This window comes from Motacilla alba, chromosome Z, assembly GCF_015832195.1.
Source record: "Motacilla alba alba isolate MOTALB_02 chromosome Z, Motacilla_alba_V1.0_pri, whole genome shotgun sequence".
In the NCBI taxonomy this organism is placed as follows: Eukaryota; Metazoa; Chordata; class Aves; order Passeriformes; family Motacillidae; genus Motacilla; species Motacilla alba.
The window spans coordinates 29,596,508-30,103,048 of record NC_052046.1 but is presented as its reverse complement, the minus strand read 5'-3'; the positions used below and the strand labels follow the sequence as shown (position 1 = coordinate 30,103,048).

Below are 506,541 nucleotides of genomic sequence, written 5' to 3'. Positions count from 1 at the left end.
AACCATTGAGGAAGTCCAAGACTTTTCTGTGCAACTTTGGTTTATTTCTCCATGGGTTCTGAATTCCAAGAAGGCATTGTTGGATCTTGTAAAGGTGAACTGCCCTTATGTACTCAGTGATTCTCCTTTGTGCTGTGGTTTATACATTCCATTTCTTTTGTACCTTGTGTTTCACTGTGCAGACACACAGGCATTATGTGGCCTAAGAGGCAGTAGACATTATGAAACAGACACTGATGGGGTTTGATATGAAAAGTGATAGGATGTTTATCAATTATCAATTGAAGGTCACAAGCCAGTAAAAATACAGCAATAGTTGCAGCAATTTCAAAAATATGAGCTGAAAGCAATAGGGACTCTAATTTACCCAAAAGCCATGGACAAGCCAGAAAAATACTGTGTGTGATCATGCAGAAATAAATGTCTGTTAAGGATTAGAACTGATGTCAGTCAAGATCTTCTCTTTTTGAAATGGGAAGATTTCCACAATACTTGTGGAAGTGTTTGAAGGAGGTGTTTTAGGGGTCAGAGAGTTTCTCAGCTCAGGAGAGCATGGCAGTGAAAAGCATGGTAGCTGAAAAATTCATCACATTGGGAAAGCTTCCTCTGCTTTAAGGGTGTCCCATAAAAAGTACTCAAGTAAAGTACAGTGTTCTGACAATTGGGCATTTGCATTAGGTTACTGCTGAAGAAATTTTTCCAATGTGGCTAAGCAATATGGGGAGCTCAACCTGAAAGTTTTGTTTCCAAAGCAAAAGTAATTGAGAAAGTAGTGGTTGTTACAGAGCTCTGATGTATAAATAAAACCTCACAGACTCTTTAGCCCCGGAAGGGTGAGTGCTGAACAACACTGTTACAGACTCCTGTGGAGATCAAAATTATCCAGGTCATCACCCGGCAGGGAGTATCAGAAAGCCAGTCTTCCTTGTATGCAGCTTTCTGAACCACTCTGTAGGCATTTAACTAGACTGTTAAGACATTTTGTGGCATGTTTCCTTTCTTTTGTCCTTGGCAGAGAGGAAAAATGAAAATACAGGATACCCTTACAACCTTGTAGAAACTGTGCTCTCAGAATCAGCAGGTCTGTATTCAGGGTCACACTTCCCCCATGCCAATTGCCAACACCTCTGTGGTGCACCCAAGACTTTGCATGTCATACCCATTCCTAGTGAGAATTTATACCACTCCTGGCAAGACCCTTCTGTACGATGTACTACATCTCAGTGGTTGGAAACATCCTTCTAAGGCCTCCTCTACACTAGGCAGATTTTGGTAGCTGTTCAAATTACAGCACTAAAACCAAATATTAAAAGGTTTAAGATAAAGAATGGTAAATTTGTGGAAAGTCTTTTATGATAGGATTGCAAGGGAATGAGGCCAGTGCCACAGCCCTATGTCCCTTATTCATAAAATAAATGACAAGCTGAAAAAAGAAAACATTATGCTGAGTATTTTTTATCTGCCCTTTAGCCATCCAACACAAGAAGAGAAAACTCCAATTCAGCATTGAGTAAAATCTGGAAGCTACTTAAAAGTTTTGTTCCAGCTGCAGATGGCAATCTTCCACCCATTTGTCCCTGCCTGCATTGCTGGAAAGTGACACGTTCCCTCAGGTCCAGGGCTCATCTTGCAGTCATATCTGAGCCCTGTGCCCATGTACCTGGTTAAGTTCCTATAAGTGGGTGCTTTCAGTAGCTGTGATGCCCGTGACCGTGCATGTCAGGGAGCTTTTTGGCACAGGGTACCTTTTCTTTTCCTTTCAGAGGCTGAGCAGATGCTTTTTATCTCTATACACTAGTGAACCCTCCAAAGCCATGGAAAGCTCAAGGCAGCAGTGTGGCTGCACAGTCCACAGTGTGCCTGAAGCATCATTTGCTCACTGAGCAGTTGCACAGTGTGAGGGAGAGCACCACCCTGAGTTCAAAAGCCATGGAGCAGTGGGAGACAGACTTCTTGGGAACTGAAGCATGCAGGTGATGGGACACTTTTTCCTGAGTACAGGTTTTGTCTCTGTCTACCTGCTGTATTGGAAGAAGGAATGCCTGGGAAAACACCCTGGAAAAGTAGAGAAAGACAACCCAAGCTAAATGAGGACTAGCAACACTAAGACCTTTGAAGCTGGTTCACACACTGCTCAAACTATGCATTTCATAATGTGCAGTAATTTTTTGTGGTCATTTAGGCTGGTTTACATGACCACTGCTTGGTTCCAGTCATTCAACACCAAGTTTGGATTTTTTATTCCTTTTTTCTTTATTTGGACAATATATATATACATATGTACAAAAACACCTATGCCTACTTTTTTTTCTTTTCCTTTTTTTACAATTTCATGTGATTTACAAAACAGGACAGCAAAATAACTTATAAAGAATACGAATACTGTACAAAAATAAAACTGATTAAACTATTGGGAGTTGGTATTTTACAGTGTTACAGATCACTGGTTTGTAGAACAGCATTTTTAAGTATGTGTCCAGTCTGCTGTATGCTGGCCTAAGTCCATCTGCAAGCTGAAAACGTATCTGTAATGTCAGTCATGAAAAAAGTTCAAGAAGTATGTTATATAGGTATACCTTTAAATCCATGACTTGTCTATACTAATGGACTTTCTTAATCAAGGAGAGGAGCTGTCCTAACTTCAGCGCTATTAAGTACTTCCAAAATAGTACAAGTACATACAGTATTAGAGAACCTGATTTTCCTTTTCTTTTCCAACACTTGCAACACTATTCAAAACTTAACTTCAAGATGCAAGGATCTAACCTGCAGTTTGTTTTAGGTGTTAAAGCCGTTGTTTGCTTTTACTGAAAGAAAAAAAAACCGAAATTAACATAACAGTACAATGATATCCCCAAATCTGGTAATTCCCAATGCATTCTCTTTAAAGATTAATGAATCACATTAATCCTGTCTGTCCAGCGCTGAAATACAGCATACACTACCATATAGGAAGGGTTTTTTTCAGAAATAGGATCTTTCACTGGCAGTGGTGACAAATGCCTTGCATGTCCCATTGTCCCATGGACTAAAGCACCTCCTGCCTATTTCAGACTTTGCAGGAACGTTTCTTTAAGTGTACATTCTACCCCAAATACACAACATGGATACTATAAAGCTGGCCATTTACTTCCATATATCAGTTAATCCTGGTAGCTAAGTAACCAAAATGTTTACGTACTGATTTAGGAGCTGCTTATCAGCTGTGGCTTCTAGTTGTGGTTGACTGGATGTGAGGATCTCTTGTATTTCACAGGATCGGGCTTTAATTATCCAAGTGCTGTATTTGTCCTACAAAATGGCAACAATCCAGACTGCAGGACGGAGACTTGAAATCTAGCTTGATCTTCAGAGAGAAGAACAAAGATGAACAAAGATGCACCTTTGAATCTCATCGGGCTGCTCATGGCCCTGACCCTACTCCACAAGGCAGCATTAACAGTGCTGGTAAGCAGAATACTTTCTGTATTTCTTGATCAATAAAAACACCAACACTACCAGATTTTATTACAAAGAACCTATGTCCCTATGACTCAATCTGAATACGAGAAATTAAAGTTTGGTTTCTAAAACAAATGTTTCAAAAAGCTGAAACGGAGGTAGAAAGTGTGCTTGGTTTCCTGATGTCTTCACTGAAGAAAACACATCCCTTTTTATTCCATAGACTGTTCAATATCCCCAATGCTTTAAAAGAAGTTCTCTTCACATAGACGAAATCTATCATGAACTACACAGGTAAAAACACAGTATGCAAACTGATTTCTAATGCTGAAAGCCATATACAACTGTAGAGGAAAACACTCTACTCTCCGAGTTAATTTTTTATGTTTGTTTCTAGGAAGCAAGCTTTTTATCAGATAAAACAATAAGATACTGTAATTGCAGGTGTGTAACAAGATCTTTTATGTACAGAATTTTACAAGATGACCTAAATTCATCTGCAGTGGAGACACTTTGGGTTTCAGTGTAAATACTCACAAAATTAATTTGGCCCTAAGTCTCTAGTAGGGCTGCACCTCCCCTTCCTCTGCTGGAGGAAGGGATAAAAACCAAACAGAAGAACATTGCTGGGAAAAAAATAATGTGTAAACAGAATTCTCCCCCATTATGCAACTGGGGAGGGGAAAAAAATATATCACTGATAATCTCTTAAATTTCATGCTTTTAACATAAAAAATTTTGAAATATTCACTAATGATCACATCTAAAAGTTTTCATTCAGTGGTCTTCCTTCTCCTTATAAAGATAAAAAAAAAATAGCTTTAAAATAAAAGTTAACATTGCTCTTATCACCATTTGACGTGCCATGCATGACACAGGTACAAAGTACTAAGAGAAGCTTATGTCATAAAGGAGTATTGCAATACACCTTCTGTATTTCAAATTAGCTTGTGGTATTCCCCCATACTCCAGACAAAGAGCAATCAAGAGATACAGGAGCCCTTCCAAAGTGCTCCTTACAGTAATTTTATGTGTTTCCATTATCAGAGTGCTCTTAAGAAAAGGTCTACTCTCTCCATAAGCACACACAATTCCCGTAGGACTCCAAGGGAGTTAGGCCATGGTATGAAGAGAATAAATCTTTAAGGCAAGTGTAGGAAGAGAAAAAGCCTTTAAAAAAGCAGCAGTTTGTAAAGATGGTAGCTGCTTTGTGCACCCATTCAAACAAACCACAGCAGAATAAAGCACTGTTAGTGGCATTTCTGTAGTACAGTACTATATTACTGACAAGTAAAGTATGGGATCATATGAGAGACATATGCTTCAGCTCCCACATGCCCACCACATTATCTAGGCTGAGCTGTATTTTTCCACGTAAGTGAATAACAGAGCTAAATACACACACAGTCAGAAAATTACTGAGCTCTTTATGGGGATTTTTTTGCTTTAAGTATTTTCTTGAATCATACATGTTTTTACTGGAAAAGTCCAGCTGATATTCAAAAGTATAGTTAATATAAAGAAAAGTTAAAAATACCTATTTACTTTAATGGGCCTTAGTGAGTATAAATTCACCTTATCTCAGTATATCAATCAGATACTATTGGTAACGTATGTAATGTTTCTCTTAATAGTCTCTTTAAGTGCAGGATCACAGAAGATACACAGAAGTAAACCCACTTCTACAATGTGCTATGGAGTTTTTATCTGAGTTATTTATGTGACTCGGAAAGTGTTTTTACTCAACAGACTCTAAATACAAGCAGCATTACACTGTTCAACAAAACATGTTCATGACACAGCAATCACAAAGACTTTGGGGTCATGCTACTGTGGTGGCACAGGCCAGACCGCCCAGTCCTATGTATGTACACCAGTACCAACGCATTACATTGGAAGAGGTGATTGCCTCCTCCCTGGCTGCCCCTTCCCTCCTCTCACCCCACAGTCCGCTTGTTCCAGACTGTTCTCAGGGCAGAGCTAGAAGGTGGAAGATAGGGAGGGGGATACTGAGTACTTTTTCTTTTAATGCCGGCTACATGTGCTTTTGGACAGCAAGGGTGACCGGCAGCGCAGTGGATGCTTGTGTTCTGGCATCACTGCCCGCACCCTCGCCACAGCCTGCCTCTTCTCCACTCCTTCCCCAGGGCCAGCCCTGCCTTCACAAGGAGCTGCTGGAGCTGGACTTTTTGGATCGCTTGATCATGCTGGGGTGGAATTCGGTGTGGCGGCGGGCGTGCTTGGTCAGGTGGTCGCTCCGCATGAACCGCTTCTCGCAGAGGGGGCAGCGGAACTGCTTCTCACCAGTGTGGGTTCGGTAGTGCCGTGTCAACTCGTCAGAGCGGGAGAACTTTTTAAGGCAGTCGGGCCACGTGCAGGGGAATGGTCGCTCACCTGTCGGGAAGAAAGGATGATGAGAGATTATGGGGGGCAGGGGTAATGCAGATCGACACATGCCAGCTTTGCTGAGCAGCCAGAGAACGTGCTGCTGAGGGAAAAAAAAAGCTGCTTTTATTTCCTGCCATGGTGCCAGCATCTGTGGAGTTGTTGATAACTCACTTCATCAGGTTTCACTCTCACCTCCAGTAGAAGCCAAAAATCCCTCCAAACACATGAAACTCACATTCTAGTGCAGAACCTTACACGACCTGAAGACTGTCAAAACAAGAGATAAGCTCTGCCTTTGCCTATGTGTTTTTCATACTGGTCTCACCTTGGGTAAGGTGTGCCAGAATTATTCCTCTGACACTTCCACTCTGAATTATTTGTATCAGTCAGAAAACTATGCAAAAAAAAAAAAGAAAAAAAGAGAAGAAGAAGAAAAAAAAAGAAAAATCATTTAGCTAGGACAAGTCTTTCCATCCCAGGAAGAACTGAGTGGGGAGGCATTGGGGAGGACAGTGAAGCCTCAGGGCTGCAAACATGTAGGGCAAAACTGCTGCACCTGCAGAGGGAAGTCCCATGGTCCCCTTTCAGCCCTTCCTCTGGAAATCCAGCAAGTATCAATCTCTCAGACAGCTGGTTTGAAGACAGGAAAAATACCTCACTATTCCCACTCTATCAGAATAAATGTTTGCTATAATGATTAAAAACAAACCAAAACATGTTAACCTAAACAACACCGCAACTTTGCTTTTACAAAACAAGGGTGCAAGGATTGAAGAGCACTCCATGTTCCTACGGTTCACCTCTGTGGGTTGCACAGGCTTTGCCTTCAGGCACAAACACAGTGCCTCCAAAGCAGCGAGGCTGACCATAGTACACAGCACACATGGAACCTGAAGGTGTTTAAGTTCACGCAAAAGATTTCTACCATGCACTGCTGCAGGTTTGAGCCCTTCATTTACTTTCTTCAGAGCCTCCTGAAGGGAATATAAATGGCAGCTCTATGACAGCTATTTATAGACAACCATGAAATACAAAAACTGTCCCAGGGGTTTTCCAGCTTGGAAGAATAGGAAAGAAACTTGGGAACTCCAGTATTTCTTAGTACTATGAGGTTTGGCAAAACAGGTGAGCTCACTTTACATTCAAAGATCAACAAAAAAGGAGTGATTTACAAAGTGGGTCCTTGAGTTCTCCCCAGATACAACAGCAGAGACAAAAAGCTACAGACCTGAATGAACAGCCCTGAATCCAGGAGGACAACAGTCCGTACAAAGTATGGTAGAATTGCAGGGAGGGACTCACTGATGGCATCCAAAAGGCCAAAGGAGGATAAGGACAGGCCAGGTAAGCTGAGGTGTAGTTACACCAGGGGCCCTGAAAGCCCTACTAAGCTTCCCTGACTGTTTGGGCTCCCAATTATTTTTGCTCCTTAACAGGCAGCTGCCCTATTCCAGACAAACCAGCATGCCATGGAGCTGAGCTGGATGAGTGGGACTGCCTAAGTCACAGGACAGCCCTGTGGCTGCTGCCCCTGTGCTTGCCTTCTTCGCCTCATGGCCATGCTGGTTCTGAGTCACGGGAGAAGGATGGGGCAGAGAAAGTCAAGCCAGCTGCCTGCTCAAGCCCGGTGGAGGCAGAGCTGCCAGCCATCATATTTTGTTTGTTATAAATGCATTTTTTGGCTCCCTGATGTATGCGTTTAGACATGGTTGGAAGACCTCCTGAACAACCACCGCCTGTATAAAACAAATTAATTAAAACAGCATGTAGGGTCACGTGTGCATGAACACCACAGCCACAGCTACACTGTGGAGCAGCACCGGGAGCTGTACGGAGGCCTCACAACACCAGTGGCCGGCCCTTAGCATCTGAGGCAAGTGTTTCAGTTGTGCTGCTCTTTTGCAATCATGGCTTCTGTCACAGCTCCTGGAAACAGGTGGCAGTGGGAGGTGCAAAACAGCTTTCTTGCTCCCCCCCCGGGAATGTGGGAGGAGTGCTATACATCTTGCACGTGTGGAGCCATCTAGTATATGCCTCTGTGTCAGGCACTTACACCCCAGAGCAGTGGGAGCAACTGAGGCATCCTGTGCCTCATCTCTGGAAACCACATTTCCAACCATCTATCTCAGGACAGCTCTTCAGTCTGCAGAAGTGCCCAGTTGTAAAGAGGGAGATTAGGTGCCTAGGCTGGATGACAAGCATCAGTCTCGGGGGAGCAGCACCTGTATTTTAGGCACGGTGGTATCCGTATCCAACCTGAGTATCTAAAAGTAGCGTTTAAAATCTGGCCTCAAGCAGCACTTAAGAAACTGAACTCCTCCCCCATGCCCTCCTGGAATTTCACCTGGGAAGATAAATTAAGCCCTGCTTCTGGAATTCCCTCTGACACATGACAGCAGCAGCATGACCTCCACATCCATTGCACGTGCCAGGGGAAAGCACTCTAAGGTTATGCAGTGTAACCACAAAGATTTAGGGAAAGGCAGGGCTTGCTCCGGATCACATGAGGATCACCTCACCTGCTGTGCCTTTGGTACTGTACTCTGCAGGGAATCAACCGTGGGCCTGGCTGGGGGAGGATATAAAGGCTGCGGGAGCCTGGCATGGTGTGGAGACATCTTACTACCAACAGGAAAGCTGCTGTGCATGAGGATGGGGACACAGCAAAGATCACGGCCAGAGATGGGTGGCCAAGCTCCCTTGGAGGCACCTGGATGCCACCAGCACAGCTCCCAAGTACAGCAGTAAAGAATGACTTCATCACCTCAGCAATACAAACCTGCAGAAGCTGTCACAGCCATTTTGGAAGTGCCTATATGAAAGCAGGCACAGTCCCTGATACCTGGATGCATTAAACTCCATGCTTCTCAGAGCAGAGACAAGGGGGAGGGAGGCTTTTCCAGGCCCGCAGGGGTCATCTCCGAGTCTGAGAATTCACTGCCCCCCTTAGGCACAAAGCTATAAGGGATGAGAGCAGCCCAAAGAGATGGTACCTCAGTGACAGCCTCAATAGGTGCAAGGCACTTATGGAGTGTGTCTCCAGGAAGCACTTAAAGCAAGGCAGAGATGGCGGATGGTATGTGGTAGCTGTTCACTCTAATAAAAAGATGGTGGTTGTATCTGCTGTATTTGACATGCTTTCTTTTTGCAGCAGCAGAGATATCTGTGGAAGATCCCTCTAAGACAACAAGTCTTGCAGCTCATATGCTTGCTGGGCAGGCAGAGAGCTGCAGTGCAAGCTAGTGCTGCCTCCATCTGGAGATACGGATTTCTGAGTCAGCTCAGGCAAGGCATGTATTTCCCTTATGATTTTTCTCCCTTGGTTTTGGGGGTAGTAATGCTATAACTTGAAACAGTAGAATGAAACACCAACATGCAGTGCTGTTATACACTGTTTCCCTTAGTGGCTGTATGCTACTGACTTTTTACATTATGCCTCCGATGGGATTTTCCATCAAGAGATGAAGGAAAGGTCAATGATACATCATGACAATTTGAAACTATGTGTGATTGGATCCTAACACAACAGACACAAGAGGTGAATAATCTTCTTTAAAAAATAAGATGAATATGTACATACATATATATCCAGAGCAGCTTACAGAAGTAAAAAGTGAATGAGAAACTGATTTATAGGTAATAGGAACAGGTGCATCTGAAGACTCCCATTCTTTGTGCTGTGTGGCACCAGGAATGGAGTGAGAGACAGTTTATTCTCAGTATAAGTTAACAGTGGTGCTTCACAGGTCTTCTCTACAGTCTACTGTAGAACTACTGTAACCCCGGCTTACTTTCAATCCCATATGGATGTAAAGGCCTTTGCAGATCCTTTTAATCTTACCCCTCTTGCTACACCTGCCATTTTCAACTTGTTCCTTCTCCCCACCCTCTACAGCAAATGTTTAGTTTGTCCTTTCTGGGCAAGTTTAAACTCTATATCCAAGCTACTTTGTATGACCTGAGGCAGGTCGACTTTATTTTATCCTGAATAGATAAAAAAATAACCTTTTTTCCCCTACCCTGGGATATTCCAGATTTTCCCACACTGCAGTCTTACACAGAAAGAGTTTCTGAAAAAAGAATACAGAGTGGGCATTAGCAGGCTCATTAACATAAGTACAGGTAGTAGTGGTATCCTGATTAGTCATCTGCCTCCTCACCACAAAACACTGCTTTATGCATGGATGACTGAGGTTAGGAGCTGCAGTTCATGGTGGCTTTCATACACCAATATCTGTTATCTGTCTCAGGTATCTCTCACTTTTCCCCCCAGTTATTTGCCCCACACACCCTGAATGAGTAATTTCCTGGGGGACACTAGACTTTGACTGACTGTGTCCACATGCCAGATATATTCTGGTGAAGATATATCATCTGGGCAGACAGACTGGAGGACTTTCAAGCATGCTTTTTCCTCTTCTGAGATATTTCAAAATCAGATCATTAAAACACATGGCAACCAAGTAAAGATATTGGTGCAGAGAGAGATCAGCAGTGTGGATGTTCGGGACTATATGCCTAAACCAATGCTGTCTGGAACACTTAAACCATGGTCATCCAAGCAGACAACAGACCAAAAAGATGGGATAGGCAACAGATGGATGGGTTCCAGCAAGGGGTTTATTCTGCCAGGACTTAGGATTAAACACAAAGGTTGGTTCAAGTATACTTGCTTTCAGCAAGTATTTAGGGTGTTCTGACATTCCAGTCAGCAGCTGCTTGGACATACAGGTGTTCTGAGTCTCTTTCAAAAGTCTAGATGCAAAACCACCTGCTACAATCTGCTGCTGCCAAGTCTAAATTCCAGGAAAACTGTCTTGCTCTTATTCCACTGTGATGCAGTATCAGACGCAAGAGATGCCCTTTCAGCTTCTCTGTCAGAGCACAAACCTCCTTGACTGTGTTACAGAAGGCTTTCTCTGGGGGACTGTGCCTCCATACACATAAACATACACAGAGATCAGTCAGGTAAGCTACTTGGGAGAGGAAAGATCTTTCCAAACCTCACCAGAGAGTTAAATCTGTGCTTTTGTAGCTAAGACAAGAGCCCTCAGCATTCATGGATATGTGAGACAAGTTCCTAGCTCTTCTCCTTTCTCGGCTTTTCTTCTTGTGAACTTCCTCGATTTTGCAGTAGTACTTAAATAATAACAACAATAGAGAGACACCAACTCCTAGCCTAGTGCTTACTTACCTAGTGCACTTACCTAGGAACAAAGGACATTGAGTTTAAGCTCTTGGCCAGTATGAATAATCAAATTTCCTTGCTAAGATGAAACAGCTTTGACAGGGAAATGAGAAATCCAATTTCACATGCATCCAGAAAGATAATGTAACTTTTGATATTTCATTCTGAATTTATTAGCCAGTGTTTCAACAGACTTTTCCCTCAAGTTTAAGGTATTTATAGAGTGCTCTCAGGCTGTGTACATTAATCATAACCTGAATACAGATGGTGAACTGCACTATGACAAGTGAACAGTGTCAGAGGTATTCTTTGCCATCACTCCCTCAGACCCTGCTTCTTTAATCTTAAATTGGCCCTTCCCTGCTCTTCCAGCTGCAGGCTTGGAAGCTGTTCAAGGCCAGAAGCACAGGAGCAGCAGCCTGGTGCACAACAACACAGCAGCCAGCAAAGAGGAACAAAGGAGTTCCTGCAGCAATCCAAACAGCTGGCGCTGCAAGAAACACAAGCTAACAAGAGCAGTGACACCCACCACATGGTCTTCAGTGCCATAGTACAAACACGTGCAGAACTCGGTAAAACTGCAACTTCAATACATCCATCTGGAAGCAGGAGTTGTGCTCTTATGGATAATGCCTGCTCACTGCTTCTGTCCTACATGTGAACTTTGTCATGCTGACTCAATTCATAAACTTTTCTGGAGCACTTTCCTGCAAGTGACACATACACTTGCTTAAAATCTTAATTTTTTATCAGAAAACAAGACAACTGGGAATTGGACAATTTTGAACCTAATCTTGAGGATTTCTGCCTCCCTTATTCAGCTGGCAAGGCTCCCAGTCAGGATCATCATGTTTCTCCAAGACCTGGAAACCTGCCCATTAGAACTCCAGCAATTTGTGCATTTTCATTAACCATGGTATTTCACATGGCAATCTGAATTTAACAAAAAATGTGCTGTCAGCTCCACTTTTTGCTCTTGGGTCCTATTCTAAAGGATCTGGGTGACATGGATAGGAAGCTGGATAGGAAGATCTTAAAACGCTAAATTTCAGATACTTCAGATTATGCTCAAACAAAATTACTGAGAAATATCTCAGTGAGCAGTCAACATCTATACAGTCTGTTGAGTGAGATAATCTAGAACACAAATAACAAAGCAATACAGTCAAACCAAACTGATACAGGGGCTGACCCAACACCACAGTATCTGGATAGCAGCAATAGGCAGCTACAGTGCATGTTCTTACTCTCTACTGGAAATGCTCCTCCACTTCCCTGTGCAGACTGTCAGCTAATGGGTTCACACCTCTGCCTAACCCCTGCTTCCGAGCACTGGTGAGAGCCAAATGCTGGGAGCACTTAAGAGTGCATCAGCTGCCTCGTAAAACAAAACTCTAGGCATTGTTTGGATCCAGTTCACATGATGATACAGTTGGCTGAAAAGCCTACCTGAAGAGGAAGAACTTTTCCCATATCTGGGTTTTGAGTATCTAAACTCTTAATTAAGGGCATTTGATGTGTATATGAAATTCCCATCAATCCTCAGCCTCCCCAGGAAGTAAACACCTACAAGTCCAGTAGGAGGAAGCATCTCACAAGCTACTGTTATGGTACCTTCCTGGTCAGGAAGGAGGGACAGAGAAGATCTAGTCTCAGTGCCCTGCCCTTTGCCCTGCACTCCCTGGCCAGGCCGCCTGACTGAGACTGCTTTTTTGTTGTATGCCTTCATTTTCCCTGGAAACCCCCTGGCCTGCACATCCTGCACTATTAAGCTGTTCCCTCTGCTCCATCTTTGAGGCTAAAAATAACACTACACACCTACACTTGTCACCTGTATATCTGTAACCCTACACCTGTCATAACCGAACTTCTAATCCCACCTATTTACAGAATTTCTGTTTCTTCTTCATTTTGAAGATAACTCTCTGCTTATCTGCTGCTACTTGTCTTTTTCTTGTTCAGATGAGTCCTTCACCTTTTCCCAACCTCGGTACCACTTCCAGGGTTTGGGTCCCACCTAGGCCTAGTTGCACAAGCAAGGGGACTGTTTGCACAAGCAGGATGTGCAGTGCCATCTGCTGATCTTGTTCTGTAAAGATCAACTCAAAAGACAACTTCTGATGGATGACTAATTTGGGCCTTCTGGAAATTGAACTAGCATTATCATCAAAGGCCCAAAATTCAAGCAAACAGTTATACAGACATTTTTAGTATCTGACATACAGAATCTTTGAAACAACAAGTTTAAAGAATGATTAATAAGATACAGACCTCTAACCTCTGAGCATCAAGTTTTTGTCTCCTACCCTTCTACCTTGATCTGGTATTTTGTTTCTTGCTTTGCATTAGGCTACCAAAGATGAACTGCTGAGTTTTCAGATTCCCAGCCACTACACAGAAAGAGAAGGATCCAGAGCTTCCCAACTTGCTTGGTTAGGATCAATGAATAAAGAGAACTGTGAGTACAAACAAGTTCGTGGGTGTGAACAGAAATCCTTAAGCCATTTTCCAAGACAGAAATACTGGGATTAAACATTAAAAAATTAATCCCAGGAAGCTTCAGCTGGTGGCTATACATCTACTTCCACCAAAGGCTACACTGCGCCAAGCAACCTAGTTGGTGGCCTGGTGAAAAAGGGCAGATAGATGAGACATTATTTGAAAAAAGGAAATAAAATGGTACTAAGGAGGGCCCATTAATGCTATGTAATATACAGTTATGAATAACTCCAGAGGTCCCACTGAATCCCACTGTTGCTAAGGAATTGTTGTCATCTACAAAAATAATTAGCATTACCAGTATCGTTTAGCATTTCAGTTAGCTACAATTAACTTCACATTAGGAAGCTCTGAAAGTTCATTACTCCTGGATGTCTGCAGTGATTTTAATCACACAGAACTACCATGACAGTACATCAGTGTTTCTGAGTCAAACACCTCATACTTGGGGCTAAGGCCACCCACTTGGGAGCAGCACATGCTAAACCTCATACCACTTCAGCAATACTTATTATAACACTAGTGCTTACAGCAGGCTGTGTGGGTTGTACAGTACATTAATTTACATGTCATCATACAGAATACTATCTCAGCCAACATCTATTCTGGTTCTCTTATCTGGGTGGATATATGAGCATGGGGTAGTAAATGGAAATGATACTAACATTTTCTTCGTCACTTATGAGACAACACTTTGGAGAACATCAGTTACACTCAGCCTTCAAAAGAGCATCTGAGCTGCAGTCTCTGAGCTGGTAACACAACAACCCTTGGCACTGGTCATGAGGTCAGCACAGGGTCACCACTAACCATCCTCTTTCCCAGCTCAGAGAGAAAGTCTAACCGCAGAGCTCATCACTGAGCCATATCCAGTAATCCTACCCGCTTCTCTCCAGCCTCTTGAGGTAAGCACCCAGCAGATCTGCAGCAGGGCACTGGTCAGCAATGAGCCCCGAGCCTCTTCCTCTGCAGTGCACACACACCTGGGTACACCGGTGAACTGGAGCAATGGAAGCTGAGCTGGAGCTCAGATGGGGTCATATCCTACCCAATCCATATTAAATTCTACAGCAATGCCTGACGATACATTCCTTGGGTGATCAACTCACTTTGTATTACACCGCTAACCATCACCACCGGTGGACAAAACCCATAGTACCAAAAGGTACCATCATTGACAGAACTGATGTAAAGCATGTGAAATGTCTTGGCAGTGTTTGTCTCTTTTTATTCACTCATTTCTGTTCCTGAATACAACCCTTTAATTCAGAATGTTTTTAAAGCAGCCTTTTGTACTCCACTATGATCACAAGAGCAATTCAGACCCATAAAGGTTTTTATTCAATCACTTGCACTGAAGGTCTAAAAACAAACAAATACACAAACAAAAAACACCAAAATGAAAACCAACAGACGAACAGAGAAGTCTGCAGCTGCTGTCCCCTTGGGGCTAGACTGCCGCAGATATGTTTTATCTCCAGGTTTCCATGTTGCCACACCCTCCGAGGCGCCCGGGCGAGGGCCGGGAATGGGAGCACACAGCTTGATGAATGAAGCCCTTGTGGAAGGCGTCAAAGCTGGATCGCAGTAACCGACAGTGCGAGGCGCTGCCGCCGGGAAGAGCGGGGTCGGTTGTCGGTCCTCCCTGTACGGCGCCTTAATCGCCTCGGCCGGAGGCGCAGCGCGGGGCAGCGCCGGGGCGGTTCGGGGAGCAGCCGGCGGTGCTCTGCTCCACCGCTAGCTCGAGCGCCTGACAGCGGCTCCAGCTGACGCGCTCCCCGAGTTCGCCCATCCAGCCCGCCGGAGGGGGGTGTGTCCGCAAGCCCCAGAGGTGCAGCTCACCCAGGTTCAGGGAGACGCCGCCGCCCCCTCCCGAGCCGAGCCGAGCCGAGCCGAGCCGGCAGTCCCGCCAGCCCCTGCCCCGGCGCCATGGCCCCGCGGCATCCAGTCCCCGCAGCCGAGCAGAGCTCACCGCCAACTCTGCGGCCCAGGCGGCGGGTTCCGACGGCGGGGGCAGCGAGAGGGGCGCGGGCGGGGACTGCGCTGCCCTCGCCTCTCTTGCGGAATGGGCGCCGAGTTCTGACCCGGTGTAGCCGGGTCTCCCCACAGAGGCAGGAAACCCGAATCCCGCCGCCCCTGTGCTTTCCTCGCCGACGCCCCGAGCGAACTCGGCGGCCCCCGCCGCCGTCCTCCCCTCCCAGTCGCACCGGACACGCCAAGTTCGCTCCGCTCCCCGGCATCTGCCGCCCGGCCCGCGCTGCCCGCCGGCGCCCGGGCCGCTTCCCGGCCGGCGCAGGTGGGCGGCGGGCAGGCCGCGGCGGGAGGCGCTGCCGCAGCCCCGCCCGGGGCGGCCGCCGGCTCCCGCCGGACAAGGGACGCCGATGAGAGCCGGGGGAAAGAAGGTGAAGGAGGGGGAGACGCGAGCCAGCCCCGAAGCCAGAGCGGCGCGGCAGGGCGGCGGGGGCGCGCGGGGATGCCGGGCGCGCCGCTGGCCGGGTTCATCCGAGGACAAGCGCTCGCTCCCGCCCCCTTCCCTCCGCCACCGCTGACCTGTGTGCACCCGGTAGTGCGCCTTGAGGTGGGAAGACTTGCCGTAGACCTTGCCGCACCCGCTGTAGGGGCACTTGTGCCGCTTCTCGGCCGCCAGCTTCCCCTTAGGGGCGGCCCCGGCGGCGCGCAGGCGGGGGGGCGGCCCCGGCGGGGGGCTACGGGGCGGGCTGGAACCCTGCTCGGTGGCCGCGTCGCTGTCGGAGCCCGCGTCGTCGTCGGGGCTCTCCACGCTGTCACTGCAGACGGAGGGGGCGGGCAGCGGCCGGTACTTGTTCAGCTCCAGCAGGCTCTTAGCGATGGCCAGCAGGGCGCAGTAGTCCTTCCAGGCGTCGCGGGGGTCGCGTAGCTCCCGGGCCGCCTCCCCCTCGCCCGGCACCTTCAGCCGCGCCGCCTCGGGCACGGCGGAGCGGTTGGAGATGGAGACCAGGCACTGCGCCGCTACGAAGTCCACGTACGCGACGGCCGACATGGTGCGGCCGCGCCCCGACGACAAGAGGGGCTCCGTCCGCCCTCACTGCTCGTCCGCCGGGCCGACCGCGCCGCCGCCAGCCATGGCCCGCCCGCGGCGCGGGAAAGAGAGGGGCGGAGGAGGAAGGGGGCGTGGGGGGCGAATAAATAGCGGGGCGCCGGGCAGGTCCTTCACCGCCGCCCCCCGGGGGCGGCGCGCAGTCGGCGAGGGGGGAGCGCCGCCCGCGCGGCCGGCCCGAGTCCGGCGCAGGGGCCGGGGGAGAGGATACCGCCCGCCCTGCGCCCCGCGTGCTCCTGCCCGGGGGCGGCCGCGCCGGGGCCCATCACGTCAGGCGCGGAGCCCCTCCCGCCCCGGCCGGTCCGCGGGCAGGGCCGGCCGGCTGTGTTTACTTTCTCCCCCCGCCACTCACGGCGCCCCTTTTCTAGGGGAGGCGTGTCCGCCGGGCGGCCTCCCCGCCAATCGCCGCGCTCCCTCCCCAGGCCGCGTGCTACTCCGGGCGCCCCGCCGCGACCGCTTAAAGCAGCGATGCCGGGGCGCCGCCGGGGGCGCGACGGCGGGGGCGCCGCGGCTCCGCTCCCCGCGGGGCGGGGTCGCGCCATCGGCCCGGCCGCGGCTCGGAGGAGCCGGCGGCGGCCTCGGGCGGGGGCCTGCTGTGGGGGCGGCGGGGTGCGGTGGCACCGAGCGGGTTAAGTGGCTCCCTGGAAGTCCTACGGTCCCAGCAACGGGCCGGCCAATGGGAAGTGAGCCGGCTGATGTCACTGGCAGCACCCCGCCAATCAGCGGCCGGTCCCGAAAGGTGCGCAGCGCTTGGAGGCGCGGGGAGCGGCGGGCGCACGCTCCGGCCGCGCCCCCCCCGCGCCGCTGCCGGGGAAGGGCGGGGGGGGCGCCGGGGATGCCCCGCCCGGGCGGGCTGTCCGTGACCCCGGCGCGACCCCGAGCTGGCTGCCCCTTCCCTGCCCGCGGCACTGGGACCCGCCAGGTGGGGCTCCCCGTACTGCCTCGGGACGGGGCCCCCGGTCCACGCGGGCAGGAGACGGCAGGACGGGCTCTGTGCAGGAAGCGGGAGCTCGCGAAGCCCCCCGTAGAAACCCGGTGGCGGCGCTACGCGCTCCATCGCCACCGCGTCATCGTTGAGACAGGCGGCTCCGTAAGGCGGGGCAGAGGGGAACCCTCTGTGCCCCCACGGTGAGCGGGGCAGGTGCCTCGGCGGAGGTCACCGAGAGGCATCACCGCGGAAGAGTTTTAGAGCCCCCGATAGTGTCTGCAGTTTTGCCACTGTTAGCAAAAATAAAGGTCAACTTGATACTTACCCCGTCGCCAAGTAAGTGCCATCCAGCCTAATCGAATCCCAAAAACCTGTCACATCTACCCAAATAACACGCCCCCATCTCTGCCCCGTCGAACGCGCAAAGCTCATAGAGTGTTGTGAAAGCTGACTGACCTGTACTCAGCCAAAGAGTGAAAAATTGGCTTCTGGATCAAGCACCGTTTAAAAAAAGGAAAAGAAGTTACCACCATCCCTAAGCCGCCAGTACTGAGTTGTGAAGTATGTCAGTGTGTTTTGCTGCTTTTTGCAAGCATCAGGAGGGAGAGTAACAAAAAGACTCTGCCTTTGAAATAATGCCCGTGAGCCTCTCTACGGCGTTACCAAAAATAACATGGGTGCTTCTGAAATCACCATCTAGATGGAGAAGCACTCCTGTCAGAGAGAGGAGCTTTTCCCGGCTTTTGTGTACTGCATCCCAAGGAGAAAGTCCTGGCAGGCCAGGGTCTCTAACTGAATCTTCTGTCCTCAACCGCAGCCCACCTTTCCTGACGAAAACAGACAGGGCCTGAATGGTGAAGAGCTTTATGGATTCCTTTTAATTTCATTAGCTGAATGTGGAAATGATGAGGAAGTAGCTACCGAAATGAGGCAGTGTTGTTCTTTTCCTGCAGGAGATAAAAATTAGAGATGTCAGCCATTTTGTGTGCTAGCACACTAGATCACTGTGTGTAACCTCGAGCAGTAATAATCCTTTGCCATGTATAATTGGCATCAGCCATGGCTAATTTCATGTGCCATAACTCAGGGAAAAAAACCTAACCAAATCAAAATGCACAAACAAAATAAAAGAGCTAGAGGCGAGGTCTGTAAGTGGATCGTCTGTAGGCTGATGAAGACCAAAGAGAGAACATGAATAGAGCAATGTACCTAATGGGGTGGTCTTCAGGTCTCAGTCATCAGTCAGCAAGTCACTCTTAACCCTGTTCTCACAGCATTTTTCTCAGCTAATCTAACATCCCTTGGTCTCTGGTGCTTAAGAGACACCAGGCAGAATAAGAGGTGTGCTCTCCAGGTCTGATAGGAAGGAGGAACAGAAGGTACTGTTGTTTCTTTACCACTAAAGCTGTTGATGTATGTCTGGTTTCTGTATAGTAGTGGTGCCTACAACATTCTGTTTCCTTCAGAGGGGCAACAGCATTTTACACAGAAAACAGCATCTCAATTTCGTTAATCTGGATATCCAGGATGTAACTTCACAAGCTGGATGTTTGTAATCTTTTTTCACTGCACTTTCAGAGCTTCTTTGACTGAGCATATACAAAAGTTTCTGCTAGGAGATGTCCTAATCCACATTTCAGTAACATGCAAATAGCTTTCTGGAAGGTGACTTGCTTATTTCATGTCAGATACTCACATTAGTAAATACCTCTTATACTAATTCGTACAGTTCAGAGAGGAAAGTGTTAATAACGAATTAAAAGAGACAAACCTTTTTTTTTGTTTTTTTTTTTTTTGCAAGCTTGTTTTGTTTTAAGGTAACTCTTGGCTAATTTAAAGAGTACAACATAATTTGTGCCCAGTTCCACAATGAGATGCATACCGAGCTTTTAAAATAATTCCAGTATTTCTCCAAGAATATACTATTAAAGACAATATATTGCCTTTTTTGAAATGTATCTAGTAGTCCAAAACCCCAAGACTCCAAGTGAATTAGGTCCAAACAATACTTAAAAAGCAATGCCAACAATGTTATACAGAATTTTATACTTGGAGAGAGTATCAAAATGACCATGTCTACTTTCTGAACAGCAACACACACATGCCTGGAAACAGGATAGTGCTCACAAACCTGTTTATCTCCAGGTGATACAGGCCATCACTCTTATTTGACTGTGCTGATGGTAATACGTGGATATGGTTTCAGAGCATGCATTTAATCCATGGCTCGGTTTATAATTCAGAGCTAATTTTTTTGCAATAACTAGGCTAAACAAGGATGTTCTCTTAGACTGTACAAATGAGGTGTGAAACTTGGCAGAGGGGTAGGACCTAGGTGATCTTTAAGGTCCCTCTCAACCGAAACCGCTCTATGGTTCTGAACCCACAACAGCTCTTAGATATAACCCTAACACCCTTTGTCACCCGAGAGCACTCACTTGTGAAAGCCTGAAGCCCAAATTCAACCCACTGTTTATGGCTCCAAACCAGCTTCTGGTGGGCAGATGTTTGCCCTCTGTGCAGAGCCTGGGTACAGGAATGTAGTACATCTGGGTGGAGTCAGGGTGGAAGTTGATAGTGGCTGCTTTTAAGGCGGCTGCTGCTTCTCTGGTCCAGAGGGACAGTGCACGGACCCGAACTGTCATGGGGAGTTGTGAGCAATGAAAACTGTGACCTCCAGGTGAGTGAGAAAGGCACAGGTGGGGGCTCAGGTAACAGCCAGGGACTCATGCTTGAGGGAGATGTTGCAGGGGAAGTAGCAAAAAGAATGAAAAGTGAGTTTCAAGGGTCTGCAAAGAAGGTGAGGGAGAACAAGTCTGTGTGTTTGTGAAGGAGGACTCTTCTCACCAGAGGGATGGGCCCACAGGTTCTGTGAGAGATGGAAGGCTTTGGAGGAAGAGGAGCTATTTTTCATTTCTGAGGCTTTCAAAAATGTCTTCCGTTTTCTAAACCAGGACCTTTCAGAATAAAAACCATGTCAACTATCCTTTACTCCATGCCCCCAAGTCTTGTGCACCCTGACCCCGTGCCTAAAACATTACACCCTCTTTCGGGAGGATGAGGATGGCATGCACCTGGCAGGCGCTTTTGGAGAGACCCCGACCGTGGGAACCCTCAAGCTTTTGCTCCAAAAGCCAATTTATGTAATGACCTTTAGTGCCACTGTGGCCAAAAAAACCTTTCTTTTGAGGAGCAAATGGTCTCATAAAGACAGTCTGAATCAGGTGTTCTGCTTCAAACCTTGTTCTGTGGCTTTTTGTGGGCTGTTCTGTAGAGCACAGAGGTTTCTTCTCTGGCAGTAGCTTTCTTCCAAGACAAAATGAAGAGATTTTTATTTCTTCTGTATTAATATTTCCTAATATTTTGAAGGCCACAGGCTGCAAACCTTATTCCAGATTCTGCTTTGACTTTTTTCATTCTCCAAGGCTCATGGTGTAAGCTCCAAATGATTTTACAAGATGCTGAGGGATTGATCAATTGTTAGTAATGGCTGAAATTATATATCAAGATAAATGGCCTGTTTGCTGACATGTGTTCTTTAAGCCCGTGGCCACGCTGAAAATCCATGACTGATATTCTGGCAGCATGACAGAATGGTAATTCAGCTGTCATATAAATATGAACACATTATATTTTACATGTGTGTGGTATCTTTCAAACCAATGCATTGCCCAGATTGTCTGCATGTATTATCAGGGAAATACAGCAACCTCTCCCACCAGACAACTGCCGCAACTCCCATTGTGAAGACTGGTGTGGTAGGAAGGAAGTGCTTTAGCCTTTTGGAGGAATGACTCTCAGTCACTGAACACACAGAGCAGACAAAAAGTTGCTTTATGTGATGCAACAGAAACCTTCAAATTCAATTTTTGTAGATCAGAAGGATTCAGCAGAGTTGCTTGCTATGTAAAGTCTTGCAAGACACAGTAAGTATCCACTAGGAAACTGTCCTTCCATTTTAAAAGCAGCCGTACAGTAGAGGGCTGCTGACAGAAGACACTTCTGGCCTGAAAATCCAGGAGTATGAGTATTATCAGTCTCAAATTCAACTTCCTTTAGAAACAAGCACTGTGGATACAGAGCTGTCCTCCTTTCCTGTTTACTACAAAACATACTGTTTACTACTTGGAGACTATATTTCTCCGCTCTTACCTTTAACTTCTTCTGGTCTAATTCTGCTCTTATTCTGCATGACACGATTGATTGTGGTCTTAGTCTTGAGGTGCTAATACTTCTTGAATTGCAGCTTAACTGTGAGCAATTCAGCTGACCTCGAACCTCTGTAATAGAGATGGCTCCTCCCTCCTGGGTCTTATCTCTGCAGATGGTAAGTACGCCGGTGATGTTGTGCCTCAATGACATTACAGCCCACTTGGGCACCAGGGATCTGCATTTCAACTTGGTTTGGGTCCCAGTAGTGGTGTAGCCATGGCAGCATTGAACTCAGCGTGGGCTAGCTGCTTGAGTATGCACCCAGGATCCCAGATGGGTTTTACAGCCTGCATCAGACACCGTCCTGCAGTGTGCATATGGGTGTGTAAGTCTCAAGTTCAAAAGTAGAAAGCTAGTCTAGAGGTAATTTGGGAACATCAACCTGTGACTGTAGTGAAGACATCCAGTGAAGAACGAGCTGGCAGCAGAACGGCCACAACGTATGTGGGGAATGTGGACTAGAGGTCAGCCTCCTTTGGCAGCACTTGCTCAGACCTCATCAGGTCAGTTTGTCGAGTGCTGTTGCATGCATGGCCTTCCAAACTTCCTAATTAATGCTGGCACAAGAGTTGGTGGCGGCTCTGCTGTTTCACCCTTGAAGGCTGCCACAGCGAAGGGATGCCGCGATACAGGTGATAAGTAAGCACTGTCGGGCAGCTCACTCCCTGGATGAGGTGTTGCAAAAGAAGAGAAAACAGGCAGAAAAAGGAGAGGGGTGGAAAAGCAGTGAGCTGAAGTGCAGCCCGTGGGCTTGGAGGATACCGCGAGGTCCTCGAGGGCGGAGAGACGGCCAGTGCAGGCAGGGGCTCGTGACAGGCGCCGTCGCAGCCCCTCGGGCTCCGGGCAGCGCTGCCCGCAGCCCCGCTCCGCACTGCGGGCTGCAGGCGTACGTGCGGCGCCGGCGCGGTGGGGCCCGCCGCGGCCATCGCCGCTTTAAGGCGCCGCGTCTGAGCGAGGGCCGCGGCGCCGGGTTCAGCTGAGGACACAGCCCCAGTTCTCAGAAATCCCCGCGCTGCGGGAACATCGCGCTCCGGTACGGAACGCGCTGCCCTAGATCGGGGGTGCCGGGCCCGCCTCCCGCCCGCCGCCCGCCCACGTGAGAGCCCCCCCACGCACACCCCACCCGCGGCCCCCGCCACACCGGGGCTCTGCGGCTGTTCTCCTCGCCGAGCTCTGTCGCTGCTATTTCATGTTATTGTTTTGTTCGTTCGTTGGGTTTTGTTGCGTTTTCTTTTTCTTTTCTCTTTTTCTTTTTTTTTCTAATCAGTATTATTATTTTTTTAAATTCATCGTGGGGAGGCCTTTGCAAGAAAACGGCGTCATCTTTTTCAACCCTCTGCCTCCGAAAAACCCCCAACCCAACCCCCAAAAAAACCCTTACGTTATTTTATACATAGGTACACTTCAGATTACATATAGAAAAATTTTTAAAAGCATATAGAATATAACATGTTGTGTATGATTTACATACATAAAAATAAGATCATGTTATATGATCTACAATATAAAAATACATACTATATTTTTGTTTTATATTTTATATCTAATAAATGTATACATATTATATATATTATTACATATTATATATATTATTACATATATGCATGCATGCCTACATCATATTAATATATAATGAATACCAATATGTGCGTATTTAAATAATAAACATGCAAAATGTATGTTACATTTGAAATTTTTATTGTTTTCGTTTGTTTGTTTGTTTGTCTGTCTTGGTGGGGAGGTGTCCGAGCGAACCGACGGGTCGGCAGGCGGGCTGGGCAGTCGGGGAGCGGGGAGCCGGCGGCGCACCGGGGGCGCCGGGGCCGGCAGTCCGCGGGAGCAGACTTTTCCTGGGAGCTGGGGGGGCGGAATTACAGCCACCCGCGGTTTATTAATAGCGCCGCGCCCGCGCCAGTACGTGTGCAGCAGAGATACCCCTGTCCCAGCACCTACCCCCCCGCCTCCTCCCGCCACAGCCCATCCTCCTCCTCCTTCTCCCTGGGAAGGGGACGGGCGTCCCCGCCACTGGCTCCGCCTCGCCTCACCTCGGATGCCCTCCGCCGCCTCCATCTTCCTCCCTCCCTCTCCCGCCTCCTCCATGCGCGCCGCCCGCACTCTGCCCCGACGGGCGGGAGAGGCGCCGAGCCAGCTCCCGCTGCCCGCCCGCCGGTGTCCCCCGCCATCTCCCAGGGTCCCATTTTATCCGCTTCCAAAGTCTCCCGGACTTCTGCGGGCTTATGGCTTCCTTTGCTGCGTGCTGTGGGTTTATTTTTGAGAAGGGTGGCATTTCTCTGTAGAGGCGCCTGAATGGGTTAAATCCAGCCGAGTTGACCCATCACTGAAGGGCCTTCAAGCTGAGACGGTGTCACATTAACTCCTCAAGAACCCGTTGCCAAAACTGAGATGTCACATTAACCCAGAAAAAAATAGAGACCGTGCCACATTAACCCACAGCCAAAACTTGAGATGCTGCCAAGAGATGAGGCGTCACCTTCCTGCTGCAGTAAAGCTGCAGCGCCCTTCTACCACAGCAACAATACCCCTTGTGTTACTGTGTCCCTGGCCTCTGCGTATGCAGAGTTCCTGAAATTTTTTATGTTCTGCAAAACCACGTCCGCTGCTTATTCTCCTTTAAATTAATCATCCAAGATTTTCTGCACAACAGTTCTTGACAAAAAGGTTTTAGGGAGGGTGAGAGGCAGGGAAACAACTCAGAATGCTTCTCTTGTACATCCTGAAAATCATACGTATTTTTTAAAAAAAATGTTTTCCAGTACAGTATTTCACTTATTTATTTAATTTCATTCCCCTTTATTGCTGTTTTTCATCAGAAACAAAAGGTTCAGGGAGAGGGTGCGGGGGTGGGGGGAAGAAGGGGAGTAAGGAGAGTTGGTGAGTGTTGTCTTACTTTACATTAGACTTTCCTGAAAGGTGAGTTGGAATTGAAGATGCCTGTATTTTTCTCCCTGGACGATTCTCCCATGGAAGTGAGGATCTTTTGTAATCAATCTCTCACCACTGTGTTACTACTACTGCAAATTCTCCAGCAGTGGGAATCCTGAAGCATTAGCACAGACTGGCTTTGGAGCTTTCTCAGCTGTAGCGCATGGGAGACCTGCTGGATTGCTGTAAGAGTAGGAGTACTGGCAACTAAATTTACAGTAATGTGGCAATTGCCACTGCTGGTGGTGTTACACAGTTCATTTGTGAGAGTTTTCCTTAGGAGGTTTGGTTCATCAGAAGAAATTCTTTCCAGACAAAGTGTCTGGGAAGGAGCTTTGCAGTAAGAGGCCGGGTGTCCTAGCAGACACCAAGTGGAACAGACACCGGCAGTTTGCTTTTGTGAAAAAAGAAGGTAAATGGTGTCCAGAGCTGCTTTAGCGGCAGTGCTGCCGGCAGGTAGAGGGACGGGGTTCTGCCCCTCCTCTCAGCATTGATGATGTCACGCCCAGAGTGCTGGGTCCTGCTGCGGACTTCCAAGTACAAAAGAGACGTGGCCATACTGCAGCAAGTCCAGCGAAGGGCTGCAGAGATGTTTAGGGGACTTTTCCTGTGAGAAAATACAAGCAATTGCGACTTCAGCCCGCAGAAAAGAAGGCTCGGGGGTGGGGGCGGGGGTGTGGAATCTTAAAAGTGTACACAGATATCTGAAGGGAGGTCACACCGACAGAACAACTGGTGGTGGGCACAAACTAAAAGCACAGGCGGCTCCCTCTGAACATCAGAGGACCCTTTTTCACAAGTAAGGATGACTGAGCAATGGCACTGGTTGCACAGGGAAGCTTTGAAGACTCCATTCATCAAAATCAGCTGGAACACAGCCCTGAGCAGCAGGCTGTAGGAGGACTTGTCTGGCCAGGAGGTTGGACTACATGACCTCCACTCCAGATATCCCTTCCAACTGCACGCAGTCTAGCTCTGTGATCTGATAGCTGGATGGGCCCAGTCAATGCAGGCTCAGAGTCAATATTTGGGAATATGTGGCAGAAAAAGCAAAATATTATTGTATTGCACATTTCTCTATGCCCAAATTTGCTTCTGCCCCTTTCAGACCCTGCAGACACAAAACGGGAGGGCTGGGGGTGCTGCGGTGTCTTTAGGAGTCGTGGCACTCACGCAGAGGCTCTCTCCCACTGCTCCCTCTGCCTCTTGCTTTTTTCTTGCCTGTACTCACATCAGTACCAACTCTAGAAGCTGCATTTCTCAATCAAAAACTGTTTCAAGTGGGAATTTTGCAACATCTGTCTGCAGCTGCAGCGCTGTGCTGGGACAAGTGGAGCAGCCCCACTCCATGCGGTCACTGCAGCCACCTGCTTTTGCTTGTTAATAAACTGTTATTTTTTCAGTTGTATTAACTCATAATCGTATCTCCTTGATGGTGGAAAGAGATTGGTTAAAACTAAGGGGTGATAACTCAAAGTGTCACCCTCAAATGTATTAAACCAAGACAATATATTAACTTCCTTTCATGATTTTGGGTACTCATAATGTTGAGTAAGTAATATGCTCATGTTAATTCTTCTGTGCTTACTGGTGCTGGTGAAGGGGTCTTGTCAATATTATAGTTCATGTCCCTAGTGCTATTTTACCTTTTAGGATTTGCTTACTACACAGCCTTTGCGCGTGTAGTGCAACATGAACTGAATGGTGCTTGAGTATGTGTTTGCTTGCATATTTGTGCCATATTATCATAAATCATCTCTAGGGACAGTAGCGAGACTAGAAATATGTCTCTGGCCTTAACCCATTCTCCTAGTCACATTATATTTTCTAAAATAAGATATCCCTGTTAAAGAAAGTTTTATCTTGGAGAGCTGTACTTAAATTTTATGATAGTAGGTCCTGTTTTGAGATTTGTCTGTACCAGCACAACCTTTGCTTAAGAACCAGTTAAGAATGTTAACTTGCTCTTTAGCATTAGCTTAACTGTTACATTCACCCCAGGATATGAAAAATGCTATAATAGCCCTAGATTGAAGAAAATTAGAAAATACTGAATTGTTTTCTTACACTTACAAAATGCTTTTCTGTATAAAAGTCAACCAATGATTTTCACTGCCACTCCTTTTCTGTGCTCCTCTTACAACGTTTTTATCCTGTATTGGGTTTAGGTAAAATCTCTTCTCGTCAGCCTTGCACTGAAATCAGCTTAAGCTAAAGTCTGTGGCAAAGGAGCTTTAGTTAACTTGATTTTGGCTGTTTTCTGAGAGAGACAGAGGAGGTTTTAGATACATTGAACACCATATGGGCCCAATAAACACTACACAAGTTCAACATCAAAAAGACCTGCTACATACCTGATTCTTAATGCTAAAAGAGCATAAACTCCTAACCTGTCTTAAACTTCTCTAAGCTCCTGCGTGCTCCCTTGAACAGTTACCTAACTGCTTCATATCAATAAGCATTTGGTTTGCAAGTTTGCCTAGACTTCAGCCCCTGCCAAGAACAAGGCAGCTGTAGCAAACCTGCCAGGCCCTTTGTGCTGTCTGTAGCAGTAGCTTAGGGAAGAGTTTTAAAAACTCCTTTAAACAAGTTTCAAAGCTGCTCAGAGGCTTTGTGACATCTTTATGTTTGATTGAAGAACCCTAAGGAGTCCTTAGAGTGAAGCCTGGGGTTCAGAACTTACCTTGTTCTGCCTAAGCATCCTAAGAAGGAGGTTCATTCTCTCAGAGTTAATGGTTTTAAAAAGGAGGGTGGATACCATCTTCTTCAGAATAGCCCACCAGCCTGAGTCCCTGGTTTCAAGGGGAGAGCTGTGGGTGTCAGTCTCCTTGGAAAATAGGAAATTACGTTTTTCTCTAAGGACTTTTGTTCTAGAAAGAGCCACGTCTTCAGAACACACCAGGCTGTGGTCCAGGTGGCAGACTGGAAGCTGGGAAAAGCCTTTCACTGACTTGACTGTGTAAGACTCCTAATTTCCAGGGAGGAGTGTGGCTAAAGGTAATTGTGTAACCCCTAGTATTTTCTTGGCTGCTTAAAATGTTGTGTTACTTGAGTATACTTGCTCTGTAAGCCTTTCCAAGCTGCTGTTGTAGGGCAGACCAAAATAGGCTCTGCTCTGGCTTCCAAGATAGCCAATTAGAAGTGAGCTCCAGTGTGGGTAGTTAACACAGTGCTAAATTAAAGCCAATCAGGACTGCTGGTGTGAAGAGGATATTAGGTTGTGCTCGCTGTGCTGATTTGCTTGCATAACCTTTAGTTTGGAGCACAGGCAGGGATGAAGCATGGCTGTGCAGCATAGGCTAAGTTACCAAGCCCTTCTCTCCACTGAGTATGGAACCTCAAGTGCACCTTAGAGCTCTGCCCTGCCACAGGTCTATAAGAAGCACATAAATATTGTTGCACACATAGCATGAGATGCCTTGCTGTTGCCTCAGTAACTGGCAGAACAGTTCCTGTCAATGCAAAAGAATTGAGACGCTTGTCACTGCAGTAGCATTGCTGTTTGCACCAGAATTCCCTTTCCTTTCCCCCTTTCTCTTTCCCCTTTCCCGTTTCCCTTTTTCCTTTCCTTTCCCTTTTTTCTTTCCTTTCCCCTTTTCCCCTCCCTTTTCCCTTCTTTAAGCCACCAAATAGTTTCCATCTATTCTTCCCAAGTACTAGTGCCTGTAACAGTGGAGGATCTCTGTCTTCATAAATGCAATGCAGGCTTCAGGTCCAAACAACTGTTTTGTGTGTGCATGTGACTTCCCCATAGTGGATCACTTTGCACATAGGCATTGCAGACTTGCCTGGTTCTGTAAGCAGAGGTAAAGAAATGTGCAGAGAATGACAAAAATGTTAATGCTGTTAGAAGAACAGCATTATGCTGTTAGAAGAACAAACCTATTATGAAATATTCATTCTTATTCTTTGAAGGGGTTGGGAAGAGAGACAAAATAAGTATATTATTTAGTCTTTCTTAATTTTCTCTGCTGCCACGAAGCTCCCCTCACTTAATGTGGCAGAACCTGGAAAATTCTCCTTGTATGTTCCAGGTTTACTCTGGCTGAGAAGCTCCCCTCACAAACACACGTGTATTAGAAATCCAGTCATGTGCAGCATGTTTCTCGTCAAGTCACTCCAGCCAGAAGCAGAATTGAAAATGCAGAATTTTTTCTAACGGCCTGTAATGCAAACATGTATTTTCCCTGTTTGGTTTGGATTTAGCACTGTAAAGTCCAAAGACATTTAAGTATGCTTCTTCTGGTTGCAATAAAACCAGCAATTGCTTGCTGCCAGTATTGCACTTGAAGTCCCTTATGGATATTCATTTAAATTACCTAGCTTGCTAGTTAAGTAATTATCTGTATACAGCAAGTAGTACTTAACATGTGCAATGGTTGTTTGGCCCCACCTAGTATTTACACCTGCAAGGGGCTTATTGCCCATGATGCTGAATCTGCCAAGAGCTGTTCAGATACATCATTTGTCCCGCTTAAAATTCAGTATAAGATGAAATAATAAACGTCTGTTTTAGCAAACATCTGCCCATAGAGAAAACATTAAATGACTGTGCTGTCCCCCTTAGTATGCATAATGCTGTATTTTGTGTGAGATTGTGAATGGAAATTCAATTTACCTGTTGATGTTTACACCAGCAGATGTGTTGAGGATTTCAGTATTCATTACATCAAGTAAGTAAATATTTGTTATTCTGTTTTTCCTAAAGCAGCATTGGCTGATATTGAAGGATACCAAAATAAGTTTTAGTATTTATGCAGAAATTAATATGTATTTCCTCCCAGGAGGCTTCCCCTGACTATGAAAGGCAGGAAAAATGTTTAAATGTGGACTTAGGTATATTTACATGTACATACGACTATTTCAACATCAACACATTGGGTTGGACTCGATGATCTTGAAGGTCTCTTCCAACTGGTAATTCTGTGAATTCTGTGAATTCTGTGAACACAAATAGTATTCTTCCTATTTTACATATAAACATCTGCTGATTTTCAGTCTACTGTACCAGAGGAGGTCCACAGAGAATAATACTACTCAGCAGGTGCCAATGAGGACACAATCTGTGAGGTGATTTCATCTGCTTCTTGGGTTTCTGAAGGCACGCGTAGGAATTTCCCTAATTATCTTCTTCCCCTCTTAGCTTATAAAATAAATGTGCTTTATGGAATACGTATTGATGCTGGAGTGAATACAGAGTTTGTTCTTTGCAACAGATGCAAATTTCATTTTATTTTGATCAGTTGTTACAGGCCTTGCAAATGCTCAGAGGTGCCATTGGGATGTTTGTGTATACAAAGATCATGTAGTATCCTTACCTCATTATGCTGTTGAGATACAAACCTTGGGCTTTTTGGGATTGCAATCCACTGTTCCCATAAAGCTGGTCTAAAATCTGGGCCTGTAGTCATCATTGTAACCTTTGTTCTCAGTCAAACAGCTTCAGAGCGATTGCCACCTTTCTTAGATAACATTATTTCACTGTGGAGTAATCTGTCTCGAAGAATGTAAAAGATGTGGAAGCACTCTGATAAAGCATCATACCAGTTTGAGAGAATTCTTCTCTTCAAATTAGATGAATATACTGGAACATTCACAAACACTACCTGCCTTCTGTGGATTATGGTAGTGGAGCTCTAAATTACGCATACAGTGCTCTCCAGCTTCTCCTGGCATGCAGGAATGCACAGCCTTAGCAGTGGTTAATGTCGTCGTCGTCGTCGTCGTCCCCCCCCCGCCCCCTTGAGAACAGCTCAGTCTAGAATTCTCTTAAAAGCTGGCATATCACATCCCTAAGCAGCTTTTCTGTAGTCACAATGTCTGTTGATTACTTGATATCTTTCCATGAATTTTAGTTGTTATTTCTATTAAGTACTCTGTGTTGCTGATGTTGTCACTGATGTTCAGAATGATTTGTACTTTTGCACAAACACAGTACTATACTTAGAATAAGCAGCATTTAATTTTTTTTCAGTGTTGCACAACAAGTATGGAATACAATTTATTTTTAGGTGATACAAACAATAAACATTGCTCTTGAGTTTGGTGTTGCTGTTTTTCACAAACAGCATATAGTGAAAAATTCTTCCAGGACAACTATAAGCCAGGTTGTGATTCTCTAAATAGTCTCTTGAGGTATTCAGTTACTCACCAGGGCATAATGATTGCTATCAATAAGAAAGATGAAATTTTACACTTTTTGAAAGAGGTGGATAGATACATAATCATCAAAAATCAATGTATTTTTAAACAACATTTTGTTTCAGTGAATAGTGCTAACTGACTTATCAAAATAAGCAATTAATGGAACCTTAAAAATTAATATGACAATTTATTAGGAGCTATCCTTTTTTTTCCTTTTTGAAAAGATGCAGTATCTCAGAATACCAGCAGACAGAGAAGTTCTTCAGTTTTTAAAGCATTACTTGCTCTAGAAGTAAACGTGCTCTTTGAAAGTAAAGTAAACCTCTAGATGGACTCTGTTACTTCCACAATATTGTTTCTGGTATGCGGATTTTTTATGGAATTATTGACAGAGTTTGTCTTCTGCATGCTGCTTCATGCAGTCTTTTTTTTTTTTTAACAAAATGCAATAAAGGAAAGAACTATGAGAAATCATGAGGAATAGGGCATGAGTATGCACTGTCAATTTATATTTTAAAGATAGTATAAAAATCCTGAAAATGTGTGTTGTATCTCTGACCCAAACATTATTTGCAATTGGCATTTGGAAAATAAAGGTCCTTACAGAGCAGCACCCCTTGGATCTCTGAGACCCAGCCTCGGTAAATTGAGAGTTAGCAGAGATCATGATACTCATTCTGTATTGTGCCTTCCAGAGGAATCTCCAAAGGCTTTAAGAGAAGGCTTGGGAATTGTCATTTCATCTTGCGCTGAAAGGAACTGCTTGCTCACAGGAATGAAGTTAATACTCAAATGGCAAAAAGTGTAGAGGAAGAACTGAGGAATTCTTTTAATTCAGTTGCAGAAATATATCCAAAATGTAAGTATTTATGTTGGAATTTGAACAGGAGGTTTCAACTTCCAATCTTTCATGCTGAGAACTACAATGGCAGCTTCCTAGCTACCTCATATGGACATAGGTTTCTCTGCACTGACAGCTGAAGAGCATTTCCTAACTCTGTGATTTCTAGTTCCCTGTAATTTCTAATTAATTCTAATTCTAATTCTAATTCTAATTCTAATTTCATTCTGATCAATGTGGAACGATTCTACCTTTTGAATTATTGAAATTATTTTTTTTAACTATCTCCTTACTCTCTAGGATTGTTGGTTCAGCCATTGGCCAGAGCCATCATTACTCGTCTGATGAGATGTTGTCAAACATTGCTAGATAGTGATTTTTATTAAAAACACCTTTTGGTGCTCAAGTAGTTGGAACACTTCTCTTTCCTGATTTGTGCATAGAGATGGTTCTGCAGCACTGCAGGGCTGCCTTTGGGAAGTTTTAACTCCCAAATTTCTTATGCTCTCCTCCACCACATTTTCTGTGCCTGTTGTGTGTACATCCATCCCTCTTCATTCCACCATCCACTCCATTCTAAGCCAGCAAGCTACTAATAAAGCTCTTGATGAGACACTGAAACCAGTACCAACAATGCATCTTCCTTCCTGCTGGAGAAGACGGGTGTTTGATAAGCTTGAAGCTTTATGCAGGCAGCTACAACTATAAACTGCCATTGGTTACTGTGGAACAATTAAGTGTTGCAACTGTTTAATTGTGTTGATCCTCTATAGCAAAGGATTTATATTTCAGAAAGAAAGTAAAACCTAGTACGTACTTTGTTTCACCCACCCCAATGTGTGGATGCTGGCTGATGAACAGATAGGCTTGATTATAATATAAATAAGTGAGATAAAATGGTTGCGGCCTGAGACCTAATCCACTAAATGTTTGGGGCTATTCTATATGAATACTGTGTCTGTAAAATACATAAACTTCTCACATAAATATATGTTTGTAGAGTTTGCTTTTAATATGCAACAGAGTCCTTAAAAATCTCACATACTCTTTACCAGTTTTGCTTACAGGTATGCAGGGAGTTCTGTGTCTGACATATATGTTGTGGAAATGTAAGCAAGGAAAAAAAAAACCCAAACAGAAAAACCCCAAAGCAAACCAAATACCACCACCACCACCACCACCAACAACAACAACAAAACCACCCCAAAACTTAATTGCAAAATACTCCATAGCAAAGGTAGTTTGTAGCAGTTGTGGTAGCATTCATATGCTCATTTTTATTCCTGTGACTAAGAATGAATATTCATGCTAAGAATGAATCTCCCTAAAACAGAAGAAAATAAATGGAAGCTTTTAGCATTTGGCCAAACAAACTCCTACAGCTTTTAATGATCAAAGCAACTGCTGAGCAAGAGTATCTACTAGGCCAAGGTACCTCACTGCACACAAAAATAAATAAACGTAGAGGAGAAGGGAAACTGATATGTGTCTCTGAGCATTATAATCTATGTCATGTTCCTTTGGTATAACTGTTTTGTAATTTCTTCCTGAGTTATAAGAAGTGCAAATTGCAGTGAAAATAATTTTATGTGGGTGGCTTCACTATGGTCTTAATATGAATTGACACTAAGATGGACCTTTTATTTCCCCATGCTTTCCTATTAGGAGTTTTAATTCATGGTTATGGGAGAATAAAGCCTGCTAACCCCATTCTGATTTAGAACAAAAATATGGATCAGTTGAGACTGTTCAACCACTCACAGAAAAATCCAGGCAAACTTTCCTATGCAACTCAGTACCATCAAGAGCTGCAGCTTTGCTGAGAGGTAGTAGTCTCACCCTTGTGATAAGTTGTTGCCCTTGACAGTGTCAGAACAGATTAGTATTTGGATATGCTTACATACACTGGAGTGGGAGGTTCATAAGATATTTGTTTCCTGTCTGCAGCTTGAGCATTAAAGTGAAAAAAAAATTACGGTCCTAATAACTTAAGTAAACTTCCTCAGTATTTGTATACCAAGAAGAAGGAGAGTGTCCTCAGAGTACGAAAAGGAGAGGCAGAGAAGTAGTTGCCCTGAGAGAGCATTAGTTAATAACAGGGAAAAAATTGAATAGTGGATGAGAGGGCAGATTTACTGATAGGGCTACAGGATCACAGCCAACTGCTTGTTAAGACCTAACAGCTCAGCACAGATGTCATGAGACAAATAATCAGCCAAGCTATGGTTTTAAGGGGACTGAAGACCTAACTCTAGCCCCCTTATTAGCTCTGAGTAGTATAGTGCATGTTCTTGTGCTACCAGGCAGTACTTGTGCATTGCTAGACTCCTTCCCCCCATTTAGATCGACTAATTTCCACCTTAAAAGGCTGTACCACTGCACAGCCTCCCACTTCACCACTGTGGCTGTATTTGGTCCCATTGGAAAATGCAGATTGATAAAAGATGTTCCTATTTTGGAGTATAGTATTACCTGCTATAACCATGTATATATATCTCTGCTGAGAAGAGCAACAGCTCTATCTTTCCTTTGTTCTGCTGTTGCCACCAGGTGTTTTCTAGTATTGTGACGTGATAGATGTATGTATTTCTTACTTTGTCTCTATAGTAACAGACTGCCAAGAGAAGTCTGGGAGCTCAGCCATAGGAAAAATGGAGGAATATACCCCACCGTCAGGAAAGCAAACTCTTAGATGAAGTGTTATGAATGGAAGATGAAATGGCGCATGTAAGTTTAGATAATTTAAAAGCTGTTCTTCCCATTCTATTTTGTTGCATGAAAGGCAATTGAAATGTTTGACCTCACCTCTTAGAGGAAAGGAATGGACATTCCAGTCTCAATGTTTGCTTTTATTGTTCATACTTTACCACAACTTGTAGTGTTGCTTTGTGGGTGACCACCATATGTTTTTCCTTTCTTCACCCTTCATCTCCATCCCCAATCTACTCAGTGCAATCATGCTTCTGAAGAATTCGGTTAATTCCTCACATTTCTCGACCAGTTTGCTGATTTAAGCCACACAAGTTCAAACACCCTGCTTTACTTTCAGCATTCTCTGTGATCCAGCCTCTTACATTCACTTTCATTACTTCCCCATGTATCATCAGATCCAGCTTAATCCAGCACCACCATGTTCGCCACTAAACCCTATCCTCAGCTGCTGCATCCACACATCTTCTAAATACATCCAAGAATGGTCACTCAACCACTTCCTTGGGAGGCCTGTTCCTATGTCTGACCACCCTCTCAGTGAAAAAATATTTCCTAATATCCAGTCTAAACCTCACCTGGCACAACTTGAGGCCATTCCCTCCTGTCCTGTCACTTTTTAACTGGGAGAAACTGGTAGAAAAGACTGACCCCCCGCACCTTACTACAGCCTGTTCTCAGGCAGCTATAGAAAGCTGAGCTTCCCTTTCTCCAGGCTGAACACCTCCAGCAGCCTCAACTGGTCCTCACAGGATTTGTGCTCCAGACCCTTCACCAGCTCCATTGCCATTCTACTCGCTCCAGCCCCTCAATGTCTTTCTTGTCATGAAGGGCCCAGAACTTAAGACAGGACTTGAGGTGTGCCCTCACCCAGTGCAGTGGAACTGTGCTTTGTATTAGCATTTTTTAGCTACAGACGTATGTTACCACCTTGTGGTTTCTGGGCTTGTGAAGTGTTTCTGCCGCATTTCAGAGTGAGAGCCAAATATGCTACTGCTTTGTCTTGCCTTCAAAGTTCAGCATTAGGATTTAAGGAAACAACAGCAGAGAATGTAGCATATAAAATGTTTTGGTAGCTATTGAAACTAAAGCAAGAATTAAAAAATTAAAGGGATGAAATTCAAAGAATCCAAAGGCTCACCAAATCCTCGCTGAGAGGTAAAAACTGCTTCCACTTGAGTTTTAGATAGTTATATGTTTGGCTGAAAAATTGATGTGAATAATGGGACCTTGTTTATCTTCCATAGACCTTAAGTGTCTTTCCTGTTAGTAGCACTGCAGAAGCTGTTCCAGCCACTGTGCAGGTTTGTGGAAATTGTGTGTCGGTTGTGTGTCCACACATACATGATGATGTAGGTTTGCTATAGTATGGTAGGTATTGGTCTTTGAATTTATATTATGTGAAGGCAACAATTGTCTTTTGTGTTCACTGCAATTTTTTGCTGATATATAAAAATTTAGAAAACCCTTGCATTTCACCACTGTCTGTAGAATTGGGGCAGCATATTAGCTATGAAAAATAAAAGGCACAGAAAAAAAAACCTTGTGAAATCACTCCTTTGAAGCTGAAATAAAAACATTGTTATGCCCAGAGATTAATTATGAATAATCGGATTCTGACTTTAATCTGTTCAGTTAAGGGGGGAAGCATAGATGAGTTGAGGAGGAATATTTTTCCATCTTAAAATGATCAAAGTATTTTTGTATATTTGCAGAAATTGGTGGAGACATGACAGTCAGAGATGGGGGAAAAGAATACCAGTTCAGAATAAATAATGGCATCAGATGAAACATGGAACAAATAGGGAAAGAAATGGAAGGAAGTACTGGAAGTTATGCAAACTCCTGTATAGTTTTGTAGAAAATACTAAACCCTCAGTTTCCCATTTTCAATGATCCAGCTGACTCTACAGAAAGCCAGTTGTTTTCAGTTTTCATCTCTGCAGATATACAAATACCACAATGTAAAAATAATCCATGTACAAAAAAATTATAACAATGGCCAAGGGCTGTTTGCTCAATGTGAAAGCAGTTAGACTTTGTATATTTTCTTTTGGTAGTAGATTCCATTATTAATTTCAAAGTTTCTCTCCATCCTTTTTGAAACTCATGCACCAATGAACCAGAAGTTCAGTCCTGGAGGAGAGAAATGAAAAAGCAATGCGTTCAGGCCAGATATATATTTTTATTAGAGAAGGCAATTCTGGGAATGAGTAATGTTTGTTCGTTTTTTAACATGCTGATGGATTTGGTAAATTTAAGGCAAAGCTGGAGATAACTTTGTCTCCAGCATGCTTCGTTTACTAGCCAAGAAGGAAACTGCTACATGCAGGCATTGTAAGATTGAAAAGACAGCAAGTACCACAAACTTTTCAACACATACTTTGAAAAGTGTCCTTGTGTATAGAGCTGTCATCCTGCAGCCAGAGCCTAAGCCTGTTCCTTATAGTAATCCACATGGCACTTGGCCTGAGCTGCATCTCTCCACAGCCTTGTGATTCCTGCCTGCCTTCCCTATCAGGCACCTTTAGCCTGCAATTGTTACCTGCATTGTTAAGGACAAAAAACATTCCTTCTTCGTGGCTTTTTCTCCCTCTCTACTTTCACTGTGGTGACCTCTGGTTTCATTTTTTTTTGGCGTAACCTTGCACTAGGAACAAACTGTCACAAAAGTATAGACCAGTTTTAGAGTCAGTTTGGTTTTTTGCGTTTGTAATAATTCATACCTTTTTCATACCCAGGTTTCAATTAGAGGTTATCATGCAACAACAAGCCTCAGTGCTCTTATGTATATAGAATGCTTATGGCTTTTTCAGTTCTCTGCATTTCTTCAGATACAGGGAGAAAAAAAAGCCAGATTAAATGATGAGAATGCGGTACAAGTCTCACTTTCCTACATTTAAAATGTAACAAGACCTAGTGACTGCTGAAGCAATGAATCACCACAATTTACATATACAGGTCAGCAGGGAACATTCTCTCATAGCTGAGAGCATTCCTGCAGTCAACACTTTGCTACTCCCATTGCAGCCACCTCTTGGCAAATCCAGCCCAATACATGTGCATTCCTGTTAGTGGTCCCTTAACCAGCACACAGGCGGTGTGATGAGGATATCCACCCTTTCCATTGCTGGGAGGAGACCGGACCCCTGCAGGGACCCTTCCCTCTCAGAGATGTACCAGGGCTTGGCTGGCTGCAGCCCTGCCGAGGACAGAGGTGTTCCCCTTTCAAGTTGACAGGTCTCTTGGAGGCCAGTCAGAAGTCAGTGGTGGACCCAAGGTGCGGCCCTGGAGTTCAGGTGCTGGTAACAAGCAAGAACACCTTATCTAGCCCTTGTAGGAGCGGTGTTTGCAGAAAGGGAGGTGTTCCCACCATCCATCCCCTGGTCATGAACCTTTCGTGAACGTCATTTCTCACGCAAACTAAAATCGGTGGAGGGTGAGTTGGGAAGGAAAGGAGCTTCTGCGCCCATCTGAAAGCGAGGGAGGAGAGTCCCAGCGCTCGCACCGCACATATGGGAACAGGGCGGTAGAGCCGGCGGAGCTGCGCTGGCTGCGGGCGGGCGGGGGAGCCCGGGGTCCTGCTGCCGAGGGCGTATCACAGCCACCGAGTGCCGTGCCGAGTACACAGCGTTCCCTTCCCGCCCCTGAACTAGGATTGAACTTCCCCAGCCCACTGTGCGCCGGGGACCTCGCCGATACCCTCCGGGGGGCGGAGAGAGAGGCGGGGAAGAAGAAAAGCCAGAGGGGTGGAGGGAAGGAAGTTCCAAAAGGCTTTGTTTCATCTTAAGTACTTAAGGTGGGGTGTTGTTTGGGTTTGCTTTTTTTGTGGTTGTTTTGCTGTGGGTTTTTGTTGTTGTTGTTGTTGTTGTTGTTTATTTCTCTGCGTGTGTTTTCTTTCTAAATTTAAAAAAAAAAGGCAAACAAAAATTGCAAGGCAATCGGCACCCCCAAGCAAACACACTTTCAGAAAAGATGTAGAAAAGAAAAAGACATTGCTTTTATAGAAACAGATTTATGGCACTTTTGTTTTTTTGCCTTCCTGCCATTGTTAAACAAGTACTTTTCCTTTACTCTTCTCTGTGACCCGAACATTATAATTATGTTTCCTTCCCGAAGGAAACCAAAAGTGCTGTGACCCCACATAAGAAAGAAAGGACCAAAGGTTTGACAAAGACCTCATCCCCACAAGTTGTTTTATTTTTATTAGGGTGCCTTTAAAGCAGATGTCTGTCAGAGGTTTTGTGCCATTGTGGTGCTGGTCTCGGGCAAGGCTATGTGTCTGTGAGAGGTGCAAAGGAGCAAATCAAGCAGTTTCAGCCTGCAGCAGGTTAATGCGTCAGCAGGCTCAGAAGTGTGGATATGTTCCTTGGGACTGCATTACTAGGGCTGTCTCTGTGAAACCTTCATTATAAAGGATTAGCAGCACACTTGGGTGTTTTCCTTGTTTAGTGAAATTAGGTTTGTGCCAATCTTGGATCAAAATGAATAATAGATATTGAGAGATTTTGGTAGCTAATTTGTATAAGTGCCTATATTTCATGCAAGTATCTTAGCATTTGGAAGACTTTTTGCCTTTCTCTGGTTTGGTTTCACTATGGAGAACAGAGAGGTAACCCACTCGTTACAATTGTGTGGTATTCTTCACAGCAGCTAAAGTCACCACCTAATTCAGTTTATTACTCAGCGCTATCTGGACACCATCTGCACATTTTGGGTTTGTCGTTTTGGTGTTTTTTTGTAGTAAATTTGTATTCATATTACTGATATGTTATATCCTTAGTGTGTTCCTGTCCATTAACCACCTCATAAGATCCTTTACAAATATTGGTTTTAGCCTATTCTAATAGCTAAATGATGCAGCCTCTTGCAATCCTCAGTTCAACCTGATGGAGCAAGAGACTTTTTTTCTCTTGTTTTACTACTGTACTGCCCTGAATGTAGGACAAGTATCTCACCTGTCAAATGCGAAAACATGCAAAAACCCCCACTTTGGAATTTTTTGGAATCTTCCCTCTCACTTTGGAATTCTTTCTCTGGGAGATGGGTTATGCCGTGTCCCCTTTAAAGTCTGCACATCCTGGCAGATGCCTTCAGCAATTGCAAGGGCAACTTCTCAGGTAGCACTTCCTCCAAGCCTTGGTCCAATAGGGGGTGGATGCATAGAAGCACCTTTTGGGCCTGATTTGCACCCTTTGACTGCTGATCCCCAGCAGTGCACTGGAGCTGAAGCGACCAATGCAGCCTTGTTACAGGCTGTAAGGCCAAGCACCAGTGGAGCCAGCGTGCTGGCCCTGCCTGATGCATTCCTTGCCTGCCTGAGAAGGAGACTCCCACTCTGGTCCCTTGCTGGAACACATCTGTCTTCCTCATTCTCTTTCTAACACAGGAACTGCTTGCCCTTGTCCTTGTCCCACAGATATTCTTCTCCCTCTGCTTTTCATCCTTTATCTTCCAGCTGTAATGCCTTTTGGCTTTTCTCAGATGTTAGTGCTGGTGCCTAGCACTACACTGGCAGACACTTCTTAGAATTCCCGTGTCTGTTTCATCAATCTTGTCATTTTATATTATCCACAGCCCTTGAAAGCTGCTTTAGACCTCTTTCCTCATGTTTACAATACTGTTGTGCCATAACTAGGCCAAAAGTACTAAAAGGCTCCTTCCTTTCTAGGAAGTGGCCGTGTTTCATGGGCTGTGGCCCAGGACTTATGACCAGAAGTTACCATTGCCCAGGATGGGGAGACAAATGGGCACAATACAGCTGGAGTATTGCAGTGACTAGCAATAAACCATTCAGAGGAAATAGACAGGGAAGGAGATGTGGTGGGGCTGCACTCCACAGCCCGCAGCCCGAGCCGCTCCCGCGCTGCCCCGCACACTCTGACTCTCCCTTGCACATCCTCACACCGCTCTGCTGACACGGTTTTGCCATTTTTAGCAAAGTGAGTGGCCACTGGATGTCACTGTTTGGTCTCCAACAGACAGACACAGGGACATTTTTCTCTGTCTCGAAATACAGGAACTGGCGTCCTTAAGGACAAAACCGAAGCAACAAACCAAATCAATCCAGACAGAAAGACAGAGCTCACCGGTGCACCCCAGGACAGCTGTTCGTGGCATTCCGTCCTGGAAGAGCAGCTGATCCAGGAGTGCAGGGGACAAGCGGGGCCCCTGCTAAAGGACAGGTGACACCACAAGGCTAGGATTGCTGGCTGAATCATGGGGAACCTCGGCTGAGGTACTCCATCAGTTTCAGGTCTGTGAACTTTGTACACTTAGTTCACTTAGCGAAGCGATGAGGGCTTCTTTACGTACGCAGCACTGAGAGATGGCAGATCATTTTGGCACTGGCCGTGCAAGGTAAAAGAACAACATTGCTCCCTCCAGTCTTCCCTCAGATTATCTCTTCTAACAGAAATCCGTGTGGCAGATAGTCAGGTTTCCAATTTGCTGGTCATTCTCCCTGCTGGAAAGCTGCAGAGCGCTCAAAGTCTGCAAGCGCTGGATGGAAGCAGGTCCTGCAACCTGGATTTGTTGCTCTGGCCTGTGAGGTGGAAAAAGTTTTGCACAATCCTTCACTACTCAAGCCAGAACACCTTCCCCTGCAAAGGCCTGCCCTGGCTTTAAACCTGCCCTGGCTTTAAACCAGGCCTGGACACAGAAAGGCTGAATAGTGAAAGCTTGTCTCTAGGAAAACCTTTTTCCCTCAAGGCGCTTCCAGACATCTGTTGAGACAGGGAGCCACAGAAAAGGCTGTGCTGACCATGTGCTGAACACCTGGCATCTCTCTTGCACTGGGGAGAGCTGAGGAACCCTGTCCTTGGCGGTTGTTATTCAGAAGTAAACATCCTTGAAAGACAGGAGATAGGAAAACTGTGTCCTTCTCAATTTCTGAATTTCTGACACCATTCTTGTGGGCCGTAGGGCTGAGCACTCAGCATGGATGGAAATCAGTGGGAGTTGCCTTCTGAGCCACTCAGCAGGACTACAAAGATCTCATGAGCTTATGCAGGGAGAACATTAGAAGGGACAAATCCCAATTAGAGCTGGATGTGGGGAGAAGAGTGGGGACAAAGGAAAAGGAAAAGGCTGAAGTACTTAACTCCTTCTTTGCCTCAGTTCTTGAAACACGACCAAGTTGTTCTCTGGGTACCCAGGACCTGGTGCTGGAAGACAGGGACAGGAAGTGGAACAAGGCTCCCAAACTCCAAGGTGAAACGATTAGAGCCACACCACTTAGACACACACAAGCCTGTGGGGCCAGAGGGAATTCACACAAAGGTGCTGTGGGAAATGGCAGAAGTTTTTCTCCAAGCCACCTGCCATCATTTCCCAGCTGTCCTGGCTAACTGGAGAGGTGCCAGCTGAGTGGGAGTTAGCAAAAGTGATGCCCATGCATAAGCTTGACTTGGGCACTGGGGAGGTCAGGGAGCAGATCCTTTTCAGAGCCTCGACACGGCACGTGCAGAACAAGCAGGGGATCAGGGCCAACCTGCATGGCTTCCTGAAGGGCAGGTGCTGCTTGGCCAGCCTGACCTCCTTTTAGGAGCAGGTGACCTCATCCAGTGGATGAGGAACAGACTGTGGGTGTTGACTACCTGGATTTTAGTAAAACCTTTGACACTGTTTCCTACAGGATTCTCTGGGAGAAAGTGGCTGGTGTGTCTTGGAGGGGTACACTGCTCATTGAGTTAAAAACTGCCTGGTTGTCCAGGAGCTGCATGCAGCTGGCAGCCAGGCTCCAGTGGTGTTTCCCAGGGCTCAGTCCTGGGGCCAGTCCTGCCTGACAGCTGTGTCGATGGCCTGGATGAGTGGATGGAGTCCCCCTCGGTGAGTTTGCAGTGACACCAAGTTGGGCAGGAGTGCTGATCTGCTGGAGAGCAGGAACGATCTACAGAGGGCCCTGGACAAGCTGGATTGATGGGAGGAGGTTGGTGGTGTGAGGTTCAATGAGGCCACCCTGTCCTTGGGTCACAACAGTCCCTGCAGCATTCTGTGGGCTGGGGCAGAGTGGCTGGAAAGCTGCCCCCTAGAAAAGGGCCTGGGGGTGTTGGCCCACAAGTGGCTGGACCAGCCAGCGTGTGCCCAGGCGGACAAAAAGGCCACTGGCATCCTGCCTTGGATCAGCAATGGTGTGGCCAGCAGGTCCAGGGCAGGGTGCCCGCTCCGGTGAGGCAGCGCCAGGAATCTGGCCTTCGGGCCCTCAGCACAAGGCACTGGGGGCTGGAGCAAGCCCCTCCAGAGAGGGGCCACAAAGCTGGGGAAGGGTATAGAGCACAAGACTTATGAGGAATGGCTGGGGGAGCTGTGGGTGTTTAGCCTGGAGCAAAGGAAGCTCAGAGGGGCCTTATCACTCTCTAGAGCTGCCTTAGGGGGAGTTGTAATGAGGTGGGGGCTGTCTCTTCCTCCAGGGAAGAGGTGACAGGACAAGAGCAAAAGGCCTCAGGCTGTGCTGGGGTCGTTTTGGCTATGGAGAAAACGTTTTCACTGAATGGTTTGTCAAGCCTTGGAACAGGCTGTGCATGGAGCACTCGAGTCACCATGCCTGGGGGTACAGTATATGAAAGCTGTTTGGATGTGGTAGTTTACAAGTCTAGCTATGAGATTTGTATCACACCTTTACAGTGAGTGAAAAGTGTCTTCCTCTTAGAGTCATTGCAAAGGACCTTTTTTGAGAACATTTTTATGCCAGCCATATGGAAGTTGTGAATAAAAGGCAGAAAAGTAACTCCGGCCATTTGCCTTCTTTCTCCTGCTATGTAGTAAAGTCCAATAACTTTTAAATAATTTGCAGCTGCAGATAAAAGGCTGATTTTTCCTGAAAATTAAAGTAATTTTGTATATTTTTTTCAGGAACAAAAAGGAGTCATTAGGATTTCTATAACTACTTCTATAACTCTACAATAGACAAAGCTCTTTTATGAATCAGATACAGCCTGTATATAGAATAGGTGTGCTGACAAAATGTGCTTGAAAGAGAACAAGATGCTTAATGGCTTTATGCCTAGCTTTGTTGCATTTGGATGGTCTCTCTTTGTGTTGCCTCCAAAGATGCTATTTCAGGCTCCCAGGTTTCTCCAGTACCACTTGAACTAAACACTTTGGGCTTAAACCTGTCTGAGAGGTGACAAACAGGAGAATAGAACTTCCTGTCTATTTCAAATACTAAATGCAGACAAAAACAAGATACCAGGTCATTTACTCAAGCCATGGGTTATACCCACTGCTGGGGCTTGCATTTCTTGCAGGATCCTCTCAGGGAGAGACAGAGCTGCATCCCAGGCTGCTGGTGCTCACAGTCACCTCTCTGGGTGAAGTAGAGCCACTGTTCTTGCTCTGTGCTTGTGTTATCACGGAGGTGGGGAGCCCGGGGTGGGGAGGAGGACCTGTCTCTGCAGCACCTGTGTAGGTATCCGCTAAAAAACCAGACATGGACGTAACTGGCCAATGTGATAAGGGAGGGTAGGAAACAGACAAGTAGAAGGAAGTAATTTGACAGCACCATACCACTCCATCAACAGCCTGGCTAGATGAGTTTTTGTAGGCATTGAGCCTTGCATATAACCTTGAAAGACTTCTGGTAGAGTAATGAGATCCCTCAGAAGTCCTTCCCAGGCATGGAAAGCAGCCTGTGAGGGAGGCTGGCATCATGACTGACTGGAGAAACAGGGAACAGGCAGGGGCAGGAAGCTGGAAACAAATACGAGATCTAGGGGTGAGAATGACAGTCATGTTTGTGCAGTCATAGCCACAATATATGTTCCTCTCTTCTGATTGTTGGTCACTACTGAGAGTCTGTGATGGCAGTGAGGACAAATGTGCCTCAGACCAGCCAGTAATTATCTACTGCAGCAGTTTGGATTTTAGAATTTATGGGGCTATGGTTTCATTAACAAGTTTGGAGTTAAACTCTCTCCCTAGCCATTCTGGGAGGGGTTTCCTATTGTGGTTTATAATTTTGTACAGCACTAAACAGAGGAGAAGACAGCTCCCAGTTCTGCTGACGCACAAGATCAGATTCTTGCATATCGGCTATAATATTAAAACCAGGTCATAAATGAAAGAGGTCACAATGAACTTGAAAATCCTTTTTTCTTTCTGACATAAGTTTCCACATTGTTACTGATAAAAGAAAGACAAGATTATTTCAGTTGCAGTACTAGCTGTACTGTTTAGTTAACATTTCTGTGTGAGGTGTAACTTCTAGATTAAATTACCTTTTATTTTTTCCTAAGGATATTGTGTTTACATAGGTCTTTCACAACAGTGAATTAAGTGAATTAAGGACACTCAGAATCTCGTGAAATTCTTTAAATCTAATTTCAACTGTTTAAAAAGAAAATTTGTCTACCTCTTTTTAGAGTCTGTGTATCACACAAATTCAAACACTGAGCTATTTTTTTTCTCTTTTTATCTGAAGGTAAGCCAGGATTAGCAGTACTGAAGAGGAATGAAATATAATTGATGTGAACTTAAAGGTAAGAAGGAGTCCTTTCCGTCATATTCCCTCTCAGATTTTTGGCAACACATAGAGCCTTCGCTTTCTAACAATTCAATTTTTGCAATTGAAGTAATCTGCTTGAGGCTCAGAAACAGAACTATTGGTCATAGAACCATTTTTCATCTTCTTGGCCTTCTTTGATGTCTGAGAGGCAGGACGTAGGGATGAAGATGGATGGATGGATGGATGGATGGATGGATGGATGGATGGATGGATGGATGGAGGAGACAGGTTGGGCTGGGAGCTGGGCAGGGGCCGCCATAGGGAACTGGTGGTGGGGAGCTGTAGGCTGTGAGTGTTAACTGTGAAAGGAGAAGGCCTGGCAACCCATTCTGACTGCTGACCCTGAGGGTAATGCCAGCTTCTACCAGTCACTGCATCAAGCATAAAGCTCCACGACTGCCAGCTCCATCTACGCTGTAATTCTATATCCTACATATGAATGGCCTACACTTTGAGGTGCCCATATAGCCTCAGTTACACCCCTGAGGTTTGTGTTCAGCAAATTTAATTGTATGATTATTTACCATTTTGTCCACAGGATTTTTCCTCAGACTGTGCACGAGTTGGAATTGCTCTGGGGATGAATAAGAGGTATGCAGCAATGGAAGCATTTGTTTGCAGGAGTCAGATTTCATTTCTTTCTGGAGTCTGAAAAAGCCGATTGATATCTAACAACATTTTATGTGGGGAAAAATGCATTTGGGTTTTGATGTGGCTTTTAAAAATTTTCTTCTTGAATTGGTATTAGAATTATGGGGTTTGTTTTTCTTCCTTGATGTCTGATGCATAAAATAATTATGGCAAGACCCTACCAGTCCTGTGCTAGTAGGTGAAGCCTTCCTTCCCCTGCCTGGCTGACAAGGAGGTGGAGAAGGCTAAAGGGGAGGCAGATGGCAGCATGCACAGACAGGACAGAAAATGGTCTGATTTTGGGTGTGCTGTTGAAGAAGGACTCTTTACGCTTCTGCAGTTTTTCTACATCCTAAATAGTGTATAGTTTTCCTAGAGGGTCATTTTCTGTCACAAAATACTTCCCTTGGAAAGTTTCCAATCAGGGGTTCTGACTGACACAGGAGATTCCAGGAAAAAAAAGGAAATCTGATGGAGAAGACATAGGTTAGTCCATGTTTCTGCCACAAATCTGTGTTGATTTTGGTTAAGTTGGTGTACATTAATTTTTCACAATCACCAAATCTCCCCTGTTTTCCAGACAGCTGCATTGAGACCATTTGTAAAGGCAACATATGTTTACAGATGTAGAAAACACCACCTAAATTCAGTATAAAACACTCTAGAGGTCTAGAAGTCTTGATGACAAGTTTTTCTAATTGGGTTTTCACAAATACAAGCCCTTTGGTAAACTGAGATTATCAATATTTATTCATGTCGAAGTTGTTTTGGAAATAAATTAATAATAAACTTGATAATTTAAAACTGCTATCACAGAAAAAGTCATAATGACATAATGACAAGTTGAACTTTGAGAGCAGACTGAGAAAGCTGTGCAGGCATTGATGAGAAAACAGCGTAGCTGCTCATACTTTAAACCAGTGCTATGGGTAGACTGGAGCAAGGAAGGAAAAATATTTGAACAAGTGTATTGCACAGAAAGGGAATGTATGGAAGACTTTTCAGGGCTTTGGAACTTTAATCATGCTTTTTAATGTGGTACACAGAAAAATGATAGTTGGTAACTACAGCTCCCCTAATGCAATAAAACACATTCTAGTGTTTATTTTAGTGGTTACAGTTTTGAAGGACCTGCAAGCGTGTAGGACCACTAAACTGCTTGTATTAAAACATGTATTGTATCTCTCATATAGTCTAAATAACCTACTGTGGCCGAGTCTGTGACCCTTTTGAATAACCTCAATAACTCAGTTGCAAAAGGTCTATTTTGCTGAAGGAGAAAAATTCAATTTCTTAGGTATTTGCATTTTGAACTACCCAGGAGGGATTAGGTACTAAACACTTTCAAATATCCAATCCCTACTCACAATTTAATTACATTATAATAGAAATATTAACTTCTGATTTCCTCAGCCTGGCTGAGGAGAAGACCCACTTTATCCTGTCACCTAAAACTTGTGCATTTTATAAGACATGGATTTTCCTTGAAATCTTAACTGAAGAAGTTTATATTGCTAGTTGCATATTTAAAAACAAAACAAAACAGAACAAAACAAAACACCTCAGATTCATATGTACAAAAATTAATTTCCCAGAGAAGGATTTGGATATACTCCAATTTGTCAAAGAATTTAAAATGTCCTTTTCTTTTATTATCTGGTCAGAGAGAATGAGCTGCTTGCAACTAGTCAAAAACTAAGAAAGCATTTTTCAGATATTTGACAGATCATTCAAGCAGAGAATGATTCTAGAAAGACCAATATCTGCCCCAAAAGTCCATGTACTGTATGCTAAGAGAGGTGAACTTAATAACGAAAAACTACTGTATTGATAAAAAAATTGGCCAACACATTACTTTGAAATGTGTAACAATTCAAAGCTTACCCTAGAACTTCTATTTACTTGTAGGACATTTCTTTCTGGCTTTTATGTATCTGTATATTTTTCAGTGCTTTTTTACAAAAATTAAGTGAATATTTTCAAGCTGTAGGATAAATGTTGTTATTTTATCCTACTATTTTTTGGGGTTTTTTTGTTTGGGGTTTTTTTTTGGTGCCAGGTGCATGTTGAACAAATGCAGGTAAGAAGCCCTTAGAAATGCATGAGCATGTCTATGGTTTTAGAGGAAGGGGAGAAGTCTGAATTAAGTACTCTGGAGAATGCTTTTCTAACACGAAAATGGCAAAATCTGATGGTGGTATGACCCTTTCAGCTGGTGTTTGTAATCCACCATCTCTACAGAAAGAGATACAAAACTCAACACGCATGACCACACTCATACCAGATACCAGTGCAGAAGACAACTATTATGACATTGTTAGTGTTCTATAAAGTGATCAATAAAATGGTGCTCCTCCTGTACATCAAAATCCAAGCAGATCCGTGCCAAGAAAGGTTATCAACAATCTGCTTGCTGTGGTCCTGCGATGGGCTACGTGTGGTGGTTCATGGTAGCGGCAGTGGAGCAAATGAATGCGCCTGAGGCAACAGCATGGTAAGAAATTATCTGTAAAGATCACTTGTGGCCCAAAGACTGGCAACGGAAGCAGTGGGACTCTAATCACTGTTTAACCCTCTAACCTCAGTCTGAAGCTACAAACTACAAGCTCCCTCCTCAATGCTTTAAACTTAAAGCACCCTCCTTAATGAGTGCTGAGCACTTCTAGTCCATTTCTATGTCTAGGCCTTTGGTTTGGCATCTGCTCTTTTTTCTTTGGAGACATTTCCTCACTGAAAGGGATTGGTGGTTTATCTTATGCCCCCATTTAGGACAGCGTTGACCATGCAACTTACAGCAAGCAACCTGTGATCTCCCCAGAGCATCACCTATTGAAGCCCCCGAGTTTGCTTAATTTCACATGTTATGATTGCAAGGCAGTGCAGATTCCTCAGGGGTGAGGTAGAGCACTCAGCAAGTGAAAACTCTGGCTTTATGGGAGCCTTGCATTACCACTGTGGAGCACTGGGACTGATGCTAATCAGACAGGGACCTGGCAGCGGGGAGCCCTGCTTGGAGTGAGGCTCAAGGAAAGGCAGTGCAGGGGTGGGTGATGAGACTCGTGCTGATGAACAAACCCTGTGCACACAGCATTCTGCTCCGCTCGTTGGTGACATTGTGGGTGGAATTGGGTGCTGTGTGGACTCTGAGCCCTCCAGCTGGCTATCATGCAGGGGAACGTGCAAATGGAGAAGGAAATGGGAAGTGAGGTATCCCAGGTTGCTGTGACAAGGAAACGGGCGTGCTTGGGACTCTGCATACTCAGGAGGCCAGCAGTCCCAGGGGGATCTGGTGAAATCTTCTGGTCTCTGTAACACCTTAAGTCAATTTGTGCCATGCACTGCTCCCATTACTCTGAAATGATCTGGGTTTTTTTTTTGCAGGGAGGTGGATGGCTGGGATGTGTTGTACAGTGCTTTGATACAGGTGCACTTTCACCTAAATGCTGCCTAATCAGACACTCTCTGCCCCGCCTTCTCCCATGTCAACTAATTTTGCCAGGAGGAAAGGTGGCAGATGGCTAGCAGAGCTCACCCTGCGCATCCGTGGTGGCCTCATGAGTTTCTTTTGGGCTCAGTGTACCATCTGTGTATCTGTGTCAACAGGTAAATGCTCTATTTCTTTTATTTCCAAGATTATGCTCAGGAAGTTGCTCAAAAATGCTAGCTTTAAGGAGAAGCAAAAGAGATTTTTACCTTTTCATTGATTACAGCCTTGACTAATCATCTGCTACGAATTAGAATAATTTCTCGGCATAAGCCGGTTCTAGGAGTCTGATGTTGAATTTAGAAATGTGGCCATCAATAATGGCAGTAATAGAAGCATATGCCTGCAGTTTTCTACTATGCCTGGAGTAGAAGATAATTATCATTCCTCTTCTTTCAGCCCTGATTACTGCAACTCATTCTGATAACTGGAGCAATGTTTTTCCTTGACATTCTTAACAATAGCTTTCACAGAGCAGATCAAGGATATTAAGCTAGGTTGCCTGTTGAAAGGAGACAAAATCTTGCATGTAGCTACTATGTAAATTCTGATGAATCATTGAGGCCCACATGGTTTATGCTTCACTAGTTTCACTAGTTTATATCAGAAGTGGGCTGTAGTGTTGCTTTTTTGTTTGCTTTTGTTTCATTTTGTATTTTCCAGTAGAAAGCCATAAAAAAGTAAGGTTGATACATCCTTTTAAGAGAAATCTGAGGCAGCTCTTAGTCATGTGAGTTTAAATGGTTGTCTCTTCAGAACAAATAGGCAACATCACTGATCCCACTGCATTGCCATTTCATTTTTTGTGCCAAGTTTTACTGTTAGTTATTTAAGTGCCCAATTTAAGAAACTGTTGCATCAGTGGAGCAACAGTTGAGCAATTCGGGCTTAAACAAAGAGAGACTTTGGTCGTCAAATTATATTTCTCCTTCTATTTGCACTTTTGACACTCTATTCAGAAACCGCAGATATTGTTGTTTCTTTTTCTAGGGGAAGACAGTTTTTAGTGTAGAGTTTGTTTTTGAAACTTTTGTTTTATTTAGATTGCAAAATATTGATTTTGATCTCTGTGTTCCTGTCAGATGCTCTCTTTCATCAAGATTTACTTGGTATTTGTATATCCATATTGCTGCGTGACTCCTAGCCTGGACACGCACCTTTGGATCCCATTTCAATTAATCTGTGTCTATTCTAGTGGTCACAATGGGAACATAAACTGCTACACAGGAGCATAAGAAGTGTTGCTTACTTAATGTTTCTGAATGTTAATTTAGTACTATTTTTGACATTTTGATAGCAAAAGGAGGAAGACATGAGGTGTGAAGAGTATTCAGTGATAGAGTTCTGTCATTTGGTTTCCGGCTTTAACTAATTTATATTTGAGGAAAGCTGGAAGTACAAATCAGAGGAACATATAACTTTGAAACTACCCAACTTCCTGTTGTAAAATTAGGTGGACTTTGGTTAGACTTTAGTATTAGGGTTTCAGATGGATAGACTAGCAATCAGGGATTCTCAGTATTCCTTTGCAATCCTGGATAGTCTCCCTTTTTGTTATTATTTTTATTTATTATTTATATGCAAAAGTGGATATATTATAGTTGGTCCTGTGTGGCTCAGAGAGAGAAATAAACCTGTGAGTCTTGTCGTTGCTCATCTGCTTGGGTGGATGCAGTAGTCAAGTTCCCTTGTAGTTAAGCTTTTGCTCTGCATTAAATAGGTACTAGTAATACCCCACCCCACCCAAATTCCAGATTGTTAGACTGGTTGAAGATGTGCTGTTGTAGTGTATTAAAATCTTTGCTACCAGCTTTGACCATAATCCATCCTTTTACAATAGTTCAGGTGGCAAATATGAAACTGAAGGAGAGTGTGATTTAGCCCTGGACCTCCATAACAACTTATCATAATGGCTGTCTGAAACAACTACGTTACAAAAGTTAGATTGGTAAATCTGCCTAGTAGTTGCCTAATGCATAAATCCATAATTGCCTGTGTATTCTCAAAAGCTTTTGGGAAGGACATACCTTTTACACATGATTTTCTCAGGTAAAGAGGAGCTTGGCTAATATATGGAGTCCATTAAGGAATCATTAAACAGTTTGTTCCACCTCTATTTTTTTCTTTTGATTTCCAAGATGATGAGGCTAAAAATAGGTCCACTCAAAAAATGTGTGATAAAACAGGGAGCAGGAAAAGCAGCTGGTTATATAATTGCTGTTCCTTTTTTATACATCATGTAAAATGCACTCTGAACTTAGAAAGATTTCCAGTATTTTGCAATATCGTCTCTGCCTGAGACCCTTCAAATTGCACTATGGGAATGCCTTAAGGTAACTTTGGACCCTCTACTCAAGGAATACCTTCTAACAGTTTCCTGACTGAGAGTGCTTTTCCTGAGAACACTCACAGATGGGAAACTGAAGAGATGCTTTCTGTGGAAATGTGAGAGAGGGACATTCTTAGACAAACCTGTTGTAGAGGGGTTATTGTACTCCATTTTCCTATGTACTGGATGAATGTTTTGAAAAGAAGGTTCTTAGCTCTTGTATATTGGAGCAGGCGGACAGACGAAAAAATGCTTTGTTGGGAGATTTAGGTCCTGATCAGGGAGATATTTGCTCAGGAGTTTTAGCATTATGGTAGTGCGCAGAGAGTCATAGCATTGCTTAAGTTCTAAAAGATATTTAAAATCCATAAGTTGAAGTATAAATCAAGTCCACCACTAAATCGTGTTCCTAAGAACCACAGCATCACATCTTCTAAATATCTCCAGGGGTACTTATTTTAAGCCTGCCTACTTATGTGACAAGCCTCTTCCAAGCTGGAATGAGTGCAAAAGATATTAAATGAAAGTTTTATTATTGAATGTCTGTTAACCTAACATCCTGCTCCCTACTACCCCACACCCTGTGGTCTCTGAGCTCAGTCACATCACTGCCCCATTCAGCAGAACAGCAGCCCAGAAAACAGCATTTTTCAGGAAGATCAACTCCCTCATCCAAATCAGCTGCACGGAGGCTTGATCAGAACTGGCTGCAGGTTCAGAGGATGGAGAACAAAGCTCCTGTTTACTCAGGATGTCTAGGATGCTGCCCAGACTCAATGAACAAGAGGCACAAAAATACAAGTAACTTCCTGAAGTAGTGTGCTTCTGAATACTGCTTTAGAATCATGGAGTTGTTTTTGTTGTAAATAACCACAAAGATCATGGAGTCCAACCATGAACCTAACTCTCCCAAGTGCATCAGTAAACACGTCCCACCCTAAATGCCACATCCAAACAGCTTTCGTATACTGACCCCCCAGGCATGGTGACTCGAGTGCTCCATGCACAGCCTGTTCCAAGGCTTGACAAACCATTCAGTGAAAACGTTTTCTCCATAGCCAAAACGACCCCAGCACAGCCTGAGGCCTTTTGCTCTTGTCCTGTCACCTCTTCCCTGGAGGAAGAGACAGCCCCCACCTCATTACAACTCCCCCTAAGGCAGCTCTAGAGAGTGATAAGGCCCCTCTGAGCTTCCTTTGCTCCAGGCTAAACACCCACAGCTCCCCCAGCCATTCCTCATAAGTCTTGTGCTCTATACCCTTCCCCAGCTTTGTGGCCCCTCTCTGGAGGGGCTTGCTCCAGCCCCCAGTGCCTTGTGCTGAGGCCCCAAAGCCGAAGGCCGGATTCCTGGCGCTGCCTCACCGGAGCGGGCACCCTGCCCTGGACCTGCTGGCCACACCATTGCTGATCCAAGGCAGGATGCCAGTGGCCTTTTTGTCCGCCTGGGCACACGCTGGCTGGTCCAGCCACTTGTGGGCCAACACCCCCAGGCCCTTTTCTAGGGGGCAGCTTTCCAGCCACTCTGCCCCAGCCCACAGAATGCTGCAGGGACTGTTGTGACCCAAGGACAGGGTGGCCTCATTGAACCTCACACCACCAACCTCCTCCCATCAATCCAGCTTGTCCAGGGCCCTCTGTAGATCGTTCCTGCTCTCCAGCAGATCAGCACTCCTGCCCAACTTGGTGTCACTGCAAACTCACCGAGGGGGACTCCATCCACTCATCCAGGCCATCGACACAGCTGTCAGGCAGGACTGGCCCCAGGACTGAGCCCTGGGAAACACCACTGGAGCCTGGCTGCCAGCTGCATGCAGCTCCTGGACAACCAGGCAGTTTTTAACTCAATGAGCAGTGTACCCCTCCAAGACACACCAGCCACTTTCTCCCAGAGAATCCTGTAGGAAACAGTGTCAAAGGTTTTACTAAAATCCAGGTAGTCAACACCCACAGTCTGTTCCTCATCCACTGGATGAGGTCACCTGCTCCTAAAAGGAGGTCAGGCTGGCCAAGCAGCACCTGCCCTTCAGGAAGCCATGCAGGTTGGCCCTGATCCCCTGCTTGTTCTGCACGTGCCGTGTCGAGGCTCTGAAAAGGATCTGCTCCCTGACCTCCCCAGTGCCCAAGTCAAGCTTATGCATGGGCATCACTTTTGCTAACTCCCACTCAGCTGGCACCTCTCCAGTTAGCCAGGACAGCTGGGAAATGATGGCAGGTGGCTTGGAGAAAAACTTCTGCCATTTCCCACAGCACCTTTGTGTGAATTCCCTCTGGCCCCACAGGCTTGTGTGTGTCTAAGTGGTGTGGCTCTAATCGTTTCACCTTGGAGTTTGGGAGCCTTGTTCTACTTCCTGTCCCTGTCTTCCAGCACCAGGTCCTGGGTACCCAGAGAACAACTTGGTCGTGTTTCAAGAACTGAGGCAAAGAAGGAGTTAAGTACTTCAGCCTTTTCCTTTTCCTTTGTCCCCACTCTTCTCCCCACATCCAGCTCTAATTGGGATTTGTCCCTTCTAATGTTCTCCCTGCATAAGCTCATGAGATCTTTGTAGTCCTGCTGAGTGGCTCAGAAGGCAACTCCCACTGATTTCCATCCATGCTGAGTGCTCAGCCCTACGGCCCACAAGAATGGTGTCAGAAATTCAGAAATTGAGAAGGACACAGTTTTCCTATCTCCTGTCTTTCAAGGATGTTTACTTCTGAATAACAACTGCCAAGGACAGGGTTCCTCAGCTCTCCCCAGTGCAAGAGAGATGCCAGGTGTTCAGCACATGGTCAGCACAGCCTTTTCTGTGGCTCCCTGTCTCAACAGATGTCTGGAAGCGCCTTGAGGGAAAAAGGTTTTCCTAGAGACAAGCTTTCACTATTCAGCTTTTCTGTGTCCAGGCCTGGTTTAAAGCCAGGGCAGGTTTAAAGCCAGGGCAGGCCTTTGCAGGGGAAGGTGTTCTGGCTTGAGTAGTGAAGGATTGTGCAAAACTTTTTCCACCTCACAGGCCAGAGCAACAAATCCAGGTTGCAGGACCTGCTTCCATCCAGCGCTTGCAGACTTTGAGCGCTCTGCAGCTTTCCAGCAGGGAGAATGACCAGCAAATTGGAAACCTGACTATCTGCCACACGGATTTCTGTTAGAAGAGATAATCTGAGGGAAGACTGGAGGGAGCAATGTTGTTCTTTTACCTTGCACGGCCAGTGCCAAAATGATCTGCCATCTCTCAGTGCTGCGTACGTAAAGAAGCCCTCATCGCTTCTCTAAGTGAACTAAGTGTACAAAGGTCACAGACCTGAAACTGATGGAGTACCTCAGCCGAGGTTCCCCATGATTCAGCCAGCAATCCTAGCCTTGTGGTGTCACCTGTCCTTTAGCAGGGGCCCCGCTTGTCCCCTGCACTCCTGGATCAGCTGCTCTTCCAGGACGGAATGCCACGAACAGCTGTCCTGGGGTGCACCGGTGAGCTCTGTCTTTCTGTCTGGATTGATTTGGTTTGTTGCTTCGGTTTTGTCCTTAAGGACGCCAGTTCCTGTATTTCGAGACAGAGAAAAATGTCCCTGTGTCTGTCTGTTGGAGACCAAACAGTGACATCCAGTGGCCACTCACTTTGCTAAAAATGGAAAACCGTGTCAGCAGAGCGGTGTGAGGATGTGCAAGGGAGAGTCAGAGTGTGCGGGGCAGCGCGGGAGCGGCTCGGGCTGCGGGCTGTGGAGTGCAGCCCCTGCAGTAATCCCTGCAGAGCTGAACTTCTCCCTTGCCTCTGAGGGAGCTCAGATAACTATGGAAAACTTTTTGAAGTCATGTGTTTCCTTATCCTATGTAACACACTTTCCCCAGTATCCCTCCAACCAACTTTCTACAGGCTCTGTCTTTATTCTTAAATATCTTTAGGTTTGGATACTGCTCACTGACACACCCCTGCCAAGTCTGGCAGGTACCAAAATTAGGAGATGGCAGTACTTAATTTGCCATGCTACCAAAATGGAACTGGGACCCTATGATCTAGTCATTATGATAGAGACATTCTGGTTTGTGTGCACTATCCTTTCAGGTTGTCCTGCCCTTAGAATAAGGTTTCGAGGCACAGTGATCAGCTCTGAATACAGCCTTAAGGGAGGGGAGTCCCACAGACATAGAGGTGTTTGAACCAGAGTGCATACGGCACCAAATTTGGCCAGTCTTCCCTCGATCAAGTACGTTGCTACTTCCTGTACTGAGCATCCAGGGCAAAGAATGAGTATTTTTTCCCAATTACCTTAGATCGGAACTTCTATTAACATGTTAGCTTTTTAAAACTATTTATTCTCGTAAAATACTAAAATATTTAGATTCCATCAGAATAGAACAGAGCAGTTATTAAATGCTTCTCTCTTAGTAGAGACAAGATGAAATTCTTGGCCCCTTCTTGTACATTTCAGAGCAGTTTTAACAAATAATGTATACTGTGCATTATTTTGTATTTCATTGTAGTATACAATTTGAAAAATCTTTGACTTCCAATGTTAAACTTCCACAGAATAGCAACTTGTGTCAGTATTCATCCTTTCTTGATTAACATATTTTAATGTATATTTATTTTGTGCACCTTCTGTCGAAGCTAAAAATTTCTTGATCTGCTGTGACATTTTCTCCTGCCAACACAATGCTGAAGCTAATAGACCCAGTGGATCCATCCATCCCCCAGCAGGATGGCTTGCACCCATCGCTGATGCTGGTGCAGGAAAACAGAAGCATGCATTATACAGTTGCATAAGACAGCTTAATTTATCCCATAGCTAGGGCTGCATTCTGAGACTTTGGAGTTGCTGTGAGGTGAGTAGGATCAGCTATTGTTAAGGAAACTTGTTTTGCTCTAAATGTCCATGGTGCTGTATTGTCTGAAAATAGTCAGACATTTTAGAAGAGATGGACTATGACTCACCTTACATAATCCTAAGGTAGGCCTAGACTTATTAAGAATCTAGATAAGTACACACAATTTCAGATAAATATTTAAATTACTGCAGTAGCAATGTAGTCCCTAGGTGTGACTGCACAGGGAGGAAAGGGAATGTCCCTGCATTGCTGTGTACTTCTCACTGTGGCTGCAGTTCCTCTCTGATTTAGCTGAACTGGGGTGGGAATGCAGGCAATCTGCTCTGGTTAGAAAGCCAAAATGTTTCAGGGAGAAAACAATCCATGGGGAGCTGATAGCCAGGCTACGTTTTCTAAAACTTTGGTCTTTTCTTGAAAGAGGGCAGCTATTCACCACCCCTCAGATAAGACTGGAGCAAAGACACAGAATGTCCTTTTAGACACCCACCAAAAACCACTCATCAGATCCTCTGAGATGTGGGCTATTTATTCTACGTGAAGCACAGATTAGCCTTCGTTGCTGCAAGTTGTTTGTCTAAGTTATGATTCTCTAAGGGAATGCTACAGTCTTAGCAAAATAAACAGCATGGTTGAAATGGATTAATCGTAAACTTACACTATTGACAATTGACAAGTTTGCTCCCCAAATGTCCACTTAGGGAAAAAAAGGTGGAACTTGGCCATATAGTGTGAGAGTGATGTGAATTTTAGAGTTCATTGTTCATATGTTCCTTTGAGACTAATTTTTTTTCCCTGTTCGTCATGTGCACACACCCCTCATCTGCTCCCCTCCTCCACAAATTACAGTGCAGTTACTGTATTTCAGCACTTGTGGTTTATAATTCAGATTTTTGACAAATATTTCTGAGTAGTTTTTGCAGAATGTAATTCTTCAATCAGATTTAGAGTTTTTACTGTTACTTTCAGAAGATTTATTAATTGCTAAAGATGTGGTTTTAGATTCAAGATTTTAATTAGTGTGTAGCAAAATGCTACATTGGTAGTTGATTTTTTTTGTTGTCTTTCAAATAATGAAAAAAATTGTGTGTTACCATTTTCTCTAATGTCCTTAGATCCTCAATATGTTATTTTCCCAAGCTTCTTAAGAAAATTCTCATCTTGCATGCCATGAACAAAAAAAACCACTGGAATATTTTGTGAGGGTAACTGTCATCCCCAGAGACTGATTCTGTGGTGTGCATGTGGCTGTTGAACCTCTGGCTACATGTTTGATTGGGGAAAGGTGTAGCTAAAAAGTTTTAAGTTTTAGAAGGTGGTAGAAGCAGAGCAGTCTTGCCACAGCTGTCAAACTTCTTGGTTTGGAATCCAGACTAGCCAAGGCAAAGGCAGTTTCACCCACAGTTCTCTACAACAGCAGCCTGTATCATCTGAGGTGTGATGTCTGTAACTGTTCACGGACTGCTACTGTTATTTCACATAAACAACCCTCTCTGAGATAATGCTTGTCATTATTGCCTCCCAAAAGTATAATCCAAATATATTGTATTTATGACCACAATCAGTTATTTGAAAATTTCAAAATGGAGTCACATGAGCCTATTTTTTTTGTTGTTCCAGAAGTGCAATACGGTGAATTTGAGCCAAATATGCAAAACCAGTGAGGGCTGGTGTAAGCCTAAGCTTGTGCTGCACTCAGTCAGGAGGATAATGAATCATGGTATAAGTTAAATGGAGTTCTTTTCCATTGCGTACTAATGATATTAAGAGACTAGACTAGCCCAAAAGGCTACAAGATAACAGCTCATGGGATTGAAAATCAAGACTACTGATGTTGTTTTTTGTTTTTTCTGGTTTTTTTTTTTTTTTTTTTTTTTTTTTTTTTTATTGCTTACTAATTGGCTGAATTTAGGTGAAATTTGTTACTGTGAAAAATTTCAGGGAGACTAGAGGTAGAGTGTTACCTGGAGAGTAGCATAATGACAACTGTTCGGCATAGGTTTAGTTTTTGTTTTGGAAAACTTCAAAGCTCCCAGTCTTCATTGAATGCCAGTCCTGAGAAAGGATGAAATTAAATCTGATTAAAAAGCTTAGCATTTCCTTCTGAGATACCTGAAATAAAGAGCAGTTCTCTGAACCATTCCTCTCCTGAAGTACAACTGATGTATGCAGAACTGTTTTGAGTGTCTGATATCTTTCTGATTCAATTGGATGTTTGTTTTCCTGTGCTTCTTTTTTCTTTGGCTAAAACATGATATTATCTCAGTGATGGCTTATTTGTAGAGGCAGAAGATTCTAACCTTGGCAGATTTTGTGTCAGTAGTATTTTTTCAGCATTTTTGTGAGGATGAATCAGAGCTGGCTGTAGCTGCATGAAGAGGGAGACAATGACTTCTTTTGTGAGCAAGGTGAGATGCCAGTTCAGAGTCAGCCATAGGTACTAGTGGATTACTTGGTGTCCTCTGTTTATCATGGAGCTTCTCTGGCTACAGGAGTAGGCAATACCACCCAATTGCCATACAAAGGACCATGCTTCTTCCAGGCTATGTGGATGCAATGTAGAGAAGCTTTGCAAGCAATGCTTTTGTTCCCCCTTTGCTAGAATGGTAGTGACAAAGCAAATAAATTATTTCCTTCTTTTAAATAAACCCACTGAGAAGTACTTCTTTCTTGTTTCTGATACTGGCCAGAATAAGGGACACCTGAATGAAATCTGATCTTGGAGGCGGAAATAATTGCAACATCCAAAAGGCCTGTGAGCAACATAGTAAATATTTTGGTTTCCTTTAAATCTGTAAAGTTAGAACAGTGAGAGATCTTAGAGAAAAGCAGCTATCATTGCATCACTGCTTTACTGCCTTGAAAACAAATGAACATAAATAAATGCTCCAGCAAGAACAGATGTTTTGATCTACGTATCTTTTTTTTTATTGCAAAACAATTGTTACAGAAATTTCAGAAAGTTCTACTGTAGTAATTGCCAACTTCTGCTTTTTATTATGCTTCTAAACACAGTCTAAAAGTGCATTGTGAATCCAGTAGACCTTTGGAAAGGACCATTTTCCCTAGTTATGTACATTTAGACAAATCATACTTGAAAAGCTTTTTATTAGTAGGAATTTGTTTAAAATAACATTTTAGTAAATTTTATCCCTTTATAAATGATTGTTATACACTTACAAATGATAGCCCAAATAATAAATGATTAAATAGCTATTAGTATAGAATATTGCAAACACTGTTCCAGACAGCAGTAGCAGCAAATAGACTCTCATCATGTACAACAACTGCAGTGGTGGAAAAAGGATATAACTTTAATACAATTTACTCTTGTGCAGGCATAAAACTGTATTTCACATCCAATTCCCTCTTCTGTCCCTTCCCCCTCCCTCACAGATATTAAAATAAACAAAAGTTATCACTTTCCTGCAGCAGAAACAGCAGCAATTTAATAATCAAATGTTTTCACCTAACAGGCTTTTGAAGTATGCATTGTGTGGCTCTATGAATGATCTGAAAGCATACAGCAAAAATTAAAAGGTCAGAGACTGTTTCACAACCAGACAGGCTCAATGGCTCCATCATTAGACCTCCAACTTGAAGATGATATAGTGTAATCCATGCCATGACTCAAAGTAATATTGAGTTAGAAATGCAGAATAAATCCATCTCCTGACAGAAGTCAGAGTATGCCACTGAAATCAGTGGATTTTCGGCAGATTTGCACCAGCATCGGTAAGACCATAATTGTAGTCAGTCATGGAGAAGAGAACCCTGTCACTGTGTGACCTGTAGTGGTCTGTATGAACTGTATAACTGGCTAAAAAGAGGGTGCAGAAAAAAAAGTCCCTCAGCATTCAATACTACTGCTCCTATGCCAACTTGTGGCAAGGACAGTGAATTCCATATAGAGTAGTGAAGGGTTTCACTAGGTAAGCAGATACCCCCAATGTTTCACTTCTCATCCCGGTTTGGACTGTGACTTTATCTAAGGTGGTTGAAGGGAAAATTCATGCTAAGAATCTTACCCATTTTTTTGAAGAAGATGATCTATACCTAGTGTCTCTCAACAGAACTGAAAATGTGGCCTTTGTTGAACAAAATATACATATTTGTGCAAAAAAAGCAAATATATTATCATTTTTAAGCAGGGGAAGACATCACAACTACTTAAATGTTCCAAGGAAAATCCAGGAAAAACCATCTCACGCTTTCCCTTTGGGTGATTATCAGATCCTCTTCACAGTTTAACCTGAGCAATATAATAAGACATTTATGCTTGTGTTGAAAACCTGCACCACGAGTTTCCAGAGAATTTTGTTTCACTGGCTCACTCTAATACCTTTGATGACTTCTGCTCTCAGGACAGATACTGGCTTATGCCCACTGCAGTCATTGGACTAAGGCTGTGTGCTGCTACCAGCACTTTTTTTTTGAGCTGTTATTCACGCAGTTGCATTTTCCATGCACTGACAGTTTCTAAGAAACAAATAGTTTTCTTCTCATACAAGAAATATACCTAACTAAGATATTTATCCCCTGACAAACGGCTATCCTTTCCGCAAAAGGTACAAATCAGTTTTGTTGGTTTTTTTTACCAAAAAATCTATAAATGGAAAAAAAAAAACAAACAGTAATCTATGTCTGGAACCCAGAGGGATTTCCATATGTGTAGATGAATGGATGTTTTGGTTTTTCATTGTATTTTCAAATTATCCCCTCACTGCCATTTGTTAACTGGCACTTGTGCTAAGAAAATAGTGTAGCACCTGATCTCTTCCAAAAAAAAGAGAGAGCCAAATGTCTGAGCACTGCTGTAGGTTCGCATTTTGTGTTGAGCATTCAAATTTCATAAAATACATTTGTCTTTTAAAAATAATAAAAAATTGCTTACTTTGCTAAAGACCAAAAATAATGGAAATAATGTAAACATCCAAAAGTTTGAATTCATTCCTAACTGGATTCATCTTTACAGGCAGGCAATAGCAAAATGTTAAGTCTCCTAGCAGTCCAAAGAAACTCATGGAACAATGCATGCATTTTCTTTGACACAAAAAAAGACTAGACTTTAAGGAAGAGAAACTACTTCAGTCATATCACACTGTTATTGTGAAAGAATAATGTGCTATAATACAATACCTAGGACAAGTGTATACCCCAACTGTAGAATAGAATCACTTAAACTGGAAACAATGGAATGGATTACTATAGGAAAATATTTATAAAATACTGCACACTGCTTCCTCAGTCAACCAGCATATGTAAACAAACAGCTAAGCTCAGTTGAGTTTTAAAATATTATTAAGGTTCATATATCTTATAATCTTTTGCATAACATGCCAGTTTATCTTTCACACCATCACAACTCATCTGTCACAGCCCACAGTGGCTCATTAGAGGTTTATACATCGGCTCACACAGACGTTAAAGTGGACCTATAGAAAGAAATGTGCAAAACATACCCAACTTACACACTGTGACCAGAAATGCATATTCCATATGTAAGCTAATAATTGGATAGTGGAACTTAATGTTTGATGCAACATGTGCTATTTTATTGAATGTTACAGATTTACAAACAAGACCATGTAATGAGATATTAAAACTGTCCTGTAACGTTCACTAATATTATCACATGTCACAACTACATATGTGTCTATTTCATAAGCTATCCTTTGATACAGAATACATCATATGGCACATGCTATAGCTACATGATGATGGATGATGAGACTTCTATCTCACTAAATGGTCATAATATTGAGAATGGGAAGTCTGGTCCCATTGCAAGAAATGGGAATGTTTTATCATCAAATTCATAAAGGAGCCATTTGATGGCAATGTGTAAAAACCAGGTGAAAATAAAATAATCTAACATCCATCATAATATATTCCATAGACACCACATTGTAGAATAAATGGGAAACATTCAGGAAAAGTAGTGTTCTCACCTCTTGCAATCACACTTTTAACATCTGAATTTACATTTTATATATAATGGCAAATTTTAAGAGGTAAATAAAGTGTTCTGTTTCATTTTACCTGGAATATGTGCTCCAGATCAATAAGGTGCTGTATCCTAAATATTTATACAGCTTCTAGGCTTGGCAAATTTCTTTACCCTAACAAACTAACCAATGGAATCTACCCCAGAGGAGAGCCCTATCCCTAATTCACTAAGTGCTGTGGAGGAATTACTAATGAATCTGAAATTCCTCTTGAGTAGACCAGTAATACAATGAAGATGAAAGAGTCCACAACAGTTTTAGCAGACATTCATAAAAGTAACAAAGAAAACGAAGTAAGAATATCCCCCTCTACTCTCCATAGATAGATAGATTTGGAGAAGCCTCAGGAAAAGGCTGCTAACAGAAGGTTGGCACATTTGAAGCATATTGTTAAACACAGGTTCCTTTGCCCTTGGGCATTTTGCTATTGTTCAACAATCAGCCTGCCACAAGCATGCTTCATATGCACAGAAAGGTTTCCGACCTTTCTTGATATTGCCATGTGACTATAATGCTGCACATGGCCTGCAAGGCAATTGCATAAACATGGTGTCTTGGTGGAATTTAGTTCACTGAAAGCCTGATCAAAAAGAAGAAAGCAAGGAACACGTTGGTGCAGGAAGTGTGAAACACATTGTTCTTAACATCCCCTTGCTGCATTTCCTTGTTTCCTGAATTTCCAACGCAGTGACTTGTTAACTAAATGTTTTCACCTTCTTTGCCTCTTTTCTTGAGGCTGATGATTATTTTTCTGTCTGGATTAGTTGCCTTTTGGACTTAGCTCTCAGATGGTGCTCAGAGTCTCCCAGGGTGAGGACTCAGTGAGAAAACGTCAGCTTGTATTCTCAAAGCTGCCTTTGAAAGATAATTCAATTTAAATAATGTGAAATATGTACCCCACTCACAAATGTTGATTTTTAATAACAAAAATGAGCTGGTTCTACACAGATATTAGTAACTGTTGAGATATTTTAACTTCTCATAGCACTAGTGTCAACTTTTTAAAAGCTTTAAAGTTGCGCCGTCATAAAAGAATGCAAATTGTTTTTCCAGTTGCAGATTATGCTTCTCCAGCCTTCTCCAGTCTTCTGTATACCCTTCCACCTGTGACCACTGGACACTGTCTCATGAGAAGTTTGAAACTCTTGTTGACAATGTGGACCCTTGGAACGTGGGTGGAGTCAGTGGAGTTACGCTTGTCTTCAACCAAAACCTGTAACTGCACTACCGTTCAGACACACTTTACCCACTAAAAGCGCTCACTGTGTGATATGCTGATGAACGGTGGATGCCTACTCACAACTGATGGTTTTTGCTGTTTACAGACACTTGCAGTTTCACTTTGGTTCTTTTACTTACCTTAGAAGCATATAGAAATTCTAGTATTTTCCAGTCCTCTGCCAAAAATACTTTCCTTTAAGCAGCTTCAGTGTAATTACATGAATCTGGATTCAGACTTCTTGATAAATCCTGTATAATTTAAGAAGTCCAAATACAGCTATGTTCACATGAAAAAAAAAGGAAAAAAAGGTGTATATTTTATAGGTGGGGGAATGATGTGAAGAATTGGCAGCTCAAATGAAACAGCAAGAAGAACCTGGTAGCAGCATGGTGGATAAATCTCCCCAATTTATATATATATAATTAAACGGAGCCATGACAACCGGACGTTATTACTATGCTCTGCTCACCTTATTCTTACTGTTTCATCATATCCTTTGATTTAGTGAGACAACATACTGATGAAAAATGTGGTAAAAAAATAAATATATACTATTCCACTTAATTACATTCATCCTGAGCTTGCTCACCTGTGCTAGAACCTAGAATGCCTGTTTTACACAGGAAATCACCTGACATTTTAACATAAATTCTTCTTCCATTTAAGTTGCAGTAAAAAAGGCATTTCATTTCCCTTTCTGCTCTTGAAAATATAAACTTTCTGTGGCACTAGAAGTTGATACAAAAGGAGACAAGTGAACATTTATAGTTGTTGTTGTGTTCATCTTCATTTCCACAAGTGTGGGATGCAAGGGACTTGGGAGACTTGAGGTTTTTTTGCTGCCAGTTCCTACAAAAATAACAAATGCTTTTCACCAGTCATCACAATGGTGACATAGATGAAAAAGAAGTTGTGATTGAAGTTTGAAACATCTAATTTGTAAATCTCTTTTTTTGCCAGATAATTCCTGCATCTTAAAAACTTGAATAATGATAAAAGGTCTTAGGATGCCCTCTAATAAAAGGCAGATATCTGGAGCTATTAATCTATGTCTTCTGACTTCATTAAGGGGGCTTGTTATTCCTCTTGTTTACTGAAGGTTTTGTAAAGCTTTCATCCCTCCCTTTTTTCTTAGGTGCAAATGTCAACTGGGTCAAGATGGAGTACGTCAGTGGTGATGCTGAGATTGAAAATGTGCTCCCTTGACCCGTGGCTAATGCCAATTGGACTCAACATGGGGTGATGTAAGGGTTTTTTAAAAATTCTGCTAAGAAAAACAGACTGAAAAGCAGATGGTCCTTAGACTGCTGGTGAGCTTTGTATAAGCCTAGCTGTGCTTGCTTTCAAAGCTGCAGAAGGCTCCAGTTCTTGACAGTCTCCTCATGGACAGGTTGTCCCCTCTGCTCTCGGGCCTTGAGGACTTACTTCTCTCCAAGGGGTTCCGCAGGCCTGCTGTGTTTCGCTGCCTGTCAAGTTTGTCGCTGATGGAGTAGCTCTTTCGTGTGTGCTGTGCATACAACACGTTGGACTCCTCTGCAGAGTAGCTGTTGGCTCGCTCTATTTTTGGAAGTGGGATGCTGTTGGGCAGAGTTGTTGCAGCACTGCTGTCTTGAGGAGATAAGGGGATTCCCTTCTTGTCTTTGACCTCAATATCCTCATGATCAGAGCTTGGGTGGGTTAGTTCAGCTTCTCTCTCTGGGTGGCAGCATCCCAAGTCTTCTACTTTGCCCCTGAGACTTCCAGGGAAACTGGCCCTCTCTGCAATGGCCTGGGGAGCACTCACACACCTCGTGTCTATGCAATCTGTAATACTTGTGTACTCTGCTGTTTTGACTGGGATACCAAGGCTGCTGAAGTAGCTTCGAGAAGGAGAGAACATGAAGCTGTGAGATTTCACAATTGGTGTTTCCTCCAGAATAAACGGAGTAGTAGCCAGGTAACGACTGCTTTTTGATCGCTCTAAAGTATGATACAAGGGAGGGTCTGAATCCCACGGGATTTGGCAGTTTGTGATTTGGGAATAGTCTGAAGAAAATGCTCTTGTTTCTATTCCAGAAGTTTCCTCATAATCAAGACTCCTGCCAGAGATCTTTTCACCAGCTGTACTGCTGATGTATGCACTATTAGTTAAAAGGGAAGAGGCTATGTGAGCTGGCAGAGCTGCATCTTCAGGACCAAGAATATTTATGGAGCTCTCGAGAGGTTCTGTGTCAGAATGCATCTCATCCATGGCAGAAACATAGATGTCTATACAAGACGAAGGTCTTCTGGAGTCTGGGGCGATTGACAAAGTGCTGGTAGGGGGTAAAGGAGCCTTTCCTTCTTTTGCTATTGAGTGGGAACTGATTGCCCGATGCAGGCTTGGAGATCTTTCCTTAAAAATGCTTTCCAACTTTTCCAACCCACACTTGTCCTTCATATTTGTTGCATAAAAGGAGTGGCTTCGCAAGCGGGGTGTGATCGTAGGTGACGTTGGGGACATGGACTCCTCTCCTGTAGGATCAATGCTCTCTTGAAGCTTGTAGGCATTTCCTTCCTGACTGTTGAAGCTACTCTGCCTCACAATGTAGGCGGCATCAGTACAGTCGGATGAGGTCCTGGATCGGATCTTAGTTGTCTCACCTCTCTCAATGCCAGCCATCTTTTCTAAGGCAGTCACCATTCGTCCCATCATGTCTTCCAGCTGAGCAAGCCTGATGTCAACAGTCTGCAGAGAGGCCTTCATGCAGTGCTCTCTCTCATTTACTTCTTCCAGTCTCATGGCCATGTTCTCCACCCTTTAGAAAGGGAAGAATTGAACAGGTAAATTTCTACAAAGCAGTGATGTTCAGCTAATAGGTCACCAAACCAGTTGGAAACAAATACATCTCAAACCCCAAAGGCAATGTACACCACCTCATCTGCTTCAAAATCCTGATAAAAGAGGTTTTACAAAAAAAAAAAAAAAAAAAAAAAAAAAAAAAAAAGCAAAAAAAAAAAAAAAAGCTATGCACTCAGGAAACAGATACAGTTGACTAAACCAGAGGCATCAACTGTGTAGTGCAGAGGGGGTTTGGGTGTGCCTCATTCTAGGGATAGGAGACTTGTTTCATAAATGTTACTGTACATTACTGCCTCTTGGCTCCCAAAGCTTCTAATTAGGTTATTATGAATGAATAACACTTAAAGCAGATGCCACAGGATTTTGTCCCCAGTTGTGCCACAGTCAGGACCATCACAGGTGGCTAAATGAAGTAAAGAAAGCAGGCAATGCACCACAGAAGAGAGGCACTGCTGTATTTTTACCTCGTGTTTGCCCCAGATTTGCACTACTTAGTCCTATGTTGATCTAAGGAGATAGATTCTTTGTTCTCTGATTAATATTTAGCTCAGATTTGTAGAAAAAAAAAGGAATATCAGCTATTTTTTTGAATATATATAATATTGAGTTAAATATTCATGAATACTGCAAGGAGGAGAAACACCAATGAAGCCAAATACAGCCTGCAACAGGGTACATGCACTAAGATTGCCCCATTACTGTGACTGTGCTTTGGGTAGTCTGCATTCATAGCTTAAGGATTGAAATGATGGATTTTAAAGTTAGTTTTCAGCTGCTATCATAATATATAAATAAAAAGTTAGATTAAAAGAAATAGATAATAACTGAATGTAAGATTCAGTATTTTTAATTTAATTTAATTTAAATTTTAGTATGCCTTTTCTAGATCATTGATCTGTCACATTTTAAAATATTTTCAATTTCTAGGGAATTGTGTACAGATTTATGCCAGTGGCTTCTAACCACTTCAATTTTCTGACTTCTAAAACATGTCTTCTGAAGGATTTATAGAGTCTGGAAATTTACATTACAAAATTGCCTGTAGCACATAAGAAACTTCTGTAATTATTTTCTCTGTTTGTAATCCCTATGACAGGCTGGGACTTCCACTTTCCATTGAAGAAGTACTAAAAGCAACAAGTTTATGTAGTTCTCTGTGTCTGACAGATTATAATTCTGTTTTTCCACACTGCTGTAGACATTGAAAAATGATCAGAGAGGCAAAAGATAACTAATAACAAAATTTCCACACTCTTTTTCATGACAGGTCTCTTACTCTCTTCCAGTTAATGCAATTCATGTTTAAGTATTACTACTCACACTGCCATAGTAAATAGGCACACAAACCATTACCAGGATTTCTGATAAGGTAAATATCATCTTCTACTATTGCTAGTTATTTTTTCAACAGTACAAGTGATTTGGAGCTGACAACACCATTACCACTCTGATTTGCAAAGAGGGGAAGATTATAGCAAAGAATAGAATATTGGACAGCATTAATGCCCTGTTACCTAATGCTCAGAACTTTTTCTGGTAAAACACTGAAGTCTGACTATCTTGTGGTGATGAGCAACAGAATCTGCCTACAGAGAGGAGAGGAGAGGACAGGGAAGAGTGCGACTCAGCTCCCTACAGCAAGTCTCACATTCCTGGGAAATACAGGCTTTTCCTGTAAAGTGTGTGAGTTTTGCAGGCACAAGCACAACAAATTAAAATGTGCAGCAGCAACTTATTGCTATCATCAGTCTTCAGTAGATAAATGATCAAGTAATCACTGCTAAGAAATGAACTGGTAGCTTCAAGGAATCTCATTCTACTCATTATCATTTAGGCACCAGTCTGTTTCTAGTTCTACCAGCTTCTCCAACAAAACAGATTTGTATTATTGCAAATACAGGATGTAATTCCACAGTGAGAGCAGTTTATATGGGAAGCAGTTGAATTTTCTCTCATGTTATTACTTATTTGAACTGCTATTTTATAAAAGCAATTATACTTTTGAAATATTTATTAGCTGATAATTGAGTCCTTCACCCCACATTCAGATCCTATAAGAACTACTTCAAGATGATGAACAGATAAAACATTGCAATTTTGCTGTCAGACATACGGAAAAATTTTACTGGATTTTACTGGACAATTACATCTCAGATTACATCCCACAAAAAACCTTTCACCCCAGCAACAGTTATCAAGAATTGGAGTGAATTATAACATTATTTAAAGCTAACTGGATAATCTGGTTGTGGTCTTGCTGTCTTGTTGTCCTTGCTGCTCTTTTTGCCATTGTTTTGGTTTGATTTGTTTTTTCTTTCCTGCCTTGACACTGTACACAAGTGAAATATTTTTTAATACAAACATAGCCAGTTGGTCTATCAGTGGAACTGTCCACAGTGGGGTAAGTTTTGCGTTTTGCATTCACATGAGGCTTACGCAATGCTACTGAACACAACTAATGAACCCAAGGAGAACCTAGAATAATACCTGGCTGGTAGGTGTTCATGTATTTGTTCTGCCTTCCCTGAATGTGATCTAGCAGCTACTGCCAGTGGCACAGAGCGTCAGACAAGGCAAAGAGAGACTTTTGAGTTACATGGTCTCTCGGTTGCTATGGAATTGATGACAAATGTAATTGCATTGATAGTGTGGAAAATTTATAGAGAAATATAACATGATAAGCACAGAGCAGTCTGTGTTTGGAAACCATAGGTAACCAGAGATGTGCATAGGTAACTGAAAAATGCATAGATATGTTTGCACTTCATGAGCTCGGACTATAGAATTTTATTCACAAAAAGAAAGCTTGAAAGATGATTGTCTCCTCCAATCCCAAAGATACTAACTTAGTCATCCTTAGTTACAGATATGATATGATATTATATTTCATATCTTTATATATATATATATAAATATGGCTCCAGAATGTTTAATAAACATTTATTCTATTAATTATGCTCTCTTGTATTAATTTGATGTTCAGTTCTGTAATCATTCATCCTACAGAACAGCATCATGTTCTGGGAGTGAGCCTATTAGAAACGATAAAATCACATCAATCAAACACTGTGAATACAGGACGATATGGTCTGGAGAGATACACCCCTAATCTGGTCCTTAAAATGTCTTAATAAGTGAATTTTTCTATTTTCCCATATTCTTGGGAAAATGTTCTTACACTCAGTGAATAGATAGCCTGACTTGTATTTCCTTTAGGAATAGTTTTGAATTAAAACACAGTTTCAAAATAAGAATGGCCAAGTTTTCCTTTGGGTTTTTTTCCTCCATGTGTATTCAGGAGCAAGTATGAATCTTTTAGCAAATCTCACAATATCCATGTATGATGCCTCCTTCACACCTGTGCTTTTCCTTGCAGCAAGATTCAATGTATTAGAAAGTGTATTATTCAATGTGTTATTCAATGCATTAGAAAGTGCCAAGCCATGCTAACAGAATGAGAAGAGAAAAAGAGGATGCTACATGTAAAACATGCATCAAGGTCTCTGCTGAAGCTCAAAAATTTCTAATAGTGAAACAAACATGGACTTTGCCAGGACAATATTCAATAATGAGGTTAGAACTCAGAACCTGACCAAGATTTTATATTACTTGCAATAAGACTTTTTAATTATGGTTTGGGAGATGATGACTTTTGCTGGCATTCATTTTGGTTTCTTTATTTTTAACCTTTCTACATAAGTTCATCAATAATTTATTTAAAACAATTCTTTAATGGGAGTAAGGCACTCTTTTCAGAGGTAGACCTCTTAATTGAATGGTAGAATTAGGTTTACAAGTCTCTTTGTTGACCTATGTCCATTTCTAAGACATCAGTCATATTTCAAAATCCTTTTCTAAGACATCATTCATACTTCAAAATCCTTTTCAAAAGCCACAAAGACTATTGACATAAAAGTCACTTACAGAGATACCACTGAGCTTGTGATAGGCGATTGTGGAATGGTTGTATTTAAATAAGACATAGACAGCAGTTCCCAAGCCTCTAACAGGGTACTTTGCCTGCCATCTTTTGGTAAAGCAGTGCTGATGCAAGCAGCCAGCCAGTTTTCCCTGGTGCAGTGGTTTTTCCTGGCTAAGGAAGTTGAATTGTCATGGCTGCATTCCCACTGGAGCCTAAGACCACTTAACTCTTTATGACCACAGAGAGATGCCACCAGAGTCACAGACCTTTCCTGCTGTCATTTTTCATATCTGGGTGGGCCCGATAGGGTCAGGCCCTTTTTACCAACACAAAGCTATTTCTGTGCACTTCAGCCTGCCAGCTCTGAAATCAAGATAATAGCTATGTCATCATCCACACAGAAGCTGTATGTGTAATTGCACTGCAGATTATAAAGTGCTGTACTAATGGATACACAGAGTACCAAAGATGACATAATGCTCTAACCAGCTTATCTGCTTTTCAAATACTGTTATGATGTGACCCTGCTCCTTTTGAAAGCAACATGAGGTTTTGTACAGCTATGAAAGAGTTGAGACCTGTTCACATGGAATAAATGTGCTGGATTGTTTTAGTGACTTCATGCCAGATCAAGAAAAACAGTGCAGTCTTTTTTGGTCATATTACACATGTCTTTGTTCTGGTCAATATGCAATACAGTGATTAGAAAGGAAGATTCTCTACAAAATGTTGTGATTCTTCCACTGCAATGAAGTGAATTTGTCCAACTTATCTTTCCTCACAGGTCTTCAGGAGATTCACCATGCATTCTTTGATAAATGCATTCAAGGGAAACACCTTACAGCCTTGTACTGCTTTATATTTTTCCACTTAGTCCATAATTTCATCTGATATGTATCAGTAACCTGATGCTTCTTCCACGTGCTTGTGTGAAATCCCAGACAGTGGGCTTCTGCAGCAGAGCATCTCACCCCCTACATCTGTTGTTTGCTAGCCAGTCAGATAACTCAAACAGGACAAGCTGTCTTGTATTTCAGGAGGTATAATCTTGAATAATCACTAAGTGATTTTGGTGCCATGGTCACTGGTCTAGCATCTCCCAACTGCCAATAAAAATCTTAGAGATCTGGCAAGACAGACTGCATTTCTGACTGACAGCCACTCACTTTACAACTATAAAAGCCACACAAACCCTTCACAAAGCAGAAATCTTGTATACATTTTCCTGGAAATGTGTGAAGTTTCTCCTGTTAGTAGGAACCTACTTTATGGTTACTCCCCAGGGGATAAGTGAAGGTATTTGTGTCCATTATCATCACTTTGGTGGTAAGTTGCATTTGACTCCTAATCAATACTCTTTCTTTTGCTAGCCTTAATATAGGTATACCTTGATATAGTGCAGTTTCATGCTGTAATTCACAGCAGTTATTTTAGTTATATACTGTGGAGTAACTAATTCTGATTTAGATTTTTCATCTGTTATCTTTTGTTTGTTTAATAAACAATTCATTTTTATATAAATATATCTGATTTGCCATCATTAGAACTTGCCAGACAAAGTGATTCCTTAAATTTAAACTCTTGCCAAAATCTGAGGCTAAGGAAGGACTGATCTTCATTTAGACCCCTTTCTAAAGGAGTTTAAAGGAGTGAAGGAGTTTAAATATACAGTGGAGTTCTTTCTTCCCATCAGAGTCAGAAGACAGAAGAAGCAGGGCATCTTTAATAAACTTTGTCTGTAGTTCCCACTCTCCCAGCAAGAGCTGCTCCTCTCAGTTGCTTAGCACTGAGGTCAAGGAACGCAAACATCAAGTGTTGTTTTATGCTTTTTAATTTCTGAACGTGATGTGATCAGGTAAAGGAGGGATTCTGTCTGGTGATGTCAAATATGGAGACTTCAGTGATGTCTGTTGTTACAAGAGAAGTAAGGAGATTCCTTATTGAGGAACTGAGGCAGGCCCACAGGATGCCAGGGTGGACTATTCCAAGGTGAGAGTATCAACTGAAGCTTGTTGCAGGTGAGTCAGACACGACATTGTGGTCCTGCCTCAGCACAGCCCCTGACTGTATAGCTGAAATCATTCATTGAAACCCAGGTCAATCCATCAATGTGCAGGATCTCTTCTTGTTTTGATTTCCTGAGCCCCTAACATGTCTCTGTGACCCATTGAGACTTGAAGCAAGACTCTGTTCCCATCCTCTGTTCCCATTTCCCTTCCAGTGCTAGCCCCCTACTCCTGCTTCCAGGTACACTGGGCTTTGTATGCAGGGTGTGCAGCTGTTCCTCCTCCTAGCAGGACCTGGAGCACTTTGATGAACCTAGCTGCACAAGCAGAGGGAAGCATTATAACATATGCACAAAGGGGAGGGAAGGTAGTGACAGTTCCAGGTCCAGGTGCATTTATGTCACACAAAGCCTGTCCCAACCCTTCCCTTCTTGAGCCTAACAGCATGCTCAGCTTCTTGTAAATGAAAGGTCTTTGGGAAGAACTTCACTCACATTTCCATGGTTTCCTGGTTCAATTTTACACCTCATAAACCTGACTTAATTGGGCAGATGACTAAATTGGTATCTCATGGCTCTAACATGAGTCTTTTACTTGGTCTACTACTACAGGCTAGTGACTGGGCATTGGAAGAGAAGCCACAGTCTTGCATCTTCTCTGCTTTCTTTGCTCTGCATCTTGTTACTTGTGCAATGATAACTCTATAAAGAAAGTCTAAAGTTCAAATCTGGATTTTACAAATTTGAATGTTCCACAGGTTACAAAAATAATTCTAGTGTTGTCATGGTTTAGGAATGGTATTCTCCAATTTAGAACCCATGCTGCCACTTCCCGTCCCCTGCTTCAATTGGAGGCACAAAAGGTGAAGTTTGAGATAAGAACAACTTACTGGAAACAACAATAAAGAAGAAAAAAAACAGTAACAGCAACAAAACTACAACAAAAGGTGGAAGAAGGAGAAGAAGAAGGAGAAGGGGGATAAATTATTTACAGTGAAAAGGCCCTGACAATAAACAATACCAGACTGTTTCATCCATCATGTTTTCCTGACCAGAAGGAATCCCTCCTCCTAAGAAGCAAGAGTCCCTTTCCCCTGCCCCTGGCAATGACCTAAGGTGGTATCAAACAACCTCAGGGTCCTCCTACCCCCTCTTGGCTACTGCAAAAATTAACCCCACCCTGGCTGGAAGCAAGACAAGCGGTTTAAATTTAAGAGGACTTGGTCATGACTGCAGGCAAAATAAAAGACCCAGGCATCCTGTTTCTAAAATGTGTTATGTATGATACTCAGATATCCCTCATTCCTCAAGCATCTTTTAAATATTCCTCAGAACTATTATGAAATAAGAACTGCATACACCTGACTTAATTGATTTGGCCTGGGAATGACCTCTATACCTCACAGGGTCACTACCTGGATCTCTCTTACAGAGCTGGGGCACACTAGTCTCCATGTTAAACTATTGTCTAAGGTAAATGGATTTTTAAAGTGCTGTTTCTCTGTGAGGCTCAGGTGTTTGCCTTCACTTAGGATTCATATTCATGAACTTGATTCTGGAACAAGGTGCTTAAACTTTTCATTTAAATTAGAGATAAGGGCTCTTCTTCTATAAAATAGGGTCAGCACAGAATGAAAAGGCAGACTGTTATGTTTTAATCTTCAAGGACTTACAGCACTTGCATGATGTAGGGGAGGACCTAGCTAGGTTACTTCTTATTTACAGGTCTTCAAACATACCTCTTCCTTCCTTGGCCATCAAACAAAAAGCTATAATCAGAGATTTGAACCTGCATCTATGATTTTTGAGTTCAGTTCTGTGGCCATCAGACTATCAGAACACAAGAAAAAAAGGTACTCAGTTGGACCACAGACCACTTTATTTACTATCTTACTTTCAAGTATATGTAGTTCTTCCTCCTGCATCTTCTTCTGTCTCTAATATTTTTTGCTCAGGAACTTTATGTGCTCAACATGATCTCTATGTATTTAGCAGTCCTTACTGGATTTCTCTTCCATAAGCTTGTCTAGTCTTGTTTGAATGCATGTAGCATTTTAGCTGACATCATCAGCTTCTTTTAGACCTCACCATCTTTCAAAAATTTGTTCTGTTATAGTACTTACTGCATGAAAAAAAAAGATCACCTATTTTCTGTTTATTTTGAACACAGGATCCTGGTAAATTATTCTGTTACTCCCCTATGTCTTCTGAGTGTGACAGCAAACAATTGATTTCTGCTCACCCTTTCCTTGCACTCACACTTCTATATACCTGTATAATTTCATCCCTCATTTGTCTCTTCCAGACCCAGGAATGCTGGATTACTTGCTCATCCTTTACAACGTAGCCATTCCATGCCTTACCAACTTCACCTCTAATATCCTTTGAATTTGAAGACTAGCAACATTGACTAAATTACTGTATTGCTTTTTTCTTCTGTGCATTACTGAAGGTGAAATGTCTTGTTCCATTTAAAATCCATGTTGCTATTGGTTCCAATGAAACTAGCCTACATAGCCAGGCTATCCTGAAACAAGGCTTGTTTCTTATCTGAATCACTCATAGATAAACTCTAAAGTCATGTTTTTCATTGAGGAACTCTAATTTACTCCCATTGTGTTCTGACTACTTGTGTCCTGAAATTCTGTTTGAAGAACTGAAATGCAAGAATAATTGGTGCCTCTTACTGCATCAGTTATACTTTAATACAACTGGATAAATGACCCCTTTTACGAAACTTATCATACAATGATGCATGTTGGAAGGGACCTTAAAAATCATTCAGTTACCACCCTCCTGCCATGGGCAGGGACACCTCCTAGACCAGGTTCCTCAGAGCCACACCTAGCCCAGCCTTGAACACATATGCTTTAGCAAAAAAAAAAAACAAAAAAAACCAAAACAAAAAACAAAACAAAACAAAAAAACCAAACAGAAAAAGAGAAAATAAACTTATCACATTTTAGCACTTTACTTTTTAATTAAGACTTACCAAAATGACTTAATTTCCTTTTACAAGAAAAAAAGAAAGAGTGAGGCTGGTGACACAAACAAATTTCCCAATCAACTTATGAGAACAAAAAGTGCACCTTTCTGAAGTGACACGGATTCTTTCATCATTGGAGGAGTTGAATCTGTCATCCTTTTCTCTGAAATACTCTTCTATGCACTGCTCTTCAAAATCATGGACCTTTTTCAATTCATCCTCAGTTATGAAAAGTTCTGTGGAAAAATTGAGACATAAGAATTTGGCAAATATTAACATGTGACCTAAATACATTCTTATTAGTGAAACTCATGGACTTAACTTTCATAAGCAAGTATATGGCATTTTGAAATGAAAGCAGATAGATGCTGTTAATTGCTGAATTAGTGGCTTTAGTTGTATATGATTCTGCAGACAGAAGCACTTAAGCAGGCATATGCTGAGCAAACGTGAATATGTTTAGATTACATGAGATCTAAACACAGCTGCTGGTCATGTCCTGGACAGATGGTGAAAGCCAAAGCCCACCTGTAACCTAACAGACATATAATAAGATTAGCAGACTCTTAGGAAAGAGTCTGAGTGTACAGGGGTCTGTCTGACGTGGCAAGAGCTGGTATCTGCAGGTAGCAGTGTGATAGGAGTGGGAGGAGAGCTGTCTGGTTGCATCTCCAGTGCCACACGTGACTCCTGTTCCCTCCTCACAGAGAAGTGGGCTGTGGCATGGGCTAATGCTGGAAAGAGATACACATCCCTGAGCTCCCTGCCTCTGGCATGTGTGTTGGGAAAGGTGGAGATAGTCTGCCTTGAAGAATTAGATAGAGAAGAGGAAAGCATTATCAAAGTAATCTGACAGGTTTTCCATCATGGTTATGGGACTTCATTTAAAGCCTGTTGAGGAACTACTCTTCCAGTCTGAGTCAGAGTCAAGGAGAGACTATGTAAACAAAATTGCTTTTTACCATCTCTAAGCTTATCTAGGCAAAAAGTATGGTCAGGGGAAGTATGTGCTGTTTGCTCTGTATTTTCAAAAATAAAGCTGGAACTGTGATGGAGTGAGAAGAATTCCAGCAATAACAGACCTCTAGTAACAGCAAAACAAACCTCTTTGCTTTGAAGGAACAAACAGGCAACAACCCCAAATAGTTCCAGAAAAACACAGCCTCCTAAACATTGCAAAGAGAATGAAGGGTTGGGCAAATCAGATAAAACTAACTTATTCAGGTAAGGTTTTTTCAGGTGAGAGTTGTTACTTTGCTGAGAAGGTTATCAAGGTGCTGGGCTTTGACTTCATGCATGTCAAACACTAGACATTATGAAAGGCATTGGAGAGTCCTCTTTGTGGATTATCTGAGTCTTACTCAATCCATAGTCTCTCTCATCTGGGTCGCTTTCATGCTTCCTCCATCTGCAGCAGAGGTGTTGAAATATCATTGTCATGTGGCTGAAAATGATCAGAGGTGGTGGGAGAACAGGTCTTTCGTGGAATGTCATAATGAGCTGGTACCTTTGAAACTTCCAAACTTGGTTGGATATAGATTTGACTTCGAAAAATGTGTTGCTAGAAGGCAAGAAGAGGAAAATAGCATCAGACTGAAAATAGTTTTGGGTGCTTTGCCAAAGATGATATGACAGCATCGTAATGAGATACATTTCAACAACACTGGCAAATGTTTCCTTGTCACAAGAACAGGAAGCAGAACAACAGAGGAAGTTTTTGCCTGGGCAAAGCATGGTGATAATCAACTTTTGAAGTACCTTACAATGGTAAATGTCTGTGGTGTACAACCCCTGAGACTTACAACATCCCATTGAGATGGGGAAGTATCTTTACTCTTGTTTTCCCTATTGGGAATTAATGATGCCATAACTGCGACTTATTTGGCTTCTTTGCCCTGGCTCCCATTAGGCGTCTGTCCTTGGAAATGAGCACAATGTGAAAAACTTGGCATTTCCCTTGTTTCCTGGAGACAAGCCTCTTTCCCTCTCCCCCTTACATCCTAGGAAAATGTCTCTCAGCCAAAGCCAAAGCTCAGCAGTCTTTGTAGGCTGTGAACAATATGCATCCTCCCCAAGTCTATATTTTGCAATGTGTCACTCACTTGAAAACCGCAATGAGGAGATTCACCAAAAGGATGTTTGCTACCAAGAGGTAGCAGGCCATGATGGCAGGAACGATCCATGCTCCTGTCTTGCAGGGAGGTAGCTGGATTATTTTGCCATCTTCTCTGGTTTCATTTTGACCACAAGGTGCTGGGAACAAAATTTAGAAACAAACAAACAAACAAAAAAAGCAAAATGGGAATGAATCTTATTTTTTCAGCAGTTTTTGTGGAAATATCTGAATATTTATAATGGCCTGCCAAGGCAATATCTTCCAAATAACAACAGCATTGATATTTTCCCCTCAGAAGTGAATGCTTGGTATCGCAGATTTTACAGGCTGCAGTTCTTGTTATTGTGTGTTATGGATGTAGTTCTTGTTATGTGTTGTGGGTATCAAGATATTTCTCTCAGGACACATGCCTAGTGCGATAAGCTGCCTGTTTGCATACATAATACAAAATAATATGGTAGTCTGGTGGCAAATTAGTGGCATTAGTGAAAATGAAATTATTGAATTGTTTAATCCTACAAAAAAACTTGCATATTATTTCCTTAACAGTGAAAACCAGGTCTTTTTTTATTGATTGAGATGGATGTGATAAATAAGGAAAAGGAAGTCCATGAAAGTAAATGAAAGAGTAGACATTAATTGCTGTGCACTGCACTGTCTCAAGCCCCACTAGGACATACTCATAAGGACTTTCTGCTATTAAGGACTCTTGACTGCATGCCTAGAAACAATGGGGGAGTTTATCAAGTCTTTACTGAACCAGGTACAGGGACATGTATGCAGCAGAGATGCCACCTGTTTCTTCCACAAATACATTGGAATCAAAATGTTCTCGGTATTAATGTTGTAGAACTGAAGTAAGGGGAGAGAAAGCATGGTGAAATAATTTTCTCTGCTTGTGTTTTAATATGCCTTCATGTGCAGTGATGGATAATCTTCATCTGCAAGCATGGGTTCAGTTTATGTCTCTGTAGCTTCAGTCCTGGTGGTTCTATGTATCTCCATAATCAGCTCTTCAAGAAAATAATGGAAGCAGCAGCTTACATATACAAGCCATCTTAGTAAATTTTGCACAGCACTACAGCTAGCTTCCCCTCATCTCCATCAAAAAGAAGATGAAGTGAGGAATTTCCAAAGTGCTCAGCACTGGCTCAGTTCCTAGTGATGTCAGTGGGGGTTTGTACTGACTTTATGGAAAATGAGGTTTGATGATGCCATATGTAGAATTTCACAAACCCACATTTCCAGTACCAACCATTGCGTCTTTTCAAAAACATCCTTCTGAACTTGGTTCACTGAGCTTGACATTCACTTGTGGGTATCTGTACTGGCCATCATATTACATATTTTTAAATATCATAGGAATACTCATTTCTTGCCTTACTAATGGAGAGCTAAGCCATCACTTAATTTTCACATCTTCAGCTGCAGGAGAAAATGAATTATGTTTGTTCAAAAATGCAGAAGTCTCTGTTCCATGGCATGTCAATGAACATCTTCTTTCATATTTAAACTATGACATTTATTTTCAAAGATTTTTTCCCCTCACTATTAAATAAAGATGAATGCTCTGCCTCACCCCTGAGGAATCTGTGCCGCCCTTCATGTGTAACATAATTTAAAAATATTAATTATTTTTGGAGAAATGAAGTAATTTTTGTAATATGTGCATTAATACATTGTAATATATTTCAAAGCACAATATTAACATGTATGCAAACTTGACTCATCTGTTTTATGTTATAGCCTTGCTCTAACACAAACCACAGAATACTTAATTCTAGCAAAAGGCTTTACTGAAGAAGCAAATTCTGGTAGCATAACAATATGCCAATCTCAGGCAACTCAAAAAGCCAACAGCTCTGATACCTACAGGCCATTGGATAAAGTTCAGACACCATGTCCTGAACTTAGGTTTTAGAAAACAGTGAACGGTTGGAGTTTTAATTTCAATTATATTAATTGAATTCACAAAGCTTTCAAACATTGCATCTTCACACCTGTAGATGTACATTTGCATCCCTTGCTTCCTTTTTCACTATCTCTTTCCATGCTTATTTTTCCTTCCTGACTCCCATTTACAGTTTCCTGCTGGGCCTTTCTTGCTACATACCTAACCCTTCCTCTTTCCTGTCCAGGGAATAGTTGCAAAAAAACCAAAAGTAATTCAAGCTGCTGTGGGTTTCAGGCCTAACGTGGATGCAGAGCTCAGGAAGAATTAGTTTCCCTGCTGTAATTACTGTCATGACAAGGGCATAGTGCACATTTACTGTGTGTTGGGTGGAGGGCTTGGCAAAGGATGCTGATGAGTTTCTGCATCATGACTCTTCCCCCAGCTGCACCCTTCCAGAGCAGGTACGGGAATAATGAAGAGACAAAAGTGTACAATTGAACAGCTCTGCCACTGAATAGCTTTTTGTCTTTGATGAAAACTTCTCCTATAAAAATGGATACCACTTTTACAATACAAACTGATTTGTTTGAAATCACAATAAACTGAGGGATGCTTTCCTATGTTCAGAGTTCTGAAAAAAGTGGAAATAAGTGCAACCAAGTAACAAAACCCAATTAAAAAAAATTCAATTCTGGTTATTTTTAATGCACTTTCATCATCCTATTTATGAATATGTAGGCACCTTTCAATTTTGGCCCACAATGAACCCAAAAGATGTGGAAGTATTTTATAATTTCTGAACCAAATGTCTAAGCAACCTTACCAGCTCTACCAGGCTGGTAAATATTGAAACCCACTGCTCCCCCCCCCCCACCCCCCCCAAAAAAAAAATAAAATTAAGTGGTCTTCCTAAAGTTGTTATCTTCTTCACTGATGCAGAAAATACTAAAGTCTGCAAAGTCCAAATTTCACAGAATTACTCTCTTCATCAGTAGAAATATCCAGCAACTTGAACAGTGTCTCCTTACTTCAAGAAGGTTTCTTTAACTACAGCATACTGGCCATATTGCTTCTTGACCCAGGCCACATTAAACGTAACTTTGAAAGGTCTCATCAATCTGCTGGTATTTGAATAATAATTTATCATAAATCCCTGTAATCCCTGTATTTTTCTTGTTCATTCTAGTGCTTTCTTCCTCCTCTACTGTACTCTTTATCCCATTAAAAATAGCCAACCAACTAGAACTCGAATTACAACATCAGGAGTGCAAGATACAGGAATATTGCTCCAATCCAGCCCAGAGTGACTTTCAAAATTGTTTGTAGTCTGTGCAAAAATCTTATCCATTACCTTTGTCTAACAACATTAAAAGTATTGCCACAGGTATGATTTATTCTGTTTTTTAAAGAGCTTTTTGTTCTGTTTGTTATAATTCCAAAATGGTCCATTCAAATGACAGGCCAGGAAGCTCCTACTGAGTCATGGAAAGCACGTAGCCTGTAAGGTCATAAAGAGTTTAGTACATAATTTTCATTTGTACTAAGAAATTTTCAAGAATTATAAAACTTAAACAGATCTAACAGATTAAGAAAATTAAAGAATTTTAAAAAAGTTTTTTGTAGTAATTATAGTTTCTCTGAAGATCATTGAATAGTTAAAACCTGTGTATGAGGGTCTCTCATCTTCTGAAACAATTGAATTCTGGTTACTTGATATTCCTCTAACACAATTGAAAGAGAAAGAGGTCCCATCTTTTCCTCTTAAACTAGGTAGGTTTTTCCAAAACAGAAAAAGAGACAAGAAACAAACACAATTCAGACTCATCTTCAGATTCCAGATGGCACGTGAAGTACTGTCAGCTGGTAAGAAAATCCAGATGAAATCCAACCTGTGAGACACCAGGAAAATCTGAGAAACTTCCCAGAAGCCATGTTGACTAACAGCAGGTTCAGTTGCTTAGCCTTCTGAATACAGGAAAATGTGAGCTCTGATGTTCATTGTCTACAGATTACTGCCATTTCCCAAGCTGGCATTTATTTCCTCTACCTACATGTTTTTTACCAACAAACTCACATTTCCACTCCAGTATTTCTTATATCCTTCTGTATCCATAGTATTCTGGAGGGACAGATAGTTTTGTAAGGTGAAAACAAAGTTCTTCACAGGTGAGAACTGTCTTATGAATGTTCCTGGCTAAAACTGCCAGCACAAATGCCAATGTGTGGTGAACTAAGGGAGAGATTTTACAGTGTTTGTGGGAAATCCACTTCTGGACAGGCATTCACTGAAGCAGTTACATGGCTGGCTGCTGCCCCATGGATCCCATTGGGCAGCACAAGGCACAGATGGATTAGGAAAGACAGCCTCAAAGTGAGAGAGTTGCACGTCCCATCACCATCTCACTGATCCAGATTCTCCTTCCTCCCCCAGCTATCAGCGGATAATAATATATCTTTACTCAACTACATAATTGATATCAGTCTAATTTTTAAATTTATCAAGCTCTTATTATTATTCCTGTCCTGAAATATATTAATTTTTAATTTCCCGATCTTTAAATAATTTATAAATTTGATTAGCTTACTGCCTGCTTTCAATTCTAAGGTCTAAGCCTTTATCTGAATCCCAATAGTTGGTAATTGGAGTTTTCTAGACTCTCAATAGCTCAAGGTGGTTTCAGTCATTATTGATGATTATTGATGTTTCCCTTGGACTGGTTGGACTTTTCCATTAAGTAGCTTGACTATTATAGTATACTATAGTAGCTTGACTATTCCTTGACATTTACATACTTCCAAAGACTGTTTCATGTAATTGCTAAAACTTCCTGAGTAGACAATATGGTATGTAAAACCTTCTGTCTGTGCCAGATCAGCTACATAGAATGAGCTGAACATCTGCATACAGTTGTAGGGAAAAAATATGGTCTAATTAATTGTAATTGCACCTCCTTTGTTATAGATCATATTCATATTCTACTCATTTCCTGCTTAAACATCTAGAGGAAGACCATTATGATTGCCCTGATAGTAAAGTGTGTCTTTTCTAGTTCCCCATTCCCCAAGCCATGTGGAGATGGGCTGTGGACTTAATGGGTAGTTGGGACTGAAAGAGCACCAGGAGCCCAGGATGTTCTCATTGCTGGCAGTGGTCATTCTTCCATGTGTTACTGCGTGTGGCTCCTCCCTCAGCATGTTTTAGGCATATTCAGTGGTTCTCACTTCTCACACTCTCTTCGTCCAAGAATACTTGAAGCTGACCATTCTAGTTCTACATCTTTTTATAGGGGAGCACCTGTTGATTATGACAATATTTTAGATTTTTTAGTGGTCATATTGTGATGAACCATCAGTCAGAGAGGAACTACTTAGAGAGTGGTTTTGCTGGTTTTGTTGACTTAACCTGGAAATTTGAACACAGAGCTAAAAGATTTACTCTCCTTCCACCCCACTTTACAACCGATTCTTAGTGAGAAATTTGTAGGTTTGTAGCAGTTACAGACATCACTGATAAAAAACACCACTACTGAATAATGTGTTTATAATCTCAGAAGTGAGAATAATCTGTCCTCACTTTTGAGTTGAAGATGAGATCATACACCAACAGGACAGTAACACATACTCCACTTACAAATTTTTCCTTAAAAACTTATATGAATTCAGAAACTATGGGTAAAAAATGTAAATATGCACTGTTTTAGAGCAAGGCATTTAGCAGTGTGTTGAAATAAAAATCAGAGTAGACCCACTGGATGAAAAGGCTGCCAGCTGATGAGATGAATCCAGACATTGTATCTGGTCAGCCTTAATGGCATCCTTCACAAATAAAATAAAAAATAATTAATTAAATAGATAAAACAAATTTTTCTTTAAAAAATGTACATGTTAGAATAGCCTACTTTTTTATACATTTCTCAGATATCATAATTGATTTCCAGAAGAGTGGCTCAAATAAACATGCTTTTCCATGATCAGCACTTTTACTGAAACCCAAGCTTGCTAATAATGTAGCAATATTGAACACCAAAATATAAACAAAATCAAAAAGCAACCCCTTTTTTTGTTAAAATAATACTGATTACAAAAAGAATGTGCTCTAAACCATGGAGTTAAATTGCAGTTTAGATGTAGCATAACAATTTTATAACATGCTTATCTTATTTGAGAAAGTACAAACACTGTAGCACTTTAACATGAGCACAGTGGCTGATTTAGCTTAGAACAACGTGGAAAATATAAATAACAGCAAATGTTTAAACAGTGAAAAAATATGAGTATACTAGTAAAACCTTCTGGGTGTCCATTGGGTCATTTTGATTGTGTGACAACATCACCAACTATTGCTCGTGCTGCCAGTCAATTCCACAGGTAACATTTTTGAGACAACTGAGCATCAGACAGACATGACATACTGTACATAATCTGTGCTGGAAGAGTGGCAGATTCTAATTCACTGCATCATCTGCCTCTCAGGAAGGAGGAAGTAGGTGCTGCTTTTCATTTTGACATCATCACTTTTGCTGCAACTCTGAATTTCCTTGACACAGGCAGAAAAACAATGTGCCTATATTTAAAGCTGGAGTTTAGGCCACCAGGAATTTTGCTTTCCCTACGCTGCAGAAATAATTACTCTGCATCTTTTTGCATTATTTAATTGTTTGGCATCTAAATAACACAAATCCTCATGCAAGGGTGTGCAGCCTGCCACCCTGTTTTCATACTTAAACACCCTTCAGTTTCTTATATTTACGGGTTCTAAACTGTAATCAGCCCTTCATTTAAAAAAAACCAACAAGAACACTTTATTCAGCCATTTGCCACATTTGTTGCACTACGGTAGTTACTCAGTACAATATCAATAAATGGCCACTTGTAGAGGGACAGACATTATTCCGCTTGTAGAAGGAAGTATTATTTTAATGGTACAAACCTGTATCCCTCTAAAATATGTTTTCAGAGCAAGACAAATTTTTATATCCCCTACTATTGCACCTTTGGAATGAATGAATTTTTAAAAATAAAATAAAAGGGAAAAGGATTTAAATGAGGGAATTGGGTAAAAAATTAAATGTAGTGAGAAATTTTGTGATTATAGGTATTTGCTTACTTCCTTGCATGCCATGCTGCCTCTGAAAACCAAGTAGGGAAGCAAAGAAAAAAAGGAGGTTTCATCTGTTTCCAGAATAATGATTCTGTGCTAGCCAGGAAGGAGAAGATAACACGAAACTGCTGAAATATCTGCCATGAGATATGTATACTGAAACTATATTCAACTGGGGGCATTATTTGTGATATAGATACATTCACTACTTTTAATCAGCTCAGGAATTGTTTTTTTTTTCCGTTCAAACTTTTTCAGCACTGAACAAACAGCAAATAAATTTTGAAAATACTGTCCTTTCTTAAGATGGTACATAGAATAAAATGAAATAGTCTAAACAGAGCTTTAATGGAAGCCATCTGCCACTGGAAAAGGTACTGGCTTCCAAATGCTGCCAAGGCTTACACCTAGTTAAGTAGGAACGATGAACATCAGGTACATGACAGTAGTTGCAAAAGATGACATTGTTTGTGATTCTTAGTTTAGTCATCTACTGCATCATTTCTCATGACCAGCTCTCTCATTTGGTGATAATGCAATGAGTAGGACCACAAGATTTAATCTAAACAGAAAACCAGCATTTTCCTGATCACCTATTTGATGAATCCTGAGGAGATAATATATTTAATACTGGCTCTTTTCCTGTTTGCATTGGTGTGAGCACAGTCTTGCCATCTAAAAATAAATGCAGCAATATTCTAAAAATTGATCTAATTATTAGACCCAAAGAATTGCATCACAGGGTTTAGCTTAAATGGGATACTGAGAAGGTAGGAGAGAAAACTCATTGGATTAGATCCCCATGAAATACAGGAGCTGAAAGGTCTAACCCCTAATTATTAGACAAGATGATCAATATGAAGTTAGAGAAAAAGTATTTAGGTCTAAAAATAAACCAAGGGATGAGAAAAAAATAAGTGACATTTTGTGTCCTAGGTATACCACAAAATTCATGTTGGATACCTGGCAGGGGATTCTTGCCACCAAGCTGGTAAAAAGGACACATTTATAACCTTCTCCACATGCATGATAATTCAGCATTACAGATTTCCAGTTAGATGATTGCAAACTGATGCCAGAAGCATGTTCTGAAACTGACACCCCAATACTAGCTGAAAAAATACTTTTGCGACTATTCTCTGTGTTGGAGAAGTTCCTCTATCCAGAGCCATTTATTGAGCAAACACACATGATCTAATAGGACATCATCTGATCAAAGTTGGATACCTGACTTTGGAGTATGAGAATCATAAACTTGCTTACGGTCTATCTGGTCTGCAAACACTTCCCCATAGATCATCCAGTAAGGCATGTAAAAAATGTTTTTCGCCAGCTTCCACGAAGGCTCCTCATTGGGGAAGAGAATTGCCTGTCTTGCCACACCAAAGCTCATCAGAACCACCAACATGATGATGACAAAGTACATCATGTCTATCATCTGAATGTAATGACAGGAAAAAGGAGAGAAAAAGAGAGAGAAGGACAAGAATTAGAGGAACTTATTTGTCCATATTCCTATTATTATGAGCTGCAAAAAAAGAAAAAGTCTGTGAATCTTAGAATATTCAGGAACAAATTTTGAAAAGCCATTCTCATTTACACATAAAAATATTTTCAAAGAAGTGAAGTGATATTATTGTGTCCTTGGTTTTACCCAGTGTCACTTCCAAGAACAATTCAAATGTTATGAATAGGCTTGAAAATACAAAGTACCATCTGGTCACACCAGTTGCCTCAACAAGAATATAAGGGATCACTGGAATCAGCAGCCTGGTCTGGGCAAGGGTTGAGAGATGATGTTTATAGGCACCACGTGGCAACTGTACCTAAGCAAAAGGACTGACATGGAAAATTTTATTCACTGGTAGTCATTATCTCAGAGCAAGGGGAGCTGCAGCTAACATACGGAGGAACGGGTGACAAAACAGCCTGTTACTGCAACATAAGGGACACCATGGTGGTAACCAGTGAGAAAGGAAAGCTGTGATACTGGCTGGGCAAAAAATCCTCTTGGTGGGGGAGTCTGACAAATGCCTCATTAAAAAAAAAATAAAATCAGATAACAGGCAGTGAACTCTGTTCTTCTCCACTGTTGAGGGCCTCATTCGCATATGCCCAAGATTAACTAGCGTTTGCAAACACTGCCCACCCATTCAAAATGTTCCTGAAAAATGTGGGACAGCAATCCTGCAAGATGCTGAATAGATCTGTAGATTAGAAAAAGCACTGTTCTAGAAAAGACCCTCAAGGGAGCAGAACAATGGGCATCAGGCAGGTGCAATGGAGATTACCCAAAGTGAATGTGAAAAAAAGTGGGAGTGGTGTAAAGTCCCTGGTAAGATCCCTTTAAAACTTACAGACTTGCCAGGTCTTCATAATTGTTACAACTGAGCTGTTTTTCACAGTTCTGGACATAACTTTTGTCTCTAGCCAAAACTCAAGAATTCTCTAAGCCTTATGAGTTTTAATCCTTCCAGCCTCTGCATTTTCTGGCTCAGCTGAACTCAGCCCTCCCTGCAAGAGAGGTGTGAAACCAACCTGCACCTCAGCTGGTGGCCTTATGGCTTCACGGGGCACATGCTGCAGCCCAAGGGCAGGGCTGCTTGTGGCAGGAGCTGCTGGAAGAGGGATCTGCTTGCAGCAGATGGACGTGGTACTGCTGCAGGGGTTCTTCAATTTAAAGCAACCTGAAGTCAAAGCAACACTGGGAAAGTATGTACCAGAGAAAAGAGGGTTACAGGGTAGCAAAGAGAAAAAGGTATGCTGGTGTTTAGAGAGAGAGGCTCTAGGAGAGAGGCATCAGTGGAGCAGGGGTCAGATGAGAGAGAATCAGGAAGATGAAAAAAGGAACCAAAGACAAGTGAAAAAAAAAGCAGGGGAAAACAAAACTCTTGAGATTCATAAAAATAGCAGGAAAGGAAGGAAAAAACCTTGGGGACACGAGAGAGGAAAATAAATGCTCTAAATAATTAAAACCCAGTGAAGTCAACCATCAACATTCCTATTTAACTCAAGGCATTAATCTCTCAAAAAATATTCCTTTAAGAAGAGAAATTCTAGATCATTGTACTTCAGAAAGCATCCTGAAATGGGAAATCTGAATAATGATATTTAGTTCTCACTGCTTTTAGGAAACAAAGCTAGAGGTGAAACCTGCTTCCTCCTTTCTTGCCTGATCAAACTTTGTTTCAGATGGCAATATATAACTTGATATGATGTAATGCAATAACTATTTAAAAATGTCGTGCAAACAAATAAACAAAATCTGTATTTTGAGGCAAATTAAGACAATGTCTTAAATGTTTTAAGTATTTTTGATCAGGAGTCACATGGGTGTGACCTCATGTTGCAAAAAATAGAATTTTTAGTGCTGTTCTCTATTCAAGATGCACATTAGTTTTCTCCTCCTTCAGTTGGGTATCTTCTAAACTCTCAGTAACTTGTTTGAATTACAATTAAATATATGGACAAATTTTCACTGCCCTTAATAAACATTGTATCAGGTCCTTTGGCCTGTGATGTCAAAATAGAATTGCTGTTTTAGCAAGGAAATGGCTATTTCAATCACTCTAAAGAACTTATCAGTTACCTGTTTAAAAAAGTGTTTAAACACAATTTTTTGGGGTACAGTTTCATAAAGAAGTTGGCTGTATTTCAACTTCTGTATTTGCAGAAATGCTAAAAAAATGCAGATATTTCCCCACATTAAATGAACTGATATACCTTTGACTCTCTTGACATTCCACAGTCATTTAATTTCATTCCAGAAATTTCCTAAAGGAAATTAGATCACTGTGCTGAAATCAGAAAAGCACAAGCATATTCTGTTACTGAAATCAGTAGATAATAATAAGCTTGGTTTTTCAGTTTCCTCCTTGTATCTTCATCTTTGCTTTAACCTATTGCTTTTAAATGACTCAAGCCCATTCCTGCTTCTTGCTTAATTTCCCTTGTATGTTTGTCCAGAGTGGCAGAGGTAAAACTTATTACAGCTATTCCATTGAGTGCAGTGTAGAGGCAGGTGAAGAGAAAGCTCCTCAACACTGGAAAGGTAGAAAAAGCCATCCTGTTCCTCCTGTGCCTAAAACTTACAATAGAAGCTCAAGAAAAGGTCTCAGGCATTAAATATGGTCTGTTGAGGACCTCAGTAGTTGTGATGTGCTTACTCTGTAGAAATATGTATAACCAACTTTATGTCCTTCACAGTGCTGTACTGAACTTTCAACACCATTTGGAAGACAGGATGCAAGGAGGTAGTGAGACTCATGATTTAAACAAAAATACGCAAGAGAGCCCATGGAGCAGCCTAGAGTTAGCAGGTGCAGCTCCCAGGGAGTGCATGAGCTGGACATGAGTCGCACAAGAGAGTAAACTAGTCAGAAAATAGATGTGAGAGGCTGATCTGTGTAACTCAAACTGATTGTGCATTGCATGTGTGGGCAAATGGGATGTGTCAGAGTGGCTGGAAGTGCAAGTAAAGTTGGACAAATGATGAAAACCAAGCAACAGGATGGCACAAAATAGAAGACTTTTCCTCCTTTAACAGGTGCTCAGAGCTTCAGAACAATTTGGCTGCTAAATTCAACACACTCTAATGCAGATACTGAGCACACAGAGGTTAGTGATTTTCCTGCATTTGTTTTCCACAGAAAGTGAAGTGACGTTTGATTTGTTGTGGACATGTGAAAGTGACAAAGAAATTAAAATGCTATTCATTTCAATCACTTCATTTCTGTGTGACCTAGAAGAAAAATGAACCACTCTTTGTACTGCTGGTGGAGTTGGGCTTCTATCAGCCACCTGAAACACTGACTACTAGAAGTTTACATGGCCCCCTCTATTATTGAACTGTTGCTCACACTGCCTGTGTTAGTACCACAGTACTGAAACTTTAGGTGCATGTAGCTGTGAAATATAGAGCAGAGTAGAGGGGTAGCTAATTTTTCAGAAGTTTTATACACTGCATATTGTATAAGACCCAGTGACCACCAGATCCACTGGCAGAAAGAGAGTCCAAATGCAGTAGGAAAGAAACCTGCTAAGGCAGTGTTTTCTCTTTGATCTGTATTCCTTTCTCTGATCCTGCTGTCTTATCACAATAACCTCCAATAAGAACTGCTGAGTATTTTCACTCTGGAGCTCTGCAAAACCTCATGTCAACCTCCTATAGGCTTTCTTGAAGGAAGGGCACTTCAAAATCCCTTTTCCAGGACATAACAACTCAACTATCACTTTCACGTTTTCCCTCAATCTCTCTTCCTGGCTGTTTTTCCACTAAGTTCTTCTTTCTTTGTCAAACCCAGCACTGTGGGCTTGCAACAGAAAGCTGGTAAATTGAGGGGATAAGATAATGGTTACCTGTTGGACAGGGTGTGTAACTGGATGTATGTTTTGCATTTCAGTTTTATACCTGCTCACTGAGCCTGTTGTGACTAATGTAATACCAAGGAGATATTGTAGTCCATGCACTCATACATGTCCCCCTTTTCTTATGATGGTGAGGATGGACGAAGCTTTTCTTTAAGGACCATTGTAAGATAAATACAACAGACAGCCTGTTTGGACTTGCTGATTATTGTCACATACCAAACAGACAGCAGTATTTCATCTAGAGGAGTTAATATAAATTTTTCTTTTTTTTACTTAAAGAGAGCTTCAAGCGGCTTTAATCTATTTAGAAAACCGCCAACCTTAAACTTCAAAATGCATGAAACAGACATGATTTACACAAGAAAAGCTGGATACTATATGTGAAACATGAACACATGTATCAGCTACGTGTACAGGTATCCAAATAGAAGGTATCCACATATTTACAGATGCATGTGCATCTGTAAATCCAGCCATTTTCTTTAACTGAAATAAGCAAAATGCTGCTTAATTGCAACACTTCAATGGAAACATGAAAATTAAAAATTGAAAAGTCAAAAGTCAAGCGTGTGGAAGCAAATGTCTCTTGATTCCTCATGCATGCATTTACTATTACACAAGCTGTTAATATTCCTGTTACAGTGTGTACAATTGATGTGGCCAGGACACAGAGGTTGCACTTATGCAAACGGATTTCTCATTCACAAGGACACACCTGAACTTCAATGATGGAAGACCATATGGATGTGGATCAAATGGTAGAAGGGTCAGTCTTAACTGTTACCATTACAGTTTTGAACACACCATGACTATTACAACACATTGAGAGTCTCAAGGTACTACACACCTGAGCAACTTTTTCTTTACCTTAACAAACCACGTTCCTTTATAATCACCAAATCTCCTTTGCACATTCTGCAAATGAGGCACACAGGGGTGTAGGGTGGCTCTGCTGTTGAAGAGTGATGTCAGAGAAAGAAAAATGATGTATCATCTAACAGAACAGGAAAAATTGAATCCTTGATTCTGGTGGTTTTGATTCAACAATGCACTGATTTCTAGCCTACATAAAAACGCTAATGTAAAAATCATACAGGTGGATCTGCAGTAATGCCATTGGCTAAGGACACTGAGCCAAGAACATGCTGCCAAACAGAGGTTTGCCAACTGCTCTTACCATTTTCCCGATCATCATGACGTAGGGCCCCAGGTACTTGTTCACGCCGAAGATGTCCAGCAGCCGGATGTACCAGTAGATGATGTTGACGCAGTAGATGACGCGTCCATCACTTCGGAGAGGCAGGTCTTGCAGACGGAGAATCATCCCAACAGAGAACAGGAGGATAGCTATGAGGTCAGTAACATTCCAGTACTCCTGGAGCCAAACTTTGACTTTTTGCAGCAGTTTCCCAGGCTCTGACATGAGGATCTGAAGGACAAAGGAAATGCAGAGGAGAGGAGCTGAGCTGTTTTCATATAAAGGTGAAGAAATCTGTAGTAAGCAGATAGATATATGCCACACAGGCCAAAAGAAAAGCTGATAGATCCTTACCATCCAAATATCTCAGGTACTTTCTGTTATTTTTCTCCCGAAATCTTCAATCATTCTTAACATGTATCTATGTGCAAGAGACTTTAAAGGACAAAGTGGACAAAGGACTCAGTCTAAAATCCTCACCAAATCAGTAGAAATATGTGTATGTATTTCTGTTTTTCAAATGTATTAACCTACCTAGGGTCTTGGAACAGAGGGTAAAATACAGAAAGATTTTTTCAATCAGAAAATTCATATTTAAAGAAGCTATAGAAAGTTACATTAAAATGTGTATCAAATGACCAAGAAAGAATTAATAACCATGAAGCTCTGCATCAGAAATTTAATACAGAGAGATACTAGATACTACTTGGGCCTGTTTTTGGAAATTAGGTTACACAGCCAAGAATAAAGGTCACAAAAATAAATAATCTTACTTTATGAATTTGTTGTCATTCTCCTTGCAAGATCATTTGTGTAACTTGTTTCTCCCAAACTATTCTTAAAACTATTATTCAAGTGATCTTCATGAATAAGTCCTACCTTTTAGTGAGTTAACAAGCTGTTGGTTTCATTTTCTATATTTAGCCCAAGCACATTTGAATATACTCACACAATTCCTCAAAAAAGATGAATTTGGTTTTGGAATGAATTTTGGGCTCATCTGCGAACAATTTCAACATCTGCTTAGAAATCAATTGTGAGAAATGTTCTTGGTAAACTTTTGTGGAAATGTCAGTTTGGGGTGAATGATTAGAGAAAAACCAGGTCACACAACTCCTGAGTGCAGCCTCCTACCTGCTGAGCCAGCAGTGCCTTGGCTCCAATAGAGTTGCAGAGTCCTCGTGTGGCTACTGCCACAGCTTTCCTTTCTCTTCTGCTTAATGACGTGTACTCATGGGCCACTCAAGTAGTGTCTTATCCTCTGATCTTTTTATTTGTTATGTAGCATTTACCATACAGTGTCAGAAACCCATCTTTGAAGCCCAAGTGTTGAAATCCAATTTTTAGTCTAGTCTGCCAGAGCACTGGCTTCAGAATGTACAAACATAACTGGTAACAGATTCAGCCCAGGGGTACAAATGTGCTCTTTCACCTGAGATCAATGGCACTCGCATTCACACACATTAGGGCTGAATTGGGCCTCTAGCGTGACTGTGGAATAAATGGACCTTTGGCTAAGTGAAAGAGGACAACATTAGGTGGGAGACACCAGGAGGAGTAGGGTTAACAGAGCCACTTCACTCACTTTATAGACCGAGTGCTATTTTAAATGCTCTGTCTCTGCTCTATGTGTCTGCTTTTGCATCCTTAGGGAGATGCACACTACTGCTTGACACATCAAAAAAAAAAAAAAATTTAAAGAGTCACATTTTAAAGAATTTTGCTGACCTTTAAGGCTTGTCAGAAGATCACCTTGTACTTTTAAATGCTATTAAATGAGCATCACACTGAAATTTGAGCACAGAAATTTTGTGGGAGAAGAAGAAGGAAAGGGAGAAAGAAAAGGAGAAAGAAAGAGAGAAAGAAAGAAAGAAAGAAAGAAAGAAAGAAAGAAAGAAAGAAAGAAAGAAAGAAAGAAAGAAAGAAAGAAAGAAAGAAAGAAAGAAAGAAAGAAAGAAAGAAAGAAAGAAAGAAAGGAAAGAAAGAAAGAAAGGAAAGAAAGAAAGAAAGAAAGAAAGAAAAAAGAAAGAAAGAAAAAAAGAAAGAAAGAAAGAAAGAAAGAAAGAAAGAAAGAAAGAAAGAAAGAAAGAAAGAAAGAAAGAAAGAAAGAAAGAAAGAAAGAGAAAGAAATAGAGAAAGGGAGAAAGGAGGAAAGGAAGAAAGGAAGAAAAAAGAAAGGAAAAAAGAAAAGAAGAAGAAACCACTAATTTTAAAGAAGATATATTTTTTCTGCTTTTTTTTAACAATTCATTTGCCTTTCTGAAAAAAAGAGGCAATTTTATGATAAGCTCATTCATAAAAATGCACCCTGAGAAAAACAATAAAGAAAGATATTAAAATGAAAAAAAAACCCCAAAACACCTCAAAACCCATGCTTATTCCTTTTTTACTATTTCTTGGCTGGGGAGACTTTACCTCTCTCATCTTCTCTATTCCCAGAGTGAAAATGTATGAGATGACAATCCACTCCTGAATAGATGGCCAGCGATCCATCTTCACCAACACAATGTAGTTGAAGAGCATCAAGTAGCCTATGTATGCCAGCTGTAAAGAAAAAATATGATTATAAATTGTCACTATCTATACAACTGAACTTGGATATGATTTGATATTCCTGATTCTACTGTAACCAGGGTTTCACAGACAAAAGAACAATAAGACTGTCCCAGGTTTTCTGAGAAAGTTCACATTGAGTCACATACTGTATGGAATCTGCAAAATACATTCACATATGTCCAGCTATATCTATCTCCTCAAAAAGACTTTGTTAAATGCAGTTCCCTTGGATCATCCCACAGTGAAGGCAATCCCAATACCGCAGTGTTAACTACCCAATTAAGTAAGCCACATAAAGAGTTCTCCCTCATCTGCTTCTGAAAGCCTTTAGTCCTCTAACACCCCTTCTTTGTGTTTTCCCCTTCATTCACCTAATCTGAGCTCAGTCTGGCATTCTGACTCCAGATTTTAGGCATTATTAGAGGTCTTCTTACCCAGTGTAGTACTGACCTAACCTATAGCATGTTTCCTCCCCAGAACACTGCTACTCCTACTCACACTGCTGCAGCAAGGAACCGGGCATTGCCATACATTCATTTACCTTATATTTTTTGCAATTTTTAAAGTGTGAATGTTTTTATTTTCCTTTCTAATATATTCACCTTCTACGTTAATTTTTAATCCAGAGGAAAGTGTGAATTCAGCTTTTAGTTTCTTTTTCTTTGTTTTTCTACATGCTGAATGTAATTAAATGGTCTGTCAAAAAAAGACACGTCAGGCAAATTGCATCATCAAGTTCATAAGGTTTAGAGAAACCGTAGTGTCATTCTGCAGCATGGGCTGTAGCAAGGATTCCACTCTGGTTCGTGGAGGCTGGAATCCAACTGCCTGTCTACTTTACCTTTCAAACAGCAGCCCTATAAGAAAATGCATCTGAAGGCTAAATATAAGTCAGAGAAAAGATGACTCAGTTCTGTGCATGAACATTTAGTCATTGTGACAGAAAGCTGTAATACGTACATCTATATTTGAATTCAATTTTTATCTCTCAACTGTATGTTACTCACTATTGCGTACATGGGCTCACATGTAAGCTGAAAGAGTCACAAAGGGCATTGAGATTTTTGGGTGGGATTATTTCAATGCTCTGCACATCACAGAATACAGTCTATAGCTCTACTTTATTTGTTAGAGAATGTCATTTCCACTCTTTGCAAAAGCCACAGGATTCTGGCTTTTGTTCCAGTTGCTGGCTGAGAACACTTAAGATAATTTGTTCTATTGGCCATACTATCAGTTTAGAGGAAGCAGACAGGTGAAGCACTACTTCTTGTCTGCATAAAACAGAGGAGGAAATTATCTCATTTGTCTTTCAGTTTGTGAGGGATGATGGATTGCAATGTGCAGGTCTGGAGGCTGCTCTTCCCTTACTACTCCTAAAGGAAATGGAGAGCAATGTAGACCAACATGTAGGGTGACACTGGAGTGAGGAGAACCTCTGTCTGGGCAGGCAGAACTGGATACACACGCCCCGAGTGGAAAGAGAACCATCTAATACAGAGCAAAAAGCCAGGTGATACTGTTACTTAACACCTTAACACTCCTCTTACACCTTATTGATTACTAATTGTTAGGAAATCTCCTTTGATCTGCTTCAACAGCCTTTGGCGAGCACTTGCAGTCAATTTGGCAAAAGAATGAGGACACAGAGGTTACAAAAGTGACAGAAACAGCAAGAATCTAACTGTAACTAGGGGGTTTTGCTTCTCCTAAGTTTTCTTTTGAAATGCTGGCTTTTTTGGTTTTGGTTTTGGTTTTGGTTTTGGCGGGTTTCTTTATGTCAATTCAAACTTACTAAAAATTACAAAATGTTTTTGCTTGACAAAAGAGAAAAGAATCTTGATTTGTGAGTAAACTTATGCTGAAATGTCTCCACTTTGACCCAAGAAATTAGCCCTTCAGTGACAGGGTGAATGACAGTCTCCTTCTCCCTCCCTACATTTCCAACTTGCTCTCACCTTCCAGGAGGTGACACAGATTCAACACTGTGGTCAAACTTCAGTGTAGCTGTTTGTGCTGGTACTCAAGGTTCTTTAAAAGTGCTACTACAGAAGTAGCTGAACCCTGTTTCTGCTTGCTTTTGCCTGGCTTGACAAAGAGCTAGGAGCTGCCATCATCACCATTGAGGACTCAAGAAACTAAGGAATGAAGTGCCTACTAAGAAGTTTCAAGGGCGGCACCTGGCCCTTTTATGGAGGCACTCCTATTCCACAGAAGATACTGGAATACTCATTGTGGTAGAGGACACACCTGGAAATTGTACCAATAAATTATTGCTTCAAGAAGGAGATCACCCTCCTCTTTTCTGATTTATTGCAATAATGAAATTATATGAACTGACATGGTCCCAAAATTCAAAACTTATATCAAAGCTCTTTTGATGTTTAGAATATGACTTTTACTCAGGGCTCAATTCCTCTGCAGCTTTCCTCTTCAGAAGGGGCAGAAATGTGGCCTCTCACTTCCTGCTAGTATCTCAGTTAATGCTAGTAGTAGAGATGGCTAAAGATTTTGTTTTTATATATTTTTCATGTATCTTTTAAAACTACTATTAAATAGTTATATGGTTCCTAGTATTTTTGCTACCTTTTCTCTTAGAAGTTAGACTAGTAAGTTAACCTTTTAACAAATTCCTGAAATACTGTTTAGTCTTATTCTTAAAAAAGAAGTCTGACAAGGAGCAAGCTTCTGTTTTTCAAGCAGAATCTGAGGAGACACAGTATAAAATGGGGCAAAGAAGCCCTAGATCAACTCCAGTGGGGCAGTACCCAGAGAAAATAACTTAACCAAATAGTCTTCTAATTGGACAATATTTGTTAGTTATGCTAATTTTTTCAACTTATAAAAATTGTAGAAATCAAATGCCATGCGAGCACATCACCACCAGGATACCCGGAAGTTTCCAATAAAGCTCTACTTTTTATTTTACTATTTTAATACTGCTGCAAGTGTTTTTTGATATTAGGACAGTGGGAGTAGTCAACAATAGGAGAAGATCATCCTCTTCTGCTCAAGCAATCTGTGGCATGAAACATTTGCATCATGGTTTCCAATGCAACAGTGACAAAATACAACAGAGCAGTTGACTTTTGAAATTGCTTCATCTCTAAACAGAAAGGCTAAAGTTGGTGGGGAGTTGTTTGTTGGTTTGTTTGTTGTTTTTTGGGTTTGCTTTGTTTGGTTTGTTTTGGGATTTTTTTTTGAGGAAAAGTAGTCTAGTGTCTGCTGAGCCGAATGTTACTTACTCAAATATCTCATTTAGCTTGCTCTTGTGTATTTGGAGAATGAAGGTGAATACAGCTATATAGGAATAGAGATAGCTAAATGCAGAATATTCAAATTTTTTTAAGTGGCATACAATAGCCATAGGACTTTTTACAGGCATTTTGGACTGTGGAATGTAAAATTTGAACAATTTCTTTTGAAATATGTGAACAATATTTGTGCCTGTGTATTTGCAAAATGTAATAGGCTGTGCAGTTTTAATCCTTCTCTGAAACTTGTTTTGCTTTGAGTCTCCAGGAGTTCTCAATGGCAGCCAGAATCCACCTTAACTTGCTCTTCAGGTTCACTGTATCCAAGATCCAAATTTAATAAATGACCTTGATTGAGACCTGCCTCAGGACATAAAACTGTAGGAACAAACCTAAATGGAAATCCAATATTGATTTCTCTCTCCCATTTAAAAATTGAACTAACAGGATGTTTCTTTCCATTTGCAATGTAAAGACTTTTCTGTTTGTGCATAATACACACTGCAATTGATAATGAGATGATAATGCAATTGATAATGAGGCTGCTGATGAGTAGTTTGAGTAGTTTCTGGATTTGCAGACTTGATTAATGTTCAGTGGCCACTGAGTTGAGCAATAAGTTACTCCAATATGTTAAACTCTGCTAGTCTATAGCGTCCACCACAGTTAAGACTCGATTGATATGACTTGTTCCAAACATCTGCAAGGCAATTTTTCTTGTAAGGAGTCACTTGCAGAAGGATCTGTTTTTTGTGATTTGCTGTGCTTTCAGCAGAATGATGGAAAATATGACCAGGAAAAGCCATCTGGAACCATCTAGCCAATTCCATTGGGCTGAGGCAGGATTAATTCCAGTGTACCATAATGAATGTATGTCTTGAAAAGATAGTTTAGAAATCACTAATAATAAAAAATCTAGCATGTCCTCACACAGTTCATGACAGTACTTCTTCGAGCAGTCAGAAACTGTTCCCTAACTTCTTACACTGTTTCCTTACTTCTTATAACTGAGTGCTATTTTTCATCCTATTCATCAAGGATTTGGAGGTACTAAGACATATTCAAAAACTGTTACATTCCTTCTGCAGACCTTTTAATTTTTTTATCAGAGAAAACATTCTCGCTTCCTTAACCTCTCCTCTTAAGTCAAGCTTTACAAACTTCTTGAAATATTCTTCTTTTTGGGGTCTTTCAAAGCAGTCCACACCTGTCACATGATGAAGAAGCTGAACTGAGATGGAATATTCCAGCCAAGAAGACTGAAAGGATTACTTTCTGTGACTTTTTTACTCTTATCCTTCTACATTCTAGTGTAATTTGCAAAATAACTAATGGTAACTAAACAATAACTAAAATAATAACCAATCTCTACTCCATCATCCAAGTTTTGAATAAAAATATCAGCACTTGATATAGAAGAGAACTTTAATCCCTGCTTCCAGCTTGAAAATGAATAATTAATATCTATTCTTAAGGACTAATTGTCAAAAAGCTTTTTATCCACATAGTAACTTTAATATAACTTTATTAATTTAGCTATGAGAAAACGAGAAAACCCTGTGAAGTTTTTGGTACTGTTTTACTGTAGTTGAAATCCATGACATCATTTTTTCCTTCTCTTTCTCAAAGGAGCTTTATTTCTTTCTAACACAGGGAATATACTGACTTAACCTATTTTGTTCCTGAAAAATGTACATTGGCTGTTAATTGTGTCTTTGATAACTTGTGGGTACTTACATGTACATTTTCTCTGAGAGACACTCCACACACTTGCCAAAACAGAAAAAAAAAATGTTCCAAGGAAAGAAGTGGTCTAACTCTTTTTTTCATCAGTTATTAGATAATTCATATTCTGATTCAGACTAACCTCCCACTGGGCTTACTATTGGAAGCAATCCTATTTTGAATTTTCCTATAGAGAACTCCTTGGGAGCACTACAGCAAACTGCCCCTTACCATTTTATTTAAAGAAAAACATACACAATCATTCAAATTTTAGCCATTAACCTCCTGAATGAAATAGTAATCTTCAAAAGTCTTGCAATGCTAGCAGACTTCCACCAAATATTTTTATTAAACTATTTATATGTAATCCCCCCAATACATATAAATGTGGACATCAATTAAACACAAAAGATGACCTTAATCCAATTTCAGTATTTGTACAGACATTATTAATATAAGAGGTAAGATTTCTTACGGTGTAAAACCAAAACTTCACAATGGGAGCATTGTAGAACTCATAAATCTTTCTTCCAATGGGGATCATTCTGTGACTGCTCTGAACTTCCTCATCCTCCTTCTTTCTTGAGGACTCTCCATTGCCCCGTCCAAGCATTGCCTACAAGAAATGATATATTTGTGTTTCTTTCTTGTGAAAGAAAAACTACACAATTTTTTGAAATGTCAATAGGAAACTGTTTTTGATCTCTAGATAAAACCAGGTGACCACAGATAGGCATAAAATGCTTTGCTCTTAAATTAACTTTTTTCAGGGAGGATTCTGTTCAATACTTTGAAAATGGAAAGCTATAGCTTTAGCCTCAACCCTCAGCTTGAGAAAGTAATTCTTGACAAAAAGCAAGTGTGAAGAATATTTATCTTTTTTGCTGTATGGACAGAAACTCTTTTACCTGACAACAGCTCTATGTGGTGTACTTCTACACAATAAACAGATGCAGACAGAAGACAGTTAAATTTTGGTTTTAAACAAAGAGAAGTTCATAAAGCTGAGATTGAGAGAGAAGAACAAGGGAAAAGATGAGTTTATAGTCACTGAACTAGAAGCAAAGAAGACAGCGGCACTTTATAAAAGTTAATCACTGTACCTGTCCCAGGCCATGATCCCACAGTGAAGCTTGCATGGATGTAAGAGGACTTACTAGTAAAGCTCACTGCAGCAGAAAGGCCTAGAATTGAAATACTCATGTACATGATTGTAGTTTCTTCCATAGTGAAGTTCCAGACTGCTCATGCCTTTCCTTTGCTAGGCTTGATCGCACAGTTACCATTGCAAATCAGACCCACTAAGAAGCTACAATGAACTCAGGAAACACATACATAAGAAGTCCTCAGCTATGAGTGCAAACATAACAGTCAAAAGAAGGTAATATTTTGTTTGCTTACCCTTAATTTTCATTATCAGCCGCAGAGAAATGGAAGGACTACACTACAATCACTGAAGTTAGTGCTTAAAAGAGGTTCCTTTGTATTTGAAGTGTAATGTAACCTATTAAATGTTCATTCTGAAGCAATTATTTAGTGAACAGTAGACAAAGACTGGATTTTAGCTTACTGTGCATTTTGCAAGTTCTTACTATTTAGTTTGTGGATGCACCTCTGGAATGCAGCACCCTGGACAGGAAATGTTTGCAAGAATTGAGACAAATCTAAGTATGCAGGGACTGCATAATGATGCATTTGTTTCAATGCTTCTATAATGCTTTTCTACAGGTAGATGAAGGCACCCTTGTGCTTTTGTGTTAACTGAAGCAAACTTTCACCATCCATGAAGATAGTATTGTCCTCATCTGCAACTTAAATGGTGGAAAACCAAGGCAACAATTAGATGCCAGACATATGGTCTTTTTATAAAAAGGTCCTTCTTGTCTCTCAATCTGTGCTCTCCAATTTACCAGGATGTACAGAACATATTTTACTATTTGGCTTCAGGTGAGCTATCTCATAATTTTCTAGAGCCCTACAGGAACTGGTGATGCACTTCTCACATATTTAAAAGTGAGAATCACAATCTAACCTTTTCTTCCTTTTTTCCAGCCTCATGTGGAGCTATTCATATAGGTATTTTCCCTGTGAAATAGCAATTTGTAAAGCTAAACTTTTTCCAGTCGGTGTAGATATTTGTAACATTATTAGGACTAGGCTTGGTCCCATATGGCTCCTTCTCTTAATTTCATTTATGCAAGTAGTTTTTCCTCTAGTATTATTATTTTTCTTGTGGTCGCTTATATTCTTAAATCTGACAACATACAGATGTTGCTGTGCACATTTTCAATAAAATACAACAAAGATTCAGGGCAGAAGTATACTGAACTGAAACTAACCTGCTAGGACTGTCTCAAAAACTAAAGTCTGGTTGACCAAGCTAACTTATTTCCTTTAGCTTTAATTGCTGAAGATTTTAAATTTAATTTCCATAAATATGGATAAAACATTACCTATTAAAAATTGAAAGTCCATCAAGACTTTTACAAAAAAGGAAAAAGACAAAGTGGCTATTAAGCAGAGGGGAGGGTATGGTTATGAGACTTACTGAATATAACCACAGTAACAGAAGTTACACAATCTCCACAGAAAATATCATTACCTGAACTCCACAAAATCAAAGTGATCCTTTGATCTGTACCATTGATTGGGTTTTTCTTTGGGGCGGGGGGGGTGGGGAATCCCATTGAATATGATCTGAATGCTTTGGGAACACTATAGCCCACGAAGGTAGTAATTTGTTTGCTTCTCTCTACTTACTGATGCTGTTCGGGGAAAACTGCCATGTGGAGCTACAGTTTTCTGTAGCTTTTCCCAAGGCTTTGTCTCTGCTGTCCCCTGGTGCTCAGGAATTTTGCAGCACAATGAAAATGACTGCTGCCTACTTTAACAAATGAGCAATGCCATGCTTTAGTGAAAGTGATTACTTTACAGAGTTCAAATCCTTCACAATTTTATGAATTTACAAATTCTGAGACAGATTTAATTCTCAATGAAATCAGTGAGTTGTGGATGTCTTTATAATAATGCTATTTCAATATCTGGATTTATGCTTTATGAATTTATGAATTATGATTTCCTGTTTGCTACTGCTTTCTTCTTGATAACAATGTGGTAATTTGTGTCATTACAATTATTTTTAAATTAATTCTATCATATAATAGTATCTTCTCCCCTCCCCCATGCTACAGATGGGGAATTTCTCTGAGATGGCTAGGGATTAGGTTTGACCTGATGTTCCCGACTGTTAATTATACCTCAGTATTAACAAACTGAAAACCTTCCCCATTAGAAACATTCAGAAATAACCTATGTAACTGTGTTAACAGAATAATTGCAGTGCCAAATGTGAACAAATGTTTCCCTTGGAGTGGGATGCAGTAGGGTGGGAACAACTCAACACACTGCTCTGTGTGGGCGGCATCTCTTTCTCTAATACATGATTTTGTCCGTGACTCACCATGAGTCATGCAAGGTAAGCTTGACAGCAGCTCAACCTCTTGTGAAGTACAGTACAATGGCATCATTTTAGCCTGAAGGGACTGATGTTTTCATAGTTTTTACATGGAAATTTTATTTATCTGGGTTTTGTTGTTATTGTTGGGCCAGATTTTGTTTTATGTAATTGAGGACTGTTTGCTGATAATGAACTATCAGGGGAGAGCTTTGGGTTGTACATTTTTGCACTAATATATGTTAACAATCCTATGCAACGTTTATGTGTTTCATAATTACATAACAGCAATTTCAGTCTTCCTGGAATGAATACAAGCCCTTCCAATTTCATCCTGAGTGAAATCTACATGCTATATAGAGACTTACCCCAGTTAACAGAGAACTGGTGTGGAAATGATACCTAGCTGTGTAGAAACACTTCCGTCAGCACACCCTGCTGGATCCTACCCGGTGTGTGAAAATGCTGCCCCCATGGTAGTTGTTCAAGAATTACTGTTCTCTACCCTGAAACACTGCTAGGAAAATATTTTAATGTCTTTGATTTACAGACATATAAAATTAGATTTTGCATGTGCTTGGTGGTTACAGTGAGTATAGAGGAACAGGACCAAAAAGCCAGGAGCTCAGAAATCCTGTCTGCTGAGCAGGGCAAAGATCACAGGCTGCGCCAGAGCACATATGTGGTAGTGGTGGTGGTATGGAGGGTTTCCAAACTCCTAGGAGGAAGAGATAACCTGTTCTTATGGAAAGGGTCAGCACTTCTGCCTGGACACCACCAGCAGTGTCTCCCAATTCCATTTTCCAGATGAGCTGAAGGGGTGCCTTGTTCCTGGCATATGAGATGCTGTGAGAGTTGTCTTCCGCTGAGAAGGGTAAGTTGGGCCAGGGGCAATAGGACATGAATCTTCAGACTTCCATGTGTTAAGAACTGTACTTTTAGTGATATGATTAATATTTGGCTATTTCTTGCCATTGAGAAAAGGCTAAGCTATGCATACTACAGATGAATTCACGTGATACCAGAGGACAACAGGACTAGCTTTGCTGCTGCTGAAAGGTTCTCAGACTAACTCAGGCTCTGGAAGTCCAAACTTCCTATTCATTGTGGAAAACTGAGGCAAAAAAACCCCAAAAACCAAAAAAAAACCAAAAAAAAAACCCAACCCAAAACAACAGAAACACATTTTAAAGGACTTAGATGGGTTATTCTGTGTTCTGAAATAAAACAATTTACTGGGGAGCTCTAATAACCAAACAATAATGCACTGAATAGGGTTAAGGATGCTCCTAGTTATGGCTTCCAGAATTAGGGTTATTCTGGGAGGACAGAAGACTTCTGAGGTTTCTGACTGACCTGAATTTCAGCAATTAAGGCCTTGATTAGGACCCTGTACAAATAGAAAATATCCCTGGCCTTTAGACCTTAATGCCCTTCTACTGCTCTATGTTTAATATTCAGGATTAATGACTGTCAGCTCCATACATAAATTGTGGTAAATTTCTTGGTGCTGAGGAGCACTGATGAGAGCAGTATTCAAATGTGTTTTTTTGAGTAGCTGGTATAAGCCTGTTTCTTAGCATCTAGGTGTTAAAGAAATGTGGGCCTGTCACACTCACATATCTGTTATAAAGTTAAAAGCAGGTGTGATAACAAGTAATTTACAGTGAATAAACACATCTTCATAGTATATCCACGTGTTCAGTTACCCACCTGACCCTTTAAGAGGAGCATAAAGCAAATACATACTTGCACACAGATGCACCCATGTGGAGACTTCACTGTTGCTGTAGTCTGCTGATCACATTATTCTGTGCAAATGAGGTGCAAAATAGGGAAAAGATCACTATACCTGCCCTATACCTCATGCACTCTGCAAAAGTGCAGTACAGAAGAAGAAACTGAGTCCTTGGCCTGTCTTTAGTCACCTGGGCTTAGTGCAAGACACACAGGAAATCAATGAACAGACCTTGCCTAGATGAGACCTCTCTATCTTCATTTTAGCAGAGAGAATATGGGTGTAACATGATGAATACAGAGATTTGAGAAGTATTCATAGGGAATGGTTAGAAGGAGAATCAGGAAGATTAGTTCAATTATATATTATTTGCCAGAAAAGGAACTTTGAGATAAAAATTATTTTTTCAACATCACTTTTGTTTGTTAATCTTTATGCTGAACAAAGCTCAGGTTAGGTGAGTGACTGATCTATTGATTCAAAGTTCAGCAATCGATTAAACATTTATGATATCCCAGCACAATAAATTATTAATCTTACTGAAGTATTTATAAGGTATCCTTAATGTTCTAAAGGATACCATGGCTAAGGGGAAACGTCACAAGGGGACTTCCCAAAACATCTTTCAGGCATCCTTTGATGAGTGGAAAAGAAACCTGACTATTATGCCAGATCATTTGACTAAGGCTGGAACAGTATGAAACTTCAGTCTAAATAATTTTCTTATGTTTAAAATATATGTTTAAATAGTCAGGTGACTAAACGTAACTGCCTGTGGCATCTAACCACAGACATGCAAAGGTCTCTCTGCTACCAATTCATCTCTCCTCACCACTGAGGGGCACCTGAGTGAAACAGCTGTGTTAGAAGTTCTACAGTATGGTATAGATTATATGCAGAAATACTAAGGGAGCAGTGCTGACCAAAGATATTGCTTCTAAACTTGCTAGACTCCACAGGAAGAAATATTATTTTATATAAAATATTTAAAGTGCCTGAAACTTCACTAGAGTGATACACTGAATTTGAAGGAGTTAAGGGAAGAGTCAATGACAGAACAGAGCAATAGGACTGTCAGCACATGGAAGGGAGAAGAGGGGGAACATCTAAGGTTCATCTGGAACAGCAGGTCCACTGCATACATCACTTATTTGCAGCAAGAGTCAGAAGTGAAAAAGGAAACAGTGCTGTAGACAAGAAACCAGGAGCTGGGATAACTACAGCGAGATGGAAAACACATCTTCCCCAAATTTCTCCCCATTGCCAGGTAAAAGGCAGCTTGCAAAGTGCTTATAAAATTTGAATAGGCACTTCATAAGGGGATCAGAAGCCAAGGGTTAGTAAATTGCAATCAATAGGTAATGAGCAGAGAATGCCCCATTGCTGCTATTCTGGCTTCTGGTCCTTCCCAACAGCCAGGTTCTTGCCTGCAAACGGGTCCTGTAGGTGGGTCTTGTGGGCTGGTCCTTCGGCTTGCCTGCATATTGAGTCCTGTAGGCAGGTCCTTCTGCCTGCCTGCAGTCAGGGTCCTGCGGGCAGCTCCTGCTGTTTGCCTGTGGGAAACAGTCTGTTTTTTTTTTTTTTTCTTCTTTTTGTTTGTTTGTTTGTTTTTTAACTTAATCAGGAAAATCCTGTTTACATCTATGCCTCTGTCCTGACCAACTGGGGCTGAGATTTAAGCCTTTCAAAGACACCACAATCAAACCCGAAGAAATCCAAACCAAACTAGACTAAGGCAGATGTAATAGCCTGTATGATAACTGCCCAAACTAAAAAGTGTGAGAACAAGAGACAGGAGGTAGATGACTTGTGTAGTTTTCAGAGCTTTAGTTGTCTGATTCTTCATGGTGTACATTATTCCTCAAAGGCTATGTTGCTCATACTGACAAGTCCCTCCTTACACAATTCTGTTGAGTTGTAGAAGGGGAGCTGTCTTGCTGCTTGCTAGTGTCTTCAGTGGATTAAAGACTGGATGTGTGTTTGTGTGAAAGGCGATGACCACAAATACAAAAACAATTTAGACTAAATTTTCATAATTTTTTCTGGCCTGTTTGCACAATTGCTTACTCTCTAGTGAAGTCAACTAAAAGAAAAAAAAAAAAATCTCTGGATTCCATGAATCTTTCGGCATTTCCAACCAAAGGTGAGCCCTTTTCATACCAGAGAGGTCATGTACCACAACTGAGTGCTTCTAAAATCTAATTCATTTAGTTCAGATAATGTGGCATCAAATTGAGTCAAAATATGAGGATATTACAGCGCAGCATCTCCATGCACTGCTGCAGTATGGAGGCCAAATGATGGTAACTTGTGTGGCTTGAGTCCTGTTGAGAAGAGGGGAGTGCAAAGAGTGGTATCCTATCATGTGCTATATTTAGTCATGAGATGTTCTGCAATACCTACAGAGGTAGGAATAACAGATTACAGCGCTGAGGCTGATGATTTATTGTGAGCACTTACAGTGAGTTCCATGTCTTCCTCATCTTTTTCTTTCACTGGCTTCTCTGGTTCCTCTGGATCTTTTTCTTGAAGATGGATCTCGTTGGCCTGGGTCATGTAGGGCATATCATCTTTGTTCTTGAACTCCAAGCTGAGGATTGAAGGAGGAAGTAGAATTCCTAGAATTACCTAAAGCAATAATAATGATAACAATAATCATCACAAAAACCAGATTATGGTCATAATGGTTACTTAGCATCAAACAGAATAACTCCATCAGGAGATTTAGGAAAAGAAAGATACATGTCCATGTGAGTTTCTATGACAATAAAGTAGTTGTCATTGGGGGTAATGTTACCAGAGCACTGAATCAAAGCATGTAACTTCTACTAGTGCTGCTGTGAATGCTCTTGAATGTTTTATCTACTCGCACATCACCAGATGAGTAGTGCTGCACGCTAGAATATATTTACGAAATATTATATAAGGTCAAGAGTAGGTGGGACCACGTGGGTATACAGACCTGCAAATGTCTGCATTTTACATAACACAAAATACCAGTATAAATGACACACAGAGAGTATTTATTTCTACAGAGAGGGTTAATAGCTCTTTGTGTCCATGCTTAATGTACACTGGCAGTCAAAGAAGTGCAACTATGTGTGGATCTGAGGAGATAAGGCAAAGCCAGAAAAGAAATGCTGATGTGCATAGATATGCAGTCTCCTTAGATTTTGGTTCAGTAACCAGGCAGCTGTGTAATGGCCATATTAATGCCAGCTCTTTCTTTTCTGCCTTCCCCCTCTTAGATGCAGGAGTGTAGAAACCACAAAAATTCCCTTGTTGGGATTTATAAGTAATGAACAATGCTTGGGTTAAAACATTAGTAGAACTGAATAGACATCACAGTAAAACAAAGTAAAGTCTGTGTTTACAAGCACAATAACTTTTCCTGGTTATGCTGCAATTTGATGGAGAATGATTTTCTGATAGATCTCTTCCTGAATGAGAGTGAAACCAGATAGTTAACTTCTTGGCAGGTTAGGGAGGATGCTTGTGCTCATCGTATCAGCAGACAGTTTGTGTGCTGTTGAAACCATTCAAAGTACACAATGAGGAGCAGGTAGCGTATGCAAATGCTGTACCCAGCCTTGGAAAAGCTTCCTGCACTGGTGCTGTGCTCACAAAACAGTAAGTCCAGGGACAGAGGGTTACAGGCAGACCTGGCTTCACAGAAAGGCTATTTTTAAGAGCAGGTAGGATTAACAGCTAACCCTAGCCCTTCCATTGGTGCCATACATCCCCATAAAGAATCTAAAGAATTATATTCAAACTTCCTACCATTTGTCAGTTTCAAAGGGGTAAAACTGTTCTTGGGAAATAAACCATGACTCATGCTTGCAAATTTATTTCTTTGTCATGCTGCCTCATGTAGCTTGTAGCCTGCTCTAGCTTTAAACAAGTTCTGCTAATGAGCTTCAATGAAATAAAATACAGATTAGAAACTGAGTAAAGGATCCTGAGTAAAAGAAGCCCTGCTGTTAGAAGAAGCTGAAAGGAAAGAGAGCCTGTTACCTTCAGTTATGCATTATGAAAGAAAGGTCTATTTTAGGGCTCAAGAAATGTGCTGAAAAGTGGAATACATGTAGTAGGAAATCAGTTGCTACATTGTCCTCTATGTACCTAGACTGAATTTCTGCAAAGCTAAACAGTGAACAAAGCAGCTGCCCCTCTGAAGGATATTAGGCCTGTGAGTTCAGGAAATAGGTAGTAGGACTGTCTCCAAATGTGAGAAAGTTTTCTATCTGTAGCAGAACAACATGTATGCACAGGTCCTGCATAGGAATGCTATCAGCCACTTGCTCTCATTCATCACTGTCACTGGATTAAGAGGCAGTCTGGAAGCAATGTATGTACTACTAAGCATTCTTGCCATTACTGAACATCTTTTTACATGGCACCACAGCTGAACAATTACCAATTTTCACACAGGCAATTAGTGCAGAAGAGAGAATCCCTCCTCTGAAAATATTTCTCGGTGATCTGGGAGGGAGAGGCAATTGCTGGGTATGTTCTGACTGGTGACTGCTTTGGTGAAACATGTCCCCTGCTTTGAGCCAGGGACTCAAATTCATCTCAGAATTCACATTGCACTGTAAGCAGTTTTGTCAACTGTGGAAGTAAAGCTGTAACAGCTTTGAAAACTGAATTATCCTTTAAAACCTCTAAAGGAGTCCCTTCAGATGCCATCAGGAAGATTTGCAAGGGTTTGTGAGGAAATTTGTGCTGCTTACTTTGCCTGTTCTGGGAAAGGTTGTCAGATCAGCACATTTCACTAATGGTTAATTCACTTACACTTCCTTCTTTATTTATCTTTAAAACTCTTGACTAATTCCTCAAGTATACAGGCAGGGTGACACACTAACCTCCTAGTTAAATTCTTATTCTGATAAATGATGCCTGAGGGGCCTTTAAGAAAGAGAATGAAAAAATCTAAGCTGTGTGCTTTGAATTTAGGCTTATGATAAGCCCCATCTGAAAAACTGAACACAGGAAGAATATACCCTGCTTAATGCCACTGCAAATAAATATCTGAAATACAGTTACTTTAGACAGTTATTACTGATTTTTTGTGAACCCTGTCACTATCTATTAGAATCCTCTGAATGTTAATTTTATTTTAAAACAAGAATGACCTTTAGGCCAGAATTTTTTCGCATCCGGAGACGACCCATCCACATGTCAGTGAGCAGCATCTGGCTGCAAGTGTGAGCGATGAAGTCCCTGTGCTTGGCTGCCACTGCAAGCTGCAGGCACGTGGCATTGCTCCAGTTCTTCAGCTCATAGGTCAGCAGTTTCATTGCCAGCTGCTCGTCCTGCTTGTATGACTGGTCCAAAAGCTCGACCGCCAGCTGGCCAAAGTCTCTGCAACAGAGGGACATCCGTTCACTTCCGTGAGCACCTGCAGCCTTGTGGTCAGAACACCTCTCTGCAACTGCCAGCCTCTACGAGGGGCACATCACCTTCCAGCATTCCAAATTGTGATGTTGACTCTACACATAAAAACTCACATTTTCAAATGTGAGTGGCTAATGTTAGGCATATAAATAAGTGCCCCAACTTAGCAGTAATGAGCAGGCACACCTACCAGCTGTCTGCTCCCACCTCCCTGCCCACCTCCCTGACATTTTCTAACTGAAATCCTCTGGTTATCTGCAGCTTAAGGGAATGCTTCTCTGCTGTTTGCCCACAGCTTCATGGTCAAGTCTCTTGGAAGTAGTGTCCAATATCCTTTCTCAAATCCTAAATTTCTGAAATTTTAACATCAGGGAAAATTCTTATGGAATCTAGTATCTTGCCTTGCTCATCTAAGCATGACCTCTTGGTTAATTAACACTTCTGCCTGAACACTTTGCTCATAAGGATTTCAATAACTGTTCTGCTGTGTTGGTACAGAGTATCCTGAAAAAGCACAGAGAAATGTTGCAGTCTGACTCATGAGGCCTCAGGGAGAACACATGAACTGTACAGACATTTCACTGTCTTCTTGACATCTTTTCATCTCAGAAGTTATACTGCTAACAACTTTGCTACTCTGGCAGACAGATTGTTTAAAAGTCACTTGGATTTTCTCAAAATGGACTGCACTTCCCCTACAAGTCAGAAATTAAAGCAACCTACAAATAAGAAAACTTTAGGCAGGTTCAGAAATCCCTCTTCCCTCCTATGTTTGTTTTTTTTTTTTTTCCTGAGAGGGGAAAATATACATGAAAGGAAATTCACCTGGAATTGTGGTTCAGCTCTTGGGATATGTCATCCACCATGTCATTTTCTGATGCTTCGTGGGCCATGGCTTTGCAGAGTTTGCAGGCCACCAGAGCTTTAGCCATAGCCTCTTCCCCATGTTGCCAAAAGAAGAGGGCCATCTTCTGACGTTTCATCAGCACAGCCCACACCATCAGCTCGTGGAATGGGAAGGGAAAGTGATTGATTTCAGGGTCATCCATATCAATATCAACTTCTTCTTCTTTTTTCTTTGTTGGCTTTCTCCCTCGACGCAAAGGGACATCATCCTGTGGGAATTGTAGAGAAATTTTTTTCATCAGTGAAAGAACTGAATCAATTCAAACAATTCATTGAAATCAGAGCCTAACATGCTTCCTGCAGACCAGCCCATTCATCATTTTTTGGACAAAATATTTAACATAGATGAACAATAAAAAAGTATACTCTGTAGTGTATACAAAAAGCATACACTATAATTAGGAAGACAGTAAACAAGGGAACAGAGCCTTGGACTAATCACTCTGAATTAATAACACAATCACTCTGGAACTAATAACAGAGAGTACAATCACACAATATCCAGAACCATTTTGGAAAAGCCACCATTAAAATAAAGTTTAGAGTTCACTGCAAATGTAACATCTGCTGTAATGCATCTGCCTCTTTCCACCTCCAGAAAGTACATATCTGGGGGATTTTCTAATCTGCTGAAGACTCCTTCTATGCTTATTTTTGTGTTTTCTCCCTTTGCTGCCTTACAAAAGTAGCAACCTCCCTTCTTTACTCCTATTCTTAGTATTTATTCCTTCCTTCTGCATCCATTTGTTGTTTCTGTTGCCTTTAGTTTCTTTCCCATTTTAGCCTTTTGCTTTAATCAGGTGAGCTGACCTATTCTGTCCTGTGTCTATGAATGCAAAAATGAAAGTGGTTGTATAAAATAAACAAATACGAAAATACTACTATCCCCTTCAAGCATCAGAGTAGACAAAAGTGCCAATAAAACTGAGATAACTTTGGATATCTATAAAGATTTCTGCATCATTCACTGCAAGTGTTTAATTTCTCTGAATGTGTTTTGAAGTTAGATGCTGTCTGACTGAAATTCTTCTTGCCCTGCCAGACTGAAACATTTTGTTTAATTCTTATTAAACAAAAAATCAATAAGATCCATAGTTGGGGCAGAGCCCTCTTTTTCCTTAGCTATCCCCTGGACTTTTATTAAGAAATGAATTTTATTAAGAAATGTTTCTTAATCTTTCCCTTGTGTAAACGAGCTATCTGGATGAAAAATACTATTCGTGCTTTCATTACAGTGAAATTTGAACATTATCTGGATAATTTATACTTATTAATTTGAACATTATCTGGATATAATTTATATTTATTGAAGAAGGAAAAGACATTAAGATTTTTCACAGGTTGCCTACCTCCATTCCCAACAGCTTCAGAGCTTTTGGCTGTACAAAAAAAAGTTAGAAAAATGTTATTTCTCACAGAATAGTGATGAAAAACTACAGCTATTTGTGTATACATATACACATATGTACACATGCATGTAGAGTGATGTAGAATATACAATAAAATATTGATAATAATAATAATGAAAATATAGAAAATAATAATATGATGTACTGCAATAGCATATATATACAGATACACACCAATCAAATTATTACATATATGTAGTTATTTCAAACTTGAGTTTGACATTATTTCAGCAAAACCATGTCAGAAGAAATATATTTGTATGCAGGTACAAATTACAACTGGTTAGGGCTGTTCTAGCAAGAAAGTGATAGGGACCACTGATAAGGCATCAGTGGATTTCTCTGGAGTACATCAGCATTTTGGCCACTGCCCTGAATGCTTTTATTGACTGTTGTGGAGCTGCTCTGTGTATTGGTTCAGTATTGGTGAAATCACTGCTCAAATGCTTTTGTCAATGGAGTGACTTTGGGAAGGAATTCTCTCCGACCAGCTACAATCACTGTCTTTCGTTTCAAATGTGAAGAATCATAAGGAAAAGCATATAGAAATAAATAAACCCATTTTAGGTAGCTGTCTGCAAGTGTTTCACAGAGCTCTTGCCATTGATAGCCACTTATTAATACTTTCAGTGCTGCGTATTGCTAAAATCTGAAATGTGAGGCAAAAATAGGCAAAGAAGGAACCACAAATCACACTGCGAGGAGCTGAACAGACTCCTGTTCATGCTGGATTGGGTCAAAGGCAATATGGATGATAATAAACAGCTTTTGTGTTTTAGAAAGAACTAGTATTCACTTATCAAACATGGAACCCACAAAAATACTTAACAGTGGTGCTGCCATGAACACAATGACTGCTGGAGCCACATCCAAAAAATAAAACATTTTTTGACTTATGGGTTTCTTTGCCCTGAAACCTTCAGATCACAATCAGAAGATAAGCCATGAGATAGGAAATGCATCGAACAATGCAGAAGTTTTCAAATCTAACTCCGAAATTAGAATTACATTATTATTGGTGCAGGTCAAAAGACTTTTCTTTTAAAAGCTATGAATAGTCATAATTACAGGTTTTAGAGTAAGAGGAGACTGTTTTATGCGCTGGTTTCAGCAGGGCAGCTGAATGCAATAATTTTTTCATTAAATTTATAAAAACCATAGCTTGTCTCAGTGTCTGGCTTGTGATGCATTATGGTGAGAAAACTGCAATGCACATAATGGAAATGAATCTGGACCCCACGAGTCTGGAGCCATCTAAGAAGCTATGGTAATCCTTGCCAGTTGGTACAGTCATGAGGATAGCAAACAACTTGTTTCTTACTCTCTTGGGCCCAAACAAGTTGTGGTACAGTGTTCTGAACCGCTTTCGGGTGTAATTGCAGCGATACGCTCCTCCCATCAGGTACTCTATCACCAATCCAATATCAATCAGACTTATCCGATAATCAGGAGGTAAGTTTCCCTGCAGTGAAAATAAGGATGGTGGGAGAAGAGATGCTTATTACTGATATTGTTAAATGTACTTTAAAATGATGTTAGAATAAAACAAATTAAATAGGTAAAATCAGGAATGTATTATTATGCTGGTTAATTAATTCACCTTAAAATAGATCCAACCGAAACCTGGATATTCTCGCTTGGAAAGAAGACATAAGTTAAATAAGAAGGTGAAGAACTTGTTGGAAGTAACAGAAGATAACGTCAGTACACAGAACTCATATTCTTCAGCTGGGGAAACAAGGAACATGACTGCAGAAACAAAAGCATGAGGATCGATACACTTGAAAAGTCAGGCACAGTTGCAGAACTCTAGCTCTGCAAGATAGCACTTTTCCTGCACCAGCTCTCACCCACAACTCGTCCTGGCATCTCACATCTCTGCTGCCATCTTGCTGGACTGCCTCATCTGAACTGCCAATGCATGGTGAAGGAACATCATACAAAGTCTTTTGTTCACATGGGACCAGCTTCTTCCCATCCTGCAGTGTTTCCTTCCCATGTTCCAGGAAAGGAAGAGCAGGAGGTGAGATTGGTCTTACAGCTCTAGAGGACCCAGACAGTACCATGAGCTATCACTATTACTAGTTGCTAGGAGCAAGGAGAATCTATCAGCATTCAGTCTTGGAGTTATGTTCAAAGAATACACACCCTTGCTTAAGTTTCACACCAAGAATGAGGAAAGCATCTCTATGTATGAAAGCTGTAATAAACAAAATATCTGTGGCTAATTATTTTGGGGTTTTTTATGAAGCAAACTACAGGCCTAGCAATTTTTCTACATATTCTCTACCTGCGTTCCTTACATATTTTACTAAAAGCCCCTTTAAACACTTCTTCCATTTCTTTTCCTTTCTTACCCTCTGTTGGATATTTCTACATCTCTATATCTAAATAGATATGTATATGTATGTGTATGTGTGTATGCCTATGTATATGTATATGACGTCTTCAGCATGTACTTTTTAACTTGAAAGGAAACAGAATGACAGATATGTCCACATCTTACTGTCCTTTTTATGGGAACTCCCTTGCACACATCTTCCTAATCTTCACTTTCAAATCTGAAAATGGCATCACTAAGGTTATGAATTCTCCAGAGCCTGGGGGTTGCAAAACTATGAAGAAAGATTTCAGTAACAGATTGTCTCTCACTGCATATGAATCCTCTCTGAGTTAATGGGGCATTTCTATTCTCCAGTCGCAGTAAACCCAATGGGACATCTTGTGTGCTGAACAATTTAAGGCTGAGCTGCACTCACAGATGTGCAGTCAGGTCTCTTGAGGGTCTCTGGCAATGGAGGAACAAAATTCTAGTGTGGGCACACCTACTCTTCTATTCCCTCCAGAAAAACTACACAAGGTAAACTCTGACCCCTTTACAGGAGGAAAGGACTAATGGGAAGGGAATGAGCCCAAATGAAAGTTTGCGTCCTTCTCTAACTCTCTGCTTCTGAGTTGACTGCATGACAGTTCATGTTTCAGTAACCATTCCCTATCAGAAAAGAAGGCATGATTCAGCGAATTGTGAATAGATAACCTGGCTCTGGAGACCTCACTAAGAAACCCTCCAGAGTTAGAGAACCCTCTCTGTTCTGTGCATCATTGTGCAAAAGAAATGACTACAAAATAAAGGTGGAGAGACAAATTATCTTTCTGTGTACTGTGAACAGTAGCCTTGAAAAAAAAGGAATATTACTCTAATAAAAAATTGTCTCATATAGCCAATATTGCAGAACAACCACAAATTGTAACTCTTAGCTTCAAAATTTTTTAGTGCACTGCAATAATCTAATGTTCTATAATGATATACAGTACAGATTACAGTGAGTCTGTAGCTTTTTTATGTGTTCATTAGGAGAAGGTTAGTAATTCACATGGAGCAATTTTATGACTATCATGTCTTGCTTGAAATATCTGCATGTCTGGAGATATCTGCCTGGCTTCTCTGGAGATGTCCTTATTAGATTAGAGCAGAGAATCACTAACAGAGACCAGATGGCAACTGGTTCTACAGAAGAGAAAAAATGGATGCAAAGATCCTCCTTCCTTTTCTACTTCAGCCATGAAGGACAAGGCTTATTTCCTGCCCTGCTACCATGGTACAAGCATCATGTTGAAAAGGCTGAGGAAGGAGAGAGGGAGGTTGTGCTTTCATAGTGTACCATGCCCAGCAATTGGCTGGCATTCAAAGGGACAAAAAATCAAGCAAATTTATTGAAAAAATTGAGCTGCCAACTATTTTTAAGTAATGTCCTCTAGCATATCTTTTTGCAACCTTCCTAATCTTGTTTAACTTGATGAGTGGGGGAATTACTATGGTTTGCAAGAATGTGTATTAGCTTAGATAATTTGGACATGGTAACATTTATGTCGAACAGTTTAAAAAAAGATAACATCTAAAAATTAAATGAAAAATGAACATAACAAATTACATTTAAGAAGTAAATTCTGCTAGGTTTGGTTGGTTTTCCCCCTAAAATGTTCTTGTCTCCCCAGAATGTCTAAGAGGATAATTCTACTAGAGCAAGGATGAAAGCATTAGCAAAAATGGGCGTTGCAGCTCCAAGGCAAGACTCCTTCTAACTTAAGGTCTTCATTCAAACTGAAAGCTTTAATGTTATTAAGTGGCAAAATATATTTGAGCAGTTAAAGAGCAACAGGCATCAGAGTGCTACATGTGTTACAAAGCTGAGTTTCTTGATACAGTTTTGATTTCTAAATTTTCATGAAAGATTTAGAAAAAAAAAATCCCAGTAAAATAGCTTTGATAAAAGATGCATCCAAACCTCCCACATAATACTGAAACACTTCACTAAAGAAAACTCCCAAATCCACTGGAAAAATACACATTTCATAAACATTACTTTTCCAAAGTGAGAAGCCCTAGTAAAGAAGACTGGACCATCCTTGCGAGAGGAGTTACACACATGCCAAAGCATTTGTTCTGTCTGCAGACAGCTTGAACCACCCTGGCAGTGCTAAGAATGCTTGTAAATGAAACACAGTGGTGCAAGTGGGACAGAACCGTCCCAAGAACAATAAGAATTTGGATGAACTAATTCTGGTGCAGTCTAGGTGGTCAAAAAAGACCAAGGAGAAAGTTTGGTTTTGAGGTAAGATAGTTGTCCTGGTTAATAATCAACAAATCTTTTAACGCTGGGACAAACTCTTCAGTGTTAATGCACAATTCCTCTCCTGAAGAAATTTGAGGTTTAAACTGTAGCTAGTCACTTGTAGTACTTTTTTTCACTTTGAGTGCATTTTTGTGTCACCATGTAACAAACCTCTGAGTTTGCATGCTGAGGAAAAAATAATACTGCCAAAATTCTATATATTGCTAGTTTGTTCTTTGGAAATGCATATGTACAGTAGCAGTCAAAAACCCCCCTAACTTTGGAAATGTAAATAATCCTGAAGTGGAATTGAGATCTGTTAATTATATACAATGTTTTGGGAAAAAAAAATCCATCTGGTAATTTTTACTGATTTTCATCCGCTAGCTGAGGCAGGGAAGGACTTTTATTTTTTTAAATTCGTAGAGGGTAACCTCCACTTGCAGACAGGGTGTCCAGGACAGCCACTGTCTGATTCTTTCTACTTAGCCTGGGTACATTGCTGTGTATGGAAGGAAGCCAAACTCAAATGTGAAATCCTGGACCCTTGACAGGAGATGGCAAAATGGCCACGAGGCCAAAACTGCAGGCAGGTTGGCCTCACTATGTAGCAATGAAATTGAGAGGACTGAAAGATGATCTGAGGCAGAGTCATTATGACATAATTTGTCTTGTTAATACATGCAAAATGTATGCACAATTAGATTACTGTAAATTCTTTAAGATTTTATCTCCAGGCCTTTACAATATGCTGCCTAGGCTACCAGTCTTCACAGCAGTATTTGGAAATCAAAGGGGAAAATACATTGTTATGTTATATGTTTTCTGTGCATGTGTGTGTGTGCACATGTGTGTCTATAAGCTGCCACAAATGTTATGTGATAATGTGACTTCTGTTGCTCTCACTTTTGATTTATGAAGCAGGCAAGATTGTTTTTAAAACAAAACAAAACAAAACAACACTCTCCTACTGATTTATACAGCTATATAGTACAACAGTAGTAAATTACTTCTTCTACAATTTTTAAATATCCATTTCCTATCTGAGAATCCATAATGATCAAGATGCAATTTTTTAGCATACACCCTTTAAAAAAGTGCAGGTTTTAAAATTGCATGTAAATGCACAGTGTATTTCATATCGATTAAGTATTGTCTCGAGGTGGTGTATTACATACTTTGGTATTTATATTCTGTGATGCTGTAATTAAATCTGAGAGGTTAGGTGTATGGCATCAAAACATACATGAACTCAAAAAACTAGCATCAGCAGTGTGGTCTGTCTGGCATGCATGATGGGCCATCAAACTGTCAAATGGTGATGTGTCCATTAAGAAGTTTTTTCCAAAGAGGTGTTTTTGTTTAAACTGTTGTCAGATCTGTGGACTGATTTATGGCTTGGTTGATTGGTAAGGGATCTGCTCAGTTTTCAGGGCTATAGTGAGCTGTCACTTCTCCTTATGAAGCCTGGCTGTTCCTCATCCTGGACAAAATGATAAATACAGCCCCAGAGGTCCCGTTTTCTTCAGGAAGGTGCTTAAGAGCCGCACCAGGCTGGCTGTTTTCAAAGCCCTCACCTACGCTCATAAGACTGATTCAATGTAGTTGGAATTACTGAAGATTTTATATATTGACAGAGGAAAGAAAGATAAATTTATGGAAAGATAACCATCACCTAGTAGTTAGAAATCCCTATGGAACAAATAATATCATCAAATATAGGTTTTTTTTATAACTTTATTTAGTGTCTATCCATATACATCCATGAGTACAGATCATCTTTGACTACTTTGATGCCTTTTCTTTCAAGAGTTTCTTTAAAAATACATATTTAGTTAGGGGCTTAGAAAAAAGAAACATATTATTTAGTTACTCAACATACAGTTTGCTATGCCTTTGAAGAAGAATTTGGAAAGGTGATTCTGGGGGAGAGAAGGCATTTGGAAAAAAAAGTAGAACACAGATTATGCTTCTTTCAAATTCTTAAAGGCACATAAATAACTACATATTGAGTAATAAAATATCCTGGAAACTTCAGCTTCAAGAGCAGTAACCATTCTAAATAGATTCTAACTTCACTCTGCTCAATCCAAGGGAATTTGTGCTTAATTTCTTTTTGTAGGCATTTCAATTGTCATCTAATACACTATACATAATTGGACAATGATGATGCCATTTAACACACCAACCAAAGAACACCACCAGAACCTTCCTAACATGCTACTGATTATTCTGCAAAATTACTTAATAAAAAGGTGCTGTATGACACAATACTACTCTCCTCCCGTAAGAGGCTACAATTCTGTCACTGTCAGAAAAAAACACTAAAACCTGTGCTCTTAGAAAAAAAAAATCCTCTCTTAAAATTTTCCATCTAGTTCCACGTACAGAGATATCCTTTCTCGAGTATGCTATCCTTGAGGTCTGACTTACATAATATGCAAGGTTGTAATCCGCACATGCTCTGGGAAAATACTCAAGCTGATGAGGTCATTTGCAGACTCAATCTCCTTACTTGATCCATATATTTAAAGGATAAGGGATTTTTATTCCTTGCAGACTCTGTAATTCTTTTAATCCTGAGCACATTGGTAAAGGTATTTTGTATCTCCTTCCTGCCACTATACCTTTCAGTATTTCTGTCAGCTCTTCTAATAGATTTTTGTAATTCAATTTATAATGAAAAGGGTCAGGGGGAACTTGCACTACTCATTTTTATATTTCTGCTGAGGAAGATGGCTATAATGTATCACACAATACAGAATGAGGAACTGTTTCAAAAAGCCAGGATCCAGCACAAGGGTAAAAGCTATTTTACAGGCTTGAAAGTAAACTAGCAACACAGAAAGTAGCTTTGACAACAGTTGCAGGTATGGAAAAATACAAGTAACAGCATAAATCCACACAGTATGTAAGAGCCTACAATTATGGCAGCAGACACATTATTACTCAAGCGTCTAAAACCACAGAGAAAGCAAGCCAAATAACTTACTAATTGTGCTTTGTATGCAAAAAGTTGATATTTGGAGCACACAAACAGGACATTCTGTATTGGCAGGAAGGAGAAGGCTCTGACTGAAAGCTCATGCAAAACAGAGACTGTATCTAGCTACAAAAAACCAATAACATTATTTTCAACCTACCGTCTATTGGACTCTTACCTTTTTCACATCTCTGACTAGATGATGCAGAGTGTTGGATGGTCCGTGTCTCTGCAAAGGACAAATGAAGAAGAACAAAATAATTTGCACAAAATATAAATGTTGAGATAACTTTCTCACCTTGGTAGTTTAGAAATCAGGCTGCTGAGAGCACTTCAATTGTACAGTGTTATTAATTTAAAAAAACCCCAAACAATTACAGGAGCATTATTGTTTTCCTCTTTTGTAGAAAACTCTTCCTTAAGAAAACCCTATGAATTGCCACAGTGGTTGAAAACGGAAGTTCTGTGTATTGCATTGGGCTCCTGGCTTAGAAAAACCAGGAGCACAGCAAAGCCTCTGGGAAAGAGCGAAAGCAAAACCAACTGCTTTAGTCTTAGCCTTCCTGCACTCAGGACTTCTAATTCCACTGCTGGTGGCCCAGAGACACTCTGAGCCTGGCATTGCATTGAGGCTGTCTTATCTGAAAGCCACTGTCTATGAATGCACATGCATGTGAATGCAGAATGTACAGTCTGTGATTTTTTCCAATCTTCTTTTGACTCCAGCTGTCATTGCAAAAATATTCTGCAGAGAAGTCCTGCAATTTTGATTATACTACTACTACTACTATTACTATTACTACTATTATTATCTCTTACTTTATTTTCTGCTTTGTTTTTGACTGTTGCTGATATTTTAAGAGACTTTTATGAGAGGTCTTCTTGGTTGTAGCTGATATGGATGAGACCACTACACATGTGTAGAGTCGATGTTTCCATAGATGTGTTGCTCTGCACTTCCCAACACTTAATTTTATGTAATCCCATCTCTGAGCATGATGAGACTTACCTGTGATTCTTCATATGCTGCTTCAGATTTTCTAAAACACCTGCAAATATTATTGTCTCTCCTGTAGGTACCATTTTCAAATCAAACTGAACAGCTGTGGTCTTCCAGGGTTTTCCATGACCCTGGTCATAATGTCCTTTTGTGGTAAAAATGGACCATGTATTTCTTCACCCTGTTTTTTAACATTCAAGTAGGTTTAAACCAAAATTGTCCCTGATCTTCTAAACCATGGCAGCTACATTTCTTTAATAACCTTTGAAATTTTTAAATACTGTCAAAGTTTGTTTTTTTTAAAAACAAGTGCAACATCCTTATTCTTCTGCATGCTGATTGCAAAAACAGTAATAGATTCCTAAGGCTTAACTTTTTCTTACAGAAGCTTGGTAAACTCTTTGTTCACATAAAATTGATTCCCTTGCCTGTAGTTCTATATTTTATTCTATTTTTACAAATTTGCCATAGCAGAGGTAAGATTCACTGGTTTACAGCTTCACAGGTAATTCCTAAGTCTATGCTGAAATATGGTAATTTTTAACTGGCCATGTAATTTTTTTTTTTGGTGCTAAGGTTACTATGGATGCATTTGGTCATGTAGCATAATTGGTAGTTCAGGCATTTCAGAGCCTGGGTCTTTCAGAATTTGTGCATGAAAAAGTTTACGCTGACTTCTATAGCAATAATTTTTTTCAAAAAGCCCTTCTTTTAGCTGTAGAACTGGAGACTTCTGTCAAACTTATTCCCTGGCATTTGTACAAGAACAACCATGCTTATCCCTGTTACAAGGAAGCTGATAGGCATCCTGTTCTTAATACATAGATGCCAGTCAATAGGCAAAATGCAAGCTGATCAAAGATTAGATGGGAGTTTGTCTCTAGGTTAGCACATATGTACCCTATACATACATATATGCATACATACATATATATATATCTATATCTCTCTATATAGATATATATAGATATACACACAAACACACATACCTGTCCCTCCATATTTTGCTCAAATTTAATGAATCCATTTCATATTTGATATTTTGCAACACTGACTTCTGGTTACCATCAGTGTGATACACCTCCACACAACAGTCCAGTGCAGCAGCTTATGTCAGCAAAGGCTTTAAAAACTACTAGCAGAAAAAAACCTTTTTGAAAACAGATATGCCCATATCACAGCCCTTCTGCAACACACAAACCTGGGAATTCTATGAACTAGACAGGCCTGAGGATTTTTTTTTTCACTACACATTAGAAGTTTGAACTTTCTGAACTACTACCTAAGTAGGTAATAATACTGTGAATGCTGGAATGTATTTTGCATTTGAGAATTCAGAAGCAGATTTAATTTGTGCAGTTTTATATTCACTTTAATTGTAAGGATTAAAAACTTGCAAACAGTTTTTTAAAAGTCAAAGGTCTAATTTTTGGAACTCAGCGGGGGCATGGGGAAGCCCTCCATTGTAACAGAGACTGATTAAGAGTTGGAAGATTTTTCTGAAACCATACTGTCAGGAGTCACATAACACCACTAAGTCAGTCAGTTATTGTCTTCCAGCCAGTGCCACCTGCCTAAATCTTAGGATTGTCATTTTGGAATTACAATGACAAGAAATTATCTGGCACTGTGTGAGGTTTATTTTGTGTCTTTACAAAATCCATACAGCAGACTATGTGGACAAGGCACAGCATGTTACATTATATGAGAGACAGTCAAGAGAGACAATATGGACTAATGAAAAATTTCTGCAGCAGGTGTTGATTGCCTGGTGCATCATCATTATCATGCTATTGCAATACAAGTGGGAGCTAGAACAGTGCATACAGAGACAGAAAATTTGCCTTAGGCTGGCCCTACCGTATTGTACAGTTCCTCTAGCCGGGAGATGGTGAGAAAACGATGCATGCTTACTCCATTTTCTATGAGTAATTTCACAAAATCCACTCTGTCCAACACCAGTGCATCCAGCATTGCTTGCTCAAGGGAGCCCACCTGCAAAGCAAGTGATTAATTGAAGCTGCTCCTGGGTGTGGCAGGCTACATCCAGCTGGTTCAGTCCCCCTAGCACAAGCAGAGGGACTGACAAAATTCTGAGGGTTTCTCTTCTAAGCTTGAAATGAGATAATCACCATTTTAATCTGTAACAATTTTTCTAATTCAGGGCTGCATTTCAAAAAGGAATATAGGAGTGCTAGTTAAAATGCTCTAGGAAAAATAGATTAGGACAAAGTAACTGGAATCCAGTAAACTGGAGAACACACCTCTACCTTTTTCACTATGTCATTATTATAATTATTTCTTTTCCTGTCAAACATTTTAATTGTTTAATTAGATATATTAGATATTAGATATTAGATATTATATTAGATATTAGATATTAGGTATTAGATATTAGATATTAGATATATAATCCATTTAATTAGATATATTTGTAATGTGCACATAAAATCACTTTAATTCTGTCTTTTCTATATTTTTCTTCTGTTTGTGGTGTGGAACCTCAGGGAAATTTGAACACCCAGGAAACAGAAATAGCTTCATAACTTGCATTCCTTTGAAGGCCCAAATGCAAGAGGTCTTCTTACACAAAACCTCTCCTTAACTCTTGGAGGTCAGGCAGAATTAGAAGGATGAGAAATTATCTCATGCTTGCAGCTTTTAGCTTTTAGCTTCCAAAATGATTGCAGGATGCAGAATTTATGCAAATTTTCCTATGATGTGGTGATGAAGAGATAACAATGAAGACAGTTCAATGCCATTAATATCCCTCCTCTGTTTTGACACATACTTATGCCCAATATCAAAGACAAAATAAATAGTCCTGTTCACTCCATGACTAAAAAGGCAAGGATTTTTGTCCCAGCTATTAGGGGTAGCAAGCTGTAGAAAGCTACATTTAAAGTAAGGATACTTAAACAGAAACTTTTCCCATTGTTATAATTTTTCCATGGGGAATTGTAAATGCTCATGTAATGATAGTATGTGAAATTTTAATGACAGTGATGAAACAAGTGTCACAGTAGTGACTAATACAGTCCAGTTGAAACTCCTGAGTGAATAAGTTGGACTTTAGGGAGATACAGGTAGAGATGCAGATCTTCCTTTTTTGGTTTGTTTGGGTGGGGTTTTTTTTGTTTGTTTGTTTGTTTTTTTTTTTGGTTTTTTTTGGTTTTTTTTGTTGTTTTTTTTTTTTTTTTCCCCTGTGTGACTTCTGCCCCTGTAAAAGCTGTAGCACAATCTAGGAGTTAACTCCTCCTCCTCTGCCTGACACAACATTCAATAACTCCTCTATTTACAGTCCTCCCACTCCTGAAGAGAATCCATGCCTGAGATTGGTATTAGCCTGGGAGCAACTGGAGCACAGGACGGTGCTGATATAGAACAGGCAGATTGATGCAGAGCAGTTAATTCTGGTAACAGAATTAACACCACCTGAGGTCTGGAGCCACAGCCCATTCGTGGTGACATTGCTGATCAGCTCCTGCAGTCTACCTGACCTCCAACATTTGTATGGTGTATTTTTTATGTCAAATCATCACCTCAAATTCAGTATTTGCATACCAAACCATGCTGCTTGAAGAGAAAAAAGGAGTTTTGACTTTCCTTGAATTTATAGTCTAGCACTAAAAAATGGCCGTATACTTGTTTTCCTCAGCTTGCAGAATCATGCTTGGTAGCAGAAATCGGGTACTTCCCGTTTTTTCAGAGGTATGGTGTCCTTCTGCTAAAGCATCGCTAGATGTCACCATTTCCTTGGACAATAGAGCCCATTAACCTCTCTGCAACTGTGCCCGCCTTCAGCTACCATGACTGGAGCCGTGTGTATGGCAGGACCCAGTGTATTTTAAACCACACTAAAACCACCATTCCAAACAGAATGCATTTAATACTCTGTAGGGTTCAAAGTGTTTCCAATAGAAGATGCTGCGTATATATGCATATATATACATATATATATATATACTGTACCGGCCACTGCTGCCCATAAATAAAGATCTGGCTGCGGGCGATGTCTACTCTGTTCCAGGCTAGTGCTAGGCTCAGCTGGTCAGGAGCAGATGCATTAGCTCCTGTGTATACAGACAGGGGTGCAGGGAGGAGAGCAGGAGAAAAAAGAAACAAGACATTAGGCTCAGTATGCCCTGGTAACTCCTCTTTGTGAAAAGTCTCACAGATGTCCATGTCATTTCTGCAACTGATCTCATATTAAAACAAAACCAAAAAAAAAATCCATTCTCAAACCTGCATCTCTAGTTCTGTACAACAATCTAAGATAATCTCTAGATTGTCTTACAAACATTAAATATTCCCTTCAAAATACAGCAGATACAGGTGATATCAGATGAGGTGATTTTTGGTTTCCCTACTACTGGATGGGAAGCAAGAGAACAAGCCAGGATACAGATGGAGCTGCAGGAATACACACATCCCCACATGTATCACATGAGCATGCACATACGCACACACACACACACACACACACACACACAAACACATGTGCCTCTAGCAATTACGAGCAGATTCAACTCATACAGGCACGACTGATTTCTGTAGTTCTGCATTTTTTTGGCATCTTACACATTCCAGCTTCATAAGAAGCATAGGAGTTTCTCCCCTATTTGTACTGAGGCATCTTGGTGGGACAAATTTCCCTTCACATATGAAATACCCAGGTAATAAAGCATTCTATAAAGCTTGTGTCAAGGTATAATATATCCAAATTAAATGTGAAACTATGCAGATGATGGATTTGGAACTGCTTGTTCTTGGAAGGGAGGGTATGATTTTCCCTGCAGTTTTAATGGACACTGTGGGACATTCCTGTCATGCTGTGATTTTTTAGTATTTCATGGTTCTCAGCTGATTTGTAATATTAAAAAAGCATTTGTGCTTCAATATCAAAGGGAGAACTGGCCTGAGTGAACTGATAAACCAAATAAATAAAGGGCCCTTTGACTTTTAACTACATATCTGCTTGCAGTGGTTAGGTGATTGTATAAGGGCTTATTTTTTTTAAGGCCTCATACCTCTACTGTTACTTTGTCTTTATTAATTCTTATACTGATATCATGGAGTGAGGATAAATAAAAGGTTTTCATTACTTCAAAGCATTTGTGTCCCCATTTCAGTACTATTCAAACCTACACACTGTTCCAGTTGAAAGTGGACTCTGAAATTGGAGGCAACGAAAACACAAAGCTGGCTGCTGAAATTCTCTGTGAAGACCTTAATAAAAAACTTTATGGAGGTTAGCCTATTGTTTAATTTCATAACTCTCAACTTTGAAGTCAGTTTACTGCTGATATTGCCAAATATGTGTCAATACCAACAGCAATTGTTTGGGAGATGGTGAATTGTGAATCATCCAAATCACATTCATACAGAAATGAGCTCTGATGAAAAGGTAGACAATGCAGGAACAGAATAGAGTTGAAACAAATGAACAAGGAAAAAAAAAAAGAAAAGTGAAAATACTTCTGTGACTTTTGTGGCTAAGAAGTAGCAGGAATGCCCCTTTGCATAGCACACAGCTTCTTATTTCTATGTACTGCAACACAGACAAAAGCTCTCACAAGAGACCTTAGCAGGGATGCCAACAACAGCTGAAACTTTTGGAGTTTCTTACACGAGCAATATGCAGCATTCAAGAACAGAAAATATTTACCTTTGGGAAAGGCAACAATGTCTCTACATTTCAACATCCCAAGATTTATTTATAAAAACAGAAAAAAACCCAAAAACCTGCAGTGAGTATGATAGTGTAAGTTAAACACAGAGAGCAAATAATGTTCTCCCCACTTCTGAAGCAAACAAGAGATGGTCTCATCAGATTTCCTTCTTCCCAATCATGTGCCTGCAGGAGAAGTAAGATCTTCAGCAGGTGCTTAGTCAAGGTTTTTGGTGAGCCATGGAAGAAGCAGATGGGTGATCTCTAAAACCTGGGGGCAGTAATGGTGATCCCACAGCCTGAAAATATTTCGTATGTGTGATGAGGGAGCTCCAGATCCTGATTTTCCAACTACAGCCTATGATATGTGTAGCCGGAAGTGACATGTAGTCAGAAATAGTTTTGGATCAAGAGTGGATCAGACGGACTTGGGGAGGGAAGTGGGCTGTTTACACTGCCCCCACTTGGAGGCAGAAGTCAAGCTAAATCACTGAGGCTCCAGGTAAATAACCTCTGAGCCCTAGCAGGGAGTGTTCTCCAGTTTGTGTCAACTGACCCAAGGAGTCCTGGCCCTTTTCATGCTTTAGAAAAGATTCAGGTGGCAGATGAATAAAGGGTCTTCTGGGGCATTTGATCACAGGAAGGAACAGCTGGCATGGGGCATGAGGTGGTGCCTGCTCATCCATTCACTTTTCTTTGAGCATGCTCATTGCTCCAAATACTGAGCAGAGGGGAAAGCAAGCCATGGTCCAGCCTGTGTCCTTCCTGTCTCCCTTCATTGTGCTCAAGGCTGCCAGCAGTGGCCAAGTTTTCCTGTTGGTGCATGTGCAGTCCCAGAGTTGTTGCTCTTCTCTGTGCTTGCTGCCAGGATGTTTGATTTCATTGTCTCACTGAGCACTGCAGGTATCTGGCAGTCGAAGGAAATGTGTGGCTTCCCAAGGGGATGCTGTACTTCACGTCTGAAGCAGTCTATCAGCTAGGGTGTAGATTATGGATATGCATCCTGGGGATCTTGTGCATTTGGTTGGATGGGTGCTTCCACAGCACAGTTTCTTGCTGGAAAGCCCTTGCTTCCTTCTCCTCTTTCCTGTCTTCCATGAGGGGTTTTCAGATGAAGATGGATAACACTGATGTTACTTAAGAGGAGAAGGAAAATCAAAGCTATAAATGTTTGTACAGAGCAGCATATGGGCTGTGGATGCCCTTTAATTGATTTTATTCTGAAGATAGAGGATAGAACTGAAGGCCCTTGTCTCACACAAAAAAGGAAGTATTCAGGCTATTTTAGGTGGAATTCTACCCACGATTAAGAAGTATGAATGATTCCACTCATATAAGAAAAACTCCTGAGAAAAAATATCAGATGGCCTTCTTAAGATACAGTCTCCTTTCAATCCTTTTCTTGACTGCATTCAGTGCCATAGAACATAGACTTGAGTCAGAAGGAAGAATCCAAAATGTCATCTCTCTGTCAAGGCCTGTCACTCATGAGTGTTACTGTAACATGACCAAATCAAAGCCAAATGATATTTGGGAAGTAAATAAGGTAGAGTTAATAACCTATTGCATTGTATTATTTTAATTACCATATAATCCTTATTGAATTAAATAATGTTTTATGTAATATGACTAATGTCTCTGTAATATTTACTCAGTATTCTGGTGTCTGGCAGATTGCAAGATATGTTCCTCAAAAGAATATTTTGAGACTATGACAACATCTGCAGTGTGACCTCTCCTTTCATCTGCTCCTAGAAGAAAAGTTGCAGTTAGGATGCAATACATTGTTTTTGCAGTATTTTATCTTGGTATAGATATCACTGGATATAGATTGCTGGGACAGCTGTTAGTTCCTGCAGATGTTAATTTTATGTTCTTAGGCTGCCATCCAGCAGTGGTTGCATAGACTCTTTTGGTAAAAAGTCACATTTTCTACTCAATGTTTTGGACTGAAAATGTAATACTCCTTGATGATACAGCCTGGGACTATAAACTCAGTGCTGTCTCCTTGGGGAGCCAGGGTACACATCAGACAATGAGTGTTGTGCACTTGCAGGATTACTGAAGAGCTTTTATATACTAATTACTATAGGCTTTTATGTACTGGCTAAAGCTTACTGAGACCAACATAAACTCCTAAAGGATTCTCTGGGAATAGCCTATCATCTTGGTGCTCAGATATCTGGAAAGATGAAATTATATGAAACATCCACCTAGACAGAAATGGTTGAAAGATATCCATTTCCACAGTGCACCTAAGCATGTCAGTGTCCACTTTGAATCAACATCTAAAGAAATAACTAGATTATTTAACTAGGGAATTAACTTTTTGCTCTGTGTCTCTGCAGGTCCAATGCTGTCTCCTGTTTCAGCAGCTCTTTCGTGCAAAGGCTGCGTTTCCACAGCATTTGCTACAGAATCATCCTGGCAATTAGGAAACTAATCGACAATATAAAAGCAGATAACAAAACCAGCTACAAGTGCAATAACCACCAGAGTTAGGTCAGGTTGCTGACCTAACTCTGAAACCTTTTCGTGTCTGTGATTTCATGGATGGCAGACTATCCAGACTATCCTTGACCACCTGATACTACACAATGGCTATTCAGTGAGCATGACTCATGACTCACAGGCTGGAAAGTATGCAGAACTTTAGCTCTGCTTCAGCCTAACGTGGTTTATCCCAGCAGGTACACAGCAGTAATATCACTATATGCACATACTACACAGCGCCTCTTTCCCAGTGCTGACAGTTGCACTGGGGAGGCTTCTGGAGCACCATCTGAAACATGGCTGGCACAAATCTGCTCCAGACATTGCAACAGCTTCGTGAACTAGGATCGTTGAAGCCACTTCAAAACAAGTATTTTTTTAGACCATCTCCATATGCTGTCTTTAACTTCCCTGTCATATGCCTTCTGCTTTGCTAGCAGCTGCAAAAGGACAAAATCCATTATAGTGTGAGCTCCAACTGCTCAAGTTAAGAGAGCACAAACAGTTAAACTGTATTGATAAACTTGCCTGCTATAAACTCATGCCTTTGGAAACTTACTTCCCACATTTGTGTCTCTCAACATTAAAAAAAAATAAATTTGCAAACCATATGCTGTTGTGACATCCATGCAATGAAAATTGATAACCAGTTTGGATGCCACTCTGTAGTTTATTGAAGATCACTTCCAAGAAAGATAGATCTTGCTGACAAGATTAAACAAGAGACTTGTGAAAACAAACAAAAAGTAATATGTGGTGCTGGGTTTGGGACTTGTGGAATATGCTGTCCAGGAGAGCTCCTGAATTGTCAGTGTGCCGGATGTGGGTTTAAAAAGAGATGAGTTCATAACAAATCATGCACAGCAAATAGGAAGTGATACTTTGTGTTTCCAAATCCTTTTCCCACTCCTCCATGGCCAAATCACTCACACAAGGGTGGGATGGGTCATTAGCTGACATGCTCCTCTTGCATTACCAAAAGCTGAAAATTCCTCATCAAGAAGACTGAAAAAAAGTTACTGGTAATCACTCACCAGTTTCATACATTGCTCTGCTCCTTTTTTTACACAGTACTTGAGAGTAGGAAGAGATGAATTCTTAAATTTAAATTTATGAATGTCAAGATAACTCAGACTCAGTCTTCAAATCTCTTAATTTACTTATTACAATTATTATTTTCCTTAATTTTAGAGACAATAAACTGTAGGAAGTAAGTTTTCAATGCCGTGGAAACTCCAATGCCATGAAAATTTCAATGCCGTGAAAATTCCAACAGCATGAAAAAATAGTTGCTATTTATTTTACTTATTATAAATAAATTACAAATTAGAAAGCAATAGACAAGTGGTTCAGCATTGCTACCCTAGACTTTGATGAAAAATCCAAGTACCCATCAGGCTAGTGAGGTACATTTTCAGAAAATCAGTATTTCTTTCCAGGTGGGCCAGAACACTTGTACAAAGACATGGTGTGAATAAGGACCTGACTTGGCTGAGACAACAGGTCTCATCTTTGCACATATTGATTAAACACCTTGTGATCAGGAGGCTTACATGAACCAGAGGCACCTGATGAATCTGATCTTCATTGAATACCTTCATAATCAGAAAGTCCCGAGGAGCAGGGAAGATGAGGTGTAAGTCCTAGTTCCTCTGGCTCTTTCTTGAGCAAGAAACAAATGTTGCTGCCACCAGCAGATTTTCAAATCAAGGTTCTCAGACAAGCATGAAAGGAGATGTGGAAAGTACTTAAACAGATCCAGGCACCTCCTGAGCTAATAAAAGTTTCTTATGATGACTTGTACTGACTTGCACTCTTAACATCAAGAGGAAAAGAAAATTTATTTTACTAAGGGGTCAACAGCATCAATTAAGTACTTGCAAAATGGATATTCCAGACCAGGAAGGACTGCTCATATACTGAGACTACAACCACTAAAACAGTTGCTCATGTATATACTGCAGAAGAACATTTCAAATAGAAGACAATTCCGCACAGTCATGTGACTTATTTTCTTCAGCTTCCAAAAGTCAGTTCTCAGAAGACTCCAGGGATCTATGTTGGGATACAGATCTTGAAAACACATTTAGAAAAAGTGGAATCACAACTCTAAGACATTCTTTGCCTTATTAATAGAAAACAAGAGCACTATTTTCAGGGATTGTCTTAAGAACAAATGTGAACAAAATACCTTCACACTGCAGATAATGAAGGATTCAGTTACATTTAACATAAAAATGAAACCTTCAATTATATTATTTCCAAGGGACAAAAAGGAGAAATTTGGCAATGGATGAAATTCTTGATTCTTGTTTTGAATTAATTTATTAATTAATATAGACCAGGGTCTATCACGAACGGTAGCAACAGCAAATTTATTTCAAGTCAACATTTTAAGAGCAGAAGTCTAACATGTAATGGCTTAGAAAAATATAACAACCAGCCAAGTTTAAGATTAAAAGCCCAACCATCCCAATAGCTATGTTCTTAACTCTACAAGTGGAGGCTAAAAAGGAACCTCACACTACTTCCAAACTTTCCTAGGGATGACTACAGATAACATCTTACTTTGACGATAGAGCCAGCTTTATCTAAATGGATGTTCTAGCTACCAAGGTAATCTAAATCTGAGGAGTTCTTTGGCTGTCTTCTCATGAATACTGAGCTTCTCAAGTAACTGGTGGGGGGTCACCACTGATATTACTTGTGACACATCAGTGATTGTGGAGAACAAAAATCAGAAAGGAAAACAACAGCTGTTAAAACATTAAAGAAAGAGCTGGATTTGTATGAAGCAGTTAGAGCAAGAGCAAACTTCAGTTTCACAGTATAGATTTATCATCTTGATAGATATGTCAATAAATGTGGGTTTCAGGACATCAGAGACACAAAATGGATTGATATAGACTCACTCAACTCTGTTACCTTTTAGTAGTGCTGTCAGGATAGCTAAATCAATATCCTGGTGTCCTTCTGATCCCATTCGAAAAACTGTGATCTGCAATATTAATAGACAATACCATTGTTGAAAGAAGGATAATTAAAAAAAAACAATTTAAATGAGGGCAGCGTGACCTGAATCTTAAAATGTCCTGATGTCTATGAGATAATCTTACTTTATTTGCTTTATTATAAGCTTATTAAATAGGATTAACATACAGTATATTTTGCAACATAAAATTTGGTAAGATAGAAATTGTATTAATCTTCATATAGGACAAAGGTGTTCAGTGATACTTACACTAGGGTGAAACTAGAGATGAAAGAATGTTCCTGTATTAGAGTGACATTAGACTTAATGTTCCCAACAGATTACGAGAAAGATTTAGGAGTACTATGAGTGTGGATCTAATTGATGGCATATGGAATAGAATAAATATTTTCAAGTGATATTAGAAACCTATTCCAACTTGAAATTCTATATAGGAGAGACTTTGACAAATAATCCAAGAATTATGCTTCTAACAGGACCAGGAACATCTGCAGCCATGTATGGTCAATGACCTATCACTCGAAGTTATAGGCTCTGAGGCAGTGAGGTGAGATACACAATTCATAAATTATAAGAATGAATGTGCAGCTGTTCTTTCTAGCCAGAGTCACTCTTGGTTAAGACTGCGCTGAAACATAAAGAAGTGTAAATCCCCTCGCTCCTTTTGTTGCCATAGCAATAGCTTTTTTTGAATCTCTGCTTCTTATCAAGCAACATAGATTGCAGCTTTTTACTTGTGCCTTTACTCATGAAAACTATGCCATCATTTTGATCTGAGCACTTGTTGTCTGTTTTTTCTTTTGTCAGTATGGACTGCCTCAATTCCTTTTTTTTTTAGAATAAGTGACACCTTTAATTAGGAATTACCTGAGCATATTTTACATTCATATTGAGCAACATCTCTTGTTTCCATGTTCCTAGATTCCTACTCAAACAGCACTGAACTGCAGCAGCATCTGATATTGAGCAAACATCAGGGCACCAAGGACTGTCTACCATCACAGAAGAAGGAGACATACACAGACTGAAGGACAAGGCAAAACTTCAGAGATAAGCTTCAGTCTAACAGCTGAAAAGTGCTGTACAGTGTACCCCAGGAAATCCAGTGCAGCCCTCCTTTAGCACCTATTCTACCTTCATTTGATCCTAGAGCTCCAGGAGTTTCAGAGGCTTTGATATCAGTGACAGTAGAACAGCATCTTAGAGGCTAAAAAGCAAACTGGATAAAGGAATAGGAAACTGCTTAGCTCAATTAGTTAAGTGAGTTTGATGATGTAAGACATTACTCATGTTAGGCAACCTCCCCAGCAAAAGTACACTATTTCCAAGTTAGACTAGATTTGACCCTTCAAAGTGCTCTCGATACAAAGCATAAATGATACTTTAATGAAGTGTTTTCTCTCTCTCTCTCTCCGGAGTAGACAGATGTTTCTGGAAAACTACTTGGTGTCTATCCCCACACCACAAATTCAGAATGGAATAGAATAGAATAGAATAGAATAGAATAGAATTGGAGTAGGAATAGAATAGGAACAGAATATATTATTTCAGTTGGAAAGGACCCTCAACAATGATCTAGTCCAACTGCCTGATAAGGGCTGGCCAAAAGTTAAAGCATGGTACTAAGGGCATTGTCCAAATGCCTCTTAAACACCGACAAGCATGGAACATCAGCCACCTCCCTAGGAGCCCGTTCCAGGGCTGATCACATTCTTGTAAAGAAACGTTTCATTATAATTTTCCATTTTTTCTTCTCTTTCCATGATGACTGGCAACGAAGCTTTCCTTGCAAAGCAGGCACTCTGCCCATAGGTAATGTGAATAGAAAGACACATTTCTATGTATGTCTCATCTCAAAACACAATCAGTACATGAGCTGACAAGATTAGACCCTCTGCTCTACATGGTCATGATGTGCTTCCCTTGCCACAGATGACAAACTTGGAGGTAGCACGAAATGACAAAATGTCCTTCTCTGTCTTCAGGCATCAGGAGAGGTGGTCTGCACATTGGGGACTGAATATAATGGACAATGGAGTTTGGAGGAGGAACAAACAACATCTCAAACTAAACACATGATCAGTGAACTCCCAGCTCAATAAAAAGTAATCATATAAATTGCAAGCACTGAACAGCTTATCACCACAAGAAAGTACTTTTCCAACACTGGACCACATATAACCTTAAACTTCCAATTTCTTTTTCAACCCTCTTCTCTGCATGCATCAGAAAAATAAACCCATCAGAAGAATGAAGTGTTGCTGTATCAAAAATAAAATGGAAATGTGTAAATTAGTTACATTAGAATAAAAAGGCTGTCCTTTCACATCAACTGTTGCTTTATTATTTTTTAAGAGGCCTAGCATGATTCAAATAGTAAAATAAAGAAGACTTATAATTGGGAAAAAAAAGATGGAAATTGAAAGATTGCTCAGACTCACACTAGAATTATAATTTTGGGGTCATGTCTGATATTGAACTAGAATTTCAGACAGAACCAAGGAAAAATATGATACTTCATACAGTCACATAATGATAGGACTTTTTAGTTTGGAAAAGATGTCTAAGATCATCCAGTTAAATTATTAACACAGCACTGCCAAGTCCACTGCTAAACCATGTGCCACATCAACTCATCTTTTAAGTACCTCCAGTAATGGTGACTCAACCACTTCCTTGGACAGCCTGGTCCAATACTTGACAAGCCTTTCGGTGAAGACTTGTTTCCTAATATCCAATCCAACCCCGCATCTCCCACCTCTCACCTGAGAGAAGAAACTGATCCCTGCCTCACCACAACCACCTTTAAGCTTGTTTTAGAGAGTGATAAGACTCCTTTGTGCCAGGCTAAACACCTTCACCTCCCCCAACTGATCCTGGTTAGATTCGTGCTCCAGACCCTTCCCCAGCTCTGCTGCCCTTGTCTGGACATGACTCAGCATCTCACATTATCACAGAAACAGAATATCCTGAGTTGGAAGGGATCCACAAGGATCATCAAGTACACCTCCTGGCCCTGCACAGGATACCCCAAGAGTCACACTATGTACCTGAGGGTATTGTCCAAATGCTCCTTGAACTCTGTCAGGTTTAGTACTGGGACTGCTTCCCTGGGACCCTGTTCCAGTGCCCAAACACGCTCTCAGTGAAGAACCTTCTTCTAATATTCAACCTGAACCTCCCCTAACACAACTTCTGACCCAAAACCAAACACAGGACTCAAGGTGAAGCCTCAGGGAGTGGCTCTCACCTCAGGCTGAGCATAGCGGGATAGTCACTGCCCTGGTCCTGCTGGCCACACTGTTGCTGATATAAGGCAGGATGCCATTGGCCTTATGGGCCACCGAGACAAAATGCTGGCTCGTGTTCAGCTGGCTCTCAACCAAATGCTAACTTAATTTCAAAATGCTCTGAGTTTAGGACCTCAAAGACTCAGCTGGCACTGTGGACTTCTGTATTTTCTGCATTCATAGAGGCAGTAAACACATATATCCAGCCTCTTCTTATGGTATAGATTTACTGTCACTCTCCACAGCTGCTTGCTCTCTGTGGCAGAGGCACTCCTTCTGTTTAAGGCAACTGAGTGTTTGTCCAGGCAGATACTCAGTAAGTAGGAGTAAATGAGGGTAACCCTATTGTGTGAAGCTATCAGTGAGAACACAGAACCAACCCCAAATAAACACTCTGGCTGGAGCCTGGGCTGAAAAGCAGAACACAGCAGAAAATCTGAGAACATATCAACCACTTTACACTATAGATACCTGCAGACACAGGGCTGTTTGAGCTACACTTCCACAGCAGCTCACAGGGTGGCATCCACCTTTCCTTCAGCACAGATGCCTCTCACGGTTGTTGCTTGATACTGAGACATTTTTTACCTGGTACCAGATATTGACGGGTTGATAAAAGACATTTTTCTGCAAGCATGGAAGGTTAAAAATACACATAGCAACCTTTAATTTCTGTAGTCAGAGGCAAGAGGAAATGCAGAAACGTCCTAAAATACTTATGCAGAATTTACACTTAGAAATGTCAACATCTTTAGGTCTTAACAAACCTATCTGTTTTGCTGGAGACCTCTTATTCTGGTTTTTTCTTTCCCCTGAGTTAACAGGTAAGAATTTTATGTTTCCAATATGGTCAACTCCAAAAGTCATGAATGTATGTCACAACCTGCCAGTGCAATTTTTAAGTACATTGGTGGGTGAATCTCTGCAGAGAACTGATAAGGAACACACTGGGGACATTGGCTGGACCCTGTTAAAATGGGATACAGATGCTACTGCACTAAAAACATGCTGTGCTAAAGGAAAATATCTCGGTCAGTAAGCTCTATTCCCAGCTACCTCTTTCTGGATGAGTGTCTTCCATCTTGGTAGATGCTACAATAACAGAAAATTAAAGACTTAGAAACCCATTTAATAGCTCATTGCTAAGAAAAATAAAAGCCTTTCTTCTTTCAGTGAGGAGAAAATGCCTAAGAACACCTACCTACTGCAGACCCATTAAGCCTTTTGTTGAGTTTTACTCTCTGGACAACTTCAGAAGATAAAGATACAGAAGGAAGAACAACCTAGTAAGGTGTGCGTATGGAATCCAGGACATTTCATTACAAAGTAACAAATCCCAAGAAGCTTGTATTTAAAAGCAATATATGTTAAGGACTCGCTCACATTCCAGAAGGAAATAAGCAAGCAAGAGTTGCAGCTTTAGTCAAACTACCAGTAGACATTCTTCTGTATTGCTGTGAAAAAGTTCCCTTTTAGTTTAGAAAGATATTTTAGATAGTTTAGATAGTTTAGAAAGATAGTTTAGAAAGAAATTTTGTCTGTGCTGCTCTGTTTCACATTGTATCTATGAAAATGTTTCCTATTTTTCATAGGACATAATGAAAGTGTGCTAGAGAGTAGAACTACCATTTACCCTACCCTGCTGTTTCCATTTACCATTTACCTTACCCCTCCATACCCCGCTACTTCTTTTGCGCCAAAAACCAATTTACAACCAAAGAAGAAAAGAAACTCCAAAATCAAGTACTCTTTTTTTTTTTTTAATTATTATTCCATAGGGATTGGGGACCACATTATTACCTCTGTGTAGCTGGTATTTTCAATTGTTGGTGTTAAACTCACTTATTTTAAAATAACATTTTTTTTTCTGTTCCTCTGCCACCCCATTGGGTAATTTGGAGATGGTCTTTTTCCTATTTTCTCCTTTCTCTCCTCAGCTTTCACACTATTTATAGGCTTGAAACAGCTTTTTCAGGTAATTTTCTGAGTCATCTCAGTGAGCAACTGTGATTTCCAACAGAAAATTTTTTTCAAAAGAAGTATTTTTATTTTCTTCTTTGCAAATACAGTAGAAGCTGGGGTTACCATTCCTTACAAACACAAAATTTTATTACAGTGCACTGAAAAGATAGATCTTCAGAAAGACATACCTGAAACAGGCAAATGAATCATCAGTAGAGCTTTCCCAAAAAGCTGCAAAGCAATTGATAGACAACTGGATTCTTGCTAAATATCTTGAATTCTTTTGGTGTGCCCATAGTGATCTCCTCACAAAACACAGTAGCAGGTACTTTCAAAGCTGAGACAGCTGGACTCCATCCAGGTGGAGGTGCTTGGAACCTGACAGTCAAAATTTGCTATAACAAACTACCTCTCATTTTCCACCACAAAACCTGCCTAAGTAAAATGCAAGAGATTTGCCCTTAAAAGAAGGGACACATGCTCCCCTGCCTCACCCCTCCACTAAGTCTCCCCCTACAAACAATAAATCAACAGACCACAAACCAACAAACTACAAACAAACAAACAACAACTTCCCAGCAACAAAAAGCTGGGAAGGTTCTAACTCATTGCAGATTTTACTGAATTATCTCAATGTGAACAGGATGAATTTCCAGGAAAATAAACTAACTGCATCCCCATTCTGCCTAGGAAAACGTGGCAGGAAATCACTGAGCCAAAACTGAGCCTTTGCAAGCAGGATTACAGCACACTGTGATAGTTGCCAGCAATAATTACAGTCCAGCAGGGCAGAAACCTAATTTTCAGGCAGGGCAGGTAGAAAGCAAGTAAAAACCAAGAAGATGGAGTAAAGAAGAGCAGCAAGATAGAAAGCAAGGTGGGAGGAGGCTGGAGAGGTGCTGGGGGAAAGCAGAAGGAATGTATTATCTGACCTTGGACTCTACCAAAAGCACTTATTTCAAAACTGCTTTGCTCTCTGTTTATAATCTCTTCCATCCTTGTTTGACAGATTACTTTTTCTTTCCTTTTCTTGTACATAGTTTCTGGCTCAGCAGGGTCAGTTTAGTCTTATGTGTTTCATTCACTCTTTTATTTTTTCTGCCTTCATGCTGATATTGCATTGAGCTCCTAAAGGCAAAGTCAGGTAACAGTTTTCTACTTGAGAGCAGTGAATATCAAACAGACTTTCCAGACTGTATCTGGTAAACCAGTGTCCAGATTAGCAAGTAGTAAGACACAAAAGTTTGTTTTGCTTTAAAGAATGCTCCCTAAGCCATCATAACTGTGTCACAGATTGCCATATTCAGGTTTAGGAGGGAATATAAATTATTAACTTTCCTCAATATGAGCTGCTATGCATTGGACAGTATGTACAAGTTTGTACTACACATGGGCAAAGTTGATTTTACCCCTAGAATGAGAAGCAAGAGCAACAGATAATAATCATCAACTGTAAATTTCCCAGACCATAGGATGCTAATGAATCCAAAAACTGTTCTGAAATAGTCTAAAGCAGTGTTTGGTAAAATGAATGACAGAAATTATATGGTGATTTAAAATATATTTGAAGTTATTTTTTAAAAATTACCTCCAGAAAATCTTTCAGTGTCTTTAAATTTCACCTCAGAAATATAAATTTCACCTCTGACTTATAAACTTTTCTTATGCATCTCAGTTATATAAGTAAGAATAAAACCTCTCCCTTTTCTAAAAATAACACAGACGCAATTGTGAGTGTAACCTGAAAGTCTCCTGTTTTAGAACACCGTTTGGTTTGGCTAAATAGGCAATTGCTTCCAGAGTACATGTTGACATTTGTAATTTAGCTAGGCCTATTTCAATATTTCAGCGGAAAATTACCCTGAAAATAAAAATGAGAGTTTGATAAAACAAGACATTAAAGGAGGTCAGTTATGCAAATTGTTAAAATGGTTCAGATAAGATGGGAAAGTATTTCTCTTTTTCTTGGAAGGAATAATACTATTTAACACAGGGGAAAAAGGGTTTGAAGTGGAGGCATAGCAAAGATCAAAGTCAGCAGGTGAGTCAGTGGGTCATACTGTAGAAGAAGAGGGATGGCCAAGTAAGAGAAAATTCAGGAACAGATAGATTAGAGGGAATTGTGTTTAGGGAAAACATAACTTTAATAGTTTGCTATTTTGAGAAGTATGAAAGAGAATTCCGAAAGAGTAAATATGAGGGGAGAAGTTTGAATGTTGATTGCAAAATTTCAAAAATTTTACCTCTCCTTCATTGTGCCAGCACTGCAACAGTTCATGTTTTAACTTGTTTTTTCATAGACTCAATGTCTAGTAAAAAGCAGGGAACAAGCAAAACAATCAGTGCTTATAAGAAAGGCAGCAATTCTGCAGTTGAGCCATCAATTGACATAAGTTACTGTAAATGTTTGGCTTTCCCGTACTTGGTACCTTTCCTTCCAGAATGAGCCTCTAAGACAGCCTTAATGACTGATAGAACTGATTATGTAAATGTCACATCTCTGTCCCATTAAAAAAAAAAAGAAGAGATGTGCACATACCGTTGAAGTCTTACAGCACTATCAAGATTTTGAAATAGAATATGCATATTTTCCAGTGGAATAAATGACCAAAAATGTTTTGGTAGTAAACCCGTTTCTTTTCCCCTACACAACAGGTTTCATACTAGTACCTTTGGACATTTCACTGCCTGTATTAACAGTCCCTGTGGTTAAAGTTGTAGATTGATGAGTAAATATGAGTAATGAGTAAATGAGTAAAAACCGTAGGTCACAAAGCATATAAGCAGATTAATACAAGCCAGACACTGTCCTTTAAAACTCTGGGCTGTGCACATCACAGACAGTGAACTTAAGCAGAAATGTGATTTCATGTAGACTTAGCAGAAACTTGTTAAGATCGGCCAAAACAGAGCAATTGTTTTTACTGCTGAGACAGACATCTTCATTCACACATTGGTATAATTCAAGGTCTTCCATTACACTGATTCAGACCAGAAATATGGAGGAAGTGTAGTGTAATTCCTGCAACTCTTCTACTACACAGAGAGTTCTTGGAGCTATTGGCAAGGCACTGACATAATATTCTTCTGAAACATAAAAGTCACAAGTTACAGAGAAACTTCATCACTGAGACGGATATTCTGTTACTCTAAGAAAACAAGAATTCAGTTTGGTCATTCCCATTGCTGTATATCCTGAAAAATTTTGTCATGCAAGTCATGGCCATAAAAATATTGCTTTCAAGTCTTACATGCACACATATGTCTTCTGAACTGAAAATGCTGTCCTTAGAAGGAAGTTTTGTGAATTGATTGGATGGCAACAGTATTGATGCTGGGGACTTTCTCCATGTTAAACTTCAATTTCTAGTTTTCCTTTGCAACAGTTTTCAAACAGTCTGATGAGACATGGATGCCCAGATTGCTTTGCTATGGATGATGTAGACATATGGCTGTTCTGTATTGAGGTTGACAGTGTCATGACAACACACTGTCAAAAGAGATCAAGCAACAAAAATAGCCACAAGCCATTAGTTCTCTGGCTGAGATATTATAGCACTAATGAATAAGTCTCTGTGCCCTACGTGAAGCCACAGAAAGGATAATTTTATTTTCTAAGAAAGATAAAAGAAATTATGATTTCTCAGACACAACAGATCCTGACAGAAATAAAGGTTGCTGAACATTATCATGGAGTATATAAATTGCATTGAACCCTTCCAATTCCCTGATTGCAAAAACTGGTTTATATTATCTAAGATGGAATTTTGCTGTGCCACCAAGTACTGCTTTGCCTTCAATTTCCTTATCCAGAAACTTTACAGATCTGTATAACAATTCAGTGTGTATTTCCCAGTATACCTGTTAATAGTGTAAATGGGGTAATGGACATTTTCACAAGCTTACATTTTTAGAGGGAAAAGAAACATTCTACATTTTATTTCTGTATCTGCAATTTTAACCACAAAATATGTAGGAAGACAGGAAGTAGAAAGATTTGTAGTAAGTTGCTTTAGTATCTATCAGATCACTTCACTGATAAAATAGAAAATGTTTGCTTACTGAATAAAAGCAACAAAAGGAATATTGGTCTTTGCAGACATGTTCCAGATGTGAGGATGGCACAGCAGAAGTTCAGGATGGACCCAATAACTAAATTGTACACTTCTGCTTCTGTGGTAGGTCTGACATTTTTGTAGTTTCTATTATCAGATGCCCTACCTAATCTGACAGTAGCTGAAAAGCAGACGGTATGATCAAACACTTTTCCAGGGTTCAGTGTAATACAACAGCTGTCTTTGTTTTTTTTGTTTTTTTGTGGTTTTGTTTGTTTGTGTTTGTTTGTTCGTTTTGGGTTTTTTGTTTTGTTTGGGGCTTTTTTTTTAATATAGCACTTTTTCTTGTGAAAGCTGTTCTCTGCATAACTGAAACGAAAAAAAACTACCCCTAGCATTAGATTTTTGTTCTCTGTGGAGTCAATGACTAACTTCAGCTAAATTCATCTGGCTTTTTGGCAGCTCAAAACACAAAATATGGTCTTGGTTCTTTACCAAAAAAGAACTCAGATGGGGTTCGCAGAATTAAAAACCACTACTCATTATCTCAACCCTTACAGAGGTAGACCCTAAGTACTAGATTAATCCTATTGATTTGTATGGGCTGGATAGGAGGTTTAACTTCTCCAAAATTACCAGAATTTCACAGTCATTCCTGAAGTGGATTGACACATCAATTTGGACACAGAGGACAATCAGTATTCCACTTTATGCTGCAAACCTCACAGAGTGTTTCCATGGGAGAAACGAGAGCTGTTTTAACAACCAGCAGGCCAGCAGTTACACAATGCTTTCCTGCTCCAAATGCCTGTTGCCTAATTATATGCTGTTCACAGCAGCTATGCTGTGAGAGCTGTTTGAGAAGACACCAAGCCCTCTTCAGGTTCCTCTCTAAGAGAAAAAAAATGTCATCACCACTAAAAAACATTAGCTGAAATGATTTTACTATTTCTGAAGAAAAAATTCTTGAAAAAAACCAGACCTAAATGAACTTCTAACCTCTGGGAAGGGCCAAAGAAATCAAGTGACAATATGCCAGTAAATTCTTAAAAGTTCCATCTGATTTAGCTAATATTTAATTCAGATCAAAGTGTATGCTAACAAACCGTTGCAGCCAGTATTTAATTAGCATATGAATTCGCTGAGCTTGCACATCCAGCTGAAAAGCGCAATGTTTTTTGCAGCTAGAATATGATCAAGTCAGACTCTTCCCTGTATAAATTCTTCCAGAAACATGGACAGGTTTGCTACAGTAGCCTTTTCAGTCACACAGATCTGAAGCCATCAAGGTAAACCGTTATTTGTAGTCCATATGGAAAAGAAACTGCTAAATCACTGTGGGATGCTGGAATGTTGTGACTCAAACAACTGGCAATTTGCAAAAGCTGAGGATGCTTCGCTGATGATGCCCCATGTAACCGAAAGGGGGTGCACACCCATCTCACAGCTGGGTGGTGAACAAGATAAGGGAAGAGGCTGAAAGGAGGCAAATCCTGCTAGCTGGGATAGCTTTTTATCATGCCAATGTCCTTACACCAGTGGCTCAGCTTCCCACACAGCCTGAAGGTACTCATCCTTTCTGATAACTGACTCAACTACGCTGAATTAAGAGGCAGCAGTAACTTTTGTCCTATGATCCACAGTATTAACATTATCTGTGTCAAACTCCCTGCTCCAGTAGAGGTACCTGGGCATTCCCACTGAGCCTGAGGGTAGTATCAACCCACTGGACTTTGTGCTACATGGGCTTCCCCCAGCCCCAATGGATCAAGACTGAGATCATCGCTTCAACCAACAGATACAGAAATTGCAACAATTGGGTCTCACCTCTTCATCCACAGGTGGTGAATATACACCTTTCTAATTTTATCCTCCCTTTTTCTTTCTTTTCTTTTATACATTTTCTGAAGTGTTAATTTTTATGCCTTTATATCATTGAATTTCTAACCAAAACTGCTACATTTTAAAACTAGCCAAGTATCTTATTCTACTTTAAAGTTCTAAAGTTTGCAAGTAAAAGTTTGATATTGAACCTCCCAAGAATTTTGGTGGGTTTTTTTTCCACGCACGGCCCAGAGTAAATCAAACAACTTTTTCCAAGTGGACCAGGACATAACATTGACTCAACAGCTTCCTAGTACTTCGTGTAAGTAACAATTAAGAAGATGCAAAGCCCTACGTAAGTGTGGCAATATTGGCATTTGAATACTAGCCACACAAGGCAACCTTCTCATGCACTGTGTATTTTGTGAAAATGGGGATCCACCTCTGTTTGACATAAAAGCATAATAAATAGCAAGCACCTGCATGATGCAGGTCTTGATCTCAGCACAATGTGCTCAGTTACTACAGCATGACATCTCCTTTGTTTCAATCTGTTAAAGATGTATTAAAATTCCTGCTCAAATAAATATTGTACCTGGGAAATACATATATATATATATATATATATATATATATATATATATATATATATATATATACACACACACACACATATGTTCAAATCATGCTTTGGGGTTTGATACAAAAAGCATCTGGACTCTTAGAAATCTTACACAGCAATCGGGAAATCGGTTACTTCATTAGAATGTAGCTTCCACAGGTGTCCACTGAATAGAAACCCAAATTAGCAAGTGAAGGGGAACATCTCCTATAGAAATTCTAATCGAGTCTCAGAGCACCCAAGCCATCACCGGCCCATAATGATCACAGATACCCGGTCCCCATAAATGCACTAGCATGTGAAAACAAGGTTCCTGTAACCCTTATTTTACATGTATGTGTTCCAGGAAGTGTGTTGTGTATTCCAAGGTAGCTTTGTCCAAGTAGGAGACAGGAGTCTACGACCACCTGATGGAGGACAAGGGAACTGTATGAATATTCAAGTAGCTCTCTAGACTTTGTTCTGTCTGCTTGACAGATAGTATTCTTCTAACAAGGGGGGACTGTATTAATATTCGCCGATGAAGAAAAGAACAAAAGAAAACTGGCTTTGGGCAAGAAAAATAGTATAAAACCTGGACACACTAGGACAGATTTTGTGAACTCACCAGATCTGATGCATCAGGGGGTCAGAGCTGTGTTCACCCAGAGTTGAGTCCCGGGCTCAGCCCTGCTCCTTTGATTCATGGCTGGCAAAATTTATGATCCAATAGGCAAAAAAAAATTCTATTTCTTTTTGTTAATCTTTAATTTGGCTCTCGCAAATTATTGATTTGGATTAATTTGGGTTTTATCTGTAACAAATCTGACAGCACCAAAACTGCAAGTTGCACATTAAGTCATCTGGAACTACCTCCTGGCCATACCATCAGCAGCACAAAGCTGAAGTGAGGTTTGCAATGTCTCCGAGCAGCCATCATGACTGCCACAGCAACCGTACACTGTGGTACAGGAACAACAGAGAACTGTAGAGGCAAGAAGAAAATATCTATTACTTGCTGCTGTGAGCTAGAGATGGGACTTGATCTTTTTTCTTTGGCGGGAAATGAATCAAATTATATCTCTTGCCTCTTTGTGGAAATGTGTTCCATGTATGAATGCATGCACACAAACCTGTGCCCACTGACTCTCTTCATTCTGCAATTTCTTCTTGCAATGCAGTAGCAGGCGATGACGCTATCAGTTTGCTTAATGTAGTCACTGAAACTTCAACTATCCAAGGAAACAAATTAAGTGGAAAATGGCCGCCGCAGTAATAAGAAAACAAACTTAACCAGCAGGTGGCATACGCTTAACTGCTGGAGTTAATGTGCCATTTTTTATTACTAAGGTGTTTAGATTGGACCTATCCTGATTCACAACAATTTCCATTTTCTACTCAATGAATAAAAGATTAGGTGTATTTACTCTCAGAGGACTATTTTGGAATCATTAGTTTTATGGCAAATATCTCTCACTGCCACAGGTCTGGTTGTTTTCAAGGACACAGACCTCTCTGGCTTGACAAAACGGCCTTTCCCAGTGGCTGCCCAAAGAAGCTCCACAGACAGACTCATGCAGATTGCTGGAAAACACATTCTGGCTTCTGAGAAATTCACATAATGATTTGTGAACAAAGCACTCCAGCAACATACCAGTCCAAGCTGCAAAATGAAGTGCTCCCAAAAGAGTAGAGCAGCCTGTATTTGCCAGAAAACTTAGACACCATATTTACTATCTTTAAGGGAAAATACTAAGAGTAATTTGTTATTGAGACAGAAGTAAGTACTACTTTGAAAGCTGAAAACAGGCTTCTGAGCTATTACCCAACATCATGTGTTTTCAGGGATGGCCTGAAGTTAAATCTCCTAGCCTGCTTCCTGACTACTTAGCTTTGGTGACCCCTCAAACTCTTATTTTAGCTTAAAATAGGTCTTGGCATAAACTTTTTAAAAGAATTCTATGTACATATGACAACAGACAATCTCCATAATTCCAAATAAGCTATAAAACAGGATCCTACCCTTGTAATCTACAGCTATATGTACACAGACATGTGTAGTCTGCTTCATTTTAAATAGATTTTTATATCTTAGCCCACATTAGGCACCTTGGTCCAAACACATTTCTGAACAAAACTCTGATGCCTGTAAATGTCGACTCAGATAAGTATGTAATTTCATAACAATTATTCATTGAATTGAGAAGTGAAAATTCCTCTGTCTTGCAAATCTAATACACTTAGATCACTCCCCTTCTAGGGTCTCACTTTATCATTCATCATGTGTACTTCAGCTTCTATTCAAAAAAATTTTAAACTTAATCAAGGAAATGGAACATTACACATAATAACAATAACAATAGCAATAATAATAATAATAATAATAATAATAATAATAATAATAATAATAATAATGATGATGATGCTTCCCGGGCATTCAATTCAGAGGTCATTATTTAAGAGTGAAATCCAAAATGTCAGAACTTGAAAAATCTCATGATCTGAGAAAAGGGGTAATTTTTGCTATGATTATGCTTTTTTCCTGGCTACAACACTTGCATCAGATTTATATAACTGATGCCAGATTTGTCACACATTTTAATCAGGTAGAGAAAGATCAATTATTTCCAAGAAAGCTTTTTTGTTCCTTGCATTTGTTACTTGCATTTTATTTTCATTCTTCTCATCTGTGATTCAGCTGTATCGATGTACTTCACAAGCATCATCCTGGCTATACTCTGTTTGCACTCAATTATTTAGTGGCACACAGAAGTAAGACAAGCCTCATCCACACTGTCTACTTTGTTCTCTATCAATCCAGCAGCTGCAAAATCAGATAGGCAGGCACACTGACCACGAACATAGAGAAAATAGCTAGATCAATCTAGCTGCTGCTGAGCTCTCTGAGACAATCTGTTGCATCTTCCTTCTATTTTCGAGGAGTTGATCAGACTAATAATGGTCAGCTCATCAAGCAATGTTTTTCCTTAAGTCAACAACCAAATCAGAGGGTCAAGCTTGACGAAGGACAAAAACTGGGACAGATGTGGCAATGTGAAGCATCTAGCTTTGTAGGAACAAGGACATCTTTGAAGTCACCACTCACTCCTGGAAGTACTTCACAACCCCAAGGTCATCCATTTCCTCTGGTTATGCTGCCTTCAGCACCATGAGCACCACCTTTCTTTTACATACGTATAGGAGGCTGTGAGTCTTATAGGACACCATTAGCCTAGCAACCACACCTGAGACATAAAATCTTTCTAGCATACCAATGTTAGAATTAGCTGAGTACAACTGAGGTACTAGACAGAAACAACAGTTCTATTGTATTATATTTATCTATAGTTAGGCTAGTGTTACAAATCCAAATTCAGAATACTTAATTTTGGACACACCATCTCCTGACTAATAGCTCTTCACAACATAAGTAGGTGGAGAATGTCAGTGGTTACAGATATTACATATCTACAAAGAAACCTGTAACAAACGCACAGCCTTGCTTGGACTAAAAATCTTAATGTGAATACTGTGGACAGAATCTTCAGTTATTTCTTAGTAGTGGGTTTTGTCCAAAGCCTGACAACCTGTTCTGGATTTGGATGTCTGGAATAATCAAGAATTGCATTTTTCTAGTCTAGATAATTCAACGTCTGCCTCTGCTTTCTGTCTGTCATTCCTTTTTTGTTCCTGCCTTTGTGCTCCTCTCTCCTTGCCTCCCTCCCTTCCTCATTCTTTTCTTTTATCTTCTATCTATATGTCTATAGACTTTTTATGTCTATATGCAGAACAGTTGTTTACAAGTAGGTGCTATTATTATTATAATTATATATTTTTGCTACTATTATTATTGCTATTACTACTACTACTACTACTATTACTACTACTACTGAAATGGCCACAAAATAATTAATGCTGTTACCCTAAAAAAATTACTCTTTCTGATCAGTGGATCAGAAATGTTACAGCAAATTCACTTTAAGGCATTATCATCAACCAGGAGTTCCCAGAAGCTGTGATGTGAACCAAACCTTAGAAGAAAGATTAAGTTATAAAATTTAAGCATGTCTGTCCAGTCAGTTTGTGACAGATAAAATTCCCAGTCAGTTTGTGACAGATAAAAATTTGAATTGCAAATTTTTTCAATGTGCTTTTTCCTTCAAAAATATTTCTGCAAAAGCAGCCTTGTTGATCTCCAAGAAACTGTTGAAAGGTCTTGTGCTCTTGAAGAGAATACAAGCATGTGTTCAAGGGATAGCCTTGCCACTGCAGAACACGAGTCTCAGAGACAAGCTGCTTTCCTTTCATGTCACATATATCCACAGTAAGGTAAGAGCCCTCGTGATACTTCTGCAACTCTACAGCATCTTTAAAATACAATCCCAGGGACAGATGCATAATTATGCCTTTTCTGCCTTCTGTAGTTGCATGAAGTAGAATTGTAGTCATGGTAGGGATGCCTGAGGATGACTGAAAAATAGTAATATCTATATCCTACTAGCTAGATTCTATGTTGTCAGAGGAAACGTGGAGGAATTTACAAAAGGGAACAGATCTGTTGCATAAGTCACTTTAAAGGCAAAAATACTGAGTAAAGTAAACAAAAGTCAGCATGATATCACTTTAGAGTCTGGAAAACAGAGATCAGATTTATGATACCTTCCAATAGGCACATGAAAGACTTGATCAAAACAATGCATTGAACTCAACATACCAGCTCCTTCTTCTTCATGCACTCCATGAGGATAATGAAGAGGTGCTGTGCCTGCGTTCGAGTGTATGTGAAAGTCTTCTGGATGGTAACTAGCAACTGGTCCCTCAAAGACTCGTTGATAAGTCTGAAATTCAAAAAGAAAAGATTAAGTAAAAAACAGACATGAGTGAACACTGTAACTTCATTTCAATTGTTTTCAGGGACAAAGATCAAAAAAATAAAAGTCAATAATTCACTGAAGGTTGCTTTGGGCAGGTTTCAAGATCAGGAATTGCTGAAACCATAAGAGATAAATTGGAAAACACTGTTCTAAGAGAAAGTGTTGATTGTGCTGAGGTCCTTCATCTGCAAAGTTTTCATATCAGTTCCCACATATTGCATGACAGAAGGTCATTCAAACTATCAGCTCAGTGGGATTTCCTAACAAAAACAAGAACCATACTGAGCGTCTATTCTCAGAATGTGAAGGAGACCAACACTTCTAAGTGAACTGAAGACTCCTTTCTATCAGTGAGTTAGGAAAATTCAACTCGTAGTTAATTTTATGAAACTGGAAACATTTGTGTTGTCAGTGGTTTTGATTTTAGTTTGAATATGTCAACTCACTCTACTGATGCTACACAAGACCTTATAAGCAAACAAACAAATTTCTCTGTTCCTCACTCCACTCAAAGAAAAGATTTTGATTTTGGCCGTGTTGATGTTCCTAAAGCTCAAGAGAACCCATTTTACATTCCTCCTCAATGCTAAGGCCAGTACTTGCAAAAAGTGGCCCTACAGCAGAAATAAATAGTAATAGTATGTGAAATATAAGTACTACCTACCTCTTCATAACACAAAACCTATTCCTCAGGACTTTTCTGGGTGAAACATTTCAGTTCTCAATGTCAAAATTACAAAATAGTGGGCTTTAATTTAGAACATGAATCCTTTGATGCTTCTATATTACAGCAGTTTTCTCACTTAAAAATTATATCACAGTGTTTTAAATTAGCTAAGTTGAAATATTTTATAGGATAAATCATCCAGTGGAGTGAAAATCAGAGAATCTTCATGTCTCATACTTTAGGCCAGAAGATAAAAACATATTTAGTCCTGCAGCAACTGCAGAGAAATGTCAGGAGCAGCAGGTATCTAAAAGCTATTGTTAGCTTAGGACAGCTGCTGTGGGAGAACAATGATTGAATCCTGAATTTTTGCATACTATTGGCTAGAGGTGCCTGTACTACTGCAGTGAAGAGGCACAAATGAGACTGCAAGATATTCATTACACCACTGATTTTCAAATCTGATTTGTTTATCCAGTCTTTATACCCGCAGCAAACATGTTGTTAGAAGAGACAACAAATGGAAACGGGAAAGAGGTGCATGGAAGTATATAAAAGATCAGGCATGTGGAATCCATATGTTCTCTACCACATGAATTTGATTTTGGCAGTAAATATTCCTATTGAATAGAACTTTGGCTTCAAAAAGATGCCTAGAAGGCATATGTCAATGTGTTTAGATTAAAATGCATTTACACGGGATTTTAGAGCATGCTGTGTGGATAGATCACTGTTCTTTCTATGCCTGGCTTCTTCTGTTGTCTTCTACTTTATCACAGACACCCTCTGTGGTAAAGTCTTCCTCTGTGGTAAGAGTGGTAAGTCTTCCTCTGCACTTCCTGTTTTCATCTAGGAGCAGTCAGGCCCCTGGATGTCCTATGTCCTGGGATGCTGGAGAGGTAGCAACCCTGCATCTACTGCTCATGCATTAGGCAGCACATAAGCACACTCCTTCCCTGCAGCATGATCTGCCTCCCTCATAAAAAGGCAACATGTGATGAGTTAAAACTTCCAGCCCTCTTGGTGGGCAACACTGGAGATGGAAGCAGAGGACTTGCTGTGTGGGAATTATAAGACAGATAACCTGACCTCCTGTACAGAAGCAGGGATGTTGCAAGCACATGGGGACATAGAAACACGATGTCAAGAATAAAGGTAGAAATGTAGGAGTCCATGCTAAAAGGAATCAGTTTGGAAAGACTGATACCCAGACAAGCACTAATATACTTTGAGTTGCAGGCTACAAGGTCAGATATGATATAAATTCTGATTTTAGGGTCTTGGAAAAAAGGTGTTGGAAATTTGCTTTAATCATATTTAAACAAAATGGTGCTATCACTGTATTTATAAGTAGATCAGAACTATGCAATTTTTTATCCAAAAGAAGAAAGAAAAAAGAGGTTATTCACAATGAACAAGTTTCCTAAAAACATCACCTGGAGAAGCTGAAGAGATTAATATAAATAACTAATTTCCTTGGAAACTACATATGAAAGTGAAATATAGGAAAGAGAAGGAAAATTATTTGAAAAAATGCATGGACTTGGAAGGTTCTCAAAATAAAAATTTTAGAAAACATTTCCAAAGTTTCTGGAATATAACCATCCCACTTTTCTATAATAATCTAATTTTCCTTAAAAAATGTGTAGAATCCAAATCTGAAATGTCATTTCAGAAATTGTCTCTCTTTCAGGCCAACTCACACAGAAAGGAAGAGAAAATTGCATTGAGTGAAACCAGAAATGTGTCCTCAGCAACCATCACTTTTCTTTCTTGGATTAAAGCTCTCAGAAACTCTATTATAGCATTAGTTTAAGCAGCATGAAAAGCAAACTTCATGTGAAAGACACAGAATCTAAAATACCCAAAAAATCAAGAAATGCTTCCTTAACTACAGGGTAAAACATCTGTTGAAGTACTGCTGCTCAGAAACTTCCTGTAGTCATAATTTGATTTATGCAGTTTTCTACCCTCATTAAATGTTTTTCTTTAACATCTCCTTGGTCTGCAAATCTACATCAAGCCTATTCAATGTCTTCATGAGATCAAAAACTTGAAATGATTATAATCAGAAACACAGACAAAACAGCAATCTTTACAGTAAAGTAATCATAGCTTTGTTTGCCCTGAAATCAGTTATATCAAGAAGGTATCAATTTTATTCCTTAGGAGTCTATAAATGTTAGAAGATATCAAATCAAAGTTCCCAGTTGTGTAGTCCTGCTGGAACAAACATAAACTGTTTCATGCTATTAGAGGCTAAATCTATGAGGCAGACACCAAATCCAATTTGTGTTAAACAAGTAATTTCACAGAGTACTGTGAGCAAAACAACTGTGACTTGCAGGTGGGGGGATCTCCTTTGTAAACCCCATTACATTTCTTACCCACTCACCTTAAATCCATGCTGATCCAGACTGAAACACTACACTTATGACTTCCATAAAGTCAGCACAGACTGAATAATGTCAGAAGAAGACAGTATTTTTATTATCTTTCTAATACGCTTCAGTTCTAAAAATATTTCGCAACATGCCAATAAAATCCTTTTTGGGGATATTTGATGGCATGATTCTTTGAATTCCACTTACATGACATGGAAAGAATACTGCTTCTGACTAAACAAAATGTACTACGAAACACCTATGTAACCTGTTCTTTTCCTTCCTCATGTAGTTTGAAACTAATCTTTCATTCCCTAAATATATAAGACATGCCCATTATCCTACCAGTCCAGGTCTATTTTTTTTCTTTCCCAGAGATTCTAGATTGCTGATGGAATTTTGGTAGCAAATGTCAAAAATCTGTCATCTAAAGTAGAGCTATATATATTTACATTTATTTTCAGAACAAAAATTTACTCATAGCTGTTGCATAAGAGCATGTGGGTATGCTTTGTTTGCTTGTTTATTTGTTTTCAGAAGATGCCAACTTAGTTTTGACACATCTGATTATCAGAACTGAATTGTATGGCTTTCCAGAAAAGTCAGGATCTTGAGTTTTAAGAAAAAACCCCTGCATGGGCTCAAGGAGTTAGTCAATAGGACCCCCTAGGAAGTGGTGCTCTGAGCTGCAGAGCTGCCCTGGGAAATTACCCTCAAGGAGCAAAACAGAGCTGGCAGATCTCTAAGGACACTTTCCATACAGTGCAAGAATGAACCAGCCCCAAATAAAAGAAATAGAGCAAGGAAGGCAAGATCCCGCCATGGAGGAGTGGAGGACCGGCTGGTTAAACTAAAAAAAACCAAGTAAATGCACCATCAGTGAAAAAGGTACAGATAGCCTGGGCAGAGTTTGGGGACACAGCCCAATTATGCAGAATGGGGTGAGGAAAGCAAAGACAAAGAGGAAGGTGAACTTGGTAAGGGATAGAAAGACTAACAGGATGGGTTTCTACAGGTATGTCAAGGGAGAAAAGGAAGGCTGAGAAAGCATTTACCCCATCTGGTAAGCAAGGCTTACAAACTCACAATGACGTACAAAGAAAAGGCTGAGGTATTTGACAACTCCCCAAGGCCAAGTGCAAAGGCCTGCACCTGTGTTGGGGCAACCCCCAAGGGCAGCACAGGCTGAGGGATGAACAGATCACAAACAGCCCTCTGCAGAAGGACTTGGGGCCCTGCTGTGTGAAGGGCTGTACAAGAGCCAACAGTGTGCACTCATAGGCCAGAAAAACAATCATGTCCTGAGCTGCATCCAAAGCCCTGTGGGCAAGCATGGCAAGGAAGAGGATTTTGTCCCTCTGCTCTGTGATCTTCAGGGCAGCCAGGACTTGGGTGAAGAGACTGAGAAATCTTGACTCCATGTTTCAGAAGGCTGGTTTATTATATTATGATATATATTATATTAAAAAGACCACACTAAAAATATACTACAAGTACAGAGAGAAAGATGCATCAGAAAGCGAGACAGTAATAGAAAGGACTGAATAACAAAGGCTTGTGACTCCTGGAGAATCTGACCCAGCTGCCTCCTTGATTGGTCACTAAGTGGAAACATGGAACATGGACCAATCAAGGAAGCACCTGTTGCATTCCACAGCAGCAGATAGTAATTTGTTTACATTTGTTCCTGAGGCCCTCTCAGCTTCTCAGGAGAAGAAAATCCTGACAAAAGGATTTTCATAAAATATCATGGTTACACTGCTCTACTCTGATGAGAATGCACTGCAGTGCTGCATCCAGCTCTGGACTCCCCAGCACAGGAAGCACATGGACCTGCTTGAGCAGGTCCAGAGGAGGCCTTGCTGTTGATCAGAGGACTGGAGCACCTCTCCTGTGAGGAAAGACTGAAAGAGTTGGGGATGTTCAGTCTGGAGAAAAGAAGGCTCTGAGGAAACATTATTAAAGCCTTTGAGCGCTTTTAGAGTGCCCATAAGAAAGATGGGGACAGACATAGGAGCAGGGCCTGTTGTAATAAAACAAGAACAATGTTATTAAAACTAGGAGAGTGTTGATTTAGATTAGGTATAAATAAAAAGATGTTTACAACATGGATGATAAAATGGTGAAAGAGGTGTCCCAGAGAGCTGGTAGATGCCCTATCCCTGGCAATGTTCGGGGTCAGGTCAGAGAGGGCTCTGAACAATCTGATCTACTTGAAAATGAACTTGACCAGGGCAGGGGAGTCAGATTTGATGACTTCTAAAGAAGCCTTCCAATCGAAACTTTTCTATGTTACTATGATTCACTGTTTAGGATCAGTCAGGAGAGGCCACTTCGAAAACCTGAACTGACAAAGTGAAAAAAAGGCAATACTCTGTTTCTGTCCAAGATATACTGGATGATTAAACAGTAAAGCAAAACTTTCTTCATTGCTTTGGTTGATGCAAAAGACAGATGTCAACATTTTGGCCTACTCTCTCCTCAGAAAGAATATTTTTTTAAGCTATGCTTAGTACTTGAGGAGATAAGAGACATTTCACTTAATCTTGCAAACTCATGGCATATGATTTTGCAGTGATCATTGGAGAAAGATCTGGCATGTAGCCCACCACATAACTTGTTTAACTTTCTTTTTCTTCAAAGATTTTTAGTACTGGAATCATACAATGTACTAGAGAGTTAAAAAGATTATACACTAGCCCACTTGCAAAATGCAACTCCATAATAGATTTTTTAAAATGTATTGTTCTCAAAATACTTTGAAATGTCTTTAAATAATACACTGCACTTAATGAATTGCACATAATCTGTTTCTAACTTTTCATTTTTGAAGTATTTTTTCCCAAGAAAAGGTAAATATATCCATAAAATATCAGTGGGATATGAAAACTATTCCCTGCCTTCTTTTTAGGAAGCTTAGGGGATTTTTTGTTTTAATTATGATTTGCACTCTAGACAATCTCTTCTTATGTAAGAAACATGACTGTAGGCTCTGCTCATATTTATTAACCTTCTTGTGTCCCAGTTTTGATTTGCAAAGTACTTTGTTACAAGAGAAAAGTAATGTTATAAAATATGCAGTGTGAAAATAATTTTACAAATCAATTCAGACATGATTTGCTCCATGATTCCCGGTGATATGGTAGAGACCATGGGGAATACTGAAGAACCATATCATACATTATGATCCCTTTTGCTCAAAGTGAAAAATTCGTGTATTTTGCCTATTAGCAAAAAGGGATTTAAATAATATTCTTCAGATTTGTATCCTAAAACCTATGCCACAGTGGATCCAGAGAAAGATCAGCCCAAAGGCAATCTTTATTGATTCTCACATGAGGATGCTCATTTAAAGCACAGAGAATGTTTGATATTTCCTTATGAACATTAGGCAAGAAGTACATTTTTATGGCATTAAATTGAACTCTTAAGAGTCCCATGCTTGCAGGAGTAGAACTGATAGAATAGTTAATGAGCTATAATTTCAACTTGGAGACTGCATTCAAATACTGCAAGCAATTTCTCAGTCAGTAAGGAAATATTTTTCTAAGTGACATAATTCTAACCTAGTGTTTTGCTTCTCTGACTTTAAATTCAGTATTTAGTAAAGAAAAAAAAAATCTCTGAGAATTAAAAGCTTCAAAACATTCCTATAAAGTTCACATTTGTTTTTTCAGCTTTTGCTTTTATGCAAGGAAATGAAATGAAAAGGCATCTATCGTTGATTATACAATCCAAAATACTCCAGCTGTACGTGGAGGAGATTTACTACCAATGAAGGTATTCACTTAGTGTTTAGTCGATACTTAAATTAACATTTTTATGATTGAGCCTATGTTCTCACCCCTCAATGCTGTTCATCATATTTTCAAGTGAAAGAAAAAATAAGTGCTTCAGAGCCTGAAAAATCTGACCTTTAAATCAAGGCCAATAGTGAAAAGCAGCCAAATAATTCTTCCAATTTACCATATGGAGAATGTTGTATTTAAGATGCCTTCTTATTTAAGTTATACTGTGAACATAGCTTGTTTGTTATTAAAATGTAAAAGGTACCAGGAATTTAGTCAGCTCTACTAAATCCCTTCTGAGAATTTTATTTACTTGTACTGAAATGTAGCCACTTATTGAATTCTTAAAACTCTGTTACAGACTTTTTCAGACCAAGGAACCAAAATTTATTTTCTGATATTAAAGTCCTAATAAACTTAAACTCTCCCACCCCGTGTTAGTTCTGTGTATCTGACACTCATAATGCTAAAAATTCAGCTCAGTGGACAACTGCACATGTCCCTTACCTCACCCTGAAACTTCAGTGAGAGAGATGAGACAATGAGACTCCCAAACTGATTTTCCCCCAAAGACATCTTTCCTACAAGGTGTGCTTCACCGTTCCTTCTGCTGTGGTCGTGGTGCCTTGCACAGCAGCAGGTGGCACCTCCTGCAAGGTAGTGCTGGCACAGTTCTGGGTGTTGCTGGCAGCCTCCTCCACTGAGGCTGCTCTCACAGTGAAAATTCCTACTCAAAGACTGTCCTATGGGAGTGAAATGTCTGCATTGTCATGAGAAAAGCCTACAATTAGGCCTTAAAAAATTGAAGCAGATTGAAGCTTGTTTCCTGTCCTTTCAGAGATGCACGGGCATTGGCTTTGTACCACAACTTCATTAATATAAGAAATCATGAATTTTTCTGCTATGTGGAATGTTCTAGGGAGAATAATTAACAAGGAAGGAAGGAAGGCTGGCACAACACAATTCTTTGAAACCCAATACAAAAGGACCTGTTGGGCAGATAGGCAAGTGCTCAATACACTAAAGGATTTCTTTAAATGGATGGATTGGCACAACACTGATCAAAACTCAAGCAGAGAGATGTATTTTTGCTCTGTCATTTCCAGACACAGTTATTTTCACCATGGAAACAAACTTGCAAATTAACTTGAAAGCTTACGGAACTCACAGCAGTGCTTAGGAGACACATGCACACATTTTTATGTGTAGAAAATTAATCTTTGTTGGGCTGCTGAAAGTTAGAATTTAAGATTGCAAAAATAAGCATAATAATATAAACGTGCAAGTGAGTTTGTTTCTGCCATTAATGATCTAAGTGTTGAATTATTAAAATCAGGTACCCAGTCCATAGCAGCTGGAAGATATGCTGTGTTTCAGAGAACACCTTGCTTCTGACAAGTGGCCAGAATTAAAATAGGGTTTTGATTTGATAGTCTGATTACACAGTGACTGCATAATTAAACTTTGCATGCAACTTAGATGTATTACCTTGATTTAAAGTTTAATAAACACAGTTTTGTGTAACTTAGATTATATCCAAAAGAAAAAGTTATTAGCTTAATTCAGTTAGCATGGCAATTATTTGGTATTCTCCTCATAGTACGAAGTACTACTCAAACATAGGTTAGAGATGGGGAAAAAAGATCCTATCTGTAGCTGAAGTGTAATGTATTTGGAAAAAATATTTATGAATGTAATGATATTGGTGTGTTACTTCTAGTGTTATTAAAAATATCACTGCATGCCAGACTGATGTGTTCTGATCCAGGATGAACACACAGAAATTTTCACTAGCTATTTTGGCAAATTTCATAGTTTGTGCATTCTATTTAGTTCAAAGTGAACAGAAAAAAATAACTAATTTTGTTGGTTGACCACCACCACCTCCCAAAAACTCACTTCCTCTCAAACCACGACAATAATATTGCAGGAAACAATCTGGAATGGGACCCCCATACTACCAAGGCCCATAGTAAGACAGAATAGTACCTTTCACAAAGCCAGATATGAGAGTCTCAGGTAAGAAACTGCTCATTCTGCCTCTGTTGATAATATAACTTGCCTTTTCTACAGGCAGGAGTTTGTGATCATAAAGTAGAACCACAGCATCATAAATTCACAGAATCATAGAATAGTCTGGGTTGGAGGGGATCTTTAAGAATCATCCAATTTCAATGTTCCTGCCACAGGCAGGGACACATTTCACTGAACCAAGTTCCTCAGAGCTCCATCCAATCTGGCCAGGAACAATTCCAGGGATGGGGCATCCAAAGCTTCTCTGGGCAGCCTGTGCCAGTGCCTCAATACATTCACAGTAAAGAATATCTTACTTATATCCAGTCTAGAGCCACCCTCTTTCAGTTTAAAATTATTGCCCCTTGTCCTGTCACCACAGGTCCTTGTAAAAAGCCTTTCATAAAAGCCCCATTTATATATTCAAATAAATTAATTAAGTCTCTTCCTGTATTTTTATAGTGACATCAGCACACAGACAAGGTAGAAGTACATAACAAATACAAGGATAAAATATATTTGAGTAAAGTTATGTGAAGTGTTATCAGTGAGGTCACTGAAAACAGAGAAACCACTTCTCAAAGATTCAGTGAAACCTGGCACAGATGCAATGCTGTACTAAGCATGAACCTGAATATAAAATGGATTTAAGAATTTGTGAAAAACTATCTGTTTCCCAGTAGGAGTTTTAGGTTGAGTGAGTTCATGATCACATTTACTTCTAAAACACATAATACTGCTTGGTCTAGAGATCAATGTTTACAGATTTATATTTTTAAATTGTTAAATCTTCTCTTTATTTGTTATTTTCTATTCTGGGCATCAGGCTGAGTTCTGATTGGGAACTTCTGAGAGGAAAAGTCCATGATCGTTGCTGAACACCTGGAAACCCTCTGAGGGTGTCAGGTAAGGACCAGGTTAGAGCAGCCACAAGGCTGTGGACCAAGAAAGCTTCAGCATTTTCTAATGGACATACTGCTACTCTTGATCTAGAATGCCTGCAGCCTTATTTGCAACTGATCCCTTACGAGGCAGAGCCAAGTCCTTGTTAACTGGTGCCTGGGAAAGATCTATCCAAGAAACAGACCAAGACTACAGCCAAACTTCTGCAAGAGGGAAGGGGTCCTCAGATTAATTTTTTCCATCATAAACAATCTCCCGTATGGTGGTGACACACTACAGAGTAATTTTCTCCAGGGCTGGAGTAGCTGTCCCTGTCAGAGCAGGGCCACTAAGATGATAAAGGGACTTGATAACTTCATACATGAAGAAGGGTTGAGGGAGCTGGGACTCTCCAGCCTGAAGCAGAGCAGACTCAGAGATGAGGCTTGTTTGAAGGCTTATTTTGTTATGTTCTGAGTACCTTCAATATTTCACCCATATCAAAGATGGATATGGCCATGTGAGGTAGGTGTTGCTCCTGTACAATATTGTAATAATTTCCTGTGCTCTGCTTTACCACTGAATTCAACCTGTTGATAGAGAAAGAACATATGTCATGAAATGACTTACCCTCCTTCTTCAGAATATTTGTGGCCAAAGGCAAGGATGTCAGATGCTCGGCCACTGCCATCGCATATCACAACGGGAACAGGAGGAGTGTCTCGCAGGTACTCCAGAACAATGGAGATGACATTGGGACCTCCTTCCACAATAAGGGCCACCACTGGAACCCCTTGGCCAATTCCTGGAGCAAAAGAAAGAAAGAAACAAACCAAACCAACGAAAACAGCACAAAACAGCCAACCAACCAATAAAAAAACCACAAACACACACAAACCAAATAAATAAATAAATGCAACAAAATAGAAACAAAAAAAAAAAAAAAAAAAAAAAGCAAAGCCAGCAAGGCAAACAAGACATAAGAGAAGACAGAAGAAAAAAATAATCAGACTGAAATACCCACATTATGACTGTACATTGTAATGTCAGAGAAAATGCATTCAGTAAATCAGGTATTTTGGGAGCAGTGTAGCCATCTCCTCAGTTCTACTGCATAAACCAGTATATTCTGGAATTATCTTCTTTTTCAAGTACAATAGTTATGTTTAAATAGACCATGATTTTTTTTTTCAAAAAGATCATATCTTGTTTTGAAATCATAAAGAAACTACTGCATGTCTTCCTCACATGTTCATAATCAAGACTGGAATCTTGCTTGTAGTCTACCTTTTGCATGATATCAGTTTCCCATCATTGGGTCTTCCAACAGTTTTGCTTGCTGTTTCAAAATTACCTCTATGATATTTTTCCTGCTGTGTGGGGTTGCAGCTGGGCAGCCCTTTAACCTTCTCTTCAACAAACTAAACACATTCTCTTGCAATACAGTTCTATACTTGTTTTTCAACTCTAGTCAGTCTCATGGTTTTTCTCTGAATTCCCTCCAATTTTCAGCATATTCCTTGATTTGCAGACCCCACACCAGGTCCATTGCTCCAAAGAGAGCTGAACTAATGCTTAACCAAAGGAGAGGCATCTTCATTTTATGCACTTTTGGTGAAATTACTTGGGAGTCCTCTGCAAAAGTTATAACACAGACTGCCAGGAAAGTTGTGTGGATTTAGAGAAAGGCAATTTTATGCCAGGCTGCTGTTAACGTAGCTGAAAAAGCTTTTATGGTAGTCACTTATTGACCAGCTTGGGACATTCAAAAGGACTCAGGCAACAGAAGTTGAACATTTTCTATTAGCATTTTTTCCTGACAGAAGTTTCTTTTCCTTTTCAAGTAGCTTTTTTAAAGAAAACCTATATTCGTTCTGCACAAAATTCTGACATTTCACTGGAAAAACAAAAATAAAAAGAATGTCCTTCACTATTAATAGCTGGGTTTGAAAAAAAGTTGCACAAAGCCCTGTTACAACTGTTAATATGTCTGATGTAGTTTTCATTTACAGAGGGTACAATTCTCCAAAGCAAAGATAAGCCTGTGAGGCTGGAGCATTAAATCTGATTAGGCCCTCTAGAAATATTCACAGATCAAATGATTTTCAATAATTTTAAGGACTTGAATTACTGTCTTTAAGAAAAAATGAAAAAAAACCCTAATCTGTATATATAACAGGAAAATATTCTAGGCATTTCTTGAACCATTTGGAGGGAAATGTTATGTTTCCTGAAGTGATTCTCAGCATGCCTTGTAATGTTTGTCTCTACTGTTTGTCCATGGCTTTTTTATCATATAACTTAAGTAAAATGTGTGGTGCTTCTTTATGTTAAGAAAACTACAGGTAGAATTATAAAATGTAAGGTAATGAAAGAGCATATGAAGGACGGAGTATAATAAGGGGGTTAAGAGAATGATTTGCACAGAGATCAAGAGTTAATTTTTCTAATAATATTAAAGACATCCCTGAATTGCTGTTCCACCCAATCTATACACCTGCTAATAAGATAATATTAAGAAATATTCTTAGTAATGTGACAAACTGAGTCTGGATGACATTGCGGATTAATAGAAATGGAGAAAGTTCACAATTTGAGATGCAAAGCCATTTATGTGGTGTTTAATAAATCCTTCTGTAAACTGGGAACTCATTAGGAGGAAATACTAGAAAAGCTGATGAAAAGAGAGCTGTCTTTGGTACAGCAAGACTACTAGGAAAAGTTATGATCCTGGAATACATACAGCAAAACATTTTCAGGAGGAAATGGGCAATTCAGTGCCACTCTGCAAGCCACTCAGGGAATTCCATCCAAAAAACTATCTGTACTAGTGCTCAGGCTTGTTCAGAAAGAACAAATTGGAATGAATGGGGGGAAAAGCCAAAAGGAGTGTATGAGGAATACAGATGTCATCTTATGAGACAAGATTCAATAAGTTTGACTCATCTTCCTTAGCATATTAAGGGGAAAAGACACCATGACTGAACACCGCCATGACATACAGCACATTAGAAATTAACAGTTTTAGATGGCATTCAGAAGATTCTTGGTTATCAGAGGAGTGAAGTATTTACAGCCTTCTTGTGAGATTAAAAGGGAAAACTTTTTGTATTGAAATGATGCTCTGATGCTCATCAATCATCATAATTGCACTGTGTTGTGTATCTCAAAATGTTCCTGAGTCAGGTTCTGTCCTTCTGCTGGAAGTCTGTTTATTCCCAGTGTTTTCTACCAGACAAATAATTCTCATAATATAAATAATTATGGTTAGTCTAAATAGCTGAACTATTTTTGCCTTGTTGGGCCATTTGAAAACACGTCTAAAATTTCTCCTGCAACCTTTGATTTTCCTTATAAATTTTTTAAACATTTTTTTTTAAATTTAGGCCTTTACAGTCACAAGAGTTGTCTAGTATATACAAGGTCTCTGCAAGTGTTCCAGTTGTGTTTCATTCTAGTTAATCAGATGACAATTTTTTTGTACTCTGGTTCTTTAGAAATACATTCAGCATGGAAACAATCCTCTAATTTGAGGCTAGTAAATTAAAAGAACTTTTCTCCAATTCAGACTTCAATGAAACTTTGTGGCTTTAAGTTTAAAAATGCCCTAAAGCCATGTGAACCTTGGTTTATCATATACAATTGAGTTTCAGACTGAACTGAAACTCTTTTATCATTCTGGCACATTTCTTTGTGAGACCGAAAATAATATTTAAACACAAACTTGAGTTCTATATCTCATTTTCATTTAGGAAATTCTCTCTGGTTTCAGCAAATAGATGATTTTTATTTTAAATTTAATTGTTCTCCATAAATAATTTTGGTTTGGAAAAATCTACTGTTTATTTTGGTGGCAAATTATTCCAGTTAATTTCTAGAATTAGAAATAATATTTAAAATCAGTTAATAAAACTTTGTTGATATTTCTTCAAAGTATAACAACTTATGGCTTTCAGGAAAGTTCTCTTGGCTATAGCTGTCTTAACCCTAATGTTATGAACTTCCACAGATTTATGATAATTAATTTCTGATCAGTAATGGTATCCACTGCATGAAAGAAAGTCAATAGACATGGTGAAATAACAAAAGGTCATGCCTGCTTGAGTACCACAGAATTCTCAGCTTTCTATGATGTTCCAAAGAATATTTAAATTAGTTATGCCATTATATTAATTTCAGAATAAAAATGTAGCTACTTATACCAAGATGTCTGCAGCTCAACAGCTCTCAGCCAAAATGCAGAGTATATTTGAATTAAACTTTTAGATATCCCGATACTAAAAATTCCTGGATGCTTTCCTGCTGCTAAATATTAGGAATTTGGAAATTATTGCAGAGGGTCTGCAGAAAAATTTCAGTGTGTCTGAAGACACTGACTGACTGTACTAACACCGCATTTACAACTATGACGATATGAAATTGAGAACTGACTGTGCTTTGCCTTAATGTAACACTGGGAAATTTGGAGAAGGTTGTCATGTGATGCGAGCAAGAACCTCGGACTTTGAGAAAAAGGTAGCTGATAGACCTATCTTTAACTGCTAATTAAAATCTGTTTCCTTCTAAATCACCTCAGAAATAAAAGAATGAGAAATTCTTTGTAAGAGCTCTCTATTTCAGCTTGTGCATGCACAGTAAACAATAGTCTGCAAAAAAAGAGCTGGCAGTGCCTGACAGATCCACAGGGAGCCTTTGGTTTCAGACACTTCATTTGGAAAGACAACAGCAGGCTATGAGGTGAGATGCTAAATGCAGAGGTAACAATGTTAAGGGCACCATTGCAAAAAGAGTTTCTTGCTTGAGTTGAGATTGTCAGAAAGGAGGCAGTGCCAAAATGAAACCTCGCTGACATAAAACTGGACTACAGTACTGGAACTACTGCTTCCTAGCACATATCCACTAGATGGGAACTATATGCCAAGCACTATAATGGGCAGTCCAATAAATCAACACAGAAGAAGTTTTCATGTGTTTTTGTGGAATTTACCAAAAAAATTGCCCTAGTCTGGGAAAAAACGTAAGGATAGCATTCATCCTGTGGGGCTATCTTCAACAAAACTGTTGCTTTCGCTAATAAGTACTCTAAAAGTATACAACCTTAAAAAATGTGTTTCACATTTTATTAACTGGAAAGGGAGTAGCATTAATGCACTACACTGAAATATTGCACAATCTGAAACTGCAAAACACCTTTTTAGGTACAGGGCAATGCATTATTATCAGGAAGGACTATCACTTTTGTTGTCATCCAAACACAGAAGAAAGTACAATTCATTTTTACATATCTGAGGACTTTTTTCTGTTTCCTAGAAGGCACTAAATGACATGTTAATCAGCTTTTTATTTAATATCCTTTGTAGAGAAACATTTTAAGTTTGGGTGAATTATTTTTAAATATCTGAAAAATTATGGTCATGTGATAATTACATGGAGGATTAATTTTAAATTTAATTATTTCACTTTCTAAAGCATTTCTAGGATGAGCTTTGGTTTCAAAAAACTTTTTTTCCTTCTTCTTTTGGAAGAAGGAAGCTTCTTATCTAGCAGTATGTCTGTGGACTTGAAATTGGCTGTGAATGCTGACTAATGTGTTATTACTGTGATTTTTATGACTTAGTTAAATAACAGTTCAAGATGAAAAATATCTAGTTGCAAAATCAAAGGTCTTGCAACTTTAGAGTGGTCTCTGCATTTTTATTCTGTGTTATTAAAAATCATCTGTTAGACAGGAGATTTTTTTCTCTCTGATTAAAAAAAAAATATATTCAGTTTGTATCCAATAGCATGTATGTGGGAAACATCTTGTACTAGCTGGCATATTACTATTTAATAAGCTCTTCAATTCTCATACTAAATTCTTTATATTTCTGCTATAAATCCAAAAGTACAGGTAGCCTCTCATGACTTCATTGCTAGAATACAGAAAAATAAGTAATTGTTTTGACTCAGTATAATGATTCATACAAAAAGAAGAAAGTACCAAAGACCTGAGGCTCATCACTATACCGATTTTTAAACCAATAACTTGCATTTTGAGTACTTCAGTAAGTATGGATTTTTGCAGCGTAGATTAGACTGCCTAGTGTTTCCCAGTGTCAGGTATTGTGGATTTTTGCAGGTGAAATATTGTGCAAAAGATTCATGTAGTCAACCTAAAGCCTTTTTACTGTGCTATTGCCTTTGTGGTCAGCAGCAGAGCCAGTGAGACTTTCCGACAATTGTGATACCAGGAAAGTATGTACACATCAGAACATTTTTCTCAATGTGCACCAAATAGCACTGGTACGCCTTCCTGTTAATATACAAACCCCCCCCCATCATTTCCCCTTGACACAGCTATAATGCATAAATATGTAAATTAAAATAATAAACTAGAAGAAGTTAATGTATTTGGAAATGGAAGAAAGGAAAAGCTGCATAAATGTCCGTGTTGTGTGAAAAGGGACTAAAAAAATCTACTATGCTTTGCGGAAGTCCGATTGTTTTTTCCCAATTCTTGGAAAAACATTAATATTTTATACTGTAAGTATATTTATAAATAATATATAACCTTCTTATAAATTATTACTACTTCTTTTAGTGAAGAGCTAAGCATGAGTTACCCACATTTTTATAGACCAACAAGTGAATAAAATGCCTCATTTACTACAAAATGCATTTACTACTCATTTTTTTAAAGCATGGTTTTAGGAGTAACTGGGAAATATCACTATGTTGTATACTATCCGTAAGTTCAGCCCTGAGCTCAGTCAAATAAAACAGAGGACCTATAGTTGACTGACCTGGCAGAAATGTGTCTAATTTCAGTATCATAACACTGCGTGGTGGTAGGCACATCTGAGTTGATTTCCTGCTGGCCACCTTTGCTCCTTCATTAGGTCAGACATTTTGGTGTGAGTTGTCCTATGTTCATTTCCTTTTTCTACCTGGAAATTTTGACTGCAGAGTTTGGTAATTATTCAGATTTGTTTGGGACGTTGGAGTCTGTGTCTGTCCTGCTGGAGGAGTTACTGCACAACAGCTAGCACAGCAGTGATGTACAGCTGGAAATGTGTGTCACACTTCGTGCACGACATGCAGCTGGAGAGCAAGATCTCCCAAGGCTGGATGCAATGGAAGAACATCCGGCTTAAAGTTACACATAAGACTGTGGACATGCTGAGAGAGCTCAGACTGTCCCAGAGGAAGGCAGAGTAAGCCTGCACAAACCTTCACACGGTGCACGAGCAGTCAACCTGACAGCTCAACGTCTTTTCCTAATGAGGCACACACTGCTCATCTGTGCAGTATAGAAACAGGACTCTCAGCCTTTCTAGAAAACCTGAGCCTACCCTAGGCATCTACAGGGATGTGTGAGGCATCACTGAGCTGGAAGGGTTCGACAGGTCTTCAGGAAAGAAGGTATATTTGCATGATCAAGGAGCCTCTACAGTTTTGCACAGGCCTACTCCCCAGGTCCACAGATTTATAAATATCTTCCTGGACCCAGATGTACTACAGATGGTGGGGTACATAAATTAGCAGGTTTCTCCACTGGGATCATACCTCAGGTTTGCATGTGCCTATCTCAGATAATGAGACAATAGATCCTTAGCAGTAGACAATTCCTATGACAGGCTTTAGACTTGTTTCGCACCACTACCTTGTGTACATCCTGCAAAGGATCTGCTGCTTGTGAGCAAGAGCTATCTTTTTTAACTGCAACATTCTCCTAGGATAATGGCTTCTGTGGCTGGCAAACTCAATTGAGTTACTTGCTCACTGACAAACTTACTGACTTACTGACTGACAAACAAATCCAAAACCGCAAATCAACAGATTTAGATTTAGCCATGTTAGAGTTGCTACAAGTGTTTGTCATTGCACAGTGCATGGAAAGGCACACAGACCATTTTGCACAAATGTTCCATCATGTAAAAAACTTTAATTGCATCAAACAGATGACATGTTCCCAGATACAGGCTATTGATTCAACAGATGAGGTTATATACTCCAGGGTCTTTTAATGCAAGGATTTTTTACTGGAGGTATTTAGCAGAAAATCTCATTTAATTGTCAGTGGACAATTGATAAAACTGCTGTGAAGTTCAATAACAATACTGATGTGGTAACAAGAACTCAGCCAGCTTTAAACTACATTTTGATCAAATCTGACCTTAGTTTTAACCTAAATATATATATGATGAGCTATGATTTTGAGGGGAAATTGACTAATAAGCTTTATTCATTTGTATTTGAAACACTGCAAAATAGCATTTCCTTCCAGTTTTTTTGAGAGGCTTAAGGTGTCTTGAAATTCATATTAGAATTTCACGGGTCTTGTAATTTAAAGAAAAATAAAGAAAGTCTGTAGCTCAAGAAGTCTTTCTCTGAAGCCCAGTTTTTAGGCTATTACCATGCTTCATGGGACAAGCAGAGTATGCAGCAGTGTGATGTATTAACAATGGCTGAAAGAAACTCCACATAAAACCCGTGCCTTCCAGAAACTTTTCAGTCCAAGTGTTTACACAGTACTTGGATATCCTAGTGCAAACTACCTACATATATTGGATAAACAACTATACATGACCTGCAATCTCAATAAGCAGAGGAGCTGGTGTAAGCCTAAAATATTGAGGAAAATAGTTTTAAACTTCTCAACTAATATTTGCCTTACAGTAATGCAGAGTCAAAAAAAATTGCTCTTTGGCTGTTAATATAGCAGGTAAGTGATGCCCAAATACATTTAAAATTATATTGAATTCACAACAGTCGCTAAAAGGTTTGACCACAAAAATGTGTCTACTTCACCTATGGACATCTATGTGGTACTCCCTATGGCCCCAACTAGCTCAGAAAGGCTAAGTGATAACAGAACATCATAAAATAATCCAGATCCTTCATATCAAGTTACACTGAAATAAGATTACAACTTGGGTCTTTTTCTAGGCATTGGTTTTCAGGAAACTTTTTGGAAACATCTTCTGATGTGTATGACACCTTTTTGGCTAAAATATCAACGGCAAAAGGCAAAGAGATAAGATGACCTGCACATACAATGTATCTGCATGCTCCAGCTCTCCAAATCACAGCTGCAATATGTTTACCACTAGAACAATTACATTACTAACTGGAAAAAAAAGGGATTGGATCTTGCTTTCACAGGGTGATGGAAAAGAATGCTGGGTTTTATTACCCAGAAGTACAGGAACATCTCCCAATGTCACATCTAGTTCAAACCTAATTTCACATAGCTGCACTTTTTACAGTCAGCTTTTCCTTTTCCACTTCCCTTGTCTCAAGCATCTTCACTAGAGCAGAACTGCTTATTCCAGGTATGGATGGCAAAGATAACAGGGGTATTTCTTTTAGTCCTTCAAGAACTGTTCCGTAACATAAGGAGAGAAATGTACAGATTAAAAAACAAAACAATAAAGAAAAAAAGACAGAAAAAAAGAGGTCAAACTCATTCTACTCTTTTCTGAACACCTTTAATAGTTTTTTATATTCAGAAATTAATGGGAACATCCATTTGTTTGGAAACTCATTACCAGCCCTATGTCTAAAGAAATCAAACTGATCTGGTAAGCCAATACAAAAAATATCTAAGAATATTTGCTGCGTTCCTGAAATTCACAGAACTAGAGGAGTATGTGTGATTGATACATAACCATTACTAATAATAGGGAAGCTCACAACAATTTGACTTATTTTTTATTTTTGATTTATTTTTTGACACTTCTACTATAGGTTTGCTGAATATAATTTTCTGTAAATTCATTTTATTTTCCTGCTTCCCAAACACAATTGAAAAACACTACTATGAATTTTATTTTGTTTGTCTTTGTTTTTTGCCTTTGTAGTTTTCATTCATTCTCCTTGTTTTCCTTGTTATGCTTACATCCATTCTGCATTCTTATCTTTATTATTTCCCTTTTGGTAGCCCAATCACTTCCTCTCTGTCTCCTTATGCTTAATCCATAATCTTCTTTTATCTCATCTTCCCTAGGAGTATGATTGTATTCTTTTGTCCCAGTCTGTTCTCCTTTCTCTTCTGCTTTCTCCTTCTGCTCTACCTTGATACTTTAATTCTCATGTCTATTTGCTCAGTGCTCCTTCCTCACCTCTCTAAATCTACCTACTGATGTATCTGCCATCCTGCCAGACCTGACATTGACAGACAAATCTGTGGACCTGACACCTGGAGCCATATCTTCATTTAATAATAGACTGATCCTAAAAACTTCTCAAAAGGAAATTCAGCATGGTAACAAGAAAAGATTTGTGGTATCTTTTTATTTTTCTACTTGTCTTTGCAGAAGCATAAAGTTCAGAGAGTCCTCAGAAGAAATATGGCATGGGAAGGGCCTGTGTAAGACTAAGCCCTGGGTTTTGTGAGCCTCACAAGCATCCAAGCAATCACTTGGTTACCTTCTATAAAATGGCAATACAGAGTTCAAAGCCGGCACTTCAAGTTCAAAGACACAGACACACACAGACGCGCGCACACACACACACACACACACACACACAAAAGAACCTTTGTGGATTTCAGTCAAAACTTACCCTATCTGTCCTTGCAGTCAACTGATTATTAGGGCAGGGCCACAGGACCTAACAGGTTTCACTCTTGGAACTCATTTGTAGGCAATGGCTTAAGACACACAGGAGCAACTACAGTTTCAGAAATTCTCACATTCTGTCTGATCTTCCCTTGTGCTTTCCCTGGCTCCCTTTGGATGTGAGCACTTGAGCACTACCAAATATTGTATGCAGCACTTTAGAAAGCTGTTGCATTGTAACACAATGAAATTCTACATTACCTCATTTAACATATTGAGGTGTTTTCCCTTGTCATATTTTGCTTATTTTTTCAACCTATTTGACGCTATGTAATCTCAGAAAATTATCCCTTATTTTCACCTGTTACAGAAAACTATAACAGGTGAGATACAGAATAGCAGAAATTTGGCTGAAGTGGATTAATCCTAAAATAATGTTTCTTAGCTTTACAGCTTTACAAATCCAATAAATCTAAATGATCCAAAACTTAGGGAACTGAAATCACCTGTACTCTTTTTCTTCTATATGAATCATGTGAAAACACATGCTTTAAACACTCTCATCTGTTTAAAGTCAAGTTTGTGAAAGGAATTTATAGATCCACTTGCATGGATCTATTGTGTGCTTCAATAATGATTTTTAACCTCATACTTTGTCAGACCTTTCTGAGGTATGTTTGTCTGCAGTGTCTGATCAACAAACATCATGATGCTTTTAATGAAAAAACCCAAGTTTCCAATCTCTAGCAAAATCTGAAATGAGTCAGAACTTCAAGAAGTTCTGGGTTTTACTGAAATTTCACAGGAGTCAAAGTTTCGATCTTGCAGCAGACTTCCTCTCCTAGAAAGCAATCTATACCTAGATCTTCCCAGCTATGTAGTTATGAAAATACATCTAGGACTGCACAAGACATGAAGGAAAAATCTGAACCAAATGAGAATTCCAATGCATTTGATGATGATATAATGGTCAGAGAAGGTGCCAGTGATGACAGTTGAACGTCCCTTTGCCTCCCCAGCCCCCTTCATATATTCTCAGGCATAGGATGACAAAGGGAAGTCCACGGGTCACATGAACAGATACTGTTGACATATTAAACTGTCTAGACTGCCTTTTCTACCTAATCAAATCACCCAACTTTATCAATCACTTCCTTATTCAGAGGTAATTTTTTCTCACAGGCCTACCAAATCTCAACTACATTAACCAACTTTATAAAAAAGAAAGATTAAATACAAGGTCACAGGTTCCAATGCCTATTGTCTGTCTGTTTTTCTAACAGCATATAGTGGAGGTAGAGCAAACCTTCAACACCAAATGATAAGTTTAAAATTAGAATAACTGCAGCATGATAATTAACAGTAAAATTCTGCATTTAATCCTCTGTGGTCTGGGAGGCAATTCCTACAGAAATGCATCGCTCAAAAGAAGAGTATTAGCTTCACAAGGCGGGTCTACACATCCTTAGGATTTGGTGTGGTCATCTTCCTCAGAAATATCAACATGCTTCAATGTGTAGGAACTGACCTAGCAGTGTAAAGTGGTCCTTGTAAGCTTCATAAAGGCTATAGAGTATATAGGTTAAAAGATTTATAAAAAGTTGAAAAGTTTATGAAAGATACAAAATAAAGCAAACTACTTCAAACTTTCTGATTTTTTTGAAGGGATCTATTTCCAATTAAACACACACTGCCTTTACGTCCTCTGGCTCAGCATTCTGTTTTCAAATATGTTTTTGGTTACATATGTGTATTTTTACATTATTTCTGGCTGTCCTGGAAAAGGAATTGTTAAAAATCTAAGAAAACAGATTTTTTTTTTTCACTGCCTTTTTAGTTTTTTCCAGATAACTCTTTCTGAAGAAGAAGGTGGTAGCTAATTTTATGAAGAGAAAAGGGTTTTCAATAGCAGAAAAAAGTCTTCCCTCCTCATCAGCACAGGCTGGACTCCTGCTGGCTAGGTGACATTACATATGCTTGTTATACTCATTCCTCATGTTAGTGAAGTCCTTTTGCCTCATTTTGTTCTTTTGACCTCCCTTTTTCCTTCTCTGAGGCTGTGTCTAATACTATAAAATGTCAAAAATCTAACCAGTATGGGATCATCTTTTAAATCATTAGAGGAAACATTAGATCTTTTTACATTTTAATCTATGATGGTAGCTGTCAACCCCAATCTGAACATCACTGCTTTACTGACTGGATTCCATCTATTTCCAAAGCAAATTTTAAGAATTTAAAAATTCTGTCAGAGAGTTACAGAGAACATAAAATTCTGGCAGTCTTCTGATGAAGATTTTAATATTTTGATGGATGAAGCCTTCAATATAAGTAAAATATCTGAATCTAAAAATAAAATGTCATTAGCATGTGGTCAGTATATTTTCAAGACCATTTGTCAGGTATGCAAATATCACACAAAGCTTATTCTGCTCTTTGAACCACTGCATTACCATTTCCTGACACATTCCTTCCTAACACATGCTGAACACAAATTTTATTACTGACACATATGTGGTAGAAGACATGAAATGTACATGAAAGACAGAAAATCATTGTATGTTTCACTGAATGGTTATGCATGCACAAGAACATGCTATGGGTGCATGCTGTGCTGTGCTGTGGTGGGCTGTGCTATCCTATGTGTCACTGGTGGGCTGTGCTATCCTATGTGTCACGTCCAAATTCTGATTCTGCTGAAAAAATTACACGTGTTCTTTTAAAGAAAAATGTGCAACATTCTTATTAATTCACAACACCATTCATTCAAATTAAGAGAGATCATACGTACAATGTGCAATGATCATTATATATATATATATAATGTGTCCTTGTCTTGCTCTTCTGCTCCAGTAAGAGCATTCATATGAAGGAAAGTAAGCATTTGTGATGCAAATAGTTGGTAATCATGCTGTAAGCTCTTTAAGGACTTGAAAATACTTTGAGCAGCAATAAAAAGTCAGTTAACAGCAACAACTATATCAAGTGAAAGGAAGACCTTAGTGCAAACAGAAGGAATGAAATTAAATACGTATTATAAAAATGCAAACATGAATCTGGAGCCAAAAGGAAGAAGCTTTAGGTAAGATTTTTGAAGATTCTGAAAGTGCTGGTAGAGGCCCTTTATATGTAATATGAAGTAATTCTAGACCACACTACTTAATGAGAAAGCATAGTTCTGTGTATCACAATCACAAAATGAGTAAAACCCACAGCCTGTCAACCTATTGGAGTCTTTGTCTGAAAATGATTAACAGACCTCAGATCAAATGTATTAGCTGAGTTGCTACATTGGCAATTGCTCTAATCTAACCATCTGTGGAGTAGCAGGAATGAATATTTTATGACTTGTAACTTCCAACGCACATTTTGTAGACAGATTTCTTTTATATTTCTGGTTCAAGGCACAACTGATGTGACTATTGCATTGCTCAGCAATGTTCTGCAGAAATGGTAATGAAGTACATCTCAGCAAATGACCAGGCCATTCTACAGCACTTTGGAAAAATAATTTGCTAGTGTCCAGGAATGTTATAATTGCAGAATTTGCAATAGGAAATCTCTAGTAATTAGATGCTTCATTTATTTCCTTTCTCTGTTTATAGGTTACATCATCTGTTTGGTGACACATTAAGTTCTTGTTCTGTATTGACCACTAGTATTTCCACAGAATGGGGAAAAAATAGACTAGCTGCACTTTCACATCCTGAGTGATCATAAGATATGCATTGATTTTGAAACCAGTGACCATACTGGTGAAAATTGTTCTGCCTTTTTTTTTTTTTTTGTGTCCTCCAAAAGCTTCTTTGGAAACATTGCTTTGCAGCATTGTGACCCATTGGAAAGAAGGCCTAAGTATACAATATTTTGGAAAAAAAAGTTGTAAAGGGTACAAAAAATTTACAATGTATTGAAGACTTCTCAGGCATCAGGAAAAAGAGGAAACAAAAAGAAGAAAGTCCTTCTATTCCTTCTGAATAAAATTTAGCATTGAAATATAGCACTTCAGAATGACTCAAACCAAGGAATACTGTAGATGAGATGTGATTGAGGGATGCACATGAACTTTAGAAAAAGAATAATTAAATCCTGGGCCTACAACATCGCAGCAGGCTATGTACTGAGGATGGATGCCTAATGACTTTTAGTTATTGTTTTAAAGATAATGAATTAGACTACATTGTTTTAAATGGATTTTAGGTCTCAAATGCATATCTTGTATGATATTTAGGAAAATCAAGTCCAAACTTGAACATTCCCATATAAATTGCTATTTTTCTGTGTTAATTACTAAAAAAGAATTCTGATGTAAATTATGCCTGTTCAGAGTAAAAATTGCATATTTTGTTCTAATCAGATAACCATATCCTTAGGTCATGGGCTCAGGGTTACAGTGGGTGCCTACATGAATGCGAGGCACCAGCATGCTCTTGGTGCACATGAAGCTCGCCAGGTACTTGGGCTACATTAGACCAGTGTGTCAAGTATGGGCTTTTGTCCCATGCTCACTCTATTCATCACTAGCAGGGCTGTAGCTGAAGCATTGGATGCAAGTTTGGGCTGTCCATGAAGGATGAGGAGAAACTGGGAACTATCCAGAGGAAAGATGCATAGGTCTCTAGTGGCCTAGAGCATATACCTAAGGAGGAGAGTTTGAGACAGCAATGCTTGTTTAAACTTTTGAAAAGGAGTCTAAGGAGTTATCCTATACCTGTTCTACAACCTGCAGTGATGTTAAAAAGGTGTCAGAGCCATATTTTTTCTTGATAGGGTGAGGTTCCCTGGAAGGAAAATGTCCAAAAATAGCAGTTTGCAAGCTTCAGATAACACACTGGTGATGGGGTTGGAGAAAGTTTGTAAACCTTTTGCTGGAGTCCTTATAGATTGGACTAGTTTGAATATTTTAATATAGGAGGTTATCAGCTAAATGAAGGTTGAACATTAATTATTGGAGGTTATCGGCTAAAGGAAGCTATAGATAAACTTACTCAGCATTGCAAATACTTCTGAGAAGAGACTCACACTGGGGACCTTCAGAAGTCTGTTCCATTCTATGTGTAATCTGTCATTCTACAAACAGCTGTGAACTGTTTCATGTCCAAGGCAATGAGACAGAGTTTAGTCTCTTGAGCAGTTCCAGAAGCAATGAATCAGTAAACTGGCAGTGGTGGATTACATCAGCCTGACATGCCATAGATCCCTTCCTGCCATGGAACAGTGTAATGAGAGCATCAGAGATGGAAACACAGCTGCCCTCCATTTTCTGCATCTCCCTATTGTGCTGGGGCATTTTATTATGTTAAAAATCTCTATAACCTTATCCTGAGAATCTTCTGCTAATTAATGCAATATTTTTGGAATAGAATGGACTCCATATTTCAATGTAAAAACTTTTACATGAACTATTGAATTAGCCATGTAATGCTATACAAATAAACTCTATGGGAGAGATAGTTACAAAGATATCTTTCCTTCCCTCCAGTGTATATCTTCAAGCAATCTCTGTGCCTTGAAAATTCTGCAAAAAGTCCAGGACCCAAATATTTGTTTGAATTGGAAACCAGAAACATTTCTGATCAGATCACTTTGAATATTTCCTTTTGATCTTGAAACACTTCCAGAAAAGTTCGTACTTTCAACATTTCATGGTACAAATGATGCACTTTGAAATTCCAGGACTTTGAGACAACTTGAGGATCACCTCAAGAGATGGTTGCTGGGCTGTGTTAAAATAGCCTTCCTTTGTGAAAATAAGAAAAACCCGTGCTGAGCATTAAAACATCAAATTAATCCCTAGGTAGCTGCACAACTGAGTGACCTTGTGCTGAACCTGCAGGGTCAGGGCCACAGATGTCACCTTCTGCTTTTCTGAAAAGCATTTTTTAGTTCCTGAGTATTTACTGAGGATAAAATAAAAGCAATACAAGTGGTAAAACCTAAAAAGGTAGTGGAAAACAGAATACTCAATAAAATATTTTCCCTAGTGTTCATAAGGGGAATAATTGGAGATTCTTCTTATTCTTCTTCTTCCTATTATTATTCCTGCTCTTATTCTTATTTTATAATACACTGAATTCAAGAAATTGGATACTGCTGAATGACTGATAATAATGCCATATTAGGAATAAAAAAAGCTGAGAGTACCAGAATTGTCTGACATATTTAATGACCCAATTTAGTCTTAAATTTTATAAAAGAGACTGCCACTGTCCCAGTCTATTTGAAGGGAATGCCATTTTCTGGGTCTTTAATATGTGTGAAAAAGCTTCAAGGCTTCCTTTTGTGAACTATATGTGACCCCAAATATCCAGGAGAGCTATCACTGTGCTGGAGAAAAACAAAGTCAAAGCAAAGGAAAACAGATAAGAAGAAATGACAAGCCTAGCATGTAAAACTCAGGCAGGCTTAACAATAAGAATTAAAACTACTTCAACACTATCGTCAAGGGGCAGGCTATGAAATAAAAAATTATCAATTGCTTACAAATTCCTAAATATGTTCTGTTTTCTCGAGCAGACTCTCTTTTTAGTGATTAACTAAAAATTGCACATTTTCCTTACTTTCCCACAAAGAAAATTGTGATGCTGAGATGTTTTCCCCCACTCCACATGCTTGCAAGTGGAATATGGCAAGTAAAGACACACATGCATGGCTGCACAGACTCCCATTTGGATAAAAATCCCTTGGCAGCCATGCCCTGTCATGCACAGGATGGAGGATCTGCATTGCTCTGCTATAAATAAGGGTAAAGAAAAGCATCAGAAACTGGCCATCTGTTTGGCTGACCCAACAAGGCAGGTGGTCTTTCTCATCCATATGGTCAACTTCCTAATAACTAAGAGTGTGGGCAGGACACAGCCACCCTCTTTTAAAGCAAAGACAAACAAAACATTGCAGAAACATTCCGGATGCCACTGAACCAAGATGTACAAATCTTATTGGCAGACTTCTTTTTGAACAATTTTTTCACGTTTCTATTTTGAAGAAGTGTTGTGAGATCCAAGTATTTTTGTGTTTATAAGAGAGAGAGGGAGTGAGTGGTTAAATGGTGGACAGTCTCTGTCAGAGAGGAGAGTGAAAAGGAGGATGCTTACTTTTGTTTGTGGGGTGTACTGCACAAAAAAACCTGAGAAGTTCTTCATTTTTTAGATGCTTGAAAAAGTCAGGCAAGCATTTGACTTGAACCACTGAAGTCTGTAGTTTCATCCATCAGTCACTTTTTAAAAAATAAGCCTCTTGACCAAATCTGAATTTAGTTAAATCTCTCTAAAGAGATTTATTTTTTAATATAAGATTTTGCCACCAAAATGTTGTGTTGTAAACTGTAAAAGCTCACCCATTTCTTTTAAAGGCCTTCAAAATAACTGCTGTTTATGCCAAAATTTTATATATTTTCATGATATGCCATTTCAAATGTGCCTTTTTGCTTCTGGTCAAGCAAGGATTAGTTTACATTATGTTCATCTCCTAAGGAAGCTTCCAGGCATGCACCCACTGCTTATGGTGCACACATTTTGCGTGTACCTACATAGTGCTTTCTGAGAAAAAAAATGTAACTGTGATATCCTAAAAACAATAAGCCTGTGGAGTTCATGCAGTGCTGTTGAAGGCTATAAGTGGCACAACATTTTAATTTAAGCACAGATTATATTCATCATACAGAAAACTTTATCAAGCATGAAGAACATTCTAGTTTATGTTCACCCAGTTGAGGCCTGTAATTCCTTGTCATCTGATGTCTGAGAGCTAAATGCTTTTCCTTGTTTCATTCCAGTTTCACGCGGTTATGTCACAAGAAGTTCCACCATTCCTCAAAATTCCATGTTTCAAGAGAGTTATTAGCAGAAAGGCTGCATGTGATCACTTTTGAATAACTAGATCTCTTTTATTCCTAAAGAAATCTTATGGAGGCACAACACAGATGTTTATTTGTGAGACCAAAAATAGAATTGAAATTAAGTCCCCATCCCAAGCATGAGTACATCAACAATCAAGTGTGGGTACACTACAGAAATAATAATACTAGTATTGAGATATCATATTTTATTTTATCCATGCAGAAATGCTTACTTAGGCAACTATTTTTTTCTTTTAGGTAGGAAAGTGATACAGGAAAAGAAAAAATATAACTTTGAAAGAAAAACTGGGGCTTCAGTCTGATGTGATGTCATCAGGGTTGCAAAAGATGAAGTGGAAGGAAAACCTAAGTTCATAACTCAGTTTCTGGCTTTGGCTAATGACAGCTGCCTAAGAGAAACTAATAAACACAGCGCAAAGGTATAGCAGCACTTTTATGGAACACTCTCACTGCCTATAAATATCAGTGTCTTTTCAACCTGCAAAGCATTTATAATAAAAAACTCTCCCTTACATTTTGTAACCCTTTTTTTTAACTGTACTGATTTCACCTTATTCTTTACTAGATGAAGGAGAACCTAATTGTACACAGTTCTAAGGAAGAGAGGCTACCAAAGACCCGAGTGGAATCTGAAACATAGCAAATACTGCTTGAAACTTAGCAGAAACAAATCCAGCTATTTCTGCTGTTCACTCTGTTAATTATTTGCTTCCCTTAGATCATGGTCACCATAGTCAGTAGATCCACTCCCCCAAATGTGCAGAATTATTGCTTCTTTATACTGAGTTGTTTTTGCAATTATAAAGCAATACAAGCAACATGTTACTCACTTGTATTTATCTTCTGAAGTGAAATGTGCTTTTCCAGGTGTCTACGAAGCTTTACCTCGGCTCCATATTTACCAGTAGTACCATTGTCAGCCAAAATAAAATGAGAATGCATGCTGTTGAGCACTGTCAGCTTGCTCATGGGATTGGACATCGTCTGGTATGGTCGAACCACCTGCATTTTAGAGACAGAGGAAAAAGAAGGTACACTTAACAGAAAAGAACCTCTGAACTAAATCAATTACAAGATATGAGATGACAAGATGAAACAAAAGAAAAAAATCAAAATTAAAGTACTGCACTTGAGTACTACTGTCTTTTGTGTGTAAAGTAGAAAATGACCTTAACACTGCCCTTTCAGATGCAGACATGGCTTAAAGGGTTTTCCATGGTAATCTCTTTCAATAGTACCAAAATTCACTGCTTCCTTTAAAATTCAGCTAATGGTCAGTGCTCCAAAGGTCTGGGTGACTACACACACACACTGTATACCCTGTCTGGTGCTGTTTATCTAGACAGTTGGTGTAAAATTTCACCTTGCTCTGACCAAATTCTTTGATTCGTCCTTCACAGACCCCACCCAGCATGATGTCAGCATCAGTGTTGGCTCATGCAGAACCACCAGCACTGGAGACACACAAATACAGGTGAGTTCCACTCTTGGAGAGGTGTACACATGATATTACACCACATTTTCAATTTTCTTGGAAAAACTATTGGCCTACTTCTATCATCAGTGAAAGGGCAGTTGCATATGTTCACAACGGCATTAGAAATTTTCTGTTCAATGGGGAGTTTGCTTCACTTCCTTTGATTTGATTTAATCCGGAGAAACTGTGCAGCAGACTGAGTAAATTGCCTCATGGCTGTCCCACTCATAGCCAGACTCAGACTCATGTCTGCCACTAGACAGACCAAATAATAGCATGGGGCCACATTTGGCTGTCAGCTACTTTGGTGGATGTCTGTTGACATAAGTAAGACTGTACTAACACAGCAAAAGAATTGGTGTTGTGTCAAGGCATCCTGACTGATACTTCAAAGGTTTTCTAGCAATATTATTCCCTGCCTTTCTTATGTATGTCTTGTCCTGTTGGAGAGACAAAACAGAAAATCTGTAAAATGAAGTCCTAGCTGAAGAAGTGCAGTAAGGACTTGTTAGAAAACTCAGCTGGGCTATCCTTCCTTTGCAAGGAATTTTCTTCAGAGTTCTGATATCATTAATTGTTCAGGTCTTTTGCTTTTAATGCACAAATATGTACACTAAAAATTTGACATAAATGCTTGCAGACAGAAATATAATTAGTTATTGATTTATTCCTAAACTTTTCACCTGTGTAATTCTAAAGAGATGTCTAACTGAGACACAATTCTTTAAAAATAATATGTGTTAGCAATTCTTTAGCCAGAGATCTCTCTGTATATATTATTTTCACTTGTGCATGTCTGCCTAATTTGGTCAACTCTTGGCCAGCAAGGAGAAATACGCAAACTTCTTCTGCTGTTGTAAACTGCCATGCAAAGGGTACTCTGTAAGCTCTTCATCCTGCAAAAGGAGGGAATATGTCTGAGAAGACCTAGAGGGCAGCTGGCCAACAGCAAGAGAGTGCACTACACTCTGTGAGAACAGCCCACTCTGAGCCCCAGAGGCTCAGATTTTTTTTAATGTTGTTTCTTTAGGTAACTCTTTCATAGCAATTTATTCTACAGCTGCCTATGACTTAACAAATATCACTACACTGCTGGAATGTGTTTAATAGCTAGCTTCTGCAGATACAGAAGCCATGTAGCCCATGGCACTGTCAGAAAGAGAAGGAAGGCTCTTTCTCACATGTGCAAAAATCAATTAAAATCAAATTAAAACAGTACAGATTTTTTTAAACAGATATCCACCCCATTTCTCAATAAATGGACATCATTACAGAAGAGGAATCCCTTGAGTTGCCTGTTCATTGTATGAGTACAGGCCACTGTACAGAAAATTCTACTGACAGCTTGTGGTTTGATCCTGAGAGCCACAGCTCAAAACCTTCTAACTGTGACATCTTGATCTGCAGCTCTAATGAGTTGCAGTACTGAAGCCTTCATGTATTGACTCAGTAATCCTGCTGCAGGACATATTAGAAAGCTATGCTTTTGTTCTGTGTTTAGCTACAAGGTGAGTTACATTACTAATAAATATAATGGATGTGAAAATGAGACTACAATTATTTTCAATTGAACTGTTCACAGCATGCGCAATTCAACATCTGAATTCTTTTTTTTTAACAATAAAATATCTCAAACCACACTGTGAGACTCTTCCTGAGAAAAGGATTGACAAAATCTTCAGGAAGGTAAGAAGGCTTTGAGGCTACTTCCTTGAGGTTACTTGCTCTTCCACAACACTCAGCAGATTTGTGATTTCTACTCTTGCAGTTTCCATTCCTTTGTTCTTTTCAATCCCTTGCATTTTACAGGCAAGTTAAATAGCTGGAAAAATCTATGACTTTTTAAGCTGTCTTCTCATCCTCTTTTTACAGATATAGAATTGCATGACAGTTTGGGCTGGAAGTGACCTTACAGGTCACTCAGTTGACCTTAAAGACTGCTCACCATGGGCAGGGACACCTTCCACTAGACTAGACTGCTTGAAGTCCCATCCAACCTTGCAATGAGAATAGGGAGAATAGGAAGAATAGGGAATAATGTCCCTTGACATCTTCCTCTGCAGAGCTGAAAGGAATCGTTTATGCTCAAGACAGTCCCTCCAAATACAGTTTAATGAATGCGACAGCAGCCATGCTGTGAAGCAGTACTCATGCTGCATGGGCTGAGGGAATTCTGTGAGTAGGTGAGTGGCTGGGCTGACCCCAGCCCTTGCCTTTGCGCCCTGAAGTGGCAGCGAGCTTGAATGAGAAGCACTGTTGCTCTCCTTAGATTCCCTGTAGGCACATGACACTCAACATAGAGACTTGAAAAATCTCTCAGGATAACTCACCATGACAACGAGCCTGCAAGTGCCGTGTGAACCAGTGCATGAATCTGAGCACTCTATATGGAGGCAAAAAGTTTGTGACAAACAGTGAGCTCAAAGTAGTGATGGAAAAAGAAAGAGATGCATGTTCTTCTTCTCAAGGAGTAGCAAGTGTTGTTCAAATTAAGCCAGTTCTGCAGCCTTGTTGCTCTGGAGCATACCAGGGAACAGAGTAGTTCCTGATTTAATTCAGAGGTTCTTAGACCTTTTGGTTCCTGGTCCAAATTCTCCACATATGCTACAAATATGCCAGTCTGTATCTTTGCCCCTGATCTTCTACTGAGGTGACTTGGAATTAAACCCAAATGAGGACTGAACAGACACTGAAAGCAGAGACATGCATGCTACAATGACTTACAAAGTGTACTCTTTCAGAAGGGAGAATGGTTCTGTGTGTAGGAAGAAACTTGTTTACAATCACAGTTTTCTACAAGACTGAGCAAGCCACTTTACTTTCTCAGTTCTGTCAGAAAATATGGGGAAATAAGGCAACTACCTCCCTTTTGTCCTTTGTTTCTAAATTAGAATCGGAGAGTATGAAGAGTTGCACTATTTTCTGCTATACTGCTTTTACAGTACTGGAGTAAGACGTGTCTTTAGGGGTCTTTAATCATCACAATATAACAAATAGCAAACCGCAATAATATTTCCTTTAACTTGGTCAGTTTTCTTTATGGCTCTGAGGAAGTACCCCAGGATTCTTGAAGGCTGACTGACTTGGAACAGCTGGTAAATATAATTAAAGCCCTCAGCTATGGCTTCTGTGTCCTTAAGGCTGAGGCATTAGCAGAGGAGCACCTCTGCTGAGCACGCATCCCTTGCCATGAGGCACCAGGAGGTCATTTGCGCTGGGGCATGTGCAATGACCACAGCTCCCCCTCTGCACCCCCTGTCCCTCTAAAACCCAAGACTACAACAGTCTTCTGCCTCTATCTGATGCTGGAAGGGCATGTTTTTATAACTCCTCAGTTCTGATCATAATTTAACTAGACATAGTGCATATAGTCATAAATCCACATTGATGCCAGAGTTCACCAAGTCTTTTACTATTGGTAGACTTCCCCCCCCCCCCCCCCCCCTTTGTATAATCCTTTGTGGCCTTTGTTTCTTGCTTAATGATGATTCATTTTACATGCTTATGGTACTATTTACATTTCCCCTTCTCGGTTCATTTCACAGCATTCACCTCTAATGAGCCAGTCAATATAGCACACTTTGATTTTTAAAAAGCTTCCAAAACAGCTTCCTCACCAAATGCTTCTAAAGAAACTGCATGCATTGAATAAGAGAGGAAGTCCTTTGAGGCATAAGTGACTGAGGAAAGCTGGGGGGAAGGGTGGGAAAACAGTGAGAAGGAAAAGGTATTTTTTGTGAAGGCTCTTACTAAGAAGATTTAGTGACATAAGTGGCCTACCTCAAGCTGTGATATATTCCCTTCAGCATAGGTATAAGGGATTTGTGATTAATTAGAGGGTGAAAAGCTTACAAATATTTCAGCGGACTAAAGTCTTCATAAAACAGACTGATGAGGTAATTAAATGGAAGATGAAATTTGATATCAGTAAGCATAAAGCGGTATCATTACATATGCATCAGAGATGGATAAAACCAGAAGTGCTTCAGCATTACATCATGCCATTGATCAATAATTTTATAAAACTATTTGGGGCCAGGAGGTTGACAGGCTAAATTTTACGTCTTCTATCAAAGGTATATTTTGAAATATTTTTGTCCTTAGTGATGACCCTGTAATTGTAACCCTACTGACATAATTGTGTCTACTTTAATAGAAGACCCTACTCAAATTAGCTGTAACTTTATATTAAACTTTTTTTCATTTTGTATCTGATGATCAGAGTAAGTATCAAATATTTTGTGCATTAATCAGAAAGGTTTTTTTTTAAAAAAGTTGTTTATTTTAAAATAAAATTACCATACAACTTCTTGGTTTCCTGTTAAATTGGAAGGATATTTAGAGGAAAACATTACTTAAAGAAATCAGAAGTCAGGGGGGCTGTTCCTCTTGGCTGGAACATCTGGGAAACCAAGGGGTTTTTTAGCTTTTTCTGCAAAAGAAGGCTCCAGATCCTCTTAAACAGGCAGTGACTGCCTCAGATCTGAGGTAGCTTTGCAACAGGAGGAAAAAAGTAATAAAGGAATAGGAATGTTTGAAAATTCATGGCTAATCTTATGTTTTTCTTATGTTTTTCTGCTACATTTCCAGAACCCCATGCCTAATCACTAAACACTATGTATTTGAAAATGAAGTGTACATTATACTTCTTTAAGAAGATACAATGCATCCTTGTGATTAGCTTTTTCTGCTAATTACCTTCTGCACTGCACCTCAGAAGAGTTCATTGGTAACTCAGAATTACTGTGGCAAAGTCTGATTATACTTGTTTTTGTGGTATTAGAGCACAAAACTCCATGCTAATACACTTCTCCCTAACATTTCTACTTTCATAGTGGATTACAATAAACTCCAGTTGGATAATTTTCTTTGTAATCATTGTAACTCCCCTGACTTAAGAGATACTTGAATCTTCTTCCCCTTCCCTACTTGGACATGGATACAGAACATGAATGTTTTAGGCTAATGAACACTAGGAAGAAGTTGTTTATGGAGATTTAAAACTGTATCTCTTCCATTCATAATTAGTCACTAGTTCTCAGACAGATTTCTTATGAATGAACCAGAAGAGAGAAAAAAAATATGTTCAGAAAAGTTTCAGGTAACAAATAACCAGTGCAGATGAACTATTCATGTATTTAAAATTAAGGAGTTAATCTTACTGTATTGGAATTTTAAGAGAAGAATGGTGTGAAAGAATAGGAGAAACACCAGCCCTGTCCTTCAGAAAGTGGCTGAAAGTGAGTTATTTGAGGTCACTCTTACCTACAACACCCAATAAGACCTTTTAAAGTTACATCAATAAAAATTTATGGGAGGGAATATATTCTAAGGAGGATAGCTTGAAATTTTGAATTTAACCAAGGCATCACAGTATTGTTTGAAAATAAACCAGATTCCAAGTTTTGCAACCAGTATTTTCTTAAGCACCTTTCCATGTTCATAGAATTCTAAGGATGAAGCTTTGATATATTTTCAAGAGTAGCTTTTAATGAATTGCCCTTATAATTTATTTTTAAATAAGATACAGGGCAGGAATTTTTATTGCTGCTGTATCAAAACCTCCCATCAACCCTAATGGAAAACCTGTGTATACATTGACTTTTTGCTGCAGACAGCAATTCTAAGATGAACTGCTAAGTGAGGGATGGAGAGGACAGGAAAAATAACTGGAAGATTTATAGATACTGGAGGTCATCTATGTGCATAGGCCTTACATCTTTGCCAATTAGATCCTCTTGATTTTCCACAATCCCCCAGGGAGCTATACCAATGGTGCAGATCTTCCCTCGAGATTTTGAGGCATGATCTTTCAGGGCGTCTCCAACATGCCGAATGACCCCTGGTAAAGAAAGAGCATAAAACAGAAATTCATAATTATGTCCTTTCTGTTCATTACCATATGGATTTTGTATAGACTAGTTTTTTTAGGGAATACCTGTGCCTATCCTTACAATTAAGTAAAACTATGAATACAGTCCTATTTCTTATTATTAATTTCCATGAATCCATTTTATTGAATCCATTTTATTGAATCCAAAAATTACTAAATGAAGTAATAGTAGCAGCTTTAGACAGAAGAATGGAAATGCTGACTGTTCACTGTCACTTATTTATCTGCACTTGTGCTCACATGTGCATGCAAGCATTTGTGTATTTCCAGGCACAGAAAGAAGCATAGGAATTAATTGTGGTCTCCGCCTCCCACCCCCCAACTCCCTCAGAAGTGCAGCTCATACACAAATGCTCCCAATCAAGGATGGAAATGTGAAAACATCATTATGCTACTCTGTGATGAAGCTATTTTGTCACTCTTTCCAAACAAACTCTGTCACTTGAGATAGCTTCCAGCAGAGTACTAGTACCCCACCCTGGGAATCAGTGAGAAAACAGAAATTAGCACAGAGAGAATGGCTGCTTCCCAGCATTCTTCCAAGGGCTGCTTGCTTGCCCTACACCAGCTTTGGCAGTGTTTCAGTGGTATCTCTGTGCAAAGGACAAGTGTCATTTCTCCATTCATTTAATAAAATAATATTTTAATTTATTAATTTAAATATTTTAATTATTAATTTAATCTGTCTATTAACAACTATTTTTAGGATGTGGCTGCACTGAAGCAGACCTGTGGGTTTGCTGCAAATATTACCTGATTCTCAGTTGCTGAGTTTCCATATTGTTTAAATTTCATGATTTCAAGATGACTGGATAGAAATTACAGTCACACAATTGTTATGATTTTGGTTTTAGTTTTCTGAACTGTAAATGACTATAAATGTAAGAAAACTCCCCACAACCTAACAGATCCTCTGAGTCCTTGAGTCTAGTATTCCTCCTGTGGTGGAAGGTTAAAAAAACCCCAACACTGTATCTGCCATCAGCTATGAATTAAGCAGTGATCCAACAGCCTAAAGGATTTTAAACAGAAAATCTATCCAGACTGCAAAAATTTCTCTTGTTTAGAATAAACAACTTTCAGCATGACATGAATTTTCAGAACAACAGTCTTGGTTATAGCCAGGTATGCTCTGTCTCTCCCACATCACTGATTCTCAGTCTAGCAGCAGTATTTCAGGACATTTCAGTTATAATTTTCCATAAGAGAAACTCAATTTTAATATTCATCTTCAACAAAAGAGACTGTACCGAGAAATTCTCAGTTTTTATGATTTCACAAATAATTTTCAGCTATGCAGTTTGAAAACCTAGTCCTAGAGCAATCAACTGCTTTCCTCCAGATATTAAAGAAACAAGAGATTATTGATATTGCAAAATTTATTTTTGAATTGTTTGTTTTTAAAACAGCAGAGAGCCACTTGAACTATATTGTTTTGTCTAAGAAAAACAGCCCTTTTCAACAGCATTTATGATGACTTTCCCGGTTCATTTGTATTGTTCTGGCATTTGCGAATATGAGGATTTGAAAAATGGTAGGAAGCAGTTGTGCATTTGCTAAGTACAAGTGTTATCGTTCGTCCTTTAAAAAAAAAAATGTATTTTGATTTCTACAGTTGCTCTGGTAATCAACTGTATTAAGTGTACAACATGTACATTCTTCTGATGTAATTTTAATACAAAACTTACATCTGTCTTTGCCATCATCAGGACGAGAGTATCTGACAACTAATATTATTACCACCAGAGTGCACAGATCAACATTAACCTGATTTTATTCTTTATTTTGAAGAGATGTGGGGCATATTACATTTCTGTCTATTTATCTAACACTCCAAAAACTATGCCTCTTTGCTTTCTTCAGGCACCAAGCCTGCCAGAGTTCAAAAAATCTTTGGACAACATTCACAGACACGTGGTGTGATTTCTGGGGATGTCCTGTGCAGGGCCAGGAGCTGGACTCTTTGAACCTTGTGGGTTGCTTCCAACTCAACATATTCTATGATTCTGTGCTACTTGTATCTTGGAATCTCTGCTGGTCAAGATGGCCCTGAGAACATTAAAAGTCTCTTTTCCCAGTCTGGCAGTTGAAGAAGGAGTCAGGATTCTTCTGTTCTGGTTTTCAAGGTTGTTTATTTTCTCTTATCTAGTACATTCTTTCTCTGACCCACTGAGGTCCGTTCAGCAGGTCAGCCCAAGGCACACTGTCCACCCTCAGGGTGGTGGTATCTTTTTATACTAAAAACTATGTGTACTTTATTTACAATTATTTTCCATTACCTATCACCTATGTTAGACAGTCCATATCTACTCTAAACCAATCCAAAAGTGCCACCATCACAGCAGAAGATGGAGGCCAAGAAGAAGAAGGAGAAAGACTGGACATGCCCAGATTCCTCCATCTTGCCTCCCCGAACCCCCATTATACAAACCCCAAAATTCTACTTTTCACCCTATGACAAACTAACTATCATTCTACCTAAACTTTCATGGCTTTCAGATCCTCATATAAGGTTGGTAATTTTTTCCACGGATCAAAAACAAAGGCACAGGGGTCTTGGGCTCTGTGCCAAGGTCTCTGAGCCCTCTGACTGCAACTCAAGCCATGCAGGGCGGCCAGCGGGATGTATTGCTGCTGTGATAAATCTAAGTACTGTTTTAAATTTGATGTGCTTTGAAAACCAAGTCCAAGACTTCTACTAAACATATATATTCAAACATGCAGGAGTTGATCCACCATGCACTAAAATTAACACACAATAGAATGATTACATTGTTTTTCAGAGACGGTAAGAAGATACACTCTTACTAAAGTAAAAAATTAGAGCTTTGTTACTGCAGCAAATGAGAATGACATAAGAATTTACAAATTTGTGTCTAGCTCAAAACTTTTTGCAATTCTCTGTAGCAGAACTTTTTTAACTTTTCCCTGAATCTCTCCGCCTTTCTGCCTCCTTCAGGGAGGGTAACTGAGATGTCAATGCCAGAATTTTTTGTCTAGGGACCTACGTTTTGCAGCTTATTCCCAAAGTGTACATGCTGTCTGCTAGCAGAGCTGGGCCAGCTGCTGTCTTGGGTCCCTAGGACACCTGTTTGGTGTATCACAGATGCTCTTTGACTAGAAATGGTAGATACTGCTCTTGATGAAAATGTAATAGCAAAACATTAGGTTGAGCTCTCTATAAGTAAGGAAGATGTTTCCCACCACATCCAAAAACCAGAATTCTTTTCCTTTAATACTTTGGATCACCTGATTGAGTAAAATAAAGGTCCTTTCTGGATGAAAGCATTTTCAGTTTTGTGTAATAAGAGTTGGACTTCTTTGACTAGTAGTCCTTCCCTGCAGCTCACAGCTGACCTTATAAATTCTTCCTTGGTGATATACTAATACAATTGCCTTGCAGGAGGTTTTATTTTCTTCTCCAAAGTGGGCTTTTCATATGTTAGCAAACCTTTTATGCTGTTTTATACCAGCTGCCAGGTTGGTATGAACTTTGCATTTTCTTGTTTTCACATAGTACAGAAATTACTAATAAAATAAAACATAGAACAGCTTTCTAATCTCATAATTCCTACTTTTTCCCCTTTTTTTTTTGTGATGAAGTCTCGTAGATGCCACTGTGCTTTTATTTCAATGTTGCTCTTACCTGTGTTTACTCCTCCAGTGAATATCCATGCTCCAGTAGTCATTGCAGCCTTAATAAGTCCTTTTCCAAAGACTTGTTTGAGTTTTGGCTGAAGCTCAAAATTCTGAAGGCCCCCGTGCACGGAGATGAGAAGTTTGGGGAGCTCAAGTTGCCACTCTTTGGTCATCAGATGCAGAAGAAGGTCAGGCTTTGTGTCAAAAGACACACGTACATACTGCAGGAACAAGGACAACAGTAGAGAGTAGAGAAAAGAAGGGTGGTTATAACCGTTGGTTTTTAATGTATATTATCTGTGCCCAATAGATCACTTTTTTTGATGACAAAACCGATAAGTATTTGCTAACCCGATGATTAGCTTCCTAGATGAGAAGCTAGGAATAATGGAACACTTGCACTTCAAAGGCTGGATAATTTTCTTTATTTAGGAAATTAGGAAATGAATTGTTTCAAAATCCTTAGCAATGCTTGAAAGATTAATGTCTTCAATTTATAAATGCAAAAACTGGACAAAAATGTAAGAGGTCTGCCAAAGGTCACCTAGGTAGTCAGGGTCACAACTGTGTATTTACTTGTACATAATTTTCAACTTACTGAAGTCAAACCATGAAAAGGTAAGAAATAACAGATAAAAACCCAGTTCTTCAAGCACATATAGGTTTAAACTGAGGAAAACTACCAAACTGATACTTTCCAGATGAAAGAATGCTAACTATGTACAATTTTATGATCTTGCCTTAGAAAACTCTAGATCCTAAAAGGGCTGTGAAACAAATTCATGCATTTCCAGTTGCTGGCCCTTCTGTGCTACACATGCAGCAGTTTGTGCCAGGGGAGATCATACCCATCTGTGTGTGCTCAAAGATAACAACTGTATTCAAAATTCTTACAGCACTACCATGTCACACAAATACATGCCTCTCTCCATTACAGGCCTTTCTCCTTCTCTTTCTGTTGCTGTTTCACAAAACCTGTGACAGGGCATGTGATAATTTTTTCATTTCTAGTTACATAGCAGAAAGAGGAAAAAAATCTTTCTATAGCTGCTAAGATCTGGAAGGACCCTCTTAATAAAATAAAATAGGTAGCGGAAACCACTCACTCGTCTGTGAAACTTCTGATTGAATCAACACCTGTAGAGCAGCCTTTCCCTTGATGGGTTGTCAGCACAGGCATCAGGTGCATGCCTTTGCCTTCAGCCTGAGGAATAATTAGTCCTAATATGTTTATTGTAACATGCTAGGTAGTATAATATCCATACACATTAAGTAATAATTTTATCCCTTTTTGACACATCTAATCAGTATTTCTTGCCAAAAGTTTGCTATCTTTAAGCAATAAAAATAAAAAAAATAATAAAAACCATATGATAATAAAGTGGTTTCCTTTCTAGTTGAGTAAGAAATAAAGACCTGACATTTTCCAGAGGAAATTGCTAATAAAGAGGATTTTTTACAAGAATGGGTTGTTGCACAGTAAACATCTACTGCTAACATTTCTGGAAGTAGAAGCCTGTTTGCACAATTAGTTGGTGGGGGCACAGCCAAACCAAAAGCTGAGTAAGAACTTGGGAATGTACGTTCACCCCAGTGCATCAGTAATGTTCTCTGCAGCAGCCAGGCAAACTCACAACATCTACTGGACATAAAAAACACTGTTTTCATGCCTGTCAAGTTCATTAACATAGATGAACTGCCTCCTCAGTAGCTACTCAGTCAATTTCCAGTGTGAGATAAAATCTTGTATGGCACCTGATCCCACTGACTAAATAGAAACATTAAAAGTTTTTAAATTGGGATTCGAGGGTTGTCAAAGTTTTAACACACCAGAGGGTGTGAAATAAGAAGAACGATCCTTTTTTTCCCCTTTTTCATGTCTTAAAATAGATCTGAGGCTGCAAAGGGCACCTGGAAGCATTCACAGACAACATCCTTCATGAGGCCTACATGAAAACTCTGTTGGTCAAGCTATGGAGCCTTTGGTTTGGAATCACTGGTACCTTACTCTGCTTTGTGGTGAAGACAGACTGCAAGTCTTCAGAAGATAATTAAGGTGAATTCATACTGGCAGTGACCATACATTGAAAATATGCTGAAAACATGCCATTCCATCATCTGGGATGACGCTAAGATGAAGGCACAAATGGCATCAGATGTTTATTATCTAACCTGGACAGTGACTACTTTTTTCTTTGTTTTTTTATTCTTTTGATTTTATTAAAAATACCTCAGAATGTGTGATTTCACTGGCCTTACCTTTTAAAGTCTATGTATTACTCTCCTTATACATGAAGACCTTTGAATTCCAATAAATATAAATCTATAAAGTGATTAAGAAAGCAGCATTTTCTTGCATTTATTTGAAATGTAGCCAACTTGTATTAGAGCCAACTGCTTTCTTTTTATACTGCAGGAAAAACCCCTTTATACTTAGTATAATTTTACTTTACAAAGTGGAAATTTAAGGAAAAATAATTATCTAAGGTTCCTTCATGTAAATTAAAATTGAAATCAAGTGAGAAAAGATTTAGTGGTTTAGAAGTTTTTGGCAAGGATGCCAAACATGATTTTTCATTTGTGCATAGCATTCAATTTTTATGGCTATTTGAATAATTTTTGCTCTTAGAGAGGCAATTTTTAGTTTGGCATACTTGAATTTACTCTTTTGCCATTACTTAATGTGTTAGCTAGTAACTTGAAGAGAATTCTTCTGTCCTATTTTTAACAGTTTACATTAAGTTATAAATCACACCTTTAAGGCCACTTTAGCCTGTAACAAAAACTCATATCTTCCAATCTTGTAATAGAATATTTATCCCTATCAGTTTTTGCTTAGAATGTTAAGGAGTATTTATTTTGTTTCTGAATTCTCCTGCTATAGCCTCTGGAGGCAGATACAAAATTTGAATCTAAGCCAAACCACTATGCTGTTATGCTATGAAATTCCATGCCTGGGGTATCTGTCAGCTGTAGAAATTACCAGTTTTAATGGGAAATGATTTAGCCCTTTCTTTATGGGAGAAGTATATGGATAGGATGCGAAAAGTATAGGGATAGGATGCAAGAATTCTGTTTTTATGTGTCGGCAAAGCAGGGCAAGTTAGGAAGCAGAAGTACAGTTCTGAATCACAAAACCTACAGACTGACCTGACTGGCATCAACTGCCAGAATGTGAAAGGACAAAGCATCAACCTCAAGCTGCAATGCCCATTTCATCCCAGACCAGCATAGTGGTAGTCAACAAGAGTGCATTTGTTGTTTCACATTTTTTGTCAAGTGTTCTCTAAAACAAATCTATGCCCACCATCAGTCAAACAGCCAGACATTTCCAAGTTCGACTCCAGGGCCCCAGGGCAAAAGTCAAAGTTCCTGAGAAACAGAATAACTACTCTATTACTTAAGCACAGCTGTCTCATTAAAGTACTTGGGGAATGATTGCAGATGAGAGTGTCAGTGAATAAATTAAAGAGACTCAGAATTTTGATGTATTTCTGAAAGTAAATCTATTCAGACAACATTTGTGATCTGCATTCTAACATTGCTCCTGTGTTTCTTTTTGGTAACTTATTTAAGTTTCTATCACTACAGATATGTCTTCAAATTAAAGACTGGTTGCCCCAAAAGCATGATCCTCACAAAAAAAAAAAAAAAAAAAAAAAAAAAAAAAAAAAAAAAAAAAAGTAATTCTCACTTTATTAGACAAAACCCCTGTTACTTAGACTGAAACCAGATTGGTTCTCTATCAATGATTTAAATGGGCTTTGGATAAAGGTTTCTCTGTGTTATTTCCCCTTTTTGTCCATGTAGAACACCATCTTTTAAATTCTGTAAATATTTTTTAAGAAGTAATTTACTATGACAGAAACAATGTTTGCTGCCTTTTCATGGTTTATGCAAGTTATATGATTATCTTTATTTTCCTCTCAAAAGCCCTGATGACTTTTGGCATCCTTTTTATACAGTTTTTATAAAACTCAATGCATTTTTAACCAAGAAAAATACCTTTTTCTGTGACTGACTTCCAAATAATAAAATTTTAAGGATCTGAATATTAACAACTTCATCTAAGTAACTGTTAATATTCATTGAAATTCTACTGTTGTTCTTTCATGTTTCCTTACACCATAAGAAAAGTTAAGCAGATAACACTGAAGTAAACTTCCTTTCTTTTGCAGCTGCAAACTTATTTTAGGATTTTACTCTGCATATGAAATGTATCATTGAAATGCATTCAGTGAGGAGGAATCTATTTAACTCACCAAAGGCTTTTCAAACAACCATCTTCCATTTAACCCTGAAAAACCATGATGAAAGAAATTTTATTTCTTCAAAGAGCAATCCTTTAAAGAAGTTTATAGACAATCCAGGCCCAGCAGTTAATGAGAGAATGAGTGTGTGTGTGTGTGTGTGTGTGTGTGTGTGTGTGTGTGTGTGTGGGTATAAAGGCATATAGTGTATTAAAAAAATGGGTTTAGTTTGCTCAAAAGCGCAGTGCACAATGCATCTCAGAAAGATTGTCTTAATTGGTACACTAATGAACAGAACACATTTTCAAATTTTTCAGAATACTGCTCTTAATTGGAATGGAATCACTCACATGAGTTTGATAATTGCTCTCTGATTTAATAAAATGCTAATATAAAGTTGGATTAAGCGTGTTACTTCTTAAACAGCAAAGAGCTGACTAGTGTAAGCAGATAATATTTTATTAGTTTTCCTGCATTTTTCTCAATTTTATTTACAAAACCTATTAATAAAATTTATGTACATCCACATGCCTCTCACATTTTTTTACAGTTGTTAAATTTGAAAATCTGCTATTAAATAAATTAATTGCAGACAAGCAAAATTTTTAATTGCATTTCTTACATACTAATAGAATGAGTCACTTGTAAAGAAAATATGAGATTGACAGAGATCTAAATACCACAGTCTTGTTGCAGGATCATCTGTAGTTGCATGAAATTGAAGGAAAGGCCTTTTTAGTAATTGATCTTGTTAAACAGTGTTACCTAATCTCAGCTATGTGTTTCTATGTAATATCCTGCACAAATTATTAAGCTATTTGTATGATTGATTTAAGGAGGATAGTGCAGTGTAAGAATCCGTGTCTGACAAGCTGTTCGGGTCCAATCCAGCCAGCTATGGACCCCAGCCCACACGATCTTACATGGACAAAAGGCAAAGGACGAGAAGAGCTCTTCTCCTGGTGGGGACTAAGTCATAAATTTATTTCCTTGATAGGAGACATCAGATCATGCAGGTGACCCCCCAGATGAAAAAGAGGCAGTGACCTCCTCTGGCGGGCATTTTGAGCTGAGGGGAAGGGGGGTGGAGGACGGGGGCCACAGCCAGTGGGATACAAGTGAGTTTGGGCGAGGGGAGGGGCAAACCGGGGAGAGAACACCACACTGACATCGGGGAAAGGGGAAGACCATGTGGTGATAGGATACAACATGTCAACAATGCATATTACCAAACACCCAGTGCAAACAACTAAATAACTATTTAGTGCAATACAACAATGCAGCTGCACTGAAGATACTTCACTACTCCATGGCATTAGCAAAAGTCATTCTGTTTGGGAATTTTTGTTCCATGTGGCTGTGGAAATGAAATTAATGGCCCAGTCAGTTCTAATTACAACATGTAAACCTGTATCTTTGCTGTTTTGTTCCAAATCCATGTGTTCTGTAAGAATTTCAGTATCATTTTCATTTCCATAGCTAAAGATTTGTTTGTTGTCTGGTGGAAACTGATATATTAATGTATCATGAAAAGTATAATTACACTTAGTATATATTTTGTATTAAAGTATAATTCTGTTACTTATCTGTTAAGTTTTACATTGAACTTGACTGTTCCATTAATTGACTCCTGGTTTCCCCATTATAAATCTAAGGTTATGGTTCCTATAAACAAATTCCACCTAATTCTTTGAAGTCCAATTCCGAACAATTTACCAATTTTGCTGTAAGCAGAGACCAAGAAAATACTTCTTAGTTTGAAGTTTCCCTTGCTTAGTAATTTTTACGTGTGGGCATCCATTTCAGGAAATAAAATAGGGAATAGGTGGAAAATTTAATGCCAATTTTTTCCTTTGAAGATTTCTTTGATTTGGTCAGCTTGCCAAATCTTGCTACTTTGTAAGGTGACTTTATTAGCCAATAGGTACAATATAAACTTACCCTGATTGGCAGCAAAAACCAGCTTACATGCTATAGCATTATTTGATAGCCAGTACCTAGAAAATTACTAACACATTTTTAGAGAGGAATATATCTCTCATGTTTTCTCCCCTTTATCTTTCTTCCCTTATCCACACTGATCAGATTCTCTGCAATGGTTTGAAAATATACAGCTGAACAAAAATATTTCCAGGAGCTACTATGTACTTACTCCTTTTTTTTCAAGCCTTATTTTATCAATAAATCTCCTTTTTCCCTCTTCTTATGAAAAAGTTGGTGGGTTCCTTTGATTGAGCAAATTCTTGGCTTCCACAGAAACCACGGATTTGTTAAATTTTATTATTTGTTAAATTTTATTAGTACCCAGTAAATTAAAAGATAGGAGTTTACCTTTCTATTAATAAAACTGCAACAAGTAGTTAGGCAGCTTTTTGACCATATTCTACCTTAAAATAATGTTTGGGTATGGATATATAAACACAAGGACATCTTCAAGCTGCTTCTGTGACAAACACATTATAACAAAATTCTTTTATCTGTTTCCATTTAAATTGTTATGCAAGCCTCCTAATTTGTGTTTTGGTCTTATAAAAGGCATTTTTCTCACTGCTGGTAAGCAGTCACAAAACTCATTTGAGAGATATTTACTGGATTGTTTAATTTGAAGCACTTTTCCCACCAGTGGAATAATCAAATTTCTGGAGATTTTATAGTTGGTGTTTTTTTGTTGATTTTTTTTTTTAATGAATAGAGAATGTGTTTTATTCCCATGTTTTGGATGGGCTTTAATGATTACAAATAGATGGCATGTGCAGCTTCTTGATTCTAGTCTGACGAAATAAATCTGGAGAGTTTCCAGCAATAAATGCATTGTCTTTATCCCTAAGTTTTAACTTGTTATCTAGTTTTCTGAGAGTTTAAGTCCCTTTTTTCATTCTCTTTTTTATTTTTTCTAAATTGTTCATTATTTCACTCCTGACTGCGCTCTGTGACAATATTTTTCTTTCCTTTATGCTGACTTCCAGTTTTATCTCCACAGTTGCACTTCAATTGTACATCTTTGAGCACACAGCATGAATCTTAGAGCGTGTCCTGTCTCTATTCCAGGACATCAGAATCCCAGGAAAGATGAGAAATCCTCTAAGAGAATTGGTGTCAACAGCTTCCCTAAAACCTTCATGATTTCTTGGCTCCACAAGACTACTTATGTCTGGGTAGGACTGTTTATTGCCTTATAGCAATCTTCAAGGACATCACTGAAGAAGCTCTTACCACTTCTCATGAAACTGATCCAATGCAAAGAATCCATATATCATTAATAACATTCATTACTGTGTCTTCGGACCTCAGGCCTTGCAAATTTTTAGGTGATTGGTTATTAATTCAGCATATGATGTCTATGATACTCTCAGAGAAATTACCTAATTTTCTGTTTCTTGGTGCAGCAGTGCTTACTAGCTTCTATCACACAAGCAATCCATCTGCACAAACAGAACCATCCACTTGAGAAGTTATTCCAACTCCAGCACTTCTGTACACATCTGAGGAAAATTCTTTGCCCTCGCTAGCATAATACCTGAGATTTTCACTGTCTCTAGTCTCTCTTTTGTGACAGATCTGAGTCACCTGTTGGGAAGAATTCATGCACAGAAAACAGTACTGGAATGCTGGGCAGGTTATTCTGCGAAGTGCCCAGGAGTTCAGCTTCTGCCCTCACTGCCAAAGCAGTGTATTGGCCATGAAGTCCTAGGCACATACTCCTCTGTCATTCCCAAAGATCCAACTTCTGCAGTTTAGATAGAGCCAGAGAGATTGTTCCTTTCATGTAATAGTACATAGAAGAGTTTCACTCATGAGTTAGTGTGTGTGCTAGAAACGTTTCTCCAAGTTAGTGGAACAAAGCCTCCAGATCAATGCACTTTGGTACCGCACAACAGGGAAGGAGTAACTTCTTGATTAAGGGATTTTGTAGTTCCTAGATTAGACACTTCCTGGACCCTCTTATTTCACTGAAATATGAACCGTAAGTCTAACTGGTCTATCTTCCTGTACACGTCTGGAGGAATATTAATGGAAATCTGGTATGGTTAAAATCTGTCAGCTTTGCAGACACAGCCAGCAATGGGAAATCATAGCTGAATTCTAAAATTCTTCAGAAAAAGAGTGATGAGTAGCCATTGGAATAAAATTAGGACAGCTGAACATTAATGTGCCTTCAGCTTTCATAAAGGTAGCTCCTCTGACACTGTGTTCCAGCTTTTACAGTTAATTTTGTTCACCCACTCTTTGGCACGTGATACATAAAAACATACATTCAGGTCGTACACTCAATAATACTTTAGCATGAAGTTAAGAAAGAACATTGTCCATTCTTTGTGAATGCTTACTTTTAGCTAGTAGCATTATTTATCTAAAAGAAAAACATGGTTACCATGGCTTTATTGGAGTGGCCTCCTCCTTGGAACTCAATGGTTCCAAAGGCGTCCGTCGGGCTGAGCTGTGTGTGCTTGCTGATGGACCACTTCTCTGACTGGATGTCATTGCGAGCAAGCCTTGTTTCATTTTTCTCATTCTGAGTAACGGAGGCGCTGGGAGGCTGTCCAACGTGTTGACCTGTTAGACGCCCACAGCAACACCTATCACATTAAACAAACAGAAAACCCGAGTCGTGTGCCTGTATAAACTGGACAGGGAAACAAACCACAAAAAAAACCCAACCCCTTTTCAGCTCTGCTGATTCCTTTCCTGAAGCCTTTATGTATGGAAGCAACAAAATACATATATTACCTTTTTTCCCCTTATGTCTTGTTTACTTTGGACTCTCCTGTATTTCAAAAAAATCATGCTTTGTTCTAAATATGTGCAAAATTAAATTAAAGAACAAGTAACATCGGGACAAGTAATCAGCTTTTGCATGGATTAGCAGAAATTTTAAATTGCTAGTTTAATGCATCTATTTGCTTTTGACAATGTTGTATGTCATGCATCCAATTTAGGTAAATATTCGGTGCATTGAATATTGAGCTAAGAAGATAAGGAAATTAAACACAGATGCTGACCCACCCTTGATTTACCTTTTTTCTTACGAAATAAGTTTTGAAATGTAAACAAATTGTTCCCATCATAATCCGTCACTCCAGATGTAATTCAAACACCTTCTGAACAAATAAGTTTACAAAATATTTATATCCAGATCCATTCTATGCATACATATATAGAGAAACTTATTTTTTAACCAACTTTCATTTTTCACACAAGTAACATGCAATTACCTATGGGGGTCTTTGGTGCTGGGTATGATATGGACACATTCTCTCTTGTAAAATGCTCTTTCTATCCATGATTTCTGTGCCTAAAAAAGAGAAAAGAAATACTTTGAGCTCTGTTTTCATATTATACACAACTTACAGTACAATGGTAGAAAAATTTTAAACAGAAGAGGAAATTTCACTGACTCTTCAGATAAACAGTGCATATTTTGTAGAGGGCAAACATTCCATTAGGACTATGTTTCTCTTCTAGAGCTAAGCACCCAACAGAAAGTTTTAATATTCTTTTCTTATTCACTAGCCAGATGATCTCTTTGCTATTACCATATTTTCCTAACAGAGTGTCCTAAATCAGGACACAGAGGAAGAAATCTCTGGAGAAAAATTAACTCAAACTCTTTCTGCATGGCAGAAAAACCCCTACACTTATTCACTAAAAACACCTCTGTTTCCATATCAGTGATACAACTAAGCCAGCTCTAATTAAAAAAAACTTACAACCAAACCAACAAAATTACCTGAAGCATTTTTACACAAGCACTGAGAGTGCTGTTTAACACAGAGGCAGAAACTACGGTTTCTATGTTGACCCCTTAAAAAAAAAAAAGAAAAAAAAAAGGAAAAAAAAATAGGAAGATCTGTTTTTGAAACAAGACACAAAAAATTTTAATACATTGAGTCCGATGATTGGGAGGTAGCTTCTAAAATAGTAGCTATGGTTGTTCATAACACTCAAGTTCTTCCATCACATATTCACATAAAAGCAGGAAATTTCCTGCAACATAGTCTTAATTGTCAGATAAACAAGAAATCTTTTCAAACAGAGAGATGGGTAGGAAAGAAAAAGGGAAAAGAGAAGAACAGACACAAAACATGACAGGAGAGAATTTCAGTCTGAAATATTTTTAACAATCTAGGAAATCCTCACTCCATAAGAGTTCTGGCAAGCTCTCTAAAACATTCACACACCCAGAACGCTATTATTTCATTTAATAAGATGAGTTGAAGCTGTCCTTTCAAAATTAATTTAAAACTGATTAACTTAAACATTTAAATAATAAATTTTCCCACTTAACTGCACAGCATAAACAGAGCTATAAACTGTGGACTATGACAAAATTATCTGAGAATTAAGTAATGCGAAATTAACTTAAAACAATTTAATGGAAATGTGAGCATTTTGCCTCTATGAAAGGACAACTTTTGAAATTGCCTATGTAACTAATTAATGTTACTTTTTACTATGCAAGGGTATATAAATAACACCTATATATTACTTTAACTAACTAATGTTGCATCACTAATGTTACCTTCTTGTCAACTCAATCTGTTGATCTGTATCCTGTTTTCCATGTTTAAAACCAGAACCCTCTGCTTCTGATACATATGAAAATTACTGTAAACTAAAGAAATTTCTTGGAGTGGGTGAATGTCACTAGCACAAACTATAAAATAACATCACAAGAATTTCTAGCTATGTCTACTACTTATCAGTCCCAGTATATAGAATTTATTCTTCTGCTTTTTACAGAAAAAAAAAATTCCTTGCTGGATCTAGTGGTTACTGGTGCTATTTAGTAATATTTTATCTTTAGTCTAGAGGCATTTTTATTTCAAAAATCTGCTGAAATTAATATTTTGTAGGACTAGCAGATACCTAGCATCACTTTTACAGTCAGAAAAAAAAAGTCTTAAATAAAACTGTATTTGACTGTTTTTTCTCTTGGTAGCAAAGAGAAGGTTGGGCAAGATATGGGTTTTTTTGAACAAAGTATCGTTAAATAGACATTCTGAAAGCTAAAAGAGTAATACTCACCTAAGAGAGACTGCCTTGAGATTTAATTTATTATAACTTCTAAATATCTTTTATTAAATGTATTACTCTTTTCATCATTTTCTGCAAACAATTTACCATAATGAATTTCCTGGCTACATAAAACTAATGTGTCTTTTCTAAAGGTGGTCACTAGCTAAATTTATCCCAAGTTCCAGTATGAAAAGGTGCCATAACAGATACTTCACTGAAATTTTTTCACTAGATATAAAAGCAAGCTTTCACAATCCAAGAAACTGACATTTAAAATTTGTTTTCCTACTCTTTCTCATATAGTTTTTGCAAGAGGAAAAGAAACACAGCTGCATTAAAAAAAAGTTAATAACAAAAATAATAATTTGTATTTGAATTTTCATCACACTTATTCAAAGGTAATATTGTAAAAATAATAATTGGGTTTAAAATCTCCTTTATTCACATCAGGAAAAGATACTTTCCAGCTTTTAGATCTCAAACAATGTACTCTCCAAACCAGCAAAGTTGTGATGACAAAATACGTGATTTTGTAATCTAATAATTCCTTGTCCTTCCAAATTTAAAAGAAAGCATCTGGTTACACTGCCCCATCCCAGTTATCTTTCTGCAACAGATATAATTTGCAAGGAACTATAATGCTCAGAGATATAATAAATGATACTACTTGCTGTAGAGTCTTCATAACAGAATAACTTCAGGAAATCTACATATTAATAACTAAACTGTCTGCATTAAACTCTTACTTATAATGCAAATTAGTACAGTAATAAAAAGTTTAGAAGGCTATAGCAAAGTATTTTCAAGACTAGTAGAGCAAGAAGCTTATCTTCTCTTTCTCTTCAAAGACTCCTTCAGTAATGGTTAATGAGACAATATAAAGTCCACAGTGAATTCATGAAGTACATGCCATACTTTAATTCAGTTTATTCATAGTTTAACTCTCCAGGTGAGTCTCTCTTTTTATTAACCTCGCTGCAAAATCCCACCAAGAACACTTTCTTTCTCTCTTTTCTTTACCTGAGTGCCAGGCTTGGCGCTGAAGGCTGCCCCGGAGCAAACCCTGCTGCCCACGTTTCGCCGCCGCTGGTCATTGCTAATAACGCCTTTGCGCCTGGCCCCGCGCAAGGCGCTCGCTCTGACCGCGGCGCAGCCACGGGGGAGCCAGCAAAGCCCTTGCACCCATTAGCTGCTTGGAATGTGCTGCTGTGGGATTAGCCTTGTTAAGGGTTCAGTGGGCACTCACCCACAGCCCCACAACACCCCTTGGTTTGAACATCTGATCTGACGCCAAAAGAAAAACAAATCCCTTGAGAGCTTGGATTTAACTGGCACAAGCCTTGATGGGCTTTTTGTCTCCTCTTTTTGCCCCTGAGAAAGTGAGCTGGTCAAAGTGTGATAAGATGCTCTGAGTTAAGTTTGACTCAGGAAAACCAACCCATCAAAAGAAACACTCTACTTAGCTGGAAAGAGCTTGAGAACACAGGAGAGACTGTTAAGCTCCAAAGAATGAAAGCAGTGTTTTTATTGGGCAACTCAGAAATCTATACACTGCTAAAATATATTGCAAATAATCAACAATAGCATTTTGCCAAAGAAACTGGGGGTTTGTCACTGTTTCCCACCAAAAGTGCTGTTCTGTAGTGCCTATAACTTTTCATAAACACAAACCTTTGTCTTCAGAAACCAGCAGCTGCATTGTTTTCATGGTAATTAAAAGCTGGTAACTTTAACCACAAGTTGAATATTTACAAATGTGGGGACTACTTCTTTACTGTGCCCTCTTGATATTAACACGGATGAACAACATTTTCATATGAACAATACCTTAATTTTTATTTTAGTAACTAGCAATAACATAGGTTTAGTTGCTTACTTCAAAAGTTTTCAATACATGAAGTGTTTTGACTCTTAACCCCCACCACCATGTTTGCATTAGCTCCTCTCTATGCCTACATATGCCTACATCCCTTCCTTTCCTTATTATTAAGGGTGCATATATTGCATGAAAAATATTCTGTCCACCCTTGGTAATGATGAACACACAAGCACAAAACTGTTCCGCACATACATTAGCTCTGATGGGCCCAGCATGGGCAAGGCTGAGAATATGCATCAACTTTTAAATTTCTTACGCCATCACACATGTGGAGAAACTTCTGCTAGGCTGGCTAATCTGTGAGATTGCTTTTGTCTTTTGGTTTCCTAAATTTTTGGGTAAAATTCATACATGTGTTTTGTAAATATTAATGTATGTATTAAGAATGTACACATACACACACACACACACACACACAAACTCACATTCTTTTCCAGCAAACCTGTGACCTGTGAGGTTTCTGAACCAGAGATTGTGTGCTTATCTTGTCAGATCTCTTAAACACAGGATTGGACCAAAGATGGTCTGTGGAGATTGACAAAGGTGAAGTTGCAGCCAAGAAAGCAGCTAGCAAACAGTTCAGTGAGGTAAAGAATATGATGGGGAGTCAGCAGGTAAAGACAGCTTGGTTTTTAACACTAGGGAATTTGGTTTCGTTGAGACGATGGAGAAAGAGTGAGGCAAAGAAAGGAAAGATCTTATGACTAAGATTACTGGTTAAAAATCTCAACTGACTTTGAAGTGAAACATCAGTATTTGAACCTGACAAAATTATGGAGATTGATCCTGCGTTCAGGTTTCAGCTTGCAGAGTAACATGGGGCAAAAGCCACATCTTTTGTCTTAAGAAATCAACAAAAGAAATAACGGCTATATTAATTCCCACATGTCACCCAGTGGCACTAGGAGATTTTACAGGTAGGGACTTCAGAGTTGGCATATACAACTCATGCTAAGGTAATTACAACTGTCTGCTTATTTAAAGATGCTTTAACTTAGGACTGTGTGGCAATGAAACTACCAGCACCATACGTATTTCTATTTTTTGAGGTGTAATGAAGAAAGAGCCAGTACACAGAGACAGGTGTTTGTTTCAATATTGTACAACTGCAAAATACTGCTTTCAGAGTGGATGCTGCCCATTTAACAATAAAATCTTCCACCACCTCACTGTTTATGAAACAAAATACTAAAACTCCACTTAGCAATGAACTCAGTACTCATTGCTCATTTAAAGAGAGGTTTCATTGGGGAAAGAGAGGTGTTTGAAGCCTTTCTCTGCTTTGCAGGGGGACAGAGAACCTGGACAGGCAATGAAGTATTACTGAAGCAAATTACAGAGAGGATTAGAGGAGGATATGGCGACAGAGCAGTATCAATTCTATTGCAAACTGATGTGATTAGTATTCTTTAACCAAATGGGAAAATTCCACTGACTCTGAGTAACAACCCTGTACCTCTAAATTTCTACAGCTATATTAGTACAAAGGAGGGCAATGCTTCAGTTTAACACTATTACAAAGTGTGCTTGGGACAAATTTCTAAGCCTCATTTCAACACTGTGCAATTATAAGCACTATAAGTACTTTTATGTCATTCTTGAAGCACTAGGAATTTATCTGAACATTAACTCAGGAATCATTGGGCTGTCCCAAAAGATTTAATTTTCTAACAGAAATGTATTCCTAGTATCATCTTAGAGACTGGCAATCCGACTTTTACCCACTAGAGCTGTACTTATGTATGCTTTGTTCTTTTTCTAGCAGGCTTCTCAAGCACTTTATCATCAGACTTCTTACAAAAACAATGCTGAATTGTCTTGAAAATCAAGTTGTATGCAGTACAGAATAGGAAGGCATAGAATACAGTCATTTCTTGTTACAGTATGTTACAGAAATTATCTCCTAGCATTGTTTACCACATGAAAATTTTATACAGTACTTAGAAGAAACAGAGTAATTTAAAAATAATTAGGAGCTTTTCATTCAATGGTTAATGATTTTAGGAATTATATCTGATATTTCTCTTACTGCAAGGACACAGAAATGAAAATGTTACATCTCTGCTAATGCTACTGTGGAAATGTGCTTTTATGCTTTATATAGACATTATATGGAACAAGCATATGTCATTAATATCCATGCTATGACAGTTTGACTGAAAGCTTAACAGATATTTTAAAAAGAACTAGGTAGAATTATTAGATCCACAATTGCTGTAGACATTCAGGTTCCTACAGGCTTCCTTAAGATCGGTAGAAGTGTAAGGGAAAAATTTTAAAGAAAATGCCATTAAAATGAAGGATATAACGTAAAGAACACTTTCAAAAAGTGTTTTCCTCTTACGAATTTTAGCATATGAAAGGAAGAATGAAGCCTATCAACTTAATTAATGAGGTTTCTTCACATACATATTTGTGATTTCACCAGAATTGCTGTAAGTTAAAAGTTCTTTAAATAAGTAAATAAACATTTTCTAATAAGAAAGCCTTACTTGATCAGATGATAGGTTTATCGAGACCTCTGTTTGATCTTTACTACTGTCATAAATAGGGGCCTATTAGAAAGGGAAAACACATCAAATGCGTTTAATGCTTTCCCCTGGGAGTTTCTCAGTTAAAAATTTTCTTCTGCTCATGGATTTCCTGCATAGTTGTGATTTCTACATGGTCTGTAACCCCTCATGGGATTTCTCCTACCAACTTGCCTGCTGATTTCTTCCAAGCTTTCAGCATCCTCACCTTTTTCTCCTTGTTGCAGAGGGAAACACTTCCTACTGGTTTTTTTGCATGTGACTCCTCATACTTTCCCATTGCAGAGAGACACAGTGAACACTCAGTTCCCATCCATCCTCTTCATACCAGTCATGGTTTTCAAGATACCTTCTGAACTCTTTCTTTTTCTGAGATTAATCATTTATCAAGTATCCTCCTCACACAGAAACCATTTATTACCTTTTATCATCCTTGCTGACCCACTCCAAACCTTTTTCAACTTCATTCTTCTTCTGGGAGGAATCAGAACTGTGCACCAATGGTGGCCTGACTACAGATCGGTATTGTGGCAAGTGGATATTCACTAGTTTGGTACCTAATTCTTGCCTAGTAAATTCCATAAAAGATTGATTTTGTTTTCTTGACCATCACAACTGAGCACTGTGGCATACTTTTACAGAAGTATCTAGCTAAACCCCAATGCTTCCCTTAAGTGTTGTAAAGAATTTACAATATTAATGGTGAAGAACAGCTATAAAAATCAAGCTGTTTTAATCAGATCTTCATTACAGAGCAGTAATAAACTTATATGAAGTTCTAACTTATGTCAAATGCAGCTTAAAAATCGTAATGAAAATGATATCATACAAGTCTGTAGCTGCAAATAGATGACTAGAAAGCAAAATACACAGGAAATATTGTTCTGCCACAGTGCTAATAGATCATTTATCTTTTAAACTACTAAGCTTGTTTCTGGATTCTAAGAGTACAGTGTTACTCCTAACTCTTCAAACTAAGAGTTAGGAACTTTTAAGGAAAGTTTGAACTTTCCTTCAAACTAAGGAAAGAAAATACCTTTCACATTAAGCAAGGTCTTATGCTGTCTAATAAAAATCATGAGGTTAAAATGCACACGTAAGAATTATGCACTGACTCTAATTGTGGACTGAACTAGTCATTCTATCTCATAAATGTATGATAGCTATAACATTTTCTGCTTTTTCATTAGATTGAGGTGGTTTTGTTAGCCATTGTGTGGGTGCTGAGCTGATGAAGGAATTAAAATTAAATTGTACATAGCTGCATGAAAGGGCCTGAACAAATGAGGATTCCACATGTTCCCCATTCAATAAACATTCAACTGAACCAATTTTATGTCCCTGTTCACATTTCATCTTAGATAAGATGCTGTGTTTACACCCAAGTTCCTATTGAGCCCCCTGAATAATGCAGTCCCACAGGCATCCCTCGTGATAAGGCTTTGGTGAAGGCCATGGTTTCACCACCTCCAGCCTTCCTAGACACATCACATCAGGTGTCTTTTGACTGTGGTAAAACTTCAACCACATCTTTCAGCTATTCTTGTAACTATCTTTGTGTCACACTCATCAGTGTGTGCCAACTGTGTTGCAAGCCTCCTGGACCATTCTTGCTGTCTTTATAATGCAAAACATGAGTACTAAATTGCACAAATCCTGCATAGATGCAGCTATTTCATTTTCTGTCCTACAACCTGTGTTTCTCATTTTTCTTTTCCCAATGCTTTAAGCACCATATTTTACTGAATTCTGCCCTAGGGAACATCAGGTAACAGAGAGATATGTTTTAGGCATGTGCCAAGTCCCATATATTTCAATGTTTAGATTTCAATGTTTAGATTTCAATGGTTAAATGGTGGCATTGACAAGAGTATTTTTAATGCTAGCTTGTTTATATATGTTGTCTTCAAGAGATGGTGGACATATTCTGAATTAAGTTACAATATTTCTCCCTCATTTGCCATTCAAATTGCATTATAAACAACTGCTTCAAAATTTGCTTCAGATGTAATTTTTTGTTATATGATCCATTGTGACCTTTGATTTCAGTGACATATGAACTGAAAGTAAATGCACTATTTTATCTAACTCTTAAATATCACTGGGAATTATTAAACAAAAGATGCCAGTGATTTTTTAACAAAAGATGCCAGTGACTTATCATTTGAAGTAAAACTAAGTAAAATCTTAGCAAGTCTTGATACTGTCGTCAGATCTAAGGAAAACATTTCTAGCACATTATCAAAATGGATATTTTGACTTTGACTCAAACAGCTGTCTTTCACCAAACAGGATGTCGAATGGGGGAAGTACAGACAACATTTTAGGTTTGAGAGTTTACATTCAAATCACATCTGACATTAGCACAAAGCATGAATGAAAAAGCATTCAGAAATATGATACTTAACAAGAAGTAAATGCTTTATTTTCAATTTGTTGTCTGTACCTGCTCACATGTCAGAACAAAAAGAGCTGATGCACCTCAGGAAACGGCAAAAGCATCACTGAACACAGAAAGAGGGAACAGCCCTCCAGCATCTTCAATAGCTCCCGCAGCCAGGAATATTGCAGCTCTTTCCCCCAAACATCCTTCTGGATCCTCATTTGGATCCTTCCACGCAACTGCTTGAACAGCTGCTCCTCTCCTTCCATTGTAGACCTTCCTTCTCTGCCTTGTCTGACACAACGTGAAAGAAAACATCAGAGAATGTCCAGAGCTGTTTGATTGAACTGCTGCTGTGCAACTCTTAGTGATCTTTGATTTTGGGCAGGGGTAAGGCAGAAACCAAAAGAAAAAAAAAAAATTCATTAAAAATATCTTATTGCTAGTTGCATTAGCAAACACATAGTAAATGTCTCATAAATCTGTATTTAAGAAAGGAAATTTGTTCCCTGCAGTATGTTAAATTTCTTCTAGAATAACTCCCATGAAGTTTGGCATTATGGTACTTTTATTTCCTAGTGATTTTGGCATTATAGTATTTCAGAATTATTATAACCTAGGTTTAGCTGTATAATTAGCATTTTTTTCCTCTGTTAAGTCCCAGATGTTTAATATTTGATTTTCCTGAAAAATATCATCCAAGTTTCAATTGTCTACCTAAGGAAATGTTTTAGTTCAGGAATAAATAAATAAATAAATAAATAAATAAGAAAAACACAAGTATCATGTGGTTATTACATTCCTGAATTAATTAGGAATATAGTAATAACATAGAGATACCTTTTTCTTACAAAAAGAGGGTTTCATTGTATTGTCTACAGCATATTTACATAGCTGTGAACTATGAAGTTCAAAATACCTGGGGAATGGGAGTGTTTCTGAAGCAATGGGAGTGAATGATCAGTTTGGAAACACTGTTAGATAAAGCCTGGTTCAGCCACTGTGAACAGTATGAGAAACTGTTTCTATGGATTTTGCTTCTGCTTTAAACCTACAATAATGTTGTGAGGGAAGAGTGTGCAATTGTGTGATGATGCAGGCAGCATATTTAAAATATCGTAATTCAGCAAAAGGGAAACACTGAGACAGACTATTGTAAAACTAGAAAGATTGTATACCTCTGACCAAATGTTTATAGCATTATATAATGTAGCAGTTTTTCAAAAAAAGGTCTTAGATTCAATACAGTTTTGTAACCTACATTGCTGCGCCCATGTAAAAGTGACTTATACAAAAATGAGTGACATATTTATGTTTTTTTGATCATATTCTGCCCGTAAGATTTCTATGTCATGCACATACCTGTCAGGTTCAAGAGACAAAGAATTACTTTTTTTTTTTTTTGTCAAGGAGTTTTCATTGTCTTTCTAGCATTTCTCAGTTAGAATCACAACTACACAAGAAAACTTATAAGCCTTTGTCTACTACACTACAATATTTTTCATCCACATTAAGTCGATGCTCTAGTGCTGATCATTACTCCTTTACTCGCCTTGGCAATGAAACTTTGCTTTTTTTTTTTTGCTTTTTCCTTCTTTATCATCAGTCTGATTCAACTTCGAATGAGAAATAACGACTGCTGTGACTACTGCTGTCAACTCTTCTCCCTCTCAGATGAAAGCAGTCAGACTGCCTGATCCAAGAGCCCTATAACATGCTGAAAACCACAAAATTGCTGAGAGATAGAATTAAAAAGTACATAAATCTATCACATCTTGAGCCCAATTTTACGGAAGCAAGAGGCAAGGTATTTTTTTGCCATATAGCTTCCTGTGTACAATAATTATTTGTGGTTTTCCCTGTGGACTGTGCAATTTCACAGGTTGTTCCTCAGCATGCACTTCCTTAATTGGAAAAGGGAGTAAAATCCTGTAAGTTACATTCAATGCAAGTTATTCCAATGTTCTATGACTGTAAAAGCACACTCATTTTTCTAAGATGCATTAGTCTTACCATATTTTTTTTCTTTCTGCACAGATAAATCCTTTATTCCTGTTTTCTTCTGATGTTTATTCCTAACCACATAGCTGAAGCAAAAGTAAACATGTAGTATTTTTTAATAATAAAGTGGCAATCACCAAATAAGAATCTATAAAGTTTCATTACTTTTCTCCAGGGTCAGCTTATAAGAAAAAGAATAGCCTTGAGACATAAATTCTTATTAAATGTCAGACTAAGAAAAGAAGAAAGTAACTGGAAATAAAAATTATATAGGTACATTCCATGTTTCTTGTTTGATCTGAACAGAGGGTCTTACCTTAAAAGGAATGTTGCAAAAAAGGATTAGCTAGTATTTCTGTTTCTGTAAGTTTTAAACTCAGTTAAATCTGCAGATTTCCGTAAGAAAAAGACATGATATAAAATCTCAAGTAGAATTTTAATTTTAAATTCTTTTATAAGAAATTACTTTGAAAGTGATCTATATAAAAATTTAATCATATTAACCATGCTGTGTATCAACACATAATTACGACCTACATTATAGATAATGGAAAATATCTCAGTGGAGTTCCCATTCTGTTTTGACTTATAGAATGAGCTTTGATGTTTGAAAGGTTTACTGAAAGGCCATCTTTCAGCCTGTTCTGGGTCTGATTTAACAAGACTATTAAGACAGTCCTACAGTTTCATTTTTAATACTTGAATTAATATTAGGATTAGAATTTTACAGTGAACCTGGGTGGGCCTCATTAAATCTCAAATTCTTCAAATTCTTGCTTTTGGGCAACCCACAGTTTCATGACTTTGGAAAATTTGAATGACTGGAGCCTAACAATGAAGAAAACAAGCCCCATGCTGTCACAATGCTTCTTTACATAGCTTCTTTAGCCTCAACAGGTAATTTTTTTTGTCCTGGTTTTGTTAACTAGCTGCCAGAAATGATATAAACAAAAAAAAAATTCTTCTTTGGCATGTAATATTCCTTACATGCAATAAATCCTGCAACTGTATCTATATATACATGAGCAAAAAGACACAATTGGAGTGGAGGATCCCCACTACACCAATGTAGAAGTAAAAAGCAAGCATAAATAATCTTGTTGAAGCCTTGGAAAAGGACTCAGACTCAAAGGCAAAAAAAGTTGTGAACATTCATCCTCCAATATCCCCACTCTGTGGGACTGAGCAACATTTTCTCTTTCTCCATAAAATTTTGAAATTATTAGTCACGGTAAAGGCTACTGATTGATGATACAACCTGCAGATGATTAAGACTACCTTTGCACCATCACAAGAAACACCTTGGAAAGCCACTGTGAAGGCATTGAAACATGAAGACAGGAAGAAGACAACTGTCTCTATTTCTTGGTAGAGCTTCTGGTTTTTTCCTCCAAAACCCAGTAAAATATTTTCATGTGCATAGATGGATTTTGTGGAACAACCTTTTATGAAGTATTGAAATACTTTCTGCAGGCTAGTCAGTTCCTTTCAGAAAAGCCAAATGACTTCCTTAAAACATTCTTGACCTCCCTGCAAGCTATGGCCTAAGAAAATAGGCATTGCTGTCGCTTCTGAGTCAACTGGTCAGTCCAGGTAGTCACAGCTGACTCTTCCTACTTGGAAAAGTATACAAGAGAAAAAGAGGTTAGTTATCTAGGATGGCTTAGATCATGTGTCAAATGTTAACACCACTGGCATTGCAGTGCAACTTCTACCCTGTCACCCTGCAAAACTGACAAGGGTTGAAGGGTTGCTAAAAGGTTAGACAAGACTTCCAAAATTGCCATTATGTTCAACCAGTGGTAACAGAGTTGGAATTTAAATTCCTAGACACAAAGTGACTGATATGAAATCTTATAATAGACAATTAATTTGGGGGTTTTGGGGGAGTTATTTCACTGAGGTGGTTTTTTGGTCTTGGTTGTTTTTTTTTTTTTTTCCCTTGGTGTTTTTGGGGGTTGGTTTTGTTTCGTTTTGCTTGTTTTATTGTGGTTTTTTGTGGGTTTTTTTTGGTTTTTTTTTTGTTTGTTTTTACTTTTCCATTCTGTGAGACTTTGAGATTTGCAGTGACAGAAATCAGAATACAAGCATGTCTGAAGAATCTTATTCCTTGAGATGAAAACACTTTGGAAAGCAAAGTGGTATGGGCCTTTCTCTAAATTAATACAAATGAAATATTGTCTGTTAAAGACAATGCAGTGCTTATAGTAATTGACTTGAACTATACAAGGTTATGTAATACTGTACACCCAAATACATGTGACTGAGGATAAAAATCCCTGCTGCTCTCCAGTGCTCTCTGTTGAATGCAGCTTGCAATGGTCTAGAGGATTCTGGAAGGAACAAAACATGTAATTTGTGATTAATTAGAGTTTCTGATTTTAATGAATTCTTATAGTACAGATGAGGAGAAAAAACAGTTAAGAAGCAGATCTTAATATTTGCAAAGTTTTATGATGGGGGTCATTCACAAGGAGGGCATATAAGTAGTTTTCAATTAGTTTCTTGTTTTGACTTGACTTTGAAATAAAGGCTTTAATGTAATACTTTTTTTTTTTTTTTTTTACTATGCTGAATATTAAAATCTAGTGACCAGGAAGAAAACAATACAAATCCCTTTTACTTTAAAAAGGCTTAAGAAATTTCTCATTTTTTCTTGTATTTTGTTGTTTAAATCTTCTAGAATTTGATTACACAGCACATTCCAGCCACCTGGTCCAGCAGGCTCCTGTAGCAGGACTTTCTGATTACTGCTTATGCACTGTTTCAAAGTGAACCCTTAAAGGATTTCATTTAACAGAGATTAGTACATTTATTAATCAGTGGTTAATTGAAGCCTTCAAGTTCTGCTAAATGTTGTTCAGTGAAGTGAATTAGTTGCTTCAATTTTTGCTCTCTCACACAAGAAAGTAACATTGAGTGAAATAAATACCTTTTCCATGGGTCTGCTAAGGGTGACATTATTATAGGGCTTTTACCTCATGTATTTTAAGCTGTCAGTTTTCTAATTTACAAAGGTACCTCTGGTTCAGCAAACTTACAAACTATGTTGATCCTAAAAACCCTCTCTTGGATTGGTTTATTTTTAAAAAGAATAAATTAAGACCACCATCAAGAACACCTTACTAAATGTATGACCAAAACCTGTCATTGTTTCCTCTTTCTGATACAAAAAAGAAAAAAAATCAGAAAAAAATGTTATGAAACATTTATAATTTTTATTTTAAGTTTGATTGTTTCCCTAGGTTTTCCTCTGAATAGCTTTTTTTATGTGACAATATTATTTTCAATTGGCCGGCATATTAAGAGGGATTGTAAAAACTTACAGAATGTCAGTAGCTCACTAAAGAATATTGGTGGCTCATTCAAGACAGATTTATTAAAAGCTTATTTAGAAAATTTTAGATCCTAAATGAAGATGTCATCTTCATTAATTTTATCTGTTGATTTCTCAATGAATGATAACTTAAAATTTAATTAAATGTAATAGATCATACTAATTTTACTGCACTGTCTGTACACTGGAAATTCTTGCTTAAAGAAAAAAAACCTAATTCTTAGCAAACTTTGGAAAAGAAGAATAAATAAAAGAAAATAACTCACCAAAAGCAACTGTATCAAAAACACCTGGAAAAACAGCTCTGCTTCTATGAGAGTTGTGATAATAAGAAAGCTCCTCTTTTTGCCAAGCAGAATAATTCCTGCTGAGCTCCAAGGGGCAGTGAGGAAAGGCTCAGTTCAGAGTTGTGCAGGGATTCCTCTGGTTGCTATCTAGCACAGAGCCCTGGCCAGGTGCGCAGGGAGGTAAGAGGCTGCTGTGGTGCCTGTGTTCCACAGGTACAGCCTACAACACCTACTCCTGGCTGCAGCATCCCGAGGAGCTGCTAAGTGTGAAAGATGCTCAGTACCAGCTTCAAAGGAAAAAGTTAATAAATATGCTTAATTAGCTACCATTGCTGCTGTCAACCTCTGCTATGTTTACTATCTTCAAAATATCTCCAAATAAGTAAACTTGTTATGGCAAGATAGGTTTCCAAATTTAGAAGTTAATATTCTAACAGTTTCTAATTTCATAAACGAGACACTTCACACCAAAAATAATCCTGGAAGTAGTAACAAAAAGGTTGCAGTGGATATTATTGATATTTTACACTATTTTTAGACAGACAGAGGAAAGGAAAGGAATACTATAGTAGAGATGACTTCAGTGGATTTTGCAGGGAAATGCAGGAGGACCCAAATTAGTTTCATCTTTTGAAAAGCATCACATGAGGATTGCATTTGGCCAAACTTTACTACTGCTTCTGACAATCAATGCCATGGTATATACCAAGTTGTGGTATAACCTCACTGAAAGGCAGAGACAAATTTGGCCCTGACCTTCTCTGCTTTCATGTCAATGCTGGAAATACATTACATATCAGACTTCATTTATTGCATTTAGTGCTTTCTAACGTCACTCCCTTGGGACTTGCCAGGCAACACCCATGGATTAAAGTGTCATTAACAGCACTAATCTGTCTGCTACTTCATCTCCAGAAGAGGGTCTGCAACAGCAGATATGACAACTAAAAACAAGTTCATCTTAACCAGCCTGTGGAATTTACAGATTCACAGCAGGGATGAGGCTCAGATCAGCCACATCTGCTTGAAAAGTCTGCAGACACAAGTGACAGGTCAAGCCAGAGTGGCTACTGTGGAGGGAAGCCTGTTTTTTTTAGCAATCCAAAGGACTGCACTGTAATGCAACCAGGAATATTATTCTTTTTTTTTTTTCTTTTATGTTTCCACAGCAATTTTACACCTTTTCAGAAGAAAAATAATAATAAAACCCCTTCATCTCTGAGAATTTAAAGTGCACTTGTCAGTTCATAATTATGCACAGAGAAAACACTCATTGATGGTTTGGGAAGGCTGCAGCTCCAAGGGCACAGATCTCTGCCTTAGAACAGGCACATCAGGTCAGCAACCCCAAGTCAACATTGGCAGTCAAGGAAGGAGATCTGAGGAAGGAGCATAATTGGACTGGGTTTTCTCTGCTCCTCCAGCTCTTGGAGACATTTGGGCGCTGGTTGTGGGGATGATGCCGGTGAAGGTGGCCAATTTCAATTTCCATGAATCAGAAACTTCTCATTACAACCACAAATATGACAGAGATCTGATATAGATCTCCTACTCTCTGTGTCCACACTTGAATGTTACTAGGGGGCAAATCACTCATCTGCAGTAAGCATCTGCACTATGCAACATCTTCCAAGCCTCCCATTGTTTAATTACTTTTCTGCATGTTATAATTTTTAGACTTCGTAGCAAAGGAAAAGTGCAAGATTAAACTCAGTAATTCACCATCAGTGAACCAGTAATTCAGCGTTATGGCCCTGGGTATAGTGTGTTTTGAAACAAACATTTAAAGTCAACCTTTGAAAGCTGGATCCTTCACCAAAAGGAAGAAATCTAAATGGTTCCTCATGAAAGTTCCCCATGGATTCTCCCAAGTGTCAGTATTTTGTGTTTGTCCATGCCTGCAAAATGCTCAAGTTAAGGAAGAATCAGAAGCCTGTATTTATGAAAATCACACTGCAAGCCTCAGAAGCACAAGGTCTGCTTGTGAAAAATGCTCATCTCTGTGTTATTTTCTCATGAAATCACATAATCAACACAGGAATTTTATGTGTATGTTTACACTAAAATGCAGTTTTTAAGAGCCTGAATGCTGCTGGACAATTTTCTTGTCCAAATAAACTCTATTTAAAATTCCGGCTGTGATACCGAAAAGTACTCCACAGTATTCCTTGGTTTAGGCTTCCTTTTCAATAGAGATAGCTGTATTCTATAACATAAGTTGTACTTCTTTTGCCTATATCAAACAAAATAAAAAGTTAAGATACCTCTAAAAACTCCATGGCCAAAGGATAAGGTAAAACCTGCAAGGTACAACCTCAGAGCTGAGCTTCCCTTTGCTTTAAATGTCTCTTTTTCACAACTTAATGAAGAATAAGACTATTGCCTTATTCTGTAAGGCAATGCTTACAGGATCTAGGTCACCTGGCTTGCTATATTACATTCATATGCAGGCAGCTAGCTAGCTAAAACATGTGAAAAAAATTTTTATAGGGAAAAAAACTCACAAGAGGTAACAACACAGAATAAAAAAATGAAAGGATGTCACAGGAGTTGAAAACTAACACAATATATTTTAAGTTTCTGAATATTTTATTCAGACTGTTATTACTTCATTTCCCCTAGAGCTTCCTCGTAAATGTATTAGGCCTCAGATATTGTAGGAAACTATAGAGAAACAATGATGAGGATATTTTACAAAGATAGATGCCCAACAGACTTGCCATTTTGTAAAGTACATTTGCAATGAGAACAATTTGTTATCAGTTTAGCTTTTTGATGGTATCTTGACATTTTTACTACAAAGCACATATTGTCATACTAACATTTTAGCTAACAGAGCTGAAGACACCAAACCAAGCATTTTTGGAGAGCATCATGAAGCAGACTTTCCCTCTTACAGCAACAGAGGGATCTTCCAGGGTAAAAATTGTTTGGCTCAAAGCACAAAAGCAGAGCATTGCCTGGAACACTTTTCTGCTATGATGGAATGGAGCCCATTGATGGAATGTAAAGCAAAATAATCCTGTACTTTCTTTCAAAATGACCCAAATACTGGTTTACCAATTCCCATGCACTCCACAGCTGCTTTTTCAGAGGCCTAATTCTATTCTGCAGAACACAGTGAACACCACAATGATAAAACCTACTTCTACCCTCTCCTTTAACAACTGCATTTAGAAGTGGTTCTGTTTCCTAAATACCTTTCCTAAAGTCTCTTCTCAGCTGCAAGCAAAAGGCTGCCTAACATTGGCAATATCTTGCCGCTGTAATGAGCTTTCCAAACTGAGTCAGAGTAGATTTTTGAGTGGCAATTTGGAAATTTAATGTTTTTACTTCAGCATTATTCCTCTGTCAGTATCACAGGAAAATAAGACTGTCTACTAATCTTTTAAAAGCAAATTCTGTTCCCATGGCATACTTTCAAGCAAGTTTATGCAGATTTCTCTCTTACTACTACCCATAAATTAAACTTCACTTTTCTTGCAACAATGGAGAAAGACCAATTCCCCCAGCAGTGTGATGGATTTTTTTTGTTTAATTGGAACTTCTTCATAGGGAAGAAATGATTAAATGCACATATCCTCCTTCCATAATTATAAGTCTACTCTGCTATCATTAATTTAACATTTATCGCTTCTATCTGTAGTTACACTTAAATCCAGTAACTTGCAGATTTTTAAACGGTTTACGTAACTTAACCCTTCCCTGTGCTGATATAAATCTACCAATGTTCATTGTAAGCCTTAGATGCCTGAGTCTTAAAATTAAATACAGACCACTTGATTATCCTTAGTTAAATGAATGCAAAAAGTAAACCACGAAAAAAAAGCAAATAGGACAGATTTGAAAAATAATGTCCCTACTTATACATATTTAGCTTTGTTATAACTGAGTATGATTTCATTAGTGTTTGGAAACCTGTAAGTTTATTCTGTTAGAAAAACAGAATTAAATGCTATTAAAAAGTAACGAGAGACCACCCCTCCACTCCCTATAATCCCCCCACTAAACATTGTCCAAAATGAAGAACTTTGAATCTGACGTAAGTTTAAAAATTTTGATTAGCAGGACTTGACAACACAAAGTACATTGTTTCACCCTGAATATTTTGTCAGCATTTGGAAGGCCCATTTTCCCCACCTCTGTAAGGGCTGATGCTTTTTATCATAATTGTTTGTGTCACCAGGAAGACCATCAGCCTGGAAGACCGGGCTGAGAATCTGTGATTAAATTTTATATGAGGTGTTCAAACAAAGAAGAGGAAGACGAGGGCTGTGATTACAATCTGCAGGTGTTACACACACAACCCTCCACTACAGAGTTGAGTTGCTGTCAGAAATTAAAGGTAGCTATCAATTCCATGTATTTCTCAGGCATTTGCAGCCAATCATGTAGATTTTTTATTATTTTATTTGAAGGAGCTCAACTACTGCTAGCAATTAGTCAACATAAAAAAAAAAAGGTAGGTTTTTTTTAAGACTTAAACCAACATGACCTTCACAGAAGTCTCCAGTGACTATAACCCAGCTTGAAAAATTCTATTTCAAGTAAATACCTATGGTCCTGACATTTTGAAGGACTGTAAAATGCAACAGTACAGGTGCAAGTGGCATGGAATGTGGTGAGGTGACTATATTTACTATAAATTTTTCAATACATGTAGCATCTCTAAACATAGAAAAATCTATCACTGACTCATCCCCACCTACAAATGTTTACTTAAAAGCCTGAGAAGGACTTTCCTAGTAGCAAATCATTGCCAGAGTATTACTAAATGGCAACACATAGGGTGCAAATGAACATAATGGAATTTGAGGGGTTTTACATATTTATATATGCATTCATATTTAACCATAGATGATCCAACAAAACATTATTCCAAAAACATTAACTGTCATAGATTTCAATGCACAATGCAGGCAAGATTATATAATTTCTTGACATCTGACATATTTCAGTATTTTTAAAACATTAAGTTCATCCTTGGCAATTAATAAGGACAGCTTCAGACTATATCTTCAGCCATATTCTACAGCTATTTGTTCCGCGATGCTAGTTATCCATTTCACAGCATCTTAAAATCTTCCATACAATGATTTGAATCTAAGCTCAGCATGAAAAGTTTAAAAACCTTAGATAATTCACTAATAATTAGAAAACATGTAGAAATTGGTTACTACTCTAGTTTTCAAAACAAACACACCTTTGCAATTCAAATCAATCAAAAGACTGAAAGTTATCCTAAGCCTTCAATCACAGATTTTCTTTTGTGATTAAATGTAAAAATGATTGGCATCTGGACCTAAACACAGTGAGTCAAATTCAGTTTCAATCTCTCTTGACTGAAGTCAGATTTGTGCGCTTACATGAAAGGTGAATTTGATCCATAATACACAAGGCACAATTATTTACCCAGACAGGCTTAATATCTTGCAAAATTAATTTTCTTTGCAACCAAATATACAATGTTCTTTCTGCTGTATTAAATCTTCCAGGCCTGAGCTACAATATGAATGTTTTATACAGCCTTTGTGCAGAGCCTTTCAGGTAATCTGCTTGGGGAAAAATAAAAAGAGGCTGTATGCATTTACTTTAACTGCAGCCAGAAATTAATTATCCTTTTGTATTTGTGTCAAGGGCGAAAACCGAAGGTTATTTTTAAATCTTCAGTACTTATTTAATGGTGAGGTAAATGTCTTTTTCCCCATGGACTCTACAGTGCGAGGGCTGTCCCTGTGCTCCATAATTTCTGGGCTCTCACTTCCAGGATGTGCAGTAAACACATTATCACACTTTCAACATACTGCCAGAAAGATCCAAAGGGAAAAGTGATGAATCCTGCAAGAGGACAACTTCAACTCCATGGGTCTGTAGCTATTTCTGGAACAGAAATCAACTCTTTTGGCTTAGAATTATGAAAAATAAACACAAATCCTTTATCAAACCTGGTTCAATATTTCAAGCAGCAACACATTGGGGACGCTTTAGCTCAGAAGTTTGAGTACAGCTTATTGTTAACACCTATGTTACTACTACAATCAAAATGTTCCAAATTAGCTCTCAAGAAGTTTTCCAGAAATCACAGAAATATTCTTAAAATTAGGTTTATTTCCCTTAACATTTAAAAGCAGCATATAATAAGCAGCCAACACCAACACAAACAAACAAACAAGCAAACAAGTGAAAAAAAGAAGTGAAGTTGTCCACAGCTATCCTTCTATGGTGGTCCTTTAGAAAGCCACAGAATTCACACAGAATATTTGTGGAAAAGCTGTGGTAGGTATTTTACAGCTGTTATGGCTAACTCATAACATTTCCAGAGAACAAGATTTTTTCCAGTTGTATGGGATGGTTTCTATACTGTCTCTTTCTACTCAATTTCATGTCCTGTACAGCTGCATGACAGATCCTTGTGCTGCTGGTCACAGGAACCAAGCTGAAGGAGGCTGCCTCACATGCTGAAAAGGAAGGCATCTGATGCCTTTATAAAAATGAAATAATATTATCAGACCTCATATAGTCTACCTCTACCTAACAAATTTGGTGAAATCACAATACTTAGCCTCTGATATTCTGATATCTGATATTCTGCCCAGCTATGCATATTTAGATAAATGGGTTCAATTGTCTTAGACTGTGCATTAAGATTAATTCAACAACACGTGAGACTTTAATGGATACCGAGTCCTCCCCACTTCCCTTTATTTCCCTCCACCAGTGTCCTCCAACCTACAACAATGTAACAAGCTAAAGGACACATCCATCTGTTTTGCTGCAAATGAATCGTACTTCAAATAACTTTCTGAAAGAAACTGACACTAATGCACTAACAGGGACATGATCTGCTACTTTAAGATCTGAAATCATAACAAAGGCATTTCTTTAATAACAAAGGCATTATACTATAGTGGTGCCTTTAAAGAGTTATGTATAGAAAAAATTCAGTAATTTATTGCAATTTAATAATCTCCAGTTTATCATTAAGTGCCTCATGATCTCACTGCCACTCATATACACAGTCCTGTTAATTTTTTAACAATCTCTCACACTGAAAAAAGTCCTGTCCTTCTCTTCAGACTACTCTGCTGATAGCTCAAATTTTCACCACAAAAGGTAGTCTGTTATAGGTGGGAGTGCTGCCTTGAGAAAAGAAGCTAAGAAATAATATTAGCAATTTTGCTTCCAATGCAGAGTCAGCAGGATATGTATCTGAACCATGCAGTACCAGCTTCAGGCTTGTGAAAAAATTGTCACAAGCAAAAACTCATGTTTGCTGCTTTTCTGGCTTCAGTGGATATCTGAGCTACAGTTTACCACTCACAAAATAACGAATGTGATTGCCCAGACTGTGAACAGGAACCTCCACCCTGAATTACATAAGTTAGTAAAAAATAGTGAGGATGTGCTGTAAGCACTTTTATCTTTCACATTCATCTTCCTCTCCCTATGTCACAAGACTACTTAAAATAAACTCCACTATAAAGGAAGTATGTTATTGTAAAACATGGGCATTATGTCAGAATTAAAGAAAAATTAAGAGGAAATGGCAAGAAAAGTAATCCGGTAACTGAAGAAAACATAGAGGAAGATATTAGGTTTTTAAAACACAATTAGGCTTTTAAAAGCTTCAAAATAAAATAATTAATGGAGACTATTGAGTATACTTCTAGAAAACCTAATTCCATTATAAAAGATTGGTATTGAACAAACAGATGCATAACTAGCCTTGCATACTGCACATGTAGATATAGGGTGCCAGTGGCCTTTTCTTTTTAATCCAAACAGTGACAACTAAAAAGGAACATGCAAAATCTGAGCATGGGTCTATTGCAAATGCTTAAGCATCTTAGTGAATCAGCAAACTCTTCCTTTGTTTTTGGTGTGTTTTTTTTTTTAATTAAAAAATACCTTCAAAACTACAGCTAATCAAAGGATCAGGTCTTAAGCAGCAAAATATAAATTAACAATTATTGAAAAAGACCAATTTTAGATATGTAAGTAAAAACCATTAAGTCAAATTTAAATCAAGACTACTGGAAGTCAGTGATTTTATTTTTGCTGCTGATTTCTTTTTCAGCAACACAAATTTTCTCTTCAATTTGGTTACACAAATCAGTATGTGAAAATTGCTTCTTTTTGTATGTCTTAAGTACATAGCTTATCCTTCTCATTCATATCCTCACAGGCACTTTCCACATGAAACACAGATATTAAATGCCTCCACATAATATTACATGGCTTTCTGCAAAGCAAGTGTAAGTGGAGAAGTGATGCCAACAATTGTGCAATCAGGGGTTGCAAAATATGAAGATTTCAATTGGTCTACTGGACCAAAAAGATGAACCCACTTTTAGTAATGTCACTTCTAATACATTATGGCAGTAAAGAAAAACTAAGCAGCTTATATCCCACAGATATTTCCAAGGCCTTAGAAACTTCTGTTTGAACCATTCTTTAATTATCTCTGGCACAGACTTCAGAAAGCCCTGTGCAGTCAAAAGTGAGAGTATTAACTGAATTTTGCTCTGGTTCAATAACAGTAATTAAGATTCTCATACAATGTAAGAGTCAACTTTGTGCAGTATGTACTGTTGATGTGAGCACTAAGTAATACTGGAGATTAGTTGGAAGGTCGCTGCTTTTGTTATCCTAGAGTTCCTGGTCCGGAAAATCTTGAATGATCTCAAAACCCATTGAAATTTATGGGTGTTGTAGCCACCCCATGCCCTATGGAACTGGTATTTCAGCTCTGACTTCTCCCGCTGTGACACAGCTAAGCCATTACATAAATGTTGGCTTGCAATCTCCCTGTTGGGACAAGTTTCCACCTCCAGTGAAAATTCAGAGAACATGTGGAGGGAGGCTGCTATTCCACACATCAGATGTACAGTTTAATTTCTCATCACATGTTTGGCACAACTAAAGGGCTTGCAGCTTTTCCTTAAGAGCAGGAAAAAAAATCTGTTGAGTCAAAAACAATTCTCAATGACAGTTTATGGGGGTTTTGATTTGACAGTGCTTGATGCATACCCAAATTCAATAGTATTGTCTTCATAAATCCAAGCCTCAAAATAGCATTATTTTCTCTAAATACTTTTCCAAATAGAAATGCTTTCCTGAAGTAATCAGTCTGCCAGAGTGATTAAGCAGTACAATAAATACAATCTTGGATTTCACAAATTCTTTCAGTTTTTAAAACATAGTAATAAGTTCTGGCAGGTGACGAATGCATCATTTGAAAGGAGGGAAACAAGTACTTTCCCCAGACAGCATGATATTTATAGCCACAGGCAATTATTTATCCTAATCCATTAAACTGTAATGAAACATATAAGACACACAGGGAAACAAATAAGAACTCTTACTTGGAGTATGTCAAGTTTTTTCAGAACAAACCTGTCCAAAAATTGCTACAAAGTCTTAATCTCAGCCAAAACCAGCTTGCCTCACAAGTATGAAAATACTTGTTTGAATATAAATAGCTTTAGTTTGATGATTTTCCATTGACTATGTTTCTGCAGCTTAAAGTAAGTGGAATGGGATACTACTTCATACACACTATAAGAAAGCAACCTTATGAAGTTATACTTCTTTCTCTTGCTAGCATTCCCCCCCATCCTGGTTTTCATTCATTCCCTTCCCTATAACAGATTCATCTTTCCCTAGAACATTTTCAGCATCTCTCTTGCTTTCCCCTTACTGACTTTGCTAGTTATACAATCTACCTCCTCTGTTCAGTTATCTCACACTGTATTTGTTCTGCTCTTTTCTAACTTGTTGTCAGCCTCTAAGCTGGCAACATGGACATCCCACAGCTGGCTACACCCTGCAAGGTCACACCTTGCATCATTTCCTGATGGCTTAGCAGCCTCCACTGAATACCTAATAGTCCACAAAGCAAAGCTTTTGCTAATGAGTGCCAAAGAGGATGGCAGACTACAATTTGAGCAGAAATCCAACACTGTGTTCTCCCTAACATGCATGGGGGCTGTTTTTTGTCTCTGAGCTTCTTTTCAGAATTGTCAACTTTCATTTTAAGCTCTTTCACATTTCATATTGAAACCATTAGGCCAGAGGTTTTTAAATTTGCTGCAATTCTATAATGTAATTTCATGCAATTCTATCTATAAAGAACAAATGTAGTCTGCCAGAGATGCTGCCTCAACTATCAGCAGCTTCCAACATGCTCCATGGAAAACAAACACACACGCACAATTGCATCTGTGCAGGCCTGGGTCGGTAGCCCAGTGAACAATGAACCAATGTTGGCAGTATGAAATGACAGGACAGCCAAACCAGCAAAGAGAGCAGTGCTTGTGCATGACAGTGATGGAGTTTTACTCTGGAAAGCTGGGTATCTACCTACAAACATAACTTCATCCTTGTGTATATTTGTGTTGAGGAGAATGTAACTCCCCTGAAGCAGACTGATGATTATGGTGTGGTGTTAATAACTTCTAGTTTTGAACAGTAGTTACTTCCCATGGTAATAAATCTAGACCTTGTTAACTGTAACTTACAGTCCTGACAGAGTCAAGACGATCACTGTGAGTCTGCGTAGTTAAATATTAACCAGGGTTTGGTGACTGTTTTTGATTCTGTTTGGTAGCAAACAGAATCAACTACTTAAAGTGTATTGCAGGAATCACAACATCACTCCTACAAAACATCAAAGAAAATTTTTAAGTATGCTGCATTATCAGTGTTTCTTTAAAGAAGAGGCTCCCAAATATCTTTCCTGGCCTCCCTAGGTCATATTGCAGGTTTTAACTTTTCACACATGAAAATAAATAGCAAACCAATGGTCTGTTTTGCACTGCAAAAAGCTAACAGACTGAATGCAGCTTGTGCTTTGGTTATTTCTCTTTTACATTCTGTTGGTAAGAAAGTTGTATGTCAAATAAATTTAAAATCCATGGCTCAAGTATCTTGGCACATAAGAGGTTGTGCTTAGCATATCAGTCAGAAGCAAAGATTTATAAACAATCTAAATACTCTTATTGGGTCAATATAATTCTCCCGCATGAAAGAAAAGTCTCTTTAGGTGACAGCATTTCTAAATCAGGTAAATAATTTTCTGAAGCTCTTTGTGACTAAAATGTCAATTACTTTAAAAACTATTTTCTAGTTTATCTTTAAGCAGAGAAAGGACATATTTAAAAGTACCCTTAAAGAAAATTTATGTTTAGTGCTATTTAACTGATTTTTTCCCTCAAGTCTTACATAAAATTTCATTTTTCCTCTTTATGTTCTATAAAACTTAAATCATATAATGTGCTGTCTGTTCCCTTAAGGTGTATAATACAAATGTTCAGAATTGCAAATTAGATATGTGCACTGGATATTTACATTCAATCTTTTCTATTTCTGATAATTTGTCTGCTTTATAATAATACTAGATGTTCTGGTTATATTCCCTGTTTCAGTCTCCCTGTTTATTTGGTAACAGGAGGAGCTAAAAACTATTTTGTTAGTCAGATTTATTTGATGAAATCATGTAATATTCCTTATGCATCCCATTTTTCCTTTAATTTCTAACTGGCTTACAGTCACACAAACCATAGGTTTGCCCTGCTTTTGCTGGCAAGGTAACCCTTTCAATCTGCTGTATTTGACTGTTCCACTGTGCAGATAGAAACTGAACAGTGCATTTCCATGGGAAAATTACAGTGATGTAGTTTTTTCACCAGCTTTCACCAGGGGTGGTATTTTAGGTAGAGTTGGAGGGGTTCAGCTAAATTAATCCCCTTTAGAAAAACAATCTAGTGTTCAACCCAATCAACTGATTAGAGTGCAAAATAAAAAAATCTCCAAACAAATCTGGGATTTTAAGCATTGTTATGGTTAGGTTCACAGAAAAAGATGAAGGTGAGCACAATGGAGGGATTAAGAAAAAAATTAAATAACTTTTATATGAACAACAATCACAATGGATTGTCATAGCTCTGCTGCTCTACTTTGTGGATTGTGATATATTCTCCCTCTAAGTGAACACAGCAGGCACAGTTATGGCAATACACAGTTGATGCTTTCTTGAAAGCAAAAAATAATGCATTTTACTGTGTAGAGGATAGTGGATAATCCATTTCTGATGATTTTTTCTCCAACCTTTCTGTGATAGTGCAGATGCACCTTCATTTCTGCCAAACACCGCTGAGCAGGCAGATACTCATTTAGGCACAGGGCAGTGTGATATCAGTGAGGGTTTCTATTACACCACAGGAGAGGAGAACTCTGTTAACAAAGATGACCAACTGCAAAGAAGAGTCTTCAAATTCCAGAGGCAACTGTCACTTGTGTTTTAAGCAGGATTTCCATAGACAGGTAGTCCTTGGTCTCCTAAGAGATGCGCACAAAGAGAGCTGTTCTGTTTCACGCAACACAGCAGACATACTCCATCATGAAGTACATATTTACAGAGTAAAAAGGAAAGAGATTGTAAACCATTTTACTTTTGAGAGTATCTTATAGAACACATTACCTGAAGAAATAAGACTACAATGAGATAGTGTAACTTTAAAGCTCTCTATATTTCCTTTTTTTAATTCTTAACTAGAAGACATCTTAGTAAACAAAAGCTGTGGCATCATCATCTTTATATTGTTTTATCGAATCACTAGGATACTCCACTAGACTGCACCTATCACTCAAAATTTAGAATAGGCTCCTCAGCAGAATTCTATTCATGGTCTTGAAATAATAAGGCTACTATCCTGCTGCGCTTGAGGCAAGTTAATTCTATTTGGCAAAAGCAGGTGATCAAAACAGCCCTCAGGCAGCTCTTGTCCCACTGCTACCGTATCCTAACTAGGAAACTAAATTATCTCGGCTCAGCAGCAACTCCCCATTCTAACTTGGATCAGTACCTCAAAGCAGCTGGTCTCTAGGGCAGTTTACTTTCTTCCTCCAGATAAGGACCATTTTGTCTTTAGCTCCAGACCTGGTCAATACTGGTCTGCCAGAACTGCATCCAGAAGTTTCACCAGTACTTTCATCTACAGTCAGGAATCTCAGCAGTAAAGTCTTTGGCCACTCTTTACACTGACTAAAGGACGTTTCTTATTACATTCTTTTTTGCAGTGAGAAAAGATTCTGCATGCTCCTTTAACTGCAAAATTAGTGTCTTACTTATGGGGAACCACATAAGAGACTTGCTCATCCTTAGCAAGGACAAAAATCTTTGCATTTCCAAAAGTCTGAGGTACTGAAACAGCCAGAGTTTTGAGTCTCCTGGGAGTTAAACAGCTTACTGCCATATGCTCTAAAATTCCTCACCTGAAACACAGGATTTAATGGCTACAATAACAGAGACACATTCTGAACGGGATGGTTGTTTTTCAAGTCTCACTCCACACACATTTCTGTGGTTAACTGAGGTTTAGAGTTCTTCTCTTTACCGTGACCTACTTTTCATCCTGAGATAAATACACACAACAATGTCACCTTTTACAAATAATAATTATCAATTAAAGCAAACTCTTTCTCCAACCTCAGTTAATTCGCAGAAGCTATTAAAATATAACTGGAAGATATATTTGATATGATAGTAGTTTGGAGGACTGCTTTCAAACACAAGCTTTGCCTCAGGATTTCTTTTGGAAAAGGGAAATAGGACCTAGAGCTTATGATATTGAAACAACACTTAAGATTTCTTTAAAAAAAAAAAAAAAAGAAATTCCAGTAACTTCCTCCCATAATTTTCAGGTAACAATTTCAGCATCCACTTCCAGATCTTTCTATTCATGGGAAGCACTCCAAGAGCAGAGTATCACTGAGACTTTTTACCAACACTGGCAGGTCTGCATACATTTTGACCCTTACCTGTAACCTTCCTTATTTGGTCACCAGCTGAGTGCCCTCCTGCCCTCTTCTATCTGCCAGAAGTACACCAAGATAGAGAGGGACATTGAAACCACAGAAAGATTTCCCCTACCCTGCCCTACCCTACCTGTTTCAGTTTTCTGTACTGTTTTGGTACGGAGATAAGAACCTCAGTCAAGATGAATTATTTTCTGAAAAAATACCACATAAGAATAATTACATAAAATGCAGACAGAGAAATCAAGTTTTAAGCTGTACTTGTCTTTATGAGATTTTCACTATCTGAAATCAGGGTGTGTGATGCAAACAAATTGCACATAATTTTTTATATCGACTTTGTGATATTAAGTCCTTTCTCATGGAAAAATAAGTAAATAGTTCACTTTAAATATCTACTATTTCTTGAATTTGCTAATTGAAAAAAGTTTATCATTAGTTGCTATTGAAACAACGGAACTTTCATGCCAAGCAAATACAAAATTTCCTGCTTCTTTAGCTAAAAATTATATGTAATTTAGGTCTCACTAATTAACAGCATTCTGAAGACTAAGCCAAAGCACTGGAGGAGAAAAATAACATCTTGTCTTTCTCATTGCATATAAAATAGTACTGCTAATCAAATAATACTTTGTAAAAAAAACCCCCAGAAAGGCACTGAAAATTATATATGAAAATATGAATACTCTTATGCCTTCTTCCCTGTCAATGTGCTTGTTGAGCTGAGAATGATTTGCCTTTCTTTCTTTGCATTTTCCATTTGCAGGTTTCATTTATATACCCATCAACTGAGGACAAGAAAATATACATGCATTATAGATTATAATTTAGAAATCATCAAGCAAACCCTATTAGCTTGAAATTATTCAGGGCCTTCTTTACTTGTTCTCTCCAAGGATATGCACCAAAGAGATGTAACAGTTTACAAATAGAATATGGAATTTGGGGTGATAGAAATATAGTCTTTAATATCAACACCCTATACCATCTACAGTAATTTCCCTTTCCTCCTGAAAGTGACATCCAAATATGAGAGTTTCTGAAAGAAAGAAACCCATGAGAGCTGTTTTATTTTCCTATACCTTATAATATTAATTTTATCAGGTGATTTAAAATCTCCTACAAGCATTTTCTTATCTAATAATACTTAAAAATACATAATTCTCTAGTCATTGTGATCATCTGCAACACAGTAGTAAAAGTGGAAGATAGTTTGGAGATACTTAGTCCAACAAATCCTATTTCCATTACTTGAAGAGTGGAAGAAAGTAGAAACTTACTAGCTCTTTTTCGACTGTATCAAAATTAAAGCAGTCTTGTCTAGGAAGGAACATACAAGAAGCAGTATCTTCTGAAAAGCACATCTGTGCCTCTTGCCACTCACAAAACAGTGCTGGGAGCCAGTTTCTCTGGTTGATTTCTTATGCTACACTGAGCAAACCAGCTTGTCTCACATTTGTTCCTCAGTGAGCTGGGGATACTATTTCTTGGAAGTCTTATAGACAGGAAGCATCATGTCCAAAGTGTATGAATTTAGTTATGCAATATTAATTGCATTATTAATAATTTAGACTGCACTAACTCATAGGACCACTGTCTGAAAACAGAATCTAGTTGTTGCAGGTACAACACACAAATACAGGGATTCAGAGCTCAGCCTAGTCTAGGCAGTGAATAGAAAGATAAGCAGATGTGGAGAGTAGGAACACAAGACTGCACTAACAGCATCAAAATGAAGATCTGAACTTGATTTTCATTAATTTCCACTGAGGCCATACTATAAAACTTTATCTTGCAATCTGATATCTTTGTTAACAGCCACAGCCAGTTTTGAGCCACAATTCCATCTCCCAAAACCTCTCCTGAATATATCTATTTCAGTCAATTACTTTTGGTTGCACCTTGCTTTCTTCTTGCCGGTACCTGTATATACAACAGTTGTTTGTTGTTACAGACATTAACAAACACACAGTCACATCCACAAAGTTTATTGCTAATTGGACCACATTTATCCTGTTCTTTGACCTTGAATTTCTATGAGGTCAGCTCTTTCATGCTATAGAAGTATTCCTATTATCTCAGCTCTCTTATGCTGTAAAAGGTTGTAAGTTAGACAAAGGCCTGGGGTTACAGCCAGTTTTCAGGGTCTGCTAGTTTGATACTTGTGTATTTTTAATGTTTATGCCCTGGGCATGCATAAACAATTCTAATAATCTCTTTTTTATTTTAACAAGTCACAGCAAAGCAAGAGCTCAGTCAACAACAGGAATCCCAGAGGAGGCAGGAAATGTTTCATATTTGTCACATCTGTGACACTGCTGGGTCCCGCATCATGGGAGACACATCATGAAACATGCCCACATGAAATACCATAAATATGTGCTGATACATATGGCTTTTGAAAAAGGTTTCTTCAATACTAGGCAACTTGTTCAGGTAGAAATCTGTTCACCTGCTACTCTATGAGTGGATATGTAATAAGAAAGAGACATATATATGACGTATTATGCATATATATATATATATATATATATATATATATATATATATATATATACACAGTATACATGTACTCCAAGAAAGGGATACTAAAACTCATAAAAATCTAGACACATCATTGGTTGCACTTGAATAAAGAGATTAAAATGTACAATGTTTTGAAAAGCCCCAGATAAAAATAACCTAATGGCCTACTCAAATTCTGAGTTTATTGGTCGTATTATCCTGAAAAGAACATGGAATCCAGATCATGAGATTGGATCTCACATACCTTGCGCACATTAGCCCAGGGCAGTTTCTGTGGCAGAAGATAGCTTGCTATACAAGCATTATATGGATCCCATATGCCATTGTAGCAAAAAATAGAGCCTAGCATGAGTCCAAGAAAGAGGCACTGTACATGGCTTACTGACTATTTAAGCATCTAGTTACTTTTCTGTGCTTCTAGCTAAAACATACCTATTATATGTGTTTCCTTATGAGTAGAATTGTGACTGAATGGTGGGGTCTGAAAAAGTTCTGTTTTCTAGATATTTCAATCCAATGTTTTCTTCAGCCTTTCTTCTTACCAGGACAGCTGCAGAGTATTTTTTCTCAACGGTCATAAATTCATCTCCATTCATATATCATTATCATGTAATATTGAATCAAAATGCTCAATTTAATCAGAATATGTTTACAAACATCATATGGCAGAGAGCCATCAGGTACTCTGCAGTGTTTGTTTTAGGCTAACATGGATGTTTTATATAGCCCTCAGACACGTTTCTTCTCCATTTGGTATATATGGCACAAAGATTCTTTGCTTAAGGAAGCTGAATCATATCTCACATTTGTAACTCAAAGCAAAATTCATCACTTTTCATCAATGAAGTGGCAATGTTGTCAGCAGCTGGAGGGAGGTAATACTGCCCCTGTCCTCTGCACAGCTGATACCATGCTTGGAGTGCACAATACAGCTCTGGTCTCTCCAGTTTGAGAAAGACATGGACTTACTGGAGAGACTATATTCAGGGGCCAAAAAAAAATTAAAGGACTGAATCATCTCTCCTACAAGAAAAGTCTGAGAGAGCTGTGACTATTTACTTCTAGAAGTAAATGTACATAAATATTCAAAGGGAGGGTGACAAGAAGATGGAGCCAGGCTCTTTTCAGTGGTGCTCATAGACAGAGACAGAGGCAAAGAGGCCTCACTGACATATATATGCCACTTAAACATAGCAAAAGACATTGGAGCATTTGAACAACAGAACAGCTCGTTCAGAGAGACTACATAATATCCATCCTTGGAGATACTCAGCTCCTGATGAGACCCAGAGCTAAGAAACCTGCTTGCTCACCGTGCTTAAGCAGGAGAAATTGACTGGATGATCTCCAAAGGTCCTTTTGAATATCTCCTGTAATTCAATAAAAATGACAATATCTTCCCTTAACTTCTTTTCATTGGTTTTTACTTTGAGAAGTATCACACTTTCATCATCCTGGCTCAGTTGCACAGGGTGTGTGGAGGTTTTGGTGTGTCTGTCACCGATCTGCAAAGATGTAAGTCATGATGTGATAAGGGTGTGATATAATTTGCATGGTGGTAGCAGCTCACCAATGCTATTACAGGAAGTGGTTTGTATAATAAACAGAGCTTCTCATCTGTTGATTTGAAGAAAACTGTGTAGCACAGTAAGAACAGCTACAATTTAAAGAAGACTTCAGGCCATGTAACTGTTTTTTTTTTTCCTTTGATTTTCCAAATACTTTTGGGGATGTGCTGAGTACGCACAACATGTCTCACTGTATCCTTTTCCACAGGTCACTGGGTGTATGCTATCACCTCTTTGGATAAAGCAAGAAATCATCCTGACATGACAGAGAAAGTTTTGCAAGATGAAGTGTCTCAGAATAAAGAGTAGCCTGAGGCTGTGGCAGAAATTTATCCATGGAGGGTCTTCACAAGGAAGAAATGTTCACTGGAGCGCTGTGGTGGAAGGTTGTGACTGACAAACAGGCAGTGGTTGTCAGGAGTGTAATGTTACTCCACCATGAATTCTGTGCAGGGGCATGTTGTTGGCACAGCCAAAAGTCTGACAGCAGGCAGAAGTACAAAGCATGGTTTAAGCTTGCAAACTCAGGTATTGATAGGCATGTAATCACTGAAATCAAAGTAAAGTATGGGTTGTAATACTAATCTTGATCAAACCCTCAAGCAGTGAGCCATGCCAGTCTTTGGGCTGTCTTAACCTTAGCTAGCAGAATGCTCACTTGAATGCATTAGCATGAGTTGAATTAGCCTTTTTATTAGAGCATACAAATATGTAGAGTCAAGACGTCTGAATTACAAGTCACCAATTTTCATAATCTTTCTCTTCCAGTGCTTACCAGGATCAAAGGCCAGTTGTAAGTCTGGGGTTTGGAAACATATAAATGCATATCATTACCTAAGAAACTTCAAAACTGCCTATTTACTGGCTTTAATGACTTCTATCAGTTTTCCGTTATGGAGTTGCGTCTTACTAAACTATTCCTTACAGAGAATTTAAAAAAAAAAAGAAAAAGGTTTTGCTGGAGATCCTTTTAGGAGGCAAAATGCAAAATGCAAGCATCAAGCTACATGCAAAAAGCTCCATGTTATTACTCTGTTGTATTCTCTTTATTGAAACTCCTGACATTTCAAGTCTCTCTGTTAGCACTGGAGCTCTTGTTTCTAGGTCAATGACCATGTACAATGTGGACGACTTGCATACAGTCTGCAGTGTAGCAAAGCTCTGCACTTGAAACAATTATCAGAGTTTTCTTTGTTGATTCAATGAGATCCTACTCCTCACCAGATTTTTAAAAACCTCAGCAGATTATTATGGTGGAGGATGACTGACAAGTTTGGTTGTGGGGATTGCAGTTGTTATATGTAGGCGACAAATCAGGACCACTCATAAGAAAGAAAAAAGGAGAGGCTGGAGAAGGATATCCAGATCCTAAATGAGAACTGGGTTCTGATGGCTACTCTGCTTACTGATAGTCTCTGTAGGATCTCATTTTATTCTTGGTTATTGAAAATCATGGATCCTGAGCTTTCACAACTGGGCCTTGAGCCAAATTATTTGTATTCACTTTTCCAAAGTAAAATTAGAATTTAGAGACTACATCGGGCAAAAAAGAACTCCACCAAATGTTCTGCAAAAAACATTAAGGTGTTCATCTGTAGCCTTTGTTTTACTAATATAACTAGTAATATTTGCTAGTATAACTTTTATCTCACTGCCAAAAAGACATAATAAGAATTTGTAAAATTCAATTTTGAAGAAATGTAGGTAATTAATAATGTTATACATGTAAGCAAAAAGGGAAAAATTGTGATAAAGCCTAATTTCGACTCTGAATTTCTGATTACTATTTCTCAGCACCTTCCACACCACTGAATGGCTGCATTACTATTTTTATAAAAAGTATTTGTGATTGAGGAGTGGAGATGCACTGTGCTAAGTACCACACATTTTTGCATAAATTTACACTGAAGCATTTAAGCATGGGTCAATTCCAAGTCATACCAACCCTGTTGTTCCTTTGTCCGCATACTAAAAAAGCTGTATCTCCCAGGGCAGACAAGAGCAGTGCAATTTTTCCTTCACAATAGGTCTCTTCTACCTCCTTGTTGAGATTCCAAAACAGTATCCTTCTGGAGATGAAAAGCAAACTACAAACATTAAATAACATGCCTTCAGTACATTGCTGATGGATGAATAACTATATTGGATCCTTGAGTACTTAAGCAAGAAAACAACTTTACTGCCATGCTGTTAGCAATTTAAACAGAAACAGCCTTTGGGGTCTCATGATGCTAATTGAACAGTACCCTCTTCAATTCATTTGAAATCCTACCAGTGTCACATTTTATTTTAGCTTTCACTGAGAAACAGCAAGCTTCCATCCTCTTCTGTTGTGGAGAACAGCTTTAATACCAGTCTGATCATTAAACTTTCAAGCTCATTGTTCATTTTTTTAAAAAAATTTGCACTATTCAAGGTTAGCTTTACAAACAAAATCCCAAGAAAATATTGTTTTTCCAAAATGCACTAACCAAACAAAAAGATAGAAAATGTGTCCATATTTTGCCACCCATTATGTAACAACATTAGCACTTAGACCTGTAGTGAGTTTCTGAAGTGAATGCCCATATTACTTCCCTTACTAATCTGGGATATCTGAACCAGTTTCAGGGGGTATGAGTTATATTCCTTTTGTAAAACTGTGGAAATGGAAAGACCTGTTCTCTGTGATTCCCAAATATGTGCAAGCCCCCAGTGGGGACACAAGGCTGGTGAGTGGATTGTGTGAGTGCAATGCTGTCTGGGACACAAAGCACACTGAGTGTGTTAGCACACATCTTCAAACCTTCCACTACCACAGTAAACTTATGACAGGGCTTAGCGCATGTAAAACAAGCCAAACTGCACTGGTTATTCCATGTTCTTATGTGCTCATCTATAGCATCCCATGGCCCTCATAAGGCCCAAATTTCATTAATGCACAAATATGGCAATTCTCCTGCTTTATGTACCCACTCTGCTTTCTCTTCCTGCCATCAATTGACAAGCCATTGTTTTTGTTCTTTCTTTTCTTATTATTTTTCTGATGGCAAAGCCAATCACATTGGACTCCTAAAAAAACACAGCTTGACGTAGTTTGTGGCCCCAGGTAAACAGAAAATTCAAGAACTGTTGTGAAGGGGAGATGCAAGTCTTCTCTGTTACTGGGTAATTTCATACTTGGCAACGCTATTAAAAAATCAGGTTGATAAATGATCAGTTAATCTTCTGAACAAGAAGAGAAAAGATCTAACAAAATTCAAGAAAAGGAAAATCACAGAACTTGTGATCTGGGCCAATAGACACACTGAAGATGTGTCCCTCCAGTGGCTGTGTTGGACAGACTCTTGGCAAAGCACACCACAGATCCTGCTGATGACAGGTACCTGCCTGTGTACCCACAACTGCAGATTCACGCTTATTATACTGGACAGTCTAGAGAAGATCTCATCATCTGAAGTTTGCATTCCTTGACCTTGTATTGTCTCTCTGTGGTGTGCTCCTAGACACTGCTAATGCCAACAACCTCCTGTGCCAGTGATCACAATTCCAGAATAAGTTTTACACATTTTAAAAATGGAGACGGTTGGTGGGAGGACTTTGGGCTTTCTGGTAGCACTTCACCACCTGGAATATACCATGGGTATTCACTCATAAACCCATGTTGTATCATGCAACATTGCCACAACATGGATGGGTACATTCTCCAGATGATCCTGGTGAGAGGAGGTCTCAGCAGCCTCCTTTAAAGCCAGCATGATGAACATCACAGGGACTATGGGTCCTCCCATGACAGGCAGTACAGCTGTGCCAAAATTTTGCCTGGTGCTCTCCCAAGGCCTGCATAACAACAGTAATTTTCATACTGCAGGCCACCCTGAGCTTTTAAGCCACTGATTTGTACAATCCAACAGCGCCAAGGTTTCCTTGTTAGTGTGGCAGGGATGTTCTCGGACACAGATATAGGCAACCTCCCAAAGTATCATCAAGGGGAGTGAAGTCAAGGCATTGACCATTGGCAGAAGTTTTCAGCTGTGCTGCTCTACATCTGAAAGCTTTGAATTAACCATTGATTATTCAGTGTTTTTGGATCAGAGTAGTACCTACACATTAATATTCCCTGCCCCTCGCTCCACTTCTTCTTTACCATTTTACTTCAGCCTCCTCAGAGTCAGGAAGAGATTTAAACCACAGGTACTGTGGTGACACTTGGCAATTCACAGGGACAAATAGAAATAATGTGAGAAACAGCATGAACAAGAATAAATGACACATTACCATGGCAGCAGTAACATGTACCACCACCTGCAGGAGACAGAGGAAAGGGCAGTGAGACACTTCTTGGACCACTGAGCATTCACAGTCAAGTGAGCAATATTTCTTTTTGTATATATGTACAATATATTGTACATAGGGGACTGGTCAGAAGTTTGACTGAAGTAAAATGTGCAAAGTGGACATCACATTAATGTAGGTTCTCAGTACCAACTGCAGTAGTGTACCACATTTCTTCTTAGTGTAGACCTATGTCTAGTAGAGATACACCTCAGGAAGGTCTCTCTGCTCAGCAGGCCTATGATGATGTAACATCTTCATTAGTTATTTTAAACGGCCTATTTAAGCAGACAGACAAACAAAAGCTAATACAAAATAATTTAAAAACTTTTGCCTTTTTCTACTCAGGGACCTAGATTTAATTATATGTACAATATTTTGACCAAAATGTGTAGAAGAGGACATGTGCACATTTTCTAAAATAAATTTTCTTGACCATCTTAAAAATTTAAGTCAATTCTAGTCCTATGACACTTATGAGTTAAATTATTCACTGAAAAGCTGAGGAACAGTAACATTCAATAAATAAATAAAATTTGATCATTAACAATATATTTACTCTCAGCTATATTTTAAACTATCATTTATACATAATTATATATATTCTATTGTATTTATATGTGTATATATATACATTACTCTAAGGATATCTTTATTTTGCTTGGATAGGTAGATCTCTCATGACACCACATTTTCAGATTTGAGATGCAATCACATCAGTTTTAACTTCTAGTTACTTTTGTGGATCAAACACCTTCCCTTCTCAACAGAGAAAACAAGTTTACCATACTGCTACAGAGGACTAAATAATTTTCTGGAGCACAGGTACAAAAGGCTCCTAGATAATTACAACTGTGTGTGTCCATAAGAAATAATATTTTTGGAAGAAAAAAATTCCAAATGTTTCTCTAAAAACACAAATAAACACTAACATCTCAGACAAGAAATATATTTCAGAGTATAATCAAGTATTTTCTTTCTGAATTATAATGGTCAGATGAAAATATTTGAGGCATCTTGTAAGCAAAATCATTAATAATTGAACATGTCTTAAATCTTAATTGTTGTGTTTCCATAGCTGATAGTGACAAGATTCATTTTTCATGCTATATATTTTGCTGCGAATATTCAGCAGCATTGGGCTTTCCTGAGCAAAATAGCTGCCTTTACAGACACTAGACAAAATGGAGAAGAAAGCAAATTGAAATTGATAAAAGTAGTTCACAGCTCATAGCAAACTAAAATTCAAAACTTGAAAAGAAACTAGAAGCCAACATTGAAATACACATGTGAAACTGAAGTTAACAACACTTGTTTCTCTTTATTTTGAAGTTACCGTCACTCATTTCAGGACCCTTCCTGACCACATAGCACAATTTGGGTTTTAAAGTCAGAACTATAGTGTGCCTGAGAAGTAAAGCCACATAAGGATGACAACTGAAAAAACACAGAAAAAGTAACTCTGTAGGTGTCTTGCTTCTAAAAGTAGATCATATAATTTATCACTTATGAGCAAGAATTTTTCTCCTTTAGAAAATCTGATCATAAAAAGCTCTCCAGTAGCTGAAGGCTCAGAAAATGGACTCAGTGAGTTTACTGAGCAAAGTATACATATCTGCAGATAAAGTAAACAAGAATCAAAAATAAGTAGTTACCTAGCTAAATTTCTTAATGTATTTTACCAAAACTGATCAAGTGACATCTCTATACAAATAATCACTTTGAGCCATCAATTACTACAACTCTCACCTAAGCCTTTTTCACTGCTATTAAAATGACAGCTTTTGAATACTGGAGAACATTTTGTAAATGTAAATTGGCCACTCTGTTATTAAAACCTGAAGTTAAAATAGGCTTTGTCTTCTCAGTGAAACCTTTTGTCCCCTTATTAATTGGATGGCAAATTAATTAGAATAAATTATTTACTTTATTGACTCTAACTGTATGAGATATTAAGCATATCAAGTTTGGATTGTTGTTCTTTTTCTTACTTGTTTATAAAATGCTTCTGACAAAGTTTCTAAGCTAGGCTTAGCACTATGCCTGAGAAGGCTGAGTTAGAAAAACTTTGGGAGTTTAGATAGGAGGTCCATTGATGTGACACTCATTTTTTCCCAGTGATCCATTTTGATGGATCTCTGACCGGCAAAATGAAGTATTATTTCAATGCAAACAACTGAGCAGCAGACAAGCCATTTTAACCAGCACCACCAAAATACAAGGCTCTGAAAACAAAGTGACAGTGACCATCTGCTGACACAGCCATTAAAACTAGCCATCTCCTTCTGGCAAAATATTTTAAGATAATACTATAATGGTTCATGGACATATTTTGCTAACTTTTGCTGGCAAAGAGTGAGAAGAAATCTCTGGTTCTACAGGTAATGGTACAAAAAGGTGACCTGGAATCTGGCTGACCTAATGTTAAAGCAGAAGGGAAGGATTAGGAAGTCCAACATATCTGCCTTCCTCTGCCTTCATTACTTCCTGTCTCTCAAATAAGATGGGGAAGGAGGTGAACATGCATTGCTTGCCACAGGAAACAGGACCATTGTGAGTAGGGTTGATGCAAGCACATGCTTATTATCTTTATGGAAAGAAAATATACTTCTTCCAGTCCAAAAAAAGATTAAAATCAACCTCTGAAACTTGTAAACTACTATGAAATCAGGACACGAGTCTCTGGTCAGGATTAAGCCATAAAGACATCTTTAACAAAGAGGTTGAGTCGATTTCATGTGGAATATGCCCTTCCAAAGGTATCAGCATGATCAGAGACTACCCAAGGGATGAATTTCCATCATGGTTATCGATCCCCCTCTATAAATATTTTCTGTTGTTTGTGACTTTCTGCTCCACTGAGTCTCTAGTTATAATTCAGACCCTTAAAAGACACTGGTGCATTTTAACAATGTAGTGCTCTTTGCCCATATACTGAAAGAGAATTTTACATCAGTTTTATTATTACAACAAAACAGATAAAATATTGTTTCCTGGTCCTAGAATATATGTATTTGGCCACAAGACTACTAATGTTGCCTGTCCTTTTGGGTGCCTTTTATATTATATTGCTTTCTATGCCATTATTCTTGTTATGACTTATCCTCTGCTTTGGCAATATTACATTTAATCAAAAAAGTTTATGGATGCAAGAGTCTTGAAAATGACTGATTGATTTCTGTTATCAAAGAGGCACAAATGTATTTTTTCCATTAAAGTGAGCCTTACAGCCTTGTGTTTTTGTTTGACAGAGACTTGGAATGTTTTCCTTGCATATTTCCATTTGAACTGATACAGGCAGAAATAAACCATTATGACTAACTAAGGATTAAGATTGTCAGATCATGAATAGCAAAAGCATTTTCCTTCATATTTTTGAGACCATCAATTTCCCTTATAAGCATTTAAATATATCACCCAGCAATTTGTTATAAGGACATACCTCCCTCTACTCTGTTTCCTTGTAGCATCTAAAGCCCACTGTCAGCTCTTTTCTAGCTACTGATTAAGAGGAGGTTATCTTCTTCATAATTAAGAATATTATGACAGGTGTCATGCTAGGTGAGAGTAATGCCTGGGAATCCCTTTGCTAAAATATCTTTTGAAGCTCTGAGTAAAAGAGACGCTGAGCGGCTCCCACAGGACTGATGTTATCATTGTCCTTAGGTTTAGAGAGACATCACCAAAACTCATGCCTTAGAGACATCTTTAGAACTGTGCCACCCAGCACACATTGGTAATCGTTGTCTCGTTCCTGACAGGGAGGGTTCAGCCCCTTCTATGTCAAGAGTCCAGTGCTCATACCCAGACTTGCTCCCTCACTCCTGGCATTGCACTGTGGGGTCGCCTGCCAGGCTGTAGCTGTGCTTTTTGGGGGTGAGGTAGCTGTGGCCAGCTGAAAAGTAAAAGAGTGGCAAAAACTGAGTGCAAAGACTACAACAAAAATTAATGTAGGACTTTTCCTCATGGTAGATAGTGCTTTCATGGAGCACAGACCAAAAACCCCCCAAAACATAAGCATACCATCTTGGACAAGAAATCCACAGTGGTGGTAAACAAACAACAAAACCAGGGATGCTGAAAAGAGAAACAATCTCTTGATTTAGGCTGCCTGTTTTCCTCTAAATCTGTGTTTGGTATCTCAGAGCACAATGAAGATACAGAAAAAGCTATTCTGGCAGATTAATAGGAAATATTTTCAGTCTGTGTCCTGTCTTTCCTGAGCTCACCACTTAAACACCATTGAACCCTGCAGCACAAATGGTTTTATGATTGAGATCCCTGATGAGATTCAGTATAAGAAGAAAAGAAACATTATAAGTCAGTAAGAGAGGGGTAACTGCTGGCAAGCAGAGAAGCATAAGAGAAGTGAGAATTTGCCATCCAAAAAAGAAAGGGCTATTTGGAAATTTCTGCTTAGGTACCAGTGGTCTGCACTACTTTTCAGCAGATGGCACTACAGTCTTAGTGTTGGACTTTATATGTGCAAGCTACTTGGACTCCCAGAACAGGACTGCCTCCCTGTTTATGCACATGGCTTCAAAAAGGGACTTCACACTTTGTAATTGTTTGAGAAACAATGGCCAAGCAGAGCTAATTCCCCCTATGAATGCAAATTGTTCTTAAATTGTAGAAGTCAGCAAATGTTTACAGCCATAAACAAATTACCAATTATTTTGCAAATGTAATCTATGTTCTATTTTAGAAACACATTGTGAAAATATCAGTGTCAGATAACACTAGTTATTTACTAGAACATTGTTTGTAAGCTGTCAAACAATATAAAAGCTCTGGAGAAAGAATAAAATATCTTTTGACATATACACCTATTAAGACCAAAAAGCAAATGCAAATTGCATAGATTCTATTAGGGCCTTACAAGTCAAAGACACTTTTAAAAAGAAAATAACATAGTCTACTGAGCAGAGAGTAATGCAAAGAAGCATTTTTCCTGCCAAGAACAGTAGGCATTACAATGGAAAAAAAAAAAATCACCCTCATCTAGGGCAAGTACATGATAAATCTTTCAATAGTGATGACAGGAAATTTCAAGCAACTCCTTTTATTACATGAGACAGACTCTCCATGCATACTATAAACACATTTTCAATGAAAATTAGTTCAGCTGAATAAAAACCCTATTTCAAGAACCCCACAACCTCTAGGGGGTTCAGCACTGATTAAAATAATAGTTTGGAATGCCACCTAACCAAGACCATTTGATACTACACAGAAAATGTGTACTGTGATTCATTTTAGAGCATTCTTCTCACTCCCAGTTGAGTTCTTCAGCTGCTTGGGATTACACTGGATGCCTAAACTCCAATACATACTCCAGTTGCATTGACATTGACTTCTAGAAAACACAACTCCTTATTGGTGTCACCTCCAAGAAAATAAAAATGTGACAGTCAAAAAATCCACAACTGGTTCAGTTTCTTTTGATTTCACATGAATCCTAAACAAAACTTTTCCCATTCTTTTTCTCCTGAGACTGAAAACATGGTTTTCATGTTTCTGAACCCGAAAACATGGTTTTCATGTTTCTAGAGATACCAGACTCTCTAAAATGTTGACGCGGTTAAGATTTTATAAAATTCCAAAATTTTCCCTCAGCTCCAGCATGCTTTCAAGAAGAAAAGTTTACCCTAGATGAGAAAAGGAAAGTTTCTAATAAAAAGATTTTTTTTTTTAAAAAAGGGAAAAAATGGTACATTAGGGCAGTTTTCAAAATGCCATAGATGATCAAAGAAAATATAAGACGTGAATGTCAGAATCAGTTGAAACTCCTAATAATAGCAGCATAGAATATGTCCTACATTTATACTCTGATAAAAGAAGCCTTAGTATTTTAACATGACTGAAACACAGCAGATGCATTTCATAAAGGTCTGCTAATCAAGTTAGACTTGGAGCAGAGATGCTTCTGCTTACACAGAAAGAAGGACAGGTAAATTTTTCTCCAGCATTCATTTAAATTTTGATCTGTTTTTCAGATTTTACCAAGCAGTTTGTATGAGGCCATGACTGAACCACATGAAACGCTTAGCACCTGATCATGTTGAGATACCTCCTTATATTCCAAAGCTGTTCCTTATTGCATTTCATGGTCCAGCACCCTCTGATGTGTTATTTGTTACTAAAACTCTCTTCACAGCAGGATTTCTTTGATTAGTTTTCTACAGGGGGACCACTCAGGACCCAGGCTAATATACCAGGTCATAATCTGCAGAGAGACCTCAACAAACTAGAGGGCTGGACAATCACCAACCATATGAAATTTCACAGGGGAAAGTGCCATATTCTGCACCTGGGCTGGGTCAGTGCTGAATGCATGGACACACTAGGGAATGAGAGGCTGGAGAGCAGTGCCATGGAAAGGACCTGGGGGTCCTGGTTGACAGCAAAGTGAAAGTGAGTCAGCAGTGCCCTGGCAGCCAGGAGGGCCAAGTATCGTGGGGAGCATCAGGCACAGCATTGCCAGCTGGGCAAGGGAGGAGATTGTCCTGATCTGCTCTAGCGCAGCCTCACCTTGAGTGCTGGGGGCAGTTTTGGGTGCCGCAATGCAAGAAGGTTATAAAGCTATTGGAGATTGTCCAAAGGAGGGCCATGAGGATGAGCCTTACAAGGAGTGGCGGAGGACACTTTGTTTGTTCAGCCTGGAAAAGAGGAGCCCTCACTGCAGTTACAACTTTCTCATGAGGGCAAGAGACCAAGCAGAGCTTCTCTGTGATCTCTTCTCTGTGGTGACAGTGACAGGGCCCACGGGAATGGCCTGAAGTTGTCTTAGGGGAAGTTTAGATTGGATATAAGAAAAAGGTTCTTTACCCAGAGGGTGGTTGGAAACTGGGATAGGCTCCCCAGGGAAGTGGTCACAGCACCAAGCCTGTCTGGGTTCAAGAAACATTTGGAAAATACTCTCAGGAGCATGGTGTGACTATTCAGTATGGTGCTGTGCAGGGACAGGAGCTGGACTTAATGACTGATCCTTGTGGGTCTCTTCTTTTGTGATTCTGTGATCTGAACAGTAAAAGCCAGAACTAAAGCAATGCAAGACAATGTGTTCTTTTTTGAATATCAGCAGACTTCCACTAAAGAATGAGAAGTGAAAGCATTTCTTTGCCTTTGTGCAGATGAACTCCCCAGACCACACCAAATTTGTATAGCAGTGGGTATTTCTTAAGATTCAGTTTGGGCATTGTTTCTGCTTACCAAGGAAGCACAGCAGAAGATAAAGCCAGATAGAAAAAAAAAATTATCTTCTTTTTCATAAAGGCCCACCTTACCTTGGATTAGCTTAAGGCTGTATTTTTGTTCCAGGTAATCCAATTTTTTCCTGCGTTCCATCACCCAGCTAGATAAATACAATTTTTCTTAGCTCAAAACTATTAAATGTAAAGCTGAGACTATTTGAAACCATGATTTGCCTAGTGAGCTCTCATTCTGAAATATGCAATGCACATTACCTCCTTTATTTCCTTCATATCCATTCTCATACTGCAATTACTTTCAGTTTTTGTGGTGTGTGTTTGTTTGTTTTGGGGTTTTTTTTGTTTGTTTTTTTAGTACTTTTTTGACTATTACCCTGGAAATAACAGCATTTATTGATTTATGTCTGTTTATATCACAGCTCAGGCAAATATTTTATTACATGTTGCCTGAGAAAACTTTGTTAGATTTTTCTAACTGATTCACTACCTAGATTAGAGGGAAAACAATAAAATGATCTGGTGAGGCATTTACTGCATTGAGCTCTCACTTCAGTCACATATGTGGAGCTGGACCAGTACCAAGCCCAGAAGATGTAACTTTTTGACATTCTGCCACACACCCAAAAATGTGCCAGTACATATTGATCACATTTAGTACATTTCCTGTGGGCACCTTTTGATAAACACATTCCAGTTTTAGGCTGTATTTGACCTGAAAGGAAATTCACCTTTTACAGAGCACAGCTATTCCAATAAAAATACTCCCAAACACTACTTTAAGAGGCTAAAAATAGGAAGAGGTCTTGCCATGAAACAGTATAAAAAGGGAAAATAGTGGTTTACAAGTTGGTATATATTAAATTATTTTGTGACTTTTTGCCAACAGAGGGAAGTCTTTGAGTTACATAAGCTTGGCTGTGTCTGTGTTCAGTGGTACCTGAAAAATTATGTAAGTTTTTCTTTTTTATGAGCTGAATGTCTTCAGCATCTGCCTTGCTCCCAGTACATTCTCCTAAATAATCAAAAGACTGTTTACAGTTATGGCAGCACAGATTTCAGCACAAATATTAATCTTCCCAAAACCTGGATATCTTCACAAAACCTGAATACCCTGTTGAAGGGTGAGTGATCACTGATTAAGGTATTAATATTCTAGTACTTACCACTAAAATATCTGTAGGTCAGGTGGTCCATGTACTCATGGTTATAGTTTTTCTGAAAAAAAAGCCTTGCTTGCTTTTTAAGTTAGAAATATTTTTATGCAGAATAGTAACAGAGATAATTTATAAATCAACTATTTGGCAGAACAAGACATAGAAAGCCATTGAAACTGCATGACACATTCAAGAGCTTCTTTATATATTTATAAGGTATACATACACAGGTATATAAATATTTATACCTTTATGGTAGTTTTTTGTTGATTAAAGCAGTTAGTATGCCCAAAACCTCTGAGATTTTAAATGGTGAAGTAAAGCAATCATAAGCGCATAGGACCATCAAGTTTAGAAGAGATGTTTAAGATCATCCAGTCCAACCACCAACCCAGCACTGCCCCAAATCCCTAAACTACATCACCCAATGCCAGATCCAGATGCCTCTTGAATACCTCCAGGGATGGTGACTCCACCACCTCTGTGCTGCATCCTATTCCAAAACATGACTACCCTAAGAGCAAGAAAGCTTTTTCTAGTGTGTAATCTGACTCTCCCTTGTCTCAGCCTGAGGCCATTTCCTCTTGCCCTCTCACTGCAGGCACTGTAGCAGATACAGGCCCCGACTCACCTCAATCTCCTTACAGGGAGCTGCAAAAAGCAATGAGGTCTCCCCTGAGCCTCCTCTTTTTGAGGGTAAACAACCCCAGCTCCCCCAGCTGTCCCTCATGAGAGGTGTTCTACAGTCTTTTCAGGAGCCTCGCTGCCCTTCGCTGGACAGGCTCCAGCCCCTCAGTGTCCCTTTTAAAGTGAGGGGCCCAGAACTGAGCACAGACTTGAGGTGAGGCCTCCCCAGTGCCCGGTACCGGGGCACGATCACTGCCCTCGTCCTGCTGGCCACGCCGTTCTAGACACAGGCCAGGATGCCACTGCCCTTCTTGGCCACCTGGGTACACTGCTGGCTCATATCGAGCCAGGAAATTAAAAAAAAAAAAAAAAAAGAAGATAAAAGAAAAAGTAAAACAAGAAATTAAGCAATACACTTGACATGTAGAAATGAGTTTGTTCCACACCCATGGTTACTTCTGGACAAAACCCTATGGTAAGACTGCTTACTCTAATTTGTAACCAGTAGATATTTTTACATACTCAGAACAAGAAGACTTTAATTTTTTACCTAATCACAGTCTGCTCTTTTCAAAAACTTTGAGAAGAAACAATCATCATTTTGCAAGTCGTACCCTTCAAAAACAATATTCCACCCTGTCATGTATAAGAGATACCTAAGAGCAGTTGCCCAGGGCTTATTTCTTTGCGGTCTCTCCTTTGATGCTTCATTGCAGACAACAAACTGGATTTTTCTCAGAAAGCATCAAAACTGCTATGCTCTGTGAGTATGACAGTATGATGGAAAAAAGTTTATAGCATTGTGGGGTATTGCATGGACCTGCTTATGATAGCTGGAGTAGAGTCTTGCCTCCTGAACTTGCAGGAATAGAATAAGCTTGTTTTTAGGACAGCTCTATGGTACAAGTTAGTGTTCAATACACCTCCCTCAGGCTATGTCCATTGTTGTCTCAAATCTCACATCTTATGTAGCTGGTCTTTGACTGTGGCAGACTCAGCACTTGAGGAGTGCTAGAGCAGGACAGACTTTTTTTTCTGGAAAGAAAAAAATTCTGTGTCTACCTCATACCAATTGATACAAGTCCTCCTTTCTTGCAGTGCTCTCTCCTTACAGTGTAACCAACAGAAGGCTGAGACCATCAATGACAGTGATGTGATAATGTATTTAAGAAGGAAAAATATGGCTGCACTACAGCAGCCATAGAAGTGAGAATATGTGACAGAAAGAACTCTGCAGACACCAAGGTCAGTGGAAATGGAGGGGCAGGAAGGGCTCCATGCTGGGGGAGAGAATCCCTTGAAGCCCATGGTGAGGCAGCTGTGTCCCTGCAGCCCCAGGGGGAGTAGAGATCCACCTGCAGCTTGTGCAGGACTCCATGCCAAACTGGGTGAATGCTCAAAGCAGACTGTGATCCCATGGGAAGCCTGCACTAGAGGAGGGTCCTGGCAGGACCTGTGGATAGCAGAGCCGACACAGGAGCAGGTTTGCTGATGGGACTTGTCACTCCACAAGTTCCCCACACTGGAGCAGCCTGTTCCTGAAGGACTGACCCCATGGGAGGGATCCACAATGGCGGTAGCTTGTGAAGAACTGCAACCAGTGGGAAGGACCCATGTTGGTGAAGTTTGTGGAGGACTGTTACCCGTGGGAAGGACCTCACACTGTGGCAGGGGAACAGGGTGAGGAGTCTTCCTTGAGTAGGAAGGAGTGTCAGAGATAAGGTGTGATGAATTGACTTCAGATCCACATCTACCTGTACTGCTCAGGGGTAGGAGATAGAGAATTTAGAAATTACACTGAGTCCAGGAGTAAGGGAGGGGTTAATGGAAGCTAGTCTGCTTTGGCTGGCAAGAAATTAAATAATGTCCATGAGCTGAGCCTCTTTTGCCTGTAACAATAATTACTGAATGATCTCTCCTTGTCCTTATCTCAACTATAATGAGCCATTGGTTAATTTTTTTCTCCTCTATTCAGCTGAGGCACGGAGTCATAGAACAGCTTGTGAGGGCACCTGACATCCAGCCAGGGTCAAACCAGCACAAATGCACATGCGTAACACTAATATGCAAATATGTGTGTGTGTGTGTGTGTGTATACACACATATATATATAGTACATTTTAATTTATATATATTTAATAGGAAAAGATTTTTCAGAATTTACTTGGATTCTTATGGAATTATGATGATATATGAAAATGCTAGTATAGGAAAAAAAATCTTTGTCTGAAAAGAGGAAAAAAGATTTCCTCTATGAAAGCAAAACTTCTTTGCCAGAATGCCCTCACAGTGGCTGAGAGATAAAGGCCCACAGCACTTCATGCAACCAACCTGTCAAGAATGAAAGATGCTCCTCCACACATCCAGTGTCCAGATGTGAGGTTTTTAATTTTAAGAAGCTCAAGCCTAGTTTAAGAAAGGGAACCACCAGTTTTGCCAGAAGTATCACAAAATATACCAAGGTGGACGAGACCGACAAGAATCATCAAGTCCATCTTCTGGCCCTGTACAGGACCATCCCCAAGAGTCATAACAAATGGAAGAGAATTGCATTAAAAGGGTAACTAAAGCAGTCACTCCTTTGCACACTCCATGTTACTGCTTCCCCTGACCATGGCACAGGGCTACACAGAAAAAGCCAAATGCATATGAAATTTCTTAGTGAGAAATGAACGTATGTGTGAAAGCTGTACTATGTAACCTTTTCCACCTGACGGAATAGTGCAAGAGAAATAAGGAGATCAGTATTTCTGAAAAAAGCATAGACTGTTGTAAGAGTGATTTGTCAGAAAGTGTGTGGAGTCTGTGAAAACTTTGTATAAATTGAACGGAAATGTTTGTGGCTTTTTTTTTATAGAGACAAAAAAGATTACAGAAAGAAAATTATCTAAAAAGGTGCACTTTATTAACTATATTTTTCAAAAAATTCCAGAAACTTCTTCAATAAAACTTCTACAAGACAGAGTGAAAATTCTCCTGATTAGACAGAATTACCCTATAAAGAAATATTTCGTGAAAAAAAGAATTGCTAGTGAGTTAACATTACCATCTGCTCTTGCACTCAGCAAATATATGCAACTTACTGTATCATTGTGATTGTGGCTGGATGGCAGAAATAGACCTTGGAATCTAAAACCCTGCTAAGCTGCCAATGAGCCCTAGGCAAGACTGCAAAATCAATTACAGTAGACAGGTTTATATATTTCTTTATAATATAGTACAAAAACATTTATATTTAAAATACAGGATCTGAGGAAGAATAAATGCAGTTTTGAGTTTTGCTTCTTTGAATTTTTATTGAAGTGAAGACTGACCAAGCAGTATATTTTGGTGTAAGACATTTAAATCTCCTTGCTCTTTTGGTGTGAGGGGAACCTCACATAGCATTAGTCCGTATGGATCACTAGTTATCTGTGATTTTCAGTGTAAATTAATCATTAATTAATGATTTAGCTAATTCCCTGGCTAAATTAGGGCTACAATATTTTTGAATTAGCACATTATCAACTACTTCAGTAATGAAGAAAATTTTCAATTCACTGTATATAAGTCCCTGTGGTGATTTTTGCATATTTCAAGAAAATATATACTAGCATAGACTTAAAAACCCTGATAAAATACAAATGGTCCTTAAAATAATTAATGACTGTCACATTCTTAATGGAACAAATGGATACAATGCTTAAAAAAAGCCTTCCAAAGTCCACAAAAATGTAAGAAGTGGTGATAGATACAGAGAAAAAATAGATATTGAGGAATTAGTAGTACTCTTCTACAGCAAAAGTGTTTTTTTCCAAAACTTTTGGGACTGAGTGGAAATATAGTTTGCAGGTGGATGTGGTGAATTTCATTTTTCATCTGCTATTGCCCTGAGATAACTTTTACCAGCAGTCCAGTAGTCTTCCTCTTATCCTCAGTATCTTTTCTTTGCTAGCTATTGATGTAAAGTGGGCCTAAAATTCTGGAAAATAGTTCCCTCACCTCCAGCCCTTGAATTAATTATGTTGAGGAGCATGTATTTCTCCAGTAAAAAATGTGACTTGATGAAACTGATAATAACAAGAAAAACAACCACCACCAGCATCATAATCAACATCAGAATTAACTTACTGAGACTTTGAACAGTTTTCAAGGGGGATGGTAATGGAACACCAGCTTCTGACTCTAAGAAGCACTAAATAATTTAGATTAACTAAGCCAATGTTGACTCCTCTTTCCAATATCCTGAAAAAATAATCTAACCAGCAGACAGGTAACAAGGGTATACCAGCCTTTACTTTGATTTGCCTTTCTATTGTCAATAATAGCAAGTCTAACACAATAAAAGGGAAGCCATGTTTTAAAATTCTGCTACCAAAGATATCTAAAAAAAGATATATTTTTCAGAGTATTTTTCATTAAATTGATGATGCTTTCATTTGAGCTAATTAAGTCTTATCAACCTAATGCAATGCAATATGCACAATGCAATATGCTTTTAAATATTAGCGTTATAATATTGCTTATTCTGTGCAAGATCTTACACTATAAAATGTTGTCATAAAAAAAAAAACAACACACCATCACATTATTGAAGAAGTGTTAGACAAGTACTTCTAAATTTTGGAGAAAACAGTAATTTTGCAGGGAAGTTACTGAAAGAGGACCTCACCAGGGTCTATAAATATCTGCAGAAAGGCTGTCAAGGAGCCTTCTTGGTCAAGTAACAAGACAAGAGGCAATGGGCAGAAACTGATGCACAATATGATCCATCAGCATATGAGGAAGAACTCCTTTACCCTGCAGGTGACCGTGCACTGGAACAGACTGCCCAGAGAGGCTCTGGAGTCTCCCTCACTGGAGATATTCAAGAACTGTCTGGACAAAATCCTGTGCCAGGTGCTCTGGTATGAGGATGCTTGAGCAGAGGAGTCAGACTAGTGGACTCACTGTGGCCCCATCCTAACCCATTCTGTGATTCTGTGAAACTGCCATTTCTGCTAAAGATCTCCATTCCTTTGCTTTTTTGTTCATAACTTTCCTATTTTCCTATTATAGAAAGCAATCTGTTTTAATGAAATATGCCACTTCCCCCAGTTTTTCTTAGAAGTATGTTTATCACCAGGAAAGACAAATCTTAAATGTTCATTTTTTATTGATATTGTACATACTACATACTTTCCACATTGTTTGAGGATGTGACAAATTGTCTTTAATTTCCACACAAAAAAGACTTCATTTACAATTTCTTTTTTTTTTTTTTAAGTACACTTCATTACCAGCTGTCACAAATGATCTAAATAAAAGATCTTTGGATTAAGATTAGAGCCCTGCAGTAAAAGCAGCAAGAATTCCTTATATTCAGTGTGGTATAGTCTATTCCATTTGTTTCTGAGTACATTCCACTTATAGACGTGCTCACTCAATAAATGCCTATAATAGCAGCTCTCTTTAAACTCTGATGCATTGATTTTTCCTAGATATGGGTTTCATAGGTATTGTTAAATATGTTCATGAATAATAAAGAAATTCTAAATGACTGTAAGTACTTGTTCATATTGGCTTATTTGCCAGTTGTCTGGAAGTTTGATAATCTTAAAAAATTTATAATTCACGCAGCCTTAAAAATAATAATTCAAACTATTTTGTATACCATAGATTACAATTTTCCAAAGTGTTCTTTTCCTGTAACTACCCTATAAAATTAATCTAGAGATACACACTTAGATCCATATCCATCCCTTTAGAGTATTTGTGGTAGTTATTTCCCACAAGAAAATCAAAACTTCCTTACTTTTGATATCAGCATTGATTAAGGCAATACACTTCAGTTTTTTCTGCTGATGTGTCAGTACCTATAACCGCTGAAAATAATGAAAAATAATGTAGATATGCTATTTGCAAGAAAACGTAACTAGAAAGACAAATGGATCTATGTTGCATAGTACGGTAACCTATGCAGGTTGCGGGGAAGGACACAAACTTATATCCGTGACAAGCACAACATGCTGGGTAGGAAATAATTGAGAGTAGCCCTGCGAAAAAGGACTTGGAGGTGTTGGTGCACCAAAAGGCAGACATGACCCAGCACTGGCAGCCCAGAAAGCCAACCATGCCCTGGGCTGCTCCAAAAAGTGTGGCCAGCAAAGCAAGGGAAGGGATTTGGCTCATCTCCTCTGCTCTAGCAAGCCCTCACCTGCAGTGCTGCATCCAGCTCTGGGGCCTCCAACATAACAAGGACATGGAGCTGTTGGAACTAGTGCACAGGAGGGCAACAGTGATGATCAGGTTGTTGAAACACCCGTCCTAGTCAGGCAAAGTGACTTGGGGTTCTATTGAGCCTGGAAAAGAGAAGGTTCCAGGGAAGTCAAGGAACACCTTCTGCTCTATAAAGGGATCTCAAAAGCGAGGAGGAGAGGGACTTTTATAAAGGCATGAAGTGACAAGAAAAGGGGAGTGGTTTAAACTGAAAGAGAACAGGTTTAGATTAGATATTAGGAAGAAATTCTTTACTCTGAGGGTGGTGAGGCACTGGAACAGGTTCTCCAGAGAGGCTGGGGATGCGCCATCCCTGGAAATGTCTTAGGTTCAGTTGGATATGGTTGTGAGCAGCCTGGTCTCATGGAAGGTGTCCCTGAACATGGCAGGGGGGCTGGAACTAGGAGATCTTTAAGGCCCCTTGCAATCCAAACTATTCTACAGTTCTGTGATCTCTTACTAAACCATGAAAAGGAGACACCTTCTCACTCAAAGGAATGGTGATCTCAATATACCAGGAGCAATTCAAACTCTGCTTAAGAACTAGAACACTCTTTCCTGTTTGCTTCTTTTCTCACATAGCTTTTGCGTTTGGCTTTGTGAGCTTCTTCTATCTCTCTCTCTGAAACACTTTTAGGCTTTATGGTTTCACTTCTCTGTACACAAGCATCTCAGAGAAATTAAGTTGGATGAATACCACTGATTTAGACCAAACAGGAGTTTCAATTCTTTCATATTCTTTTACAATTTGTCAGACTGCCTGCCCTCTTATTTTCCACCTCATGCTCCCTCTCAGTCGACATGGTAAGGAAAAGCCACACCACCTTTGTTTATGCTGGGTTGGATCCACTAATTAGAACCCAAACACTCAAACTAACAGCTAAACTTGACATCTCATCAAAATGTCATTGAAAGGTTCATTACCCTCATGCATATTAGAGCTGCCACATTTATCTGGAATTCAAAAAAAATAAAGAATACATGAAAAATGCAAAAAAACAATTTTCAACATAATATTTAACAGGAATAGAGAAATGTTACCAAGCACTCAAGAATAGACACCAAATGATACATGATGTCTATATTGCTAATCAAAAATCCTGGAAGAAAAAAACCCCAAACTACAAGCAGGATTCTCTAGGTAAACGGTGTATAAAGTCAGTAAAATATTCCCCACAATTTTATTCTTTGTATTTGAAGGCTTTAAACTGAATAAGGCTGACAAGAAAAACAGCATTTGTAAAATATAGAAATTTGATGATTCTTGACAGAAATACTTCTGGGAGTAGTTCACAGCTGTGTGCTTTGTCTGCACATAATCATTCCTCATCTTAATGAATATGTGCTGGCCTGATTTTTAAGAGGAGCATTCAATGCAGCTGCCAGGAAAGGAAGCAGGGGACCCTCTGCACCCTCTGACACACAGATGCTCTCTAGAACCTCTATATTCAGTTCTTACACGATCCAGAGATGTTCAGGCAACACCTCCTTTCCCCTGTTAACAACAGGACCAGCCAGAAGAAAGCAGAAGTAGCTGCAGCAGTTGCTTCCCAGGTAAGGATGTACTCACAGGGCTGGTGGCCTCAGAGCAGCTGCCTGCACACACAGCAGCTCCCAGGCTCACAGTCGGGATGCAGCCCCTGTGCAGGCTCTGCTACCTCCTGCAGGCCTCCTGTGGGGGCATGGAGATGCCAGTTTTCAAAATATCCCCTCAAACTTTTCTGCCTCCTCAAAAGCCTCATGCAAAATGCAGGTATATATTTCCAGCTGTGTCTCTGCTTCCAGCAAGCTGGTGCATAGTTAGGGCTCCTGCTTCAGCAAGGCCAAAGTGCCATTGAAGCACCGTGAGCTCCCTGAGAGCACTGCATCTCATACTGATACTAAGCTACAAAAAATATGCAGTGGCTGGGGTGGAAAAGATAGGTCTGCCTGCAGATATCAGATGGATTTAAAAGAAGTGAAAGGAATTTTCCTTCTTTCCTAATATTTGTCAATTCTATACATTGCTTTTTTTTCATAAACTAACAGAACAGAACAGACATGCTGATACAAGAATGTCCAGGCAAAAATGCAATCATTTGAACAAGGAACAATTTATCACATAAATCCCTAAAGGCCTTGGTCAGAATTTCCAATATTATGAACTCCTCAAGTCACATTTAATTGCAATATTATTAGCTCAGTAATAGCACCATTGAAAAAGAAAATGCATAAACCCCTTAATTTCTTGCCTGTCAGATTTTCAATTGTATTTAAATAACGGTCAATATTGCGACAGAAATACAGTGTAGAAACAGACCATGAAACAGATTCTTATTGGGTATGGCCTTTTATGAAAATACATTCAAATTAAGATTTTGGATACTAGCTTCAACACAGTGGAAGTCTCGCCTTCAAAATAATGTAAAATGCAAACCTTCCTCCTACCTCTGATAAAAGAATTATTAGGAGGCAATAGATCATTTCATTAAATAAGACCAGAAAGTAGTCAATTGTCAAATATTTAAATAAGTCTTCCCTCCAGTGGCCTGTCTTATAGTGCATGTAAATATTCTAGTTGCTTTTAATCACAAATCTACTCTCAGAGGTTGTCGTGGTTTGAGAGGAAGTGAGTTTTTGGGAGGTGGTGGTGGTCAAACCAATAGGTGCTCAGATGTGAATATTGGCACCTGGTTTGGCCACTGAGGATATGGATATGCCTCTGAGAACACAGGGGTTAAAAGCAAGGAACTCCCAGGAGAACTCTCTCTTGGTTCCGGTGGATGGAGAGGTCAGACCTCCCCTGCCCAGCCCAAAGCTGGGCGGGCGAGGGGAGGCCACGAGGCCGGAGGGAGGTAGGCCGGAGCCTTGGGCAGAGATGGGAGGTGAAGGCCCCGGTAGGACAAGAGGGAGTTCTCTACAGAGATGGAAGGGTGGAAGAACTCTGAGAGGCATCGGGCAGCCCCCCTTTCCCAGGAGGGAGAGAGAGATAGAGAGGTGCCAGTGCTACCTTGAAATTTGATAGCACTGGTCTGGCCGAGAAGGAGAAGGGGGGCAATGGGAAGAGTGCCCGGCAGAGCCAGTGTGGGAGTTCTGGACGAGTAGAGACTTTGATTTTAACCCTTCTGTGGGATGATGGAAACCTTGTAAATGCTGATCCTCCGGGAGTTGAAGGAGAAGAGAGACAGGGATAAAGTAAGAGGAAATGAGCAAGTGTGGTGCAAGCTGTGAAGGTGAAGAAGGACCGAGAGAAGTTGAGAAGAATTCTAGGTGCGAGGAGATGATGGAGTGGCTTTTGGCTGGACTTTTCTTGTATGGCCATGGACAGAACCTTTCCTGTAATACAGAGACTGCATTTTAGGGGGAGGCGATGGCTTGGTGCCAAAGGAGTGATATGAGCGGAGACGACGGGTGATGAGGTGATGGTGCTCTCGAGACCCCTCGGCCCCAGGGGGTGAAATATTGGGGGGGACTAGTGTCCCGAAAAGGTGAGAGACTGTCGTTTTCTCCTGGAACTGGGCGAAGCATCCTTGAAAAGGGAACCCTAAAAGCAGCTCTGGTCCATGTGCAGTGGTGAGAGCACTGGACATGGAAGGAAGAAGTCATGACGTGTGGTGCTGAGTGACGGGGAAACACAACTGGACTCGGCTGTGTTTCCAGGGGAAATTGCCTGTGGCGCAAGAGGGACTCCTCTCTCCTTGATGAAATGAGAGGTGATTGTCGGAAGGGTGGAGATGGACTGAGAGTTGATTATTTGAAGGGTGATGGACTGGATAAAGATCTAAGGTTTTGTTTTATGCTGTGGGAAATTGAGTGGGGGGAGGAGAAATGTTTGAAAGGTTTCCATTTTGCTCTGTGTGTTCATTTTACTATAGGTGTAAGATAATAAAGTTTTTTTTTTCCCTTTGTTCACAAGAGGAGGCCTGCTTTGCTCTGTCTCTGATTGCATCTCACAGCAGATACCAGGGAGAGGATATGTCTTCATGGGGGCACTGGCATTGCGCCAGCGCCATACCATGACAGAGGTAAAACAAGGACAACCCGTAAGACCGACAACTAAAGTAAAGATTTTTGAATATTTGAGCCCAAATTGAGGCTGCAAAAAATGAAGGGCAAAGGTTAAGTGTGCATTAGAAAGGGGATCACCTGAAGCCACTTCTCAAGGAATATGTGAACATGCTTAATATGGAATTTTATGAGGATAGATAGATGGATAGATAGATGGAAAGATAGATAGATAGATAGATAGATAGATTCCAAATGAAAATATTATGTTCATTTTAGGAGGAACAATGGTGTGTTACACAAGGTCAATCAAAGATGCATATTTTGCAAAGTTATCTAATTTGTCTACTGGGTGCTTGCATATAAATTAATTAGATAAAAGCCTAGGAAAGATGTGTGAGGAAGTTCAACATAATTTTCATTACTTTAAATCTTTTGCTTCAGGACAGTAGAGTTATAGGAATGGAGATATCTGAAGGCAATTCATAGATGAAAGCTCAGATTAAGTCATGTAAACTGGAACCTGTTGGCTGGTCTTCAAAATGTGATATTTTGCTTAAAAAAAAGAAATAAAAGAAATCACATATTAAGGAGTAAGAGAGAGGAACAAGATTATCTGTAGATCATAACTAGTTGCACAAAAAAAAAAATAGATAGTCCATAAATAGCCAAAACTTATGTGGTTTAACCCCAGCTGACAAAAAGAGTCACTTACTAGCTACCCTTCCTCTGCCCTGTCTGAAGTGAGATGGAGGGGAGAGCAGGAAAAAGATAAAATACTTGGTTTGGGTAAGAATAGTTTAATAATTGAAGTAAAGAAAAATATCATTAATAAACAATTACAATTATCAAAGTAATATTTACAATAATGAAAAAGAGAGAGGGAGGAAGAAACCCCCAAACCCCACAGGTGATGCACACTACACCTGGTGAGCATTTGCTGATGCATGCCCGGCCTGGCACCCAGCTGTGACCTGCAGCTCCCAGCCAAATTCCCCAGTTTATAAGCTAGGCATGACCATGTATGGCATGGAATACCTCTTTGGTCTGTGCAGGTCAGCTGTGCTGGACCTGCTTTCTCCCTGTTTTTTGTGTGCCTACACACTGACAGAGCATGGAAAACTGAAACTCCTTGATTTAGGGTAAGCACTGCTTAGCAGCAACCAGAACATCAGTGTGTTGTCAACATGATTCTCACAGTAAATCCAAAACACAGCACTATACCAGCTACTAGGAATAAAACTAACTCTATCCTAGCCAAAACCAAAACAGTGAGATAGGACACATCTTTTAAAACATCCTGGCTAGACCTCATTAGATTCAAGCACAGTTTCTTGCCACTCTGTTTTGATCAATTTAGATTAAATTTTAGGATCCATATAACTGATAACTTCTTTGAATTTATTCAAAGAATGACCTTTAGTGTATGATTATGAATTTCTGTAAATGAGCCTTTTAAAGATGCACATTTATTCATGCAAAGTCCTAGACAATTCCTTTAGGGATAATAGGATAATTTTTTCTTTTTTAAATGGGTAAAGTGAAATAAAAGAATGTACTGTGAGAAAAAAGTTTAAACTGTTCTTTCTGAAATTATTTTTCATATTTACTCCTGCAAATTGTTATCATGGGTAGATGTTGGTACCATGTCAAGTTTACATAGCATCAGCAAAACACAAGCCTTATGAATAAGGAAGATATAGAAACTGCACTTTGGGAATACAAATAGCTCATGCACACACAAAAGAATTAGAAGAGGACAGGAATGAAAAATAACAACAGGAGCAGGATTGTATAATACCCTAGTAATGTCACAGATTATTTAGATCCATGACTAGTCTGATGACATTTACTACATTAAGAATGGTATGGCAGGAAAATACATAGAAATGGCGAGAAAAACCTCAGAAAATGTGCACCTTCAGGAAAAAGACTTAAAAAAAACCCATACATGAGTACTCTTTGACGGTTTGTGAAAGATTTAAAGTTTCTCTTATTACAGTATAAATGGAAAACCTGGATTACAAAGAATCAGTGAAAAGGGTAGTTCTCAAAAGCAAAGACCATTTTTCCAACCAGAGCGTGCATTGTCAGATGGGGTGTTTTTTGTATTCAGGTTCTTAAAAAAAAAAAAAATTACACATGACTACAATACAAGATTTTTACAGATATGTATGGAAAACTTACTTACTAGACTTAGTGTTTTCAGTCCAAATTTATGCAGTTTGCAATGACAAATACTCCTTAAGAGAGGGGGGGAAATGAATGCAATGATCCCTAACTGAAAAAACATTAAAATTTGTAGCCAACAGCTGGAACCAAGCCATGACCCAAACCTTGAAGCTACTAAAAAGTACTTAGCAGGCTTCTATTTGCCCTGTCATCAGACCCTGCAGCAGGAGACATTCTGTTGATGGGATAAGTACAACCTTCATGGCTGAAGATGTCTTGGTTTTAAGACTGAAATTTAATTGAACAGTCCACCTTAGTTTGTACAGTTAAAATTATGACTTACCATTAAAACAAGCAAATGAACTAGAAAAGAAATGGATTTTGCAAGAGCAAATGGATTTGCAAAAGCAATTCCAAGCAGAAGCTCGTGAAAAAAAAAAACAAAAAACCCAAACCAACAGAAATAGGAGGAGGCAGATATGTGTTGGGATGGAAGAAAAAGAATTAATGTCAAATGAACCTAAAAAGCATGTAACTGAGTAATAAGGACTTGTGACTACAGCATGAAAGAATCTATAGACATTTGGTGTTGCCTTCAATTCAAATAAACAAATTGTTCCCAAGGGATTGCAGAGCACCCCTCTAAAGTCATTCAGACAAAACTATTCAGAAATTCTGAATTCCTGCTATTTCTATATAAACTCATTGATCACAAAGTAGGAACAAATAAAATCTGTCTCCTCCCCAACTCCCATAAAAAGGTCTAACATCAGCTACTCCAAGAATTAACCTTTCCTGACCACCTTGGGAAATAGTGATTTTGAAAACTCATGGCTGACTTTGCAGACGAGCTGGTGATTGAAGAAGTGGATTAGTGGATTCCTTTCAAATCTACACATCTGGTTAGCTCTGATTTTCTCTAGGAATAATGCTGTCATGACAGGGAACAGGGCTTGGTGAGGGCAGCCATCATGCTGATCCTAGGCCCTGTGCACCTATCACAGACATTGTATCTCATAAGCCCCTGACTGAATAATGGGATGTGTCCTTAGACAAGCATAGTCTTCTCATCTACAGCTCTCATTGTAAGGCTACTTCATAGTATTACTGTTGATAAAGAAATGGTACTTTTTCCATGCTCCTAACATACATAATATTATTTTTCCATGCTCCTAACATACATAATATTCATAAATATCATTTAATAATGCTCTGCTTTTTACCATCTGTTTCTCCATCAGTTGCCATAAATATATTTTAAAAACATCCTTTAGACTCTCACAGATCATCAAACTTACTTTTCCTAAATTCCTTCCAAATTTGGCAATGCAACCTGCTATACTGGTTTGTAAAATAAAATAAACCAAAATAACGAAAACAGTCCCCCTCATAAAAACAAAAACAGAAAACAAAGAAAACACCAAATAAACCACCAACAACTATCCTAACTCTCCTTTTCCTAAAAGTTACACTCAGTAAGCACAGGCTGGAGTTTTGTCCCTACCACCATACCCATAGCTCCCTTAGAGTATTACATTCTTTATAAAGAAAAATTAAGTGTGTATTGATTAAAAAAATTTTCAAATGTTCAAGAAGGAAAAATGGAAGTTTACCTGGAAAAGTTCAGTAAAAATTGCTCATACTTAGCTCAGGGATTTTGTACTCTGGGACATTCTGATCTCTCACTTGCTTCTGACTCATACAAAAAAAAAAAAAAAAAAAAAAAAAAAAAAAAAAAAAAAAAAGACGCAACAGAACCCATTAACTTCTTTGAGATGTTAGTCACTTGGTTCCAACTTTTCTTTGTTGATTAAGAAAGATCTTATAAAGATCTGCAACTCAGTAGGTTTACATCCATATTTACACCCATGCAAGACATGAGTTGGGGAGCTGGAGAGTAAGGGCCACCGGGAACTTGAAACAGAACAATAGCAAAACGAGAAGACAAGAAGGATTGTAGATGCTGCATGACATGCACTGTTTCAGTTCTAGAGCTAGTTTTACTGTCTCATGCAATGCTGGAAAAACAAGATAATCCACCATTAGGAGTAAGTTCATCACATACAATGTTTTCTTTCCTTGGCTAGTGCTTCCTGGGACTTGAAATAGGCAGTATGCTAATAAGACCAACAGCACAGCATCAATGAGTCTAGCAGGCCACATACATGCTGTGCATTACAGAAAAGGAAGCTTTTTTTCACATACTTCCTCTAAAATCACTCCTATAATTTGGTATAGTTACAGATAATACACAAGCAGTACAGGAAAAAGAGTCATTGCCCAGTATGCCCAAAGGCTAATGATTTTTCAACAGTTTGTAAGGAAATAAGACAAACAGACCTCAAGACTAGTTGTTGGTTTAGATCAAGCATTCAGTGCATCACAAAGCTAGGATGGAAAGTTCAGAATGGTCTGAGACTGATGATCTCAAATGCAACAGTGCCAAGAGAGCTATCTCCTGTGAATTGAGTGAAAATTATAAAAGAAAAGTATGTCTCCAGTCTTTCTGAGAAGGCAAATTACTATAGCTGAGATTTCAGGAAGTTAATTCAGTCTTTTGATCTAGAAATTGGTAGTAGGATAATGCTGGATTCTCTCTCATTTTCCTCAAGAGCAGGGGGAGATACCACCACAAGTGAAACAGTACCTCAGCAAGAGTTATGTTTGCTACAGGACAACTAAAGAAGCAGGAAGCAGCATGCTACAGCACTGAAAATACCCATGCAGACATCTGAGAGCTTGGAATTACCCATTTACTGCTAGCTGTATAAGCTTAATAATTTCTGTTAAAAGTCGATAATCAGCTTATTGTTTATAAATAGTTTTTTTCTGGTCAGACCTACAGACAAAAGTACATATGGACACACTTCATTTCAGAGCACCATAACTCTTCAGTAGCAGGTACAGCTGTCCACATATGTCCTTGATACATTTCCCTGACAGAGCCTGAAATCTACAGCCTGAACTACTGGCAATGACAAGATGATTTTCATTTTCGATGTATGCTTTTCTTTTTCCAGATACCAGACTGCCACAAATGAATATTTAATATCAGCATTTCTTGTTCAGACCCAACAATATACATATTCACATTACTGCTGCCTTCCTGAAGATGACACTGAGTTACCTCAGGCAAGACAGTGGCAAAGAACAGGCAGCAGCAGGCTGAGCACCAGAATTCCAGTGCCACACGAAAGTTTCGATCTTATTGTACCATACTAATCTTTACATTTTTGATTCTTAATGAAAACTGAATTAGCAAATGATAAATACAGTATAATCTTAATGAAGGGAAGCAGAACAAGAGACAATAGGTTCAGTGGTGGAACATGAACCAGCAAGTGGCTAAACGTAAGATCATATTTAAGGTGTGGCTACAAGATCAGAAAAGTACCAGTTATCTTCTTAGAAATTGATGGAAATCATTCCCGCTCCCAAGCCTCTCAAAATACCTATCTCTAAAAACATTTGCTTTCTGCAGCTTCCATCCCTTCTGCTTTGAAAAGGCCACCCAATAAAGAGTCAGTCTAGAAGCTCAATGCCTGTTGCAGACCACAAGTATTTCTCAGTAAGCGAGCCAGAAAGAATTGCATATGGGGAGACATTAGAGAGGCTGCCTGAAATTTTTGAGTAAATGGGGATCACCTTTCAGGATGATGAAATCACACCTCATCTAAACATCATGCAGTCCTCTGCTATGACTATAACTGGACATAACAGGAAAGCAAAAGCAGTAAATGGCTCTCCAGAGCTGTGTCAAGAGAGTGTGTGATATAAATGCATTTTAGTTTCAGTAGAATGTGGTGGTTAATAATCTAGAATTACTTCTGGCTTTCTGTTAAAGATTTCCTATGTAATTATGACCAGATGTCTGAACTGAAGCACATGCTCCAAGCACATGTTTCTTTAAATTAAAGGTAAATACCTTCTGCTGCTAGAGCCGTTTGGCTATTAAATTGAGCACAACCACTGCGACAGTTATGACCTTCCTTGCAAAAATTGCTACAATATACATTAGAGCATAATTTGTCATTGAAAGAACATTTCAGGGCTACCACTTCACCATTTCCAGTTAAAGCCTTCTGTTACCACATGTTCCTATCATAAACTCACCTGAATTAAAGCAATTTCTAAAATTATTCCAGAACCTTCTGCACATTTTGGGCTAGAATATTAAATAATAAAACAGTCTACAGTGCTGTCAGTGACATGGAGAACTAAAGCAGTTTGACTGTATGAAAACTAGAAGGTCAGACACAAGACAACTACCTGCAATTGCAGAGCAAACACTTGCCCTGACAGGTGCCTGATGAGCAGACTGTCACCTAAAATAAGTAGATGAAGCCATACAAAAATACTAATGCAGAGCAGCATATACTCCCTCTCAAGAAAGCAACACCAGTTATTTTAGGTTTGTACTGTTCGCACAAAACTCTATGAATATCTTTCACCTGTGTGAAAGCTCAAATAAGCTCAAATACCTACCAAAATCATGGTCTGCTTCCCTGGATATCAATACAAAATGTCCAAAATAAGAAAATTAAAAGGAAACAGTTAATCACTTTTTAATATGTAACCTCAAAATACATTTTTGAGGATTACTGTATTCTGCAAGAATATGTCAATATATTGAACTATGTATTGCCTGTAACAGAAAATTTACAACACAAAGAAGGGAATGTTCCACTCACTACTAAGTCAGTATTCATGGCACAGAGGGACAGTGGCTTTGTCACATTTGCATTGCTCTTGCATAGGCATTTAAAGTGTATGGAGAGAGTCTGGGAGGAATGCAAAGACATCATCTGAGCATCTGGAGATGAGGTTAGGAAAGCCAAAGCCCAGATGTAACTGAATCCAGCATGGGATGTCAGAGGCAGTAAGTAAAGCTTCTCTGTGTACATAGGTGAGTAGGAAAGCTAGGGAGGCTGGTGCCACTGTTGAGCTTAGAAAATACTTTTCAGAGGGAATCACTAATTGCTATTTTTACGAAGTGAGTTATACACTTTTACAAAGATTTTAGAGGGTTGTGTTATCTCAAATAGGTGTCACTTGGATTTTGGTATGTTTGGTTGGGTGGGGTTTTTTGTTTTGGTTTTTCATTTGTTTGTTTTGTTGTTGGTTTTTTTTTTTTTTTGTTCAAATTTGGATAGACAAGAGTTCAAGACTTTGAACTTGTTTCACAACAAACAAATTACTATGGATAGGAAAAATTCAACTTACACATAGTGAGCTCATGTCATGTCAGTAATTACCAAAATTTACTGTACCTTTCTTACAAAGAGTCATTTCATGTTTGCAATTTTAACAATATTTTAAAAAATACATTTTATACAGCATCATAGATTTAAAAAAAATCATTGTTTTGGTTTACACTGCAGCATTTATGAAAAGCAGAAGTCTTGAATTCAACATCTTCTCATTTCCTTTGTATGTTGTATGTAATATAAGTCTGGCAAGTCTTCATTCTGCCATCTAATCCACTAGATAAATCTCTTATAGCAAAATTGAAATCAAATCTCCAAAGGGAAGCAAAGCAAGTCAGTTTTCAGAATGAATACTAAACAACTGATGCCTTTTTAGTTGATCAGTTACAGAAAACTTTGGAGTCTGCTTCCATCCTCCCTGGTTTTCTGTTTTTTCAAGATGTCCTTCCTGGAGAGCATTATAAACATTAAGCATGTAAACAGATCTTGCTCTCATTCCTACCCACAGCATCCTTAAATAAAGAGAACCTCTTGTCCTGCTGGCAAGGCAGGGCAGTTCTGGGAAAATGTGGCACAGAAATGTGACAGCACATCACCCTCTGTTCCCTTCAGTGCAAGAAACTGCAGTTTTTCTTGCTAGTTTATAAAAAATACACTGCTAGTAATACAGTTGCTTCCCACACAGGAAGAGGAGCAAAGGACTTTTCCTTCAGTGTTAAGGAACAAATGGCACAATGTTCCTGCCACTTGCCAAACTTGGCAAAGTCATCCCACTGAGCTTTCTTTTCCCTCTAGCCCACTGCAAAAGGCTTCATCAAAACGAAAAAAATTCTCTAAAGATGAGAAAGGTGAATTACTTTTTTCCCAGATTCTGCATTTAAGTAGAGCATGGACATGCCTCTAGGGAGGAATCCTTGTCCAAAATTAAGAACTCCCTTTTCTCCCCCTTCTGCCCTGCCAGACCAAGGCAGAACCTCTTTCCAAAATGAAGAAGGAATTCATCAGTTGTCTAACTTTTCACTTAAATACTTTGCAAGTGGAAAGCTAGCAAAACATGCTGGTGGCTCTGATTTTGTTAAGTTTTTGTTGCCACTTTTGTACCCAAAAGAAGACACCTAGGTACAAGACAATAACAAGTAAAACTCCATGACTATTGCCTCACAGCACTGTTACAAAAGACACAAACAGAAAAGTCAGTGATACTATCCAAACCACACATTTCTCCTGTGAGAATGCAGGATCTGTGTAGGATGGCCCTCTTACACAGATTCTTCATCATAGTGATTCCTTCCTATCACAAGTATGTAGCTAAATAGTATGCAATTATTTTATATTTGTAGTTAATACTTGTGAAGTTTTATAGATTTATCTTCAGGATACCTAAAACATCAGGTGCAATCCCTGCTTATGTTTTAAAACTAAATATTTATTCCCATTTGTATTTATTCCCCAAATACTTTAAACTTATTTCTTATAAATAATCATTATTCAATCAGAGTCTTCTTTTACTTGTGCCCATGAAATTCAATGTATTTCAATCAAGTAATTCTTAATTTAAACTCTTGTCAGGGAAAGGAAACTGAGACTCATGAGCACAACCAAAGCTATGAATTTACTTACATTTACTTAAAACATTTTTTTCTGTTGAAATGCTTTTTGCCTGGAGCTAAATTAATTACTTCCTTGTAGTGACATTATTCTTTCCCTTTTAATGCTTTCGTATTGTTAATTTTCTAAAATTAAAAGTATAAGCACGGAACATCAACTTTTCAAAGCAGGACTGAGCATAAGTGTCTCTCTTCAGATGTTTCAACCAAGTAGCAAACATCCGTAACACTTCCAGTACGTGACACAAGGGTCTTGTACAGCAAAGTGAAGATCTGTTGATATTTCACTGCATTTTGAACACTGATCCTTTATCTTAGACAAATCATGTATTATCCTAGTTCAGTTTCATCAAGAATATCCTTAGCAGCAGAACTCATTTGGCCCATCTACAACCCAAGTATATTTTTCATAAAAGAATTAAAAGCCTCTGGAAAAAAAAAATTAATCCTGCCACAGCCATGCCTTTATAACACCACACTAGATGCACTGAAGGAAAAAAATTCTGCTATTGCCTCAAGTACCCAACTACAGATCAAGTCTCTTGAAATTAATTTTAAATGGGTTCACAGAACATTATTTGAAACAGGTTTTGTGATCGTAGTGTCATCTGTGGGGCTTGAAATGCTGTAATTAACAGCTGCACTGCAGGCAGCTTGGTTTCAATTTAACCATCAGTATCTTATACCATCAATTTTATCACAAGCATTACTTCAGGAGATTAACACCAAATATTACAGAAGTTTTGAGGAAATTATAGTCATTTAACAAATATATCATGTGAACCAAGTACAATGTAGCCCTTCACAAGGTGTTCCATGAAATACTTCACTAGATAATGTACACCAAATTAATAGTAAAATATTGCAAAAGGGAAGTGAGAATTTTTCTCTTAGAGTACAGTTAACCTGAAATGTTGTACATTTAAGGACTGTAAGTAAAATGTTAATCTAATCAAGCAACAATTAAAGACTCTTTTCATATGTGTGTAAGCAGAACTGACAGATTCAATTTCATTCCTTCTGCAATATATTACGGTGCTGAAAATGTCTGAAGATTGCTCCCAGTGCAATTTCTGGAGCAGTACATACAGTTTCTATTCTCATTAAACTTGATTCAGCACAATGAACATCCAGCTGCTGCTCTGCATGCAATGACTCTTGGGAGCATCCACGGAGCTAGCAAGGAAACATCTAAATTTTACTCTCGGTTTGTTTTATCAGTGTCTACACTGAGTCTTTTATTCAAATTGTAGAGGAGGAGGTGATAGATGTAAAAGTAAGCAGTTGAATCATCTAGTGATAATGAATCATGATTATTTTTTTTATATCTTCTAAAAATTAAAAAGAAAAATCTGGAACCATACTGTCTTAAAAATAAAAACTGAAGAAATAAACAAAAAGCCATCTGAAAAAAAATTCTTTCCCCCCTTGTCTTTTTTCTTTCATTTTTTCATGATAATTTGTACATCAACACATAACCCTTTCCTTGAGTTATTCCAACTTAAGAAAAGTAGTGAATAGGTGAGAGAGTCATTATGATGACCATTGCTTTGTCACTTGTTTCTTTTTTCACTTATATGTCGCTCAAATTTTCAATTAAAAAAAAAAAAAGTTGGGAAATCTTTCTACAGGTTTTCTTTTTGGTTTTTCCATCTAGCTTTTTCTTTTACTATTTCCTTTGCTCAGTTGTCTCATTTCTTTCCTGCTCCAACTCCATGCCTTACATTTGCCTTTCTGGACTTAGGATACTTGTAGATGCCAATACAAACTACCCAAATTCTACAAGCCTTTGACTATATCTGCACAAATATTCAGAATCTGTCTGTGGAATTCTGCAGAAACTTCCTTCAATACTTTGATAATGGTACAAAATATCTGAAAACAGGAAGAAGCTCAACCCTTGCGTAAAAAAAATCCTCATTAAGAGATTTGTATTTGCAATTCAAAAATACATATGAGCTTTTAAGGAAGGTAGCTCCCGCCTCCCTCCCCCCCCCCCCCCCCCCCCCCCCCTTCCTTTCTAAAGTTGTTCAAAAGAGTGCAAAGGGGATTTTGGGCCAGATTTTGTCAAATTCAATCAGATTCAATGTTCAATGTTTGAATGTTCAATCAGAACATTCAAAAAAATGTTCACAAAAACTATGTCGGTACAGCCACTTCCCCTTTCTAAATGAATAATTGAACTTCAATATCCTCCTCAGCCTCAGGGAATTTGAATCTAAATTTATTGGTTCGAGGATGCTATGGGATTAGGTACTCTAGGTTCTTCTTAATTTTGTATTCTCAGACAGACAAGTGTTCACTGCAGTCTGACATTCATCTCCTAGGTGGATGCACTGCAAGCTCTGAGCTTGGTCTCTCATACTCACTTTTGGGTCAAACACATACAAGAACAAATACAAGGACAATGGCTAGCACAGTTAATGAAGGAAAAAAAGAGCACCCCTGAATGCATTACTGTCACCTGAACAAACCTTTCAGGCCCAAGATGGTAGGAAACACCATTCACATGCATTGCCAAAGAACAAATGTAAGTTGGTGTTTGCCATTCTTCAACTCTGCAAACTCCAATATCTCTGTTTCAGGAGGCTCACAAGTAACCCCAGTCAAGTACTTTATTTTAAGAGTGACTATTTCAGTTGCTAGGGTGTTTTCTGGACTTGAACCATTCACCCCAAATATCACTACTACTGATTTCCCTTTTCCTGGGGCTTAGAAACTGCCTTAATTACCAATTTTCTTTTAATATTCCCTGAAGACAATAAAGATGTGTAAGTATTTGTTTGAGACAACAATTTCAGTTGACTGTGTGACTGTGTGTTGACTTTTGATCTAACTCAATTTCACAGAACTCCTTGTCCAAGAATCTGTTATTAGAGTGGCTTTCCCTTATATTTATCAATTTCTTGTCAAATCCTCAGATCCTGTTGACTCTGAAACCAGTTTTCAAGCTCAGCATGAGGTACAGGATTCATTATCATAAGCTAAGTAAAATTCAGGTTCACAAAATGTGAAATCAATAAATGTGAATTTTACAATGGTCTCCAGTGTGGATATAGACCTAAATAAATTTTGCCTAAACCAATTCAGATGTAAGATGTTTGCATTCCTGTGAGAAATTCACTATTTCCACTATTCTGTTTCCTTCTTGTCTCCAAGACCACAAATACAAAAAAAATATAAAGTTCCTAAAGGAAATGTAGCAGAAAGTGTCTGAATGGATCTGGAGCTGGTATGTGACATTGCTGGATATTCTAGAAAACTCTTGAACTGTTCTATTATAAAATTTCCATTCATTTCAGAACCAGGCCTTCCAGAGACTGGAAAGTAAGAAAAGTCAGGCAAGTGTTCTTCCTATTTTTAGGATGGCTCCTCAGACCTATGTTGTCAGGTTTTGTGTTCCCTATATCCAAGACTTCTGACCCAAGTGACTGCATTTACCCACACTTATCAACTTTAAAGAAGTCACAGAGAAGTGAGGTCCTAAAATAGCCTGAAGAGGAGAAGGAAGTGACCCGCTAGGTGCTGGCAATGGTAGGTAAGACCGAAGAAGCAGCATATGCACTGCTTGGCACGGTGACCATGAAGAAGAAGAAAAAAAGACAGGGAAACACCCTCAAAAGTGAAAAAGTTTGAATTAAAATTTTCTTTATCTTTAAGACTAAAGTCAGGCACTACAGAAAGGCAAATATGGGAAAGTCATTTAAAGGCTTAGAGAAACACTTGTTTAAAATGACACTGTTAGAAAAATGGAACAAATGTCCACAAGAAGGAAAAAAATATACAAACAAAATGGGTTACGACAAAATGCAGATATCCCTATCTCAAAGCAATTCAAAGTTCTCTAACATCAACAAAGCATATATCAAACACTCCTTAGATGCTTAAGAAAAAAGTGTAGAATATTTTGAAGGTGCTATAATTTGGTGACAAAATACTTTGCATCTTCATTACATATACAATGTTAATTCCCCCTCTATCAAACTGACAGCTCTTTTAACAGTAGTCCATTTCCTGCCCTCAAGAAATGCACTGTGGTAGGAAGTGTTACAGAGGGGATCCCAAAAGTCTTCCAAGTATCAAATATTTGAAAATCAATGACTGAGTGGCAAAATGGTCAATGTACTTTTTATCATGAGGAGTTATTTTCACATTGCTGTTTTCTTTGAAATCAGATACCTCAAAGGACAAAGTTAAATGGGTAATTCTAAAAATAGACTGACACAATGTACTGCAACAAAGAGCAGAAAAAGGGAGTCAGACCTTGAGTAAGTTTTTGTTTTCCATGAAAGGAAAGAGCATGACAACTTTTAAGAGTGATCTCTAACCCCAGCTGCCAGAAGTGAAATACAGGCAACAGAAACATAAGCATCTATACTGCACTGCTGGAGACTGGAAGGTGATTTATTGAAGCTCTTGTCAAGACAGCTCTTGATTTCTTCCAGAATTGGTGCAATATAAGATGACTGGGCAGGATTGTTCAATATACACTTTAAACTTTTACGCTTTACATGGAGGGTGATTACAGAGCATGCCATATTTCATCATAAAATAAATAAAGACATTAAATTCTGTAATCATAAGAATACAAAAAAGTTACTAGTTTTATGCTTGCTGGATCAGAACCTTCAGGTTTTAATGACTTTCAATTGTAGACATATGGGCACCATGAATTGTTGTGACATAGCTGAAAAACGTCCCATTCTTCTTTGTAATCTCAATGCATCCAGAAATCTATATTGCTTTTCTGCATGGCTGGAAAGCTGAAAATCACTATCCTGGAGGAACTTACAGAGACCTATGAATGAGCACAATCAGAAGGAAGAAGAGGATAGAATCAAGTTTTCTTTAAACAGCACACGTAAACAATAGTTTTTTTAGTCTCAGTTTTTATTATTTCCAGGGATACCATGTTTCTACTAGAAAAGGCACCAAAAGCAGCATGGGCAGCAGGGTGAGGGAGAGGATTCTGCTTCTCTGCTCGGCTCTCATGAGAACCCACCTGGCAGTACCATGTCCAGCTCTGGGTCACTAGGCAAGATTTTATTAGTGGCTAATGCAGCCAGACAAAAATTCCCACTCTGACAAACTAAAAAAGCAGCTGCTTGTATGCATATCACTGCACAAGCAAAGTTATGGGACAGACCCCCAAATTTGCCCACCCCCAAATACACTTTCAAGGATACCTGGAACTTGGACCACAAGTTAAGCCACCATCGCAGGAACTTGAGATAAGATAAAGGTGGTACTGTTGTTTGGGTCTTATCTCAGACCTAGGGGAAGATTAACAAAGCTGGGGGAGAAGAATGTGTCACTGGTAAGGGACACAAAAAATGCAGAATTTATGGGTCAGAAGGAAAGCAAACCCACCAACTGTGTTGAACCAGTTCCAACCAGTAACAGGTTGTGTATTAGGTTAGATACAAAGAAGAAGTTTTTTACAAGGAAGTTGATTAAACACTCTAATAGGCTGTCCAGAGCAGTGGTAGAGGTCCACCCCTGGAAACATTCAAGGTCAAGCTGCATGAGGCTCTAAACACCTGATATAGTTAAAGATGTTCCGGCTCATTGCTGGGGGGTTGAAGTAGGAGATCTTTCAGGGACTTTTTCAACACAAACCATTCTAATATTCTATGCTTCTATGATCAGGAGGTTCCCTCAAAAATTCAAGCTATTTCTGGAGAGGCATCATTAGGGGTCACAAAGGAAATTCAGAATATTTTTTTACTTCCTTTTTGTTTTTCTTAAGAAATATGAAAGGGGACAAAAAAGTTAACTAAAGCTTTTAGGAACACTTTCCAGACATCGCCCTGAAAAAAAAGTAGTGACAAACATAAAGTGAAGAACATTTCCCTTAAATCTTGGAGTTACCAGCTAGCAAGTCACCTCTAAGTTATCCTTCTTTTTGATAAAAAAACCTCTTTACTTGGTTAATAACATCCACTTGATCTTCCAGAATAAAACCTGGAGTCCCACAGAAATCATCTCCAACTTTTTTCTTAGTCAGAGAAGAAGAAAATTAAAGTTATTTGAACAAATCGAAAAGGTTGACCTGATTAACTTCAAATCACACCTGTGTTTCAGAAAGGTGTTTTTTTAATAGAAGAATGGCCATACCCAACCCACACTGACCTTCTGTAAGCTTGAGTGTTCAGATAAATCCTGCATGTATCTTTTATATTGAAAGCTTCAAAGCATTTTTTGGCATGTATACAAATTGAAAAAAAAAAAAATCATTACTGAAGTTACATAACTGTTTTGATTTGTTTTGTGAATGACATGATTTCAGGAGAAGACAGGGCTGGTAGACATTTCCCTTGCTCTCCTCTCATTCCTAAATTGTTTTCAGAGTATTTTTGCATTTATACCTTGATATTATTTATTTTCTGAGCATGAAAACATTAAATTTCTCTCTTTGTTTACCCAGTGTGGCAGTCATTTTGTTTCCAGTCTATCTAAGTAAAGTAAAGTATAGTCAATCCTGTCTAGGAAGCAAACATGGCAAGTAAAGCAGTCTAAAAGTTTTCATTGTTGTTAAAGCACATATCCTATTTTCTTCACAAAAGTCAAACCATTTCTATTTTCATAATGAAAATGCCAAGCAAGTGATAATCTGACATCATTACAGCTTGGAGGGAGTCAGAGGACACACAGGCATGCCAACATGGCAGGGAAAGACCAAAGCAAAGGGCCTTCTTCTACACCGGTCAAAATAAGGTAAAACTTGGTAACAAAAACCAAGATTGTTAGAGAACACCCTAAAAACTGCACAGGGAAACATAAAAGAGTGTTCACTGCGGACGTTTAGCTCCACACTTGGATAAACGCTGCCCTGGGTATGATCCTGTATGAAGGAGACCTTGGTACACAAGTAGCTGGAAAAGAAATCTGTGGATCTAACTTCTTAAAGTATCACAGAATCTGCATGAATTTTAATTATATTGATAATAATTAATATTTTACAAGGCAATCTCTCTTCATAATAGTCTCATATTTATAATTTTTTTTAATTTGGCATAATCTATTTGGCATAATATTATTACAGATATCTTAGTATGGGCAGAGAAAAAGAGTCATTCCTCATATTTTTGATCTATCTGCCCATAGAAAGGGAGTTGGACTAGATGATCTTTGAAGGATCTGTCCAATCCAAGCCATTCAATTGTCAGAGACATATTTTTTGAAAATCCTTTTGCCAGGATTTTCTTCTCCTGAGAAGCTGAGAGGCCTCAGGAACAAAATGTAAATTACTATCTCCTGCTGTGGAATGCAACAGGTGGATCTGGGATTGGTCTCATGTGCTTGTTTCTAATTAATGGCCAGTCACAGTCCAGCTGTCCGGACTGTCTCGGTCAGTCACAAGACTTTGTTATTCATTCCATTCTATTCCTGCCTCGCCTTCTGATGATTCCTTTCTCTATATTCTTTTAGTATAGTTCTAATATAGCATTTTCAATGTAATATATATGATAATATAATAAATCAGCTTTCTGAAAAATGGAGTCAAGATTCTCATCTCTTCCCTCATCCTGGCTGCCCTGTGAAGACCACATTCAATGCTTCTCTGGAAACTACACAAGTAACGTATATCCTCTTTACAACTTCTATTAGCTCAATATGAACACCTTGCAGGCAGTCTTTCTGGAAAGAAAAAAAAAGAGTGAGTTCCAGAAAACAACACTTCAGTTTGCAAGAAGTGCAAACAACCAATCTACCCAAAAATTTGATCTGCAAAGGTCCTTTAGTTATGACTGCTGGTAGGCAGGAAAGTTATAAATAATGTAAAGAAGCCTGACTTCTCAATTTTTCAGTCCTACTCTGTTCAGATAGATCACCACCAAAATCTGTCTCCTGAACTACAGGTCTTACAAGCTCTACTTACAATGTGTGAAATTTGTTTGGAGGTGTATGTTCAGTTGTCAGACATGACAGTTTTACAGTGGAAATAAGCGAGGCCGATGCTGGAATTCACTCCAAGTGAAGAAAAAAAATGAAACTTGCAAACGAAGAGAAAGAACAAACCTTTAGCTAAAAGGGTATGAGTATGTCCAAGGCAGAGCTAAAGAGCTGCTGTGCTCTTTCAGGACAACTCTTAACTATGTAAAATTTATACACAAAGAGTGAAATTCTGCTCTACTCTCTACCCTTAAAAATGAATGCAACAGGTAGATTAAAACTGGAAGAGTAGATAGCCAGAATTTCTGGTGATTTTAAGTATCTATAATAGCTACTCACCCCCTGAGCCTGTCTGTATAAGTAACATGAATCTGTATAAATATCATGAATCTCAGTATTGGTCTCTAGCTGACAGAGTCCTTTATTTTTTGATTGATATTTGACATTTATCATACTGTTTGGACAGATCCTAGTGACAATTTGGAAACATATTTGCTGGGCTTTCTGTCAGCATTTCCCGTTCACACAGCAGACCCCTTTAACACAGAATCAGAAAAAAACATCCCTTGAATGCAAAAGAGAAACAAAATGAGTTGCTTTCAATTAAGTCTGTCAATTTTTCAGAGATTTTTAGCCCAATTAATGGGACATGAAAATCTAAAGCAATGGTTTACGTGTTATTTACCAATGCTAACTTCAGGAGAAATTGAACAAACCATATTATTTTATTCAGCAGCAGAAATGTATTTCCAAGAGCTCTGATCTATTACAGGTTCCTTTAACTTCATTTGGGCAGCAGGGAAATCACATAAGTAAATTACAGTTAGCATAGGACAAATATTGTGTAAATGGCCTACTGTAAGAAAAGTCAGCAAATTTAGTGAGATTGGAAGGTAGAATAGAGAACAAGATCTAAAGGCTTTCTTCCACAATATATTTTGGATATATATACTGTGTTCACATGACTTTATATAATATCTGAACATGGCTTGTATTATCCAGAAAATTTAAACTTCCAGTGCACCTTAAAACAGAACCCCAGATCTGAATTAATTGTAAAGACGACGTCTGCCTAGCTTCACATCACAGTTATTTCAGTTCTAGGTAACAAGAAGAGAGAAACTTTAGTATATTTAGTGAATTCAAACAAAGACATGGAGAAACCAAAAGAAAAATCATGTTTTACAAAATTTTAGATTTTAACTATTTTAAGAAGGTAAGTTCTTTTCTGGAAGCTGTAAATTTTCATTACTGAGGGGAAGATCTGCTGTGATTAAGCATGGAAGTCTTCTAGGTGAATGCAGAAGAGATGATCCTTTCACTAAGAAAGTGGTCAGAAGTGCTAGTTTAAAACTTCCATCATATCAATATTCTTTGTTTCCAGTTTAGAAATATGTGTACATAAGTACTGTTACTTATGCAATTAAGTCTCATTTAGTTCAGTGAATATGCATTCACTTGAATGATTAAATCATTAGGCCTCACATTTTTGTAGAACTTCAGTCACTATACTATCACATTCAAAACATATACATCACTGTTCCATTTTGCCTAATTGCACTTTGTGAGAACACTCAAAAGAAGATTACCTTTTTTTGACATATGGGTTGTCACAATACTTGTTCACACTACCAGATTTCATGAAACTTCTGGCATAGGTGAATGTTGCAGTACTATATTCTGATCTATACAGCTTTTAGTCCTCAGAAAATGTAAGGAAAAGAGGTTCTGATGTACCCAGAAAGTATATAATTCATGTGGTGCACTATGTTTATGATTTCTAAAGAATATTCATCCTACATTTACCTTCGTGCAAATTTTTAAAAAAACCCCAACTGATGTTCTCCATATTTCCCCCCAGGGAAGTAATCCAAGTACTTTAAAGGGATGCAAGAACAAATAAAGAAAAATATCATTTACTGTCTTAAAACTAGACAAGGAAAATCTATCAGGGTTTTGGCTGTAATTCCTGGTTTTCTTTAAATCCTCCATGGCTTTTAAACTTACTAATTTTCAGAACACCTCATTGTTTTATTTCCTGATATCTTCTGGTTTTACTTATACATATCACATGAACTTCAAAAAAAAAAAGTTATTCTGGAGTATTCTTTTCTGACAAGGTCATGCAAGAGAATAAAACAAAGAAAAGCCAGATGAAATTTTCTGAAGCTCGTAATATACAGTTTATAAAGTTTTAGGTATTGTAAACTAGGACAGTGAGTCCGCATATTATATCAAAGGTCAAAATACAATTAACTTATTTACACTTCAAAACAGTATTTGGAAGGATAGTAATGGGAGCAGCTTAGCTATTTGCCGTAGCATGGATGTCTGGGAATATATTCAAATTTTCTTTACGTTTACCACCTTTCAAATCTTTGGTTGATAGCACTTTCACTGTCTCTGACAGTAAAATGCATCTTTTCTGTTCATTTTTCTTCAGACTGTTCATCAGTAACATCAGTTTACTACCAGTAATTTTCTAAACAAACAAATTAAAAATAAAAGAGGACTATTAATGATGAGGAAATGCTCATATGCAAATTGTATTGAGTGACTGTCTGTCCCAGCTGGAGGTCAAACAATAAAAACTCGTGAACTTTCATGATAAAGCAAATGTAATGTCTCTATCAACAGAAAAAAGATGTAAAATAACACTTACATAAGGTGTTAATATATGCCAAACAGAGAAGACAAAAAGAAGGAAATATGGTTATGCTAGATTCTGCACCAAACATGAACTTCTTCATCCTGGATCTTGAGAAAATGTGAAAAAAATAATAATTGCAAAAACAATTTAGACAGAGCCAAGCAAAAAGTAAGAAGTAGCAGATAAGACAGGTTCCAAAAAACCCGATATTTGGCACAGCTCCACACTTCAATAAACTCTTTTAAAAACAGAGGTATATTGTAGCTGGTTTTTGTTGGTTTTTTTTTTCTTTTGTAACAACACAGATGATATCTCTGATTATTTCAATCCTTATTCACATACATATATTAAAGAGTGCATAAAACTATTAGAATTTTATCTCTACATGTGTAACATTAGTCAAGAGATAAGCCTTGACATGATCACCTGAAAAAAAATTAGAAAAATTTAGTTTTGCCTCTGAAGTATCTGCCTAAATAGATGGAGTTACTGGTCTCACACTTTGCTAAATTTATCATAAATCTTTTAATACATATGATGTGAACTTATTTGGACAGAAATCTGAAATTCATGTGTATTCTTTAAAAGAGCTCATTGTTGATATAAGTGAGAGAATAGTCAATGATTTCTGAAATGAAAAACAATATAAGTGGGTGCCATTTAAGTTTACAGAAGGTTGCCAATTCACATGTATTGCAATTTCTGGTACCAATCACCATATTTGCTTTCAGGAAATGTTGTTAGAACTCAGATTTGTTTACTGCTCTCTGTTGGTTTTGTGATTAAAGTGGGTGTTGAACAGGCACAGTCATTCTTCATTACATCCTCAGACCTTCAAGGAAGTGAGCGAATGATTTAAATTACTAAACCTGCACTGAGCACCTGCTTTGAATCACTGCTTCAGACACCATTAAAATACTATCAAATGCTCAAACCTTGCAACTAACTTAAAATAATGGAAATACTCCCTAAATTAATTTTGTTCAACAGTCTGCATTAGAAACTAATCTTAGATGAAATATGGAAACACTAACACCTTGTGAAATATATGCTGTGCTTCTATTAAACTTGATCTCCTAAATGGTGAGGGAAAAATCCAGAAAAATATCATTGGTCAACCAAATGTCTTTTGCTGGGAAGGATTATATGGACTGAAGGATTGAACATGTGAATTTTGCTGTGTGGATGTTAATGCGTCATTGAGAAATGCCTAAGTGAATTTCCTGTATATAATGAGTCATTTGCACACTTCAAGGGAAAGTCAGGTATCTCAATAGGCTGGAAGATCTGAGGGCTCTTCAGCAGAGCTGCAGGTGTACAGGTTGATCGGAGGAAAGAGACCAAATGGGAATTACTCCACTGCTCTAAAAGCCTGCCCCACACACCTCAAGAAGACTCAAATGAATGAGCTGTATTTGCATGTGGGGTCAGGGTCAAGAAGACAAATTACTTTGTTTGCAAAGGAAAGAGAGAAATTGAAAGGTGAATTTATACACTCAATGAACAGAGATATAGTGAATAAAATGTATCAGGATGAAGATGCAGTGGTAATAGGGGTGGCGGTAGGGAAGGGGAAAAAAAGGGAAATAGAACACAAAATTCAAGAAACTAAACCTATTGCTTTTTTTGTGTGCATGTTTTGCAGTTCTGAGAGGTTTAAGTTTTTATGTTCAGGCATTAATACTGAAATAGCATGCTGTTTTCTGAGAACCAAAGTTTAAAACTTAAAAATTAGTTTTCGAAAAGCATCTTTTCAAAGAGTTAGTCAGTATGTGTTACAAACATGCATTGCCTCAGAAAATCAGATATGGCACTCCAGATCATAATTTTAAAGAAATCCTGAAAGTTTACTGATATTGTCCTGCTGTGTCCCACTCAGTCGCTCTCCCCTTAGAGAACACAAAAAAAACCCCAAGAAACCACCACCAGCAGCAGTAAAAATCTCCAAAACAAACAAATAAACAAAAAACCCAACCAAAAACATGCCAGAAAAAAAAAAAAACAAAACACCAACCAAACCCAAACCAGAAAGACCCAACAAACCCCCAAAAGGTAGCATTCTACACATAGCCCCATCTCCCTGTTCTGTCTGATCTAACACAGCTTAGATTCTTCACCTTGACTATGCCCAGACTGACCACCCTTAGGGCCAGAGCACAAGATCCCTCTTCCCCATCTGTGGAATGTTTTCCTGTAGATGACTTGGCCTGACTGATCTTGTAGAGGACTTGAGCTAAGAAGAGGATAAAATTATATCAAGGAATCATCAGACTCAACTGGGCCACCTCAAATAACTCTTGGACCAGTAAGGGAGAACGGATAACTTTTGCTCAACTGCTTTCACCATTTTTGTACCTGAAGTCCCCTGGAAGCACTTTAAGTTCAGAGATCTCAGAGGCACTGATCTTCTATTCTTTTTTGCAAAATACAAGTGGAAATTGCTCAGTCTCTATACTAACTGAGAATGGACTGGTGTCCGCTGCAGAGAGAGGAGTTTTTTTTAGGACTCAGGCTTTGAAAACAGTTAGGGCCTTCATTTAAGTATCATCATTAAAGCATTTAAAAGCCAGCACAGAAACAGAAACACCACATAACCCAATGGCTGAATAAGCTGTAACAAGGCTACACACATTTAATTTTGGATTCATGGATAAACAGAGTTCATGTAAACTATACTGCAGTAGGTGGTACTTGAGAGGAAGAGTGCAAAGAAACAAAGAAATACTATATCTTAAATGGGCAGAGATGTAAGAGCAAGGTTGCTAAAAGACCATTACAAAAATGTAAAACAAAATACTCCAAAAGAAATTTGAAATTAGAAAGTTTAGCAAGTATCTGTTACAATAAAGTTAACAAGATAAATAATTGGCTTCTATATTTACAGTTATTGTGGATCATTGTAAAACTCTATTCTGTAGGTAGAAATTTATGCTAATTAGGCAAGACGTAACAGGAGTTACACCCAAAGATCAGGACAAACATTTAACAGTCCTCTCCTGTGACATGCAAATTCCTACTCTGCAAGTCCTCCTACTATTTAAAACAAAAGATTATCTAGAATTAATTGTCAAGCATCATGGAGGCAACTCAAATTCCCCTGTTAACTAACCAAATTAAGGGGGCCACAGTGTAATTCACAAGTATTGATGTCAGCAGGTTGAAAGTTCATTTTTTTTTCTGAGAAAAATCTAGGTCCTGATACTAAGAAGACTACAGTCTTTTGACAAGTATTCTTGAGAGTCTTGTGACCCCCACCATAAGAAATAAAATTTTCAATTTTTACCTAAAATCAGAGATGCTACCTTGTAATTTCAGAACCTGGCTGTATTCCTGCTAAGATTAGCTGTAGCAGATGCAGTCACTCACTTTGTACATTAGCTATGAGTATGTGCCGAATACACAAATGTAGAAAAAAATCCATGAAAAAAATATTAATCAGAATTTTGAAGAAATGTACTGGGCAACTTTCCTAACTGCAATTAAACTCTGCAGTACCTACAGCTGAAAAAATGGTTGTGCATTTACAGTAAGCATTTGACATGCTGTATGTGTTATCAAACACCTAGAGTTGCAAAGTTATTTAAGGAAGATTAATTGAATCTCTGCAAAGCCTTTGAACTTTGTTATGGCAATATTTAAAGACAATCCCACATAACATGCCTACTGCTGCTTCCTTCATTAAAAAGTTGCATCCCAGCCTTCTGGAAACGCTCTTATCTTTATTTCATCTCCTGTCTGTTCATAAGCCACAGCTTTCAATGCACAACACTGCTTATACTGAATAAACAGAGAAAATTCTAATTTGCATTTATTATTCTTATTATTTTTTTATATCAAAAAACCATGTGTCATATTGAGAAGGAGGTGTAGACAGTGAGACTGTGACCTGTTGGCTACTGTGGCATTTGATTTAACAATAATTAATGAAACAACACTGACAGCTAAGACAGCCAATGGAAATAAATCACCAAGTACTACTCTAGTAAAACAAACACCTTGCATATATCATATCTGATTGCATTTCCTACATATTATGAACTGGTACCCTCAGCCTCTCTGAGAGAGTGATCAGAGAGGAAAATCTTGGCCCAGTGCTAACAACACAAGATTACAAAATCATGCCTGGCAATTATGTGAAAAGTCAAGACCTGTGTGTGATCTCTACCAAGGCAACTAGTGTAAAGCATAATGATGAAATAGAGAAAGTAAAAGGATGAAGACACTCTATTGGAGAGTAATCAATACACCTCTGCCGATAAAAATAACTCAAAAATATGGCAGAGTTCTGTGACAGATCCAATGAGCATGTGGGTGAACAGATAGTGTCTAGGAATATTGTGGGAAGTCTGTTGTGAAGCCATCATGTAACAGAAGGGAGTCTCCACATCCTGTCTCAAGGTACTAAGCAAACTCCACAATGTGGGAAAGGTTACAGGCGCTGCGAAACCTACTGTGAAATGACCTGGAAATGGAATGCTACACCACACAGAATTACTTTGAACACACAGTTCCTAAAGGCATTGAGGTAATACAGACTTCCTGCGGCACTGAATAAATTGGTAGTGAGATGGAAAGCACAAATACTGCCTCTGACTCAGGCTTTCCAGAAAACAAGTATCATCATCAAGTCAAACAGAATCTTACAAGTCGTTCAGAAAGAATCTGAGTGTAAAAACATAAAAAGTTATATAGCTCTATTTAGTAAATTTTTAGAAATATATAGTATAATAATAAAAACAAAGATGGTAATAATTAATTACAACAAAGATGACTACAGGTATGAAATACCTTTATAGTACTACCTAGCAGAAGCTATAGGACAGCTTCCCCAAATAAAGGGGGGAGAGGGAAAAAAAGATAAGCCCCCAAACATTATTGTGAACACTGTTGAGAAGGCCTTGAGATGGTAATTCCCTATTTCTCATAAAAGCAATTAAGAATTAATAATTTCTCTGCAAGTGTAAAAACACAAAACCTCCTCCAGCTAGTATTATTTAAACTGTAAACCACTTTGATACAGTATGTTAAATGAAATAATTAAAGATGGATGAGTTAAAAGAATAATAAAATTATAATTTAATGAAAGAGACCTTGAATGTCTCTAAGCAAAGTTATCTAAACCACACTGCTCTGGAAGATGGTCCTGACTGACCCATTAAACTGTTGTCTATCACAAGCTTGAGGGATCCATAAAGAAAAATAATCTTATAGTTGTCCTACTTTTAATATCATTTCCCTTTGTAACTGCTGCTGCTTATCATTCTCACACAGAATATTCTTCTTGTAGACATTCAAAAGTTTTATACCTGCCAATTAGCACAGTGCTGTAGAAATCAAGAGATCTTCATGCTGCTTCTGACTCTGCCCAAGGGGTCTCTGTACAAAGATCTCATTTTCTCCTTCAACTTACTGTGATTGCTGATCTGTGGGTTTTTTTAGCTCTAACTCAGATTTTCATATAAGCTTATTGCTTAGAGCTTTTTGCCTATTTCACTTGAGCAGTTGTTACAACACCCTGTAAACAGTGGGACTGACTGCAGTGATCAGTCCCTTAACTGGGATTCTTAACAAAATTCTTAATGGAAATATAAGAGAGGCTTGGACTTGTATTACTCCTAAAAGCCTTACCATCTGGCAATAATTAATTCTGAGCTCTAAAATAGCTAAGAATAAGCTAAGAAATAGTAAAGGACTTTTTCAAAGAGGATCACTTGTAACAGTGTTCCTTGTGATGAAGAAAGAAGAGCTCAGAGGCAAACACAGAGACTGAATTGCTGGTCAGGTGGGTGAATAGCCTCATTCCCATTTTTATTTGTTTCTTCAAGTGTAGTCTTCCTGTCTATCACTGTACCTTTTCGAGAACCCCTTCACGTGCCAATATGGTGTGTGCTAAATGAAGTGTACTGTTAGGATGAAGATACCTGAAGGTACTTCCATAATGCATCACATCTGTTTTGAAAAGGATTGTTTCCTTCAGACTTCATGAAGTAATGAAAGTCATAACACATGGATTTGTAAAGAGCCATTGACACACATACACTCAAGGAAGTGGCGGAAGGAAGTGGTGGAAGGAAGGAAGTGGCAGAAGGAAGGAAGGAAGATGGAGGGAAAGAGGGAAAGAAAGGAGAAAGGGAGGAAAGGGAGGGAGGGAGGGAGGGAGGGAGGGAGGGAAGAAAATTTGAAGAAAATAGAATGAAAGAAAAATGAAATAATTCCCCCATTAAAATATGACCACTGTCTGCAAGCTTGAGCAAAAATATTTTTTAAATAAAACATGCAAAATCCCAACTTTCTTTACTCAAAATTGCTATACAGGGATCTTAATAACTATTTAAAAATAAAGACAAAATCTGGCTTTGATATGCAATGTGTACTTCTCCATGACCGAACTGATCTATTTAACATCATTGTGCATTCTCTACTTTTGTTTTCAGTACTGTGCTTTTGCTCCTGCTCCAACAAACAGCTCAGTACTCATTTGCATCTAGCTTCAGTGCACATTTGTGCACTGATGGGTAACAAACATGGAAGAGATACATCAAAGAGGTCTTGTGCTTGCATGAAGAGATGATGTGAGCCTGACCACAAAGGGGTAAAGCAGCAGCCATCAGTGGTGTAATCACTGCAGGGTGTGTTCTTGCTTTAACACTGTCATATCACAGAGTTCACCAGGTTACCGGGCCGTCCAGAGACTGCCTAGGCACGGCCACAAAGAAGGGTAAAACTGATTCTGAAAAGACTAAAGCAGGATCAGATCTACTTCAAAGAACTCACACCTGCATCAACTGATGAGATATCTATGTCCAGAGAAAGCATTTTCTATGCTAATGTCCATTACCTCCTCCAGAGCCTAAATAAAACTGGTAAATAACAGCAGTTGCGATGAGACCAGTGTAATAACACCAAAACAAATAACATGCTGCTATCTCAGATGGAGCTAAAATGATTAAACCAGAAGGAAGAGGGGTAATTTATTTATGTGTATATGCAAAGCAACACTTCAAACATCTGCAATATCACCACACTAATCTTCTTTTCAGTGCAAATAATTCTCTTAATTTTCATTTTTACTAAGCACTGCATACCCTCTTGATGTTACTCAGAGATTTCTGGTAGAAATACTATTGATGAAAAGAAATAATTTTACAGCAGAAGTGCTGGAAGTGTTTTGACAATTGTGGAAACACTGTCCTTGAAATTTGATCATTTTTAAAAGGTGGCTTTACACTCCCCACATTGAATAATTCAGATGTAAGATACTATTGTAGTGATTTCTTTTTTAATTTGTAGTAACTGATTACATGAAATTAATGAGTGGAACAAAAGCTATGCACTGTCTCTCATCCATTCTCCAGGTCACAAGAACTACAGCCTTTGATTATGCCTCTTTGCCTTCACTGTTATCTGACATAAAATTACTAGAATAAAATGTAAGGTTTCTTGTCACTAGCATATGAATATTTGAGGGATAGGGTAATTAAGAGGACTCCAGACCATACTTCTGATTTTTTGAAAGCTAATATTAACCCTGATTAACTACTTCAGAATGGAACTATCTCTGTTTATTTAACAACTAATTTAACTCTTAATATTTCATTTTCCTGTATTTGTATGAAGGAACTAGTTAGAAAATGCAGTGATTTGCTTTCTTTTCTTCAGCTGTCTAATATAAGCTCAGACATAAACAACTTCTCCTTGGGAGAAGAGTAGGCATCTATCCAGGGCCTTCAGCAATATTATACAAAGAATAATGTCAGAAACAGATGCTCTGTCTTTTTTTTTTTTTTTTTTTTTTTTGCTAATATGATGGTTTGGCCCTGTCTGGAAGCCAAATGCCCACAAAAGCCACTCTATCACTCCCCTCCTCAGCTGGGCAGGAAAGGAAAAATGTAACAAAAGTCTCATGGGGCAAGACAAGGACCAGGAGAGATAAGCCACCAATTACTGTTGGGACAAAACTCTTCCTCTCCTTCTCCACTGACCTGGATGTCTGCATAGTTCTTTCCCTCCCATATTCTCCTTCCTCACCTCTGGTTGCTGTTGCACTGCTGTGTTTTTCTTCTTAAATACATTATCCCAGAGGTACTGTCGCTATTGCTGATGGGCTCTGCCTTGGCCAGCAGTGGATCTGTCTTGGAGCCAGTTGTCACTCACTCTAGGGCACACGGGGAAAGCTTCTAGCGTCCTCTCACAGCAGCCACCCCACTGGCTGCCCTGCTGCAAAAATCTTGCCATGGAAACCTCATATATCTAGATGATAACAGTATTTCATTATGGTCCTGATAAATGAGTGAATATTTTATCTCTCCATCTTAAATCCCTACTGCACCATGCAATGCACGCAAATATGAATGTATAGAACAGACTCACAGTTACCACAGAGTCCATTGAAGGATCCACTCCCAACAGTTCCTATATATTATCCAGGAGACTACTGGCTGTACAATTTAGGCTTACTCAAGACACATTTGTCCCTTTACTCCTCCCCCACTTTTATATAAGCTCATGACTTAAATGATTTGAGCCTTAAGAAATCAACAGCTCCACACTCTACACTCACACAAACACAACCCAAACCACTTCAGATGAATAATGAAGACAAGGAAACAGTATCACAGCTATCTCTGTGAAGCCACTGGAGCATAGTTTTGGAAGCTGAAGTGAGATTAGAAAGTCACTGGAGAAGTAATACCAACTATAAAGTTAACGTTTCTAGAAATGTACTGGAGGAGACTGTTACATGAGGACTTCAGGCAGGCAAAGACTGATATAGAGAGGGAGTGAATAAGCTAAAAGGGAGGGGGTTGTTTTATCCTTTTGAGGCTTAAAGGAAAAACCGGCATGTTGAACCTGAGGAGTTTCAGCTCCACAAAGAGAAACTTTGCATGTCCACACAGTTACACTTTGCTTTCTGTAATTGACTTTGCATAGACCAAGTGAAGTAAGGGATATCTTTAAATTCAAGCTTTGCCTGGATTGCTATTTTTGGCATTGGAAACAATAACAGCTTGCTCACCAAGGAGTGCAATTATTTACCTGTGTTTCAGTTGGAATTTTTAAGCCTCTTTAATTGATGGTGAAGGACATCATATAAAGGAAGGCTTTGAATACATCCCACTGATTTTCGAAGCATAATATTCAGCCCAAAGAATGTTGAGTTCACATTGTGCATAACTAATATCTACACTTACATTAATAATGGAATTATTATTCTCACTATGAAATCCTATGTCTACTCATACCAAATATTAAAAATGTCTATTACATTTTTACTTATTTATTCACATTTTATTTACTTAGTACTCCAAAGTCAAACATCATTTCCTCGGCTATGCAACATGCCATACAATGTAATTTTGTGTCTTCACCCTCAGAGCAAAGACCCTATGCATTTTGCATAGGTGTAGTGAGTTGACTTTTGATTTGTGATAGTAATGACAAATGAGGGGTATTTTCCCCTTCCAGTGATAAATATAGCCTTAGTACATACTTAGTTTGGAAAATGCACTGACATTTTTTAGGATAAAAGATTCTCTACCAACACAGAACACTGCATGCAACACTACATTTCTGTCATGGCAATTATTAGGCTGACGTTATTACTGCCTCAAATGAAACATGACTATTTTGCCACAAAATGCAATGAGAAAAAAAATTTAGTCTGGAAGATTAGATTGGGCTTGCAGTCAGAAATAATAATCAGTGCTTACCATGTGATGTTTTTCAATTTTCTGTATGACAAAAACAGGAGACTAAAATTGTTTTTTGTACTTTCCTGAGGGCACTACCTCCCTCCAAAAATGAGGGTGCTGATTTTTCTGGGCATATATGTAAGACGAAATAATTGGTAAAGCATGGCCAGAAATATGGATCTATTATTTTAGTGTACCATACACAAGGTAATAATTTTTGTTATAACCATTGTGGACCATTTTACCAGTCCAAAAGATAATAAACCAACAGACATGCAAATTTAATATTCAAAATTAATTTGCAATAGCCATTTCTTGCCTTGCCAAAAAGGCAGCTTACCCAAAACAGGAAAAGAAAATTGACCCTCCAACTGTTCTGAAGATAACAAAAAATAAATTCCTTTAAATTGAGTTGGAAAAAAAAAGTGTTACAATATCCATAGAATTATAAGAAACAAAAATAAACTGAACAAATACCTTAACTGCACACTCCGAATATGAATTTAGATACATTAGTAACACGGGTGTCCAAGCTTAGAATTCTGTTTATATGAAGTTTGATTTTACTATTACAGGAAAAATTGAAATTTTTGTATTTATCTGCTAGTGTTGCCTGGAAGAATGCTTTTCTATGTACCTAATTAAAACAGTAGTTTTTAAGGAAAGTGATATCTCAAGCAAATATACTCCTTGTCTTTTCAATTCATATGTCACATTTCTAAAATGTAATTTCATTTCTGACTAGTTGCTAAAATAAAATAGCTTATTTAAATAATTTGACTCAGTTATCTTTTAGTCCAGACCTAGTTAGTTGAATGACCCAATATTAATTGACTAAGTATAAAATGAATTATAAAATTGACAAATAGTTTCTTTAACAGGAATACATAACAGGTGACTTTGTAAGGTCAGCTTGGGGACAGGCAGCAATTTATACATTAATTAGCAGCTGTGGGACAAAGAATAAAAAGGCATGAAATGTAACTGTCATATTGAGAATACACAGTCCACTGATGTTTCTTTGAGAGAGATAATATCAGCTTTTCTCTTGTTCTAAACACACCAGAGTTTCTACTTTTTATTTCTATAACAGTTTCCTCTCTTACCATGTACATTTTCAGTCATCAGTTTACTCCCAAGAGATACAAGATTATTATCCATGTGTAATACAGCATTTACCATAAGTCTTGTCCTCCTGTATTCCCCTGTTGTCATAACTTTGCCTGATTTTAACATTAATTGATAAACAGGTTTTGCTGTGTATGTGATCTGTGGAGATTGGCTCCTTTTGATAAGGGTAAAACCACTGTGATCTTAGGAGATACACATGGCAACAAATAGATCTGATTAGAAGAAAGTAGTATTTAATGACATTTAAAGGAATAAATAGCTTGTTTGACAGAGCTGTGTTTCTACTCTATGGATGGCCATTCCATGAGACACTCCTCAAAGAGTTTAGACATTACACTCACAACAGAGTGGATTTATTGTGGACAGATGTGGTCACACGTTTCAGTTTCCCTTAGGGGAATTCTCTCCTAAAGTGTGCAATAAAATGGAAAGAGCAAAGCATCAAAGACCACTACTAGAATGTGTACATAAAGATGTGCAAAGACACACAGCTACATATCTCATTCTGCAAGCTTTCAGCAGGTCTGAGTCAGCCAGTAAAAGGATCTTAGCCCTGTGAGGCTTTGATCATCAATCCAAAAATACAATCTATAAATTATAATCAGCAGAGACATAAAGCAATAATTGAAACCAAGGAATTTCAAAGCAGTCCTGATGCCAAAATGGTTTCATAGACACTGAAGAGTTTTTTGAGCAACGCACATTTTTCAAGGCCTGTTTTTCCACAGAAGATGCTGAGGAAAAAAAAGCGGGGGGGTAAATTAGTCTAGTCTATATTTGGATTACTGCTGCTTGCCCAGAGGATTGAAAAGTCAGAAATAAAATGGGTCTGACCACTGGATGTCACTCTTGACTTAAACCTTTTTACATTAACTGTGTTTCTGGCAAAAGGAAATTCTGGATTTTTCTGTGATTGTGTCTAAATTACAGCATGGCTGAACCTTCAGAGGGATGACTGAAGACTGAAACTGCTGCTCTGCCAACAAATTCCTGGATAATCTTACTTAGTGCTTCCTGGATTTTGCCTCAATTTTCCAATCTGCAAATCATTAGTAAAATGAAACCACACTTTTTATCTCTAGGAGATAAAGGATTAAGATTAAGAACTAATAAAACAGAAGAACTGTGGCTGAGAAGCACTGTGAAAATATGTTACCAATACATACATAATCTAGGAAATGTAATTTTTACAATGCTATGGTAGCATATTGTTTTATAGTATGGAATTACAGAAGGGTTTGGATTGTAAGGAACCTTGGAGATCCTCTAGCTGCAACCTCCCTGTCAAGTACAGGCACACCTTCCTCTAAGGCTAGGCTTCTCAAAGCCTCATCCAACCTGACCTTGAACACTTCTCCAGGGATATTCACAGATTTCTTGGGCAACCTGTGCCAATGCCTCCACATCCACACAATAATGCTCTGCTTATGCCTAACCTAAAACTACCCTACTCTACTACTGCAGAAGTAATTTTCAGGACTCTTTGAGTACTCTTGTCATCACTATGACTACTACTCTAAGTAACATGCATTTTTGGACAGCAGACAGTCCCACTTTCAGCCAGGGTAAATACATAAAATTAGAAATATAATGTTTCATGAAATAATGCTAATAGATTTTATTTTTTTTTAGATCTGATGGCTATCAAATGAAATATTCATTTGACAACTGAAAGTCAAAATCTCCATCATATTCAATTTAGTAATTTCACTAAATTGTGTTGGAAACATAATAGTCACAATGCTAGTATAGAATTTTTGCGAGATTTACCAACACTTACTTACTGGGCCTTACTGGAGAACTTCTCTGAGGAAATTTCTGAGTGATTTCCCATTAGATTGGGGCCCTCTTGGAGGGCCCTCAAGGAGAGTCTTGGATGGCAAATCAGCTGCAGGAGTCAGACCTTGCAGTATTAAAAAACCACACCCCACTCTGTCTCAAGCTCTAGTTCTCACATATTGTTAGCGCTCCTTAAATGCTAGTAGTCCATTATTTACCGGGGTTTTAAAAGAAATGTATTTTTTCTAAAGGATCCAGGTTTTGTTTCTGTAACTGTTCTCCACAAAGAAGACCAGGGAAAATCAGGTGGGGATCCATGGTGACCTCTCCTGATTGGGCTCCTCAAGTGAGAGCAGGACAGCAGCCTGCCCCCTCCAACAGTTCTGAGATCCATTGTCACTGCATCCTCGCAGTGGCAGGCTCTGGGGCTGTGGACAACAGAGCCATGGGACTTCATGTTGGGAAGAATGCTTTGAGCTTGTAAAAGATTTATGATGGGATGTTCAGAAGAAGGACCAGGAGGGACCAGGTTGGATGGGGGAGAAATAAGCATGGAGGAGAGCCAAAAGAGCATGCTGTACAGCCAAAAAAAAAAAAAAAAAAAGGGAGGGGATGAAAGGGACCATTCACGTGCAAACAGGCGTAGTCAGGACACTTATCTGACATGGACTGTGCCTGATCAGTGTGTTCTGCTTTGTCTTCTCATTAAACCCCATTTCTAACTCTTCCCTTGGACAAGGGGCCCTATTCTGCATGTGTCTGGGCATGGCAAATCTACATGCCAAGCAGCTGACATGGAAACCACTGATCATGGGGCCTGATCTGTCTTTGGAAAATGCACATGGAGGCAACATTCTCCTCTTGCTTTCCCCCAGTATTGCAAAATGGTAAAGGCTTTTGAGAGTACTGCAACCATTTACAAGAAAACTGACTTAACAGTATTAGTCTGTTAGAATCACATGTATTCCCACTTACTGCTTCCTGCATGCAAGAAGAAACTTATTATCAATAAACAAAACAAAGGGATGTGAAGCCACAACTCCATAATAGTTTTCTTTGTGTCAAAAGCTCACAGTTCATTTAGGACCACTAAGAGATGCACCACATATAAAGACAAAACTCTAACGATGGTCCCAAGTAGCCAGCGCTGTCCTTCAGCATTTGGCATCTTCTCCTACTTCCTGCTTACAGCAAACACATTCAACAGTATGTTTGCTTTAAGCAATTAACCATGGCTTAAAACATGACCAAGCCTTTCCTGGCAAGCACCCTGCAGGTATTATTCAGTAATTATTATAATATTATTCAGTCATAGACCCCAGTTAACGAGAAATACTGTGTAGGCTAAGTGACCAAACTCATTGGAACTAGAATCAGGAAAAATGGACAGGAAACCAGAGGTCAATGAAAACAGGTAGAACTAACTACTACTTTTGTAACAGACCAAATATAAAGAAATACCAAACACCTAAGTTTGTTTCCTTGTATTTCTCATTTCCAAAGAAAATGCTTCTTAAATTTCTTTCTAAAATACTACCAGCCCTACTTTTTCTGACAGCAACTGCTCAAAGCTGGCTCTGAAATGAAAATATTAATTTATCCTATTCACACTAGTCCTTCATGAATTAAAGATTCTGTAGTTTAAACTTCTCAATTTCCTGTTTATTCACTTTCTCTTCTCTCAAAGTACAGAAATCCTATTATGCGTCTAAAATGATAATTTCCTATGCAACATTAATTAGCAGTCTAGTGGCTGATATTATCTGCCCTGGTACAGTCATTGTATTTGATACATACAAATAATTACCTTACCTATAAAACAATATACAAGCAAAAGTCCAAATTGGTTGAATGGTCTGTTAATCACTAATAGTTTGACCAGCTTGTTTTTCCTAAAATCAGGCAGAACATTGTTTTTCTTTCTCATGGAACAACAGAGATTTCCTATAATGCCAAGTTTCCATGGAGAACATATATAAATTTTGTCAGTTTGAATTTTCAAACTCCTGGGCAATGAGATTTTCTTGCTAATTCAACACTGGGAGCAACGATAACAACAACAACAACAAAAAAAAAAAAAAAAACAAAACCAACAAAACAAAACAAAACAAAAACCACCAACCAAAAAAAAGCAAACCAAAGAAAAAGTAGAATAAATTCCCAAACATTTATAAAGAAGAAACAGTTGAAGCTGCATGGTACTGCCATAGATAGTGTGGTTACTGCCTTCTTCTGTGTTTCCTAGCTTCTACAGATCCCAACAAGTGAACAACATGACAAGCCACTACCACCAGTCAAATCAAGGATTCCAAGGCATGCATACCATTTCTGTGTCCTTACAGATCTGAGATATATTGACACAGATGTATCTACAGAAAACATTAAAGTTATTTCAATCTGGCTGTAAAACTTGTTTGTTTATCCATGCGTTGTGGTGTCAAGCAGATTACTCACACAAGGATGGTGTACTGAAGCATCAGCCCCAAACCTGACATCCACTCTGCACTGGCTTGCACCTTTCATGTTAAACTTGTGTGTCAGCTTGAAGACATCTCATCTTCTCCACATAAAAGTACTACTTCATTGAAATAAATGGATTCTGAGTGCTAAATACCCCTGGTGTGCCTCTAAATGAAACCTAATTTTGTGTTTGATTACTGTCTACCATTAAAAAATATTACCTGCATATGTGCTATCTTCTATTTGCTAGCAGTCTTACCTCCCATCTCTTGGCTGAACACAAGATGGGATTTGCCATATGTTTCAATTTGAGAGCTTAAAGGTTGTGGCTGGTACCATGAAGTTTAATTTAATATTAATATTATACACCTACCAACTGAGGAAAGGAGAAAGTCATAAGCAGATCATCAAAAAGCCCCTCAGTGTGCTAAAATCTAAGCAAGAATCTGAGATGTGACATGAACTAAACTGCTACATTGAATTCAGAAATGAATGCATAGTCTATGGAAAGAGATATAAATATATTTTCTGTTTCTACACATGAATACCCTTGTATTTAGTGAATTATATTTCACTGCCAGCCTCTAAATGGGCTATACTGATTTAAGTTTTTTTTTTTATTTGATACTAGTAGGAGGCATGAAAACAGAACTAGAAAAGAAACAGGATCAGAGTGTGTATAAAGATTTTCATTCACAAGCATTGGCTTAACTTTGTGCTTAAATAAAATTTAATTAAATTACTGTTGCTTACAGCTGATTTCAATCCTATCAAGAATGCAATAAAGAATGGCTTTACATAAAGCAAAGTACTTTTAACTCCATTTGAATTAACTACACAATGTTTAAGAACAAGATATTTCCCATTCAAAAAGTAAGTTTTAGAAGACATTTTGTTATTTCTGAAGGCTAGTATCTTATATTTTCAGGAAGGAAAAAAAAATGTATTGTTTTCTACAGCTCTCTACTTCTCTTGATAAAAAATACCAAATGTAGAGACATGAAAAGTAGTATTTTACTCAAGGGAAAAACTGATTATTGTCATCACCTTCAGCATATAAATCCACAAAAAGAACAAATAACAAAATTAGAAAAGGAGTACACATCATTAGCATATTCATCACTTTACCCTTTCCTGCACTGAGAAGGCAAGTATTCTGCCATGGTCTAAGGAAGCTGCATTTCCACTACTGAAGCTAAAGAATTTACTTGTCTGGCAGGTGAGCTCCTGCATTACATTAAAAAATCCACTGGAAAATACCAGACCCATAAGTCTTGTGCATTCAGAACAAGCATTATGCATGTGTTTATCATCCCCCTCAATGCCAGTCACTCCTGATGTGCTGCCACGGTGCTGCTGCTTTCATGCTGGATGAAACTTAAGCTTTCCCACTATTGCAGCAGTTTCAGTGTGGTGTGAATCCTGACTAGGAGAGCAAGGTGAGAATCCAGGAGATCACTCACATATATATGAAAAAAATTTCTTAGTCTTGATGGGGTGGATACAACTCAATCCAACTTCCTGGTACTAGTAGCTTTTTGTTGGTTTTGTTTTGGGGTTGTTTGTTTGTTTCGTGGGGTTTTTTGTTTTGGTTTTTTTTGGGGTCGCGCGTGCGTGCGCACACGTGCGCGCGCGCGTGTGTGTGTTTTAATAATTTAACTTTTTTATTACTATTTTTTTGTTTAAATGTGAAGCAGTAATCCAGGTCCCAACTCCACCATCCTGTTCTTTCAGCTCAAGCATGGGGAAGCTGCATTGACAGTATCTCTCTAATGCATGGAAGAGAGTCTGCCCCATCCCTACCAGCTTTCACCTGCTGCTGGCAAGTGGACTAGTATCCATTTGAAGCAAGTTCTCTGACTCCTAATCCTTAGAGTTCTAAAATTTTTTAGGAGAGAAAATCAGAAGACAATTCTACACCTGCAGACAAGGATAGTTCTTCATACATGAGTAGGAAAATGCAATTAATAACTTTCCATCATGAAATTGTACTGGAATTTTAAAAATAGCTATTGGCAAGTTCCAGTTACATGAAAATTTAGGCTTTTAGCACACACCTATTTCTCAGTTATATGCACAAGAACTGTTTATGGAAATAAGTAGATATCCATTTTCTTCTCTATTGCATAAGACTATAAATGAGGAGCAGTCTATGCTAATGATGTTTTGCAACTATCTTTGCTGGTGTCTGAGAACTTCACTGATAATCAATTTTCACAAGACTTGTGAAATCAGCAGTTGCATGACCTGTCTGCCAGAGACAGATTCATGCCAACATATATTTTATTTTGGGCATTCAAAAGAGCAAACACTATAGGCTTTGTTTTAGATTTTGTTTTTAGAACACTTGACATCACAGAAAGAGCTTTGCTATTTAAAACATACCTTTCCCTCAACGGCGGCTGCAAGTGTTTCACATCTCTGCCTAACAAAGCCTAGATTTTCAAGGCAGACAGATTCTATTTTGGATTAGTATCCTAAACATCTGTACCTACAGGAAGCCACTATATAGTCTTCTTGACTTCAAATAGTATTCTTAATCCTATACAATGAAGACATGAAAGTGCAGATATGAAAGAAAAAATCATAGCAAGAAGGGACTGTTGAAATTTATAACACATAATAGCATTCCCTCTTCATGTACAAAGAATCATCTATTATCTTCAGTAAAGCAAGTAATTTCAAAGAGGTAGTTCAGTCACTCATTGATGTGATGATGCCAGATGGAACTCTACTAAACACTTCTCATATTAAGTACATTTTCATACAATGTAGTAAATGGACTCTTGTCTCAGCAAGTATTTAGTCAAGACCTTTTCAACTCAGCTCAGAAACAGTGAATAAATTATATTAATTAGCAATTTCATGAAAAATACCAATTATCTACTGCTGGGGACTCTGGCATGTTTTGCCTACTCAACATCTGTGTTGTTAGATTAAAATGTTTTTTGAGGCACAGACTGCTTTTATGCCTTATGCAACATTCTTCATGCTTAGCAAATTAACAATATATGTTTTGCAGATCCACTATTGGAAATAAGTTATCATCTATTAAAGGATTTTTTTTCCTCTGGTTTTAAATGGCATAACAGAAGGAAACAAGATTTAGCTGTAATGTTTATTAGAAGAACAACTTTCAGTTCTTTATTGTGATATTTTCAGTTCATATTTAAGCTCTTGCTTAGAACATTTTCAGCTGCATTAGGTCTGTTGAGCTAGACCAATTCAACTTAAAAGCTCAAAATTCAGCAACTTAGGCACAGTTCACCTCTTTCTGCTCCACCTTTTTTTTCCTATAAAAGCACTGTCATAAGAATTAAAAAATCAGATTAATTTCATGTGGCCAGCCAATGTGAAAAAAATCCTTTTTTTTTTCCTCCCATGTTTTGCAAACACAAGAAAGAATAGAATCACTGTTAGGCACAGACATGGAAATTAATTTGTATTGTCATAAATTTTGCATAGGCAATTAAGTTGTCCTTGAGAATTGAATCTAGAAGGAGAAATCGCCAAACTCCAAAAGCGTGGGATTTTTCTTTATGGGTAGAATAACAAATTCAGCAGTTCCTGCTGGGACTGTGATGATGACCAAAGTGATCTGTGTATGCACAAACATGAGAGAGCTACTGACTTTGGCTTGGGGGTGAAAGCATTTTATTCAATGCTGTTTAAGGAAAAATTAGACAAACAGCCAAACCATGGTGTCTTGTGCTGGTACACATTGTCATAAGTGTATGTGATTTCTCCAGCTCTGTTGGTAATGGGAGATAAGGGAAAGCAAGAAACTTCTGTTTAGTACTTTGCTATGTTCTGCTCCTGGCAACTAATGCAGGTTGGCTTGTTACAATGTTCTATATATATATATGTGTATATATATATATATATATATATACACACATATATATATATATATATATATCGCATTTTTTGTATCACAGAACTTACATACACCCATACCACATTTAAATACAATTAATTAATTTTTTAAAAACTGATTTAGAAGTACAATAAAAGAGGAAACCAAATAGGAAGTAGCTGACAAGAACCTGTATATTGATGAGAGTTCTGTAATGCTCCAAACTGAATTTGAGAAAAACTACTACTGTTAGCATTTCTATTTTTGTTCTTCTCACTGCTAAAAATTACAATCTAATGATAAAATGTTTTATTGGTGGCTACCTTATAGGAATGTCTGTGACCTGGGAAAATGATGGAATCCACAGAGGAAATAACATTTTTCCTGCTGTATATTCTACAAACTGATGCAAATTTAAAACTCAGGATGGTACTTTTGGCCTGACTTCCTCTGTACAAATTCAAAATTCAGTTCAATAAAGTTGCATATAAATCCTGTAGAATTCTGTATGGTACTCTCAGGATCTGCTCTAATTACAGTTAACACATTTCCCTGAGAGACTGCATGTGTAATTCAAAGGTGAACCAGGTTATTGTCTTAGGCAGATTGGCCACTGGCTTATTATAAAAAACACAGGAATACCAGTCATACCAATAAACTGATACAGAATGCTCTTCCAATACCCAAACTTCTGTGCTCAAAAGAAGTAGGCCTTAGGGGATGCTGGTCCTCAAAATCTACTCAAGCCTTCTGTCTGGTTCAGCCACTCAGCCTGACTTTGGGGGGAATTTAGGTGACACAGTTATCATAGCAGAACAAGATTGAATGGTATGGTCAAAGATTTGATGAAGCTGGGTGGTCAGACATGGCAATCACCTCTATGTGTAATGCAAAGGAAACAAGCCGAAAATCATACGGAAAATTAAGAAAACAGAAGGGCTGGGTTTTTTTCATTTTAGAACCTGAATTGTGATTACTAAATGTTACATAAATATTATTTCTTTGGGACAATTTGGTTTTGTTATCTAAATCAGTAGTAAAAAGGGATCTGGAAATGCAGTAGTCACATTAATCTGCTCTGTGGAAGTTAACTTTAGTATTAGGAAGAACATTAAAAGCTTAGTACAAGAGCATATGACATATGAAAAGCAGATAAGGGGATTGGTTTATACAGACTAAAGAAGGTTAAAGGTGGGAGGTAAATGGTGTGCTCCACAAAAAAAAAAAAAAAAGAAACTTCTAGAAAAGACGGTCAGGATTTGCTCAGAGGCACAGTGAAAGGACAAGAGGCAGTGGTTGCAAGTAGCAATAAGCACAATTCCTAATGTACAAAGGTAAAATATCCTATTGAGGTCATCAACATGACGAGAGACTGCCCAAGCAGTACTTCCTTGAAGGTTCTCACAGCTTAGCTGAGCAATCTGATCTTATCTTGAAATTTGTTTTGCTTACCAGGGAGTTGGACCAGATGAGCCTCAGATATCTACAACAGGGAAGAGCTTCTTTCTCATTATGTTCAAGACACTAAGTAAAGTTCTTCACACACATGCATCCAGACCAAGGAAAATAAAAAAGTCTATGGCCCTGGAAGAAGGCAGCAATTCAAGTATCAGTTCACTTCTCCAAATACCACTGGTAACTAATACAGGAAAAGACATTCTACATGTCTGAAATTCAGGATTTTTATCACTAGACAGTTTGAAATCCATGCATGGCACAAGCCAGCATGGATACAGCAACATCAGTAAGGCTGGGGGTAGTGCATAGCTAGTGTTGTATGAGTCTGGCTCAGCCTACCAGATGGTTTCAGACTAACACTAACCATAAGAAATATGAGTTTTTACTTCCTGGGGGAAAAAAACCAAAATCATGAAAAGCAAAAATCTGTGGAGAAAACTAATACAATTTGCTAGAACAGCACATGAAAGCAATGAATGTGGAGGCCTTTGTGCAAAAAAATACATTGGACTCTGAGGAGTTCAGTATTTTGCTTTGTCTTTAAGGGGAAAGACTTGAAAGTTATCTGCAACGAGATGATTCACATTTTACAATAAGCATAATCTAGAATTGCAAAATCAGTTTGTTTCCTTGTGCAAGGTATGTTGCCAATATGAATTTGGTTTGAATAGTTAACTGTATTTCCCAATTGTACTTAATTGCATTTTTAAAGTTGTAGCTGTATTTATCTGATTATGTGGGTTTTTTACATATTTCTAAGGACTAAAAAGTACACTCCTTGTCTTGGTAACAACACTAAGTGTTGTAAATAATCAAGAAGCAGCCAAGAACACTGTATTGTAGCCTGTTTAGAGGGAGAACATCATGCTTTGAAGCAACCACAAGGGAAGTGCAAGCTGAATCCAGCATAATTTCCAGGTTTGCCATGACAGCAATATCCTCCTATATATAAACATAAGCAAAAACATTCTAGTATAAAAACAAAAAAAAACCCTAACCAAATAACAAGATAAAACACCAAAAAAAAGCAAAGAAACCGAATCAAACAAACAAACAAAAAAAAACAATAACAAAAACCTCCAAACCCAGAAGTGTAAGTGGGTGAAAAAAGAGTGAATTTTCTTCTTCTCATTTTCCTTAGTCTGTGGTAGGATTAGAGAGTTATTACTGTGGGTCTTCTGGGCAGTCAGGACTTGCTGAAGGGAAGGAGAGATCTTGACTCCATTTCAGAAAGCTGGTTTATTATATTGTGATATATATTATATTAAAAAAGACCATACTATAACTATACTAAAAAGAACAGAGAGAAAAGAATTATCAGAAGGCGAGACAGGAATTGAAAGGAATGAATAACCAAGTTCTGTGACTCCCCGAGAGTCCGAGAGCTGCTGCCTTCTGGATTGGTCACCAAGTAGAAACATCCCACATTGACCAATCAAGGAAGCACCTGCTGCATTCCACAGTAGCAGATAACAAATTGTTTACACTTGAAGCTGAGGCCTTCTCAGCTTCTCAGGAGAAGAAAATCCTAGCAAAGGGATTTTCATAAAATATCACAACCACAAGAGAGTAATATTCAAAGAACACCCGCTTTTCCAGTCCCTAGTGTACTATGTAAGAGAGAAATATTTCAGATAGATTACACAAACTGCTGCTTAGTTAGTGAAGACAGAGAATCTGAATAATCTCTTAGGGGAATCATCAGCTTTGATTTTCTTTCTACTTCTAGAGGTCATTGCTTTCTACCTCCTGCAATGAAGCACAGCAGTTTTGTAAGGGGTCATTACAGCAAATTATAAAAGAAATCCGGATCCTCCAAATTAGTTATCTCCATTTCTACTGTCTCAAAAACTAGTAATCCGAGGAGGCACCAGATCTGCTCTCTGCCCTGGTACAGATGTGAAACAAGATGTTAAATATGTGCTCTATCTCCATGTAAGAATAGATTACCAGACATAGCAAACAAAACATATATCTAAATTATGGGTAAGACATTATTCCTTTATTCATATAGAAAATATAATTGAACTAAGCCCAAGTATTCAAATATAAATGAAAACTACTTAAGTTTTGTAAGCTTTTCCATTGTATATGGCACTCCTTTTAGACACAAGACCTCTTTAATTTACTTCTGGTGAAAGAAGCAAATTAGTTCTTGCCTTCCCCCTAATGCTATCTGTTACTAATTGCAATAATTCCTTCCAGTGCCATAACATTAAAAAGATGCAGGAAGCCCAGTTCCTAAAGCATTTTTAATGCAACTTCCATTCTAGGCAGTATAACGACATTAAAACACTCTGATGTACTGTGCAAATGGGTAGAGATGTACTATGCCTACTCTGGCTTCTCAGGGAGAGTGAAAGCAATACAATATTGATGAGGTGGGATCTGGCAGTGAAGAAAATTCCCTTTTTCTGAAGCAGCCAACAGTTACAAACTAATTCGCAGAGCTAGCTCTCTTCTGACAAGTCCCTTCAGTGCAGCTTCCACTGACACAGAAAGTGACAGGCTTAGGAGCTGTGGGTCCAGCACCGTCTCTGCTAATGTCCTCATGGGCTACCCTGGCAGAAGATAAACAAAAGAGAAACACTGATGTTATCTGAACATCAAGCCCAAATAACATCTGCTGTGTTGCACACACCCAGTTGGATTTTTCTTTTTTTTTTTTTTTTAAGCAGGAGGAGAGAGAATGTTATGAAAAAGTTGGGTCCTGATTTAACAGTGTAGGCAAGACATTCACTGGGGAGTCCCAGAAGAAGGGGGTCTCCTGGGAACAGAGAGCAGCTGTGCTGGCAGCTTCTGGCTGCCTGTTGCTCTGGCAGCCAGCAGCGAGGCTCCCAGGGCCAGCTGGGGACAGGATAGGGACACGAGCACATGTCTTCTGAGCAGCCTCTGCTGCCAGGGCTGCACTCCCTGAGGAACAGAAGGCTGTTGACTGCAATATGAAATTGGAGTACGAACTGCTGGTAAGGAGCTCAGGGAAATCATGCAGATGCTGCTGCCCTGGCAGGCAGGGGAGACAGGAAAACACTTGCCTCCTGTGTTACCAAGACAGAAAATCCCTCACCACTGCTTCTGATGATGACCCACACTAGGGAAAAGATAAGCACCCATTTTACAATTAAATATGAATAAATAAGTAATATGTAACAAATTCCTATCATGTAAGTCTATATGCAAGAAGAAGCAATGATATATCATGATTTTTTCCACTGCTTTTTCCAACTGTCTTGCAGGAACTTTGAGATCTGACTTGAAAACCTCCCAAGCAGAAACAATAATGTATAGAGAAACTTTTATACACAACACATATTCAAACTGCTCACCTTAACAAGGGATGACTTGAGTCCTACCTTCAGTTAGACAGTAAAATTATTGAACTGTGTCTGAAAAAAATTTGCATCATAACCAAAACACAGCTGCAACTAAAGAGAAAGGCTCCCCTCTTTAAAAAAAAAAAAGAAAAGGTGAAAATACAGCCGACTACTTTTATAAGAAATCCTCAGTACTCAGATAAACATGCATGAGAAGATTAGTCAAATCTAAAAAGAAAGTAAGTCATGTTGGATGGATAGTGAAGGTCGAGTTTAAGAAGGCAGATTTAACACAGGTGCTCTCTCAGTTTCATTTAGAGTTTTTACTGTATGCCAAAACCCCTAGCTGTGATACAGCCGAAGGATGTATGGAAAAGACATCTTGTGTATGAGAGTGAACATCTGAACTACTTGTTTTGAAGAACAGATTAAGATAGAAGATCACAAAGCATAAGTGAAAACTAAAAAAACCACTGAGATATTAAATGAAACATAAATCCAGTAAAAAAAGTAACTAAAATTAACCAAAAGGATTTTTTCCCATCTATTATGGAAAGAATTAGGATTAGATATAATTCAAAATAATTGTTCCACTCACTCTTCAGTTAGACATGACTGCTATATATGCACATGATTATGCCTTTGCAATATGCCAGACATTTACCAGGCAAGGTAAAGCTGATACTTTTCCTTTTATATCTTCTGTAAGATATTTTGAAGAGTTGTACAAAGGTGGAAGCATTAGTCAGAGACAGGATGTTATTTGGAACATGCCTTTGCTTTCTGACACTTACATACCTTAACGCATAATAATTTGTACCTCACTTTCTATATTCAGACTTACGTTTCAATAATTAGGAAAAATTTCACAAGCAAAACCCGTACTCACAAGCAGAGAAGATATACATTAGCTTTACCAAACACATAGGATTAATATCATCAGATTAAGAGGTCTCAAGCCTCTTTATGCTCATGTCTATTTAGGACATCTATACTACTGATAGATTTACTGCCTGCTCCAAACTTTCAGCATGACTCACTTCTCAAAGAGCTGTGCCACACTGTTTAGGAAATGAAAGAAAGGAAAATGTAGGACTTTTATGAACAACCCTTTACACACTGAACAGTCATTCCTACAAATGTGTGGAAATGCTGTTGATGAGCAGCTATCTGCAACTTCAGCAATCCTCTGGGTGCTCTGCACCCTGAGGTGTTGTAATCCACTCGAGTCTAGCTCTTGTGGAAGCACAAAAGGAGATTATATGCACAGTATGTTCACTCTCCTCAAATCCTGTGCAAGGGGTCTTCAGCCTGGACTCCTGTGTGATTAAACACTGTGCTGTAACCTACACTAGTGTCCCAGTGGATAAGGTACCAGTTTCTTCAAAAGTCAAAAAGGGGAGTTTAAAACTAGGATAATGAGCAACCAAGAAAAGCTCTTCCTGTGAAAGGCAGCATCCCTTCAGTGGCTGGGAAGGAGATGTTACTCCTTTGCATGTGCATTTGATGGGAAGGAAAGAATACTACTGCACAGTCCTCTAAGGACATCAGTCAGCCGTAAGGTATCAAGCCATCTTGCACACATTTACATCCAAAATCTGCAGCCTTCCAGACGTGGTCTGGTCTGTAAGTTAATCAGTGCTTAGTATTCCATTTATTAAATGGAAATTGGTATTTCAAACAATATTTCAAATGCCTAAGCTCTTGTGAGAATATCTCTCACTGAAACACTCTGTAGAAAAGACCTTAGGAGAGAGAGAAAAGGAAAAATTGTTAGAAAATGCACAGTATCTTTTTTTGTGTTATTCACAATGCTGTGAAAGAATGAGAATGAAACATGTAAATATTTATGTAGCACAACCTGTCTTGCCAAAAAACCCCAAAAACCTCAAAACTGAACAAAACACAGAAAGCCTCAAGATATGAGTGAGATCAGCAGAAACCAGGTCGGCTGACTGAGGGATGTGTTCCAGTATTGCTGGCTGATTTATGTTTTACATGCTATGAGAGATCATAAAAGATGCATACAATTTTATCTCACATAAAGGTCACTTCTAATTCAATCTGTTTTGAATTTAATTTTCACTCATGAAGCAAAGAGTTAAAATAGCTTTCCTGTTTCTATGTGTCTTTGAAATATCTGTTTGGGTTCTTTTTCATTAGGAACAAAATCATCAAGAATTCTGTGCTGGTAATTTTTAAAAAGCGCCATAATCTTCTCTAAAACCATTTATGGATTTAGATGTAAGAATTTCTGTGGGAGGCTAAATCATTACTGGGTTTTGGGTAAAAGAAAAGGGACAGTGGAGGAAGCAAGAATTTCCAAAATAAAGGACCATTGAATCTTAGCAAAAAGACTTGAAAAGCACCTAATAGCCTTTTTTTCATTGGAACTTTTAGAGATGGAAGAGAGCTAATGCTCAGTAGAGTCTACTCACACTACTGACTTGCACATGTAATTTTTCTTCTCGGTACCCACGATACAGACAAAAAGGCTACTCAGACGTTTCATTTGGATTCCAAAGCTTTGTCTGTCCCAAATCTTCCCTCAGCTTCTATCTGAAATGATTTTGCACTTTTTTTCCTTATCAACTGCATGTTGCCTTATTTTGATGATTCCAGATTTCATAGGTTATTAAGTTTTCTATATACCTAAGAATCATTCAGAAGAACAAAGATACTTCCCATCAAAGTCATAAAGAGAGGTCAGGTATTGTATTTTAAAACCCTGACTGGAACACTTTTCCTGCTATTATAAGATAGCACAGCAAATGAATAACTGTACAAAGTGGAACAGTTCCAGTGAGGAATTTGATTATTTATGGTCCTAACAGCTCTAGTCTTTCTGGTTCCACTAAACCCCAAGATCTCCTGGATTCAGTACAGCTGCTCATAGTACTGCACACTGTTTCTGGTTTTGCTTGCAAAATCCTATCCTTGTTCCCACATTTCCCATGGAAGATTTGAACACATATTGAGCAGAGCAGAAATGGAAAGACCGGATATTTCGCAAATGAGGTTCTCAGTCTGAATAACACTGAGAGAATATTTTACAATTTTTAGTGTCATAAAAATATCATTATTCTGTCTGGTTGACATTAGTTGGGATAATAGTAGTTATAAGTTAGTATAAATTAACAAAATTGTGAGCAATTCTGCCTGAGTTCAATGAACAGAGAGATGTGTTATAGAGGATACAAGTGAATAAAATACAGTTCCTCCAGACAGATGGAAACAGAAAGACTTGTGTGTATAGAGGGAATAATTCATGGCATGTAATGAGTGGATGTTTCCTTTTCTTTCATTCAAACAACTTCAGCAATCAGCATTCTTCCCTACTATAGTGGCAGCCGTTTATACATGGGTAAGAAACATATGAGTTGGGGAAAATGACCAATAGGGAAGCAGGAATTTACAGTTGACACAAAACTGTCACTGCCACAGTATGAGATTGTACACGGCTTTTATGGAAGGTGTCTGCCATTCTCTCTGCTGTCAGCTCTGCTCCTGACATATCCACAGATGGCTATGGCAGTAATTCTCATTAACAAATAAGAGGTCTAAATCCTGGTTCAATAATGACTTATTCTATGCAATGTGGAACCTTTGAATAATCTGTTCAAGCATTTGCTCTGAACAGAAACACCTTTCTGTTAGCTGAATACCATGTAAAGTTTTTGTTCAACTATGTGATATATTATAAATCACTCTTCTTTTCTCTTTCTCCTTTCTGGTACAATAATTTAAAAAAATAATCTGAAGGCTTGTGACTTAGCTCAAAAATATATCCCTCTTGCAGTATAAAATTATAAACAATGCCTTGTATTCTGAAGTCTAGTTGTGTGCTGTCAATTTTTTTTAAATTATTTTTTCATTTCCACAGAAATAGATAATCTGGTAGAGAGTCAGTATTCAAGTTCATACACTTAAACTGAAATTTCTCTTTTAAACTAAATGTTTCATCTGTAAAGTAACTCAAAACATAGCCGTTTACATCTGTTCCCTGAAAGCAAATAATCAGCTTCATCATCTCTTGAAATTAAGAAATCAATCAATGTGGGTAATAGAACCTCTGTTCTCAGGAAGCCCTTTTGCTCTCAGGGAGACATTTTGCTTTGTCTTCAAAACAAGTATTACCAAAAAGGCTGTTTAAAAATCTGAATAAAACCCAAATTCAATATTGCTGAAAACTCTGTGCTGCTCAAAATGAAAGGGCACATGTTAAAAGAGCTCTTCTTCATGAACCTGCATGTATATGAACAGTAAAATATTTAGCTGACTCCTAGAATAAAAAATCATACAATCATAGAATCACTCTTGTGTTTGCAGAAAATTTGCCTCAAATTCTTGACATTGCACTATTGTTGTCAAAGATTTAATGAGCTTTCATAGGTAAGCTGTAGGCATCAAAAATATGTCATAATATGCTACCTTTTAAGAAAAGCAGTGGTTTTTTATCCATTTAATCACTTTCCAAATTGAATGTAGTTCTGAGAAACCTTCATTTTGTACCATGAAACTAGAAAGCAAGGACTTCCTTCTCAATGACATCTCCCTAGAGGAAGCCACAGTTCATTTCTAAGAGGGCTGCATTAAAAATGAGGCTGCTTCACAAAACCTGCAAACTGATCTCCTGGTATGTGCAGCAGTGATAAAATCTCCACGTATATAGGTATGATGTGGAAGGGCAGTAAACAGTCATAGCAGCAGAAATGTGTTTTGATGACCCAGACTTTCCCACTCTGAGAATGGTGTACTGTGTTTTATTATTTAACTAGAGCAAATACAATGGAAAAAAACCCCTCAGAAGGATGAAAGTGCTTTCAGTTTATCTTGCTTCTTGTATCTGGTGAAGTCAGCAGCATTCCAGTGTAGGAAAGCAAAAATTAGGGTTCTACCAACTCTGAAGAATCTCTACAGTCTGTTGCAGAGATTCCCAGTGATTTTAATTCACTGACAATATTTTTTGGGGACAATGCTGATATTCTAAGGGCTTTGCTGCATGTTGCATTTGAAGCTATGCTTGAAGCACATCTACTTTCTGTGTTTGAATTTGATATGGGTACATTATTCATGTTCCTTTGTTTCTGCATAGTACACACACATGAAAGATAACTATTTCCTGTCTGGTTTATTATAAACATAAATGAGATCTAAGCAACTCAATAGATATAAAGAAGTACTGGAAAATTTTGTGGGAAGGCAACAGATGATTTTTGGTTAAGGAATACTGGAAATTCATAAAGACACGGGTGACCTTTTCAGAAGACATTAGTTCTAGGAATACTGGTGTTTTGCAGAGTTTTCCTTAGCTGATCTTCCTTGAGCCATGAGTCTTTCTTCTGGCCTCCAGCAATTCTGTAACTTCCTCATGCACTTGCAAGAGTAGCTACTTTTGAAAGATGACAATAGAAAAGACCTTACACTTTCTTATCAAAAAGAGTATTCACATGATGTCTAACTCCCATAAACACCACCATTAACTGAAGTTTGACAGGATTCAAAGAAAAAAGCTTTCACCAGGCAAGACTGGAGGAGCAGAGATAAAACAAGTTAAAATAGCAGACTGTTCTGAAAACATTTGTCTTTTTTCTACAGTCCATAGACACACCATAGTTAGAGCAAAGGTTAGCTCTCTATTAAAAATCTATATTCTGAAAAGAAGTCAGTCAAATTGTGCGGCAAAGATCCTTACATTATTATTATACTGTGGATGAGGACAAATTCCCTTCCAGACCACCAAGATTAAGAGCTTCTTTGTAAGTTCACACTCAGAGGATTTGAAATACAGAAATATAGCATCACTGGACAGATGAGATAATAAACAAAATGTTTTAATTAACATTTTAATAAATACTTTAACAAAATGTAGCACCATAATAGAGCAACAACTGTTAAAGTTGGACCAGTAATAATACACTAAGCAGTAAATACAGTTTAAGTATTGTATTATATTAAAATTAATGCACAATGTCATTATTTTGAGATCAACCCCTGCAATGGTACTTTCAGGTGAATAATTTCTGTAGACCAAGTTTCACAGTAACCACATACAGTTTAAAGCCCCCCTGGAGAACCAGAAATCATGAGCTCTTTAAACAAGAAAGGAAAACAGCAGGATTTCAGCTACGCTGCTCTGTGTGTTACAGCCTGCAGTATAGGTTATACAAACACCCAATTTCTGCATCTCTCTGTTTCTTTCTTGGCACTTTCACTGAAATAAGTTTGGACTCATTCATGTATTATGTTTGTACAATGCCCATCACAACATCCTGCTGAGTTGTAGTTTTCATGCCTGTTTGCAATGTCAATGTTTGTAAAAATCACCTAGCATGCCAAACTGCATTTGGATGTCTGCCTACAAACCACAGCCTTCAAAACTTACAGAATTCCCAAAGTATTCACGTTTCTGGCACTCCTGGGTATGCACTACAAGAGTGCCCTTAGCAACTTCCTCTCTTGCCCAGTGCTTCCTGGGTTTTTGACAGATGTCTCCCCTCACTCTTCAAGGACAGAAATGCAGTAAGGAAGGCTCCAAATACTCCTTTTTAGAGATGGTGGGGGAAGATGGGGGACAAATAAAAGAAAGAAGCAGGATTTACCAGTGGCCAGCATCTTCCCTACCAGGTAATCAAAATGTACAGAAATCTCATTTTTCTAACATTAGCCAGAAAACTGTGCTTCGTTCTCATAATTCCTTTCTAGTTATGTAGTTCACTCATGGACACAGGAGAGAAACTTGATCTCCTTGTCCATATTTTCTAGCACTGGGTTATGGTGTAATTTCTCCACCCAGTCAGGATAAAAACCCCACTTTGATAATCTTCAGGTTTCTTATGGGGGTCTAAGGCCCTTAGGCTACATTTTTTTCAAAAGGGGCACAGGAAGATAAAAAGCCATGTGAAAGGGCACAGGAAGATAAAAAGCCACAGCAACACAGTGAAGAAACATTGATCTGTATTTGTAAATGGCTTGTGCAAATTCAAATGGATTTAGTGAACAGCCTTTTCGGGTTTTTTACACCAAAACACTTACTGAGAATAGAAAAGGAAGAAGGGAATAGTTTCAAAAACTCCCATCCAAAAGAAAACAATAATCACTGCAAGCCGTATGGAAATGAAGGCACTGTTGTAGATACACCTGTCACTCTACTTCTCTCCCTTCAAAACAATTATTTGTCCATGAGGTTTTGAGACACTCATGTCTTAACATCTTAACATCTGCCATGGGCTTACTTGTCTATATGAGCACTGCTGTTGATCCCCCTGCCGACCACAATTTAAGATGATTTAAAGAGAGAGAGAAGCATCTGGACCTGATTGCTTATCCAGTCTTTGTAATGACACTTTCACTACTGATAAACATGTAGAGGATGAATTGCATTCAAATATTGAACTTACATATAGGTAAATGGCGCAATTGATTTGTATACAGAGGTGTGTGATCACCGTTTGTACTCAAAATAAATAAAAACAGATGAAGGAAGTAAAGTTCCCTGGTTTTAAGTTGATTAAATGTATTTATTATGAAGCTGCACGGTATACGAACAGCAACATCAAGTGGTTCTGACCTGCTAGCTGTGTGAAACTGATGTGAGACAGTGAAGAGGATGGTCTATGAGGGTTTATGTTTTTAGAAGCACTTAAAAGTCAGATCAAAACTTAACAAGGACTGATGAGTTGTACTGACACAATGAAAAAATAAGGGTAATGACAGAAATGTGTTTACTGACCCCATCAATATAATTTTTGACTACTTCTGCTCAAGGAGAAAGCTAAGGAGTGCAAAAGCCCCAAATCAAAACACATCATTAAAACATAGACATTTTCAGGCAAGATCACAAAATATTTTCTTAGTTAATTATGTCCACAGCCATTGGAATATACTTCATTAACATAATCAGACATGTAAAGAATGCATTTAGTTGAATATTATCGCTGCTGCTGGTAATCTAATGGATATTGTGCACAACCAGAAGAATTTACTGGCTCAAGAAATGCAGTAATTCCTGGAGTATTTCAGTGCTGAGTATTGGGTAAGGAGGGAGGTTCAAAGCCCAGTTCAAAGCACTGGGCTTTGAACTAAATCCTGCCATTTTCCAAAATCTATTCCTTTTATTTCCCCTTTTATTCTTGCAGAAAACACCCTGTTGATCTGTTGCAGAGACATGTAGATAAAATGCTTTGTCCTTGTTTCACAGAGGTGTATCCAACTTCTCAGTGATTCAACAGACTGTTACACAAAAAGCTTTGCAGCACTTCCTTGAATTTCCTCCTATTCTAAACCAAGACAAAAGGCCATAAAATGTAAACAGAACATACACTTTGTGTATAGAAGCAAACAAATATTTTCTATTTAAATATGGTGGTTCATCATATGATGTATGTCCATAAAACAACCTAATGCTGGCTTCATAATAAATTGTGAATATACAGAAATCAAAGTAAAAAAAAAAAAAACATTAGTTTGACAGAAAAAAATATGATCAGAAGAAATAACTTTCTACATTTCTATTGTAAATGAAGCATCATGTCATGGCAAAGACAAAAATCAGCCTTATAAATCTCATGTTGCAGAGTAGACAAGCAGGAATGCCTAATTTACAGGGCTTACAGGAAAAAATGCAAACTAGGAATGTGCAACAAAGTGCATGTAACCTGAAAAGAGAAATCACTCAGCTGGAAAAGATGCTCTATAGGAGTAAACCATTCCACATAAAAGCAAATGTTCTGTATAAAGGAAATGTATGGATTTGCAGCGATTTACATTGTCATAATGAAGGCAGAAGTCAACTGTCAATGGATGCTATAAATCCTCACATTGTAGGGTTTTAGGCAAGATAATCAAACAGAAATGGGTTTCTCCAAGCAATGTCTCATGATACTCCATAAGGTGATAACAAAGAAGTCAACTGTATCTTCATTTGCTACATGTATCCCAATGAACTGGAATCACTGTCATCCTCCAGAACAGCAATCAGACAGCGGATCTAAGCAGAAGCACAGATCCCCACACATAAAGTGCAAGAGTAACCAAAGGCCTACAAAGCTCACCAGTTAAGATCAGCAACACTGTATTTGCACTAGATGTATTCAAATATTCTCCAGGTTCCCCAGGGCTCAGAATTGGGGCTAGCTTTGTTTAATATGCTTTTTGACAAGGGGACCTGGACAAGGGCAACTGAGTGCACCCTGGTGAGGCAAGTTTGCCAATGACAGGAAATTGAGTCCTAGTGTTCATCTGCTAGAGGGCAGAAGGGCTCTACAGAGGTATCTGGACAGGCTGGATCAATGGGCTGAGGCCAATTGTATGACTTTCAATAGGGTGAAGTGCTGGGTCCTGTCCTAGGGTCACAACAACCCCATGCAGTGCTACAGAACTGGGGCAGAGTGGCTAGAAAGGTGCTCAGTGGAAAAGGACCTGGGGGTGCTGGTTGACAGCAGCTGAACATGAGCCAGCTGCGCCCAGGTGGCCAGAAAGGCAGTGGCATCCTGGCCTGTATCAGCAATAGTGTGACCAACAAGACTAGGACAGTGATCAGCCCCCTGTGCTCAGCACTGGTGAGGCCACACCTCAAGTCCTGTCTTCTGAGTTTTGGGTCCCTCACAGCAAGAAAGACACTAAGGTGCAGGACCAAGTCCCGACAAGAGCAACAGAGCAGGTGAAGGGTCCAGAGCACAAGTCCTGTGAGGAGTTACTGAGGGAAATGGGGGTATTTAGCCTGGAGAAAAGAGGGGGGATGGAGGGAAGGGGTGATACATGAAAGGACTTTGCTGCGAGTTTAGCCCTCTTCTCCCAGGTTACAAGTGACAAGAAGAAATGGCCTCAACTTCTGCCAGGGGAGGTTTAGATCATATATTTGTGGGGGGAAAAAAATCCACACAAATGAATGTAAAACATTGGAATGGACTGCCCAGGGAAGCGGTGGAGTCATCACCCTGGAAGTGTTCAAAAACTTTGGGGATATGGCACTTGAGGACATGATCTACTGTTGAACATTGTGGTGGTGCTGGGTTGGTAGTTGGACTTGATGTTCTTAAAGGTCTTTTCCAACCTTAACAATTCTATGATTCTATGAAAAGGGAAGTGAAAAGATTGCATTACTCTCAAAATCAGAGTTTCTTGTCATCAAAAAAATGGAAGCTGCCTTGTCCTCACTTGTTTCACCCCAGCAACAATCACAACTGAAGTTTACCCGATGTTAAATATATTTTAAAGCAACAAAAGGATAAGAATGCTCATAAGTCCACTAAACTATCCCTTTCCCGTCACATGTTTCCTGTAAAATAACACATAGCAGACTTTTGAGAAAAGATCTTGAGAGAAAAGATTTTCACTAGTGGCTCAAAGTATTTTTTTTCAGTTGGTCATAAATTATTTGCAGATAAGTACACAAAAATAGATCAAATAAATTCTACAAAATAAGACTACATCTAATGAATCCCTGTCTAATCCAGACATAGAGACTGAAATATTAGCAGTATTTGAATGTGACCTCAGCGTAGTCTGTATAAGCACCTTCTCTGATCATCTCTGTAGGATCTGGAGCAGAATTCCATAGAATCTGAAATGTTGCAAGATCCATCCATGTCTGAAGATAACACATAAATGCATCAGACTCGCAATACCATTCTGAAAAAAGACAGCTTTATCTCCATAAAAGTATATTAAGAACAAATAAAAGGAAAAAACACATCTGCATGACTTTACCTTATGAAAATTCAGGTAACTGAGTATGTTAAAACTTGTGTTATGTACAAGGCTCAAAGAAAAGCAATCAATAGATCAGGTTATGGAATAAATCATCAATTAGAGAAAAAACAAAAACCCAACAAAACAAAAACCACAAACCAAAAACCCCAACTTATTATGATGTTAGCCCTGAAACTGCCCAGGGACTTTATTTTTGAAGAACCATTCATTTTTCTACAACTTAATTAATTCCATGCGTTCATATCCGAGCACAACAGCAAAATGTTTGTTGCATAGGTAGAGGTAATCAAAATTCTACAAAAGGATAGAGGCAGAGTTATGGACCTAATTTATTCTAATTTCTGTTTTACTGTTATTTGCTGATTCTAGTCAGGAAAACACTAAGGACTGTAAATTACAATAGGATGACATCATACCACAAAAGTCAAAATCAGCCAAGATTCCAACTGCAAACAATTCATATTTTCTAATAAACTATGTATCTATGCTGGCTGTACATGTACCTCAGTGAAATCAGGACTCAGGACTTGGAGGATGGTTGAAGGAGCAAATATTCAATAACAAGTTATTATTACATTTCTTGGGGTGATATAACCATTTCCTAACAAAATGTCATTCTGAAGAGGGTGACAACATTTTTTCTTAATAGTTTTTCCTTTATCGGGCATCTGATTGCAGCACTTACATGATTAAAACAAAATTAGTATTTAACTTAAACTCATTTGTTAATATCTTTTGTTTGCTTCTGTGCACATACTGAGTTTGATAAACATGACATGTTGTTTTATTAATCTCAGATATATGTATTTTTGAACTGGCAGATTATTATTTGTAGTCATGTAGCTCTTGCATTCTGTTAAAAATTTTAGTTTAATCAAGGCTTCATAATTATGTACCTAATTTTCACATTAAAAAAAAAAATCAAAAGTAGCTGTATCCAAAAATTAATTTTTAGCTAGAGACTTATATTTTTAGTATTATTATTATTATTATACTAATACTTACATATACTTATAATATACTTATATAGTATTTTATTTCTATCTTTATTCTGCATGGCCTTGGAAATAATAACTTATATTTATCCCCTTTCCCTATTAACATTCAAAAATTAATAACAATCTGAAAAAAATTATTTGTATTTGTGTGAACCATGCATCCTCTCACAACAAAGCATTACATCTGGGCTGAAATATGCAGGTGATTAGGTAAACTTTCTTATCAATGAAACACAGATACTTCAAAGCGGAGAAATATTTACTCATTCCAAATTAGACAGGTGATGTGCCAAAAAGTGTATTTGCCTGAGACAAAACTCTGGGTTCTTAGTGATTACATGAATGAGCTGAACCTTGTATTTCTATGTTCCATCAGAGAAACCTACACAGTGCATCAAACTCTATATTGAAGTACTGGTTCAGCTCACTGGCTCATAGCTTGTAGAATTACATTTGAATCATTAATGCTACCTACCTTCTTCCCCTGAATTCTGCCTCAGTCAATTAGCCAATCTCAAATTAGTTGGCTCATACAATGTGAAAGCATCACAAACTGAGAAGCTACTCCCCTAGGTTCCCACTACTTTTCCAAAATACAAATCCAAACATGGTTTTATAAAGCATTGAGATGAATACAATATTTCTTAAACAATTGGAAATGGGAATAATGATAGAGTACATCATATTTAGTCATGATGAATGATCCAAATATTAAGTTAATTAAGAATCCAAGGATTTTCTTTTAAATTTGAATTGTATCACAACTGATATACTTTATCACACAACAGACCATATATTTACTAAGAAAGAAAATATTTCTCTCTCTTTTTATCCAAATACAGAGTAAACCTAATTCAATACAATGAGTTTTTGTTTCCAGATTCTGTTGAGAAAATATTTTAAGAAGAGAAATTAGATCTGTTCCTATTATATTTAAATAATTCAAAGCCATTCCAAAATCATATGATCTGACCTTCAGTAGACTGTAGAGATCCACAGTACTCTCAATTATTTTTAATTAAAACATTTCCAATCTTGTCGTGGCTTGACACCGGCTAAAAGCCAGGCACCCACAATAAACCATTCACTCATTCTCCTCTGCTACAGTTGAGCAGAGGAAGCAGAAAGAAAAACCAAATGGCTCATGAGTTGAGATGAGGATTGGGAAGAAACACTCTAAGGGCAAAATAGGCTCAAATTTAAATTGTATAAAGAAAATTTATCAACAGAACTAAAAGAGGATAATGAGAACTGAAATAAACCTTTAGAACACATTTTTCCTCCCTTCAGCCCCTTGTCCCTTCCCACCAACAGTAGAGGAAGACAGGGTGTTGGAGTTTTGGTCAGTTTTTCATCTGAAATCTTTCTTCAGTTTGCTTAGGGAGAGGAGTCTCTTCTTGCTATGCCATAGGGTCCTTCCCATGGGAGACAGTTCTCTACAAACTATTCCAGTGTGGTTGTGGTTTCCATGAGCAGCAGTCCCGCCCAACCTGCTCTAATGTGAGTCCCTTCCCCAGGCAAAACAGTCCCCCCAAACTACATGGCATGGGTCATTTTAGTTTATGAGGTGCAGTCTTTTAAGTATAAACTGCCCTAGTTTGCAAGAAAGAGTCTTTTTCTATCTCGGGAAGCAAGGGTCTGCTCTCCCTGTTCAGGTTTCCTGTTAGACTACAGCTTTTCAGCATGCACCTGCTCCAGCGTGAGCACTTTTCCTCAAGGGCTGCAAATAGATCTCTGCATCCACCCATGCACTTCATGAATTGCAGGAAAACTGTTGTATTATAGTCCTCACCTCAGCTTGTAGAAGGATTTTCAACTCCAATGTTGGGAGCACCTCCTCTTCCTCCCTCCTTTCACTGCAACCTTAGTGTTGCCATGTTGTTCTCATGTGTCCTCACCTTTTCCTTTTCTCTGACTTGGAAGAAAATTGTTATCCGTAGGTTTGTTTGTTGTCAAGCTCTGTCAATGGAAATGTTCTCATAGGGTTTTGCAGAGCTGAAAGGTTGATCTCACCTGGGCTCTGTATCGGGGAATTGCTCATTATGTCCCTTGCTGTCAGCCATGTGGGTCCTGCTGGTAGTGCATGGGCTGTGCCAGCTGCCGCAGTGCTGGCACCATTTGGCACCTCTCTTCATGTGGGGTGCCAAAAAAGGAGGAGCTGCTGCAGGCACTTCTGCCCTTCTGCCTGCAGCATGGCTGGCTAAAAGAGGTTAAGCAAAGTTCGGCAAAGTTCACTGCGAGCCATGATGAGATGGCCGTATGGCCCCAGCCACTCCTAGTGCCAACTCCACAGCCACTACTGGTGCCAGAGCGGCCCCAGTCCCTGCACTTCCACACCCCTTGGAAAAAGAGCATGGATGCAGCTCTTATTCTTCTAAAATATGTCATCACAGAGGCATTAGCAACTTCTCTAATTGGGCCAGCAACATGTCCATCGCCAGAGCCTTCAGGGATTGCTCTGCTGGACATAGTGGAAGCTTTGAGGAGCTTCCCTCAGAAGCCACCTCTGTGGCTTCCCCCACCACCACCAGAAATCAGGCTGTACTGAACTAACACAAATCTTCACAAAACCCTTTGCCATGTGCTAAAGGGGAGAAAAAGCAGAGCTCAAAGCATCATGGATGCCCAAGGTCCTGGTGAGTAATTGGTGAATAACTTGCATCTCATTTAGATGGATGAGCTGCATAATCTTAACAGGGGATTAAATTTCCATGCTTCAAAAGTGGGATTATCTAACTAGATTTTCTAGCTTTGGGAAAAATGCAGGTGTCATTACTTCATACTTCAGAAAGGATCCTCCAAGATTCTTCAAGGGAAGCAACTGTGAGTTGATACTTTGCTTTCACTTAGGCACTAGTGCATCTTTCAAGGAGAGAAGAAAGAGAAAGCAGTCTTTGACCAATCAGGGGGAAAACAGAAGGAAGATAATTCTTCCAGAGCATTTGAAACCATATTGGGTCAGGAGGTCTGAGTTTCAGTATCTCAGTACAGAGCTATTAGAAAGTTGGAGACTTCTGATGATTTTTTGTTCCCTGCACTGAAAAAACAGACCTTTGGCAGACACAGATTTTATTTCACATATCCTTACAAAGACAGGATTGATAACTATAGCTGTGATCTCCTACACTGTATGCCCTCCTTCTGATTGTACCCACAATCACTCTAAAGTGCCATGAGGCACAATCTACAAGGAGATGTATAATGGGCATACATTTAACACTGTTGTAGCTGAGTGACTCTTCCACAGCACAGGTTTACTAATGCATAGTGGGCTTAAAAGAAAGCTACTTCAGATGATGAATGTGTAACACCAGGAAATAAAAAATAAAGCCTGCACTATGAACAGCAATTGATGGGTATGATTACCAGTGTCAATACTGAAGAAATAATTCCTCAGCTTTTCAGAGAGTTATCATTCATGTTTTGCTTTGAAAAAGCAACAGTGAAGAAAAATATTGAATTCCTAATTTCACACCTAATTTCGCTAGAAACACTTTTGCTTCTATTTTCCATATTAATACCTTGATTAATACTTCTAACACTGTGCAGATTTTGAAAAGGAAACAGTCTAATGGCTGCTTAGTAGTTTACCCTGAAAATTTGGTCATATCAGTGCACTCTGCAAGGGGGACTATTTAGCCATAAAAATATTTCTCCTATATTTTTTCTGTATTAAAGACTAAGGAAAATAGAGCACAGGTTTTAAAATAGTTTTATTCCATAAAGTATGCTTTAACCAAGTGTAAATGTACAATATGTTCAAATATGTAGAAATAAAGGTGTTTAAATTGTCCATCTAAAGAAAATGGGAAAGATAGCAGGGAACTAATGTACCATTCAGATCCCTTGACTGCTTACAGTTCTTTTACCACTCAGAATTATTCAAGTGAGACTAGAAAGTCTTCTTGCTGCTCTGTTCCTCCCACCTCCAAATAAACAATAAATAAATCTGATCCCTTTTGCATCCCCATGCAAGGATTTATCCAAGGCCTTGAGCTCTGATATACCCCAATCAGTATCCAGATCCTGAAGCTAACTGTGTAAACTAATGTGGGGTAGCGAGGCCATCACAGCTTAGGGCTGGAATGAGGCCATTGATATTGAGATGACTGAGGTCAATCTGACCCAGAGCCTGAGGCCTCTGCCAGAGCTGCCTCTCAGAGCTTTTTGGCCTTTCAGTTTCCACCCAGTTGTGTTCCACATCAACCAACATCAACCACTGCCTCTGTGGTAGGCAGCAGAAACATCCAAAGGAGATCTAAAACACATGAGACTCCAGAGCCTTCGCACTTTGTCATCCTGCATGCCATTTTCCTAGCACCCTTGGTGCCACGATTGCAGCAGCACAACCTTGTGGTTAACTGACAATAAGGATCCTTGTGCTTCTCTCTGGGAAGGAGAGAGATGGAGCCTGAAGATAAAACCCTGCCTCAGGATCCTTAGGGATGCTTCTTCTACAGTAGCTGTGAGTGGTGCCTTAGACTCACCCTTAAAGAATCTAAAGAAGTCCTGCCAAAGAAATGATGGATAGCCTCACTGTGCATTGCTGTGCAAAACAAGTAAATATTCAAATTTAAATTAAGTAGGTCACAGAAAACAAATCAGCATGAGGCTGATAAAAAATTGCTAGCTCAACTGCTAGCATGTGTAAGAGCCAGAGACACAGCAGCTCTCTGAACTTTGTGAAAGCTGTTGGTTGCTGCAAATCAGTTTCTTCAATTGTGACACAATCAGCCATCCTGACAAATTTATGAGACACTCAGCTGCAAAACCATTACTGCAAAACCGACTCTAGAACATAACTGCAATGTAATGTGTACCTAGAAACCACTCTGCTTCACATCTACAGAATACATACAAAGTTTGTCACCTTTCCCCCTTGATGTATCTGCTGCCACCATGCACTGAGAGTAACTTCAGAAGATTCTTCTGACAACTCCTGAATTCAAGAAGCTTCTATGATAACAGCCTCACAGTTGCAGTACTGTTCTGGACTACTTAAGTGTTTAAAAATATATCTTTGTCCACATTTTAAAACAGAACAGACATCAGGATATTTTCTTTGAAGATTAACAGCCTTTGCTCCATTTTGAAAACTCAAAAAAAAGTTCGAGTGAAAAAATCAAATCAGGAAGGCACAAATTGCAAGACTTCTCCAATTAGATCAGGCTGCTCAGGTCCACAAAACCTGTTTCAGTTCTTACCCACACTGGTGATAACAACTTGTTTCCATTACTCTTGTCCTGACTCTCAGCACCCTGGAAAAAACTCTGGCTTCATCTCCTCCGGACCCTCCTTCTAGGTATATAAAGGCAGAAATATTATTTCCCCTCTACCTTTCTTTCCTATAGTTGAAAAAACCAAGTGCTTTTTTGCGTGTCTTGTGTGAAACTCCCTGACACGTTTAGTGATCTCCATCAGACTCAGCTTCAGAAAGTCTGTATGTCTCCTGTTCTGGGGACCCCAAAACTGGACACAGCACTCAGATACGTTCTCATAAATAGAGAGATGGCATTACTTCATAGTATCCTAGAGTAATAGAATCTTTTAGATTCCATCACTTCCCTTGACCCCGGGCTGTCCACAGCCCTAACACAGTGCAAGATGCAGCTTTGCTGAAGCAGCATGCTATTGCCTCCTCTTCAATGTTGCTGTTCACCATGAACTCATTTCCACCACTATTTCAAGTATTGAAAGTAAAATAGCAAATGGGAAGTCAGGTAATTTTTTAATGTTTGTATAAATGATCTAGGTGCAGCAGCTGAATGTAAATTCAGTCATTTTGCCTACCATACTAAACTAGGAGAAACTGTGAACTCCCTTGAGGATAGAGAGGCCTTAGAGAGAGCTCTGGACAGACCAGAGAGCTGGGCAATCACGTTAAATTGAACAAGAGCAAGTGCTGGCTTTTGCATCTGAGAAATTATTATCTTGATTGTATGTACAACCTGAGGATGAGAGGGTGGAGAGCACTGCAACAGCAAAAGATCTGGCAAGATCCCTCAAGACAAGACTGAGGAAGAGCAGTTAAGGTTACCTGGTTTGTTCAGTTTGAAGAAGAGGGGCTGAGGGGTGACCCCATTACAGCCTACAGCTGCCTCAAAGAAGGCAGCAGAAGAAGAATGGTTGATCTCTTCTCTCTGGTAAACAGTGACAGGACACAAGGAAAGGGATTGGAGCTTCCTCAGGGGCAGTACAGACTGGACACTAGGAATAGGTTCTTCACACAGAGGGTGGTTAGTCACTGCATCATGCTCCACAGGGAAGCAGTCAGGGCACCAAGTCTGTCAAAGTTCAACTGATTAAGTCATACTATTTAGTTTTAAAAGTTCTGTGAGGACCAAAAGTTTTGGAGTGAATGGTCCTATGATCTTTATAGGTCCCTTCCAATTCCAGATATTCTGTAATTTTATGATTCCAAATACACATGGATGAGCTAACTAATTTTAGCTCAAATCAGGAATTATTAATCTGCTCTCCCCAGAATGAGATCGGGAAGCAGACAGCAAACAGCAGCTAGTGAAACGATTAACTTGATTAGGAAAACTTTCTGCAACAAACTGATATTAGTAATATAACATTCTAAAATGTATTTGTACTTTATTTTGTACATGAAATCCAAAGACATTTCTTTAATTTTAACTTTTCTATTTTCATCTGCTTTATTTTGTTTATAAAGTCCTGACAATATTTCTGTTGTCAACCTACTTCAATTTTTTTATTTTTAAATAACCCACTTCTACAAATAGAATTTTAAAAACCTAATTAGTATGAACAGAGATCTGCTAATATGTATGTTATCCAAGGAGGTGGGATATATTAATAATCACAGCTTTAAGCATAATGTGTTTTAGCATTTATGTATTCACAGAGTATTTAGCTCACATATCAGCTACACAAATGAGTTATCAGAATCTCATCCCTTATTGAAAGTTACTTGCGGTTTTTTGGTTTGTTTTTTTAATTAACACTGAAACAAGTGTGTTATATTTTGTTGCCTGTGGCCTCCCAGTGAAAAGCCGAAAGTCCTCACAGTAGGAAACAAGTGTTTTAATGACAGTGATTTGAGTTTCTAAGAAATGTATCAAAGGAAAAATTCAGAAGCATAGCCTATTACATCGTGGAAGCACACAACAGGAAACCCAGAAAGAGCTGAAATTTTAGGGGAACAGTTTTGATACAGAACCATTGTACACACCCACGCAGTTCCTCGTTTTGTCAATTTCACATTCTTCAGCTTTAGGAAACAAGGTAACAGGCTGTTTTTGCTAATTGCAATTGTTACTTTCAGAGTATGTTGACGTAGCAGTTTCTGCAAAATCAGTCTACATTCCAGGGCTATCAATTCCAAGCGCACAAAAATAAGGCACTATAAAGCAACTTTGAGGATATTAATGGTAGCCTTACTTATGATGATACACAATACATGCTTCCAAACTGGGATTTTTCATTGGCAGATATATTTTCTAGACTATTCATGCACGTTCATTGCATTCAACACCATTATGGTAGAAGTGCTATGGGAGAAGAGACACATACCCTCTGAGTTCAGATTGTGTTGCAGTATTAACCTTGTTTTGTCCAAGGCCAAGGAAGGAAGTGTGAATTAGGGTTAACAGCCACATCAGCCAAGCTTAAACCACCACTGGAGAGAAATCCTTCCTGACATGAAATGACCTCTGAGTTTCAAAAGAGCATTTACTACCATGCGCTAACAGTAGAATTGGGCTTGGGATGACTGTCACAAATAATCTAGTTATCAATGCCTGAAGCAACATCACATAAAGTGATCCCATTGCTACTGAATAAATTGCGTTCCACCAAACTAAAGGAGTATGCTTCACTATGCATTTCCAAAGCACCAGGAGCCAACATTACACCATTAATGCAGTTTTAATGTGATAAAATCTCATTTTCTGATTACATCAATGCAACCGAGGCCTGGAATCGCCATGGATAGTGAACATATACTTTTTTGCTCAAAGAAAATTTAAAAGCAATTTTTTTCTACGTTATGCTTCTAATCAATTTAGTTAATAAATATTCCGCTGTAATAAATATTACACTTCTTTGCAGATACTCATATTTAGTTAATAATATTCAGTAGTTTGGTTCAGCTGTTTGCCCTCCTTATTTATTTTTAGAGAAGTGTGCATGAGATTTGATATGGAAAAAAAACTGCAGCACTGATTGTTCACACAAGCATTTGCAGCAGAGAAAACCTGCCACAAAGTCAGTCACAAACCAAAATAACATAATGCGCCTTATACATATCCAGGACTATTGAACTGCTTCACCTTCAAGCTTCAAGATCTGCTATCTGGCAAATAAGGGTCACACCACCAAAAAATGGGTGTGTCTCCATTGATACCACAGGATTTCAGATGAGTTGGAAATAAATAAACGGAAACTAACTGTGCTAACTTATCTCATGGTGCTGAGATGCTAAATTTTCCAGGTAATTTTGCACAAACTATTTGCTCATTTCAGTACTTGCTTAAAGACTTCCTATTGTACTCACATCTGTGGCAGACTAAAATAATGAGTGAAAAGTAGCAAAAAGAAAATAACTTCATCCTCAGATTTTATGTGTTAGTAATAGCAGTTATCAGATTCTAAGAGGAAAAACCCTCTCTGAGCAATTTACTATTCCCATCCTGAATAAGCTAAAGCTCCCACAATTACCATTAATAAGGATCTGCACAGATATTTTTGTCTCGATAGATCAGATTTTTATCTTTAAATTATTGTTAAGTAACAGCATGTATCAAAATAAAATAAGCTGATCACATTTAATTTCCCACTAGGATATCTCTGAAAACATTTTTTTATTCTGCCCCCACTCCCCTCCAATTGTGTTAGAAGGCTTGAAATCACCTTTTTTTTTTCCAGAGAAATGCATATAAACATTGAATTTCCTCATTTGTATGTAATAAAGATAGCACATATGCTTGAAATTCAGTGTCTTAATAAGTACTGCGCTGCTGATTGCCCCTACATAGAGTTTTTAAATTTCTTTGCTAATGTGGATGTTAGAAAGCATTGATTTAATTGCTACACAAAGAAACAGGAGTATTTCTGCTATGCAAATAGAAAGGGACTGAGCTCTCACAAAACTCTCTCTGTAGTCATAGATGTTGGTCAACTCACACTTGTAAAGTCAGTTAAATTAGAAAAACGTTGTAGGCAATTCAACAGAAGTATTATTGAGGCTCTTCAGGACACTGAAATGAAGGAGGGTTGTGATACCCTCTGTTTCCTTATTAACCCTTCCCCTGTTTATAGAGCTAGGATTAGAATGGAAGGCTCAGCAGGAGTCTCATATACACATGCTGGTCTTTTCAGTAAGATACCTGACATCTTAAAGAAGAGAGAAAAAGATGAGCAGCAAGGGACTCTTGGTCTTACTTCTGTGGAGAATGTAGTAAAATAAATAATCTAATAATCTTTATTAGAAGATAACAAAGAGCCATACATCATGGATCTACTAAACTAGCCAATTCCCAAACACTGCACAAGAGGAGAAGCTGCCACATCTGTCCCCTCTGCTCACAGTGGACAAAACAAGAAATTATAGATTTTAAGTGCAGCAAGAAAGATCCAGGCAGACGCCTCAGAAACATAGATAGGGTCACTGGAAAGATTGCCTGTATGGGTTACGGCTTTAAGGAACTTAGAAAAACACCTGTAAGAAATCATGCATGATGAAGCAGTTCTGGTGGCAGAGTAGAATAATCATGTCTCTTTTCACACATATCTCAATTTATCCTGGTCTCATACAAGAAGGTAAGTGTAGGACCTCTGAAAAATTGGCACCATATTCTTATTTAAGACAATTTTGGATTTTAACTGAATAATTTAAAAAAGTACATGGCTTCCAAGAAGTATTACTTTGCAGCCAGCAGTATCAAGGGCAGCACAAAATTAAAGCAGTCACATCCAAACCCACAGGGATACCTTTAACTACTGCTCTGCTTGTCTAACAAGCATTTTGGGCCATCTTGATACCTGATTTACCCATCCTTCAGCCAGAGAGAGACGACCTCTTCCTTGGCTGGCTCAGTCAAGCTGGATTCCATGTAGCAATTTTGTTGTCACTATTATTGGCATCATAACCTGGCACCACTACTGCTTCTGTGAGCACAGGCTAAGATAAATATCTGAAAACTTCTTTGAGTAATGCAGTTCAGGAAAAGGGCCAGCAGAGTGGTGGGAAGAAATGCAGGGAGAAAAAACTGAGAAAAGATGTAGTATTCTGTTTGGGTTGTACAGATATTCCCAGTTTTAATATAAGAGTGCACAATTCGCAACCAGAAAAACCACTGTTCATCAAACCTGTTCATCTCCTGAATAAGACACTACCTAGTAATTTGAAGTACTGAACACAAAAGTTGACCAGAAATGTATTTGGAAAATCCCTTCTACTATTCAGAACACTAAGAAAATGCTACATACAATCACAGGAAAGTCAGTGTGAATGGTCCTCAGGTTACCCTGCAATTCATTTATTCATTTGTTTTGGTCTGTCTTTGAAGCTATATGCAAAGATGAACATCCAGGCATTGCACTGCAAAATAGCTGTGATGTTTCATTACAATAGACCCAGTGGCAACATGCCACACCAATTTAATACACCAGTAAGTTAAAAATAGGACATCCTTCTGAAACAAAATAATGGATTTTCCCTAAATTCTTAATTATGATGGTTCACTAATTTTCTGTCTCTCCTGTCTGCATTTACAAGCAACAAGTGAAGAAAAAGGTAAATTAAAAAAAGTGTTTCACTCAATCACCTTCTCACTAATGAAAAGTCAGCCTGGTGATTGTTCTAATTACATAATAGAGTCCTGATATTTTCTTCAATAACTTCCTTGACACTGTTAAAAGCACTTTATCAAACTATTTCATGTCATTATATTATTTGGGGGATCAAATATATTTTTGATGAAATTATTTTATTTCATGGTTTATTACCAGGTTTGACATAAATTTCCAGAGAGACCCAAGGGCATTCCTTTTTACACTGTAGCATAGTCTTGTTAGCAATTCAAGTGGAATAAAACCACTCAGCTTCACTTTATGGTCTTCTGCCCTGAATTTTTCACATAGCACCCTCCCGAACATAAGGAATAGTATAGCAGAACAACATTAAAATCTTATGCTCTTAGGACAAGATTCATCTAACACATTGTACCTGTAATCCCTTGATTGTATAATTTCTACACTTAGTAGCATTTTAAAATTTTTTTAAACAATACTGTGCTCAGATTAAGTGCTCTTTTTTCCTCTATTCTATTACTATACATCAAAAATACTTATTTTAGGTTTTTTTCATTTCTCTGGAAATTACTTTAAATCATCTCTAACACAGTCACAATTAGGAATCTTGCATCTACTTTCTGATAAGCAAGTTAAATGCAATGTTTCACATATTATCAAATCAAGGCCAGTGGGAAATGGCGCCATTTTCCACCTTTTGTAAGTACCGAAGTCTGAAAAGGCTGAACCTCATGAGAAGCAGAGATCAAGCCAAAATCTTCTCTATGCAGAAAAAAACTGTAAAATCCTAGAGTACTTCTCTTATACCCCATCTTTGTCACTGTAACCCATTGGCCATGTGCACAGAGGAAGCCAAAACCTCACAGCAGTATTTAAGATGAAGGTAGAGATACTAATGAAAGCTAGATTAAGGGAAAACACCGAGAATAATATTGAGGTGCAGGAGGCTAAAAACCTGTACCAGTTGCAGAATCAGCACAAATAAAATAAAAATAAAAATAAAAATCAAATCAAATCAAATCACAGCTGTTTATGTTTTAAACAGCTAAGTACATTTCTACCATAGCTGCTGCATCAAGACTGAAAATTTAACATTATTTTTTCTATCACTTCTTTTTTTTAAAAAAAGCTCTCACATGGTAGTGACATATCTAGAAATAAAAATCTTTTGGTTTTATCCCCTAAAATTTTCTGGTTTAAAACAAGAAACTTTGCATTTGCAGAGCCCTTTCCAACTTGAAAGTCAAAACAATTTTTTCCCTTTACATGACATTAGTAGACTACAGCCTCTGCCATCAAAATGGCACTGATATGCCCACCTCTTACATGAACGTTTTTCCATGGAAACATGACTTCCACAACTACACTCTTTGTTTTTATCCCTCATTCTACTTTTTCTTAATTGGGAATACATTCCTTGTTGTGGAAACTAATTTAATGCTACATCTCTTCCAAGTCAGTGGCCGTCAACCCAAGTCACACGCAAGCAAAAGATTCAGTCAATAAGGCAAACAGCGAACAAGCTCTGATTTGCCCTGCATCACATAAAAAATGTACACTGCACCAAAAAATTAACCACAGAGTATTTTATATAAAATGGAAAAAAATTATCAACTTCCACATTTCATTTCCTTTCAGAAGAAATGAACTGGCATAATCTGTCAGAAAATCCTTACACATGAACATGCCCTCATGTTACACATGAGCATACCTCATTAAAGAGATCAGCACAACTTACTGCTGATGAGAAGCATGACTTCAAGAAATAAGCAGTTTTTGAGAATGTGCAACCTCCAAAAGGCTATTATCAGTTCTTCAAACCTTGGCTGTGAAATGTCACCACCATTCTGCCATTTCTCGGCTATAGAATGTGAAGTACTACAGGCACAGCTGACAGCTGAGCAGAGTAATGCAAGCACACCTGGGCAAAGGCATTGTGAAGCTACATTGCAACAACCATTGCTCCCCTGACTTGGGGTGTAAAATGAATTTTTTACATTAAAGTGGGAGACTGCAAAGACACGGCAACGCCTTAGCCCCAGGTCTCTTTCCTGCCATCCTTAAATGGTGGAACTGATGGCATAAGGAGCAGAATGGAATGCTGAAGCTTTCTCTTTGCTGGAAATATGGCTTTTGTGCTTCTAAGCACAAATAATACACCCCAGAAAACCTGTGAATCAGAATCAGAAACATGCAACATGTATTACAAAGGGGATAGATACAACTATGTTCTTTCTGACAGAAAAACAGAAGTTTATCAAATAATGTCTTCCTAAATAAAACTAACATGCATGCATAAAACTCATCTGTATTTCACACCATACACAGCTTCCCACCATACACAGAAGTGTGACTAGTTTTTCTATTAGTGAATTTATAAAAAGATTGTCACACTGACTGATACTTTCTACATGCCTGTCTGTCAGCCTGATTTTAAGGCCTTGCCCAAATGCATCAAATCCTCCTGAGGGATGAATAGTGTTGGCTCATTCATTATTACAATTTTAACTCAGTAAGCTGAGTGCAGACACAGGTAAACTACTACCTTAATTTTACTGTTGGTATTGCACATACTACTTTCAAAAACATTCGGTATACCACCTCAGTAATTACAACTGCATGCATTAGGATCTGTTTCAATAACCTCAATTTTTCAGACAAGACTTAATAAACCTGTCCTATCTTTTTTTGCAGTTTGAAGGGTCAATATTTTATATTAACTAAGGTAATAATCAGAATTCTTACTTATTAAGCATAAGCTAGAAGATATCAGTGCAAACTGGACATCAAAAGAGTAGCAAACAGCAAAAAATCTTAGCATTTTGACTGCCTTTCTGTTTAAATTTTTGTTCATTTTCTCATTGATAGTTAGTAAAGTAGCATAAAAAACTTATGATTCTCTTTTTGAAGACCGTCTCATGATTATTGCACGCAAATCCACCTTTCGAGAATTTTTAAAAATCTTTATCAAAAGTATCTCTCCTGTAATACAGGACTGTTCTATCAGTCCAATAACCTTTTTTAATTTCCCGAATCCATTTGAGAAATAAAATTACCTCCAAAAGATGCAACTTTTAATTTCCCGAATCCATTTGAGAAATAAAATTACCTCCAAAAGATGCAACTCTTACAATCACATTTTCTCACAGAAGGGGTTTCAGAAATATAAACATTTACTGTTTATTAAAGAACACACTTCATTCCTCCACCATTCTGGAGAAACAATATTCTTCACCCAGTTTGTGAAATCAGATTTTTTTTAAATTATCCTGAAATAAAATTATATTTGGTAATCAAATAGCATTGCAATTTTAGTTTATATCAGCCAGTGTGGTATTTCACCATATACCTTAATAAAGCCTGCCTGGTATTTCCCACTCTTTATTCCTGTTGACACCTTTTTTATGGACAAACTAGCTTAGCAGAAGAAATATTGTTCACCCTTTTTATTCACATATATCTGCCCAGTCAAAATTTCTTATCTGTGTACTGCCACATTCAAAAGACACTATGTCTCATTCCAATTAGCTATTTTTCTTGTTTAATTTTAGATGTTAGATTTTCATTTTCTCTTGGGTTACCTTGTGCATTCTTGGTAGGGCAATTAAACAAAAATAATTAATAACAAGAAGACCTAGTTTTTTATTTGGTAAGAAATTTAGTGTCTGATCTCTTTAATCTTTCACCAGTTCAGGAGCTAACATAGACTACTACCCAGGCCAGATAAATCTTTTTATCTGGTAGAGCTAAGGTGGCATTTTTGCCAAGCTGTATGTTAGGGAAGAATAGCCAAAACATTTTCCCCAGTGTTTCTGACTGACTCTGTTTCCTTTCCTTTGGTCCTGCCAAAGTTCTTGCCTTACAAGCCTAGTCACTGACATGCAAGCCAGATTCATGATGAAAAAAATTACTGTTCTTATAAAGAAAAAAAAAAGGTGGGTAATTTGTTGCTTTTCAAATATTTCGTACAGTATTTCTACACTTGCACATCTATAAATCTCTGGTGTTACAGCTTTTTGCACATGGCTGACCTTTTCTTATTCAGACATCTTCTACTCTCAGCTTATTTATTTATTTATTTTTCTTGAGCATATTGCCCATTTCTTGATAGCATGGCAGGTATTATATCTGTTTCAAGCAGAAGTACATCTGCAGCCTCTCCTAGGGCAGAGTGCCCTCTGAATGAAGTCTTTAACACGATGACATTCATTCATTCATCCACTTTTTAAGAACCCAGAACATTGTTCTAAAATGTCTGGTTTTTTTAAAACTAACCTGATTATCTGACGAGAATGACAGTTCTGCACAAAGCCACCCTCTCTGCATATGTGCTTAATGCACTTCTTAGTCTTTACTTCAGACAGGAAGGCATTAGGCAGTGTGTTAGCATGTTTTAAGCATATTGAAACAACTACAAAAAAATACCAGCATGGAATGCGCTACAGGAAGTAACTCATTAGAGGAAAAAAATGGGAGCAGTGAAAGATGAGCTGATGACACAAGTGGTAAAAAACCTTCCCAATAAATTGTATCAATCTGAACTTCCAATAGAGCTCCTAGAACTCATGTGCCTGTCAGAAAATGAAAAACGGAGAAAAAAGGATTACACATCTACACCTAAACATGAGGGTATTAGTGAAGTGGGTTAGAACAGAATACATGCCTGGAAAAGAAGTAGAGGGAGCAAAACTGTACGCATCTACAGAACTAGCTTATCTAAATTGAGACCACTGTGGCCAGAGCTCTATCCCACATCAGTTTGATGCACCTGAGCACTGCTCGTCCATTTCAACAGGGTGGGACAAGACCTTAACCTACCTGCTGAATAACTCTTTTCAGTACCTATTTACAAAACAGTAATCGCAAGACAACACAAAAACACTTGCCTCCATGAAGTTCTAGATGTCAGTGTTTATTTAGATCCATCACTATGAAAGCACTGATGCTACATTTAAAATTGTATCCACAGGATAAGAACTTTAAACTTTTTATTGATAAAACATGGAAATAATTGAAAAGTTCATTCCCTTTACTAGGAAGGTCCAGGTAATGTCACAGTGAATTTTTGAGTGTGTAAAAGAGGAAATCTCTGCTATCTCTCATTCTTACAAGTTTAGGAAAAAGCTTATTTTGGAGCTTAATGGTCATTTAGTTTTGTTCTGGTAGACTAAAATAAGTACAGAAATTAAAAAGACTAAATAGTTTTACATTTTCTTACTCTAACTAAATTTACAGTGTACATTGATGACAGTGCACAATGATGCACAAGGCATATCATAATAAAAATGTGCCATAACATATGAGGCTTTGCAAATTTATTTTGTTATTGAGAGCACTGTCTGCAGAGAAAAGCTGTATAGGAAATGGTCTAGTGAACGTCTACTTAGAAACAATATTGCATTAGCCTTTAAGACCACTTAATCCAACTGGAGAGTGAGCAATTAAAAAAATTAGCTTAGATTATTGCACTTGCCTTTCCAATGTTTTTTGGATTTAGAGGAGTACCTTTCATTTAAAAAGAAAAAAAAAAGTTTCTTCTTTATTTTGGGAAGAAAAACATGAAATAGGAAAGAATATTTTGTATGCAGTAAAATATTTATACTACTCCTCTGGTAATTTAATGCTGCTGTTATTACACTCTTTCATTGATTACAGGACAATTTCCTCAGGTTGGCTGATGGAATTCAGACAATGGGCCCCTGTTCTTATGTCAGTCATTTGCTTCAAACACATTAAATAATAAAAGACAAAGAGAAGGAGTGAAAATTAAAGCTTTTTTGGGGGAGCCTTGAAGATGCTGATGTATGCATTTCCCTCTTCAGTCAATAAGCACTGCTCATGAGCAGAGAGAGGAGCCAGAGTTCCACCTTCTTTGCTGTGGTCTTTCCCATACCTCGCACCCCCTCTGCGCAGAGGTTGTTTATCTCTGGTTATTTTCTCTGCTCTTTTTAACTCTGCAGGGTCCAGTCACTATCCTTCCCTAACAGGTTACAGCTGTAGCTTCAGAAAATCGTTTTTAGTCAGCTCTTTTAATAATGAATCACAATGTTCATCCTTAATAAGCAATGAAGAGGAACCATACACATGGGGCAACATTCATCCACCAAAGAAGAAATACTGCAGACTACATCCCCTCACTGATCCACTGGTATTAAGAATGACAGTAAAATACCCCACATCCAAGTCCTCACACCTTGCCAAAATTATGTTGTTCTAAAAACACGGGACTTGTGGAGTTTGTATAGTCTCATGAGTGCTTCTGGGGTTGGAGGTGGGGGGAAAACCTTTATAAAACAATCAATACCACTTTCTGATTTGTTCTATATTAGTTATGTTTTGATTTTTTAGAAATCTTTGTTTTATCTTTCTTTTGCTCTTTGGAGATGCTCACAATTTACCCCCCACAGTAGCCATACATCTGGTTTGGAAATAAACATATTTTTCAACTGTAGCCTCTTCCCATGAGGATGTGAAAACTACCTGATAGGATACACAGCATGGTCACTTGTGAATCATATATACAACAATTATACAAACAACATATGTCTGCTAAGTGCAATGTCATACACTACACTACTGCTCCAGCATGTTGCAGTAGTAAGAACTGACCTAATTTCCAAGCTACTCACACAAAATCAAACGGTTATATCAAGCATTACCATCTAATACACTGTCAGACTAGCCATGCTTTACCTGGCTGCAGTTAATTTCAAAGCCAAACTATCAAACACTATGATAAAATGAGATAAATATTATAATGAATAAAAATTTTATAAAACAAAGCCTACAGGGAATTTGGTGTATTGTTTAAAATTTCATTGTACAATCCAGTTAAGATGCTCCAAGAACAAAGAAGACTTTTCAGGTTAATGTAACCTATTTTTTTTCAGTTTAATGTAACCTATTTTTCACCAAAAAGTTGATTCAAGAAATTTTGTTTTCCAGCTACAAATACCTCTAAAACAGCTTCAGTGGGGTACATGGTAGTAATGGCACTTTGCATGCTGAGAATAAGAGCCCTCCACATTATATAATCCCAAATAATTTTTTCAAACAGAAAATAATTATTTCCTAGGAAAGCACATTTTAAAACACTTTTAAAAGCACCTTCAAAGCTCTGACACTTAGTTTAAACAAATTTTTTAAAAAATCAGAAAGTTTCACTGATGCTGTCTGCACTGCCAGTCTTTAACTGATCCTATTCCCATGTACAGCTTCTATCAAACCAAGATAATTTTCTTCCACCCACATATTGCTCCACTTACAAGTTGGTCAGAGTGGTACTGGATCTTCAGGTACTGCCTAGGGGCTAGGTAACCCAAAGAACAGATAGCAGAGGGCTGCTCACAAAGGAACACGCCTTAGACACCTTCTTCATCCCTGGAAGTTCACAGCTTGATAAGACAAAGCAAATTGAAGCACAGATGATATCCACCATCCCTTACTCCCTTTTTTACCCCTTTCACAGACATTTATGGGCAAACACACACACTGAATAGAATACGGACACACAATATTGGTACCTTCAGGTACTCACAAGGGGTTTTAAAGGCAGCAGGCAAGGTAATTAATAGTGAAGTTGAGACTATTTCTAAATTAACTTTCCAGCAGCAGCGACCGCAGCCCTCCAGGCAGGTGCTCAGCGGCAGACACCGGTTCTCGAACGCAAAGCGGGCTCTCACCGTACCTTAAGGAGTCTGACAGAAGGAAGGAAGGCGGCATGGCACAGCTTCCGGATGGTCCAGTTGAGTGGCCGGGGTGCCTCGGTCTGGTTCATGACTGTCCGTAAATCCCAGCGGGAGATCAGCCGCAGACCTGACAGCGCCTACCGCGGAAGCCGCCCTCCGGGCCGCGGGCATCCCACGCTCGGCGCGTCCCGCCCGCGACGCCGCAGGGCAGAGACTGGGCTCGGCTGGGCTGGATCAGGATGAGCTGGGTTAGGATGGGCTGGGCTGGGCTGGGCGCGGGGGGGCAGCGGCAGCCGCCGAGCCGCCTGCATAGAGCAGCAGCCTCCTGCGCGGGTTCGGCAGTGTCCGTGCATGCCAAACGCGGCCGGAGCGATGGAGGCGATCCGCCCGCGGGGGCAGCGGCTCCGGGCGCGGACAGGGGCACTCGGCGGGAGTACGGGAATGCAGCGCGAGCGGCCGCTCCCTCCCGCCTCCGGGAGCAGCAGGGCTGGCCAGGCTCGCAGATGAGCCACCTGCCTCACTCATGCGCTTCCCTGGGCCAGAAGCAGAGCAGAAGGAAGCGAATTTAAATAAAGCAAGGGAGGGGTACCTGCACTTTCTTTCCCAGAGCATTGCGAGGACAGGGAAACCGGCATGAGGGGAGGTGGGGCCAAGGCTCAGACAAGAGAGCGACTGAGGCTGGGGCGAAATAAATTCACTCTTGGCTTACTGATACAATGGCCCTAGGAAGCGTTTAATTGATCTGGCACAGTACTGGTGTGCTAGTGGCAAGTGGCAGTGGTTAGAAGCCGTACTATAAGGGCATGAGTGCTAGCATACACATCCTGGCAAAAAAAACCCCTCAGACAAAGCCAAACCAATTCAACTCGTTTGAATATTAAATATGCACACGAAGTAATTCTATCAAAGAATGGAAACACATGAAGTTATATTGCTCAGGCAATTCAAGTATGGCAAAATACGTTTCCATTTGGGGCAGTAAATGGCCTTCCCAGATAATGGAGATGTTCTTAATGGTAGGCAGCTCTCCAGCCAAAGGAAACACAGTTTTCCCTGTTATTGTTTTTTTTGGTTTGTTTTTTTGGTTTTTTTTTGGTTTTTTGTTGTTGTTGTTGTTTTTTTTTTTTTTTTTTTTTTTTTTTTTTTTTAGCGCATGAAGATTACATGAAGGAGGAATTAGGAACTGTAAAAGAAACATTATCTAAAGCAATGGCAATTTTTCATGTTGCCAGTAATAACCAGTTTTTACTCAGATTATGGTTGAAAACACCATCTTAAACTGTATTGCCTCTCAGTAAAGTTTAAATCTCTCATAACTGAGGTTAGGAAATACACATTCAATATACTTATATAGGATTCACCCATCTGCCATTTTCACATTTCCTTTTAATCCCCATAAAGCACATATATTTCACCTCTATTCATAATTTATTCTTAGTATTGTGTGTACTTTCATCACTAAAGCTGAATAATTGTCCAAATGAGGAGCAAAGAGATGAAGACTAGTGTTTCTTTTGAACATAGGTATACAAATCAGCTCCTCTTCACTGTTGCCTCTCAGGAACTGGATAAATGTTCTTATTCAAAGTTAGTGTTGGATCCAAAATTATTCTGCCCAGAACATAAAGAACAAAGTGCAAGACTGGTTGTGCACCAGAAGAGGTCACACTTGTTCCACCCCACTGTACATGGCAAAATTATGGAACCTCAAATATACAGGGACTAGACCATGAGTTGTCTGTAGAATGGAGTGGATAGGACACCATGAGACATGACTTAGTGACAAAACTTGTGCAAATGAACTTCTGGTTCTGACTGAGCAACTATTTAAAATTATACCTATTTAAATGCCTCTTACTTGAGTTCTGAATGTTTTGGGGGTTTTTTTATGAAAGGAAGAAAAAACCCTTGCATTGATAGTGAAATTAAACTTGAGAAAGTAAATATGATTATCTACAGCTGCTTCTCAAAGACTGTATAAAGGAGACAAAATTAAATAGGTAGAAAAAATAATCCTGACTTAAAATAGCATGCACCATGGAAGATGCATAGCATAGTAACTTCGTTCAGCTATAAAGGTAATCATATCCAATAATTAAGCTTTTGGGTTTCACAGTTAAAAGAAAGAAAAGAACTCAAATCAGAACCAAGAACTCTCAACACTGAAGACTATGGCTTCCCCCATCCCACACTCCCTCAAGTAATGCTTAGAACATTTTTCTACTTTTGAAGATCAGGAAGGAGTTTCTTGGGAAGGTACCATATTCATCATTTGTTTGTCCCTTTCACATCTACTTTGCATTATGTATCTGCTGTAAAACAAAATGTTCAGCCTGTATGCTTGGCACAAAGAAGACAAAGGACTCATAGCATGCTGCCCTTCTTTTCAATGAATAGAGTAATAACTCTCTGAAGATGCTAGAGAGCTAAACACAATGAAGAAACATAACAGATAGCTTTAATAAACTGAAAATAGTGAGCCTAATGTATCTTCCAGCTTCCACAGAGCTTTCTGTCTTTCAGATGAGTTCTATCATTGCCTTCTTTTGCAAAAAGTACCTTAGGGATGAGAGTTGTTATATGCTGCAGTGTTTAATACACACCAACCTTTATTCACATGTCTATTTTCCTTGGCTGTGTAACTTGCCTAATCATTTGTACTTGCACAAAGTGAGTGCAAGAATATGAACTTCTGTCAGTGGCAGTGAGAAAGCTCTGATGGGCAGGATATTATCTTGAGATAGGAGCTTCACTTCCACCACAACACCTTGGGTGTCTTTGGGCAGACCATTTAAACTGCTTGTCCTTAAGGCCAAGCCTTAATTAGTTTTATTTTTAATGCATGTTTCTTACCTATAAGCAATACTGGAATGATTTGGAGGCTATTAAGTGTAAATATGAGGAAAATGAAGCAAGAGGATTTCTCTCTATTCCCAGCATGCCCCCACTTCCCTACCCCCATTCTTTGGTAAGCATAGATGGTAAAGATTTGGAAAGTACAGAGGGAAATTCTGAAAAGCTTCATTTTCCCCCTGAGATTCTGACAATAATGATTAAAAATAGTAGTGAAATATTAGGAATGTGATGGGGGGGGTTGTAGTTTGGTGGACTTTTTTATTACTTCATTGAAAAAGTCAGAGTTTGAGTCTCATATTTCTGTTGGAAAAAGCAAGTGCTCAGATCAGACAAATTCCTACAATCTGAGGTCTATTAGGAGATGCAAAGATGTAGCAATCCGACTAGAATTTAAGACCTGCTTTACTAGATTTAAGAGACAGAGCTGCCACTTTCATATTGAAACATTTTTTCCTTGAAGCATGCTCCCTGCACCATCAGTATTCATCTCTAGTTCTCATTCTCATGTGAAGCAGCACCTGTGGTACCACAGGAGAGAAAAGTAAATAGAAGGCAAATGCCACTGCTTCCTACAACACAGACAGATTTCTCCTCTTCTTAAAGCTATTGTTCATGGAGAGCATTTTTTTGACCAGCTCTTTTTGGATTCCTGCAATCAAAGATGACAATAGTTCTACACTTAAAAAGCTCTGATACAGCAAAATTTAATACCTCTGGAAATGCTACAGAATGAAAAGCTTCTGAGAAACACATCAGCATCCAGACCACTCATAGCACATCAGCAACATCCAACATTTTCAACCTGAGAGCAAATTAAACAAAAAGGTATTATAAGCAAACCCCAACAATACTTTCCTGTCCCATCCAAGTAACAATTCCTTTATGAAATAAGACATGCTGTGTAAATGGGCAGGACCAGTAAATGAAAGAGATGTGGTGGTCACCATGGTAGAAAACTTCTTCTATGTGGCCACTGCCATCATAATTTCTGTGGAGAAACATCAGACATGAGAGTTTTCCCATGACAGGTGTTTTTCCCATGTACATCATAGAGCAGAATCATAAAATCATAAAACCATAGTATAGTTTTGTTTGGAAGGGATCTTTAAAAGTCATCTAGTACAACATCCCTGCAATAAGAGGGACATCTTGAAGTAAACCTGGTCAGAGTCCTGTCCAACCTGACTTTGTGTGTTTCCTGAGCTTAAGAATCAACCTGACAGCCTCTGCCAGTATTTTACCCCCTTCACTCTAAAAAACTTCTTCCTTCCTATCTTGTATAGATCAATCTCCTTCAGTTTAAAAACTGCTGCCCCTTTTCCCATCACAAGAGGTTGTGATAAAATGTCTGTCCCCATCTTTCCTATAGGCACCTTCAGGTATGGAAGACTGTTGAGGGTCTCTCTGGAGCCTTCTCTTCTTCAGGCTGAATAACAATAACTGTGTCATCCTTGAGGTGCTCACAGGAGAGGTGCTCCAGCCTGCTGATCATCTTTGTATCCCTCCTCTGTCCCGGTGTCCCCCAGAGCTGGATGCAAGTCTCCAGGTGGGGTCTCAAGAGAGCAGAGCAGATGGGCAGAATCCCCTCCCTGGCTCTGCTGGCCACGCTGCTTTGGACACAGCCCAGGACACAACTGTTTTTCTGGGCTGTGACTGCCCAGGGCAGCCTCTCATCCACCAGCACTCCCAAGTCCTTTTTTTGCAGGGCTGCTCTTGATTTGCTCATCACTCAGCCTGCTTTGATACTGAGGCTTGCTCTGACCCAGGTGTAAGACCTTGTGCTTGGCCTTGTTAAACCTCATGAGATCCCCAATGCCCTACTTCTCAAACTTGTCCAGGTCCCTCTGGATGGCACCCTGTCCTTCAAGTGTGCTAACTGCACCACTCAGTTCAGTGTCATTAGCAAACTTGCTGAGGGTGCTCTTGATCCCGCTGTCCATGTCATTGATGGAGACATTAAATAATACTGGTGCTACTACAGACCCCTGGAGAATAATTCTTGTACAGAAGTTGGTCAAAAAAATTCACCACTATCCTCCAGATGTGACCATCCAGCCAACCCTCATCCGCTGAATAATTCACCTGTCAAATCCATGTCTCTCAAATTTAGAGAGTAGGATAATGGGGAGACCATGTCAAAGGCCTCAATACAACATATGTGAGAAGAAAGACATCATCACAGAGTAGCTAGAGAGCCACTTTGACAAGGATTCCTTGCTCTTGGACCAAAGGCCTTGCACTTCCCAGTGGGATAGCAAATACCAGAAAAAATAGAGCTACCCTTGCATTTAGAAATAGAGCTACCTTTGCTTGCAGTGGCCACCATGGGTCTACTACATAAACACACTGATGTGGAGCTGCTAGTTCCTCATAAGAAATTTTGGCCATCTCCTAGGTTTGTGGAGGAAATGGCAGGATGGCAACAGAAAAAGAAATAATTCAGAAGCTCTTGTTTCAAAGTCAGTGCTAACAAATCCTTCCATTGGTAGAGTAAAGAATCACAATTCCCCTTAGAATCCAGTCACTTTGCACAGCTGTTAGCTAAAAAAATTGAAAGTACATCAATTAATAGAAAGCTATGATAATAACAGCAATAGGGTATTTTTCAACATACTCATATTCCAATTTATTTATGTCCATTTCATGTGATTTCTTGCAAAAATCAAAGGATAGAAAGATAAGTTTATTTTATAAGGTTTGGATAAACTATACTTAATTTTATGCTTGCCATAACTTCTTAAGAGACACAAAATTTATTGATGCTAGACTCAACTGATAATTAAATTATAAAATTAATTCACTGCTCCTACATCTTTTCTATTCATTGCATGCCTGAGGTGGTTTTTCTGCTGTTATCTCTGCCAAGATATTTCACAGGTCTTTTGCCACATGCTCATAATTCCCTCTTCCCCACACACAGACACACATACTAATGTAATGTCTGTCTACTTATTAAATATTATTTAAATAACTTGCTATAGATGAAGACAATTCCACAGTTTCAAGCAGATATACAAACATTATTGTATGTAGCTATAAATCATGTCTTCTGGCAACTGACTGAAAAGACAAAGTAAAGGGTGTTCTTCCTTTTATCCCAAGTTTTATAAGGATGTGATGAATATTGAATATGATTATTTTATATGCCGACTACCTTGAGATTTCCTTTAACTGATCTGCATCTGGTTTTTGCCTGGAAAAGCACCTAGATGGGCTACCACAAGAGATCTCACAGGTATCACAGCGCACAGTACTGCAGAGAACCAGGGGAAGCAGACTTGTGAGAGAGCAGGTGAACTGGGCAGTACAGCACACCCACTGTGTCCCTGTCAGAAGTATTTTTCTAGAGACCCTGTTTGATTGTTCCTAGTTCCAAAATACACAAGTGGAGGAGTCTCAAAGTCACACTATGGACTGAAAATGTATGTTTGTACAGATGGGTCACAAGGAGCTTTCACCACTATTTATGGTTTGTGGTTTCTGCAGCTACTGATAATTTGCACCACTTTACCTTCAGTTGCTCTCCAAGTATTTGTAAATCTACCTACCCTTAAATATTGAAGCTGTATCTTTGAATGGTGTATTACACCAGAAATTCCTCTTTAATTGCAGGCTGAAGCCTTTTAGAGTTTATCTTTGAAGGAGGTTAAGACACATAGGCATGTAACACTTATATTTTGGGACTAGAAATGTCCATGGTTGATTGTTACTTAGGTACAAATGGCACATTTTAAATTGCAGTCTATCTTGGTTTAAATAGAATTTCAAGTGTAGGCAAGCTGTCAGTTCATTAACCTCTGTAGCATATGACAGAAATAAGGATGCTCATACATTTAGATTTATGTTTATGCTAAAAGTTTCTTTCCATCTTAGCCACCATGTTCTTATCTGAACTGTTTAACTTTGTGTAAATACTTTCTCAATTTTGACCTATAATTTTCTTTATAATTTCCCATTCAGATATCAAATTTACTAAGTTATTTTGGTGTAGTGTTTTTTAGTCCTGATTATTTTGCTAGAGAAAATGCAGAAAAAAATACAATATTTCATGAGAGCATTTCACCCTGACTGTTATGACTTTCAATGAAGACCCTACAGAACAACTCTCTCGCACTTCTGTACTTCACTTGACTCAGACAGTATGCAACAAGGGCAACTTTCTCACTTCGGCTCACGGTATTGCTGAACTGGAAAACAGTACTACTCTTTGAAAGCAGCAATGAATTACAAAAAATCTCTAATGCCTTCTACTATGGGATTATAAAAATCCCCAAAGTAACCAAATTATATTTTCCACAGGTATTTCATTTCTGCATACCTCACCCTCACAACTTCTGCCCTTCTCCCAAAGGTGAAGAACCCTTGTGCAGACACCACATCTGATGACGAAGCCTCCTGCAGGCACTTATCTCAGATGCTTTGACCACATTTAGTGTTTCATTACTGATCTGTCAGCTTTCCTGAGTATTTCCTTCCACTGTATTTTTATGATTGTCAACTTGCACCAGTGCAGACAGCTAATCCTACATTGTCTTCAGTACTTTCCCTGCTACTCAGTTAGCTGTGTACCAATGTTCATACTGGTTTGAGGAACCAATCTGGCCACCAAACCCTTGTGGTGAAGGGTCTCTCTCTGTAAATGGTTCAGTCACCAAAACTGAAAAGACCACAGAGGGGCACCCTCACACTTGTGAGGAAACACACCAGTGGCTGATAGCCCAGAAGAGACACAGCAGGCAACATGACAGAAGCAGCTGCTTTTTATGACTTCATAAAAAGCTAAAATTGTGCTTATTACACAGGTACTATGAATTAACTAACTGTACAGTTGAACTTTCACTAGGAAATCCTTCACGAAAACATCAGTTGCAATGAAAAAATAAAGCTTGACTAGAATTTTAAGTAATTTTTCCACACAAATTTTGAAAAGCAATGTCTTCTACTAGGCAATGAGAGGACAATTTTAGAGTTGGTGTTCCTCTGCATCCCCTCAGGAATTTGTGATTTTTTATTTTTTTTTCACAGAATAACACAAGAAATTGTGTAAGGCTGAGCTCTTAATGAAATTAAACAAGCAAGGAATGGCAAATCTGGACAAAAATAGTTCAACAAGCACTATTATTCAAAATCACACTTATCTTCTCAGATACAATGACTCTACTTTAAAATACATTTTCAAACTGATAACTTTAATTTGGTTAATTTTCAGCACTTTGTGGATTTTGTTTTGATTTATTTCTAAGTCACACACCAAGTCTAAATATATTCTTTTAATATCCTGGACTAACGAACACCTGCAATTTTACACCTACATTTTCCCTGGAACAATTATAGGCACATCTGGACAGCAACAAATCTGGATAGTGTTTTCCATGTAGTCTGCTGCAATTATGATGTATTTGCATACAGTGTCACATTGGGCAGAAACCAAAGCTTGGGGGCTTTTGGACTGGTCACTGATCAAAGCTGTAGGAAGAGTAGTCAATGCCTCTGGAGACAGTAATCTAGTTTCCTAGTCAGAGGAAACAGATGGGTGACTCAAAAAGTGCCAGATGACAGCAACAGTAAAGATATATCAACTGTATCAAATAAGCGGTAGTCTCACCTTGCATTTGCCTAACAACTTCCTGAGGTTGATTTTCTTTTTAAATCCCTTTTGTTGTTCTAGGATTTGGATCCTTTTCCTGCTTAGATGTAATGTATAGCGTAGTTCATTCCTCAAAAGAAACCACAGAAAATTAAACCACCAGAAACTAGATCTTCATTGTTACCTTTACATTGAATCACATTTGTTTCACAGTTTATAGCCAAATTAAATTAGTCCATTTGAAAAGCCATCACTCATAAACCAAGAAATCTGCCCAAAATGTGTTAATTTTGATGTCCATTTTTAGGTTGGTTGTGAAGCCCTATATTAAGTGAATAGCAACAACAATTTCTTATTCATGTAGTTCTAAACTCTTAAACCAGACAGCAGAGTCAAACTGGAACATAAAACTGCACTGCAGAAGAATCTATAGTTTTGGGTTTGTTTGGGTTTTTTTTTGGTACAGCACGACTGTAGTACTACTCATGACAAACTAACTGCTAGTTTATTTAAGGAGACAAGTTGTCCATACTTCACTTCTCCAAAGAAAATACACATAACTATTGGGACAGACCAGCAGTGTCCATGGGAACAGGAAAACAGAGCAAAAGAAAATGGAAGAGGATTTTTTTTTAAGTGTCACTGAGTTATGCAACTGGCCTTTGCAATAGTCTTTAATTGAGCATTGTATAACACTGCATTGTGCTCATGGCTCCCCTATCACTACTATAAAATTCTAGCCACTCATACCAATACTTAATGGACAGATTCTACTGGCAATATAAAGCTGCTGGAAGGCTTTTCTGGAGGAGCTTTTTTGGCTTACCTAGCAAGACTTTGTCAGGTCAATGTCCCCACTGTAGACAGTTCTGTAACATCCAACAAGCATGGCACGCTTGTTATTTTTTAAGTGCTCTGATACTTGAATTCCATAATTTGTACATCTTCACTAATTCTACTGATACTTACACATCCTTATAAAAAAGATTTTCAAATCATATGCCAAGACAACACATGCATGTTGTATTTTGGGCTCCTCAGTACTAGAATCTGAAAAATAAATTTGAGAGACAGCAATTTCCTAATGTAGTAATGTCATATTCTGTTTTATCAAACAATGGTTATCCTGCCAGCATTAACCAATAACAGATTCTCTCCAGGATTGTTGGGTTTCACCTGCTCTGTAATGTTTTTAGCACTTTCTTAATATACTAGGTCAGAAATTTCAGCTCTGTAATTTATGGTTTAGTCCCAGAAGGCAAACAAACACATTTTTCCTGTGCTGTTGGCACTAAACTTGATGCCTCTATTATGTTATATATATTAAGTGTCTGTTATATTGAGGACACAAGTAATGAATTATTTTTCAGATTTATTACAAAGACTTTCTGATTCCTCTATGGCTATGATTTACATGCCATTTCAACACAGTAGTTAAGCTAGTTAAGAAGAGAAGAATCTGAAAACTGTGGAAACTGGACAGATATACGCTAGGTAGAAGTTCTTAGGAGAAAAACCTCCTGGAAAATAATAATAAACATGTATTTTAAACAACATCTTTGATAACCAGTTTTCAAAATTATTTGAAGTCTGATAAAATCTTCCAAGAAGTCAGCACTTGGGATTGTATTTTCATATGTGGAATTTTTAGGAAATTTTTATTAACAGTATTTCTGTGAAAAGAACTGCACAAATACTAAATACAATCTATTTTTCTACCAAAGTTCATACAACAAGCCAGACACATGAACATTTATGTACTCTTGGAAAAATGGTGACATTTTAGATAATTCACAATATTTTGTGTTTACTCTATGGAAATATTCCATTTATCCTCTTTAATGGTTTGGGGTTTTTTGGGTTTTTGTTTTTGGTTTTGTTTCTTTTTTTTACTTTATAATAATACACACAAAGTTTCAGACCTCTGAACTGATCTTCTCTATTTTCTGTTTTATCAAAATCTACAGACAAAATGTGTTAAAATAATAATTTGTTTAGTACACATTTGTGACTATGAATTGCTCCCAGCAATCTATTTTTCCTTCTTAAATTATTGTTTTCTCTTCTCATTTTTTTATCAGAGGCTTATAACTTTGTGTTTTACAATTACCAGTAACACAAAATTATGTATGGGGGCATTGCCTCTTGCACTACTGATACAGCAGAGAAGAGGAAGCAAAATGGAAAATGTGATACCAGAAGGTATCTCCTGACTTGAAAGTTCCATGAATTATTTAGGTTATCCAGCCATGTGTCATAATTACTGTATTTATTTTAACTAATGTAAGAGAAAAATGGCAGCTGAATATTGTTCAGTCCTGATAGCACTGCTTAACCCTGTGCTAGACTAAAAACTATAATTTTCTAACTGCTGGTAAGTAATATAGGAATTCCACTTCATATATTCCACTTCATAGGTACAAAGTGGGTACAAAAGCCCCCTGGCCCTGGGCTTTTTCTCACACTGGTGAGAAAGAGCCCAGGGCCCTTATCAGCCATTTTGATATCCACAAGAACCTCCTTTTTAAAAGACATTTTGAGATAATGAAGAGGAAGAAACAGGAGTGTATTCGAGTACAATCACAATAACCAATAATGGCCCTGGTTATATTCTACACCTTTTTTTCTTTTTTGAAATTTTTACTAAAAATAAATTGTCAGACTCGTAACATATTTATAAAGAAAGCCTTCTTATGTGTGTATCCATGACAACCTAAATTTATATTTTGAGCTCTAGAAAGTTGTTACAGCACAGCTCTCATAAATTACTTTGAAGAATGTAGCAAGATAAGATGGTTAGCTACCTGAGGTGTTTTATTTGGCATAATATATAATATTTTAACTATACTGAAGCATAAAGGAAAGCAGAAGTATTATGTAGTTTGAAGCCAGTCTTGCCATAAAGTAAACCTATTTTTTAATACAAGGAAAATATATAAGCACTTTGTGACAAAGAATGCTGAAAATTGAAAAAAAAATCACTGAAGACTTAGTAATTGAATATTAGCATATCACAATTAGGAAAGCAAAGAAACATAACAGAAATGTGAAGCATACATATTACAATTGAAGCATACATATTGAAATAAACAAAACTTGTGTTTACACTAGTATGCCTCCTATGGATGTTTCATCTGGACTGCTTTGGGCACACAAAACCTATTTTTTCTCTCTCTCTTACCTTGGGAAAGGAACCTGCTTCCATTAGACTAAGCATTACTAAAATTGCATTTCTGTTACACATGTTTTCTTTTTGAATTTGACTTGAGAGTCATAGTATATTATTTATATAATCTAACACAGTAGGCAATTCCCAAGTACAGCATGGAAATAATAGGAACATAGTTCATGAAATTTTTTCAAAACAAGTATCAGTGACTTACCTAGCATTTTGCTGTCAAATAAATGCATTACTTACTTTGGAAAGAGACTCTGAGGGAAGAAAGATTCAATAACTGTTCAGTGCACTGTGAAGAATTAAAGTGGTGTTAACAACTACAGCATCGATGACCTTTTTTTCTGAGCAGAGCCTGCTTTAGATGGCAAGCAAAAATAGCAAACAAGTTGGTAACAGAGCCTTTCCATGAGCTATCTGCTAAGGGAAGAAGTTCTTGGCCTCAGAGACGCAATGGCTGGGTGAGACACCACCAGGCAGCCTGGCACTTTGTGAATTCCTTATTTCTACACCCACACCAGCACCTTGGGGCCCTGGTCATGGGGTATATCCAGTGGAGAGGTATCTAGCTGAGGGCTACCTGACAAGATTAAAGTGAATTTCAATGCCTCCATTAAATACAGCCGCACAGGTTTCTTCTGAAAGCCCATGACTGCAACCCAGCCATTATATGCACCTTGTGAATTCTTATACCCTGACATTAGCTCAGATGATTAAAGCTTGATGCTAAAACCACCAAAGTTAATCCCTCTACAGGCCATTTTTATAAGAGTTAGACTTCATGAACCTTGTGGGTCCCTTCCAACTCAGAACATTCTGCAATTCTGTGACATAAAAATAACAGAAATTAAGCTAATATAGGGATGGTACAAGTTTTGCAGCAGATGTTCCTGAAGGAGAGCCAGCAAGTGAGAAGGATGTTTACCCTGCATGTATCCCCAGCTGGTCAGTTATGGTCTTCTCCGGCCTGTTGTCTCCTCTCTAATTTCCTGATAGATGGGAAATAATTACTCGGTGACTCAATTTTTTTTGCCTAGAACAATGGCCTGTATGTGTAACATAATAGTCCTGAGGGTCAGAACCTTTGCTCTTTTTTTTTAACTGTATAAAGGTAACTTGAAGGCTAATTTTCTGCATAAGCCAAATCTAGTTTTAGTCACTTGTATAAACATTTCTAGGCACATCATTCAATTTAGAAATACCACCAGAGCCTTAGGTAGTCAAAGATAATACTTTTATGGGAAGGATTTAATAACAAAACATCATTATAAACACATAAACCTTTCACTCAAATTCCTTTCATATTACAGAATATTATTCTCTACAGTATAGTGTTATGTTTTACCTAATGAAATGTCATTTATACTAATCAAAACATCTGAACCTAACTAACACAGTAAAAATTTGAGTCCGCCTTCAGTTTCTTTTAGTTCTCCATGAAAAGCAGAAAATGTGCAGTAAAATGAAATGCCTTAATCAAGAACCACCAGCATGAATAATATCTTCTGATATTTTGTTACAATAATGTGCAAATAAGTAAGATCTCATGATATGTAACAGAAGGTACTTGAGTGATTGATTTAACAGAAAATGACATTATATTTTAACTAGAAATCTTGGGAATGCAGCTACTTTATACATGTACAAGATGATCTCAAGTCTGACATCCTGCGCTGCCCCACCATGACAGAAACAGACACCTGTGCCTATAAAGAAAATGTCATACTTTCTAAAAAGCTTAGAGTATTACATACTCTATATTAAGTATTACATACTTATTATTACATATTAAGTATTACATACTTACTACAAAGTATGTAATAAACTTATAGAGAGGCATCACAAAGGCCGTATTTGAACATAACCATATTTGAATTTGTTATTAGTCAACTACAGTCAAGTAGTAAGTAAATTTGCAGTGATAAAAAGGTTACACATTGCTGTATGTTTCACAGTTTTAGAACATTGTAATTCAACTTCCTTTGTTCATATTCTCAATGGTAGGTTTATCATCACTGGTTAAACAATCTATTCCTCTGATAGCCAGTAGTTTTCCATGGAAATTAATTTGTAGCCCATAAAATATATTATCTAACATATGCCCATCAACCAGCACAATTGATGTATAAGGTTTTTATGCAGACAGCAATGACTGAAGGGCCACCATGTGGATAAATACTTAGGAGAGTTAAAAGCAAGAACAGATGCCATGCCATGCAAGTGTGATGCTACATAAAATTCTGTGAAATTTCAATGCAATAATTGAAATTATCAAGCTACCTTATGGACGTGTTTCCTCTGGTGTTGATTAAAGAGTATTAAACAATTATACATCAAGAACTGGAAAATCAGTGTTTTAAACCTATATGAAAATACTAAGAAGTTACAGCTATATCCCTTGTCTACAGTTATCCTCTACACTTCGCACTGTTTCAATTATAAGAGAAAATTACCTTGAAAGTTACAATTTTTCAAAGACCCCTTTGAAATACTGTCCCTGTGTAATAGTTTTTGCGAAGCAGCCTTGAACAAGTCAACATGGTAAGAGCTGGTCACAATGAAATGTAAATTAGAATTAAGTGCTATTAGTACAAATTCAAGAGCCCAGAGCCCAATTTTCTGCTTTGGTGCTGCTTTTCCCTGTTCATCTCAGTTAGAAAGACCAACTTAGTGAAGTTACATCTGGCTCTACTTGAAATAGTTGCTTAGATACCACTAATCAACTCCAATTAAAGAAGGAAGAAGACCTTCAAACAACACTGTGGGAAAATGACTGGGGGTTTGGAAATTATGGGGTGAAATACAGTTGCTACTCCCAGGTGGGAGCCAACCCAAGCTCCCAGACACAACACAATCTGTGGGGTCTAAATGCAGGGTGGAGGGGAGACACCACAGCCAGGCACCACGGTCAAAACTCTTGAGAAGAGGGAATTCAATGTCCTCTCCAGCTGAAAACCCTCCCAGCAGCTTAAAACCAAGACAGGGAAAGGGAGATGTCCTGCTCTTGTGTCAGCAGCTTTGGGAAGGTCACTGACACAGGTCCCCATCCCAAGGTTATCTCAGGTGCTGCCCTTAATATCTGCCCTCTGGGTACAGCCACCCCTCACTGAGTAAGATGTGTGACAGCCAGCAGTGGGTCCAGATGTGGAGATGCAGGAGGGGGAGTGACCCTGACCCATCTCCTGACCTCCTGAACTGCTCAGTGAAGGGTCCCCGCAGCAGGACGCTGACAGACTGGTCAGACACAAGGGCTGAGGCTTTCCTGGGGCACTGACAGGTAATCACATACTGAGGGTCTGAGCAAATCTCCCCTTTACATGTGACAGTAGCACTGCATTTATTAACTTTTATTTTTTAGCATTAATTAATTGTTGCATTAATGTTGTTTCTCAAGAAACAACATAGAATATTGCCAAAACATACAACTGCTTTTGAAGAATCAATAAGCATACATTTCAATATATGGGGAATTATATGAAACATATATGGATAGACTTGATAAACATAAAAACTTAATTGGGATAGCTTAAATTCTTAAAGAAAAATCAATACGTCTGATCAACTGGTCAAGTTTTTCGATAATTTTCCCAGTATTTAATAATAAAGAAATACTTCAAAATTTTTTTTTGCTTTTTTACAAGGGTATATTGTGATAGGACAAGGGCAAATGGTTTTAAACTAAATGAAGATAGATTTAGATAGGATATTAGGAGCAAATTCTTTACTAAGAGGGTGATGAGGCTCTGAAGCAGGCTGCATGGAGAAATTGTGAATGTTCCATCCCTGAAAATGTTCAAGGCCAGGTCGGATGGGCTCTGAGTAACCTGGTCTAGTGAACACTATCACTGCCCGTAGGAACTAAATTAAGGTCCCTCATGTAATCATTTCTGTTTTCCTGTCATGATTTTTTGATAAATATTCATTCTCCAAAATGCTTACTTGCTGTATAAGTAAGCAGTAATTGAGTGCACTGAGTATACAGGCATAGAGGAGGGCCAGCAGGTTACCCAGGGCTCCATACTGGAAATTCTCACCATGCTCTGAGACAGCTCTCTCTGCCCTTCCATGTGCATCTTATCAGTGTTCATGAACTTGTGTGCGTCCAGTATGTTTAAATACTTCCTGACTTGATCCCCATCTGCTAAGGTAGTTCGTCTGGACTTTTCTGGACTCTTGCACTGGTCTGTGAGGCCATGGATTCCTCATTGCAAGACCTACTACTAAAACTAAAGCAAAGCAAACAGCAAATTTTTCTCAGCTCCTCTGTCATCACATTCTCTTCCCAGTTTACCAGCGGGCCCATACTTTTTTTCTTCCTCCTTTTTGCAGATATTTGCATAAAAGTCTTTCTTGTTACCTTTTAATTTTTTCACTGGATTCAATTCCAGTGAATGGACCTCTTCTTTCCTAACTCTATCCCTGCATGCTCAGAGTGTGTCTCTGAATTTCTCCTGGACCACCTGACCCTACTTTTACCTCACTGAACTTCTTTTTTTTTTTTTTTGTCTTTGTCAGAAACAACTTATTCATGTTATCTTTGCTTAAAGCTGTGATCAAGTTGTCATCAGAGCACTCCAGAAAGCTCCTGGATTACTCATGCTTTCTGTGCTGGGTCTCCAGCACATATTAATGCATTTTGTGTCTCTCCTGAGGACCAATGCCTACATACATGAGTTTTCCTCTCAAGTTTGAAGGAAACTCTAAGTGGTTAGGTCCAGTGTTGAAGAACAAATCTCTTCCTATTGATGAAGCTGACAGTTTTTACAGAGGAGAACCAAGTGTTTTTGCACCTTCAGAATCTGTAGAGGAATACTTGAGGATAAACATGCAGTCTTTGGCTCACAGAAATAGTATCTGAGTCCTGGAGTAGTTTGCCTCCTACCTCCTGCCTCCTGCCATTGCAGGACCACAAGCTCTAAGATGAGATAGAGTCAGGTGCATTCACACAAATGAAGGCCTGGTGGTTCTTATTTTGCAAACTAAATCCATGTTTTGCAACTGGTTGACTTTACACAAAGTCAGTTTAAATTCTTGAAATGTTTTGCATAGGAAAATTTTTGACTTTGGCTTGATTTGGATTTCAGCAACTCTAGATATTTAAAGAGTGTGTTTAGAAAAACAAGAATGGTCAAATTTTTTGACAATGGCACATTATTGACTGAAAATTTATATTCATACAAGCTTTTAATCCTGAAAACTAACAAAGTTCAGCAATTTCAAATTTAAATTTTTTAAATGCCCTAATGATCTTGTGTCCCTCTTCTTTAAAATATGGACTTGTACATAGGATATGAATGACTGCTTTGCATGGCAACTGCATGCCACAGATAGGGAAAGGAAATTAGTCCACTAAATAAATTCTTTTCCATAGTCCTTATACTTGAGAAGTAAACAGCATGCAAAGATTTACTCAATACGGGAATGGTGACAGTAGAGACAAGAGATTGCTGTGCAATGTACAAGTAACCACACAGCAGAACTTCTACTTATGCCTCACACATGAGATCCACAAACCTTCTCCTGGAAGACCTTGATTAAAAAAGGATCATTGCAGCCACACTAAGAGCTTTCATGGGTTTCAATACCAGAGACTGCTGTGGTTTATTAAATAGCAATTAGGTAATAAAGGCCAGGAGGATTAAATGTCCTTTGACTTTTTTGAGGAGAGGAATCAGGATAAATAAATCTAAGTGGAAACCTCTAAGTTTACCATTAAAATTAGGCACTAGTTTAATAAAAACGTTATGAAAAATAATATTATTTTATTCACATTAGGGCCTTAGCTAACTTTTTATAATTGTAGCTCTTTTTCAGTTTGTAATTCTCAAATAGTCACTGAGGGTGCTTTGAAAAAAGTGCTGCTTTGCCTTATATATTTTGTATATCCAAAAGCATTTAATGTTTTCAAAGAAGATAAAGGTATTCATATTAAAAAAGCTACCTAAGAACTAACCAGTTAAGGAATTATCTTTCGGCTCTGCAGCTTCCTGGGAGTTACAGACTGGTTCTGGTGTATAAATTGTGCCTTTAATCACCAAATGTCATTCCCACACCATTCCCTGTGCCTGTACAGTCTGTCTGGCACAGCTGCCAGACCATGTACTTTCAAGGACCTGTGTGAGCACTCTGTGCCCGCACACAAGATACTCAACCCACTATAATTCTGTAGGCTTGATTCAAACCTCCATTTTAGCTCTGGATTGTATTCTACAAGTAAGGACTTAACAGCTGAGAAATTCATGGATGTGAGGAAGAGTATGAGTGTTATATTAATGAAAAGTGATCACCAGTAGCAGCACACAGGTGGATAAATCAGTGTTCATGGATGAGCTAGCTTTGCTGCATTGCTGGGCACAAGGATGGGAGCCCATGGAAGCAAAGTCAGATTCCAGTGTGAGCCTGATGTTCAGGAAAAATCATAGAACCAGCAGAAACATGTATTTAATGTTTCATGAATAACGAACCTAGGAATGTGCTAAAAGGAGAATTCTGAGTTTACTTAAATTTCCTCAAATACTACCTATTTAGCTTAGTGGATTGATTGTATCTAGGTAGATTAAATTAATTGTCTCCTGAAACATATTTAAGATTTAGAATTTAAATTATTAGGAGGGAGAAAAAATATGGTTGTAACATTAATTCTTTCTCTGTAAAATTAAGCAAAGTAACTTTTTTTTTTTTTACATCTACCAGCTTATTTTTTTCTTACCAAGATAGGAAAAGTGATAGTGACTTTTTTTAGGGAGATCAGTGTGTTTAGGAGATGAAGAAGTGTGATAACAGAAGATGAGTGGGTCTACCTAGAATAAGATTCAGTCCTTATGAAAACAAAGTCTAAGGCTGAAGCAGAATGATACAGGAAACCTAAGAGACAAAAAGCTATCCTCAGTAGCAAACTAGACATTATTCAAAATGTTGGTAATGAAAAGCTTTCAAAGGGCGGCAAAAGTATACTTTAATTCAGTTTCCTTGATGAGGAGAAAAAAACCAAAAAACTTAATTAGAGTAAAACTGAGAAAAGTCTGCATGGCACTAAGGGATGAAAGAGGATATAAGAAATAAGAGGGTATCTTTAAAAAGCCGAACTCATGTTTGAGGAAGACTAATAAGAAGGATGATAAACTCTGGCAGGTTAAAAACACAAGGCAGCAAAAAGAGAATCTGAGAAGCACTCACAGAGAGTATAAATAAATAAGCACATTTAAAAACTTTAGAAGTGTTTTTTTATAAAATTTCCCCCAGTTTTTCCGGAATAAATTCTTTTTGCCATAACTCCAATCAGCTGTCATATATCTAAGACAAATTGTCCAACTAATTCATGTTGCACTATGTTCATTGACAGAAGTTGTTTAAATTATCAAAATAATATGTTTGTGCTGAATAATCAGCTTGACTATGCACTCTTTTCCAGCTCTGTATCTTGAGCAGGCATCTTTGAGTAATACCAGTGTGAACACATATTCGACAAGCTCTGCAACACTCTGAAATTACTGTGATAGACAACACGTCAAATTTAAAGGATGACAACTGAAAAGTGGGAATTTTCTATGAAATCACAGATGGGCGTTACAGACTGTGTGGGCACCATGTCGATGTGCACACAGATATGAGGAGCATAAGAACAGAAAGACAGTCAGGCCAAAGTATCCTACATAATGGCAGTGCCTATGGAATAGTGCAATAGGGCAGATACACTTACAATGGTGAGGGACAATAGTGCTCTAGAACCCTTACACTTACAGATTCTTAATTTGAGACGGTACCTAAATTCTTAGCAGTCCTGAAGCTGGCTTCTGTTCTGTGAACATTATCCAATCTGCAACCAAACGCATTTAGCCTTTCTGTATCAGCAGTGCCCTTCAGAACAGATTCCTGAAAATACCTACGCAATCCCAAAGGGTCAGGGATCAATTATGTGGAGGCACTTAAAAACCCCTACTATGTTTAATCAGTTGCAATGAATAACTTAGAAAAGCCCTAACTTCGTGAAAAATTGGAAGAACTGGCAAAGAAAAGCAAATTATTATTTGCTTTTTATACTTACAGACAGATAGATCTTTACATTAAATACTGTGCAGCATATGTATATTAACTTCCAGCATGACAAACATTTTAAAAGGTTATTTTCAAGTAAACCTGGAATAAAAGACTTCAGAAATACTAATTATGAGATTCCAGGGAAAAGAGAATTCTTCAGAAGAAACTTGTTTCTTTCTTTAAATACAAATAAGAAGAGTTTACAGCAGCTTACCCTTCATCCCGCTGCTGATTACATGATTTCAGAACAACCACAAAAAGATGATAACCAAAGGCCAACACTAAAGCTTATTGAAGCTGGACGATTACTCCCTTCAATTTCAATAGACATTGGAAAATATTTAGGAGGAGCAACACAGCTCAGAACATCTGTAATTACATATCCCTCTATAGTTGCAGTTTGGACAGAAAGTAAATTTTCAGTTTGGACAGGTCCCCTTCAGCAACTTATTTTGATGAGTGAACAGGATAGTAATTAAGTTTCTAATGTTTGTGCCCTATACCCCATTTCTTTTGGGAGTTATGATTTACAGATATTGTGTCCAATAACATAACACCTTTTCTATGTGTAAGGCCTTACTCTCCTTGGTCAAACACCTAGAAAATTATCATAGCACTGATTTGTTAAAAATAAACATACTGCAAAATCTCTCATTATTAACAGAATGTAAATTAGAATTTGTATTAAAGAGTCTGGAAGAAGCCTGCAAACGTGTAAATATTCGCATCCAATCTTAATAGTAAAATGGTGGCTTTTAAAGCCTCTTCAAATCAGGGAATGCAATTCAGATTGCATCATGAAGAAATTTAAAAGTGCAGAAAATAGGAATACTCATACAGGAGAAGGATGCAGAAGTGTCCTGGTGCTACTTTGGTGGATTTTAAGAGAGTGATGCATAAAACAGAGATGCTTTATACATCACTACTTAGGAGACTGCTTCTTCCTCCATGACATATTACCATGAGACATTCAGTTTACAAGAACCTTTGTATTTCTCTCTCACTTCATGAAGAGAGCTGCTGGAATTGTACAATACAAAGCACTCTTTGCCTTGACAACAGGAACATACTTCACCAAAACAGATTGGAACTTTTGGCTCACTGAGTCTCTTCCTCAGCTATGAGAGGCTCATTTAGTTTATGGAGTATTTTGCCTTCCTGAGTATATCATTGACCATCCAATTCTTCTGAAGTTGCATTAATGCTCAGATCAGTAAGGCACTTGAAGATGCCTTGTAAGCCTGTATTAAAGGACTTGAATCCTTAAGTCTCCAGGTTGTTTATTACCTGACGTGTGGTAACAAGCAAACTACTTTAGCAAGACAATTTTTTTTGTAAAAAAACTTCATGGTGTCCAGACTGATGATGATGGTGTTTACTTGTGTGTGTATGTGCGTGTGTGTGAGCAGATTGCATTAGCTACATGACAATTAATATGTTATACACCACCGAGTGAAAAGGATACCATAGGACAACTGCAAACTGCTGCACTATTCTACAGCTTCTCTTCAGCTCCTTCCTCCTCGCACAGCATGGACAGAGAGAAGAGCAAGAGAGACACAGCAGTTACTTCTGGTCTATAACAAACATGGGTGAACCAAGAAAAATGTTCTCCTGCATAATTCTGTACCTCACATGTGTGTTTTCACGGAATTACAGAACCACAGAGCGTCTCAAGTTGGAAGGGAACTTGTAAGATTCATTAAGTAAAACTCTCCATCACTCATAGGACTACTTAAATCTAAACCATATATGTAACATCATCCAGGACACTCCTTCACTGTTTCTATTAGGTTGGTATTTATTACAGAAACACTGGAGTTGCATTAGCACAAAATGAGTTTTATTTATATAAATATAACCCTCCATGATGGAAGGAACTTATTGTGTATATGCCATACAAGTTTCACAAGAGCAAAAACTAGAAAGATTCAGAGAGAATTTACTGCCTCTGTATGTATTTTGAGATAAATGGTACATTTTATATATAGATATATATGCTTTATATCCATTAAAACAAAACAAATGCCATCAGGAAGTTTGATTTTTTGAAACATGCATGTGTGCCAAACATGTTTCACTGATTCATGCTAATCAGTGTTAGAGACAAGTACAAGGACTGCTGAAACACTTGTCAGTTTTAAACTTTTCACTGTCCAAGAGTAGTATTTTCAACATTCTGTACACTCATAAAAAAAGACTGAATTTTCTCTGTAGCAAATGTTGCAAATAGGCATGCAAATAAAACTAATGGAAGATGTTTGAAAGTGCAGTAACACTTTTGAAAAGAGAGAATAGACTTGTCTAGGCTGGGTTTTAAAATTGAAAAACATGGTGGACAGATTCTATGGCAATTAACACCTCCATAAGAAGACCATAGAAACCGATCACTTTAAATGCTTGAAGGTACAGTTGGACACTGTATCTGCAGCCTTGCTAAACTGGATTACCCTCATTAGAATCCTCTACTCCCAAACACAGGGGCAGTAGAGTTGAGGAGCAGTGAGTCACAGGATTTTCTAACCCTGTGGAGAGACCAGCATATACTAGATATGACTTGTAAAGTACTAATTAGCATTTTCATATGCAAAAAATAAGAAAAGCTTCACTATATTCTTCTATTCATATGCATTATTTTTCTAGAAAAATATTCTGGTTTACCAAACAATCCACAGGAAAGTGATGAACATAAATACAGTACAGATAAGAGAAAAACTAAGCAGATTATAATAGACTGACATGTCAAAGATTTCAGAAAATGAAAATGTGTACAAGAGAAATTGTATTTAAGAAAATCAAATTACTGGCAATCTACCACTTAGGATCTACATTATCTTGAATCCATAGTGTATCATATTTCTGCTCTAAATGTGTAATTAGTAAGCCACTTTCTCTCTCTTCTGGGCATTTATAGTCTTGCTCTCAATAAGAGTTGTCAAAGTAAGTGGATCAAAAAATTTTTTTTTTTTTAAAGGAAAGCGGCAAGTTGCATGTAAGCCTCCATCACTTCCACTCCATCATTTCCTTTGTGCTGGTCACCTGAAACACATAACAATTTTTTCTTATTCTTTGTTAAAAGCCTAGCATACTTCTGGCACATTACACAAAAATAAAGCATAAACAAATACTAGTAGGCTCATCCTTTTTTTTTATTTTCATTTCAGCTTATTCACAAAAATAATTGCATTTTAATGATGCAAATTATTAAAATCATTAAAATCCAAGAATTCTGTTTGAAGTCTAGTGTAGTATTTTGGTTTTAGTTTATTTTGTTTTGTTTGGAGTTTTTGTTTGGCTTGGGTTTTTATGGGTTTTTGTTTGATTTTTGTTTGCAGTGCTGTGCTGATTGTAGCTGGGATACAATTAATTCTCTCCAGAGCAGCTAATATATGGATCTGTGTTTGGGATTTGTGCTGGAAACAGTATTGGTAATAGAAGGATGTTTTAGTTACAGCTGAACAGCTGAACAGCACTTGCACAGAGCCAAGGCCTTTTATGCCCTTCACCTCCACACTTGTGAGTGGGCTGGCTGTGAACAAGAAGTTTGGAGGGGACACAGCTGGGACAGCTGAGCTGCACCAACCACAGGGATATTCCAGACCATATGGTATCATGCTCAGTGTATAAAGGTGGGGGAAGGAAGAGATGTTTACAGAGCTGGCATTTTTCCTCCCAAGCCACTGCTATGCATGATGGAGCTCTGTTTCCTAGGGATGGCTGAACACCTGTCTGCCCATGGAAAGTGGTGAATTAATTCCTTATTTTGCTTTGCCTGCATGCAGAGCTTCATCTTTCCCTATTGAACTGCCTTTTATCTCAAGACACGAGTTTTCCTATTTTCACACTTCTGACTGTCTTCCATGGCCTACTGGGGAAGACTGAGCAAGGGGCTGGCTAGTGTTGAACCATGACAGGTGCCTAAATTGAAGGGAACAAAATAATTTAGGAACACTAAAGTGGAACTGAAAATTCAGAGTACTCCTCTTGGCTTTCTCTCTTAATGGGGCTTAGATGGCCAACAGTATATATGAAGCTATATATATTTTATATATATATATATATATATATATATACCACTTGATTTTTATTACCTCAATTTTTATAATAAAGGAGTCCAAGAGCATTTCTGAAGGTAATTTATAATACCATTTTATTCTAAAAGAATGGTTTACTTAATTTGTCTAACAGATGCCTTTGACAGACATCTATGTAGACTTTGTCCGTACAGATTATCCGCAGCTATACAGAAATACAACTTGTTCCAGAGAGGTGTGAAGAAAGCAACACTCTCCTCTAAATTTCCTCCCTATAAGGAAAATTTTCTTTCTATTTCTAGTCTATTTCTAGTTCAGCTAACATTTTGTTTGAAGGCCATTTCTTATTTTGTCAGTTCTAGATGGCGTATATTTCCTTTAAATTTTTAAAGAAGAATCTAGCTGAAAGCAGTTAATAATTAATATGTTTAACTTTCTTTCCTTTGGAGATAGATTTCCATGGCTGACTTAAACAGTGTCACCCTTCTGGCTCTTGAAACACTCAAGTTACTGTGAAAAACAAAAGATATGAAAAAGCTTATTGCAAATATCCACACACAAGAGCATTCAGATCTCAGAGTATAGCCAGGTATTTACTTAGGGTCTTTCAGTTGCTGAGTCCTATGGAACAATATCTGCACCCTAATTACAAAAACTGCTCATGAGTTTTTAGAATATGCGGATGATAAAAAGGATTAATAGAAAATAGTTTTTTGGCACAAAATCTGTTATTAAAAGGTTTTTTTTTTATTTTCTGAAGAAAAATATCCTCAAGATACACATTATTCACTTTTTAATTCCTTAGTGAAAAGGAGAAGCTGACACAAAAGCAAGAGTCCCACTGTAACAACTTCTGTCTTTTGCCCCCACAGAAAGGTAGGACCTCATTAGTTGTATTGTTTAAAATAAAACCAGAACAAAGTAGCTTAGTGCTGCCTTTGTTCCCAGATAACATGTGGGAAGGCATATTCCTGAAAGGAGTAAGAACTTTCATTAGACATGAGCAGGTTATATAAGAGAAATAAGCCTGAACCAGACATCATGATTTTTCTCTACAGTCTTTGAGAAGTTTAAATTTTCATTTTAATTAGTGACACATCACTGATACTGGCTCAAACTGGAACCCAAATATTAACTTGAGAAGTTAGGGAACATTGCACTGCCCACACATTCTGTGGATGAAGTCTACATAAAGGAAAAAGAGATCTCGTTATGCAAGGAAAGATTTACAAGTTGACACCAGTGAACAAAAGGCAGTCACTGAAAGATTTTATCAGCCATCCTGGCAAGACACTTGGTGTTTTGCCAAGACTGTGCTTACCACTAAGAACAAATCACTGTTTCAGATTTTAATGGTACAGTAAACAGGCATTAGGGCTACCATATTATGTAGGTGCATATTATGTTCCACATGAGCACAGCAAAAATACTCCACTGCAATTCTCATGCATTGGACACTGTCTGCATCAGAGTGGTGGGATAGAAATATGACTGGAGTCTGTGTACAAGTGCTTTTCCTACAACTGGCATTTTGCCGGCTCTCTGCCAACCTCAGCAAGGCATGTCAAGCATTGCATGCATTCCCTGGAGGTTAGGGAATAGTGTGGCACAGCAAGTCAGAAAACCAAACTAAGGTCTGGAAGATAATGGAGCCTGGAATAATAGTAACAATGTCCTAGGAAATTGTCGTGGTTTGAGAGGAAGTGAGTTTTTGGGAGGTGGTGGTGGTCAAACCAATAGGTGCTCAGATGTGGATATTGGCACCTGGTTTGACCATTGAGGATATGGATACGCCTCTGAGAACACAGGGGTTAAAAGCGAGGAGCTCCCAGGAGAACTCTCTCTTGGTTCCGGTGGATGGAAGAGTTCAGACCTCCCCTGCCCAGCTGCGGGCTGGGCGGGGGAGGAGAAGCCATGAGGCCGAGGGAGGTAGGCCGGAGCCTTGGGCAGAGACGGGAGGCGATGGCTTAGATAAGAGTGAGTTCCCCACAGAGACGGAAGGGTGGAAGAACTTGGAGAGGCAGTGGGCAGCCCCCCTGTCTCAAGAGGAAGAGAGAGAAAGAGAGAGGTGCCAGTGCTATCTTGAAACTTGATAGCACTGGCCTGGCCGAGGAAGAGAAGTGGGGGGGGGGCAATGGGAAGAGTGCCCAGCGGAGCCGGCGGAGCTAGTGTGGGAGTTTGAGATGAGCAGGGACTGTGATTTTAACCCTTCTGTGGGATGATGGAAACCTTGCAAATGCTGATCCTCCGGGAGTCGAAGGAGGAGAGAGACGGATAAGAGGAAATATGCAAGTGTGATGAAAGCTGTGCAAGTGAAGAACGACTGAGAGAAGTTGAGAAAATCCTAGGTGGAGGAGATGATGGAGTGGCTTTTGGCTGGACTTTTCTTGTATAGCCATGGACAGAATCTTTCCTATAATACAGAGACTGCATTTTAGGGGGAGGCGGTGGCTTGGTGCAAAAGGAGTGATGTGAGCAGAGACGACAGGTGATAAAGTGATGGTGAGACCCCTCGGCCCCAGGGGGTGAAATATTGGGGGGGACTAGTGTCCCAAAATGAGGTGAGAGACTGTCGTTTTCTCCTGGAACTGGGCAAAGCATCCTTGAAAAGGGGAAACCCTAAAAGCAGCTCTGGTCCATGTGCAGTGGTGAGAGCACTGGACATGGAAGGAAGAAGTCACGACGTGTGGTGCTGAGTGACAGGGAAACACAGCTGGACTCGGCTGTGTTTCCAGGGGAATTTGCCTGTGGCACAAGAGGGGCTCCTCTCTCCTTGATGAAATGAGAGGTGATTGTCAGAAGGGTGGAGATGGACTGAGTTGATTATCTGAAGGGTGATGGACTGGGTAAAGATCTAAGGTTTTGTGTTATTCTGTGGAAATTGAGTGGGGGGAGGAGAAATGTTTGAAAGGTTTCCATCCTGCTCTCTGTGTTAATTTTATTGTAGTTATATGATAATAAAGTTTTTTTTCTTGTTTACAAGTGGAGGCCTGCTTTGCTCTGTCTCTGATCACATCTCACAGCAGACACCAGGGGAGAATGGGTTTTCATGGGGGCACTGGCATTGGGCCAGCGCCAAACCATGACAGAAATCCATGCCTCTGTTTTTAAGGACAAGTGCATTTAGCTGTTTTGTGTTTTTCTTTCATGTGTTGTGAACATAACTTTTACCATAGGCTGCTTATACTTGAACACTATACATAGATTACCTTGTAATAATATGACAAGATTGTCATTTCTACAATTACATTTTTAAAGATGTCTTCTTCTCTGTCTTCTCTTATAAATTGAATCTGAATTCACAAGAGGAAAAAATGAAAGATGAGTACTGAGCCAATAACTCAAAATAGTTTACTTCTGCAACTGTAAACATTTCTGTTTTATTCCAGCTAGAAATATCATTTTCCTGTCTGTTCTGAAAATCTTTATAATGCGGTTTCCAAACTCTTTTCAGTGAAAGACATAGGTACTACTTATTGCTATGTACTATTATAAAGTAGTAAGTAAAAGGCACATAAAGCTCTCTGATGATCATCTCAAGAGTTATTTGCCATTTCTTTTTCTTTCTATTTGTATTCCTTCTGCATGCTTACTTTGCTGTATATGCATTTTATAAAGTTATAGGACTTAGTGCTCGAATTATTGTGGGTTATCTTATGTGAAGTTGGCTGCAAAGAAGCCTCTACTCTCTACTTTCCCCACAGAAAACAGAACTCAAAGCCCAGAATTTCATTACCACTACAAGATAAACAAAAAGTATTGGACAGCCCATTGCACAAAGGTAAGAAAAAGAGTAAATGAGGAAGTGACATAAGTTGGCTTCACTGAATTATAGAAGAATTCCAAAATGAAATGTTGTAGTGTACAACAACCCAAGATACCGACGTTCCTTCCACCAAAACCAGCCATATGATTGATACTGGTGATTGGCAGCAAATGGCAGTGAGGAATACAATTTCCTTCTTTAGATATCTGTGTAAACTCATAGGTCTAAATGCTGATTATGCTAACTGGGATCCTAAATAAATTTGCTTAGGCTTTTTTTTCCTTTTTTTTTTCCTTTTTTTTGGCAGGTGGGTTGGGGTTTTTTTTAAGCTTCATGGAAAATTATTTGCAATATTTCAGTTATGTGAGGAGGAGACATTATTTCCCTGGTTCATATTCTATATTTGACACTATTCTTCTCAAAAAACCTACTTTTATGAATATTTATGAAAAAAATTCCACTCATGTTGTGACAAGTGGTTTACATTTTGAACAGATTTAGATGCAGGATGAGAATGGTACATTTTATACAACTTTTAGAAGATCTCTTACCATTCCATTAAGAAGGGGAATTAATTTTTCCCCTCTATCTTTTTATGAAGTCATGGAGTTTCTGTGGGGTACCATGTCCCATATTTTCTTGAAACACAGGTCTATATATTTTTATGGCAACAGCATACACTGCAGAAATTCTACTACAAATAACATAAAAAATTAGTAATTCTCTGCTATAAACAAAACCTGATGCATTCAGTTTTAAAGCATGAAGACTAATAATGCAGGAGGTTTTTTGTGGGTTTTTTTTTTTTTTTGAGGGGGGGAAACAATCTTTAAAGCTAAATAACGTACTGTGTTAGAAACAAAAATATTACCTCAAGCAGTTTAGTATCAGCCTATCTGCAGTAATTTCATCTGCTGGAGCTAGAAGTAAATGTACTTCCACATTTTTTATTTAGAGGGAAAACTATTAACTTTGGTCTCTGATGGCACTGAAATCTTTCCACAGCTGAAATTATTTAGCACATTCATCCATCCATAATGAATCCTTATCCATACCATCTGATTTTCTTGACTCCCTAAGCCTCTTTCTGCTTCCCTGTTTTGCTCAGTTCCTAATTTATAGGCCTGAGGTTTTCCTACTCTTCTTTCTGTGGAGATATATTGGAATTAGACATCAGGAGACATTCAGTAGTATTTTCATGGCTTGCAACATACACGATACATTGGGGATTATGCCGGATTTACCAAGGATAAACACAGTCTTCTGTTATAATTTCTTAATGAAGATTATCAGTGATATTTTGAAGAGTTAGTACTAAATTTTGATATTGTTTGTATTCCTGTAAGAATACCCTAATCTCTGAGAGGTTTTCTTACTTTGCTCCTCCACACTGGTACCACAGATATTTACAAGAAGCCCCTCCTGATCTGGAGGGAGCAAGCAGAAGGAAACCCCTGCAGAAGGAAACACTGCAATTTCTGAGTCAGTGATAAGCAGCTTTGCATACAATTTTTTAGAATATAAACCATTTGCTATCATTTCCTGATTGTGCTAGAATTCATTATTTATTGAAATTATTATTCTGACATCTTTTATTTATGAACAGAAGATGATATTGGATTTGGGAATTTAAGCATTATCTTCTACCCTTTTTTTTTTTTTTGGAGATTATACTATGGTTCTGATGCCAAATATAGTCTGTCAGATGCTTTCAACTTTATAATTAGATGTGAATCCATTGTTGTCCCTATTTACTAACAGCTCTGATGTAGTGGTATTTTCTCTCTGAACACTGAAATTAAGGAGGATTCTTGTCAGTGCTGGAAAAGTGCCTCACTGATATATACCCTCACTGAATTCCCATGACTAATGCTGTATGAGACAATCTGACTGCCTAGCTGAGAAATGGCCACTGAGCAGTGAAACTGAATATTCACCAGGAACACTGTTCTTCAGTAAATGACAAGCATTGAATGGGTCAAATATATCTGATATACTAAGTCACTACCTTTTGCTTTGCAAATGCTTCTGAACAAGTTATGGCTACACCTATTAAACAGTATTTCATTACTAAATTAGAATTAAAATTTAGATATTCCTAAGCCATCTCCTCAGTAACAAGTTGAAATTGCCCTTTAGGCAGAGACTTTTAATCAGAATTACTGTAAATCAAACAGATAAATGCTTTGGACTGTGCTTCATCTGACCAGTTCTCTGTTACTCGTTTGTTACAATCAGACCTGTAAGTTTCTAGGTTTTCATACTTATTTTTAGAGAAAACATTCAACATGAGGTATTGTTACACTGACTAAAAATCAATGCAGATTGACAATCTGCATTACCCACCTAAAACCTGTCCCCAGAATGTTGTCATTTTGTCTTTTGCTTAAGACAATAATTGTTTACTTATTGATGTGTAAATGTGAGAATTCTAAATTTTCTAAATAATTATCTCTAAATGAACTGTGTGTGTTAGCTATAGATCAAAATAGATTGGCAAATGAGAAGAATATTAGAAAACTAATGAAAAACCAAGGAAGGATAAATAAAAGATGATATTTTCACTCAAGTGTACACTGCTTGAGAAAAGTGAGATATAAAAATTTTCAAATGTAGAATCCTTTCATCTCATCAGAGAACTCTATTCCTTCAAAGAAAAACACCCTAGTGATCTAGTAAAATCCATTGGTTTTTTTTCTGTAGAGAGCCTAATTTCTTAGACTGTTTAGACTACAGCGTCTCTAGCACATGAAAAATTGAACAGAAATAATTTTCTTAGCATTTTTAATTGCAAGTAATTGCAAACACATCATGGTGCCCTTTCTTTATAAATATGTTTCAGTTTAACCAAAAATGCATATAAGATGAAGGGCTTTGAATCTCCAGTGGTTTGGGTTCTACCCAGAATTTTATTCTGGCCAGGATCTGAAGAAAGTAATGGAAAGGTATCTATTCTGATCTGCCACTGTGTTAGGCTATTACAGGTGCTGTTAAATTGGATTACACACAAAGCTGAATTTAGTGTTGCACATGACAAAGCAAATAGCTACAAGTACAAATAGCTGCTTCAAGAGATTTATTTCAAGAAAGGGCTAGTAAGAATGAATACCTCACTGATGTTAAATATTTCAAGAGGGCAAGACCACCTAACAACCAAACGTGTCAGTGTTCTATTATAGAAAGGCTCACCCAAGATATTTAGAGAACAAATTCTAAAATTAAAAGCTGTATCTAAAGCAGATTGATGAAGAATGCAGAAAAAAAATACAGTGACACTTGAAAACAGATATTTTATGTCATCCCATGACTTCATTAGGTAATTTTAGCAGCTATTTGTCTTAATATAATTTGGATTACTGACACAATAAAAACAAACACCAAGAAACTTCTACAAATTTTTTTTTCCTTATCTAATAAAATCTCTTTAGTATTCTAAGGATAAATCTTCACCAAGTATCAGCACAGCTTCCAAAGGGAAGCTTCTATCTTTTCTGCCACTGTCATTCTTTGGGCTTGAAAGGAATCCCTTCCCTCTGGTCCTGCTTCTCAATTCCTAGTGAACAGCATCTTATGACCAACCATGACCAAAAGAGATTTACCCAATTTTCACAACCTTTACTCATGTGCTAGCATTTCTCTCTCTTTCTTTCTTCTCCACCACCAGTTCTTTCAGATACAATTGCAGACCCATGCCTTTACATGTAAGATGAGGTAGGAAAGGAAGAAAGCAGATGATGCAAATGCTAAAAATCTTTATCTATTGTTTTCATTTTTTCAGGAATGGAGTGCATGGATTTCATTAGCAGCTTTAGAATGTTGCAGAAGCTGGACCAGTAGACAGGAGTCATAAGAGGGCAGAGAAAAGCAACAAATTTTACAGGGATATTGAAAAGCTGGCTAAATGTAGCAAGGGAATCACAGCTGAACTTCCACTCCTGTTGTCAATGTCCATCCCTTTGTTCTGCAAGCCTCATCACACTCATGTTCTTGAAATTTCTCCTTACAGAGTGCATCCCTGCTAGCTCCCCTCAAAATCCTGCATTTCTTTCTGTTCCTCATTGACGAAAGGAAGATAAAGTAAACGTGCGCCTGTTAACTTCTAATCACTGTGCTTTAACAGTTACCCACTATTGCAAGATTGCAAGGTTCTTCAGAGCACACCTGCAGCACTCAAAAGCAGAATGTCCTGCATATTGCTTCTGGCATCAGCTGCATTAAACTGAAAACATTTACCACCACTATGGCTCTTAGATTATTCCCAGGATCAAACTTCCCAGTGTGACATCCCTCTGTACAAAAACCTTAGTTAATCAAAACTTATACTGTGAGAGCTCATGCTGCACAAACACCAATATTATTTCATGGTGAAACAGACATTTTAAGAATGCACCTAGCAGCTTCAGGGAGGGCTGTTCTCCAGCTTAACTTTATTTTAAAAATACACCAAGAAATCCTAAAATATAAATCTGCATAGCAAACAAATGCATTACTAAGCATACTAAAGCTTATGCTATATTAGCAACATAAACTGCTTCATAACAGACAAAAAATGGCAGAAAGGGAAGCCTAGACACCAATTTACTAACTACCTATTTTGTGAAGCATGACACTTTTATACAAACCCCAGGCCCTTTATACCTTGAAAACCTTCCTCTTTTTATGTAGTATGCATTATAAACCAATCACAGAATTTAAATTGAAAAATCAACCTCTTAATCTATTTTTCCTGTATTGCCTTAATTAATGCACAATTTTCTGCAAAAAAAAATTAAAAGTGGAAATATTTTTACTTTCACAGGTGTTTTGTCAAACTAAAATAAAATAACCAACAATTAGAACAATTAAAATATAAATATAAAAACAATTATTAAAAATCATATAATTAAATCATATAATGATTTCTGAGAGAATATAGGTTTTGCTATTTCTTTTTCAATGAACATAAAAAAACCCATATATTTTTCCTGTTCTGAAGAATAAATGACTATTTTAGTACTGTGGTTAGGGAATTCTGTTTCTGCTACATTCAAGCCATCCTGTCATCCCATGCAGAACCTCATTCCCTGAGAAGGATTTAAGTCTAATAAGAGGTCTTACTGATCTGTTTCATGACTTGTTTATTTGGCAATTTCTTGAACACTGTAGGAGGATTACATTAGCTTTGCATGTCATAGGGAAAGGATATGCAGAAATGCCCATGAAGATTGAACTTCAGGGTATTGTTGAATTTTTTACATTGCAAAGATCACTTTTTGAATGATTTGGTGAATGGACAGTGAAGACAGCATGAAAGGATTGTAAAAATAGAATTACGATAATACTTAAAACAATACAAAGCATTTTGTTATCTCTTATTATTAAAACAAACAAAAAAGAAACAAACCAACCCTCAACATTTCCTTCCTGAGGGACAGTGACTTGGCTATGGCATTCATGTCTTGACAAGAGAAATTACTTTTATCTGCATACATTTCTCTTCAGCATTAAAGGGGAATGTTAATTAAATTAATTAAATTTAAATCATAGAGCTCTGAATACTGAAGTATGCTGAGATGTAGATAAAAACTCCCTCTCCACACACTGCTGTGCACAAGCAGGGCAAGGCAGGTTAATCCCACTGGATTGCTCAGTGGGAGGATCAGCAGTGTCCAGTCACTGAACCATGTGTCAGTATGGTTTGAATAGCAAAGGCCTGAGTCCCTGACCAAGCAGGACTGGCTTTCCAGAGCAATTCACAGAACTGTGGAGTAACACTACATCTACACAATATCATGACATAAGGTGTTTATACAAATGAGTTTTTCTCATTCCCATTTCATGAGATATCTTAGCATGCTGTTGAAATACTCTTGCAAGAATTACCTAACAATATGTCCAGCTGTTCTGCCAACACTGTATCTGTGTTCATTATTACTTTAAAAAAAAAGCCCACTGAGGTAGCAAAATTCAAGTTTCAAGTACTGTCTATTTGTTCAGAATCAACAATAAATTATGCAAATTTAAGCAACAGTAGATCCCCCAAGCATTTTTAATTAGAACACCTCTTGCTCTATATAATACACCCACATTTTTTTCCATACACAACTTTAGAATTAACAGTGTTTTTGTTTAGATTTCCTCTAACTTTCCAAGCAGCTGAACTCCTATGATATTTTGAAATTCTTCATCATCTAAGGCAATCCTTTTAAATGCAGTACTGGAGTGACCAAGACTACAGTTACAGCTTTATATCATGAAGTAGCATTGCAAATTCCTGAGCTTAGAAGTCCATTTATCCAATTTCTTGCAAGGGTTCTTTCAAAAAGTTTTGACAGGCGGCTAAAGTAACAGCCCATATACCAGAGGACCTGTTGGTGGCTGGGAGTGGTATGTAATATAATTTGATGTAGCAACGTTCAGAACAGAGACTAGCAATATTGCCACCCTAGCAGAACTGTCTGCACTAAGCTCTGCAACTGTTTTTCAGACTGTAGTGCTCCAGAACAGGATGAAGTGACAGTACAGTAAGTGTACTGTCACACATGGCCCTCTGACCAGAGTATATCCATCTAAGCTAAAGGAATTTCCTTTAGAAGATTTCTGAGATGAGTTGCATGTCAAAAAGAATACAGGTGATCTCATATACAAAAATGTGCCTAAAGGACTGGTCATTTTTTCACTTTGATGTTGCCATCCTCATTAGAGGTTGTTACCTCTCACAAAACATTTTGTTTTGAAAACTGCAGAGATAAGCTTCTGGGGTGAGGTATTTTTTCCTGAACTGACATTTCATCAGAACATGTGTCCACAGGGCTGTTCTTTAACTCTGCCATTCAATATTTGTGTTCTGTTTCCTGGAATCTCTAAAATGTTTTTCAAAAGACAGTGAGAGCTAAGCTGACAATTTTAGAAGAAAGGAAAAGGCCAATCCTATAGCCAAGGTGAGATGCAGTTCAGTTCATGACTTAAACTGAACTTATAAAAGAAGGAGAGTAACCTTCTTATGCAGACAGACAGTGATGGGATAAGGGAGATATTTTAAATTAAAAGAAGTGAGATTTATATCAGGTTTTGGAAAGAAATTCTTTGCTGTGTGGGTAGTAAGGCACTGGCACAGATTGCCCAGAGAAGCTCCATCCCTGGAAGTGTTCAAGGCCAGGTTGGATGGGGCTCTGAGCAACCTGGTCCAGTGGGCTGCATTCCTGCTCATGATGCGGGGATTCAAAAGAGATGATCTTTGAGATCCCTTCCAACTCAGACCCTTCTATGTTTCTATGATTTACATAAAAATTATTCAGACTGTGTACCTAGGTAGCAAAAGAGAAGGAAATTATTTTAAAAAAAAATACCAGGAAAGGGCATAAACACCTCAATGTTCAGTCAACTGAAGACTACTAATGGCTGTCACAGTTAAAACCAAATATACTTATCACAAAATCAAAAGACATATTTGGGAAAGCTACCAAGCTCCCTTTCTCATAAACAAATTACAATCAATATGGCTCATTTAGGAGTGGAAAGTTTATGTCCGATTAGGAAATGTGATATGGAATGAGTAGGAGGCTCAGCTGGAATCATTAAAAGCAGTGAATCAGCCCTGGCTCTCTACAACTTACATGTTTTTCTACCCAGCTTGATTCAGCCTAGTGTAGTTGGCCACTGGAAAATTTGTAGGACAAGATTTTCACAAAAGCAGTAATATCAGCTACAAATTGCAGCTGGTTAAAACTGGTTATTCAAAAATCTCAGTTCCTCCGTCTATATACAGACAGGTATTATAGATGCCTGTGAGTTTTTGACTCTTTCTAGATCAATTACACTTACTATACTTAAAAATTGTTTCACAGCCAGTTTTTCTTTTTTTTTTTTGCTGCAAAAATCAGCCCAGTAACAAAAAGTAAGTTAATAATACAGAATACATAGAATTTTATAATGTCCTGCCCAGTACAAAAAACAAACCAACCAACCAACCAAACAAAAAAACAAGAAAAAATTGAGTTATACCTTTTAAAGACCTTAACAAAGATGCAGAAAGATCCTTAATGATGGTTACATACAGTTAACAGAGATAAAGAACATCTCAGAACTTTGGAAAGTCAAATGTGAAACTTAACAATCATAGCAATGTTATTCTTGAATAATTACATATTTCCCTAACTCAGACAGAGAAATAATCTGAAAAGGTTTGAAAACATATGAGAAAATGAAGGCCGTGTGGGTTCAGCACCATTTTTGCTACTATTCCATCATTTGTGCTACTATTTTGCTAGTAAGTTTTGCTAAAATATATAAATTTTGCCCATAACAGTCATGGTGGCACTGGCTAAAAACTCCAAGGGATTATAGCAAAGTGCTTACACTAACAGCAATCTAAATTACAACTAGAAGTTGAAGGAAAAATAATGATGTGTCAGAAAATACACCACTAACAAAGATTAATTTTAAATATTCTCATTACAAGGTTGCACCGCATAAATAATTAATGACTGCCAAACACATTTAAGTGTTTGAAAATTCACCTATGGAAGCTATTTAAAAACCAGATGACTACAGAATTCCCACTTAAAAAACCCCTAACAAACCAATCAAACAAAACTCTGAAAAGGCCAAATGTTAAAAATTATGAAGAAAGAAAATGTAGTAGGCAAGGCCACTTTTTGGTGATGGTCTACAGCAGTTCATATATTGTTCCATGTGAATATTTCCGTTAACAGCGCAACTAGCAGCAATCGGAGCAGCAACAGAACAAAAGTATACTTTATTTATCCCTAATGCTGCCCTATGGAACATTTTCTTTTAAGGGACAGATAGCAAAAACAACAAAGTAGCAATGTGTGTTGAATTAAGAAAGAAAGTAAGAATGGTACATTAGTAATATCATGAGCCACATCCCAGCAGATCACCTTGGCTCTCTGCAGTCAATGAGAAAAGAGGTGCGTTTTCTAGCACAAAGGAAAAATAACGGTTTGGAGGATTACCCCACATGTACATTAGATGCTTTCCAACTATATAACAGTAGCCTAGTTGTGTAAACTCTTGTTCTATAAAGTATTGATAATGCCTGTGCAACTTTTTAAAATTTGCAACTCCCTGTATCTACCTATCATATTGTAATAAAATGTCAGTTCTTTTGGGTATAAAAATCATTTGAAACAAAAAACACCTGAGACTCAAGTCATTCAGATACCATGTTAAGATATACCACGTCTTTCTCTAATGATGCATCCTGGAGTCTTGAGGCTATTGGCTAATGTCAAGATATCCCTCAAAATACAACAGTAATTGCTAACAGTATTCAGATTTTCAGCTTACTGTATATAAATTCCTCATGGTCATTTTATTCTAAACACTGGCCTGTGCTTAAATATGTTTTTTAAAAAATTCCTCAAAACTTTATTATCTGAGATGGCATTTTAACAAACTTTTTTTAAAATCCCTTTTGACGTAGTTCGCATAATATTTTTTTTTCCAGTTTTCAAACCCCATCTATTAGGATTACCTGCCACCTTAATTTTTTTCAGAGCAGCAATCTGGGGTGACGATTGATTTCAGCATAAGTCTCCTTGCACAGTCCATCATTCTCTTCCTGCACCAGAGAGATGGAAGAGATGATGATGATGATGTTGAAGAAGATGCCTTTAACCATACTGTGCTCCTTCTACACTGTGCAGAGGCAAACAGCCTGTGCTTTGAAGCATGTCAAAGGACCTGCTTGGTGAATGCTGTGTTTTTTATTTTTTTCCCCAAAAGGCTCCTCTCACTGCATGTTTTACCCCAGAATTTGTACCAGAATTAGTCTTTCATGGGATATTCAGCTTTGTCTTGATAAATCTTTGACTTCCCTCTTAGACATAAGTACTTTGATAGACTCCATTTTTTAACCTCAGTTACATTGAAAATCTTATTGCTTATATTTTTATACCATTATGCTTTAAGGGAAAATTCTTCAAGTATTCATTATGTTGTTTCACTTTTTCTTCTTAGTTTGAACTGAACACCCATGTAGTGACAATAGCAACAGAATTAACACTGCTGATTTATTTTATGGCAGGCTAAACGATTCCATTCATTGTCATGGAATTCTGGGGAGACTTCAAATTAGATGAAGTTCTTAAATTACACCTTTCACTGAACACTTTTCCATTTAATTTTTGTCTTTGCAGCTTGTATTATTCAGACCTTTGAAAACCAGACAGATTTCTAAATCTAACAGGTAGGCCACTATGAAGGATGAACATGGAACTATGCTAAATAAGTGCTGAAGTAGCGTCAGTGCCTACAATAATACGTCAACCATTTTTCCATTCCAGCTGGGTGTTAGGCACCTTTACTAGACTGTGTGGTCTCACACAGAATTCTTTTCTGTACTTCCCTACTATATGCCTGCACTTCTTACCCGTACTTTCTCAGGGAAAGTAGAGGAAAGGATATTTCCTAAGTTCACCTTGAAAATAAAAAAAAATCGCACATTAGAACCTGGAAAACAGAAATTAAGGTAAAAAGTAGCCCTCACACTACTAAGTTCTTCCATTTCTCATATAACTTAGAGCGTTTTCTATCTTTTAAAAATAATTATGCATACTGTTTCTATGACAACCAACCCAGATTCCTAATTAGCTTCCCTTGCTGGTACTACTACTACTACTACTACATGGAAGAACAGTAATTTCCTGTGGGTAGTTTTCCCATGTCTGTGCTCTAATTCAAAGCCTGACCTGTCTGTCCTGGGTTATATACAGTATGCAAAGAGCCTCCAGCTTCGGAGAGTTTTTTTCCTGCCAAACCCTTTCCGTCTTTCTGGTTTGGAAGGAGATTGGCAGCTGAGAGATGCTGCAGCAGCATGGAAAGCAGCTAGATGACAGCCATAAGCTGATGTTATTCGGGTTCGACAGGAAAATTAATTCTAGTCATATGATCAAACATTTATGGATCCTAAGGGAAAATCAATATTTCCAGGAGACAAAGGTTCTGTGTGTCCGCATGATTACTGCCTTCAAGGTTGTGTATTACCAGGACAGCTACAGTATCACTGCTTTATTTTGGTCGTGTATCTCACATAACATTCACCAACTTTAAGAGGTTGAGCTCCAATGTGGTAACACAAATCTATACACTGTTCTATATAAAGTCCTTCAATCTCTTCTGATAAGCTTGTTTAATCTTCCCTTATTCAACATTAACATTTCAGTATGTATGTTTAGCTAGGAAAGACTATTTTGTTGCTGGTTTGTGGTGTTGTTTTTGTTGGGGTATTTTTCTGAAAATGACATAAAACATAAGCAAGACTTTTAACTTAGAAATAAAATCAAATTAGTTAGGAGAAATTTTATGAGGTTTTAAAATGTGAAAACTAATTATCAAGTGAACACTACCAGACTGTGAATTACCAAAGTATGAGTGGTCTCACTAGAAAGTTTATAGGAACATGGTTAGCCTAGATGACCTAGTGCTGTATCTTTTCTCCTGCTTCTATAGTCTGCAATGGTAGGCTGAACTCTTCCTCCTTTTAAAGACCCATGAAACACCATAGATTTCTTATATTCTCTCTCAAGGGTTTGATACAACACCACCACTGAAGTGGTGATGCAAAAATGAATTCTGAGCAGCTCTCAAAAAAATACCAGATATTTCCCTCATGCTTTCTTGTTGACTTTTTTCCCAAATGATTGTTTTTGCATGTGATACATCTATGAACCCATCCTTTTCCTTTAGGGGTTTCATGGTGAATGGAGGTGAATTTTGATGGGTCCTTCACAGTTAGAAAGTTCAACTTTCCTAATTCAATTATCAACCTTGCATCAATTTATATCCCTTCCTAAATCATAAATTGTTTCAGAGATTATAAGATGCTAATTATGACTGGCATAAAAATCAAGGCACTCAATTAAAATTTAGAAATAAAATCATTAAATTTATTAACTTTTTTTATAGTTCATAAAGGTCATAAGCAATGCTGCTACTTAAAACCAACCTATGCAGTTTGCAAGGCTTAGACTATACTTTTCCTAGCCCTCTCTAGAAACACTTTGATCTATTGTTTATGTTTTACTTCATAGTGCAACTTGTATTCCGCATTTCAGGGTGTTTCATAGCTTGTGCCATTCTCCCATCACTGCTACTAACCAGAGTGTCTTGGTTTGGCCAAGGACAGGGCTATTCTCTTGCAAAAGCCATAAGGGGGCAGAGTCTGGAGCAAGCATGAGAGATGAAGTAGTCAGGGTGGGATCCTGCTGGCTGCAAGCTGAGTCAGGCTGGGCTCAGTGACATTTTCCATGTCAATCACCCTCTCTTTTTGAACACTTTAGTTATTAATACCAATGCTGATATTGTTCATTTCCTTATCTCGTTGGTGTTACCAGTGAATTGTTCCTATCTCAACTCCATGATCTTTACCTTTTGCACCTCCAGCCACCCACAGGAGGTGGGGAAAGAGAAGGGAAGGGGAAGCAGACCGTGAGGTTTGGAGTCTCGAGGGTGGGGGAAGAGAGAGGGGAGGACTGAAATGGGAGCATACCATTCCTAAACCAAGACAGTCACAGTACTTTGTGGACACAGCATGAAGAGTTAATGACAACTGTTTACGTTTCTTCAAGGACACTCATATTAAAACCTGTTTGCAAATAAAAAAATGATGTTTATAAAAAAGCATAGGCAATAACCTTAAAAAAGTCCAAGAACTTTTTTCTCTTATTTGGCCACTCAAAATCACAATTTTTTCTAAGCCTCATCCACCTTACAAATTGGTTGAGACTTCCTTCCACCATCACACAACTCCAGTGAGAACTCAGAAAGGGAAGCCTCTGAAAAATGGTGGTTTTGTCAATCTTTAAGAAAGCAAGAGTAATCACATCACTTATCAATGTCACAGAAATCTAGAATTTTTTTAATTACCTGCAGAGCACTAACTGTGTACCTGTATTTCCTTGATAAATCAGAAACTTGGACTGCTATTCAAATTTCATTGCAATTAACCATGAAATTAAATAATTTATTTAACAGTAGCAAGGATAATTTGAAGAGTTTTCTTCTGCTTCATTTTATGCTCTGCAAACTTGAAATTATTCTCGCTACCATATAAATCAGAAAGGAATTCCCTTTAATCTGTTGGCAGCGCTTTCCACCTACAGAAGATCATCCAGTGCAAGCTAACTCTGCTGTGATTTATCTATCAATGGATCTATCTGGCTTTGGTCATACTGGATGATTTGATCTTTTCTATCACTGCTCTAAATTAAGCAAGTCTCAGTGTTCCTAACAACTTTGGTGATATTCGCATGTACTATTTCAAAAGCATGACACCAGCTTCTTTGCATTCAAGAAATACTTACAGACACCCAGTACTGCCCCCAGTTGCTCAATGACTTTTATGTAAGTATAAATTAACCTAGCATCATCATAAAGAAACCTTAACTTTAAAAGCTAACTTTTTTTGCAACAGTACTCTGAATATTATTATTAGGTGAAGGAGAAGTTATTTATCCTATACAGTCTAAACCAACTCCAAACAGTTTTCATGTGGGATGCTCCATGTAATTAGGATTTGATTCGTCATGCTAAAAAATATTAGCATGACTAATCTTAACTGGAAATAATTATCTATTTTTGTACAACTATCTTTACATCTTAGCTGGGATCTTATAAAATGAAACACAATTCCTTGTGATGGTGGCTGAATCCAAGCATTTTGAAAACACTTGAATCTGACTCATGTCAATATAGCATCAGATTAGATGTGTTTTCTGGAAAATAGGTAATTTATACTCATTTAACATGTCCACTTAACCTGTATGCATCAGCTACGTCCCCAGGGTACGCATCAGCTACGTCCCCCCCATAGGGTTTGCTATGAGCTCAAAATGATACAGTTTGTAATTACTGAAAGCTTCCATCTGGCTTCACATCTACTAGAAGTGCATCCTTTTCCACAGTGCCCTGGTTCACCAATAAACTAGTGATGTGCTTAGTCTGAGCTGTTAAAACCAAACGTCTTTCACACATTCCTAGCACTTGGGGGTTTGGCTTTGACACTTGAGAAAGTCATTTGCTGCCATTGCTCAGTAGTCTTTTCTACTTCAGCTTGAGAAAAATATTACCTTCTGTCTATGTAAAAGCAGCAAAAATAAGTACTTGAACAGGAGGCTTCAGGAAATAGTGTTAATTAAAGCAGTATGATAAAAAAATAGTGGCACAACATCAACGCCTACTAAAAGAGAAAACAAGAGTTTGTGAACACCATTTCTCCTTTTTTTTCTGGAGCTCATTTACAGCCCGATTATCAGCTGTGACCTCACATGCAGCTCACAAGCACTGAGAGCTGCAGCTGTGTATTCAGCATACTTGAAAATAAGGCTGCAAGCCCCTTCCTGGTGCTCTGTTTATTTACTCTCAAATCCAGGCCTGCTGCCACTGCTCTTTTTACTTCTTTGAACAAGTGCATTTTAAAGACAAATCTATAGAAATTCATTAACAGTGTATTTCTTGGATGAGTTTAATAATTGAACTTAAGAGCAATTTTGACATGAAATTCTTGGAAAGGTCTCTCAAAATCCTAATCAATGCATGCTTAACTGCTCTTTTCCTGTTTGAGAGTCTTATTTTAGACTGAAATACATCAGAGGTTTGGTTTTTTTTTTAACTATGTAATATTTTGTGAGTTATATTATTCACAAATATTACATAGTTAAAAAATGGTTTGGGGCAAAACAACAACTATTATTATATTTTTGTTATATAATCTGATTCCCTTTTTTTTTTTTTTTTTTTTTTTTTTTGTCAAGACCAAGCATAACCAGCTAAACATTTCATATGCAGAAAATATTTTCTAGTATTTACCTTCTCTAGGGGTGAGAGGTGGTGGGCCAAGTTGGTAAGAGGTGCAGGAGCAACCCGAATTGAAATTTCATGGCAGAGAAGTAACAAGAGGAGAGGAGAGAGATGCAACTTAAAAAGTAAAACCAAAACCTGCTCACTTCTGAAACATCTGCTGACTAGTAGTTTCTCAGCAGTGAAAACTACTTATGCAAAACCATGCATTTTATTTCTGTATCATTTGAAAAATATCATCTTATCAAAGTGCAACATGTTAAACAAAATAGTTCTGCATATTAAGACATAAATTATTACCACTTTTTTAAAATCCATACCTTTGACATAGAAAGATACTAAGGAAGTTATGTAGTGCATGTCAAAATATTAATTCCAAATTCTGCATTTAACATTTAGCTACTTATTACTTATTATCACTCTGATTCAAAATCAACATAAGAGTCACAAGACATGGGATTTACTATTTAAAATGTTATAGCTCTCTAATAGGGCCACTTGTATATCAACACCGAGATTTATTTTAAGGAGCTGAAAGTAGCAGTAACAATCATCACCATAAAAGTATAATTCATTCAGCATGGACACTGTAGAATATCTTAGGTCTGTACCCCACTAAGTATACCCATTCATCTTGTATTTCAATGTTTACCAAAACTAAAACTTGTACTACAGGTTACCAGTAGCCAGATTAAAAAAAGAAATTCCACCAAGATTGTCACACAAACACCATATCAAGAAAGGATCAACATTTTCCTGAACCTCCTGCAGAGAACACAAATATCAAACTTGGTTTAAATTTACTGAAAATGTTCAGTCTGCCTAAAAGATATTTCACCAAAACTTCTTAAACTACTTTATTGCTGCATAGACATCTACAGAAATAATAATGATAGTGAGTGAAGAGTTTTACGGTTTTAATTCTTGTTGAAATGAGTATCTGATTAGATGAGAAGGATTAACATGTCTTAGACTTTAAACTGCAATTTGGATTTGTAAACACAGCTGTCTGATATGTCTGTCGTGAGGTAAAATGAAAATAGCAATGCTCAGATATTACCTTATTTTTTTCAAGCCTTAAAAACAGGAAACTCCACAGACTATCCTAGGAAGACTGTAAATGCAGGACAACTTTACTGTAATGTAGTGACTATTACTACTCAAGAATCAGAAAGAAGAAGTGAGCAATAATGGCCAGAAATACAGGAGAAGATATAGAGTTTTCATTTGAAAAAAAAAAAAAATCTTTTAGTGTACAAAATACTTGCCAAGACCAGTAAAAATACCTATTGCTTACTGCACTATCAATAACACATTAAGATGGAGAACTGTCAAATGTGAATCTTTACCAGACAGGCCTTTTACAAAGTGCTTCCTCTATAACTGAATCACCGGTAATCACATAATCCTCCATCAAGGTAATTTTCCATTTCTGTTTCTTGGAGAAGCTGAGCATGTATGAGAAAATGAAACTTAAAAAAAAGAGAAAGCTACCAAAGGAATTTCACATTTTATATTAGTGAAAGGCTGGCACCCTTGATAATTACTGTCAGAATGGTCTTGCCTGAAGGACTTCCTTGAATTGAAAAAGAAAACTGAATAACACTACTACAAGCAAGAATAATAAGTGAACTGTCAAATTCGTATTTTCAACACCTTTATTCCCTGTTACTCTCTTCTTTTTCTTAACCAATTTTAATTTTTCTGCTACTTCAGTTTGGAATGTCTAATCATTTTGTAGGTTTTTCTGACAGATTTGCAGAGTCCTATTAGAACAGCAACAGGCAAACAATTTCAAGATGTGTCAGTATTTTTTCCTGACTTCCTTACTGTTTCCAGTGCAGTATCCACTGAGCACCTCAACTCCCTATCACTTTCTCCCCCTCCTTTGCACCAAAAAGCTCAAGCACCTTCAGACACTGCATTGGAATTCAGGTTTTAAAGCAGGAAATATGGAATGCAACAAAAGTCTTAGCATGGAGCAAAAGAAACATGAAAAGCTTCACATCATCATGGGGAAGCTTTAAATAACAGACAGCAATAATCAGGAAGTGTAGCATTGCATATGATCCTTAGAAAAGGATAAAGAATTTTGGACTGGAAAATCTCTTGCAAATGATAAGACAAAATTACATAGCAAAGCAGGTAAGTCTCAGACTTCTACCTCCCTCAACTTTTACACCCTTCCCTAAACAGAGCCACACTGACCCACACTACTTAGCCCAACATCCTTTCTCACCAGGAGATCTGAAGACCTTAGGAAGTGTTGGCATTTGCAGATTTCCCCTAAAGATGTTTCAATCCTCTATCTGCTGTAAAGTTCAACAGTGCTCTGAGCTGGAGATAATGTAACACGTTCTCTCCACATGTTCAATTTCTATGAACTATGCCTTAGGGAAAGACATCTCCACATCCACTGTCCATCATGCCTGAAACCCATGAGCTTGGAGTTTGGTTTTCACTATTTCATGTGAACCAGTTGCTTCCAGCTGAAGACAAACTGACTTTCTCACACCAATAAACCTTCCAGATCCTGGCAGCACCCCAACCCAGTAGTGATCCCTTAAGCACAGCATAACATTGCTATCCTCATTACTGGACCAACTTTTTAATATTTAGGGGTGTCAAACACTTGCATCCATGCTCAAAGCCTTAAGGCTCAAAAATATAAATCTGCTCATTTCCTTCAGAATGATTTTTTAAGAAAAAAAGTCTGCCAATATATTACTTCCTATTATCTTTTTCTTTTTCTTTGTACTTTTCCTTTTTTAAAAACCCACTAATCTGGTCTGTTTAAAGTAATAAATTTCCCCCCATTTCTATATTCAAAATATCACTTATCAGCTCTTAAGAAACTAAAATTTTATACAATAATGAAATAAAAAAAAGTGGAAACAAAATAAATCAATACTATTTATTTACTTGTTAGCAGTTCCTGGCCTGAAAACTTAGAATATGAATGGAGCACTCTGCACTCAGTAGTTTAAAGATGTTTTACTTGACAGTAAAAATATTGTCTACATAATACACATTATTGTCTGTATGTACAGCAAGACTTATTTAGTAAAAATGGGGTTCAATGTTATGATTAAGCTCTTCAGACAAACTTTCAGTCTTGAAAAACAAGAAAAGTGGCAGAGTTTCTGAGTCATGTAAGAAATTGAAGAGGAGATACTGGTACTTTACATGCCTAGGGAGAAGCTAGATTATCTCTACCATATTAAACCCTCCTGCTTCTTGTGTGCTGGTTCACTCACAGGCATGCACTGTCTACTGCACAAACTTAACAGACTATGATCTCTTGATCTGCCTTATGGTGCTAGACTTCTCTCTCCACAGAATAACTCTTCAGACATTTTCCTATTCTTTGCTGTTTTGCAAATATGGATGTACCTTCTCCCTAAAAAAAAATCCTTCTCCCTTCTCTAAAGCTGCTTTATTGGATTCTTTAATTAAGTCCTTACAGCTCTCCTGAGCCTAACCTAACTGCATTTGTTCCATTAATACTCTAGGTTTCCCTTTTCCCTTTTTTTTCTTAATAATAAATTCTGTTATTTTCACTTCATTATTTCACTCATTCACTTCATCTTTTCACTCATAATGACTTCAGTACCTTTCACTTCAGCATTGTGGGGTCTGAGCTGGGGATAAAACAACGTGTTGGCATGTATTTGAATAGCCAATACCAAGATCTGTGAATGGAGATTTTAAGCAAAAACTTAATAAAAAAAAATGCAATAAAGTAAGAGCAGGAAAGTGGGAAGGACAGTACTGATACAAACCAAGAAATAAAGAAATAGGACAAAAATCAAAGAAACTGGGGAAGAAATTCAGAGTATGCTAGAAAGAAGCAAGACATAACATCAACACTCCTGCTCCCATATATTATTAATTCTCCTATGAAGAAAATTAATAGAGAAACAAACTGTATTTTTTTCAGCATAAAAATCAATGAGCTTTAGTATTGCTTCCTTTAAGACAAAAGGATGAATAACAGCAGCTTTAATAACAGCAGCTCACAACTGCAGCTTTTAAAGATCTCTATTTTCTTATTTACTCACAGGTACATGGATGGAAAGGATTACAAAGTATATCCTAAGTTTACAATAAGGACATTTATCCATGAAATAACTCCTCCTCCTCTTTAATAATATGAAGAGGGAATCTGACCACATCATGACTTTTTTATCTCTGCCTGTTCTTTAGAGTATCTTGTACATATTTACTAGCTCCAAATATTATTTTACTTCAGGAAAAAGACAGGTGAACAGTCTAATTGTACCTATCCAAACAACAGAAAGACAAGAACATCGTTCCAATTCTTGCCTAGGAAGTTCTCAGCTCTTCTGCACTAACACATACTTTTTCTACTAAACTTGTATTTATTTCATCTTTTATTAACATTGCAAACATAATGCAAAAGTGAAATGTTCTTATTATCTTTATAATGGGTATACATGTGCAATCAATACCGACACATCACATTAATGTCATGCCCCAGCTTTCCCTGAAACAATGCATCACTTTGTTTGGAGACCACCATGTTTCTTAACTTGGTGGTTCATAATTCAGAATTTATCTTTAGAGTGCAGCAGACATTCTGCTGGCACAAAATCCAACACCTACCTAATGGAAGTTCATACTTGGCTATGAAAACAAAATTTGTTTCCAGTAATTTGCTTAAAAAGAGGAACAAATTATTTCATAGGTTGGTTGCAAAATAGGGTACTTCTGTCATTCTGCTGAATGCATGCTAAAGGATTTACCCATCCACTGAGATTCTGACAGTGTTTCTTGATTCAAGAGAGAAACTGTAGAGCAAAGTTCAGAGTCTAACAGGTTTCTGTGATGACTGTAGAAGGGATCCAGCTCTGCGTTGTATCACTTCCTTCCTTCCACTGACAAATAGGTACATCTCATATAACATCATTAAAACCATAAAAGTACCATTAAGTCAGGACCTTAATATCCATAAATATGTTCTGTGGAGAGGGACACTGAACTCACTAGACCTATACTGATTTGGGAATTGAGAAAGAAACATGATTAAGCACTAGAAATCATGCTGGGGAAATTAGGCTTTATTGACATGTTCCACCTAAAGCCTGCGATGAAATTATTTCTATTATACAAGAGCTCCTGTATGTTGCTTACTATATTTTCTCAATTTCTCCTAGATACATAATAGTGCCCTAGTGCTCTAGCCATAGAATAAAAGTTATTTTATAATGATCAGCAGAACAATACAAAAAGATTAATTTATGTGATGTAAATAGAATGCTTTGGGTTTTTCTTTTCCATTTTTAACTTCACAGCATTTTTATCACATACTCTGTTTCAGTACTTCAGTGTCCAAGTGTCCAGTCAAAGTAAAGAACAAAATGCAATGAGAGGGATCTAGAGTACTGAAAAAGCATGAATATGACATTTTTAACAGTAACTTTTAAGACACTAATATCCTGCTCAGGATCATCCTATAATAAATGCAAGCATCAAATATGTTAATGCAATAGGAAGGAGAAAAAAAGACAAATTATCATGCACAGTTACAGCTATGAAGAATCTCATACTATTTTGAGAAACTTTCCCTTTCCCTAGCCCCAGCAAAATACATAATAACAAATGCCCATTCTTTTCACATGTAAGACACATGTTAATAAAAATTTTCTCTTTCTTTAACGAAATGGTTTGTAGCAGTTCATGCTGGTAAGAAGTGTATCAATAGCAAAGACATGGAATTCTGTATTTCATAGAGTGTCATGAATCCTAAAATGTTTCAAACTGTTTCTGCTTCCCTGATTCCCACCAAAAAATGAATCCTGGTATCATATTGTACTTGAAGTAACTTTGACAATAATTTGCTACTAGAAACACTCTAAACCATAGATCATCAAAAATTTTCAAACTAAGAACAATAAGTATGTATTAAACATACATCCTACACAGAAACAGTATTAACTCAGCATTCCAGCCACCAGTTGTTTGCATCAGTAAGTTTAATTCTAAGATCTCACACTGTGTCAGTTTCTTGCAGTTGATTCACCTTTGTATTCTGAAAATAAAATCTTAGTGGCAACTGAAATGTAATTAATACATTTCAGCATCTTAGGAAACAAAAAATGTAGATGCTTAAATAAATCCATCTTATTGCAAGGGGTTTGAGGTATACATCGAGTTCAGCCTTTCAGAAAACTCAGGAAAATCCTCCTTAGCTCAAGTAACAAAAAGACAGCACAGTATCCATGAGAAGACAAATTTAAAAATGCAGAATACTTGGGGACAGGTGGAATATGTTTTGTTTGCTTCGGTTTTTTGCTCTCATTTTTTCTTTTTAACATAAATAGTTTCCCGTATCTTCAGAGTGAAAAGTTGCAGTAAACATTCTTTAAAAAATTAAAAAGTGCAAGCTGTGAGCCAAAACAGATAATGAGTTCATTAAACTAGCCATATCCCTTAAGTATTTATGAAACTTGAGGAAAAACCTAAGTTTGTTTTTCAAAAAAAAAATCTTTTCCTGTAGCTTGTAATTGCTAATGGGATGATTCTGCCATCCTTGTGCATAAATAAATAATGCCAATATATTACTTCAGCCCCATGAAAAGGTCCAGGAAAATACAATTATCTCAAAATGTCATAGTATATTTAACAAATAGTTACATGCAACTTGGGCATATCCACTATAATTTTAGATTTCCCATAAGTTTTCTATTATAGCTTCATTCAGGCTTGATATTTTTTAAGGTTCAGAAAATAGAAATTTAAATAAATTCAGAACCTTCCTGAAAATAAAATCAGGGCCAAAATGGTCATTAATTGAACATTAAACATACACTTAAAACCTTCCAGAGGTTGGGCCATCTCCCAGAATTTGACACCTGCAAATTTGAACGATTTCATATCTACACTACAGCAAAAAATTGTTAATAAATATTTACAAACAATGCAAGAGCCGTGCACAATATATTCATTATTAAAATAAATGCCTTGTGCAGTCCTAATGCTATAGATACTAACAAAAAGGGAATTTCTGAGCAGTTGAAAATATCTTGCATTACAATAGTATCCACTCAAACTGAAATTTTTAAACTAACCATACAGTTTCTTTTAAACAAATGGTGCTGACTTCCTTAAGGATTATCCTTTTCTTTAGTTTAGCATTTCCCTCCATCTCATGTTTTAAAAATGCATTTAAGACGCCTTTCAAAAAAACCTGAGTATTTTTACTGCCTTGTGAAACCACATTTTCTATCCATGAAAGCAAAATGTCTGTTGAGTAACAGAACAATAATACCTCTGTATAGGTAATTGTTCCATCTAAAAGTGCAAACACACTTTTAGATTGCATCTTTTAGTTTACATGTGCTTCACCTTTGCACTACAAACTGTTCCACCACTCCTATGCCCTGTGGATTGATGCAAGGAGACTGATACAACTTGGACTCTTGACTATAATTTACCATCTCAGCACTGACTGTGAATATGGTACTCCTTGCAGAGAGAGGCTTTCTCTGTGCATGGCAGGGTCTGTCTCAACAGCATCCTGTGTTTGGTGACTTTGCCCAAAACAATTCTCCTGCTCATGAAACAATGCCTGTAAGAACATAAAAACTCTCAATGCATAAATATCTCAACTCATGGGGCTGAATCCCAACTAGAGAGGGAAAAGTGGGCCATGAAAGTGATTTTATGTGCAATAATTGAAATCAACCAGAACTGCACCAGTGCTTTGCTTTTCAGATAGATTCATGCTGCATTTAGAAATGTCAGAAAAGGATATTCAGTTCAATTTCCTGTACGTATAGGAACGGCAGCTCTTTCCTGAATGAATCACTGCTTCTTGGAAATGCATATATATGACACAAAATGTCTATTTCTGACTTTAAAATTGTCAGCAGAGTAGCTTCTGGAAACTCTTATATTTTGCAATGGGCAGTGCTCTGATTGTTCCAAAGATGGGTTTTTATTAGATGTATGTTGCATTGGAGTCCCTGAGTGGGCAAGGATAGGCTGGATTTAAATTTACACAGGGACTTCACCTATCACACTTCATCCTGGGCTGCAGACATCTCACTGGTCAGGAGCCAGGCTTTGTGAGGATCAGACCAATCAGCAGTTGAGATCCAGGAGTTTTGAATTCCCTATATAAGAAGGCTCTCAACAGTAAAACATGCTGGTTTTCGCATGGACCTTTGAGGTGTGTGTGTTGTCCCTTTTTCCAACCACCAACCCCATGGAACACGTGGCCTCTAAATGTAATATATTGCCCTCTCTCAACCACAACTCCTGGCATACTTGGCTGTTAGAACATAATATCTTACCAAGCCTGTCCTGACACTTGTCAGATCATCTCCTACCTTTCCTCTTTGAGGAGCTGCTGGATTGAGCTTTGTGAGATGCCTGCATGACATAGTGTATTCCGGGTCTTTAATGTCACTCTACATTCTAGCATGGGTGGAAAAATCCTCTACAAGAAACAATAGCTATTTTTGACAAGGTATTTTAGTTCTTGGTTGGGTTGGTACAGTGTTTGTTTGTATATATCATTCTTCCAACATTAGATTTTGCTCCTCTATTTTTAACTGCCCCGTAAGTGCATAAAACCTGCACTGCAGTTAAATTATGGAATCAGAAATCTAAGTTTCAATTGAAACAGACACTTCCCAAACCTCACGAGAACAGCTACTCAAAACAGTCTGTACAAAGTAAATTTTGTCACTGGTTTTGAAAGCATTTACCCACAAATCCTGACAGGTGTCAATACTGAAGCTAAGTTTCACCACACATCCTTGAAGCATCACACAAACACCACCTTTCCAGTATTGCAACAAAATGCACTTATGTGGGGAAAAAAATCTATAATGTCAGGAATGCATCGAATATATGAAATTTCTAAAAAGTAAGCAGGCAATACTTGCAAAAGAACCACATAAAAACCCAAGCAACCCTAGGCACCTGTAAGATTCACTGCAGAAATCTAAGGTGCACCAAAGTCAAGCCTCACATATAAAAAGAAAAGATCTTTGAGACAGGGTTTATGCTCTTCTGACTCTAAGCACAGCCACACAAAGCCCTTCAGTAAGTTCCAGTTATCATACAATAACAATGCTGTCTCAGGCTGCCTAACATAGGTTCCTGCTCCTAAAAAGATCCAGACAAAGTACAGATCTAAGAAAGCTTTTTAATTTCAGAAAGAAAACAGCCTTCTGCAAAAAGGCACTCTTGGTGGCCATATTGAAGTCTCCTACAGTGTTACTTACGCAGATTTTGCAAAAAGGTGTGTTCCATGACTTTAAAATGGAGTAAGACATTGAACAGAGAAAACTTACTAATGTAGCAGATAACAACCTAGTAAGATACTCATCTGAGGATAGTGTTTCAATGTCCTTCTCTGTAAAAAGACCTTCTGATATATGGAATAGAGCCTACTTGAATAAATAAAACACAATCAGTTTCTGACTTGGTTTGGTTCTTTTACTATCATGTTATCACTTATTATATAAGTCATATGAAACATAAAAGACTAATGCAAATGATACATTTTCTTCTCTGCATATTTTAAAGACATTTTTAATTCCCTGGTTTCTCAATTATTAGCTAGCAGATAAAGATCATGGGTTTCTTCCTCTGAAAGGCACCAGAAAACAGTAAGTAATAATTCTCACACAAATTACATTACAGCAATTGTTGGATCTCTTTAAATCACAAATTGTGTAAAAAATATGATAGAACTGATTTTGTGTTTTATTTATGTATTTGTTTAGCAAAAACATTTTTTATTCTGTTTTTAAATGGTGGCACTTGTCAGTTATAGCACCTGTAAGTGACTTTACAAGCAACATGAAGAAATGTTTCAAGGTTATAACAGCAAACATGTCTGAACATGATAAAATCAATTTTGATGGAATATATTCAGGGCATCTTGCTACGAATTAGCGCATGAAAACATGGCTGAACAGTAAAATCAGCCTGAAAGCACCTTAGCTCTGCTGCTTTCCAGAATATAATTCAGTATGGCAACAGACTGGGCTCATGCAGATACTGAAGTGCTGCAGTCCTGTGTGGGGTACATCAAACAACACAATAATAAATGAAAACAGTGACTAAGCATAAAGCAGTTGCTAGAATAAAGCTATTTTTCTGACCTTTAAACATTATGCCTTACACAATGGATTGATCCAGATTTCTTTTCTATGACCCTTTTTCACAGGGAGTTCTCAACTGATCCTCGTAATGAAAACCAAGGTGTTTATTTTTATTTATAAACTTCCTATGATTCATACTTTTGCATTGTGAGATTGTATTAAAAGTATTTATTATGCTTCTTAACCCTGCACAGTGGATGGGAATTCAGTATACATACTGTCCAAGCACAGTAGGATATGGTTTAAATCCTTGAGCTTTCCTTAAAAATCTTACAAAGTAGGAGAGTTCAGAAAGGCTAAGACCACCTTATAAAAATCTCAGATTTTAAATATAGATCTTTTACCCTCAAATACTACTTTTGTGTTTCTCCTCATAGCAAAACAGTAAAGCAGTTGCAGAACAACTGCAAGAAAAAAAAGCTGCAAAAAAGCATGGAATAGACATGGAACAGACTATAGACTTTCATAGAGAATTTAATTGTTTTTCTTTTTATTATTTATATTTTATTATTTATTTTTAAAGTTATTTTTCTACTGTATTAAACTGTTTATTAGCTAGTAAAAATAAAAGCAAATAAAGCAAAACAGATAAAATTCTGGTCTCTTCTGAATGTATTTGGAAACTCAGCATTTCTTCTTGTAATCTTTATTCAATTTCAGAAAAAGAAATCTACCATCTAAAAATGGCAGTGAAAAAAATACATACAACTTTATTGGGCACAAACAAAATTTTAGAAATATGTATGAGGAGGAAGAGACTAATTTGCAGATTTCATTTACCTGTGCTGAAGAGTCAGCAGCAGTACAAAATGAACCTGTTACAGAGAGCTCACACCACGCCCAAGACCCTTTAGTAATGTCAATGAAACATACAGGAAGGCCTTCGCCTTCAGTCCAAAAGCTACTTGTTATATACAGCACCTGCCACAGAGGAAATGGTGTCCTTGAGGGCTGCAGCAACCCAGCCAGAAGGAGCAGGAGAACTGACAGTTTCAGCAGTGTAATTCCCGGAGAATGCCCAGTGCAACACCAACTCTGCCTTTACTGCATGGAGGGATGGAAGCCATACCCGGGGCCGGAGTGGCAGGTAGTGGGCATGGAAAAGCTGAACACAGAAAAAGAATTTAAGCAGTCTTTCTTGTAACAAAGGGAATTTATAGGTTATGGCATGAAATGTTCCACAATGGAGAAAGCCACCAGCCTAAAATAAAGTAAATCACTTAAGATTTAATAAAAAACTGGACTAGCCAAATCTTGCTTAATTGTTTGAAAACTGGAAATGTTGCAGATACTACACTATAATCCATATATTAATGGATTAAGTTACTCCAATCTTATGACGAAAATGATCAGTGACTGAACTGTTGATTCAGTCTGCTTGTTTAACTTTTCATTAATTAATGCACTCAATTTATTGAAACTTTTTGCTTGAAAGCATTCCACTGAGGCTTCATAATATTCCACTGATTTCTTCAGGTATTCTCAATTATGTTGGCTGTTCAGACATGGAGAGATGCACTTGACAGGTTTATACCTCTCCCATTAAGTGCACTGATGTGTTCTTGTTAATAATTAAGGGTAGCTGCATTCCTCTCCTTCTAGGTGTAGCACACAAATCATAACAGAAGAGACCATACTTTAACTCTTAGGGAAAGGAAGTCATAGCCATGAATATTCTATGGAAAAAAAATATCTGATTTCCAGAAAGAGGGTCGTGCTTGTGGGTTAAAGTTTTATTTAGTGGCTGGAAGGAGCTCCTCTGCTCTGTTTTTTAAAGGCAGATAATCATTCACAAAGGTCTTAAACTAGACTTACAGGTTACATTAACCTTATAGACCACAAAAACTTAGAGGATTTTTTTACCAATTATTTTTATATTCTAAACCCCTGGCTAGCTAAATATACTTTACATACAGGTGGACCTGGAGACACTTGACACAACAGTCTCATGTGGGCTAGAAAACATCAAATGTTTTGGCCATGTTCAAGTGTAAAGAAGTCAACTGACTACAGACCTATGCCAGCTTACAGCAGGCTGTATATTTTATTTCTGCTTCAATAATTACTTTTTTTTTTGTGAAAGGAGAAGTCTCCAGAAGCAAACTGCATATGACATTTTTAACACACTTATTTACTTAGAATACCTGCCTTGAATAGCTATCAACATTAACTCTTTAAGAAGATTAATTTCACACTGGCAATGAAATTGCTTGCTATGTTAGAAACATTTTAAAAGTACACTTAAAGCAATACATATGTGAAGGCAAGCGATAATTGGAATTTCACCTTTGGAGGAAGGGATTTTTTACATTTTCCTGCAGCTAAATGAAGGAAATACTGATGTATTCTGTGAATAGATTCTGTGAATTTGAATTTTAAAAGCCAGGCTGAATTTATCACTGCAGCCCATGGGGCTTGTTAAAATCTGTGTGAAGACCTAAGCATCATCTTCTCTTATCTCAATGGGCTTTAAAGTTGCCCTGATAGAATATTAAACAATGAATAAAATGATTCTTTAACATGAGAGTATTAAAAAAAATAACTCCATAAGCAGAGCTGAGCTTTGAGATAAAAACAGTGCACACCCCTCTTATGCACCTTTGCTAAGAGTCAGCCACCATCAGTGTAAATGGCTTACAGGTATGCAAGGGGAGCACCAGTGTCTTCCAACCTCCAATTTTAGGGAAGCAGAGATACTTGCAAAGCTGCTGCTGCAGAGCAATATGCCCAAGAAAAATCCTGTGTGCAATGTGGCAAAACTTCACTCAGTTATGCATAGGGTTAACCTACAGTCAAACATCCTAAGTGAAAGTGAGCAGTATAGATTAGCAGGGAAGCCAAGGCAAGGAAACAGAATTCCTTGCTACCTCTCAAGGGAGGAAGGAGCCAGCATAACCGGTCTCCTACTTCAGCACAGATGGGTTTCAGTCCTGTATGTGAAGGGCACCAATCACCTCTCAACTGCAGGTGACTGTCATTAGGCACCATCAGCTCACCTGCCCACACAGCTGGAGCAAGGTGTTCCACCCAGAGCTGCAGGCACAAGATCTCATCACTTTGTGCTGCAGTTGGGAGGCTTTGGGGTCTTACTGTCCTGGTCTGCTTGTTAGTACCATGTCAGTTTGCAGGAAATTGTGAAAGTGAGGACAGTGAGAAGAAGTGAAGGAAATAAAGGTGAAGGGGTGCACCTTTGAAAAGCCTTAGACCCTTCAACAAAATCAAACCTAAATGCTTTTTCAAACATTTCTGTTGCTGAAAGGCTACACTTATAAAAGTGCCTTTGCCTTTTTATCTGTCCTAGAACTAAAATAGGTTTTATTACACTTACTGTTCAGGATGGATGACAAATAAGCAAGTACACAGATACTTTTCACACCACAGCAAGTACAGTACACTGCATGCTCTTTTCATAAACATGAAATTTCTCAGCTAGGCCCAGAGAATTCTTCAGTCATAATTTCCCTGAGCCTCACAGAAACTGCAGTACAGGAAACAGAAGAAACCTTCTCTCAAGCAAGACTGTAGCTACTGAAAGTACATCTTCCCTACTCTTGTCTGAACATTATCTTTCCTGACCTCATTAAAAATCTCAAATTCAAACACTCTTATTTATTGTTGTTGTTGTTGTCTGCAAACAGAACACGGGCTTTCAAAGACACTGTGGCATTAAATGAAGTATTAAAATAATCTGCTTTGTGTGAATCTACTCATTAAGTCCTTGCACCTGAAATCAATGGTAAGATGCCATCCAGTGGCTGAAGGCAACACAGAATTAGCACAAAACCGGTAGGAGGGTTCAACTACAAGGACATCTAGTGGTAAGATATCAAACTGATGGAACAAATTTCGAAAATGCAAGTTAAAAAAAGATTGTTTCAAGAATACTTACTTTTAAATTTAACTCAACCACAGGTGATTACACCATATGACTGAAGATATACTCTGCTGATTCTCTTGTATCTTGTTTCTCTTTCATTAAAAAAACATGGCATAGCATGTCATCCAGAATTATTAATAATTCTATCACTTGCAAAATAAAGCAACAATTATAAAAAATATTATAATACCCATATTAGAATTAGAATTGCTTGTAAAGCTAAGTGTCACATAGCCAGTTAAAGGTAAATTACTTGGTTCATGAGTCCCCTGAGGTCTCACCCAGAAGCTTCCTTTGTAAGAGTGCACGTTATAGGAGGCTTTAGAATCCCTTTTAAAACTACTCTTAAGGATTGGTATATTTTATAAATTACATTCCTACAGGATCATATTTCTTGCATTTTTATATTGTTTCTTTCATATTATTTTTTCCATTGTGTAACTTTTATTCTGGTTTCTAATAAAGGCCTTAGAAGAGAAGAAGCTGAGTTGATGCCATGCAAGTATTGCAGATTCTGAGAATATCACGCTCAAAGAAAGTTCATCCTTTGTGCAAGAGGGAAAGAAGGGGAAAAAACCCTTTATAAAAGCTCCACTATGACACAAGGCTTAGATCCTACTTACTTCAAGTATGAATTATCAATACTGATAATATTTTATAGCAGCACAAAAGAAACCTGACAGACACCAATCCTAGAGGAACAAAATGAATTTTGAAAAACCTGTTAGTCAAGTGCCAAAGCACACTGAAAAGTATTTTTTAAGATGAATATTAACTGAAGAAGATAGTGCTAGGTTTTCTCTTTCCTTACAGACTTTACATTTTGTACAAATTCCATATACATTTTATTAACCACTATATGTCTCTGAACTGAAGATCTGGTTCATTATCAATAAGAATTTCAGTTCAACACACTACACAGCTAAAATGCCGTGTAAAAAAAGAAAATGTAATGATAAAGTCTACGTTTTCTTCCCAGAGGTGTGGCATCACTGTCAGCAGTCCCCAGTAAACCAGTGTTGTAAACACAGACCAATTCCACAGGTGCAGTGATTTTCATTTTGGTATATGGGAGATGGAAGAAACAGCAGACAATGTATGAACCAAGTCCTGTAGGAGTCATGTAGTTTCAGCCTTAAGTATCAAGTTTGTAAAAGCATAGGAGTAAGAACATAATCTTGTTGAAAAATAAGAAGATAAGCAATCTGAAGAATAACAGATAATCTGTCACTGATGTCCACTCTGAAAAAATACTATTCATATACATGCATAAGTTTTTTCCCTTTGGATTCAGTTTAGAACAAACTGCACATATAATAAATGCAGAAAAAAGACCCAACAAACCATCAAAAAGAGAAAAAAAAAAATGGAGAAAAAGATCAATGTAAGAACAATTGAGTACCACGGGTGAGTAGGATAAAAAAAATACAACAGGGAATATAATTTTTAGCACAAACACAGTGCATCCTACAGTTTGGGCATCCTAACTACCCGGTGTCAAACAACAGTTCCATTATAGTAAACGGTGGTTTGTTTAGCTAAGCTTTATCTAGTTTACACACCCCAGCTCTACACAGCTAATATTTTAGGAGCTTTGAAGCTGTATTATTCAAATTAATGAATCACTATTGTAGAAAAACAATCCCATAAAAACGTGGTCCTTTTGTAAGGGGCTCACTTTCAATACAAATACCTAGTTATAGGACTTGAGACTCTGTATATCTAACTGGAAGCGCACCCCACAGCATGATTTAACAGGTGAAGAAACCTTTACTGTAATAAAGAGGTTAAAAGCATAAAAGGCTGCCAAAGGAACTTGATGCTAGACCCGTTCCGTCATCTAAAAGCATTTCTGTGGACCAGTCTTTGATTGTTGCAGATGTTCCAATCTGTTAGTGCAACATTCCTTAATAAAAAGTCAAATAAGATAGTTACCTGAACATCAGATAACTGTGTCAACTTTCTTGAAAGTACAGACAGCAGAGGTAGTTTTTCTTTATAATAAAATATTAATCTTACTTATTTAAAAAAATGTTCAAGCCTAAGTAGTATTCATTTAAAGAAACAAAGGGAAGATAAGAGAAATTGCTGGCCTTGTGCAAAGCATTTGACACGGTCCTGCATAACACCCTTATCTCTAAATTGGTGAGGCATAGGTCTATGGATGGACCACCCAAGATATAGGACTGAGTTGGATAGTTGCACTTACAGAGCTGCAGTCAATGGCTCAGTATCCAGATGGAGAGTAGTGATGAGCAGTGTTCCTCAGGGGGTGGAACTGCTGTTTAATATCTTTGTCAGCAGCATGGACAGAACACACTCTGCAGTATGATCTACACCACAGGGAAGGAGAGAAGGGATGCCATTCAGAGGGACCTGGACAGGCTTGAGAGACAGGTGTGAATCTCATGTACCATAACAAGACCAAGCACGAAGTCCTCCACCTAGGTCAAGGCATTTCCAAGTGCAAGCATAGGTGAAGTAGAGAATGGATTTAAAGTAGTCCTAAGGAGGAGGACATTGGTGGTTTTCATGGCCAAAAGGCCTGACAAGTCTCAGCAATGCACACTCACAGCCCATAATGCCAACTGTACCCAGGGCTGGAGCATGAGCAGTGTGGCCAGCAGGGTGAGGGAGATGAGTCTGCCTCCCTAGTCTGCCCTTGTGAAACCCTGCTGGAGTCCGTGACCAGTTTTGGGGACCCCAACACAAGAAGGATGTGGACCTGCTTGAGTGAGTCCAGAGTAGGTAGCAAAGAGGCTAATAGGGCTGCAGCACCACTCCTACCAAGTCAGGCTGAGAGCTGGAGTTCTTCTGCCTGGAGAAGAGGAGGCTCTGAGAGACTTTAGAGAACCTGCCAGTACCTAAAGGGGGCTAAAACAGAGCTGGAGAGGGACTTTTTAAAGGGCACCTAGAGCTAGGACAAAGGGAGAATGGCTTTAAGCTGAAGCAGCGCAGGTTGGTATTTGATACTAGGAAGAAATTCTTTACTGTGAGTGATGGGGCATTGGCACATCCACAGAGAAGCTGTGTATGCCCCACTCCTGGGAGTGTTCTAGGCCAGTTTGGGGGTCTGGGGACTCTGATCTAGTTAAAGATGTCCCTCCTCATTGCAACTAGCAACCTACTTCCAAAGTTATTCAGACTGACTCATGAACTGGAGTTCAGCAATGGAGCCAAAGTACATTACACGTCTTTCCCCAACAGAAAAGCTTAATTTCATTCCTGCAGTTGTGAACTTGAAAATTAAAATACTGAGAAAATTGATATAGTAAGAATAATTTAGCACTACTGAAAGTTCTAAATATATATCAGTATATTAAATTGTCATAACTGTATAATTTTCCATAAACAAATATTAGGTGCTTCTTAAAATCTTTCCCTACAAAATATTGTTATCAATCGATCCACAATTCACTACCACACACAGATATTTTTGCTACAAAGAGCAACACACAGACAATATGAGGGGCGAAATATCACAAAAATCAAGGGAAAATTTTAACAGAGAGTGGGTGGATTATTTTCTGATGGAAGCTTAGAATAGGAAGAAAAAATCTGGTTGTGAAGCATTTTGTCAAAAACCAAAATTCTATTTGCATGATAACTGAACAATTTGTTCTTTCTGCCTCACATGTAAAACCTACCCAAGTCTCTCATATGGAAATTGATTTCATATTTTACTTCAGTATGAATTCAGAAAAAGCTGACTTTGAATTTTCTTTATGTAGAACCTGGAAACAGTTATGTTCCAATTCCACTGTTTTTTTCATTCAGTATGACTAATTTTTTTCTGTAAAATATTAGTCACATCAATTGTTTACTTTAAGATTCCTTTGGGAAAAAACCCTTGAGTGTTGAAAGGAGTTGGTAATTATGTTACTGAAATGTCCTAAAAGTAACAACAGAGCTAAAAAAACCTCTAGAACAAAAGCCCAAAAAAATCCTATGAGTGAGTAATCTGGGAAAGCAGCCTCATAGCCATATCTTCTGATAAGAACTTCAGCTTTTTAAAATAACAGAACCAGATGCTGCTGAATTTTGCCTAAATTTTTATGTGGGGGCCAAAACAACAACAACAACAAAAAGTAATTAATTTGCACCAAATATTTATTGTCAATTATTATTGTCAATATTCATGACAATGAATGCTATTTTACCAGTGTATTAGGAGAAAGTGTTAAAAAAGTTTAGGCATCATAACAAATAGATTTGCAGTATTGTAGTACAGTGAAGAAAAGGATTTTGAAAGATCACATTTAGCACTGATATGTTTTTCAGAATCCACTGAAGCATGACTTTTATGAAATGAACATAAAATCTCATACAGAGATGCAAATTCACTGAAGATCTAAATGTTTAATTTTATAACCTAAGTATGACCAGCTGTTTAACAAAACTGATTTCCATGGGATACAGTAATGTGCCTGTATTGCATTCAATACAGTAATCCATGAAGCTGTGACCAGTGAATTCCAGTTTTAAAGGAAGAATCAGTATTTTTAATAGCCTTAGTCACATTTTCTTCTACATTTCTCAAGCTAGAGTGCATTGTTGTTAAACAGCTACTTCTCTGGTAACACTGTTTTAAATGCTGCTGAAGGGATCCTTGCATACTCTTTGTTTTATAAGAAATTCAATTGCTAATCTCAGAATTATGAAATATTCGAATAAAAGCTGTGGCAAAATTAACAGACATTAACAGAACTAGCACTTAATAAATGTTCCACTTAATAAATGAGAAGCACTTAATAAATGAGAAGAAGTCTATCCCCATATATTTTAATGCAAAATTAGTTACTGAACCAAGACCATGCTGTGTCAAGTGAGCCATGATTTCTTCGATGACTTGGGTATTCCTGTTTTCATCTTCTGTACTCTCAGTACTCCTTTGTCCTATTTATTCAGAAAATTTTAAAGTTCTCTATATTCAGTTGTCTCCTCTCAACAGACCTGTTTCCTTGACCCTGGCCTCTGCCAATTCTAGCTATTGCTAGCAATTGGAGCTAGCAATTCTTAAGCAGTCTGAAGCATCTGCCAACCTCAGCCCAAGAGCAACAGAGTCACATATGACAAAAGCAGGGAAAACAGATCAACATTAGAAAAACCACCTTAGAAGTTGATGGTGCATTAAAAAGCTGTATGGTACACAGATAAATATTATTTATAGAATAGTCATACTATTCAGAGTTCAGGGTTTCAGAGCTTGCCAAATTTTGCAGGAAACCAATAAACATTTTCCAGTAGTATATCTTTTAGATAAAGAAAAGTTCAACCTCACTGTAAATATGTAGGACAATAGAAATCAAATATGTCATCTCTTCACTTACACAGAATGCGATACAAAAAGGTAAGAAAATAAAATAGAACAGCAGACAAATAATGCACTTTGCCAATAGGATACAGGCTTTTTCCCAACAAAAATAAAACAAAAAGTCATCAGGGACCTGTTTTCAGACCATAACTTGAATTGAGTGGAGAAAGAGGAGGAAAAGAGGGACTGGGAAGCAAGAACTTACACAATCCCTAATTTCCACTTCTCCAAAAGCCCACTACCAGTCAAACAGAAACTCAGTATGACCAGGTACCAAATGTTTTTTGCTTGCTTCATTTTATCATATGTTTTTCACAATAACTTAACTGCTTTCTTACCAGAAGATTTGCAAAATCTACAGAAGAAATTGCACAAATGAAAATATCTTTGCGGAAGATTGTGAGAAGCAGTAGGAAGGTGGAAAAAAGAATGTTGAAAATTATAGAATTAGTCAGAATAATTCCGAGATGAGAAAGAAAATCAATATTTAAGGCAGAAGAGTCCATTTTCAAAAATTTTTTTGATTCTCAGACATGTAGAAATATCCCTGGAAATACAGTTACTGGATTTAAGAGAGAAAGAAAGGAATTAATCTAATTCTAATAAATAAAAATCTTCATTTGCAACAGCATATGGTTTTGAGATTCAGTTATTACTGTTTGGATTGTTTTATAATTTGCACCAATAAATGGTGCAAATTACAAAAGGAAAAGAGTCACATGGCCATACTTTTTTGCCTCCAGGAAAAGGAATTGTTGGACATTGAATTTCCACCTCTGGGAAATTCTTTGGAAAAAGTCCTCTGGCTATAAAGAAAGAAATCTGTACAGAAGCAGCTGAGAAACTTATCTTTATTTTAATTTCAACCCAGTGGTTTTTCTGTTTTCAGTGTTTGTTGTAACATAAAACGAGTAATACAGAGGGGAAACAATCAAACATTGTGTGAGAAGACTGATTCACCAATGCCTTTTTAAAAATCTTGAGTATAGTAGTACTATCATTTCAGAATATGTTCAACACCTAAAACTGTAAGAGCAAGCAAATGAGAAATGGTACAGCCATTCAGTAACATACACTTCATTCTTAGGCCCTAATTATATTTCTTGCTATTCATAGGTAAGAATTTTTAATATAATTCAGAATACCTATTATAAGTCAAGTGTTCATCTATGCCTCTGAAACATTTACTATACCTAATGAGTCTTCTGGAAAATAAGGGGAGTAATAAAAGCTTTGAAGCCTTTGCTTGTTCTCATATTAGAACACACCTTAAAATGAGTTTGCCTCACATGGTTTGAGTAGGCAGTTGGACTAGATGACCTCCTAAAATCACTACCAAGGTTAAATACCCTATGACCTTATCCTACAATCACATACATTTGTTGCATGATTATCAGTGAAGTCTCTGTGCACATATCTCTTCAAATAACTTCTGATAGAAATAATAATAAAAACATAAAGCTTATTCTCTGTAGCTAGTCTTCCCAGACATAAAATATATTTTCCCTAGGTATTTGGGTCACTATTACTATCACTGATACTTTAAATGAGTGAAAACAGTTGCTGCTGTTTTCCTCCTATGACTTAGCCAAGTAGGTGAGTGGAAAGATGTTGACATACTCAGTAGAAATGTGTGACCTTATATTTTTAATGAATGTTACTCTGCATTCAGTCTACAAAATTTGTGAGATTGACTATACTACATCTGCCTACTATTAACTGTTCTGTACAGTGCAATAAATTCAATGGACTCTGTTCATGATTTCAGTGGCATTATGAAATAAATTATAAAAAATTATAAACATAAATTATCTTGCACTTTCAAAAAGTAAAATATTGTTAATTATTTGCTTGAAAAATATTTTTTACAATTAAATTACTTTAAATTATGTTGCAAAAATCTCAAGAATTGCACTTTAAAAATTCCACTTTAATTACTGGTGATACAGTGATACATTTGAAATTGGTTAAATTTTTAACATTATTCTTGGAAGTTTTTGTTGTATTACTGTTGTGTTTTTCAGTCAAAAGTTCTGGTTTCATCTTTACAGCAAAGCTAAATATATTCTCCACAATATTCAGTTCACTTCACAGATTTTAACTGTGTTGATACCTGAATTATCCAATACCTTGTTGGTTATTGTTAGTTCCACATTTTAAGTAATCATATATGCCCTTAAAATTAATTTAGGTTCACTTTATAACAGCCAATAATCATATGTTGGTATGAAACATTAGATTTTGCTTATTTGTTGAAACAGCTTGTTACAAGTTCTTTTGCAGATTTTTGTATTTAATATTTGTAATTAAAAGCAGTTATTAATTTTACATATTTTTATTCTGACAATTTATTCCATTCAGAAACACTTAAAAAAAAAACATTTCAGTGTTTTTTTAATTTCAAATGGCTCCTCCTCTCTTGTTTTACACTTGGTTTTCAGTGTAACAGGAAATAAATGCAAAATTTGAAAGCTTTTAACTTTTCATTTAACATTTGATGCTAACAGATGTTCCCATGGACAGTCTATCAATCTTAAACCGGACTGCTTTTTGGTATAAGCACAAACCTCAATTTTAAATGGATTCCTTCTGGAGAAAATCAGAAAATTACTGAATTTAAAATAAACACAGGCCAACAATGGGGACTTTAGTTCTTTGATGGGGTCTTGATGTCAGGTTGCAGGGTTGACTCATCCATGGATGGGCACATTTGTGATGCTTTCAACTGCACTGTCTGCTCAACATCTCTATAAACTCAGTGACAAATACCCAAAGCCTCTCTTGGAAATAGATCACTTCCATACACTCTTTTATTGACACTCACATGGGAAAAGTTCCTTCTCTTATTTTTAAGAAGCCTATCTGTATAAACTACTTTTTCAACAAGTTCTTCCTGGAGGTAGTTGTTGATTTGAGCCTTATGTGGAATTTCATATATTACTAATACAGAGCAACAGTGATGAGCATACTGACCTATGACCAGTGCGAACGATGCAGAGAAAAGAGAAAAGATCAGGGTTAGTTACTGTAAGAGGAATAAGAATTGGGAAACAGCATCTTCAGTGTACCAATGGGAGGAGTTTTACCTTGTCTTTCTCAGCCGCAGCTCTGGAAAGGTTTTAGAACAGGCTGAACATATCACTGTCATAAGGTTTTCTTTCATATCCGTACTTGCACCACCACTGCAAGTGGGGAGAATGGATATCATCAAAATGGGATAAGGAGGGGAGAGAGTAGCAGGAGAGGCCAGCAGGAGAACCCTGATATTCTCTGCTGATGCAAATATCATTAAGTATTTCAATAATTGGTTCATCAAAGTATCCCCAGAGACACCACGGCAAACACACCAGGAAGGAACCTCAGCCAAAAGACTTAGTGGCTGATAACCAATTCTCCATGAGATTTTTCACCTCTAACGAATCTTCTAGGGATTTAGGATTTTACTCTGCAGCTGAGACAGGTCACTAAAATGAAAATGACAGATCCACCAATGCCAGAACATTCTGTGAAGTGTGACTATGATAAGACTGTTTCTGAAATACTGTTCCCAAGTCAACCAGACACGCACATGCTGCGAGTGGGTTTCTGTTAGAAAAGAGATTTTTCAACATCAGCATATCAAAACTAATGTTTCCAAAAACACTTCACTCAAGAAATCAGCACAAAACACAAGTGAGAAGATTTCTGAATATTTATCTTCTTTATGCAATAAAGGGGGGGAGGGGGGGGGAAGAAAGCAAATTTTTAAAAATCCAGCTTGCATGTCATTAAACCAGCCACAGTACTGATTTTAAAAAGTATATCTGCTTGTAAAAGTTATATGTATAGTTTTCATTTAACACTAAGATCTACTTTAAATATGCTCTGAAGAAAATGAATAATTGTAGCTGTGCCTGTTAGTACAAGAAGTTTCTAAGGGTACTATTCTCTTCCCTAAATCTTAAGATAAACAACATCGACATCTAATTTCTGGAAATAGGTTGCAGGATGTTTAATGAGGAAGTCACAGAAAAATTTATCTACCATTGTATTTGATAGGGACAAAACACTGCATTTTCTAGCACTGCAGGTTTTCAAGGAGAGGTAACTATTACTGTTGTAATATGTCGCAGAAATATTGAAACAGTATATTAAAATTAAAAGTTTTCTTTTCGACTATAGAATGATTTTAAGCCATTTCTGGGGAAGAAAAGTATAACTTCTGGAGAAGCCTTTCTAGGAGCTATTCCAGGAGTTTGCTACCATATCACATCTCCTGAGTACAGGAGGGAAAGCATCATTTACACAACTCCACAAAGGAGATCTCCTGCTGACAGACAGATCCTCTCTCAAGAGCACATCAATTTAACTTTGAATATAACTTCCTGCAAGTTTATGAGAAAAAATAAAAATACTGGGCTCATGCACATTGTAAGACTAAAAGTTCAATTTATTGATTAGTTGTGGGCTCTCTAACCCAGCAGTAAAGAGATGAGTATGTAGCAAACACCTCCTCCAGAAAGTGCTCCTGATATTCTTTCCTTTTTTTCCACCTTTTAATTTATACATATTTTTAAAACGTCTCAACCTTTCTCTCATGGCCTAGATTTAGCAAAGTTGCAAGAGACCTGAAAATCAAATCTCTCTGTCTTGTCTCTTAGTGAATCATCATGCCTAATTTTCTACCAGGAAAGCTCAGGCATAGGTAGGTGCATGGCAGAACACCAGTAAATAAAATAATGCACTGTGAGTTGTTTTGGCTTGAAAATAATTTGCAAGTATACACAGTTTTCAAAAGACTTAAGAGGCAGATGGTAAGTATTCTTCAAGAAAAATTATTTTAACCAATACCTGCACTTAGAATGCAACCAGGCAGCAATGTGAAGATCACAAAGGTACTTTAAAATACTAAGAAAAAATTATGTGTCTAGGTGACAGCACCCCAAAGCCAACTAGAATTCATGTTTTTCACATATGTCTATATCCAGATAGATAGATAGATGGATCTCATAGGGCAGCTTTGCATTTGGGTAGCATCTCTGGTATAAAATGCTCTTAGTTTGATGTTATCATGAAGGTGTAGTAGTCCAGGCATTATAACTTTTTTAAAGATGAAAATGTCTCTAGTATCATATAGAGACAGGTACACATTTTTTCAGAACCAATTTTTTCAAGAATGGCTGTACAGACAAGTAGTACATGCATCACCATAGCCTATGAATGTACTCAAATTACTTCAATAATTTTTCATGAAAAAACGTGAAGAAATATATTCTTTCAGTACTTAACATAATGCCAATGCAGGGCAGAATTCGTTTTTTGCAAGACAAAAGGCTTTCTCTGACACGTTAAGGATCTTAAATTGTAATTTATTTTTTTCTTTTGCATAACATCAAAGCTTTTGTCTACATAACTTCAAATCTCAACTGACAAAGACACTAATTAGTTTGCCAGTTAGCAAGCTAGGTGCATGAATGCTTGCACGCAACATTTGGAAGTCTAAAGCCATTAGACCAATGCATTTAGTAGCTGTTCTAGTCATAGCTGCATACAGCTTCATATACCCATTTCTGTAGTTACAAAGAAATATATTTTGTTTAAATGAGATTACTCACTTTTCAAAACTTGATAAATCTGGAACATTTCCAAAGCATTATGTTGGAGAAAACGTAGGGAAAAGAAAAGAAATGAAACCAAACCAACAACAACATCCAAAAAATCCCTCAACAAAACACATGTAAACAAACATAAAAACAAAACTAAAGAAAAAAGAAAGAAAAAAAAAGAAGAAAAGAGAAAATCACAGAAATACTTTCATCTCTATTTTTTGAAAATATTTTATCTACACATAAGGGCAAAGAGTGATACGAAGTCTAAAGATATAATCTAAGATAAAAGTGAAAAATACTTTATGAACATTTCATACTTTGGAGTTCCTTACTTGAGTGTAAAAAATAAAATTGTTTTCTCTGCTCTCTCCTGTTTATTGTGTAGTCAAATCAGAAGTGATCTGCTAATAACGAAAATTTCCATAGGTTTTACACTTCTGGTTTAAGAAGGCTTGACAAGTAACATCAGACAATTTACCAAAGCTTCAGCAAGAGAAGAAAATAGATTTACTTCATGACTGGCTAGTTGGCTTCTTATTGTTTGAAATACTGTTTTTTTCTTTTGGTTTTTTGTGGGTTTTTAACCATTAGCTTTCGCCCTATGACTACACTCTCTGCTCCCATTTGCTAAACGCTTATCTCCATTTTCATAGTCATTTACCATAAATTCCTTCACTACTGTGTTCTTTATACTGTCATCTCTCATGATTCTCATCAATGTTTTCTCGTAAAGTATCAAAGAAAGACCCTTGTTCCCAGCCAGTAATGTTCTCACAGGATTCTGAGACTTCTTGCACATTTTTTCTGTACACCTACTTGTTGAGTTTGCTCTATATATAGAGAGTAAATTCTGGAATGAAGAGTCACACTCTGGACAATAAAAGTCACCAATGAAATATGAAAAGCAAAAGGAAAGGAAAAATTGGTTAGCAAAAAAAAAAAAGGGTTAGTTCTAAACTTACACAGATTCATAAATACAAACAATTTAAGTGTCTAAGCAATCTTCAAGTTCAGTGGCACAACCTCTGTTTTGGCAAGGTGAACAGTTGTCATTTTAACTCAATGAAGAATTTTTAAAGTGAATGTATATATGCATATGGTTTGGAGATGGTGGCAGGGTCACTCTGGGCTAGAAGCAGCAGGGTACAGATAGCAGATGGATGTCTACTGGACTGCTGATGAGTGCCACCTCCTCCAGCATAGAAAATATGTGTGGAAAGTCCTACCTGCGAACACAGGTACCATAATGCCTACAGGGAACCATCCTGGTCTGCTAAATTAAGTTTTATGCAACCTACAAGATGTGCAGAATTGAACTATGTTCAGCTGAATTAGTCATTTATGAAAGTGAACAAATTGAAACATATTTGGAATTTTGGACTCCAGTCTGAACTGTTATCATCACATCAGATGGAAAAATCACATTGTGGGAAACCTGTTCAGTTAATGGAAAACAGTCTGCTTTACCAGTCTCTGAAGAAAGCTTTGACAGATTGTTTTTAAAGCATTCCTGGAATATTTTGCCATGGTATTTAACCCTCCACTGATGTTTTAGGCAAGCTGTCTCTATTTCTGCTAAGTTAGTCAGTAAGATGTAAAATAGCAGTAAAAATAATTTATAAACATAAAGCAACTTTCACCTTGCCTGTATAGATCAGTATCTTTCCCCAACACAAGTTGTGCCAAAAAAAAAAAACCCCAAACAAAACAAAAGTGCTTCCATATTTATCTACATATGTAGAAAACTTAAAAGCAGAATTACAAGCAGAAATTAGAAGCTATTGACAGGAGACATCTGTTATACCATCTGCACAAAAATTGAAGCTATAAATCCACCTTTCTGAAGCACAGCATTCCTCTTTCCTTTTAGGTGTTGTAAATCACTTAAAATCTTAGTCAGTGATAATTACAGCTCACCATAGAAGAATATAATTTTAACCCAATTGTTAAAAGAACAATTTAATGACAGGGTGAAGAAGCAGTTGGAGTAGACTATAGTAGCATTGATGTGAGAACACTCTCTGACTATAGATTCTACTAAAGGTAACCACAATATAATAGCTAGAAGCAGAAACAAAATGAGAAATAAAAAAGTGGATTGCAGCAGTTTCCCTATAGCTGAAATTTTCTTTCTGTATTGTCATCTGCAGCCTCCCTGAAGAAATCCTTGAAGTATCAGGAAGAAACTAAAGTTCTCAGAAAACTGCAACCAGAAAAGTGAGCAAAATCAAAATAGCAAAAGCTGGAACTAAAATGGATATTTCTTGTGCTGAAACAAATCAGATATTTCACAAAAAATACTGAAAACAAGAGGAATCTATAAAATCAATGGCTTTAGGAAAGCCTATATCATCAGTTATGAACAAGCTAAGCGAAGGAAATATATCCAGTTCATCAATGAAGAAAAGAGTTGTCCACTCAAGCTAATTCCACTCAAGCAGCTATTACAGTTGCAAGACAAAAACTATTGCACTCTTCTAGGCACAGGGAAGCTTTCCAAGGAACAGAGAAAAGAGATTAACCTAAGAGAATTCAATTAAGAGGCAACAATTATAAACTCATCATTGAATGCCAGTAAACATCTTTAAGTTTGTATAGCATTGCTGCAGCTGATGTGCAAGGAAACAGATAAAGCTTTGGTTACCAAAGTGAACATCAGAAGAAATCCTGTTTATAAGTTCCTGGCAGCTCCCACGTCCAGTTTATAATTGGATCAGAACTAAACTGTTCAGCTAGAAAACACAGCAGACAACAACAGATCATTTAAAGTGTGCAGACCACTGTGTTGCCATAGCCACCACCAAACTGCAGATAAACTCACATCTTTTTTGGTCTCTTATAAAAAACCTGAACTAAATCAAAAAGCTCCAACCATACCCAACAAAACCAACAAAGTTCTATGTATTGCTGCCCATTTAAAATCATACCAAATCACATCAAGAAATATGCCTGCCAATGAAGAGCTACCAAGCAGTATTTTTATCTCCTCGTGGCTTTGTGTTGTTATAAAAGCAAATGTATTACTAGATCTGGCTTCAGCACCTGGTTTTGTCAGCAGTCTTCATAACAGACCTGCTATTGAGCTGGCAAGCAATCATCTATCAGCCACCAGTTCCTAAAAAAAATTACAAAACACTGTTGATAGTGATGAAGTTACAAGAATCTTCAGCAATACAATAAGATTGCTGATGAAGGACTGTTACTGAACAGAGCTGATTAAGGTTATGAGCAAGAAATTAATGCAAGCATAAAATTTCTACTCATATCTAAAATATTTCCTGCTAGTGGAAGGAAGTCTCAGAGTGGAAAGTTGTGATATAATGAGCATGTGAGTTGCAAAAGAGAAATTGTATCTCCTACAATTTATTTCGCTTGTCCAAGTAGTAGATACAAGTAAAGAGACTGACAGTACCTCTGAATTCACAAAGGGGGCCCTAATTTTGCTGGGTTTGTTTGTTTGGGTTTTTTTGTGTTTTTTTTTTCCAAAAGAGACTGGTAATTAATTTAAGAGCATTTTAGTATTAAGAACAATTTTAGTATTAAGTATTATTTATTATGAAGGGTAAGTTTAGTATTATTTTGGACCAAAAAGTGGGAAGAGGAAAATAAGAAGGGTAGTATTTAACTGACCAATTTTCATCCTAGCAAAACAAAAAATACTCTGTTTCGCTGCATCAACAGCAGAGCATTATCCCAGCTCTCCTCAGGAAGCCCAGTGCTCCTTGGGGTATTTTGCACTGGTGTAAAACTGAAACAATTTCTGGATGACAGTTAAAATTAACCAAGGTCACAAAATTACATGCCAGCACCTGAATGCTGTCATCCATATTTTCTTGCAAAATTTGGATAAAGATCTATCATCAACCTCACAAAGCAGCCCTTCACATGGTAAGATACTTAGGAATGAAGCAGTACTGTCAAAGGTACACAAAAAAAATTTAGACATCACCTGAGCCTTTCTAATAATCAGAACTAATTTACGAACAAATTTGCAATTCTAGTTACTTTGAAAGGTGAGTCAAAAAAATTTGCAACTTTTCAATATTCTCAAAATAAATAAGTAAATCCACTAAATCCATTCATTCAAAACAAAAGTGAAAGTTCTAATCATATATCAGTGTTAATTTTTTTATTATTAAATTTTGCATATGCTCTTTGCAGTGCTACTTTGATAACTGCTCATGTGTTTCAGCACTCCATAATTAACAATCGGTTCGCTGAGAAGTTTTTTTTTCATTTTAACCACTAGATGTCTCTAGCTCTATTCAAGATAAAGGCAAATTAGCACCTAAATCTGCTTGGAAATACTCGAGCTGTAAAAGCAGAATCCCACAAGTTTCTTGCTCTGACTCCAGTAGAAAATCAATGTTCTGTATGAAAGGTGCTATCCTGTTGTTGTAAAACAGAAAAGGAAATTTAAAATACTCTGGCTGCAGAATAATTTTTAGCTGCTAGTAAAAAAGTTAGAACAAGTATGTACTGCAAACTGAGCAAAAATTCTGAGGCCATTGAGTAATTCCATTCAGCTTTCAAAGCTGGTCCTAATATGAATGGGAGTATAGATCATATCATTTCTGAACCAAACTATTTTGTGTTTCCAAAATACATGAAACATGAACATTGCCAGTTAGGTTCTCATCAGCTATCTAAAACATGAAGCATTAAGCATTGGAGGAGCTCAGAATGATATTTAAGTTATAAATAGCATGACAGTTCCCATAGAATAGTTATGCCAAACAGGACATTCAACTTAATTGTTAGATGTATACACACAAAACTCCACTGTCATTAATCTGATTAACTTGAAAGGAGGACTTTCTCAAGAGAAAATAAAAAATCAGGGCAACAGATAAAAATCTTATTTAACTTTTAGTACAAGACAATTAAAAAAAAATATATAAGCTGAGTAAAGGGATCATGCAGTAGTAGAGGAAAAGTATTACAAAGTCTTCATTAAAAAAATCAAACCATCAACCAAAGCCCCCCCAAAAAAATCCCAAACCTAAAACCAAACTAAAAATCCCAAATAAAAAAAAAACCAACCCAAACCCGAGTCTCACTCTCAAAACTGCCTTGTCCTTCCCTTTATTCAGTCAGCAGTTGAAGCAGGAACAGTGCCTTAGCATACAACTTTGTATATAATTTTAATGCTTCAGGAAAGCTTTCAGACACCACCAAAGTGAGCAGACCAGATACTCAGAAAACTCCCCCTAACCACTTGAATTTTTTTTGTTTTCTATCCTTGGTTTTGAACAGAACTTGTCTCACTTAATGGTACTACTTCATGACACAGCATGAGGACAGAGAAAAGTATATTTTTAACCCTGGATGCAATAGCTGCAGGTTTGTCACATCATTAAGTATTTTGGTTCTGAACTTTTTCAGTTCCAAAGCAAATTATTTCCCTTCTGCAGTGACTTTTTGATCTATCAGTATACAAAGGTAATAATTTTTTTTTAATGGACAAACAGGCACTGTACATTTTGGTCATAATTATTGAAGAAGCAACAATCAATTATACGCAGTACTGAAGTTATGCTATAAACCAAAAAACAACACAAAATTTAAAAGACTCTGGGAAACATCTTTATGCTTTCTACAGTCCAACCCAGGTTTCCACTTTCTGGAAACAATGGTGTTCTACCAAAGGACTGAATTTTACTATAACATACTCAGATATTATTTTGAAGACCAGAGAATAAAGTGAGCTCATGCATCTCTAGTAGGCAATATTACGCAGAAGAAAAAAGGAAATTTCTTTTAGATTTGAAAGTTTTGCTCTAACAATAAATAAAGGAATATTTCTTAAGTTAATCACTTAATGCTAATGCTTCATCAGCTAAATCAAGAGAATTATTCTAATGCACTAGTGAATAATTCAGACAATTAGCTTGCCAAAAATTTACCTTATCATTACCTACTCATCACTACCTTATTGCAGTACTTAACTGTGCTTTTAATTAGTCCATCAGTAACATTTACTTACTTTTAGCACCAGAATACTAAATTTTAACCTGGAAAAATATACCAACAAAACTAATTCTAGGAAGAACAAAAATCAAATTCAGTTCATGATTATCTTTATGTAAGATTGCACAAAGCCCCAAACCACCCAAAAGCCTTTACAATAGGAACAGTCTTTCCAATCTTAAACCTTTTATTCAATTACAGTGCTACTGATCATGTCAGAGAGCAATGTACAATAAAATGCAGTACATAGCAAATAAGAACATTTTAAAGCACATCGGTGTTGTTAACAAAATAGCAACCCATCCCACAAGACTTCTGCAAATATTTTCTTATATAAAATTAGTTGCTGAAGACTCAGCTTGAGGATGATTCACTTCTGGCAGGTATGACATTGCAGAACAAAGATGATGTCCTCAAAGGCAGTAAATTCCCTCTGTGTATTACATATCATAGTCATTTAAAAGCAGCACTAAAATATAGTGCCTATAGAACAGCCTGTTCACAGATCACAACAGGGCAAAAACCACTATTGCAGAAGTAAGTTTTACAGATCTAAAGTATATTTACATGTTCATTGCATCTTGCAGAAGAGGATGCAGAACCAGAAAAAAAATCTAAAGAATTTAACAATGTCATCAGCTAATGAAAGGAAAGTCTGTTATGAAGGCATGTCTGAGATTTTCTTAAACATAGAGCACAAACACATCAAGTATTTCTTTTGCTGTGTTTTGAAACACAGCTATCACTGTGAAACTGTCAGAAAAAAGTCTTGCCCAGCAATTTTTAAGAGTAACAGCATGCAAAGCTACCCCTCTGCTTGATGGATGTCTTCAACGACAAGTCATAGCAGTCAGAAAGAAGCACCAAATATTTGAAGAAAAGGAAACATTGCATACATTTTTAAAGGAGTAAAAAGAGGACCCTGGGGACTACTAACAACGTCAGAGACCAATTTCAAAATGGAACAGATCTTCCTGTAAGATATTTGAAACATATGGAAGACAGGGAGGTGATTAAGAAAGCCTACACGGCCTCACCACTGGCAAATGACTAAGTGACTGCACTCTACAATGGTTTGACTGCATCAGCGCACAATGAAAGAGAATCTATCATCTACCTGGACTTCTGAAAGACCTCTGACATGGCCCCACAAAACTTTCTTGCTGCTAAATTAGAGAGCTATGGATTTGATGGGTGAATTATTAGATGCATAAGGAACTGGCCACATCCAAGGAGTTGCAGTAAATGGTTCAATGTCCAAATGGAAACTGGTAATGAGTGGTGCTCCTCAAGGGTCCATAATGACACCAATGCTTTTTAAAATCTTCATTAGTGACATGGACATTGGGACTGAGCTGCAGCCTCAGCAAGAATGCAGGTGACACAAAGCTTGAATATGGGTTTTTGAGTTTCAGTTTTATCACAGTTGATAATTTTGAGCAGAGGGACAACATTAGATGGAACTTGGTGGGCCTGAAAAGAGAAACCATGTGACCCTTGAGAAGTTAATCAAGGCCAAGTGCAATGCCTGATACCTGGGTCAGAGTAATCACCAGTTTTAATACAAACTGGGGAATGAACTGATTGACAGCAGCCCTGCAGAGATGGACCCAGGAATACTGGCAGATGAAAAGTTATACATGAGCCAGCAATGTGTTCTTGCAGCCTGGAAAGCAAACCTTATCCTGGGCTGCACAAAAAGGGAAATATGGCCAGCAAGTTGAGAGAGGTGAATCTGCTCCTCTACTGTACAGTCATGATACCTCATGTGGAGTACTGAATCCACCTCTGGACTTCTCAATACAAAAAAAGCACCTGCTAGTTAAGATCTGAGTCTTGGAATAAAAAACTGCAGCCATTCCCCCACAAAGAAAGAGTTGGGGTTATTCAGCCTGGGAAGAGAAGACTCCAGGGAGACCTTAATGTGGCCTTTAAGAACATAAGAGGGAGCCTGAAAGAAGGACAGAGAAAGACATTCACCAAGCTCTGCAGTGATAGGATAATGGGGAATGGCTTCAAACTGAAAAAGAACAGGTTTGGATTAGATATGAGGAAGACCTCATATCTCACAAGAGCGGTGAGGCACCGGCACAGGTTGCCCAGAACAGCTGTGGATGTCCCATCCTTGAAAATGTTCTAGACCAGAATGGATGGGGCTCTGACCATCCTGGTCTAGTGGAAAGTCTCCCTGCCCGACATGAGGGTGAGACTCCATGGTCTTTAAAGGTCCCTTCCAATTCAAAGCATTTAATGGTTCTAATTACCCTCACAGAGCTTACGTGAATCATCAGCAGACCTTTAACTCCACATTTAGGGGAATAAATCAACTAGATGTCAGTGACTATGTGATATTCTACTGTTCTTCTAGAAATCACTATTACCTTTGGATCTGAAATACAGAAAACTGTTCTGTCCCTACTCTAACAGAAAGTTCTAGTTAGGTAGAAGCAACTGTTACAGTGACACATAATTTGTTGACAGATATCTAATACTTGGAGAATACTGAGAATACTGTTGAGAAAAGTATACTGCAATTCCATATTCAAAATGCAAATGAGCCTGAAGAGCTTGATTAAAGTCAAGCACTCTATGTTATTTCTCTTCTAATAATGTGAGTGCTCAGATCACTGACTAGGTTTAACCTGAAATTTTAATATCTTTTCTTATACTCTAGATATTAACTCCAAAACATATAATTATGTTTTCATCAGGAAAGAAGCAGAAGCACAGCAAATGCCTGCACATTAACTATAATAACATATAACTTAAAATCAATCGATTATATAACTATTCATAAATGACCAAATAGCTTCTAGTCAATGAGTACCTCTTACACATCACAGTACAAATCTCACAGCACATTAAAATTCCATTGCCATTAAAAACAAAATCTCCCATTCTAATGGCTGTATATTAGACTTTGTACCACATAAATATTTTAATCTAAATATTTAAATAAAATTTCTCTTTATTTCAGCTAAGATTTTAAGCGAGATTAGGTGTCATGCTCTAGCTTTAACTCAAATTAATTTACCTCAGCAACCAAAGGAACAAGAGCACTTTGGCAACAATAGTACTGCTTCACACTGTAAATTGAACTAACAAATGACAAGTTGGGAATAAAAATAGCTAAAAACAATGCAAGGAAAGTTTCAGTTTTAAAAATCCAGTGAGATTAAGTAAAAAGGGGCAACAGGGTTCCACACTGTGGCAAGATAATTAATTCCTTGGGAACTGAAGTCCAGCCAACTGTTTCTGTTTATCTTGAGATATCCCCAGGAAAATTTTTCCTTAGTTCCATTACAATGATACTTCATGGAATGGCTGAAGAAAAACTCTTTGCACTAAAATCCATGATTAAATTCCAAGGCTTATTTTGTCTGTGCTGTAAACATGGACCAAGCCACTCAGCCCACATTTAAAGTCAATCATGTTGTACTGCTTCTCTGCTCTAACATTTTAGCATACACAGACCCTGTTCATTTTAAATACGTCACTTTCAAAACTTCTGTCTTAGACTGTACTTCCAATGAATTGCTTATGGATAAAGACACACGGTAAGGCTAATGTTGGACACACGCATAATGCTTTGGTTATCCCTGACTAACTACAAGGGCTTTAGTGGAGGAATGCAGCTTAAAACAACTGCATAATACTTTCTGCCCTTACCTTTCTTGCAGTACACATAAATTCCTGCAGTGTCCTGATTCTATTTCTGCCTCAGTTTTACTTCTGCCTTTTAGAGTAGATGTTCTTGGACAAGTGAGAGGCAAGAAATGTGCCTGTTGTTATACTATGCTGTTCTGTGAAATGCATGAAGAAATAAAATTAAAAACAAGTAGGAAAAGAAATGTCATTCAGTCACAGTGACAGTAAATACTTATGCAAGCATTCAAAGTAATACTTATGCAAAGGCATCAAAGGAAAATACATCCATATACCTCTAGGCATCTGGTCTAGTCCAAACATTATGTATGCTTTCTCCCTCACTGGACTGTGATACATATCACTACAATTTTTCCCACTTAGAGGACACAATCCCATTAAAAATGGTGCTACTTCACTGAGACCTTCCCAAACAATAAACATCCTCTATGACAAAATCAGTATATCTACAATATGATGAATTTAATTTTACCAAGGCATGCATGTCTAAAGCACATCTGCATATGGAGCCAATAAACAACAGATTTTGGACTCGCTCTGCTTTAATATTTGGAGATGCAAAAATTGAATTACATGGGCTGCCAAATTTCCAAATCCAGGCAACAAGACAAATTGTCAACACTCCCAATACCAAGCAACAGGTAGAATAACATTTAAATCATTGTGCATTCACCACTCTCTAGACCACCTAGTACTTGTGTGACCAACATAGCTATGAAAGTACAGGGCTGACTTTTCCAACTTTTTCATTACATTTTCCTGTAAAAAGCAGCAGAGCCAGAAGTCTGAGTACTCACGAGACTTGCTGGAACACAGTGAAAGAGTCTCACATCCCATCAAATTCTGGGCCTTAAATCACATGCCCAGGCTCCTTATGCTTGAATATGAAATAGAACCACCATGCTAAGCCACTGTTCTTTGCCTTCAAGATGGGCTGTATTAGCTGTATAAAGTCTGTGTGACAAGACTTTGGTAGCAGAAGAACTAATAAGATCCAAGGCAGACTCGCCACTGCCCATGGCCAAGATGACCAGCGATGAATGCAGCACCTATGTGATAATATATTTAAGAAGTGGGTAACATTGCCATGTACGAGCAGTGAGAAGAACAATTCTGCAGGTTGGGGCAGAGGCAGGGGAAGGAGGTGCTTGAGGTGGCAGAGCTGAGATTCTCCCATATTCCATGGTGAAGACCATGGTGAAACACCTGTGCTCCTGCACCCCATGGAGGACCACAGGAGAGCAGATGTGGAGTGGACTGAGGGACTGAGTCCTGGAGGACTCCTTGTAAGAGCAAGTGGATGCCCTAAGCAAGCTGTGACCCTATGGGAAGCATATGTTGGAGCAGGTTTCTGGCAGAACCGGTGACCTCATGGGAAGGGGAGTCTACCCTGGATCAGCTTTGCTGGCAGGACATGTGACCCTGCAGGGGACCCACACTGGAGCAACCTGCTCCAGAGAGATTGCCCACATTGGGGCAGCTTTTGAAGAACTGCAGCCTGTAGGAAGGACTAACACTGGAGAAATTCATGATGGACTGTCTGCTGTGGGAGGGTTCCTGCCCTGGAGTAGGGGAAAGTGTGAGAAGTCCTCCCTGAGGAGGAAAGGGAAACAGAAAATACATGATGAACTGGCCACAACCCTCATTCCTTGTCCTAGTAAGTAGGAGGTAGAGGAGATCAGTAAAGTTCAGGCCAAGAAGGAAGGGGTGGAAGAAAGGTATTTTTAAGATTTGTTTTTAGTTCTCATTATCATACACTGATTTGATTGGTAATAAATTAAACTAACTTCTCCAATTCTAATCTATTTTGCCCATGACAGTAACTAGTGACAGATCTCTCCTGGTCCTTGTCTTACCCACTGAGCCTTCCATTACATTTTGTTTCCCTAGCTCAGCTGAGAAGCAGGAGTGATAGAGCAGCTTTGGTGGGTAGCTGGTGTCCAGATATTCCAGAATAAAGTCTTTTCAGTGCAAGTGAAACGTTCTTTTGCTGTTTTCTACTATTGTAGTTACTAAGGGCACCTACAGCCTATTAGGATTTAAGGCAAATCAGCATCTTTCAGAGAAGCAAGTTGTATCTGTTGCATAACATATAAATAAAGTTGCAAGATGTTTATAGCTTTTGACTACATGTATTTTGGATGCAATTTGCTGCCCACACTTCTTTTTGAGATAAAATTCAGTTTTAAAATGCCAGCTTATCCAGATATTCTAAGCTGAGTTTTCATTTTCCTAATTTAGTTTATCAGCTGCTTTTACAACAATCTAGAATGGAAGGGAAAAGTACAATGGGGACAAAATAAGAACTTATCAGTTGAAGACAGAACTGTTATTACAAGACTTGGATCAATTCCTAACTGAGACGGATACTTAGTATCTCCAGTAAGTCATAGAATCATTGAGTCATAAAATACCCTGAGTTGGAAGGGACCCTTTCCACCAAAGTCTGACTCCTGGCCCTGCACAGGACTACCCCCAAATCACACCATATGCCTGAGAGTGTTGTCCAAACACTTCTTGAGTTGTGTCAGGCTTGATGCTGTGACCATTTCCCTGGAGAGCCTGTTCCAAAACGCAACAGCCTCTGGGGGAAGAACCTCTTCCTAATATCCAACTTAACCTCACAGACACAGCTTCAGGCCATTCCCACTGGTCCTGTCACTGATCACCACAAAGAGATCAGTGTCTGTCCCTCCTGTCCCTCTGATCCCCTCTTGATGCAGCTGTAGACTGTGATGGGGCCTCTCCTTAGCCTCCTCTTCTCCAGGCTGAAGGAGTGACTTCAGCTACTCCTCATAAGTCCTCCCCTCTACACCTTTTACTTGGGTTAAAAAGTCTCAGTTGCTCTTCCAAGAACTACTCACATTTACTGAAGCAGGTTTCTGTCTTAGGCAACACCTATCAGTTCCCCATACACTTTCTCTGAGTTTGACTGTGGTGGTCCAGTTTTGAAAGAACCAGACAACAGCAGATGTCCAGGGCTCTGAACTCAAATCCATGTCAGTGAAATTCATGTTTAATTGGGGTGTTCATCTGATATTAGTAGCAAGAAATACCACTGGTTTGATTGTTTAACCAGTTAAACCAATTTGTTTAACAACCAATAGGCTCTAAGTTGACTACTTTTGTCAATCCTTTTTCTTCTCAGTGCAAATTCAGCCAGGCCACTCAATCCCACAGTTGCTCTGTAGATGTTTGAACTCACCTTTGCATAGTTTCAATTTATTTATGGCTTTAACAGTGGAAATTGTTCGTGTCATTTAACTCTCTTGTGTTCACACCTGGTTGGAGCTATGACAGACAGTACTAACATCAGGCTAGCAATATGTTGTTTCAAATCCAGAAAGGAAGGAAACACATTGGGATCACAGGAATACAAAATCACACCATTTGCAAGTCAGAAATAACAGAGAGTAAATACCTGTAAGGTGTATCCAGGTCTCAGAGAGCTGGACAAGTGTCCAGGTCTCAGAGAGCTTGAGACAGGTATTAGGCATATTTAGACTTCTGTGCCTTCTGGTTGCTAAAGACAGTGATTGCACTGAAATATAAAAAATATTACTTTCCTGTAAAGTTTTCTGCAGCCCAGGGAGATGCCTCACCAAGTCAGAGACGGTGCATGGGACTGTGTAAATGACTTAGGTTAATGCAAATAGCTGTGAGTCGCACTAGAGGTTAGCACATTGCCAAGACAAAAACATAGTAAAGCAGCACCTTCAACTCATTTCTTTGATGTTTGGCAAATTTAACCAAAAAAAAAAAAAGCTCTTTGAGATAAATACCATAAATACCATACCAACATCTCTGTTTTCTCTTCAAATAATAAAAATAACATTATTTTTCTGTAAAACTGGTCTTTCTTTTTTGTTCCCTCTTTTAATGTTACCTCAAAACAAACAAGAAACAAAAAACCCCCCACCAAATCCACCTCCCAAACCAAAAAGAAGACCATGAAAACCCCACAGAAGTACACAAAACCAAAACCAACACAAAACTAAAAATAACATTATAATCTAGACTGGAATGTTGAAAATTCTTTTAAAAATTCAAAATGTTTGTGAAATGCTATTCCTGGAGGAGAATAAGCTCTGTTTATATATAATTTTCCACCTGTGTGCATTCTCCTGTTAATTAGTTCTCATAATTTTAATTAATATATGGAGCACTGCAGATGTAGCTCTCAAGATCCAATTTTAATTAAATACATTAGATGCAGCCATATTATGAAAGCTGCTGTATTGTGGTTAGTTCGAATATATTAGCTTAAACCGATTAATTTGCTAAATGATTACCTAAATCTATCTAAATCTGTCAAAAATCTTCAAAGTGGATTACGTTGTCCACACTGCACAATTTGTCATAAGGAAAAAAAAATCCAGAGAAAATAAGAATGATAACAGAGTTAAGCTCAAAAAATATGAACAGGTAAGTTGTTTTGATCCACAGACTCCTACTTTTGCTTATATACAAAGAACAGCCTTATTTGAAGACAGCAAGCATGAGCACAGTTCTCTAAACTCCTGATTGGGCAGCAGGGTGCTGGTACTTCTACCAAAATATATTTGCAGGAACTTGACTGTTTTGTCAAAAAAACTTAACTCTTTTATGTAATGGTGGAAAACTGCATCTGGTTCAATGGTGATCACATAACAATTACTCAAAGACTTGCTTTTTAATATTTAACAAGCTTAATCTGTGTACTAAAAGGTACTCTCTAGCGGTAAAGGAAAATTTTCCTTAAATAGTGATATCTGTGTCTCAAAAGCTAAATGAAGTCATTCTCTCAAAGATATTCTGTTAGGCTGTCTGTAAGCTCACAAATATATTTTGTCCATTTATATTTATAACATGGTTTTTATTACTATACTGTAAAGTTTTTGATGTTTATTTCTAGACAGCCTTTTCTTCCCTGTTAATTATTAGACCATATGAAACTAATGAATTCTCTGCCTCAAATAGGGCTTCATTATTTATATGCTTTGAAGGTCCCAAATGAAAACTTAGTCACTGTATACAATCCATCCCTACATTCAGAATAATAACTCTTGCTATCGTAATATATTCACAAGAATCTGCCTTACATTTACAGAAATCTAAATTTAATAAATAAAATTATTCTGATTTTACAAACTATTTCCAGGTTTTATTTCCTTCAGCTATTCAATATGAGCTAGCAATCAGTTCAAACTCTTTTTCATTTTTCATGAAGGGTTTCTACAGACTCCATAACATACGGAGAAGGAAAAATGACACTCCAGCATTCACATCACAATGTTTAATTCTATTACATATTGATAAGAGTGTTTGGATTTGTTCTTCATTTAGTACTTGTGCACTTTCAGTATCCCCATAACTCCCCTGCTCCACCAGTTTCAGACTTTATGGACGACACATAAAACAACAGAACCCATGAAGGAAGCTGGATAAACTTTTTGAAACAAGATGCTTTCCTGCTCCTTCAATGTTTTTCCTGCATTTTTATAACTCGCCTTCCCAAAGTCCTCTTCATTCAATAATACCCAGCTGTCATCAAAATGGAACTTCATCTGACAACTCAAGAACCAAAACATGCTGTTATGTCCTCACCTAAAAGTCTTAAATTTGCTAGTTGAAAAGAGGCAAGAGGGAAGAGCATTACACTCCTTTAAGACAGCTGGATGCTTCCAGAGCAACAACAGCAATTATTGGCTGAGGCACAGATACAGATGAGCCTCTGTCCTAGGAGAAGCCACAGAAGCATGAAATGAATGAAAAGTAATTGCACCAAATCAGCAAAGTTATATCCTTCCTTAGACTAGAAGTGAAAAATAAGAGAAGTTTTTCTTTTGATCATGGTAGGAGCATATCTTACTAGAAAAAAACCAACCCAAGCCAAACCAGAAACACTCCAAAAGCTTATATTTCCTTAGTAAAATCTATTTAGGGAACAAATATATTTTTCATTACAAAAACAGCATTTGTATCACAGAATCTAAATTCCCCATTTTAATCTGGAAATCTTTATAAGTTCTCAAAGATGCTGAGCGACTCTAGACAGAATTTATTTAAATCCCTCATTTTCATACCAATATTTATGTGAGCTATTAAACGTTTATGACACAGGATAAAGAGAGAGTAAATCTACCTCATCAATATTTGGTTTTGCTCTTAAATGCCTAACTTCAACACTACATAGCTACTTCATGGGTTATTGCACACTCTGTGCAACTGGCAGCAGGGGAAGTATTGTGTGGCTAGTTCTGATTGACTCAGCAGGGATGATGTATGCAAAGAAAGAGGCAGGATTTCAACTCAATGCAAAATTTAACAACTATGTGCCACACAAATCCAGATCCCTCAGTTGTAACACTCAGCAGGCAGCTAAAGTCTTGCTGGGGGCCTAAGTGCATGATCAACAAACCTGCCCCGTGGGTCAAAATCATAAAGAAAAACAATAATGAAAACTGATACTGAAGGGTACTTCTTTTTGGTGGTCATGAAGCAGCATACAAAAAAAAATATACCCTCCACACCAGCCTGGTGCTGGTTATGACCTGAGTCCAGTTACAGAGGGGCAGCCTGCCTGCCAGGAAAGGCTGTTCTGATGGAAGAAAGGTTGGTGATCTTTTTTTCACAGTCATGGTTTGACACTGGCCCAGTGCCAGGCACCCAAGAAAGCTGCTCGCTCACCCTCTCCTACCACAGCTGGGCAGAAATTTTTCAGAAAAAAAACATGAAAAAATGTTCCTGTAAAAAGTACTGTCTCTCACATTAGCATTTTCTGATTCAAAGCCTAAGTACTCAGTACACTATGCCACTCCACAAGAATGGCAGTGAATGTAATGAAGGCACACCTCAGTTATATTTGTAGAAATCAAAATTCTACCAATCAAAATTTTATAGCCATTTACCAAAGAGACACACACATCTGCACAACTCACAATGTAATACTAAGTCTGAAATCTGTTTCACTGAATTATTCAAATACAAGAAATTCACATTTTGGGTTATACTTCTTTAGAGCAAGGATTTCATGGGTTGTTTTTTTTTAAATTATATGAATTGTGCAATTTGGAGTCAAGGGAGACCTTAAAAATATAAAATACTAACAGAATCACGTTCTTCTCTGAATATACTGAATTCCCCAAAAAAGCCACAAGAGAGCAACCATCAGAGGCAAGCACTAAGGAAGAAAAAATTTGAAGCTGACTCAAAACAGAGTAAAAAGATTCAGTATCTGAATCAACGTTACATTAAATCAGAAATTTAATCAAATTAATGGAGTCCTACAATTAAAATTTTCTCTGTTCTAGAAAAATAATTTGAAACACATACTCCAAAATTTTGCTTTCATTTTATCCATGTATAGAATTAATATTGAAGCTGTTGCTCTTTTGTCTTACTTGAGCACTTCAATCTGATCATGACATCATGTCTTTGTTGAAGTGCAAGGAAAATGCAAAACCAAAAGCTGAAAAGAAAAAAAAGTGGACTACTATTCCAAGTAGAACAGACGAACTATACTTAACACTTTATGAAATACTTATACAGGGAAAATATTTAAAATAAATATAAAATATTTATTTTAAACTTTAGAACCTACCCCATTAACAAACACTATTCTCAGTTTAGGACTAGCTCACCTGTTACAATAAAATAAAGGTAAAACAGGGGTGGTGCCCTGGTTTTGGCTGGGATAGAGATAGTTTTTTCTTAATAGCTGGTACTGTGCTGTGCTTTGGATTCAGTATGAGAATAATATTGAAAACATGACGTTTTGGTTTTTGCTAAGCTGTGTTTATTCAAAGTCAAGAAGTTTTTCAAGTTTCATATTCTGCTAGTGAGGAGCTTCACAAAAATTTGGGAGGGAGTATCGCCAGGGAAGGTGACCTGAACTGGCCAAAGATGTATTCCACACCACAGAATGTCATACCCAGTATATAAACTGGAGGAGTTACCCAGAAGGGCTGTAGATTATAGTTGGGACCAGCCTGGCATTACTTGGAGAGTAGCAGCTATGCATCACTTCTCTGCAATATTATTTTCATCAAAAAGTTTCTCTCTCTTTTTCTCTCTCTGTCCCTACTTTTATTATCATTTTTAGCATCATTACTACTGTATTTTACTTTGTTTCAATTATTAAATTGTTCTTATGTCAACTCACAAGTTCTGCACTTTTTTTTTAATTTCCATCCCCATCCCTCTGGCATGAGGGGAAAGTGAGTGAGTGGCTGCGTGGTACTGAGTTGCTGCAGTTAATCCTCAACAGTTGAGTCAGTCATCTTTCCAGTCTGTGACTCAGTCCAACAACATACTGGATCAGGATAATTTAATTTTCAGACCCTGGTCTATCCTTAGCATTGCAACAAGTGCAGTAAGGGTCACATTTTTTGGAGCTCTACGATGAAGGATGCAGTGTGTCATGGCACCATGGCCTCATGGCTCTTACCTCACTCTACCAGCCTTGCAGAACATAGCAAAGTAGTAACATCTGCCTGAGACTTGACTTAAATTAAAGCTAGAAAGAACACTTAGCAGTTTTATTGCATGCTTACCACAAAACAAAAGTTCTCTAAAGTTTGTAAGACCCTAATCATACTGACATGTGTTCGCCAGGCAACAAACACACCATCTGTAATACAACACCAAGCATTTAAGTATGAGATTAAAAAAGCAATTTTCCAGCTGCTCTTTCCTTCTAGGTATTTGCATATAAAATTTACATAGATGATAAAGAAATTAGGTTTCTTGAGAAAGATCAATTTGCTTATTTACAAAGATTGGAGACTCAAATTACAGGAAATTCTTATCCTGGAGTTAATGTTCCTTCATAGTTGTGTATATTCTGTAAAGTGAACAACACAAATTCACTGTAAAATACAGTGTTGCTGATTTTAACTCAAATAGTAGACTAGGTACTTTGCACTAAAAAAAGCCCCAAACCAGACCTGAAATACATGGAGGGAAGAGCAGGTTGTTTTAGAATTTTTACCGTCACAACACTGAATATCCTCAAGACTCACTCCTGAGGTATGAGTTTATATTATGTGAGCAAATTAACTTTTACACCACTTTGGCATACTTTTGGACTATTAGTCTTTATTATTCTCTGTGGTACTTCAGAGGTGTCAAAACCAGGCATTTTTGTCATTTTCTGTCTTATAACCCATTACTGAAATACTAATTGATTTGGCACTGTCCTACTGTGTGTCTTTCATATAGTGCTAATTAATCCTATGTCTCAAAACACAGCTTCTGGAGAAAGAATTCAGAACACTAATCTAGCCAAGCATGTATCTATCTCTTCATCAAATGATTTTCCACCATACAATAATACTGCTATTCGTTATTGACTTTAAATAAAGACAAATTCAGTATTTTCCTCAGACTTAACTTGCATGTCATGGGACTAGATATTTTCTTAAAATAATGAAAAGAAGGAAAGTAATTCAGCAAGAAGTGAATAAAGTAATGGATAACTACATCACATTTGGGACTCCTTGGAACAAAGTATGAGACAAAACATAGTGAAGCTAATAAATTTACCATGTCTGTCATAGACCCCTAAGTTGCCTGAAAGCTGAGTGGTGAAGTACTTCTAGAAATTTGTTATTTAACACAGAATTTGGGGGATTATGTGTTTTTTAAAGCTATATAAAAACAAACAAAAAATGTTATGAAACTGTCATAACTGTTTCTATAATTTAAGATTATGAAATTATGAATTTAATTTGAAGTGAATTTTGGGGGAGATGGGAGGTGTCAAGAGATATCCCACGTTAATGACACAACATACATTCAGAGAATATATACATCTATAATTAAAACATCACTTCAAAGTTCATCCATTCAAAGCATGTTGATTTACATAAAATTCTGACTGATATTAAATAAAAAGAAAACAAAAAAAACCCAACAAGCAATCTCTGTGTAAATAGATTTTTTCTTTTGTTTTTGCGTGATATTGGAAACAAGTTATACTTCTGTAGGTTTTTATTTTCCTCCTTTTCAGTCTACAGGGATGTTCCCACAACAAAAAGAATTCAGGGTAGACTCACATATATAAACAGAAAATTTGTGACAAGGGGATCACTGGGGGGAAGGGGATTATACATATGTGTCAGAACCTTCATTAGAAAATCTAGCCCAAAACATTTACAATATCACTACCAGCTTCTATAGAGCTAGCTGTTAGTCACAAAACAAGGCATTATGGACTTCAAAGAAATCATTATACTACACAACCAAAAGTGTACCTCTAATAAATCATTACACTACAAAACAAAGAAAAAAAAAAAAAGACCAAAGGAAAAACCCTAATAAATTCAGTGTGCCAGACATTTTTTTTTTCTTTCAGCACAGTCAACTTCACTCACTGTACAAAACAAACTTTTGGTCTGGTTATCAGCAGGTTACCCAAAATCTTAGTTATTAAGTCAATACCTTATTGTGAAGTGACTCTTTTAAAGATGAGTCTCCCAGACTGCCCTAGAGAAGACCAGTAAGGTTTTGCTACCAACAGATAGATCTCATCCTTCATAAAGCCTCACTGCCCCTTAGCAGACAAAGAATACCTCCGCTGTAGAAAGCATGGCTTGTCTTCCTCCCAGAGATGTCACCATCTACAGTGAACTACAGAGGGCCCTCCAGAAACTCTACTCAGAGTGGGAAGGAGTTCCAGGTGTATGTCTTCATTTTCAAATACGCATGGAATTGTCATGCTAAAACTTAGCTTTGATTTTTTAAGGGATTTTGTATAAATATGTTTTCTAATTCAGTGAAGAAAATGGAGTAGAACATAGACAACATACTCAAATACTGAAGGGGTGGGGTGTGGTGTACATGCATGTACATTCCACATTTCAAATGTAATCACTTTTTTGCAAAACAGCATAAATTGATACAGAATTTCCAAAATACCAAGATATTTCAGTAGGTGTCTATGAAAGATTTGTTTGTGAAACATTTTGGGAATTCAGTTATTTATCTACCCAGACAGACTGTGAAACTAATGAGTAAGAGCCATACTTATTATTCTATTTAGATATTTTTAAAGGGAATACCAAGCACATCTAAATGTAATATTAAGAATACACACCACATGTTGAGACACATACCTAGCTACCTATGAAGGAGGGAGAGAAGAGGAGGAAAAATAACATAAGGAACAAAAAGTCAAGATGGCTAAATGTTTGCACTTACACACTTGTGGAGGTAGCTTCTCAGACAACAGGAGGGAAGTGGGTGGACACAAATGTCAGTGAAGGCCCAGGATAAAGTATAAAACAACATAATCAAAAGAGAGCAAGAGTATTAGGAGGCCTTTGAATTTTAAGGAGAAATGGCAGAGAAACAAAAGGTGCATATTGAATAAGGCTTCTTAAAACTGGATAGGGCAACAGATCTGCAGGTGAGCCACAAGCAAGAGCATGTGGTGAGCTACTTGTATGCCTACCCAACAGCTGAAAAGTCTGAAAGACTGACAGAATGGGCAGGACAGAGTGACCATGAAGACTGACATAGAGAACAGGCAGTAGTAAGGGGCAGTGCTTTAGATGTTAATTACTCTGAAATATTCTGACTACAGAAGCAGCTGCTTGTGCATTGAAGAGAGTGGCAAGGAGATCAGGAAGAGGTACAGGACTGGCATGTAAAGAAGAAGACAGCAAAATGAAAATGTGACCTGAGACAAGATGGTTTTTTTTCGGAACAAAGGTAAACTCCTCTGAACACCATATATAAAGACTTTCTGTCAAATTCTACAATTTGGAGCTCTGGGAGGAGCTCCAGACTTCATGCTTTGACTTGTTCTACCATGGGACTAAAACAAAGGTTCACATAGGGCATCTCTCTATACCTTTGCCTTCCTTCTAGTATACTACACCTTTCCATCTGTATATCATATTTTTTTGTTCACCGCAAAGCACTAAAAGCATCTTGAAAGAAAGGATGAAAAAATTGCTTATGGACTTCTTGCTAGCAGTATTTGTGACATCAAAAATAGAAGAAATACTTATCCATCTAGTGTTACTGTTTGGGAATTTCCAAAATAATTCAACACTTCCATGTAACTATTCCTTACTATGCCCAAAAGGCCTTTATCACAGAAGAACTCATGTCCAGACACAGTAGAATAGAAGCTTGATTTTGTGGAGTGTGTAAAACTCTGCTTACAAAAGTTTTGGAGGCTTGGTTTTCACTGATCTGCACCACTGAACGCCATTGAACTTCTGTGATACTCTGTCCGAAAATGCTCTCATCTGCCTCATGATTTGACCACCGAACATTCTGTTCGATATCCTGGTTTGGTGGGGGCTTGCCAGGGCCCTGGGACTGGAACTTGAGTTATTGCTCGCAGGTGTGTTTGTCCATCTCATGGTACACTGAACTCAGAGAAAGAAGAAAGGACACTTTGCCCTTCTTTGTCTGCATTGCTTTGCTACAATAGTCCTGGGATTTTTCCACCTCCTAACCTGGCTGGACTCTTTCCTGGAATTACCTTTTGGTGGTCTCCACAGAAGACCCTTTATCTTCTGTACGACCATTGTGAAAGATGGACTGAGATGGGAGAAGCCATTCCCTCCAGGACTGAGACATGAAACCCCCGTATGGAAAAGACTCCTTTTCTCCCCAAGGACTGAAACCTCTAAACTGGGAAGGGAGGGGGGCAGTGGGTGTGGGGGGAGAACAGCTGATCAAACTGAGATGTTTGCCTGCAGGTAGTGACCACTGGACCAAGAAGACAATAGCTCTCGCCCACTGCTGACCAGATGAGATCATAAGACTATTGTATCTTTTCCCCCCTCCTTCCCAACTTTCAACAGAAAATTCTAATAAAAACCCTCGAGTTAGCTAGCTTGATCGAGATCTCCCCAGCGTAAAAGCGACTCCTTGACTGGACTTCGACTGTACCTTGACTGGACCTTGAAGAATTACATCGCCTCTACGGTGGTAGACATACCCATTCCCTCTTTCTTTTCTTCTCCTGCAGGTTTTCTTTTTCTTTCTCTTTCTCTCTCTCTCTCTCTTCCCCAATCCCCTCCAACACATTTTGCTGTGATTATTCAATAAGTACACTGATCTTGATTGTTACTGCAAACCCCTTGCCGTGTTGGTATTTTGTACCCTGAGATCAAGTAACGAACCATCACAATCCCATCCATGAGGGCGGATCATTACAACTTCATCTTCTTATTCTGATCTGAATGAATCTACATCAACAGGTTTTGGTTTTTACATTATAATTTGTAACACTGGAGATTATACAGTGTGTACACAAACACATGTACACATATCCACATATTTATATGCATGCTAAACTACATGTAAATTAGCTGAATTTAAAACAATTCACCAGTACAGTCTCTTTTTTCATTTAATGTCAAGCACCCAAGCTCAATAAATTCCTTAAGTCAAGGAGGTCCATTCATAGTCATACTTGAATAAAAACTGAAGCGAGGACAGGCCTTCAAACCTCTCTTTTCCTGTGGAAGTATTCCCTTAGTTTCATCCACTCTGTTTCCCACTCCACTGATCCTTGTAGATACACCCACATCTAGACAAACTTTATTTAAAAAAAAAAAAAGCAAAATCTAGAAAGAGAACTGACAAGAATAGTTGCTATGTGGCTATTCTACAATAAAAGAAGGCATATATTTAACAAATAGACAACTGCACTCACGAGGAAAATAACGTATTTTGTCCAAGAAAATCACCTAATCATAAATCTACAAAGTGTTAATAGCCTAGTTTTCATTTAGTCCAAACAAATTATGTTCTTAAAAGTCAAATTCTAGTAGAGTGAGCTATCAAAGTATTAATGCATTCTTACGTAAACAATGAGTGCTCCATGCCACTGTAACATACCCAAATAATATCAGGAGGCATTTCCTCCCTCTGGACAACCATAAAATAATAAAAGCACAATTAGCATAATACAATATCAATAATTGTCTCTTCTCTTATGTAACACAAGAACATACTGAAAGTAGTCCAAGAGCTAGAAACTGAACACACACAGGCACACACACATACCCTTGCCAGTTTGCTTTGCATAAAAGTTTCTCCAGCTGTGTGCTTCCACAAAATTCCATTGCGTCTTTATATTAGATAACTGGATTTCAATTTCTTCTTCTGATAAATTCAAATACATATTCTAAAGTGCCATTTAGATCCAAGATCTTGCTTTTTTCTGCATACAGGACACCATTTTAGACAGCCTGACCTGATTCAAATTACTAAAGCTATAGCTAAAGCTATACAGCTTATGTAATGGTATAATCAGTGTTTTACTTAGACAAGGTTTGAAGACACTTGTTTCAGTGACAGCCTGCTTGAAGTAAGACTAGCTTTAAGGCTATATCAGGTAGTCTGGAGACCTGCGTTATCAGATTTCTTATACTTAGACATCTACAAAATTAGGGATGGATCATTGAACCCCATATTTTTAAATTCTTACATCACATTATGACAGAAGATGGGGAAGTTATGTAAGCATGAGAGCTGAAAAGGAAAAACTTGCCCCTGTTTAAAACAATAATAAGCACTCCTAACAGAAGTAGAGATGTCTTGGGAGCTACTGGGGTGGTTCTTGCCAAGCAGTGCTACCTGCAAGCAGTGTCAGGCCTTGGGTACTTTCAGAACTGAGTCATCACCAGAAGACAACACTGACATAACTATGACCACCATTTCCGTGCTTGCTTTTCAACATGCTACATTTTCTTAGAGAATCTGCACTTTCCCCTTTTCCTGCACAGACCTCTAATTCCCCTGACTTGCCACAATTGTTTCCTGCTCATGCCAGTTCTTTACAACACATGCCAAAAAAACAGGCAGGAAGTTCCAGGGCAGGACATTCGGCATGAGCGTTTCCACTGCATCAGCAACTCTAACAAAACTAACAAGCAACTCAAGATACCCAGCCACTAAACCTCAAACAGGGACAAACTACATCTAAGAACTTGCTTTTTGCATCATTTACCATGTACTACCTCATAGGTCTCAATCAAATTTTTTTTATCGAGACTAGTCTGAGTCAATTTTTTTTTTCCCACTAAGTTTAATGCTTTTTAATTCCTGATAAGAAACATAATACAGTGATCAAAATATTCCCAACATTGCTTCTGAGCTCTTGTTTTCATCCAAATTCTTAAGCAGAAAAAAACGCTATATAGTAGAACAGTATTTTCAGGGCACAAAATGTAAAGCTATATATTCTTTCTTCACAGTCTATGGGTTTTTCGTCCTGACTTGTATCCTGAAATGACTATTTTTGGTCATTTTCCTTTTTAATATGCTTGTTCTGTCTGAAATTCAATCACTACGCCAACTGTGGTAAGTACCCAGCTTGTTCTGCATAGTATAAAGATGAGTGGATTACTTAATTAAAAGATTTTTCACAGACATGAATAATTTTAAGCTTAGTATTTAAAACCTGTTCAAAAATGCCTCATGGTTGACTTGCAGATGGATCGCAGAATCAGTGAGTGGTGTGATATTTCATTTAAGAAGGCTTTTGAGGAAAAAAAAACAAGCAGCGTAGACACTTTTAACTCTTGGAAAAGGACTGTAACTTTGAAGTTTAAATTTTATTGAAATGCAGACAGCATTTCTCATGAACCTAATATTATTCCATAATTATGGGACTGATAATGTGAACTGAATTGCTTCCCTACTAGAAGAGACTGAGGAGGGTAGAACTGTTCCATTTATAATGGAGAAAGTTGAGGAGAGCATGTCTGGGACTTACAAAATCCTAACATCTGTGGATGCAAAACATGCCCTTCATGACACCAGAGAGTGCACCTATGCTTGTAGTTTTTCTCTGACCAGCCTTTTCTGCTGGGACCTGCTGGAGAGAGCAGATAAAAAGGGACCTGCTGGAGAGCAGTTCTGCAGAGAAGAATCTGGTGGACAACAAGCTGTGCATGAGCCAGAAGTGTGACCTTGTGGCCAGTGAGGTCACATAAGTGCTGTGCGCAGTTCTGGGTTCCTCAGGACAAGAGACATGGAGCCCCGGGAAAGGGTCCAGCAGAGGGCAAAAAAGTTGATTAAGGGATTGGAGCATCTCACAAGGAAAAGCTTACGAGCTGGACTTGATCTCAGAGGTTTTTTCCCAGCCTAAAGGATTCTACAATTCTGTGGAAGGCTGAGAGTTGGGTCTGTTTAATCTGGAGAAGAGATGACTGAGTGGGGATCTTCTGAACGTCCATGAGGGGAATATGTCAGGATGGAGTCAGGCTCTTCTTGGTGTTACCAAGCAACAGGACAAAACATAGCAGGCAGAAATGGATGCACAGGAAGTTGAGGAACAAGAGGAACATAAGGAACTTCTTTACAGTGCTGGTGACCATGCACTGAAACAGACTGCCCAGAGAGGTTGTGGAGCCTCCTCTTACTTATTGGAGATAGCCAAGAACCAGCTGAATATAATCTCTTGAAATGTTCCTCCATATTTTTTTTCCTGGCAGCAATAAAAATTAAATTTTTATTCTTTCAGCATCAACATTTAGGTTAGTTCATAAAACCTCTTCCCTCAAAAATCTAACTTCAGCCCTGTGTTTCATAACAGTGGTGTCATCTACTTTTGACAAATTCATAAAATAAGGAAGAGAGGTTTGCTCTTCATCACAACTAAGTGGAGCTGGATACCAATGACAGATTACATGAGGAGCCACAGGGAAGTCTGAAGTAAACAGGAAGGTCCAGAGTTATCCAGCTCAGATTAAGCAAGGAGTGACGTATGGGATCCATGTCACACCTATCTGAAGCAGTAAATGACCAGCCAGTTTCAGATGCTGCAAAGTCAATGCTGAGAAGAGCACTGTCTCCACAAACTCATACTGTCCTGCATGTATGTGTCACACAGAAAAGAGAAAAAACATGTCTTCTACATGGGTTATCTCAGTCTGCAAAGGTCAGCATTCTATTTCAGAAAGTTTTCCCAACACTTTTTAATAAAGCTAATTAAAGACATGCTAGTCTAATCTGCAGCCTGGACATACCCTTTGTTTACATAATTCCTCAGCTTTTTTAATTTCTGACTGTGATGCAAGACTATTTTAAGAATTCATTAAATCAAATGCACTAGTTCATCAAAAGTAATGTATTTGAGAAGTAATGGGAGCCAAAAGGATAACTACTTTCAATATTCAAAAATAAAAAATTTATGTTTTAAGCAACTGAAACATGTCAAAGACAAATTAGGAAAACAAGTAATTATTTAGAAGTAGAGGTAGGAGATTTTAAGTAAATGCTTGTACTTGCACTAAAAACTATGGTATGACCTGAGAAGTAAACAATAATGAGAACTGAGATGTTACATAGAGATTGATTAAAACTTGGATATGCAAAATACACAGTATCTGTAAAACAGTGACATATACATACATTTAGCCAACATTCACAATTTTTCCTTTCTAATAATCTTAATTAATCAGGATTTTGAATATACTTCTGTAATCCACTACACTTTCACAACATTTCAACCAGGGGACAAGTTCTAAAAACCTATATAAAAGGTTAAACCTTCCAACAACTTTGGGATGATATTCATATATTGTTAAACCACCGTGGACTCAAAATTGTCCTGACTGACCTCAGCTGTCCAGTGATGTCCCCTCTCTGCTGTACCAGAGGCATGCTAGAAGGGTGGGAACTGGAAGGGTGATTCTGACAGTAGCAGAGGCCTCTTGGAGATTAACAAAATTTAGATAAACTCTGCACTAAGAGGACAGGGATGCTTGCATTGATCTATTAGAAATACTTACTTCAGAAATACTTAGAGAATGAGAAATTGAAATGACAGAAAAATGAAGTTTTGCTTTTATTTCTTGCACCAGAATGGTATGACTCACCAATTAGTACTGATTATTGCTCCTAAAATGCTAAGAACATACTCTGCTCCCACTTTTAAGGAGGGGAAGCAAGAACATCAGCAAGGCAGTGACATTTAAACAGTAGGTTAAATACCCACCAATGCCTGAGGGAGCACATCCTAGCACATTTCCTAAACTAGACAGGACAGGAAAATTCATTAAAACAATCTCTTTATCTGATCTCACAATTAATTTTCATTACGAATATTCACATCTCCTGAACATAGTCTTTAAAGTCACCACTGATTCAACAAAGGTGTTGATAAGCATCAGAAAAAGTCAACACATTTCTGGAGTGCAACTTCTTATCCATTCATGTTTTAGGGGTAAAAGATCAAACTCAAAACTGTTATTTTCACCCTTGGAAGAAGCTGCTTCTATTAACCTGAAGTGCTGAACAGGATTCAATTCCATTCTGGTTGATAGATGGTCCGCTCTCAACTATACCACATTTTTGAAAAAGCATCACTGAAATCTTAATCACTTAGACATGCAGAGATGTCTGTATTAAAATTATTTTTTCCAATGCATCAGCTTCTTTCTCCCACGTTTCTTCTATCAAATTTTTATATATTTTTTCTAAGTATTACTACAGTTATTATGGGCTATTGAAGTATTATTGAGTGAAATCTAATAAAATAACTTCTGACAGAGCAGGGATTTCCTCTCCTACAAAGGAGTTCCTGACTTCTTTTAGTTTCCATGGGTGCTGCAAATTAGTTTGAAACACCATCCACTACACTGTCTATTTTTCCCATGCGTAAATAGCTTCTACAAAGTAGGAACTAATCTAGCATTTCTATTAAAATACCTATTCCTACATGCCCAAATTTTGAAAGTGAACTCAGGACAGCTAAAACAAAAATTAATCCAATTCAACTCTTCTGATTCAAAAGGGGATCTTTCTCAGACAGAGCCCATGGACTACTCCCATGGTTTTAATGGATTTATTCAAGATTTCAACCAGAACTGTATGATGATAAACTGTCCTGGCCTCTAAAAATATGCATTTAAATATACAACATGTATATTGCAACACTTCTTTGAGGGCAGCTTTGCAAACTTAGTGATGTCAGAACTACATCATATTACTTAAATATTGCTTCAATATTTAAGTGTCTCATATCCCTGCATACTTTGGAACAAAATAGAAAATGGATTTAGTTAAAATGTAGGTGCTTGGCACCAGATTTCTCTTACATGCAGGCACTGCCAAACACATATTTATTTTTGAAACCCCAGAATACCAAATATTGTACAAATACTAGAGGGCTAATTTTTTCTTCCCCACAGAACATATGGTCAGAAGGAAATCCAAGAAATGGTTGGAAACAGAGTTAGATTATTTAAATAAATAAAAGTAGGCATCGGTCTGTCTATATATCTGCAAAGATCCAGATGGAGAACCACAGATACAGCTAACTACAGTTAAGTCTGAATGCCTGAGGACCATTCTGCTGAACTAGGAAGAATGTATAAGATACTGTGCTCATAGAGGCAGGGAAACATCTGTAGGAGAAACTGCTTGCCAAATCCTCATTAATGATGAGAAGAGGCAAGAATGATAAAAACTAAACAGGTGAAACAGGAAGTTAGAAAAATTAGTGCATAAACTTGAAGGTGGTTCATTTAAGCATAAAGAAGTCGTAACAAATATTATCAACCCCCCCATTTAAGCAGCTGAACTACATTTGAACTGAAAAGCAGGAATGATGTGAAATCTGAGTGATTTAGGAGGTGCCAGGATAATGAAATATAGAATAGAAAGTGCTGACATCAACAAATATGCCAAAACTTTGGCAATATTTCTGAGAAGAGTGGGATTAGTTTGTGCAATAAGGTAAACCTTTTGTATTACAGTCCTGAGAAACTACATGATGACATCATTCACAAAGTTTCCCCAGTTTATCAAATTGTCAAAATAAAGAATTAACCTGTTTTTTTAACCTAAGCAGACTGCACTGGGGCAAATAAATAGAATGAACAGTTTTCGTTGATGAGCAGTAGGAGTCAAATTCCCAGTTACTTAAATATTCCCAGGTATTCTTAAATAAAATGCCAAACATTACTGAAAATGAACCACTGTAACTACTAAATTTATAATTGAACTGAATATATATTTTCAGAAGAATGTGACATTTTTCCCTGAAGATGTAAATAAAAAAACCTAGCAGAGGCATTTTAAATATGCAAGAAAGTGTGTGTTTTAATAAATATGTAGAGTGTGTGCATGTTTTAACATAATTGCCCTGCATAACACAAGCAATTTTTGCCAGACAAATACTATAATATATTCTACCTATAAAATTAACAATGTGTTTTAATGGAAAATCAGAACAAATTCCTGGTGTGGCTGTACAGAGGCGACACTCCTCTATGCATATATACTTCTTAAGGTGGAATGAAGTCATTTGACTTGTCATCTGACCTGAAATCACCTTTTTTATTAGCAGTCAAAGCCATCATTAAGCAGAGAAATTCTTCCTATTTTCCACATACACTGTTTTCAGTAACTTTCATTTAGACAATATTAATTGAATAATATGTGATTATATTTCTGATTACACTATAACCTCACACAAATCAATTAACAAAGTCATCACTATATGAGCACACACTGACATTATAGTTGATGAGCACTTCGGAGTTCCATTCCTCCTTCAAAATACAAAGGAAAAGTTGCTCAAACTTCCAAAAGGACATGCTGTTCTCAATCATCTCAATACTCACCTGTAGCATTAAACATTACAGTGCGATTCAGTTTTACAAAACCCACCCACAAGAGAGGCTGAACACACTCAGTACTTCTCAAGAGGATATTCCTTCCTCATTCCTCAGTCTGCCTGTGTTAATGTCAATTATGACTTTCCATTAAGGATTTACACTGCAAAAGTGACATACATGTCTAAATGTATGCATAGATGTATTCAGCATCATCTCCTGCTGAAACTGATGCTAAGCAAACATTCCTTTCCTTTCCAAGACTGAGTAACTTTTCAGTGCTAATGATGTTTCCTCTGCAAAGTGAAAGAGTTATATTTTAAAAGTTATTTTAACCATCCTGCTGTTCTCTTGAGGACATTACATAACAACTGAAGGCTGGTTAGAATTAGTTTACATACTAGTTTCATAGAATTTTTCTCAACTATAGATGACATTTGAGCTTTTTCTCTGTATTCAGTATACCAACAATAATTTTTATTTTCTAATTCTCCATGTTTCAAGTTAGAAGAATAATTTTTTCCCATGTATTTAAAGTGGAAGTGTTTTAATCCAATGCCTTACTCAATGTGTACACCACTGCATAATATAATCTTCCAAGAATAGCAATGACAACTGAAATAAAAAAAATACCTTTTGAGAAAGCAACAGGTAAATAAGAACCTGGTTTTAATTAAATAATATTGCATTTAGCTTCCATTTGGCATCTTACCACAAAATCAGCCTGCAGGACAGGAGTGAAGCTATGCACAAATGAGCTGTGTTACTGCGACATTCCTGCATTTACCAAAAAGGAGCATGGGGGTTTGGAGCTCTATGCAACCATTAACTTATGCAGAGATTAAGGACAGGGTATACACACAATATTCTAGGGGGAGGAGGAGAATACATCACTGTGCTTAGAAAGGTGATTAGCAACAATGATCTTCTCATTACCAGTCAGATGGTTGTATATTACAAAAACAAAAAGCAATTGTGGGCTCCCTGTTGTGACTTACATAAGATATTCTTTCCCCTATTTCAGTAGCTTTCCAGTAACCAACCAAGCACAGCAGTATCCTATCACAGCAACACTGAAAGGAAGACAGCCAGCAGACAACTAATTTTCTTTGCTACGTACTCATTTGAAATAGGAATTAAAAAAACCCAACCTACGCAAGCATCTAGGGAACCATGTTCTTTCAAAAAAAAAAAAAAAAAAAGCATCCAGTATTTTACCTCACTATTAACTATTGGGTGCATCTTTTGGTAGCATTTGCACATAAACCAAAGCAAATATTTTCTGGCAGTTCTGAACTTCAGATGGCTTCAGTCACCCTGTGCCTCCTACAAAAGCCAAACACAGCAGCTTCCCCACCAAGATGCTACTGTCTGTCTCTCCAAAATACAGTGAGAAGTGAAGAGAGAAACAATATAATCTATGAAAGTGGTAACTATAAAAATCAATTGAAGTGAAGCCTGAAATAAGATTAGAAAATTATTAGTCTTCCACTCTGATTCTAAAAATATCCAAGACACAGAACCACATCCTTCACAGTCTTCTTCTGGTGTTTTGTACTGTTTGTTTTGTTTTATAAGCCCTTTTATATCAAGTAACTGGCCTGAATTACAGAAGCTACACGAGCCTGTTACAGAAGGTTCATAGCTGTCCCATGAAGACCCTATTACAGAAGGTTCACAGCCAAATTGTGAAGACAAGCTCCCCTCACGTGTCAATGAAATGAAGGAATGGAAGAAAGAGGAATAAACTGCAGCATTTAAACACAGACAGAACATGATTTTCTTAACAGAAGAAGTATCACCTAAGTAGAGGAGCATAAGGAGAGACAAAACCTACCAATGATATTGGAGAGCATATCATATTTTGGTCCTACTTGGCTTGACATAGAGCCACATGTACACACCCACAACTCCAGGCTTAAGTTGCTCCTGGGAAAGCTACCCTAGAACTCTGCTTTGACACCAAAGTATGGATACAGCAAACCCTCAAAATTAAACCCCTCAAAACAAACACAAAACCAAAACCAAATCAAAGAACAAACAAATAAACCACAAAACTAAACAACCCCAGTCATTTAGTGTTAAATGTTAGATAACTTACACAAGATCATTGTCTGTGAGTTAGAGACAAATGCTTTTAGCTATCTCAATTCAGGGCTTACAAAAATTGGAAAGTCAGCACTGGAAAAGCACCTTATATGTCCCAGACAGAGCAAGCGCTACCAAGCTGCGCAATGTCTTTTCAACATACTTTGGTTTTTTTATATTTTAATTTGTTTGAAACATCCTGAACTGCATTAAAAAACAAACAAACAAACCAAAACAAAACAAAAACCACCACATTTTTCAGTCTAGAATGCTAGATGGTCTGAATCATCACTGCCACCTCCAGAAGATGGCACCAACCACCTTTATTATATTTCAAAAGAATATGTTTTCACTTACTAATGTCTTCACTTCATTACTGCACAGAAAACCTCTCATTTTCACTGATTCATTTGCTTTTGAAGAAACAAAGTAGACTGCAAATGGTCTTCCCAACTTACATCTGCTTTGTAATGATTTAGTTGTTTTGCAGCATTGGACTTTTATCACTAAAATGTATAACATCTCAAATGACATTGAGTCAGTTGAATTGAGTTAAATTTTTCTTGCAAGAATGTCTTTATGAAAACAGAATAAACCAGGTATCAGTATGTGTATTTTGTTAGAAAGGATAAAAAGTAATTATCTTAAACAACATAATACAACCATTACACTATTAGAAAAATATTTGTTTTGCCTTTATGGAAAATATGCTGTATAAAATATCAGTGGATTAAAAAGATATTATTTTCCCCACAGATTGTGGTAAATTGCTCATAATTCTGAGTATTGCTTCTAAACCAGAGATGGAATATCATTACTAAAATAATGACAATAATATTCCTTTGTGGGATTATTACTGAAATATCTTGATCATTTTGCTTGATAGAAAGGGTACTGCAATGAGTATTTTGTAGTCACATTTGCAATTCTAAGTTATCTCAAGTTCGGATCATACATGACCTTTGAGTCCATGCATATCTTGCAACACCCCACTGAAAAAAAATTTTTGCAAAAGTAACCACACATATGTAGGAAAAATGTTTAAAATCTACAAATGTAATTTTTAAATTGGGGAAACATTACTTCATTCACTAACTGTTATGTGAATTAAATACAGCCACAATTTTATTTTCCCCTAATTTCTCCTCCTGGCATGGAGGTACAGCAGGGCTACAAGCCCCTGCCTGTTACAGTATCAAATCTTTACCCTACTTGCACTGCCATATTCCACCTTCTCCTTTGTTCCAATACTTACCACTGGAAGCATTCAACATTCTTAACCAGCACATAAAAGATCTGACAACAACATCAAACAACAATACTTAAATACATCCTGAATGAAGTTACCAATACCTGCTGATACCCAGAAAGCTTCAAGAAATACTTGCAGTTTAGTATATTTTGTTTGGGTCCATTAAGACATTTTATCCTTTCATTGCTCACTAGTGTATAGATTAATATGGCACATACTATTTTCTCTCCACTTTTTTACATTTCAAACTAATTTTTTGGGTAATTTTTTTCCGTTTCTACATTAGCTGTCAACATACCACTCTCATCACAGCCATCAGAAGCCCCTGACTGAATAGGTTTCTTTTTCCCCACGATTTTCCTGCAGACCTGCCAGTCAGCAGCTTCCAGTACTTTATCTGAATAAAGCCTGTGAAGTTACATTTTTTTGTTTGTGCAAAGGCTCTTGAAGAAGCTGAAAGACTTACTGGTTCCTCACCATTGGTTCCTCACCACACCTAGGGCACAGCTCTCAGTCTGCAGATGAAGGTAGGCTCCAGACCTCTCAGGAGTTGCACGAAGTAGCTCCCTGCACAGTCAAGATACTTCCTCAGAGATGCCCAAAGAGAGGGGTGGGGTTGCAGGGCTCCCCTGGAAGTTGGAGTGGTAGGCCATGGTGTAATCCATGAGACCTGCACCAGCCTCGAGGTGGATTGGGAGTGGAACTTGAGTAGCACCCCTCACTGCAGGCTGTCTGCAGCAGCCAGTGGACACAGTCAGCTTGGCTTTGCTGGAAAGCCAACACCAGTTCAGTAAGACTGGCTCTACCTAAAATCTTACTTCATGGTATACTGAATTTGCAGTGTGCCTTTTGTGTAAGCTAAATGCCATGCAGTGCACACAGGCAAACACTGAGTATAAAAGTAGCCAGAGGCATTCAGGCAATTTAATTTAGCTTTGTAATAATCCCACAATCAAAGATCAATACAAGAAATAGGTAATTTAAATGACTGGATTTATTTAAAACTGCCTAGTCTAATCTCACATACACTTGTGCAAATTAATGCTGTCCAATGCAGTAAAATATTTTCTTTTCTTTACCAGGAATGAGAATCACTGAGTATTAGAATCTCACTTTTATTTTCAAAGAGTGATAAGTCATAATACAGTATTTCTCATCTTGAAAAGAAAGGAAGGATGTAACCTAAAGACTTCCCTGGAGCATATCCCCAGAATTTGCAAATGAATCTTTCACTGCAATTTATTTGAATTGGCTCAGAAGTGCTTATTTGAAATTAAGAGGAGTTGACTTACTTCTAAGAAGAAAGAAAAAGAAAGGCTGCTAAGAAAAGTTTCTATTAAATACCTCTCAAACTGAATTATAACTTACTCTTCAGCATAAATTACTGCTAGACATGTTTTCTTCATTTCCCCTTGCAAGAGCAATACAAAAAAAACCCTGAATACCCCTCATCAAACCCCACATATTTGATTATATTTAAGGATATACCACAAAAAAAGGGTTGTTCCACTGTTTACTAAAAAAATTCAAATCACATTGACATCAAATGTTTTCATACCATATAATTATGAATGATGGACTGTTTCAAGTAAAATAAAGAAGAAAAAGCCCAGCTATTTCATATAGCCAGATGTAGTTTAAAAAGCAATCAAATATTGAAAAGAAGGCACTTCACTGGTATGCTACTGACCAGAGAGAACAAATCTCCTCCCTAGCCTATACCTGCTCAGAAATTGGGCTTGAAATTGTCCCTGAAAACAGGAACATCTGATCAGATGATTGATCTACTGGAACCTCTCAATACCATTAAGAATTTCAGTGGTTGACCAATAGTTTCAACTACATATTCAAAGACTCCTGAGCTGACAGCGGATGTAGGATTTGTCCTTCTCAGCACGGAATGTGGTAGAATCCAAAAGACAGAACTGAAGATATTGACAAAATTAATTCACAGAATCACATTAGCAACATCATAGAATGAAACATTGTGAACAATTCTGAAGCATTTTGAGAAAGGAAATGAAGACAATTTCATGCAGCAATTTAGATCAAGGCAACTAGGTTTTTCTGCTCAGACCTATTTGTCATTAGACCTGCAGATGACATAAATGTGGGATGAGGGCCTGCAAGCAAATGGGTGTTCTGCAAGCAAGAGGGACCTCGACAAGCTGGAGAAACAGGCTGACAGCAGCCTCAATTGGTAGCCCTCAACAAAAGGAAGTACCAACTCGTGTCCCACGGGAGGAATAACTTCAGAAAACTTTCCTTCAACCCAGAGACACTTGGATGGTCAGCAGAGGAAGCCCATGCTTGAGCACCCAGTTCAAAGTAACCCTTCCATGAGTCCTTCATGGGGGAAACAGCACATAAAGTTACAACAGGGAGTTTGGTTTTTGGCATGCCAGCTTGCAGAATGTAATGCAGAAACTTTTTCAGGGGCCCAATCTGTTCAGATATAGTATGAATGACAGACAGGACTGTCTAAACACATCTGTGATTGTGAGAGATTGTGCTGAAAATCATGTTGTCACACCCCTATTGCCATGTGCTAAGTGGAAGTCTAATGATCCCAAGGACTCTGGCAGATCCCATTCCAGTGAGGAAATCATAAAGAAGAATGCAGAATATGCACATAACTAAGCCTCTTCCCCTTGGTTTTGACATGGTTCAGTAATCTGTATAATATATGCAGGCTACAAATTTATTACTGATTTTTTTTATAGATATATGTTTGCGTTATTGATATCCCTTTATAGATACGATGATTAAGCCCTGGAAAGAACAAACCCACAAATTACACAAGGCACCTGCTCCAGGTTTAGATTTTAGTATTTTCCTGGAAGGGTGCCAGTATTTTAAATCTTCTTCTAAATTTTTGCTCTCTCTGTAACATAAATAATGCATATTCTCATACTCCAGAAAGCAAAAGTTGGTGTTTAATAATTTGGAGTGAGACAAAAAAAAAAAAAAACCAAAACAGAACCAAAAAAACATAAAGCTCCACTTCATCCCTCATACTCTTGAAAATAAATGCAATATTACTGTAATACTGTTTTAGCCACAGCACTTCTTTGCTTGGTGAAACTGCCTATGCAATCTGATCTAGTATATCTTCTTCCTTTACTACAGCTTTAATGTTCAGCTATTGGTTTTTTTCATTGTTTAGGTTTGTTTTTCTTTTTTTCTAGAAAAACACCTGTGCAACTAATTCAGAATGTATTTTCAAAGGATTGTGTAGTTGGTGTAACTTGATGATTCAAAGACAAACCAACTAGCATTGCATTTGTTTTTTTCCGGTATTGGAACATCAACTTTATTCAGTGACAGGACTGAAAGAATGTTTTCCCAGACTTTGCTCTCCATTCACAGAATCACAGAATGGTTTGGGTTGATAGGGACCTTTTAAAGACCATCCCCTTCCAACTCCCCTGCCGTGGGCAGGGACATCTTACACTAGACCACGTTGCTCAGAACCCCAACCTGGCCTCTAACCTTCCTAATCTAGGGGAATATTTTGGTTTTTTACTATCTGATTTCTTTAAAACTTGCAACTTACCAGCTGAGCTTCCTCAAGTCAACTCTAAAATCGGATAGATATTTTTTGTAATCCCAAGGCAATTCAGAGGGTTACATTAAACTACATAATGCACTGATGACTTTTTTCTTTGCAATTAGCCCTCAACATGGACCCTCTGCACTAGAGAAGAGTGCTACTAGATGAATATATGTAAGCAGTTCAGCAACAGTGCTTCTAAACACTCTTGCATAAAACACTGTGCAATATATTTCCAGCAAAAATATTAAAGCCAAGTATGTAAAAACACTTGTTAATGTAGGAATTTTTAATTTATTACATTTTATGACTGCAGAGAAGAAAGTTAGGAAAATTAGGAAAATTAGGATGCCCTACCATTTGAAATTTTTACTCCAAATTATACAATAGCTTGATACATTTAACAAAACACAGAATATATGCATCAAAATTAAAATATTAATAGAAATTCTACAGGCCCCTGTACAGCTTTTGAAACAAGAATCTTAAACTTTTCTCAGCTCAATTAGATTATTCTTTCATGCACTAATTTACACTGTTTCTGCCCTTCACCCATTCCATTAATTCAATTAATGCAATTCTATCTGACATTGCTTTAAATGTTGAAAATTCCCTTCAGAGCATAAGACTAAGAAAAAACTTTAAGAGGGAGAAATGTTGTAAGAGAATAGTTTTGATTTGGCATTTTCACAGAATGTTCGGTATTGGAAGAGACCTCTTGGAGATCATGTAGACCAACCTCCATGCTCAGGCTCAGTCCTCCAGGACTTCTGAGAGGATTCTCCTCACCAATATTGCACAAATCATACGGTGATACCCATGCAGCAATAAAGACACCCAGGGAGTGTCTTTACCTCTGACAACAGGCAGTTTTTCTATTAAAGCCTGCTTAGCTCAAAAATCCTCATGTAGAAGCATTTTTACACAGTGGTCAAAACTATTGCTGAACCATTGGTTAACCTGAACCCTGATGAGGAAATCTATGGCAGTGAGTCACATGACAGCAAACATTTGCCATGGACAGAGGAAATGATGCAATCTCACAAACTGTAGTTTGTACCTAGGAACATTATTGATATGACTGAGGTGACCATAGCAAAGCAAAGATGTAAATTGCATTTCATTTAGAATACAAGAGGGAGTAGAACCTGGAACACAGTTTAACTTCATCAAGTTCTGGAGGAAACTTTCTGAAATGCTAGGTCCTGCCACTAGCCACAAGCACCACATGTTACTTTCTTCCCTCTGGCTATACAAATAAGGTAATTTCTATGAAGGCAAAACCTGTAAATCATACTGACTGACGTGTATTTGAAATATAAAAAGACTGAGTTTTCTACTTGTCATTTTTACATGCCTTATCCCTTCATGGAGACTTTGAAACACTGCATAAAAATAGAATATAAGACACCTTCAAATGGTTATCACTTCTCAACAAGGAAGAGGCACAATGGCTAGAACAGATTATATCTGGCTACACAGTATTGATGCATCCAAGCTTCTTACCAGGACACAGAACTAAAAACAAGCCGCACACCTCTGGTATCTCTGTGGTTCCTGCTTAGCACTAAAACTTTATAAAACAATTACTGTTAGTAATTGTTTTATTTTTATTTTCACAGACCAGTAAGTGACTGGTCTGTGAAAACGGCTTTAGGGATTTGCAGTGGGTTGTCCCAAGTATCACAGCATATCCTCTGCAGCATCTAAATTACAGCATAAAATAGCTTTCAAGGTGGATTCATGTTGCTCAAGATGGACATATCAAGGCTTTGCCCACATACTTACATTTGGTGTAATCATGTGTTGTCATAACGCTCCTCTGCTTACGTTGAGCACATAAACCTCCTTTGCCACTTGAACTGTTATCATCCAATTTCAGCTCCTTCATATGCTCTACTTACAGAATTCTTTTCCTGCCTCCCTGACTAGAATGACTCTGGTCTCTTCCCAGGAACTATCACATACACAAAAAGGAGAATAGAAGGCAACATCTCACAACAAGAAAGGATGGAAGGCTTCCATCCTGCCAGCAGAAATATTGTCAAAAGCATTCACTACTTAAAATCTTTGTTTCAGAAGAAAGATTCAACTAAGTTGTCAAACTTGGATGACAAATGACAGTGCCTGCATTTACAAAGTCTAGAAATTTATGTAACAGCAATGTAAAGCCAAATATATGCCAGGTTTCAGGACTATTTTTAAATTAAAAGTTATTCTACTGTAAGCAGAATACTTAAGAGAAAAGACACACATATGTGGGAGTTTTTCAACATTTTAACGCAAATGACAATCAAAAGGCTGCTTGAGGAACATAAATGCCACACCTTATCCTTGCTGTGGTCTCTCTGGCTCTTTAATAAAATTAAACTTCTTATACAGTTAAGGACTAAATTTTATCAGTAGTGCTTTGGGAGTCCCAAGACTACTCAGGTAGTCCTGAGACTCTCAAATCATCCTCCCCAAAACTGAAAAAAAGAAAAAAACAACTAAGAAACCCCCTTTTTCATACAGTTGTGCAGAAAAAGAAAAAAAAGCTAGCTGTTTCCATTTGGTATAGGACAATAATTTGAGGAAATCTGGCACAAAATAAGCTTGTTGGGTGAACCAAACAGCCTCCTTGGATAAAAAAGACAGAATTTTGGAAAGTACCAGTCACACAGAAGCACCTGGATGACTATCCATGCTAGCCAGCAGAAGAAAGATCATTTGGTAGTACAAAGGGCAAAATTATATGCTCAACAGTTGTTAAGTGACAATACACCACCAAGTTCTAGGAGGTGTCAAGAAATACATCCACAGGCAAGAGAAATTTGAAATTCTGTATCAGTAAACTGTACTATCTAACCATTTATGAAAAGAAATCGGGGTGAAGTGTGGAGAGAGGATTTGGTTCTTTTAGAGTAAGCACAAAGAAGGGCTCTTGAGTTAGAAAGATGCCTGAAGAATGGAGAAGTAGACAGAGCAATGCAGAGATATCTTCCACAGTTTCAACAAATTTTGGCCCCTTTTGGTTTCAGGGCAGACAACTGGAAGTAGCTGAGGTTTTGTCCACATTAAACAAGCTCACAGTGAGCTCTAAGCAGCTGATGTCCTCTAGGAGGTCTCTAAAAGACATCTCTAATCATAACAACCATTTCCTAAAAAATCCTCCAAAGAGGTAAAAACAAGCTTGTGTAAGTGAGCTCTTGAGTGTAAGATGAATCACAGTGTAGCTGCTAAAATGACTAACAGCCACAAATTTGCTAAAGCATGATTGCAGAGTTATCTGGAAACTGATAAGAAATTTTCTAAGTCCCCTCCAGATTGCTACTGGATGCATCTTAGAACTAATGAGAGTTGAGACTGCATTTCTCTCATGCATCAGCCCTTTTTCTCTTGGAATATCTAGCACAGCTCCAGGTATTCAAGGATGCACACGCTCAACACAATGCCAGGATAAGTATTTTTGACAAAGGCAATTTTTGCACAGTGGAGACTGTAGAGTCACATAGCATAACTATATTAGGACATAAAGTAAGGCCAAATTCAGAAATGGCAAATTATTTCTAGATATCTTTCTTCTGAGTGTTTAGATCCTGCTACTATTTGCCTGAGAAACCAGTCTTATGCTTCACTTCCAGGTACTATCCTGGCTAAGCAAGAACAGCCCAATGGGCTCTTAGTAATACACTGAGAATGCAGCTAAAGGGGAATCAAAATCCTCCAAGTATTCATGGAAGGAAGACTTAGTGGAGATGGTAGCACACATTACTCAGGGTAAATCAGTAATTGCTGCAGTCATGCACAGAACATGAAATAGAGCATTTCCATCTGAGAAAATAATCTCCATCACAAAGGAAAACACAATGAAGCTCTGCAGAAGTCCAGCACGTGTAGTGATGTAGAGCACTTTTAACAGCAAAAAATTTAGAAGAAATGATAGGCAAGAGACTTTGAAATCACATTCTGCACATAGGTCACTTGAAACCCAGAAGACTAATGTTTGCTCTCCCACGCTGCTTAGACAGACTATTTCTGCTCTCTTTCTGAGGACTCTGTTCAAGACTTATTTGCAGGCCAGAAGCTGGTTTCCAACAAGGCTGAAACAAAATTATTTATTACTATGGGCTGTAATCTAATCTTGTATATCAACACGTGTGAATCAGTTCTCATATGATGTTGTCAAATGGAATTACATTTCAATGGAAAATTTTGTGCAATATACAAAAATCATATATACACTTTACACTGCACACACTCAAGTAAGATTCATTCTAACAGAAAGAACTCTGACTCAGAACTGAATAGGCGAAACATTTAACTTGACATTGAGCTCTTTTTTCATTATAAAAATTTTTGGTTTTAAGTCCATTTGCTGCAATAGGTAGCCTGTACAATTTATGCATGTCTTAACTGTGTGTTTTTCTACAACACTAATGAAACATCTCAAATTTTTTTGCCAATGTTCTCCAGACACATCCCACAATGTCTGGCAGATGGATGGCTGTGTTCAACAAAAATTTCAGTTCTGTTTGTGGAGAGAAAATAGTCATGAGACATGGCCTTCAAATATACATTTTTATTTGTTTGTTTCCCTTCTCTCCCAAATATTTTTTGAAAGGGCAGATCCAGCTATACTTGAGAACAGATTAGTTGGAACTTCTTTTCTTCAGATGTTGACATCTGCTGACAGGTTCCAAATTCCATTGAGAATTCTGTCATAAATATTTCTAAGGTTACAAATGAAAAACTAATAACAGTATATATCACTAATAACTTTTTCTTCAAGCACTTTTTAAATTAAGTTATAAGTTGCATATACTTCTGTAACACCTATACACTTTAAATTTACTGACTTTGAAATCCACAAAAAACATCTTTGAATTGTCATGTTTTAAAATATATTCTAATTACTATTCCCTTTCCTAATTTCATCTTACCTCTGTGGGGGTAAAAATTCAGCAGTTCAATCGTGACGCCTCTTGCAATGAAATAAGGCAAATGATTAGGCCAGAATTTCTGACCTCTCACATTCCTCGTACCATGCTGAAGTAGACAAGGAAAAAGCACATGGTCATCTGCACAAAAACATTCCTAAAAGCAAGGTGAAAATAATGGTTCTTGCCTTGAACTTTAAACTAACTGAAATTAAGACTATTATATCTCAGAGCCGTCTTTAAGAAATCAGAAGAGCAGGTTGCCCACATTACTGCAACTTGGCATCAAAAAAAATTGTAAGAGACTTTTTAAATGTCCTATTTCGTCCATATTACATCAGTCCTCCAGGAATATTAGAGTAACCAACAGGATGCATTCCTAATATACCAAGTCACTGCTTAAAATTTGGGAATGAACAAGAGGTTCATTCTTCAGTGAAAACTATAGCTGCCCTGACCTGTGACTTTTTCAAGAATAAAACAGTTGACATGCTGTTGACATGTGTGAAACAGTTTACATGTTTCACATGTATGAAAGCCCAGAGCAGCCTAAGTGCACCAGATGCCAAATGTACCACTTACACACAAGCCACTTTTGAAAACACTTTTATTCTAGCAGATCTACCATGTATGTGCTAGATTCCTTACCTGGACGTGTACCCCAGATATGCTGGATCTCTGAATGGAAAAACAACTGTGGGATATCTAGAAAATACCATTAAAAAGAAAATCCACTGAACAAGAACAGGTGGAGGCAAGTAGAATACTTGTCAGGTAATATCTGTTAGCTATACTTTTCATATCCACTTCATTGTGTGCTGAATCAGCTGTTTGTCCACTACCAGCCCTTAACATCAATTTTAAGTGTTGTGTGAATAAATACACAGCTATCACACTAACAGTATGTTTCCAGCAGAATCAACATTTTGACAGCTGATTTACCTCATAAAAGTTGAGATTTATCATCTCCTCCCTATCTGGTAGCAGAGCATTGATTTCTCTTTAAGGGGAACATCAAGATCCAGAGGCCTGGCACTTACAGCAGCTGAAGTTCAGCTATTAATAAAACAAATTAATAAAACACTTAAGGATTTTAACAGAATGAACCTGAGGCCATACTCTCAGTGGTTTAGATCTGATTATGAGGGTATGGGCATCTCATCTACTCAGATTACTGGAACAATGAAAGCTCCTCAGTTTTCTCCATTTAACTTAAGCGTTACTTTAGCATCCACTCTACTGAGATAGGCAGCTGTTAGTAGAACATCCATCCCAATAAACAGCCTAGCAGTAAACCATGATCTCCCTTGCTGCCTGTAGTAACAGCATCACAGGCAGCAAGGTCATTAGCAGAGGAGGCACAATCAACTATAGTTTTCTAATACTACATTATTAAGTGAAGCAAAACACTCTTGTGAGATGGTAGGATTCAATCTTTTTTTTAGATTCACTGCCAACAGAAAATTAAAAATATTTTAACCTTCATGCAAATGGAACATACCTCATATTTTCAGCGCAAAACTGAAGATTACCATCAAAATCATGACACTAAATATATTAACTATGAGACTAGTTCTATCAGAGACCATCTCACTTTCTGCTCAGAAATGAGAATCACTTACTATCCTGTTCCAGCGCCAAGTGAGCAGCTTGAAATGTCTTTATACAAATTAATCATTACATTCTTTTAACCTTTGCCAGAAGTTAAAAAATAAATAAACAAAAGAGGAAAAAGCCAGAGAGAACACATATTTAAACAGGCACCTTTTTAAAGCCTTGCCTCCAGTTTCAACATTAAATGGCTTGGTTTATGTCATAAGACCCTCATCTGGGCATAGGAGTACCAGATATTTTCACTAGTCCTTTCAGTTCTGGCAGGTGGAGTTTGAGACAACTCTAAGCTTCAGCCCACGCCTCAACTTGTCTGACTCAGAAAGAGCCAGGTACCAGTTTGAGCATCATATTAAATACACTGTGTTTCTAAGAAAATGGAACAAAGGAGGAAAGGCTGTGAGAAAAACAACAACAACAAATTAGTGGGTAGGAGATATTGTGGTAAAGAGACATTGCTTCAGGCATCCTGTACTTGTCTATAGATAAAAAAACAAATTAAAAAGTGGGATGAGCCCATCAATGCTTCTCAGTTTAACAGAACTTCTGCTTATTCTTCAAAAATAGCACAATATAAATACATCCTTATGACTAATCTTTCAAAAATACTTTATATGCATATCTACATACACACATTCATACATATATATATATATATATATATATATATATATGAAAATTGGAGTGGGAAGAGAAAAATATGCATAGAGATGGTAGTCTCAGTGTTTCAGAAAGTCTGAAGGAAAGAATAGGAGAACTAACTCATGCAAATAACAGTCCAGGAAAGGCACACACAGATAAACCACTGATTTCCAAGAAAAACCCGACATTTCTTAAATACAATTAATTCCTTAAAAGGGAGACTGAACTGTGGGAGTTACAGACAGTCCTGCAAGTGATAAAATATAAAATGTAAGAAAAGACGTGATTATGGTGAGAAAAGAGAAGCACAAGAATATTTTGGTGAGTGCAAAAAGCAATCTACAGAAGCTGGACGAGCTGCATTTTTCTTTAAGCCAAATTAAGTCATCACGCATAGGAATCCAATTTCCTCTTTCAATTAGAAATCACTCCAAAAGTATGCAGCAGTGAGGATGCTGGGTTTTATCCTCATCCCCTTTCCAAAAAAACAGATTAAACAGTTAAGGCAAACTTCTGTTTTAACAGATGTTTTTGTACAAAGCTGCTACTTTGCTATGGCTCTCTCATTGAGGTACCCCAAGAAAAGGGCAATATTGTACTCAGTAAGTTACAGAGATGCAAGTAGTAACTTGTGCTTATATCTCATAGTCATTGTTTATTTGGCATGCAGTAATTACCTTTTGTCTGTAAGGAAAAAAAAAAAAAAATCCAAAGCAGCATCTCTAGCCTAGAAGCATCTTGTCCATAACAATGAGAAAAACCCTTGATAAGCCAAACCTTGACAAACCAAAATCACACGTATTTACTGAATTAAGAATCAACACTTATTTGATAATCTACTGATAAAAGAATATTCATTAGTTACGTTTTGAGTAATATCCTTCTGTGATTGTTTTGCAATTTTGCTAGTTGTACCCTCTTTAAAGCACCTCAGAAAACTCACATTATTAAGAGCACTGTGTCTCAGTTAATGAAACCACTTTCTTCTGCACCATTAAGACTGTTGTGCATTGCAACCCACTTCTTGTATTCTTCGTTTTCCTAATTACTCAGCTTAGATTTTCAGCAACTGTGGGCAGTGTAACTGTTTGCAGTCTGAGTAATGTCACCCTGGATGGAATGTGAAATGGCTTCTATACTGTCACACTCCAACACTGACAGAGGAATAAATTATTACTGCTGTATTTGCATTAAGATGTGCCTGATGCAACAGAGTGAAACAAGACATATTAAATGTCCTCTCAGTACTCCAGAGAAATAACTACCGTAACTTTTAGTAAGGTTGTCAAATCTACTTACAGAGAACAATCATAACTAAGGAACCTGCCTTCTTAATGGCTTATGTGAACTAATTTTATGAACCCATAAAAGCTTTACAGTACCCCTAGACTTTCACAGTCTTATATTGAAAGGTTCTGTATGCTCAGCATGAGAGCATATCCCACCAACTTCAAACACATTGTGTCAAAAATGAATTTGAGACTTTTTAGCTCATGTCCACATGGGTTGAAAGTTTGAATTCTGATTAAATTGTGTTCCATACAACACAGCATCTGTGTTCTTCCATTGTCAGTGTAAAAGACTGACAGATATCTTTTAATAATAACTTTTAAAATAGCTCTAATACCCAAACATTAGGGAAATACTTACTTGAAACCAAAAAGCACATCTAAAACCAAAAGACTGCCACCTTCAAAACAGTTCTATTGAATCAAATGCAGCCCTGTCACAATTTTGATAACTGAAAGGGAGAACAAATAAGCGCATGCTGTGAGGTGAATCTCACTGCATCCATCCTCACTGCTGAGCTCATTAAAGTCTCACTTGCCTGCCTTGCTGCCTCAATAGCTTTCCACTTGTCTCCAAGCTTCATTCACAACTTCTGACACAACTATAGTCTTACTCATTTCCTATGACAGCTTTTTGAGGACCAGATTTTCCTACCAGGCCCTTTGAAATTCTAAGTCATCCAGTCACAGGTATTTCCTTTTCTTTTATTCTATTCCTTGAGAGACCACTAGAAAAATTACCTAGGAGCACATCTGACTGTTAAGAACTTCTGGTATCTGGGAAACCTTTAAGAGCAAAAGTTGGATTACATTGCAGAAGCAGAGAAATCTGAATGAGTAAAGCTGCTACAGATTTGGACTCTCCATGATAACAACCTTCAAAATAAAAAGAGCAAATAGTTCAAGCTATTCTAATCAATCAACTTTTCCAATAAGAAATCAATTTCAGCATTTCAGGTTAGAGTCATCTTAGTTCTACTTTTAAACTTCTTGGCTGCATCCCTACAAATCTATGACGCCTAATGAGATTCATCTGACAATACCCAAAGAGCTGGCTGATGACATCACAAAGCCTTCCTCGATGATTGTGGAATGGTTTGGGGAACCCAAAGAGGTCTCAGCTGATTGGAAACTGGAAACTTTGTTCTGATTTCCAAAAAGATCAAGAAGGAGGCCTCTGGAAACTACAGGCTGTCAGTCTCACTTCAGTGCCTGGTAAAACCATGGAAAAGATTATTCTAGGAAGTATTGAAAAAATACTGGGAGGACACCACAGTCATCAGTGACAGCCAGCACAACTTCATGAGGGGGAACTCCTGCTTATCAAAACTGACTTCCTTCTACAACAGGGTAACCCACTGAATTGGTCTAGGAAAATCAGTAGAGGCAATTTTTCTGGACTTCAGCAAAACCTTGCAAACTGTCTCTCCTTCTAGACCACATGTCCAGCAGACAGCTGAACATTACCTGATAAGTGAGCAATTGGCTCATGGGTTGGGCACAAAGGGTTGTGGTGAATGAGCTGACATCAGACTGGAGTCTGCTCATTAGTAGGGTTCCAGAGGGCTCCATCCTCAGCCCACTTTCTTCAACATCTTGGACAAGGTATTCAAAGGCATACTAAGTTTGCCGATGACACTAACCTTGAAGGTGGTGTTAATTCCCTTAAGGGTAGAGAGGCCCTCAGACAGACCTCAAGAAATTAATTAGCTGAGCATCAACCACATGAAGCATCAACCATATGAAGTTTAACAAGTGCTGGATTCTGCACCTTGGAAGGGCAACCCTGGCTGTACACACAGACTGGGGAATGAGATGCTGGAGAGCAGTGCTGCAGAGGACCTGGGGGTCCTGGTCAATGGTGAGTTGAACATGAGCCAGCAGTGCCCTGGCAGCCAGGAGGGACAAGCGCATCCTGGTGGGCATCAGGGACAGCATCTCCAGCCAGGCAAGGGAAGGATTGTCCTGCTCTGCTCTGCACTGGGGCAGCTTCACCTCAAGTGCTGGGGGCAGTTTTGGGTGCCACAGTATAAAGCAGACTGTTTATTGAGCTGTTAGAGAGCATCCAAAGGAAGGCAAGGAGGATGGTGAAGGGTCTGGAGGGGAAGCCATATGAGGAGTGGCTGAGGTGTTTTGTCTCTTCAGTCTGGGGAAGAGGAGGCTAAGGGGAGATCCCTTAGCGGTCTTCAACATCCTTATGAGGGGAAATGAAGAGGCAGGCACTGATCTCTTCACTCTTGTGACCAGTGAGAGGACTCAAGAAAACAGCAAGAAGCCATGTTAGGGGATATTTAGGTTGGATATCAGGAGATGGCTTTTTTTACCCAGAGAGCTGCTGAGCACTAGAACAGGCTCCCCAAGAAAGTGGTCCCAGCATCAAGCCTGAGCTCCAGAAGTTTTTGGACAATGCTCTCAGGCACACGGTGTGATTCTTGGGATGTCCTGCACAGGCCGAGGAATTGGACTCAGTGATCCTGAAGAGTCACTTCCAACTGAGTATATTTGATTAATCACTCAGGGGAAATATTTAGAAATTAAGAGAGAATAAATAACTGTAAAGAATTAACATCAGATGCTTTTTCTTATTACAGTATTTCTAGAGAGCAAGCACTTATAATCTGGCAATAATAAGCAGAAACTTTTCATTTGCTTGTTTATTTAGACAAAACATTCTAATTTTTCTCTCCTTTCACCTCTCTAGTCACTGTGATTCACAGGGTTTCATAACATGTCAGTTTCTCTGAAATTAAACTTAAACTTAAAAAAATTGCAACAGGAGATTTGAATACTCTCCACAAAACACTTCCATTATGTCATTAAAGCAATTATGTTATCTAAAAGCAAAAAGAACATAAGAATACCAGGAAAAAATATATTTACCAGGAAATAATAAGACTCTTCTTCTTTCCACATTCATTTTGAAATGTCACAGGATTGTTGAAATGCTGCTTCATCAGAAGAAATAAATTATGTCCAGAAAGAGTTGCTTTCAGCTACATAGAAAACAGCTTATAAGAGGACATATCTATCACTGCCCAGCCAGTGTTAGAGTAAGTTGTGCAAGTTAAAATGTGTTCCTGCTATCATAACCAATATTACTATCTCCAATAGATTAAGAAGTACTTCTCTGTATTTTGTTGTGATGAATAAAACATCTCATAAGCCTCATATAAATTCCAAAAGCCTACATACATGCCTCACAGTAGCTGCATCCTATGGCAAAAACAAAACCATAGAGAAAAAAGAAAAGAAGTAAAACTGTCTCCTGATCTAGGCAGAAGTTTTCATGCTCTTTGTCAAAGGTCTAGAGCTTTGTCATCTCTTTGCACTGGTTTTGGTTTTTTTTTCTGCTTTTTTCCTTGCTTCTAAGTGTTGTCTGTAATTTAAAGATATTTCTATTTTTAATTAATTCCATTATTTTCAAGGACCTGAGCCAGTGTACAGAAAGATAACAGATAAAGCACCCTACAGGAAAGCAAGCCTTCAGAAGGCTGTTTTGCCTTTTGTGGATTGGTCATGGACAACAGCACCTCCTACATCAGCAACTCTCAGACTCACAAGTTCATCCACATCCAGCATACAGCTGCAAGTGCTCAAGATTTAAAAGAAGTTTATTGATTCTGGATATTCTGGAAATCAATCTCTTAATAAAAAGGGAGGTCAGCCACCACTTAAAAATTATCAGGCTCCAAAGAGTAAATCAGATAAAGCCAGAAATCCCCAATTACAAATAATTTTTAAATTCTGCTCATGGAATTTGACTCTATCATTCTAATTATTAAAAACCACCTTCTTTTGAAATACACGTACTTTCATTTCAGATACAGAATAGGCTATACATTAATAATTAATGATCATTATCTCCATAAGAAAGGAAGCAAAAGAGCAAAATAACTTCAGTCTTTGGGATTTTATTACATGGTATGCCTTCAATATAATAATTCCTAATGTCTTTTCAGGGGAGACAAGCAGATGAGAATTGTGGAAATTGAACTACTGTTCTGTTTTGTTATTTTAATGAGAATTCATTTCTCCTCTTCACTTGGTTTTGGAATTTTTTTTCCTGTTTTTCCTATCTTTAGTGCTAAAACTCACATTATAGCTCTGCAATGACTTGCATCCCATATGACTGCAGTCAGCAATATTACACTCTGCTCTACCAGGTACAGAATACTACTCTTAAAAGCTCAAGTCATAGAATAAATTCGCATGGACGAGACTTGTGAGGGCTCTCTTATTCGAGCATTTTCCAGATAATTTAAATCCAAAATCTGAAGTTTTTCCTTCAGAACAAAATTTGGCTATTTCAAAATTGGTTCATATTAATCATAGAGATTTATGAATGTTTGTCCAGCATCAGGCAGTACTAGGTCCATGTCTTAGAGAACACCTTCACAAAAATGTTAACAGGAACACAAAAACATTTTCATTTCTGATAAAAAACCTGATCCCTAAAATCATAATGAATTACTAACATTTAAAAATCACACTACTCAACAGAATAGTCCACATATGCACCAAAGAAATAATGCATAGAATATAACTTTTTTCCCACCATCACTAAAGGAACAAACACAAGATCAGCTATTCAGACAAGTATTTAGGACTGGTCTACTATAGGAAGTTTCTTGACAGGTTTCCTTACTGGAGGCCAGCTGCAGGGAGACACTAGGCAATATATTCAGGAGAGATTCTATAAAAAGGCAACCTCATATATAGGTTCAGGAAACCTCATTTAAAGTGAGGATTAAATAGTCATAATTTCTAGCTTTATTATTAAAGCATCCAAATAAGCAGTCAGGAAAAGTGTTGCTCATCCATGGCATACAGACAGAAACAAATGTAGAAAAACATGAAAACACTCTGTTATATACTATATAAAATTTATAAAACCACTGTAAAGTTGCAGAAATTAAGAAGAAAGAAGCATCTGCCTAAAATAAAAGCTAGACAAAATGTACAATTTGTCATACATGACAAGTTGCTCATGCACAGGATTAGTTAGACTCCCTTCTGCTACCAAGAACTTAAAAAAATTAACAACAAAAATAAATATTTCCTTCAGAGACAGTATGTTATTTTCCATCTCACAGTATTACCAAATTATTCTACCAGTCCTTGCCCTGGGCTAGAACTACCATTTTTATTTTTCCTAAGCAGTGTGTTTTCACATCTGACAGCAGCAGTAGGCACGCTTCTAAGATTTTCAAGCAGACAAAGTATAGGCAACAGTTACTATCTGTGCTAGTGCACATCCTGTAAATTAGTTCTCAAAGGACTTTCTGATGTATATTTACACAATTCCAAGGTAAATCAGGCTGGCAGGGACTTGGGGAGGTTTCTAGTCCCAGCTGCTGCTGAGAGGGGCAGATCAGGCAGCTCAGGACTTCACCCAGTCAGGGCGTGAAACTCCCAAGCCAGGAAAAAGCCAGTCAAGAAAAAGCCCACTTTCCCTGGGCCCGGCTCCACCACTACTACTCCCCCAGCAGCACATCATCCCTCCCAGACTATAATGTCACAGCCCAGCTACAGAAGCGTGGCTAGAGCAAAGGCAGTTGGCATCCACTGCTCTCCTCTCACCCCAACTACATTAGAGAAGGCATGAGGGCTGGATCTGGCACAACTGATGCTTGGTAAATCCTTACTCACTGTTTCCTGTCACTGTCAACTCCTTCATGTGCCCAGATGTGGGTTCCAGGAGGTCTCCTTCCTTGGTTTTACCTCAGGCTGATGACCAGCTTTTCTCCTCCTCCGGCCAAATCAGGGAGTGCAGAGGCCTGGCAGACATGGGTGGTGGGGACCTGCCTTACCTATGTCTGCTCCCCCTGCATCACCTTCACCTACAGGGATCCTAATAGCAAGACCACTGCACATCAAGGAGTCAGTGATCCACACACCAGGTAATCCGAGTACACCCTGGCCTCTGCTGTGCTGGACTGCCCACATGACTTGGCCTTCAAGCTTCTCTGTGCTGCCCAAATTCCTTGGTTGTAGGACAAACTCATTTTAGGACAGGGGCCCACAGACAGCTCTCCCTCATCACCAGCAATTACAGCACCTGCACCACCATGCCTTCATCAAGAACGGCAGCAATAAATTCTTGTAAGAACATTGTTTCTGCTTGCCAGCAGAAAATACAAATATTTTTGATCAATTTTTTGGAAAAAAATCATACACTAGCTAAAATGAGCAAACAAGTCAGCCGTGTATGGACAGAGTCACAGTGTGCTGCTCAAGCACCATTCAGTAACAAAATGTTTTCTTTAACCTCCAACAATCTCCTGGATGGCTGGTGCTCTGATGTAATACATTTCCCAAAGACTATGGAGGTGTTCAGAGAAAGCTCCATCTGCTTCCTTACCCTGGTCAGTGATCCGTAACACAGCTCAAAACATGCAACAAACCCTCCTCTGACCCTGACCCACAAGTTCTACGCAGACCTGAGTCCTACATATCTGAGCTGCTCCTCCACGTGAAGGCAGCCCTATTCCTCTTCTTCCCTACCTGCCTCTCCTGAAGGGCTTGTCTCCATCAATCACAGCAGTACCACATCACAGGTATCCCAGCAATGCTGCAGCTCTGACCACAGGCTGAGCTCTTGCCCCTGCTGCTCGAATCCCAAGCAGTGTGCAGACAGGTACACAACCTGCTGCCTACTTTAACATGTTCAAGCTTTGCCTTGTTTGCCCCACACCCTGTACTTTTGCTTCCTGTCCCTGCTCCACCATTTTGTCATACAACTCAGGGCTGTAATGTGCCTCCCACATCACTGGTAGTTTAACAGTCTCCTCACCAGACCGGCCAGCGTCATGGCAAAGGTGCTTTCACTACAATAAATGAGAATGGGAAAATGAGATCTGATTTCTCAAATTCACAAATATGAAACTCACAGGTTAAGCTAAATTTTGTTCAATCTGCTCCATAACAAATCTGAAGTTCAGCTCTTCACTCAATGGATTACACCTGTATATATAATGTTCCTCACCCATATACACATAGTTCTGCTCTGCCATCTCTGGGAGACATTACTTTTCATCAGTCATTTGTACTCAGCCCATCGGATTTTCAGCATCCAAGACAAGACCAATGACCTGGTTCCCAGCTATAATTTCACTGGTGCCACAGCAAAGTAAAGTTTTATGTCATGTGTTCTTATGTTTCTCACTTGTCATTTTGTATTGTAGCTACTGTAAATATCCTGGGGAAAATTTCACCTCAAAAGCAATTTAATCTTTGGACAAAAGAAAAAAATCTACTGTGATCAGAAACTGTAGAGCAGAGCAGCCAGTTATCTCAGTTTTTATTGAAGTAGAATACTGTGCAGCATCTGCTTAAAATGGGTTGGAAAATTCACATAATTCAGAGGCTGCAAGTACAAACTACTCTCAAGATCTTGGCAGAAAACATCCAAATTGCCTTTATGAGCAGAAATTCAGTGTGATCCAAAATGTGATCTGCTGGTTTGCAAGGCAAAATTTTTATCAGTTTGAATAGGGGAGTTCCATGCTCTTTTCCCTTTCCAGAGTTGCACAAGCAGATGATGGAGAGAGGAAAAAAGCCAAAGGGCCTAATTTCTTAAGCTATACGCATACTTCAGCCCTTCAGTACGTAATGTCTTCCCTCAAAATGAAACCAGGGTTATTCTAAACAAAGATCACAGCTAGACATTGTTTGGAGTCAGCCACATGTGTGCTCTAGGCAGCATTGGCTCTTACAAACCTTTTCTATCTCAAATATTCTTCACTTCTTCAGCTCCTGTCAATGTAGCAATTTCTTCTCTATCACTCAAACACTAATATCAAAACAAGGTAAATTAAATTTAATACCCCTCCATTCCACCCACACCCCCTCAAACCCCCTTCCTGATCGTTTTGGTAAAGAAATAATATTACCAATTATTCTTCAGGAATTAACAAAGTAATAAAAAAGCAACCAACTCTTAGGATTATTCAATAAAAAATGTAACAAGTAATGAATAAGTGTGAAACATCAGTATCAGCAATTTCTACAAGTGTGTAAAGAAAAGGAAAGCCAGAAAATATAGATTTTGGGGGGAAAAACCAACCAAAAAGTATACATGCATAGCATCACTTGTACCAAACTCCTGCTTCAGCACTGCACCCCAAAAATTCTCCTCAGACAAGTAACAAACTTTAAAAAGTAAACTGTGGCAGACAAATAGAAGTTGCCACAAGAAAAAATAATTCAAGGGATAAGGCTGAGGGGATGAGGCCAAAACACTGATGCTAAAAAGACTGAAATATTACACTATTTCCCTCCCTCACCCCCACCTCACATCGGGATAGTGTGGGTGCAAGTGGGAAGGGGAAAAAAAAGGTACTTCAAATGTCTTAAGAACTACTATGTTCTAGCTTTGCTTTGGAAAGTGGTTCCAAGTGATTTATTCTTAGTGTTGAAATGTGATTTCAGAAACCCTATTCTCTCATTAAAAAAAAAAGCAATAATGAAGAAGACAAAATAATAGTTACCCATTTACCCATTCTCAAAAAAAAAAAAAAACAAAAACAAACCAACAAACAAAAAACCCCCACAATGTTTCCAAAAAAAGACAAAAAAAAAAAGAAAAAAAAACCCTTGAAAATCAACAAACTAAAAAATTCAGAATCTGTCATTCCCATCTGTCCTGCACTTTATGAAGTTTAGTGGGCTTAATGCAATGAAAATTCATTAACATAAAAACCACCAATATAGTACTTTAGAGAAGAAAAAATGAAAAAGTTGCTCATACTTTCAGAAAGATTCTGGAAAAGCAAAGATTAAGCAAAGATTAATACAACCTTTCAATTCTGGCGAAACACTTGCAACCTGAAACTCATTCAGGGTTCTGGCAGGAGTAAGAATTCATCTCAGCTGTAAGCCACAAGAACAACAACTTTGTTTAGAACAAAAGAAACTCAACAAGCCCTCAAAAAAACAAAACAAAAACCCCCCACAAACCAAACAACCAACACCAACCCTCAACTGCACAGTGCATTTTTCTGATGAGTTCTAGCCATATAATCCTTACCTGGGTTTAAGCCATCTACTGCAAAGTTTGTCTATTATTAAAAAAGCCCACTCCAAAACCCCAGCCTAAATTACAGTATTTTAATCTACAGCATGGTACAGATTAATGTAATGCTACTCCCGTTCCCCCTCCACAAGATAATATTGTTACTTTGTATGATGTTTTCTTGTTGCCATGACATCCTTTATACCGTAGGCCTCTTTACCCTTACATTATTTTCCCTACTGAAATTCAACTCGTGGCCATTTTACTCCCAGGTCAAAAGCTCATAAATACTTGTTTATTTTCAAAATTATACATTTGATCTCTTGAATAAGGTGTATCACTCCAGACCTCAGACAGTCTGCTTTAGGCAGGAATACACAATGCTCTTTCTAAGCACACGAAAACAGATTGTCCTTGGACAGTAAGAAGTTCTTCCAAAATCTGTGTTTGTGTGTGTTTGTTCAGCACTTACCTATGGGATTCTGATCCCAAGGAGACAGGCCATCGAGCACTCTAATAAATGTCACTCCTGTTTTAATGCTCAGTTTGTTCTCTCAATTTCCCTCTATGGTCAAGATGTTCATTTTCCTAACTTGCAATCTACGCTGTAGCATGCACCTCCATTAAAATGTTTGTCTACCCACCCCAAAGATTCCCGGCACATCCCATCGACCTGCCTGAAGGCAGACAGACCAGCAAGGGGACACCCACCCAAGAGTAAAACCTCTGGTTCCCAAGAGCCTGCTTTCTGCCTATATGCCTTCGGGTCTTTCGCTTATGATTGCTACCACTGTTCCCCTAAGCGGCACAACGGGAGCACGAGTGGCCAGGCAAATACTTCTCACCACGCCAGCTGCGCTCCCGGCCGAGCCGTGCGACTCGAGCTCCTGCTCCGCAGGGAGCACAAGGAGAGAGCCGAACCGGAGACCCGCACGTGTTAACAACTGCAAAGTCAGGCTCAGCGCATGGGAAAGGCGATTCCTCTTCCCGAAGCGCAACAGGTTGCTCCTCACCACCCCCGCCCCAGCCCCCGGAGCGAGCAGGTACCCGGAGGGCGCAACGCGGTCGCGGTCCCGGTCACTCACCGCCAGCGCAGGCGAGGAGGGTCCGGTGCGCTTGGAGCCGCGCCGGGAGCTCAGCCGCCGCCAGGACTCGGCCAGGCGCCCTCGGCCGCCGCTCGCCGCGCCCTCGGCGGCGCTGCCCCGCTCCGCTCTGCCGGGGCTCAGCCGCCGCTGCTCCATGCCCACGGCGCGGCGGAACCCCACGGCCGCCACGGGCCCGCCTCGGGCGCTTTATCGGCGCTGCCGGGCGCGGCGGAGGGGCGGGCAGGGGCGGGGCGCCAGTGCCCCGAGGGGCCGCGGGGGCGCCGGGCGGGCGGCGTGTCCCGCAGCAAATCCAAGTATTAGTCTGCAGCGTGAGTTAGAAAACAGGCACAGAAAGGGACAGATAGGTGTACTGTGCTCAGACATGACAAGTTATGTCACCTGCTCGTCTCCCATCTAGATCGTGCCAAAATCGTGCCAGGAGGCTTTTTCTAAATACCCTACGTTAATAGTTCTAGGGAAATGAATTAGTAGTTTCTCTATAATAAAATATGTTCATTCTTAATGTCTAGCAACCGTCACATGTGTGCAGCCTCCACTCTAAGGCAAACGTTTTCCCCTACTGTTTCCACATCAGAGGATGGAAACACCAAGTCAGGGAAAGATGGCACAGTACCTGTTGTACTGTGACACACCTAGGGAGGCCGTGTGTGGCCTGCTTTTCTTAAGATCAAGAAGGAGCCCCTCTGAATTTTAGTCGCTTTACTAATACCAGTAGTGTTTCCTGCAGTGCTGGTCAGGGTCCTGGCTCATCATGCCCTTTCAGGCACTTAAGAACAAACACAGGGGTTCATCATCTGTACGTGTTGAGCACAGGACACTGCTGCAGTGCCACGGAGGAAATCTGCCTCATCTCTGCCCTCCAAGCTCATTGCTGATTTTTCTTCCCGAGGGAGAGGATGCTCAAGTCTCCACAGCTGATTTAACAAGGCGGCTAATCTCTATTTTCCAGGCAAGATTAAAAACACTGTGAGTGTTTTGCAGGTATTAAACCATTGATTTTCATTTATGATTTAACCCTTCTTACAAAAATTTATTGAAAGACAGTTTTACTGACAAAGACATATCCCTGCTCCTTTCTAAGTAGCTTAACTTTCTATTCTAAAAAAGATGTTATGACAATATAGTGAATGATATTATTCTAGTTACAGCTTAAGCAATTTATGAAAGTGTGTATTTTCCTCACAGTGTATCTAATGTCATGAAGTTAAACGAGAAGGATGGGTCAGAGTTTCCAAAGAACATGATAAACTCCTTATTAAATACATGTTGAAAGAAAATGATTGAGGGTTTTGTTGTGACTTTAGGTAGTCTAATGCTCTGCAAGCCCATAGTCACACTCCAGACTTCCATTCAGTGAAGACAGGCATTATTGGGAGGATCTGTTTTTCCAATACCTGTGTCTATAGCAAGTTACTTCATTTGGGTGAATTATTGTCATGAATGCTTTTATCTTCATTTATTCCTCTCTGAGACACATCAGCATTTGGTCAGCTTTGCTGATTGTATTAATTAGCTATATCATTTTAATGGTGATTTTTAAAGTTTAATAGATTAATGGATTAATCTATAGATTAATTTCTCTGACGTCTCCTCTATCTCTTAGTAGTAACTATCAAATTTCCCAAATCCCATGTTTTCATTAAAATATTCTTTAGAGGAATCTAGTGGTTTTCAAATCCCATAAAAATCTGTAAGCAAGTTAAAAAGTCAAATTACGTAAAACTCAGAAGACATGCTCTTATGGATTCTTGTTGGTAGAACGGGGAACAAGAATCTCAAGAAATGAAAAGAACTAAAGGACAGGATAAAAACATATTTGTGTTACTGATTTGTCAATAGTCTTGTTTAACACTTTGCCAGCTGGAATATGAAGTATGCTGCCTTCATCTCTTTAGCTACACAGACAACACTATACTACTTATTCAGCTCACAGTACCATGTAAGATATAAGAAAAGCAAAAAATATTCTTATTTTAAAAAAATATAGCAAACCTAGTAAGAAATAGAAAGGCTATTTTAAATAATATACAAACTTCAAACTAAAACAGAACAAAATCAAAGCCAAAAGCAATTAAAATTCAGTAAGTCTAGTATACAACACAGGTCACTTGAATAACATCAGAAAGACAAATTTTGTGAAAAGCAATAGACAATAAATCAATAGACAAGAAATATTTTTTCCCTCTGATGTTAGGATTAATCCTTTAGCACAGATAACATCTTCCTTCTTCTTACTTCTGTCCATGATTAGACTGAATCTGACAATCTAAGTGCCCGGCAGCTTTTGTATAAACTGTCAGAAGTTTCAACTTGTTACACGCTCTGACAACTTTTAGTGCAATGTGCTTGCTTAATGACCACTTCATAGGATTGTTTTCCAACACCTATACACATATTTATGCACATGTCTGTATTATACACACCGCAAAGCTCTTCCACACATGCTTCTAAATGCTGCTGTTATGGTCTTTATCAACATACTGTATGCCTGGCAAGAAAGTACTTTCATTCCTGGCAGAGAAGGAAACGACTGCATGTTATGAGTACAGTTGCCTGACATTGTAATTTCAGCTATTCTCATTCCACCTGCAAACTTATTCTTCACAGTCATTCATTAGAATGTTCAAATATTTATCAAGAACTACATGAAGGCATGTCAATAAATGGTGACAGGGTGTTGACATTTGTCTGATTTAGATCTTCTAACTCAGCAGAGTCCAAGACCCACTGAAGTGTTTGGAACAGTTGGAACTACTGAGAGGCTAGGGAGCAGTCGTTCAAGGCTGATGAAAAGCTTTCTTTTCACTTTCCATTAACAAGCCAAAAGTCATAGGGTGATTTATGCTGGAAGGGGCCACTGAAGGTCACCTAGTCCAACCTCTCCCTAAACTAGGTTTGTGTACATCAGTTTGCTCAAGGCTTTGGCCAGTCGGGTCTTGAAAAAACCCAGAACTGAAGATTTTGCTCCTCTAGACAATGTTTCAGTGCTTAAGCATGGTCTCAGTCAAAAACCTTTCCATTAAACCTAACTGGAATTTCTCATGTTCCCACATTTGTGTGTTTCCACTTGTTTCTTCACCTTACCATTTCATGGACAGCCTGGCTCTGTTTTCTCTACACCTTCCCATTCAGCAGTCAGGGGCAGCAATTCAGACTGCCTGTAGTCTCTGTCCTTGAGACTAGACAACTTTATGCTCCCAGTCTCGTCAGTCATATGGATGAGACTCTCTGCAAAGAGCTGGAAGGAACCTCCCATTTTTCAGTCCTGGTGCTCATGGGGGAGGTTCAGCCACCCCCATGTCTGCTGGAGGCACTCTACCTCCGGGCACAAGCAGACGCTGGCGTCTTCATGAATCTGCTTAAAAGAGGACAAGCACCTGAAGTTAAAAGGGGTGCAAGAGAGTTGGTTGTTACTCAAGGAAGCAAGGAAAGGATCGCCTCCCCCATGCTCCAGAGCAGTCCATCCTGATGAGCAAGGAATTCAGGAAAACACCAGGAGGCCTGCATGGAGATTGGGGCAAGGAGATCAGGGCAAAACACAGATGTAAAGAAAAGTGTACAGAAGGTAAAGGCAGTGACAGGATGCCTGGGAGGGATACAGAGATCCTAGCATCTTCTAGCACAAAGGGGTGACATCAGGAAAGCTGATGCCCAGCTGCTGTTGAGTCTGGCAAGGATGTCTTGAGGAAAGACCTGTGAATGAAGGCCCTGTGGATATTTCATAATTATGGTATAAGAAAAGCAATCATAAGCACCATGTAAAAATGTGCTATTCCTTACCATGTTTCTGAGGACAGTCCTCTTCCTGTTAGTGAAGAATTTATTTGTATGTGTATCTGCTTTAGGTGTACTCAGATTGCTGTCACGGCAGCATGGTGCTGCCAGAGCTGTTACTAAGAGTCTTCTCTGGGACTGTCGTCTTTGAAAGTTTGCCATTGCTGTGACATTGTAGGCCACAGACAACTGATTTTTGGGCTTGAAAGTACTTCTGCTTTTGCCTCAAACTCATGAGATTCCTTTTCAAAGTGTGGGTCATAATGTAAAATACACATTTTTCAAAGGCCAAGTACTCTGCCAAACTTTTTTTTCCTTTTGGATTTGTAAACATATATTTTGTATTTTTTGTATATTTTGTATTTGTAAACAAATTCCTCTCAAAATTTTCTACTAATACAGGAAAAACCCCAAAAGCTGATGTGAATTATTTGCTTCCCTTAAAATAGGAAAAATGTTGTAGTTTCTTTCATGTATCTACTGCTAGGAGTGGGTCATACACTTCTGCTTTTTATAACCGGCACTGTGGAAGATCTTTTTTCTATTTTCCAGTTTACAGAATTTTGATTAAGGAAGTTAAATACACTGAAATCAAAAGCTGGCAAGAGTTGTATTTACAAGTTCTGTACTAGAGTTGCTGCATACTGTTCTTATTTTCTAACTAACACAAGTGTTTTTCTTCTTTTTTTTATACCTTGCAATTTTGTAGAGAGACAGATAAATCTTATACTAATATTTTTTGGTGGATACTAATAAAAGTGTTGTTTAGTTCAACCAAAGCATGTTCTGAGAGTGGCAAGATTCCAAAAAAATACAACTTTGATTTTGAAAGGAGTAACCAGTCGTACCTTGCTTGCACAAAGAGTGAAGATGGTTATACATTTTTCTGAAAGTCAGACTACAAAATCATGCTTGAAACTCAACTAGAATTCATAGTCTGAATGTGCCATGAAAATATCTCAAATTCCAGATTTTAGGTCATAAAGCTATTACTATTAATTTTTTTGGAAATTACCATGGTACAATTTATTTTCTAAAGCACAAATCAACAGCAGTCTCTATGTTTTGAAGGTTATAGGTGAAACCTTTTAAATTAAGTACTGTTTCTATGATTCACAGAAAAAAAAGTTATAAACTAAATAGGAATAGGCTTCTTGTTACAAACAGACCAAACATTGGATGAAAAGTGTTGTTTTTTTGAGTCTTATTTTTTTTCATTAAATGTAAAAGACGTGGAGGTAGAGCTTTATGCTACCAGATCACTAGAAAATGAACTTTGTGTTTTTATGTTTATCTGAGTCATCATCGTAGGATAATGGACTAAATAGAAAAGCACTGTTGCCAATTTTTGTCTGGAAAATAACATTGAAGTGACCTCTGGTGTGTCACAGTAACTTTAAAACTGAATCAGGTATTATTAATGTCTATTTTTTTAAGTGCACCTAATGTCTTAACCACTTGATCATTCTTGCCTTGCAATGTTTAGGCACCCTTGACACTGGGAACAGATAGATTGTTTTCTGGGTCACTACTGGAAGAAGCAGTATAGAACATTGGTGATTAATAACTTATTTTTCTAAATTATGCCTGGTCACCTCATTGAAGCATGAAAGGACAAACAATGGGAAATTTTTTGTAGTTTCTTAGAAGCCTTTAGTGTGGTGTTTATTCAAGCTGAACTCTCTCTACACAGGGAAGTCATTTTGAGCAGAGACTGTGAGATGAAACTTTCAACATTTAAGTTTTAATTGCACTCAGTTTTTCTTTCTCCCATCTGTTCACATCAAAAGTTCACAGTCTCCACTACAACATTGTGAGAAACATTTGCAATACCTTAGAAAATGAGCAGACATCATGAACAAATACTCCACAGTATTTTTTTCTGGCGCTGTCGTTCATTATGCAAAAAAATAGGCAACAAATTCAGAACAAAACAAAGAATTGCTCAGCTTGGATTTTAGCCTATTTTTACATAAACATTAAATGGAATATTCATTTCAAGACACATTTGGCACTTGGTAACACAGCATTTGATGACACAACATATTTATGCTTAGACCAAGAAACTTGCTTGTAACCCAAGAGGTGAACAATTTTTGTGCCATTACAGACACTTTTTCTGCCTTCAGGGACCTTTAGAGTTCAGATATGTATGGAAGCAGTGTTACTCTTAGGCCTCATGCCTAAGACAAAATATCAAGGTGATTCCTGGCATCTTCACAGTATTTGTGGTTTTGTTTAAAATATGCAAATGCAAATTAATGGAGACAAGTAAAGAAATCATTATAGCAAGTCATCAAATCACAGAGTAATTTGAGTTGGAAGGCACCTTAAAGATCACACTGGCCCATCATAGGTTGGGCCAAATTATTAGATACAAATGTCAGTAGTTTTTCTTCACTAATATTAAATTTCAAGAGAATAGGGAGAGTTATAGTTTTTAAAATGACACTTTAAGAATTACAGTTTCTCTTTGTACAGTCATTATAACAAATCATACTTTCACCAGCCAGCTGAATGATGATCTTAGCCTTAAACAACAAGTTTGTGCAAATAAGAGTCCACATTATTTAATCCTTCAGTCACCAAGTAAGGCACAATACTGAGATTAATCTTAGTACAATTCCTTGGCTTTGAAAACCCAGGTCAGTGTTTGAAAACTGAGTGAGTTTCCTTGGCATATAAATTAGTCACCCCATATTGTTGCCTAAAAACCCCAGGTTTAATAGTTTGCCATATGACTAACATGTAAAAAAACATCTGCAACTGTGAGGAGTAGTTTTCATTCTTATACTGTATCTTTGAATTAATTCCTCTCAATTAAAAAAATTACAGCAAGCTAACATGTATCTGTGCAAATTTATCTCTCTTGCTCTTGCACCCCACTCTTGTAATTTTATTTTTGTTAATATACGCAAAGCTTTGGGACAAACTAGCCCAAACGGGTGGTAATGCTAAACTCCACTCTGGGATAATTTTGGGTTGCTGAATTAATTGTGAATCAAATTGTGAATGAGAGATCTTTGATGGCTATATGGATGGCTGTCAGGGATAAAACACTAAATGCCAAGGGGAACAGAAGAAGTGCCAGGTTAATCTATTCAAAGTTGGGTCCTTTCTCTGATTTTGCATTTCCATTTGCCTTTTAGACTATCAATGCCCCAAATCATACCTGGTTCACTGTTCTGTTCCCCCTGTAGAAATCTGCCATATAAATGCTTGAATAGCAGAGCACTACACAATTCACAAAAATATCTGCAAGTAAGGAAGTAAAGGTTCTAGGAAAAGAGTATGACAGTATATTTTGATTATTTTTTCAGATTTTCCTGTACAGTGTACAGAAGTTCTCTGGCCCCCTGCAATGCTCTTCAATTTTTAAAGGAAGAGTAGAGATACTTAGTTCAATAGTTCTGGAAATCTTGAAGGTAAATCTAAACAATTTTTTTCATTTTTCTTTATGTCTAAAAGGGAATTCCTAGTGAGGGCCACCTTAGTGACTTTTCCTACAGAAAACTTGCCAATACTGAGAGTTCCCAACCTTGAATGAGGTGTGTATTTTTCTTATAGATAGAACTGGTTTATCTCACCCAGGAAAGTTATTCATTACCCTTTGTAGATAACTACATCATAATCTTTATCCATCATTGTAGGTTTGCCTTCATTCCCCCAGATGTTCTGCCAGGCTTACTGCCAAGCTGGAATGGCAGTAACCACAGAACTGATTTAAATGGCTACCAACCACCATTCTTTGCAGACGAGAAGTCCTGAACAGGATCGATATTGAAATGATCCAGCCACTATTAACTGTTACATCTCTATAAGAGGAATTTCACAATCTTTTAATGTAATTCTTACTTCTGATACCTGGCAGATGGGAGTTTACAGTTCAGTTATTATTCACATACATAAAGATTTTGACTTTTATTGAGTTGATCATCATAACATTTCTTTCAAAGAAAATGAAGATCTTAGCCCAAAAAAGCGCTGGCACCTATACTGAGATTCAAAGCCAGTAAAACTGCTAGCGATTTTTATTGAAGCTTCATTAAGTACTGCTGAATATGCAAGTATTGCGACATGAAGTACTAATGTGCCAGCTATTAAATGCTTGATTTTCATATTACCAGTGTTTTAGATGAGAAGACTAATCCTATACATTGCATTCAGTGAAAGTGTTATTAAATAGAAACCCTGAATATAACAATTACTTGCTTTGCATGAGTAAGTTTACCTCTGGAGCTATATACATATTTAAGTAGATTAGCACTTGAACCTTTGCAAACTTCAGCAAAATAAACTCACTAGCATTACTCTATTGTGTTAATTCCTTTGATTATAGCACTTTGGGAGAATTTAAATAATGAGTAGAAAAAAGCATTATTTTGTGCACCCTTCAAAGCCAAGAAAGAGCCTATTGGGGCTGTTTCTAGTGAATGATCTACCTATAAGCCTTAAACTCATGAATGTTACTCTGCAAAAAAAAGTTGTTGGTCTTTGAATGCAGCTAAAAATAAAAAGTTTGTTTTAGTCTTAAGCATAAAGATTGAGATTTTTTTTTCATGACTGGGTTAAAAAAAATTAAAATTGATTTCTGGGACTTTATTTAATTAGCCTATACAAAGTATCTTCCATAATTAGTGACAGATATCTTTTTAACTCCAATTGTAACTTGGAAATTCTGGGAATAATCGTTACCATGGTACTCATGTTCTTTTAGCAGCTTAATTCTCTCACATATTTGGGAATTCTGTGTCTTTTAATATGATCACATACTCAAAAAGACTGATTAATTATATTAAGAGGAGAATGTTTGCTATCACCTACCTTTCTTTTCTATTAAAGTGACAGTCACTGTGATCTTAGAGCAGACATAAGTGTTACATTAAAATACAGGTGACTCACTTTTTTTACCTCTCCTTATGACATAATCTGTACAGTAGAAAGAAAAAAAGCTGTTTTCCAGACTTCCCCCCCACAAATACTTCGCTACTTGACACTGTAGATTTTGAACAGAAATAATAAAGTTGGTGTATGAATGCAGTAGGTATGAATGGAAATAGCTGCGTGTCCCCTTGGACCACACACATGCTGGTGCTTGAAAGTATGTGCATGTGTGTATGTGTATGTGTGTGTGTGTGTAAAAGTGTAAAAGAGTGAGTGCATGAAGACCATGAGAGAAAAAGTGTGAATACATAAAACCAGCTTGCCTAAAGATTTCATAAACAAGTATCACATTTTCTGTCCAAAACAATTCATGCTGTGTTATCTTGTATTACTTTTCCTACAACATGTATGCATGGATGCTGGAGAATGTTTCAAAGTGAGAAAAAAGAGCTTGGAATCTAAATCTCCCTGTAGCCGCTCGGTGACCTGGGCTGGAAGAAAAAGATAGAGAAGACAGAATCTGTGCCACAGTCCTCCATTTCAAAGTCTACAAATATGATAATCTTTAATTTTTGCTAAAACTTACCTTGCTCAGCCAAGGAATTTTAGCGTTTAAAATGAGCAGTCCGTATGAGTGTAAGGATCTGGTTCAATGTACATAAAATTAAGCTGGAACAAAAGCTTCTGGTAGAGGGTAGAACAAAAGGATCAATTCATTGTTTTACAAGTATGGAGCTTTAAATGTACAGTGTGAGAGTTTTCTTCCAGAGAGTGCCGGAATACAAAAAGCAGAATACAAAATTCATTAATTAGGTTACTCTTTTAAAAAAAAATATCCCAGCACCAGCAGCATCTTAGGAGACGTTATTTTAAACATTCAGATGTTATAAACAGTACTGATCATTTAAGGGGATTGCACTGAGGCTGACTTCTTTTAGGTCTAATCTTGTATTATATCTACTGAAATAAGAAGGGAGGGAGGTGGTGGAGGGTGTGTGACTGCATTTGGGGAGATGGTACTATTTTAGCTTAGTCTATTAAGAAAACAGAGAGTTTGGGGCCATGAGGGAGAAGATGGGGAGATGAAAGAAAGGACGATAAACCACATGAAAAAAGAAGACAAGCCAAAAGAATTTTACATGAGGCAAAGAGAAGAGTGGTATGCCAGGGAGGAGCTGTCATAAATACATGGTGCAGAGGAGTGAGGAAAGAGATGTTTTTCAGATTTCAAGGGGTCTTGCACACCCCAGAATTCCCATCCTATAAAAAAAAAAGGGAAGTGAAGTGGGTATTCGTTCTTTAAGGGATATTTGGTGTTTCTGAAATTATTCATGGCCAGAATGATTGTGTACATACTCCTCAACAGATAAAAGTGAAAATCAGAGGAACTGATGGTTAACTCTGCATTGCTGGTAGTGTAATTGCCCTACATGTTCAGAGCATGGCCCGAACACCACTCCATGGCAATTATAGACACTGGGGGGAAATATTGAGATTGATTCCTGCAATCTCCTGCCAAAATACAGAGGAGAGCTTGTGGTTAAGCCATGATTAAGCCATGCCAGATTGCACAAACATTGGAATCCATATAGCAGAAGTCATTTTTGAAAATCCATTAATCAGATGTGATAAAGCTGCTTTTAGTTTTACTGAATGATTCTGCCCAATACAAATAAAAACTTAGAAATACAGTTATGCTTTTATTTGACACCAGGAAAAAAAAATAACACTGATTTGCATAACTTCCTAACACCTTCTACAGTATTTTTTTAATTAGCTACCTGCTCTTGTTATAAATAACATCTATTTATGACTCTGTAGCTGAACAGTTTTGGGAAGTAATGGTAGCATGCAAAGCAAATAATTTAGTCTGACTTCTTCTGATCCCCATCAGTCTGCATATAAAAAATTTGTATGTTGATCTGAGAACCTGCTGAAGCCCTCAGAAGGTAAAATCCACCAAACGCACAAAAGCTTAAGCTACCTATTATGAATACATTTTTTCTATATACTTAAGGAAAATAAAGTTACTCAAATACATTGGTTTTATGCCTGCTGGTTCTGATGTTGCAACAGACTCGGTATCCAGAAATGTTAAGCTGTTTAAAGAATATGCACAAAAGAAGTTTCATGTGCAACTTCCAGAAATAATAATTTTAAAATCTAATTTGGACCTATTATAGTAATAAATCAACAACTTTTGACATGCTTCTAGACTAAAGTTCAGGAGAATTTATCCTAGATTTATTTGAAAACATGCTTCCTAAGTTCTTGTCCAATGAAGCACTGCATCTTCCATTTACTGTAAAATTACAGTCTAGTAATATTTTTATAATTTAATGTCTCCCACTACATATTGTAAGTTAAAGAAAAAAATCTAAACTGTTTACACCAACATTCTTGTTTATGATCATGTTTTGAAGAAGGAAAGAGTTTTTAAGAGGTTTTTCTTAGAAACCTGTGAAGAGTTAAACTAGAGTAAAAAAAGGAGAGGGAGAGGATTTACATTTTTCAGTAAAATAAATAAGAATCAAATTTGCCATATCACAAGAAGCAGCAATAACGGTGTGGCTATGTTGAACATTGAGATGCTCCACTCAGGCAGACTGCAAAACTTCTGCCATACTTTATAATGCTGAAAGAGTAGTGCAAAAAACTCTGTACTCAGCATGTTTTTTGGTAGTAGTTGAGGGTGACTTAGTAATACAGAACATTTTCAAAAACTATGTAAATTTGGTTGGAATTGAAAGACATGCAAAAAATATAAGAAATTTAAGCCTTCCATAATTAGCTGTTATGGGAGGTTTCTCTGTTACTGATAGTACTGGAGAACTTGATACATACCAGAACACATCTGAGCCCATGTTTGATGTGTAGGCAAAGATATTTCAAAACTGGCAAATGTCCAGTTGTCTTATACAGATGTTCAGTGTGCAGGAGGTATGTGGGGGAGAAACACCAGCCACTCACAGGAGTTTAAAGATTGGATTTAAGAGCTTTTTTAATAATTTCAAGATGGTTGCATTCTTCCTTCTTCTTCAACAAATATGCCATTTATATTTGTTAATTTAGGAGAAAATTAACTTTAGCAATAAAGCATGAGGAAGGCAGTTTACTGATTTCAGTCCAAAAAGGGGGGAAAAAAAAGTAAGATAGACACGCAAAAGCAGAAGAGGAGATGAGAATGTTCTGTATAGAATAATCACCCATGCAGAGACTCACATAACTAATACATTATGGTTTTCCTTTGTGTCCTGCCTGCTTATTTTTAATGTTTCTAACTGATATTATCTTTCCTATACCTGTAGAAGGAGAAAGGAATGAATGATTAAAAGAACCTAATGAAACGAAAATTGCATACATACTGGCTTTTTTTGGCTCACAGCTGAAAATCAAGTGGTGAAAATAATCCAGCTCTGATGACTTGTTCTGTGTTTCTTCTACTGAGCCTGTTTACTAGTGCGAAATGAATCGGTGTAGCTGCTACTATTAACAGCTAGCTCTGGTAAATGTGAAAACTTCTCACAGCTTTCCCAAAAACTCTTTAGAGGTGAAATGCCTCAGTAGAGGGCACGATATTGCGGCTTTTAGTTGGAATAACTCACAGATTCTGTTTTCAGTAAGTTCAGTAAGTTTAATAAAAGGGATGGTTCCTGCAATCTCCTGCTGAAGCAAAGAGAAGGGCATCCCCCCCACCCCAATTTGTATCTCTGGAAAGTAGGTCATTACAGAGATGTATTTTATTGCTCAAAAGTTCTGGGACTTAATGTGAAATGACATAGAACCCGCTGTCCACAAGAACAATTCGTGAGACTTCTATGCCTCAGCTCTTCTCTTGTCTCATCTTGCTGTGCCTACAGGAATTTTCTCTGCTGCAGGACATTCATTTCTGCGTCAGGGTGTGGGTGAAGTTAAAGCCTCTAGTGACAGCACAGAGTCTGACTGACATGAGCAAGGGGCATTTGCTAGGATGAGACACTAGGATGGTGAGAATGGGCCTCAAATGGAGAACTGTTTAGGCCAGGCTTTAGTAGTCAACATGAGAATTGTTTTGCACTGACTGAGCTACTCTAATTTAGCACACTTCTCTTTTGGAATCCTTCAGCACAGCTCCAGTATTTTGTTGTTGTTGTTGTTGTTTAATTCTTTTTTCATATACTGTTTTACACACAAAAAAACCCCAATAAATCTCAGTTTCATCTTTATATGCCCCACTCTTTTTTATACTTAATGCTGTGCTCTAGTGAGATCTCTGTCATTACTTGCAAGGCCTAAAACAAAAAAGTGAATGAAATAAATCTCATCGATTATTGATTTAAAGAGGAAAGTAACATGTTGTCAGTGTCCTCCATACCCCTCATCCAGGTTTAGGAGCTGGAGGACAGCAACCCTTCTTGACAGGAACTAAGAACTTTTACCCACCAAGGAACACAAAGGCAAAATACCATCTTAGCATGACAAAATATCACTGAGTATGACTTACAGTGACCAAGAACCTCAGTATCACTAAATTTATCTAAGAAACTCCCTTAGCATTCTCAGGAAAATACATTATGAGACTGCCAGTTGCCACAGTCCACTTTTAAGGAAAAATATCCACTCCGTCTGCTTTGATACCTCCTGGTTGAGAGAAACATTTCTCACAGAGGTTTTACACTGTTGCCTGCATTCTTTGGGTCACATCCTGTAGGGGACATTTACACCTGGATCAGCATTCATTTGAATGGGTCTCTTTCAGGCTGGTGCCTTTCCAAACCAGTTGTTTTTAAAGTTTATCTTTCTATATTAAAGACATTGAATATTTAATGGCCTTCTGGTAAACTTTTTTCCTCATGTTTCTGCATAAGACTCACCAGCAAAAGGGCTGAAAGGGAAAAAAAAGGGCTGAAAAAGATGTATCTGAGCTAACTGAGCAGCAGCTGTACTGAGTTTACCAAGATAATTTTCCCTCATAGACTTAATAAAAAAAAAAAAGGATATTGTATAATATATGTTCACTTGTCTCATGATATTAAAATTCATTAGAATACAAAGAACTAAGATAATTGAAGTATCTGAGCAAATCCAAACCTGAAGAGTCCATTCATCCGAACAGATGAGCTCTGAGTTGGTATGACCTCTCCTCCCCCACCCCCCAGTTCCTTTTCACTAGTAAGATCTTTATCATAGCAACTGCATACAATCATATTTTCTTGACCTACCACACAGATTAATCCCAGGCACACAGTAAGTGAGGCCTATCTTAAAACTCATGAAACACTAAAAAGAAAATTTTGCAGCTGGTCGCTTAACCCTAAATGCAAATGTGACTACTTTAACAAGTAGTGTAGGAGCAAAAGAATGTAGCAAAGAGTTTAAAAGGTTTTTGTTGTAACAGGGTAAAAGTGAATCATATGCAACAACTAGCTTAAAAGAGCACTAGAAAGGCAAGATAATTAAATGGCAGTGGAAATAACCGTCTGGTACATTATGACATACACCCACTGCAGAGCTGTGATTTCCTTTCACTCAGAACACAGAGAAGAAGGGAAGGATACAGTTACCTGGCCATTAATAGTGATACAGTACCTAAAGAAGGGGAGTCATCATGCCTAGTGACTTTAGACAAACTAGCTACTTCAGTGAACAGCAAAAGCATTACTTGTAGGAGAGTAGAAGAATGTAATATGCCAGGTAGGAGTTGCCATTCAAGTAGGAGAGTAGAAGAATACAATATGCCAGTATGTTTACATGGGAGAAGTCCACTTCTTTTTTTTTTTTTTTTTTTTTTTTTTTTTTTTTTTTAACGGGATTTTAGCGATTCCATGTCTTTCAAAAGTGACTGCAGCAGCAGAAACCAGAATTCACTGTGGAAGAAAATCAAGAAAACAGGTTCCAGTTTGCATCCTTGGGGCACATTCTAAGGCTGAATTTCAGCATGGGGTCTCTTATCCATGGCTCATAAATCTGGCTTGTCCTGAGTGACTGTATTTTCAGTTACAGAATATGGTAAGTGTACATCGATTTGATCCTCTTAATGTTGGCTAAGCCCACAAAGGACACCTCCTACTGCCTGTAAGCACAGACTGGCTGGCAATTAATACCGCTCAGATGCCTGACAGCAGTTATGGAGGCACAAATGACAGGATCAGCTCTCTGATTTGAAACACTGGAGGGCCCTGATGTACAGTGTACATATACAGGTATTTGGAGTTTCAGTGCTGTGTTATAGTGTCAGCAGGACAGGTTATTCTAGAGGGCTACGCCAACATTTGTGGGCTCAGATAAGCCATTTATGTTATAGTACTGATTGTCTCTGTGATTCCTAAAGTATGAAAGTAAATGGCAACCTCTGTCAACCTGAGGTCTGCTTTCATAGGCATGAGTTCTTCGCTTTCTCCATGCCAGAGGACACTCTTTCTCTCTCTCCTCATCTCTTCTGGAAAAATTAGAGGGAACTCTGGTAATTCACTATTTTGATGAGCAGGTTAAATTCTGTTTGGGGTGCTACAAGAAATATTGGATCTAAGAAATGCTGCGCTATATGTTTCTTCCTAAAACCACAATGTTTATTCCTAAGTAAGGAAGACCTAAAAAGTTTTTTCCTAAGCAAAGGTGTATGGAAAATAAACAATGAGTCAGATCATTAAAAAGCAAAAAGGACTGTTGCTAGCAAACAGAATAATGATGCAGGAAATATGTATCAGTGGAAATGTAAATATGTCTCCCCATTACTTCCAATCAGTGGCAAATAGTCAGCATTCAAAACAAAGAAACAGAAGCACAAAAGGACTTACATTAATGATATATCATCCTAACAAGTCCAGGTGCAGGGAGCCGGCACAATCTAAGTATGGCAGAAGTAAACAATATGACCTATTTGACAAAAGAGTCATTAGCTACTGGACACTTTTTAGAACTTGGCCTACATGATCCTGTGATTATAATGAACTCATTTCATACATATTTTTTTTGTTGCAAGAGGTTCCTAAGAGTACCCAGAGTTTAGAGAAAGGTATGTGACAGCTATTTCTTCAACTGTTCACTGTTCCCCAGTTCTTCTACAAAGTTTGGACTTTACAGAGCAAAGAAGGGAGGGGAGAGGAGGAGAGGCAGAGTCCCCACAGCCTTTTGTCTTCTCATTTCCAATTCTGTGTGTATGACATTGCAGCAAGGCAGAATCTACAAGCTTCCCTTACTTTTAGGTACCTCTAAGGTTTGGGTCCTCCAGGGAGAAAATTATCAAAGCCAGGTCCATTATCTGAAAGTGTGAAGCTGTCTGTTATGACTTCTGCTCAGCCCCGTTGCCTCCACCAAGGTGAATGGTGATGAGGTGATGCTCTGCTACTCCAGCGCTCTTAGCTGGCGGACCACATAGAATAGTTTCGGTTGGAAGGGGCCTTCAAAAGTCTTCTAGTCCAAGGCTCCTCCAACTAGCAGGAACATCTTTAAATAGATCAGGTTGTTCAGAGCCTTGTTCAACCTGATCTTGAGAGTTTCCAGGGATACAACACACACTCCCTCTCTAGGCAACATGTGCCAGTGTTTCACCACCCTTATTGTAGAAAACTTTCTCCTTATAATGGTCCAAACTGTCTTTTTAGGTAAAAAACTTTTCCCCTTGTCCCAGTCCAACAGACCCTGCTGAAACATTTGTTCCCAAATGTCTTCTCAAAGGCCCCCTAAAAATACTGGAAGGCCACAATAAGGTCTCCCCTGATGTCTCTTTTCTGCCGGCTGAACAATCCCAATTCCCTTCAGCTTTTCCTCACAGGAGAGATGCTCCATTCTTTCAATTATCTTTGTGGCCCTCCTCTGGACCTGCTGCAAAAGGATGAGGCAGCTTTCACTGAGGGTGGGGAATGAGCACTTCCAGGCAGAAAACTTCTCACAGTGACAGCACACAGCTCAGTAAGGAAAGTGCACATTGACTTAGTTTCTACTAAGAGAATGTTAGGAATAATAATTGCTACTCAATGGTAGCAATTATTATTCCTAACCTCCAACAACCACCACCTAGAAAATAATATTTTTGTAGTATATTTAATGATTTTAGAGATTACGTATAGCGATATAAGAGTTCTTTGGTGATTTCAAAACAGCCCATAGTAATGTAGCATTAAACTGGTACTGATTGTCACAATAGTAAATAAAAGAGATGCCTTTGTATAAACCCCTATCTACATCAAGTTCTATAGATGTATATACCTGCAGATGAATCCACTGATGCTCTGACCTCCCTCCAGCCTCTGTAGGATTGCTGTTTCTGTGATACTCACATCCTCTCTACTCCTAGGAATCAATCAGCAAGCCATGTTCATGCACTAACCCTGATTCAACAACCCATATAGAACACCATGTGCTTTGGGTTGGGGGTTGAAGACTCCCTTGTATTTAGGTGGGAGTAGGGAGAAAGATGGAAGAGAAGACCTTTCCCCTTAAAATTTGCTTCTTCCATTTCAAAAGTCAAAATTGAGACAAACATTTTCACTTTTCTCCATTTCTGATGTCAAAGAATAACCTGCTGCTTCCTTCTGCTACTAAGATGTCAGGAATAGGAAAACTTGATTACTGTTGCAAGATTGTTGGTCCCACCTGGGCACTCCGAAAGCAGCAGTAACACTGCTCTATTAATCACCATTGACAAACTTACTGCCATCTATTGGAAGACCAAAAGGACAAAAGGAGGGGAAAAAACCCAAATACAAAGGTTGCAGGCAAGCTTAACAGATAGAATGAAAGATATGTAAGCACTTTTGAAGGACACACTTGGTCTAAAGCTAAACGAAACAAAACTGCTCAACTATGTTCTGTTATTCATCAGCAGAAGGGCAGAAAGCCTGAAATATATATTACATGCTCAGTGTCAATTTATAAGAAAATTTCATTCCCAGATACTCAGTTTTGAAAATGTCTAAATTTCTGGTTTGGAAAAAAAAAAAAAAAAAAAAACAAAAAACAAAAACCTAGCCATGCTAGAAAAACCTGCAAGTACTTTTTGTTGCATCAGCCAACATAAATTGAGCTTATATGCAACTTCTTTTAGCCAGACTTTATTTGATAACACAGGTTGGAAAAGCGTCTGCCCTCAAGACTATTCTTCAGCATGGAGACTGAGCACTTCTGACTAAAATTTTAAAAATCTTATCCAAATTTCACAGAAAATTACATGAAGATCTGAAGACTCTCCCTCTTATATTTAAAGGACAGAGTTAAATAAGCCCTCTTGCCATTATTTACAATTGCAATCATGTAGAAGCTGTAAGAGAAATTCCCAGTCCATGGAAAAAAAAATTCTTTCAACAGCATTTCACTGCATTTTATTGTGTTTTACTTACCTACAAGTAATTAGGTGCTTACAGTTTAAATCACAGAACATGCTGCCATAGAAAATGGGAAATTTAATATGTCCACGATTATTGTTATTATTATGATTTAGAGATATGACACCATAGCTGAAATGTCCCACTTTGAATAGTTAGCTCTAATTAAAGCATAGAGTTGTGTTGCCTCTCCATATGCTTATTTTTCATCTTCTGTTTTGATTAGTAGATTTTAGCTCATTCCAAGGAGACTCAAGGGTTATTCCAGCATCTGTCTATTTTGTAGGCAAACAGCTATGCTCACATCATTATGCATTAATATCACATCACAATTTGATTACGTCACAAAATCTTTACCATTAATAAATCCAGTTATCTTTTCCCAAAATTTAAAAACTTAAAAAATTATTATTTTTAGATCTTCACTGTACCTGAAGAGGAAATAGCTTAGCTTTTTAAAAGTTACTCTATTGCATCTGGGATTTGTCTAACAGGTTAATGAGTCACAAAAGGCTTAATGCTCCAAAATCAATTTTAGTGTCTAAATCAGAATGTTTTCCAGACCCACTGTGACTAGGATTTTATGAAACTAAGAACAGTATTGTGTCTGACAGGTTTCTAGTTTATCACAAGTAAGGTGAAGATACTTCATGGCACATGTAATTGAAAGACCCAGCTTAGCTTCACTGAACATGTTCTGCTTTATAGGCAAATTCCATTTCCTGATTCTAAAACAGTTTGTACCAGGATATTAAAGAGAACGTGAAAATAAAAAGAATGTGCACCTCTGTCAGGAGGTAGAGAACAGTGGAGTTGTGGATAAAGCATAATCCAGGAGAGCACAGGGACCTTTACAAAAAAACCACTCAAGTAGGAAGTAAGCCCACCTGTGGACATCCTACATCCTGTAAAGCCAACTCTACACACCCTGAGAGAAGGTGAAGGACTTGCCCCCTGCTCAAACCAGTTTCCTGATCATCGAGCAGGGCTCACCCAGGGGTTACAGGAGGTATTCAAAACAAGTTAGCCTGGGCAGAGTAAATTCTCCAAATATGACTGGTGGTGTTGAGCAGATCAACCCTTTTTCTAGTGATCACACTCCTTAAGAAATTTTGCTCAAAAATAGTGTATTTTGGGAAGGCTCTAATCATGCAAGTCTGTGTAAGAACAACCATGAAGAATAACTAAATGAGACCTGCCAGATCCTTGGGCATCTGTAACACAACTCTTAACCTGCTTTGGCATGAAAGTGAACTTGGAGAGATTCAGATCTGAACAGACCAGGGAGCAATTTGGCAATGTAGCCAAAACAGCCAGGTGAGCAGTTTCACATACCTCTAAAATTATTTATCTAGCTCTTGGTGGAATATTCCTCAGTTACAATTTTGTCCCTACTCCAAAGTGACAAAAAATAAAAATCTAGTCTTTGCTCTTTGGTTTCAAATGGAAAGTGTTAGCTTTAAGAGCATAATAATGACATGAAAAGTAAAATTAAAAATTCAAAAATAGAAACAGTTTACAGTATTTAAGTTAGTTAGTGTGACTGAATTTTGTGTCGGCCTTTTCTCTATAGGAAAAAAAGGAGAAGACATTTTATCCCAGAACTGTAAACAATGTTCTCAAAATTATCACCCACGTAGCCTTATGTAGGATTGAAGCTGTCTCAAACTGGAATACAGCTAAACTATTGCTATCAACTACTTATAACAGGCCTAAGTCTTTTCCAAGTTGCTCATGTGACTATTTTGAATTACTGAAATTTCAAATCAGCAAAGCATCCTGAAGGCAAAGGTTCATTGATAGTCCCTCAAAGATGAGATTTTTTTTAATACCCTTTATTAGAGGTAAGGTATAAACTGAAAAGCTACACAAAATAAGAACCATATGAGGACAAAAATATTTATACCTATTAGGATACTTAGGAAGCTGACAACAGTTTAAATCAGATTCTCTGAGAAGGAAGATTTCCATTACATGCTGTATAAGTGCCAACCCATAATCTACTTGCAATTGTTTGCAATTGAACAGTTGAGCTATAAGATTCTTCTCAAGTCTTCAGCAAATGTTTTTCAGTAGCAGGGAACTGTGAGAATTCTTTGTCTGGATACTTTGGTAAAATATGCAGGATGATGTCTTAAACTATGATGTGGAAATTATCACTAAGCTTAATTGTTCTACTAGGGAATTTACTGTTCCTGCACTATTTTGTACAGTAACCTGCAGAACTGGAAGAAGAACTTTAAGTTCAATTCTTTATTTCATCTCTCTTAATTTTCTTCCTACTTTGTTTTATTTACTCATTTCTCAGCCTTTTCACATGATTTTAGATGCTGTACACCAAACTAATGGAAAGTCTTTCTTTTAAGTATCCACAAATCTCTCCCCTGTTAATAGTGTTTTAGAAGACACCTACTAAGAAAACTGAAGTGATACCAAAGAGTAATAAGAAGCAGCTTATATTTTTGTTTGGAAGTGAATTGCATCAATATTAGCTACCAAAGCTAGTGCTCCCAAAGTACAGAATATGTGTTATTCTTACCAAATAACTTTAGAAATCCAGAATTATTGCCTTCTTTGAAAGCCTTTCTTCTTACAGCTATTAATAATCTTTATAATTCTTTATCCTTTGATGGAGAAAAATGACCATGTAAACACATGAAATTTCAAGAGAAAACAAAGAATCAGAAATACGTTGCTTATTCATCTTCAACAAGAAGAAAAAGCATGTTTTTAAAGAGAGTAGTATTTCAAATTTATTTCTCTTTAAAAAAATTACTGTGTTTTGAACAGACTATTTAAAGAAGTCATTCATGCTTTTGTCCAGAATTTAAATGTAAGAAAAGAAATGTAAGAAAGAATCTAAAAAATTCTTAAATTTTAAAGCATGCAAGTGATTCCTCCCAAATATACAGATACTATCCAATATAGCAACTTTGGTAATACACGTTATGTCTCTGGTAATTATTTATTTCAGGGCTTTGCAGGCATGGTTACGTTAAGAAGAAGCCCTATTTACTAAAAGAGAGCATCTAAATTTTGAATGTTGACATCAGAACTGAAAACAATCTTGATCCTTTACACTGAGATAAACAAGAAGTAGTTTTTCTTTTGTTGCTAAATACTAGCAAAATTGAAGATGAGAGCAACAAAGATCTCATGTGGCATGAAAAGGTTCACAAATACGTCTATTTCAGGTTTAAATTTATTCCTTCTTCTACCGTGGGTACAAAATACCTCTAGAACCCTGCTGCAGTTAAGTGGACAGCATCATTTTAGGTACACAGAATCTTGTAATTTCTGGTGTAAAAACAAAAAACTGCTGATCTCTGTAAAGGGAATGCCTTCCAGAGTTTTTTGGCTTTTGGCTTTTTAGTAGTGCTTTGACATCTTTCTCAGGACACCATTTTCTGACCATAGGGATCCTTGGCTTCAAGTAATGAGATACTGCCAGAATAACAAAATTGTACTGTACTGTCCATTTCCAGCACAGTGCTTTGCAAGGCTTAAATAATTAAAGTCAGGATCTGAACATAAAAGGGAAAACACATTTTTTAAAAGAAGGGAGGTATATGAAGGATGGTCATATAGATGATGGGAAGGATTAATTTATTGCTCTTTCTTTCAAAGACCATGATGCAGGATATGATAAGTACAATGTCCAAGCAAGGCCTGTCTTCTATAACCAGGCTCTTTCAGAATGTGGTGAAAAATATGTCAAAATAGATAATTTGCGCCATGCCCTAGATTTTTAGTCATTTCTGAGTAGCAATTTCCACTAAATTATTGCAGTGATTAACCCTACACTCGCATATCCTCTGTAAGTACATTGATTCTCTTTTTACTGGTAATTTCTGCATGTAAATGCTAAAAAATATGCTGTATTGCTTTTTTTTTTTATGACTGGATATAAAAACAACTGTTCCAAACTTCTTCCCTAAGACTAAAAAAAATTTTTGTTCAGGAGGAAAAAAATCCATCCTTTCCCTGAAAGGCATTAATCTCCTTGTTTCTTAATTTAAGGTAGAAAGAAAAACACCAAAAATATTAAATAAAGCTGCATCTCATCTAGACATCAAAATGTGCACCTTCTTTTGATTTTGGCTGAGAGAGTTATTCCCCTCAAACTACAACATTCTTAATTTTAATTGCTGTTCAACACCTGATTTACACCTCAATTGTATTCTCAGATAAACATTTTGCATTTCTTTCCCTTATAAATAATGGGTAGTTTTTTCTCCAGGAGGAGGAGATTTTATTCACACACATGCAGAACTGCCAGCACATAAAACACCCAGGTTGTAAAAGCAAAAAAACTGTCTCCCATTAGAAAGACCTGCCAGTTAAATGAAAGGCCACTCCATATAAGCCCATTAGAATTACTCAGAGCTTTCTGAAGGCTGATGAGAGGAAGTCTTCCATTAAAGTTCCCAATTCCCTAAAGTTCTCTCCATTAAAAAGATACAGGACATTCTTTTCAGGGTGTGTCCTCATAATCAGGAAAGGAACTGAGCTTCAATGAGACAATACTTAGGATATTTTTCAAGTTTATGTCAAAGAATTGGTCAGAGCAGCGAGGAACTGCATGACAGAAAAACTCCTTCTTGTTGGGCTTACCTCGATGAAGGAGCACTGAACCTTGCTGCCTCTGACTTCCTTGGCATCCTCTTTGGCATCCACAGCACTGGTGTCTGCGAGACCTTTCCTTCTTTTAGTGTACTTTTACATCCATCACACACACCTGCTGTTTCCCCAGGTCTTTTCAGGGTCTTCAGAGGCTTTATCTCTCTCGAGCTCAGGGAATCTTTCAAGCGGGTACCACCAGAGGGCAAAGCCGGATCAGGAACACCCGAGCTTATCCCAACTCAGTCCCGCAGCCCGGAGTGTGATGGGGCTTCCAAACCAGGCTCTCACAGTTCACACACTAATTGCAACTAATTGCAATCACCAGCCAAAACCCCCTGTCTTCAGGAAGGTCGCAGCATCTCTAGGATATTAAATAAAAGGCCTGGCAGCATAACTAAACAACAGCTTCATTACCTTGTGATAACCTTTTTTGGTATTTGTGGAAATCCCCAAATTTTGCCATAAGAAATTAGGGAGAACAATATGAGAATAATTCATGTTAGATACTTCAACTCTTAGTTTTGAACTCATTAAAAGATACTCCAGTCTAGAAATTTATTTAGAGAGAAAAAGCATTGCAACTTCATCTCTGGAAGCATTTGTTTTATATTGGAGAGACCTTTAAGCCTGGATGCAGTCTCCATTTTAACAAGACACTGTCATACTGTTCATATGGCACATTTAAAATCATGATAGGGTAACCAGCTATCACAAGAGAACCCACCCTATTTAAAATGATGATTAGAGGATGCCTTTCACTTGATGCTGATGAGAAAAACATAGCAAATATGCATTTATTCCATGAAAGTATTCAGTCCCCAAAATGTATTTCAAACCATTCATGTACCTGGCCTTTTAATGGAAAGGTCTCACTTTTAAAGAAAACCAAAATTCACCTGCCTATCACTGTACTTCAGACAAAACGCCTATCCAGGTGCTTCACATAAAGTCTACTTCCCTTCTCTCTTTCTGATCAACAGATCAGAAATGTTCCTAAGATTTTACCTTTTCCCCGAGTGCTATTCATACTGAAGAAAATTGGCGATCAGACAAAAACAATTAATGATCAACACAGTCAATGTAACTCTAGGTGTCATTTTGTGAATACAGTTTCTCAGACAGCAATGTATTTGGGAATACAGTTTCTCAGACAGCAATGCCATCCAGTAACCAGCCATTCATAGCAAAGTGAGGAGAGAGTGTTGCATGCCATGAAAACTTTACACCTGCTTCTCGCGAGAACCAGCAACTCCCACACCACATTCACATACCCATCACCACAGCTGGTTTTCAGTCATGACAAACTTCTGCTGACCCAGACACTGGCATATCACCCCTCCAGCAGAGAGAGTGAGTCAGCTTGTTGGTAGAGTAATTATTTTCCAGTGAGATATGATCTCATATGCACTGAAGATTCATGAAACATACCTCAGCAGCAATGAGCACTCCAAAGGCAGAAAGACAATCCTTCATCCAGCAGAGCGGAGTTTCAGAAAGTGGAGCAGATTGATATCAAGATGTGTGGAAAAGGCCAGAGTTAACAATCACTGCAAGAAAATTGGCTGCTATGCCCACAGTCTAGAAAATGATCCACCTGGTACTGCTCAGGGATGCACCCATCCATTTAAAATCTGTGGATGGAAAATGTTGTGATGTCTAATTCACACATGCTTTTGGGCCTGACTGCACTGAAAATGTCTTCCTTGAGGTACCTTGTGAGGTGATTTTCAGAAGGACTTCCTGCGAGCTGATGAGTCCCAGTCAGGGCTGGAGCTGGGGGACGCCAATAGAAACATACTCCAAAAGACCAAAGCAGCAGAAATCTACTTTAAAGATACATGATACTGAAAAGCCTGTCATTTTCATCTATCTGCTAGTCACAGGAAAGCTTTACCAGAGCTACTGCAAGTTGATCCTCCCTGAAGTTGACACTTTAACTTCTTGGAGAAGAGATATCATAAAACAACAAGAGTTTTTGAATCATATGCTCAGCCAATATTGTTACAACCATCAGGATGACTTTTTCCAATAATAACAATAATGACAATTTTCAGTATGTTTTAGGGTATATGTGAAGATAGGGTCACTATTGTTCATGCTAATAATGTACAGTACCACTAAAAGTCAAAAATACAGCAGTACAGGTAGGGACTACACCTGCTCATTTTGTGATAAAGATATTTAAGCTGGAAAGAATGCCATCGCACAGCTGAACTATCATTTTCAATGGCTGGAAACAAAATTTGCAAACAATTAATCCTTTAATCTCTATTATAAATTATATTTTCCAAATTATATTCCCAGCCATTTTAAAATATACTGTTGTCTTTCTGAAAGCAGTCTAATCATTCAGAAAAATTCCTGATATTGGACAACATTGGGTTTTACTTTTCTTCTTTTTTAATATTATTTTGTTACTAAGTGAACTTATGTTTATTGTTCTAGCAGTACTGTACTCCATGTATGTATTCCCTTCACCATTTGTAACAAAACAGTCACAGGATTGCTGCAGAGAACACTGAGATCAGCAGGTGTTAAAATACCCTTAAGTATGCTCAATTTTTTACACTAAGAGAGGAAATATAAAAATATACAAAAAGCATATCAGACCTTCACAAGACAATTTCATGAAAAGCTAGTGACTTTCAAATGGTAGTTGTACATTTATAATTGCATGAAGAGAGTGGAACTAGAAAATTTTTTTTCTATCACTGGGTTATAAAAATAAATATAAAAATAAGATCTCTAAAATAATATTTATGTATAACTTTAACATACTATGTTTGGGATCCAGAAACTATGAAACAAAATGCCAGTCCTAACTTTTCCGCATGCCCTCTTCCCCATACAAGTTTAGTTAGCATACTTAAAAACATAAACAAGCATGTATTTTTAAGAATCCTTCCAAAATACTGAGATCTTTGACCATGATATTCACTTACTGGGGAAATACTCCTGGGTGTCTTTGCATCTCTGCCTCTGAGGCTGCACACAAGCAAGACAGACCTATATATTTTGCATCTCAAAATATTTCTGCTCTTACACCCTAATAGTAGTGGAAAAGACACAGAGAATCCATTTTATATTTCATCTGTCCCTTCTCCCAATAATGAGAATGTTATCATTTCCAGCCATCCATAGACAGGTCTTAATGCTGTCAATAAATCAACTTGTGTGTTTACAGAAAGCCACAAAAATAAAATGCAGGTCCCCACTCTTCTATGCCAGAGGGCTGTGACAGCTCTTCTATATAATGCTTTTTTTAAAACTTGCTCAAACCCTCCCCTGTCCAAAGAATCTCCTTCTGCCCCCATCCATAACACAACTGTCAGACATCATCTCTCAGCACTTACCTCACTTAGAAGGCCTCTAAATCAAAGTCATAATATGGAAAATAGAGGAAGCAAGACATTTCACTTCCCATTTAATCTTTTCGGAAGCAGTAAGATCACTTACCATAGTCGGAGCACCTTTCCAAATCTACCTTCTTTGGGAAAATTTATTTGTACAGTTTTAGTCACAGAAGGACACGTTCTGTGTAAAATTCATTTCACAGAGCAAGAAAATTCTACATTCTTATAATCCAAATAACATAAAAAGTTTTACTGCACCTGAAAACCCTTGTATCTTTAGACTAATAAACTGTGAGGTCCAAAGCAATAACAATCAAAACCCCTGATGAAAACATCTCACTCATCCAAAACCAATTCCAGTTGGTCAAAGTTCTCAACAGAGTTAAATGTCAGCCCTTGAAATGTATTTGCATATTGGTACCAGAACAGGGTGCAGAAACCAACTGTAATTTAATCAACTTCCTACCTCATAAAACAAATGCTGCTTAAAAAATAGACAAATTCTTCAGGTAACAAAGACCAAAACACTGGCACTCCGTGTATATATTCTGTGTACAAGAATTAAGCATTGAGCAATCAGAACAGAGAAGTCAAAATGCTAGTATTCTTTCATAGCTGAAAAAAGTAACTTTTGTTTATTTTGTCCCTATTATTTAAAAACATCATTAGTAATTAACACAGTTATATTACATTAAACTGGGTGGTAGTTTTGAACTTAATCTTTTCCTTTCCATGAGAGTGCTAATTTATTTAAGACATTTGAAACTTTTGTGAATTCATCACTTTACTTGTTCTGGAGCAACAAATCTATAAACAGCTACTTGCTGTATGATACAAGGTCTCTAGTATCCTGATGCTGCATCAGTCAAGAAGAGTGATATTTTCAGGCATTTGTAGCTTTGCAGTCATTCTATTCCAGCCTACAGCTGATCTCAGAGGATTAGCGTGAGCTATTAAAGTAAATTTCCAGAGTTCCTTAGCCACGCCACTCTAAAGACTTAGGAAAGAGCAATCACAACATCTGAAATTAACTGTTAAGAAGACACTCTTACTTCTTTTCAACACATTTAAATAGAACAAGAAACTCACCAAATTCACCTGTTTATTCTTCATTTGGGCAGCCAACACTCTGCAGATGAGGTGCTATGAATCCAACTGCCTTTCCCTCATTCTAGGAGATGTAGGAGATGTGAAAGGTTCAGAATGCAACACTGGTGCATTTCTACAGCAGGGAGGCAGAAAAAGCAGAGGTGGAAGGAGAAAAATCAGCCGTCACAGCAGTTTAAGAGTTCTGGCATGTTGTTATTGCCACAGATTGCTATGACTGGCTTTAGCTGATCTCCCCTCCTCTGACATTGCTGCCTGTAGAGCTGGGGAGTGCAAAGGAAGGCTAATCATTGTGCACTTCGGGCTGTCTCCTGCAGTAAGCACTGCAGGTTTATCAATACCTGGGGAGGAAAGAAGTTTTGCCACCTGGACCTGGAATAAAATGATCAATTTCCTAATTCTACTACTAATGTTGGATTCAAAGCAAGTGATAATTATCCCAGCTGATTATTAAAACAGCCTCTGAATGACACCAATCATGATTATTAAAACTGGTGTGAAAGGCATTGTGGCATATGAGTTCATTTGGTTTATTTATAGATTAATTTTACTCTGTTTACATTCATGTTGAATTCAGGTAGGGATAGGAGTTTTCCCCTGTGGGAAGAACTTCCTCTTTTCCTAGTTGATATTATTACTTTCTAGATGCATAAATTGGCAAGCCTTTCACACTAATGGCAAATTACAATAAAACAGTCGGTGGTTAATTAACAATTCGCTTTATTTATTTATGGCTGTATAAATAAAGGCTTGAATCAGCTTTGCCAGTGTCACAGAGAGATGGAGAAGATGTGGTTTCCTAAGAGGCTGAGGGGCACGAGCTACCAGACAGCTACCCCTGCACCCCTGCAGCCTGACCTCTACTTTCAGCCATTGCTTATTGCCCTCAAAATCAATAGACTCATGAAATCATTTCACCTCTTTGTAAGCAGGTGAAGGAGCAGTGAGAAATTCCAAGTCACTGGAAATTATTCCAAATGATTCCAAAATCATTTGTTTAAGCTGAAGTTTGCCTGACAGTGCCTTTGGACAGGTATCAGAATATTGAAGAATGTACTTGTAAAAAGTACAAGAACAAAAAAAAAAATACCCTGAGCAGATACAGTAATAAGAATGAGACTCCCCCCCCATACATTGTATGCGATTTTATTTAATTTTAATTTATCAAATATGAAAAATTTCAGTGACTCTGTAAACCCAGACTTGTGTTTTTTTTCTCTGTCACTCTCCAAAACTTGACAAAGTTCCTTAAATGCCTCCATTTTTTATTTTTACTTTCTAGATACCTTTAGAACCTTCTAGATACCAGGAAGCTTCAAGAACCTTGGGTACGGGTTTTGTACTATTGATCTGACTGTGACATTCAGCCAGAAGCACTCTGACCTCTGCTTCCATAGCAATGCCCTCTGCTAGATAACCAACACTTCAGACTGTGTTTAAATACCTTTTAGCAAAAACCTCTGTCTGTTCAGAACACACTGTTAAACTGCCATCATTTAACATAATCACTGAGAACTTGTGAGGAGGAAAACATTTCCGTCAGTAAGCTGGGTCACCTCTTATATAACAAAACCAAATTCCTTTCCTCTCTCTGCTTCTACATATATAAAACTTCTCTCCCATCTCACAACTTTTACCCTAACCGCTTCACTGCAGTGCATGAGTCAAGATTGATGCAGGACTGAGAGAAACCAAGGACAGTGCTTCAGTGCAGCAGTGAGCTCCAGGTGTCCTGGAGCAGGTACAGAATCTCACTCCCATGTGAAGTCTTATTACATATGCCATAACATCCTGTGGTTACCTTAATCACCAGAAATGTTAGGAGTCCTGGAAATAGGGAGCAGAATTTCCTGCTCATAAAACACTTGTTCTTGTAAACGATCTCCTTGTCCCAGCAGACCTTGAATGTTTCCTCAGCCTGTTCCCACTGGGATGTCCCTGGGTTGCCCCAGGCACCTACAACTGATTTGCACCCCGCAGCAGGCAACATGCATTCATACACATTTGGATTTCTAGGTGTGGATCTCCACAGCACAGAAAGGAAATGAACCAGTGCTCCCTGTTTTAAAGAAATTCTAGACACTACTATATACAGTTAGACCCAAACACTACTTTCTACATCTGTAAGTTAGTCTGGCAATTTTGTCGTGAAAAGCAGAATACCAGGACTAGGTCCATCCAAGAATTTATTCTGGAGCACACGTATATACCTCTCTGCAGTTTTAAGTGTAGCATTTGAAAGGACCAATGAAAGTCCCTGTTTGTATCAGCATTTTCTTCCTGACTAACTTTGGGCAGTGCTGCTCTGGGCTGGTGTGCTGTTCTGGGTCAGTTTGCTGTCCTGAGTTAGTTTGCTCTTCTTGGTCAGTTTGCTGTTCTATTGAACTGACTTTGAACTGAGGTCTAAGTTGTACCATATATAAAGAGTTTTCATGCAACATTGGATTTCAGGTAAGAAAAAGAAATCTATCAGATACAGAAGATCCTGACCATTTCTGCACTACATCTCTCCTCTCCTCTTCTTCCCTTTTTTCCCAAGGATTGATGAAGGTCAAAGCCTTAATTTTTTTGTCTATTTGCAAGAACTTACATTTTTTTACAGTAAAAAGTAAAATTTTCTAAACCACATTATTACTGCAGAAAACAGAAAGCAGAGAAAGACATTGTCTTGATGACATACAAGGTTCTTTATCCTTTTCATCTCACTCATACTATTTTCTTCCAATAAAGGTTTTGACAGCTAAGATAACATGTGGATAAAACAGCAGGTGTGAGTCAGACCTTACTCCAAATTTCATCCTGGAGAGAATAACAAGTACAATCTAGTTTATTTTAAATTAGAAGACAGGAGGATTGGTAAGAAAAATTACATAATGAAGTTTGTTTTATTGATATGTAAAGCTACAGTACAAACTTAAAAATTTACAATACAAAAATATACTTTACTTTTCCCACCTCAAATAAAGTCAATCAATGCTAAGAATTTTCCCAGACAAAATGTATGCTCTTTACAACTTAGAGTTTCTAACTTGTAGCAATGAAAGAAAATAATGGTATGATTTATGATGTTGTCTTTCAGTTATGCAGCAATGTCTGAGTTGCAAACATGTTATTATTTGAGAAATAGTATGTATTTTATGTATACTTATATATTTATAGTGTAGTGGGGAAAAAATTAAAGCACATTAGGGCATTTAAAAGCTTGCTTTCAAACTTCCATTTTTTGGTGGACTGACTTCTAAGTTGTTTGGAATATAGAGTACAAGATAATAATGAGAATGGCTTAACTATAGTGTAGCCACTGGAATTTTAATGTGAAAGAAAATGACATGGTGAACTCCAGAAACAAAGCACAGACTGCCACTAGCTGTTCTCTGGATTGAAATTACAATAACATAATGCTATATATAATTACTCTTGTGTGGAAGTCAAAATTATATTTGCTTTTAAATGAGGGTGGATCTTTTCCCTGCAAACAGCTGGGTAATCCTACCTCAACTTCACAAACCTTGCTAAAATCTCATTGCTATTATGAGTGACATATAGTGGCAGCATAACGCAGCAGAAGTAACACATGATCAGGAGACAACACATAATATAACTCACTCCATTACTTTTTTTAGTCAAACAAAAATCAGTTCGCTTTTCAAGCAGACATAGGCATGCACTGTATTTATCTCTGGACTTTGCTACTGTTCCAGATTTGTTGAGATGACCACTGGCAGCTTGGGCTTATAGCAATGAGTTAGAATTTTCTTTATACTACTATTTTATAAACCTCTGCTTTTCTTATGTTGCTCAATGTTGGGTTTTTTTCAAATTATGCTTGGTATGTAAATGTGCACACACACGTTTAGGTCTGATTTTTTGAGTCTTTCATCTGCTGAATAAGTCTTTGATCCACCAGTGTAATTAGTACAAAACCTTGAAATAATCTTATTAGATACTCAACTGCAGTTTAAAGTATCCACTTTACAATAATGACATCAAGAAAGCTTTTTCCTGTCAAAGTCATATACTAGATTTGAAACTGAAAATACATCTCTTTCTTAATCCTCATGTGCTCAAAGAAACATTCATTGCAATCATGTAACTAAATACCATGAGATAGACTAAGTAATTGACTTAGAATGAAAAACACCCTCGAAAATTCATAAAGCACAGTCTTCCTTGTCATAGTTTGTGCAATTATTGCCAGTGAAAAGTAGATTTGAAAAGAGTTGCTGGAATATGATTACGGAACACTAAAAATTGAAGTGGAATGTTTCACCTGAAATAAGAGTTTGAAAGTAAAACGTTGTTATTTGATTGCTTATTCATATATTTATCTTGCTATTTGTTACCAGGTACTCAGCAAATTTATTAATTCTCTAATTTCAAATGTTTTCTTCTCAGGAGCAAAACTGGCCATGAGGTCAAATGTCTTAATATGTTGAGCTGAATAGCTTTTGCTGAGTATTTTGCAGAGTATTGAGTGCTTTTGCTGAGAGACACCTGAGACCAGTTGCTATAGTAATATTGTTCAAGAGAGCCCTGTGTTGATGTTGTTCATGTAGGGTAGAAATGCAGAGAGGAAATGAACCGTTTTGTTTCTTCATGCATAGGAAGGCCAGCTTGCACAACTGTTAACAAATGAGCAAAAAATGTCACAGATTGGTAGCCATTTGGAGGTGGGTGGAGTGGGAGATGAGTGGAGAAGAAACAGGTCAGATCCATACCACAAAGTTGGGGGAAGGTGTAAGTAATGACTATATATACATGTATTCTAATTAACTCATTAGCTGTCAGGGTAGATACCAAGAAGGGCATTAGAGAAACGTGTTTCAGCTCTCCAGCATGAATAGCACCTGTTGCTTGAACATCTCATCTCCTTGAACAGCTCTGGCAGCACCTGACAACCTGGTTCAAAGCCTTTACAGCCAAGCTTCACATGAGACATTTTCTGCTTGAGAAAAGGAGCTGGCAAGCAGCACAATTATCCTCGATTTTCTCCCTTCTACTCATTTTCCCACACAAACATTTCCCGTATTTGTTGCCCTTACTAGCCAACGAGTGGTGCCAACTTTTCTGATTGTGTAAAAAAGAGAATAAAGTGTGCAGTAGCATTGAAGGTATCTTACTGGACTGCTATAAAATTCTCTTTGATGCAGTTGGTCCTTAAGTTTGATTCTGTCAGAACACAAACTTTTCATCTTTAACTGCTCCCACACAATGGCATTCATGCAAGCTGTGATGGTGTAGGCTCACACTTTTCTTGAAAATCTCCCACTGAGGTGAAGCTTGTGTAAACAGGACAGGTGGAGTTTCAAGAAAAAGTGGTGTCCAAAATGATGTTTGAGGTTTTTTAAGTTAGGCAAAGCTTGAGATATGACTACTAGTCTTACAAGCCACGAGGTGATCATGCAGTGAGAAATAAAGGGCTTTCCTGGTACAGAGCTCTTGTTTAATGGTGGAACTGGCAAAGGAAAAATATTGGAAAGTGAGGGGGCAAGAAGAGAAACTGAGACTGCACATTGGCAAGGAAGCTCCTTCTAGGCTTGGGGGTCCTGGACTCCTGAAGGAACCCATGGCCAAGAGTTGTGGAGAACCTAAGATAAGCAAAATATTTGTGGAGAGCATACATGGTTTTGCCAAACATCTTAATTTGTTATCAGCCACTAAGCTTGTTTATTGTCTGTTTTTCAGCTAAGTCACAGTTGATGCACCTTCACGTGTCTAAGGATCTATTTATAAACCGAGAGCATTTGCAAGCTTTGGGCTCACAAAAGGAGCACTAGATACAGGGAGTTCCTATGAAATCAGAACTGGTACTGTGAACTTAACTTTTTTGGAAATTCATTCCTCATTGCCTGCAGTTCATGCTATGATGGATTAAGGCAGAGATAGTGAAATGAGTGCTGGTCTGCCTTTGTATACTTTGTATACTTGTTAACTTCAGAGGTTTGAGAACAATTTCACAAACATATTTTGTCAGGTATATGCTGGAGGATTACTAACCTTTTCAGCCCTTCCAATTAGCCTTTCCTGCTCATGTCTGAGCCAAGACACACTGAAATCCATCGTGTCTTAGCTACAGAGACAGCTTAGAGCATGTGGAACAGGGAAGAAAGTTGATTGTGGTCATGACAGGCACAGGGAGAGGATGTGGTGCCAGAAGACTGAATGCTGACAGCTAGGGCAATAGCAGCAGGGGCTCCTTGTACTGGACAGACAAGGATCTGATTTTAGATTTAGCCATCTTGGTCTTGGATGCATACTAGGAGTAAGCCCCTAGACTCTGAAGAAGGCAACAGTTGATTGTTGTGTTCTTGTTTCCAGAGGTGGGTGGGAGAACATTGCTCCGTTATAGTTGGTCAGCTTTGAGTACCCAGCTGCTGGCACTCCTGTACCATACTTACTAGCAATGTGGCTGCCTAAGTGATGTCAGTCGCGACTCCTCTGTCATGGGCCCACTTTCAAGGTCCTCCCTTAGCAAACAGAAGACCAAGTAAGTACCTGTGACCTTGCTACATCAGTTCAGAGGCACCAGTGAGTACTGTCATAAGAGGCAACTCTGAAGTAAGCTGCAGTATATTCACTTCTCCCAGTTCCATCATAGTTTAACTAATGCATATTAAATGGTGCTACAAGCTGCACAACTAGTCAAGTCTCTGAGAAGATGGAAATTGATTGTGCAAATCAGTGCTCAAGGCTAAACCTGAGTGACATTAGTTGCTTGCCCTGCTCTCATCAATGACTGCAATGTCATTTTAGCAATACAGATAATTGTAAATGAGAATTATTTTAAGCCGGTTTTACTGTCTGTTACTGCATTCAGTACTACTAAGCTCAGTCTGTTTTCAACAGATAATGCCAGTGATAAGTTAAGGAACACAAAGAACATGAAGAATTATGCGCCAGCACTTTCCAGACTTAGTTTCATAAGAGTTACCAAGTGATATTGAAATGCAGGTAAACACAGTTTTTATGCAAAGTTATGGACTGTCACTTCTTTGGCAAAGACACATTGAAGAAAGGATCAAAAACACAGTGCACTTATTCAGGCTACAGAAGAGCAGATCCAGAGCTATATCCTGGCTCTCCTTAGTGAATATGCTTGTTAAATAAATCTAGCTCTGTCTTGTGTGTCACAGACACCAAGCTGAGTAAAAAATATATTGATATTTCTGCACACTCAAGTAACTGCAATGACATGAAGAAAAGGTAACATTCTAGAGGCAGCTGTGGGATTGATACATACAAAATAAACAAAACATGAGTGGATTTATCTGAGCAAAATTTTCTGGCTGTTTAATATTTCTCTGGTTCTGTGGGATTGTGGAATCACAGAACAGTCTAGATTGGTAAGACCTCAAAGGGACACCTGGTCCATTATTTGTGGGAAAAGGAAGCTATAAGAGTGCCCTGTCCAAAAGCGTAATGAAAGCCTCCAGCAATGGGGACTCCACCACATATTTGGGGAAGTGGTTCCAGTGAGGGGTTGTCCTCACTGTGAACAATTTCTTTCCTATGTCAATAGGAAATCTCTTCCAGTGCAAATACCATTGCCTCATGCAGTCTCCTTGTGTCTACTTATGAAGAAAACTTCCATTCTCTTTGTATACACCCTTTAAGTATCCAAATACTAGGATGTGGTCTGCATGAGCAGACTCTTCTCCAGGAAGAAGACAAAACTCCTTCAGCTTTTCCTCCGGGAAGCTTCCTCAGCCCTTTGATCACCTTCATTGCTTTCTTTGACTTTCTCCAGTCTTTCTGCATCTTTCTTGATCTGTGGGGCCCAGAACTGCATGCAATAGTCCAGGTGCAGCCTGACAAGATCTGAGAAGTTTGGGATGATCCTGTCTCTGTCTTCAGCAATGTCCCAATGGATGAAGCCCAGGACATGATTTACCTTGGTTGCTGCAGTGGTGCACTGTCAGCCAACACCTAGGCAGAAGAAATAGGGCAAGGTTTGATGTCACTACTAACTGCAGAATGGCTCTTGTGGGATACAAAAGTATACGAGTACACTTAAACTTATATACTGTATGTATCTTAGCCATCAGTTACAGTACAGGAGAAGTTTAAGCATTCCAAATCCCACCACTAAACAGGTAATCCAATTCCAAATTGGAATTGGGAGAGAAAAGAGCTGTCAGAAAAGAGGGAGCAATTAAATTTATTTGTCTTTGTAAAAAAGGTCTTTCTAGAAGAAGGATTTTTTATAATTACATTCACTCTCCAGTAAATTAAAATATATGGTACATAGGTAGAAAATTATCTTTCTGTCTGTTGTGAACTTTCAAACATTTCAATAGAGTTTATCCCAATTTCAGATGAGAGTTTGGTTTCTGGTCCTTAATACAATGACTAAATTGCCCTGATTGTTTGGTCTAGGTTTCAGCACATTTTATGTAATTAGGCTGATATTTTCAAGATGAAAAATTCTCTCAGATCTTGCCAGTGGATTCTGCTGGTTTCAGAACTCTTTTTTTAAGGATTCTTTCTATGCCAAATTATTCAGAACATTTTATCTTTGACCACTGATAATTTTCCCACTGTTGATAAACTTTCATACATCTCCAAATCACAGCCTGAAGAACACAAACTGTGAACTTTATTTTTAAGCATTCTAAGAATATGAGGGTATGAAATAAGCATTAAAAATCAGGCCAAGAAAATATTTTAATATTTCACAGCATTATTGATTCCCTAGGAAAATGTAGCCAGTCTGGATTGCTGGCACGTTTTTAAGATGTATTAGTATTTCTAACTAATCTGATTTTTCTATCTGTAGACAAAGAAATAGTGCAAAGAGATCTGTAATAACAATAAATTGCTTTGTTGACAGCTTTTCTGTGACACTTTTCCTCTTTTTTTTTTTTTCCTGGTTGTTAGATTTAGCTAAAAAAAACTCCCATGATATTTTAGCCAGTTCTCTGATCCTCCTGCTTCTTTATTTATACAAAATAAAACCAGAAACAGAGATATAAAATTTGAAAGACACATGCACCTTGTGATTCTCATCTTCAGTTGTTTGTCAAGATTCTTTTTAGTTTAACTGAAGTCTTTCAATATAAACCGGAGATCTTCTGATAGTACAAAACTTAATTTTGTATCATATCTCTTGTTTCTAAAATACTTTGCAGTCTGTCTGTCTAATTTCATGCACCCACATACAAACACAGAGCATCAGCCATTTCCAGTGGGAGGGTGACAGCCACACAAGCCCCTCTGGTAGCCAACCAATGCACTGTATGGCAGTGGCAAATGGGAATATTGGCTAGGGATGCCACATCAAACTCTCTGCTACAGAGTATCCCACAAGGTTTTCAATACCCGTGAGGAGCAGGTGTCTTAATTTCTGATCATTCGTGCCAAGAACATGACTTAGTGGAAGAAGAGGAAAGACCAACTTATCAATAGTCTGGGCTAGCAGTCTTCTGGAAGTGAGACAAGGCAAATGACTGGAGCATAAAAGCCTTCACTTTGTCCTTGATGAACAAGCTAAGAGGACCAAATCTCTGAGGAAGCCATCACCATAAGATACAGCAGGAGACACATAGATTTGCAGCCTCCACTAAGTTGCTTCAAAGGCCCCAGAATTCAAAAGCTGCCACAAAAATCTAACTTTGGCACAGCCACAGTAAGGACAGCTATATGCAACAAATGCTAATGTTCCTCAGGATTGGATTTCATGCTCCTGCACAACTGATTAAGCAGCTGGCCTGCAGTGTACACTAACATGCTGTGACTGTTCCCAGCAGAGGGTCCAATCCTCCATGGTAACGCTCTTCAGGGAGCTCTGGAAATGCTTTAATTATTAAAATGAATAATTCCTACCAACACATTTAATTGGAAAATATTACATGTTTAAATGGGCAGTAATGGAAGGGGTCTGGAAAATCTGGCTATATAATAGAGTATGCTGTTTGAAGTGAATTTTAGCAATATTTTTTCAGTGAACAACACCATGCATTATTTATCCTCTCTCTTTTTAATCCTGTCTGATAGCTTATATGAAGAAGGAATGACTGGAACCTCAGAAATAAAATGCAAATCTGTGAATTGCCCCCTACGAGCTTAACCTGCCAACACTGGCCCATCCTCCTTCCTTGCTTCCTGTCCCCTAGCTTCCAAGGAAATAGTTCAATGAATTTAGTGCTGCAGGACAAACTAGTGCCCTTGTTTCTGTCTCAGTGCTGGTAGGACTATGCAGTTGCAGGAACACTTGTTACCACAGTCTGACAGAGGTGGGACATAATCAAAGGCAAGGGAAGGCCAGTGTGAGTGCAGACTTGTGGGAGTCACAAGGGAAGAGGGCAGAAAAAAAGAAGGCTTCAGGACATAGGTATCTGCCACACAGAAGAAGCAAGGATAGGTGTAAACAGGGATAACCAAACGAGTCAGCAAATATCTGCAACGAGGTCGCTATCTGAAGCTCTCAAGGCGGCAGTTTGGATCTTTAAGGTGCTTTCTAGCCCTGGTCATTCTGTGATTCTATGATTATGAAACATACAGCTTCACAGCTGGAGTTATCTAAGCTGTTGAACTTGCATTCTGTCATGAGAGAGTGGGACTCAAACAAGGATTTATGCCTCTAGATTAAGTTCTTCCAAGTCCACTGGACATACAGCCTTGTAAAGCAATTGTACTGTCAGACTTTGCCTGATCTGATTTGAAAAAAAAAAGTCTACATATTCCTTGTCATTTTTTTCTTCCTTATAATGTAAATATGTTACCTTCTGGATATAAGCATGGTGGAAAAGTCAGAAAGACACTTTTATCTGAAAGTTACCTTCTTTCCCTCAGAGTCTAGTAGGAACATAAAGAGATGAGGAAATGGACATTCAAGAGAGGTATTGTTATTTATAGAAAAATAAAATTGTCAGCAGAAGAGGGGGAGCCAGAGAACATTTTCTACTATATAGAACTTCAAATTGAAAATGGCATCTATTATTTTAACTGACTCTGGGCAGGAACCATAGACACAAGTGCAAACTTGTTTCATTCCGTCTAGCTTCTGAAACAAGCAATCTCAATACTTTTTGAGCTCTTTCTTCTCATCTCAACCCAGAGCACTGGTTTGCACATTTTTTCTGTTTATTGTGACGCTAAAACAAAATTGTGGGGGCTTTCTTATTTGTTGCAAATACAGCATTTGTCAGGCCTGTTCTTTTTCTGTCTTTTTTTTGGTTCTCTCTGTGCATATTCATTAGCTGTAGGAACATGCTGAAAGTAATGAGATTTCCTGTGTAGCTGTTGAAGAGTTCACACTCCTGGATTCCGAAAAGAGAGATTCTGTAGGTATCTTCTCTGCCCAAAAGATTCAACAGAGCATAGCACAGCAAGTGTGTGTGGGGAGCCAGCTACATTCTACTTTGCTTTGGAGGACTAACACATTGGGCCTATTTGGATTACAATATTCAAATTCAAATACAAATCCATCACACTGTTAGTAGTAGTTACCAAACAGCTGTGCTGCAGCTCACAGAAGAAATTCAAGCATTCACAGAGCTCTGAGATTATCACAACCCCACCAGTTCCCTCAGATTTTATTCTGCTGTAGCTCTGTATCTTGTCTGCAGTTTGGCTATTTTTATCAATAGTTCCCCTTGAATCTGTATCTTTTGCCTAACTTCTTTGTTTAATATTTAACATGCTGTGGTTCCTGAAGTAAATAGCTTGCACATTGGAATCTCTTGTGGCTGCTTCTGCTGAGTCAGACATCAAAATCCAGCTTCTGGTAAGGAGTCTGTGACACATGGACAAAGCTGTGTTTAACCCAGCCCTTGGGTGTGATTTGAAGCTCTAATTAACTGAATTACAACAAATTTCATCAACTCTCAACACATTTGAAAAGAAAAAGGAAACAAGGGAAAAAACTAAGACCAGGATCTTTTCCAGATGAGAACAATAAATGAGGATGCCATAATGGCTTCAATACAAAGAAGCCAAAGTTTCTGCAGACACTTGAATGTTTGCAAGCTCCTGGACCATGGTAAAGCAGGAGCTGAACCCACTGCTATATATGACACAAGGAGAATTTCTGCAGAACCTCTGAGCTTGCTGGAAGAAATAATGTGAGTAAAGGGAAGCAAATAAAAGCTGTTGTACCCTGTTTGTTCATACTGCATTTCCCTGCCCACTTGGTGACTTGTCTTGCCAATTCTGAAAAGCCAGTTTTTCCTTCAGGCCTCAAGAGATACAAAAGACATGAGCTTTTGGCTTTGCCTGTTGCTCTTGGAAAGTTTCAACATACACATTTCATTTTCTTCATCACACAACCAGGTTCTGAAGTGTATCAGATGTAGCATGTCACAAAATACTATATATTGAAATCCTGTTACAAATTTATTTTGTCAAAACAATTTTGTTTAGCAAGCCTAAAATTCGTCAGGAATTTTCACATGACAGATACTGTACTTGAAGCACTCATAAATTTTAAAAAAGGCACCAAAAATGCAAAATTAACCTAATGCAAGAAAAATATTTTGATGCTGCATAAATGTATTATTACACATAGAGAAAGGTTTTAACATTTATTGGGAGAAAAGAACTAAACCTGGAGGACTTGGGGAGGAGGAAGGATAAGTTTAGCTCAAAGTGACCTTGCAGCTGGGAATGCTAAAAATGTCAGTATGAAAAAATGCCATTTATTATGCCTAATGTTGTTCATCCTCTACTTGCAGGGAGCCTGTGACCTCAGGGAGCAGGGAGTCTGTGTCCCTAGGGAACAAGCAGTCTGTGTCCCTAGGGAACAAGCACCCGTGTCCCTAGGGAACAGGAGCCTGCATCCCAGAGAACACAGAGCCTGTGTTCCCAGGGAACAAGAACCTGTGTCCCCATCCAGCATTGTTAGTGAAGTAATGACATAAATCTACTCAGCATTTTGGCTGTGATTTGATGTTGCCCTTGGTTACCTGTATGTGTTGATTCACACAATGTTATAGGTTAAGCAGAGTAAATACCTTTCATTTGAGACAGTTTTGAATATGGTGTTCTTACAGAGCCAGAAAGTTGAAACAATACTTTCTGTCCAGAAACACCTATTTTCATATCAAATCTCTGTTTCCAACAGACACACAGAGCTAAAACTCTGCAACTAGCATAAAGCTCATATCTATAATGAAAATTGAAAAGCAAAATCCCTGTAACAGGAGAGCACATTTAAATTACATGCCAGTGAAGCAGAAATTAATTTAGATGTGATGAATATCCTTTTCTTTTATCTTTGATGTTCTAGAAACAGGTAGGTCTTGAAGGTACGGCCTGGTCAGGCTCTGGGCCAAAAGATTCTATCTTTTGACATTTAAAACTTGGCAAGAAAAGTAAATATAAAGAAATTAAGCTGAAATCTATTTTATTTCCTAAGTTAAACATATCACAGTATTTCCAGCTGCCTGCTCAATCTAGCTATGCAGAGAAAAGCAGGGCTGAGTGTTTAGTTAAGGCACTGAAGTTGCACTCTGAAGATGAGGCAAGACTTGAATACTTGCTATTTTAAAAAGATAGGAAAGTGCTAGCTAGGCAGGCTTTTATGGAGAAGAGGCTGAGCAGAGAGCTGAGACCTAAAATTGCCATTAGGTTTGGAGAGGTTCAAAATTAAACAGAAACATCCTCATGTTTAATCTTAAGTGAATAAAAAAAAAAAATTGGGGTGCATTTGTTGTTGTTATTGTCCATTAATTCAGTTTTATAAAAGCTAGAACACCAGCCTTCCTGGGGATTGCAAAAGTGGTGGTGATGTTGTTGACAGAAAAATGAGAAGGATTTTTGAAGGTTTTTTACACTTAGATTGTCTCAGCTTGACAGTTTGATTTCTCAAGTTCAAAGAAAATCATACCAGTATTGACATATGTCTTTCCCCATCCCTTTATCTTTGGCTTGAGGCTGTCAAGCCACTTCATCATGCTATTGCAGAACCCCTGCTTAGTGTTCACTCTGCACCAGGAGGGAAAAAGCTCTCTAACTTACTCTGAACACTTAAAGATGACATGAAGAAGATGCAAACAAGTGTTCTGAAAGATCAGGGCTTTATTACAGTTTTTTAAACCAGCATTGCATTCTTGCTGTTCAGCTGTTTTACCTGCCCTGAAATCTGGGGAATGCTTTTTGTATCATCAGTAAGCTACAGCAATTTTCTTAGCTATTTAAACAAAAATCCCTTGCCATTTGCTCTAGCTTGAAAGCTCTCCTTATTCAAAAATATGTAAGTATGGCAAAGAGAAATGCAATTTTGAGTCTTTTTGTGACCTCTGTGGGAGAAATTGATAGATCCATTGAATGGTAAGTGCTTCTTCCTTACATGGCCTTAATCTGCCTTTCCCTACACATGAGCTTGCACTTTTATTAGTTTCAGTGAAAACTTCAGGCTTCTACCCTGTTCCTTCCTTTCTTTAAGGTTAGTGAAAATATTCCAGCTGGGATTTATTTTAAAGGTGTGTCCTTTTTCACAAAAAAATGCAGCAATCTTAGGCAAACAGAAGAACAGCAGGCAAGAGGAATTCTTTAGCTAGCCAATGTTCCATATTTTATTTTCCAACAGAGAATCTTAACAATCACCCATTGTGTTATAAAGCCACATGATGATAATATAAATTCACTGATGCAAACCAAAGAGCTACAGACCTTTCTAAATCAACATAAACATGTCCCCAAATCTGCGTGTAGACCAGCCGACAGGCGTTCCCTCTATTTTTCTAGGAGCCTTGCCCAAGGCTGGTTGTGCTCAGAGCCACGGGTGAGTGTGAAAGATCAGAGCAGAGCTGGGGGTCACTGCAACAAGGCATGAGCCACCCTCCTCAGCCAGAGGGTTTGGCTTTTTCTTTAGCTAATGACAGCTGAACCATTTCTCCAATGATACATTCATACTGCCATATCAGAACAGAATGCCGTCCATGAACATTTTGTGTCCCACAGAGGTTATGGTGACATTTCAGAAACTTCTAGGGCTCTTCTCAGACCATTATTTTAGTCCATGAGTCTCTATTGTTGCAGCATAACTAGTCTGGATGCTCAGGGCATGTTGTGCTGCTGAAGAGCCCAGGGTCAGGGACCTGTTAGTAAGACACTCCAGACTGTGACCAACACACTCTTGTGTTTTATGGAGGAAATCATCACACACTTCTCTGCTTCCAGTTCTCCATCAATGAAGTGGAGGGTAAAAAAAATTATAAATTTACAAAGGGGGCATTAAGAATTAGTTATTTGTATACAAAATTGTGTGTAAGATATGCACTAAAGATCGCTATGTTTGGTCTATTTACAAACATGCAGGACAGAGCACACATACTGAAGAAACTCAGCCACTCAGTATACTTCAAAGGCACTTCAAGTATTGAAATATTAAAGAGCCCTTATTGAGCAAACTCTTCCCCATAGAAATAAGAGATCTGAACCAATTATTTGTAGTACATATTTTGTACCTTGTATCTCAACACCATATATGAATTCCACTTCCTTGTCACCAAGAGTTGTCTGGACAGTGGCTGATTCTAATATAATCAGAGTAAGCAATCAAAATAATCAAAGTAATAAATTTGTTAATATCACAAAATAGTCTTGTGAATGGTCCATAATATAAAACAATCTTTCAAAATGAGATTGAAGGTTTTAGGTGTCTTGAGCTGTTTGAATAGTGAGGAAAGCTGTGTGCCTCTCTTTTTACTGGGATTTTTATCTTTGATTTATTTTTATCTTATTTATAAAGGAAAAAACAGTCTTTTTAATAATCAAAAAATATAAACTGTGCAATGCAGTTTTGAATTTCACTTATGCTATGTTTCCTAATGACAGGACCTCTGTAGATTCTCAATGCTTTTGGGTGGAGGAGATGCACAAGGACTAGCTACACTACAGACTCTATTTCTGATATATTTTGTGACTGCAGGAAATAATTTTTTCCCAGCACTGGCACGGAAGTAGTGTTGCTTTATAAAGAAATTTTAAATTCTTCAAATAAAATGTGTACACTAAAAAAGCAAAACCAAAGTAGCATGTGTCATCCAAAAAAACCTATCTGGGTTACTCCCTCCTTTAACCCTGGAAAATTAAACTCTGTTTTCACTTCTGAACAGAGCCAGAGCTTTGTATTGGTCAAATATTTCATTTTTCCAACTACATAATGAATAGGAAATACAGTCCCTTGGATAGGCAATATGATTCACTCATGATCTTCACTTTTTTCTACTCTTTTAAAATCAGAAATTCATTTGGAAAGCTTTTCTCATTTGGTTTTAGCATGTATAGAATTTATCCTTTAAACAGAGTCTGGACCAAGATTTAAGGAGCCAGCTAGATGGCATGTAGGTTTTTAATGGCACTCACACACACACTCTTACGTCCAGACCTCCAGAAAGATACCACAGCATTTTCAAACCCTATGTTTGACCCTTGGGTGGCAAAAGAATCCTGCCCATAGCTGAGACAAGAAAAGCAGCTGTCCTAACCGACCACCAGTGTGCAGGAAATCTTCAAGAGGGGCTGGCATTACTGGGGATGCATCCCTCAAGGAATCCCAGACTGCACGTCTTACTGCCCACTTGTTCTCAGAACAATGTTTCTCAATATCAGAAGTGAGCGAATGTAGACTAAATGTTAATAGGGTTTTTCATTTCAGCTTCAAATTAATAGTTGGATATTGATGGAACAACTTACTTGAAAATGGATTCATTAAAAAATTAGGCTACTACTAAGTGTGTCATTTAGCAAGACCAGAATGACTTTTAAAAAATATTTCATGAAATTTCAACATCATTCTGTACACTAATTGCAGGTACTTGCCTAATTCTGTAGAGTGTAAATCAGTTTTGTATACTTTTAATAACCTTCCCTGCCACTACTTTATGACTATGGAGGACTTAGAAAAGTCAGTCATCAAGCAGCAGATATCTGAATCCCCCTGCATATATGCAAAATAGTTCACAAAGATCACTCTTTTATTTAACAGCATGCCAGGATAAGTAGCTTCTGTGTGATTCATGTTGAATCTCTTTTATTTTTTTCCCTCTACTTGTACTTTACAAGAGTGATAAGAGATCCACTATGTCCTGACCATGCTATGCGTACAAATATTTACATAGTTTCTTTTGCATTTGTGGGTTCTGCTGATTAAATAAACAAAGAGAAGTGAAAAGTAATTACAGATTGGAAATGGTTTTGCCTTCTCCAGCATGTATCCTCATACCCACAGGATAGAGGGTGCTTTTGGCTGTGAAGATCATGTAGAATAGAAGCCCAAAAGAGAAAACTAGATCATGCCATTGAAAATACAGTTAATTTGCATCAACAATCTGCTGATAGAAGAGGACAGAGCGGATCCACAATTCTTATGGGATCCACAATAAAGACCCCCTAACAGAGTATTCTATAAAATTGCCATCAATCTGGGAATGTTTGAATGCATACAGAAATATATCAGACATTTTTCTTCAGATATTTCTATTTTATACTTATTTTCAAAATGCCACCTTTTTTTTCACAACTGCAGATCCCTTCTTCTGCCATCCAGAAAATTTCTTAGGATGGCTAATAAAGCATCCAATCAGAGATAAAAAACTGAAATAAATATACCATGTGGAAAAGCCAGACTAGGAAGTCAGGAAGTCAGATCAAACATCTGGAGCTCTGCAGAAAACAAACCATCATTAGAGGGTGTGAGCAAAGTGATGGCAGTGGTGCAGTGTGATGTACCAGCTGCACCGCAAGGCCTCTCATCCCCTCCCAAGGAGATATGCAGCACATGTTTTTCTATTCAAAGGGTACCTCTGGAAGAAGAGAAATTCTATCTCCAGGTAATCAAAGATTTCTTGAAGGACAGCAAACAGTTTTTGCTCTCACCTTGACTCCTAAGGGGACTGTGTTCCTCATAGTTTTGAGTTCTCCCTCCCCCAAAACTACTCACCATTCTCCACAAACTTTGCCTCACTCCTGTATGTAGACTATTATGCCTACTTCATTTCCACTGTCTTCTTTCTAGTGGTTGGTATCTTCAGGAAACCAAAACTTTCTTATGCATAAGATGCAGCTGTGATTATCAGCATACTGTGGTAAGATTAGAACAAGGTAGCAGATGCTGGTTGTGGAACAGTACATGCAGGTTTCCAAGTATTGTTAAATTACTTTAAAAGACAAAAATAATCCAAAACAAAGAAATTTTATCCATGGAGGAACTGGACCACCAATATGATTCTGATTTAATGCTTATGCATGAAACATTCATGAATGGATCTTTCACTGCATACGCAAGGCTTGGATCCACATAAAAATTAGTCATACCTAATAATCTCATGACTTTAATTAGAGTGAAAAGTTCTAAAACCCATGTGCAAGTTAGCAATTCCTGACCATTTAAAACTGCTGGGAAAAAAAATTGGGAAATTTTGATTTGTGCTTCCATCTTTGAATCCAAACATGTTTTTGCTGGCTGATGTTTTTCCTGAGGTAAGTTTTTAAGTCTACCTTCCAATCAGACCAAATGGAGACTATCATATGTCTGTTACACTTCTGTCTTCACCCACAACCTGAAATTATATTATTCATTTCTAAATATGTCTCAGACTGAGCCAGAAGACTGTGATCAGCTGTACAGTTTAAGCATTCTGCAATATAAACATGTTCAGCTTATCTAGAATGATAGTTCAATAATTTCTGCCAAGGTGCCAAATTTTCAAAGGGTTTCTCTAGCTGCATTGCAAAACTTTTAAGACATGTACTTGAGGAAAAAATATCTGATGGGTCAGACACATATGTATGCTTCTGTGCGTAACTTTTCTTTTTTATAAAAACAGGTTGCTACACTGCAACCAATTAAGATTAATCTACCAAAATTTAAACAAAATTACTCTTTTCATTATTCAATAGCAAAAGGTTTCACTAGCACAGATTAACATACTAATTATTAAGTACTCTAACAGATAAGAAGGAACACATAGGAATGGATAAGATAGCTGGATCTGATAGGACAATGAGCAGAAGCATTGCTACAAAGCAAAAACCTGTTAAATCTAGCTAGTGGGGGCAGCAGCCCAGCATGTCATTTAACTAGCTAACAAGTTTGAATATGACAGATTTCCAGTGGATGCCCCTTATTTTCCTCAAAAATCTGTATTTCTTTTGCAGACATAGCAGAAGCATGCCATACAAATATAGTATATTTACAATTCTTATAAAATTTAAGTAAAACCTCTCACAAAATGGCCAAGAAAAACCTCTTCAGAACAATTCACAAAAGTGGGGGAAAGTTGCTACACAAAATGTTTTCAGACAGATTTCCATGCTCAAAAACATGTTGGCAGGGTCTGTAACTCATGACATTTAATGATTCTAAGTTACTTTAAGAGGAGAATCAGGGAAAAAAAAAGGAGCAGGCGGGGTGCAGGGAGCAAAAGTGCTGTTGTGTCCTCAGAGGAACATCCCCCCAAGTGTGGGTGTCCCTCCTGCCTCATGCACCAGGTGATTTACCTCAAAGCTCTTTTCCATACTAACAAAACAGGTTTTCATCAGGGCCTGTTTGAAGTCTCTGCTGGCTGGTGGTACTTTTGATGTCCAAGTGTTCAAAAGATAAATTACTTTTTGGTAGAATTGCTTTGTTTAAGTTTAGGGCTTGACATACTTTAATGATCTCAGACCTAGGAGGGAGTTAACAAAGCTTAGGAAGAAGGATGTGTCAACCATATCAGACAAAAAGAATGCAGAATTTATGGGCTACAAGGACATTTGGCAGAGCTTGGTTGGGCTTTGTACTTGTGTGTTCCTGGATCTTCCAGGTCTCCAAATGAAAGCCAGAGCAGCAGCTGCAGGGTAGGAAAATAGAAGAATGAATCTCATCCCACCAGCAAACGCTTCCCAGGAGAATCTGCTGTAACAACAGCACAGGGCTGGCCAACAGCATGGGAAAGGCCGTGAGACCTACGGCATAGCAGTGTGGCCACGAGACGGGTAGAATACTGCACTGGAGGCCCTGGGAAGCCTGTCCCCACAGCTTGGGTCAAAGGGTACAGAGCCATGAGCAGAAAGCAGCAATGAGACTGCAGGTGGAGCACCCAAGGAGCTGAGCAGCAGCGTGACAACTATGTCAGAAGGAAAAGAAGATGGTTATGGAGTGGTGGCCAGTAAAACCCACAGGGCTGTCTGACTGTCCTCTATGGAAATTGGTGAGGAGCAAGGGCAGTCTGCCTTTAAACCCCTCTGCCTGGAGCTTCATAATTTCACTTTTTTTATTCAAATATCAGAGCAGTGGGTTCAGTTCCTTCTGCAGCTGATTAGGCTAGATTATCTGATTAGAAGAAACCTAGCACATGAGGGCTGCTGATGCTGCTCTTTGCAAGACTTGTATATTGCAAATACCTGCACAATTTGCAATCCAATAATTTTGTTGGTCAGCTGGATTTTAGGTATAGAACACACTCTTCTGTTTAAGTGTATTTTGTGCCAATTTTGCAAACAAGGAAAAAGGAAGAACAATAGAAAAATAATGGAAAATTGAAAGACCAATAAAAAACAAAGGAGGCAAAAAAGAAAAAATATTTGGTCCCCAAGTTCCCCAGAAATAAATCATAATAAAAATTCAGTTACTTATGAAATCCAACATAAGAGGCAATGGAGTAGTGACATGCATGGTTAACTTGACTAGCTTCAACATAGCTGATGAAAAAATAAATCTTGATTCAAAATATTTTTTCCCCAAATTCTCCATTCAAGATTTATTTACTTGATGCAGTGCAGTTTGACAGCAAAATTTATTGTCATGAAAGAAAGTCTTCTCATGCAATGCATGAGGATTGAGATGAACAGAGAAGAGCCTTCTGCATCAACAAAAGACTGAAACTGGAATTTGGATGCAAAACCTTTCATGTAATTATCTCCCATGTACGAGACATAATTTCATGAATCCAATGATACTTAAAGTAGAGCAAATGAGGGCCCAAAAGAGCCACTGTGGGACATGCTGAATGAGAGGACTGAGAGCCAAAGTTACCACCAGGATCCTGACAAATGTTTGTATATTTATGTATCTATGCGTCTGCATCCATTTCTACTCTGTCTTACTGAGTAGAAATACTGTGCAAAATAACATGTTCTAAAATATTTGTATTGCAATGACTACTTGCCTAACAATTTTCTCCTGGTAAAAGAAGCCATCAAAACTCTTGCTGGAATAGAAAACCACCAATTACAAAGCAAGAACAACTACCTGAGAAATAATGCTGTTACAAAGCAGCACATGTCAAAATGAATGCCTTTTCCACCAAAAGGTTTTTTCAAAATGTAATAACTTCATCAGATCCTGCTAGTACTAAACAGGGTCACTGGAACGGACTCCCCAGGGAAGTAGTCCCAGCAGTTGTCCCAGGCTGACAGTTCAAGGAGCACCTGGATGCTCTGAGTCATACAGTTTTAATTCTCTGACGTCCAGGCAGTGGGACTCAATGAGCCTTAAGGGTCCCTTTAAACCTGAGATGTTCTGTGGTTCTGTGATTCTCTGTGGACATGCCTGCAGATCTTCATGCCATCGGCATTGCAGGGTAGCAAAGCTGGGTCTCGAGGTAAACATAGTCTGCTGCTCTTGGCTCTCAGATGTGTTTGAGAGCGTTTATAATACAGTGTTGCCTGCTGGGCTAAACATGTGGTTAGATTGTGAACTGGTGTGTTTGAATGACATACTTTTATGGGCAGCTGCTCTTGGGCTGACTCAAGATTTTACTCTCCTTACCACACCATTCTTTTCAGGTCAAAGTTTCCAAGCCTAAGCACAAAGACAATTCTTCTCTCAAGCCAATATCCATCTCAATAAATTTTCATAAAGGCTTGATTGCCTTGTAACCAGCTTAGTCAAAGAGTAGCAAAAGTCCTTTTGGAGAATCAAATCATATTAAATCACAACATCTGGGACCTGACATTTACTAGCACCTCAGCATAAAGAAAACAGGTATGCAATTTTCAGCTACCTCCCTTTTTATGACGCAGTAAAATGTATGTGTGGTCATCCTGAGAGTTTCTAGACTAGGTGTGTGCACACAGCAGCAGATGTTGCAAAAATTTGCAAAAAACCAGTGCTGAGCAGGCTAACAAAAAATCTGCATCGAAGATTGGAAGATGGAGAAAAACAGAATGAAATCAGCAAAAATTGCTGTATTTGTGGACAAATTAAAATGAGATGCCATAGACAATGTTAAATGTGAGGCAAGAAATCATCTTTAGGCATCAGATATAAATTCAGTAAACTTGATTATGAAATGAATAATTACAATCTGGTGACACGTTTGTATCACTTTTAAATCAAAACTTAATCAAAAGCATGCTCAGAGAGTCTGCAATATTTCTGAAGTGAAGAGCATTAAGCTCAGAAAGGAGTCATTTAAGCCATTTGCGCTGCAAGAATCAAATAGGCTTGATGGTTTAAATTAAAAAGTTTATCCAGAATCATCAGTCTAACTAGCATGATTAATATGGACACTGGGAGGGAGCCCCCCCCCTCCCCCCACTGCAAGGAGGAGCATGTAAGGAAATTAAGGAAACGGGCAGAAGAAAGGACCTGATGGGGAGCAAATGATGAACCAGATCATATTTCTCTGTCCTGACATCCCCACATTAGTCTCCCCACCCTCTCTTCTGCTCTGCAGGATGTCCTCTGTCAGAAGTGTGCCGTAAGTGTGTGGATGAGGGTGGCTCTCAGAAATCTGCTCTGCCACAGGGTACTCCTATCCTTGGGAGATCTGGGCATCCCACTCTGGCTCTGGGACAATCAGTCCCACGGCCAGCCATGGCTATCCATGGCCACTGTGAGCAATGCTGTTTCCTCCATTCCTGCTTCTGGCCCCTCAACTACTCCTGTGGCTGATGGGGCCACTCAAACCTGCACGTGTTTCCCATGTCTCCAGTACCTGCTTCTCATTTTCAATATTGCCTCCTCTCAGGTAGCTCTTCATCTAGGACACACCTCCATGAAATGTAATTGTAGCAAACTCATTCTTATCTGCAGTCTGCTGCAGCCTGACAGGGCACAGCTCAACTTTCATGGGGGCAATTTGCCACTTTACCCACAAGAAATACAAGGGGATGATCTTAGATGTCTGAGCTGCTATTTAAACTGGCAGACTGGAGTTCTAATTAACTTCTGTTGCAATGGATGTGGTACAAATTACTAGAACTCAACTAAAAATTTTTGTTTGGTTTTGTTGTTTTTTTAAATCCATAGATATAAATGGCAACATGACTACATAAAGTCCATCTTCACATGAAGAGAAGTGTTTATGTCAATCATGCCATAGTTCATTCTCATCACTCTGGTCATCACCTGTTTCTTTTCAAACCAGTACAAATGCACAGTGTTGTCTCCTTTCCTCCCTCTTTTCACATAATGTTAAATCATTAAAAAAATTCTGAGAAAGTTAAACATTTAACCTCATTTTCCATGCTTCCCATTTTATACAAGCGTGGGGGTGACAAGTAAAAGGCAGTGTAGGATCTCTTTGTGTGTTTTATAAGACAAAAAGAAGGAATAGTAAGTGGCAGCTATATCAAAATGTCAGCGTACAAAGGCACCACTGCTTTCTTAGAGACTTGCACTACCTACAGGCTCACAAAAAGACACCAGAGAGAGGCTTTTAAACACAATGGAAATGGCATCATTTAGAATCACAAATGGGGGTAAATATATTTTTTTAATTGCTTGGTTTGGCCATAAAGAGAAGAATGGCCACAGAGGTTATTTCTGTGGGGCAGTGGAGGGACAAATGAAGTCACACAGTAAAACCTATCAATCCTCTGAAAGCAACAAGGGTGGTAACATGTCAAATGAAGAGCACAAATAAAAAAAACAGGCATTGTTATCACATTGTCGCTGAGGATTCTGTTAGCCTCAGCTGTCATGTTCACCCTCAAACAAAAGACATAACTAATTTCAGAAAAATAGTACTACTGCAGCTCTTCTGGTGGGTGAAATAAGAGCAATAATTAGATAGAGGTCACTGTTGCTTGACCTCTACAAACAGGTAGATTTTTTTATTTAGTATATTTTGAAGGAAAAAAGTTGTCTCATTAGAAGGATCCTACTGACAGCTTTTTGTTAAGGCAACCTGTCAACAAGGTGGTGGGCAAGTACGCCATAAACTTTTGCCTAAAAACAGTGCATAACTATTGTGTTTATCAGGTGTACTGCATATCCATGGGGCTAGAAAAAAATCTCAGGATATATGACTCCATTAGGGCAGGACTCTACCACACAGCCCACAAGAAAGCCCCTATTTGTATTACCTGTTTCCAGTACTGGCATTAGATACCTGTAAACCACAAAGAGCCTCCCAAGGTCTCCCAAGGTCTCTCCCAACCTTCCCAAGGTCCTTTTGTACAAGCCCTGTATAGCGGACCAGAGCCACCTCCAGCAGGACAACCACAGGGAGTGGATCACTTGCCAGAGAAAATAATAGGTGTCTAGCACCACAGCACCCTGCAGAACCCAGGATTAAAAACCTGATGTCTAAAACACAAGGTGCTCATGTTTCTGTTTTGCAAAAATACCATGTTTAATCCAAAGAGGAAGGAAAGAGGATCATTCCTAAAAAAAAAGTTGTTTTTCCTCAGACATATGCTACCATCCAAACTGGAGATATCTTGAAGAAGATCTTCTATCTGGAAAGCTGAAAGCAATCCTGCCAAGTCATGTATGGTCTGTGAGAAATACAAATACCACCTTTGGATAAAATATCATAAATAAACATAAGTTTTGGACTCAATGCAGAAAACTTAAAGGATGGTTTTACTAGCCTATATTAGTTTCTTTTTGTTATCCTGACCTCACTTTTTCACACAAATATACAAATAGAGTCGTGAAAGATTTGACTGACTTCTCTCAAGGAATATTATGAGCTCCTTAAACTGCCTCATATGAAAGATCTCTATTGCTATGCTTTTACTGGCACTTTCTGTGTAGCAGCGGAATAAATAGGACCAGTCAGAGTGCAACTGATAGCAACACCTTTGCTTCCTATTCACACAGGAGCTGCTCAGCTCACAGACCTTGACATAGCATGGGCAGCCTGGCAGCTGAAGATGCTGGAGGTGCAGTGGCCAGTGTACCTTGGGCTACAGCAGGGACAAACTGCTGGTTTTGGGTTTTTTGCCCTTCATGTTCATATCCTCTGATACAGTAACTGCTGAGAATTCTTTGTTAAAATGCCTACATTCTACTGTTCAAATAGTGGTTTAAGTGTTAAAAGTGGTTTAAGGACTGAGGAAAAACAGAACAATATTTTTGTTCAACCCACTCAATGGATTGAATTCTAAGTATGGTCACAGTGCCCTCTGCTGAAATAGAAGGTCCTACATGAAAAAATAAACAATGTTTAAAATCCAAACAGGCATAAGAATAACATAATTCCTATTCAAATATGAATGATAAAATAGTTTTGAAAAGCTGTTTGGGACTGTAGGCTTTCCCTTCTCAGCAATATTGTTGGGAAACATTCTGTTTCCAGTTTTGTTGCTCTGCTATAAAAAATGTGCAGCATAACTCACAACAAAAACCACAGAGAACCTTGTTAAGGGACCTTCCCAGCCTGACCATTCATGAGGCTCTGGCAGTCATACTCCCACCACCAGGGACTGTCACAGATGGGACTGAAGCCCCTTCATGGTGGCCACTCCAGTGACCTGACAGGTCCCACCTGACTCCTACACATTCTCACAGGGTCAGCTCAGGTATCCTGGCACTTTCTTGAGCCTTGTTTCCTAGTGGTTGAGGTAAAAAATGAATACTAAGACCAGGAGAGAGGAAAAATATCTAATAGATATTAAGTCTGAACTAATGTCAACTAATGAGCTTTATGCATTTGACAACTCTTGGAAAAAAATTATCTGGAAGGAAGAACTCTGTAATGGGCAAGGGAAAAAGTACTCAGATGCCCCTCCTGATATGGTGTGCTGGGCAATGCATGGGGCCTGACTCCCTGCACAATATTTGAAGAAAATATGTAGGCTATGGGTTAGGAACAAACTCCACAGGCTCAGCTACAAGCATGTTTGGAGCCGGCTGCTGTTGCAATTATTAACTGGCATCAAATATCCCAATGCAGTTGCTGTCCTCTAACTCCATCTGTACCTTTCAATCTGGTACTGAAAGGCAGAAGCTATCTTTATTGCCATGCACATCTGCTCTTCAAAGCCCACACACTAATGTGAAAGCATAGCTTTTAAAGAAAAAAAACCCCAAGATGGGGAAAACAGACTCCTGCCTCCCAACTGACTTCAATTTCTCCTGTCTCCAGTGGATTGTTGCCATGTTTTATACAAGAGGCAACTGCTTCTGAGGTTTTGTTGTTGTGTTTTTTCATTGCAATGTAAAATGGCATGAAAGCTATGGCAGAGATATCTGAGAACATCTCTGCTGGTTGATTAAACCATGACCCTCAGTCATGCTGACAGTCAGGCTCAGATTTTACTCAACAGCCTGCTCTCAGGTTTTGTTTGAAGATGCACACGTGTGGGGATTTTCTGTGAGTAACATCTGCAGTTTAGTGCTCAGGTTGGAGTGGGACTTAAGAGGCAAGAAAAATCTCTTCTTCAATAAATTGTGTTGTCTCTTTAAATTCTTTCTCCACTTCCCGAGCACTGCCATCCAAGATACTCCTTAATCTATGCTCATGGCAATGCAGAGTTTATGTTTCTTATTGTGGTACTCAAATGATAGCTCCAGCTAAGTCCACTCGAAGGTTATTCTAATTCCCTCCATCAAGATTTCAATTTAGAGGCTTACACTAAACCATTAATTAAACTGACCTTTTTTTTTTTTATTACAGCAAATTCATCTTAACCAGTTAATGTGGTGGCAAGTCTTTCTTATTTTGCCTGGCAGGGAGATCTCCAGAAATTGCAGTATCTGCTGGACAGGTGCCAAGTGGTAAAGCCATCCACAATCCCTGCTTTGGCACTGCCTTTTCTGGCTTCAAGCATGCTGGAGCTGCTAATACCCCAGCAAGGGACTCCTCACCATTACAGGCTGTAGCTGAGACACAAAACCACCTTTTGCAAACAACCACAAGCCTCTCCGGGTCTGAGATACCATGCACTGGCTAACACTCCTGAAAGTCTCAAGAAAAGTTGTGTTTCAAAGAAGCCTCAGTCCAAAATATTTCAGTCCAGAAATACTTGGCTACAGATTGTTTTGAACTGAATTTCTGAGCTGTTCAGCCATGTCCTTTCTCTCTCTGTCTGCTGGCTCCAGCCAGGCAGGTGTGACACTTCTCTTCTGTGAGTTTGTCTATGCTTTCTCTGAGTATGCGACAACAGCCTATGAAGGGTTTTCTCTGCATTTGATGGCAGTGCTTGTAAAATCAATAGGAGTAAATTTTAGTTTTGAAGATCATAGCCCTTCTAGCTTCACAAGCATTACCTTGCTGGAGGCACAAAAATGTAAATTCTACTGGTCAAAGTAATCCATAGCCTGATATCAATCTTTTCTTGAAAAACATCCTTCAGAAGAGAACTTTCCTTTTTCTGGTAATACTCCTGGGAAAATTATTTTGCTGGTAAATGTATTCATCTGCCCGCATTTGCTTTTCCATATCTGTTACCTTTTGATCTAAGTATCTGTTAGCATGAGAGCATACATTACTCTGTCTGAATCAGACGTGTGTTGAAAGCTGGAGCATTTGCTTCTCTGCAGTTTTGGAATGAATTATGCATGACAGAGGAAGGAAATCAGTAGCCACTGTACTTGTTTTGCTTGCTCTGCCACTGTCTTGGACTAACACACTCTGTTCCCTGCACAGGAAGAGCTGTTTCCTGCACAGGAAACCTATTCCTGTTTGTGACATACTTTATCTGAAAAAAGAAAAATCATGCCACCCATTATAAACATTTCTTTTCTAAACTAATTCTCTTCCATGATAAATCAACTCTCTTTCTCTATCCTATGATTCCCCCCCCCACACTTTCTCTGGGACAGTCTCTACACAACCAGTAAAAGAAGCTTTAGGGATGAGCTTTGGTGAGTTTGCTGGAAATGAAAATATGTCTATATATAACTACTGCATTGAATTTCAAAACCAGACCTGAAGATCTGGATATCCTATTCCTAGTGGATTATTATATGGACTGCATATTCTTGGTATCAGTATCGTTGGCTTCCTATCTTCTAAAAAATTGTGTACAATTGTACTCCTGCAACTTACCTGTCACATAAAAAATAAGCTCTATTAGAACAAATGTATCAATGCCAAGGAAGGGCAGAGAAATCTGTGAAAAGTCAGTGAAAATACACACACACAACCCCCCCACACACCTTGCTACCTACTGTTACATGGAGAAAGGTGAGTTTTGTTTGCTTTTTTTCTCTAAATCTCACCGATGGCTCCTCTGGATGCAGGTGGGTTCATTAATTGTTTATGAAGAAGGTTCACAAGTCCAGTATAAGAACTTGGTTTGCAAGGAGTAGAATTTAAAGCATCTAAATTTAAAGAAGAATTTAAGAATTTAAATAATTTCAAGAATTAATGGACTACAAAAAGAAAAGCAGAATTAAACACTCACTTTAGGTACAAATTGCCAAATTACTTCTGCAACAATAGTGGACACAGCCCCACACTTCCATTCAAACACTTGTTCCTATGACCTTAACCTCACATAGCGGACTGTGCACAAGTTAAGCATTTGTTGGATGACAGCTTAAAAAAATTACAAAGATGGCCAGGGTAGTTACTGTCTTTAGAGATCAAGGATTTGCCTGTATCTATACTGTTGCATATCTGCCTAGTGAGAAATTTCATCTCACTTTGTACTTTCATCTTGCAGGTATATTCTAGCAAATGACATGTCTCTGTACAGCTTCATCACTTTTGCATAACACTTCTGAGAATTCTTAATGTTTACTGTTAAGATACAGCGTTTGAGTCTTTTAAACCCATGACCAGAACTTGGTTAACCATATGTGCGGGTTTACATATTGGTTATAGAGTATGTATCGTCACCTGTGAGAGAGAAAACAGGATTTTTACTTAAATTTAGCATACGCTGTGCTCCTAACAGAACATTTGCTTCCCTATTAAGCTCTGTATTGAGACTTCATGCTCTGGGTGATCCAGCAGTGTCCTTCCATATCAACTTCAGTTCTAGGCAATTTATCATATCATTTACTCTTTCACAGATCAGGATTTCACAGGCAAACAGGGGAACTGTTTGCAAACAAAAATATTTTTGTAATTTTTAGGATCTTCTTTGAAAAATAGAGTAATACAGTTGTTTACGCACGTATGTATTAAACACACATAAATCTAGAAATTGCAACTCACTCAGGACCCTTGTTTTCTACTTGAATAATTAATAACAAACATATGTGTATTAGTGTGAACTTTATTTATTAGCTTCATTTTGGAAACTGATCTTGCATGTCACTACAAACCGTGATATTATTTGTGTACAACTGCCCAGGGTGGGAGCATGCAGGGAGTAAAGAGTGCACAGTGGCTGAAGTGTGAAAGCAAGGAAGATGAAGAATAAGAAAAAACACAACCAATTATTCCTACAACGAGGGGATATCCACATTTCTAAGCTTCATGTTGGCACTCATTCTAATTCCATAATCTGCACTGCAAAGTGTTTAATCTGGCTCATTCAACGTGATGCCTATGGAAGAACTGAAACCCACCCTGACTCACAGATTACAAAGGGCCTGTTTGATGCTCAGCAAGCAACATTGTACACAAAAATAGGGAGGGGAAACCAACATTTTTACACAAATTCTGTGCTATTAGTCCCTTCAGTTTGACGCTGACAGGTTGTGGAGTCTCCCTCATTTGAGATATTCTAGAACTGTCTGAATACAATGCCATGTGCTCTGGAACAACCCTGTTGAGCAGAGAGATTGGACCACATGACCCACTGTGGTCCTTTCCAAGGTGACTGATTCTGTGATTCTGTGACATGGGCAGTGTCCCCCCACCTGATTCTGAATATCTATTCACCAAAGATATTTCTATGCATCTCTTTGATTTTGAATATGTTGCTACAATGTGAGTGACAAGGAGCAGAGAATTTTATGAAATAAGTATATTTTGGGTGATGACTGTTTAGAGAGTCATGAATGAGTGTATTAGGTTGCTCAAGGAATCACTGGCAAAGGTATTGTTAAAGCAAGTTTAATATAGAAGTGAAAGTGTAAAAAAAATTGTTGGCAAAGTTTACTCTATTGTTTACTGAATAGTTAGAACACACAGAAAAATCAGACTAAAATTTGAATCATTCAGTCTAAAAATAAAATTGATTTAAAATTATATACATAGAAGCTGGGGATGGGAAAAGGGTAAGGATTAAAAGAAATAAGGGAGACTCCTCTATTGAATCACAAGATTCAGAGTGAATGCCTTTGCCAAACTGAGCCTTGGACTTGATCAAAGGTTTAGGCCTGAACGTTTTAACTTCACTTAAACTTAACTCAACAGCACTCAGTCAATAGCCTGACTTAAATAATTTGTCAAAAGATTCTATAGAATTTACTGCAAGCACAACAGTAACTCACTTATAGGTCTGACTAACAAATCTGAAGTACCTAAGCATTTAAGAGGGCAACATTGACAGCACATTTGCTATAACATATTCACACCTGTATGCACCTGTAAGACCCAGAGGAGTATGTACAAGGTATACACCTGTGAAAAACTGCCCTCAAATTCAGTGAAGTACTCACATGGGATGCCTTTGTGCCTCCTCAATGGGTGAAGGGTTGAGCCCCAAGGATGGGGTCAGTGTTTGCTGCGATCCCCGAGTATCCTTCACTGGCTCCGAAAGGTGCCCGCTCCCAGGGAGATTTCTGGTCACACCCCACCAGTGGCCCAGGGGAGTTCAAAGGGCCTCACTTGGCACCACTATTTTTAGGGTTGCAAGAAAATTTGCTTTAGCCACAGTAATTTCCCACATCAAGGCCAAGGCCTAATGGGCATTTCTGAAGTCAGTGCAGCTTGAGGAGGCAGGAGGAGAGATGCACCACCACAAAAGGACAGGTTATATTCTGAAACTCAAAAAGGGTGGGAAAACAGGAGATGTCCAACCCACTCTCTAAGAAACTTTGTAAATAGATTTAATGGAAAAGAAGGATTGGCAGTTACTCAGACAAATCTACAGGCAAAATATTAGAAATATCAGAAATGGAAAATTCTATGGGAATGAGATATTTAACCAGAGTAGCATCCCAGCCCTTAAGGACTGAGAGGAAAGTGATGAGGGTCCCTACAAAGCAAAAAGAGAAAGGTGTGAACAGCCTATAGGGAATAGAGACTGCAAACAACTTTTTCTTATGTCTTTATTTTCCTCCATGTTCAGCTATTAAAGCCTGACAATGAGTTCTTACTGTGTGTTTTCTGCTGAATCAACCCAGTGGCAATTGTGCATGCTGCTATGACTTACAGGATTATAGATACTCCTAACACTTTGCATTTCATTGTAGT

The 506,541-nt window shown here is 38.4% G+C and overlaps 2 protein-coding genes and 1 long non-coding RNA gene across 17 annotated transcripts; 1 reads left to right on the top strand and 2 right to left on the bottom strand.

The window, feature by feature from the left end:
• Positions 1-5,124: 5,124 nt before the first annotated feature.
• KLF9 (Kruppel like factor 9) lies at positions 5,125-16,916 on the bottom strand. Its single transcript, XM_038123810.1, has 2 exons — positions 16,067-16,916; positions 5,125-5,835 (listed from the first exon to the last, which is right to left on the bottom strand). The coding sequence occupies exons 1-2, from the start codon at positions 16,533-16,535 to the stop codon at positions 5,603-5,605; spliced, it is 702 nt and encodes a 233-aa protein (XP_037979738.1). The 5' UTR covers positions 16,536-16,916; the 3' UTR covers positions 5,125-5,602.
• A 27,877-nt stretch (positions 16,917-44,793) lies between these two features.
• Positions 44,794-64,139, top strand: LOC119695898. The gene is made up of 5 exons (XR_005255434.1): positions 44,794-44,847; positions 45,412-45,464; positions 47,882-47,997; positions 48,885-49,106; positions 63,173-64,139. It is a non-coding gene; the product is annotated as an uncharacterized LOC119695898 (long non-coding RNA).
• On the bottom strand, positions 59,014-475,340 carry TRPM3 (transient receptor potential cation channel subfamily M member 3). Of its 15 annotated transcripts, none has more exons than XM_038125139.1 (27): positions 475,106-475,340; positions 196,157-196,236; positions 195,316-195,520; positions 186,701-186,914; positions 182,879-183,003; positions 176,515-176,686; positions 157,916-158,090; positions 147,392-147,515; positions 130,879-130,951; positions 123,762-123,862; positions 121,650-121,784; positions 118,968-119,018; positions 112,794-112,829; positions 112,515-112,655; positions 111,134-111,163; positions 109,704-109,993; positions 108,617-108,845; positions 105,942-106,109; positions 104,909-105,034; positions 98,765-98,905; positions 93,170-93,298; positions 90,734-90,985; positions 85,414-85,624; positions 77,178-77,328; positions 76,437-76,636; positions 75,179-75,311; positions 59,014-66,118 (listed from the first exon to the last, which is right to left on the bottom strand). In XM_038125139.1, exons 1-27 carry the CDS (start codon positions 475,127-475,129, stop codon positions 64,669-64,671), a joined length of 5,166 nt encoding a protein of 1,721 aa, XP_037981067.1. In that variant the 5' UTR covers positions 475,130-475,340; the 3' UTR covers positions 59,014-64,668. The 15 variants fall into 15 exon arrangements, with proteins under 15 accessions (XP_037981067.1, XP_037981061.1, XP_037981058.1 ...); XM_038125133.1 differs by lacking the exon at positions 475,106-475,340 and adding an exon at positions 448,060-448,608 and having other exon boundaries at positions 121,704-121,784; XM_038125130.1 differs by lacking the exon at positions 475,106-475,340 and adding an exon at positions 448,060-448,606.
• Between the last annotated feature and the right edge of the window lie 31,201 nt (positions 475,341-506,541).

Coding starts and splice junctions, on each gene's coding strand:
- KLF9 (XM_038123810.1), bottom strand. CDS start 16,535: ATGTCGGCCGTCGCGTACGTGGACTTCGTAGCGGCGCAGTGCCTGGTC. Junction 5,836..16,066: donor GCACTACCGGGTGCACACAG/GTCAGCGGTGGC, acceptor TCTTCCCGACAG/GTGAGCGACCATTCCCCTGC.
- TRPM3 (XM_038125130.1), bottom strand. CDS start 448,215: ATGGAGCAGCGGCGGCTGAGCCCCGGCAGAGCGGAGCGGGGCAGCGCC. Junction 108,846..109,703: donor GAGCTGAACCACAATTCCAG/GTGAATTTCCTT, acceptor CCTCTGTTGCAG/AGACTTTGGCCAGCTGGCGG. Junction 98,906..104,908: donor CCTACAGGACCCGTTTGCAG/GCAAGAACCTGG, acceptor CATTTCTTGTAG/GCAATGCTTGGACGGGGCAA.